General features: G+C 47.3%; 18 protein-coding genes, 1 long non-coding RNA gene and 297 other non-coding genes across 349 annotated transcripts; 237 read left to right on the top strand and 79 right to left on the bottom strand.

Moving 5' to 3' along the window:
* The first annotated feature begins 20101 nt into the window (after positions 1-20101).
* Positions 20102-29642, top strand: LOC148660807 (uncharacterized). 3 transcript variants are annotated; one of them, XM_088638042.1, is made up of 6 exons: positions 20102-20248; positions 23980-24562; positions 24797-25047; positions 25998-26065; positions 26165-26355; positions 27760-29642. In XM_088638042.1, exons 2-6 carry the CDS (start codon positions 24154-24156, stop codon positions 29178-29180), a joined length of 2340 nt encoding a protein of 779 aa, XP_088494168.1. In that variant the 5' UTR covers positions 20102-20248; positions 23980-24153; the 3' UTR covers positions 29181-29642. The 3 variants fall into 3 exon arrangements, with proteins under 3 accessions (XP_088494168.1, XP_088494169.1, XP_088494167.1); XM_088638043.1 differs by lacking the exon at positions 20102-20248 and adding an exon at positions 20707-20728; XM_088638041.1 differs by lacking the exon at positions 20102-20248 and adding an exon at positions 21054-21305.
* A 242-nt stretch (positions 29643-29884) lies between these two features.
* On the bottom strand, positions 29885-33784 carry LOC148660808 (uncharacterized). Its single transcript, XM_088638090.1, has 3 exons — positions 33306-33784; positions 31786-32142; positions 29885-30751 (listed from the first exon to the last, which is right to left on the bottom strand). The coding sequence occupies exons 1-3, from the start codon at positions 33634-33636 to the stop codon at positions 30288-30290; spliced, it is 1152 nt and encodes a 383-aa protein (XP_088494216.1). The 5' UTR covers positions 33637-33784; the 3' UTR covers positions 29885-30287.
* Positions 33785-35682: 1898 nt separating this feature from the next.
* On the bottom strand, positions 35683-48535 carry LOC148660809 (C-type mannose receptor 2-like). The gene is made up of 8 exons (XM_088638054.1): positions 48091-48535; positions 43013-43060; positions 41478-41828; positions 40219-40554; positions 38944-39276; positions 38368-38718; positions 37301-37654; positions 35683-36311 (listed from the first exon to the last, which is right to left on the bottom strand). The coding sequence occupies exons 2-8, from the start codon at positions 43044-43046 to the stop codon at positions 36304-36306; spliced, it is 1767 nt and encodes a 588-aa protein (XP_088494180.1). The 5' UTR covers positions 43047-43060; positions 48091-48535; the 3' UTR covers positions 35683-36303.
* Positions 48536-48994: 459 nt separating this feature from the next.
* LOC148660810 (GTPase IMAP family member 2-like) lies at positions 48995-56878 on the bottom strand. Its single transcript, XM_088638094.1, has 3 exons — positions 56317-56878; positions 52980-53365; positions 48995-51425 (listed from the first exon to the last, which is right to left on the bottom strand). Exons 2-3 carry the CDS (start codon positions 52987-52989, stop codon positions 50632-50634), a joined length of 804 nt encoding a protein of 267 aa, XP_088494220.1. The 5' UTR covers positions 52990-53365; positions 56317-56878; the 3' UTR covers positions 48995-50631.
* On the top strand, positions 55518-74749 carry LOC148660811 (uncharacterized). Of its 4 annotated transcripts, none has more exons than XM_088638063.1 (2): positions 55518-55656; positions 71766-74749. In XM_088638063.1, the coding sequence occupies exon 2, from the start codon at positions 71913-71915 to the stop codon at positions 73569-73571; it is 1659 nt and encodes a 552-aa protein (XP_088494189.1). In that variant the 5' UTR covers positions 55518-55656; positions 71766-71912; the 3' UTR covers positions 73572-74749. The 4 variants fall into 4 exon arrangements, with proteins under 4 accessions (XP_088494189.1, XP_088494188.1, XP_088494186.1 ...); XM_088638062.1 differs by lacking the exon at positions 55518-55656 and adding an exon at positions 55752-55890; XM_088638060.1 differs by lacking the exon at positions 55518-55656 and adding an exon at positions 55781-55913.
* On the top strand, positions 55523-61693 carry LOC148660812 (uncharacterized). Of its 6 annotated transcripts, none has more exons than XM_088638048.1 (5): positions 55523-55656; positions 57052-57194; positions 57429-59407; positions 61160-61269; positions 61414-61693. In XM_088638048.1, the coding sequence occupies exons 3-5, from the start codon at positions 57576-57578 to the stop codon at positions 61659-61661; spliced, it is 2190 nt and encodes a 729-aa protein (XP_088494174.1). In that variant the 5' UTR covers positions 55523-55656; positions 57052-57194; positions 57429-57575; the 3' UTR covers positions 61662-61693. The 6 variants fall into 6 exon arrangements, with proteins under 6 accessions (XP_088494174.1, XP_088494176.1, XP_088494172.1 ...); XM_088638046.1 differs by lacking the exon at positions 55523-55656 and adding an exon at positions 55786-55890; XM_088638044.1 differs by lacking the exon at positions 55523-55656 and adding an exon at positions 55792-55913.
* LOC148660813 (uncharacterized) lies at positions 63032-68772 on the bottom strand. The gene is made up of 2 exons (XM_088638075.1): positions 68326-68772; positions 63032-67084 (listed from the first exon to the last, which is right to left on the bottom strand). The coding sequence occupies exon 2, from the start codon at positions 66935-66937 to the stop codon at positions 65513-65515; it is 1425 nt and encodes a 474-aa protein (XP_088494201.1). The 5' UTR covers positions 66938-67084; positions 68326-68772; the 3' UTR covers positions 63032-65512.
* Positions 74750-74891: 142 nt separating the features above from the next.
* Positions 74892-87978, top strand: LOC148660814 (butyrophilin subfamily 1 member A1-like). The gene is made up of 11 exons (XM_088638076.1): positions 74892-75234; positions 76104-76318; positions 77854-78330; positions 79069-79247; positions 80383-80730; positions 81518-81799; positions 82769-82876; positions 83718-83744; positions 84061-84090; positions 85479-85505; positions 86480-87978. The coding sequence occupies exons 4-11, from the start codon at positions 79178-79180 to the stop codon at positions 87007-87009; spliced, it is 1422 nt and encodes a 473-aa protein (XP_088494202.1). The 5' UTR covers positions 74892-75234; positions 76104-76318; positions 77854-78330; positions 79069-79177; the 3' UTR covers positions 87010-87978.
* A 1427-nt stretch (positions 87979-89405) lies between these two features.
* LOC148660815 (uncharacterized) lies at positions 89406-115728 on the top strand. Its single transcript, XM_088638172.1, has 22 exons — positions 89406-90003; positions 90935-91000; positions 91372-91719; positions 92490-92771; positions 96047-96154; positions 99141-99167; positions 99378-99404; positions 99751-99783; positions 100685-100711; positions 101471-102003; positions 104603-104912; positions 105418-105492; positions 106309-106656; positions 107940-108221; positions 108904-109011; positions 109164-109214; positions 109485-109511; positions 110278-110310; positions 110732-110758; positions 112576-112602; positions 113430-113456; positions 114036-115728. The coding sequence occupies exons 2-22, from the start codon at positions 90937-90939 to the stop codon at positions 114557-114559; spliced, it is 3288 nt and encodes a 1095-aa protein (XP_088494298.1). The 5' UTR covers positions 89406-90003; positions 90935-90936; the 3' UTR covers positions 114560-115728.
* A 679-nt stretch (positions 115729-116407) lies between these two features.
* Positions 116408-202928, top strand: LOC148660816 (baculoviral IAP repeat-containing protein 1-like). Of its 6 annotated transcripts, XM_088638019.1 has the most exons (16): positions 116695-116735; positions 179330-179994; positions 180302-180869; positions 186446-186545; positions 188110-188191; positions 188725-188788; positions 189155-189283; positions 190502-190601; positions 190972-191038; positions 192002-192056; positions 192358-194472; positions 196090-196257; positions 197337-197495; positions 198123-198209; positions 199579-199743; positions 200717-202928. In XM_088638019.1, exons 3-16 carry the CDS (start codon positions 180317-180319, stop codon positions 201079-201081), a joined length of 4209 nt encoding a protein of 1402 aa, XP_088494145.1. In that variant the 5' UTR covers positions 116695-116735; positions 179330-179994; positions 180302-180316; the 3' UTR covers positions 201082-202928. The 6 variants fall into 6 exon arrangements, with proteins under 6 accessions (XP_088494149.1, XP_088494147.1, XP_088494145.1 ...); XM_088638021.1 differs by lacking the exon at positions 179330-179994 and having other exon boundaries at positions 116680-116735; XM_088638017.1 differs by lacking the exon at positions 116695-116735 and having other exon boundaries at positions 173908-179994.
* On the top strand, positions 119648-119754 carry LOC148660817 (U6 spliceosomal RNA). Its single transcript, XR_015939939.1, has one exon. It is a non-coding gene; the product is annotated as a U6 spliceosomal RNA (small nuclear RNA).
* LOC148660818 (U6 spliceosomal RNA) lies at positions 121041-121147 on the top strand. Its single transcript, XR_015939838.1, has one exon. It is a non-coding gene; the product is annotated as a U6 spliceosomal RNA (small nuclear RNA).
* LOC148660819 (U6 spliceosomal RNA) lies at positions 122609-122715 on the top strand. Its single transcript, XR_015939876.1, has one exon. It is a non-coding gene; the product is annotated as a U6 spliceosomal RNA (small nuclear RNA).
* On the bottom strand, positions 160110-169789 carry LOC148660820 (uncharacterized). The gene is made up of 10 exons (XM_088638115.1): positions 169786-169789; positions 167530-167763; positions 167257-167379; positions 166965-166991; positions 166728-166832; positions 166549-166620; positions 166345-166413; positions 166009-166181; positions 160691-160725; positions 160110-160431 (listed from the first exon to the last, which is right to left on the bottom strand). The coding sequence occupies exons 1-10, from the start codon at positions 169787-169789 to the stop codon at positions 160110-160112; spliced, it is 1164 nt and encodes a 387-aa protein (XP_088494241.1).
* Positions 202929-203688: 760 nt separating the features above from the next.
* On the top strand, positions 203689-203761 carry trnaa-agc (transfer RNA alanine (anticodon AGC)). Its single transcript has one exon. It is a non-coding gene; the product is annotated as a tRNA-Ala (tRNA).
* Positions 203762-204496: 735 nt separating this feature from the next.
* trnap-ugg (transfer RNA proline (anticodon UGG)) lies at positions 204497-204568 on the bottom strand. Its single transcript has one exon. It is a non-coding gene; the product is annotated as a tRNA-Pro (tRNA).
* Positions 204569-204757: 189 nt separating this feature from the next.
* On the top strand, positions 204758-204830 carry trnaa-ugc (transfer RNA alanine (anticodon UGC)). Its single transcript has one exon. It is a non-coding gene; the product is annotated as a tRNA-Ala (tRNA).
* A 407-nt stretch (positions 204831-205237) lies between these two features.
* On the top strand, positions 205238-205310 carry trnam-cau (transfer RNA methionine (anticodon CAU)). Its single transcript has one exon. It is a non-coding gene; the product is annotated as a tRNA-Met (tRNA).
* A 486-nt stretch (positions 205311-205796) lies between these two features.
* On the top strand, positions 205797-205869 carry trnaa-agc (transfer RNA alanine (anticodon AGC)). The gene has a single exon. It is a non-coding gene; the product is annotated as a tRNA-Ala (tRNA).
* A 735-nt stretch (positions 205870-206604) lies between these two features.
* Positions 206605-206676, bottom strand: trnap-ugg (transfer RNA proline (anticodon UGG)). Its single transcript has one exon. It is a non-coding gene; the product is annotated as a tRNA-Pro (tRNA).
* A 189-nt stretch (positions 206677-206865) lies between these two features.
* Positions 206866-206938, top strand: trnaa-ugc (transfer RNA alanine (anticodon UGC)). Its single transcript has one exon. It is a non-coding gene; the product is annotated as a tRNA-Ala (tRNA).
* A 407-nt stretch (positions 206939-207345) lies between these two features.
* trnam-cau (transfer RNA methionine (anticodon CAU)) lies at positions 207346-207418 on the top strand. The gene has a single exon. It is a non-coding gene; the product is annotated as a tRNA-Met (tRNA).
* Positions 207419-207922: 504 nt separating this feature from the next.
* On the top strand, positions 207923-207995 carry trnaa-agc (transfer RNA alanine (anticodon AGC)). Its single transcript has one exon. It is a non-coding gene; the product is annotated as a tRNA-Ala (tRNA).
* Positions 207996-208730: 735 nt separating this feature from the next.
* On the bottom strand, positions 208731-208802 carry trnap-ugg (transfer RNA proline (anticodon UGG)). The gene has a single exon. It is a non-coding gene; the product is annotated as a tRNA-Pro (tRNA).
* A 189-nt stretch (positions 208803-208991) lies between these two features.
* On the top strand, positions 208992-209064 carry trnaa-ugc (transfer RNA alanine (anticodon UGC)). The gene has a single exon. It is a non-coding gene; the product is annotated as a tRNA-Ala (tRNA).
* A 407-nt stretch (positions 209065-209471) lies between these two features.
* trnam-cau (transfer RNA methionine (anticodon CAU)) lies at positions 209472-209544 on the top strand. Its single transcript has one exon. It is a non-coding gene; the product is annotated as a tRNA-Met (tRNA).
* A 1294-nt stretch (positions 209545-210838) lies between these two features.
* trnap-ugg (transfer RNA proline (anticodon UGG)) lies at positions 210839-210910 on the bottom strand. The gene has a single exon. It is a non-coding gene; the product is annotated as a tRNA-Pro (tRNA).
* Positions 210911-211579: 669 nt separating this feature from the next.
* On the top strand, positions 211580-211652 carry trnam-cau (transfer RNA methionine (anticodon CAU)). Its single transcript has one exon. It is a non-coding gene; the product is annotated as a tRNA-Met (tRNA).
* A 504-nt stretch (positions 211653-212156) lies between these two features.
* On the top strand, positions 212157-212229 carry trnaa-agc (transfer RNA alanine (anticodon AGC)). Its single transcript has one exon. It is a non-coding gene; the product is annotated as a tRNA-Ala (tRNA).
* Positions 212230-213218: 989 nt separating this feature from the next.
* trnaa-ugc (transfer RNA alanine (anticodon UGC)) lies at positions 213219-213291 on the top strand. The gene has a single exon. It is a non-coding gene; the product is annotated as a tRNA-Ala (tRNA).
* A 407-nt stretch (positions 213292-213698) lies between these two features.
* On the top strand, positions 213699-213771 carry trnam-cau (transfer RNA methionine (anticodon CAU)). Its single transcript has one exon. It is a non-coding gene; the product is annotated as a tRNA-Met (tRNA).
* A 486-nt stretch (positions 213772-214257) lies between these two features.
* trnaa-agc (transfer RNA alanine (anticodon AGC)) lies at positions 214258-214330 on the top strand. The gene has a single exon. It is a non-coding gene; the product is annotated as a tRNA-Ala (tRNA).
* Positions 214331-215065: 735 nt separating this feature from the next.
* Positions 215066-215137, bottom strand: trnap-ugg (transfer RNA proline (anticodon UGG)). The gene has a single exon. It is a non-coding gene; the product is annotated as a tRNA-Pro (tRNA).
* A 669-nt stretch (positions 215138-215806) lies between these two features.
* Positions 215807-215879, top strand: trnam-cau (transfer RNA methionine (anticodon CAU)). The gene has a single exon. It is a non-coding gene; the product is annotated as a tRNA-Met (tRNA).
* A 486-nt stretch (positions 215880-216365) lies between these two features.
* Positions 216366-216438, top strand: trnaa-agc (transfer RNA alanine (anticodon AGC)). The gene has a single exon. It is a non-coding gene; the product is annotated as a tRNA-Ala (tRNA).
* Positions 216439-217173: 735 nt separating this feature from the next.
* Positions 217174-217245, bottom strand: trnap-ugg (transfer RNA proline (anticodon UGG)). The gene has a single exon. It is a non-coding gene; the product is annotated as a tRNA-Pro (tRNA).
* A 189-nt stretch (positions 217246-217434) lies between these two features.
* trnaa-ugc (transfer RNA alanine (anticodon UGC)) lies at positions 217435-217507 on the top strand. The gene has a single exon. It is a non-coding gene; the product is annotated as a tRNA-Ala (tRNA).
* Positions 217508-217914: 407 nt separating this feature from the next.
* Positions 217915-217987, top strand: trnam-cau (transfer RNA methionine (anticodon CAU)). Its single transcript has one exon. It is a non-coding gene; the product is annotated as a tRNA-Met (tRNA).
* A 486-nt stretch (positions 217988-218473) lies between these two features.
* Positions 218474-218546, top strand: trnaa-agc (transfer RNA alanine (anticodon AGC)). The gene has a single exon. It is a non-coding gene; the product is annotated as a tRNA-Ala (tRNA).
* Positions 218547-219281: 735 nt separating this feature from the next.
* On the bottom strand, positions 219282-219353 carry trnap-ugg (transfer RNA proline (anticodon UGG)). The gene has a single exon. It is a non-coding gene; the product is annotated as a tRNA-Pro (tRNA).
* Positions 219354-219542: 189 nt separating this feature from the next.
* Positions 219543-219615, top strand: trnaa-ugc (transfer RNA alanine (anticodon UGC)). The gene has a single exon. It is a non-coding gene; the product is annotated as a tRNA-Ala (tRNA).
* Positions 219616-220022: 407 nt separating this feature from the next.
* On the top strand, positions 220023-220095 carry trnam-cau (transfer RNA methionine (anticodon CAU)). Its single transcript has one exon. It is a non-coding gene; the product is annotated as a tRNA-Met (tRNA).
* Positions 220096-220581: 486 nt separating this feature from the next.
* trnaa-agc (transfer RNA alanine (anticodon AGC)) lies at positions 220582-220654 on the top strand. The gene has a single exon. It is a non-coding gene; the product is annotated as a tRNA-Ala (tRNA).
* A 730-nt stretch (positions 220655-221384) lies between these two features.
* trnap-ugg (transfer RNA proline (anticodon UGG)) lies at positions 221385-221456 on the bottom strand. Its single transcript has one exon. It is a non-coding gene; the product is annotated as a tRNA-Pro (tRNA).
* A 189-nt stretch (positions 221457-221645) lies between these two features.
* Positions 221646-221718, top strand: trnaa-ugc (transfer RNA alanine (anticodon UGC)). The gene has a single exon. It is a non-coding gene; the product is annotated as a tRNA-Ala (tRNA).
* A 407-nt stretch (positions 221719-222125) lies between these two features.
* Positions 222126-222198, top strand: trnam-cau (transfer RNA methionine (anticodon CAU)). Its single transcript has one exon. It is a non-coding gene; the product is annotated as a tRNA-Met (tRNA).
* A 504-nt stretch (positions 222199-222702) lies between these two features.
* On the top strand, positions 222703-222775 carry trnaa-agc (transfer RNA alanine (anticodon AGC)). Its single transcript has one exon. It is a non-coding gene; the product is annotated as a tRNA-Ala (tRNA).
* Positions 222776-223510: 735 nt separating this feature from the next.
* trnap-ugg (transfer RNA proline (anticodon UGG)) lies at positions 223511-223582 on the bottom strand. Its single transcript has one exon. It is a non-coding gene; the product is annotated as a tRNA-Pro (tRNA).
* Positions 223583-224251: 669 nt separating this feature from the next.
* trnam-cau (transfer RNA methionine (anticodon CAU)) lies at positions 224252-224324 on the top strand. Its single transcript has one exon. It is a non-coding gene; the product is annotated as a tRNA-Met (tRNA).
* Positions 224325-225618: 1294 nt separating this feature from the next.
* Positions 225619-225690, bottom strand: trnap-ugg (transfer RNA proline (anticodon UGG)). The gene has a single exon. It is a non-coding gene; the product is annotated as a tRNA-Pro (tRNA).
* A 189-nt stretch (positions 225691-225879) lies between these two features.
* Positions 225880-225952, top strand: trnaa-ugc (transfer RNA alanine (anticodon UGC)). The gene has a single exon. It is a non-coding gene; the product is annotated as a tRNA-Ala (tRNA).
* A 407-nt stretch (positions 225953-226359) lies between these two features.
* Positions 226360-226432, top strand: trnam-cau (transfer RNA methionine (anticodon CAU)). Its single transcript has one exon. It is a non-coding gene; the product is annotated as a tRNA-Met (tRNA).
* Positions 226433-227726: 1294 nt separating this feature from the next.
* On the bottom strand, positions 227727-227798 carry trnap-ugg (transfer RNA proline (anticodon UGG)). Its single transcript has one exon. It is a non-coding gene; the product is annotated as a tRNA-Pro (tRNA).
* A 189-nt stretch (positions 227799-227987) lies between these two features.
* On the top strand, positions 227988-228060 carry trnaa-ugc (transfer RNA alanine (anticodon UGC)). Its single transcript has one exon. It is a non-coding gene; the product is annotated as a tRNA-Ala (tRNA).
* A 407-nt stretch (positions 228061-228467) lies between these two features.
* Positions 228468-228540, top strand: trnam-cau (transfer RNA methionine (anticodon CAU)). Its single transcript has one exon. It is a non-coding gene; the product is annotated as a tRNA-Met (tRNA).
* A 504-nt stretch (positions 228541-229044) lies between these two features.
* On the top strand, positions 229045-229117 carry trnaa-agc (transfer RNA alanine (anticodon AGC)). Its single transcript has one exon. It is a non-coding gene; the product is annotated as a tRNA-Ala (tRNA).
* A 731-nt stretch (positions 229118-229848) lies between these two features.
* trnap-ugg (transfer RNA proline (anticodon UGG)) lies at positions 229849-229920 on the bottom strand. Its single transcript has one exon. It is a non-coding gene; the product is annotated as a tRNA-Pro (tRNA).
* Positions 229921-230589: 669 nt separating this feature from the next.
* trnam-cau (transfer RNA methionine (anticodon CAU)) lies at positions 230590-230662 on the top strand. Its single transcript has one exon. It is a non-coding gene; the product is annotated as a tRNA-Met (tRNA).
* Positions 230663-231148: 486 nt separating this feature from the next.
* On the top strand, positions 231149-231221 carry trnaa-agc (transfer RNA alanine (anticodon AGC)). Its single transcript has one exon. It is a non-coding gene; the product is annotated as a tRNA-Ala (tRNA).
* A 735-nt stretch (positions 231222-231956) lies between these two features.
* trnap-ugg (transfer RNA proline (anticodon UGG)) lies at positions 231957-232028 on the bottom strand. Its single transcript has one exon. It is a non-coding gene; the product is annotated as a tRNA-Pro (tRNA).
* A 189-nt stretch (positions 232029-232217) lies between these two features.
* Positions 232218-232290, top strand: trnaa-ugc (transfer RNA alanine (anticodon UGC)). Its single transcript has one exon. It is a non-coding gene; the product is annotated as a tRNA-Ala (tRNA).
* A 407-nt stretch (positions 232291-232697) lies between these two features.
* On the top strand, positions 232698-232770 carry trnam-cau (transfer RNA methionine (anticodon CAU)). Its single transcript has one exon. It is a non-coding gene; the product is annotated as a tRNA-Met (tRNA).
* A 486-nt stretch (positions 232771-233256) lies between these two features.
* trnaa-agc (transfer RNA alanine (anticodon AGC)) lies at positions 233257-233329 on the top strand. The gene has a single exon. It is a non-coding gene; the product is annotated as a tRNA-Ala (tRNA).
* Positions 233330-234060: 731 nt separating this feature from the next.
* On the bottom strand, positions 234061-234132 carry trnap-ugg (transfer RNA proline (anticodon UGG)). The gene has a single exon. It is a non-coding gene; the product is annotated as a tRNA-Pro (tRNA).
* Positions 234133-234321: 189 nt separating this feature from the next.
* On the top strand, positions 234322-234394 carry trnaa-ugc (transfer RNA alanine (anticodon UGC)). Its single transcript has one exon. It is a non-coding gene; the product is annotated as a tRNA-Ala (tRNA).
* Positions 234395-234801: 407 nt separating this feature from the next.
* Positions 234802-234874, top strand: trnam-cau (transfer RNA methionine (anticodon CAU)). The gene has a single exon. It is a non-coding gene; the product is annotated as a tRNA-Met (tRNA).
* Positions 234875-235360: 486 nt separating this feature from the next.
* trnaa-agc (transfer RNA alanine (anticodon AGC)) lies at positions 235361-235433 on the top strand. Its single transcript has one exon. It is a non-coding gene; the product is annotated as a tRNA-Ala (tRNA).
* Positions 235434-236168: 735 nt separating this feature from the next.
* Positions 236169-236240, bottom strand: trnap-ugg (transfer RNA proline (anticodon UGG)). The gene has a single exon. It is a non-coding gene; the product is annotated as a tRNA-Pro (tRNA).
* Positions 236241-236429: 189 nt separating this feature from the next.
* Positions 236430-236502, top strand: trnaa-ugc (transfer RNA alanine (anticodon UGC)). The gene has a single exon. It is a non-coding gene; the product is annotated as a tRNA-Ala (tRNA).
* Positions 236503-236909: 407 nt separating this feature from the next.
* trnam-cau (transfer RNA methionine (anticodon CAU)) lies at positions 236910-236982 on the top strand. Its single transcript has one exon. It is a non-coding gene; the product is annotated as a tRNA-Met (tRNA).
* Positions 236983-237468: 486 nt separating this feature from the next.
* trnaa-agc (transfer RNA alanine (anticodon AGC)) lies at positions 237469-237541 on the top strand. Its single transcript has one exon. It is a non-coding gene; the product is annotated as a tRNA-Ala (tRNA).
* Positions 237542-238276: 735 nt separating this feature from the next.
* trnap-ugg (transfer RNA proline (anticodon UGG)) lies at positions 238277-238348 on the bottom strand. The gene has a single exon. It is a non-coding gene; the product is annotated as a tRNA-Pro (tRNA).
* Positions 238349-238537: 189 nt separating this feature from the next.
* Positions 238538-238610, top strand: trnaa-ugc (transfer RNA alanine (anticodon UGC)). The gene has a single exon. It is a non-coding gene; the product is annotated as a tRNA-Ala (tRNA).
* A 407-nt stretch (positions 238611-239017) lies between these two features.
* Positions 239018-239090, top strand: trnam-cau (transfer RNA methionine (anticodon CAU)). Its single transcript has one exon. It is a non-coding gene; the product is annotated as a tRNA-Met (tRNA).
* Positions 239091-239576: 486 nt separating this feature from the next.
* Positions 239577-239649, top strand: trnaa-agc (transfer RNA alanine (anticodon AGC)). Its single transcript has one exon. It is a non-coding gene; the product is annotated as a tRNA-Ala (tRNA).
* Positions 239650-240380: 731 nt separating this feature from the next.
* On the bottom strand, positions 240381-240452 carry trnap-ugg (transfer RNA proline (anticodon UGG)). Its single transcript has one exon. It is a non-coding gene; the product is annotated as a tRNA-Pro (tRNA).
* A 189-nt stretch (positions 240453-240641) lies between these two features.
* On the top strand, positions 240642-240714 carry trnaa-ugc (transfer RNA alanine (anticodon UGC)). The gene has a single exon. It is a non-coding gene; the product is annotated as a tRNA-Ala (tRNA).
* Positions 240715-241121: 407 nt separating this feature from the next.
* Positions 241122-241194, top strand: trnam-cau (transfer RNA methionine (anticodon CAU)). The gene has a single exon. It is a non-coding gene; the product is annotated as a tRNA-Met (tRNA).
* A 486-nt stretch (positions 241195-241680) lies between these two features.
* Positions 241681-241753, top strand: trnaa-agc (transfer RNA alanine (anticodon AGC)). Its single transcript has one exon. It is a non-coding gene; the product is annotated as a tRNA-Ala (tRNA).
* Positions 241754-242488: 735 nt separating this feature from the next.
* Positions 242489-242560, bottom strand: trnap-ugg (transfer RNA proline (anticodon UGG)). The gene has a single exon. It is a non-coding gene; the product is annotated as a tRNA-Pro (tRNA).
* Positions 242561-242749: 189 nt separating this feature from the next.
* Positions 242750-242822, top strand: trnaa-ugc (transfer RNA alanine (anticodon UGC)). Its single transcript has one exon. It is a non-coding gene; the product is annotated as a tRNA-Ala (tRNA).
* A 407-nt stretch (positions 242823-243229) lies between these two features.
* Positions 243230-243302, top strand: trnam-cau (transfer RNA methionine (anticodon CAU)). Its single transcript has one exon. It is a non-coding gene; the product is annotated as a tRNA-Met (tRNA).
* Positions 243303-244596: 1294 nt separating this feature from the next.
* trnap-ugg (transfer RNA proline (anticodon UGG)) lies at positions 244597-244668 on the bottom strand. The gene has a single exon. It is a non-coding gene; the product is annotated as a tRNA-Pro (tRNA).
* Positions 244669-244857: 189 nt separating this feature from the next.
* On the top strand, positions 244858-244930 carry trnaa-ugc (transfer RNA alanine (anticodon UGC)). The gene has a single exon. It is a non-coding gene; the product is annotated as a tRNA-Ala (tRNA).
* A 407-nt stretch (positions 244931-245337) lies between these two features.
* trnam-cau (transfer RNA methionine (anticodon CAU)) lies at positions 245338-245410 on the top strand. The gene has a single exon. It is a non-coding gene; the product is annotated as a tRNA-Met (tRNA).
* A 486-nt stretch (positions 245411-245896) lies between these two features.
* Positions 245897-245969, top strand: trnaa-agc (transfer RNA alanine (anticodon AGC)). Its single transcript has one exon. It is a non-coding gene; the product is annotated as a tRNA-Ala (tRNA).
* A 735-nt stretch (positions 245970-246704) lies between these two features.
* On the bottom strand, positions 246705-246776 carry trnap-ugg (transfer RNA proline (anticodon UGG)). Its single transcript has one exon. It is a non-coding gene; the product is annotated as a tRNA-Pro (tRNA).
* Positions 246777-246965: 189 nt separating this feature from the next.
* trnaa-ugc (transfer RNA alanine (anticodon UGC)) lies at positions 246966-247038 on the top strand. Its single transcript has one exon. It is a non-coding gene; the product is annotated as a tRNA-Ala (tRNA).
* A 407-nt stretch (positions 247039-247445) lies between these two features.
* trnam-cau (transfer RNA methionine (anticodon CAU)) lies at positions 247446-247518 on the top strand. Its single transcript has one exon. It is a non-coding gene; the product is annotated as a tRNA-Met (tRNA).
* A 1533-nt stretch (positions 247519-249051) lies between these two features.
* On the top strand, positions 249052-249124 carry trnaa-ugc (transfer RNA alanine (anticodon UGC)). Its single transcript has one exon. It is a non-coding gene; the product is annotated as a tRNA-Ala (tRNA).
* Positions 249125-249531: 407 nt separating this feature from the next.
* trnam-cau (transfer RNA methionine (anticodon CAU)) lies at positions 249532-249604 on the top strand. The gene has a single exon. It is a non-coding gene; the product is annotated as a tRNA-Met (tRNA).
* A 486-nt stretch (positions 249605-250090) lies between these two features.
* On the top strand, positions 250091-250163 carry trnaa-agc (transfer RNA alanine (anticodon AGC)). Its single transcript has one exon. It is a non-coding gene; the product is annotated as a tRNA-Ala (tRNA).
* A 983-nt stretch (positions 250164-251146) lies between these two features.
* trnaa-ugc (transfer RNA alanine (anticodon UGC)) lies at positions 251147-251219 on the top strand. Its single transcript has one exon. It is a non-coding gene; the product is annotated as a tRNA-Ala (tRNA).
* A 407-nt stretch (positions 251220-251626) lies between these two features.
* trnam-cau (transfer RNA methionine (anticodon CAU)) lies at positions 251627-251699 on the top strand. The gene has a single exon. It is a non-coding gene; the product is annotated as a tRNA-Met (tRNA).
* A 486-nt stretch (positions 251700-252185) lies between these two features.
* Positions 252186-252258, top strand: trnaa-agc (transfer RNA alanine (anticodon AGC)). Its single transcript has one exon. It is a non-coding gene; the product is annotated as a tRNA-Ala (tRNA).
* Positions 252259-252993: 735 nt separating this feature from the next.
* Positions 252994-253065, bottom strand: trnap-ugg (transfer RNA proline (anticodon UGG)). Its single transcript has one exon. It is a non-coding gene; the product is annotated as a tRNA-Pro (tRNA).
* A 189-nt stretch (positions 253066-253254) lies between these two features.
* trnaa-ugc (transfer RNA alanine (anticodon UGC)) lies at positions 253255-253327 on the top strand. Its single transcript has one exon. It is a non-coding gene; the product is annotated as a tRNA-Ala (tRNA).
* Positions 253328-253734: 407 nt separating this feature from the next.
* trnam-cau (transfer RNA methionine (anticodon CAU)) lies at positions 253735-253807 on the top strand. Its single transcript has one exon. It is a non-coding gene; the product is annotated as a tRNA-Met (tRNA).
* Positions 253808-254293: 486 nt separating this feature from the next.
* On the top strand, positions 254294-254366 carry trnaa-agc (transfer RNA alanine (anticodon AGC)). Its single transcript has one exon. It is a non-coding gene; the product is annotated as a tRNA-Ala (tRNA).
* A 731-nt stretch (positions 254367-255097) lies between these two features.
* On the bottom strand, positions 255098-255169 carry trnap-ugg (transfer RNA proline (anticodon UGG)). The gene has a single exon. It is a non-coding gene; the product is annotated as a tRNA-Pro (tRNA).
* Positions 255170-255358: 189 nt separating this feature from the next.
* trnaa-ugc (transfer RNA alanine (anticodon UGC)) lies at positions 255359-255431 on the top strand. The gene has a single exon. It is a non-coding gene; the product is annotated as a tRNA-Ala (tRNA).
* Positions 255432-255838: 407 nt separating this feature from the next.
* On the top strand, positions 255839-255911 carry trnam-cau (transfer RNA methionine (anticodon CAU)). The gene has a single exon. It is a non-coding gene; the product is annotated as a tRNA-Met (tRNA).
* A 486-nt stretch (positions 255912-256397) lies between these two features.
* Positions 256398-256470, top strand: trnaa-agc (transfer RNA alanine (anticodon AGC)). Its single transcript has one exon. It is a non-coding gene; the product is annotated as a tRNA-Ala (tRNA).
* Positions 256471-257205: 735 nt separating this feature from the next.
* Positions 257206-257277, bottom strand: trnap-ugg (transfer RNA proline (anticodon UGG)). The gene has a single exon. It is a non-coding gene; the product is annotated as a tRNA-Pro (tRNA).
* Positions 257278-257466: 189 nt separating this feature from the next.
* Positions 257467-257539, top strand: trnaa-ugc (transfer RNA alanine (anticodon UGC)). Its single transcript has one exon. It is a non-coding gene; the product is annotated as a tRNA-Ala (tRNA).
* A 407-nt stretch (positions 257540-257946) lies between these two features.
* On the top strand, positions 257947-258019 carry trnam-cau (transfer RNA methionine (anticodon CAU)). The gene has a single exon. It is a non-coding gene; the product is annotated as a tRNA-Met (tRNA).
* Positions 258020-258505: 486 nt separating this feature from the next.
* Positions 258506-258578, top strand: trnaa-agc (transfer RNA alanine (anticodon AGC)). Its single transcript has one exon. It is a non-coding gene; the product is annotated as a tRNA-Ala (tRNA).
* Positions 258579-259313: 735 nt separating this feature from the next.
* On the bottom strand, positions 259314-259385 carry trnap-ugg (transfer RNA proline (anticodon UGG)). The gene has a single exon. It is a non-coding gene; the product is annotated as a tRNA-Pro (tRNA).
* A 189-nt stretch (positions 259386-259574) lies between these two features.
* trnaa-ugc (transfer RNA alanine (anticodon UGC)) lies at positions 259575-259647 on the top strand. Its single transcript has one exon. It is a non-coding gene; the product is annotated as a tRNA-Ala (tRNA).
* Positions 259648-260054: 407 nt separating this feature from the next.
* trnam-cau (transfer RNA methionine (anticodon CAU)) lies at positions 260055-260127 on the top strand. The gene has a single exon. It is a non-coding gene; the product is annotated as a tRNA-Met (tRNA).
* Positions 260128-260613: 486 nt separating this feature from the next.
* trnaa-agc (transfer RNA alanine (anticodon AGC)) lies at positions 260614-260686 on the top strand. Its single transcript has one exon. It is a non-coding gene; the product is annotated as a tRNA-Ala (tRNA).
* Positions 260687-261417: 731 nt separating this feature from the next.
* On the bottom strand, positions 261418-261489 carry trnap-ugg (transfer RNA proline (anticodon UGG)). The gene has a single exon. It is a non-coding gene; the product is annotated as a tRNA-Pro (tRNA).
* Positions 261490-261678: 189 nt separating this feature from the next.
* Positions 261679-261751, top strand: trnaa-ugc (transfer RNA alanine (anticodon UGC)). The gene has a single exon. It is a non-coding gene; the product is annotated as a tRNA-Ala (tRNA).
* A 407-nt stretch (positions 261752-262158) lies between these two features.
* Positions 262159-262231, top strand: trnam-cau (transfer RNA methionine (anticodon CAU)). Its single transcript has one exon. It is a non-coding gene; the product is annotated as a tRNA-Met (tRNA).
* A 486-nt stretch (positions 262232-262717) lies between these two features.
* trnaa-agc (transfer RNA alanine (anticodon AGC)) lies at positions 262718-262790 on the top strand. The gene has a single exon. It is a non-coding gene; the product is annotated as a tRNA-Ala (tRNA).
* A 735-nt stretch (positions 262791-263525) lies between these two features.
* trnap-ugg (transfer RNA proline (anticodon UGG)) lies at positions 263526-263597 on the bottom strand. Its single transcript has one exon. It is a non-coding gene; the product is annotated as a tRNA-Pro (tRNA).
* A 189-nt stretch (positions 263598-263786) lies between these two features.
* trnaa-ugc (transfer RNA alanine (anticodon UGC)) lies at positions 263787-263859 on the top strand. The gene has a single exon. It is a non-coding gene; the product is annotated as a tRNA-Ala (tRNA).
* Positions 263860-264266: 407 nt separating this feature from the next.
* trnam-cau (transfer RNA methionine (anticodon CAU)) lies at positions 264267-264339 on the top strand. The gene has a single exon. It is a non-coding gene; the product is annotated as a tRNA-Met (tRNA).
* A 1294-nt stretch (positions 264340-265633) lies between these two features.
* On the bottom strand, positions 265634-265705 carry trnap-ugg (transfer RNA proline (anticodon UGG)). Its single transcript has one exon. It is a non-coding gene; the product is annotated as a tRNA-Pro (tRNA).
* A 189-nt stretch (positions 265706-265894) lies between these two features.
* Positions 265895-265967, top strand: trnaa-ugc (transfer RNA alanine (anticodon UGC)). Its single transcript has one exon. It is a non-coding gene; the product is annotated as a tRNA-Ala (tRNA).
* A 407-nt stretch (positions 265968-266374) lies between these two features.
* trnam-cau (transfer RNA methionine (anticodon CAU)) lies at positions 266375-266447 on the top strand. The gene has a single exon. It is a non-coding gene; the product is annotated as a tRNA-Met (tRNA).
* A 486-nt stretch (positions 266448-266933) lies between these two features.
* On the top strand, positions 266934-267006 carry trnaa-agc (transfer RNA alanine (anticodon AGC)). Its single transcript has one exon. It is a non-coding gene; the product is annotated as a tRNA-Ala (tRNA).
* A 735-nt stretch (positions 267007-267741) lies between these two features.
* Positions 267742-267813, bottom strand: trnap-ugg (transfer RNA proline (anticodon UGG)). Its single transcript has one exon. It is a non-coding gene; the product is annotated as a tRNA-Pro (tRNA).
* Positions 267814-268002: 189 nt separating this feature from the next.
* Positions 268003-268075, top strand: trnaa-ugc (transfer RNA alanine (anticodon UGC)). Its single transcript has one exon. It is a non-coding gene; the product is annotated as a tRNA-Ala (tRNA).
* A 407-nt stretch (positions 268076-268482) lies between these two features.
* Positions 268483-268555, top strand: trnam-cau (transfer RNA methionine (anticodon CAU)). Its single transcript has one exon. It is a non-coding gene; the product is annotated as a tRNA-Met (tRNA).
* Positions 268556-269041: 486 nt separating this feature from the next.
* trnaa-agc (transfer RNA alanine (anticodon AGC)) lies at positions 269042-269114 on the top strand. Its single transcript has one exon. It is a non-coding gene; the product is annotated as a tRNA-Ala (tRNA).
* A 735-nt stretch (positions 269115-269849) lies between these two features.
* On the bottom strand, positions 269850-269921 carry trnap-ugg (transfer RNA proline (anticodon UGG)). The gene has a single exon. It is a non-coding gene; the product is annotated as a tRNA-Pro (tRNA).
* A 189-nt stretch (positions 269922-270110) lies between these two features.
* Positions 270111-270183, top strand: trnaa-ugc (transfer RNA alanine (anticodon UGC)). The gene has a single exon. It is a non-coding gene; the product is annotated as a tRNA-Ala (tRNA).
* Positions 270184-270590: 407 nt separating this feature from the next.
* trnam-cau (transfer RNA methionine (anticodon CAU)) lies at positions 270591-270663 on the top strand. The gene has a single exon. It is a non-coding gene; the product is annotated as a tRNA-Met (tRNA).
* A 486-nt stretch (positions 270664-271149) lies between these two features.
* Positions 271150-271222, top strand: trnaa-agc (transfer RNA alanine (anticodon AGC)). The gene has a single exon. It is a non-coding gene; the product is annotated as a tRNA-Ala (tRNA).
* A 735-nt stretch (positions 271223-271957) lies between these two features.
* On the bottom strand, positions 271958-272029 carry trnap-ugg (transfer RNA proline (anticodon UGG)). Its single transcript has one exon. It is a non-coding gene; the product is annotated as a tRNA-Pro (tRNA).
* Positions 272030-272218: 189 nt separating this feature from the next.
* trnaa-ugc (transfer RNA alanine (anticodon UGC)) lies at positions 272219-272291 on the top strand. Its single transcript has one exon. It is a non-coding gene; the product is annotated as a tRNA-Ala (tRNA).
* Positions 272292-272698: 407 nt separating this feature from the next.
* On the top strand, positions 272699-272771 carry trnam-cau (transfer RNA methionine (anticodon CAU)). Its single transcript has one exon. It is a non-coding gene; the product is annotated as a tRNA-Met (tRNA).
* Positions 272772-273257: 486 nt separating this feature from the next.
* Positions 273258-273330, top strand: trnaa-agc (transfer RNA alanine (anticodon AGC)). Its single transcript has one exon. It is a non-coding gene; the product is annotated as a tRNA-Ala (tRNA).
* A 735-nt stretch (positions 273331-274065) lies between these two features.
* trnap-ugg (transfer RNA proline (anticodon UGG)) lies at positions 274066-274137 on the bottom strand. The gene has a single exon. It is a non-coding gene; the product is annotated as a tRNA-Pro (tRNA).
* Positions 274138-274326: 189 nt separating this feature from the next.
* On the top strand, positions 274327-274399 carry trnaa-ugc (transfer RNA alanine (anticodon UGC)). Its single transcript has one exon. It is a non-coding gene; the product is annotated as a tRNA-Ala (tRNA).
* A 407-nt stretch (positions 274400-274806) lies between these two features.
* trnam-cau (transfer RNA methionine (anticodon CAU)) lies at positions 274807-274879 on the top strand. The gene has a single exon. It is a non-coding gene; the product is annotated as a tRNA-Met (tRNA).
* Positions 274880-276412: 1533 nt separating this feature from the next.
* Positions 276413-276485, top strand: trnaa-ugc (transfer RNA alanine (anticodon UGC)). The gene has a single exon. It is a non-coding gene; the product is annotated as a tRNA-Ala (tRNA).
* Positions 276486-276892: 407 nt separating this feature from the next.
* Positions 276893-276965, top strand: trnam-cau (transfer RNA methionine (anticodon CAU)). Its single transcript has one exon. It is a non-coding gene; the product is annotated as a tRNA-Met (tRNA).
* A 486-nt stretch (positions 276966-277451) lies between these two features.
* On the top strand, positions 277452-277524 carry trnaa-agc (transfer RNA alanine (anticodon AGC)). The gene has a single exon. It is a non-coding gene; the product is annotated as a tRNA-Ala (tRNA).
* A 983-nt stretch (positions 277525-278507) lies between these two features.
* trnaa-ugc (transfer RNA alanine (anticodon UGC)) lies at positions 278508-278580 on the top strand. Its single transcript has one exon. It is a non-coding gene; the product is annotated as a tRNA-Ala (tRNA).
* Positions 278581-278987: 407 nt separating this feature from the next.
* trnam-cau (transfer RNA methionine (anticodon CAU)) lies at positions 278988-279060 on the top strand. The gene has a single exon. It is a non-coding gene; the product is annotated as a tRNA-Met (tRNA).
* A 486-nt stretch (positions 279061-279546) lies between these two features.
* trnaa-agc (transfer RNA alanine (anticodon AGC)) lies at positions 279547-279619 on the top strand. Its single transcript has one exon. It is a non-coding gene; the product is annotated as a tRNA-Ala (tRNA).
* Positions 279620-280602: 983 nt separating this feature from the next.
* Positions 280603-280675, top strand: trnaa-ugc (transfer RNA alanine (anticodon UGC)). Its single transcript has one exon. It is a non-coding gene; the product is annotated as a tRNA-Ala (tRNA).
* A 407-nt stretch (positions 280676-281082) lies between these two features.
* On the top strand, positions 281083-281155 carry trnam-cau (transfer RNA methionine (anticodon CAU)). Its single transcript has one exon. It is a non-coding gene; the product is annotated as a tRNA-Met (tRNA).
* Positions 281156-281641: 486 nt separating this feature from the next.
* On the top strand, positions 281642-281714 carry trnaa-agc (transfer RNA alanine (anticodon AGC)). The gene has a single exon. It is a non-coding gene; the product is annotated as a tRNA-Ala (tRNA).
* A 735-nt stretch (positions 281715-282449) lies between these two features.
* Positions 282450-282521, bottom strand: trnap-ugg (transfer RNA proline (anticodon UGG)). The gene has a single exon. It is a non-coding gene; the product is annotated as a tRNA-Pro (tRNA).
* Positions 282522-282710: 189 nt separating this feature from the next.
* Positions 282711-282783, top strand: trnaa-ugc (transfer RNA alanine (anticodon UGC)). Its single transcript has one exon. It is a non-coding gene; the product is annotated as a tRNA-Ala (tRNA).
* A 407-nt stretch (positions 282784-283190) lies between these two features.
* On the top strand, positions 283191-283263 carry trnam-cau (transfer RNA methionine (anticodon CAU)). Its single transcript has one exon. It is a non-coding gene; the product is annotated as a tRNA-Met (tRNA).
* Positions 283264-283749: 486 nt separating this feature from the next.
* On the top strand, positions 283750-283822 carry trnaa-agc (transfer RNA alanine (anticodon AGC)). Its single transcript has one exon. It is a non-coding gene; the product is annotated as a tRNA-Ala (tRNA).
* A 731-nt stretch (positions 283823-284553) lies between these two features.
* trnap-ugg (transfer RNA proline (anticodon UGG)) lies at positions 284554-284625 on the bottom strand. The gene has a single exon. It is a non-coding gene; the product is annotated as a tRNA-Pro (tRNA).
* Positions 284626-285294: 669 nt separating this feature from the next.
* On the top strand, positions 285295-285367 carry trnam-cau (transfer RNA methionine (anticodon CAU)). The gene has a single exon. It is a non-coding gene; the product is annotated as a tRNA-Met (tRNA).
* A 486-nt stretch (positions 285368-285853) lies between these two features.
* Positions 285854-285926, top strand: trnaa-agc (transfer RNA alanine (anticodon AGC)). Its single transcript has one exon. It is a non-coding gene; the product is annotated as a tRNA-Ala (tRNA).
* A 735-nt stretch (positions 285927-286661) lies between these two features.
* trnap-ugg (transfer RNA proline (anticodon UGG)) lies at positions 286662-286733 on the bottom strand. The gene has a single exon. It is a non-coding gene; the product is annotated as a tRNA-Pro (tRNA).
* A 189-nt stretch (positions 286734-286922) lies between these two features.
* Positions 286923-286995, top strand: trnaa-ugc (transfer RNA alanine (anticodon UGC)). Its single transcript has one exon. It is a non-coding gene; the product is annotated as a tRNA-Ala (tRNA).
* Positions 286996-287402: 407 nt separating this feature from the next.
* On the top strand, positions 287403-287475 carry trnam-cau (transfer RNA methionine (anticodon CAU)). Its single transcript has one exon. It is a non-coding gene; the product is annotated as a tRNA-Met (tRNA).
* Positions 287476-287961: 486 nt separating this feature from the next.
* On the top strand, positions 287962-288034 carry trnaa-agc (transfer RNA alanine (anticodon AGC)). Its single transcript has one exon. It is a non-coding gene; the product is annotated as a tRNA-Ala (tRNA).
* Positions 288035-288765: 731 nt separating this feature from the next.
* trnap-ugg (transfer RNA proline (anticodon UGG)) lies at positions 288766-288837 on the bottom strand. Its single transcript has one exon. It is a non-coding gene; the product is annotated as a tRNA-Pro (tRNA).
* Positions 288838-289026: 189 nt separating this feature from the next.
* trnaa-ugc (transfer RNA alanine (anticodon UGC)) lies at positions 289027-289099 on the top strand. The gene has a single exon. It is a non-coding gene; the product is annotated as a tRNA-Ala (tRNA).
* Positions 289100-289506: 407 nt separating this feature from the next.
* trnam-cau (transfer RNA methionine (anticodon CAU)) lies at positions 289507-289579 on the top strand. The gene has a single exon. It is a non-coding gene; the product is annotated as a tRNA-Met (tRNA).
* Positions 289580-290065: 486 nt separating this feature from the next.
* trnaa-agc (transfer RNA alanine (anticodon AGC)) lies at positions 290066-290138 on the top strand. Its single transcript has one exon. It is a non-coding gene; the product is annotated as a tRNA-Ala (tRNA).
* Positions 290139-290873: 735 nt separating this feature from the next.
* On the bottom strand, positions 290874-290945 carry trnap-ugg (transfer RNA proline (anticodon UGG)). Its single transcript has one exon. It is a non-coding gene; the product is annotated as a tRNA-Pro (tRNA).
* Positions 290946-291134: 189 nt separating this feature from the next.
* trnaa-ugc (transfer RNA alanine (anticodon UGC)) lies at positions 291135-291207 on the top strand. Its single transcript has one exon. It is a non-coding gene; the product is annotated as a tRNA-Ala (tRNA).
* Positions 291208-291614: 407 nt separating this feature from the next.
* On the top strand, positions 291615-291687 carry trnam-cau (transfer RNA methionine (anticodon CAU)). The gene has a single exon. It is a non-coding gene; the product is annotated as a tRNA-Met (tRNA).
* A 486-nt stretch (positions 291688-292173) lies between these two features.
* Positions 292174-292246, top strand: trnaa-agc (transfer RNA alanine (anticodon AGC)). Its single transcript has one exon. It is a non-coding gene; the product is annotated as a tRNA-Ala (tRNA).
* A 731-nt stretch (positions 292247-292977) lies between these two features.
* On the bottom strand, positions 292978-293049 carry trnap-ugg (transfer RNA proline (anticodon UGG)). The gene has a single exon. It is a non-coding gene; the product is annotated as a tRNA-Pro (tRNA).
* A 189-nt stretch (positions 293050-293238) lies between these two features.
* On the top strand, positions 293239-293311 carry trnaa-ugc (transfer RNA alanine (anticodon UGC)). Its single transcript has one exon. It is a non-coding gene; the product is annotated as a tRNA-Ala (tRNA).
* Positions 293312-293718: 407 nt separating this feature from the next.
* trnam-cau (transfer RNA methionine (anticodon CAU)) lies at positions 293719-293791 on the top strand. Its single transcript has one exon. It is a non-coding gene; the product is annotated as a tRNA-Met (tRNA).
* A 486-nt stretch (positions 293792-294277) lies between these two features.
* trnaa-agc (transfer RNA alanine (anticodon AGC)) lies at positions 294278-294350 on the top strand. The gene has a single exon. It is a non-coding gene; the product is annotated as a tRNA-Ala (tRNA).
* Positions 294351-295085: 735 nt separating this feature from the next.
* trnap-ugg (transfer RNA proline (anticodon UGG)) lies at positions 295086-295157 on the bottom strand. The gene has a single exon. It is a non-coding gene; the product is annotated as a tRNA-Pro (tRNA).
* Positions 295158-295346: 189 nt separating this feature from the next.
* Positions 295347-295419, top strand: trnaa-ugc (transfer RNA alanine (anticodon UGC)). Its single transcript has one exon. It is a non-coding gene; the product is annotated as a tRNA-Ala (tRNA).
* A 407-nt stretch (positions 295420-295826) lies between these two features.
* Positions 295827-295899, top strand: trnam-cau (transfer RNA methionine (anticodon CAU)). Its single transcript has one exon. It is a non-coding gene; the product is annotated as a tRNA-Met (tRNA).
* Positions 295900-297193: 1294 nt separating this feature from the next.
* Positions 297194-297265, bottom strand: trnap-ugg (transfer RNA proline (anticodon UGG)). The gene has a single exon. It is a non-coding gene; the product is annotated as a tRNA-Pro (tRNA).
* Positions 297266-297454: 189 nt separating this feature from the next.
* On the top strand, positions 297455-297527 carry trnaa-ugc (transfer RNA alanine (anticodon UGC)). The gene has a single exon. It is a non-coding gene; the product is annotated as a tRNA-Ala (tRNA).
* A 407-nt stretch (positions 297528-297934) lies between these two features.
* trnam-cau (transfer RNA methionine (anticodon CAU)) lies at positions 297935-298007 on the top strand. The gene has a single exon. It is a non-coding gene; the product is annotated as a tRNA-Met (tRNA).
* Positions 298008-298493: 486 nt separating this feature from the next.
* trnaa-agc (transfer RNA alanine (anticodon AGC)) lies at positions 298494-298566 on the top strand. Its single transcript has one exon. It is a non-coding gene; the product is annotated as a tRNA-Ala (tRNA).
* A 735-nt stretch (positions 298567-299301) lies between these two features.
* Positions 299302-299373, bottom strand: trnap-ugg (transfer RNA proline (anticodon UGG)). Its single transcript has one exon. It is a non-coding gene; the product is annotated as a tRNA-Pro (tRNA).
* Positions 299374-299562: 189 nt separating this feature from the next.
* Positions 299563-299635, top strand: trnaa-ugc (transfer RNA alanine (anticodon UGC)). Its single transcript has one exon. It is a non-coding gene; the product is annotated as a tRNA-Ala (tRNA).
* Positions 299636-300042: 407 nt separating this feature from the next.
* trnam-cau (transfer RNA methionine (anticodon CAU)) lies at positions 300043-300115 on the top strand. The gene has a single exon. It is a non-coding gene; the product is annotated as a tRNA-Met (tRNA).
* Positions 300116-300601: 486 nt separating this feature from the next.
* On the top strand, positions 300602-300674 carry trnaa-agc (transfer RNA alanine (anticodon AGC)). Its single transcript has one exon. It is a non-coding gene; the product is annotated as a tRNA-Ala (tRNA).
* A 735-nt stretch (positions 300675-301409) lies between these two features.
* Positions 301410-301481, bottom strand: trnap-ugg (transfer RNA proline (anticodon UGG)). Its single transcript has one exon. It is a non-coding gene; the product is annotated as a tRNA-Pro (tRNA).
* A 189-nt stretch (positions 301482-301670) lies between these two features.
* trnaa-ugc (transfer RNA alanine (anticodon UGC)) lies at positions 301671-301743 on the top strand. The gene has a single exon. It is a non-coding gene; the product is annotated as a tRNA-Ala (tRNA).
* Positions 301744-302150: 407 nt separating this feature from the next.
* trnam-cau (transfer RNA methionine (anticodon CAU)) lies at positions 302151-302223 on the top strand. Its single transcript has one exon. It is a non-coding gene; the product is annotated as a tRNA-Met (tRNA).
* Positions 302224-303756: 1533 nt separating this feature from the next.
* trnaa-ugc (transfer RNA alanine (anticodon UGC)) lies at positions 303757-303829 on the top strand. Its single transcript has one exon. It is a non-coding gene; the product is annotated as a tRNA-Ala (tRNA).
* A 407-nt stretch (positions 303830-304236) lies between these two features.
* trnam-cau (transfer RNA methionine (anticodon CAU)) lies at positions 304237-304309 on the top strand. Its single transcript has one exon. It is a non-coding gene; the product is annotated as a tRNA-Met (tRNA).
* Positions 304310-304795: 486 nt separating this feature from the next.
* trnaa-agc (transfer RNA alanine (anticodon AGC)) lies at positions 304796-304868 on the top strand. The gene has a single exon. It is a non-coding gene; the product is annotated as a tRNA-Ala (tRNA).
* A 983-nt stretch (positions 304869-305851) lies between these two features.
* On the top strand, positions 305852-305924 carry trnaa-ugc (transfer RNA alanine (anticodon UGC)). The gene has a single exon. It is a non-coding gene; the product is annotated as a tRNA-Ala (tRNA).
* Positions 305925-306331: 407 nt separating this feature from the next.
* Positions 306332-306404, top strand: trnam-cau (transfer RNA methionine (anticodon CAU)). The gene has a single exon. It is a non-coding gene; the product is annotated as a tRNA-Met (tRNA).
* Positions 306405-306890: 486 nt separating this feature from the next.
* On the top strand, positions 306891-306963 carry trnaa-agc (transfer RNA alanine (anticodon AGC)). Its single transcript has one exon. It is a non-coding gene; the product is annotated as a tRNA-Ala (tRNA).
* A 983-nt stretch (positions 306964-307946) lies between these two features.
* On the top strand, positions 307947-308019 carry trnaa-ugc (transfer RNA alanine (anticodon UGC)). The gene has a single exon. It is a non-coding gene; the product is annotated as a tRNA-Ala (tRNA).
* Positions 308020-308426: 407 nt separating this feature from the next.
* On the top strand, positions 308427-308499 carry trnam-cau (transfer RNA methionine (anticodon CAU)). The gene has a single exon. It is a non-coding gene; the product is annotated as a tRNA-Met (tRNA).
* A 486-nt stretch (positions 308500-308985) lies between these two features.
* On the top strand, positions 308986-309058 carry trnaa-agc (transfer RNA alanine (anticodon AGC)). Its single transcript has one exon. It is a non-coding gene; the product is annotated as a tRNA-Ala (tRNA).
* Positions 309059-309793: 735 nt separating this feature from the next.
* On the bottom strand, positions 309794-309865 carry trnap-ugg (transfer RNA proline (anticodon UGG)). The gene has a single exon. It is a non-coding gene; the product is annotated as a tRNA-Pro (tRNA).
* A 189-nt stretch (positions 309866-310054) lies between these two features.
* On the top strand, positions 310055-310127 carry trnaa-ugc (transfer RNA alanine (anticodon UGC)). The gene has a single exon. It is a non-coding gene; the product is annotated as a tRNA-Ala (tRNA).
* Positions 310128-310534: 407 nt separating this feature from the next.
* Positions 310535-310607, top strand: trnam-cau (transfer RNA methionine (anticodon CAU)). Its single transcript has one exon. It is a non-coding gene; the product is annotated as a tRNA-Met (tRNA).
* Positions 310608-311093: 486 nt separating this feature from the next.
* Positions 311094-311166, top strand: trnaa-agc (transfer RNA alanine (anticodon AGC)). Its single transcript has one exon. It is a non-coding gene; the product is annotated as a tRNA-Ala (tRNA).
* A 735-nt stretch (positions 311167-311901) lies between these two features.
* trnap-ugg (transfer RNA proline (anticodon UGG)) lies at positions 311902-311973 on the bottom strand. The gene has a single exon. It is a non-coding gene; the product is annotated as a tRNA-Pro (tRNA).
* A 189-nt stretch (positions 311974-312162) lies between these two features.
* On the top strand, positions 312163-312235 carry trnaa-ugc (transfer RNA alanine (anticodon UGC)). Its single transcript has one exon. It is a non-coding gene; the product is annotated as a tRNA-Ala (tRNA).
* A 407-nt stretch (positions 312236-312642) lies between these two features.
* trnam-cau (transfer RNA methionine (anticodon CAU)) lies at positions 312643-312715 on the top strand. Its single transcript has one exon. It is a non-coding gene; the product is annotated as a tRNA-Met (tRNA).
* A 486-nt stretch (positions 312716-313201) lies between these two features.
* On the top strand, positions 313202-313274 carry trnaa-agc (transfer RNA alanine (anticodon AGC)). The gene has a single exon. It is a non-coding gene; the product is annotated as a tRNA-Ala (tRNA).
* A 735-nt stretch (positions 313275-314009) lies between these two features.
* On the bottom strand, positions 314010-314081 carry trnap-ugg (transfer RNA proline (anticodon UGG)). Its single transcript has one exon. It is a non-coding gene; the product is annotated as a tRNA-Pro (tRNA).
* Positions 314082-314270: 189 nt separating this feature from the next.
* Positions 314271-314343, top strand: trnaa-ugc (transfer RNA alanine (anticodon UGC)). The gene has a single exon. It is a non-coding gene; the product is annotated as a tRNA-Ala (tRNA).
* Positions 314344-314750: 407 nt separating this feature from the next.
* On the top strand, positions 314751-314823 carry trnam-cau (transfer RNA methionine (anticodon CAU)). Its single transcript has one exon. It is a non-coding gene; the product is annotated as a tRNA-Met (tRNA).
* A 486-nt stretch (positions 314824-315309) lies between these two features.
* Positions 315310-315382, top strand: trnaa-agc (transfer RNA alanine (anticodon AGC)). The gene has a single exon. It is a non-coding gene; the product is annotated as a tRNA-Ala (tRNA).
* A 983-nt stretch (positions 315383-316365) lies between these two features.
* trnaa-ugc (transfer RNA alanine (anticodon UGC)) lies at positions 316366-316438 on the top strand. Its single transcript has one exon. It is a non-coding gene; the product is annotated as a tRNA-Ala (tRNA).
* Positions 316439-316845: 407 nt separating this feature from the next.
* On the top strand, positions 316846-316918 carry trnam-cau (transfer RNA methionine (anticodon CAU)). The gene has a single exon. It is a non-coding gene; the product is annotated as a tRNA-Met (tRNA).
* A 486-nt stretch (positions 316919-317404) lies between these two features.
* On the top strand, positions 317405-317477 carry trnaa-agc (transfer RNA alanine (anticodon AGC)). The gene has a single exon. It is a non-coding gene; the product is annotated as a tRNA-Ala (tRNA).
* A 734-nt stretch (positions 317478-318211) lies between these two features.
* trnap-ugg (transfer RNA proline (anticodon UGG)) lies at positions 318212-318283 on the bottom strand. The gene has a single exon. It is a non-coding gene; the product is annotated as a tRNA-Pro (tRNA).
* Positions 318284-318472: 189 nt separating this feature from the next.
* On the top strand, positions 318473-318545 carry trnaa-ugc (transfer RNA alanine (anticodon UGC)). The gene has a single exon. It is a non-coding gene; the product is annotated as a tRNA-Ala (tRNA).
* A 407-nt stretch (positions 318546-318952) lies between these two features.
* Positions 318953-319025, top strand: trnam-cau (transfer RNA methionine (anticodon CAU)). Its single transcript has one exon. It is a non-coding gene; the product is annotated as a tRNA-Met (tRNA).
* Positions 319026-319511: 486 nt separating this feature from the next.
* trnaa-agc (transfer RNA alanine (anticodon AGC)) lies at positions 319512-319584 on the top strand. Its single transcript has one exon. It is a non-coding gene; the product is annotated as a tRNA-Ala (tRNA).
* Positions 319585-320319: 735 nt separating this feature from the next.
* Positions 320320-320391, bottom strand: trnap-ugg (transfer RNA proline (anticodon UGG)). The gene has a single exon. It is a non-coding gene; the product is annotated as a tRNA-Pro (tRNA).
* Positions 320392-321060: 669 nt separating this feature from the next.
* Positions 321061-321133, top strand: trnam-cau (transfer RNA methionine (anticodon CAU)). Its single transcript has one exon. It is a non-coding gene; the product is annotated as a tRNA-Met (tRNA).
* A 486-nt stretch (positions 321134-321619) lies between these two features.
* Positions 321620-321692, top strand: trnaa-agc (transfer RNA alanine (anticodon AGC)). Its single transcript has one exon. It is a non-coding gene; the product is annotated as a tRNA-Ala (tRNA).
* A 735-nt stretch (positions 321693-322427) lies between these two features.
* On the bottom strand, positions 322428-322499 carry trnap-ugg (transfer RNA proline (anticodon UGG)). The gene has a single exon. It is a non-coding gene; the product is annotated as a tRNA-Pro (tRNA).
* A 189-nt stretch (positions 322500-322688) lies between these two features.
* Positions 322689-322761, top strand: trnaa-ugc (transfer RNA alanine (anticodon UGC)). The gene has a single exon. It is a non-coding gene; the product is annotated as a tRNA-Ala (tRNA).
* Positions 322762-323168: 407 nt separating this feature from the next.
* On the top strand, positions 323169-323241 carry trnam-cau (transfer RNA methionine (anticodon CAU)). Its single transcript has one exon. It is a non-coding gene; the product is annotated as a tRNA-Met (tRNA).
* Positions 323242-324526: 1285 nt separating this feature from the next.
* On the bottom strand, positions 324527-324598 carry trnap-ugg (transfer RNA proline (anticodon UGG)). Its single transcript has one exon. It is a non-coding gene; the product is annotated as a tRNA-Pro (tRNA).
* Positions 324599-324787: 189 nt separating this feature from the next.
* Positions 324788-324860, top strand: trnaa-ugc (transfer RNA alanine (anticodon UGC)). The gene has a single exon. It is a non-coding gene; the product is annotated as a tRNA-Ala (tRNA).
* Positions 324861-325267: 407 nt separating this feature from the next.
* trnam-cau (transfer RNA methionine (anticodon CAU)) lies at positions 325268-325340 on the top strand. The gene has a single exon. It is a non-coding gene; the product is annotated as a tRNA-Met (tRNA).
* Positions 325341-325826: 486 nt separating this feature from the next.
* Positions 325827-325899, top strand: trnaa-agc (transfer RNA alanine (anticodon AGC)). Its single transcript has one exon. It is a non-coding gene; the product is annotated as a tRNA-Ala (tRNA).
* Positions 325900-326895: 996 nt separating this feature from the next.
* On the top strand, positions 326896-326968 carry trnaa-ugc (transfer RNA alanine (anticodon UGC)). Its single transcript has one exon. It is a non-coding gene; the product is annotated as a tRNA-Ala (tRNA).
* Positions 326969-327375: 407 nt separating this feature from the next.
* Positions 327376-327448, top strand: trnam-cau (transfer RNA methionine (anticodon CAU)). The gene has a single exon. It is a non-coding gene; the product is annotated as a tRNA-Met (tRNA).
* A 1294-nt stretch (positions 327449-328742) lies between these two features.
* On the bottom strand, positions 328743-328814 carry trnap-ugg (transfer RNA proline (anticodon UGG)). The gene has a single exon. It is a non-coding gene; the product is annotated as a tRNA-Pro (tRNA).
* A 189-nt stretch (positions 328815-329003) lies between these two features.
* trnaa-ugc (transfer RNA alanine (anticodon UGC)) lies at positions 329004-329076 on the top strand. Its single transcript has one exon. It is a non-coding gene; the product is annotated as a tRNA-Ala (tRNA).
* A 407-nt stretch (positions 329077-329483) lies between these two features.
* trnam-cau (transfer RNA methionine (anticodon CAU)) lies at positions 329484-329556 on the top strand. Its single transcript has one exon. It is a non-coding gene; the product is annotated as a tRNA-Met (tRNA).
* Positions 329557-330042: 486 nt separating this feature from the next.
* On the top strand, positions 330043-330115 carry trnaa-agc (transfer RNA alanine (anticodon AGC)). The gene has a single exon. It is a non-coding gene; the product is annotated as a tRNA-Ala (tRNA).
* Positions 330116-330850: 735 nt separating this feature from the next.
* Positions 330851-330922, bottom strand: trnap-ugg (transfer RNA proline (anticodon UGG)). Its single transcript has one exon. It is a non-coding gene; the product is annotated as a tRNA-Pro (tRNA).
* A 189-nt stretch (positions 330923-331111) lies between these two features.
* On the top strand, positions 331112-331184 carry trnaa-ugc (transfer RNA alanine (anticodon UGC)). Its single transcript has one exon. It is a non-coding gene; the product is annotated as a tRNA-Ala (tRNA).
* A 407-nt stretch (positions 331185-331591) lies between these two features.
* On the top strand, positions 331592-331664 carry trnam-cau (transfer RNA methionine (anticodon CAU)). The gene has a single exon. It is a non-coding gene; the product is annotated as a tRNA-Met (tRNA).
* Positions 331665-332949: 1285 nt separating this feature from the next.
* Positions 332950-333021, bottom strand: trnap-ugg (transfer RNA proline (anticodon UGG)). The gene has a single exon. It is a non-coding gene; the product is annotated as a tRNA-Pro (tRNA).
* Positions 333022-333210: 189 nt separating this feature from the next.
* On the top strand, positions 333211-333283 carry trnaa-ugc (transfer RNA alanine (anticodon UGC)). The gene has a single exon. It is a non-coding gene; the product is annotated as a tRNA-Ala (tRNA).
* A 407-nt stretch (positions 333284-333690) lies between these two features.
* trnam-cau (transfer RNA methionine (anticodon CAU)) lies at positions 333691-333763 on the top strand. The gene has a single exon. It is a non-coding gene; the product is annotated as a tRNA-Met (tRNA).
* A 486-nt stretch (positions 333764-334249) lies between these two features.
* trnaa-agc (transfer RNA alanine (anticodon AGC)) lies at positions 334250-334322 on the top strand. The gene has a single exon. It is a non-coding gene; the product is annotated as a tRNA-Ala (tRNA).
* A 1476-nt stretch (positions 334323-335798) lies between these two features.
* trnam-cau (transfer RNA methionine (anticodon CAU)) lies at positions 335799-335871 on the top strand. The gene has a single exon. It is a non-coding gene; the product is annotated as a tRNA-Met (tRNA).
* A 1294-nt stretch (positions 335872-337165) lies between these two features.
* trnap-ugg (transfer RNA proline (anticodon UGG)) lies at positions 337166-337237 on the bottom strand. The gene has a single exon. It is a non-coding gene; the product is annotated as a tRNA-Pro (tRNA).
* A 189-nt stretch (positions 337238-337426) lies between these two features.
* Positions 337427-337499, top strand: trnaa-ugc (transfer RNA alanine (anticodon UGC)). Its single transcript has one exon. It is a non-coding gene; the product is annotated as a tRNA-Ala (tRNA).
* A 407-nt stretch (positions 337500-337906) lies between these two features.
* trnam-cau (transfer RNA methionine (anticodon CAU)) lies at positions 337907-337979 on the top strand. Its single transcript has one exon. It is a non-coding gene; the product is annotated as a tRNA-Met (tRNA).
* Positions 337980-339273: 1294 nt separating this feature from the next.
* Positions 339274-339345, bottom strand: trnap-ugg (transfer RNA proline (anticodon UGG)). Its single transcript has one exon. It is a non-coding gene; the product is annotated as a tRNA-Pro (tRNA).
* Positions 339346-339534: 189 nt separating this feature from the next.
* trnaa-ugc (transfer RNA alanine (anticodon UGC)) lies at positions 339535-339607 on the top strand. The gene has a single exon. It is a non-coding gene; the product is annotated as a tRNA-Ala (tRNA).
* A 407-nt stretch (positions 339608-340014) lies between these two features.
* Positions 340015-340087, top strand: trnam-cau (transfer RNA methionine (anticodon CAU)). The gene has a single exon. It is a non-coding gene; the product is annotated as a tRNA-Met (tRNA).
* Positions 340088-340573: 486 nt separating this feature from the next.
* trnaa-agc (transfer RNA alanine (anticodon AGC)) lies at positions 340574-340646 on the top strand. Its single transcript has one exon. It is a non-coding gene; the product is annotated as a tRNA-Ala (tRNA).
* A 735-nt stretch (positions 340647-341381) lies between these two features.
* trnap-ugg (transfer RNA proline (anticodon UGG)) lies at positions 341382-341453 on the bottom strand. The gene has a single exon. It is a non-coding gene; the product is annotated as a tRNA-Pro (tRNA).
* Positions 341454-341642: 189 nt separating this feature from the next.
* Positions 341643-341715, top strand: trnaa-ugc (transfer RNA alanine (anticodon UGC)). Its single transcript has one exon. It is a non-coding gene; the product is annotated as a tRNA-Ala (tRNA).
* Positions 341716-342122: 407 nt separating this feature from the next.
* trnam-cau (transfer RNA methionine (anticodon CAU)) lies at positions 342123-342195 on the top strand. The gene has a single exon. It is a non-coding gene; the product is annotated as a tRNA-Met (tRNA).
* A 1276-nt stretch (positions 342196-343471) lies between these two features.
* trnap-ugg (transfer RNA proline (anticodon UGG)) lies at positions 343472-343543 on the bottom strand. The gene has a single exon. It is a non-coding gene; the product is annotated as a tRNA-Pro (tRNA).
* A 189-nt stretch (positions 343544-343732) lies between these two features.
* trnaa-ugc (transfer RNA alanine (anticodon UGC)) lies at positions 343733-343805 on the top strand. The gene has a single exon. It is a non-coding gene; the product is annotated as a tRNA-Ala (tRNA).
* A 407-nt stretch (positions 343806-344212) lies between these two features.
* trnam-cau (transfer RNA methionine (anticodon CAU)) lies at positions 344213-344285 on the top strand. The gene has a single exon. It is a non-coding gene; the product is annotated as a tRNA-Met (tRNA).
* Positions 344286-344771: 486 nt separating this feature from the next.
* On the top strand, positions 344772-344844 carry trnaa-agc (transfer RNA alanine (anticodon AGC)). Its single transcript has one exon. It is a non-coding gene; the product is annotated as a tRNA-Ala (tRNA).
* Positions 344845-345579: 735 nt separating this feature from the next.
* On the bottom strand, positions 345580-345651 carry trnap-ugg (transfer RNA proline (anticodon UGG)). Its single transcript has one exon. It is a non-coding gene; the product is annotated as a tRNA-Pro (tRNA).
* A 189-nt stretch (positions 345652-345840) lies between these two features.
* trnaa-ugc (transfer RNA alanine (anticodon UGC)) lies at positions 345841-345913 on the top strand. The gene has a single exon. It is a non-coding gene; the product is annotated as a tRNA-Ala (tRNA).
* A 407-nt stretch (positions 345914-346320) lies between these two features.
* On the top strand, positions 346321-346393 carry trnam-cau (transfer RNA methionine (anticodon CAU)). The gene has a single exon. It is a non-coding gene; the product is annotated as a tRNA-Met (tRNA).
* A 1285-nt stretch (positions 346394-347678) lies between these two features.
* Positions 347679-347750, bottom strand: trnap-ugg (transfer RNA proline (anticodon UGG)). Its single transcript has one exon. It is a non-coding gene; the product is annotated as a tRNA-Pro (tRNA).
* A 189-nt stretch (positions 347751-347939) lies between these two features.
* trnaa-ugc (transfer RNA alanine (anticodon UGC)) lies at positions 347940-348012 on the top strand. The gene has a single exon. It is a non-coding gene; the product is annotated as a tRNA-Ala (tRNA).
* Positions 348013-348419: 407 nt separating this feature from the next.
* Positions 348420-348492, top strand: trnam-cau (transfer RNA methionine (anticodon CAU)). Its single transcript has one exon. It is a non-coding gene; the product is annotated as a tRNA-Met (tRNA).
* A 1303-nt stretch (positions 348493-349795) lies between these two features.
* trnap-ugg (transfer RNA proline (anticodon UGG)) lies at positions 349796-349867 on the bottom strand. Its single transcript has one exon. It is a non-coding gene; the product is annotated as a tRNA-Pro (tRNA).
* A 189-nt stretch (positions 349868-350056) lies between these two features.
* On the top strand, positions 350057-350129 carry trnaa-ugc (transfer RNA alanine (anticodon UGC)). Its single transcript has one exon. It is a non-coding gene; the product is annotated as a tRNA-Ala (tRNA).
* Positions 350130-350536: 407 nt separating this feature from the next.
* On the top strand, positions 350537-350609 carry trnam-cau (transfer RNA methionine (anticodon CAU)). Its single transcript has one exon. It is a non-coding gene; the product is annotated as a tRNA-Met (tRNA).
* Positions 350610-351113: 504 nt separating this feature from the next.
* Positions 351114-351186, top strand: trnaa-agc (transfer RNA alanine (anticodon AGC)). Its single transcript has one exon. It is a non-coding gene; the product is annotated as a tRNA-Ala (tRNA).
* A 735-nt stretch (positions 351187-351921) lies between these two features.
* Positions 351922-351993, bottom strand: trnap-ugg (transfer RNA proline (anticodon UGG)). The gene has a single exon. It is a non-coding gene; the product is annotated as a tRNA-Pro (tRNA).
* Positions 351994-352182: 189 nt separating this feature from the next.
* On the top strand, positions 352183-352255 carry trnaa-ugc (transfer RNA alanine (anticodon UGC)). Its single transcript has one exon. It is a non-coding gene; the product is annotated as a tRNA-Ala (tRNA).
* A 407-nt stretch (positions 352256-352662) lies between these two features.
* trnam-cau (transfer RNA methionine (anticodon CAU)) lies at positions 352663-352735 on the top strand. The gene has a single exon. It is a non-coding gene; the product is annotated as a tRNA-Met (tRNA).
* Positions 352736-353221: 486 nt separating this feature from the next.
* Positions 353222-353294, top strand: trnaa-agc (transfer RNA alanine (anticodon AGC)). The gene has a single exon. It is a non-coding gene; the product is annotated as a tRNA-Ala (tRNA).
* A 735-nt stretch (positions 353295-354029) lies between these two features.
* trnap-ugg (transfer RNA proline (anticodon UGG)) lies at positions 354030-354101 on the bottom strand. The gene has a single exon. It is a non-coding gene; the product is annotated as a tRNA-Pro (tRNA).
* A 669-nt stretch (positions 354102-354770) lies between these two features.
* On the top strand, positions 354771-354843 carry trnam-cau (transfer RNA methionine (anticodon CAU)). The gene has a single exon. It is a non-coding gene; the product is annotated as a tRNA-Met (tRNA).
* Positions 354844-355329: 486 nt separating this feature from the next.
* On the top strand, positions 355330-355402 carry trnaa-agc (transfer RNA alanine (anticodon AGC)). The gene has a single exon. It is a non-coding gene; the product is annotated as a tRNA-Ala (tRNA).
* A 735-nt stretch (positions 355403-356137) lies between these two features.
* trnap-ugg (transfer RNA proline (anticodon UGG)) lies at positions 356138-356209 on the bottom strand. The gene has a single exon. It is a non-coding gene; the product is annotated as a tRNA-Pro (tRNA).
* A 669-nt stretch (positions 356210-356878) lies between these two features.
* On the top strand, positions 356879-356951 carry trnam-cau (transfer RNA methionine (anticodon CAU)). Its single transcript has one exon. It is a non-coding gene; the product is annotated as a tRNA-Met (tRNA).
* Positions 356952-357437: 486 nt separating this feature from the next.
* Positions 357438-357510, top strand: trnaa-agc (transfer RNA alanine (anticodon AGC)). The gene has a single exon. It is a non-coding gene; the product is annotated as a tRNA-Ala (tRNA).
* Positions 357511-358245: 735 nt separating this feature from the next.
* Positions 358246-358317, bottom strand: trnap-ugg (transfer RNA proline (anticodon UGG)). Its single transcript has one exon. It is a non-coding gene; the product is annotated as a tRNA-Pro (tRNA).
* Positions 358318-358986: 669 nt separating this feature from the next.
* On the top strand, positions 358987-359059 carry trnam-cau (transfer RNA methionine (anticodon CAU)). The gene has a single exon. It is a non-coding gene; the product is annotated as a tRNA-Met (tRNA).
* Positions 359060-359545: 486 nt separating this feature from the next.
* On the top strand, positions 359546-359618 carry trnaa-agc (transfer RNA alanine (anticodon AGC)). The gene has a single exon. It is a non-coding gene; the product is annotated as a tRNA-Ala (tRNA).
* A 735-nt stretch (positions 359619-360353) lies between these two features.
* trnap-ugg (transfer RNA proline (anticodon UGG)) lies at positions 360354-360425 on the bottom strand. Its single transcript has one exon. It is a non-coding gene; the product is annotated as a tRNA-Pro (tRNA).
* A 669-nt stretch (positions 360426-361094) lies between these two features.
* trnam-cau (transfer RNA methionine (anticodon CAU)) lies at positions 361095-361167 on the top strand. The gene has a single exon. It is a non-coding gene; the product is annotated as a tRNA-Met (tRNA).
* A 486-nt stretch (positions 361168-361653) lies between these two features.
* trnaa-agc (transfer RNA alanine (anticodon AGC)) lies at positions 361654-361726 on the top strand. The gene has a single exon. It is a non-coding gene; the product is annotated as a tRNA-Ala (tRNA).
* Positions 361727-362461: 735 nt separating this feature from the next.
* trnap-ugg (transfer RNA proline (anticodon UGG)) lies at positions 362462-362533 on the bottom strand. Its single transcript has one exon. It is a non-coding gene; the product is annotated as a tRNA-Pro (tRNA).
* A 669-nt stretch (positions 362534-363202) lies between these two features.
* On the top strand, positions 363203-363275 carry trnam-cau (transfer RNA methionine (anticodon CAU)). Its single transcript has one exon. It is a non-coding gene; the product is annotated as a tRNA-Met (tRNA).
* A 486-nt stretch (positions 363276-363761) lies between these two features.
* Positions 363762-363834, top strand: trnaa-agc (transfer RNA alanine (anticodon AGC)). The gene has a single exon. It is a non-coding gene; the product is annotated as a tRNA-Ala (tRNA).
* Positions 363835-364569: 735 nt separating this feature from the next.
* Positions 364570-364641, bottom strand: trnap-ugg (transfer RNA proline (anticodon UGG)). Its single transcript has one exon. It is a non-coding gene; the product is annotated as a tRNA-Pro (tRNA).
* Positions 364642-364830: 189 nt separating this feature from the next.
* trnaa-ugc (transfer RNA alanine (anticodon UGC)) lies at positions 364831-364903 on the top strand. The gene has a single exon. It is a non-coding gene; the product is annotated as a tRNA-Ala (tRNA).
* A 407-nt stretch (positions 364904-365310) lies between these two features.
* On the top strand, positions 365311-365383 carry trnam-cau (transfer RNA methionine (anticodon CAU)). Its single transcript has one exon. It is a non-coding gene; the product is annotated as a tRNA-Met (tRNA).
* Positions 365384-365869: 486 nt separating this feature from the next.
* On the top strand, positions 365870-365942 carry trnaa-agc (transfer RNA alanine (anticodon AGC)). Its single transcript has one exon. It is a non-coding gene; the product is annotated as a tRNA-Ala (tRNA).
* A 735-nt stretch (positions 365943-366677) lies between these two features.
* trnap-ugg (transfer RNA proline (anticodon UGG)) lies at positions 366678-366749 on the bottom strand. The gene has a single exon. It is a non-coding gene; the product is annotated as a tRNA-Pro (tRNA).
* A 189-nt stretch (positions 366750-366938) lies between these two features.
* Positions 366939-367011, top strand: trnaa-ugc (transfer RNA alanine (anticodon UGC)). Its single transcript has one exon. It is a non-coding gene; the product is annotated as a tRNA-Ala (tRNA).
* Positions 367012-367418: 407 nt separating this feature from the next.
* trnam-cau (transfer RNA methionine (anticodon CAU)) lies at positions 367419-367491 on the top strand. The gene has a single exon. It is a non-coding gene; the product is annotated as a tRNA-Met (tRNA).
* A 532-nt stretch (positions 367492-368023) lies between these two features.
* On the top strand, positions 368024-368096 carry trnaa-agc (transfer RNA alanine (anticodon AGC)). The gene has a single exon. It is a non-coding gene; the product is annotated as a tRNA-Ala (tRNA).
* A 735-nt stretch (positions 368097-368831) lies between these two features.
* On the bottom strand, positions 368832-368903 carry trnap-ugg (transfer RNA proline (anticodon UGG)). The gene has a single exon. It is a non-coding gene; the product is annotated as a tRNA-Pro (tRNA).
* Positions 368904-369092: 189 nt separating this feature from the next.
* trnaa-ugc (transfer RNA alanine (anticodon UGC)) lies at positions 369093-369165 on the top strand. The gene has a single exon. It is a non-coding gene; the product is annotated as a tRNA-Ala (tRNA).
* A 407-nt stretch (positions 369166-369572) lies between these two features.
* On the top strand, positions 369573-369645 carry trnam-cau (transfer RNA methionine (anticodon CAU)). The gene has a single exon. It is a non-coding gene; the product is annotated as a tRNA-Met (tRNA).
* A 486-nt stretch (positions 369646-370131) lies between these two features.
* Positions 370132-370204, top strand: trnaa-agc (transfer RNA alanine (anticodon AGC)). The gene has a single exon. It is a non-coding gene; the product is annotated as a tRNA-Ala (tRNA).
* A 983-nt stretch (positions 370205-371187) lies between these two features.
* Positions 371188-371260, top strand: trnaa-ugc (transfer RNA alanine (anticodon UGC)). Its single transcript has one exon. It is a non-coding gene; the product is annotated as a tRNA-Ala (tRNA).
* Positions 371261-371667: 407 nt separating this feature from the next.
* Positions 371668-371740, top strand: trnam-cau (transfer RNA methionine (anticodon CAU)). Its single transcript has one exon. It is a non-coding gene; the product is annotated as a tRNA-Met (tRNA).
* A 486-nt stretch (positions 371741-372226) lies between these two features.
* On the top strand, positions 372227-372299 carry trnaa-agc (transfer RNA alanine (anticodon AGC)). Its single transcript has one exon. It is a non-coding gene; the product is annotated as a tRNA-Ala (tRNA).
* Positions 372300-373034: 735 nt separating this feature from the next.
* On the bottom strand, positions 373035-373106 carry trnap-ugg (transfer RNA proline (anticodon UGG)). Its single transcript has one exon. It is a non-coding gene; the product is annotated as a tRNA-Pro (tRNA).
* Positions 373107-373775: 669 nt separating this feature from the next.
* Positions 373776-373848, top strand: trnam-cau (transfer RNA methionine (anticodon CAU)). Its single transcript has one exon. It is a non-coding gene; the product is annotated as a tRNA-Met (tRNA).
* A 486-nt stretch (positions 373849-374334) lies between these two features.
* trnaa-agc (transfer RNA alanine (anticodon AGC)) lies at positions 374335-374407 on the top strand. The gene has a single exon. It is a non-coding gene; the product is annotated as a tRNA-Ala (tRNA).
* Positions 374408-375142: 735 nt separating this feature from the next.
* trnap-ugg (transfer RNA proline (anticodon UGG)) lies at positions 375143-375214 on the bottom strand. The gene has a single exon. It is a non-coding gene; the product is annotated as a tRNA-Pro (tRNA).
* A 189-nt stretch (positions 375215-375403) lies between these two features.
* trnaa-ugc (transfer RNA alanine (anticodon UGC)) lies at positions 375404-375476 on the top strand. Its single transcript has one exon. It is a non-coding gene; the product is annotated as a tRNA-Ala (tRNA).
* Positions 375477-375883: 407 nt separating this feature from the next.
* On the top strand, positions 375884-375956 carry trnam-cau (transfer RNA methionine (anticodon CAU)). The gene has a single exon. It is a non-coding gene; the product is annotated as a tRNA-Met (tRNA).
* Positions 375957-377489: 1533 nt separating this feature from the next.
* On the top strand, positions 377490-377562 carry trnaa-ugc (transfer RNA alanine (anticodon UGC)). The gene has a single exon. It is a non-coding gene; the product is annotated as a tRNA-Ala (tRNA).
* Positions 377563-377969: 407 nt separating this feature from the next.
* On the top strand, positions 377970-378042 carry trnam-cau (transfer RNA methionine (anticodon CAU)). Its single transcript has one exon. It is a non-coding gene; the product is annotated as a tRNA-Met (tRNA).
* Positions 378043-378528: 486 nt separating this feature from the next.
* trnaa-agc (transfer RNA alanine (anticodon AGC)) lies at positions 378529-378601 on the top strand. The gene has a single exon. It is a non-coding gene; the product is annotated as a tRNA-Ala (tRNA).
* Positions 378602-379336: 735 nt separating this feature from the next.
* On the bottom strand, positions 379337-379408 carry trnap-ugg (transfer RNA proline (anticodon UGG)). The gene has a single exon. It is a non-coding gene; the product is annotated as a tRNA-Pro (tRNA).
* A 669-nt stretch (positions 379409-380077) lies between these two features.
* On the top strand, positions 380078-380150 carry trnam-cau (transfer RNA methionine (anticodon CAU)). Its single transcript has one exon. It is a non-coding gene; the product is annotated as a tRNA-Met (tRNA).
* Positions 380151-380636: 486 nt separating this feature from the next.
* Positions 380637-380709, top strand: trnaa-agc (transfer RNA alanine (anticodon AGC)). Its single transcript has one exon. It is a non-coding gene; the product is annotated as a tRNA-Ala (tRNA).
* A 735-nt stretch (positions 380710-381444) lies between these two features.
* trnap-ugg (transfer RNA proline (anticodon UGG)) lies at positions 381445-381516 on the bottom strand. Its single transcript has one exon. It is a non-coding gene; the product is annotated as a tRNA-Pro (tRNA).
* Positions 381517-382185: 669 nt separating this feature from the next.
* Positions 382186-382258, top strand: trnam-cau (transfer RNA methionine (anticodon CAU)). Its single transcript has one exon. It is a non-coding gene; the product is annotated as a tRNA-Met (tRNA).
* A 486-nt stretch (positions 382259-382744) lies between these two features.
* trnaa-agc (transfer RNA alanine (anticodon AGC)) lies at positions 382745-382817 on the top strand. Its single transcript has one exon. It is a non-coding gene; the product is annotated as a tRNA-Ala (tRNA).
* A 6255-nt stretch (positions 382818-389072) lies between these two features.
* On the top strand, positions 389073-398321 carry LOC148661115 (E3 ubiquitin-protein ligase TRIM39-like). Its single transcript, XM_088634395.1, has 8 exons — positions 389073-389242; positions 389793-389867; positions 391321-391898; positions 393664-393759; positions 394258-394491; positions 394696-394843; positions 395922-395948; positions 396776-398321. Exons 2-8 carry the CDS (start codon positions 389801-389803, stop codon positions 397318-397320), a joined length of 1695 nt encoding a protein of 564 aa, XP_088490521.1. The 5' UTR covers positions 389073-389242; positions 389793-389800; the 3' UTR covers positions 397321-398321.
* A 560-nt stretch (positions 398322-398881) lies between these two features.
* LOC148661116 (tryptase-2-like) lies at positions 398882-408845 on the top strand. 2 transcript variants are annotated; one of them, XR_015939441.1, is made up of 5 exons: positions 398882-399110; positions 402954-403137; positions 403905-404185; positions 405879-406097; positions 408346-408483. XR_015939441.1 is itself a non-coding variant. In XM_088634414.1 (5 exons), exons 1-5 carry the CDS (start codon positions 399059-399061, stop codon positions 408502-408504), a joined length of 825 nt encoding a protein of 274 aa, XP_088490540.1. In that variant the 5' UTR covers positions 398882-399058; the 3' UTR covers positions 408505-408845. The 2 variants fall into 2 exon arrangements, 1 of the variants encoding a protein (XP_088490540.1); XM_088634414.1 differs by having other exon boundaries at positions 405949-406097; positions 408346-408845.
* Positions 408846-409731: 886 nt separating this feature from the next.
* Positions 409732-414213, bottom strand: LOC148661117 (putative E3 ubiquitin-protein ligase RNF144A-A). 2 transcript variants are annotated; one of them, XM_088634415.1, is made up of 4 exons: positions 413975-414213; positions 412421-412521; positions 411540-411713; positions 409732-410610 (listed from the first exon to the last, which is right to left on the bottom strand). In XM_088634415.1, exons 1-4 carry the CDS (start codon positions 414057-414059, stop codon positions 410152-410154), a joined length of 819 nt encoding a protein of 272 aa, XP_088490541.1. In that variant the 5' UTR covers positions 414060-414213; the 3' UTR covers positions 409732-410151. The 2 variants fall into 2 exon arrangements, with proteins under 2 accessions (XP_088490541.1, XP_088490542.1); XM_088634416.1 differs by lacking the exon at positions 413975-414213 and having other exon boundaries at positions 411540-411814.
* Positions 414214-418232: 4019 nt separating this feature from the next.
* LOC148661118 (uncharacterized) lies at positions 418233-420973 on the top strand. The gene is made up of 2 exons (XM_088634417.1): positions 418233-418575; positions 419873-420973. The coding sequence occupies exons 1-2, from the start codon at positions 418431-418433 to the stop codon at positions 420013-420015; spliced, it is 288 nt and encodes a 95-aa protein (XP_088490543.1). The 5' UTR covers positions 418233-418430; the 3' UTR covers positions 420016-420973.
* A 146-nt stretch (positions 420974-421119) lies between these two features.
* On the top strand, positions 421120-437979 carry LOC148661119 (ubiquitin carboxyl-terminal hydrolase 47-like). 13 transcript variants are annotated; one of them, XR_015939440.1, is made up of 16 exons: positions 421120-421996; positions 423206-423378; positions 424108-424254; positions 425713-425809; positions 426194-426315; positions 427348-427418; positions 428507-428635; positions 430027-430122; positions 431230-431361; positions 432291-432419; positions 432869-432913; positions 434543-434583; positions 434925-434980; positions 435425-435458; positions 435821-435930; positions 437032-437979. XR_015939440.1 is itself a non-coding variant. In XM_088634401.1 (16 exons), the coding sequence occupies exons 3-16, from the start codon at positions 424167-424169 to the stop codon at positions 437092-437094; spliced, it is 1209 nt and encodes a 402-aa protein (XP_088490527.1). In that variant the 5' UTR covers positions 421120-422043; positions 423206-423378; positions 424108-424166; the 3' UTR covers positions 437095-437979. The 13 variants fall into 13 exon arrangements, 12 of the variants coding, with proteins under 12 accessions (XP_088490527.1, XP_088490531.1, XP_088490533.1 ...); XM_088634401.1 differs by having other exon boundaries at positions 421120-422043; positions 435429-435458; XM_088634405.1 differs by having other exon boundaries at positions 421120-422043; positions 423206-423294; positions 435429-435458.
* On the bottom strand, positions 431926-446681 carry LOC148661120 (E3 ubiquitin-protein ligase TRIM39-like). Of its 4 annotated transcripts, none has more exons than XM_088634399.1 (8): positions 446481-446666; positions 445326-445903; positions 444426-444521; positions 444054-444287; positions 443725-443872; positions 441898-441924; positions 439685-439796; positions 431926-432201 (listed from the first exon to the last, which is right to left on the bottom strand). In XM_088634399.1, the coding sequence occupies exons 1-8, from the start codon at positions 446491-446493 to the stop codon at positions 432003-432005; spliced, it is 1407 nt and encodes a 468-aa protein (XP_088490525.1). In that variant the 5' UTR covers positions 446494-446666; the 3' UTR covers positions 431926-432002. The 4 variants fall into 4 exon arrangements, with proteins under 4 accessions (XP_088490525.1, XP_088490523.1, XP_088490524.1 ...); XM_088634397.1 differs by lacking the exon at positions 431926-432201 and adding an exon at positions 446049-446247 and having other exon boundaries at positions 437981-439796; positions 446481-446664; XM_088634398.1 differs by lacking the exon at positions 431926-432201 and having other exon boundaries at positions 437981-439796; positions 446611-446681.
* Positions 446682-451569: 4888 nt separating this feature from the next.
* Positions 451570-461772, top strand: LOC148661121 (butyrophilin subfamily 1 member A1-like). 2 transcript variants are annotated; one of them, XM_088634419.1, is made up of 10 exons: positions 451570-451726; positions 453311-453384; positions 454498-454845; positions 455415-455684; positions 456289-456396; positions 456932-456982; positions 457226-457252; positions 458362-458394; positions 459802-459828; positions 461018-461772. In XM_088634419.1, exons 2-10 carry the CDS (start codon positions 453318-453320, stop codon positions 461566-461568), a joined length of 1482 nt encoding a protein of 493 aa, XP_088490545.1. In that variant the 5' UTR covers positions 451570-451726; positions 453311-453317; the 3' UTR covers positions 461569-461772. The 2 variants fall into 2 exon arrangements, with proteins under 2 accessions (XP_088490545.1, XP_088490546.1); XM_088634420.1 differs by lacking the exons at positions 456289-456396; positions 456932-456982; positions 457226-457252; positions 458362-458394.
* A 3306-nt stretch (positions 461773-465078) lies between these two features.
* LOC148661122 (uncharacterized) lies at positions 465079-472813 on the bottom strand. Its single transcript, XR_015939442.1, has 2 exons — positions 471458-472813; positions 465079-465764 (listed from the first exon to the last, which is right to left on the bottom strand). It is a non-coding gene; the product is annotated as an uncharacterized LOC148661122 (long non-coding RNA).
* Between the last annotated feature and the right edge of the window lie 58970 nt (positions 472814-531783).

Raw genomic sequence — 531783 nt, forward strand, 5'->3', positions numbered from 1 at the left:
GTCTTCTCTATTCTTTCAATGATGCGCATGGAGTTATTGAAATGCAGGGTTATTGCTTTGAATCCAGCTCAGCTGGAGTTTTCCCAGGAGTAAGAGGAGGCACGTCTACCTGTAATACTTATTGGACTCTTCCGTAATCTGTGTCTATTCCGTTATGTGAAAATATCTGTAATGCAAGCATGAGATTAAAAATACTTGAAGATATTGTTTTTTACCTTATTATCTCCGCAAAGTCCCCCCAGTGCTCTTCATGTTGCACAAATCATGCTCTTTGTTTCTAACACTGTATGGGAGATAAGATAAGATAAGATTTTATTGTCCCCTGAGGGCATTTTTTTATGGACACACAGCACTCCTGTACATTTAAATAGAATGCAAACCAATAAAGAAGAAAATAAAAACATTGCACATTGTTCTATTACAAAAAATATGAGGCAGGTAATTTGCGATTTTAAATGAACTGATAGATTACCAAACCACACTGTAATATCGTATCTGATAAAGCTCTTGATTACAGCATGGTAAAAGAGTAGCCTTACTTCCTGTCGAACCCCAAACACTCTTAGTCTTCGCAGGAAATATAATCAATGCTGAACTTTGGACCAAACACTCTCAGCATGAGTAGTCCAGTGCAGGTTATGGTCTATGTGAACACCTTAGTACGTATATGAATCAACCTGAATGATAAGTTCATTGTGGATTGCTACATGTGACCAACTGCTCTGGGATCAAAAACTATTTCTTTTGTATTTTTAACATTCAGAATTAGGCTATTGTTGTCACACCATTGGACAAACCTTTAGATTTCTGACATGTATACAAATGAGCTGCAACCTCTATGTATTAAGCCAAGGACAGCTGTATCATCTAAGAATTTAAAAATAAAGTTGCTTTGACTACTGCTTGTACAATCATTTGTATAAAGTGTGAACAGAACTTTCATAAGTTCAGAACAGTAGTTTAGTGTTTTTAAGGAGACTGTGCATATCTTTTAACTTCCCCTTTTTACTTCAATACTCAAAGTCTAGCTTGTCTGCACTCCTTTATCAAATACCTGCTTGTATCTCACTGAAGATAGGATTTAACATGGAGAACAGAAGGTGCCTCTTTACACAAATGTTGGTGGGAGTTGGGAACAATCTGCCCAACCATGTTGTTGAAGCGTCACCTGGATGAGATCCTCCAATCAGGACAAGAAGCTCTGCTGTACACAGAAGGTGGTGGGAGTGTGGAACAAGATGTACAGTCATGTTGTCAAAGCCAATACCCTAACTGTTCTGAAGAAAAAGTAACATTGCTCTTAAGACCCTGTATCTTCCAAACGAGCATCTTCCTTCTCAAGGGAACCAGCTGAATCCCTCTGCTCGGAGCTCTGATAAAGGGCTTGTGTTGTCAAGTATGAGAGATAACAGTCATGACAAACGTCAACCCAAACAATCTGCAGTCAAGTGATTCATCATGTTAAAGCTTTGGAAAATTCCCCCATGCAAAGGCTGGAATTATCTACTTTTGTCAACACTGCCAGGAAAGTTCACCACTGCTGCCTCATGCAAAGCAGCAAGTTCTGCATTTGCTTAGATAGGATTTCATTGTGTGGGCAAGACCTGAGTATCATACATCACCAAGTGACAATGGGATGTCACTCAGATGGGTGTCGGATCTCTGAGTCAGTACTCAAACCTGCCCCCACTTCCCCAGCCTCCTGCTGAGCCTCAGTCTGTCCTCAGTGCTGCTGTGTCCAATTAGTCCTCACAGCTGCTGTGTCTCTGTCTGTCCTCAGTGCTGTTGCGTCCCAGTGCCAGGAAATGGAATCTGTCAGTCTTCCAGAGAAAACCAAAGGCTTTGCAGAATGAGATGTGGATAAAATAGCAAGTAAATCCAATGCACTATTAATTCAATTTATTAATTGGATAAACACAACTGTAGTGCATCACAAATATTAATATCACTGAAGTTTCCGCCTATAGCAGATTACATAGAACTGTTGATGAAAAATAAAAGAGAAACAGCATAGTAGAGGGCCGCAAGTACTGAGACTCTTTGCAACATTAATATCTCCAGGTGTTAGTGTGGAGGAGGTGATCAGTAGACTGTGGATCTCCAGGTGTCAGTGTGAAAAGGAGTGTGGAGGAGGTGATCAGTACTGTAGATCTCCAGGTGTCAGTGTGAACAGGAGTGTGGAGGAGGTGATCAGTAGACTGTAGATCTCCAGGTGTCAGTGTGAACAGGAGTGTGGAGGAGGTGATCAGTAGACTGTAGATCTCCAGGTGTCAGTGTGAACAGGAGTGTGGAGGAGGTGATCAGTAGACTGTGAATCTCCAGGTGTCAGTGTGAACAGGAGTGTGGAGGAGGTGATTAGTACTGTAGATCTCCAGGTGTCAGTGTGAACAGGAGTGTGGAGGAGGTGATCAGTAGACTGTAGATCTCCAGGTGTCAGTGTGAACAGGAGTGTGGAGGAGGTGATCAGTACTATAGATCTCCAGGTGTCAGTGTGAACATGAGTGTGGAGGAGGTGATCAGTAGACTGTAGATCACCAGGTGCCATTGTGAACAGGGGAGTGTAGATCTACAGGTGACAGTGTGAACAGGGATGTTTTATAATCTTATTTACAACAGAATGTCTCATGTTCTGCAGAAGAGACAGGTTCAGTGTCAGTCATGTTGTCCAGAGAGTCCTCAGGTTCATGTAGACAGTGGCAGTTCACTTGGCACCACACTGATCTGTAGTGGAAACACAGAATCTGGGAATGAGTCCACAAGATTGGCAGAGGGGGGGTCTGAATCCACAGGAATAGCACAGGAACAGCAGAAGGAGAGAATAGCTTCATTGGAACAGCTTGAGGAACAGCAGAGGGAGGGAATGACTTCACTGGAACAGCTTGAGGAACAGCAGAGGGAGAGAGTCAGTACTTGATTGGGCCGGTACTGTCCAGTACGTAGTTCTGTCAAATCTGACTTCTTGTTTTTCCTGTGCCAGATCTTGTTATTGAGTCTTGGCACTTTAGAATGGTTCACTTGAGTAAATACATTCCATAATAACTCAACTGTTTACAATTTTAGAATCAAATCACATCTGACTGTAAACTGTGTTGCTGAACACTCAAAAACAAGAGGGCTTTTCAATCCCATTGTTATTAATACTTTAAACTGAGATCATAAAACTACTGAGCTTGTTTCCTCTTCAGTTAGCTCAACATTTCTGATGAATGAGTGACAGTATAGGAATCATTTTTCCACAATTCATCAGGATAAATTCACGAGGAAGTGACATAATTTCTGTCTTTACAACCAGTGGCCCAAGGCAGGACTTCTTATTTTTTACCTGGTATTAAACCAATCAACAGGCCTGTATCTGTCGACTGTTTTACTAACAGTCAACATAACCCCCTATATTATTTTTTTTATTTTAGGTTTTTGAGATGGGTAATAAGTTAGATAAGATGCTTCTTAAAAAAGTCAACTCAATCAATCACTGGTCTGATTCAACAAACATATCAAAATTCTGTCCAATTTCATTTAGCTGGTTCTGAGAGGACAACATGGTCAGTGAGATGGCAGCTTTTCCCAGGAAGCTGTGGGGCATGACCTGCCACCCTTAGACACCTGACCAATTGGTGAAAGACAATTGGTTGGATGACTTTTAAAAAGGCAGGAAGCTGAGATTTCTCGGGTTTGGTTCATTTCTGCTTTTCAACTTCTAAAGTGAGCAGCATCAGAGGGAGAAGGAAGCAACTGACTGAGTGGTTGCAGACCAGGTAACTTGTGTATGAGTTTGGAGCCTCTGCTTGGGAAAAGAAGGATGCTTTAAGAAGTGTAGGTAGAGGCTCAAAGAACGTAATTTCACCTTTAAGGCTGTGTTTGTGTCTCTATTTCTTATTGAAACCAGCGTATTTAAGGTTTGTAAATCTGAATCTGCGTTAAGAACAGAGGCTAAGGGGACCCTGACCTGAATATGAAACCCCATAGAAAGGATTCCTCTTCCTCCTCCAGGCACTGAGGAAAATCAGTGGAAATATATATATATATGGGAATATATCTAGTTGCTTTATATATGCCTCAGGATTTTGGCTCGTGCTTTCTCATGCTTCCCTGCAATGGAGGTGGACTTTTTGGGTTTTCCTGTAGTTTATCAGGCTTGTGCCCCGAAGAGACCCAAAAACACTCCTGGGCTTTGGCCTCCTGGGGGGTCGAACCAGGGGCCCCTGTGTCAAACAGATCAAGGCAGACTCACCATCCTCTTCCTCCTCCATCCGGAAGACGAGTCCCTCTTGCTCCCTCCAGAGCAGCACCGTGTCCTCCAGCGAAACCTGCCCGAACAGCTGCTCCTGGATCTGTCAACAGGCAGAGCAGAGCATTGCCATATGTACGTGTACACTGGAATAACTGTTTGCACCGATCTGTCAGGACACAGTACAGCAGACAACACCACACAATGGAGACAGTACATTTCACAATGGTACATAATAAATACTAACTACCAGAACAATAAATATGTGATAGTGAGAAAAAAAAACATTGTAGTCCAAAAACAAGTGTAGAGATTTATTGAGTTCTGAGGCACTGTGGTTAGCTGTGAAGGATGCGCACAGCAATATATAGAAGCTATTTTTAATCCTAAGTAGTCCGAGCTTTAATGATGCAGAACCGCTTGCCAGAGCGCAGGGGGAGATCAGTTTGTGGCTGGGATGCAACGACATTCCCGAGAGTTGGAGTCGGCACGGCACAGCACTGTACAACTATCCCGAGGAGAGTCCTCTGTGACCGGTGCTCTTTCTATCCCACAATGCTCGGCACCACGCAGCTCCATTCGATCACACTTGACCTGCCTCCCTTGATCGCAACCCTACTCTTCCCGCCCGCTTCCCGGAAACCGTGCCCATTCCCCCCTGCCCCCGAGCAAGGGGTGCAGTCCGGCTGGATTCGAGAGAAACCCTCCGTGACGGGCAGGCGGCCTGAGGAAGAGGAGTCAGCTGACAGTCGTCTCACTCCAGCCTGCTTGACAGATGAGCCCCTGTGGGTCTCGTTAGCAGGGGTGAGAGGCAGCCAGGTGAGCAGGAAAGGACAGTGCACCCGAGGAGAACGGCTGCTGACCGCACAGGCATTCCCGGATCAGCCACAGAACGGCACCGTGGACAGAGAGAGCCGCAGTGCTACCAGCGGGAAGACAAGGAGCCGGCGCAGCCACTAAGAAAACCACGGGTGACGCTTCTTAGCAGCTGAAGGTATTTTGCTTTCTTCCCGTCTCGTTCACCCTGTGAAATACTTCTTTAGCTCGGAAGGTCCAGGCTATTTGCTTCAGTTTTCCAAAGCGAAGGGCGCTACCGAAGTGAGAACGTCAACTCCCAACCCGCTCTGTTCTCTCGGCCCGCCACGCTCTCTGCCCCAGGGACGTCGGCCAGCCCTGCGCGGTGTCCTCTCTCAACCCTGGCTCGTGGGTGATCTGCCAGCGGCGGCTGTACCTCAGCTCCTGTCTGGAGCGCTCTCCGGAACACGAGAGGAGTGAAGTGAAGAGCAGCCCCAAGCATAATCCAAAAATGGATTTTGATTTTATCACTTTTTTGGCATATTTTTTAGAAAAATATGTATACGGTATGTGAATAGGCTGCATGAGGACAAATATTTAAAAATAGTGAGAAAACAGGAGAAATTGAGATGTGATGATGGATTGGGGACGTTGTGCTATGTCTTGTGCGCAGAACAGGCTGTGCTGTTCAAGAGCTGAGGCACAACCTAAAAATAACTCCTTTTTATTTTATTAAAAATAAAACCTTACTCCTCCCAGAGTTCCCTCGGTCTAACGTGCCTCCCTTACGAGTGACCTCTTCTAAACCACATGACACGGCAGCCTGAAGACTGAGGCCGGACTTGGCCTTTCAAAGGGCAAACAACGGGCACAAGGCAGGGTACACCCTGAACGGGATGCCAGTGCACCACAGGGCACACACACAGTGCTCGCTTGGGTTTCCTCCAGGTGGTCTAGTGTTCCAGTCCTCCAGGTGTTCTAGTTTCCTCTCACAGTCCAAAGACATGCTGGGAGGTTAATTGTCTTCTGGGAAAATTGCCTCTGGTGTGAGTGTGTGTGTCCCTGGGAGCATTCTGATGGACTGGCATCCTTTCCTGTCCAGGATGTACCAGCCTTGTGCCAGTTGCTTGCTGGGATTGACTCTGGCTGGATGAAAGGTAGGGAGAAGAAGCAACAGTTTGGCTGTGGAGCCTCGTACAGGTGTGTGAGAGAGTAAGGTGGTGGGAATATTATGTTTGTTCTCCTGTGCCTTAGATCCTCGTCACCTTACTCTCTCCAGGCTCCTCAGCCAAAACGTTGTTTCCCCTTGCTGCTTTTCAGTGTGGAATCAGCATTTTCTTGTTCTGTTGTCATGTTGGCTCTGAGCCTTTTCGCTGGAGCCACACGGCAAACTTTAAAAGGGACAGCTCCCACAGCCCGCCGGCTCTTCTGTGCCCTGAACTCTGTGCCTTGAACTCTGTGCCTTGAACTTGATCACCTACCTGCTTCAACACCGCCTCCTGCACCTGGGGCTCGTTCACATTCGCCCCGTTTTCCGCTCTGACGCCAACTCTCAGCACCACTCTTTTCACTGCGGGAGGAGAGAGGGAGAGGAGGTGTGAGTGTTGGGGGAGGAAGAATCTTCTGGAGAAACCGACAGCTGGGGGGTGATGGGATTGTGCGGGGTTAAGTAGTCGTGGCTGCAGACGATCCCAAAAGAGGAGAATTAGGGAAAAACACTAGAAATCGAAGCGGATTTAGATCAGATTCGGGACTGGGAAAGCAACTGGCAGATGTATGATGCAGAGTGTGACACACCAGCAGTAAAAACATGAACTATAAACGGCACACTAGAGAAGTTAAAGGAGGTTATTTCTGAAAGAGACTGAGGTGTTCATGTGGACACATTGTCTAAATCTTCTGCACAATATGGGGGAACAATTAAAAAGGCAAACAAACTGCTGAGGCATACAGTATAACATAAAATTAGAATCTAGGGATCTTAAATTGTATAATGCACCAGTCAGGTCTCATCTTGAATATTGTGTACAGTTGTGGGGCAGCATGGTGGTGCAGTGGGTAATATTGCAACCTTGCAGTACTGGGGCCCCTGGTTCAATTCCTGGGGTCCTATCTGTGTGGTGTTTGCATGTTCTCCCCATGTACATGTGGGTTTTCTCTGGGTGAGATTTGAGGAAAACGTAAATGGATACATGCTGATGCATCAGGGAATGTCCTACACTGACTGAAGACCTGGATCTCTTCACTCTTGAACAGATCACGAGGTGATCCAATACAAGATTTCAAAATCCTCAAAGGCACTGAGAAAGTCAATACAGTGGCCAGAGAAGAGCTCAAAAAAAGATACATGTCTTTGCACAGAGGGTGGTGGGAGTGTGGAACAAGCTGCCCCGCCATGTTGTTGAAGCCAATACCCTGGCTTCTCTCAAGAACCAGCCAGATGTGCTTATACCTGTTTAACTCTGATCAACACATTTGTTTTATTCCTACAATTTGACTAATCAGCTTCTTTTTCATGTTCCTTTTTTAATGAAAATCATTGGTGTCTTCTTTCCAAGTGCTTGGCTTTTCTCTGTGGTACTGCTCACACCAAATTGAAATGATCATCTTTTATAAGGAGGTTTTAGGATTAATTTTCTTTCTTGGGCTTTGATCTTGATCGCTGAGTAGTTCAAGCCTTAGATTGAACATTCTGGGGTGTTGCTTTAAAACAGTGATCAAGCTACACCTCTCTTCACTCTTTAGCTCCAGTGTCCTACAGCAGAGGGAGCAGATCACCTCTCTGTGTCCAGCTCCACAGTGTCCTACAGCAGAGGGGACAGATCACCTCTCTGTGTCCAGCTCCACAGTGTCCTACAGCAGAGGGGACAGATCATGTCTCTGTGTCCAGCTCTACAGTGTCCTACAGCAGAGGGGACAGATCATGTCTCTGTGCCCAGCTCCACAGTGTCCTACAGCAGAGGGGACAGATCATGTCTCTGTGTCCAGCTTCACAGTGTCCCACAGCAGAGGGAACAGATCAGCTCTCTGTGTCCAGCTCCACAGTGTCCTACAGCAGAGGGAACAGATCACCTCTCTGTGTCCAGCTCCACAGTGTCCCACAGCAGAGGGAACAGATCACCTCTCTGTGTCCAGCTCCACAGTGTCCCACAGCAGAGGGAACAGATCACCTCTCTGTGTCCAGCTCCACAGTGTCCTACAGCAGAGGGAACAGATCAGCTCTCTGTGTCCAGCTCCACAGTGTCCTACAGCAGAGGGAACAGATCAGCTCTCTGTGTCCAGCTCCACAGTGTCCTACAGCAGAGGGAACAGATCAGCTCTCTGTGTCCAGCTCCACAGTGTCCTACAGCAGAGGGAACAGATCAGCTCTCTGTGTCCAGCTCCACAGTGTCCTACAGCAGAGGGAACAGATCAGCTCTCTGTGTCCAGCTCCACAGTGTCCTACAGCAGAGGGAACAGATCAGCTCCCTGTGTCCAGCTCCACAGTGTCCTACAGCAGAGGGAACAGATCAGCTCTCTGTGTCCAGCTCTACAGTGTCCTACAGCAGAGGGAACAGATCATTTCTCTCTTTGACGTCCAGTTCTTCAGTGTACTACAGGAGAGGAAGCAGCACTGATTCTTAAAGCATTTTTACTCTGAACATCTTTACTGGCCAAGTTATTTTTCCTAATATAACAGAGTGAATTTCAAATTCTTGAACCATGGCAAAAACCGCTTGTAATTTCACGGAGCTGTGCTAGTGAACTCACCCTGGTAGCAGAAGAAAGGCTGGATATTGGTACAGAGCTCATCCCCCCACTGGCCCTGGGCTCCAGGACTCAGATCCAGAGTCACACAGGTCGCGCTGTTACCCCAGTTACTTGGCTCCCCCTTCTTCCAGTTTCTGAAGTCATAACGACTTGAGTCGGACCACTCCCAGGGCTCATTGAACAGCCCGATCCAGAAGACGCTGCCCAGAGCCGCCTCCCTCACTGCCTGGTTCTCTCTGGGGCTGCTGATGGTGACCAGGTCAGTGTGCTGCTGTCTGCAGTGATCTCGAGCGGCTGCCCAGGTCTTGTTCTGCTCAATCAGGGTGTAGGTCCTGGAGCCCTGGCTGGAGTCTGAGAGAGACACACAGGCTCAGACAGGAGGGGTTTTGTGAGGCTGACAGTTGGGGTGCTGTTGGGGTTTGGGGGTGAGAGAGGAGAGCGGCTGAAGATGAAATTCAAAAAGATTTTTTATAGACTTTAAGACAAGATAAGTGTAGGGTTTTGCAAGAAGGTAGACTTATAGAGGAGACTAGAGTGTTTGTGTTGACACCTCATTTCATTCTTCTAGACAATGTAGGAAAGCAATTAGAAAGGCAACAAAATATGCTAGGATGCATAGTTTGAAGGGAGTGTCCCACACTGATCAACTGAAGGAACTGAGTCTCTTTAGTCTGAAGGCAGTGTCCCAGACTGACAGGCTGAAGGAACCGAGTCTCTTTAGTCTGAAGGGAGTGTCCCACACTGACAGACTGAAGGAACCGAGTCTCTTTAGTCTGAGGAGTTCTACACTGACAGGCTGAAGGAACTGAGTCTCTTTAGTTTGAAGAGTGTTCTACACTGACAGGCTGAAGGAACCAAGTCTCTTTAGTCTGAAGGCAGTGTCCCACACTAACAGGCTGAAGGAACCGAGTCTCTTTAGTCAGAAGAGTGTTCTACGCTGACAGGCTGAAGGAACCAAGTCTTTTTAGTCTGAAGGGAGTGTCCCACACTGACAGGCTGGAGAATCTGAGTCTCTTTAGTCTGAAGGGAGTGCCCTACACCTACATGCTGCAGAAACTGAGGCAGCATTTCGGTCTTGAACAGAGAAGACTATTAGAGAAACTGATACTAATATTCAAAATCCTCAAAGGCATCAACCCAGAGGAGTGCTTCAGAATTAACAATGATTCTTTTTTACACAAAGGGTGGTGGGAGTGTGGATCACACATCCCATCCATGTTGGTGAAGCTGATACCCTGAGTCCTCTCAAGAAATCCTGCAATCAGGACAGAAGGCACTACTTTACGCAGACTGTTGCAGGAGTGTGGAAGCTGGTGAGTCATGTTGTTGAAGCCTAGTGTCGGCTCTTTCGGCAGTGTGGCAAGAAGCAATGTTTAAAGATAAAGTCCCCACGAGACGATGGCGAAAGAGGGAACGTTTGTCCCACGTTCCACCTTGCGAATGGCTGGTGTCACCGGGCGCTCCGCCGTACCTGTGTAGCACATGAAAGACAGCTCCTGCTCACAGGCCGCGTCATGCCAGTACCCCTCGGCGTCGGCTGCCGCGCAGAAGCCCTGCGTCTGCCAGCTGGCGTAGAGCAGGCTCTGCCCGTCCGCCCACTGCCAGGCCTGCCGCTTGTAGTACAGTCCGATCCACACGTTCGGGTAGCTCTGGGAGATCTGCTGGGCCTCAGCCGGGCTGCGGACCGTGGCCAGGTCTCGGCCCGCTCTCCTGCAGAAGGCCTGGCCCTCGGGCCACGTCTTCGTCACGCTCCCCACCTGGCACCTCTGTGTGATGGGAGCTGAGCTGTTGGCTGGAACAGAAATCAATAACACGCCAAGTGGATGAGCATCACCATTGAGCCCTTCATAACCGTATACAGTATGACCTTTGAGCCCTTTGACACCTATACATGACCTTTGAACCCTTTGACACCTCTACATGGCTTTGAACCCTACACAATATCTTTGCATGGCTTTTGCCACCATCGATGAAAGCTTTAATAATGGTTGTTCCTTGTGTTTATATAGTGCCTTTCATTCCAGAGGGATTCCTGCTCCAGTGCAGCCCCACCTGGGTGACACACAGCTTCCTCCCAGCACGCTGATCGGGGGGAGGAGAGAGAAACTGTGGCCCCAGAACAGTAATGGGGAACCTGAGGGAGGACAGACTGTTCAAGACTGGGCTTCAGCCAGGGGGACTTTTGCAAGCAGTCATGGGACCTCCGTTGACCAAGCACAGTCAGGACCTTTTCATAACATCTCCTCTGATGGGTGAGCACTGCCTACCACACAGTGTCCCTCATCGCCATACTGGGAAACAAATTCTGGATATTCTGGTCTAGAGGGAAGAGCGCCCCCTACTGAACTCCCAACACCACTTACAGCAGCCACCTGGTTTTCTCGACCTGGTCCTAGATATCCAAAGTCCAGTTATAGATCAACTCTTTCTAAAGATTGGCAATGCCTGTAAGTACTGATGAATCAACCTAGTAGTCTGTTCAGTTAAGGGCTGTGTATTTGAGATCTGAAGAGTACTTAGATTGTAAATGATCTCTAAATGACTATAGTACTGTGGTACTACTGTAGCAAATTACCTGTCTGATTAAGCACTTTAGAATTATTTCATTGTTTCATATGTTAGAAACTGGAGATTTAATGGTAATCTACTGGACTGGGCCTCTCTAGGATCAGGACTGGAGACCCTCTGATTGAGGGGGGACCTGTAAGACTCACTAAACTGGGGGTGGAGCCCCTCTGATTGAGGGGACCTATAAGACTCACTGGACTGGGGCTGGAGCCCCTCTGATTGAGGGGGACCTGTAAGACTCACTGGACTGGGGCTGGAGACCCTCTGATTGAGGGGGATGCTGGACTGGGGCCTGAGACCCTCTGATTGAGGGGGACGCTGGACTAGAGGTCTCTCATTTCAGTGCCGACCAAGCCCTTAGCTTCTGACATCTGACCAGATCAGGCTACCAGGAGATACCTCTACCTCTGCTACTAAGAGGTGCACGTGTGCAGGGGTTTCACATGATCCCTGCTCTGTTACAGCCAGCTATCCCTACCTCAGGCAAAATGAACTGAATCAAATTCCACATTTTCCAACACTGAAACCTAGCATACGCTGTTAGCAGGAAAAGGCAAATACATAGTTCAATATAGGCTTTACAAGTGGAGCAGCCAGGAGACTGACCTGTACAGCACAGGACGTTGTAGCTGGTGCTGCACCCCATGTCGTACCAGCCCAGGGAAGTGGACACCACACATTTCTGATCGTTTAGAAGATTGTTGGGCTGTAATGTTACCCAGTGTCGGACTGTGGAGTTTCCCCCATCAGACCACTCCCAGGGCTCGTTGAACAGCCCGATCCAGAAGACTCTGCCCAGAGCCGCCTCCCTCACTGCCTGGTTCTCTCTGGGGCTGCTGATGGTGACCAGGTCAGTGTGCTGCTGTCTGCAGTGATCTCGAGCGGCTGCCCAGGTCTTGTTCTGCTCAATCAGGGTGTAGGTCCTGGAGCCCTGGCTGGAGTCTGAGAGAGACACACAGACTCAGATAGGAGAGAGTCCTTGGTTCTCCAGTCTGTCAGTGTGATACACTCCCATCAGACTAAAGAGACTCAATTCCTTCAGTCCGTCAGTGTAGGAAACTGCCTTCAGACTAAAGAGACTCAGTTCCTTCAGCCTGTCGGTGTAGGACACTCCCTTCAGACTAAAGAGATTTAGTTCCTTCAGCCTGTCAGTGTGGGACACTGCCTTCCGACTAAAGAGACTCGGTTCCTTCAGCCTATCAGTGTAAGACTTTCAGAAATGCAAGTATGGAGATTTGACCTTGAGGAGCCTGGATCTGGGTCTCCAGTGTCATCTTTGGGAACCTGGACCTGGGTCTCAGCCAAAGCCTCTTACCGGTGTAGCACATGAAGGGGAAGCTCCTGTCGCACTCCGTGTCCTCCCAGCTCCCCTGCGGGTTCATGGTGGCGCAGAACAGGTAATGGTTCCAGTTGTGGTAGCTGACCGCTGCCCTGCTGGCCCACCGCCAGTCGATCTCCCCGCGCTGCAGCCCAATCCAGGCCCTCGCGGTGGCCCCTGGCCCCGCCTCCCGCACGAGCTGCCCCAGTTCTCTGCCGTCCTCCACCACGGCCAGGTCAGTGTGGGTCTGCCGGCAGTAGCTCCGGGCCTGATCCCAGGGCAGGGGGCGACTGATGTAGTAGTGCTTCCTGTTGTGGGCGAGAGTCGCTGCGCACAGCCCTGCGGAGCACAGCAGCCACCCGGAGGAGGACAGAAGTTAATCTGTGGATGTATAGCGCCTTATTACTAAACATCCGAGAGCGAGCAGAATTCACAATGGGGCCAGTGCAGTTCAACAATGTAATTGCCTCTGTGTCCCCAAGTGTATCATTAACAGACTCAGGAGCTCTTTTATCTCCTCTGCAATCTCACGCTCACAGGAGGTAAAATAACTCTCTGATCTCCTGCAGCGCTGTTGTCCTGAATTCTTAGTTTGTGTTGATTCTTTGTATTGTTTTGATGGGCTGGACTCATGATGGACTGGCGTCCCATCCAGGGTGTACCCTGCCTCGTGCTTGTTGCTTGCTGGGATAGGCCCCGGCTCCCCCACGGCCCTGAATTGGGAGAAATGGTTAGAAAATGGTTGAAGGGATACAACGGGTCTCGATGATTCTACTCACCGGCGAGTACCAGGGTGATCAGTCTGCTCTGCTCCATTACTGCCGGCCCTGCATGGAGTGTAACACGACAGCAGGTTACAGGACAGCACCGACTGGGGCCCAGCTCTAACGATGCTCCACGCAGAGGGAGCGAGTCTGATCTAACACGTTCTAGGTTCCAGTTCTGATAAATCCTGTATACAAACACCAGTCTGCATCTCTGAGCTGGACAGACCCGTCATAGAGAGACACCCCTGTTTCAGTCTGATACCCCAGGGGTGCATTTGAACAAGCATTGCACAAACGTTTGACAAAGTCCCCCTTACGCTCAGCAGCTGAGCTAACCCCCCCACCCATCGCTGACAGCTCACGTTGGTCTTTTCCAGCACGTCCAACCCCATGCAGATTCCTGTAGGGCGGATGTTTCTGGTGGTGAGCAGGGCAGATCGTGCTGTGTTTCCACCCTCGATCCGAAACTGGGCTGGGATCCGAACCGAGGAGGGTCAGATCACACCAGCCCTGTACCCCAGCACTGAAGGGACAGATCAAAGTCTTACCTGTGCTCAGGGGCGATGTGGCCTCTGTCTGTGCTCCACACTGCTACGCTAGCCTTTGCTTGTTTTGGGATTTACATAAAGCAACCATGTCCTGAGGCCCCGCAGGGCTTTAACCCTTTCTGGGCTCAGCCCTGCCTGAGCTTCGCTTCCCAGCAGCACTCCCAGATTTCAAATCAACTTCAGTATGCTTAACAAACAGAGGGTGACTAAGAAAGCCAAAAGCATCAGGGAGTGTGTGTGTTTCACCCCCTCCATCGCGAATTCCCCCATGTGCCCCCAGGTGTAAAACCAACCGACTCAGAAATCTTTCATCCCCACTGCAATCACACTCTTAAACAATACAAAGTCACTACCTTGCCTCTTGTTTCTTTTTTCCTGTAACACTACTGTTTTCTCTTCCCTTTTGGTGTTGTTTATTTGTCATTGTGTTGTGTTTGACTGTGCCATGAAACAAATTTCACCTGGGGGACAATAAAGCTTGAATTGAATGGAATTGAAATCACCCCACCTGCCCCATCCCCCAGCCTCCTGCCCAGTCCGTGTGGGAGTACCAGTTGACCTTTGGAAGAACCTGGGCCAGAGCATCACCAACCAGAGGCAGAGACGGAAAATATGTGGAAGAGCACTAAAAACCAAGAATGGACGGCCCTCTCTTGCACAAAGGGTGGTGGGAGTGTGGAACAAGCTGCCCAGCCATGTTGTTGCAGCCGATACCCTGACTTCTCTCTGGACATGGCAGGATGAGATCCTTGAATTCATGAAAAATAAAATTGAAAAGATGTTTGTCAAACCTTCTGTACTGGCTCTCTGCGGATTCAGGGCTGGACGTGCCTTTATAAATGCCTTTATTAACTGTAGAAGCTGGAAAGAGAACATGCAAACTCCACAAAGATAGCTGTGGCTTTCTGGAGAAATTGGTGTATTGTGTGTGTGTGCCGTGTGAAGGACTGTTGTCCCATCCAGGGTGTACCCTGCCTTGGGCCTGTTTCTTGCCATGATAGGATCTGTGACTCCGAATGGGAAGACGTGTTTGGCTAGAAGGCTTGCGATGGCACTAGACTTCAGGACCACAGCCCTGCGGCTCTGGTCATTCTCTCGTGTCGATCAGCTGCTGACGAATTGTTTCTGTTGATGAATCAACATGCTGTAACTCTCCTCTCACTGGCAGAAGCAGAATGCAGTGATGTGTTTTCAGGTGTCCTGAGGTTCTGAAAAAAACGTTCATCCGCAGACTTGTCTCTCTTGTGCGGGTGAGCCGATTTGGTTTCGGTGCTCCTAAATCGGGAAAACTCTTCCCGCACCGGAACAGCAGAACAGTCTCTCTCTGCTGTGTGGATTACCAGATGTTTTTCCAGGTTTTCTAATGCGCTGAAACTTCTCCCACGCTAAGAGCAGCAACACGCTCTCTCTACCTAGTGTGAATTTGATTGGATTTTTTTTCACGGCAGCCAAACGACAGAGCCTCCTTCGCGGTGCGGTAGCAGAACGGTTTCTCTCCTGAGCTGATTTGCCAATGTCCTTTCGTTATTGCTAACTTCATCCAAGTTCAAACAAGTAAAGGTTTGTTCCATGCTGAAAAGAGAATAAAGGAAACGTTTCGGCTGTGGAGCGTGAGGGAGAGAGGGAAACCGGCAGTTAATGAAGCCTGGGAGAAGAAAAGACACGGTAGTTGAGAGGAGGCAGGGAGCAGGAGTGAAGGAGTAGCGACACTCTTGGGGAACGGGAGGGAGACGAGTCTGCCGTTGAGAGAAGGGGGAAGGTGTGATCCTAGTTTCAGGGTCATTTTGGCTTCGGATGTCTTTTTGCAATAGGAGTTCCGAAACCCCTCTGAGGGGACGCAGAGATCAGCATGATCATGATCAGTATGACCATGTCGGTAGGTTAACTGGCTTCTGTGAAAACTGAAAGTCCGTGTCTGTCTGCCCTGTGATTGTATCCCGGGTTGGCCCCCCTGCAGGCTTGGGCTGTATAAAGCGGTTAGGGAACGGCCGGAGCGCAGCAGTGACTCCTCCGCACCAGCAGGCGGAGCTGCTGAAACCCCGCGGTGGAGATGAACCGAAAACAAACCTGGACAGGAAACACGAGGATCTTTGTTGACAGGGGACCGCACGGCATCCGTTACCGTACAACAACAGAATAGAACGCCGATAATAATCATCCTAAGAAATATGATTTCACACCTGAAGAAGGCTCCACGCCCGAAACATTGTGTTTTCTTTCTTCTCTTTTCAGCACGGAATAAATCTACTTGTTCCTTTGCAGCCTACGCATGCTGACGCAGCTACCCACCTGAACTATCATAAGAAATATTATTTGTAAAGCAACCTGCTTAAAAATAGTTAATTTTTGGTGCACTGCTCGTATTGAAGTTTTACGTGGGAAAGAAAGGAGCGTGAAATTTGAAGCAAAGTGGGAAAATAGAGTCGAAACCATTGTGCGCCTATATACGAGCCCATACGGCAACATGCAGGTCATAGTATTCTTTTTTAATGTTTTATTTTTTATATCTTTTATGTACAAAAAAGGAAAATACACCAAACAAGGGTATACACATACAGATGTCACAGCATGACAGAACAAAGGTAACATCAAATATGTTTGTTAACCAACTCACCAAGCATAAATATTTTTAAATATGTTTAGTGAATTTGAGTATTGCTTAAATGAGTTAGAAATTTATTTAAAGCACCTGGAAGGTTTTTTTTTTTTACTCTACACATTTGGTAAAATTTTGCCAACATGAGAATGTCATTTAACATTATATGAACTTCTTGGGTAGTAGTATTCACTCCAGAGTAGCTGCAGCCCATATTGGCAACATAACTCTGCTCTCCTCCTCACTGATAGCTGAAGTGTGGGGAGCGTTCTGGCGCACTATGGCTGCCGTCGCATCATCCAGGTGGGGCTGCACATTGGTGGTGGAGGGGAGTCCCCATTACCTGTAAAGCGCTTTGAGTGGAGTGTCCAGAAAAGTGCTATGTAATTATTTAAACTGTTACTGTGGATGATGCAACAGCAGCCATAGTGCGCCAGAACTCTCACCACACATCAGCTATTAGTGGAGAGGAGAGCAGAGAGTAATGAAGCCAATTTATAGATGGGGATTATTAGGATTGGTAAGGGCCAATGGGAAATTTAGCCAGGATGCCGGGGTTACACCCCTTCTCTTTTTGACAAATGCCCTGGGATTTTTAATGACCACAGAGAGTCAGGACCTCTGTTTTACATCTCATCCGAAGGACAGCGTCTTTTTACAGTACAGTGTCCCCGTCACTACACTGGGGCATTAGGACCCACATGGACCACAGGTTGAGTGCCCCCTGCTGGCCCCACTAACACCTCTTCCAGCAGCTGTAGTTTTTCCCAGGAGATCTCCCACCCAGGTACTGACCAGGCTCACACCTGCTTAACTTCAGTGGGTTACTAGTTGTGAGATGCAGGGTGATATGGCTGCTGCTAGTTTATGTTATTATTCTTGTAGCGCCAATTGATTTTGTAGTGAATTTTGAGATTGCTCATTTTATCCATCAGACATTCCATTTATGGTGTAAATTGTTTTTCTGTTTTGCTTCCATTTCCAATCTTGGCTTGCATTGTGTAGTGTCTTCTGTCCTGACCGGAGGGTCTCATCCAGCTGTGGGATATCAGCTCAACACAGTTGGGCAGTTTATTCCGCACGCCCACCACCCTTTATGTAAAAAGCCATCTCCTCAGATTTCTATGAGGTCCTGTGCCAAAACTGTAGAAATCTGTAAATTGTGTTGTAAATTGCAATTGTGTAATTTATTGTATCCTATTTTTTTATTTTCGTTAATCTAATCCCTGTAAATTCCTGTCCTTCTAGTCTTCTATCCCTCTTAACAAGCTCGCGGATAAAGCATTTCATTGCCGACAACACCGCTGTATGCTGTTCTGTTCGTGCATTGATAAATAAACCTTGACTGATTGATTGAAATCGTTCGCTATTCCCTGCGTCATATGTGTAACATTATTGAAGACCTCCCAGAAGAGCACAGAAAACCAGCTTTGTACCTCTAGTATCGATTTAATTGTCATAGTCTTGTGTTTATGCGCAACTGAGCTGGCTCTTGGGATGTAATACAACGGTTTGGCCAACAGAAACAAAGACGTTTAAGTACCATCTTTTAGAGGTGTCATTTATTTTCAAACTCCCTTCTGTATTGAGCCCATAAGCATTTAACCATTTCATGGAAAACATCCATCCATTTTTCTCGCCCCTTCTACCAATTCAGGGTTGCAGAGGAGCTAAAGTCTATCCCAGCAAGCAACAGGCACAAGGTGAGATACACCCTGGCCAGGACTCCAGGACCGGGGAGTTGACATCAGTGAGCTACAATAACACACACCAGGATTTGTTGAGATTCAAGGCTCTCCTAGAGCCCTGGCCACAGCCTCCATGCCTTTTGACTGTGGGAGGAAACCTGAGGTGACCCATGCAAGCACATGGAGAACATACAGACTCCACACAGACAGCACCCCAGGAATTAACCCAGCGCTACAAGGTAGCGACGCTAACCACTATGCCACCATGCTGCCCTGTTAAATAAACTACTTTTGCCAAAAAAATGGAAAGCATACATTTTGTTTAAAAAAAATCTCTTAAGTTTCTTTGTGCATTTCAAAATATTGCAGCGAATGTGCTTCTCATGGCTCTGAGAAGTTCTGAATGGAGAATTCAGTGCCTAGAGTAATGCTTAGATTTCAGAACACAAGGGATTAGACACCATTGTTGAAACTGATACTTTCCCCAAGATCCTTCTGGATAAACCCCACTGCAACTTGGTTGAATCAGCAACTAAGAGAACCAGCTGGACTCATCCGTAGCTCTCCTGCTGGTTCTGAGAAGCAGCTGCACCAGCAACAGTGAGAAGGCACTACTTCAGCCAGAGCCATCTAACCAGCTGCAGCTCACAGCTCACAGCTGGCAGCCCACTGAAGCTCAGCAAGTATAAGCCTAGTCAGCACCTGGAGGGGAGACCTCCTGGGAAAAACAAAAGTTCCTGCTGGAAGAGGTGTTAGGGGGACCAGTAGGGGGCGCTCACCCTGCAGTCTGTGTGGGTCCTAATGCCCCAGTATAGTGATGGGGACAGTATACTGTAAAAATGTGCTGCCCTTTGGATAAGACATAAAAAACAAAATCCACAGCATAACTACTGTGTTTCATTTCTTTACAGCATGGGATAAACCTCTACTTGTTCCTGTGCTGATAGGTGAATTGGCTCCTGTGAAACTGGCCCTGGTGTAAGTGTGTGTGAGTGTGATGGAGGGTTAGAAAGTGAGAGGAGAGGAGTCTTCTTTCTGTCCTTTAACATGGTGAATCTGCTGGCAATACTGCTTGGTATGTGCTTAGGGGCCGTCAGAGGCCAGAAGCTCAGCGCCTCAGGAAACTGTTTAACCCAAAATAGAATTACCTGCTTCGTTACACTCGGGACTGTCCTCTTTTCCTCCAGAGGGATTGAGTGGTTGTGTAACTCTGAAGAGATCAGAATACATTGGCACGGGCTCATATGGGTTCTGACAAGGAGACAGTACCCCTCCTGCATTATCCTATGCTAAACTGTCCAGAATAAAATTCCTGGTTGCCATTTAGTTATGAAGTTCCCGGTACTTTTGGGTTATTTCCTTTCAAACAGACCCCTGGGGGTATCTTGTCAAACACCAACGCTGCCTCTTCTATGGTTGTGTGAGGGTTTAGTTATTCCTCTGTGTGTGTGTGTGTGTGGGGGGGGGGGGGGTGTATCTCTCATCAATAACATATCCCAAGTGAAGCAAAATCACTATTACTAAATCACTCAGATCTACATGGTCATCGCTCCTCCTGCTCTTGGGTCCTGGGTCCGAATGTGGTCTGAGCAACCTTCTGTGTGGAGTCTGCATGTTCCAAACACGTGCTGGCTGGGTTGTCCAATGTACTGTAAAGGGGAGTTTTAATGTGTGAGGGTTGAAGCCCTGGGAGAATAGCGCCCCCTACAGGCTGCTGACTCGGTGTGCCCTCTGTGCATCCCGGATAGTCAGTTTGTCACAGCCCTTATCTGGAACGTGCAGCTTTCTACTATTAAACGGATGGATTTCTACACAACAGCTTTTGAACGGGAAATGTATTCTAACCGTCTCATTTTGCAAGGAGTTTCTGAAACTCCTTGCGCTAAGTGCTCTGAAAAGACGAGCCGGGGTCCTGCTCTCAGGGCTGTGTCAGCACGGAAGGGCATGCGGAAAATAAGCATTTTTAGCTTCAATAACTGCACCCAAAATGGTAAGAGCAAAGTTGGGAGCACACAGCCGAGTGCTGATGTGAAGTGTTATTATGTTTAAGAGAGAGAAAGTCGAGTGAAATATCAAAAGTGAAAATAATTGCTTATTTTTCCTGATACGCTGTGTAACCTCAACTTCCGCGCGAGTGATGCAATAAGTTTCATAAATCTACTCTTCTGCATATAAAAGCTTTAATTCAACCACTACACTACAGCAGCGCGGGTTTTCTTGTTCACCTGAAGTCATCGTCGCCTGTGCGGAGCGTGGGAAGATTTGGGGAGTCCTGCAGTGACGTGTTAAATCCTTGCAAAGTCATTTTCACATTTAAAAAGATAAAAATAAGACAATATCAGCTTTTCAGCTGGACCTTTTATGCTTTTTTTTTTACAGAAGGTTAGACATTTATAAATCTAGATCAGGCATTCGCTTCTGTCCCGGGTATGAAACTGAGATATGAACAGCTCCTCACCTGGGACAAACGGTAAGTCGTTCCAATTACGGCTCAGCCTGACTAGTTTGGCGCAGCTCCACGGCCTTAAACTGGGTACCAATTAAAAAAAAACTGTTGGTACCAGGCGTGCTGGTCCCTAGGTCAGGAGTTAGGGTCCTCTGTCATTGAGTGTACTTCTTATTACTGACCGGTAATCGTTGTATTAAATCCAATTGCAACACAGTTTTACTTTGCTTAGACCAGAGCGTATTTTGCACGTTTTTGGTAGAAAAAAAAAGGCGCTGGCTGGAAATGTAAATCGCCTCTGCCAGAGGCGTCAGCTATCGGTGAAGTGTGGTAAGTGGCTCCGGCTGGGGGTCACGGCGCGTCACTCCGGCTCCGGGAGCAGGCGGGGTGCGGGGCTGGGCCGGGTCGGGCGCCGCAGACACACGCAGCGCGACGGCGGCAGGGCTGCACGGACTCGCCGGTCTCAGTCTGCCTGCATCTGGCCAGCAGTGCCTCCCCAACGCGCGTCCACAGCGGTTTATTTCCCCTTGTACGCAACTAGCCAAAACAACCGGGTTGTGATTCCACCGGAAGGGGCACAGGGAGACCTGCCGCCGCGGAGGTGAGTTTTCCAGGGAGGAGGATCCGACTTTAGTCCGGGGATCGAGGGGTTTGCAGAAGTGGGGAGGCCGCGGAGGGAAGACTTTTTTTTTCCCCCACAAAGTTTTTTTTTTTTTGGAAAGGGAAAGGGAGGCTTTAGTAGGTGATAAAGGGAGTTTATTCTTACAAATTACGGAAGCCGTCCTTTACGCTTTGCTTTTTCGAAGCCGGACCTGGTCGATCTGAGGGTTTGTCTCGGCGTGAGTCCGGACTCGGCGAGAGCCGCCGCCGCCGCCTCCGCCTGCAGGGACGGGGGACAAAGCGGGCTCTCGGCTCCCTGCAAGACCCCTGAGCGGGGGTAAGGGGGAAATCCTACGGATCTGGGAGAAAACATGGCTTCTGGGGCCTCTTCACGGGGCGGGGGGGGGATTTGGAAGCTGATGGACAAAAGATGTCTTTACTTCCCCTCTACTCCCGAGGGATTGAATGAAGCCTTTCACAGGGAGCTCGACACAAACAGGTCCTGCCTTCCTGCCTCCCGGACCGGGGTTAGCCGCAGAAAGCGTACAGCAGCTCATTTAGCAGGGATTTCGTGCACTCCGAGTAGGTGGTCGACGGTATTTTCTTTGCGTTTTATGTTTTTTTTTTTAATTTAATGTGGCTACTAACTACTCCTTTTTCTAAAAAAAAAACCCTGGTCGGTGGCGCGTAACCCGAGCCGTGCAGGGATGGGGGTTGCGCTTCTGGGGCCCGGGGTTTGTTTTGAAAAGCGATGTGATGTTCAGCGGCGGTTTTAATACCGTCCGTCCGCACGAACAAGGCAAAGCAACGGCCTTTTCCCCGCTTATCCTCGAAAACCTTCGGGATCGTCGGACTCGAGCGCCGCTTCTCCCGTGTACCGAGGCGGAATTATCACCGGTTTCATAATTATTTCTGAGGGGGTAAGACAGTTGATTTCATAGCCTGCCCGTTACTCCTAACACTATACCGTGTGTGTAGTGTGGTGCTCTGGACTTGTGACGCACAAGGTCGCGGGTTCGAAACACAGCTGTCATACCCTCTTCACCCCTCGCTCGGATAACCTTTAATAAATGCGATGTCGTCTAAATGCGCCTCAGCATGGGAATAGTTTTAAATGAGAAGGGGTTCTTAACTTACCCGTGCTGATTGCTTATAAGTGCTGATTCGCATTTGTTGACAAAACATTATATTCCAGTTTTCTGGGTGAAATGAACAGGGTGATGCTGTAGATTTGTAGAGTGCTTTAAGTAAAAGGGTGGCAGCTGAGGCATGCAACACGGCAACAGTAACGATGAGTGTAAGAGAGAGAAGATAAAATCACTTTATTAGCCATATACAATTTCTTGCATTAGGAATTCGTCTTTTTTGCATACCCCAGCTTGCTCTCCATGAAGCGATCTGTCATACCCATTTTTCAGCACTCTTGCAGCCGAGAGGAGGCTGTTCACTGCACTGGATTGCTAATAGCTAATTGATCTGGGGATGTCATCCAGCTGTTTCTTGAAAGAAGTCAGGGTATTGGCTTTAAAAAGTTGGAAGGGCAGCTTGTTCCACACTCCTACTACCCTTTGTGTACAGTAGTGCAGTTTTTCTCTACTTGTTCCTTTGCAGTAAGCGCTGCCCACACACCTCCTTCTTCTTCATACAAAAATATGGTAAAGAGTATCGCTGTTCCCACAACAACTGACAAGGTTTCTTCCCAGACTTGGGGTATTATGTCAGGCTGATGGGCGAAGCTCAAGAGCTGTGTTACTTTGCCCTTTCAAATATGTAGTTCTCCTGGGCCAGTGTGTGCAGGAACTCAAAATCCCAGCAGGCTAAGGTTGTGTTGGATGGCCAATTAAGTGCTTTCCATGTGTTAAGCCATTCATTCAAGCGGGTCTCATTGTATAGAAAGTGTCTCTCTGGGAGACCACAGCTGGGGGCCAAGCAGAGGGAAGGATGAAGAGTGAAAAGCGCTGGGCCCCTTTGAGATGGAAAAACACTACGTGAATAAAATGCAGGGGATTATTATTATTATTGGCCGCTGCTCCTCGCTGTGCTAGGGACCGTGCGATCAAGTCCAGGGGGAAGTAAGGAGTGTCCCATTAACATCTGGCAGTGTTTATTTGTGTGAAGTAAAACAGGCTAGATAATTTATTGTCCACTACTGTGGAAATTTCTTTGGCTTTTCCCATAAAAGTACAAAACACACAAGCAAGACATAAAAGTCACATGAAATCACAACAGCAGAATGTAATAACATCAATACACAGATAAGTAAATGGGTAGAGGGGGGGACTCCAATGACATACCTTCATTGAGCAGTTTTATTGCAGAGGGGGCAAAGCACTTCTTGCATGTTTTGGTTTAATTTGGTCCCCATTATGAATTTAGATGGAGAGGGTGTGTGGAATTCGCTGTGATGTTCCTTGCGATTCTGAGAACTATATTATAATATACAAAATAATTTCATAACCACACTGAAGTACAAACGCCACAGTTTTAATATACTCCGCACGATGGCAGGTCTGTTTCTTAGAAACCCCATTTGCTTCAGTGATATTGTCACGCTCCTCGGGAATGAAATGATCGATTTGTACGCTCGGCAGAATCTGGGCATTGTGGGAGGTGCTGGATATGAACGGGACGCACTGTCCTAACCAGAGCCTGTCTTCCTGATATCTGGCCCCCAGGAGCCCGCTGTTCCCCTGCCGCTCGCCCCGCTGCGGATCGGGGACCACGCGGAGCACGAGCTGCCCGAGGCCGGGAGAGCTCGTCCCTGCGCTTCCCAGGAGCGCCGCCAGGATCCCGGACTGACTTCCCGGGGGGCAGGGGGGGCGCGAGGTGGGATGTAAGCTCACGCCGCGATGAACGGCGCCAGCGAATCTGCGCTCTTCCTCATGGAGGACGACACGTATGTCCGCATCAAAGAGGAGCCAACGGAGGAAGAGGAAGAAGAAGAGGGCGGAGGAGCAGGAGCAGAGAGACACGACCCAGTCCTGTTCCACAACGTGGCGTCCGGTTCTGACGACCCTCCCGGTGCTGCCGGCTCTCCGTTCATCCTGAAGACAGAGGAGGAGGAGGAGGAAGAGGAGGAGGTGGAGGAGGAGGAGGAGGAAGAAGAAGAGGAGGAAGAGGAGCAGGTGGGCGGGGACAGTGGCGGCGGCCGGAAGAGAGCCCACGCTCCGGGCCGCCAGTTGGCACCCACCGGCGCCCGCAGGACCAAGCTGGACCGCCCCCGTGCCCCGCAGGGACCCTCGGACGCTCCGAAGACAGGTAAGGGTGTCCCATCGGTCCTTACAGCCCTGGTGCCGAGCTCCCCGGCGCGGGCGAACCGATCCAGGTTGGACCAGAACCCGTTGGACCACAGTGCTCGTGGTGCCGGTGCCTGAGGGGGTCATGCCCCCAGACGGTGCCGGCCACTACCCGCCCCTGGGATTGTTGTCCGGTTGAGCCCTGCTGCTGGTTCTTCCCCGGTGTCCTGACGGGTTGCTGTTTCCTCTCCCCCAGTGTGCGGGCAGTGCCAGGCCCTGCTGGGCGACCGCTGCGACGCCTGGGGCTCGGCCGTGGTGGCCCGGAACTGCCCCGCCGAACCGGGCCAGGCGCACCGGGCGCGGCTCACCCTGCCCGCCGGGCTGGGCCTGGAGCCCCCGGGAGTCTTCAACCGGGACGCGGAGATCCCCCGCGGGGTGTACTTCGGGCCCTACGAGGGGGAGCCCGCCAGCGAGGAGGAGGCCCTGAGCAGCGCGCACTCCTGGGTGGTGAGTCGCTCCTTCCAGCCCCTTCCCAGCAGCGCCGGCGGCAGGTTTCACGGCCCTGCTTGTGGCTGACGTCTGCTCGTACCCAGCTCATACCCAGGCAAGCTCTTCCTTCAGCGGGTGACCGAGTCCCCTTCTCCTGGTCTCAGCCCTGACGTTTCAGGATGGAGGGGTGTATTTTCTTGGGTGCCCTCTGACATGGGGGTGAGGCGGGGGTTAGGCTCAAGACTTTGATTTTTTTAAGGAAATAAGCCTGATTTTAATATTTGAAAAGCAGTTTCGTATTCTATTGCTTTAAATTAATCCTTTTACCACAATGAGAACATAAAAAATGCTAACAAATGAGGGGAGCCCACTCAGCCTGTCGAGCTCAGTTCACAATTCACAGCCTGTCGAACTAAAGAGACTCAGCTCCTTCAGGCTGTCAGTGTGGGACACTCCCTTCAGACTAAAGAGACCCAGTTCCTTCAGTCTGTCAGTGTAGGACACTCCTTTCAGACTAAAGAGGCTCAGTTCCTTCAGTCTGTCAGTGTAGGACACTCCCTTCAGACTAAAGAGACCCAGTTCCTTCAGTCTGTCATTGTAGGACACTCCTTTCAGACTAAAGAGGCTCAGTTCCTTAACTTTATGAGAGGAAGACCTTTCATTCAGCCACAGAATGTATCTGGTTGATCTCAATCCAGAGTAGCAACATCTTTTTATATAACATGGTGACCTTAACTGTCCCAAGTATTCTAAATGAGACCTTAATGGTGTGTTTGCATGCTGTGTGTGGGATGTAATGGTGAAAAACATTATATGAGCATTATATTCTGAACTTTTAACTCTATTCTTCCGTTTGGTCTGCGAACGGTCTGGAAGATGAAAGTGTGGGTACAGGCTGGGAGAGGCTTTGTTCTGAAAGGCCGGGCTGTTCGCTCTCACTTCCTGAGCTGTTGACATTGTCCCCTCAGATCTCGAAGGAGGGAGGCGGGTTCGAGTTCATCGACGGGGAGAGGGAGGAGAGCGCCAACTGGCTGAGGTGAGACCGGGGCCTAGCGCGGCGCGGTCTGCTCGTTCCCGGGTCCCAAGGCTACAGCTCGCCCGTGACCCCCCCGTGTCTCCCTCGTCCTCTCGGCAGGTTTGTCAGGTGCGCCCGGGACGAGCAGGACCAGAACCTGGAGGCGGTCCAGTGGCAGGGAAAGGTCTTCTTCCGGGCCTGCAGGCCCATCGCCCCGGGCAGCGAGCTGCGCGTCTGGTACTCGGACCGGTACGCGGCCGAGCTGGGCCTCCTGTGGGACCGGCTGTGGGACAGGAAGTGCCGCTCAGAAGGTAAGAGCAGACAGACCTGAAGACGTCCGGTGTTAATGTCCTGGAGTGTCCAGTCAGTGTGTCTGTATGAACCCCTCTCTCTCAGTGCAGTGTTAATGTACTGGAGTGTGCAGTCAGTCAGGGTGTCTGTATGAACCCCTCTCTCTCAGTGCAGTGTTAATGTACTGGAGTGTCCAGTCAGTCAGTGTGTCTGTATGAACCCCTCTCTCTCAGTGCAGTGTTAATGTACTGGAGTGTCCAGTCAGTGTGTCTGTATGAACCCCTCTCTCTCAGTGCAGTGTTAATGTACTGGAGTGTGCAGTCAGTCAGGGTGTCTGTATGAACCCCTCTCTCAGTGCAGTGTTAATGTACTGGAGTGTCCAGTCAGTCAGTGTGTCTGTATGAACCCCTCTCTCTCAGTGCAGTGTTAATGTACTGGAGTGTCCAGTCAGTCAGTGTGTCTGTATGAACCCCTCTCTCTCAGTGCAGTGTTAATGTACTGGAGTGTCCAGTCAGTCAGTGTGTCTGTATGAACCCCTCTCTCTCAGTGCAGTGTTAATGTACTGGAGTGTCCAGTCAGTCAGTGTGTCTGTATGAACCCCTCTCTCTCAGTGCAGTGTTAATGTACTGGAGTGTCCAGTCATTCAGTGTGTCTGTATGAACCCCTCCCTCTCAGTAAAGTGTTAATGTACTGGAGTGTCCAGTCAGTCAGTGTGTCTGTATGAACCCCTCTCTCTCAGTGCAGTGTTAATGTACTGGAGTGTCCAGTCAGTCAGTGTGTCTGTATGAACCCCTCTCTCTCAGTGCAGTGTTAATGTACTGGAGTGTCCAGTCAGTCAGTGTGTCTGTATGAACCCCTCTCTCTCAGTGCAGTGTTAATGTACTGGAGTGTCCAGTCAGTCAGTGTGTCTGTATGAACCCCTATCTCTCAGTGCAGTGTTAATGTACTGGAGTGTCCAGTCAGTCAGTGTGTCTGTATGAACCCCTCTCTCTCAGTGCAGTGTTAATGTACTGGAGTGTCCAGTCAGTCAGTGTGACTGTATGAACCCCTCTCTCTCAGTGCAGTGTTAATGTACTGGAGTGTCCAGTCAGTCAGTGTGTCTGTATGAACCCCTCTCTCTCAGTGCAGTGTTAATGTACTGGAGTGTCCAGTCAGTCAGTGTGTCTGTATGAACCCCTATCTCTCAGTGCAGTGTTAATGTACTGGAGTGTCCAGTCAGTCAGTGTGTCTGTATGAACCCCTCTCTCTCAGTGCAGTGTTAATGTACTGGAGTGTCCAGTCAGTCAGTGTGTCTGTATGAACCCCTCTCTCTCAGTGCAGTGTTAATGTACTGGAGTGTCCAGTCAGTCAGTGTGTCTGTATGAACCCCTCTCTCTCAGTGCAGTGTCCAGGGTGTTGACTCTCTCCCGTCTCTCTCTCCTCAGATGAGGGGGTTGATCTGTCTCCTCAGTGCCGCTCCTGCCCTCACTGCTGCCTCTCCTTCTCCTCGGAGCTCTTCCTCCTCAAGCACGTGCAGAGGACCCACCCGCAGGAGCTGCCGAACGGCGCCGGGCTGGCGGGAGACCCCCCGCCCGAGGGGCCGCCGGCCGGCGGGGGCTGCGCCCTGTGCGGGCGGCCGCTGCCCGAGGGGCCGGAGGCGCACCCCTGCCCCCGCTGCGGGGAGGCCTGCGGCACGCCGGCGGCGCTGCGCGAGCACCGCAAGACGCACGCCGGCGAGAAGGTGCACCACTGCGCCGAGTGCGGCAAGAGCTTCAGCCGGGCGGAGAACCTGCGCGTGCACCAGCGCATCCACACGGGCGAGAAGCTCTTCCGCTGCGACGAGTGCGGCCGCAGCTTCAGCCAGTCGGGCTCCCTGACGCGGCACCAGCGCATCCACACGGGCGAGCGGCCCTACCGCTGCGGCCAGTGCGGCAAGGGCTTCAGCCACTCGGGGGCGCTCACCACGCACATCCGCATTCACACCGGCGAGCGGCCCTACCGCTGCCAGTACTGCGACAAGAGCTTCAACACCGTGGGCTACCTGCGCACCCACGAGCGCTTCCACTCCGGCGACCGGCGCCACCGCTGCGAGCAGTGCGGCAAGATGTTCGCCCAGGCCCGCGACCTGTCCATGCACCTGCGCACCCACACGGGCGAGACGCCCTACTCCTGCTCCTACTGCGGCAAGAGCTTCAGCTTCCTGGGCGACCTGCGGCGCCACGAGCGCGTGCACACGGGCGAGAAGCTGTACTGCTGCCCCGACTGCGGCAGCAGCTTCAGCCGCGCCGGCGACCTCAAGACGCACCGGCGCGTGCACACGGGCGAGCGGCCCTACGTCTGCCCGCTCTGCAGCAAGGGCTTCAGCCAGTCGGGCGACCTGACCAAGCACCTGCGCATCCACACCGGCGAGCGGCCCTACCTGTGCACGCAGTGCGGGAAGAGCTTCACGCGCTCCGGCGACTACAAGACGCACCAGCGCATCCACACGGGGGAGAAGCCCTACCACTGCACCCAGTGCGGGAAGAACTTCCGCGACGTGCGCATCCTCAAGACGCACCTGCGCAGCCACACGGGGCTGAAGCCCTACTGCTGCCAGCACTGCGGCAAGAGCTTCACCCGCCTCTACTACCTGAAGATCCACCAGCAGAGCCACTTGGGGGCCAAGAGCGCCGCCCCGCTGGAGGCTGGGGGCGCTGCGGGACTGGAGCCCCCCCCGGAGAACGGGGCCGCCGCCGCCGCCAGCCCCGCCCCGTCCCCGGAGCGGGAGCCCGAGTCCCCCGGTGGTGCCGCCGCCACCGCCGCCCAGACCCTGGAGTTCCAACAGTGCCCCCTGCAGCCAGGGGGCGGCGACGCGGAGGAAGTGTGACCCGAGGGGGGGGGGGGGGGTAGGCACCCCGTTCCTGTGCGAGGAGCGGGGAGGCTACGCTGACAGCTCCCGCACCCCGCCACACTGCGGTCCACGTCCTGCTCGCTGGCGCCACCTGCTGGACCTCTTTCTCAGAATGTAGAACTGGACTGAACAATGAATCGCTCCCCCCTCCTTCTCTCCCAGCAGCCCTGGGCAGTGGGGGGGGAAGCCAAAAGGTTCTCGCCCTTCCCGCTGGGAGATGAAAATCCCCCCCCCAACCCCCTTCTTTGATACTACATTTTGTTTTCGTTATGTTTTTTTTAAGTCTCAACTCTACCCTGGTCGCAGCCCTGTCCGTGTGCTGGATCAGCTGTTGTGTGTCGAATTGTTGAACTAACTGTACGCTAGTGTGCCCCGTGTCTGTGCTCCGCTCTGTGTGTCTTCCTGCACCCAGGGAATAAAGTTTGTGTGTGAAGCGTCTGCCCCGCGCCTCCTCTTGTGTACACTGCTGTGAAGCAGTCTGCATCAGCGCCATTATTTACACAGAGAGCATATGGAACCAGAGGCAGTTCTGCTAGTGGGGTTTCTGTACGCCTACCCCCCACCCACACCCCTCCTCCTCCTCCTCCTCCCCAGGACCGTGCTCTGTGGACAGGGCTGTGGCTGTCCAACCCAGAGCTGGAGGGGCCCCGTTCTGTGAAGGTACACCCCTGGATGCAGTATTTTTCATCTTGATCTTTTATTGCAGTCCTCCAGGGGGAAGAAAGTGACATCAGACAGCACCCCAGAGAGAGACCCCCCCCTCCCCCCCCAGCGCAGGAATTTCAGGCCTTACAGCCCCCCCAGGAATTGAGCTCAGGGCCCCCAGCTCTGTCTCGGTGGAGTTTGCACGTTCCGCCCCTGTTCGAGTGGCTTTTCTCGAGGCGTGCCGTGTTCCTCCCCCAGGCCGAAGCCCTGCTGCGTGGCGAGTGGGCTTCGCCACAGCCCTGTACTGGATGAAGCGGTAAGAAACCGGACAGCGGCGTGGACACACTCCCGTGTTCTCTAGCCCAGGGAAACAGGGTGGGGGCAGGAATGTCCCCCCGTTCCCTTCTCCGGGCCCGTGACCTCTGACCCCGCGCTCAGCTAGCGGGGGCGGACGCGGCTCATCTCGGACGAGGCGTGCACCCTCTCGTGGGCGTTGAGCTGGTCCTTGCGGCGGAAGGCCTTGGGGCAGACGGCGCAGTGGTAGGGCTTGGCGCCGGTGTGGGCCAGCCGGTGGCGCCGCAGCTGCTCGGCGAAGGTGAAGGCCAGGCCGCAGTCGGCGCAGCGGTGGGGCCGCTCGCCCGTGTGCAGCCGCAGGTGGATCTTCAGGTTGCCCGCCATGCTGAAGCGCCGGCCACACTGCGGGCAGGGGAAGCGCTGGTCCCGGTGCAGCAGCAGGTGCGTCTTGAAGCCCCGCGCGGCGCCGAAGCTCTTGCCGCACTCCCCGCAGGTGTACGGCCCCGGGGCGGCGGCGTCTGCGCACACCCCCGCCTCCTCCCTGCAGCCCCTCTGCCTCGGCCCCGGGAGCGCCGGGGGGGCGCCGCTCTCCGTAGGCCCTTCCCACTCTGCAACAGGAGCAGAGAAAGAGCGGACAGAGCGGGATTAGTTCTCTATCCAGTACAGGGTCACAGGGCAGCAGGAGTATCCCAGCAAGCACCGGGCATAAGGCAGGGTACAGTCTGGACAGGACACCAGTCCATCACAGGACACACACTTTCACACACACTGGACAGGACACCAGTCCATCACAGGACACACACACTCACACACACTGGACAGGACACCAGTCCATCACAGGACACACACACACACTCACACACACTGGACAGGACACCAGTCCATCACAGGACACACACAGACTCACACACCCTGGACAGGACACCAGTCCATCACAGGACACACACTCACACTGGCACCAGGGGCAGTTTTCCCAGAAGCCAATTAACCCTTCAGCATGTCTTTGGACTGTGGGAGGAAACCAGAACACCCAGAGGAAACATGCAAACTCCACACCCATAGCACCCCAGGAGTTGAACCACCACCAGTGTGCAGCCCCTCCTGGATGATGCTCCAGTCTGCTCACACACACCAGCTCTCAGTGGGGAGGAGGGCAGAGTGATGAAGCCACTTCAGAGAGGGGAGTTATCAGGAGGCTATGATTAGTAAAGGCCAGGGGTAAATCTGGCCAGGACAGCGGGGTAACACCCCTACTCTTTTCAAGAAACAACCTTTAATGACCACAGACTCATCCTCTCTCATCCGAAGGACGGCGTCTTTTTACAGCATAGTGTCTCCATCACTATACTGGGGCATTATGACCCACACAGACTGCAGGGTGAGCGCCCCCTACTGGCTCCACTAAATACCTCTTCCAGCAGCAGCCTCAGCTTTCCCAGGAGTCTCCCCTCCAGGTGCTGACCAGGCTCACACCTGCTGGGCTCCACTGGGCTGCCAGCTGGGAGCTGTGGGCTGTTACAGCTGCTTTATCAGAGTGCCCGCAAGTGACTAGCTGGGCCTGCGACTGAAAGCCCACCTGGTCACTGCTGGTCACTGCTGGTCACTGCTGGTCCCCCCCCCTCCCTCCCCAACCAGTACTCACCGGCCGCGCTGACAAGCAGCCCCCCTTCCTGGTCGCTGCCCACGTGGCGGCCCTGACACCTGCCAGCAGGGGGCAGCAGAGAGCCCTCCCCGCCTCCTTCAGGCGGGGGGTCCGAGCCGGACTCGGCAGTCCGGGTCCAGGCCGGGCTGGCGGCCGACCCGGCGGGGTCCACTTCGACGCGCGGCTCGACCTTAATCTCCAGCGACGGCGAGCAGTCCGGGGGGCCGCTGGCGGCGTCCTCCCTCCCCCGGCCGGCCGGCGGAGCGCCGAGGCCCTCCTGCTCCCCTCCCGTCTCCAGGGCGCGCGTCAGGCACTCGGGGCCGAACAGAGCCACCTCCTCCTCCTCCGGGGCTGGTCCTGGGGGGACAGGGCGACACCGATCACCAGGATACACCCCACCCCCGGTTTCCCCCGAACCCCACTGCCGCCGCCGCCGCCGCCTCTGGGCGCGCCTGAGGAGCCCGAGCACCCCCGGCACCACTCCGCGCCAGCAATAAGCGCAGAGGCCCTGACGTTGGGGGCCCCCCGTCATCAGGTTCGGCCGCGGAAAAAAGAAAATCACTCCTCTTTGAAAAGCTGGAAAAAAACGTAAGAGTTTGCGTGCAATTCCAAACCAGGGGTGCTGTCTGTGTGGAGTTTGCATGTTCTCCACACATTTGTGTGGGTTTCCTCCCACGGTCTAAAGACACGCTGGTGGGATAACTGTCTTCAGGGAAGGTCGGTCCAGGTGTGAGTGTGTGTGTCCGTGTGTGCCCTGTGACCGACTGGCACCTGGTCCAGGGTCCGTCCTGTCTTGCGCCGGTTGCTCACAATTGCTTGCTCCTCCAGGACCCTGTACTGAACAAAGCTGCAGAAAAGTGGACGGGTGGATAACTGGTTAACGAGCTGCCATCAGTTTACATCCAGAATGTCCTGGTCTATCCCAGTAGTCAGCCTGGGCTTGAACCACTTGAGTTACTGTGGCACACTGAACAGCAAACAAGTCAATTGTATGGAAGCCCATTAGCACCACATAGAAAAAATATTTATTGGGTTGCACCAAGATAATGCTATATTGCTGTACTGTACTACTTAAACCAAACAGTGCTGCTAACATGACACATTACCAGCACTCTGCTCATCCACTTCTCTTGAAGACAGTACACGTACTCCTTTAGACTAACTCACCTGCACAAAGAGGAGTGTGACTGTTGTTAATATCGATTCTGCTAATGGCACAGTATTATTTCATATATATATATATCGTAAAATATGAATTTATATTAGGCAGTTTACGAAGTACTTACCGCGTTTTAATACCGTCATCTCGTTTAAACTCAGTATCTTGATTAAACAAGATATTATGTAATTGTATTCCTGTATGTCGTTTAAACGAAATAAGTACCACGAGATACCCTTTCTCCGTGGAGCTAATAGGCTTCCTCACAACTGGCGCAGTTCGCTCCAGTTGACAACGGGATCCTTCGGTGTGATTTTGACCACAGCAGTGCTGCGGAGGCAACTCGGCCTCTCCTCCCTACCTGCCGAGACTCGCTGGTCCCCCGGGGCGCTGCCGGACGGCGCCGCGGCCGCACCGCGGGCCTCCCCGCAGCGGCAGCCCAGCGCCCGCGACCGGCGCTCCGCGGCCACGGCCCTCTCCAGGGCGGCCCGGACGTTGTCCTCCAGCAGGGCCAGGCGCAGGTGCAGCACCTCGTTCTCCTGCTCCTTGCGGGCGAGGTCCCCCCGCAGCCGCGCCACGGCGCCCTGGACCAGCAGCGCCACCTCCGACACCGTCTGACTCACCAGCCGCTGCATGACCTCGGACAGCTGGCTGTGGAGATCGAGGGGCGCCGCGGCCTCCTCGCCTCCCATCCTGCGGCGAGAAACGGACAAACCGCAGGCTACGGGGCTGAATCCGCTGGCTGGACACCGCCGGTATAATTATCTTTTTCTCAGAGGTCTTCCTGCCAACACACACACACAATCTAAGGAAAATCTTCCGGGTAACCAGCTTGTAGCCTGGAGTGATTCTAGCCGTAATACATGGTATATGAGAGAACCTTTTTATTATATCAAATATTTTCCTCCATAATTCCAGACATTTCTGCATCTTCCATCCCAATGCCACCTCCATCTCGTATATGTGCTTCACATATAGGAGGGAACCCACTTCATCCACCATGGAGGTCCGAGCGATGAAGAGTTTTTATTTAAATGGCAATGCAGTACACAGATCCTGTGCGCATACTGTGCACAGATTTGGCCATCATGTGTCCCACACTGACAGGCTGAAGGAACTGAGTCTCTTTAGTCTGAAGGGAGTGTCCCACACTGACAGGCTGAAGGAACTGAGTCTCTTTAGTCTGAAGGGAGTGTCCCACACTGACAGACTGAAGGATCTGAGTCTCTTTAGTCTGAAGGGAGAGTCCTACACTGAGTCTCTTGGAAACACATTTTGATCAGCAGCCATATCACCCTGCAGCTCACAGCCTTCAGCCCCCTGGAGCTCAGCAGGTGTGAACCTGGTCAGTACCTGGAGGGGAGACTCCTGGGAAAGATGAGGTTGCAGCTGGAAGAGGTGTTAGTGGGGCCAGCAGGGAGCACTCACCCTGCGGTCTATGTGGGTCCTAATGCCCCAGTATAGTGACTGAGAAACTATACTCTACAAAGGCGCTGTCCTGACTTTCTGTGGTCTTTAAAAATCCCAAGATGTTTCTCGAAATGAGTAGAGGTGTTACCCCGGCGTCCTGGCCAAATTTCCACATGGCCTTTACCAGTCATGACCTCCTAATAATCCCCATCTCTAAACTGGCTTCATCACTCTTTTCCCTGCCCACTGATAGCTGATGTGTGGTGAGTTCTGGCGCACTATGGCTGCCGTCACATCATCCAGGTGGGGCTGCACACTGGTGGTGGTGGAGGGGATCCCCATTACAGAATAAAGCGCTTTGAGTGAAGTGTCCAGGAAAGCACTATAGAAGTGTAAGAAATATGTTATTATTATTGAGGCTGAGTTATATGAGAATATAGACAACATTTTTGATAAATCAAATCGGAAGCTGTTTTTAATTCAAAGACTAAAAAACTTTAATGTTAGTCACAATGTCCTAGAGATGGCATATAAAAGCCTTCTTGAAAGCATCCTGGCATTTAACATGACAGTTTGCTATGGAAACCCGGGGTTGAAAAGCAAAATCAAACTGTCCAGAATTGTGAAAATGCCAGGAAAAATAATTGGGAAACAGCCGCCCCTGCTCAGCGATTTCCATCATAATGCAGTTCTCAGAGCAGCAGGAAACATCACAGCTGATACCACATGCCCACTGCACTCTCAACCCATCAGGGAGACGGTATAGGGGATCAAATTCACATAAAAACATGTATAAGAAGTCCTTTGTCCCCTCTGCTATGAAACTACTCAAGGAATGTAGGTAAATGAAAGAAACCGAGTCTCTTTAATCTAAAGGGAGCTGTCCTCTCTGGGGTGTATTCCATCTTCTGCCTAATGCTTCCTGGGAAAGAGTCTGGACCACCGTGGTCCTGAATTGTTGGAAGTGGTGGTGATGATGATGGAGAATCTGTCTGTGCTACGCTCTGAAAGTCGTTTTCTAGAGCAGAGCACAGCAGAATCAAGCCAGGAGGGGCTCTACACAGTGTAAAGTGAGCTCTATCAACCTCCAGAAGCAAATTCTCGGGATTTCTGCTGCACCGGACCAGCAGACCTGGGCTGCTTTGTGCTGTGCAGCCTGTAGGGGGCGCTGTTCAGAATTTCAAGTGAGGATGATTCATTCGTACTTTTAATCCAATTTTTAAATTGTTTAAATTATATGTTCAGATGTAATTGACCTTTTAGGTTTCCTAGGTTTTTGTAAGCTCTTTTAAAAATATTCTTGAATAAAAGAATAAAAATCCTCCACATCTATTAACGTCTTTTATTTTAAAACAAATAAACAAACAAACAAAGCGCTTTGCGGACACAGATTTCACGCGTTGTAACTTTTTAAAGACGGACAGAAGCACAGATAACCTGGGCGCTTCTACGACAACTAATAAACTTTGAATACCACAAACATTTCAAGTCTCTTACTCTTAATTCTAGACTCTGTATGTTTTATAGATAACACGCTACCTTCTCCTGGTGTCTCACATCCAATAATTATAGAATTACACTGTGCTTATAACCTTTCCACTTCCTTTTATTTACGTACAATTAAATCTTATATTCATTTTCTGCACCCGGAGTGTGCGAGAGGCGCTGCAGGGGGCGCCCTTGAAAAAAAAGACCTCCCTTCTTACAGTCCCCAATGCAATTAAGAAGAAACAAGGATTAAGACCGTTTAAAAATGAGAACGGGAGAAACTGCTTTACACTAAGTGTTGCAGGAGCATGGAACAACCCATCCCTGGAAATGCTTGCTGGACATCTCTCTTCCGTGTGATTTGGCTTTTAGGGGTGTTTAAATGTTACACATGTGATACTGAAAGTAGGGTGCTGGTGTCCCCGCACTGTTGCTGGGTCTGGGCTGGGGTTCCTCCTGTGTTAGTGACCTGTAGAGGAAACACAGGGTTGGAGAATTAAACTCAAAGACAGCTGTACACCTCCAGCGACACTTAAATAACAGCAAGCGAGAGTCTATTTGTCCCACCACCCACTCAATCCACGTTAGAAGAACATTTTTCCCACGATCTCATACAGTGGTTTCTTGAGAGAAGCCAGGGTATCGCCTTCAACGACATGACTGGGCAGCTTGTTCCATACTCCCACCACCCTGTGTGTAAAGTAAGGGCTCCCGCTCTTAGTTTCAAGTGCTCACCCCTGTAGCGTCCCCTGATGCCCTCTGGTTGCCAGGATCACAGCCATGGCTGATGAAATGAAACTGTCACGGGTAACGTCTTGTTAGTGACGGCAGACAGCAGCGATGTGGGATTGTTACACTACTGACAGCCTAATCAACAAAGCTGTAAGGCCTGGGCTGAACTAACTAACACCCTTCCCTGCTGCCCAGCTGCCTGCAGATCAAACTGCACTACTGCAAGCACTGAGCACACTGGGAAGAGCTGAGAAGGTGAGGGCATTGAAACTGGGAACAAACTGGGGCATTGAAACTGGAGGCACTTCTTTATGCTTTTTAAACTGTTAATGAAGTTTGCATCCATCCATCCAACTACCCACATAGCCATTTCCTGACCACAGGGGAACTGGAGCTGTGCACCAGGCACAAGGCAGGATACTCACTGGACGGGACACCAGTCCATCACAGGGCACACACACACACACACACACACACACACACACACACACACACACACAAGCCAGTTTTCTCAGAAGATAATTAACCTCCCAGGATTTCTCTGGATGGTGAGAGAAAACTGGAGCACCAGGAGAACACAGGGAAAACATACAAGCTCCACACAGAGAGGACCCAGCTTCACAGCTGTGAGGCACCGCCACCAGCTGCATCTGTGACCGGGCCGCGTCCCCCGGTCCCTCCGAATTGAGACTGAACTGACCGCAGCTCGGCTGGGAGGGGCCGTACCTCTGTAGCAGATGAAGCTCAGCCTCTCCTCGCAGGGCCTGTCCGTCCAGGTGTGATCCACAGCAGACATGGCTCCACAGGGGCTGGACCGGGAACCCAGCTGGGGCTCCCCACGGGCACCCCAGTTCTGGTATCCCATGGGCTCCTGGTTCACCCAGAACCAGAAGCCGAAAATGCGGCTCTGCCTGAGGCCCAGCCAGACGTGGGCGGAGCGGGCGGCTCGGGCGCCGCGGGCAACGGCGGCCTGCTCCTTCTCGGTGAGCACGCTGGTGAGGTCGGTGTGGCGCTTGCGGCAGAAGTCCAGCGCCTCTTCCCAGGACATCCTCCTCTTCACCAGCACCAGGTCTCTCACGTCTGCAGGGGACAGGGCGGTCAGGCTGTCTCAGAGTCAGGGCGTCTGTCTCCCTCCTGCGCTGTCTCAGAGTCGGGGTGTCTCTCTCTCCTGCGCTGTCTCAGAGTCCGGGTGTCTCTCTCTCCTGCACTGTCTCAGAATCGGGGTGTCTCTCTCCTGTGCTGTGTCAGAGTCGGGGTGTCTCTCTCCTGCGCCATCTCAGTGTTGGAGTGTCTCTCTCTCTCCTCTGCTGTCTCAGGGTTGGGGTATCTCTCTCTCTGCTGCGCTGTCTCAGAGTCGGGGTGTCTCTCTCTCCTGCACTGTCTCAGAATCGGGGTGTCTCTCTCTCTCCCACACTGTCTCAGAGTTTGGGTATCTCTCTCTCTCCTGCACTGTCTCAGAGTTGGGGTGTCTGTCTCTCTCTCGGTGCAGACACGGCAGACAGACACACAGACACACACACACTCACACCAGGACTGATCTTCCCAGTAGACAATTAACCCACCAGCATGTCTTTAGACTGTGGGAGGAAACCAGAGACCCGTTGGAAACCCATGTGAACATGGAGAGAACCTGCAGTCTCCACACAGACAGCAATTCAGGGCCCCACGCTGCAGGGCAGCAGTGCTAACCCACTGTACCACTTTGCCACCCTTTCTCAGATCCAGATAGATCTATGTCAACATTAGAAATCCTTCAAAGCTCACTGGATGGTACTGGGTTGCTGGAGTCTTACCCTCGTAGCAGAAGAAGGGGAGTTTGGTCCTGCAGTCCTGGTCTCTCCACTGACCCTTGCCTGTGGCGGTGAAGTCCAGCTCCACACACTCCTCCCTGAAGCCCTTGTTGTCTGGTTGTCTTCGCTGCCAGAATCGGTACTTGGAGTCTCCCCCATCGGACCACTCCCAGGGCTCGTTGAACAGCCCGATCCAGAAGACTCTGCCCCCTGCTATCTTCCTCACTGCCTGGTTCTCTCTGGGGCTGCTGATGGTGACCAGGTCAGTGTGCTGCTGTCTGCAGTGATCTCGAGCGGCTGCCCAGGTCTTGTTCTGCTCAATCAGGGTGTAGGTCCTGGAGCCCCGGCTGGAGTCTGAGAGAGATACACAGGCTCAGACAGGAGGGGCTGTGAGGGTCTGGGGCTCAGAGAGCTGGGGTGCTGTGGGGGCGTGGGGCTCAGAGAGTTGGGGTGCTGTGGGGGTCTGGGGGTGAGAGAGTTGGGGCACTGTGGAGGTTTGTGGGTGAGAGATTTGGGGTGCTGTGGGGGGTTTGGGGGTGAGAGAGTTGGGGTACTGTGGGGATTTGGGGGTGACTGTACCTGTGTAACACATGAAGTAGTGCAGCTCGTCACAGACGACATCTGTCCAGTACCCATCCGGACCAGCGGTGGCGCAGAAGAGCTGGGTCTTCCAGTTGGCATAGCTGGCCCTCTCTCCGCTGACCCACTGCCAGCTCTCCGTGCCGTGGTACAGCCCGATCCACACCGGCCCCCTCACGAGCTGCCCGAAGTGCCGGAAGTGCAGCTCCTGGAGCTGAGCCTGGCCGCGCGCCGTGAGCAGCTCTCCCCCGTGCCGCCGGCAGTACCCGCGCGCCTTCGTCCACGTCTTGTTCTTTTCAACCAGCTGGCAGTCTCCCGGCGCCGCCCCGCCCGCTGGAACAGCACACAGCACCCTTGGTCCGGCTCCTTTAAACAGCTTTCCTCTTCACCCGCTTTTCGGTTTGTGTTACATCCCCTCCTAACTCTGCTCTACTAACCGAAAATACTGCCAAGAATTAAAACAAATCTGAGTTCTACACGTCTTATTCGTACACAGCGGTTTCTTCTCTGAAGCCCTTGACGCAACAGTTCTTTGTAATTTCTTCGGTAGTCCGGATATTTACGTAGTCTCTAGCTCAGAGTGCGCTACTGTAGTTATTTAAGGGCGCACTCGCTGCATCCGCCTTCCAGAGCGTCTCCGTCATTTTCGCTTTCGTCCCGACATCTAACGTCTAATTTCAGTTAGCAGAACTTGTATAAAGTCTACTGGCAAATCAGATTGTTATCGTAAAGGTAACTTCGCCAGCCCTGCAAGAGAGTGACAATGGGCACTTCTATACCAATACTGGGAGTCTGTAGCAAGCTCTCTCCTTCAGTTGGATTCTGAACACAACAATCACCCCAGAGCTCGCTCTCCTCCACGGCCCAGCCCTGGACTCTGACTGCAGGCTGCCTGAACACAGCGATCACCCCAGAGCTCGCTCTCCTCCACGGCCCAGCCCTGGACTCTGACTGCAGGCTGCCTGAACACAGCGATCACCCCAGAGCTCGCTCTCCTCCACGGCCCAGCCCTGGACTCTGACTGCAGGCTGCCTGAACACAGCGATCACCCCAGAGCTCGCTCTCCTCCACGGCCCAGCCCTGGACTCTGACTGCAGGCTGCCTGAACGCAGCGATCACCCCAGAGCTCGCTCTCCTCCACGGCCCAGCCCTGGACTCTGACTGCAGGCTGCCTGAACGCAGCGATCACCCCAGAGCTCGCTCTCCTCCACGGCCCAGCCCTGGACTCTGACTGCAGGCTGCCTGAACACAGCGATCACCCCAGAGCTCACCCACCTTTACAGCACAGGAAGTACTGGGAGAGGCTGCAGTCCATGTCCTGCATGCCCAGGTAATTCAGAGCAACGCAGGTCTCATTTCCATGTTTGTTGTCAGGATTTCCTCTTATCCAGTGTCGAAACGATGAGTTTCCCCCATCGGACCACTCCCAGGGCTCGTTGAACAGCCCGATCCAGAAGACTCTGCCCCCTGCTATCTTCCTCACTGCCTCATTCTCTCTGGGGCTGCTGATGGTGACCAGGTCAGTGTGCTGCTGTCTGCAGTGATCTCGAGCGGCTGCCCAGGTCTTGCTCTGCTCAATCAGGGTGTAGGTCCTGGAGCCCTGGCTGGAGTCTGAGAGAGACACACAGGCTCAGACAGGAGGGACTCTTAGGCTGACAGTTGGGGTGCTGTGGGGGTTTGGGGGTGTGAGAGATGGGGTGCTGTGTGGGAGATTTGGGGTTTTCTAAGGGTGAGAGAGGAGGGGGCTGGTGGGGTGAGAGACATGCACCGACACACACTCACTTACCAAGCCCTGCGTTCAGCATTGCTGTGCTGAAAAATGTTAGAAGGAAAAGAACAAAACCTGAAACCACTGAATCTGTTGGGACATGCAGTTGATTCCCAGTCCCCATTCACAAGAGCAGCAGATCTGGACTGGTCTCGTTCTGCGGCCCCTACAGACCCCAACGGGGGGTCTGGGGGGGGGGGCTCCTCACTTTTCCAGCACACGGCCGCTATCTGAACGCTGTTTAAAAGTACAGCTGCTGCCATGTTCCTGTTTCCAAGAATTGTGATGTCGCCTCCCATGTGAGGAGAACACGCAAGTAAGCATTTCAATTTCCCTACGGGATCAATTAAGTCTTATCTATCTATCTTCATTGTACTGAAAACAAACTTGAACTTGCTTGAGCTTGCTTTTCTACTGGAGCACTGCTGTGGACACCAGCCTTACTGGCAATAAAAGGGCACGAGGGGCTTAAAACTGAATAAAGAACTTTAAAGGGCGGCTGCTCTGGAGCAACCACCTCCTGTCTTCTGATATAGCAGGCAATCCAGGTGCTAGAGGGTGAGAAAGGTGGACAAGATGCTCACCTTTTGCTAGATTGGATCATTAAAACTGAGAACAGGAGACGCAGCTTTACACAAAGGGTGGTGGGAGTGTGGAACAAGCTGTCCAGCCATATAAGAGACAAGAAACAGCTGGATGAGCCAGATGGAAGAAGAGGCCTCCTCCTGCCTGCGAGCTGGTGACAGCGTCGCCCCGGGATCCTTACCCGTAGAGCACATGAAGTTCTCCCCCATGAAGCACGGCCGGTCTTCCCAGGCCCCCTGGCTGTCCACTCGGGCGCAGAACAGGCCCCGCCTCCAGTTGACGAACCCGCAGGGCTTCCCGTCGGCCCAGCGCCAGGCCTGCGGGCCGCGGTGCAGGCCGATCCAGGCAGACGAGGAAGAGGAGGAGGAGGAAGAGGCGGCGGCTCCGAGGAGCTTCCGGATGTCGCCGTGGTGTCTCAGGGTGGCCAGGTCCGTGAAGGCCTCCCGGCAGTGCCTCCGGGCCTCCGCCCACGTCCGCGCCTTCTCCACGAAGTGAAACTCGCGCACGTGGCCGGTGGCGGCGGCGAGGCTGACTGCAGGGCAGGGAAGACAGGGCACACCAACGATCGGCTCTGCTTCTGTGTTTGTGCCTGTAGCTGCACAGAAACCCTTTCATTCTTATCGTCTGTCCGGCCCTTGTCTCTCTAGCTGCTTCTGGCCCTGGGGGTGTGGGCAGACCCCACAGTGAGGGAGAAGATCAACACAGGCTCAGGGACAGGTCTGCAGAAGAGGGTCATTGCTTCCCGTGACACTCCAAACCTCTTTCACTGTCTCGGGAAGAGCAGCCTCTGGCGAGCTGTCCTGACCGTGATGGATGTGTTGACCTCCCACGTTGGAGTGTTGGAGATGGGGGTGAGATTCTCCCCCACCTCTGCAGCCTGACCGTTGAAGAGTAGCGGTGGGAGTGCTCCCTTCCCTCTCCTAAAGCGCTCTCTGTCCACACGCTGAGCCCCCCCACAAACAGCACAAACAGTGATGCCAGAAGCATTTGTTAGTGCCCTGCCTGTGCTGGCTTGTGCTGTTGAAAGTAGCGTCTGAGGTGCTCTTGTTTTTGAGATATAGCTCAATTTTCGAGATATAATAATAATTAATAATTAATAATTGCTTACACTTATATAGCCCTTTTCTGGACAATCCACTCAAAGCGCTTTACAGGTAATGGGGATTCCCCTCCACCACCACCAATGTGCAGCCCCACCTGGATGATGCGACGGCAGCCATAGTGCGCCAGAACGCTCACCACACATCAGCCATCAGTGGGGAGGAGAGCAGAGTAATGAAGCCAATTCTTAGAGGGGGATTATAAGGAGGCCATGATTGGTAAGGGCCAATGGGAAATTTGGCCAGGACGCCGGGGTTACACCCCTACTCTTTTTGAGAAACGCCCTGGTGATATAGCCGTCGTGGGGGGTGTTGAGTAATCTGTGTCGCGTTCTGAAAAAAAAGGCGCTGTACCCGAGGGGTGAAAGCAGTACAAACGCTGCTTTCAACGGCACAAACGTAGCACTGACAAATGCAGTGGGTTTCAGTTTGTAGGGGGAGCAAATTCAGAGCTCTCGCAGCTGCATCGTCCCATGAACATCTGACCGAGATTAAAATATATATATTTTTTAAGGCACTCCAGCTTCATAGCAGCCTTCACTGGTTTCATTTTAAAGATTACACTTAAAAAAGTTATTCCTGAAATTATTAATTCAATACAAAAGTAACAACTTACCTGCAAGCAGGAGAATTATGTTCCTCTTGTCCATGGTAATAGCCAGCACTGAGAGAGAGGAGAGAGAAGTTCCTTCAGCCCTTCACTGTAGGACAATCTTTCAGACTAAAGAGACTCGGTTCCTTCAGCCTGTCAGTGTGGGACACTCCCTTCAGACTAAAGAGATTCAGTTCCTTCAGCCCTTCACTGTAGGACAATCTTTCAGACTAAAGAGACTCGGTTCCTTCAGCCTGTCAGTGTGGGACACTCCCTTCAGACTAAAGAGACTCAGTTCCTTCAGCTTGAAAAGAGTGTCTCAGTTTAATATGGTTATATATACATGAGAGCACAAATGGAGACAAATGGAGGAAAACTGAAACAAGTTGATGACTTTAAATACCTTGGATCAAAACTGGTAAAGGGAGGAGAAACACTGGAGGCAGTAAAACAAAGAGTGAAAGCTGGATGGAACAAGTGGAGAGAAATAACTGGAATAATCTGTGACAGGAAAATTCCTATAAAGTTAAAGTGCAAAATGTACAAGACTGTTTTTAGACCTGTACTACTATATGGAGCTGAATGCTTGGCAGTTGGAAAGAGGGAAGAGAACTTGATGAGAAGAACTGAAATGAGGATGTTGAGATGGATTCTGCAGATTTCAATGAAGGATAAGATCAGAAATGAAGAAATCCGTAGACGATGTAGGGTGGTAGATGTGGTTGAGAAGATGCGAGAGGCGAGGTTACGGTGGTATGGACATATCATGAGGAAGGACGTTGAGGAAGTAACAAAGAGGGTAATGGAATTTGAGGTGGAAGGTAACAGAGGAAGAGGCAGGCCTAGAAAGAGATGGATAGATTGTGTGAGAAAAGATATGGAGGTATGTGAAGTGAGTGAGGAAGATGTGCTCGACAGAGACAAGTGGAGAAGAGCAACCAAAGCAGCTGACCCCAGGACAGTCTGGGACTAAGGCTGTGAAAAAGAAGAAGAAGATACATGAGAGCACATTATGATTGCATAGTGTGGTCTTACTAGCACACTGACACCCACACTCACCAACTCTGGCTCCACACACAGACACACCCAAGACAGCAGTGTCCACAGAGACGTTACTCTTCCATAGCAACTCAAAATCTCCCAAATCACACTGTCTAAAACCAGCCCGATTGAGCGAAAACACAACTGCATGTTGGGAAAAAATGGTCTCTGTTTCTTAATCATATTAGGACTTAAGTCAAAAACTAACCATGCCCTTCAGTGGAGTCAGTTTCCTGCTAGATTTTTGCATGGCATCAGGGTGTCTGACTGAACGATTTGTCTCTTTTGGATCAGTTGTAGTGTGAAGGTGCAGAACTTCCAAGGCTGCCAAGAAGACTTCCTCTAAACAAATCCAGGAGTGACTGGAGTGGTCAAGCCTGGAGGTGGAGCTGATGTCTGCACAACGGTGGGGAGCTCTTCCTCAGCAGGGCTGAGAGCACAGGAACCCAAGAGCTACACATTCCAGTCTGCTTCTGCAGGTTGCACACTATCCTGCGTGTGGCTTTGTGATACGTTTTGCTTCAGAAAGTGTCTTTTCCTCCCTTTCGTAATCAGAACAGTAATGGGAGCTCCCGAAATTCCTGCCTTCTGCTAGTGATGCGCTGAGTGACCTGATGTCTGCAGGTGATGCGCAGAGCTGCGCAGAGCTGGGAGGGGCTGACCTGCCAAGGGTACTGATGCAGTGTATCTCCTTGTCTGTGTCTGGTGCCTTTACTGGGCCACCTGTTGACCTTGACAACACTAGAGGAGGTACAGAACTCTACAGCCAATAAAAAAGTCAGTGCAACAGAGGCATCAGGTGCAGCTTGGAAGTGATTGAGTTGGGTAGTCAGGAGTCATCTGGCCTGTCTGACAGCTGCCTTTGGGCTTTCCAGGAAACTGGGTGTCTTCCCCCTTCAACAGGGAAAGATCAAGCGTCGGCCATCAAAATGAGAAAAAAGGCCCGAAATTGTACCCCAAGATTAAAGCCAGGGACTGAAAACAGGAGAGAAATCTTTGCACAAAAAGTTGTGGAGGTGTGGAACAATCTCCCCAGCCACAGTGATGAAGCGTGGAGAGATCCAGTACACTTGTCCGGAGTGCCACAGATTCTTCTTGCTGGGGGTATTGATCACGCTGTAAGTGCGTCCTGAGTGTGAGAGGGCGTGTCCATGTGTGAGAGGGCGTGTCCAAGTGTGAGAGGGCGTGTCCTTCCGAGGGCCTGCGTGCTTTGTCTTTATGAAGATGGGCGTGTCCACACGGGAGTGGCTGAGTCCATGTGAAGATAGGAGGGTCCGTGGATTCTTCTGCTTTGCATTGGTCCCTCAGGGGACTCATGGCCACAATATCCCTTTGTTGAGCAGCAGGTTGAATTTTACATATGGAAATCATGTGGGTTGATACTTTCTAGGTTTTATTTTTTTACTTTCTCTAGCGGTTGCTTTGTTTTAGCAGTTGTCTTGTTTATGTAGCAGACGACAGTGACAGTCACACATCCATGTGTGCGATGTTAAATCAGCACTGTTCAATCAATGTTGTAATAATCATGTTCCTTTTTCATTCCCTTGAGTTCCACACTCTCACCGTCGTTTGAGTAAAGAAGTGACTCCTTTTCTTGGTTTCAGATCCACTTGCCTTTATTTCCCACTGGTGTCCTCTGGTTTGTGTTTTACTGTTCAATGTGAAAAAGTCCACTGCATTGATTCTGTAGATGTCTGTGAGGATTTTAAATACTTACATCAGTCTTCTCGTAGTCTTCTGTGTTCAAGACTAAAGAGACTCACATCCTGCAGCCTGTCAGTGTGGGACACTCCCCTCAGACTGAAGAGACTCAGTTCCTCCAGCCTGTCAGTGTGGGACACTCCCTTCATACTAAAGAGACTCAGTTCCTCCAGCCTGTCAGTGTGGGACACTCCCTTCAGACTAAAGAGACTCAGTTCCTTCAGCCTGTCAGTGGGGGACACTCCCTTCAGACTAAAGAGACTCAGTTCCTTCAGCCTGTCAGTGTGGGACACTCCCTTCAGACTAAAGAGACTCAGTTCCTTCAGCCTGTCAGTGTGGGACACTCCCTTCAGACTAAAGAGACTCAGTTCCTTCAGCCTGTCAGTGTGGGACACTCCCTTCAGACTAAAGAGACTCAGTTCCTGGATTTTCGCCTCAGCCCTGGTATGTCTCCTGTCTGCACTGATTCCAGAGCAGCAACAGCTCTTCTAAAACAGCAACCAAAGCTGTACAGATTATTTTAAACAAGACCTAATTGGTGTATTATACAGTTTTAACATTCCTTGATTTATATTCTATACTGTTAACTACATCCTAACATTTTCTTTACCTTTCTGACACCTTCCCCACATTATTCAATGGAAATCACAGGTCAGCATAAAGACCTCAAACCTTTTCAGACATAACCTCTTCTAGATCAGCGTTTCCCATTTTGTATTTATAGGTTATGTTGATATTACCCTGCAAAACCCTGCATTTCATTAAACTTTGTCTGACTGGTATTTGTCCTTTGTCTTTGTGTTGCCTTTGCTGTTTCTACAGTGTCTACTAGTCCTGCTACTATAGCATCATCTGCAAATTTGACTGGTTTATTACCTACCAGTATATAGATAGTTCATACATTGATCCATAGGGATAATTGATAATTTACACAAATTAAAAAGAGCAGTGGTCCTAGTACAGACCCCTGTGGTAATTCCCCAATTATATCACTGTTATAACTAAGAAGAGCAGTGGTCCTAGAACAGACCCCTGTGGTAATTCACCAATTATATCACTGTTATAACTAAGAAGAACAGTGGTCCTAGTATAGACCCCTTTGGTAATCCACCAATTATATCACTGTTATAACCAAGAAGAGCAGTGGTCCTAGTACAGACCCCTGTGGTAATTCACCAATTATATCACTGTTATAACTAAAGAGAGCAGTGGTCCTAGTACAGACCCCTGTGGTAATTCACCAATTATATCACTGTTATAACTAAGAAGAGCAGTGGTCCTAGTACAGACCCCTGTGGTAATCCATTAATTACATCACCCCATTTTGAGTATTCTCCCTTCTCATTTCGATTTTACCAATTCTCAATCCAAACTCACTTTTCTCCAAAATCCTACAGCTTGCAATTTGAGTATTTTTTAAGAGGGAACTTTAGAAATTGTATTATGCTCTATCACAAGCTCTGTGGTTCTATTATTCTCTGTGGTTTGTTGAAAGAACTCTGACACATTTCTAAATCCATGGTGACTATCTATCCATCCCATCTGTTTTCTCAGCACTCTGTCCAGTACAGGGTTGCAGGGGAGCTGGAGCCTAATCAGCAAGCTACGGGCACAAGGCAGGGTACACCCTCAGTTTTGTCACCCTTCCTGCGGATGGGAGCCCCATTAGTCTTTCTCCAGTCCCTGGGTGGGAGCCCAGGGACTGTTGGAAGAGTTTCATTTCAATGGCTTCTGAAGAACATCTCTTATTTCCTTGAGTACAACCGGCAAGATCCCACCATTACACCAGTACCTGAAACACTTCTCCCTCGTCTACACTGATATACAGACCCCTGTCCTTCTGCTGCCTGGGGCATGAGATTGACTCTTGTAGTGAACACCTGAGTGAAATATTCACTTACTGCAGTACATCAGCTAGTTCCTTTTCACCATCTAGCGGTTTGCCATCGTTCTCTCAGATGTATTCAGCTTCACTCCTGACAACACTTTTGCTGTTGTACTTCTGGAAGGACTTGAAAACCCGTTTATACAGGTGCCATCTGTCTTCCACTGAATTCATGTCTGTCTCTGTCCCACTTTACTTCCCTTAAACTCACTGTCATTCCTCCAAATCCTGCTTTCTGGACATTATTTGGTTTTATATTTAGTCTTTCTATATCATTTTGGGCTTTGGATTGTACCCGCACTGTTTTGAAATGCACGTCCGAGCCACTCCGCACGATCATCACTAAGTAGGCTCACTAACGGTTCTCTCGGCTCCATTCGCCTTGCCTTGTCTTGAGTGCTTGAAAGGACCGGATCTATTCAAGCTCGATCAAAACTGTGCAGATGGTTTGCATTTCTGCTGTGTCTATTCCTACCTGCAAAAGCGGCGTGTCTCAGGGTCTCCGAGCTGCCTTGACTGACGGTCCCTGCCAGTGTCTGATCCTCCGCTGTCGTGACAGGAGATCGGCTCACCACATAGCCTCACATGCAAATAGGAGCATCAGCTGCATCTCGGCCTGCCTGTCGTCCTGACCCGCCTGCTTGCCCTGGTGGTGAAAGCCAGGCGCGTCTAATTAACCAACTCTGAATCGAACAATCGATTCGGATAGAAAAGCACTTCTCTGGACACTCCACTCAAAGCTCTTTACAGGTAATGGGTCCCCCTTTCCACCACCACCAGTGTGCAGCCCCACCTGGATGATGCGCCAGTCTGCTCACACACACCAGCTCTCAGAGGGGAGCAGAGTGATGAAGCCAGTTCAGAGAGGGGGGTTATTAGGAGGCCATGATTAGGAAAGACCAGGGAAAATCTAGGCATTAGGACCCACACAGACTGCAGGGTGAGCACCCCCTACTGGCCCCACTAACAGCAACCTTAGTTTTTTCCAGGAGGTCTCCCATCCAGGCTCACACCTGCTGAGCTTCGGTGGGCTGCCAGCTGTGAGTAGCAGGGTGATCCAGGCTGGCTATTCAGCTAGGACTGTGATTAGTACTGACCATCTATCTTTCTGTCCAAGGATCTGGATCAATTAGCTCTGCCTTACTGTCTCTCTGGTCCTGTGTGGGTTCAATTAGCACTGCATCTCTCTCTCCCTTTGGGCTTGTGTTTCCATCCCAGTCCCGGGATTGATTAGCGCTGTCTTGCTGCCTCTCTCTCCTTACTGTGTCTGATCAAACAGCTCCAAACTCATTTATACCTTTCCTATGATGTAATGCTGAAATAGAAACTAAATGAAAGGGTATATTCAGTGATTGTCGCACAAATGCAAGCATGAACAATTGTATTTTTTATAATGAATTTTAATAAGTAGCAGATTATTCACATCATTGTCAGAAACAACAGAAATGAAAAATAAATGTCCCTCCAAAAGGAGAATTCCCTGGACCAGAAGGCAGTGAGACTCCTGCCAACCTGAACTTTCATTACAGGTAAATAAAACACAAATTCATAACGTACTGATAGAAAAACAAAACCATCACTCAATTTCTAAAGCTGGATTTGATTTTTTTTTCCAGAATATTTTCACAGCAGGAATTTGACAGCAGTAATGGAATTTGACAGCAGTGTTGTCCCCTGTGGGAGGTTGGAATAAGATGGCAGATCACGTGCTGAACTACATTCCCCAGAAGGCTGTGGAACTTCACCAGCCGCCCTCGTGGGGAATGTAGTTCTGACAGGATCTGCCATCTTCTCTGAACCTACCATCCTCTGGCACCCCTTATGGCACGATCTTATCAGATCTCATTAGCAAAGAGCCTGGTCAGGGTGCGAACTGAACAGAACTTCCAGGATTTACAGTGACAGGGTGTGGTGAAGCCACAGTTGGACCTTGGGCCCCACTGCTCATCTGATTAAGCTTTGATTCCTGATCAAAAGGAAGGCAGAGCCCTTTAATCGCAGCAGGGCTGAAAGGGAGGGACAGGGAGAGTGGGAGGGGAGTAAGAGAGATATGCAGTGAACCAAGCTGCTACCCAGAGAAAATCATTTTTTTCATGGTGGAGTGGGGGTTAGCCCTGGGTTCGATTCTGGGGGTTCTATCTGTGTGGAGTTTGTATTGCTCTACTGTTAGCGCTCTTGTTTCCCCCCACAGGCCAAACACATGCTGGCAGGTTAACTGGTTCCTGGACGAACTGGCCCTGGTGTGAACGTGTATCCGTGTCTGTGCCTGTGTGTGTGTCTGTCTGCCCTGTGATGGACTACCGTTCCCTCCAGGGTGTACCCTGGCTTGTGCCTGGCCCTTGCTGGGATAGAATCCTGCTCCCCTACGTCCCTGTACTGGATAAGGCAGTTAGAAAATGGATGACAATAATCTGGGCGCACATGCGAAAGGATGAACCCGGTTGGTTGTTGCCAGACCCTGCGACGAATTGTGGAAACAGCTTAAAAGATCTTTGGAGCCTCCCCCCTTCCATTTCTGTCACCTGTCACAAACGCTGCAGACACAGGGCCTCCAGTTTAGTAGAAGACCCTTCCCACCCCTCCCATAAACTCTTTGCCCTTGTACCACCTGGGAAAAGATATCGCAGTGTACGGGCCAGCTCCACCAGACTCTGTAACAGCTTCTTCCCACAGGCTGTCAGGCTCCTCGACACCCTGGAATCTACCTGCACCCACACCAATTCCAGAAACAGGGTGTGTTGTGTAGATTGTATCATGTATTGCCTTGAAATTTGCACTTTGCACTATGTGTATCCTGTCTACAATATCTGTGTCAGTGTCCTATCTGTCTTTGCACCATGGACCAGGGGGAAGGTATTTTGTTGCACTGTGTACTTGTATATTTGTATATGACAAATAAACATGAACTTGAACTTGAACTGGTGGTTTTAACCACTGATCACGAGCGAAGGTTTCAGATCCAGGGCCGCTGGGGCGTGGCCTGTCACAGGGACTGATGGGCACGCCGTAGCCCCGTTTACGCCATGGCAGTGGTGACGGCCACCGCTCCAGCCACCACTCCCACCGTGACCAGCGCCAGGCCCAGCAGGGCCCACTCCTCCTCCCGCAGGGGGCCGAACCAGCGCCCCCCCGTCGGGGCGGGCGGCTTCTCCTCCTCCGCCGCGCCGCGCTGGGCCGCCGGCCTCCTCTCGGTGCCGCGGATCGCGCCCCCCCTCCTGCGCGGGACGCCCTCGCCCTCCTCCGCCCGGCGGCACGTCCCGCCCTCCTCGCCCAAGCGGTCGATCTTGTCCAGCAGCTCCCCGACCTGTCGGCCGTCGCCGGGGTCCCCGTTATTGAAGACGTGGTAGCGGCGGCCGAACCTCTGCAGGATCTCCCGCCAAACCCGCTGGCCCTCCAGCGCCTCCTGCTGGCGCCGCTCCGTCAGCCGGTCCCCGTGCGTCAGCAGCGCGATGGTGCGTCTCTCGGACGCCTCCCCGAAAACGCGCCGCACCCGGGCCGCCGCCGCCGCCGCCGCCTCGTCCTCGGCCGTGAGCCGGCCGGGGTCGATCACCAGCAGGTAGGCGTGGGGCCCCGGGGCGCCCAGAGAGACGCACCTCCGCGCCTCGGGCCCCCTGCCCTCGCCCTCGAGCACGGAGCCGGGGGTGTCGATCACCACCACCTGCCGCCCGCCCACGCGCCGCTCGGCTCTGGCGCAGCTCTGCGTGGCTGTCCCGGGTGCGAACGCGGCTGCTCCCAGGATGGTGTTTCCCGTGGCGCTCTTCCCGGATCCCGCTCTCCCCAGCAGCACGATCCTCGTCTCGCTCCGAGGCCCTGCGGGAACAGGCGAGCGACAAGCCGGCATGCTTCTTATATCCGTTCCCATCCATTCCTGAAGCGCTTTCTCCAGTACAGGGCCGCGGGGGAGCCAGAGTCTATCCCAGCATGCAGCAGGCACAAGGCAGGGTACAGTCTGGACAGGACACCAGTCCACCACAGACACACACACACACACACACCCTGGACAGGACACCAGTCCACCACAGACCCACACACACACACCCTGGACAGGACACCAGTCCATCACAGACAGACACATACACACCCTGGACAGGACACCGAACCCAGGACCCCAGCACTGAGAGGCCACTGTCCCTCCCGTGCTTTCCAATGGAAATTGACCACTCATTCATAGCAGGTGATCTTTGAGAATTTAACTAAAACACAGGGAGACTGTGACACCCCGATGAGCTCCAGTACACCTGCATTGAATTCCATCCCACGTGGAAGGAGCTCGTCAGGGCCATCTCAAATGAGATCAGGCTGGGCCTTTCTACCTCATTAGGGGAACCTCACAGACTATTTAAGCCCTGATGCATGCCTCAGGGCTCAGTCATTGAGTCAGCCTAGGCACGTCTCACGTGCCCTTTTCAGGTCTTTTTCCCAGGACCCTCCCAGAGCTCTTCCGCCCCCACATCTCCTAAACACCCTCCTAATTAAGCCCAATAAACCTATTAATCTCCTCCGCTGAGTCTAGATCGGTCACTACTCATTGTCGTGCCCCAGTCTCCATCTAAGGGCATGGCACAACAGGGATTTGACAGTGGTGGGCACAGTGGGGGCCGGGGCAGCGATCGCTGCTGCCTCACAGCCCCCGGATCCCTGGGCACCTTCTGTGGGGAGTCTGCATGTCCACCGGGTGCATTTCCTTCATTCTGGGGCCTGAAGACATGCTGCCCAAGTGAAGTTGCACCTCTGAGTGGCTCCATGTCTGCGTGTTCTGATAGGGAAACTCTAACAGGATGAGGTCTGGCCGAGGGCTGGCTGGAGGAACAACAGTCATTTGTTTAGGCAAATCCAGCAGAGGGACTCTCATTTCGCTGCTTATTCGCTCGCAGTTTTCGGCTGGTATGATGTTTTCCTCCATTATATCCTATTACTTACAAGGACACTACGCAAACACACAGAGACACACACTCGCACCAGGGCCGGTTTTCCCCGGTCATCCACCAGTATGCCTTGGGACCGCGGGAGGAAACCTGAGCACCTCGACTGAACATACAAACTCCACGCAGATAGCACCCCAGCAATTGAACCCGGGGCCCTGCAACATTAACCACTGCGCCACCATACTGCCCACATATAAAAACCCCAGCTGGAAATACCTGTAACTCTCCTGTTGTGTAAATATCACAGAACAGGTGAAATAGCTCTTTATCTGTATGTGGCCAACATCTCATACTCGGACACAGTGGGGACACATTCCAGAAACAATTGTGCAACCTTAGTTATTCCGTATCGCTTAAAATCATCATGCCTCTCATAGTTACTTCTCCCGTCACGCTAGTGTGTTAGTATTACAATTCTGGAAAGAAAGCGCACACTAACCTTGGGACATGGTCAGGGTAATTGAAGTTTCTCCTCTCCCTCCCTGAGCAGGCGGCTGCTGTTGTAGCTCTCGGCTCTGAGCCCGTGCAGCGCAGGCAGGTTGCCGGAAGGATAGGCGGCGATTTGCTTAGGTAAATTCGGCCGCGGCATGCAGCCCCCCCCCTGGAGGCGAGGTCTGCCTCTTTGTTCGCCAAGGGGGGAGCTGGAGTCGAGTCGTACCCTGTACAGACACGGCGGGGTCTGGATCTGGGCTGGGCTCTGTCTTGTCCTGGGGGAGCCCGGGGGGTGATTCACAAGGCTGAGTCTTCTCCGCCAGGCCAGCGCCAGGAGTTGAGGAGATCGGCTCTTTTCGACTCTCTTGTATCGCTCATCGATGTTGGATGATTCTGTGGGGGAAAATGTCCTTGTATAAAATCTCTCAGTGGACAACAAAGCCCCGGCTGGAGCAGAGGGTCTTTATTTGCATGCACATGGGAGATCCAGCTTGAGAGGCCTCTCCCCCTCTCTCTCTCAGGACCCTGCTTTTGTCTTCTCTGGCTGGACAGAGGTGTGAGCTGGGGCCTTGCTTTTCTCCTGCTGGTTTCTCTCAGCTCAGAACCAGTTCCGGCTGGTGCTACTGCAACCTTGGTTTCTTTTCCATTTACAGAACTGTTTTCAACTTCAAAGTGATCAGTTCTCCTTTCTCTCCTAACCTCTCCCCCAGCCCTGGAATCTGCCTGGTCCGTCTAACTCTCCTTTCACACAGCGTATTTAATTCTACCTCTTGAAGAACTTCTGCTTGCAACAATAATGGTATTCATAAGCAGGAAAATAGAGTTTTTGCACATACAGGTACATTTTTGTTAGTTTATCAGTATTAATCAATATTCCTGCCCTTAAGTAGCATTAACACATGATATTTAATTACGAAGCTTCTGTGTATAAATCCTCACCTCCTGCAGTTCCTGGTTGCTGTGGTGATGGCTTCCTACCACTGACTATTAGTTACAGAAGTTGCCTCTTTAGATTCACAGATATAAGCCAGGTAAAAATCAAGGAGTCTGTGAGTTACAGATATTTCAGGATATCCCGTGTTCTGGCAGCTGGACAGTAAGAAGGCCTTTGGACAGGTGTGATGGACTACTGTTTCCACACCAGTGTCCTGAGAGCTGCCCCTCAGCAGTGGCCAGGCCTCTTGGCTCGGAGCTGGAAGTGCGTGGGTTCAAATCTCAGGACAGAATCTGCTGTTGTCCCTGCGAGTCAGCTCCATCACTCAGATTGCTTTAGTAAGGCGCCCAGCTGTGTCACTGTCAGCCATTATGGATAAAGGCATCAGCCAGATACAGTGGTGCCAGAAAGTTTGTGAACCCTTCAGAATTTTCTGAATTTCTGCATAAATGTGACCTGAAATGTGATCAGATCTTCATCCAAGTCATAAAAATAGATAAAGAGAACCCAATAAAACAAATGACACACTAAAGGATATACTTTTTCATTCATTTATTGATCAAAATGATCCAACATTAAATATCTTTGTCAGAATTCAGCCACAAACAAGAGGAGGTAGCTAGTAGTTTATTCATTCATCATTTAGCTTGTTCCACACTCCCACTCCCCTTTGTGTAAAGCAGAGTCTTCTGTCCTGATTGGAGGAGCTCATCCAGCTGATTCTTGAAAGAAGTCATGGCTTCAACAACGTGGCCGGGCAGCTTGTTCCCCACTCCCACCACCCTCCTACTAGACGTTGTTGATTATTTAAAATCCCACGCATTACTATGGCCTGAGCGGTGACTCTGGTATCTTCAGAAGAACTGTTGTACTGTAAATGTGGTCTCTTTTTTTATTTATTTGGCAAAGGCCTGTGTTAAAGATCCTGAAAAAGAGAGAGAGAGAGAGGGAGCGGAAAAAGAGAGCATCAACATACTGGAATTATAATATTTGGAAATGTTTCTAAATTACTTGTGTAATTCATCAACACAAATGTGTTAAATTTGATCCAGGATTGCGTTGATTAAGTTTCCTCATGATGGACTGAGGTTTTCCACAAAGGGGTCTGGAGACTCCTGCTTGGCTAATTGTTGGCCAGTGGACTATTGGGTATATCATGTATTAAATTGAGGCAATTGAATCGCAGTGCCTGAGGTTCTCTTTTTTAACTTCTCTAATGAGGCTGGAAGCACTTCACTCAAACTCTTCTTTTTCCAAAATTTTAAAATTGCATTCTGTGTTTGAGTATAAGCAAATTAAAAGCACTCCTTTAATTTATAAAGATTAAATCGTGAAAACACCGAGAATGGTGTCCGGAAATGTTTCCCTGTCTGACTTGTGGACCTTGTAAGCAGCTCCCGCACCCCAATAATGTGATATCTAAAGCACTTCAGTCGTGCCTTACTGTGATATTTTAATTTAAATGCATCCAAACGGCTTTGCAGGCCGCAGACAGTATCGCAGGACCCCTAGCAACAGTCGCCAAGGCCGTGACGTCACACGGGAGAGCCGAGCTGGGCGCACCTGGAAGCGACCGAGAGCGAACAGGGCGCCGCCGCCTGTCCCTCCAGCCTGCGGCTACGCCTCGGGTCCCCCTGCGTGCTAGCGGGGCCGACGGGGGTCCTACAGCACCCCGACTGCACGTCTGGGCTCCATGGGCCGTAAGAGGGAACCGTAATCTGCCGCTGCTCCTTTAACAAAGCAGGGGGAGGTGGGTGTCCTGCGCGAACTGCCCAGCCATGTTGTCGGGTCCGCTGGCCAGACGCCACAAGCCGCACCGGAGGGCCGCGCACGGCGATGCCTGATGACAGCCCTACCCGTCCCGCCCCCTCCGCGGTCCGGCCCGAGACGCCGACAGCTGTAGCGCGTGCCGGCGAGAGCGAGCCCGGGACTGTGACCGCGATGGCGGCGCGCGCGTCGCCGGGACTGGGTTTAGTAGGCTGAGGTGTGTGAGTGGGCTTGCTCTAGGTAAATGGTTCCTCTTGTAAAGACCCCGTCCGCAAGGCTGCATTACATCCGGTACGCTGCAGACTCCTAGCACAGGGCATTACAGCACTTTCTGAATGATCAATACGTTAAAAAAGAGCTGTTATCTTCAGGTCTCCCTTTAAAACGGTGTTTATCTTCCGCGAGTCGGAACGATTCAACTTCCTATGCCGACTTTTGGGGTTATCAGAGCAGGTGCCCTTCCTAATTAGGAGGTGCCTGAGAGAAATGATTGCCCCGTCAATAAAACTCGTGCGTTAATTTGCTTGGTTTGCAGACCTGCGTTAAGGGTCGTGTTTTACTGCGTGAAAAACAAGGCAGAGCAGAGACGTGCCTACAGATTTAGATGGGAGAAGCCGGGAGTTTGGCATGATCGAAAACTCACCCGTCGGTTTTCTAACCGCCTTATCCAGAACAGGCTGGCGGAGGAGCCGGAGTCTATCCCAGCAGGCAGCAGGCACAAGGCAGGGTTCAAATCCTTCGTGGGGCAGACACGGACACACGCTTACTCCTAGTGCCAAGATCCCCGGAAGCCAATTTACCTCCCAGCATGTCTTTGGATTATCGGTCGAAACCCACACAAGCACAAGAATACACAAGCTCCCTGCAGATAGCAGCCCTGAACACCATACCACCCACAAAGTTCTTATACAGAATTACTCCTCTAAACAACCCTCTAAAAGCCAAACTAAATGAAGCCCATTGTGAGAATGTGGGAATGTGACTCTGCCCATTGTAATGAATCAATTAATACATCACATGTGAATCTCTGCACACACTATGGACTCGGCGCCTGCGCCCTCTAGTGGCGGGTCAGTGAAAGTACGTTCCTCCTGTTGGCCAGCCACACACACATTATTTCAAAGTGTTGGGGTTTTACAGCTACCCCGGTTTTGTCTGGAAAATGTCCATTTTTAAAGACCTCCATCTTGAGAATTGAAAGCGGGCGATCTGTCCTTGTCATTGAGTGGCGCAGTGGTGCAGTGGACGTTGATTGGCCCTGGTGAGAGTTAGGCTCCGGCTTCCCGTCGGCCCAGTACTGGATAAAGCGCCCAGAAGATGGATGGTGATCTGTCATTTTGTGGTGGTTCGGACAGCAACAGCCTTGCCCTCCTTTCAGGGTTTCACCATTGTCCAGGAGCTCAATCGTTGGCGATAGGTGATTTCCTGTGAGTGGCTTTTAAAGACCGTCACAGGACTGGGGCTCTCCAGGGCCAGCGCTGGGGACCCTCCTCCCGCAGGTGGTGCAACACAGCAGGGAAGGTAATGAAATTAAAACAATTCCAGTACCATGGACCACAAGAAAAGTGGTTTGGATATTAAACCATTTAGGGACGTATGTTGTAACACCACATTGGGACAGACTGTGAAAGAACATGTGGTTCTGCTGTGTCTTTATTCGAGTTGGGTTTTTATGTGCTTCAAATACTCATGTCTACTGTACTGTTCTCAGAGCTGCTGCTCACAGGCTCGTTCTGCTGTCTGCTTGTTCCCCAGGAACTGGAGAGGCCGGCGCTCTCCCTGACACTGGGGAAAGGGCTCCCACTGAGCAGAAGCACTGGGAGCAGGAGTGGGGCTCCGGTCTGAGGCAGGACACAGAGCCCACAGCTACTGGAGGAGCTCGGGGGACTGGAGTCTGTCCACATGGCAGAGACGGACACGGAGGGCGTCCCACAGGGACTCCCCACGCCGGGGTCTGAGGCAGGAACGTCAGCCCTCATGCCCTGCTGTGTCAAAAACGACACTGACTTGGACTCCATCCACTCTGGAGATCATTCCCGTTCCAATACACAGGTCCCTGGCACTATGGCTCAGAGCTTTGAAAACGCTCAAGTGAGCAAAATGATCAAAACAGAGCCTGAAGAACAGGACTGCATGAAGCCAGATCAGGACAGCCTGCAGCCCGTCCACAACACCGAGCTACGTTGTCTGGAGCACATGGGCACGGCTGGTTCAGGGGCCCAGCAGTCTACTGGCAGGCCCAAGGCGCCCAGGACTGAGTCTGTTACAGAGACACCCATTAAATTAGAGCCCATGCCTGTTTCAGAGGTCCCCATCAAATCAGAGCCCACATCTTTTACAGAGGTCCCCATTAAATCAGAACCCCACTTGATCCCAGACACACAGTTTAAGTTAGAACCCGATTCCATTACAGAAGGAGCCGTTAAAACAGAACCTCGGTCTGTTACAGGAAGACCCGTGAAATTAGAACCCGAGTCTGCGGGCCCAGGAGAGGGGCTCAGTGCAGGGAGTCGGAGCCCTGAACCCTCCAGCACACCCTCCCCCTCAACACTGTCTGTGAGCACCAGCACAGTGGAGACCCCCGGAGACCCTGCGGACTGCCACCGCTGTCCCCAGTGCGGGAAGACCTTCAGCAACCTGGGAAACCTGAAGACACACCAGCGCATCCACACGGGAGAGAAGCCCTTCAGCTGCTCCCAGTGCGGGAAGAGCTTCAGCCAGCTGGGGAACCTGAAAACCCACCAGCGCTTTCACACGGGAGAGAAACCGTTCTGCTGCTCCCAGTGCGGGAAGAGCTTCAGCGTCTTAGTCGCCCTCAAAACGCACCAGCGCATCCACACGGGCGAGCGGCCGTACTCCTGCTCGCAGTGCGGGAAGAGCTTCCGGCAGGTGGGGGTCCTGCAGAAGCACCGGCGCGTCCACACGGGCGAGAGGCCCTACTGCTGCCCGCGCTGCGGCAAGAGCTTCAGCCAGGCGGGGCACCTGAAGCAGCACGAGCACGTGCACACGGGCGCGCGGCCCTTCCTCTGCCCGCAGTGCGGGAAGCGCTTCCACCTGGCGGCCGAGCTCAAGACGCACGGCCGCACGCACACGGGGGAGAAGCCCTACGGCTGCGAGCAGTGCGCCAAGCGCTTCACCAGCTCGGAGAGCCTGAAGTCGCACCGGCGCGCCCACACCGGGGAGAAGCCCTACTGCTGCGCCCAGTGCGGGAAGAGCTACAGCCTCTCCAAGAGCCTGAAGAACCACCAGCTGATCCACACGGGCGAGCGGCCCTACCGCTGCGGCTCCTGCGACAAGAGCTTCCGGGTCAAGACGCAGCTGCGCGAGCACCAGCGCATCCACACGGGCGAGCGGCCCTACCGCTGCGACCGCTGCGGCAGGGGCTTCACCAAGTCGGGGGGGCTGAAGGTGCACCAGCGCATCCACACGGGCGAGCGGCCCTTCGGCTGCGACCGCTGCGGCAAGAGCTTCATCACCTCCGGCGGCCTGCAGAAGCACCAGAGCAACCACACGGGCGAGCGGCCCTTCTGCTGCGCCCACTGCGGCACCACCTTCTACGAGCTGGCCAAGCTGAAGCGGCACCAGCGCATCCACACCGGGGAGCGGCCCTTCAGCTGCGCCCAGTGCGGGAAGAGCTTCAACCAGTCGGCGCACCTCAAGGTGCACCAGCAGGTTCACGCCAAGAGGAGGCCAGACGGCGGCGCGGCCGGGCCCTCTGGTGCCGGGCCCCACGGGTGAGTGGTCCCAGCCTCCCTCAGGAACATAGGACGGGTCACGGGAGAGAGCAGGCCGTGGGGCCCATTCAGCTCGTGTGGTAGTTAGTAGGTCATTGATCTGAGGACTCATCCTGAGAGAAGTCGGGATAGTGGCTTCAGTAATATGGCTGGGTAGCTCGTTCCACACTCCCACCTCCCCCTGGGCGAAGAGAACGAATGAATAGCCCATTGTGCAATTTGGAGGGCTTTCATTAACACATTGGCAGGGAGTTGGGAGCTGTGGGGTGTATTTTTCTGTTGACTGGTACAAAGAAGCACTCTTTTCAAACCCTTCTAACCCTAACCTAATCTTCTTCTAACCCTAACTCTCCTACCCTAACCCTAATGCACTTCATACATTTCTAAAGGTAAGCCTCTTATATGCTAATAGTCACTGTAAAACAATAAAATATGTGCAAAATCCGCATGTGCGTATGTGCATAGGTGTATACAGATTGAAAGTACCACAGTATAAACAGTATATTAATGCCAAAAATGTCCAAAAAGTACATTAGTGCAACATGCTGTCCATAGACGAGCAGATGAAGGGCTAACAGTCCGAGCCTAGGGCAGTGTTACACACCCTGACAGCCTGGTCAGCATTCTCCTCTCAGCCACCACCGCCAGGGGGTCAAGGCTCATCCCCAGCACAGTGCCAGCCTTCTTGATGAGTTTATTGAGTCTATTTACATCTCTTGTCATGATGCTGCTGCCCCAGCACACAACAGCGTAGAAGATGGCCACTGCCACCACTGATTCCTAAAAAATGTGTAGCGTGTTCCACATACACCGAAGGCCCTGAGCCTCAGGGGAGAGTCCACCTGTGCCGCCCTTAGCTTATCTCTCAGTAATTCCGCTCAGTGATTACGCTGGTGGAATATTTTACCACTCCCACGTGAATAATAATATTTGCTTACACTTATATAGCGCTTTTCTGGACACTCCACTCAAAGCGCTTAACAGGTAACGGGGATTCTCTCCACCACCACCAATGTGCAGCCCCACCTGGATGATGCGACGGCAGCCATAGTGCGCCAGAACGCTCCTCACACATCAGCAATGAGTGGGGAGGAGAATTAAAACTTTAGTTATCTTTAGACACCACAGGGAAACCAGCAGACATGGGTTGTGTGCATCTGTCCTTATCTGATACAGCTAAATCATTTTATGCATAAACATAATCGTGTGTTACTGAGAGTGGAAGTTGGAAGGATTTTTCCAGGGCATGCAATTTCAGAGGGGGAAACAGATTTGCAGGGTGGTTCTGAATGGAGGCAAAAATGACTCTTCATGGACTCACAGTGGCACAGTGGTTAGCACTGGGGCCCCGAGCTGAATCCGCAGGCACCCCTTGTGTCCATGTAGGTGTGTGTGTCCTGTGATGGACTGCTGTCCTGTCCAGGGTGGGTGTTGTGATGGACTGGTGTCTTGTCCAGGGTGTGTCCTGTGATGGACTGCTGTCCTGTCCAGGGTGGGTGTTGTGATGGACTGGTGTCCTGGCCAGGGTGTGTCCTGTGATGGACTGCTGTCCTGTCCAGGGTGTGTCCTGTGATGGACTGCTGTCCTGTCCAGGGTGTACCCAGCCTTTTGCCTGTTGCTCCCCTGCGACCCTGTACTGGATATAGTGGTTCGAAAATGGATGGATGGATGGATGACCCTTCATTTGATTTCCCAAGGTGGCATTCGTGCCACCCGGCTCCCTGTATAACCCTGCCCTCTCCTGTCGTGCAGGCACACGTGCACAGCTGAGTCTGAGGAAGGGGGCGGGAGCAGACCCCAGCCGGCAGGCGCGACAAGCCCCAGGATTGGACACGAAACGAACTGGATCCGGCCGGAGCCCGGTACGAACGAGGAAGCATAAGAGCTGGCTTCTGTTCCTCCCGGGCGGTCGCAGACACCTACGAGTGGAACCTACCGCCGGAGGGAGGGGCAGCCATTGTCTTAGTCAAAGTCTTGTTTTTAAATGGCCTGATTCCTCCCAACAGAAAAGCATTGTGGGACAGCGGGTGACATTGCTTGCAATGGCGATGTCCCAGTGGCAACCTGGGAATCTCCCGGAATCTGGCGCCATGCCGGGAGCCGCTCAAACCCTGCAGTTCCTGCCCACTCGAGCAGGACTGCGCGCAGAAGGCTTTATGACAAGGCCATCATGGTGAGCGCCACTCTGAAATGTTTTGTAGTACTGTGTCGTAACACCTTGTCATTGTTGAGAACAATTTTGTGTCTGGTGTGAGGCTACAAGTATAATAAAGTCATGTTATTTCACACCGTGTTATAACTATTACTCATTTGGCTGATGCTTTTATCTATAGACAACTTCTGCGTCTGTTTACTCAACTGGATATTTTACTGGAGCAGTTCAGTAAGCAATTCTTCTTGAGCCAAGCCAGTTGTTACTTTCAACAACTTGACAGAATGACCTATTCCACTCTCCCACCACCCTTTGTATTAAGTAGTGCTTCCTGTTCTCAGGGAGCCGCAGGCAGCTGGTTGTATAGGTCAGGAGAGAGTGCCCTGTGATGGACTGGCAGAGATCAATGCAAATGACCATAGAAAATACCCTGGAACTCTGTAGGACAGCAGGCCATCTCAGCAGGCAGTGGGCACAAGGCAGGAAACACCCTGGATTGGACACCAGTCCATCACAGGGCAGACTGACATCCCTCCATTTTCGACCCATTTCGTGCAATACAGGACTCAGCTGGGAGCCAGAGCCTATCGCAAGCCAGGACACCAGTCCATCACAGGGCACAGACACTCACACCAGGGCCAATTTTCCCAGAGGCCAGTTAACCTACCAGCATGTCTTTGGACCACAGGAGAAAACTCACACAAACCAGGGAAGAGCATACAGGCTCCATCCAGATAGCACTCCGGGAACTGAACCATGGACAAACTCATGGGCCTTATTCATAGACTGCAGCTCTACCTTTAACACAACAGTCCCCCACAGGAAACCCAAGAGGAGCAGGTGAACACATGCAAAAAAAAAAACACAATGAAAACATGCAACCTCCTCACAGACAGCACCCCAGGAGCTGAATCCAGCTGGATCTGTGTGGAGTTTGTATGTTCTCCTTGGGTTTGCATGAGTTTTCCTCCAACAGTCCAAAGATATGTTGGTAAGTTAATTGGCTTCTGGAAAAGCTGGCCCTGGTACAGTATGTGTGGCTGTCTGTGGTGTCTTGTACAGGGTGTATCCCACCTTGCACCCGCTGTTTGCTGGGATAGGCCCCAGCTCCCCCGTGACCCTGTACTGGATAAAGCTTTTAGAAAATGGCTGGATGGATGTTGATGTAAATCCCCTCCCCCTGATCCAAGCAGCAGCTCAGGAGCGGACTGAGAGTTTCTGTGCTTGGCTGAGGAGCCAGTGGTGGAAAGTCACATCTGTAGGGGGATAAGGACTCTGCGCCTTCCAGTCTCCCCTGAAAGGTGACGCGATCAGTGGTTGGTTCACCTCTATCCATATCTGTATCTGTTGTGCACGAAGGAAACCTTGCAGCTAGATCAAACTGGACACAAGAAAAATAAGAAATCTAGTGCTACATATTCTAGTGCTACTAGAAAAACCCAGCCTTTAAAAAAAATGCATAGACTGCACAGTACTGGAAACAGAAGTTGGTTTTATTCCCAATTGGTTCTTACAGATTTTTGTCAATCGACCATCACATTTGGTCTGCCTTTAATATAGAGCAATGTCCCCCCTTCTACTGACTCCCTGGTCCTCAGGGTCAGGCGGGTCATTAAGGACTGAGTAACAGCACAGAGCTAGGAGATCTCACCTCTCAGGAGCACTGCGCTGCTCTCGGAGAAAAGCCTGGTGTCCCCTCCAGACACTGGAGAAATATTTCAACGGTACAACACCTCATGACACTCAGTAACAAGAAAGAAACACCCGGGGAAGATATTTCGACGTTTCGTGGTCATCTTTCTGACAAGGTTTGGCTGCTTTATAACAGGGAAAATGTAAGCTTTGTGCATTGATCAAGTTAGACACAGAGAACATTACATACTGGCGCTTGTGAAAACTAGCAAAAATAACACACACATGCTTTTAACAACTGTATATGTTTATGCGGTGGCATTAAATTAAGGTCAAAGGGAGCTTTTGTGAACCTACTGCCATCCACAACAGAGAAGCAGATGTCTGAAATACAGACATGGGTGAATATGGGCTGGTTGTAGCACCTGTAGAAGATTCTAATTCTAAAGGGGAAATTCATTTTATTAACGGTCTTAGTGGAAGTTCTTTGACTGCCATGTACAATAATAATTGCTGCAAAGGAACAAGTAATAGGTTTATTCCATGCTGAAAAAAAGAAGAAAGAAAACACAACGTTTCGGCCATGGAGCCTTCTTCAGGTGTTACACCTGAAGAACACCTGAAGAAGGCTCCACAGCCGAAACGTTGTGTTTTCTTTCTTCTTTTTTTCAGCATGGAATAAACCTTTTACTTGTTCCTTTGCAGCCTACGCATGCTGACGCAGCTCCCCACCTGAACTACAATAATAATTGCTTACACTTATATAGTGCTTTTGTGGACACTCCACTCAAAGCGCTTTATTCTGTAATGGGGACTCTCCTCCACCACCACCAGTGTGCAGCCCCACCTGGATGACGTGACAGCAGCCATAGTGCGCCAGAACGCTCACCACACATCGGCTATTGGTGGGGAGGAGAACAGAGTGATGAAGCTAGTTCAGAGAGGGGGATTATTAGGAGGCCATGATTGGTAAGGGCCAATGGGAAATTTGGCCAGCTAGCCTGAGATACCCCCTGTGCTGGACCACACATGAACAAGTAATACAGAAACTTGTCAGTCAGGCCTACACCAGCTACAGGCTTCACCTCAAAGAAAAGACCAAACACCTTGGCCTAGAAGTCTGTGACGAGGCCAGAGTCCGCAGGCCCACAGACACCTGTGCAGTTTCTGCAGGCTAAAGACCGCAATCCAGAAAGAAAATAGTGCTGTTGGTAGGTACTGCATTTTACACTTGCATTGAGCGGCCATTGCGTTTAAATCTGAAAATGAATCCTCCCACATAAGGAAACTGTAACAAAATCCATTTAATACTACTACAAATCTGTAATTAGTGTCCACTGACTAGGAAACCTGAGTCCAAAACACACTTTGCTTTAGTGCTGGCAGAAACGCACATCCAGAAAAGCAGCGCTGTTTTTGGACATACTTAGCACAAAGCTCTAGAAACTGCGCAGGAATTGCAAATCCATTATCCTTACATTACACAGGGACATCCAGTCAAATTCCGCAGACTGATGCAAGGAGAGACACACCCACAGGGATTGTGTTGGAACAGTAAAATGTCTCTGGCGCCTACCAAGCTCGACGGCGCGTTCAAACTCCGAGGGAAGCAGGCGGATCGCAGAGGGAAAAAAACGGAGCCGACAGCACAACTTCCAGAAAGGCAGAAGCGAAAGATCCCACAGCTTTAGCAGTTTGTCCTCCAGCATGCCTGGAACTGGGATTAAGAGTAATGAAAAACGGAGCACCAGACAAACGGCGCCCCCTAGAGTTATGTAAATGACATTTACCTACAGTCCAGCAGGCCTGAGCCTCTCTCGAACCGGCAGCACTTTCACATTTGCAGCCCGAGCACTCGCTGGCGCCCCCTGCTGGCTACTCTTGTGTAGCAAGGAGAGCAACTCCACAGGACGCACGCGGTGGTGAGGGCAAGGGGGCTACTGCCGCCGTTCCAAGGGGAAGGCGAAATATCGGAACATGTCGCCTGTAACAACAAAAACTACCAACAGCTGACGGCTAAATCTCTCCCCGTGTTAATGCCACGCTTTTAAATAAACAAGAAGACACTCGAGTACATCGTCCTTGCATACACCAAGGGAGGTATTGTGAGAAACGTGTGCTTTGCCCAAACGCAGCCTCGTGCAACTCGGCACGCACTCGACGGCGGTGGCACAGCTGGATGTGAGCTCGCAAACCCCGCTCTTCTCAGAAGGCAAGACCCGCTGCAGCAGGGAGAAGACGCAGACTCCGGGATGCTCAGTGGTGGCTAGGCTTGCGGGCACCGCACCCGGACGGACCGGCTACGCCGCCGCGGCCTGGTCTCAGACGAGGGGCGCGCCCCCAGCGGCGGCGGCGGCCGGGGGCTCTGGGAGCGAGGCGTCCCCCCCGTGGACGCACAGGTGCTTCCTCAGCTGCGCCTTGAGCCGGAAGGTCAGGCCGCAGTAGTCGCAGCAGTAGGGCCTCTCCCCCGTGTGCGTGCGCAGGTGCTTCTTCAGGTTCTGGGCTTCGGTGTAGGTCTTGCCGCACTGGGGGCAGCAGTAGGGCCGCTCGCCCGTGTGGGTGCGCTGGTGGGCCTTCAGGGGCCCCAGCAGGCTGAAGCTCTTCCCGCAGTGGGAGCAGCAGTAGGGCCGCTCGCCGGTGTGGAAGCGCTGGTGCGTCTTCAGGTAGCCCAGGGTGCTGAAGTTCTTGCCGCACTGGAAGCAGCAGTAGGGCCGCTCGCCCGTGTGGATGCGCTCGTGCCGCTTGAGCTTCTCCGAGGTGGTGAAGCTCTTGCCGCACAGCGAGCAGCAGTGCGGCCGCTCGCCCGTGTGGATCTGCTGGTGCCGCTTCAGGTGGCCCGACTGGCTGAAGCTCTTGCCGCACTGGGAGCAGGAGTAGGGGGTCTCCCCCGTGTGCGTGCGCTGGTGGCGCTTCAGCGTGCCGACGGCGCTGAAGGTCTTCCCGCACAGGGAGCAGCTGTGCGGCCGCTCGCCCGTGTGCGTGCGCTGGTGGGAGTTCAGGTTGCCCAGGTTGGTGAAGCGCAGCTCGCACTGGGGGCAGGAGTAGGGCTTCTCCCCCGTGTGCAGGCGCAGGTGCGTCCTCAGCGTCTCCAGCCGCCCGAAGCACTTGCCGCAGTAGGAGCAGCAGTGCGGCCTCTTGCCCCTGTGGGTGCGCTGGTGCGTGCGCAGGTTGGTGCGACTGCTGAAGGTCTTCCCGCACTGGGGACAGCGATGGCAGTCCGCAGGGTCTCCGGGGGTCTCCACTGTGCTGGTGCTCACAGACAGCGTGGAGGGGGAGGGCGTGCTGGAGGGTTCAGGGCTCTGACTCCCTGCACCAAGCTCCTCTCCCGAGCCTGAGGACTGCAGGACACACTGGCCTTCAGCACCGAACTCGGGCTCCGACTTAATGACTCTCCCCACAAAGGACTGACAGTCGGCGTCACTGGGACTCTCCGAGGCGTAGGTAGCATCCAGCCCGCTCATCTCGATTTTGACGTAATCGGGCTCCGATTTGACGGAGCCCAGCTCCGCGTCGGGGGGGGACGGCGAGGCACGGGGCGGCTCCGACAGGCAGCGGCTCGGCCTCTCGCTCTCCGCTTTAATTCGGCGGGACCCCGCAGCCCGGAGAGGCCGGCCGTGCCGACGAGCTGCTGTGCGGACGGAACTCAGATCGCTGCTCTCAAAGGCAGGCAAGGAAGTTGAACCTGCTGCCTCAGACCCCGGCGTGGGGAGTCCCTGTGGGACGCCCTCTGTGTCCGTCTCTGCCATGTGGACAGACTCCAGTCCCCCGAGCTCCTCCAGTAGCTGTGGTCTCTGTGTCCTGCCTCAGACCGGAGCCCCACTCCTGCCCCCAGTGCTGCTGCTCAGTGGGAGCCCTTTCCCCAGTGTCAGGGAGAGCGCCGGCCTCTCCAGCTCCTGGGGAACAAGCAGACAGCAGAACGAGCCTGTGAGCAGCAGCCTGTACTAAACGTTTGTATCTGGCATCATAATAATAATTGCTTACACTTATACAGCGCTTTTCTGGACACTCCACTCAAAGCTCTTTACAGGTAATGGCGTCTCCCCACCTGGATGATGCTCCAGTCTGCTCACACACACCAGCTCTCAGTGGGGAGGAGAGCAGAGTGATGAAGCCACTTCAGAAAGGGGGGTTATTAGGAGGCCATGACTGGTAAAGGCCAGGGGTAACACCTTCTTAATGACCACAGAGAGTCAGGACCTCGGTTTTATGTCTCATCAGAAGGACAGCATCTTTTTACTATAGTATTGTGTCCCCCGTTACTACACTGGGGTATTAGGACCAACAGACTGCAGGGTGAGCACCCCCTACTGGCCCCACTAACACCTCTTCCAGCAGCAACCTTAGTTTTTCCCAGGAGTCTCCCCTCCAGGTACTGACCAGGCTCACACCTGCTGAGCTCCACTGGGCTGCCAGCTGGGAGCTGCTGGGTGATATAACTGGTATATTACTGTCAGTAACCACGGAACAAAAGAACCTACTGAGACAGATTTTGAGAAAACTGTATTCCAAAAAAAGCATCCATGCTTTCATTCATGTTTTTTTTATCAGTTCAAAAGCAAAACACTGATGGCGTTAGGTTTCAAACCAATATCCCCGCTGAAATTGAGGTTATTAATCTCGGTACTTTTACATTTCACAGTCTATTGTAACACATGTCCATTAATTTCAAAAACACTGCTCAGTTCTATCGAGAGAATTAACCGATTTAAACATATGTCAGCAGAACTGGTCCGTTTAAGCACTGGAAACATCAAGGGTTTTACATTCATTCCTCATGAGAGGTAACCGTATCACAGCCGTATACTCATATGCAAAACTCAATCAAACCCAGATCCGGTTTCGTAGTAGAGCTTGCGTAAGATCAGCAGGTACCCTGACACGGGCACTGTCTGAACAGCTTCACTCCATCTGCCCCAGCGAACAGGTTCAAACCAATCGCGGGCCGGGCCGGGCCGCCGCCTCCAGACCGGCTCCGTCCGTATGTCCAAGCACGGCCCCTTACCCGGTACCCCTTCGCTACCCGTTTGAAACCCCGAAGCGCAGAGAAACCAAGACGGTTTAACAACTGGACGGTTTCTCGCCGAGGCATGGCAACGACACACCGATCGGAGAACAAACGGAGAGGTGCGCTCACCTTCCCGTGTCCGGCGGCTCGGCGCTCTCGCCGTGCGAGGAGGAGGAGGAGGAGGAGGCTGGCGGCGATGAAGTTAATAAAGTCGTGCTGGGGAGCACTGTACACTCGATCTCTGTTCACCGAGATCTTTTTTATCTTAGCTCTGCGGGATCTGACCCTCTCCTCCCTGCAAGCACAGGAGGTGTCCCGCACGGGCGTGCAACCGCGCACACGCCCAGACGTCCAGTTTAATACCTCCTTCAGTACCGGTTTCTGTGATGGGTTTGAATCAAACACCTGCCAACCACATAGCCGGTGAGGATGGATAATCAAGTCTCCCTGAATATCTTCAAAGGCCGCTTTTCATTTTTTTAGATCGCGGTATACGTGAGGCTCCTGAGGTTTTTACGTCAGCCTCCGCCGGGCCACGCAAGGCCTCTCCACTCCCGTCCTCTGTTAATGACGTCACACGCTTGTGGATGCGCGCGCATCTGTGCTGTTTCCGTTTTTCCATCGCAACAAAAAACATACTGTAATATACTACACACAAGAGTGCACGTAACATCATCAGGGGTTCATAATACAGTTGCACTTTACTAAACAGATTAAGTGAGGTAACTGAAGATAAGGTACGCACAGCTTTCATGTCCTTACGTTTATTATTATTAGCACTTTTCTGGACACTCCAATCAAAGCTTTTACAGGTAATGGGGATCCCCTCCACCACCACCAGTGTGCAGCCCCACCTGGATGATGCGCCAGTCTGCTCACACACATCCTAGTGGGGAGGAGAGTAATTGGAGATGAAGCCAGTTCAGAGAGAGGGATTATTAGGAGGCCATGATTAGTAAAGGCCAGGGGGGAATTTGGCCAGGACACCAGGGTAACACCTCTACTCTTCTCGAGAAACAACCTGGGATTTTTAATGACCACATAGAGTTTGTGGTCTCGGTCCTCGGTTTTCCGTCTTATCCGAAGGACGGCACCTTTTTACAGCATAGTGTCCCCATCACTATTCTGGGGTATTTGGACCGACACAGACTGCAGGGTGAGCGCCCCCTCATGGCCCCACTAACACCTCTTCCAGCAGTGACCTTAGGTTTTTCCCAGGAGGTCTCCCGTCCAGCTACTGAGCAGGCTCACACCTGCTGAGCTCCACTGGGCTGCCAGCTGTGATATAGTGACTAAACTAAACCATGAATTGCGGGAGCTCCGTGTCTTGAATGTTGGAGAGCTTTTTTCTTCAAGACAGACGAGCTGTGCTAACTTCGAAACGGATTGCAGAACAGCCTCAGAACAAGACGCCTGACAAAGCACATTAACAGTGCAGATCTATTAGTTAAGAAAAGAAATGACCTTATTGTTAGCAGATTGAGGACGGGAGCACTGCGGACGAAACAAATCACTGAAGTGAAAGGACAGTGCCAGACGTTTGGAGTACCAGAATCTCTGGGTCACGTTTTATTTCATTGTTGCGAATATGTCGCACCGCACGAAGGGGGTCAGTGTAAATTAGGTTACAGCAGGAATTTGCGGTAGGGCTCGACCCTGGAAGAGGTCTATACCGGTGGTATGCACCATTTTGTTAAAGACTGACATCTAGTCTAGGCAGGTTTCAGTACCAGAGTAAAAAAGAGTTAATTAAAAGTTAGTTCGTCTTCTCTTCGATAAACTAGGCGGGAGTAATATGCGTCTGCTACAACGACAAAAGACGAGAAACTCTGACTCCTTAACTTTATTTGTAATACAGTATCTATCAGCAATTGTCCAAACTAATTTCCAGTTTATATCCCTAAACATAGTATTCAAAAAAGAGACACAAGAAGGTATAAAATATAAATTACACAAGTTCCTAGTATAATTATTATTACATTTTTTATCTTTTATATCTACTTCATCCAAAAATAAATTATCAGAGAAATCAGAAAAAACTAAAAATTGTCACTTTCTAGATTTAAACACGAACGACATAACTTATGTGTATTTTGTAATAGTGAGAAGGAATCTTTTTTACATTTGCTTAATTGCATATAAACAAAATTGTTTTGGATAGCTTTGCAAAATGTTATTGTTAAACATTTAAATGTAAATGTTAAATTTAGACATTTTGATATTATTTTAAATTTCGTTAGACCTTTTTTGAATAAAATATATGTTTGTGTTATTAATCTGTTAATTATTTTGGCGAAATACTTCATCCACAAAAGTAAATGGTCTAATATCGCTCCCTTTATGAATGCTTTTAAGGTTGAATAATTATTTTATTTAAATTAATTAGAAACTTGAAGAATCAAAAGCCAAGACATACAATGGAAATATGTAAAAAGATTAATTTTCAGCTTTTATAATTGTGAATTCCTCTGGCTGTGAAGTGTCTCTATTTCTGTATATATTTCATTATTCTGTCTCCTTTTTTGTATTTCTGGCGTTTAAATAAAAACTTTAAAAAGAGAAACTCCGACTCCCCTGATGCAGCTCTCCGCACAGGCGGAAGTTGCGCTGCGGGGTCCGAGGTGAGCGCCGGTCTTCTGTGGAATGGGTCTGCTGCGTGTCCACGATTATTTTTCCTGAGGCTCATTCTGGGGGACTTTTATTTCGAAAGGTGCCGCCAATAGGAAACTGGCTCAGGCTGCTCTGCTGTACTGTATGTGTTGGAGTCGCTGTGGTGGGGAAGTGAGAGCTGTCGGAATGATGAATGCGTCTTTCTCACAGACCACAACAGTGTAGGACACAGCACCGGACAGGCGCCTCCTAAGATCCGGCGACACGTCATCTTCACCCCCTTCCTCCTCCTCGGGCTGTGAGCGCCCCGAGCCCCCGGACACGGAGAGACAGCAGCAGAGAGCCCGGGCGCTGGGTGAGGGGCTGTTTTCCATTACTCTGCTATGCGTGTCTTCATTTACTACCCTAACATTTTCAAATGTTTATGTAATTCTGACGGCGTTAGCCAAATACGTTTTACTTATTGGGTCACCTAGCATGAGACCATAGGCATATTCCCAAACGAGCCTACTGGATCAATCAAGTGTGTGAAATAGTAATTGACCACAACACCTCCTCCAGCTGTTTCTTGAAAGAAGCCAAGGTGTTCCACACTCCTGCCACCCTTTGTGTAAACTGGTGCGTCCTGTCCTGACTGGAGGATCTCCTCCAGCTGTTTCCTGAGAGAAGTTAGGGTTTCACAGTATAGCTGGGCAGCTTGTTCCACACTCCTACCACCCACTGTGTAAAGTAGACGATCTTCATCAATGACGTGGCACATGGTTGTATACTGTACATTCATTCATTAAAACTTTATTCCTTTCTGAATGGCTGTTGCTACCAATTTGGAAGCAGATCATTCTGAAAATCTTTCAACGACTGTAACATGCATTAAGTTGGCACTTTATTTAGATCAGTCTGATCAGCTGAGGGTCAGAATGCTGCTCACAGGCTCGTTCTGCTGTCTGCTTGTTCCCCAGGAGCTGGAGAGGCCGGCGCTCTCCCTGACACTGGGGAAAGGGCTCCCACTGAGCAGCAGCACTGGGAGCAGGAGTGGGGCTCCAGTCTGAGGCAGGACACAGAGCCCACAGCTACTGGAGGAGCTCGGGGGACTGGAGTCTGTCCAGATGGCAGAGACAGACAGTGAGGGCGTCCCACAGGGACTCTCCACACCGGAGTCTGAGACAGAAGGGTCCAATTTTACACCTTATTGTGTCAAAAATGAATGTCATCTGAGTTCCACCTACACTGAGACGTGTTCCAGGACACAGTCCCTTGACGCTGTGGAACTAGGCTCAGAGCTCAGACTAGGGTTTCCTTGTGTTAAAAGAGAAAATGAGAAAAATCACAGTAAGTCAAATCAGCACAGTGACCTCCAGTCCTTCCATGATACTGAGCTACACTCCATTAAAACAGAGTCTGAACCCAGCCTGGTGTCTGATTACATTAAAATGGAGATGAATGAGCTGGAGGCTGTGGACACGGCAGATTCAGTAGGGCAAAAGATCAGTGACAGACAGAATGATCCTGGATCTGGTTCTGTTATTAAATCAGAGCCCGAGCCCGGGACTGAAGGCCAGTGTGTCCTGCAGTCTGCGGGCCCAGGAGAGGGGCTCACTGCAGGGAGTCAGAGCCCTGAACCCTCCAGCACACCCACCCCCTCAACACTGTCTGTGAGCACCAGCACAGTGGAGACCCCCGGAGACCCTGCGGACTGCCACCGCTGTGCCCAGTGCGGGAAGAGTTTTGCTATTCTGTGGACTCTGAAAAGACATGAACGAATCCACACAGGACAGAGACCGTACTGCTGCTCCCAGTGTGGGAAGAGTTTTAGTCAGTCAGGACAACTAAAAACACACCAGCGAATCCACACAGGAGAGAGGCCGTATTCCTGCTCCCAGTGTGGGAAGAGTTTCCGCTACTTAGCAAACGTGAGATCACATCAGCAAACTCACACGGGAGAAAAAGCACACTGCTGCTCTCTGTGCGGGAAGAGTTTTAGCACATCAGGAGTCCTGAAAAGACACCAGAAAACTCACACGGGGGAGAGACCCTTCTGCTGCTCTCAGTGTGGACGGAGTTTCTGCACTTTAGCGTATCTGAAAACACACCAACAAACACACACAGGAGAGAGACCGTTTCCCTGCCCTCTCTGTGGGAAATGTTTCAGGAGCCTAAAAATCCTGAAAATGCATCAGCAGATCCACACAGGGGAGAGACCGCACTGCTGCTCCCAGTGCGGCAAAAGTTTCAGTTCCTCGGGCAACCTGAAGACGCACCAGCGAGTTCACACGGGAGAGAGGCCGCACTGCTGCTCCCAGTGCGGGAAGAGCTTCACTACGTCGGGAAACCTGAAGAAGCACGTACAGCTGCACACGGGAGAGAGGCCCTTCTGCTGCCCGCAGTGCGGGAAGAGCTTCAGCAACGTAGAGACGCTGAAGACGCACCAGCGCACGCACACGGGAGAGAGGCCCTTCTGCTGCCCCCAGTGCAGCAAGAGCTTCAGCCGCCTGGAGGTCTTGAAAGTCCACGAGCGCATCCACACGGGAGAGAGACCGTACTCCTGCTCCCGGTGTGGGAAGAGCTTCAGCGCGGTGGGCCACCTGAGGACGCACCAGCGCACGCACACGGGAGAGCGGCCCTTCTGCTGCCCCCAGTGCGGCAAGAGCTTCGGCGACTCGTCCCATCTGAAGCGTCACCGGCAGATCCACTCCAGGGAGGCAGCAGGCAGGACTGCGGGGGTCTCTCCGGGCGCGGAGCCGCAGGGCTGCGGGCTGCAGTCTTAAGGCCGCGGTGCAGGAGGATGTCAAGTGGAAGCTTTCCCTGTGCTGTGGCAGAGACCTGCCAAGTAGGAGTTGAAGGTCCAGGCCAGGCCCACTGCTGACAAAGCCTGGTGGCCCACATGCCTCTTGTCCCGTATCTGCAGCTCAGCAGGGGGGGGGGGGGTGCCCAAAACCAGGACCGGGAACCCCTGATCTTAACCAGCAGGGGTGACAGGGTCTTCTCCTGCTGCGCCCCAAAGCTCTGGGATTCTATCTGTAAGGATATCGGAAAGACGCTGTCTCTGAGCTCTTTCAAATCCAGACTCAAAACCTTCTTTCAGCTGGTTCTGTCTCGGCCCCTTGGCTTTCCTGCTGTATTCCAAACCCGTATTGCAATTGTGTAATTCTGCTGTCTCCTCTCATGTGCTTTTTTTTCTCACTGTAAAGCGCTTTGAGAAGCCACTTTCTTAGGTGGCAGATAAATTAAAGATATGACTATTTATTACCCATGTGTAGCTGTCATCAACTCTGGCACTATTGTTCTGTGACACAAGCTGCCGTGTTTACCCACAAGCCTGTATGCAGACGTCCACTTGCGCGATATCGAGATCATCCAAAAAGCATCACTTGTCCTGAAAACTCTTCTATTGCATCTCTCGGATACGCCTTGCACGGGGCACGGGCAGATCGTGTGAACTCCACACAGACAGCACCTGATGTCTGGAACCCAGTACTGACCACTGCAACACTGTGCCGCCCAAACCTACAGAGAACTTCCACAATGTGTTCAGGAGTCGTTAGAATGCTTTAGCCTGCTGTGTATGATCCCTGTGGTTGTTGAGAGCAATGGAAGAGGACACGTTCTCTTGGAGCAGTGTGCAGTGGAGCACGCAGTAACTGAGGCAGAGTTTATTTCAGAAAGACTGTAACAGGACTCAAAACTGACTGCAGTAACCCCCCAATATAACTCAAACACCTGATCATCAAAGCTGGAATTGTAAGAAAGATCCTAGTCCTGTGTGCTTTCCCAGTATCCCCACACTAAGAATGTAGTTATTGGTGCCCCAGGCTGAAGGTTTTCCGTGCTTGGACCCAGATACGGCCTGTCTGTTCCACGTGTCTGGCTGTGTGGGGATTTGGGTCTGGGGTTCATAGGACGCGATTAGATCCCAGTGTATGGAAGTAAAAGTGACAGAAAAGATTTCGCTGAATGTGGAGTTCTCCGATTATTTTAAAAGCTATCTTGGAATAAAAGTGGAAAACCTGACACATCACAAATCTCGGACGCAAGGCAGGGTACATCCTGCACAGAACAACAGTCCATCACAGGGCAGGCGACCTCCAGGGCCAGTTTTCCCAGTTTCCGTCCCGCCTGGAGGGAAACCCACATGAACATTTCGTGGAGCTGTCGTCGTCCGCTACACGCCGTCTCAGTGGAAGGGTAGAGCTCATGGGCGTGCAGTAGGGGGCGCTCTTCCACCCACACTAGATTGCACACCCCAGCGGAGACAGGGAGGGACAGCTCTGCAGCGGAGACTTCCCCAGTCTTCACGGTCACACTGCTGACAATCTCTCGACAACACCGGAACAGGCCAAATTCAACGGCCACAAACCGCGAAAACAGACGCATCGCTTAGCGAGTAGCAAAGAACAATGAAACATACCGTAGTCACGTAGGCTCATCCAGGTCAGTGTCCCTCTTAAAAAAGGAGGGCGTAATTATTAAATTTGTTTTTCATGTGCTACAAGTATCCGCAAAGGCATTTAAAAGTTTCTAATAATAAAGCTTATACTAATATAGCGCTTTTCTGGACACTCCACTCAAAGCTCTTTACAGGTAATGGTGTCTCCCCACCTGGATGATGCTCCAGTCTGCTCACACACACCAGCTCTCAGTGGGGAGGAGAGCAGAGTGATGAAGCCAGTTCAGAGAGGGGGGTTATTATGAGGACATGACTGGTAAGGGTCATTGGGATATTTGGCCAGGACACAGGGGTAACACTCCTACTCTTTTCGAGAAACGCCCTGGGATTTTTAATGACCACAGAGAGTCAGGACCTTGGTTTTACATCTTGTCCAAAGGATGGGGCCTTTTTACAGCATAGTGTCCCTGTGACTATACTGGGACATTAGGACCCACACAGACTGCAGGGTGAGCGCCCCCTGCTGGTCTCACTAACACCTCTTCCAGCAGCAACCTCAGCTTTCTCAGGAGTCTCCCATCCAGGTACTGACCAGGTTCACAACTGCTGAGCTTCAGTGGGCTGCCAGCATTGTGCTGCAGGGTGATGCAGCTGTTGGTAATTATAATTAACATTATAATTTGGACATTATAGTTCTGTAACTAACACATTACAGGCATCCAGCATACACCACAGGAAACATTTTAAATTCCTGAATCTGCTGATAAAGTGGCCTTATTTCATTTCTTCCTGTTTTTTAAAGAATTCTCCTAAACCAACTTTAAAAATTATTTAAAATATATATTAAATATTTGTTACATACAGTATATTGAATATGTTAAACATACATCTGTTTTCTAACCACTTTATCCAGTACAGGGTCACGAGGGAGCCGGAACCTATCCCAGCAAGCACCAGGAACAAGGCAGGGTACACCCTGGATGGGACAACAGAGCCAAATTTCCTAGAAGCTACTTAATGAACCAGCATGTCTTTGGACTCTCCCCTTTGTGGAGGAAACCAGAGTGCCCAGAGGAAACTGACAAAAACAGAGGAGAACATGCAAACTCCACCCAGAGAGCACCCCAGGTCAGGAATTAAGCCCAGCAATGCTAACAGTTTGCTAGTGGTTAACAGCATTCAATGTTATCCACTCAACGCACAGAGCACATTATAAAAAAAACACAACTTTAAAACACACCCATTCCAGACAGGCCACCGGCACCCCATTGGACTCCCGTCACCCACCAAATGTCCTAAAATACAGCAGTCCTGCAGTCCTGTCCTCTGTGTAGTTCTGTGGAGTCGCTCAGGTGATTCCTCTCTGGTCCTGGCTGTCCCAGACAACATGGTTCCCTTCCGCTCCTCCCTCCTTGATTTCTCCGAGTCCAATGTCAGGTAGGGGGGAGGAAGATGACGCTGCAGTCTTCCTCAGCTGCTCCCTGTAGAGGCCCTGGTGTCTGGGTCCAGTGCTCTGATCTGTCCCGCAAACCCTCCTGCTTCCAAAAACTGTTTTTTAACAAAGCCTCTTGACTCTCCTCCCGCAGTGGGGGGTCTGAGTAGGCACTCCTGTGATACTTCCTGTGGAGCACCTACAGGACACAGCTGTACACAGATGGCCGGGTGTACTGATGCGATGTTCCACTGCATCCAGTCCCTCTGTTACAATCCCAGCATCCCACCACCAGAGGGCACCCCAACCTCTAGGGCCTACTTCATCTGTGCAGCAGAGGCGCAGAGCAAGCAGACGGCAGTAGCCAATCCCTGCTTGCCCAGTGTCCCTACCTCACCACGCCTCCCCTCCTCAAACCTATTTAAACCCCGCTCTGTGTGCAACTTGTGTTGTTTTCAGCTCCTTGAGCTCTTGGTCAAACCCTTGCTGAATTTTCCCTGGACTCCTTGCTAGGCTTCTGGATTTTGGATTGTGTCTCTGGCGCTACTGGCTTTTGACTTCGCTCGCCTCTTGACCCTGGCCTTGGAATTCCCTAATTTACTGGTTTAGGATTGTGGACACCCCTGAATGGTGTGGTGCTAGCCCTGTGCTCTTGGCAGAGGGCCCTTGATCAGGGCAGGAAATGCACAGGATCAGACAGGAAGCTGAACCTACATTAGGGTGTCACTGGCCCATCAGTGTCATTTTAATGTCCACGCAGCCCTGACCCGCTCTGTGACACTTCTGCAGCACGTCTGTGGTTTTCTAATTTAAATGACGGAGAGGTGCAGTTAGATTGTTTTAGCCCCGCTGGTTTCGCCTCTGTCGATCACTCACAGCTGAAGGCTGCTGTAGAGAAGCCCGGGAAGAGTGATTTTGATTTTTAAGAAGTTTATTTTCTTTGCACAAATAAATACTGATAATCACATAATAGAAAGCTTAACACGAATATATATACTACACACAGTATATATGAACACATCTCATTATGTTTAGACAAGGTCACAGTTACATAGCAACAATTTCTCTGGTGCAGGTGCAAGTTTTCAAGTCATTTTGCGTCATTTCAAAAACAGGACAAATCCCGTCGTTTACCTTTACATGATCATCTATATCACGGATTCCTGAGGTACTGTCCTGTACCCTCTGTTTCCCACAGCTTTTCTGCTTCCTGCCTCCCTTCTCTCCACAGATCTCTGAGGTGATAGTTCTCTCGGGTGATGAACGGGGCCAGGCTACCTGCTGCCTTGACTGATGACAGAGAGGCTTAATTTTAGAGGAACCTGTGGGATCTCCGCCTTGCGGCGACCCTGTACAGACAGCAGGGTGAACTCGCGTCTTGCGGTGGATTGTGACTGAGATGGCGGCAGTCGAGAGCCGAAAGGCTCCGAGTGACTCAGAATTACGAGCAAGCGGAGGCCGGGTTTAGTCGGGGGTACAGGACTGGTCAGTCAGCACACCAGCCCCGTGACTGTGGGGCGCCCGATCCGCCCCCAAATAGTCCAGGCAGCCGAGTGAGAGTTAAAGTAAAGAGAGAAGTTATAGCCGAGGAGAGGAGTGGGCTTGCGGGGAAGGATGTCCTGCATGACGTCATGAAGAGCTGCGCTTCACCAGCCGGGCGGGAAATAGCGGAGCGCCGAGACTGAGTCTGACTGCTACTAGGGATCAGGTGAGAGACGCCGCGTTTAAAGAGCTCGGGAACAGCAGGATTTCCAGTCTTGGTTGCTTGGGAGGCTAAATTTGGTCGTTGGGTTTTTAAGCAAAAGGAAATCTCCCATAGAAACAAGAACTCGCGGTCGAAGACGATCAGTGCGCAGATGTCGGGTTCGCCGCAAGCTGGAACACGCGAGAGTGCTGCCCGTGTTACAATACAGGAGCCGCTATAAAACTATTAATTCTGAATGGAGAGGTCACTCTGTTAAAGGAAAAGTCATTTTAGGACTCTGTATTGGCTAATGCTAGAATTCCTGGCAGTGAAAATATTTCTGATTATGTAATATCCTCTAAAAGCAAACCGTTTTTCATCTGATAATTTGCCAGGAAACGGCAGGTTACAGTTCACCCAATCACTAGTCTCATTTTGAAAAAGAGGTTGATCTTCCAAAACGGAATTTCCTTTTGCAAACCTGTTGCATGATTATCATCCAATCGTGTTCTATCGGTTTTCTTATTATAACTCGCACCCCTGTACATTACAATCATATCCATTAAACTAACTCAGCTTTTGCAAAGTTTATTTTGTTTCTAGGCTTCCTGTCTCTACTATTTGTTAGTTTAGTCATCTAACTTAGGAAATAAAGTGTAATACAATACCATTTTGATTGCAAAGACCTCGAGTGATTCTATGTCTTTATGAGTACCTCTATTTTTATTCAATGTTTTGTAATTTCAACATATTGTAATTCAGCTCTTTGCAGGTTTTGCCAACTTCTGACCAATTAAACCACTATCAGTAACACAACCTGACCAAGCAGGAAGTTCCACTGAACCAATCGGAGTGTCTTTGTCATTCAGAGATGAAGCGTGACCAATCAGAACATCTCTTTCTGATGCTGCTGTCCCTCGGCTCTTCAGCCTTGGAATCAGGTAAAATTAAAAATAAAGATTTTGGAAACAAACATTTTATTACAGCCAGACCTGTCTTTTTAGCATCATTCATGATGCTTGTCAGTGTATTTGATAGCTAGTGATTCAATGAGAGCTTCAGGTCAATTTGCTGGTTCTTGATAGGGTATCAACTTGACAAATGTGGCTGGGTAGCTTGTTCCTGACTCCCAAACCCCCCTGTGTCAAGAAACATTTTAATACCTAAAGTTGCTGAATGCGGGGCTGCCTTGGTACACATTGGTGAGCATTGCTGCCTCCCAATGGGGCTCTGGGTTCAGTTCCTGGGTTGCTATCTGCATTAAGTTTGTATGTTCTCCCTGTGTTTTTGTGGGAGTCCTCTGGCAGGTAGATAACTTGACTTCCGGGTTAATTGGTCCTGGTGTTAGGCGGTCCGTCAGCCCCGCAATGGTCTGATGTCCCATCCAGGGTGTATCCTGCCTTGTGCCTGTTGCTTACTGATACAGCCTCCTGCTCTGCTTTGACCCCTTACTGGATAAAGCAGTAAGACAATGGATAACCCAGTTAACCTACCAGCATCTCCTTTGACAGTGGCAGGAAACCCATGCAAACACAGGGAGAACTTACAAACTCCACACAGATAGTCCTCCTGGTCTGGAAATGAACCCAAACTTTGCATGGAGGGTATGCCAACCACTGTGCCCCTTTTTAGAGTTAGATTTAAATTTTAAAGCAATATTAAAAGGACTGATGAAACTCCCTTAATCGGTGAAAGTGTATCCATAATATTGGCACATTTAGAGAAGCTAGAGAGCAGAGAAATAAGAGGTTTATCTTAATGCCCCACTCTGACTGTAGAGTATCAGATCCTCAGTTTGCAAGGTCAGAGCTGGCCTGGGTGAGAGAGGGACAGAATGACTCCTGCATTAGATCGCAGACCTCCTAGTATGAAGGGGATCAGAGCAAATACTGAGCCAAGAGGACACCCCTTAACCATCAGTCCTCTTCCTTCTGAAAGAAGGGCAGAAATGAAATGAATGAAGTGAGCAGAAATACTAGTAAATCAGAAAATACTCAACGAAGGCGGTCAAAACTCTATATTGTATCAAGAATTTGGCCTGTGAAACTCAAGCCAGTTGTGATGTTTCTCTTTCAGAGAGGTTCCTGGTTGTTGGTCCTGCTGGTCCTGTTGTGGTGTCCCCTGGTGAAGACACTGTCCTGCCCTGTTCCCTCTCACCCAGCATCAGCGCTGTGAACCTGGAGATCAGGTGGTTTCGAGAGGATTACAATGATCATGTGTGTTTGTACCAAAACCACATGTATGTCCCTCGGAGCACAGACTCGTCCTACAATGGGAGGGCGGACCTTTTCCTGCAGAAGATCACTGAAGGCAACGTGTCCTTAAACCTGAGAGCTGTGATTCCTTCTGATGATGGACCCTATAAGTGTATGGTAGTGTCTTCACCGTATTATGAAGAAGCTGTTATTAATGTGCGTGTTACAGGTGAGTGGATATTATAGGGCTTTTGAAGATCATCAATCCCAACATCAGTGTTCTGTATTTCCAGTCTTCCAGTTTTCTGCCTGATGTTTATGACATCTAGAATGAGATGCTGATCCCACAATGCACAAAATCCACTAAACGCTTGCCTTTTTACCTTTGCATTGGGCTTTCAATGCAAATATGTGCAATACACAACCATCCATTTTTTAGCAGCTTTATCCAATTCAGTATTGCAGGGGAGCTGAAGCCCATACAGTTAAGCAGCAAACGCAAAGCAGGGTACAACCTTGACAGGACACCAGTCCACCAAAGGACACACACGGACACTCACACCAGGGCTGGTTTTCCCACAAGCCATTTAACCTAGAAGCTAATTAACTTTAGCAAACAGAAGAAACCCACGTAAACATTGGGAGACCACACAGATAGCACTCCAGGATCTGACCCCAGCACTGTGCGGTAGCAATACTAACCATTGTGGCACCACATCCGACAACAGAGCTGTACTGTTGTTTCACAAAAATCAACACCTCACCCTCCACAAAAATGCAGAATGGACACTCCAGTTACACACAATTTTACAATAAACAAAACATAAATAATTTAAGTGTAAGCTTGAAATACAATTCCAAAGAACATTTATAGCCTTTTTCCCAGCTGGTTACATTTTTCTTCTCACAATTGCTGATAGCCAAACTCAAGGGACTTGCTTTAAAGGGTCAGAAAGAGGCTTGCATTGTGTCATACTTTTAATAGCTCAAACATCTGTGTTGTGACGAATCCACAGCCCTGGGCTCCCAGCCCTCAGTGTCTCTCCACTCCCCTGGAGGAGGTCAGACCCAGCTGCTGTGCAGGTCAGAGGGCTGGTTCCCTTCACCTGCAGTGATCTGGACAGACAGGGATGGACATGATGTGACCTCACTGTCCAGCAGCACAGTGGCGAAGGACAGTTGGGGGCTCCTCAGTGTCAGCAGCTACATCCCAGTCCAGCAGGAGTCCAACATCTTCTCCTGTCTGGTCAGAAGTGCTCTGCCTAAACCAGACTGGGGATCTCAGCTCCACATACCCAGTGAGTATTAAAGATATTTGTCACAAGTGTATAAGGTTAAGGAAACAATTAGAATTGAGATAGAGGACCGTCTATATGTCAATCAGTCTTAATTCAGTATTTTTATAGTTCTTTGAAGAGTAAAGGTCATAGTGCATACAATATACTATATTTATATATAATGTTTAATGGATAGAGAACAGAGGAGAGGTGATGTGGTCAGTGGACCTAAAGGATCTGTATTCGGATAGCTGCTCTTCCTCATTTATTTTGGTGAATCTGGTGAACTAGTAAAGTTTGCCAATGATTTCAAAAGAGGAGGGTTATTAAACAGTGTAAACTGCAACGAAATTCAGACTTAGAACGCAAGACCAGGTGAACACCCGGTGTAAGTCATTTAATATAGACAAGTAAAGAGTGTTGCATGCAGGCAGCCAAAACATGAATTACATTCTATTGATACAAAATTAATTGAGCTCAGTTATTTAAAAGAGTGGTTATGTGGATGGGTCTGAGACAATTAAAAACATGTGAAATGTTAGGAACATGGATAAATCTTAAATCTAGTTTAAATTAGGCAACGTTATGTTCAAATGTCCAATGACTGTATTTCACCGATTGGCAGACAGTTGTTTTTGTTGGAGAAGGGAAAGTGTTGTAAGTGAAAGGGCTGTTCTCCCATTCCTGCTGTAAGGTGAGAATGATCTGGAGATTCTGGATGAACTGTGATTTGAGATTTAATGGTTTATTTTGAAATGTTGTTGTCTAGAGACATCAAGTGGCTTAAATCTGAGAAAAAGGCCAAGAGCAGACCTTGCATGTGAAAACTGGTATTTTAATATTACACCCGGTAACTCATGTGCTTGCAATTCTGCATTTGTGGGTTGTGCCTTCCTTTATCTTTGTCCCTGGATTCATTCTGGGGAATCCAGGCGTCTAGCGATCTGTGTGTCAGTTCCTGTGGGATCACATTCCTCTGCTGTTTTCCAGGAGACTTTTTCCCTGGACCCTCTGGATGGATGGTGGCTCTCTGTGTAACAGCAGCTGTGACTGTAGCAGCGTCAGCACTTCTGGTGATCCAGTGGAGGAGAATGGACAGTATGTGCTCATTATAGATGTGTGTCTGAATGTCTGTGTGAGGAGGGGTTTAAACACCACTGTATGACAGTTCACAATCAGCACAGGACACCCTGCTCTGGAGATCATCTTCTCAGAATGGGTTGCAGTGGGAGTTTTACAGTGTGGGCTGTGTTTCTATCAGTCAGAACCAGTACTGGCCCATAACAATTGTTTTAGATACAGAACACGTCCCAGTTTGAAGCCCCTCAGGAATTCTTCCATGAACATCTCTGGGCAAACAATGAACATCTCATCCTTTCCTCTGCTCTAGAAGTTCACAATGTCACTTCCTTGATCCCTGAAAGACTCCAAGAACAATTTACCGTTCTCTAGTTTTTTACAACAGTGAACTGCTTGTATTCAGTGAAGTCCCTTCTCGTCACAGTTTTGAAGAAACGCAATATTTAAAAAAGTGATCACTTTACTCTTCGCAAGTTGCTTTATTGGAAACCTGTTACTAATGAAAATGTAAGATACAAAAGAGGGCTTTAGCATTGTAAAAATGTCTATTTGTGTTTGGTGTAAATTGAACATAAAACAAAACATCACTGCCAAAATTCAAGAAATGTATAAAGTACCTTAACGGGTATGCTGAAGTTATCCTTAATCAGCATGACATAAGAAAATTCATTATGCAGAGTAACATTTGTCAACAGTAGTAGGGAGAAGCTCAGAACTACAAGTCTTAGTGACTATTTCTGTTATTTACAGAAGAGAGACACTGAGGGTTTCTGAACTATATTATATCAGTGTGACTTTAAACGCCTGTATCAGTGCAGGACTCTGTATCCGTGTTACTGACTCTTTCTGTTTCTTACAGGGGAGAAGACGCAGTGGGAATCTAAATGTAAGTGATTCAGTAGAGCGGGCATTCAGAATTGTCTGTACGGTAGCTCTGCAGTAGCGCAACACATTGTACAATATTGGTTTGTGCTGTTGTAGGCCAATACTAAAACCAGTAACTTGAACAAAGGTACCTTCAGGATTTTGCTTTTCTACTCTTCGCAGTGATTAAAAGAAGTGTCTTTTTAAAATAGTGCCCACTTTTTTATTGATGTTATTCTATAATTATTATAGCTACGTTTGGTAGAATATGAAATCAGTTTGGTTACCACTGATCTCTGTGACATTGACTTGTCTGATTCACATTTCATTATTCGCAGGTAAAACCTTAGTGCTTCTTAGACACCTGGGTAAGTCCTGTTCATTGATTCCTGTAAGATTAAAGGAACCACGAATGAAAACGCACAGCTCATAGGCAGCTTGAATTCACTGAATATAAACCTTTGTTTTCGCTGAGCTGTATGTTGTTCGATGTGCTCTGTTGCACTGATTCTTAACTTGTTACACTAAGCTGTGTTGTACTTCGCTGTACTCTACTGTAATAGATGTACATAAAGGTTACAAATGAGCCTGTGTGGTAGTTAGTATTTAATTCAATTCATCCGATCATTTGACTGCTTCTTAAAAGCTTCTAAGCTATTAGCTTCATGAAGATGGCTGGGCAGCTTGTTCCACACTCCCACAACTCCCTCTTTGTGTAAAGAAGAGCCTCCTGTTCTCAGTTTTAAATGCATCTGAGTTTCTGCTTGTGCTGCCTGGTTCGCGTTTCACTGTTCGTGCGGAAGAAAGTTGCAAGAGTGACTGAGAAAAGTAAGTTATCATCTAGAAGAAACTAGTCAGTTTGGTAGAAGGTGTGGTGCACATTTAAAAGCAAAGAGTACTGCCTTGAAAAGAATATAAGAAAAACCATGTATCAGAGACAGCAGAAATGTTCAGAGAGGATGTGATGGCTGGAGGAGACAGAGATGGACCAAGAGGAGGAGTGGGCAAATGTACAGCTTCAGAGGCAGTGAACATCTCCCAAAGGATTTGGTCTTGAGAATCCAAACAGGACAAAGAAGTAAAATAATGTTGATAAAACCGCTGTTGCCTCAGTTAGGGGCGTGGACGTTTGCCAAGATGACTGGGACGTTGAACGGATCACCTGTAACTGCTACAAAGATGTCGTCTGAGGTCACTGCTGATGTTGTGAAAGGTACAGCCTCTTGCACGAGTATGGTTACCCCCTGGGCCTTTGCCTGAATATCAGAGAAGAAAAGCTGCCCCACCTAACTCCTACAGCAAGCAGTGTTGCAAGATGACATTTATATCAGGTATGTGAACTCAATCATGACAGAGTCTTAGACGAATGTTCTGCTCAACAGACGTCATAGCATCCTTAGAGAACTGGTGGCAGTACTTCACACAAAGGGTGGTGGGAGTGTGGAACAAGCTGCCCAGCCATGTGGTTGAAGCCTATAACCTGGTTTCTCTCAAGAATCAGCCAGATGAGATCTTCCAGTCAGGAAAGGAGTCTCTACTTTACACAAAGGGTGGTGGGGGTGTGGAACAAGCTGTCCAGCTGTGCTGTTGATGCCAATACCCTGACTTCTCTCAAGAAATGACTGAAGTAGATCCTGCGCTCTTTCAAAAGGGCCAGATGCGCTGAATGGCCACTCGTTTGTAACCTTTGATCTGATAAAGCGATTGGAAAACCGATGGATGAATGTTCTTAAGATCCTCTTCTTCCTTCTTACAGGAGGCGGGGGGAACATTCCTACTCAAGGTAGGCAGGCTGTGCAGAAAAGCACAACTGACGCTCATGAGCATTTTCTCCACTATTCATTTCTTACAAATGTAGAGTCCAACCAATCAAGGCTCCCTTTCTTGAATGTTTTGCAAAATACTTTTTGCATAAGAATCTGTCTTTGGGAATAAAATACTCCATTATAGTAGGAGGGGACACTTAAATTGGAGTTAAAGGGTGTTTCCCAGGCCAGGGGTAATATCTGGGGTATTTTGCCTCAATAAGACTATTTCAAGCCCTCGGTAGTGTCAGAGCAGACAGGTCCCTTCACTAAAGCCGAGAAACTGTGACATCGTTCAGCTCAAGACTGAAGAGACAGTTGGGTTTTTAGCTATGAGTTATGCCTTCCTCCCAGGACAGGGGGGTAATTCTGACCTGCTCAGACAGGGTTGTCATGGCACACGAACCCCAGAACTCACTGGAGTGTTACTCAGAACAGCTCAAACATGTCAAAGCTTGTCTTGGTTTCTAGGGGACGGCTGTTTATTTCTCCTATAAAGGGTGTCTCCCTGGGGCAGGGGTAATAACGTTATGGTCTCCTCTCCCTGGGGCAGGGGTAATAGTTCTGGGGTGTGTCTCTTCTGCCCAGCTGGTTTTCCCACATGGCCCTGTTCAGTAAGTGACACCACAGTGTGTTTCAGTAAGAAGGACACTGCAGTGTCCATATGATTACACTGTTTCAGGTTGGTTAGCATGGGGTGGGGTATTTACCTGTGATACAGAAGTCCTCTTCACAGTACAGGGTGTGTGTGATTCTACACTGATAGACCCTCCTGTGGAATGAGTTGGCGATCGACACAGAATCAGTGTGACATATCAGTGGATTATACTGTCTTGTCGGCTTCGGGGTCAGGCTGCAGTTTGCCTTCTTGACTAATTACTTCTTGAAATTAATTCATCATGTAAAATGGCACTTACGTTAAAATCTCATATTTAACATTTCATTCCCACAGCTGATGTGACACTGGACCCTGGTACAGCTCATATTGCACTCACCCTGTCCGAGGATGGCAAGAGAGTGAGACTGGGAAAGGAGCAGGATCTCTCTGACAACGCCCAGAGATTTAATTACTGGCTCTGTGTCGTGAGCAGGGAGGCCTTCTCCTCAGGGAGACACTACTGGGAGGTGGAGGTGAATGACGACTGGTCAATAGGAGTGAGCAGAGAGTCTGCAGAGAGGAAAGGGGGGTTCAGCTTTGATCCCCAAGGGAGATACTGGGCTCTGTATTCCGGCTATTCTGGTTTCTCTGCTCTCACTGACCCTGTGACCCGTCTCCCCCTCAGTCTGCAGCCCAGGACAGTGGGGGTGTGTGTGGATATTGAGGAGAGGAAGGTCTCCTTTTACGCAGTGGAGTCCAGGACTCACATCTTCACGTTCACTGACATGGTCCTCAATCAGGGGGAGAAGATCTATCCTGTCTTCAGGACCCGTGATCGTTGTAAAGACCTTGTGCTGCTGCCTCCTGTCCGCTGTGGAGATTAAACACGTCACTGACTCACGAAGACAATTCATGGACATCTTTGTGGGAGTACCGATGGACTCGCAGCTTTATGAATATGGAGAGACTCTACCATCAAGGGCAGTTTCCTGGGGGTGGGGGTGAAGGATTGGGACAGGTTGGAAGATGTCTAGCCATGAAAGGCTTTGCCCTGGTTTGCCAACTGGACATGTTAATAAACAGGTAGATCTGGTCAGTAGGGCAGTGGAAAGAGGCTACTCCAATTCTTACTAAAGACCTGGGTAAGAAAGGTCAGCATCGAAGGGCAAGGTTGTCTCCACTTTTCTATCGGCCCACGAGCCCAGAGAAGCAGCTTGTGACCAGTACTAGGGTGAATAATTTCAGCTGGCTCTCCTGCAGCACTGTCCTACTCGGCCTGTTGTATTGGAGCAGCTCAGGTCTCAATCTGCCCTGGGTGCCAGCGTTTGTGGCTCACCCTGAATTGGTCTTGGCTCTTGGAGCTGAAAAAACAGGTTTGCATTTTGTACATGGTTGGGAGGGAATAGTTTTCATTCTGCGAGCCGATTTAGTTTTTTCCTCTGCGAAAGAGTTTAACAGACAAGTTAGCAGTTAGCTGGGTACGGATAGGGCACGTTCAGATTCTTGAGACATGAATAATGTGTGTGTGCTCCATTCCTCATGTTTCTAATAGGACCGTCTGGTTTTATGATAAATGTTTTGTTATGATGTTGATACGATAATTATTTTGTTATAAATTATTTTTATAAGGTTGGTACCACTAACATAAAACTACTTTTGTGTTTTGAATTTAGTTTTTTATTCCTGAGAAACTTTTCAGGGTTTTAGACCGCTGTTAATGAAATGTGTTAAGTACCTTTGTTAAAGCGATATTCCTCAACTGGGTACTGCAGTCTCAATTTCACAGACTGGTTATTAAATCTCAGTAACAAAATAAATTAATTGATGGCATCGCAAATTTGTAAAAATTCAAATTAAGTGTCAAATTGTGAACTCTGTGAAAGTACTGTGTATGGTTGCCATGTTGTCGCAGGCACAAGAGAAACTGCTAGTCTTGCCACAGAATAGAGCAAAAGTTTGTGAGAATAGTGACATTGAAATGGCCCTTCCTGCTCATTAGTCCCTGTAAGCAAATCGGAAAAATGGGCTGGACACTCCACTCAAAGCTCTTTACAGGTAATGGGGATCCCCTCCACCACCACCAGTGTGCAGCCCCACATTAGTGGGGAGGAGAGCAGAGTAGCCAGTTCATAGAGGGGGATTATTAGGAGGCCATGATTGGGAAATGGGAAATTTGGCCAGGACACTGGGGTTACACCCCTACTCTTTTCGAGAAACGCCCTGGGATCTTTAATGACCACAGAGAGTCAGGACCTCGGTTTTACATCTCATTCAAAGGACGGCGCCTGTTTACAGTATAAACATTGGAATTGGAAAAATCCTGATAGGATTTCTGAAATATGATAATTTAACTCAAGATTATAATCCAATTTTAAATTTCCCCATTTAAATTAAATTCCAGACTTTTTAATGTGTGATACAAATTGCTACTGAAGACATTATGAAACGTCACACAGATGAAAATGTGACTCTTTAAGTGCAGTTAATGCTACTCTATAACCATCAAGCGAGATTGTATGGATAGGCTGGAAAAAGCTATGACATTTTGTAAGGTAGCCGCAGTAGGACGGCATCGTCTTTTGAACGATGGGATACAGATGTCATTTTGGACGTGAGATTTCGATGCCGTTTCCAGCCACGGTGAAATCTGAAGTACTTCTGTTGGCCGACCCGTGAAATGAAGCAGAAAATGAGGTCCTGGAAACCGCGATTCATAGACGTGTCCAAAAAAAAAAAAGTCATAAAATCAGTTTTGAATTACAACACTTCTGAATTCCTAATCGAATTTAGGTTACCTTTGACAATGTCTACTTAGCAAATATTTTGGACTTAAAGGTTAAAAGTTAAGAAAAGCCCGCTGTAGTAGTCCACACTCTTCCAGAGTCTAAAACTCTTCCAGAGTAAAACTGCTGAGAAAGAAGGAACATCTGACAACCTCCATTATAGCTATTCATGGCAATACAACGGTCTTAGACAAGTCAAATACCATCCGTTCGTTTTCTAACCGCTTATTCCTGAACAGGGTCGTGGGGGGGGCCGGAGCCTATCCGGGCAAGGAGCGCACTGAACATGACACCCGTCCGTCGCTGTACACCCTCAGACACGGACACACACTAGGATCGAAGTCAATGAACCCACACAGATAGCACCCCAGGAACTGGACCTAGGGCAGCAATGCCCACCCGTGCGTCCTAGACTAATACGACTACTATATACTGTGTATATATATATAACATGGCTTCAGTGACATTTGTTGCAAAATACCATTTGCTCATATTGGCATCATGGCCCGGAGGGTGTGTACGCGGTGTGTTTTTCTTAAAGCAGCTTTCCTTCGGCTCCATTTTTCAAAAACCAGTCCCACAGGTTTCATCGTCACCTGTCGCTCGGTGAGGTCAATAACGTCTGCAGCACTTTTTCACCCCGCTGGTTTCGCCTCTGTCGATCACTCACAGCTGAAGCCCGGGAAGAGCTGCTGATCTGAAGAGGCTTAAATTTAGAGGAACCTGTGGGATCTCCGCCCTGCGGCGACCCTGTACAGACAGCAGGGTGAACTCGCGTCTTGCGGTGGATTGTGACTGAGATGGCGGCAGTCGAGAGGAAAGGCTCCGAGTGACTCAGGACCATGAGCAAGCGGAGGCCGGGTTTAGGCGGGGGAACAGGACTGGTCAGTCAGCGTGACTGTGGGGCGCCCGATCCGCCCCAAATAGTCCAGGCAGCCGGGTGAGAGTGAAAGTAAAGAGAGAAGTTATAGCCGAGGAGAGGAGTGGGCTTGCGGGGAAGGATGTCCTGCATGACGTCATGAAGAGCTGCGCTTCACCAGCCGGGCTGGAAATAGCGGAGCGCCGAGACTGAGTCTGACTGCTACTAGGGATCAGGTGAGAGACACCGCGTTTAAAGAGCTCGGGAACAGCAGGCTGTTTATTTCCAGTCTTGGTTGCCTACGCAACGACGGGGAGGATAAATGTGGTCGTTAGATTGTAAGTAGAAGGCAGTCCCACAGACACACCTGCGGTCGAAGACGATCAGTGCGCAGGTGTCGGGTTTGCCGCAAACTGGAACACGCGAGAGTGCTGCCCGTGTAACAATACAGGAGCCGCTATAAAGCGATTAATTCTGAATGGCGAGGTCACTCTGTTTAAGGAAAAGTCATTTCAGGACTCTGTATTGGCTAATGCTAGAATTCCTGGCAGTGAAAATATTTCTGATTATGTAATATCCTCTAAAAGCAAACAGTTTTTCATCTGATAATTTGCAAGGAAACGGCAGGTTCACCCAATCACTAGTCTCATATATTGTAAAAGAGGTTGATCTTCCAAAACCTTCACCCTCTTCTGACCTCTTCTGCTCTTCTGCATGATTATATCACCAAATCGTGCTCTCTGTTCAGTTTCTTTATTTGTTCTCTGTCTTAACTGTACATTACAATCATATCCTTTCAACTTACTCAGCTTTTGTAAAGTTTCTTTTGTTTCCAGCCTTCCGATCTCTACTGTGCAATAAAATTTAGCCTCTGTCTCTGGGGTGCTATTTCGGATACATGTGATGAATGTCACAGATTTGTTTTGTTACAGTATTTAAATTAGGAAATAAAGTGTAATACAATACCATTTTGATTGCAAAGACCTCGAGTGATTCTATGTCTTTATGAGTACCTCTATTTTTATTCAATGTTTTGTCATTTCAACATACTGTAATTCAGCTCTTTGCAGGTTTTGCCAACTTCTGACCAATTAAACCACTATCAGTAACACAGCCTGACCAAGCAGGATGTTCCACTGAACCAATCAGAGTGTCTTTGTCATTCAGAGATGAAGCGTGACCAATCAGAACATCTCTTTCTGATGCTGCTGTTCCTCCGCTCTTCAGCCTCAGGTAAATCTTTATTTTTTTAATATCGAAAATATTTCAGTCAGACTTCTTGATTACTTCCCTTAATCTAAAGACATGCTGGTCATTTACTATAGTAATTATGATAATCATTTTAGTACAATATTGCAAGAAAAGCCAAACCTAAATCAGTGAAAGTGTATCCATAATATTGGGACATTTAGAGAAGCTAGAGAGCAGAGAAATAAGAGCTTTATCTTAATGCCCCACTCTGACTGTAGAGTATCAGATCCTCAGTTTGCAAGGTCAGAGCTCTTCAATGCCTGAGGTCAGAGCTGGCCTGGGTGAGAGAGGGACAGAATGACTCAAAGATTTTGCCTGTGAAACTCAAGCCAGTTGTGACGTTTCTCTTTCAGAGAGGTTCCTGGTTGTTGGTCCTGCTGCTCCTGTTGTGGTGTCCCCTGGTGAAGACGCTGTCCTGCCCTGTTCCCTCTCACCCAGCATCAGCGCTGTGAACCTGGAGATCAGGTGGTTTCGAGAGGATTACAATGATCATGTGTGTTTGTACCAAAACCACATGTATGTCCCTTGGAGCACAGACTCGTCCTACAATGGGAGGGCGGACCTTTTCCTGCAGAAGATCTCTGAAGGCAATGTGTCCTTAAACCTGAGAGCTGTGATTCCTTCTGATGATGGACCCTATAAGTGTATGGTAGTGTCTTCACCGTATTATGAAGAAGCTGTTATTAATGTGCGTGTTACAGGTGAGTGGATATTATAGAGCTTTTGCAGATCATCAATCCCAACATCAGTGTTCTGTATTTCCAGTCTTGGTTTTCTGCCTGATGTTTATGACATCTAGAATGAGCCAGAATGACTTCAGACTGCAGGAGGAAACCTTAGCAAACAGAAGAAACCCATATAAACATTGGAAGAACATGCAAACTCCACACAGATAGCACTCCAGGATTTGAACCCAGCACTGTGCAGTACCAATACTTACCATTGTGGCACCACATCCAACAACAGAGCTGTCCTGTTGTTTCACAAAAATCAACACCTACTCTCCCACACAGACAAAAATGCAGAATGGACGCTCCAATTACACACAATTTTACATTTGTCATTCTGTTAATTAGCTTCACTTAATTAGCTGTTCATTCTTTACATCCTCGACAGAGAAGTGTTTAGATCAAACAGTAACAATTATCAATCAACAAAACATTAACCATTTAAAGTAAGTGTAAAGGAACGAGTAATAGGTTTATTCCAGGCTGAAAAGAGAAGACAGAAAACAACGTTTCAGCTGTGAAGCCTTCTTCAGGTGTGAGCAAGTGTATGATAAGTAAAGTAAGTGTAAGATTGCAATACAGTTACAAAGGACATTTATAGCCCTTTTCCCAGCTGGTTACATTTTTCTTCTCACAATTGCTGAAAGCCAAACTCAAGGGACTTGCTTTAAAGGGTCAGAAAGAGGCTTGTGTTGTGTCATACTTTTAATAACTTAAACATCTGTGTTGGGACGAATCCACAGCCCTGGGCTCCCAGCCCTCAGTGTCTCTCCACTCCCCTGGAGGAGGTCAGACCCAGCTGCTGTGCAGGTCAGAGGGCTGGTTCCCTGCACCTGCAGTGATCTGGACAGACAGGGATGGACATGATGTGACCTCACTGTCCAGAACCACAGTGGACAGAGACAGTCAGGGGTTCCTCAGTGTCAGCAGCTACATCCCAGTCCAGCAGGAGTCCAACATCTTCTCCTGTCTGGTCAGAAGTGCTCTGCCTAAACCAGACTGGGGATCTCAGCTCCACATACCCAGTGAGTATTAAAGATATTTGTCACAAGTGTATAAGGTTAAGGAAACAATTAGAATTGAGATAGAGGGCCGTCTATATGTCAATCAGTCTTAATTCAGTATTTTTATAGTTCTTTGAAGAGTAAAGGTCATAGTGCATGCAATATACTATATTTGGATGTAAGAATGATTATAAAAAATATTTTAAATGTTTCATGGATAGAGAACAGAGGAGAGGTGATGTGGTCAGTGGGCCTAAAGGATCTGTATTCAGACAGCTGCTCTTCCTCATTTATTTTGATGAATCTGGTGAACTAGTGAAGTTTGGCAGTTATTTCAAAAGAGGAGGGTTATTAAACACCGTGTACACTGCAAGGAAATTCAGACTTAGAACGCAAGACCAGGTGAACACCCGGTGTAAGTCATTTAATATAGACAAGGAAAGAGTGTTGCATGCAGGCAGCCAAAACATGAATTACATTCTATTGATACAAAATGGGGAAACATTTCTTTGAGCTCAGTTATTTAAGGGTGGTTAAGTGGGTCTGAAAAAGGTAGCAATTAAAAGGCACGTAGAACGTCAGGATGCATAGTTAAATCTTACATTTTAATTAGGCAATGTTACAGGACAGGAATAACCAGATACATTCCCACGCTTCAAAGAATCTCCTGCCTTAAAGGCTAGAGGAGTGGCAATTTCTTAGTCCTGAATAGAGAAGACTGCAGCTCTAGAGATGACCAATTCTGGTGTGTCGAGTCCTCAAAGCCTCTGATTAAGTCAAGGCAGCAGACTGACTCTGAATGCGTGACATGTGCGTTTAAGGACAGCGGTGGAAAATCTGCCGGTCACAATGACGAATCTGATCATCCGCACTGTCATCATCCCATGACCTTTCTTGTTATTTTTTGGAAATCCCCTCTGGGATCTCGGAGGGAATCCTTCCTTAGCCTTACCCCTCTCCACTCCACCCACCTTATCAGTAGTCGAAATGTGTGTGCTAATGATCCTTACATTCATGTGATTGGCTTTTAAGAGATTCTTATAGCATACTGTATTTCTTGGTTTCTTAATCATCTACTTTTCATTGCCCTTTCCCTTGAATTTCCAAAGGGGCGGAGTAACCTTACTCGATAGCTGTGGTGGATGGGTTTGGTTTCCTTTTTGTCTTCTCTGGACTAGAAATAGTCGGAAGCTGTGGCTGACTTTCCCTTAGCTGGCCTCCTGGGCCCTCTAACAGAGCTGCCTGTGACGGTGACTGGATGAGCACCATCCTCTGTGCGAGATCAGCTTCACGCTGAATAGTTGGGTAAACAATGGTTTTGAAACTGACATCCACATACATTTTGAGCCACATACTGTAAAGTGACACAGTTGTTGTGGCCCGAGTTGCTTTTTGTGAGGAATTTTCATTTTCAATTTTAAAACACATGCTGAGGCAAGGAAAGTAAAACCCATTGGTGCAAAATCCGGGGCAGGAAAAGTGCATCACAAAATACAGTGTAGAGTTGGAGTTCAGTTCGTCGCTTTATAGAGCAGTGCTGCTTCATGGATGGCAGTGTTCCAGGCTGATTCTGTGGGACAGGATACGGAGCAACAGAGCTGTGGATCTGACACCTTATTAGCACGCAGGCAGACAAGTTGTCTTTAAAATACTTCGGCCAAAATAAACGTTTCATCTGGTGTGCCAAGTTCTTAGATATGAAAATATTCCTGTACTACAGTACCTTGCAAAATTATTCGCCTCCTTTTCAATAATCTCCCATGATGTGGAATCACTGATCTACATAATTAGACAAGCATTACTAATCAGCTAATTTAGGTGTTGAATTGTTTTCTGTGCACGGCGGCACAGTGCTGGCGCCCTGGGGTCTGCATGTTCTCCCTGCGTTCGCGTGGGTTTCCTACCACAGTCCAGAGGCATCCTGGAGGGTTGACTGGCGGCTTTAAAGTTGTGTGTGTGTGTGTGTGTGTGTGTGCCCGCCCATTCCGTGCAGGGTGTGCCCAGCCTGGAGTCTGTTGCCAGCTGGAACAGACTCCTGCTCCTCCGTGACTTTGTATTGGATAAAGTGGTTGCAAACTGGCTGAATAAACATCTGAAATTCAACAAAATACATCATCAGAGGGGAGTGAATACTTTTGCCTGGGACTGTACGCCCAATCTGGGGACTGGCTAATACCTGTGATTGGTATGACTGGGACAGGGTTCATATAAGTTAATAAAGCAAATAAGTTCCTTCTCTGTGACGGAAACCAACTTTGCCTCAGTGGAGGCGTTTTGACATCGTTGCATCAGAGGATAAGAGTGCAAGGGGGTTTCACAAGGAAGTCCACGGGCGAGAAGTCATGAGCAAAGTCTTAGATTTAAAAAGAAAGAGGAGCTTGAAAGAGAGTACCGTTGTGGCAAATCCTGGAATAAGCAGAGGCCATCATGGATAAATATCAATTTTGAAACTGATAAATTAATATATCAGGGTCACAACACTCTACTTGGCTAACGCTTTTATCCAAGACATTCTAATATTAGCACCCATTTATAAAGTTGGGTATTCGGTGGAGTTTGTATATTATCTCCATATTTTGTAAGGTGGGCTGAATATCAGCCCATGTGTGAGTGCCTGTGTGCCTGCGATGGTCTGGCTTCCCAGACAGGCTGTAATCCTGCGCTGTGCCCCTTGGGGTCCCCTATGACCCTGTATTGTATGAAGTGGTTTGAAACTGGAACAGCTCACAGGAGGCACTGTTCAGGGTACAGTGACTCACCTGGGATCCAGAACCCTGACCACAGCTCCACACCGCTGTCCTGGGTGTCACCTATGGGAGACAAACAAAGGACTGGGGGCCAGTTATTAAGCCAGACTTACACCAGTTGAGAGAATTTAGTTTATTCCATATCTGTAAAATTTGAAATAATGTGGACTGAAATTAATTAATATTTTGGGTTTTTGTTGGGGAAGGGGAAAGCTTGTCAGTGGAAGGGCTGTTCTCCCATTCCTGCTGTAAGGTGAGAAAGATCTGGGGACTCTGGATGAACTGTGATTTGAGATTTAATGGTTTATTTTGAAATGTTGTTGTCAAGAGACATCAAGTGGCTTAAATCTGAGAAAAAGGCCAAGAGCAGACCGTGCATGTGAAAACTGGTCTTTTAATATTACGCCCAGTAACTCATGTGCTTGCAATTCTGCATTTGTGGGTTGTGCCTTCCTTTATCTTTGTCCCTGGATTCATTCTGGGGAATCCAGGCGTCTAGCGATCTGTGTGTCAGTTCCTGTGGGATCCTATTCCTCTGCTGTTTTCCAGGAGACTTTTTCCCTGGACCCTCAGGATGGATGGTGGCTCTCTGTGTAACAGCAGCTGTGACTGTAGCAGCGTCAGCACTTCTGGTGATCCAGTGGAGAAGAATGGACAGTATGTGCTCATTAGAGATGTGTGTCTGAATGTCTGTGTGAGGAGGGGTTTAAACACCACTGTATGACAGTTCATGTAGTCTTGAGAACAGGGGTTTGTGTACAAAGACCAGGTCAGGAGATCATCTCAGAATTTACTGCAGTGGGAGATCTACAGCATGGGCTGTGTTTCTATCAGTCAGAACCAGTACTGACCCTCACCAGCTGTCTTTATCATTACAGAACCAGCCCCTCTAGTGTTCAAGCAACTCTCTCACAGATGATCCTCACAGCTTTGACCTTATACTTGGTGAAAGTGTTAGTTTGAAACCCTTTGGAAATTCTTCTGTGAATATCTCTGTAGAAACAGAACATCTGAGCTTTTCCTTTGTGAAGCTGCCCAACACTTCCTGATTCTTGTTTCTCACCTCCTGGGGAAAGAGTGTTAATGTTTATTTTTGGCACAAGAGTAGTGAGTTCATTCACACCTTAGAAACAGAGTCTCAGTTACCTTGGCTCAGTCAGTCAGTAACAACAGACACATTATCGCTCATATAGGGCACCTTGTAGAATCCAATCACTGTTATTATAACTGGAAATGTGCGCTTATAAGTATATATAGATACTGTTAAAATGGGGTGCTACGAAACTGGTGAAAATCAGGAATTGACCGAGCGGTTTAGTCAGTCAGGGAAATACTTAATCATAACCCTGACTTGTAAGTGATTTCTAGCAGTATACCCGAGTGGTTGGTATAATTAGAGGTTCTCTAGCACAGGTTTGTTGAGGAGAGCAATAATCCAGGCACACTTGGTTAAAACAAATATTTAGTAGAATGACAGGACACAAACTACACTACATACAACATACAACACACAAGTTACTTTATATACAGTATTTACAAACAAGGCGTATCTGAGGCCTAACATTCTGGTCACCCAGAATACCCCAGACTGCTACCAAACATTAAACTCTCAATATGCCTACAGAGGCCACGCAAGAGATGAGCTGCCTTCTAACTAAACGAAAAGTAACCTGCAGTTAAATTGCTTTCTCTGCACCCTGGATGCCAGAAAATAAAGCCTATATCCCTATCCATAAAATGCACCCTAATCGGGAAAGATGTTTCTAACTGAGGTACCAGGAAACCCAAGTTCCCTAAAAACACAGAATAGCATGCTCTCTCTAACAAATACTTAGCCTCAGTCAGGTTTGATTTGGATGATTAAGAAGCAGGGGCTCTCGCCTGGAGCAAGCTTCAAGTCCCAACTCCTCTGGACTCCTCTCTCTTCTTTCTGTTGCTGCTTCTTCTTTCCTCCTCCTCTTGTGCTCTGAATGTGGTCTTATATTGTGTGTGTCTGTAGAGCTCCTTGACAATCATTAACCCACAACTTGCCTAGGTATACTAAGGTAAACTTATTACAATTGTTTCTGCTCAAGGGACCTCAGCAAGCATCCTCTCCGCTTTGAAGATAGAAGTGTTTCTTCTTCCAAGTGTCACAAACCTTATCTAATATCTAAGAGACACTTCTCAGTCACCTAAGGCTGTAACAGTACACTTTGAAATAATTTGGAATATTAGGACTTACAGAGTACTGTTCTACTTTAATATGTACTATTTTATGACACCAAAGTAAGCATCTGGGAACTACACAGAAGCTCATCCCTATCAGAGACCCCAGTAGAGCTGATCCCTGGGTAGCACTTCCGCTGTGGTCTGCACTGTCTCACTGAGGCCATGCTGGAAGATCTACACAGGCTCTGTCTCCTTGTGTCACAGAGTGAGAGAGACAGTGTGAGCTGGTGAGAGCAGGCTGTTCCTCAGTACTGGCCTCAATCTCCTCGAAGCCCTGTCCTGTGTTGATCCGATCTGATGAGCTCCAACAGTGTGCCAGTGTTTGAGGAGCAGTGAAGTCAGAGCCCTCACACTACACTGAATGCACCTCTCTAGACTGCGATCAACACAGGATCTTCACCAGCCTGTCTGATACAGCTGCTCGTTAATATATCAGAGTCACACACTCTACTGAACACACCTCTCCAGACTGCAGTCAGTACAGGATTTTCTCTCACAGTCTGATACAGCTGCTGGTTGATATATCAGGGTCACACACTCTACTGAACACACCTCTCCAGACTGCAGTCAGTACAGGACCTTCACCAGCCTGTCTGATACAGCTGCTGGTTAATATATCAGAGTCACACACTCTACTGAACACACCTCTCTAGACTGCAGACAGTACAGGATCTTCTCTCACCCTCTCTGATACAACTGCTGATTAATATATCAGGGTCACACACTCTAATGAACACACCTCTCCAGACTGAAGTCAGTACAGGATCTTCGCCAGCCTGTCTGATACAGCTGCTGGTTAATATATCAGAGTCACACACTCTACTGAACACACCTCTCTAGACTGCAGACAGTACAGGATCTTCTCTCACCCTCTCTGATACAACTGCTGATTAATATATCAGGGTCACACACTCTAATGAACACACCTCTCCAGACTGCAGTCAGTACAGGATCTTCACCAGCCTGTCTGATACAGCTGGTACCCATGAAACAGCAGGATTCAGTTCAGATCTAACGGGAGCTTCACCTCACAAGCAGAAGGACTTTAACTCCGAATTTAGCTTCACAGTACAGCAGAACATACCTGCTACTGTACACCTGGCTCACTCACTTTCTTTCTTGCTCAGACTGTAATATTAATGATCTCCATACAGGCTGGAGCTGAAGTTAGTCCTAGTGTTTTATTACTTTAATAAATGGTACTGTGAGTAGCAGCCTCTGTCAGATACTACTAGAGATATAGATATTATACAATAAATATCCCAAACATAGTATTTTCCCAATGCATTGCCAGATATAAAAGCATGCATAGAGTTTGACCCATCAGAAATGGCATTTAATTTGTTTGTAGATCAATCAAGAGCCTTTTGAAGGCCAGTTAGTGCTGACACCAATACCCAGGCTTACTGACTCTCCTGTCTGCCTCTTCCAGATGAGGAAATACAGACGACGTGGAAAGGTGAGTAATCGTCTTCAGTAGGGACACCTTTGAAGGACACCTGTCTGAAACATTGTCATAAAAAGACTTAATTAGATGTTTTTAGAAAGGTTTGTCTATATATATGTTGTTAATTAGGTGATTCATATGTGCTGGAATAGGTTTGGACACTAAACAAGTTTAACTACGGCTGATCTGACTATATAATCTAACATGTTTTATTGTTTGCAGCCATTCCTGTCATCCTTACAGAACTGGGTGAGTGCTTGTTGGATAAAACGTCTTAAGAGTCATAGCCGGCAATCACCGTGTTTACTGTGTTGAGCTGTCCTGTGATGGACTGTGCTTCAGAACCTGCAGTGAAACGCTATCAGATGACACCAGTGGAAACTAGGAGGGAGTACCCTTATAACCAAGAATAGGAGGCACATCTGCACAAAAAGGGTGGTGGGAGTGTGGAACAAACCACCCAGCCATGTGGTCGGAGCTGACACCCTGGCTTCTTTCAGCAGCTAGATGAGATCCTCAGATCAATCAGTCACTAGCAACCAAATGTGCTGGTTTGGTTCCCCTAGTTTGTAACCTCTGTTTTTACAATTTACAGATGCTGTGAAGAATGCTCCTCTCCCCAAATCAGGTGTGTTACTCTAGGAAATGTACTTACTGGTATGGGAATACACTGGATTGGCCATCGTTATCCTGGTTATAAATTTGGAATGGCCAGCTGCTTGCTTCATCACTGGTTAATAGATGAGACTGCAATGATAGAGGTGAGATTCAGAATCAGCTGTAGGAGTAGGTAGGTACTTTATTAATCCCATGTGGGAAATTAATGTGCTACAGCAGCCAGGCACAATCAACACGGTACAGTACAAATGTAGTAATACAATAAATAGTTTTTAAAAAATGGAATAAAGAATTACAAACAAAACAGAAAAAGCACACACACACACACAAAGTATGAATGTGCAGAACACAAGGAAGATGTAATACACAGTATAGCTATTGCACACTCCCAAGCGTATTGCACACAGTAGGTAACTACTGCAACTATTGCACAGTTGTAATAATAAGTAATAAATAATAAATAAATTGCCCTTTCCACTTCCACGTATTGCCCTTCTATAAACCAGATGTAAACAGAGCACCAGTTGTTACAGAGGAATCATGCAGGATGGAGGATGCCAAGCAGAAACCTTTCCCACGTGTCCTCAGATTACAGTCCCTGTATTTAACACTATGGTGCACAGTGTGAGTCTGTGATCAATAGTGTCTGTATCTCTGTGTTCACTGTGTGTGTCTGTGACTAACAGTGTCTGTATCCCTGTGTTCAGTGTGTGTCTGTGACTAACAGTGTCTGTATTTCTGTGTTCAGTGTGTGTCTGTGACTAACAGTGTCTGTATCTCTGTGTTCAGTGTGTGTCTGTGACTAACAGTGTCTGTATCCCTGTGTTCAGTGTGTGTCTGTGATTAACAGTGTCTATATCTCTGTGTTCAGTGTGTGTCTGTGATTAACAGTGCCTGTATCTGTGTTCCAGAGTGGCAGTGGCTGTGCAGTGCTGCAGGTAGGTCTGTCTCCTGTTGAGGATGAAGACACAGTAAATATATGCGATTGTAACATGCAGAAGGGCTGTTTTAACCCCAACCCTGCCTCCCTTGGTGCACACTGATGACATAGCAGCCTCAGAGACTCCCTCATTGCTGCCTGTCCATTAACTATCCACTGCTGGAGTGCATCCTCTTGATCAAACCAGCCTGTTGTCTTTCTATTTTAGACAATTATACTTACTAAATGGTCTTTCCTTTCCTCTTGTCCACTTTGCACGTTCAGGCCTCTGTACGTCTTCAGATTGTGGTTTCTTAGTTCGTGTTCTGTGTTCATTTCTTCTTCACCCCTTCATTCTCTGCATTCTGTGTGCTGATGTAGCCCTGCTACCAGAGTCTTGCGTGTAGTTTTATATAGCTCCATAAGTAGTGTTTCCTAATTCCTTCTCTCTCCATTCGTCTTTCTCTCTCTGCTTGCTCTTGTCTTCCCTATTGGAATTCTAAGAAAGCTGTTTTATTATTTTATAGTGCTTGAACGGATCTGAGTCTAAGATTAGTGTCACATCGCTTACACTTTATGCATGTAGTCTAAACTCTCCTTACCTAGATTACTGGTCCCACAGGAGAATGTTTTCTAATGTCAAATTTACTTACGTCCTTCATATCCCCAAGCAGAGGGTGTAGTTTCTTTTTCATATACAGTATGTGTATTCAGGTGCTTCCAGATTAGAATGGTTTTTAATGTTCGCCGTCCTGATGTCTCCCATTTATTCCCACAGCTGACGTGACCCTGGACCCCGACACAGCTCACCCTGAGCTCTCCCTGTCCGAGGACGGCAAGAGGGTGAGAGTGGGAGAGGAGCAGGATCTCCCGGACAACCCGGAGAGATTTGATTACACGTGGTGTGTGCTGAGCCGGGACGGCCTCGCCTGCGAGAGACACTACTGGGAGGTGGAGGGCAACGAGGACTGGAGAATAGGAGTGAGCAGAGAGTCTGCGCAGAGGAAAGGGAGGTTCGACTTCACTCCCAAAGGGGGTTACTGGGGTCTGGAATGCAACTCGTCTCCGGACTCTTTTCAGCTCTCTGCTCTCACTGACCCTGCGACAGATCTCCCCCTCAGTCTGCGGCCCAAGAGGCTGGGGGTGTGTGTGGATATCGAGGAGAGGAAGGTCTCCTTTTACATAGTGGAGTCCAGGACTCACATCTTCACGTTCACTGACATGGAGTTTAGTCGGGGGGAGAAGATCTATCCGTTTTTATATACCTGGGATTCAGATAAGGACCTTGTGCTGCTGCCTCCTGTCCACTGTGGAGATTAAAAACATCACTGACTCGTGAAAACAGACTGATTCACTCCCAGCTCTTGGATTATGATGAATAGTAATATAACGGCTATCCTTTATACGGACTAGTAGTATTAAACTTAACTAAATTAAAACGCATTAAGTCGTCATTTGGAATCGTTAATACTCTTCTCTGAATCTGTGATGTTTCCTAAACTTTCTGTACCCAATGTTGGAAAAAAACATGTTTTCTAATACCTTATATTTATTTACTCTGACAAAGAAAGCAGATTGAACATGATAGGGAGGATGTACACTGAGCCCACAAGTGCCTCTTCTTCTAAGCTGTTTTCTTCTGGTCTTCACAATGCATGCAGTAATTGTATTCTGTATCTGGACAAAAGAAAAGCTGCATTGTCAGCGGATGCATTTCTCTTGTTTAATATTAAAGAAAACTACATTGAATACAATTTCAGTTGATGTACAGTAAATGACATTGAACAGTCTCCAGAAACTAATGGATCATAGTTTGGTTTCCACAAGTAAAGGTAGTGAAAAGAGTATGATGAATCATCAAAGCACTGCTTGTTCTCAAACACTTTTGTACAAATAAACTGAGACACACAAATACAAACCTGCCTTGGTTTTCATGTGTTTCCTGAACTGTGACTGCCTGGGAATGCTTGGAAAAAAAAAGTCAAGTTACACTTAGTTGCTTACAATGAGTTATATCTTGTTATTATGTGTGGAAACAAGTAATTTAGTGTCTTACTCCTGTCCTGGGTAACGCATATTTATATGTACAGTATATACAATTCGAACTTGGACACTTGTTGCCTTAACATCCAATCAGAGTTCGAATTTTGGAGTGCTGCATTAACTTCTAGTTTTAATTCTATCTCGGCCATCCACAACCTCCCTGAACGGAGTGGGGAAAAGAACGCGGATCTGTCAGATGTTATTTGAAAGGCGTCTGTGAAACCTGCGGGAGTCTGGCACTGAATGTCTGGAGTTGCCCACTCCTGCTTTAACGGAAATGTTAGCTGAGGCTGTGTCAAGGAGCTTCATGTCTCACCACATTTCGCCAACATTTAACCTGCACATTCAATTGATACTTAGACAGTACCTTCACCTGCACACCTAGCCTGTATTATCTCTTCAGCTGTCCTGATGGGGTGTTCATAGGATCTCGGTTGTTCTGATTTGAATTTTTGATTTAGAACATACTTACAGTCATTCCAAAATAGTATTCTTCAATGGTCATCTACTAAGACTGATGATCGATAAAATGTGTTTGCTAAAAGTACAATGTGTAACAATAAATACTCACATTACTGCACTCGGGGGGTGTCAAAGGCTGTGCATGGAACTTCATGCAGCGTAAGAGATCAGATATCACCAGACATAAATGTTAGAAATTGTTACATGTTTTACTTTACTATTGAGTCATATATATTATTGTAACGCATACGGCCATCAGGGTGTGTAAGAGCCGGCGTACCAGAGCAGGTGACGTCGCCTCCCTTCCCTGTGATAGCAGGATTACAGCCACTGGGCTGTGGGGAGATCTCTCTTTGGCTCACCGGGCTGGGTCCCTGCTGAGTGACGTGGGAGTCCTGGGTTTGAGCCCCCGATGGGCTGACCTCATGTGGCAAGGGTGCCCGCCAGAGCTCCTGTTGTGTTACATTATATAATAATATTACAGTATATCTTATTGATTTTGTTGCACTGCAGCAATCAAGGTCATAATCTGTATAATTTTGTCATTAACATTTAACACCTCTCTGCAGTATATTAGCAGTAGTCCCTCAGACCAACAACACATACTTAACGGGTGTCCCATGACTTAAATACAACCCATCTGGAATCCATTGTGATACAGAGAGCTGTGTGCATCATCCAGGTGGAGGTGCACACTGGTGGTGGAGGGGATCCCCATTACCTGTGAAGAGCTTTGAGGGGAGTGTCCAGAAAAGCGCTATATAAGTGTAAAAATGATTAAAACGATCTTTTTAGGGCAAACGCAAAGTTTAGTTTTCATAAAGTCATATTTCTATAATGCAGTGTAGTTTATAAAACACGATATTAAAAATACGTTTTATGGGTTGACAAAATAATGAAAAAATTACAGGATGGAAAAAAGTTGGAAAGGGATTATTTTAGCTTTTTGCTCACGAAAACGTGATACGCCCTTGCGGGTCTCTATCTTATAGAGATCTGAATATAGATCTTCCTCCAACATGTGCCTCTGAGGAAGTCTGGCCGCTCTTGGGCTACAACGTGATAAACCGATAGGTTTTCCCGAATGCAAAAACCGGGTTTTCATCTGGAGAGAGAGAGAGAAAGTGAAAGAGAGAAGCAGAAATGTGCGTGTGAAGCAGTACAGCGCTTGTCAAGACCCAAGGATGAAATGTTGAGCCGAGGATGTCTACTGCAGCCGGACTGGAAACAGGTCGTATCGGGTGATAGACCCACACTCGGCGAGCTCTTGACCCTGACCGCGTCTTCAAAGAGCCACTCTGCGGAACTGAGCTGTTGGCTAATTTGTCTGGCAGTGTTCGAGGGAGCTTGATCTATAAAAGCCATGTAATATTTCAAATACAAGGCAGAAATGAAAGACGGGTAGATGGTAAAACCTCTTGCAGCCTACAGCTCATCGGGGTCAGGTGATCTGTGTCTGAAACCAGCGCACAGTCTTCCTGCGAGGCGGAGAAAGTTCCTGTTTCGGATGAGAGAGCTGGGCAGCAGGCGAACGCCTCCACCTTCCGGGCACGAACCCTGTCAGCGGATCGCCAAAGGATTCGTGCGCTCGGTTCTCCGAGTCCTTCGGCTGGGCTCAGCGAGAAGAACCGAGCGCCCGGACTCGGCGAAACAACCCGGGATTGATCCTCAGAGCACGGGGGATGAAAGCGGAGACTCCCCCAGAGACGAATGCGGTACAGTAAACACGAAACGCTCATCAGCCGACTAACTCCTAGTTACTAATGAGGAGTGAGGATTAGTCGGCCCCCTGCGAATAATGTATTCTGATGTTTTTTTTTTCGGATGGCCGGATTGATAAGACTTTCCAAACCTTCGCAAGTTCCATCTGACAGTAATAATATTACAAATAAACACGTGTTACACCTACTACTGGGGGAATATCGGCACTAACACCATCATTGTTCTCCTACAAGGAGCGAAAACCCACGTTAGGGAATTGTATTCTCTGCTTACTTATGCCCTGTTTAGACAGCTCCTGGTCTCACTGACTGGTCTCTGCACAGCCTGAGAATTCCCCTTCTGTCTGTAGTATCTCATTACTGTCTCGTTGTAGATACAGTTGCTGGGACTGTGGCTCTGAGCGCCTGTTTCGGGGACTAATTAGAAAAGCTCCGTCACTCCGTGTGCGTCCGTGTGCTTCCAGGATGAGCCAGTGTGAACAATCTCCATTGTGTGCAGGAATGAAGTCTGACCAGCTGGACTGGCTCCTTACATTCCTGCTTCTCCTCCAGCAGACCTCTGTTTCCAGACCAGGTATAGTAAATAATAAACAAAAAGGGGGCGGTGCGGTGGCTCTGTGGCTGGAAGGTTGCCGGTTCGAATCCCGTGGCCGGCAGAGGAATCCTACTCTGTTGGGCCCCTGAGCAAGGACCTTCACCCCAGCTGCTCCAGGGGTGCTGTATAAATGTCTGTGCTCTGACCCCCAGCTTCTCTCCCTGTCTGTGTGCCTGTGTGTCTCATGGAGAGCAAGCTGGGGTCTGGAAAAAGACAAATTCCTAATGCAAGAAATTGTATATGGCCAATAAAGTGATCTCTAAAGACACGCTTTTCTTTCGCACTGAGAGTGCAGAACCGGGGTGTCCTGTCCTGCTACTGGGGCGCAGCTGTGTCTGCTGTGTTTCTAGGACTCTCCAAAGCACCAGCCTCCGGAGAGCTGGGGGAAAGCTGTTAGCAGAACAGGATTCATTAAATAATGAGCTGATTGTCCTAAAAAAGCAAGACAGGACTTGCACTTCCTGTTGTGCTTAAAGCAATGCAGTGTGAGGAAGCAGTTCCTCATGAACTTTTACCACTGCACTATAGAAAGTGCAGTGGGGATTAAGGGTCCAGCAGTTGCTCAAGGGTCCAACAGAGTAGGATTCCTCTGCCAGCCACAGGATTTGAACCAGCAACCCTTCGAGCCATAAGCACAGATCCCGAGCCACAATGCCACCGCTCCGCCTGAAAAGCTTTGTGTCAGGAGTGGGATTTGAACCCACACCTCCAAGGGAGACTACAACCTGAACACAGTGCCTTAGACCACTTGGGCATCCAGACTGAGCCCATCCTGCTGTGATGTTTCTCTTTCAGAGAGGTTCCAGGTTGTGGGTCCTGCTGCTCCCGTTGTGGTGTCCCCTGGTGAAGACGCGGTCCTGCCCTGTTCCCTCTCGCCCAGCGTCAGCGCTGAGGGCCTGGAGGTCAGGTGGTTTCGGGAGGATTACGATTCCCCTGTGTGTTTATTCCAGTACGGCAGCTACAACGTGGAAGGGCAGAACCTGAACTACAGTGGAAGGGCTGAGCTGTTCCTGCAGGAGCTCCCCAGGGGCAACGTGTCTCTCAGGCTGAGCGGCGTGCGGGAGTCTGACAGGGGGTGGTACAAATGCTTGGTGCAGTCATCGGAACATTATGAAGACGTTCTCATAGACCTGGCTCTTACCTGTAAGTATTTCACCGGACTTTTGGATGACTGTTTACATGTTACGTTAGGCTGTCAGGGCAGCACAGTGGGGGCAGTGGTGAGCACTGCTGCCTCTCACCTCTGGGGCCCCGGGGGTTCAGTTCTAGACCTGGGGTGCTGTCTGTGTGGAGTCTGCATGTTCTCCCCACGTTTGTGTGGGTTTCCTCTGGGTGCTCCGGGTTCCTTCCACAGTCCAGAGACATGCCGGTAGGTTATTTGACTCTGGGAACACCAACCCTGGTGTGAGTGGACTGGGGGTGGACTGGTCCTGCAGAGGGTATCCCACCTTGCGCCTGTTGCTTGTCAGGAAACCCCCCGCAAACCTGAGCTGGATACAGAGGTTAGGAAATGGATGGGGAGTCAAAATTAATCCCAGTGCGAGTCTGTGACTCTCTGTCCCTTGCCAGATTATTTATTAACCCAGTAATCCACCATGTGAACCTGCTCACGAACGATGGAGGCCCTCTAGTGAAGGGCTCGAGGTGGTTGTTTTAGTTTTCGGTTTTATTTTACCCGCAGCTGTGTTTCTGGAGTCTGTTACAACACAGCTGAAGCGCTCCTGGCCATTCAGGAGAGCCCTCTATCGGGTGACTTTCCATATGTCACATATAACGCCATGATGGCAAGACATTTGACAGTGAGTAAGAATTAACAATCAAATATCTAAAAAAAAACCTTAACAATATCACACAATCCACAGTTGTGTGAAAAAAGGGCTTAAGGCAAAATGCTAGACACTGTTACTTTTACTTTAATCTTTAAATGTTTGGATTTGTAGAGGTTTTTTTTTATTATTGGCTGTTTTTATCTGGCTGGTTCTGGTGCAGTGCTGTAGCGTCCTGCGCCTGGAAGCAGGCAGCCTGGGAGCCTGAACACACTACCTTGACTGCTCCAAATTCGCCAGTCAGGACCCTTTCCCTCTCTCTCGCCTAACCCTGGGCTGAGCTACAGTATTACTCTCTCTTCCCTCTTGGCTCCTATCTATCCCTCCTCTCTCAGGGACCAGCATGCCCCTGTACCAGCCCAGGGCAACAAACTAGTGGGAAGCAGTTCCAGCCTCCTGCCTCTCTTCTTATTTAAGCGCTTTGAGAAGCCACCTTTAAAGGCGCTATATAGAATAAAGTTTATTATTAATATACTGCCACCTGTGCAAGGAGATACCAGGGAGGTCATTACAGTACATTTCATTCTTTTAGATATTCCCACTCTGAAAAAATACTGTAAGATGTCTGTCTCAGGTTTTTGACCTGTGATGAATCCACAGCCCTGGGCTCCCAGCCCTCAGTGTCTCTCCACTCCCCTGGAGGAGGTCAGACCCAGCTGCTGTGCAGGTCAGAGGGCTGGTTCCCTGCACCTGCAGTGATCTGGACAGACAGGGATGGACATGATGTGACCTCACTGTCCAGCAGCACAGTGGAGAAGGACAGTCAAGGGCTCCTTAATGTCAGCAGCTACATCCTAGTCCAGCAGGAGTCCAACATCTTCTCCTGTCTGGTCAGAAGCTCTCAACCTGGACCAGACTGGGGATCTCAGCTCCACATACCCAGTGAGTATTATACATAAATTACAGTGGAGCTCACGTGTAACACACCTGAGGTATAACACACACCCAGTATGTAACTCGCCTGGGCCATTGAACATGACCCAGATGACATCAAGTATCAATAATAATTAACGTGTAATCAATGTACTGTTTACTCCTTAATAAGAAGTTAGTTAAACTAAGTAAATGAGACACTTTAATCTTTCTAAGTACTGCACTTACATAAATTACACAAATTTACCCTTGTATTCAGATCAACTCTTCTTTAAATCTGTCTTTCATTCTGAAAGATTTGTAAGTAGTTCAATTGCTTTCATCATCCTCAGTACTGTGGCATGAAGCTGACCTCAATAAATTGTGACTCTCCTCTGTCAAAGAGCTGTAACGCTGGTTGAAGGTCTGATTTTAAAAGAGGATGTGTACTAAAGGAAGCTTACAGTTTTGCTCCAGTTATGTCATGTTTGAGAGGAACCCTGCAGTATTGCAGTGGATGTTTGTGAACAAGCATGTGAAGTTGCTGTAGTCTTGCAGACGGGGAGTCCTCACTGATCTCTTTACACAGAAGATTAGGGGTGTCTGCTCCCCTGTTGATGTGTTCCTGACTTCATTCTTTGGGATCCAGGGTGCTAGATCAGTTCACTGTCGGTCAGTTCCTGTGGGATCACATTCCTGTGCTGTTTTCCAGGAGACTTTTTCCCTGGACCCTCTGGATGGATGGTGGCTCTCTGTGTAACAGCAGCTGTGGCTGTAGCAGCGTCAGCACTTCTGGTGATCCAGTGGAGGAGAATGGACAGTATGTGCTCATTAGAGATGTGTGTCTGAATGTCTGTGGTTCTGCTCTGTCTGTGCATCAGATAGAATCTGAATTATATTAGTCTGACTCTTTCAAAGAGTATCAGTGCAGAAATCTGTATCAGCGTTACTGACTTTGTGTGTTTCTTACAGAGGAGGAGTCACTGTGGGAATCTGAGATATATTACATTAATGTAATAAATGGTAAGAACATTGATAGTATTTGGACATTTGCCCTCTGTACTTAAACGGTCAAATTTTCACACAGAATATGAAATGTTTTTGTTAAAAGATCGTCTATATTTTGGAATTTTCAAACAATCCTTAAGGGAAAACAAGATGAATTTGGACCTTTCATTGCGCTGATGATTTAATTTTTCTTTACACATTGAAAGTAATGCACTATTTTGCCAACATAAAGCCAGTTTAATGGTCAATAATCTTTAGGACTTAAACATGTCTTATTTTTTCCAGCTATTCCCATCATTTTGAAAGAGCTGGGTAAGTGGTGTTCTTGATTTGGAAGATATCAAGCAAATGTCCTTATATGGTGCCTTTCAGTACAGCGCATATTCAAGGCACTTTACACAAGTTATACAATAAAATGAGTTTAGTGTACAGAATATACAAATGAAATATGCAATATCCTGGCACGCAAAAGGAAAAATGCAGGATGTCTGTCACAGGACACCCTCACACCATGGCCAATTTCTCAGCAGCCAATTAATTCACCAACATGTCTTTGGACTGTGGGAGGAAACCCATGCAAACATGGGGAGAACATGCAAACTCCACACAGATAGTACCCCAGGTCTGGTATTGAACCAAGGGCCTCTGTGTCACCATGCTGCCCATCGGTCTTCTTTTACTGACTGTCCATCTGTTCCCAGTTCACTACGTGCGAGTTGTACCTCATTCCTGCACACCCCTTTTTTCGGGCTTGGATTTTGGAGATTGACAGTACTCAATCTGTACATGTGTGGACAGTTGACTGTGTTTACTTCTTACCTCTCTCAGTGGCCCAAGGACCAGACACCATTGTGCCCTGTGATGTGTCTGTCTGTCGTATTGAATTGTGCTGGTCTGTCGTATTGGCTGAGACACCGGTCTTACAGCCATCGCTGTGCACACTCTGATTCACACTGCAGCGGAGAATGTCAGATCCTGAAATGAACTTTTTTCAGACTGTAGTACATAATCTAGTATAATACCAGATAAGAAGCAATACACTCTACAATACAATGAAGATCCTCTTTTGTCTCTCTAGATGCTGTGAAGCAAGCTCCTATCCCTAAATCACGTGAGTACACTGTATTAAAATCTGCTGACTAACAGCAATGATTGTACTGATGTCTTTTGACCAATGTGTGTCTCTGTACTTATTAACAGTGTCTGTATCTCTGTGTCCAGTGTGTGTCTGTGATCAACAGTGTCTGTATCTCTGTGTTCAGTGTGTGTCTGTGATCAACAGTGTCTGTATCTCTGTGTTCAGTGTGTCTATGATCAACAGTGTCTGTATCTCTGTGTTCAGTGTGTATCTGTATCTCTGTGTTCCTGTGTGTCTGTGACTAACAGTGTCTGTACCTGTGTGTTCCAGTGTGTGTCTGTGATTAACAGTGTCCGTATCTCGGTGTTCAGTGTGTGTCTGTGACTAACAGTGTCTGTATCTCTGTGTTCAGTGTGTGTCTGTGATTAACAGTGTCTGTATCTCTGTGTTGCAGAGTGGCAGTGGCTGTGCAGTGCTGCAGGTAGGTCTGTCTGCTGTTGACTATTAAGAAACAAAACAAAAGCTCAGACTTGTGTTAAAATCTGTGGTAGAAGTAATGACTAAATGTTTGGATGTGTAGTCCCTGATTGTTTAAGTAGAAAGCGAAGTCTTTTATCTTAAAGGAATGCTCCACAGTGCCTGTCCTGTAGTCATTGAGCCAGCTCTTGACACAGGGCACAGTGCCTCTGAAAAACCAAAAAGTGCTTATTCAGGATATGGGGGCAATATTCTTCTCAAACACTTTTAAATACCCCAGGAACAACAGAAGTCAATGAAACAATAGATTAATGATATTACTGAACAACAACAAAAGCTAAATACACAAATATGCCTATGAATTGTTTTAACAGAAATAAAGTTGTGTTCGGTCTTTGTCATCAGGTCAAATACAGCTATTAAATAATCAGGTATATAGTTTTTGAATGACTGTAAAACTGGGTAATTGCACACAATAAATGTACAGAGTGAAAGGTCCATCAGAATTAAACTCTCAGTGAAACTCTCTCACTCTTGACCCAGCCTAGAGCTTTTACACTCTGACACAAACAAGAAAGTAAAGGTAAACAGCTAGAATCAGGGGTACAAACATCTAGATCTGAAAACTCTGATATTTGAATAAAATATTCAAAAAATATCATTTTTATTCTATTGCCAATGGAGTGATTTAAACAGACTAACATATATTTTCCACAATTGTAAAATAAAACGGCAAAGCTGAGAAGGGTGAGATACGAGAGTTTCTCATACAGATGCAATATTATAGCATAAGGAACGGTAAGATCAGGAACTGTTAATGTTTTACACTGACTCCTAGTATCCAGCCTGGGAGAAAAAGGCAAACTCAGGGAGAACATGCAAACTCCATGCAGACTGCACCCCAGGAATCAAACCCAGGGCCCCAGCACTGCGAGGCAGCAACACTAAACGCCTTGCTACCTGGATCAATAGTCATACAGCCAATTTCTGTACTTGTCAGTGCAAGTACACCCCCAAGTGGCACTGTTAATATTACTTAAGGTTTTACTTATTTGGTGGGATTAATGTTGAATAGTTGTACTTGAAAAGGGTTTGTATGACATAAAGAAGTTTGCTTGTTAAGACTCGGATATACAAAATTCTCAAGACCCGAAGAAGGCTCCACAGCTGAAACGTTGTGTTTCTTTTCATCTCTTTTCAGCAGGGAATAAACCTTTACTTGTTTCTTTGCCGTCTACTCATGCCGATGCAGCTCCCTACTTGAACTACACAATTCTTTATTTCTTTAAGTAATAAATATTCCAGTTCCGCTCTCTGGAGTTGACGGGATGTTGGGAGCGGACCTACGTGGCAAAGCCCATTTTAACAACTGGGCTACAGTACATATTTACACTTCAGTAGGTGAGGCAGACGACTACAGGAAGTCATGGAGTAACTGTACAGTGTTCACGCTTTCTTGGTGTGTCTGAGTGACACTCCTCTGCTGTGTGTTCTGTACACTGTACTGTACTCAGTCACTCAGCAAGCAACCACAGAGTGGAAACTGGACTGGGCTGTCTGTGTTCACACTGTTCCTGCTTTTCTGAGCTCTTGCTCAAAGCCTGGGAGCGGACAGACACCTCAATATTTTAACACTTTCCGTGAGGGAAACATGAGTATCTGTGCTTAACTGTGTGTGTCACTGCTCCTGTAAATAAATCTTTACAGACCTTTTGCCCTTTATCTTGTCCAGTACATGAGTGCTACCCCTCCTGGCCAAAACCCCAAAATGACCAATGTTGGACCCAGTTCAGGACTGACCCTCTCCTTTCTTCTGTACAGGTGAAGGCTGCCCTATTCCAGACCTGCGTAAGTACACTGTGTGTAAAATCACAGCTCCTGATGGGCTCACTCGTTATCAGTACACCAGCTCCATGAGCACATGATTTCTAGTTCTATTTCCATGCCTGAACAAATTTTTACTATGTTTACTATGCAAATGTTTCTCTGTGTTCGGTTCTGTCTGTATCTCTTGTGTTCAGTGTGTGTCTGTGACCAACAGTGTCTGTATCTCTGTGTTCAGTGTGTGTCTGTGATTAACACTGTCTGTATCTCTGTTCCAGTGTGTCTGTGACTAACAGTGTCTGTATCTCCGTTTCAGTGTGTGTCTGTGATTAACAGTGTCTATCTCTGTGTTCAGTGTGTGTCTGTGATCAACAGTGTCTGTATCTCTGTGTTCAGTGTGTCTGTGACTAACAGTGTCTGTATCTCTGTGTTCAGTGTGTGTCTGTGATTAACAGCGTCTGTATCTCTGTGTCCAGTGTGTGTCTGTATCTCTGTGTTCAGTGTGTCTGTGATCAACAGTGTCTGTATCTCTGTGTTCAGTGTGTCTGTGATCAACAGTGTCTATATCTCTGTGTTCAGTGTGTGTCTGTATCTCTGTGTTCAGCGTGTGTCTGTGACTAACAGTGTCTGTATCTGTGTGTTCAGTGTGTGTCTGTGACTAACAGTGTCTGTATCTCTGTGTTCAGTGTGTGTCTGTGATTAACAGTGTCTGTATCTCTGTGTTCAGTGTGTGTCTGTGACTAACAGTGTCTGTATCTCTGTGTTCAGTGTGTGTCTGTGATTAACAGTGTCTGTATCTCTGTGTTCAGTGTGTGTCTGTGATTAACAGTGTCTGTATCTCTGTGTTTCAGAGTGGCAGTGGCTGTGCAGTGCTGCAGGTAGGTCTGTCTCCTTTTAAAGATAAAGAGCAAGTAAACACACAGCAGATCACTATCACACCTGAAGGAGGCTTAACGGCAGAAAGGCTGTGTTTCTCCTGTCTATTTTTCAGCGTGGAATTGTTAGAATCTTGTAAATCCAGACAGAAATCATGAGAAGCACCTTGTACTTTGGGTGCAGGGGGGGGATTCGTGTTGTATTTTTCAGTTTATTTACAGTTGTTCCTTTTAGTTGATCAGTGTTATTTAAATGAACTTAAAGTCAGTGTATTGTATTGTAATGATCATGTAAGCGAGAATTACTTATAAAATGAAATCACACAGAATATTACATATGTATGATACAGTGGCTAGGGGCTGGAAGCGGACTGTCCAGATTACTATATATTATATGGATACTTGCCTTGCGTGTGTATCCAGTTGTTCAGGGAGCAGACGAGACTCTACGCCCACAGTGATGCCTGGAAGTTTCATAGAATTTGCCAGTGATTCACACATCGTCTGGTTCTACGAATCGGGGACTTATTTTCTTGTGCGATCCTTGTCAACCCTCCTGGCTCCCCGGTTTTATTCCCACAGCTGATTTGAGTCTGGACCCTGACACGGCGAACCCCCGCCTCTCCCTGTCCGAGGACGGGAAGAGGGTGAGACGGGGAGAGAAGCAGGATCTCCCGGACAACCCGGAGAGATTCGACTGCTGGCGCTGTGTCCTGAGCCGGGAGGGGCTCTCCTCCGGGAGACGCTACTGGGAGGTGGAGATGAGTGATGAGTGGAGACTGGGCGTGATCCGAGAGTTCGCGCAGAGGAAAGGAGGGGTCAGCGTCCTTCCCCAGGAGGGGTACTGGTGTCTGGACTGGGATTATCCCCGCCTCTCTGCTCTCACTGCCCCTAAGCTGCGTCTCCCCCTCACTGTGCAGCCCAGGACAGTGGGGGTGTGTGTGGATATCGAGGAGAGGAAGGTCTCCTTTTACGCAGTGGAGTCCAGGACTCACATCTTCACGTTCACTGACATGGAGTTCAGTCAGGGGGAGAAGATCTATGCTCTCTTCTGCACCTGGGATTCAGAGAAAGACCTAGTGCTGCTGCCTCCTGCCCGTGTCTGACTGCACTCGTAGCTCCCTGAACGAGTGGCTTATCATCCATCTAGCCCTCCTTCTGTTTACATGTTCATGGCCGCATGGAAGCCGGAGCCCAGCGGTGTCAGGTAGAGTACACCTACTGGATGGGACACCAGTCCATTTCAGGGCACACACACACACCAGGGCCACTTCTCCCAGAAGACAATTAATCTACCAGCACTCTGTTTCACCCGGAGGAAATCTACTGGGAGGAACATGCAAACTCCACGCAGATAGCACCCCAGGTCCAGAATGGAACCCGGACCTGACAGCTGTGCCTCAATTCTGCGCTGATTAAACATCAACATTATTTATGACAACAGTAATGCAACACTTAGTTATAATAAGCACCTGTATTCTTAACATGAAACAATACAATAAGCAGAGTCAGTACAGTTGTCATTTCCAATCAGTGCAGTGTAACTTGTTCTCTGTGCTGCAGTCTCTGTCGAGTTCTGCCCTGTATTCATCTCTCTCTGATTTGTACTTTAGAAACTGAGACTTTTATCATCATTACAAAGGGTGGACATCTATAGAATTCAATGAGCGTGTATCAAAACAGCAAAAGGGAATATATTCTCAATATATTCTATAAAAGGGAATATATTCTCAAAAACGCAGAGACCTCTTTGCTTCTCTCTCAATCTCATAATTAATTGGCCGAAGAGCTCAATTACATTATGGCTAAATCATAGCAATATTAAGCAATTATAAAAACACCATGATCCCTCAAAGGTGATATTAAACTTTTGTGCTGAATCACAGTGCATCACTGGTCCTGTGAAGGCTGATCAAAACTCACTCAAACCAGTTGCACTTTTCCCAGAAGCCAACAACCCACCAGCATGTCTTTGGCCTGCAGCAGGAACCCTGTGATAACATACAGACTCCACACAGACAGTCCAATAGGACTTGAAGCCAGGACTCCGGAGCCGAGAGGCAGCAATGCTCACCACAGCTGTAAATCAAGCAAATCAAGCGAAATGGATCTCGGCCCCTGTGGATGGACAGGATGTTTTCAGCTGAAGTGTTTTGTTTTAAAAGATACAGCCAATAGCTGACCAAAGAACTGAGATGCTGAAATATTACACCTGTTCGTACGTGTTTTGGATATTTGTTCAAAGGTTTAGCAGTAAAGTTTTTTTCTTTCAAAATGCATGTCTTGCTGACAGTTGTTTTTCAGTAGTTCACCTGAAGATATTTGATATTAAATTACCCTACACTCTTAGTTCTAGACGGTATATTATAATGTACACTTTATGAAGGGTCATTTTCAGTTGTAAATTATAATATGTACATGATGAGTACATGTATTTAAATATTCAGAAAACCTTTGTCCTTACACAGTTTTAAAACAACTGCCAATGTTTAAAATACGTTTGATGTTATAACTTAATTCAGATGATGAACTGTTTCTACACGTGGAGATATTTCAATCAGCCGTAGGAAAACCCATGAAAAAAGACGCCCTAAACCAATTTCAGATGCAGAAATTTAAACAGCCAGCTACCGTTTTCATAAACATAACCTTCGTGTAGTAAAAAAACGTACTGAACTCATCGTCGTCTTTTCTATTTTTTTCATGTCACCATAGAGCTTTACCATTTAGTATTCAGCAAGGAAAGAAACTTTTGAATATACGCCATTAAGGAGAAACTCCCATAACTAACACGAATGCAGTTCCCAGCATGATCTGACAGTGGGTTTATCTGCGATATTTCACCGCGAAATATTAGCTAATCACTAAATGCTATTGTGAGTGATTGGGGTGTGGACAAATTACGCGCCGCAACGTCACTATGGTGCGTTGTGACGTCATATCCTCTATATAAGGCGTGTCTGAGGGCGTTTCGCGGCAGTTTGGCTCGGGCTGGAGGGTGTGGTTGAGGTGTTTGGGTGTTGGACTTAATGGAGAGGCGTCCGGTTTTACCAGCGAAATGAAACCACTTAGCTGCTATGTGAGGCTGATGGTAAAGGAGCGGATAGTTTCCTGTGAAGAAAGAAGCGTCCCTGTGCGGTTATCCGCGTTAGTGCTGTGTCTTAACGAGGAGGAAGATGTCCGCCCGACGCCCGCAGAGGGGAAGGCGCTTCGCTTCGCTTCGTCCCCTGCGTTTGCGAAGGCGTCTGCGGCGCCACAGTGCTGCCAGAACCCCTGGACTGGGTGAGTGATAACACCTCAATTGCACAAGACGCATCGTCCTTTATTCGGCGTTTTGGCTCTGGAGAAAAGTGCTTCTCACTGCGCGCTTCAATCTTATTATAAACGTCGTCCTGGAAAATAAAGCTTAAAGGAATTAGGTTTTTTACCCGATTTTGTCACAACAGTGAGCGTGGGAGTATTCACTTAATCGCAGCCAGCGTTTCGAGAGGATTGTACCGCGCTTGTCTCTCCCCCCCGCAGGGTGAACCCGGGCCGGTGGCGCGTGGAGCAGGCGGAGCCCTCAGCGCGAGGCCGGGGACCCGCAGGAGGAGCGCGGCGCGCCTGCGCACAGGGGATCCGCAGGACAGGTGGAGGCGGAGTCTCGCGCGGGGCGAGGTAACGAGGAAGAGAGATCGGTGACGTCTTGCGCTCCTGGCGGCTTTCCAGACTATTCCTGCGCAAGAGTCGGGGCTGCGGGGATTATAACTGTCCGAGCGGTTAACGGGAGTGTTACTTTTATTTTTGTTTTGTTTTTTATTTCGGGTCTGCTTGTTAAAATGGTTCTCCGTGAATCCAACACTTGAGGCGGAAGTGGAGGAAAGTACAAAAACTTAACGCAGGGCGGTTGAACCCAGACGTTTGCCTGACAGTTGACGTTTGGGCAAAAAGGGAAACTGAACTTGAAACGAGAAATAAGGATTGTTTGACTGTTTTAATGGTCATTGGAGTTACTTTTTGCCTTTTTTAAGGGCAATTCGTGAACAAGTTCAAGTGCAACAGTTTTATATACAGTTGGCTTTGGGAAAATATTGCAAAAACGTATTCTCTGACACATTGGTCAGGCCCGCCTAGGAGAGCTAGTGGCCTATACAGCCCTTGTAAATTGAGTTGATTTATTTCTTAGGACTGCGATTTCTTTCATTTTCACTGTATGACTTGGTATAGGTGCCTTGTTTTACAGCTTACATGCTTCACCAAGTCAGAAAACATGCACAACTTTCAAGTGTTTCGCTTCGCACTTTGTGGGTCATCTTACTGCACATATGGTACGCATGTTGTCGTATTGTCTTTATTTCATGCAACTGATTACTTAAAAAAAGAAACAATGATGTGTCCCTGCTTAACTTGGACATTACGTGACTTTAAAAGCTGTAAAAATTAGTTTAGTTAACTACATTCAAGGCATAAAAAATGGGATGCTATACAGCTTCTTGTAGTAGGATTTTTTTTCATATCCCACCTTGCTCTCCATGAGCCACACGCACAGGGAGAGAAGCTTGGGATCAGTGCGCAGGGTCAGCCATTTATATGGCGCCCCTGGATCAGTTGGGGTTAAGGGCCTTGCTCAAGGGCCCAATAAAGTAGGATTCCTCTGCCGGCTTTGGGATACTAACCGGCAACCTTCCAGCCACAGAGCCACTGGACTGCTGACTGCTTCACACCACAGGAGGTGTTCATCACGTTATACGTACTCTCCACCATTTAAGCCAATATCTGTTATTTTATTATACAATGCAACTTTTCCAGTGTTGTATGTTTACATTTGGTTAGTAAAATCGACACCTAAAATACTAAATAAGAAAGAAATAAATTACAAAATGGACGACATACCTTATAGAACATACAACACATTGGCGTTGCGCACGCTAAATGTCTCTCTCCTGCTTAGCAAAATGTAACGTGGTTAAACACCGTGTAATGCATTAAGCATTACCTTTATGCATTACCGTGATTAATTTGGCACACAACTGTAATATTTACAGAAATAATATATAATAAAAATAGCGCTCGCATGCTAACCTGCATGACCATGTGTAGCTAGCACCACACTACACTCCATTGCGGTCCGTTATATCACAACAGGCCCTACAGATCAGACATCCTAACTTCCTAATTAATCAAAAAACATGATATGTGGCGCAGTCTTTATCACATGGTCGCCAATATATTACACCATACTAGTAATAGTTTAAAACAGAAAATAAACGGATTAAAATAAAGTTGCATAAGTTCGTTGAAGAGAGACTGTAACGTGCGTCTTACCCAACTGGTGTCCACAATGCGTCTGAGGCATCGCCAGAAAAACGTGACGCCCAGGGTGCACCTTAATTGGCGCCCCACCAACAACAAATCCCAAGGTATGTTGCAAAGCCAACTACATAGATCAAAACAGGACTAATTTTGGGGAAGTTCACAATAAAATAACATAAAATAAAATAAAAGATTACATCATATAACCATGGCTCAACACACCTGGCTACAAATACAGTGGCAAATGGCGATTGCACATTCTGCTATTGCTGTGGCCTTGCCTTACAAAAACGTCTCACTTCTGACGGAGACAATGTAACTCTCAATCCTGAAGTACAAGATATTTCACTGTACCTATTTTTAATATGACCCTCTGAACATGGCATGTGAGGAGACATGTAATGAATCGCAGTGTCAATTGGTAATTGCACTTTATGCTTAATTTCTGTGGAGGTGTGTCCTGATTATCCAAAAATTGTTCATTTCTGATCCATCAGAAATGAACATGTGAGCAACAGCGAGTTGCTCCGAGTGCCTTTGTCTGGAAGGTCAAACTCCTCCCCCTCCTTTCTCAGGGCTTGGCCTGAATACTGCAGAGAAGTCCCACCTTCTCCACAGGCTCCCTTGCCATTGGACGGTCAATGGCTGTCAGTCTCTGCTGCACAGACATCTCCCAGAGTTCTCTGCTGCCTCCGTGAAAGAAAGTTTTTTAAAAGGTTCTGAATGGGGAGAACAGTCTCTAAATTGTGGCCTGCTTAAGATAGACTTGTTAAAACATAATACTGATGATGCATGTTGATGTGTAAGAATAATCATGATTTCTTAGCTACAGCTGCCACCATGACTGGAGCTCATATCTCATGTGCCCTGCTATAAATACCACCTGCGCAGATGGATGAATTGTGCTCGCTTCGGCAGCACATATACTAAAATTGGAACGATACAGAGAAGATTAGCATGGCCCCTGCGCAAGGATGACACGCAAATTCGTGAAGCGTTCCATATTTTGGTCCTCGTGTCTTTTATGAAAGACACGCTGGGACTGTTATTGAGGCTAGAGATGTGTTTGAGGGGCGTCAGTGTGAAGTTGTGTACAGGACAGTTTCCTCTCTGCTGACGGGAGAAATATCTGCAGCAGCTCCTTTCACTCAGTAAATGTAAATCCACTTTAAACACCTGGTAAAATACTGGAAAGTTGCAAAGGGATTTGAAGTTCTGTTTGTAAAATGAGACTCAATCCATGAGTATATTATTTGTAAAAAATTCTGGCACTTTGAGAATTTTATTGTATGGCACGCTCAGCCTTCAGAAACGGACATTTAACATTTTGGAAATTATACTAAGGCAGTTGTAAAGAACTCAATGAGCAACAGAAATAAGATCTCCTTCTTAAAGTATTAAACAAATATTGAGTAGACTTTCCCATCTTGAATGTTGGATAAATTCAAAATGAAACAAAACTTTCACTTGGAACCACAGGCGAACAACAAAAATAAACCGTTTCTCTGAATCAACTTGGTTTAACCGTTTTCTTACCCAAACCCACGTAGTAAATAGTTTAGATTCATTTCCTGAGCAGATTTCTCAGAAAACACGAGACTAAGGTTAAAGTGGTAATTAGTGCAAAAACAATGCTTTAAAAAGCAGTCCCTGGCAGAGTGGCACTGTAATCCCCAGTATAGTCAGACCAAACTTTTTAAAGGGAATGGAGAGGTATGAAATATACCCCTCCAGAAACGTGGAAGTGTCCAACTTCCCAGCAGTATAAAGGCTGGCCTTCAACAACACAAATGACCTGCAGAGACCATCGGTTCAGTTTTGCTTAGTGTTACATTGTTTTACAAATCCACAAGTTCACAAAGCACCAATCTTGCTGAACTGCAGCTAAGCAACAGCAAGTCGCCCTGAGTGCCTTTGTGTCTGGAGGGACAAACTCCTCCCCCACCTTTCTCAGAGCTGGGCCTGAATCCTGCAGAGAGGAAGTCCCGCCTTCTCCACGAGCTCCCTTGCCATTGGATGGTCAGTGGCTCAGTCTCTCTGCTACACAGACATCTCCCAGAGTTCTCTGCTGCCTCTGTGAAAGAACGTGTTTTTTAAAAGGTTCTGGATGGAGAGGAAATACCATCTCTAAATTGTGTCCAGCTTAAGAGACTTGTTTAAACATAGTACTGATCGTACATGTTGGATGTATGGCAGTGTAAGAAATAATGATTTCTTAGCTACAGCTGTCACCCTGAGTGGTGCACGTATCTCATGTGCCCTGCCATAAATACTGGTGGCACAGATGTGTTTATTGTGCTCGCTTCGGCAGCACATATACTAAAATTGGAACGATACAGAGAAGATTAGCATGGCCCCTGCGCAAGGATGACACGCAAATTCGTGAAGCGTTCCATATTTTGGTCCTCGTTTCTTTTATAAAAGACTCTTATTGAGGCTAGAGATGTGTTCGAGGGGCGTCGGTGTGAAGTTGTGTACAGGACAGTTTCCTCTCTGCTGACGGGAGAAATCTGCAGCAGCTCCTTTCACTCAGTAGATGTAAATCCACTTTAAAGACCTGGTAAAATACTGGAAAGTTGGAAGAGGAGTTAAATTTCTATTGTTTGTAAAATGAGACTATCGTTATGGTCCAGGTGGCCATGAAGCCTCATAGCATTTGCTGAGCTTGTCCTGAGTGCCTTCCTCAGGGCCTCAGTCACAGGGCCTGGGGACAGGGGGGTGTCTGAGGTAATGTTTACCCACAGGCAGGCTAAGAGGCAGGTGAACACAATGATCAAAGGGGGTTTATTCTGATTTTTTGACTTCATAGTAAAATCATTTAAACTATGTTCAGCAGTGATAATCATAAAATAGAGAAGGAAGAGAAAAACGAGAAGACTGTCAGTATCACTGTGTTCTTCCTTAAAGCTTGTGCCATGAGCGCTTGTCCTGATCAACCCTGATCCAGTTAATTACAGTTTGCGGTCCTGATGGAGTGGATTACAAAGTAGTCTTGACCAGGGCTTCTAGTGTCTTCTGCTGCTCGACCCTGCTGGCTCACTGCAGAAGCCCTGCTGTTTACAGTGGTGGGTGTTTAATTCTATACCTGGAGCTGTCTGCACTCGGAGAGATGCTGTACAGCAGCTGCTCAGTCCATGAGTATATTATTTGTAAAAAATTCTGGCACTTTGAGAATTTTATTGTATGGCACGCTCAGCCTTCAGAAACGGACATTTAACATTTTGGAAATTATACTAAGGCAGTTGTAAAGAACTCAATGAGCAACAGAAATAAGATCTCCTTCTTAAAGTATTAAACAAATATTGAGTAGACTTTCCCATCTTGAATGTTGGATAAATTCAAAATGAAACAAAACTTTCACTTGGAACCACAGGCGAACAACAAAAATAAACAGTTTCTCTGAATCAACTTGGTTTAACTGTTTTCTTACCCAAACCCACGTAGTAAAAAAGAACTGCAGCTAAGCAACAGCAAGTCGCTCTGAGTGCCTTTGTGTCTGGAGGGACAAACTCCTCCCCCACCTTTCTCAGAGCTGGGCCTGAATCCTGCAGAGAGGAAGTCCCGCCTTCTTCATGAGCTCCCTTCCCATTGGACGGTCAATGGCTCAGTCTCTGTGCTGTGCAACATCTCCCAGAGTTCTCTGCTGCCTCTGTGAAAGAAAGGTTCTTAAAAGGTTCTGAATGGAGAGAAAATACCGTCTCTGTATTGTGGCCTGCTTAAGAGACTTGTTTAATCATAATACTGATGATACATGTGGTGTAAGAATAATAATTAATTCTACAGGCAGCTACAGCTGCCACCATGAGTGGAGCACATACCTCATGTGCCCTGCCATAAATACCGCCCGCACAGAGATCTACATTGTGCTCGCTTCGGCAGCACATATACTAAAATTGGAACGATACAGAGAAGATTAGCATGGCCCCTGCGCAAGGATGACACGCAAATTCGTGAAGCGTTCCATATTTTGTTCCTCGTGTCTTTTTTAAAAGACACGCTGGGACTGTTATTGAGGCTAGAGATGTGTTTTTTATAAAAGACTCACTGGGACTGTTATTGAGGCTAGAGATGTGTTTGAGGGGCGTCAGTGTGAAGTTGTGTACAGGACAGTTTCCTCTCTGCTGACGGGAGAAATCTGCAGCAGCTCCTTTCACTCAGTAGATGTAAATCCAATTTAAACACCTGGGACAGGTGGGGTGTCTGAGGTGATATTTACCCACAGGCAGGCTAAGAGGCAGGTAAACACAATGATCAAAGGGGGTCATAACTCAGAAATGCAACAGTGAAGTGTCGTAATTCCAAATGTACATAAGTGACTTTCTCTCATACCTTAGTATCAGAATACTAAGATGTTTTGGTAATGAGGAAGGAGGGACAAAGCAAATCAGCAGAAGGTGTGCTATTTTCTTGACTGTAAATCCTTACATGCCATGTTCAGAGGGTCATATTTAAAAAATAGTAGTGAAATTTCTTGTACTTCAGGATTTTTAGAGTCTGTTACATTGTCTCACACCTCAGTGTCAGAATTGAGACGTTTTCACAACCAGGAGGGAGGGTCACAGCAATAGAAAGCGTGATCACCCTTTGCTCATCCTTGGTTGACCATATATTCTCATGTGCCATGTTCCAAATGTGCCGTTTGAAAATGCATTTTATAAGAAATTTTAATAAAGCAAGATTTTGACTCTCTAATGAAAGGTCGTGGTAAATATGCTGAAAGTGCTGGTGAATTCATGTTTTGCCTTGGTCTTATTTACTCGTTGTCTAACATGCCATTTTGTGTTGTGATTTTTTTTTAATTGGTTTGATTTTCTGAAGTATTTCCAAATTGCACTTTGTATGACAGTCACTTTATTTAGATATTCCCTTTTACTGAGAACGTCTAGACTCTACAGTATTGCATGCGGGTGAGTGCATTTAAAAATGACTGTAGTGAGCCATCTACAGGCGAAAGGCGACATAACATCCTCCTTATGAGCTGTAATAGTGTCCTTGTTGATGTCAAATCAAAGTTTATCAAATACTCAACAATACAGCGTGCAGCAGTAGTTGCTGGCAATGAAATGTCTTTTCTGCGAGCTCACAAGAATCACAAAATTAAGATTACAAAAATAAGGTTATGTAATAGATAATGTAATAGAAATTGAATACAACTCCGGCATCCTGGCCAAATTTCCCATGCCTCCTAATAATCCCCCTCTATGAATTGGCTACATTACTCTGCTCTCCTCCCCACTGATAGCTGATGTGTGGGGAGCGTTCTGGCGCACTATGGCTGCCGTCGCATCATCCAGGTGGATGCTGCACATTTGTGGTGGTGGAGGGGAGTCCCCATTACCTGTAAAGCGCTTTGAGTGGAGTGTCCAGAAAAGCGCTATATAAGTGTAAGCAATTATTATTATTATTATTATTATTATTATTATTATTAACTCAATATGAGTAGACCTGCTATGTGTCCATGGTGTATGCAATATACAGTGCCTTGCGAAAGTATTCGGCCCCCTTGAACTTTTCAACCTTTTGCCACATTTCAGGCTTCAAACATAAAGATATATTTTTTTTATTTTATGTGAAGAATCACCAACAAGTGGGACACAATTGTGAAGTGGAACGAAATCTATTGGATTTTTGAAACTTTTTTTAACTAATAAAAAAATGAAAAGTGGGGCGTGCAAAATTATTCGGCCCCCTTGCGTTAATACTTTGTAGAGCCACCTTTTGCTGCGATTACAGCTGCAAGTCGCTTGGGGTATGTCTCTATCAGTTTTGCACATCGAGAGACTGAAATTCTTGCCCATTCTTCCTTGCAAAACAGCTCAAGCTCAGTGAGGTTGGATGGAGAGCGTTTGTGAACAGCAGTTTTCAGCTCTTTCCACAGATTCTCGATTGGATTCAGGTCTGGACTTTGACTTGGCCATTCAAACACCTGGATACGTTTATTTGTGAACCATTCCTTTGTAGATTTTGCTGTATGTTTGGGATCATTGTCTTGTTGGAAGATAAATCTCCGTCCCAGTTTCAGGTCTTTTGCAGACTCCAACAGGTTTTCATCCAGAATGGTCCTGTATTTGGCTGCATCCATCTTCCCCTCAATTTTAACCATCTTCCCTGTCCCTGCTGAAGAAAAGCAGGCCCAAACCATGATGCTGCCACCACCATGTTTGACAGTGGGGATGGTGTGTTGAGGGTGATGAGCTGTGTTGCTTTTACGCCAAACATATCGTTTTGCATTGTGGCCAAAAAGTTCGATTTTGGTTTCATCTGACCAGAGCACCTTCTTCCACATGTTTGGGGTGTCTCCCAGGTGGCTTGTGGCAAACTTTAGACGAGACTTTTTATGGATATCTTTGAAAAATGGCTTTCTTCTTGCCACTCTTCCATAAAGGCCAGATTTGTGCAGTGTAAGACTGATTGTTGTCCTATGGACAGACTCTCCCACCTCAGCTGTAGTTCTCTGCAGTTCATCCAGAGTGATCATGGGCCTCTTGGCTGCATCTCTGATCAGTCTTCTCCTTGTCTGAGCTGAAAGTTTAGAGGGACGGCCAGGTCTTGGTAGATTTGCAGTGGTCTGATACTCCTTCCATTTCAAGATGATCGCTTGCACAGTGCTCCTTGGGATGTTTGAAGCTTGGGAAATCTTTTTGTATCCAAATCCGGCTTTAAACTTCTCCACAACAGTATTACGGACCTGCCTGGTGTGTTCCTTGGTCTTCATGATGCTCTCTGCGCTTTCAACAGAACCTTGAGACTATCACAGAGCAGGTGGATTTATACAGAGACTTGATTACACACAGGTGGATTCTATTTATCACCATCAGTCATTTAGGACAACATTGGATCATTCAGAGATCCTCGCTGAACTTCTGGAGTGAGTTTGCTGCACTGAAAGTAAAGGGGCCGAATAATTTTGCACGCCCCACTTTTCATTTTTTTATTAGTTAAAAAAGTTTCAAAAATCCAATAGATTTCGTTCCACTTCACAATTGTGTCCCACTTGTTGGTGATTCTTCACATAAAATAAAAAATTTATATCTTTATGTTTGAAGCCTGAAATGTGGCAAAAGGTTGAAAAGTTCAAGGAGGCCGAATACTTTCGCAAGGCACTGTATACAAGTAGTGCAGTTATGCTGAATACAATGAAAACTGTGTGTCCATGTAGACATTACAGGTGATCTGCTGAAGGAGCTGCAGGTTGACTATTTAGCAGTCTTATTGCCTGGAGGTAGAAGCTGTTCCCTGATCTGTTGGACTTGGACCGAATGCTTCAGTACTGTTTACCGGACGGTAGGAGGGAAAACAGTTTGTGACTGGGATGACTGGGGTCCTTGAGAATGGACCTGGACTTCTTCAGACATCTAGCTGAGTGGATATCCTGGATGTTTGGTAGCTCACAGCCAGTGATTGAGCTGCGCTGACTTCACCACCCTCTGCAGTACTTTGCGATCCCGGGCGGAGCAGCTCCCATACCAGGCAGTGATGCCACCAGTCAGGATGCTCTCAATAGTGCACCTGTAGAAGTTGGCCTGGATATGCGATGGCATGCCAAATGTCTTCAGCCTACGGCGAAAGAATAGGCGCTGCCGTGCTGTTTTGACCATGGTGTTGGTGTGGTGGGTCCAGGTTAAGTCCTCTTTTCCTTGTGTCCTCGTTTCCTTGAATAAATTCTCTGAATTGACCTATTTCATTCACAAAGTCCACCTCCACATCTTCCGCATATTTCTTTTGGAGGTTAGTGGCTGATGGGCGCAGCTCATGTTAGGAGATGCAGGAAATGTCAAAAACCCGAATGCCTGCTGAATGTCCCTGTAGGAGTGGAACCTCCTGTGCATTTCGGCAACAAGTCGGTCAATGACAGTGACAACAGGAATTCTGAACTTCTCTCGGCCTGATTGCTCACAGTCAGGCTCTGCGGCTTCATCTGCTTGTTTTTTCCTTTTTGTCTGCCTCTGTGTCCACCTTGTAATGTTGGGGACATGTTTTTTGCCTCTCTCTCAAAGTTGTCGAGTTCATCACGTAGACCCGCCGCTTAATAGGTTTCACAAAGCTTGAGATGGGTTTTCAGATTTTCTATTTTAATAAAATTAGTTTTTGGTTAAATACGCAGCCTGTGTACTGGCTACAGTACGTTGATATAGCTCACGCTAATACTTGAGTGTTCAGACTCCTATCGAGCTTTCAGAGACACAACTTAGCTCCACGTTCGCCAACAGAACAAATGATCAAAAATGAATACCTCGCAAAAATCCAGTATTCTGTCGTGGCTGAAAGGAATAAACACCAGGAGTACGGATGCCAGCTCCTATAGATCATGCACACCTGTTGAGAATGAGGAGGCTTGCACAGTACATTGGCCTCTAGGGTTTTACCCTATTTAAACATAAAAAAAAGAGGACACCCTGAGGAACTTTCCTATTGCCTTATCTGGGCCGGGGATCGGGATGGAGAGGGTTTTCAAAATATCCCCCGTTTTATGTTCATTATATTGTAACTGCGATGAGGTTTAACTGTGTGAAATGCATAAGTTCCCTCTGCTGCAATAACAGCATCCTCTGTTTCTTTTGAAATTTTAAATCTGCACAGTAACGTTCTCTGAAGCGGTTACCTAGTCTCCTGTTTCCCCAATGTAGATGGCTGGGCATTTACTGCAAGAGATACAGTAAATAAGGTTGCTGGAGGTACAAGATGCTGTCTGGGTGATGCGGAATTGTCCTGAGGGGCCGTGAATGAGTGTGGTGGTGGCTGTGTACTTGCAGGTGATACAGTGAGCTCTGCTGCAGGGGAAAGTGCCTGGTGTGGATGGTTGTTGAGGGTGGTCAAGGGAGCTGTGAACAAGGAGGTTACGCAGGTTAGGTGGTCGGCGATATGAGATGATGGGGCAATCAGAAAAGAGGGCCCCAGTGGAGGGATCATCCTCCAGGATTGTTGTGTATCTTAATAAAGAGCCGTTCTTATATTTTGACTATTTTATTAACTACACAGATCACGCCCTTACACCATATATTCCTGCCTTCTACTCTCTCGTTCTGTTGTCTCGAGATGTCTCCTCACTATACTACATCCCTTCCTTTGTTAATAAGTTTCTTTTCCTGATGGGAACCGTCTTTCTTTCTACACACTCGTGCATAATGTCCTGTTTTCTTACAGTGTAGACATTTTGCTGTTCGCGCTCCGCATTCGTCTGCTTTGTGCACTGTTAGTCCGCACCTGTAACATTTAATGTTAGCCGTCCCCTGTTCTTCTATATCTCTAGCTTGACTGCGTCCGGCTGCTCGGCTTTTGTTTGTGAAGTTTGAGCGAGTGCCCCGTTCGGTGTTTCTTGTGAAGTAAACATGACTCTCTCTAGCTTTGTCACTGTGGTCAGAAAGCATTCTTGATTCTGCTTGAGCTGCTTCATGAATTCTAGCGACTGTAAGAGCTCTTTCTAAAGTCAGCACCTTCCTCCTGCAACAATTTATCACGCAGTCTCTTATGTGCGCATTTTTCCACAAGTCGATCTCTTAACATGTCGGCTTCCAATACTCCAAAGTCACACGATTTAGCCAGTTCTCTTAGTGCAGTCACAAAAGCATCAACAGATTCGTCCTGAGACTGAGTTCTCTGCCGAAATGTATGCCGTTCCAAAACCACATTTTTCCGCGGTGTCAAGTAAGCGTCTAAGGCAGCTACAGCCTGTTCATATGTACCTTAACCTCCAGGGAGGTTGGCGAAAATCCGCTGCATGGGCGCCCCGATACAGTGCAGTAAAGTAGCCTGTCTCACAGCATCCAGAGCTTCTGTAGATCCACTGGCGATTTCAAAACATCTGTACGACTCCATCCATATCTCGTATTCCGTATACAAATCCGGAGCAGAAAAGTTGTCGTTAATAGTCTTGGGGATTGGAAGTGTGTCGGGGTGGTGGGGAAGCACCAAAGGAATGCAGTTGTTACGCCAGGAGTTCCTGCTCAAGTTGATGGTCCGAGGGGTGTTTTTGGCTCGGACGAGGGCCCTCTCAATAATACTGCTAGGATACCCTCTGTTGATGGAAAAAGGAGTACGTTTTTAGGCCTGAAGAGGGCTCAATGGCCAAAATGTTTTCTTCTCCTTTTGGCATGGAATGAACCTATCGCTTGTACATTTTGAGGGTTGGGTTCTAGAAATTGATGTTGTTGTAGCCGAAGGAACTGTGAAAAGGGGAGTGTTTTTAGTGTCTGGGGTGAAATATATATCCCATATATATCTTGCATTTTATTGGAAAACATGTATAGAACGGGCCTTGTAGAGATTTTGAATTCAAGGTAACCCATTGGGTTTCAAGTCTGAACCATCAAAACCTTTATATCCCTGACCCAGTACACACCCTAGAGTTGTAAATGCAGAAAAAAACAAAAACAATAAAATGCTTTTGTTTTTATTATTTCCCATAGTCAAAATTTGAAGTTATAGCATTGGTAGAGAACAATAACTTTTTTTTTGATAAAACTGACTAACAAGTAACTATAATACAGCTGGAAATCAGCTATCAGAAGGCACGAAGTTACATCAGCAGTTATGTATAGAGAATTAATTTCATATTGCTGGCTCCAGGGATCAGCCTTTTGACCTCTCTGGCGCATCGACATCCATAATCTGCATGTTTTCAAATTAATTTACTTCCTAGGTATCTACAAATACAGATATCTTAAGGTGCTGGCTCCATGGATCAGCTTTTCACCAGCCTCCCTGGCGCATCAGCATCGGCTACAAGATGTTTTCCTATTCGTCTTCCTCAAAATTATCTGCAGCTGAGACGCAGCATAACATTAGCAACTGCCTGGAACTTAAGAAACCTAAGCAACAATCCTCACCTCATTATCCATGTAATCATCTAACAATGGATACTCAATTATGCCGCTGACTTCATCATCACCCTCCTCTACATAATGTACAACAAACAAGTCTCCTGTTCTATTTACATGGAGTACCCTGCCTGGCCACCATGAAGATGGTGGATTCACTCCCATCTTCACTACTCACAAACATGTGCTCTACTTTCTTACCTACGAAGTCCTCTGCATTAACAGGAAACAATTCTAAATAACTATCCATATAATCTTTCCACAAAGCAAACCACCACATTTTTCTAAATCCATCATATTTTATTTTTAAAATATACTCCTGGCCACCTAGTCTCATTTCAGCACCTGTGCCCTTGTACCACACCTCCCTACCTTTCTCATCAAAAGCATGTCTAACTCTCTTTCCTAACAAGTGTTCTGGTTTAATTAACATAGGAATTCTTAATCTTTCCATACCAACCCCTTTTCTACCTAGATCTCCAGCCTTAAAATGCTGCTTAACAGCCTCCTTTAAAAACTGTGCCTTTTCTTCAACAATACGTTCTGATGGTGCCAAACAATAATCTTTGTCTTCTCTAGATGTAGCTGGGATGTCCTCTGGCCTGCAGACAACGCTTTTTAAAGTTAACAATCAGCTGTTCTAGACTAAGCCTTTTCCCGTCCTTTGAAAAATTGAAAACTCCATTTTCATTTTTCATTCCTATCCCAAATCTCCTAAACTTCAACTGTGCTGTAACTGCAGGAAGCTTCCTGTCCTCACCTAAATTCCTCAGTTGCTCATCCATTTCTTCCTCGCTGTTCCAAAGTCCCCCATACTTTCCTGTCTCTACTGCTAGTACTTCCTTTGTCCTTCTCATTTCCTTTTTCTTTTCCTTCTTCTCTCTAAGTGTCTGCAACCTGGCATCTCTTTTCCTGGCCATCTTTCACAAAACACAGCCCTCTGCTCTTTAACTGATTCTCTAGCTTGAGATAAAACTTCTGCCTTCTTTTCAGAATCTAGTTTTTCAAGCCACTGGCAAGACCTGTCCTCCTTGAATGTAATCATACCCTCGACAGCTAATGCTGTTGCTCTGGCTAATTAACTTTAAGTAAATTATCAAAATCCCTCTCACAGCTAACATTCGTCTTGGGTGCCGATTCAAGCTTTTCAAACATCTCCTCTGAAACCTCATCATACCTGCCATATTCAAAATGATCTGCTACCATCCTACAACACACCTTTACAAAACTAGCAAGGATCAGTTCCACAGCCTGTCTAGTCATGTCCTCAAATTCAGGGCTCCTAGTTCTGTTGGCTTCTGCAGAACAGGCCCAGAATGTACCTCTGTCGATAAACAAGCGTACCTCATCTTTGACTAATTTACTGCTATCAGCCTGCTATTCTTTCAGTTTGCACACTAGCTCCCTGTATCTTGCATTCATTTCTAAAACATGCTCTTTTTTCCCAGAGCTTTCCACAAAGGGTCAGGCACTAATTTACAAATAATTCCCAGTGCTCTGCATCCTGCAGTAAACTGACCTACACAAATGCTCAAACGCTGCTTCTATTAATTTATTTTCATTACGTATATCATGCATGAATTCCAGCAATTCAGCCTGAAAAAAATAAACTCCAGCTCCCTTGTGGAACATTGCATTAATTCGGTTTCCTTTAAAGGGAACCAGAGGGACATGATCAGATTTCCCCTGACTCAACAAAAAAGATCTAAACTGCACAGATTTGCCACTTTTCTCACACCCTCTTTCATGGATGGCTTTGCACACTGATCTAATCAATCTAACTGTACCACTCTCTCCTACTGTTCTATGTATCCAATCTAAACTAACACTGCCCACCTTTTCACCACCAAAAATCATTTCCCGGACAGAAAGTGAAACATTTGCCTGATGTGCCAAGCCATCAATTAAATGCAATCCACAGAGCAACTCATTGATAACTCCGATCCTAGCCTTGTCTGTTTCACTAAGGTCATCAAATCCATCTACAATTTCAGGCAAGATATCAGTTCTGTAGTGCGCCAGAATTTCATTAATTTTTTTTCTGTACTTGCCCTGTCGCCAATTAGATTTGTAATTTTGCAGAAAATTTCCTTGTTGCATCCGAATCCCTGCTTCCACTGTTAGCAACATCTTGCACCATCTCTCTAACTGTGTCAAATATGCACTGAGCTGAACCCGATGCCTGCTCTTTGAGTTCTAAATGCATTCTGCTACCATCCTGGAAAGAAATCCCTGCAGTTCCATATTTAGTGGTCCCATCTGTGGCAAGGGTTAAATTTCTTTTCAATAGTTTTTCTTTCAGATGTTGCAAAGACACTTGCCTCGCTTCTAACACAAGGTACAGTGCCTTGCGAAAGTATTCGGCCCCCTTGAACTTTTCAACCTTTTGCCACATTTCAGGCTTCAAACATAAAGATATACATTTTTTATTTTATGTGAAGAATCACCAACAAGTGGGACACAATTGTGAAATGGAACGAAATGTATTGGATTTTTGAAACTTTTTTAACTAATAAAAAAATGAAAAGTGGGGCGTGCAAAATTATTCGGCCCCCTTGCGTTAATACTTTGTAGAGCCACCTTTTGCTGCGATTACAGCTGCAAGTCGCTTGGGGTATGTCTCTATCAGTTTTGCACATCGAGAGACTGAAATTCTTGCCCATTCTTCCTTGCAAAACAGCTCGAGCTCAGTGAGGTTGGATGGAGAGCGTTTGTGAACAGCAGTTTTCAGCTCTTTCCACAGATTCTCGATTGGATTCAGGTCTGGACTTTGACTTGGCCATTCAAACACCTGGATACGTTTATTTGTGAACCATTCCTTTGTAGATTTTGCTGTATGTTTGGGATCATTGTCTTGTTGGAAGATAAATCTCCGTCCCAGTTTCAGGTCTTTTGCAGACTCCAACAGGTTTTCATCCAGAATGGTCCTGTATTTGGCTGCATCCATCTTCCCCTCAATTTTAACCATCTTCCCTGTCCCTGCTGAAGAAAAGCAGGCCCAAACCATGATGCTGCCACCACCATGTTTGACAGTGGGGATGGTGTGTTGAGGGTGATGAGCTGTGTTGCTTTTACGCCAAACATATCGTTTTGCATTGTGGCCAAAAAGTTTGATTTTGGTTTCATCTGACCAGAGCACCTTCTTCCACATGTTTGGGGTGTCTCCCAGGTGGCTTGTGGCAAACTTTAGACGAGACTTTTTATGGATATCTTTGAGAAATGGCTTTCTTCTTGCCACTCTTCCATAAAGGCCAGATTTGTGCAGTGTAAGACTGATTGTTGTCCTATGGACAGACTCTCCCACCTCAGCTGTAGTTCTCTGCAGTTCATCCAGAGTGATCATGGGCCTCTTGGCTGCATCTCTGATCAGTCTTCTCCTTGTCTGAGCTGAAAGTTTAGAGGGACGGCCAGGTCTTGGTAGATTTGCAGTGGTCTGATACTCCTTCCATTTCAAGATGATCGCTTGCACAGTGCTCCTTGGGATGTTTGAAGCTTGGGAAATCTTTTTGTATCCAAATCCGGCTTTAAACTTCTCCACAACAGTATTACGGACCTGCCTGGTGTGTTCCTTGGTCTTCATGATGCTCTCTGCGCTTTCAACAGAACCTTGAGACTATCACAGAGCAGGTGCATTTATACAGAGACTTGATTACACACAGGTGGATTCTATTTATCACCATCAGTCATTTAGGACAACATTGGATCATTCAGAGATCCTCGCTGAACTTCTGGAGTGAGTTTGCTGCACTGAAAGTAAAGGGGCCGAATAATTTTGCACGCCCCACTTTTCATTTTTTTATTAGTTAAAAAAGTTTCAAAAATCCAATAGATTTCGTTCCACTTCACAATTGTGTCCCACTTGTTGGTGATTCTTCACATAAAATAAAAAATTTATATCTTTATGTTTGAAGCCTGAAATGTGGCAAAAGGTTGAAAAGTTCAAGGGGGCCGAATACTTTCGCAAGGCACTGTATACAAGTAGTGCAGTTATGCTGAATACAATGAAAACTGTGTGTCCATGTAGACGTTACAGGTGATCTGCTGAAGGAGCTGCAGGTTGACTATTTAGCAGTCTTATTGCCTGGAGGTAGAAGCTGTTCCCTGATCTGTTGGACTTGGACCGAATGCTTCAGTACTGTTTACCGGACGGTAGGAGGGAAAACAGTTTGTGACTGGGATGACTGGGGTCCTTGAGAATGGACCTGGACTTCTTCAGACATCTAGCTGAGTGGATATCCTGGATGTTTGGTAGCTTACAGCTGGTGATTGAGCTGCGCTGACTTCACCACCCTCTGCAGTACTTTGCGATCCCGGGCGGAGCAGCTCCCATACCAGGCAGTGATGCCACCAGTCAGGATGCTCTCAATAGTGCACCTGTAGAAGTTGGCCTGGATATGCGATGGCATGCCAAATGTCTTCAGCCTACGGCGAAAGAATAGGCGCTGCCGTGCTGTTTTGACCATGGTGTTGGTGTGGTGGGTCCAGGTTAAGTCCTCTTTTCCTTGTGTCCTCGTTTCCTTGAATAAATTCTCTGAATTGACCTATTTCATTCACAAAGTCCACCTCCACATCTTCCGCATATTTCTTTTGGAGGTTAGTGGCTGATGGGCGCAGCTCATGTTAGGAGATGCAGGAAATGTCAAAAACCCGAATGCCTGCTGAATGTCCCTGTAGGAGTGGAACCTCCTGTGCATTTCGGCAACAAGTCGGTCAATGACAGTGACAACAGGAATTCTGAACTTCTCTCGGCCTGATTGCTCACAGTCAGGCTCTGCGGCTTCATCTGCTTGTTTTTTCCTTTTTGTCTGCCTCTGTGTCCACCTTGTAATGTTGGGGACATGTTTTTTGCCTCTCTCTCAAAGTTGTCGAGTTCATCACGTAGACCCGCCGCTTAATAGGTTTCACAAAGCTTGAGATGGGTTTTCAGATTTTCTATTTTAATAAAATTAGTTTTTGGTTAAATACGCAGCCTGTGTACTGGCTACAGTACGTTGATATAGCTCACGCTAATACTTGAGTGTTCAGACTCCTATCGAGCTTTCAGAGACACAACTTAGCTCCACGTTCGCCAACAGAACAAATGATCAAAAATGAATACCTCGCAAAAATCCAGTATTCTGTCGTGGCTGAAAGGAATAAACACCAGGAGTACGGATGCCAGCTCCTATAGATCATGCACACCTGTTGAGAATGAGGAGGCTTGCACAGTACATTGGCCTCTAGGGTTTTACCCTATTTAAACATAAAAAAAAGAGGACACCCTGAGGAACTTTCCTATTGCCTTATCTGGGCCGGGGATCGGGATGGAGAGGGTTTTCAAAATATCCCCCGTTTTATGTTCATTATATTGTAACTGCGATGAGGTTTAACTGTGTGAAATGCATAAGTTCCCTCTGCTGCAATAACAGCATCCTCTGTTTCTTTTGAAATTTTAAATCTGCACAGTAACGTTCTCTGAAGCGGTTACCTAGTCTCCTGTTTCCCCAATGTAGATGGCTGGGCATTTACTGCAAGAGATACAGTAAATAAGGTTGCTGGAGGTACAAGATGCTGTCTGGGTGATGCGGAATTGTCCTGAGGGGCCTTGAATGAGTGTGGTGGTGGCTGTGTACTTGCAGGTGATACAGCGAGCTCTGCTGCAGGGGAAAGTGCCTGGTGTGGATGGTTGTTGAGGGTGGTCAAGGGAGCTGTGAACAAGGAGGTTACGCAGGTTAGGTGGTCGGCGATATGAGATGATGGGGCAATCAGAAAAGAGGGCCCCAGTGGAGGGATCATCCTCCAGGATTGTTGTGTATCTTAATAAAGAGCCGTTCTTATATTTTGACTATTTTATTAACTACACAGATCACGCCCTTACACCATATATTCCTGCCTTCTACTCTCTCGTTCTGTTGTCTCGAGATGTCTCCTCACTATACTACATCCCTTCCTTTGTTAATAAGTTTCTTTTCCTGATGGGAACCGTCTTTCTTTCTACACACTCGTGCATAATGTCCTGTTTTCTTACAGTGTAGACATTTTGCTGTTCGCGCTCCGCATTCGTCTGCTTTGTGCACTGTTAGTCCGCACCTGTAACATTTAATGTTAGCCGTCCCCTGTTCTTCTATATCTCTAGCTTGACTGCGTCCGGCTGCTCGGCTTTTGTTTGTGAAGTTTGAGCGAGTGCCCTGTTCGGTGTTTCTTGTGAAGTAAACATGACTCTCTCTAGCTTTGTCACTGTGGTCAGAAAGCATTCTTGATTCTGCTTGAGCTGCTTCATGAATTCTAGCGACTGTAAGAGCTCTTTCTAAAGTCAGCACCTTCCTCCTGCAACAATTTATCACGCAGTCTCTTATGTGCGCATTTTTCCACAAGTCGATCTCTTAACATGTCGGCTTCCAATACTCCAAAGTCACACGATTTAGCCAGTTCTCTTAGTGCAGTCACAAAAGCATCAACAGATTCGTCCTGAGACTGAGTTCTCTGCCGAAATGTATGCCGTTCCAAAACCACATTTTTCCGCGGTGCCAAGTAAGCGTCTAAGGCAGCTACAGCCTGTTCATATGTACCTTAACCTCCAGGGAGGTTGGCGAAAATCCGCTGCATGGGCGCCCCGATACAGTGCAGTAAAGTAGCCTGTCTCACAGCATCCAGAGCTTCTGTAGATCCACTGGCGATTTCAAAACATCTGTACGACTCCATCCATATCTCGTATTCCGTATACAAATCCGGAGCAGAAAAGTTGTCGTTAATAGTCTTGGGGATTGGAAGTGTGTCGGGGTGGTGGGGAAGCACCAAAGGAATGCAGTTGTTACGCCAGGAGTTCCTGCTCAAGTTGATGGTCCGAGGGGTGTTTTTGGCTCGGACGAGGGCCCTCTCAATAATACTGCTAGGATACCCTCTGTTGATGGAAAAAGGAGTACGTTTTTAGGCCTGAAGAGGGCTCAATGGCCAAAATGTTTTCTTCTCCTTTTGGCATGGAATGAACCTATCGCTTGTACATTTTGAGGGTTGGGTTCTAGAAATTGATGTTGTTGTAGCCGAAGGAACTGTGAAAAGGGGAGTGTTTTTAGTGTCTGGGGTGAAATATATATCCCATATATATCTTGCATTTTATTGGAAAACATGTATAGAACGGGCCTTGTAGAGATTTTGAATTCAAGGTAACCCATTGGGTTTCAAGTCTGAACCATCAAAACCTTTATATCCCTGACCCAGTACACACCCTAGAGTTGTAAATGCAGAAAAAAACAAAAACAATAAAATGCTTTTGTTTTTATTATTTCCCATAGTCAAAATTTGAAGTTATAGCATTGGTAGAGAACAATAACTTTTTTTTTTGATAAAACTGACTAACAAGTAACTATAATACAGCTGGAAATCAGCTATCAGAAGGCACGAAGTTACATCAGCAGTTATGTATAGAGAATTAATTTCATATTGCTGGCTCCAGGGATCAGCCTTTTGACCTCTCTGGCGCATCGACATCCATAATCTGCATGTTTTCAAATTAATTTACTTCCTAGGTATCTACAAATACAGATATCTTAAGGTGCTGGCTCCATGGATCAGCTTTTCACCAGCCTCCCTGGCGCATCAGCATCGGCTACAAGATGTTTTCCTATTCGTCTTCCTCAAAATTATCTGCAGCTGAGACGCAGCATAACATTAGCAACTGCCTGGAACTTAAGAAACCTAAGCAACAATCCTCACCTCATTATCCATGTAATCATCTAACAATGGATACTCAATTATGCCGCTGACTTCATCATCACCCTCCTCTACATAATGTACAACAAACAAGTCTCCTGTTCTATTTACATGGAGTACCCTGCCTGGCCACCATGAAGATGGTGGATTCACTCCCATCTTCACTACTCACAAACATGTGCTCTACTTTCTTACCTACGAAGTCCTCTGCATTAACAGGAAACAATTCTAAATAACTATCCATATAATCTTTCCACAAAGCAAACCACCACATTTTTCTAAATCCATCATATTTTATTTTTAAAATATACTCCTGGCCACCTAGTCTCATTTCAGCACCTGTGCCCTTGTACCACACCTTCCTACCTTTCTCATCAAAAGCATGTCTAACTCTCTTTCCTAACAAGTGTTCTGGTTTAATTAACATAGGAATTCTTAATCTTTCCATACCAACCCCTTTTCTACCTAGATCTCCAGCCTTAAAATGCTGCTTAACAGCCTCCTTTAAAAACTGTGCCTTTTCTTCAACAATACGTTCTGATGGTGCCAAACAATAATCTTTGTCTTCTCTAGATGTAGCTGGGATGTCCTCTGGCCTGCAGACAACGCTTTTTAAAGTTAACAATCAGCTGTTCTAGACTAAGCCTTTTCCCGTCCTTTGAAAAATTGAAAACTCCATTTTCATTTTTCATTCCTATCCCAAATCTCCTAAACTTCAACTGTGCTGTAACTGCAGGAAGCTTCCTGTCCTCACCTAAATTCCTCAGTTGCTCATCCATTTCTTCCTCGCTGTTCCAAAGTCCCCCATACTTTCCTGTCTCTACTGCTAGTACTTCCTTTGTCCTTCTCATTTCCTTTTTCTTTTCCTTCTTCTCTCTAAGTGTCTGCAACCTGGCATCTCTTTTCCTGGCCATCCTCTCACAAAACACAGCCCTCTGCTCTTTAACTGATTCTCTAGCTTGAGATAAAACTTCTGCCTTCTTTTCAGAATCTAGTTTTTCAAGCCACTGCCAAGACCTGTCCTCCTTGAATGTAATCATACCCTCGACAGCTAATGCTGTTGCTCTGGCTAATTAACTTTAAGTAAATTATCAAAGATTCCAAAATCCCTCTCACAGCTAACATTCGTCTTGGGTGCCGATTCAAGCTTTTCAAACATCTCCTCTGAAACCTCATCATACCTGCCATATTCAAAATGATCTGCTACCATCCTACAACACACCTTTACAAAACTAGCAAGGATCAGTTCCACAGCCTGTCTAGTCATGTCCTCAAATTCAGGGCTCCTCTGTTCTGTTGGCTTCTGCAGAACAGGCCCAGAATGTACCTCTGTCGATAAACAAGCGTACCTCATCTTTGACTAATTTACTGCTATCAGCCTGCTATTCTTTCAGTTTGCACACTAGCTCCCTGTATCTTGCATTCATTTCTAAAACATGCTCTTTTTTCCCAGAGCTTTCCACAAAGGGTCTGGCACTAATTTACAAATAATTCCCAGTGCTCTGCATCCTGCAGTAAACTGACCTACACAAATGCTCAAACGCTGCTTCTATTAATTTATTTTCATTACGTATATCATGCATGAATTCCAGCAATTCAGCCTGAAAAAAATAAACTCCAGCTCCCTTGTGGAACATTGCATTAATTCGGTTTCCTTTAAAGGGAACCAGAGGGACATGATCAGATTTCCCCTGACTCAACAAAAAAGATCTAAACTGCACAGATTTGCCACTTTTCTCACACCCTCTTTCATGGATGGCTTTGCACACTGATCTAATCAATCTAACTGTACCACTCTCTCCTACTGTTCTATGTATCCAATCTAAACTAACACTGCCCACCTTTTCACCACCAAAAATCATTTCCCGGACAGAAAGTGAAACATTTGCCTGATGTGCCAAGCCATCAATTAAATGCAATCCACAGAGCAACTCATTGATAACTCCGATCCTAGCCTTGTCTGTTTCACTAAGGTCATCAAATCCATCTACAATTTCAGGCAAGATATCAGTTCTGTAGTGCGCCAGAATTTCATTAATTTTTTTTCTGTACTTGCCCTGTCGCCAATTAGATTTGTAATTTTGCAGAAAATTTCCTTGTTGCATCCGAATCCCTGCTTCCACTGTTAGCAACATCTTGCACCATCTCTCTAACTGTGTCAAATATGCACTGAGCTGAACCCGATGCCTGCTCTTTGAGTTCTAAATGCATTCTGCTACCATCCTGGAAAGAAATCCCTGCAGTTCCATATTTAGTGGTCCCATCTGTGGCAAGGGTTAAATTTCTTTTCAATAGTTTTTCTTTCAGATGTTGCAAAGACACTTGCCTCGCTTCTAACACAAGGTACAGTGCCTTGCGAAAGTATTCGGCCCCCTTGAACTTTTCAACCTTTTGCCACATTTCAGGCTTCAAACAAAGATATACATTTTTTATTTTATGTGAAGAATCACCAACAAGTGGGACACAATTGTGAAATGGAACGAAATGTATTGGATTTTTGAAACTTTTTTAACTAATAAAAAAATGAAAAGTGGGGCGTGCAAAATTATTCGGCCCCCTTGCGTTAATACTTTGTAGAGCCACCTTTTGCTGCGATTACAGCTGCAAGTCGCTTGGGGTATGTCTCTATCAGTTTTGCACATCGAGAGACTGAAATTCTTGCCCATTCTTCCTTGCAAAACAGCTCGAGCTCAGTGAGGTTGGATGGAGAGCGTTTGTGAACAGCAGTTTTCAGCTCTTTCCACAGATTCTCGATTGGATTCAGGTCTGGACTTTGACTTGGCCATTCAAACACCTGGATACGTTTATTTGTGAACCATTCCTTTGTAGATTTTGCTGTATGTTTGGGATCATTGTCTTGTTGGAAGATAAATCTCCGTCCCAGTTTCAGGTCTTTTGCAGACTCCAACAGGTTTTCATCCAGAATGGTCCTGTATTTGGCTGCATCCATCTTCCCCTCAATTTTAACCATCTTCCCTGTCCCTGCTGAAGAAAAGTAGGCCCAAACCATGATGCTGCCACCACCATGTTTGACAGTGGGGATGGTGTGTTGAGGGTGATGAGCTGTGTTGCTTTTACGCCAAACATATCGTTTTGCATTGTGGCCAAAAAGTTCGATTTTGGTTTCATCTGACCAGAGCACCTTCTTCCACATGTTTGGGGTGTCTCCCAGGTGGCTTGTGGCAAACTTTAGACGAGACTTTTTATGGATATCTTTGAGAAATGGCTTTCTTCTTGCCACTCTTCCATAAAGGCCAGATTTGTGCAGTGTAAGACTGATTGTTGTCCTATGGACAGACTCTCCCACCTCAGCTGTAGTTCTCTGCAGTTCATCCAGAGTGATCATGGGCCTCTTGGCTGCATCTCTGATCAGTCTTCTCCTTGTCTGAGCTGAAAGTTTAGAGGGACGGCCAGGTCTTGGTAGATTTGCAGTGGTCTGATACTCCTTCCATTTCAAGATGATCGCTTGCACAGTGCTCCTTGGGATGTTTGAAGCTTGGGAAATCTTTTTGTATCCAAATCCGGCTTTAAACTTCTCCACAACAGTATTACGGACCTGCCTGGTGTGTTCCTTGGTCTTCATGATGCTCTCTGCGCTTTCAACAGAACCTTGAGACTATCACAGAGCAGGTGGATTTATACAGAGACTTGATTACACACAGGTGGATTCTATTTATCACCATCAGTCATTTAGGACAACATTGGATCATTCAGAGATCCTCGCTGAACTTCTGGAGTGAGTTTGCTGCACTGAAAGTAAAGGGGCCGAATAATTTTGCACGCCCCACTTTTCATTTTTTTATTAGTTAAAAAAGTTTCAAAAATCCAATAGATTTCGTTCCACTTCACAATTGTGTCCCACTTGTTGGTGATTCTTCACATAAAATAAAAAATTTATATCTTTATGTTTGAAGCCTGAAATGTGGCAAAAGGTTGAAAAGTTCAAGGAGGCCGAATACTTTCGCAAGGCACTGTATACAAGTAGTGCAGTTATGCTGAATACAATGAAAACTGTGTGTCCATGTAGACATTACAGGTGATCTGCTGAAGGAGCTGCAGGTTGACTATTTAGCAGTCTTATTGCCTGGAGGTAGAAGCTGTTCCCTGATCTGTTGGACTTGGACCGAATGCTTCAGTACTGTTTACCGGACGGTAGGAGGGAAAACAGTTTGTGACTGGGATGACTGGGGTCCTTGAGAATGGACCTGGACTTCTTCAGACATCTAGCTGAGTGGATATCCTGGATGTTTGGTAGCTCACAGCCAGTGATTGAGCTGCGCTGACTTCACCACCCTCTGCAGTACTTTGCGATCCCGGGCGGAGCAGCTCCCATACCAGGCAGTGATGCCACCAGTCAGGATGCTCTCAATAGTGCACCTGTAGAAGTTGGCCTGGATATGCGATGGCATGCCAAATGTCTTCAGCCTACGGCGAAAGAATAGGCGCTGCCGTGCTGTTTTGACCATGGTGTTGGTGTGGTGGGTCCAGGTTAAGTCCTCTTTTCCTTGTGTCCTCGTTTCCTTGAATAAATTCTCTGAATTGACCTATTTCATTCACAAAGTCCACCTCCACATCTTCCGCATATTTCTTTTGGAGGTTAGTGGCTGATGGGCGCAGCTCATGTTAGGAGATGCAGGAAATGTCAAAAACCCGAATGCCTGCTGAATGTCCCTGTAGGAGTGGAACCTCCTGTGCATTTCGGCAACAAGTCGGTCAATGACAGTGACAACAGGAATTCTGAACTTCTCTCGGCCTGATTGCTCACAGTCAGGCTCTGCGGCTTCATCTGCTTGTTTTTTCCTTTTTGTCTGCCTCTGTGTCCACCTTGTAATGTTGGGGACATGTTTTTTGCCTCTCTCTCAAAGTTGTCGAGTTCATCACGTAGACCCGCCGCTTAATAGGTTTCACAAAGCTTGAGATGGGTTTTCAGATTTTCTATTTTAATAAAATTAGTTTTTGGTTAAATACGCAGCCTGTGTACTGGCTACAGTACGTTGATATAGCTCACGCTAATACTTGAGTGTTCAGACTCCTATCGAGCTTTCAGAGACACAACTTAGCTCCACGTTCGCCAACAGAACAAATGATCAAAAATGAATACCTCGCAAAAATCCAGTATTCTGTCGTGGCTGAAAGGAATAAACACCAGGAGTACGGATGCCAGCTCCTATAGATCATGCACACCTGTTGAGAATGAGGAGGCTTGCACAGTACATTGGCCTCTAGGGTTTTACCCTATTTAAACATAAAAAAAAGAGGACACCCTGAGGAACTTTCCTATTGCCTTATCTGGGCCGGGGATCGGGATGGAGAGGGTTTTCAAAATATCCCCCGTTTTATGTTCATTATATTGTAACTGCGATGAGGTTTAACTGTGTGAAATGCATAAGTTCCCTCTGCTGCAATAACAGCATCCTCTGTTTCTTTTGAAATTTTAAATCTGCACAGTAACGTTCTCTGAAGCGGTTACCTAGTCTCCTGTTTCCCCAATGTAGATGGCTGGGCATTTACTGCAAGAGATACAGTAAATAAGGTTGCTGGAGGTACAAGATGCTGTCTGGGTGATGCGGAATTGTCCTGAGGGGCCGTGAATGAGTGTGGTGGTGGCTGTGTACTTGCAGGTGATACAGTGAGCTCTGCTGCAGGGGAAAGTGCCTGGTGTGGATGGTTGTTGAGGGTGGTCAAGGGAGCTGTGAACAAGGAGGTTACGCAGGTTAGGTGGTCGGCGATATGAGATGATGGGGCAATCAGAAAAGAGGGCCCCAGTGGAGGGATCATCCTCCAGGATTGTTGTGTATCTTAATAAAGAGCCGTTCTTATATTTTGACTATTTTATTAACTACACAGATCACGCCCTTACACCATATATTCCTGCCTTCTACTCTCTCGTTCTGTTGTCTCGAGATGTCTCCTCACTATACTACATCCCTTCCTTTGTTAATAAGTTTCTTTTCCTGATGGGAACCGTCTTTCTTTCTACACACTCGTGCATAATGTCCTGTTTTCTTACAGTGTAGACATTTTGCTGTTCGCGCTCCGCATTCGTCTGCTTTGTGCACTGTTAGTCCGCACCTGTAACATTTAATGTTAGCCGTCCCCTGTTCTTCTATATCTCTAGCTTGACTGCGTCCGGCTGCTCGGCTTTTGTTTGTGAAGTTTGAGCGAGTGCCCCGTTCGGTGTTTCTTGTGAAGTAAACATGACTCTCTCTAGCTTTGTCACTGTGGTCAGAAAGCATTCTTGATTCTGCTTGAGCTGCTTCATGAATTCTAGCGACTGTAAGAGCTCTTTCTAAAGTCAGCACCTTCCTCCTGCAACAATTTATCACGCAGTCTCTTATGTGCGCATTTTTCCACAAGTCGATCTCTTAACATGTCGGCTTCCAATACTCCAAAGTCACACGATTTAGCCAGTTCTCTTAGTGCAGTCACAAAAGCATCAACAGATTCGTCCTGAGACTGAGTTCTCTGCCGAAATGTATGCCGTTCCAAAACCACATTTTTCCGCGGTGTCAAGTAAGCGTCTAAGGCAGCTACAGCCTGTTCATATGTACCTTAACCTCCAGGGAGGTTGGCGAAAATCCGCTGCATGGGCGCCCCGATACAGTGCAGTAAAGTAGCCTGTCTCACAGCATCCAGAGCTTCTGTAGATCCACTGGCGATTTCAAAACATCTGTACGACTCCATCCATATCTCGTATTCCGTATACAAATCCGGAGCAGAAAAGTTGTCGTTAATAGTCTTGGGGATTGGAAGTGTGTCGGGGTGGTGGGGAAGCACCAAAGGAATGCAGTTGTTACGCCAGGAGTTCCTGCTCAAGTTGATGGTCCGAGGGGTGTTTTTGGCTCGGACGAGGGCCCTCTCAATAATACTGCTAGGATACCCTCTGTTGATGGAAAAAGGAGTACGTTTTTAGGCCTGAAGAGGGCTCAATGGCCAAAATGTTTTCTTCTCCTTTTGGCATGGAATGAACCTATCGCTTGTACATTTTGAGGGTTGGGTTCTAGAAATTGATGTTGTTGTAGCCGAAGGAACTGTGAAAAGGGGAGTGTTTTTAGTGTCTGGGGTGAAATATATATCCCATATATATCTTGCATTTTATTGGAAAACATGTATAGAACGGGCCTTGTAGAGATTTTGAATTCAAGGTAACCCATTGGGTTTCAAGTCTGAACCATCAAAACCTTTATATCCCTGACCCAGTACACACCCTAGAGTTGTAAATGCAGAAAAAAACAAAAACAATAAAATGCTTTTGTTTTTATTATTTCCCATAGTCAAAATTTGAAGTTATAGCATTGGTAGAGAACAATAACTTTTTTTTTGATAAAACTGACTAACAAGTAACTATAATACAGCTGGAAATCAGCTATCAGAAGGCACGAAGTTACATCAGCAGTTATGTATAGAGAATTAATTTCATATTGCTGGCTCCAGGGATCAGCCTTTTGACCTCTCTGGCGCATCGACATCCATAATCTGCATGTTTTCAAATTAATTTACTTCCTAGGTATCTACAAATACAGATATCTTAAGGTGCTGGCTCCATGGATCAGCTTTTCACCAGCCTCCCTGGCGCATCAGCATCGGCTACAAGATGTTTTCCTATTCGTCTTCCTCAAAATTATCTGCAGCTGAGACGCAGCATAACATTAGCAACTGCCTGGAACTTAAGAAACCTAAGCAACAATCCTCACCTCATTATCCATGTAATCATCTAACAATGGATACTCAATTATGCCGCTGACTTCATCATCACCCTCCTCTACATAATGTACAACAAACAAGTCTCCTGTTCTATTTACATGGAGTACCCTGCCTGGCCACCATGAAGATGGTGGATTCACTCCCATCTTCACTACTCACAAACATGTGCTCTACTTTCTTACCTACGAAGTCCTCTGCATTAACAGGAAACAATTCTAAATAACTATCCATATAATCTTTCCACAAAGCAAACCACCACATTTTTCTAAATCCATCATATTTTATTTTTAAAATATACTCCTGGCCACCTAGTCTCATTTCAGCACCTGTGCCCTTGTACCACACCTCCCTACCTTTCTCATCAAAAGCATGTCTAACTCTCTTTCCTAACAAGTGTTCTGGTTTAATTAACATAGGAATTCTTAATCTTTCCATACCAACCCCTTTTCTACCTAGATCTCCAGCCTTAAAATGCTGCTTAACAGCCTCCTTTAAAAACTGTGCCTTTTCTTCAACAATACGTTCTGATGGTGCCAAACAATAATCTTTGTCTTCTCTAGATGTAGCTGGGATGTCCTCTGGCCTGCAGACAACGCTTTTTAAAGTTAACAATCAGCTGTTCTAGACTAAGCCTTTTCCCGTCCTTTGAAAAATTGAAAACTCCATTTTCATTTTTCATTCCTATCCCAAATCTCCTAAACTTCAACTGTGCTGTAACTGCAGGAAGCTTCCTGTCCTCACCTAAATTCCTCAGTTGCTCATCCATTTCTTCCTCGCTGTTCCAAAGTCCCCCATACTTTCCTGTCTCTACTGCTAGTACTTCCTTTGTCCTTCTCATTTCCTTTTTCTTTTCCTTCTTCTCTCTAAGTGTCTGCAACCTGGCATCTCTTTTCCTGGCCATCTTTCACAAAACACAGCCCTCTGCTCTTTAACTGATTCTCTAGCTTGAGATAAAACTTCTGCCTTCTTTTCAGAATCTAGTTTTTCAAGCCACTGGCAAGACCTGTCCTCCTTGAATGTAATCATACCCTCGACAGCTAATGCTGTTGCTCTGGCTAATTAACTTTAAGTAAATTATCAAAATCCCTCTCACAGCTAACATTCGTCTTGGGTGCCGATTCAAGCTTTTCAAACATCTCCTCTGAAACCTCATCATACCTGCCATATTCAAAATGATCTGCTACCATCCTACAACACACCTTTACAAAACTAGCAAGGATCAGTTCCACAGCCTGTCTAGTCATGTCCTCAAATTCAGGGCTCCTAGTTCTGTTGGCTTCTGCAGAACAGGCCCAGAATGTACCTCTGTCGATAAACAAGCGTACCTCATCTTTGACTAATTTACTGCTATCAGCCTGCTATTCTTTCAGTTTGCACACTAGCTCCCTGTATCTTGCATTCATTTCTAAAACATGCTCTTTTTTCCCAGAGCTTTCCACAAAGGGTCAGGCACTAATTTACAAATAATTCCCAGTGCTCTGCATCCTGCAGTAAACTGACCTACACAAATGCTCAAACGCTGCTTCTATTAATTTATTTTCATTACGTATATCATGCATGAATTCCAGCAATTCAGCCTGAAAAAAATAAACTCCAGCTCCCTTGTGGAACATTGCATTAATTCGGTTTCCTTTAAAGGGAACCAGAGGGACATGATCAGATTTCCCCTGACTCAACAAAAAAGATCTAAACTGCACAGATTTGCCACTTTTCTCACACCCTCTTTCATGGATGGCTTTGCACACTGATCTAATCAATCTAACTGTACCACTCTCTCCTACTGTTCTATGTATCCAATCTAAACTAACACTGCCCACCTTTTCACCACCAAAAATCATTTCCCGGACAGAAAGTGAAACATTTGCCTGATGTGCCAAGCCATCAATTAAATGCAATCCACAGAGCAACTCATTGATAACTCCGATCCTAGCCTTGTCTGTTTCACTAAGGTCATCAAATCCATCTACAATTTCAGGCAAGATATCAGTTCTGTAGTGCGCCAGAATTTCATTAATTTTTTTTCTGTACTTGCCCTGTCGCCAATTAGATTTGTAATTTTGCAGAAAATTTCCTTGTTGCATCCGAATCCCTGCTTCCACTGTTAGCAACATCTTGCACCATCTCTCTAACTGTGTCAAATATGCACTGAGCTGAACCCGATGCCTGCTCTTTGAGTTCTAAATGCATTCTGCTACCATCCTGGAAAGAAATCCCTGCAGTTCCATATTTAGTGGTCCCATCTGTGGCAAGGGTTAAATTTCTTTTCAATAGTTTTTCTTTCAGATGTTGCAAAGACACTTGCCTCGCTTCTAACACAAGGTACAGTGCCTTGCGAAAGTATTCGGCCCCCTTGAACTTTTCAACCTTTTGCCACATTTCAGGCTTCAAACATAAAGATATACATTTTTTATTTTATGTGAAGAATCACCAACAAGTGGGACACAATTGTGAAATGGAACGAAATGTATTGGATTTTTGAAACTTTTTTAACTAATAAAAAAATGAAAAGTGGGGCGTGCAAAATTATTCGGCCCCCTTGCGTTAATACTTTGTAGAGCCACCTTTTGCTGCGATTACAGCTGCAAGTCGCTTGGGGTATGTCTCTATCAGTTTTGCACATCGAGAGACTGAAATTCTTGCCCATTCTTCCTTGCAAAACAGCTCGAGCTCAGTGAGGTTGGATGGAGAGCGTTTGTGAACAGCAGTTTTCAGCTCTTTCCACAGATTCTCGATTGGATTCAGGTCTGGACTTTGACTTGGCCATTCAAACACCTGGATACGTTTATTTGTGAACCATTCCTTTGTAGATTTTGCTGTATGTTTGGGATCATTGTCTTGTTGGAAGATAAATCTCCGTCCCAGTTTCAGGTCTTTTGCAGACTCCAACAGGTTTTCATCCAGAATGGTCCTGTATTTGGCTGCATCCATCTTCCCCTCAATTTTAACCATCTTCCCTGTCCCTGCTGAAGAAAAGCAGGCCCAAACCATGATGCTGCCACCACCATGTTTGACAGTGGGGATGGTGTGTTGAGGGTGATGAGCTGTGTTGCTTTTACGCCAAACATATCGTTTTGCATTGTGGCCAAAAAGTTTGATTTTGGTTTCATCTGACCAGAGCACCTTCTTCCACATGTTTGGGGTGTCTCCCAGGTGGCTTGTGGCAAACTTTAGACGAGACTTTTTATGGATATCTTTGAGAAATGGCTTTCTTCTTGCCACTCTTCCATAAAGGCCAGATTTGTGCAGTGTAAGACTGATTGTTGTCCTATGGACAGACTCTCCCACCTCAGCTGTAGTTCTCTGCAGTTCATCCAGAGTGATCATGGGCCTCTTGGCTGCATCTCTGATCAGTCTTCTCCTTGTCTGAGCTGAAAGTTTAGAGGGACGGCCAGGTCTTGGTAGATTTGCAGTGGTCTGATACTCCTTCCATTTCAAGATGATCGCTTGCACAGTGCTCCTTGGGATGTTTGAAGCTTGGGAAATCTTTTTGTATCCAAATCCGGCTTTAAACTTCTCCACAACAGTATTACGGACCTGCCTGGTGTGTTCCTTGGTCTTCATGATGCTCTCTGCGCTTTCAACAGAACCTTGAGACTATCACAGAGCAGGTGCATTTATACAGAGACTTGATTACACACAGGTGGATTCTATTTATCACCATCAGTCATTTAGGACAACATTGGATCATTCAGAGATCCTCGCTGAACTTCTGGAGTGAGTTTGCTGCACTGAAAGTAAAGGGGCCGAATAATTTTGCACGCCCCACTTTTCATTTTTTTATTAGTTAAAAAAGTTTCAAAAATCCAATAGATTTCGTTCCACTTCACAATTGTGTCCCACTTGTTGGTGATTCTTCACATAAAATAAAAAATTTATATCTTTATGTTTGAAGCCTGAAATGTGGCAAAAGGTTGAAAAGTTCAAGGGGGCCGAATACTTTCGCAAGGCACTGTATACAAGTAGTGCAGTTATGCTGAATACAATGAAAACTGTGTGTCCATGTAGACATTACAGGTGATCTGCTGAAGGAGCTGCAGGTTGACTATTTAGCAGTCTTATTGCCTGGAGGTAGAAGCTGTTCCCTGATCTGTTGGACTTGGACCGAATGCTTCAGTACTGTTTACCGGACGGTAGGAGGGAAAACAGTTTGTGACTGGGATGACTGGGGTCCTTGAGAATGGACCTGGACTTCTTCAGACATCTAGCTGAGTGGATATCCTGGATGTTTGGTAGCTTACAGCTGGTGATTGAGCTGCGCTGACTTCACCACCCTCTGCAGTACTTTGCGATCCCGGGCGGAGCAGCTCCCATACCAGGCAGTGATGCCACCAGTCAGGATGCTCTCAATAGTGCACCTGTAGAAGTTGGCCTGGATATGCGATGGCATGCCAAATGTCTTCAGCCTACGGCGAAAGAATAGGCGCTGCCGTGCTGTTTTGACCATGGTGTTGGTGTGGTGGGTCCAGGTTAAGTCCTCTTTTCCTTGTGTCCTCGTTTCCTTGAATAAATTCTCTGAATTGACCTATTTCATTCACAAAGTCCACCTCCACATCTTCCGCATATTTCTTTTGGAGGTTAGTGGCTGATGGGCGCAGCTCATGTTAGGAGATGCAGGAAATGTCAAAAACCCGAATGCCTGCTGAATGTCCCTGTAGGAGTGGAACCTCCTGTGCATTTCGGCAACAAGTCGGTCAATGACAGTGACAACAGGAATTCTGAACTTCTCTCGGCCTGATTGCTCACAGTCAGGCTCTGCGGCTTCATCTGCTTGTTTTTTCCTTTTTGTCTGCCTCTGTGTCCACCTTGTAATGTTGGGGACATGTTTTTTGCCTCTCTCTCAAAGTTGTCGAGTTCATCACGTAGACCCGCCGCTTAATAGGTTTCACAAAGCTTGAGATGGGTTTTCAGATTTTCTATTTTAATAAAATTAGTTTTTGGTTAAATACGCAGCCTGTGTACTGGCTACAGTACGTTGATATAGCTCACGCTAATACTTGAGTGTTCAGACTCCTATCGAGCTTTCAGAGACACAACTTAGCTCCACGTTCGCCAACAGAACAAATGATCAAAAATGAATACCTCGCAAAAATCCAGTATTCTGTCGTGGCTGAAAGGAATAAACACCAGGAGTACGGATGCCAGCTCCTATAGATCATGCACACCTGTTGAGAATGAGGAGGCTTGCACAGTACATTGGCCTCTAGGGTTTTACCCTATTTAAACATAAAAAAAAGAGGACACCCTGAGGAACTTTCCTATTGCCTTATCTGGGCCGGGGATCGGGATGGAGAGGGTTTTCAAAATATCCCCCGTTTTATGTTCATTATATTGTAACTGCGATGAGGTTTAACTGTGTGAAATGCATAAGTTCCCTCTGCTGCAATAACAGCATCCTCTGTTTCTTTTGAAATTTTAAATCTGCACAGTAACGTTCTCTGAAGCGGTTACCTAGTCTCCTGTTTCCCCAATGTAGATGGCTGGGCATTTACTGCAAGAGATACAGTAAATAAGGTTGCTGGAGGTACAAGATGCTGTCTGGGTGATGCGGAATTGTCCTGAGGGGCCTTGAATGAGTGTGGTGGTGGCTGTGTACTTGCAGGTGATACAGCGAGCTCTGCTGCAGGGGAAAGTGCCTGGTGTGGATGGTTGTTGAGGGTGGTCAAGGGAGCTGTGAACAAGGAGGTTACGCAGGTTAGGTGGTCGGCGATATGAGATGATGGGGCAATCAGAAAAGAGGGCCCCAGTGGAGGGATCATCCTCCAGGATTGTTGTGTATCTTAATAAAGAGCCGTTCTTATATTTTGACTATTTTATTAACTACACAGATCACGCCCTTACACCATATATTCCTGCCTTCTACTCTCTCGTTCTGTTGTCTCGAGATGTCTCCTCACTATACTACATCCCTTCCTTTGTTAATAAGTTTCTTTTCCTGATGGGAACCGTCTTTCTTTCTACACACTCGTGCATAATGTCCTGTTTTCTTACAGTGTAGACATTTTGCTGTTCGCGCTCCGCATTCGTCTGCTTTGTGCACTGTTAGTCCGCACCTGTAACATTTAATGTTAGCCGTCCCCTGTTCTTCTATATCTCTAGCTTGACTGCGTCCGGCTGCTCGGCTTTTGTTTGTGAAGTTTGAGCGAGTGCCCTGTTCGGTGTTTCTTGTGAAGTAAACATGACTCTCTCTAGCTTTGTCACTGTGGTCAGAAAGCATTCTTGATTCTGCTTGAGCTGCTTCATGAATTCTAGCGACTGTAAGAGCTCTTTCTAAAGTCAGCACCTTCCTCCTGCAACAATTTATCACGCAGTCTCTTATGTGCGCATTTTTCCACAAGTCGATCTCTTAACATGTCGGCTTCCAATACTCCAAAGTCACACGATTTAGCCAGTTCTCTTAGTGCAGTCACAAAAGCATCAACAGATTCGTCCTGAGACTGAGTTCTCTGCCGAAATGTATGCCGTTCCAAAACCACATTTTTCCGCGGTGCCAAGTAAGCGTCTAAGGCAGCTACAGCCTGTTCATATGTACCTTAACCTCCAGGGAGGTTGGCGAAAATCCGCTGCATGGGCGCCCCGATACAGTGCAGTAAAGTAGCCTGTCTCACAGCATCCAGAGCTTCTGTAGATCCACTGGCGATTTCAAAACATCTGTACGACTCCATCCATATCTCGTATTCCGTATACAAATCCGGAGCAGAAAAGTTGTCGTTAATAGTCTTGGGGATTGGAAGTGTGTCGGGGTGGTGGGGAAGCACCAAAGGAATGCAGTTGTTACGCCAGGAGTTCCTGCTCAAGTTGATGGTCCGAGGGGTGTTTTTGGCTCGGACGAGGGCCCTCTCAATAATACTGCTAGGATACCCTCTGTTGATGGAAAAAGGAGTACGTTTTTAGGCCTGAAGAGGGCTCAATGGCCAAAATGTTTTCTTCTCCTTTTGGCATGGAATGAACCTATCGCTTGTACATTTTGAGGGTTGGGTTCTAGAAATTGATGTTGTTGTAGCCGAAGGAACTGTGAAAAGGGGAGTGTTTTTAGTGTCTGGGGTGAAATATATATCCCATATATATCTTGCATTTTATTGGAAAACATGTATAGAACGGGCCTTGTAGAGATTTTGAATTCAAGGTAACCCATTGGGTTTCAAGTCTGAACCATCAAAACCTTTATATCCCTGACCCAGTACACACCCTAGAGTTGTAAATGCAGAAAAAAACAAAAACAATAAAATGCTTTTGTTTTTATTATTTCCCATAGTCAAAATTTGAAGTTATAGCATTGGTAGAGAACAATAACTTTTTTTTTTGATAAAACTGACTAACAAGTAACTATAATACAGCTGGAAATCAGCTATCAGAAGGCACGAAGTTACATCAGCAGTTATGTATAGAGAATTAATTTCATATTGCTGGCTCCAGGGATCAGCCTTTTGACCTCTCTGGCGCATCGACATCCATAATCTGCATGTTTTCAAATTAATTTACTTCCTAGGTATCTACAAATACAGATATCTTAAGGTGCTGGCTCCATGGATCAGCTTTTCACCAGCCTCCCTGGCGCATCAGCATCGGCTACAAGATGTTTTCCTATTCGTCTTCCTCAAAATTATCTGCAGCTGAGACGCAGCATAACATTAGCAACTGCCTGGAACTTAAGAAACCTAAGCAACAATCCTCACCTCATTATCCATGTAATCATCTAACAATGGATACTCAATTATGCCGCTGACTTCATCATCACCCTCCTCTACATAATGTACAACAAACAAGTCTCCTGTTCTATTTACATGGAGTACCCTGCCTGGCCACCATGAAGATGGTGGATTCACTCCCATCTTCACTACTCACAAACATGTGCTCTACTTTCTTACCTACGAAGTCCTCTGCATTAACAGGAAACAATTCTAAATAACTATCCATATAATCTTTCCACAAAGCAAACCACCACATTTTTCTAAATCCATCATATTTTATTTTTAAAATATACTCCTGGCCACCTAGTCTCATTTCAGCACCTGTGCCCTTGTACCACACCTTCCTACCTTTCTCATCAAAAGCATGTCTAACTCTCTTTCCTAACAAGTGTTCTGGTTTAATTAACATAGGAATTCTTAATCTTTCCATACCAACCCCTTTTCTACCTAGATCTCCAGCCTTAAAATGCTGCTTAACAGCCTCCTTTAAAAACTGTGCCTTTTCTTCAACAATACGTTCTGATGGTGCCAAACAATAATCTTTGTCTTCTCTAGATGTAGCTGGGATGTCCTCTGGCCTGCAGACAACGCTTTTTAAAGTTAACAATCAGCTGTTCTAGACTAAGCCTTTTCCCGTCCTTTGAAAAATTGAAAACTCCATTTTCATTTTTCATTCCTATCCCAAATCTCCTAAACTTCAACTGTGCTGTAACTGCAGGAAGCTTCCTGTCCTCACCTAAATTCCTCAGTTGCTCATCCATTTCTTCCTCGCTGTTCCAAAGTCCCCCATACTTTCCTGTCTCTACTGCTAGTACTTCCTTTGTCCTTCTCATTTCCTTTTTCTTTTCCTTCTTCTCTCTAAGTGTCTGCAACCTGGCATCTCTTTTCCTGGCCATCCTCTCACAAAACACAGCCCTCTGCTCTTTAACTGATTCTCTAGCTTGAGATAAAACTTCTGCCTTCTTTTCAGAATCTAGTTTTTCAAGCCACTGCCAAGACCTGTCCTCCTTGAATGTAATCATACCCTCGACAGCTAATGCTGTTGCTCTGGCTAATTAACTTTAAGTAAATTATCAAAGATTCCAAAATCCCTCTCACAGCTAACATTCGTCTTGGGTGCCGATTCAAGCTTTTCAAACATCTCCTCTGAAACCTCATCATACCTGCCATATTCAAAATGATCTGCTACCATCCTACAACACACCTTTACAAAACTAGCAAGGATCAGTTCCACAGCCTGTCTAGTCATGTCCTCAAATTCAGGGCTCCTCTGTTCTGTTGGCTTCTGCAGAACAGGCCCAGAATGTACCTCTGTCGATAAACAAGCGTACCTCATCTTTGACTAATTTACTGCTATCAGCCTGCTATTCTTTCAGTTTGCACACTAGCTCCCTGTATCTTGCATTCATTTCTAAAACATGCTCTTTTTTCCCAGAGCTTTCCACAAAGGGTCTGGCACTAATTTACAAATAATTCCCAGTGCTCTGCATCCTGCAGTAAACTGACCTACACAAATGCTCAAACGCTGCTTCTATTAATTTATTTTCATTACGTATATCATGCATGAATTCCAGCAATTCAGCCTGAAAAAAATAAACTCCAGCTCCCTTGTGGAACATTGCATTAATTCGGTTTCCTTTAAAGGGAACCAGAGGGACATGATCAGATTTCCCCTGACTCAACAAAAAAGATCTAAACTGCACAGATTTGCCACTTTTCTCACACCCTCTTTCATGGATGGCTTTGCACACTGATCTAATCAATCTAACTGTACCACTCTCTCCTACTGTTCTATGTATCCAATCTAAACTAACACTGCCCACCTTTTCACCACCAAAAATCATTTCCCGGACAGAAAGTGAAACATTTGCCTGATGTGCCAAGCCATCAATTAAATGCAATCCACAGAGCAACTCATTGATAACTCCGATCCTAGCCTTGTCTGTTTCACTAAGGTCATCAAATCCATCTACAATTTCAGGCAAGATATCAGTTCTGTAGTGCGCCAGAATTTCATTAATTTTTTTTCTGTACTTGCCCTGTCGCCAATTAGATTTGTAATTTTGCAGAAAATTTCCTTGTTGCATCCGAATCCCTGCTTCCACTGTTAGCAACATCTTGCACCATCTCTCTAACTGTGTCAAATATGCACTGAGCTGAACCCGATGCCTGCTCTTTGAGTTCTAAATGCATTCTGCTACCATCCTGGAAAGAAATCCCTGCAGTTCCATATTTAGTGGTCCCATCTGTGGCAAGGGTTAAATTTCTTTTCAATAGTTTTTCTTTCAGATGTTGCAAAGACACTTGCCTCGCTTCTAACACAAGGTACAGTGCCTTGCGAAAGTATTCGGCCCCCTTGAACTTTTCAACCTTTTGCCACATTTCAGGCTTCAAACAAAGATATACATTTTTTATTTTATGTGAAGAATCACCAACAAGTGGGACACAATTGTGAAATGGAACGAAATGTATTGGATTTTTGAAACTTTTTTAACTAATAAAAAAATGAAAAGTGGGGCGTGCAAAATTATTCGGCCCCCTTGCGTTAATACTTTGTAGAGCCACCTTTTGCTGCGATTACAGCTGCAAGTCGCTTGGGGTATGTCTCTATCAGTTTTGCACATCGAGAGACTGAAATTCTTGCCCATTCTTCCTTGCAAAACAGCTCGAGCTCAGTGAGGTTGGATGGAGAGCGTTTGTGAACAGCAGTTTTCAGCTCTTTCCACAGATTCTCGATTGGATTCAGGTCTGGACTTTGACTTGGCCATTCAAACACCTGGATACGTTTATTTGTGAACCATTCCTTTGTAGATTTTGCTGTATGTTTGGGATCATTGTCTTGTTGGAAGATAAATCTCCGTCCCAGTTTCAGGTCTTTTGCAGACTCCAACAGGTTTTCATCCAGAATGGTCCTGTATTTGGCTGCATCCATCTTCCCCTCAATTTTAACCATCTTCCCTGTCCCTGCTGAAGAAAAGTAGGCCCAAACCATGATGCTGCCACCACCATGTTTGACAGTGGGGATGGTGTGTTGAGGGTGATGAGCTGTGTTGCTTTTACGCCAAACATATCGTTTTGCATTGTGGCCAAAAAGTTCGATTTTGGTTTCATCTGACCAGAGCACCTTCTTCCACATGTTTGGGGTGTCTCCCAGGTGGCTTGTGGCAAACTTTAGACGAGACTTTTTATGGATATCTTTGAGAAATGGCTTTCTTCTTGCCACTCTTCCATAAAGGCCAGATTTGTGCAGTGTAAGACTGATTGTTGTCCTATGGACAGACTCTCCCACCTCAGCTGTAGTTCTCTGCAGTTCATCCAGAGTGATCATGGGCCTCTTGGCTGCATCTCTGATCAGTCTTCTCCTTGTCTGAGCTGAAAGTTTAGAGGGACGGCCAGGTCTTGGTAGATTTGCAGTGGTCTGATACTCCTTCCATTTCAAGATGATCGCTTGCACAGTGCTCCTTGGGATGTTTGAAGCTTGGGAAATCTTTTTGTATCCAAATCCGGCTTTAAACTTCTCCACAACAGTATTACGGACCTGCCTGGTGTGTTCCTTGGTCTTCATGATGCTCTCTGCGCTTTCAACAGAACCTTGAGACTATCACAGAGCAGGTGGATTTATACAGAGACTTGATTACACACAGGTGGATTCTATTTATCACCATCAGTCATTTAGGACAACATTGGATCATTCAGAGATCCTCGCTGAACTTCTGGAGTGAGTTTGCTGCACTGAAAGTAAAGGGGCCGAATAATTTTGCATGCCCCACTTTTCATTTTTTTATTAGTTAAAGTTTCAAAAATCCAATAGATTTCGTTCCACTTCACAATTGTGTCCCACTTGTTGGTGATTCTTCACATAAAATAAAAAATTTATATCTTTATGTTGGAAGCCTGAAATGTGGCAAAAGGTTGAAAAGTTCAAGGGGGCCGAATACTTTCGCAAGGCACTGTATTTACAAAAACCTTCCCCTGGTAATCTACCTGAATACCTACCAATTTATCCAAAACTAGTCTGACTGTCTGAAAAGCCTTTCGTGCACTAACGTCCATGTTATCTACCAAATCCATAGAAGCCTCTCTTACAGCATCACTATACTTGCCCTTTTCATACATGCTAACATTGTGACTCACTATCCTGTCTATCTCTGTTTTCAAGCCTTCGTATTCTCCCTGTAAGAATTGTACCTCCTCATTCAGGTCCCTCACCCTATGTGCTAAATCTGCTTCAGAATCACATTTCCTTCTGTAATACACAACCTTGTGTGATACCTTTTTTTTTGTATATCTAAGCTTTTCCCAACTTCTTGCAATTCATCAATACTCTTCTCTAGCTGTGCCTTTTCCTTCTCTGACTCACTTTTCTCCTGTTCATTCAAAATGACTACCTGCTCACACTCCAACTTTTTGCTCAAGTGTCTGAATTTTACTATCCCTGCATCTAAGCCTTTTATTCACATTCCTAACACTTCCATGTCCTAACTTTTCATTTGCCTAGCTTAATTTATTTGAGAGAGCTTAAATTTCAGTTTCAGCCTTATAAAGCATAAGTCCTCTTTTTTTTCTTGTCTAACCTAGCTCTTTCATCATCTAGTTTCCTGCATTCTTCCGTTAATCTATGTACATTTTTAAACTGTGCTCCTAATTCACTAACTACCTCATTAGAGCACTTGACAGCAGTTAATTCACTCGTTCCTGATCTCACATCACAAGCAGAGCTAGTGCTCGCTATTTGCTGTGCATCTTCTGCAGCTGAAATTTCACTGCTCTCCTTTCTTACTAGGGCCAGAGCAAAGATCTGGCGGTCTAAATCTTCCCTTCTGCTTTTTCTTAAGCGGGATTTCTTATTAATGATCCTCTGAACCTACAAACTAATCACTCGCTGAAAATTTTTTCCTGTTCATTTCTTAGACCTAGGTCGGAATTGTGATTTAAGATATCAAAAAGCATCTGTTTCCCGTTTGATTTTTTTGGCTCCGGAAAATCTGTAGATCTCCGTCATCGCTCTGTTCGTCAAGATTTTAACATCTAGTTTTTGTATTCGTTCAGATTTTAACTCTACATCTGTCCCTAATTCCTCGCAGTAGCTACTGATGTATTGCTTCCTCTTACCGCCAGGGCACACAAGCGTTTTCTCTGGATTCATTTTTTTTCTTTCTCAGGGTCTCTCTCATTCGCTGATGGTGAATATATCACTTCAGCGCTTTCTGCCATTAAAATGGGGTTTCCAGTAACTCCTCGGTTTTATGTCCACGAACAGACGTAATCTCCCTTGCTTCTAACTGAGCGTTTGATCATTTGTGCACCATTGTGCTACGAAGGCAGCGGTTGGTGTAAATTTTTGTTCCAGCTGTTCTGAATATTCTTGGTAAGATAATTGGCGCCCATCAGTTCTTCATGTACCTACAAAAATAGAATAGGCCATTAGGGTTTTTATTGAGCTATTCAATTTAACCATCATTAATCTAGCGGTGTAATTACTGTACCGTGGTCCGTCGTCATTCTCATTTCTCCTCTTCGGGTGTACGCAGAATGCAGGGGAGTTGCTGGGTAGTAGAGAAGTGTTTTTCTAGAGGCGCAACGGGACAGCTTGGATTCCCAGGTGTTTGATACATGTGTCCTCTTCTGTCCTTGTTGTGCTCTTGAGAATACTTGTGATTTTTTTTCCCGCACTCGTTAAATGATAGTGTTGCATAGTTTAAATCATTTTCGTCCCGGAGTATTGCAAAAGAATCGGGTTATAGGGCACAGTTACCCTCCTTTCTCCTTATAAATTATACAACTCTTTATTTTAAGAACACAACATACACTTGCCAAACTGCAGAAACACTCAAACAAATCTGAGGTAGAGTATTCAAGTCTTTTTTTATGTCAAAATATGCATGAGTAAAATTGACAAAAATATCTTATTAGAAAAATTAAATACTGCAGTGTGATAAAACACACATAGAAGATGGCTCAGACAGACTGCAAAGTGCTCTGTTTTACGTCTGATTGTAAAAAGCCAAAATATCTCCAAATTACCGAAGTTGAATGACCTCTTCTGTCGACGATGTCATTGTCCTTCGAGCTGGTCGTTGGCAGCACTGCATTTGCTTCAGTGTCGCTCATTTCTCCACTCTAGCTACAGTCCTGTCTGCCACCACCGTGTGGGTCAACACCACGTTAGCTGTTCGGTCTGCAACACGCACGCGCACTCGTGCAGTATTTTGTGCGCATGCGCAAAGCATAAACATTTCAAACATTTATCAAACTTTTGTAAATTATATCGAGATAATTATCGAATTATCGCCCAGCACTACTTGGACATTAGAGTTGTCTGGTCTCCAGTCCTCGTGCATACATTCATGTACGTGCACACACACTATATAGTGTAAATTTATCAACAGTATCCTATTTGTTGGCTTACATCACCTTAAATTTCTGAATTTTTTTTTAACGGGTGTCCTCCTTCTGCTGCCTCATCACTACAGCTGCTGTCACTACTGCTTTCCTCGCTGCTGCTGCTGCTGCATTTGTCTCTTAGGCCTTCTGCATATACATAGGCTTCATCATCTTCCTCACTTGTCCCTTGCTCTGTATCTGAAGAGCCATCAGGTGGCAAGACTACTGAATCTCTCTCCTAGGCCTAGTATAAAATCTTTGTGGAATGATCTGAAATAGTAAATTATATTTACGTTAATAATGCACCTTTGTGATGAAGGAATAAAAAAAGCATTTCAATAGTGTTATTTAAAATCTAATAATTGTCTTTTAATGAACTAGCCCACAGTGCTTGTAACGACCTCATTTAGGCAACGTATCCCAGGGAATCCAGATATTTAATGTCGGGTTTGGAGAACGGTACAAGTATAATTCATATTCTTTTTTTCTCATTAACATGTTAGATCATCAATGAGAGCTTATAAAAATTTGCCCCCAAAGTATAAAATATACAGTGGTGTGAAAAAGTGCCCCCCTTCCTGACTTCTTATTTTTTTGCATGTTTGTCACACTGAAATGTTTCAGATCATCAAACAAATTGAAATTTTAGACAAAGATAACACAAGTAAACGCAAAATGCAGTTTTTAAATGAAGGTTTTTATTATTAAGGGGAAAAAAAATCCAAACTTACATGGCCCTGGGTGGAAAAAGTGAGCGCTATCTCCCGGTGGGCCTCCTCCGTGAGAGTATGGTGGTAACCCTGGCAGGCTAAGTAGGCCACGTCTGCGGCGACCGGACCCAGTGACTCTCCCGCTAGGTGGCGGTGTTGGGCCAACCTTGCGCTGCAGCCCCGACACCAACGCCGTGTAGTTGTACCGCTGGTCCCCGGGTACATCCAGCAACGCCTGGCAGGCCTTCCCCTCCAGGACGCCGGCGAGGTGGCCCGCCATCTCCACCCGAGACCAGCCATTTGCCCAGGCCGCCATCTGGAACTGGGCCTCAAACGTTTGCCATGGGACCTCCCCATTCTATCAGCTCGGTCTCACTGGCGCAGGCTGGTCCGGGGGGTGGTGGGCTGGACCCCGCTGGTCTGGCGTCTCCTTCCCACCCCACGGCCTGAGGCGACCCGGGAAAGGGCCCCCCTTCCGCTGAGTGGGTCGTCGTGGGGTAGCCCTGATAAGGGCTGTGGCCACTGGCGGTGCTGAGGGGTCGTCCCGGCCCCTGGCGGCTTCTGCTCACCCCCAAAAAGGCGCTTTAAGGGGTCACTCGGCTGCTGGGGGAACTGGCGCTTCTCCGAGTCCGACATCAACGGCCGTTCACTGTCCGTCCTCCCGCTGTTGACGCCAATGGAACGAATTCGGGTTCTGCGAGGACGAACACAGAGACTCAGACTTGTGGAGTTCAAATCGACGCTTTATTTCTTTCTCCGGCACCACGTGCCAGCCCGCACTCCTGCGCCCAGCTGAGAGGGGGACAAGACAGCCCGCCAAGAGAGCGAGCGAGCCAGTGAGCGCGACACCCAGGGGTGCGCAACCTGGGAACTGTTTACATGGGAAGACGGGTAATCTCCCCAGACTGTACGCCCCTTTTCACTGTGGGTCAGCGGCCTTCCTAAACCCCGACCTCACCGCGTACCCCAGCCGGACGCTCTTCGGCCGCTGCCCGGGGCGAATGCGCTACAACATCGTTTGCATTAACAGCAGTTTTAAAGGCTGCTTCCAAGCCTCTTATACTGGTTGAAGTTCCTGTTTCCAAACTTCTCTCCCAACTTTGCTTTAGTTTCGGGACCAGTGGGGGGTAAGGCTTTAAACCCGAGTTTCACCAGTTCACCAAGGGTAACTGGACTAGGATTGCGGCGCTCCTGACAGCATTGACTCTCTGGGGCACTCAGGCTCTACCATGGCGATGGGGTGTAGACCTGTATGGACACACTGGACCATGATTAGTGTGGGATGGGTATTCAGCCATGGACTTGACCATGCAGGGGCCATCTTGGGTCACCTCAGGGTTAAAGCTAAAAAAACTCGGCATTCCCTAACTACCAACCAGCCAAAGAGAAGGTGTAATGGATAGAGGGCAATGTGAAACTGACAACTTAATCCCTTTGCTTTTCCAGTTTGAGAATTTATGGGCACGTTCTTATCACATCCTAAAAGGGTAGCTGTACATAAAAAGAAAAATACTTAGAGGTCTGAGCAAGGAGCTGCGCTAGCTTGTTAGCTATGAAGGTTCATTCCATGCTGAAAGGTTGAGAAAGAGAATGTTACAGCTGTGGAGCCTTCTACAGGTGTGATGGAGAGGGAAAGTAGCAAAGAAACCAGGCACAGGAGAAGCAAGGACAGAGTGAGAATAGTGGGGAGCAGGGAAATGGGTGTTCGGCAGGTGAGAATGAGTGTCCAAACTAAGGGAGAACAGCAGAGCTGAAGCTGAAACTTCCACACAAATGCATCCGTCAGTACCTGGGTGGGAGACCTCCTGGGAAAAACTAAGGTTGCTGCTGGAAGAGGTGTTAGTGGGGCCAGCGGGGGGCGCTCACCCTGCGGTCCATGTGGGTCCTAATGCCCCAGTATGGTGACGGGGACACTATACTGTAAACAGGCGCTGTCCTTTGGATGAGACATAAAACAGAGGTCCCGACTCCCTGTGGTCATTAAAAATCCCAGGATGCTTCTCGAAAAGAGTAGGGGTGTAACCCCGGTGTCCTGGCCAAATTTCCCATTGGCCCTTACCAGTCATGGCCTCCTAATAATCCCCATCTCTGAACTGGCTTCATTACTCTGTTCTCCTCCCCACTGAGAGCTGATGTGTGGTGAGTGTTCTGGCGCACTACGGCTGCCGTCGCATCATCCAGGTGGGGCTGCACATTGCTGGTGGTGGAGGGGAGTCCCCATTACCTGTAAAGCACTTTGAGTGGAGTGTCCAGAAAAGCGCTATATAAGTGTAAGCAATTATTATTGAGCCAACTGTCCCCTTAACACCAATCGGGGAAAGCGTATGAAAATCCATTGCATTTAATCATGTGATAGCTGGGGTCTCCGAGACCCCTAACAGAACCTGTGTATAATTGCCCATAGAGGACTTCTGAAACATGTCATCATCGTGCTTATAAGCAGTTCTCTTAAAATGAGGAAAAGACGAAGTGTCAAGCTGATAAAGCAATGTTAAATATGTTTTCTGAGCTGTTAAAGAGGGTCTGGGGTCTCCAGGACCCCAAATAGAAGATAGGGGTTAATACTTGGTGGAAGCACCTTTTGCTTGAATTATAGAGCCTTGAGTCTGTTTGGATACATCTCTACCAGCTTTGCACACCTAGAGGGAGGGATATGTGGCCATTCCTCCTTACAGAATTGTTCAAACTCAAAACTGTGTGGTGACCGTTGATGGACTGCCCTCTGCATGTCATCTCAAAGATTTTCGATGAGATTGAGGTCGGGGCTCTGACCAGGCCACTCAAAGACATTCGCCTTCCTGTCCTTCAGTTGTAGGAACGGTGTTCTTTGGATGGTATCATGATGTATTGGGAGTTTTTGCCAGAAGTACCGTTTTGCATTCCAGTCAAAAAGTTTGATTTTGATCTCCTGTGACCACAGCACCTTTTGCCACTTGGCCACAGGATCTTTAAGGTGCTTTTTAGCCAAAACATAAGACTTTTATTTTTTTCTTACCACCCTCCCATACGGGCCAGATCTGTGGAGCGCTTGTGATATTGTTGTCACCTGCACATAAATGACCAGTCTTTGCCATAAAGGCCTGTAGCTCGTTCAGAGTTGCCATCGGCCTCTTGGGAGCCTCTCTGATTGGTCTCCTTGCTTGTTCATCTGGTTGGGAGGGACGGCCTGATCTAGGCAAGATCTGGGTGGTGCCATACCCCTTCCACTTCTTCATGATGGTCTTGACTCTGCTCCATGGGATACTTAAAGCCTTTGAGGTGTTTCTATACCCATCTCCTGACTTGTGCCTTTCCATAAAGTTATTTTCTTTTGAAAGCACCTTTCTGCCCATAGTGGGTTCTTTGCTTTGAAGTGCACTTTCCAAGCAGTGGAATCCTCTAGAAACGGCTGCTTTTATTCTGAACTAATCAAAATCACCACAGTTGATCACAGGTGGGAGCCAAGTATTTACTGTATGTGAATAAAAATTGAACAAGCCTTATTTAATTTATTTTCAGAGTGTCATACAACAACAGGTACAAATTTTGAAACGAGGTGGTGATTTTCTCTATCCACTGTACATGTGGATTTGTGTCATTCCCAGCAGGAAGTACTGTAGGCTTTTGAAGTTGAAAAGGGATTCTCTGAATCCTGTAATTTGGTTTTGTCTGTTCCAGAAATCAGTATGTCCTTCTCCTGCGGCTTTGCACCTCTGTTTTACCTTAAACCCTGAAAAACGTTTTACTAATTGCACTAAGTATACGTAGGCTGGGAAAACTTTTTTTTAATTAAAAAGAATCCAAAATAAGATGCAATGATGTGTTCCTGCGTAACTAAGACATTGCATGACTTTAAACGCTGTAAAGAATGGTTAAGATAAACACTTTTTATGCGCAAAAAACGGTTGATTTTTCCTGGAAAGAAATCCCTGAAGTTCCATATTTAGTGGTCCCATCTGTGGCAAGGGTTAAATTACTTCCTGGCAACAGTTTTTTTTTTTTCCAGATGTTGCCAAGAAACTTGCCTCGCTTCTAACACAAGATATTTACAAAAACTTTTCACCTGGTTATCTACCTGAATACCTATCAATTTATCCAAAACTATTCTATCTGAAAAGCCTTTCGTGCACCAACGCCCATGTTTGCTACTAAATCCATAGAAGCTTCTCTTACAGCATCACTATACTTGCCCTTTTCATACATGCTAATATTGTGACTCACTATCCTGTCTCTGTTTTCAAGCCTTCAGATTCTCCCTGCCTGAACTGTACCTCCTCATTCAGGTCCCTCACCATATGTGCTAAATCTGCTTCAGAATCACATTTCCTTCTGTAATACACAACCTTGTGTGATTCCTTTTTTGTATATTTCACCTTTTGCAACTGTTCCAGCAATTCATCAATACTCTTCTCTAGTTTTGCCTTTTCCTTCTCTTAACTCACTTGCTTCCTGTTCAAAATGACTGCCTGCTCACACTCCACAACGTTTTGTTCAAGTGTCTGAATTTTACTATCCCTGCGTCTAAGCCTTTTCCAGTGGGCAAAAGACGTATAATATACGTCTATTAAAATGCATACCTTAGATGTCTAAATGTGGTCTGCAATTCGTCTAGAATGAAATTCTAATATACGTCTAAAGTTATACGTCAATTATATGTCTGTTTAGACGTTCATTATACATAAATGGTTGGAGTTCTATTATACGGATAAATTTAGAGGACTATTATACATATATGGTTGGAGTTCCGGATAACTTTAGAGGACTATTATACGTATATGGTTAGAGGTCTATTATACGGATAACTTTAGAGGACTATTATACATCAAAGATAGGTTTTATAGGTGTAGAAACAAGTAAACCAAGCCAATGATTTGGTTTAGAAATTTATTCTGAAAATACACATTCACACCTGAAGAATTAAATTATACATTGTATGCAATCAATCAACAATCAACATATGGGCAATAATCATAAAAAAACACAACTAGTCTTAAACTTCAGCTACAAATTCTGGTAACATCAATATACAGTATAGTAATGACAAACACAAACTAATGACATTAACACACTATCTAACTCAAAACCACATTTTGATTCAAATACAAATTTTAAAATGTACAACTTTATTTATTTATCCAAATTCTTTTCAGTGTCCAGATCTCCTGGTCCCCTGCCTTGCATATGCATTCTTTAAGTAACGCATTGCGTGCTCCTTTATATCTTTTTCTTTCGATGTAGGTTGGGACTTCAGCACCGCAGCTAGGAGAAAATTATATAATATTACTACTCAAATAAATGATGGTTAATATCTTCTTGAGTATAATCTCAAAAATGAACCATTAAGGTTTACTAAGCTCAAAGCGGAAATAAACGGATAAAATGTGGCTTGCATCACAGCAATTGAGCTATAAAGTCTGTCCTAATTAAAGAGTACCCAAAGTTTGAAAGTACAACATAGAATAGGAGTACCTTTAATTACTCTATAAAGATTTGTGTCTCCCAGGCCTCTCTTTTGTTGTTTATCTTTTCGGTTTGTGCCAGTGAAGTTGAATTCTGTCATCAGTTCATTTGTCATAAGTCTGAAAACCAAATTTTCACTGAGTTTAGACATTTTTTCAAGTGAGTTTCCACTCAACATTTATTTACTCAAATATTTAGGATCAAATGTAGTACTGTAATCCTTATATTTTAAAAGACAATTTTGCAGTTTTACACCTTGCACATTCAGTGGTTAACACATAGGTATCTATAAGCTCAATTCTGTGGATATGTTAATTTGATCGAAGTAAAAATGTAATGTAAAAACATTTTAAAAAATCAATAAGCAATACCTTGACAAGACTGAAAACACTCTCTCTGACATCACTGCCGCCCACTCTCTGAAGTTGGTTTATCTGGAAATAATATTATATTAGAAATAATATTAGAAGCTATTTTTACTACTAGATCTTCATTAATCAACTAATCAGACATACCCATTTACACATTCATGGAACAAACACATTTTCACGTATTAACTGCACTTTTTTGCAGTATTATCTCAGTCTAAAAATACAAAGTGACCATTTTTCAAAGTAAAAAAAAAAAATTGTAGTAACTTTTTAGAACATGAAAACATGTTATTTTGCCATTAAAGGATAAGCAAGATTATACATTAAAAACTAAAAATATGAACTTATGCCAGAGATGGATCATATTAATCAAATGTAGGCTATAAAATTATGACCCATCTGAAACCTAGAATATTGGTAGTGAATATTTTCTACACCGCAGTGAGAATATAATATCATACCAGCAGGTTTTGATTGTCCATGCTGTCAAGTGCTTGCTCATATGCACAGAACTCTTCCATTGTGGTCAGCCTCCTGATGTGGAATTGGGAGTCCACCGGTTCCGTGGACCTACCCAAACGCCTCAATTCATCCCTCATCTCTATCAGGAGGCCCAATACCCGCTTCTGAAACTCTGAAATAATTTACATTTTATGTCAGCATTTAAAAGGAATTGGGTTAGGATTTTCTTACACTATTGTCACATTAGCATTACTGTAGTGTTGCTAATGTGCTACATGCAATTTATAATCTTAAAAATAAAAAATTCCCACATCTGTAGTTCATTTTAACTGTACTTCCTTCTGAAAGAGGATATTTCTCTCTCTTCTCTTCTGGTCTGGACATGGTCTTCTGCCTGGGAGACTCTGAAAAGAATTCAGTTATGGAAAACATTTACTTTATCACATAACTTAATATTTCAATTTAGTCATTTAGTTTGTCATTGAAGTTCATCTCAATTTCATAGAGTAATTAGATGTAGGCAAAAAATGTAGTAATACCTTCAGGAATGTTGAAGCCAGAACTCGGCACCGTTTTTTTCCTTGGGGAGGTTCTCACCTTTGATGGTTGGGCTTCAATAACATAAAAAATGGTGTTAACTTGTCTTTAAATATGATTGATGATGGTTATCTTCTAAGTACATTAAGAAAACATTTTAACTTTAATTCCAATAACCTACCTTTAAGCGTACTTGAACAGCTGAGTGAGCTCTGGGAGACACTCTTCCTAGGAGAGAATCTCAGTTTGGGGGGTGGCACTGGCAGCTTCGGTGGCTTCTTCTTTTCTAAACAGAAAAAATATGGCAGTAAAATATTTCATATCAAATTAAATTATTTAATCAACTTGATCTGTAACTTTTTACAATGAATTTATTTCCTTTATTTTGTGAACTTTGAAGGGAGAGAAACTGACTTACTTGGAGTAGCAGCATCAGAATCAAAGTCTGTAATATAATAGAAAATTATCATATTTCAATATAATACTGAAAATTAGTTAAACATAGAATAAGCTAACCAAAATTTTTAGCAATTTCCATTATCAACAAATCTGATAAGATTTTTAACATTTTCATACAGAACACCTTTCAAAATGACTTATTTTAAAGAGTTGTAAAAAAAATCAATAACAAGGTACAAGCTAAATGAGGCATCAGTTGATATTAAGAACTGTTTAAAAATATAGCTATTGAGATTGTTACTTTTACATACCATCAACGTAATCGGAGAACACCCGCTTCTTACTTTTGCGTTTTGGATTGGGTGTCTCATCCTCGTCTTCAGCATCCGTAACAGAGGTGGTTAAATCAAAGTGATCACACTCTGATTTCTTGTCTACAAATAATTATATTTACATTACATATGATCAAATATGAAAAGGGTATTGTTGCACTAATACATGTACATAGACAGTTACTGTAAATATTCAATCGGAATTTATAATAATTAACAGGAATTTGCTCTTATTTTCAAAGAAAGCTATACCTGATGTATGTTTAACTTTAATGAGCTTGAAGGTAACCCAAGTATCTTTATTAGGGTTGGCCTTCTCTTTGTATAGTTTTGTGGCCTGCTTTGGATCATTCGGCCACCACACATACTCTCTTCGGGCATCCACCCAGTTTGAGGGCAAGACTCCCTCAACCTCCCCCTCCTGCTCTATCCAAACTGCACGTGTCCACATCACCTGAAACAGACATACACATTTTAATTTTGAGTCTTACTTCAGATTGTGGTGCTGATTACTAAACTTGTGTTCGCTTATAATGATTATACTCAATAAAAACACATAATTCAATAATAAACATTCTGCTTTATTTATACATTTGTAGTTAGATGGTATTCACTACATGCAATTCCTCACAAACTTTAAAATTTAAACTTCACCATGAGAAAAGAGCAGACTGAAGCATCCTGTGTGAATCAAAGTTGCAACTTCTTCATGGAACAGGATTATGTTCTATGCAATGAAGAAGAGGGAAAAGGACATAACCAGCACCATATGGGAGACACACTACTTTTCTGTGCAACTCTTTTACAGAGAGGAATTTCTCCTTGCATGTACCTCCAGACTATTAACATATACAATATTAAGCAGTTTTGACTCACATGGTTCAGTGAAGAAGTTACAAGTCTGAGTCTGTCGTACAACATCACATAGAAGACTTCTGACTGCTCTTTTCTCCTTCACAAATGCAAAGTCCTCATTATCCAACAGGAAACAACAGTCTTTTTGTCTTGACGAAATATACATCCGTGAACCAGATGCTTCACAGTTGCTCTGAACTCTTTCCTTCTCCTTCATTCTCTTTACTACTTGAGCTATAGGGTTATGACTGTTCCGCACTAGTTTCTTCAAGGACTGTAAAAAGTTTTCAAATGGGAATGCAGATACATAATTTAAGGAAAAATTAAATTGTACCACATCCTGATGTAGATGTCTCAAACTGTGCACATTATATACAACAAATGTTGGTCCATACAAATGCTGAGCATTGTCAACAAAGGTATCAAGCAGTTTTTGGGCATAGTTGAGATAGGCATTTCTTTCTTTCGTCCGAGTCCAACATAATGGAAAGAGCAACTGTTAGCATCAGAAAATGGGTGTATAGTTCCTTTGATACAACATTACGAAGCACAATGGGGCCTGTATACAAAAGGAACTGGCGGAACTCTGTAGCCTTCCATCTGTCAAGCTCTGAGAGGGATCTTGGCTGTCTAGCAAATTCCCCAGGCATCTTTCCGCTAAGAATTTCCAAATTATCAGAAATTTCTTTCCTCTGCCTGACGGACAGTCGACATTTAGGTGGTCCTTGCTTTAAGAAAATAAGAATTCTCTTGCCAACACCAAGACAAGCTAGATGCATGTAGTCAAGGGAGAATTGGCTTATGCACCCAATTCCAGCAGCAGCTAAGGGAGAAAGTCTTTGTTGGTGTTCCTTGTACTCAAAGTTCTTGAATTGTTCATCTGTACGATCATTACATGCCTCATCCCCTGTGAAAACAACTCTTCCCTCCCAGCTCCCTTTAATTTTGCATCTTTCGCAGCCAAAGTACGAATTGTGTCCTTTGCAGCATTTCAGATATGAGCGTGCAGGGACATCACATATAAAAGCCTTCACAGTAACATTAAATACTCTATCTTCAAAGTGAATGCCATTATTGGTGAGTAACTTTAACTCCTCTAAAAAGTCACTCACATAATCATCAACTGATTCAGGCTTGGACCCTCCACAAAATAATGCTACAATGAAAGGCTGGAATTGGTGAAAAGAGCACAAAATAGGCCAAAATTGCACAGATGTAGATTTGAAGAGAGGAACTCCATCAACATTGATACACAGGTCTACAGAATGCATGCCTTCTTGGAATGTTTTAGAAGAAGATATGTTTTTCAGGATTCCTTTCTTTAATCCAAAGTAAATGTACTGACCGCCGCATTTATCACTGATTTGCACTTTATTAGGTGTTTGTAGGAGAGTCCTGCAATCCTTTGGAAGCTTGTGCCCCTGATGTCTCAATATCTCCAATAAATCATTGAAACACTGTCTTTTACAACCATGCTTTGCAGACCAAGCTACAAGTTCGGTAGATAGATTTGGCCTTGCTGGGTCAGTCTGTGCCTCATCTACAAGGTCAGTAGATTCAGGACTGGGGTCAGTTACATCAGATTCATCAGAGTCAGAAATTTCAACCTCATTCAAGATTTCTTCTTCAAAAGTAATAACTTCTTCAGTGTACCCATAGTCATTTGAATCCTGGTGTGTAATGTCATCACTGACACGAGCACCCATATCACCAGGCGACTGTTCCACATTCTCGTCCTTGGTGTCATCTATGTGAAAACTGTCATCTTGATCATCACTGCTGGATTCTGCAAGAGCATTTACAGTGCCTTGCGAAAGTATTCGGCCCCCTTGAACTTTTCAACCTTTTGCCACATTTCAGGCTTCAAACATAAAGATATACATTTTTTATTTTATGTGAAGAATCACCAACAAGTGGGACACAATTGTGAAGTGGAACGAAATCTATTGGATTTTTGAAACTTTTTTAACTACTAAAAAAATGAAAAGTGGGGCGTGCAAAATTATTCGGCCCCCTTGCGTTAATACTTTGTAGAGCCACCTTTTGCTGCGATTACAGCTGCAAGTCGCTTGGGGTATGTCTCTATCAGTTTTGCACATCGAGAGACTGAAATTCTTGCCCATTCTTCCTTGCAAAACAGCTCGAGCTCAGTGAGGTTGGATGGAGAGCGTTTGTGAACAGCAGTTTTCAGCTCTTTCCACAGATTCTCGATTGGATTCAGGTCTGGACTTTGACTTGGCCATTCAAACACCTGGATACGTTTATTTGTGAACCATTCCTTTGTAGATGTTGCTGTATGTTTGGGATCATTGTCTTGTTGGAAGATAAATCTCCGTCCCAGTTTCAGGTCTTTTGCAGACTCCAACAGGTTTTCATCCAGAATGGTCCTGTATTTGGCTGCATCCATCTTCCCCTCAATTTTAACCATCTTCCCTGTCCCTGCTGAAGAAAAGCAGGCCCAAACCATGATGCTGCCACCACCATGTTTGACAGTGGGGATGGTGTGTTGAGGGTGATGAGCTGTGTTGCTTTTACGCCAAACATATCGTTTTGCATTGTGGCCAAAAAGTTCGATTTTGGTTTCATCTGACCAGAGCACCTTCTTCCACATGTTTGGGGTGTCTCCCAGGTGGCTTGTGGCAAACTTTAGACGAGACTTTTTATGGATATCTTTGAGAAATGGCTTTCTTCTTGCCACTCTTCCATAAAGGCCAGATTTGTGCAGTGTAAGACTGATTGTTGTCCTATGGACAGACTCTCCCACCTCAGCTGTAGTTCTCTGCAGTTCATCCAGAGTGATCATGGGCCTCTTGGCTGCATCTCTGATCAGTCTTCTCCTTGTCTGAGCTGAAAGTTTAGAGGGACGGCCAGGTCTTGGTAGATTTGCAGTGGTCTGATACTCCTTCCATTTCAAGATGATCGCTTGCACAGTGCTCCTTGGGATGTTTGAAGCTTGGGAAATCTTTTTGTATCCAAATCCGGCTTTAAACTTCTCCACAACAGTATTACGGACCTGCCTGGTGTGTTCCTTGGTCTTCATGATGCTCTCTGCGCTTTCAACAGAACCTTGAGACTATCACAGAGCAGGTGCATTTATACAGAGACTCAGTCATCAGTCATTTAGGACAACATTGGATCATTCAGAGATCCTCGCTGAACTTCTGGAGTGAGTTTGCTGCACTGAAAGTAAAGGGGCCGAATAATCTTGCACGCCCCACTTTTCATTTTTTTATTAGTTAAAAAAGTTTCAAAAATCCAATAGATTTCGTTCCACTTCACAATTGTGTCCCACTTGTTGGTGATTCTTCACATAAAATAAAAAATTTATATCTTTGTTTGAAGCCTGAAATGTGGCAAAAGGTTGAAAAGTTCAAGGGGGCCGAATACTTTCGCAAGGCACTGTAGCTCTGCACGTCGCTTCCTCCATCGGGATAAATAGTGCTTTGACATAAAGTCTGATTTGGTGTGCCCCCTGCGTGCTGATGTGCACCTACAGATAACTGTAACACATGCAAATAAACAGTAAATAAACAGTGACTGTTGTATGTAAGGTACTATAAGGACGATGTAATATAAAAGGAAATGGTATCAACTTCCCAACTCAAGAAAATAAAAATAGAAATATTGTCATTCAAAGAAATCAACATATAATTACATTTTTTTTCAGGCAGGTGGCAAGACCCCCTCGCGAAACTCCTGTATGCAAAGCTGTGTAAATAAATTACATACAGCACTGTTGCACGTTTTAGACCATACCGTACGCTCGGTAATTTCCCGCAATTCCTGTCATCAGTTTTATTTTTGGGATTTTAACAGATTTTCTACCGTTTACATTTATATAATCTAATTTGATTAAGAGAACAAAATGACTGCGATAAAAATGTTAACTTTAAAAGGGTGAGTAAGAAAGGTCACACTATGCAGGTATTTCCCGTATATCATTGCCTAGTTAAATTTAGAACAATAACATTATTTCAGAAATCACACAGAAAGGAGTATAACACCGCGATTATTTTTTTTCCCATAAAAACATATCGTTATTCCTTAAAGTTGTCTTGCTGAGGCAATTCTAATTTCTAAGAATATCCATATTTTTAGGAGAATCAGAGAATTATCATCACATACTTTACAAATCCATGGGGTACTATAACATTAAGGTTTGTTTAGCATTGACGTTGTTAATGGTACGTTACATACTTATTTTCAATGACCTGCTGAACATGTGCTGTTTTTTCTGATTCTCAAATTAGAGAAACGGCAAAACGATTTTGTGTAATCTTCCCCTTCACACTATTTTTATGTGCCATTTTTTGCTTATTAACATACTATTTTAATCAAAATAATATTAAGTAAGATCTGTATGTATTCAGATAGTATTATTATTATTATTATTTATACTTACTCGTCAAAAGAGGATTGCTGAGATATTCGCGGACTTCTTCTACGATTGAAAAACGTGGCCAAAATGGCGACCAACGAATACTAGCAATGCATTGTGGTATATAACCGGAAATTATGCTGGGTTAGATATTTTCTCAACGTATGCGTTTATTAATGTTGTCGATATTATGGTTGAAATTTAACATTGATAATACATCTCGGCTATGTGCCCCCTGCTATGTGCTGATGTGCAATTGTAACGCATACAATTAGTAAGGATCGGTCACTGTTATTATATACAGTATAATGACATTATGGAAAAGGATTGGGAACAGGCCTGGCGTCACGGGGGGAGGGAGGAGTGTCGTCCCTTCAGTTTTGGGCAAAAGGATTTACTTAACTTGTGCCCTAAAAAAATAGTTGTACTTTGTCAATGGTCAGACAACACTAAATTACACTAACAGTCACTCGGACTGTTTGATGTGCAGGAGGGCTCTCCGTCCAGGAACTGCACATATCAGTGTCGTTATTGAGTGTCAACATTACGATCCTGTTTGCTCAGTTGGACCGATTCCTTGCAGTAGTTTATCATTATACTTAAAATCGTTATATAACTAGGACTAGTTATAGCAGTCTGTGCTTTCTGTTGGTTTTACAACATTTTTTTCTTAACGATTCAGAACGTCCATGTAGCTGCAAAAATGAACGCTTATGGTACTTTTCGCTCCAGGCAATACAAACCGTGAGAGTGATGAAAAATGTGAAACTGAACTTCATCGCAAATACCAGATTGCTAGTCGTTATCTTCTATCATGAAGCACTAATCAATGGCATAGCTGCGAGATTTCATTTGGGTAGCTGCACCATACAGCTCCGTTTCAACCGAAATATCACCCCCCCTCAGAATTTCAGACGCCCCCCTACAGATTTTTCCCCGGGCACCGCGCACTGATCGGGGGACGGGGTGTCCAGGAAATGGTATCAACTTTTCCCAAGAAAATAAAAATAGAAACTCTATAGGCACTCAAACATTTTACTGTTTTTTTTCAGGCAGGTGGCAAGACCCCCTCCGCAAAACCCATGTATGCCAAGCTGTGGGCATTGATTCGTCGAATATATACGTATATTCACGGCGAAAATACGGCTATACGTATATATACGTCGCCTCGACGTATAATCAACGTCGAATTGCAACCGTAAAATCGACGACATGAATAAACGCATATATAACGTCGAAAACACATCTAACACAGTGCCTGAGGCTTTTTACTGTATGTATCGTGTGTGCCGCAACTAGGAGTATACGGCACTCTGCACAGTGTATGAAGTAAATTCTTTTCGCAGTAATTAATTTATTATATTTACTATATTTATTATACACGTGTAAATTAATTACTGCGAAAAGAATTTACTTCATACACTGTGCAGAGTGCCGTATACTCCTAGTTGCGGCACACACGATACATACAGTAAAAAGCCTCAGGCACTGTGTTAGATGTGTTTTCGACGTTATATATGCGTTTATTCATGTCGTCGATTTTACGGTTGCAATTCGACGTTGATTATACGTCGAGGCGACAAAATGAAACAAACAGTGAGTAACATCCATTTTGAGAGTGCTCTCCATTCAGACCACAATACTCACTCATACCTGTGTTTAAGCGGGGGGAGCGGTGGCTCTGTGGTTAAGGAGCTGTGCCTGTGGCTGGAAGGTTGCCGGTTCAAATCCCGCGGCCGGCAGAGGAATCCTACTCTGTTGGGTCCCTGAGCAAGGCTCTAGGGGTGCTGTATAATGGCAGACCCTGCGCTCTGACCCCAAGCTTCTCTCCCTGTCTGTGTCTCCATAGAGAAAAGCTGGGGTATGCAAAAAGACAAATTCCTAATGCAAGAAATTGTATACGGCTAATAAAGAAACATTACATTAACACAAGTATTTGAATGTATGTGAAATTAGGTATGTTTATGTATGTGAATGTATATGAAATTAAGTCATAGCAGTTACTAGTCAAGCCCTGAGTGTACACCCTCAGGAACTTATCTAGCAACCACTCAATGGAAGGTTGTATTTTCTTTGCTATCTGTACCCCGTGACAGACTCCTCTGTCACAGTGCTGTTCTGTTTTTATGCCTGTCCAGTCAGCAGAGCGCTTGGACTGGGTGAAGTTCTCACACAGCTTGCTGATTGTCTGTTGGTGTCTCTTGCAGTCAGGCCATTGTACTTAAAACCCCTTAGTGTCACAGGCTCTACCAGGTTAATTTCCACGTGGAAGCAGGTACCCTTATATATCTTGCATTTTATTGGCAAAGCATTATACAAAGCATGTATAGAACAGGTCTTTTAAAGAGTTTGAATTCAAAGTGTAACCCATTGAGTATCAAATCTGAACCATCAAACCTTTTATATCCCTGACCCAGTATACACCCTAGAGTGGAAACATCTATTTTCCATTGTCAAATGTTGAAGTTATAGCACTTGTAGATGATTTTAACTTTGTTCTGGCCTTCTCCAATATGTCTACAACTTTGCATAAAAATCTGAGAGAATTCTGCATGAGTTTTTAGCCAACCATGTCCAGGGGTCCCCACAACATCTCCAAAACCTCTCCAAAATGTGAACGAAATGAGTTTTATGAGCTAACTTTAGTTATCGTTTTCCGTTATTTCAGATTGTACTTTGCATAAACATCACAATTTTCAGTCCCCTTTTTTTCCTTTACAATCCCATATTCTAACCCCAAGGGTTTCCATAATGCGTGTGCATGAACAACACTCTCTTCCAATGCCACACCTGTCCTCTACCTGCCCCTCATTGGAGCCGTGCTTGTTGAAGCCTCCTGTTGCTCAGCCCCCGCACTGCTGAGCCGTTCGCACAGCTCATCTCTAAAATGTTTGTGTTGGAGCCCGAGAGCTGAGTCTCCGCCAGTTCCTTGTGTGGCCAAAAACTGTTCACCACCACAATGGCAAGGAAATGGAAGAACAGTTTTTGCACCATTTCCTTGTTTTGTGTGGCAAATCATAGTACTTTATTAGGGCATCAGGTGAAGCAGTGGCTCTGTGGCTCAGGATCTGCGCTTGTGGCTGGAAGGTTGCTGGTTCGTATCCCGCGGTCGGCAGAGGAATCCTACTCCGTTGGGCCCCTGAGCAAGGCCCTTAACCCCAGCTGCTCCAGGGGTGCTGCATAAATGGCTGACCCTGTGCTCTGACCCCCAGCGTCTCTCCCTGTCTGTGTGTCTCATGGAGAGCAAGCTGGGGTCTGAGAAAAGACAAATTCCTAATGCAAGAAATTGTATGTGGCCAATGAAGTGATCTGATCTTATCTCTTACCTTAAGCCCACCCCCCCCATGTGCCGATTGTCGTCCTCGACGGTGTCAGAGGTGGGTAGGGCCTGAACCTGCCAAGACCTGTTGGGTTTTTTGTCATTTTCCCCGTCTTCCTCTGGATCACTAAGATGTGTCCAGGAAAGGGCCTCAGGTTGTTTTCGGGTTGCAATTGAGCAGCAGAATGGCATCTTCTAGGGACCCCGAGGACCCCCCTCTGTCATATTGAGAAGTGAGGAGCGCCATAAAAATCAAAATGCCTGTATAGTGATTCATGTCCATTATGGACACCAGCTGCCACTCCAGTTTTCTACCCCCGGGCCTTTCCTTTGATCAGTGTTACTAGTGATTAGTGTTACAAGGTGTACGCACAACCGTCATGCTGAAAAATAGCTGGAATAAATTGAGAGGGGAGTATTTGTGGGAAGTGTCCGGCTGAGCACCTGGTGTCCGCGCTGCACTGAAACGAAACCGCGGGCCTTGCATCATCTTCAGCTTCTATCTTCCACCTGTCCCCTGGCTCTTCGGCTGGGGAGGGGGGTCCTCTAGTCTTCCTGCCCTGAACAGGTCTTGTAGGCTGGGGTGGGGTGCTTCTGGAAGGAGGGGTGTGGGAATCTTGCATCCTCTGTTCGATGTCCTCAATGGGGGAAAAAAAAATTTAGAAACCAATATTGAAACTAGGAATGAGTTTCATTATTTTATTTCTGACCAACAGTCTGCCAGACAGAACGATAGCATCAGGTTCTTATGTCACCCTCTCCCTTTGTTGCGAGGTGACAAAGTTAGGACAGTAGGATAGCACTCCACATGGGTAATGATCTGCGATGCAGACCAAGGGTGTGGAGAATGAGCCAAGTTCGCCTGGCTGTAATTGCTGGCTTAAGAGGTCTGTTTATTCACACTTTAGTGCCAGGTGACCAAGGAACCCCCTGCTCTTCGGGGGGGGAATCGAAATATGTTTAGAAATATAAAAACTCACAGACAATAGTGAATTCTAAAATTGTCCTAAGAACATTTTGAAGATTGAGTTGCAAAAAGCATCAATTTCGGATGTTTGCAAATAGACAACAAGGAAACAAAAGCTTTTTACATCTCAAAACTATAGTAGCCAAATTGTCCAAGAAACTCGGAAGGATCACTTTCCAATATCTGAAGTAAAAAAAAAAGCAACACGCAAAGACTTTTTTCCTTGCAGACAATATTTGCCAAACTTAACTGGTCCCAGAAAATCCCCAGAAAGAATTGACTCACGAGTTAAAATCTGAGCAAAATTAGTAAGTTAATGGTAATTGAGGGTCTTGTGCTCTCGACAGCAGGTGCAACCTTTTTTTTGTTGTTGCCCCAAGTCATCTCTCATTGGGCCTGGGTCTAGTGACGTGGGGAATTCACTGTTCCGTTTGTCGTTCATCCAAGGCCTCCCGTGAACCATTGATTTGAGACGCGTCCTCTATGGTTAGGGCTGAAGTGTGGGACCTTGGTGCAGCTCTTCTGAAATTGCCAGTCTAACCAGTGGAGGCATCAGCTAGGACAAAGTTTGAATCCCTGTACAGTGGGCTCCCCCTTCGTGGACTGTATGAAGCCGATTCTAATTTGAGGTCACCGTTTTGTCCATCAGTGTAGATGGAACGGATGTCCTCCTGGCAGCGTTGGTTGCTCAGGTGGTCTTTTCTGCGTTTGTGTTCTGCTTGTATTCAGTTGCCTCTGAAAATTAGGACTCGGGCCACAGTCTGGAGCCAGCTGTTTAATGTGATTGCTGTATAATTCAGTAAAAATAAAATAGCCTATTTTTGAGCTATTGTTGAAAAATTCTAAAGGCTTTCCCTGGTATTTTTTGTCTTGAAATTGTTTGGGGTTGGATGGTTTCATACTTTCATTTGTGTGTGTCTTTTAACACAGCACACATAACGAAATAGGCTCTTCATCGCCAGTCCATGAAGATCCAAATTTAAGATAATCTTCATCGTATTTGCCAACGTTTTTTTATTCTTTGCAGCTGACCCTTTTAATAAACTTAAAGGTGGTTCACACTCTTAATTATTTCATCATTACAGGTGTCTGATGCAGATATATCACTACCTTCTGTGCCGGTTATCACTTCACATTTGCATGTCCTTGATTATTTTCTGTTGTACGTTTCAAACAGCCCGTTTCTAGCCAGCGATCCATGTTAAAGGCAAGTGTATTTTCTGTGCGTGTGTAAAATATACACCCGAACAGAACATATCACAGAATGGCTGTTAGCTGTGTTAGCCATGATACCAAGTGTGCAATGTCGAAACTCCACCCTTTGAGCCAACCTGTGTGTGTTGTATAAACCCTGGGTGACATCCACTTCTCTCCTTCTGCACGTACAATGTAAACAAACAAACCTGAATGCGTTTATCGTACAAAATATAAAACTTAAAATGTGAGCATATTTCTACTGTACTCCATTCTCAAATTATCAGTTTTTGTAGTTGCAGAAAGCAATTAAAATTTAAAGGAAAATAAAAAATTCTGCAGTGTACCCAGTGAACTGAAAACCTTGTCTACTCCACTGTGGGGAAACACGGGTCTAGATAATCATCCCCTTCTTGACTAAGCAGCAAGGTTGCATGGTTTGGTGTTCCTCTCTCGTGGGGCTTTTATACAAAGTTGACACCTATTCCAGACATCTAGGTAAGAGGAACCCATCTCAAAGATCCTACCCAGCACTAAATTACCCCCTAATATGGATTTTTTTTTCCTAATTAAAATCCCTTCGAAAACAAGACTACTCTAGTCTGCTGAATACACAATTATTCTTCCCCATAAATTCTACCTCAGTTGGGTGTGTTCTGGATGTTTTTTGATGTTTGCATTTGCAAACATGATGACATGTCAGTTACTGCACCATTAGAGCTGGGAAGGGCTATCTGCTTGGTTATGTAACATCATGGGAGGGCTCACTTCTGAAGGCGGGTGCTTCTGAGCGTGCAGGAACATCTCTAATCTTATAAACCAGTTTTAAGAGGTATGTACTGAACCTTCAAACCTTGCTGCTTTTTCTGCTCACATTTTGGGTGACTTAGAGAATATTGGAAATGCACCAGAACTTTTTTTTCCCACTGACAACAGACTAACTGAACCTTTTATTAACATTTAAGATTGTGGTGTGTTGTTACCACTTGGGTGTTTGGAACATGATCTGTTTTACTTTATCCACCCCCTATGACTTTTTTGTAACTGTTTTTGTGCCATCCTGGTATTCCAATATTTTTTATTGTAAATGTGTAATAAATGTAGTTGAATTTAAATTTCAGGTGTTTTGTGTTTTTTTTTAAGTCTTTAAACTGCTTTCTGCACAGTTGACCATTTTGTTAACCTGAATTAAGTTGAGGCCTAAGTGCCTTGGGACCAGCATAAAGGTAGGTATCCACTAAAATGTACATAATCAAATGGTTTAAACGTTGTTCATGGGCTGGAAGTGAGACATAAGTCCTAGACAGCTTATACATGTCTCTCTTGTAACCTTTGCAAGGTTACAGTATAACTCCAGGCCAGCAGGGTGTTGCAGTGGTCAGCACTGGGGCCCTGGTTCAATTCTGGACCTGCGCTGCTGTATCTGTGAGGAGTCGATGTGCTGTTGGCTGCCACAGTTCCAGGGGCTAGGGGCTGGCTGGGCAAGGAGTCCTGCTGCTTGCTCCTCCACAGCTGGAGGTCTGGCCATGGGTGGACTGGGAGCAGGTGCGAGGGCTAGGGGCTGGCTGGGCAAGGAGTCCTGCTTCCTTGTGGTGGAAGGAAGGCTTTGGAGGCACAGCAGTGATGCTTGATTAGCGCCGTTTCCCTGGAACAGCCTACTATTGAGCTCTTGATGAACCTGAAATACGGCAAACATCCCAGGCGATCTGGCATCTCAAACCGTGTTGATTGTTGTGCTTGTTTTTCACTTCAGGCTGTCAATTGCGGTGAAACAATTGTAGTGAAAGTGTCTAAGGTTCCGTTTCTCAATACTTTGCATTGGATTTTGAATCACTGTTTATCTTTCCTCTGTGCACATGTAATAAAACTGCTTTGTACTGTTTGAGTCTTCAAAGAGGAACTTTGTCCTCATAAAGGTCAGTTACTGCTTACTTCCTCATTGTGTAGATTTTTCCACTTCTTCCTGAAGTGTGTTCTGCTGCCGCTGCGAAGCTGCAGGTGAAGGTGAGACTTGGGCGCTGTTCTTTTGTTGTAGGCTGATCCTGTATCGGTGGTGTTCGGATCACTGTGGCTTTTAATTTGGCTCTTCCCGATTGAGGTTAGACTTGGAAATGTAGTGAAACAATTATCAGCTTAGAGAACAAAGCCTGCGAACGTAGCTGAAAATGTAGCTTGATGCCATAAAAGAAGAACCTGAGTAATTGTAACTTGACATTTTCATAATTGTATATTTGCTTTCTATTTCCTGACTAACACGTTGCTGAAATGAGTCTTGGTTGCTAAACAGTATTTTCTGACCCACCCTTTTCAGTTTTTCTCCTAGAGCATGGCACATGCCAGGGAAGAGCCCGAGGAGCATCCTGAAACTGAACTGGAGGACTGGGAACTGCATTGCGCTTGTTTTATGAATATTGGCGAGAAAGCGACTTCAGAATACTACAGCCGCAGTCTGAAAGCAGCTGTCAAAGACAACGCACGGGGATATGATTACAAAATGAGGAGCGAACTGGCCAGGCTGAAATCGTTTGAGAGCTATCCCTCTCTTTCCCCCTTTGCGCCTGAAGAGCTGGCCGGTGCTGGGTTCTTTTACTTTGGATATGGATCGGCTGTGCAGTGTTTCTGTTGTGGGGTTGTCGTCACTATCGCAAGCTTTCAAACCCCCACCCAGTTGCACCAAAAATACCAGGAAGACTGTGCGTTCCAGAAGGGGCTGGAAGTGGGGAACATTAATAAGTACGACATCCGGGTCAAAGGTCTTGAAAGCAGTGGTCCAGTAGGTTATACAGAAGACAGCGAGAGGCTTGGGACTTTCAGCAACTGGCCCTACTACTGCGAGACAGAGCCAGCTGTGCTGTCTGACTGTGGATTTTTCTATACTGGTAAGATCCTGAAATGATTCTAGGTTAGTGATTTGAATTTATTAGAATATTAGAAATTTGAACATAAAATGCAGAGGAAGGCCCTCTTCAGTAGTCGAGGGTGAAATGGAAACCTAATAAGTAAATTGATTCTTAAAATGTAAAGAGCCTTAGGAAAATATGACAAAAATGTAACTGCTGTGCTATATGCAGATTGTCAGAAGCACACACACACACTCACACATACATATAATAAATATTATAATAAGCTTTGTTTGATATATTAAAATGTGGCTTCTCAAAGTGTTTTACAGAAAAAAACAACACATAAAAATAAAAATGCACCATTTCAGTGAGAGGGGTAAGCCTGTTTAGTCGAGCAAAGCAGATGTGAATTAATTTTTCGAGCCTTGATACAATTCACAACAGTCTAACAGATTTTAAATCGTCATGCATTTTCTTGAAGGTCTCGCGGTGGATGTTGCAATGAAACCATTTCTGGAGCAACCTCTCTAATTCGTGCAACTACACCGCTGTGTCGGCTTGTCATTGCTCTAGCACCGTCTGTACAAACTCCGACACATTTTATCCAGTCGATGCCATTCTCTTCGATAAATTCATTCAGAAGCTGAAATACGTGCTCTCCTGTAGTTCCTGTTGGTAGCGGCTTACAGAACAGAAAGTCCCCACGAGACGTACCCTCAAACTCGTATCTAACGTAAACGAGCAAATTGGCCAAATCGACTACAGACTCATCTAATTGCAGTGAAAAACATCTGCTCATCTTAACGTGCGCTGTCAGCGTACTTTTGATATAATCCTTCATTTCAATAATTCTATGAATGACTGTGTCTTTCAGGGGGGGCAGCAGGTCGAGCTGTTCAGCAGCTTTTTCTCCACACATAATAGTGTGGGGCTTACCTGCTTTAGCAATCCGCAAGCTTGCATTTTTCCACGTTTCCGTTTTTTTCAGTGTTTATTTTAAGTATTTATTTCATGCGCATGGGAGAGAAACACAGAGACGCTCGGTGTATTTTTCTCAAATTAACTTAGAACAGTTCTTAAATATTTTTCTGTTATTTTTCACGCTTTCCTGTGCTCACAAGATTACCAGCGTTCGTAGCACGCATTTCTATGCATTCCTGTGTTTACAACGTTGGCATTGTTCCAAAATCACGCACATTCTCCTTTCTCCCTATTTGCTGGCGATACAGTAGCTTTTTTTAAATACAATTGGTCACTTGTGTCCGTAGCATGCATTACTATAGAGTGGTATAGAAGAGTATCTCTTGTGTCCACTGAAGTATTAGCGCGCACTGTATCGTAGTACGTAGGCTGCGTATTCGACACGTATAAAAATACAAAATATGAAAACCCGTCCCGATTTTTTCAGCGCACACGACACAGTTCCAGGGTCATATGGTGTACCAGCTGGCGGCACGCCGCGTACCACTGCAGGTACGCGTACCACAGTTTGAGAACCACTGGTGTAGATTACCAAATTAGCCGAATGCAATTGCTGAGCTTTGCAAAAATATGTGCTGGCGCTTCCTTCTTGTCTCTATGATTGTTTCTATGTTGTAATCTTTCTTGTCCTAAGGAAAGGGGAAGTATTAGAAAGGGACTAAGTGCTGTATTTTTCCACTGCATTACAACATCTTTATAAAAAGCCTGTACTGCTTGTTACAAGTTGAGTCTCTGACGCACTCTGCAGAGTGACAGCAGGGCTCCCAATATTGCAATATTGAAATAAAGACCTTACTCAGGTGAGAGCTCTCTCTCGGGGCTTCCTTGATAGGTATATTTCTGTGACGAGGGAGAGGATGTTTTAAAGTTTTATTTTTAATGTCTTTATTTCCCAGCGTGCTTCCCTTAGTTAACTTGAAGTCTGTACACTGGTAACAGTTTGAAGATGTTAATGGGTCAAATACCACTGTTGGATATCCTGTAGTTGTGCTTGCCTGCACCCTTCAAGATGATGGCTCATGTTTCCTTTGGGAAGTGAGGTGGTTAAACATGTCCTCCAATGTTTTTCTTCTAACAGACTCCCTTTTAAAAAATAAAATAGTAAATATGTACACTACATTAATTGTTTTTATGTATCGCAGCATTTAATGTTAAATGATAATGAAATAACATGAATACTGTCAACAGTGGGAGTAAAAACCAGTTCAACCAGTTCAATTCAAAATACTCAATTCAGTGGGGCAATTTAACACAAGCCTTTAAAACAAAATCGTATATATTATAATTGTACTTGAGAATAACTGGTATTAAGAAGACCACTGAAACTATAATGTATCTGATCATTATTAACAGTATTAACTTGATAAATTCAAACTTCTTGTATCTTTTACAGTCATTTGTTTTCTCCGGTTTTTGCTTCGCTTTCGTATTAAAATTTGAGACACGATATGTTCAGATGTCAATAACTTTGCGAAAAATGACAGCCTTCAAACCACATGCATTTTAAAAATCACGATTTGTGATTTTCGCAGCTTTTATTTAAACAGTCTAGTACCTGGTTGCATTTTTAGAAACGTTTGAATAAAGCGGATCCCAGGTGTAAACGAGTTCATAACATGAGTGCATTATAGTGCTGGGCGATAATTCGATAACGATAATTATCGCGATATAATTTTAACAAAAGTTCGATAAATGTTCGATATATGTTTATGCTTTGCGCATGCGCACAAAATACTTTAGAGCGGGCAGCTAACGTGGTGTTGACCCACACGGTGGTGGCAGACAGGACTGTAGCTAGAGTGGAGAAATGAGTGACACTGAAGCAAATGTAGTGCTGCCAACGACCAGCTCGAAGGACGATGACATCGTCGACAGAAGAGGTCATTCAACTTCGGTAATCTGGAGATATTTTGGCTTTTTATGATCAGACATAAAACAGAGCACTTTAAACTTTGCAGTCTGAGCCATCTTCTATGTGTGTTTTATCACACTGCAGTATTTCATTTTTCTATTAAGATTTATTTTGTAAATATTTGGAGTTTTCCTCCCCCCTCTCCCTGTGGTGTGAAGCAGATCAGCAGGTCTTTTAGTAATAACATGAATGAATTATCCTCCAGACCATCTCCAGGATACGCAGAATGGAGGGATTGTTTCGTGCCAGCCAGCACATCACTTCACAGTATGGGGAAGGGAAGTGGGCTGTAATTTCACTCTCCATCAATACACATTCCCAATAGTCGCTGATGCAGCTTTAGCCAAGAAATTCCTGGTTTTAAGAGAAGAATGTGATTTTTTGTGTATAAGTTTCATGTTGTGTTGGCAAAATTATTTTAACTTGCATCGTTCACAAAGATTGCCAGCAGCCATATCACTCTACAACTCACAACTGGCAACCCACTGAAGCTAAGCTGTGAGCCTGGTCAGTACCTGGATGAGAGACTCCTGGGAAAGCTGAGGCTGCTGCTGGAAGAGGTGTTAGTGGGGCCAGCAGGGGGCGCTCACCCTCCGGTCTATGTGGGTTCTAATGTAGCAGTATTGTGACGGGGACACTATACTGTAAACAGGCGCCGTCCTTCGGATGAGACGTAAAACCGTGGTTCTGACTCTCTGTGGTCATTAAAAATCCCAGGGCATTTCTCAAACAGTAGGGGTGTAACCTGGTGTCCTGGACACATTTTTTCCCATTGGCCCTTACCAATCATGGCCTCCTAATAATCCCCATCTATGAATTGGCTTCAGTACTCTTCTCTCTTCACTGATAGCTGATGTATGGGGAGCGTACTGGTGCACTATGGCTGCCATCGCATCAGCCAGGTGGGGCTGCACATTGGTGGTGGTGGAGGGGATCCCCATTACCTGTAAAGCACTTTGAGTGGAGTGTCCAGAAAAGCGCTATATAAGTGTAAGCCATGATTAATTGTAAGCTGATCACGAGGAAGATAAACCATCTCCTTTTCGTGCATAATAAGTGGTGTTTTTACTTAATTTATCTAAAAACGTTTTTTATAGTTTTTAAAGTCATGCAATGTCTAACTTAGGCAGGGACATGTCATTGTTTCTTATTTTTAATTTTCTATAAAAGTTTTTAAAAAATCAGCTTCCCACTTTCACCTTGCCGCAACTATAGTGGTGATGTAGCGTATCTGGGGGGCTTGTTCAGAATTTTGTGGAGCCGATATTTTTTCTTTGGTTCACACCTGAACGGCAGTGTGTTCGTATACTTTATAAATATACGGTATGTACAGTGTGATACCGTATGGTTTCAGAGCCACTACAGTGCAGTATGTGTGAAATATTTTTCTTAATCATATTTTAAAGTTAAGTTTCTCATTGCAGAAATTTGTATTGAGACAAAATATAGATCTGGATGTAAACGAGGCACATCGTGTTCACAACAAGCTATAATAAACTATTTTTACACATCTGGCTATGTCAAAAATTATAGCCAAAAGGATCGCTCTAAAGGTTCATTCCAAGCTGAAAAGACCAGACTCGGCTCGTCTTCCCTATAACCCTGCGGTTTACAGCTTGTCTGTGGTCATTCATTATTATTCATAAAATTATAAATTATCATTTAAATTGGCAAGCTTTTACAAATATAAAAAGAGGCGATACAGAACTTGCACCTCTATGACTCTTCAATTTACAGGATAATTCCTACAGAGCCACACAAAATAGTCAACCACAGTCACTGGCTCACTTAAAGGTGTAACACGTCTGTCTTCACTCTCATGGTACGGTTTCAACATGTTGATAAGCTGTTCTCCGGTTACTGGTAATTGTAAACATAACCCTTGTTCCCTCCTTTGTTTAACTTGAAGGATTTCTTCACGGAATTCTTTATCTCGAAACGATCACTTATAATAATTCATCAGATACACACACACACACACACACACTCGTGCTGGAGCACAAGTAGTGCTCTTATGATGTATTCTTAGAAAATAAAACTAACTTTATGAAGTGCAGTATATAAACTTCATTAGAACAAGCACGTTAAAACCATAACCTGCTGTAATGCATAAAATATTCATGAAGAAGGTGGAATAAAATGTTGTGTACCGTTTTGCATTTAGCTACCACTACTATCTACTGTGTGTACATTAGGTATGTAATTACATTATACTGCTGTTTTTATTTTCAGCTACCAAAATGTACTTTTGGATTTTCTCTCTGGATGTAAACCTGAAAGAGGCACATCATGTTCACAAGCTACAGTATAATCAACTTTTTTATATATCCAGCTGAACAATCTTTCTTTTATCAAATGTATGTTCTTTTTAATTAGTTCAATATTTAACATGCTGTAATAGCTTAAAATTATTAAAAGTGTAAACCGTCTACAACTTACAATACTGTAACTGGAAAAAGATTGTCTGTCTGCATTGACAGGGTTTTAAAACCAGGTGTTTTCTGGCGACGGCCCAAATGCTCCGCACGTCACATTAAGCTTTCACTGCTCCACCTGGTGGTTTTACAAAGTAGTGCAGTCACACCACTGAGTTTTTCTTAAAAGCTGCGGTACCTCGCAGACACTGAATTGCAAACTACTGCAGTATATATAATTATATATAAGACCGTGGAAGAGGTCGCGCGTGTTCTTGATTTTGCTGTTCATTCTGCGGCTGCAGGTGTTAAGGATCACGTGCAGTGCTTCTCCTGCGGAGGCCGGCTGGGAGACTGGGAGGTGGCCAGTGACCCCTGGAGGGAGCACGCCAAGTGGTTTCCAGAGTAAGCGATGCGGATTCGCGGTGTTTGACGACAGGGAGGAGAGAACACACCCACCGAATAGCACTTTAATCACTTCCAGGTCATCGCATCAATTTCAGTTCCTCTTTATCCAGTTCAGGGTCACAGTGGCTCAGAGCAGCAGTGCCAACCCCTGCGCCCCCTGTGCTGCCCTGCCCCCCACTTCAGGTGCTGAGGTGTAACTTCTAAATTCTGTGACCATCGGCACTGAGCGTCAAAAGAAACTAGAACCCTGAATGCCCGCAAGCTTCAGAAAAAAATCAAATATTAGGTTTCAAGATATCTACTATACAGATTTTGGATATTGATTAAAACTGTCATCTTCTTATTTCATCATTCATGGCTGTCTAGGACACACTGTACTTGAGTGACTTTGCCTGTTCCACTAGCGCTCAGCCACCTCATTACATCTTGGAACCTGGAAGCTGGAGTCGGTCACCTCTGGTGCACCTGCCTGCAGTGGAGCAGAGTCCTCTTTAGCAATGAATCAATGCAATGAGCCTTTGTGTGGACTGATGGGTGCCTGAAACAGATCTGCCTAAACAAATATGAGTGTCTAATCACTACAGAGCTCTTGAGTGCACTTTACTACTTTGTTCAGGCCCTGAGAGCACTGCTGCACACGTTAGAGGCTCGTTTCAGCGTGACCCAGTTCCAGGAGCACAACACGCGTTACTCACGCAGCATGGGAAAACAGCTTCCTTCTGTGATGAGATGCATGCAGTGAATGCCCTACTTGCCGTACATGAGCCCAGTGGAAGTTTGTAGGACTTACTGGGACAGTGTGTGTTGTCCAGTGGTCTCTCAGCCCTAGACAACTGTACCCTTGTCCTCCGTATCTGACAATGGAGAGGAAGGGGACCGCCTCCCATGAGACAGCACGTGTAACCTGGTACCCAATGTAGAGTATGTGATGTTCCCATGGGGACATTTTAACAATCGATCTTTTTATAATTGTGGCCCAGGGAGAGAGTCATGGTGCACCCGAAAGGTAGAACCTGTTTTACAGTGGAGTGAGGCTAATCTCCCAGGAGAACAAAATCTAACCAGAGAAAAAGCTCTGGTCCGATTTGAACTGTGTAGCAAGTTCTTCTCTTCTCTCCTCTCTCCAATACTAATATCCAGGCTGCTTATTGGCCTTGAAAATAAAAAAAAACTCATCTGCAAAGTATATTTCAACCAGACTTTATGGCTCCACACAGGATCCTCTGTCTCTCTATTTCTCAGGTCACACAGACCCTTTCCTGCCCAGACTCCTTCTCCTTCTGTTCTGGCCACCTGCACGAAACGCACAGAAGCCCAGGGAGAACATACACACTCCACACAGACTCGCACTGGAATCGTAACCCTGTGGTGCAAGACAGCCAAGCTGACCACTGTGCCACCATGCTGCCCAGTCTAAAGCCCTGCCAGTGAATTCGCCTATAGCCTACATTCTTCAGTAGTCAGCGGAGATGATTCTGACCAAAAATTAAAAGTGAGAAAATCAGCTGAATAACCCCCCCACCCCAATCCCAAACTGAAAAATGTATTTTTTTCTTCGTAGGTGCAACTACCTCCGTAGCAGACTCTCAGAAGGGGCGATTTTAGAACATGTCCGTTCCTATGTTGGATTCCATGGAATAACAGTACGAGTGTACAGTAGATACGATTTTATATTAGACAAAGCTGTCTTATACAGTTTATAATACATTTTTTTACATAGCACCTTTAAAGGTGGCTTCTCGAAGCGCTTTACAGAAACACAACGGCAATAAACAAATACGCAAGATAAACGCGATGAGGAGGTGTAGGTGGTGGTACTAAATACAGTAGGAGCAGACGGGTGAAGAATGGAACCAGTGTACAAAATGTACAAAATATTCAGTCATTATGAGCCGCAAACTATGGTAATCGTATACAGGATGATTTGGTATTCATTTGACAATGGGTATCAAACATTGATCATTTCTATTAAATTACTGCAGTAGATTAACTTGATTTCTTAAAATTGAACTTTTTAAATTGTTGCCCTTAAATACCTGACTGTGTGAGTCAGTCCTTCATGTGAGGATCTTAGATGGTCTCTTCACCTTATTTGGTTTTAAGACCCTCACTGAAACAAACTCAGGATTATTCTTTTTCATTAATTATGCTGTTACTCTTTTTTATGTGACTATAGGCCAAGCATTACTTTGTCGACAAAGTGAGTGAAGAAACTGAGATAGCAGAGCAGAGTCAGAAAGGTGAGTACAGAATGACTGGTCTAATAAAGACTACCTGGAGAACCTGAACTTTACTCCAGACAGGATTTAGAATTATTATATCAATCAATCCATTTTTTAACTGCTTCAGCCAGTACAGGGTCATGGGAGAGCCAGAGCTAATCCCAGCAAGCAACAGGTGCAAGACCTGCCCAGGCACACACCCTGGACACCCAGTCCATCACAGGGGACACACACCCACAGCAGGGCCAGTTTTCGCAGAATCCAGTTCACCTACCAGCATGTCTTTGGTACCCCAGGAGTTGAACCTCTGGCTCAGTGTTGCTTGCCAGCAGTGCTCACCACTGCGCTACCATACCCTCACCTAGGCCATTTCTGTCTCCACAGCCTCGTCAGAAGAGATCCTTCGGAACATATTTGAGAATGAGTGCTCTCGAATGGAGTCCTACTTCCAATGGCCAAGCGACTCAGCTGCAGTCCCATCCAAACTGGCGAAAGCTGGCTTCTTCTACACAGGTGAAGGATGGTAACTTAAACATCTAAAAACGACAACACTGTCATCTTGCATCTGTGCTCACCCAATGTCAGGCTTTTTATACATATCAGTTTAGTAGCAATTTTATTTTAGAAAACACCTGGTTTTAAAACCCTGTCAATGCTGAGGGACAATCTTTTTCCAGCAATTTTATTTTTAACAGAAACACTGATGTGCTCATCCCATATATAATCGCAACTGATTTTTCTAAAGTCTGCTGTACTTGTGTTTTTATCAGTGTTTTTGTTGTGGAATTAGTGGACAAATTTAATTTTGGTGTGGCTGGTAATTTTAAATCAATCGATCAGTCTTTTGTTTTCTCTAGAGCCCTTTGTAAAAGAATGCCACAGAGTGCCTTACAGATTGCTATAGCAGGTAAACGGCACCTGACCATGTGGCCAGGAAGGAGAAGAAAACAACCCCCCCCCCCCCCCCGTGGGTGACAAGAAACCTCTGGAGGTCCCAGGCCCCAGTGGCGACGCCCCCCACCCCTCCTTCCCCTAATGAGTTTTTTTTTATACATTGATTATCTTAAATCTGGAAAAGGTGTGAGGTCCAGGCTGGTTACCTGGGTCTGCTAACTTGAGTGCAACACGCTCAATGTCATGTTCTTGCGCTGGGATCCAGGCAGTGGGAACATTAAATGGTGAGAGAGCGCATTGCAATAATGGGCTGGTTTGTGAATTGTAATGAAGGACACTATTTAATTTTTTCACAAGTACTGCACATGTGAGTGATCTCCCATATCCTCTAAATCCAACCATTAAGTTTGTTTTTATAGCAGTGAAACGATTAAAAAAAACTTCTGATAGCACAGGGGTATCTCTTAGATTGTTTCAGAAAGTTCTACAATTTAGTGGTCCTGTAGCTAAAGACACTGCCCCCAGCAGTTATTTTGTAATTTCTTGGGTCCACTGTGCTCTGCTTGGTCTGTAATGTTTTAGCAGGTCACTTAAATAAAGGGGCGTTAGACCCTTTAGTGTTTTGTGGAGCAGAAGAAATGCTTTAAAGTCTGTATTGTTTTTTTTTAATTCAAGTTGAGAGACACATTTCAACATTTTGAACAGGGTGAAGTCTGGATATACTGTAGTGCAGTCTCCTGTACCAGACAGCAGCAGGTTACAACAGTCTGGTCTTTGTAGAAAACAGTCTTGTAAAGATCTTTCTGATGTGTAGATGTAACTTGAAAATGTATCTAGGTGACGAGGAAACTGTTCAGTGTTTTCAGTGTGGTGGGAGGATTTCACATTGGCCTGAAGGAGCTGATCCAGTACAGGAGCATCAGAAGATCTTCTCACAGTAAGTTATTCTTCCACAGAACAGATTTTTGAAGTTGCTAAGAGTCACTGAGTTTGCTCAAATCAACCTGTCGGACACCTGCAATAAAACTTCTACTTGCAGTTATTAATGTCCTGCAGCACTGAGTAGCATAAGCCATTTTCTGCAAGTTTTCTCTTTTAGAGATGCATATTTTCTTTGCGCAAATCAGTCTGTGAGCTTGACAATGGAAGCAGCCAGACGTATAGAATTGTAAATTTTTTTGCATCTATCTGTAATGGGATTGAATTTCCTCAGGAAGGATTTTTAAGGCCTTAACATATCTTTATAAAGTGTCAAGATACCTCATTAATCTTATGTTATTAATACACAAATAAACGTCTGCTTTCAGATGCCAATATGTTATTAACATCGGTCAAAATCCTCAACAAAGTGAGACTGCCGTTAGCCTCAAAAAGGTAAGGGTTTGGATAGCTTTTAAAACTTCCACCTTTCCGTCTTGATTATTCAGCTCTGATCCTTGGAGTGCTATCTGTTTCAAAATTGCTCAGAATCAGCTGGAGCACTAAAAAGACCTGAGAGGTACTGAGATCAAAGACCTATAGAGGAAAAAGGAGGGAGGATTAGCAGATGACTTCCGACAATTCAAAAATCCTGAGTTTCCAACTGCTTGTTTTCAGTTCCCCACCCTCTTAATTACCTAACTGAAGCCTTAATTTAAATAACGTGTTGATTCATTGGAGTATTTTTAGAAGTTTTATTTTTCTACCCAAAATTTTGGAATTTGAGATTACTTATGAGTAAGTGTTAAAAAAGACCAGATGTTGTCATTTCAAATTAATCCTATTGCTGAGTCAGTAAAGGATTCAAGTGTGTAACTGAAAACTTGGTTGGAACAAAATCCAGTTCCAACCATCAGCACAGTGATTGGAGAGTGATTAGAGAACCTGTCTTGATTTAAAAACTTAAAACCTTAATCAGAAAACTCTTCCCACTCATTGCAAAATTCTATGAAAAACAGGAACACAAAGATGTATGCAAAATCAAGCTAAATAATTTTAAATGGTGAAAAAGAAAGAAGCTAGAATCACTATCCGGAAAACAGGGCATCAGGAAATTTTGGGGATTTTCCAAGACATTATTTTAGAGGCATCAGGCATGAAGACCAAATACTGTAAATCACTAATCTTAGAGAAAACATCAAATATCGCTCAGGAAGTGAAAGCGCTTAAAAAATTTGAGGTATCGAGTGATATCATGAAAGGAAGACATGAAAAGAAATATTGGCACAAAGTTTCCCAGATATCATCAGTGATTTCAGGGCTTTATTTTATATTAGCATTTGAGAAAATAATCTAAGAAACTAGTGGTCTTTCAGCATGTACCGGTGTATTTAGAGATGCCTGTCTTCTCTTTTTAAGGAGCACAATCAAGATACTGGTGTTTCTGCCCAGCTTCTCCTGTCGTCTTCCACAGGTAGTAAATAGTTTATTTGGTATTTGACAATACTTGGGTCAGAACTCATGTATTTGTCTCTGTGAGCTGTATTCTACTCACTCATTATATACTTTATTCATTTTTGTGTCACTCTATAGTGGCAGCAGCATTGGGAAAAATATACAGTACGTTTCCTGCAGTTCATTTGTAAATGTCTTGCACAGTGTTTAGTTCAGTTTCATTTGACTGATGAACTTACCAGCTTGTAGGATTAACATGCAATTCAAGGAATCATTATGCAAGCTTGGTTCAGTTGTCTTTTATTTAATCATTATTTCAGAGTCTCGGCTGGAATTAAATATGTTGGAGAAGGAAGCCAGGAATCTGCAATTCCTCCTGAAGAAGGCCTACGCAACCAAGGAGTTCAGCAGGTCCTTCCCGTTCTCCGATATCCATATTCCTTTTGATATCCGCCTGCTGTACACGGAGGTAGTCATGGAGACGAAGGACTTCAGGAACGTTCCTCTTGCTCGGGTCACTCTGCCCGAAGTGCTGAGAGACCTGCGAAACATCACAGTGTTAGAGGGCCAGCTAGGGAGTGGGAAGACAGCCTGTCTGAAAATGATAGCTATGCTCTGGGCTCAGGGGGCGTGTCCCATTCTGAGGCGATTTGAATTAGTGTTTTATATTCCCTTGAACTGTGAACCTGAAAAACTCAGCGTGACTGAAATACTTAGGGATCATCTTCTCAAAGAGGAGCTGGGTATTTCAGAGTCAACCTTCCGGGAATTGATCCGTCATTATCGAGAACGTGTCCTGTTCCTGCTTGATGAATTTGGGAAGGATGCAAGTCCTCTTCCCATGCTGATAGAGGAGTTGATTCATCGGACCCACTTGTGGAAAATCCCAGTAATCGTTGGTGTAAGAACCCAAAGCCTTTACCTTATCCGGAAGCATGCTGAGCTCCTGATTGCTATCCTAGATTTTCCTCTGCATTGCACCATTCGCATCTTACGGAGTGTGCTGTCTTTTAACATGGTCCAAGTGGAGGATGTTTACAAAAGATTATATACATTCCCTGCCATCTGCCCCATCATCAAGACCCCCCTCTTTGGGTTAGCAGCCTGTGTGTCAAGGATTAAGTTCCCCAACAGAGAGTTTACCAGCATCTGCCTCCTCGACTGCTACCTGCAGTTCATAAGGAAAGACTCCGCTGGGCAGACGGGTGTCTGCGTCGACACGGTGTCCAGCGTGGGGGAGCTCTGTCTGAGAGGGCAGTTCCATGGGCAGTTTGAATTCACAGAGGCTGACCTTCTCCAGGCGGGAGTGAAGGAACCAGAGGCCCTCAGGCTGGGGCTTCTGAACAGACTCACAGCCCAGAGAATCCAGCCAGTGTATCGGGTCTTTCACGTCTGTTTCCAGGAGTATCTGGCCGCGGTGCGCATGAACGAGCTCATGACCTCCAGCGTCCCTGAGGAGAGGGAACAAAGTCAGAAATACTTAGAAGAGATAGATTCTTTAGCTACTTTTTTATGCTTTGGGCATTTCCTTACCTTCACCTCTACAAGGTCAGAAAGAGCAGCTACAATCGTCACGGACTATACACTGAACAGGATTAACAAGAACGCTGCTTTTAGTGCTGACGAGGCAATCAAAGCGTTCCATACTCATCACCCTGAGATCCCGGTTTATATTGATAATTTCCTGCATGCTATGAATGCCGCCCCAGATTTACGCATCACTGTTACAGATACTTTTCTCTTCGACCAGGTTTTAAGAATGCTGATTGACTCCCTGTATTTACCGTCCTGTTCGTCAATAATCACAGAGGGCATGAAAGGGAAAAGCTTTCTCATCAACCAAATTCCATTACACGGACTGTTTTATTTCATAAATCAGTATCCAGAGAGCATTAAGGGGATCAAGAGCTTTCACCTCCATTTTTTCAAGGAAATTACCTATTTCAATGAGAATGAGGATCGCTTTCAAATAACAGAACCACCGGCTGTTGAAGAGGAGTTCGCTGGTTCATTTCGTGATCCTGAGAGATTGAGAATTACAAAAAGGACATTTAATCATTTGTTTAATTTGGCATTCAGTTTTTTCTCTGCTCCCATACCTGAGGAGTTTATTGATGTGCTGTGTTCGGCTTACAACAGACATGAATATAAAATCCCCCTTCTGCACGTGTCCATCGTGCAGATGAGACAACTGGCGGAGAAAGAGCTGGAAAACTTGAGCCTGTTGTTCTTCCTGTCAGACTCTGTGGTTCTGGATGTCCTGGACAGTTCAGGAATAGTTCAAGAACTGCATCTTGTTCTGGAAAAATATGCAGCAAAGGTCAAGGGGTTGCTTGTGTTATCCAACAGAATGAGTGAAGAAGAGCAGGCAATTCTTGGCTCACTGACCAATTTGAGGTCCTTAACACTATTTTGCACGAAAGCAGATATTCCAGGTAAGAGGTCAGTTGTGTTGTAACGGTGTGGTCAGCAGGCCCGGATCAAGTGTCAGGAAACTCCGTTTCAAGGATATCTTGACTGTTTCAGAAGGGATAAGGATGCTTCTCTTCATTCAATAACAAAGATACCTACTGAATTTCTAAACACATTGCAGATCTTTTCTATGTAGGCTATGTTATTTAAGTTATTTAAAACTCTGAGAATTTGTTTTTATGTTTATAAGAATCCATGGGAATCAGACTGCTGTAGTATGTTCAATGTACAGAACAGTCTGCCATCATGCTGTGTCAGATGATTTTAGACTCACACGTTAGCATTGTGCTTTCAGCAGTGAGGAAAAACAATGCTTAATTAGCATCTTAGTAATAAGAATAATGTGTAATTTTCTAAATGCACTTAAAAATCCCTGTAACTCAGGTATAATTTAGATCTAATATATCAAATAGTGTGGTGTAGAATAGCTTTCCTCATGAGCTGGACAGCTTTCTGACCTTTTTTATTTGGCAGCTAGTAGTGAATTGATCCCAGGATGTCATCCAATTGTTTCCTGAAAGAAAACTATCCCACCACCCTTTGTGAGCTATTGTCTCCCATGCTCATTTTTAAATGTATTTCCCTGTGGTTTCCATTTGTGAAACAACTTGAATATTTAGCTTGTTCCATGCTTCCACATCCCTTTGTGTAAAGGAGTGCCTCCCTTCCTGACTGGAGGACCTCATCCAGCTGTCTTGAATGAAGTCAGGGTATCGGCTTTAACACTATCATGTTCCACAGCTGCTTTCGTAAAAAAGCCAGTTTGAAATTCACTTGTGCCCTCTAGTGTACTAGTACAGTGTACAGTAACACTTCGGTATTTATGAGGGTTAGGTGGCTTGAGGTCTCCTCAGATGGTGAATTTTCAAACATGGAACTTAATGCCTTGCTGGGAAATAATGTGTGGTTCCACAGTTCACAAAACCATAATGTTTTGTTATAACTTTTAACTATCAGTGATATTAGTTATTAGTATTTTTAAAGAAAATAAGTACTGAAAACTTCAGAAAAGCATTCCGTCCTCCCTGTAATTCTAATTACTGTATGTGCAAACTAATAAGATCACTGCTGTATAACAGCTTACCATGTACTGGACTTAGTTTTTCTTTTCGTTGTTGTGTGTATTTTCTTTCCTTTTAAATCTCCTTTTTATTATTGTTAAAAAATGCAGCACTATCGTCTTGTAATGATGTTTATTACCTCACAGGAATAACTGACAGGAAAGTGAATTGAAACTGATAGCTTAGGGATACATGGAAGGTATTTGTTTTAATAACATTTCTTTTATCTGGCAGCACAACACTGAGTCACGCACACGCACTGCTCTGGTAACAGGTCCACACACAAGCCACTTACGCTTTCCTGAAGGAAACTGAACAACTGAAGCATTACCCAGGATGCAGTGCTCCAGAATCCTGTTAAATCATGTTAGCGCAGCTGTGCCTTATAACATTGTATAACCTTATAACACTTTTGTGCAAAGAAGCGAAATCACGAATATTGAACACGGTTTTACTACAGAAAGTTGTCTGTTGTTAGTTTACAGTTTAATAAATAAACCGCCTTTTCTAATTTTCCAGAATTGCTACTCCGTCAAATGGACACATTTTCAAAACTGGAGGAACTGAAATTAGTACTGGGTCCATCTTCTGGAATTTTGTGTGCCCTACCAGTTGGATTCAGCAAGGTGGTTACTCTAAGGAAACTGTACTTGAATATTAACATACAAGAGGAAGACACTATATTAGGTAAGATCAGGTTAATCCATCCATCCACCCATTTTCTAAAGTGCTTTATACAGTACAGGGTCGTGAGGAAGCCAGAGCCTATCTAGCAACAGGGGTAAGGCAGGATACACCCTGGACGGGATGCCAGCCCACTGCAGAGCAGACAGATACAAGCATACATGCACACTCAGATCGGGGTCTGTTCACCTTCCAGCACTGCCAGTGGACTGTGGGAGGAAACTGCATCACCTGGAGGAAGCCCACATGAGCGCAGGGAGACATGCAAACTCCATGCAGACAGCACTGAAATTGAACCCAGGGCCACTGTGCTACAAGGCTAACCCTAACCCTGAACTGGAATAAGTGGTTAGGAAAAGGGTGGATGGATGAGTCAGACCAACAAAGATCTGTTGGAATGAATGGCTACTCCTGACCAAGACTGGGAAGCACTGTTTTTTAGGTGATCAAAACATGATTCCGAAAATATTGTGCCAGAGCAAACAAATATGGGCGTTTGGACTGCATTTTCTTCTAATACATCAAACCATTTTGTCTTTAAAAACACTTAACATGACCGAACAGATGTGTTCCTTGGAGCAATACGAATGCAAAAAACATTGCTGCATGAATCTAAATATCTGCCTTAACTGCATTTCATCTAAAATTTCCAAACTCATTTATGTAATCAACTACAGCCTTCCCTTTATAGATTCGATAGTGTGTGACAAGTAGAAGCTACATTAATGCTTACAAATAACCAAAATGTAAGTCTTACAAAAGTGCTGATGAAAAGTTAAAGGACGAAGGAATAGAATGCACTTTGGGTGTTGTCACAGCATTGTTTGAAAAGGCACAAGCAGATAAATTAAGAATGCAAAGACCAAAATGAATCAAGGTAAGGACAATGCTGAGGTCAAATCAATATACAGTAATTATTATTGGGAAAAATCCTACTGTATTATTGCAACGTGATTGCACTGCCCTGCTTGGTGAAAGAACCAGCTGCTGTGGTTTTCAGGAGGAGTGGCCAGTCATCGTCTGCACCAGTAACAGTATGAAGCTTCTGATTTTTTTGTTTCGTTTTTTTGTTTCTGTTTTAGCGTGGCTTTTCGCACATTTCCCACTCTTGTCCAGCTTTGTATTGGAAAGTGACTCCTGTCCTGGGTTGGAAGGCATCATCGGCGCCCTGCCTTGCGCTAGCCTGCAGGAGCTCAAACTGGGCTGCATAGTGTTTACCGATTCTCAGCTGAGCTCTTTTGGTGAGCCGTTTCCTTCTGCCAATGAGTCTGCGCCATGTTCTTATGGATCACATTCCAGATTGTTGTTCTAGCAGTTCTTATCCAGCGGGTTTTATAGAGGTTATCAAAACTAGTCACCCTGGCCTAGACTTTTTCACATATTACTGACAAAATAATGTCAAAATAAAAACAAAGGTCTACAGCTCATCCCAAATCAATTAGAAATATAAGACAGAATGTAACTTGCATGAGTAGTTAACTGCTTTTGCTATGAAACACTTGAATCCAGGGCATTATCCTCAACAACATGCCTGGGAATCTTGTTCTGCACTCTCATAGTTTCCTTCTGTGCTCTTTGGTTCACATTTCACTGTTCATTCTGAAGATGCCCAGCCAGAGTTTCTATTTCATTTTCATTTGCAATTACTGTTCAGAGCGTCTGACCATTTGTTTTTCACTTGGAAGACGTATTTTACAGTGTGTAAATAAAGGTAAAATAAATTGTGATTTTAGGTTTATTTCCCCTGCACAACCTTTTCACAGATCAAACTGTTCAGAGGGTATTCTATTTCTGGACTTAATAGAAGAGAAAATGTAAGAGTTGTAGTTGTGATCTCTGCTAATTGTAAAGTTTTGTTTTTTTCTCAGTTGCACAGCTGGGGAGATTCACAAATCTGAAAGTGCTGAAGCTGTGTAATGAAGTGTTTGACTCTGTGGAAGTAATGCCAGCTTTTGGTAGGTGGAAACTGACTTGGCGAAAGGCCAGGCACTTCTCGCTGAGTTACTGAAGCTTTCATGTGAACCACTCGTCTTATTGACAATGAGACTGTAACATATTCATGATTTGATCTTAAGTTCTATGACTTTTTTAATATAGGCTAATTGATTGGTTGATATGCAGTTCAGCTCCAATTTCTTCGAGATGTTGGGCATGATTGTGTTGACCTAAAATCAGTTTGCTTGCTCTGCATGGGTGGCACGTTGGCTCCCTGGGGTGTATTGTTGGGACATTGGCATTGCCTGTCATTGCATTAGCAGTTCTGGAGCCCTGGGTTTAATTCTGGACCTGGGTTCTGTCTGTGGGGAGTTTGCATGTTCTCTTCGGTTTAGTGTGGGTTTCTTTCAGATGCTCTGGTCTCCTCCCACAGTCCAAAGACATGCTGGTAGGTTATATAGATCTGTGCACATCTAGATACATCCAGGATGTATCTGCCAGGCACCTGTTTCTTGCTGGGATAGACTCCAGCTGCCACGCAGCCCTATACCGGATAACATGGCTAGTAAATGGATTGATGAATTTGGTTTACAGAATTATCAATTTTTAAAAATACACCGCATAGATATTGTATTGTATGTGTGCCTATAAAACATTTAAGTATCTACAGCTGGCATCTATATGTGCCCTGCAATGGAAAACCAAATGATGAAAACATTTGACTGTCCATTGGACTTGTTGTAACAGTCTTGAAACACAGGCTAATGCAGAGAAACAGACATACAGACATAAGGCTCAGAAACAGCACTGTTTATTCATAGTCCAGGGAAATAAAAAACTTCAAAGTAAAAGCCTAACTCTTTTTCAGTCCCTCACTATCAGGAGTGGGCAGCTAAGCTAATTGCCCTCCTCAAAGAACCGAACAACTCTTAACTCCAGTCTCTCTCTCTCTGTGACTCTTCACCAACAAAAAACATTTCCTTGAGTCTCTTCATACTAAACACTTCCAGAACCTTGCAGCTCTGTCCTCTGTGTCTTTCTCTTGGTCCCTCAGATGCACAAAGCCTAACGGAGGATCTGCCGTCTGTCTTCAAATGGCAGAAAGCACAGCAACTGTTTTTTGGAAGCTTGAGCTTCCTTCTCTGTGATCTGACACCTGACCAATAATCTTCCACCAGCAGGTCAAGGGTCAAGTGACAGCGGGCAGCAGCTCACACCCCACAGCAGTCTGGGAAATGTGGTCCAGACAAGAACCTCCAGTTTGTCTTGACTCACTCCCCTCTTGCACATATTTGTACAGTACGTATAGTAAAGAGACTGAATGTCCTGAAGGGATAGGCCGTCCTGAAAAGAGCTGAGTAAAGTGCTGCTAATTATCTGTGTTCTCAGCTTGTGCTCTGCAGAAACTTAAAAACCTTGAAGTCTTGCATCTGCCATTTGGAAGAGGCATGAAGGAGGCAGCTGAGATGATTATTAAAGCTTGTCAAACTCTGCCGTGTTTGAGGTCCCTTCGAATGCACTCCTGTTTGAACGATGACAGTCTTGTCACATTTGGTAAGTTGTACCAAGATCCTTTACGTTTAGAATAGATCTGCAACAGAATAAGTGCTTGTTATGACAAGCCTACTGTATGATTTTCAAATGGTGTAAAAATAAGAACTAAATCAAACCTGTCAGTGCTGGGGCCCTGGGTTCAGTTCCTAAGATGCTATCTGTGTGGCATTTGTATGTTCTCTCTGTGTTGATGTGGGCTTCCACGCACATGCTGGTAGGTTAATTAGCCTAAGTCAAGAGTGTGTGTGCGTCTGCCCTGTAATGGATTGGTGTGCCATCCAGGGAGTATCCTGCCCTACGCCTGTTGCTTGCTGGGATAGGCTCCAGCTCCCCTGTGACCCCATGTGGGATATTCTGGTTAGGAAGTGGATGGGTCACAGAACGCAGCCAGAAGGTTCAGAAACATAACTCTCTACTTTATCATATTTTTTGTTTTCTATGTAATTTTTCAAATACATTGCTTAGGATGCATCCTACAGTATGTCTGTTAAAAAACATTCAAAACATCTAAATAAAGTAAGTGCTTTTAGTTATTTTAATCAGGCATAGGAAATCATAAAATTGAGCTTTTTCTAATTTTTGATAAGCTTCATGCCAGAATTGTTATCCTATTGATTTAGGATTGTTGTAATAAAACAGTAGTTCTGTTTCTAACAATAGTGCATTTCATTTTTCAATGCAATTGAAGATTTATTATTAGAAATATAAACAACATGGTAGTATTAGTATTCTAAAAAAATAATATTGTTTAAACCTATCTATCAGGAAAACATTATCTTGGTTGATACTACTGTTTTTAAACAGTAAAAATAGATTTTCATGGTAATGCTATATCAAATTTAGATAACTAATTTGTGGAAATGACATTCAAATGAATTAAATTAGCTGATTAGCTTGATTAGCTGCCCTTACCTACAGCTGCAATACCACAACTGTATTCCATGTAGTAAACAAATATAAATCTATTTTTTAGCAAAGGCAACCCAAAATGGCCATTTCCTTGGACTTCATAAACTCATTATAGACCACAGCATCAACACCACAGAAAGAGGCTGGCAGGAATTGTTCCACTGTCTGGGGCGCCTGAGTAACCTGGTGAAGGTGGACATCTCCAGACCCGTGTCTCATCTGATGAAACCTTCTTCCCGCCTGGTCGTCGCCTTTGTGAGGGCCATCGCGCAGCTCCCCAGAATCCAGCATGTTCTTCTGCTGGGCTGGCTGCTGGACGAAATGGACCGGAAGCTGTTCAAAGACATGAAGAAGAGGCATCCTCAGTCACGACACATTAGTTTGACCTACAAGATCCACGTTCAGCCAAAGATTGTAGAGAGCGTTTGAGCTTTAGTTGGCAACACGTACTGTACCACAACTTAAACAACAGAAATCAATCCCCGTTCAACCATCGCTTTCAGACGCTGTTGGCACCCGGTGAAGTACAGGTGTACTTGAAATGAAATGAGATGTGTACTTGTACTAATTAACTGCTGTCTCGATGTTTTTCTATTATTGGAAAATAAGACTGCAAAACCTGAAACCTCTAAATATATTATTATTAATTATATTTACATTTCCCTGTGCAAGGTCTGAAACAACTCCTTAGGCCTTGCAATCTAACACTGACTGTTCTTGGATCCTATGGGGAAATAGAAAGGGCAGAAGGGTCATGATCTGTTTTGTAACCAAGTGTATTCTGTAAAAGGATGTGATGAACTGTCTCCAGTCATTCGTCCTGCTCTCCTAATATGGACTAGCTGTAGATTGCTGTAATATCTCTCGCTGTGCTGTTGTTACCGAGGGAGCTTGGTAAAGTCCCTGATTATCTCCAGCTGACAGAAGAAATAAAGCTGCTGTAATCGCCTGAGAGCTGGTATCCCATGACACCAGGTAACTGAGGCTCACGCAAGCACATCACCCGTTGGGTCATCTGTCATTCCAGCATCCAGCATCCCAACGACTGGAGCTACTTGTGGGAATAGGTACTGGCCAGAAGGAGCCCCAATTGGAAATGGCTTCGCCCAGAGGTTGAATGAACATTCAAGTGCTTGTGAAGGGCAGGGTCTTTATTAACAGCCGTTCATCTCTGATATCCACAAAATGTGTCCTATCAGACATTTCCAAAGGTGTGTGTCCAGTGTTGTACACTGGGCCATGGAAGTGTCAGGGAATGACGATGCCTCAATAACGGAGTTACTTTTATTTTGTAACCGACTGCACCGCCTAGCAGTAGGAAAGGGTGCCAGGACACTATACACTTGTGTCTCTCGGGGGAAAGCAGGGATATTGGGGATTTGGGGGTACAGAGAATTAAGTTGTGGTGGCAAATGTAAGGGTACGTTCAAGAAAAGAACCTTCTGCATCTTTTTGAAAGTGATTATTTACGGTAGTTCTTTGGAACACCGCCCCTTCTCTGTCCTGTGGCTGTGGTCCAGTTCTACACAGCCAGAGTGCTGCAAGTCTTGCAGACGGAAGAGGAGACTCCTCCTGTTCTGTACTGTACTGCAAGGCGGTGTAGGAGAGCACACGTCCCAGTGACTGTGCGGCTCCTACTGGACCGGTCCGCAGAGCAAGTGAGAGGCGAGCAACACGCTGCTCTGAATTTCCTGAGGCTCATTCCCAAGGTCAGAGGACTGACCTGAAAAGATCTGTTACAGAAGTCTCTGAAGTTGATCTTTTTAGAGCTGCAAATACAATAAATTTGCAATTACAATTTGTTTTTTACTTGTAAGTCATATAATGCTACACAGGAGAGACCTCTGTAACTGCAGTGAACTAAAATGACCTGAAACGATCTGCTCCTCTGACCTTGTGAGTGAGTGGGAGAAGTGAGACTGTTCACAACTGTCTTAAATAATGACTTTTAAAAAGAGGACGTGTCCTTGCACTGGCCTACGAACGTTACACTCGGAATCCCCAAATCCTATCCCTTTTCACACTCAGAAGTGTAGAGTACCATCCTAATGAAAAAGTAACAAATCTATTAAGTTAACAGTCAGAGGGGGCAGATCACATTTAAGACATACACTGAATTTAAATATGTATTTAATTTTTGTTCTTAATTAACCAGGAATTCTGAAAATTTACTATTGCATACTAAAGGCTCTACATCTATCAGATGAAATATAGAATCTTATAGACATTACAATATATTGTTAAATTGCACTGATTAATAAACATGAATTAATAAACTTCATTGTGTATATTTGTGGTGTGTCTATAAAGCAATTTTAGGGAAATATTACAATAAAATTCAAGCGACTGATGCAAGTTCATTTCTGACTGGGGATATTATTTCCACTGTATTCAGAAACGTTCTAATATTTGGTGTTCTCCTTAGTCCCCTACATCACCAAAGACTACAGGGCAGCAGCTGTTACTTTGGATTCATTATAAATGAGGGACCTCTCGCACCCTCATAATCTCATCTTCAGAAAGTCGTGAGTTTCAGGGCAGAGCATCTTGCTCTTTTCAGACACTTGCAGCAACTATTCGCACAGAACCACGTCTGCGTGCCTACCACGTGGAAAGCGTCACCTTTACACGGGAGAGGAGCAAAGCCGCACCTCTTTCCTACATAACACTCACATTCAGAGTTAAGTCCACAAATTTGCCCTAACTTTCGCTGTCGCTGCTGTCAGCCTGCCCCTGTTGCCGATGAAAGGCTCACACAGCGTCATGACAGTTGCAAAACAATGTTCCACACTCCGTAAGCAACACCTTCAGTGTTTCAAGTCACCCGATATGCCGAGAGTCAAAGGAGCGCAAAACCCCAAGCGTCAAAAGACAAGATGAGTTGATGGAAAGAGCATTGAATTGAGGAGCACAAAAGTTCAGCTCGTACAATAGGCAAGGAAGGTCTATTCGTGCGTCTTCATCGCACTTGAAAGGACTGCATTGCAGACCAAGGGCAGCGGGCGGTAAGACATGATGCCGAGAAGCCTGAAGCGAGGGGGATTAGCTCAAATGGTAGAGCGCTCGCTTAGCATGCGAGAGGTAGCGGGATCGATGCCCGCATCCTCCAGGTGCGAGTCTGGAGCTCTGGGAGCCAGGTGCTCTCCTTTAGCCTCTGCGACTTCTGATAGGTTCTCCTCCGCTCAACGTCCTTCAGCTGTCAAGCATTGAAGGGCCACGCCTCCTTCCCCACCTCAGTCTGCACCGAGTGCGTCTCCGGCATTTTCTCGTCCGATTTGGCAGCTTAGCAAATGAAAAGAATATCCGAGTGAAAACGGTGGTGAGAATACTCTCACGAATCCTTAGAAGACGTGCGTTTGATCAACGATTGCTTAACATTCCCATTCGAGCCATCAAGCTCGTAGTTTTCCTTCAAATATTGAAAGCTGTCAGCGAGCACATCACGCTCTGCAGGACGGTGAAGTATTTGGAGTACTTCAACAGAAAGAAGAGCAGACAGCTCCACAAATATGCGAGGCACAGAGAGCGCAAGGCGAGCCCCGCACACGTTTCGGTGGCTGAGAGAGGGCGGTTTTTGCTTCTGCATTTCTCAAGTAATGGCGCATGACGACAAGCGATCGCGGTGCTCATTTACCACATAGCGGTGAGGAGTTTTCAGGACGTGTTCTTTTGAACGAGCAACGAGGTTGCCGCCTTGGACAGCTGACTGCACGCTGGCATTGTGCCACGTGATGAGGATTGACCAGGCTCCTTCAGTCATCAGTCACCTTCCATCGTTTGCCGTAAGCAGACGCTGCGAGGTGATGTGGATATCAGGTCCCAGGAGTGTGGAAGAGGAGGAAAAGGGCTCGTCCGGGATTTGAACCCGGGACCTCTCGCACCCAAAGCGAGAATCATACGCCTAGACCAACGAGCCACAGCGACTCTTCCGCTTCTGTGTTGTCAGCGAGCTGGAGCACGGGGGGAGGCGTCATTCGCTCGTCCCGTCAGACCTTCATCAATAAGTCAAGAAAGCCGACTGCCTTGCAGGCGAAGGGCAGTGGACGGCGCCCGGTAAGAGGGGAACAAGCGGCACAAGGCGACGCCGAGGAGGAAGGGACAGCGAGGGGGATTAGCTCACATGGTAGAGCGCTCGCTTTGCATGCGAGAGGTAGCGGGATCGATGCCCGCATCCTCCAGGTGTACGCTGAGCGCTCGGTGTGCCGAAAGGTGTCCTTTAACCCCTGATCACGCCTTGCGAGGAGAGTGTGGAGCGTTTAGCAGCCACGCCCCCTTTTCATCTTCTCTCTGGCTTAAGTGCGTCTCCGCCACTCTCTCTTGACACTTCATGGCAGCATGTCAGAGGTCCGAGTGATGTCTTTAATGGCTGAGTGAGGGCACGATGCTGAAGCAGAGAGGCCATTTCAGCCAGAGAGACTTGTGCTAGGTGAGCTGTGAAAGACAGACTCGCGACAGAAACAAAGCCCCAACGTTTCGGGTGAGATCAAAAGGCAAATGCAACACCCAGCAGCGGGTGTCGCAAGATTAGGGAACAGGCGTCTGAAATCCCTGTGAGGCAAACTTTCCGGCCCGAGTGCCGCAGCTGGCCTCGTTGGCGTAGTAGGTAGCGCGTCAGTCTCATAATCTGAAGGTCGTGAGTTCGATCCTCACACGGGGCAGGGCCACTCGCTTTCTTGCTCTTCTCAGACACTTGCAGCAACTATTCGCTCAGAACCACGTCTGCGTGCCTACCACGTGGAAAGCGTCACCAAAGCCGCACCCCTTTCCTACATAACACTCACATTCAGAGTTAAGTCCACAAATTTGCCCTAACTTTCGCTGGCGCTGCTGTCAGCCTGCCCCTGTTGCCGATGAAAGGCTCACACAGCGTCATGACAGTTGCAAAACAATGTTCCACACTCCGTAAGCAACAACTTCAGTGTTTCAAGTCACCCGATATGCCGAGAGTCAAATGCTCGCAAAACCCCAAGCGTCAAAAGACAAGATGAGTTGATGGAAAGAGCATTGAATTGAGGAGCACAAAAGTTCAGCTCGTACAATAGGCAAGGAAGGTCTATTCGTGCGTCTTCATCGCACTTGAAAGGACTGCCTTGCAGACCAAGGGCAGCGGGCGGTAAGACATGATGCCGAGAGGCCTGAAGCGAGGGGGATTAGCTCAAATGGTAGAGCGCTCGCTTAGCATGCGAGAGGTAGCGGGATCGATGCCCGCATCCTCCAGGTGCGAGTCTGGATCTCTGGGAGCCAGGTGCTCTCCTTTAGCCTCTGCGACTTCTGATAGGTTCTCCTCCGCTCAACGTCCTTCAGCTGTCAAGCATTGAAGGGCCACGCCTCCTTCCCCACCTCAGTCTGCACCGAGTGCGTCTCCGGCATTTTCTCGTCCGATTTGGCAGCTTAGCAAATGAAAAGTATATCCGAGTGAAAACGGTGGTGAGAATACTCTCACGAATCCTTAGAAGACGTGCGTTTGATCAACGATTGCTTAACATTCACATTCGAGCCATCAAGCTCGTAGTTTTCCTTCAAATATTGAAAGCTGTCAGCGAGCACATCACGCTCTGCAGGACGGTGAAGTATTTGGAGTACTTCAACAGAAAGAAGAGCAGACAGCTCCACAAATATGCGAGGCGCAGAGAGCGCAAGGCGAGCCCCGCACACGTTTCGGTGGCTGAGAGAGGGCGGTTTTTGCTTCTGCATTTCTCAAGTAATGGCGCATGACGACAAGCGATCGCGGTGCTCATTTACCACATAGCGGTGAGGAGTTTTCAGGACGTGTTCTTTTGAACGAGCAACGAGGTTGCCGCCTTGGACAGCTGACTGCACGCTGGCATTGTGCCACGTGATGAGGATTGACCAGGCTCCTTCAGTCATCAGTCACCTTCCATCGTTTGCCGTAAGCAGACGCTGCGAGGTGATGTGGATATCAGGTCCCAGGAGTGTGGAAGAGGAGGAAAAGGGCTCGTCCGGGATTTGAACCCGGGACCTCTCGCACCCAAAGCGAGAATCATACGCCTAGACCAACGAGCCACAGCGACTCTTCCGCTTCTGTGTTGTCAGCGAGCTGGAGCACGGGGGGAGGCGTCATTCGCTCGTCCCGTCAGACCTTCATCAATAAGTCAAGAAAGCCGACTGCCTTGCAGGCGAAGGGCAGTGGACGGCGCCCGGTAAGAGGGGAACAAGCGGCACAAGGCGACGCCGAGGAGGAAGGGACAGCGAGGGGGATTAGCTCACATGGTAGAGCGCTCGCTTTGCATGCGAGAGGTAGCGGGATCGATGCCCGCATCCTCCAGGTATACGCTGAGCGTTCGGTGTGCCGAAAGGTGTCCTTTAACCCCTGATCACGCCTTGCGAGGAGAGTGTGGAGCGTTTAGCAGCCACGCCCCCTTTTCATCTTCTCTCTGGCTTAAGTGCGTCTCCGCCACTCTCTCTTGACACTTCATGGCAGCATGTCAGAGGTCCGAGTGATGTCTTTAATGGCTGAGTGAGGGCACGATGCTGAAGCAGAGAGGCCATTTCAGCCAGAGAGACTTGTGCTAGGTGAGCTGTGAAAGACAGACTCGCGACAGAAACAAAGCCCCAAAGTCTCGGGTGAGATCAAAAGGCAAATGCAACACCCAGCAGCGGGTGTCGCAAGATTAGGGAACAGGCGTCTGAAATCCCTGTGAGGCAAACTTTCCGGCCCGAGTGCCGCAGCTGGCCTCGTTGGCGTAGTAGGTAGCGCGTCAGTCTCATAATCTGAAGGTCGTGAGTTCGATCCTCACACGGGGCAGGGCCACTCGCTTTCTTGCTCTTCTCAGACACTTGCAGCAACTATTCGCTCAGAACCACGTCTGCGTGCCTACCACGTGGAAAGCGTCACCTTTACACGGGAGAGGAGCAAAGCCGCACCCCTTTCCTACATAACACTCACATTCAGAGTTAAGTCCACAAATTTGCCCTAACTTTCGCTGGCGCTGCTGTCAGCCTGCCCCTGTTGCCGATGAAAGGCTCACACAGCGTCATGACAGTTGCAAAACAATGTTCCACACTCCGTAAGCAACAACTTCAGTGTTTCAAGTCACCCGATATGCCGAGAGTCAAAGGAGCGCAAAACCCCAAGCGTCAAAAGACAAGATGAGTTGATGGAAAGAGCATTGAATTGAGGAGCACAAAAGTTCAGCTCGTACAATAGGCAAGGAAGGTCTATTCGTGCGTCTTCATCGCACTTGAAAGGACTGCCTTGCAGACCAAGGGCAGCGGGCGGTAAGACATGATGCCGAGAGGCCTGAAGCGAGGGGGATTAGCTCAAATGGTAGAGCGCTCGCTTAGCATGCGAGAGGTAGCGGGATCGATGCCCGCATCCTCCAGGTGCGAGTCTGGATCTCTGGGAGCCAGGTGCTCTCCTTTAGCCTCTGCGACTTCTGATAGGTTCTCCTCCGCTCAACGTCCTTCAGCTGTCAAGCATTGAAGGGCCACGCCTCCTTCCCCACCTCAGTCTGCACCGAGTGCGTCTCCGGCATTTTCTCGTCCGATTTGGCAGCTTAGCAAATGAAAAGTATATCCGAGTGAAAACGGTGGTGAGAATACTCTCACGAATCCTTAGAAGACGTGCGTTTGATCAACGATTGCTTAACATTCACATTCGAGCCATCAAGCTCGTAGTTTTCCTTCAAATATTGAAAGCTGTCAGCGAGCACATCATGCTCTGCAGGACGGTGAAGTATTTGGAGTACTTCAACAGAAAGAAGAGCAGACAGCTCCACAAATATGCGAGGCGCAGAGAGCGCAAGGCGAGCCCCGCACACGTTTCGGTGGCTGAGAGAGGGCGGTTTTTGCTTCTGCATTTCTCAAGTAATGGCGCATGACGACAAGCGATCGCGGTGCTCATTTACCACATAGCGGTGAGGAGTTTTCAGGACGTGTTCTTTTGAACGAGCAACGAGGTTGCCGCCTTGGACAGCTGACTGCACGCTGTCATTGTGCCACGTGATGAGGATTGACCAGGCTCCTTCAGTCATCAGTCACCTTCCATCGTTTGCCGTAAGCAGACGTTGCGAGGTGATGTGGATATCAGGTCCCAGGAGTGTGGAAGAGGAGGAAAAGGGCTCGTCCGGGATTTGAACCCGGGACCTCTCGCACCCAAAGCGAGAATCATACGCCTAGACCAACGAGCCACAGCGACTCTTCCGCTTCTGTGTTGTCAGCGAGCTGCAGGACGGGGGGAGGCGTCATTCGCTCGTCCCGTCAGACCTTCATCAATAAGTCAAGAAAGCCGACTGCCTTGCAGGCGAAGGGCAGTGGACGGCGCCCGGTAAGAGGGGAACAAGCGGCACAAGGCGACGCCGAGGAGGAAGGGACAGTGAGGGGGATTAGCTCACATGGTAGAGCGCTCGCTTTGCATGCGAGAGGTAGCGGGATCGATGCCCGCATCCTCCAGGTGTACGCTGAGCGCTCGGTGTGCCGAAAGGTGTCCTTTAACCCCTGATCACGCCTTGCGAGGAGAGTGTGGAGCGTTTAGCAGCCACGCCCCCTTTTCATCTTCTCTCTGGCTTAAGTGCGTCTCCGCCACTCTCTCTTGACACTTCATGGCAGCATGTCAGAGGTCCGAGTGATGTCTTTAATGGCTGAGTGAGGGCACGATGCTGAAGCAGAGAGGCCATTTCAGCCAGAGAGACTTGTGCTAGGTGAGCTGTGAAAGACAGACTCGCGACAGAAACAAAGCCCCAAAGTCTCGGGTGAGATCAAAAGGCAAATGCAACACCCAGCAGCGGGTGTCGCAAGATTAGGGAACAGGCGTCTGAAATCCCTGTGAGGCAAACTTTCCGGCCCGAGTGCCGCAGCTGGCCTCGTTGGCGTAGTAGGTAGCGCGTCAGTCTCATAATCTGAAGGTCGTGAGTTCGATCCTCACACGGGGCAGGGCCACTCGCTTTCTTGCTCTTCTCAGACACTTGCAGCAACTATTCGCTCAGAACCACGTCTGCGTGCCTACCACGTGGAAAGCGTCACCAAAGCCGCACCCCTTTCCTACATAACACTCACATTCAGAGTTAAGTCCACAAATTTGCCCTAACTTTCGCTGGCGCTGCTGTCAGCCTGCCCCTGTTGCCGATGAAAGGCTCACACAGCGTCATGACAGTTGCAAAACAATGTTCCACACTCCGTAAGCAACAACTTCAGTGTTTCAAGTCACCCGATATGCCGAGAGTCAAAGGAGCGCAAAACCCCAAGCGTCAAAAGACAAGATGAGTTGATGGAAAGAGCATTGAATTGAGGAGCACAAAAGTTCAGCTCGTACAATAGGCAAGGAAGGTCTATTCGTGCGTCTTTATCGCACTTGAAAGGACTGCCTTGCAGACCAAGGGCAGCGGGCGGTAAGACATGATGCCGAGAGGCCTGAAGCGAGAGGGATTAGCTCAAATGGTAGAGCGCTCGCTTAGCATACGAGAGGTAGCGGGATCGATGCCCGCATCCTCCAGGTGCGAGTCTGGAGCTCTGGGAGCCAGGTGCTCTCCTTTAGCCTCTGCGACTTCTGATAGGTTCTCCTCCGCTCAACGTCCTTCAGCTGTCAAGCATTAAAGGGCCACGCCTCCTTCCCCACCTCAGTCTGCACCGAGTGCGTCTCCGGCATTTTCTCGTCCGATTTGGCAGCTTAGCAAATGAAAAGTATATCCGAGTGAAAACGGTGGTGAGAATACTCTCACGAATCCTTAGAAGGCGTGCGTTTGATCAACGATTGCTTAACATTCACATTCGAGCCATCAAGCTCGTAGTTTTCCTTCAAATATTGAAAGCTGTCAGCGAGCACATCACGCTCTGCAGGACGGTGAAGTATTTGGAGTACTTCAACAGAAAGAAGAGCAGACAGCTCCACAAATATGCGAGGCGCAGAGAGCGCAAGGCGAGCCCCGCACACGTTTCGGTGGCTGAGAGAGGGCGGTTTTTGCTTCTGCATTTCTCAAGTAATGGCGCATGACGACAAGCGATCGCGGTGCTCATTTACCACATAGCGGTGAGGAGTTTTCAGGACGTGTTCTTTTGAACGAGCAACGAGGTTGCCGCCTTGGACAGCTGACTGCACGCTGGCATTGTGCCACGTGATGAGGATTGACCAGGCTCCTTCAGTCATCAGTCACCTTCCATCGTTTGCCGTAAGCAGACGTTGCGAGGTGATGTGGATATCAGGTCCCAGGAGTGTGGAAGAGGAGGAAAAGGGCTCGTCCGGGATTTGAACCCGGGACCTCTCGCACCCAAAGCGAGAATCATACGCCTAGACCAACGAGCCACAGCGACTCTTCCGCTTCTGTGTTGTCAGCGAGCTGCAGGACGGGGGGAGGCGTCATTCGCTCGTCCCGTCAGACCTTCATCAATAAGTCAAGAAAGCCGACTGCCTTGCAGGCGAAGGGCAGTGGACGGCGCCCGGTAAGAGGGGAACAAGCGGCACAAGGCGACGCCGAGGAGGAAGGGACAGTGAGGGGGATTAGCTCACATGGTAGAGCGCTCGCTTTGCATGCGAGAGGTAGCGGGATGGATGCCCGCATCCTCCAGGTGTACGCTGAGCGCTCGGTGTGCCGAAAGGTGTCCTTTAACCCCTGATCACGCCTTGCGAGGAGAGTGTGGAGCGTTTAGCAGCCACGCCCCCTTTTCATCTTCTCTCTGGCTTAAGTGCGTCTCCGCCACTCTCTCTTGACACTTCATGGCAGCATGTCAGAGGTCCGAGTGATGTCTTTAATGGCTGAGTGAGGGCACGATGCTGAAGCAGAGAGGCCATTTCAGCCAGAGAGACTTGTGCTAGGTGAGCTGTGAAAGACAGACTCGCGACAGAAACAAAGCCCCAACGTTTCGGGTGAGATCAAAAGGCAAATGCAACACCCAGCAGTGGGTGTCGCAAGATTAGGGAACAGGCGTCTGAAATCCCTGTGAGGCAAACTTTCCGGCACGAGTGCCGCAGCTGGCCTCGTTGGCGTAGTAGGTAGCGCGTCAGTCTCATAATCTGAAGGTCGTGAGTTCGATCCTCACACGGGGCAGGGCCACTCGCTTTCTTGCTCTTCTCAGACACTTGCAGCAACTATTCGCTCAGAAACACGTCTGCGTGCCTACCACGTGGAAAGCGTCACCTTTACACGGGAGAGGAGCAAAGCCGCACCCCTTTCCTACATAACACTCACATTCAGAGTTAAGTCCACAAATTTGCCCTAACTTTCGCTGGCGCTGCTGTCAGCCTGCCCCTGTTGCCGATGAAAGGCTCACACAGCGTCATGACAGTTGCAAAACAATGTTCCACACTCCGTAAGCAACAACTTCAGTGTTTCAAGTCACCCGATATGCCGAGAGTCAAAGGAGCGCAAAACCCCAAGCGTCAAAAGACAAGATGAGTTGATGGAAAGAGCATTGAATTGAGGAGCACAAAAGTTCAGCTCGTACAATAGGCAAGGAAGGTCTATTCGTGCGTCTTCATCGCACTTGAAAGGACTGCCTTGCAGACCAAGGGCAGCGGGCGGTAAGACATGATGCCGAGAGGCCTGAAGCGAGGGGGATTAGCTCAAATGGTAGAGCGCTCGCTTAGCATGCGAGAGGTAGCGGGATCGATGCCCGCATCCTCCAGGTGCGAGTCTGGAGCTCTGGGAGCCAGGTGCTCTCCTTTAGCCTCTGCGACTTCTGATAGGTTCTCCTCCACTCAACGTCCTTCAGCTGTCAAGCATTAAAGGGCCACGCCTCCTTCCCCACCTCAGTCTGCACCGAGTGCGTCTCCGGCATTTTCTCGTCCGATTTGGCAGCTTAGCAAATGAAAAGTATATCCGAGTGAAAACGGTGGTGAGAATACTCTCACGAATCCTTAGAAGACGTGCGTTTGATCAACGATTGCTTAACATTCCCATTCGAGCCATCAAGCTCGTAGTTTTCCTTCAAATATTGAAAGCTGTCAGCGAGCACATCACGCTCTGCAGGACGGTGAAGTATTTGGAGTACTTCAACAGAAAGAAGAGCAGACAGCTCCACAAATATGCGAGGCACAGAGAGCGCAAGGCGAGCCCCGCACACGTTTCGGTGGCTGAGAGAGGGCGGTTTTTGCTTCTGCATTTCTCAAGTAATGGCGCATGACGACAAGCGATCGCGGTGCTCATTTACCACATAGCGGTGAGGAGTTTTCAGGACGTGTTCTTTTGAACGAGCAACGAGGTTGCCGCCTTGGACAGCTGACTGCACGCTGGCATTGTGCCACGTGATGAGGATTGACCAGGCTCCTTCAGTCATCAGTCACCTTCCATCGTTTGCCGTAAGCAGACGCTGCGAGGTGATGTGGATATCAGGTCCCAGGAGTGTGGAAGAGGAGGAAAAGGGCTCGTCCGGGATTTGAACGCGGGACCTCTCGCACCCAAAGCGAGAATCATACGCCTAGACCAACGAGCCACAGCGACTCTTCCGCTTCTGTGTTGTCAGCGAGCTGGAGCACGGGGGGAGGCGTCATTCGCTCGTCCCGTCAGACCTTCATCAATAAGTCAAGAAAGCCGACTGCCTTGCAGGCGAAGGGCAGTGGACGGTAAGAGGGGAACAAGCGGCACAAGGCGACGCCGAGGAGGAAGGGACAGCGAGGGGGATTAGCTCACATGGTAGAGCGCTCGCTTTGCATGCGAGAGGTAGCGGGATCGATGCCCGCATCCTCCAGGTGTACGCTGAGCGCTCGGTGTGCCGAAAGGTGTCCTTTAACCCCTGATCACGCCTTGCGAGGAGAGTGTGGAGCGTTTAGCAGCCACGCCCCCTTTTCATCTTCTCTCTGGCTTAAGTGCGTCTCCGCCACTCTCTCTTGACACTTCATGGCAGCATGTCAGAGGTCCGAGTGATGTCTTTAATGGCTGAGTGAGGGCACGATGCTGAAGCAGAGAGGCCATTTCAGCCAGAGAGACTTGTGCTAGGTGAGCTGTGAAAGACAGACTCGCGACAGAAACAAAGCCCCAACGTTTCGGGTGAGATCAAAAGGCAAATGCAACACCCAGCAGCGGGTGTCGCAAGATTAGGGAACAGGCGTCTGAAATCCCTGTGAGGCAAACTTTCCGGCCCGAGTGCCGCAGCTGGCCTCGTTGGCGTAGTAGGTAGCGCGTCAGTCTCATAATCTGAAGGTCGTGAGTTCGATCCTCACACGGGGCAGGGCCACTCGCTTTCTTGCTCTTCTCAGACACTTGCAGCAGCTATTCGCTCAGAACCACGTCTGCGTGCCTACCACGTGGAAAGCGTCACCAAAGCCGCACCCCTTTCCTACATAACACTCACATTCAGAGTTAAGTCCACAAACTTGCCCTAACTTTCGCTGGCGCTGCTGTCAGCCTGCCCCTGTTGCCGATGAAAGGCTCACACAGCGTCATGACAGTTGCAAAACAATGTTCCACACTCCGTAAGCAACAACTTCAGTGTTTCAAGTCACCCGATATGCCGAGAGTCAAAGGAGCGCAAAACCCCAAGCGTCAAAAGACAAGATGAGTTGATGGAAAGAGCATTGAATTGAGGAGCACAAAAGTTCAGCTCGTACAATAGGCAAGGAAGGTCTATTCGTGCGTCTTCATCGCACTTGAAAGGACTGCCTTGCAGACCAAGGGCAGCGGGCGGTAAGACATGATGCCGAGAGGCCTGAAGCGAGGGGGATTAGCTCAAATGGTAGAGCGCTCGCTTAGCATGCGAGAGGTAGCGGGATCGATGCCCGCATCCTCCAGGTGCGAGTCTGGAGCTCTGGGAGCCAGGTGCTCTCCTTTAGCCTCTGCGACTTCTGATAGGTTCTCCTCCACTCAACGTCCTTCAGCTGTCAAGCATTAAAGGGCCACGCCTCCTTCCCCACCTCAGTCTGCACCGAGTGCGTCTCCGGCATTTTCTCGTCCGATTTGGCAGCTTAGCAAATGAAAAGTATATCCGAGTGAAAACGGTGGTGAGAATACTCTCACGAATCCTTAGAAGACGTGCGTTTGATCAACGATTGCTTAACATTCCCATTCGAGCCATCAAGCTCGTAGTTTTCCTTCAAATATTGAAAGCTGTCAGCGAGCACATCACGCTCTGCAGGACGGTGAAGTATTTGGAGTACTTCAACAGAAAGAAGAGCAGACAGCTCCACAAATATGCGAGGCGCAGAGAGCGCAAGGCGAGCCCCGCACACGTTTCGGTGGCTGAGAGAGGGCGGTTTTTGCTTCTGCATTTCTCAAGTAATGGCGCATGACGACAAGCGATCGCGGTGCTCATTTACCACATAGCGGTGAGGAGTTTTCAGGACGTGTTCTTTTGAACGAGCAACGAGGTTGCCGCCTTGGACAGCTGACTGCAAGCTGGCATTGTGCCACGTGATGAGGATTGACCAGGCTCCTTCAGTCATCAGTCACCTTCCATCGTTTGCCGTAAGCAGACGCTGCGAGGTGATGTGGATATCAGGTCCCAGGAGTGTGGAAGAGGAGGAAAAGGGCTCGTCCGGGATTTGAACCCGGGACCTCTCGCACCCAAAGCGAGAATCATACGCCTAGACCAACGAGCCACAGCAACTCTTCCGCTTCTGTGTTGTCAGCGAGCTGGAGCACGGGGGGAGGCGTCATTCGCTCGTCCCGTCAGACCTTCATCAATAAGTCAAGAAAGCCGACTGCCTTGCAGGCGAAGGGCAGTGGACGGCGCCCGGTAAGAGGGGAACAAGCGGCACAAGGCGACGCCGAGGAGGAAGGGACAGTGAGGGGGATTAGCTCACATGGTAGAGCGCGCGCTTTGCATGCGAGAGGTAGCGGGATGGATGCCCGCATCCTCCAGGTGTACGCTGAGCGCTCGGTGTGCCGAAAGGTGTCCTTTAACCCCTGATCACGCCTTGCGAGGAGAGTGTGGAGCGTTTAGCAGCCACGCCCCCTTTTCATCTTCTCTCTGGCTTAAGTGCGTCTCCGCCACTCTCTCTTGACACTTCATGGCAGCATGTCAGAGGTCCGAGTGATGTCTTTAATGGCTGAGTGAGGGCACGATGCTGAAGCAGAGAGGCCATTTCAGCCAGAGAGACTTGTGCTAGGTGAGCTGTGAAAGACAGACTCGCGACAGAAACAAAGCCCCAACGTTTCGGGTGAGATCAAAAGGCAAATGCAACACCCAGCAGCGGGTGTCGCAAGATTAGGGAACAGGCGTCTGAAATCCCTGTGAGGCAAACTTTCCGGCCCGAGTGCCGCAGCTGGCCTCGTTGGCGTAGTAGGTAGCGCGTCAGTCTCATAATCTGAAGGTCGTGAGTTCGATCCTAACACGGGGCAGGGCCACTCGCTTTCTTGCTCTTCTCAGACACTTGCAGCAACTATTCGCTCAGAACCACGTCTGCGTGCCTACCACGTGGAAAGCGTCACCAAAGCCGCACCCCTTTCCTACATAACACTCACATTCAGAGTTAAGTCCACAAATTTGCCCTAACTTTCGCTGGCGCTGCTGTCAGCCTGCCCCTGTTGCCGATGAAAGGCTCACACAGCGTCATGACAGTTGCAAAACAATGTTCCACACTCCGTAAGCAACAACTTCAGTGTTTCAAGTCACCCGATATGCCGAGAGTCAAAGGAGTGCAAAACCCCAAGCGTCAAAAGACAAGATGAGTTGATGGAAAGAGCATTGAATTGAGGAGCACAAAAGTTCAGCTCGTACAATAGGCAAGGAAGGTCTATTCGTGCGTCTTCATCGCACTTGAAAGGACTGCCTTGCAGACCAAGGGCAGCGGGCGGTAAGACATGATGCCGAGAGGCCTGAAGCGAGGGGGATTAGCTCAAATGGTAGAGCGCTCGCTTAGCATGCGAGAGGTAGCGGGATCGATGCCCGCATCCTCCAGGTGCGAGTCTGGAGCTCTGGGAGCCAGGTGCTCTCCTTTAGCCTCTGCGACTTCTGATAGGTTCTCCTCCACTCAACGTCCTTCAGCTGTCAAGCATTAAAGGGCCACGCCTCCTTCCCCACCTCAGTCTGCACCGAGTGCGTCTCCGGCATTTTCTCGTCCGATTTGGCAGCTTAGCAAATGAAAAGTATATCCGAGTGAAAACGGTGGTGAGAATACTCTCACGAATCCTTAGAAGACGTGCGTTTGATCAACGATTGCTTAACATTCACATTCGAGCCATCAAGCTCGTAGTTTTCCTTCAAATATTGAAAGCTGTCAGCGAGCACATCACGCTCTGCAGGACGGTGAAGTATTTGGAGTACTTCAACAGAAAGAAGAGCAGACAGCTCCACAAATATGCGAGGCGCAGAGAGCGCAAGGCGAGCCCCGCACACGTTTCGGTGGCTGAGAGAGGGCGGTTTTTGCTTCTGCATTTCTCAAGTAATGGCGCATGACGACAAGCGATCGCGGTGCTCATTTACCACATAGCGGTGAGGAGTTTTCAGGACGTGTTCTTTTGAACGAGCAACGAGGTTGCCGCCTTGGACAGCTGACTGCAAGCTGGCATTGTGCCACGTGATGAGGATTGACCAGGCTCCTTCAGTCATCAGTCACCTTCCATCGTTTGCCGTAAGCAGACGCTGCGAGGTGATGTGGATATCAGGTCCCAGGAGTGTGGAAGAGGAGGAAAAGGGCTCGTCCGGGATTTGAACCCGGGACCTCTCGCACCCAAAGCGAGAATCATACGCCTAGACCAACGAGCCACAGCGACTCTTCCGCTTCTGTGTTGTCAGCGAGCTGGAGCACGGGGGGAGGCGTCATTCGCTCGTCCCGTCAGACCTTCATCAATAAGTCAAGAAAGCCGACTGCCTTGCAGGCGAAGGGCAGTGGACGGCGCCCGGTAAGAGGGGAACAAGCGGCACAAGGCGACGCCGAGGAGGAAGGGACAGTGAGGGGGATTAGCTCACATGGTAGAGCGCTCGCTTTGCATGCGAGAGGTAGCGGGATCGATGCCCGCATCCTCCAGGTGTACGCTGAGCGCTCGGTGTGCCGAAAGGTGTCCTTTAACCCCTGATCACGCCTTGCGAGGAGAGTGTGGAGCGTTTAGCAGCCACGCCCCCTTTTCATCTTCTCTCTGGCTTAAGTGCGTCTCCGCCACTCTCTCTTGACACTTCATGGCAGCATGTCAGAGGTCCGAGTGATGTCTTTAATGGCTGAGTGAGGGCACGATGCTGAAGCAGAGAGGCCATTTCAGCCAGAGAGACTTGTGCTAGGTGAGCTGTGAAAGACAGACTCGCGACAGAAACAAAGCCCCAACGTTTCGGGTGAGATCAAAAGGCAAATGCAACACCCAGCAGCGGGTGTCGCAAGATTAGGGAACAGGCGTCTGAAATCCCTGTGAGGCAAACTTTCCGGCCCGAGTGCCGCAGCTGGCCTCGTTGGCGTAGTAGGTAGCGCGTCAGTCTCATAATCTGAAGGTCGTGAGTTCGATCCTCACACGGGGCAGGGCCACTCGCTTTCTTGCTCTTCTCAGACACTTGCAGCAACTATTCGCTCAGAACCACGTCTGCGTGCCTACCACGTGGAAAGCGTCACCAAAGCCGCACCCCTTTCCTACATAACACTCACATTCAGAGTTAAGTCCACAAATTTGCCCTAACTTTCGCTGGCGCTGCTGTCAGCCTGCCCCTGTTGCCGATGAAAGGCTCACACAGCGTCATGACAGTTGCAAAACAATGTTCCACACTCCGTAAGCAACAACTTCAGTGTTTCAAGTCACCCGATATGCCGAGAGTCAAATGAGCGCAAAACCCCAAGCGTCAAAAGACAAGATGAGTTGATGGAAAGAGCATTGAATTGAGGAGCACAAAAGTTCAGCTCGTACAATAGGCAAGGAAGGTCTATTCGTGCGTCTTCATCGCACTTGAAAGGACTGCCTTGCAGACCAAGGGCAGCGGGCGGTAAGACATGATGCCGAGAGGCCTGAAGCGAGGGGGATTAGCTCAAATGGTAGAGCGCTCGCTTAGCATGCGAGAGGTAGCGGGATCGATGCCCGCATCCTCCAGGTGCGAGTCTGGATCTCTGGGAGCCAGGTGCTCTCCTTTAGCCTCTGCGACTTCTGATAGGTTCTCCTCCGCTCAACGTCCTTCAGCTGTCAAGCATTGAAGGGCCACGCCTCCTTCCCCACCTCAGTCTGCACCGAGTGCGTCTCCGGCATTTTCTCGTCCGATTTGGCAGCTTAGCAAATGAAAAGTATATCCGAGTGAAAACGGTGGTGAGAATACTCTCACGAATCCTTAGAAGACGTGCGTTTGATCAACGATTGCTTAACATTCACATTCGAGCCATCAAGCTCGTAGTTTTCCTTCAAATATTGAAAGCTGTCAGCGAGCACATCACGCTCTGCAGGACGGTGAAGTATTTGGAGTACTTCAACAGAAAGAAGAGCAGACAGCTCCACAAATATGCGAGGCGCAGAGAGCGCAAGGCGAGCCCCGCACACGTTTCGGTGGCTGAGAGAGGGCGGTTTTTGCTTCTGCATTTCTCAAGTAATGGCGCATGACGACAAGCGATCGCGGTGCTCATTTACCACATAGCGGTGAGGAGTTTTCAGGACGTGTTCTTTTGAACGAGCAACGAGGTTGCCGCCTTGGACAGCTGACTGCACGCTGGCATTGTGCCACGTGATGAGGATTGACCAGGCTCCTTCAGTCATCAGTCACCTTCCATCGTTTGCCGTAAGCAGACGCTGCGAGGTGATGTGGATATCAGGTCCCAGGAGTGTGGAAGAGGAGGAAAAGGGCTCGTCCGGGATTTGAACCCGGGACCTCTCGCACCCAAAGCGAGAATCATACGCCTAGACCAACGAGCCACAGCGACTCTTCCGCTTCTGTGTTGTCAGCGAGCTGGAGCACGGGGGGAGGCGTCATTCGCTCGTCCCGTCAGACCTTCATCAATAAGTCAAGAAAGCCGACTGCCTTGCAGGCGAAGGGCAGTGGACGGCGCCCGGTAAGAGGGGAACAAGCGGCACAAGGCGACGCCGAGGAGGAAGGGACAGCGAGGGGGATTAGCTCACATGGTAGAGCGCTCGCTTTGCATGCGAGAGGTAGCGGGATCGATGCCCGCATCCTCCAGGTGTACGCTGAGCGCTCGGTGTGCCGAAAGGTGTCCTTTAACCCCTGATCACGCCTTGCGAGGAGAGTGTGGAGCGTTTAGCAGCCACGCCCCCTTTTCATCTTCTCTCTGGCTTAAGTGCGTCTCCGCCACTCTCTCTTGACACTTCATGGCAGCATGTCAGAGGTCCGAGTGATGTCTTTAATGGCTGAGTGAGGGCACGATGCTGAAGCAGAGAGGCCATTTCAGCCAGAGAGACTTGTGCTAGGTGAGCTGTGAAAGACAGACTCGCGACAGAAACAAAGCCCCAACGTTTCGGGTGAGATCAAAAGGCAAATGCAACACCCAGCAGCGGGTGTCGCAAGATTAGGGAACAGGCGTCTGAAATCCCTGTGAGGCAAACTTTCCGGCCCGAGTGCCGCAGCTGGCCTCGTTGGCGTAGTAGGTAGCGCGTCAGTCTCATAATCTGAAGGTCGTGAGTTCGATCCTCACACGGGGCAGGGCCACTCGCTTTCTTGCTCTTCTCAGACACTTGCAGCAACTATTCGCTCAGAACCACGTCTGCGTGCCTACCACGTGGAAAGCGTCACCAAAGCCGCACCCCTTTCCTACATAACACTCACATTCAGAGTTAAGTCCACAAATTTGCCCTAACTTTCGCTGGCGCTGCTGTCAGCCTGCCCCTGTTGCCGATGAAAGGCTCACACAGCGTCATGACAGTTGCAAAACAATGTTCCACACTCCGTAAGCAACAACTTCAGTGTTTCAAGTCACCCGATATGCCGAGAGTCAAATGAGCGCAAAACCCCAAGCGTCAAAAGACAAGATGAGTTGATGGAAAGAGCATTGAATTGAGGAGCACAAAAGTTCAGCTCGTACAATAGGCAAGGAAGGTCTATTCGTGCGTCTTCATCGCACTTGAAAGGACTGCCTTGCAGACCAAGGGCAGCGGGCGGTAAGACATGATGCCGAGAGGCCTGAAGCGAGGGGGATTAGCTCAAATGGTAGAGCGCTCGCTTAGCATGCGAGAGGTAGCGGGATCGATGCCCGCATCCTCCAGGTGCGAGTCTGGATCTCTGGGAGCCAGGTGCTCTCCTTTAGCCTCTGCGACTTCTGATAGGTTCTCCTCCGCTCAACGTCCTTCAGCTGTCAAGCATTGAAGGGCCACCTTCCCCACCTCAGTCTGCACCGAGTGCGTCTCCGGCATTTTCTCGTCCGATTTGGCAGCTTAGCAAATGAAAAGTATATCCGAGTGAAAACGGTGGTGAGAATACTCTCACGAATCCTTAGAAGACGTGCGTTTGATCAACGATTGCTTAACATTCACATTCGAGCCATCAAGCTCGTAGTTTTCCTTCAAATATTGAAAGCTGTCAGCGAGCACATCACGCTCTGCAGGACGGTGAAGTATTTGGAGTACTTCAACAGAAAGAAGAGCAGACAGCTCCACAAATATGCGAGGCGCAGAGAGCGCAAGGCGAGCCCCGCACACGTTTCGGTGGCTGAGAGAGGGCGGTTTTTGCTTCTGCATTTCTCAAGTAATGGCGCATGACGACAAGCGATCGCGGTGCTCATTTACCACATAGCGGTGAGGAGTTTTCAGGACGTGTTCTTTTGAACGAGCAACGAGGTTGCCGCCTTGGACAGCTGACTGCACGCTGGCATTGTGCCACGTGATGAGGATTGACCAGGCTCCTTCAGTCATCAGTCACCTTCCATCGTTTGCCGTAAGCAGACGCTGCGAGGTGATGTGGATATCAGGTCCCAGGAGTGTGGAAGAGGAGGAAAAGGGCTCGTCCGGGATTTGAACCCGGGACCTCTCGCACCCAAAGCGAGAATCATACGCCTAGACCAACGAGCCACAGCGACTCTTCCGCTTCTGTGTTGTCAGCGAGCTGGAGCACGGGGGGAGGCGTCATTCGCTCGTCCCGTCAGACCTTCATCAATAAGTCAAGAAAGCCGACTGCCTTGCAGGCGAAGGGCAGTGGACGGCGCCCGGTAAGAGGGGAACAAGCGGCACAAGGCGACGCCGAGGAGGAAGGGACAGCGAGGGGGATTAGCTCACATGGTAGAGCGCTCGCTTTGCATGCGAGAGGTAGCGGGATCGATGCCCGCATCCTCCAGGTATACGCTGAGCGCTCGGTGTGCCGAAAGGTGTCCTTTAACCCCTGATCACGCCTTGCGAGGAGAGTGTGGAGCGTTTAGCAGCCACGCCCCCTTTTCATCTTCTCTCTGGCTTAAGTGCGTCTCCGCCACTCTCTCTTGACACTTCATGGCAGCATGTCAGAGGTCCGAGTGATGTCTTTAATGGCTGAGTGAGGGCACGATGCTGAAGCAGAGAGGCCATTTCAGCCAGAGAGACTTGTGCTAGGTGAGCTGTGAAAGACAGACTCGCGACAGAAACAAAGCCCCAAAGTCTCGGGTGAGATCAAAAGGCAAATGCAACACCCAGCAGCGGGTGTCGCAAGATTAGGGAACAGGCGTCTGAAATCCCTGTGAGGCAAACTTTCCGGCCCGAGTGCCGCAGCTGGCCTCGTTGGCGTAGTAGGTAGCGCGTCAGTCTCATAATCTGAAGGTCGTGAGTTCGATCCTCACACGGGGCAGGGCCACTCGCTTTCTTGCTCTTCTCAGACACTTGCAGCAACTATTCGCTCAGAACCACGTCTGCGTGCCTACCACGTGGAAAGCGTCACCTTTACACGGGAGAGGAGCAAAGCCGCACCCCTTTCCTACATAACACTCACATTCAGAGTTAAGTCCACAAATTTGCCCTAACTTTCGCTGGCGCTGCTGTCAGCCTGCCCCTGTTGCCGATGAAAGGCTCACACAGCGTCATGACAGTTGCAAAACAATGTTCCACACTCCGTAAGCAACAACTTCAGTGTTTCAAGTCACCCGATATGCCGAGAGTCAAAGGAGCGCAAAACCCCAAGCGTCAAAAGACAAGATGAGTTGATGGAAAGAGCATTGAATTGAGGAGCACAAAAGTTCAGCTCGTACAATAGGCAAGGAAGGTCTATTCGTGCGTCTTCATCGCACTTGAAAGGACTGCCTTGCAGACCAAGGGCAGCGGGCGGTAAGACATGATGCCGAGAGGCCTGAAGCGAGGGGGATTAGCTCAAATGGTAGAGCGCTCGCTTAGCATGCGAGAGGTAGCGGGATCGATGCCCGCATCCTCCAGGTGCGAGTCTGGATCTCTGGGAGCCAGGTGCTCTCCTTTAGCCTCTGCGACTTCTGATAGGTTCTCCTCCGCTCAACGTCCTTCAGCTGTCAAGCATTGAAGGGCCACGCCTCCTTCCCCACCTCAGTCTGCACCGAGTGCGTCTCCGGCATTTTCTCGTCCGATTTGGCAGCTTAGCAAATGAAAAGTATATCCGAGTGAAAACGGTGGTGAGAATACTCTCACGAATCCTTAGAAGACGTGCGTTTGATCAACGATTGCTTAACATTCACATTCGAGCCATCAAGCTCGTAGTTTTCCTTCAAATATTGAAAGCTGTCAGCGAGCACATCATGCTCTGCAGGACGGTGAAGTATTTGGAGTACTTCAACAGAAAGAAGAGCAGACAGCTCCACAAATATGCGAGGCGCAGAGAGCGCAAGGCGAGCCCCGCACACGTTTCGGTGGCTGAGAGAGGGCGGTTTTTGCTTCTGCATTTCTCAAGTAATGGCGCATGACGACAAGCGATCGCGGTGCTCATTTACCACATAGCGGTGAGGAGTTTTCAGGACGTGTTCTTTTGAACGAGCAACGAGGTTGCCGCCTTGGACAGCTGACTGCACGCTGTCATTGTGCCACGTGATGAGGATTGACCAGGCTCCTTCAGTCATCAGTCACCTTCCATCGTTTGCCGTAAGCAGACGTTGCGAGGTGATGTGGATATCAGGTCCCAGGAGTGTGGAAGAGGAGGAAAAGGGCTCGTCCGGGATTTGAACCCGGGACCTCTCGCACCCAAAGCGAGAATCATACGCCTAGACCAACGAGCCACAGCGACTCTTCCGCTTCTGTGTTGTCAGCGAGCTGCAGGACGGGGGGAGGCGTCATTCGCTCGTCCCGTCAGACCTTCATCAATAAGTCAAGAAAGCCGACTGCCTTGCAGGCGAAGGGCAGTGGACGGCGCCCGGTAAGAGGGGAACAAGCGGCACAAGGCGACGCCGAGGAGGAAGGGACAGCGAGGGGGATTAGCTCACATGGTAGAGCGCGCGCTTTGCATGCGAGAGGTAGCGGGATCGATGCCCGCATCCTCCAGGTGTACGCTGAGCGCTCGGTGTGCCGAAAGGTGTCCTTTAACCCCTGATCACGCCTTGCGAGGAGAGTGTGGAGCGTTTAGCAGCCACGCCCCCTTTTCATCTTCTCTCTGGCTTAAGTGCGTCTCCGCCACTCTCTCTTGACACTTCATGGCAGCATGTCAGAGGTCCGAGTGATGTCTTTAATGGCTGAGTGAGGGCACGATGCTGAAGCAGAGAGGCCATTTCAGCCAGAGAGACTTGTGCTAGGTGAGCTGTGAAAGACAGACTCGCGACAGAAACAAAGCCCCAAAGTCTCGGGTGAGATCAAAAGGCAAATGCAACACCCAGCAGCGGGTGTCGCAAGATTAGGGAACAGGCGTCTGAAATCCCTGTGAGGCAAACTTTCCGGCCCGAGTGCCGCAGCTGGCCTCGTTGGCGTAGTAGGTAGCGCGTCAGTCTCATAATCTGAAGGTCGTGAGTTCGATCCTCACACGGGGCAGGGCCACTCGCTTTCTTGCTCTTCTCAGACACTTGCAGCAACTATTCGCTCAGAACCACGTCTGCGTGCCTACCACGTGGAAAGCGTCACCAAAGCCGCACCCCTTTCCTACATAACACTCACATTCAGAGTTAAGTCCACAAATTTGCCCTAACTTTCGCTGGCGCTGCTGTCAGCCTGCCCCTGTTGCCGATGAAAGGCTCACACAGCGTCATGACAGTTGCAAAACAATGTTCCACACTCCGTAAGCAACAACTTCAGTGTTTCAAGTCACCCGATATGCCGAGAGTCAAAGGAGCGCAAAACCCCAAGCGTCAAAAGACCAGATGAGTTGATGGAAAGAGCATTGAATTGAGGAGCACAAAAGTTCAGCTCGTACAATAGGCAAGGAAGGTCTATTCGTGCGTCTTCATCGCACTTGAAAGGACTGCCTTGCAGACCAAGGGCAGCGGGCGGTAAGACATGATGCCGAGAGGCCTGAAGCGAGAGGGATTAGCTCAAATGGTAGAGCGCTCGCTTAGCATACGAGAGGTAGCGGGATCGATGCCCGCATCCTCCAGGTGCGAGTCTGGAGCTCTGGGAGCCAGGTGCTCTCCTTTAGCCTCTGCGACTTCTGATAGGTTCTCCTCCGCTCAACGTCCTTCAGCTGTCAAGCATTAAAGGGCCACGCCTCCTTCCCCACCTCAGTCTGCACCGAGTGCGTCTCCGGCATTTTCTCGTCCGATTTGGCAGCTTAGCAAATGAAAAGTATATCCGAGTGAAAACGGTGGTGAGAATACTCTCACGAATCCTTAGAAGGCGTGCGTTTGATCAACGATTGCTTAACATTCACATTCGAGCCATCAAGCTCGTAGTTTTCCTTCAAATATTGAAAGCTGTCAGCGAGCACATCACGCTCTGCAGGACGGTGAAGTATTTGGAGTACTTCAACAGAAAGAAGAGCAGACAGCTCCACAAATATGCGAGGCGCAGAGAGCGCAAGGCGAGCCCCGCACACGTTTCGGTGGCTGAGAGAGGGCGGTTTTTGCTTCTGCATTTCTCAAGTAATGGCGCATGACGACAAGCGATCGCGGTGCTCATTTACCACATAGCGGTGAGGAGTTTTCAGGACGTGTTCTTTTGAACGAGCAACGAGGTTGCCGCCTTGGACAGCTGACTGCACGCTGGCATTGTGCCACGTGATGAGGATTGACCAGGCTCCTTCAGTCATCAGTCACCTTCCATCGTTTGCCGTAAGCAGACGTTGCGAGGTGATGTGGATATCAGGTCCCAGGAGTGTGGAAGAGGAGGAAAAGGGCTCGTCCGGGATTTGAACCCGGGACCTCTCGCACCCAAAGCGAGAATCATACGCCTAGACCAACGAGCCACAGCGACTCTTCCGCTTCTGTGTTGTCAGCGAGCTGCAGGACGGGGGGAGGCGTCATTCGCTCGTCCCGTCAGACCTTCATCAATAAGTCAAGAAAGCCGACTGCCTTGCAGGCGAAGGGCAGTGGACGGCGCCCGGTAAGAGGGGAACAAGCGGCACAAGGCGACGCCGAGGAGGAAGGGACAGTGAGGGGGATTAGCTCACATGGTAGAGCGCTCGCTTTGCATGCGAGAGGTAGCGGGATCGATGCCCGCATCCTCCAGGTGTACGCTGAGCGCTCGGTGTGCCGAAAGGTGTCCTTTAACCCCTGATCACGCCTTGCGAGGAGAGTGTGGAGCGTTTAGCAGCCACGCCCCCTTTTCATCTTCTCTCTGGCTTAAGTGCGTCTCCGCCACTCTCTCTTGACACTTCATGGCAGCATGTCAGAGGTCCGAGTGATGTCTTTAATGGCTGAGTGAGGGCACGATGCTGAAGCAGAGAGGCCATTTCAGCCAGAGAGACTTGTGCTAGGTGAGCTGTGAAAGACAGACTCGCGACAGAAACAAAGCCCCAAAGTCTCGGGTGAGATCAAAAGGCAAATGCAACACCCAGCAGCGGGTGTCGCAAGATTAGGGAACAGGCGTCTGAAATCCCTGTGAGGCAAACTTTCCGGCCCGAGTGCCGCAGCTGGCCTCGTTGGCGTAGTAGGTAGCGCGTCAGTCTCATAATCTGAAGGTCGTGAGTTCGATCCTCACACGGGGCAGGGCCACTCGCTTTCTTGCTCTTCTCAGACACTTGCAGCAACTATTCGCTCAGAACCACGTCTGCGTGCCTACCACGTGGAAAGCGTCACCAAAGCCGCACCCCTTTCCTACATAACACTCACATTCAGAGTTAAGTCCACAAATTTGCCCTAACTTTCGCTGGCGCTGCTGTCAGCCTGCCCCTGTTGCCGATGAAAGGCTCACACAGCGTCATGACAGTTGCAAAACAATGTTCCACACTCCGTAAGCAACAACTTCAGTGTTTCAAGTCACCCGATATGCCGAGAGTCAAAGGAGCGCAAAACCCCAAGCGTCAAAAGACAAGATGAGTTGATGGAAAGAGCATTGAATTGAGGAGCACAAAAGTTCAGCTCGTACAATAGGCAAGGAAGGTCTATTCGTGCGTCTTCATCGCACTTGAAAGGACTGCCTTGCAGACCAAGGGCAGCGGGCGGTAAGACATGATGCCGAGAGGCCTGAAGCGAGAGGGATTAGCTCAAATGGTAGAGCGCTCGCTTAGCATACGAGAGGTAGCGGGATCGATGCCCGCATCCTCCAGGTGCGAGTCTGGAGCTCTGGGAGCCAGGTGCTCTCCTTTAGCCTCTGCGACTTCTGATAGGTTCTCCTCCGCTCAACGTCCTTCAGCTGTCAAGCATTAAAGGGCCACGCCTCCTTCCCCACCTCAGTCTGCACCGAGTGCGTCTCCGGCATTTTCTCGTCCGATTTGGCAGCTTAGCAAATGAAAAGTATATCCGAGTGAAAACGGTGGTGAGAATACTCTCACGAATCCTTAGAAGGCGTGCGTTTGATCAACGATTGCTTAACATTCACATTCGAGCCATCAAGCTCGTAGTTTTCCTTCAAATATTGAAAGCTGTCAGCGAGCACATCACGCTCTGCAGGACGGTGAAGTATTTGGAGTACTTCAACAGAAAGAAGAGCAGACAGCTCCACAAATATGCGAGGCGCAGAGAGCGCAAGGCGAGCCCCGCACACGTTTCGGTGGCTGAGAGAGGGCGGTTTTTGCTTCTGCATTTCTCAAGTAATGGCGCATGACGACAAGCGATCGCGGTGCTCATTTACCACATAGCGGTGAGGAGTTTTCAGGACGTGTTCTTTTGAACGAGCAACGAGGTTGCCGCCTTGGACAGCTGACTGCACGCTGGCATTGTGCCACGTGATGAGGATTGACCAGGCTCCTTCAGTCATCAGTCACCTTCCATCGTTTGCCGTAAGCAGACGTTGCGAGGTGATGTGGATATCAGGTCCCAGGAGTGTGGAAGAGGAGGAAAAGGGCTCGTCCGGGATTTGAACCCGGGACCTCTCGCACCCAAAGCGAGAATCATACGCCTAGACCAACGAGCCACAGCGACTCTTCCGCTTCTGTGTTGTCAGCGAGCTGCAGGACGGGGGGAGGCGTCATTCGCTCGTCCCGTCAGACCTTCATCAATAAGTCAAGAAAGCCGACTGCCTTGCAGGCGAAGGGCAGTGGACGGCGCCCGGTAAGAGGGGAACAAGCGGCACAAGGCGACGCCGAGGAGGAAGGGACAGTGAGGGGGATTAGCTCACATGGTAGAGCGCTCGCTTTGCATGCGAGAGGTAGCGGGATCGATGCCCGCATCCTCCAGGTGTACGCTGAGCGCTCGGTGTGCCGAAAGGTGTCCTTTAACCCCTGATCACGCCTTGCGAGGAGAGTGTGGAGCGTTTAGCAGCCACGCCCCCTTTTCATCTTCTCTCTGGCTTAAGTGCGTCTCCGCCACTCTCTCTTGACACTTCATGGCAGCATGTCAGAGGTCCGAGTGATGTCTTTAATGGCTGAGTGAGGGCACGATGCTGAAGCAGAGAGGCCATTTCAGCCAGAGAGACTTGTGCTAGGTGAGCTGTGAAAGACAGACTCGCGACAGAAACAAAGCCCCAAAGTCTCGGGTGAGATCAAAAGGCAAATGCAACACCCAGCAGTGGGTGTCGCAAGATTAGGGAACAGGCGTCTGAAATCCCTGTGAGGCAAACTTTCCGGCCCGAGTGCCGCAGCTGGCCTCGTTGGCGTAGTAGGTAGCGCGTCAGTCTCATAATCTGAAGGTCGTGAGTTCGATCCTCACACGGGGCAGGGCCACTCGCTTTCTTGCTCTTCTCAGACACTTGCAGCAACTTTTCGCTCAGAAACACGTCTGCGTGCCTACCACGTGGAAAGCGTCACCTTTACACGGGAGAGGAGCAAAGCCGCACCCCTTTCCTACATAACACTCACATTCAGAGTTAAGTCCACAAATTTGCCCTAACTTTCGCTGGCGCTGCTGTCAGCCTGCCCCTGTTGCCGATGAAAGGCTCACACAGCGTCATGACAGTTGCAAAACAATGTTCCACACTCCGTAAGCAACAACTTCAGTGTTTCAAGTCACCCGATATGCCGAGAGTCAAAGGAGCGCAAAACCCCAAGCGTCAAAAGACAAGATGAGTTGATGGAAAGAGCATTGAATTGAGGAGCACAAAAGTTCAGCTCGTACAATAGGCAAGGAAGGTCTATTCGTGCGTCTTCATCGCACTTGAAAGGACTGCCTTGCAGACCAAGGGCAGCGGGCGGTAAGACATGATGCCGAGAGGCCTGAAGCGAGGGGGATTAGCTCAAATGGTAGAGCGCTCGCTTAGCATGCGAGAGGTAGCGGGATCGATGCCCGCATCCTCCAGGTGCGAGTCTGGAGCTCTGGGAGCCAGGTGCTCTCCTTTAGCCTCTGCGACTTCTGATAGGTTCTCCTCCACTCAACGTCCTTCAGCTGTCAAGCATTAAAGGGCCACGCCTCCTTCCCCACCTCAGTCTGCACCGAGTGCGTCTCCGGCATTTTCTCGTCCGATTTGGCAGCTTAGCAAATGAAAAGTATATCCGAGTGAAAACGGTGGTGAGAATACTCTCACGAATCCTTAGAAGACGTGCGTTTGATCAACGATTGCTTAACATTCACATTCGAGCCATCAAGCTCGTAGTTTTCCTTCAAATATTGAAAGCTGTCAGCGAGCACATCACGCTCTGCAGGACGGTGAAGTATTTGGAGTACTTCAACAGAAAGAAGAGCAGACAGCTCCACAAATATGCGAGGCGCAGAGAGCGCAAGGCGAGCCCCGCACACGTTTCGGTGGCTGAGAGAGGGCGGTTTTTGCTTCTGCATTTCTCAAGTAATGGCGCATGACGACAAGCGATCGCGGTGCTCATTTACCACATAGCGGTGAGGAGTTTTCAGGACGTGTTCTTTTGAACGAGCAACGAGGTTGCCGCCTTGGACAGCTGACTGCACGCTGGCATTGTGCCACGTGATGAGGATTGACCAGGCTCCTTCAGTCATCACCTTCCATCGTTTGCCGTAAGCAGACGCTGCGAGGTGATGTGGATATCAGGTCCCAGGAGTGTGGAAGAGGAGGAAAAGGGCTCGTCCGGGATTTGAACCCGGGACCTCTCGCACCCAAAGCGAGAATCATACGCCTAGACCAACGAGCCACAGCGACTCTTCCGCTTCTGTATTGTCAGCGAGCTGGAGGACGGGGGGAGGCGTCATTCGCTCGTCCCGTCAGACCTTCATCAATAAGTCAAGAAAGCCGACTGCCTTGCAGGCGAAGGGCAGTGGACGGCGCCCGGTAAGAGGGGAACAAGCGGCACAAGGCGACGCCGAGGAGGAAGGGACAGCGAGGGGGATTAGCTCACATGGTAGAGCGCTCGCTTTGCATGCGAGAGGTAGCGGGATCGATGCCTGCATCCTCCAGGTGTACGCTGAGCGCTCGGTGTGCCGAAAGGTGTCCTTTAACCCCTGATCACACCTTGCGAGGAGAGTGTGGAGCGTTTAGCAGCCACGCCCCCTTTTCATCTTCTCTCTGGCTTAAGTGCGTCTCCGCCACTCTCTCTTGACACTTCATGGCAGCATGTCAGAGGTCCGAGTGATGTCTTTAATGGCTGAGTGAGGGCACGATGCTGAAGCAGAGAGGCCATTTCAGCCAGAGAGACTTGTGCTAGGTGAGCTGTGAAAGACAGACTCGCGACAGAAACAAAGCCCCAAAGTCTCGGGTGAGATCAAAAGGCAAATGCAACACCCAGCAGCGGGTGTCGCAAGATTAGGGAACAGGCGTCTGAAATCCCTGTGAGGCAAACTTTCCGGCCCGAGTGCCGCAGCTGGCCTCGTTGGCGTAGTAGGTAGCGCGTCAGTCTCATAATCTGAAGGTCGTGAGTTCGATCCTCACACGGGGCAGGGCCACTCGCTTTCTTGCTCTTCTCAGACACTTGCAGCAACTATTCGCTCAGAACCACGTCTGCGTGCCTACCACGTGGAAAGCGTCACCAAAGCCGCACCCCTTTCCTACATAACACTCACATTCAGAGTTAAGTCCACAAATTTGCCCTAACTTTCGCTGGCGCTGCTGTCAGCCTGCCCCTGTTGCCGATGAAAGGCTCACACAGCGTCATGACAGTTGCAAAACAATGTTCCACACTCCGTAAGCAACAACTTCAGTGTTTCAAGTCACCCGATATGCCGAGAGTCAAAGGAGCGCAAAACCCCAAGCGTCAAAAGACAAGATGAGTTGATGGAAAGAGCATTGAATTGAGGAGCACAAAAGTTCAGCTCGTACAATAGGCAAGGAAGGTCTATTCGTGCGTCTTCATCGCACTTGAAAGGACTGCCTTGCAGACCAAGGGCAGCGGGCGGTAAGACATGATGCCGAGAGGCCTGAAGCGAGGGGGATTAGCTCAAATGGTAGAGCGCTCGCTTAGCATGCGAGAGGTAGCGGGATCGATGCCCGCATCCTCCAGGTGCGAGTCTGGAGCTCTGGGAGCCAGGTGCTCTCCTTTAGCCTCTGCGACTTCTGATAGGTTCTCCTCCGCTCAACGTCCTTCAGCTGTCAAGCATTGAAGGGCCACGCCTCCTTCCCCACCTCAGTCTGCACCGAGTGCGTCTCCGGCATTTTCTCGTCCGATTTGGCAGCTTAGCAAATGAAAAGTATATCCGAGTGAAAACGGTGGTGAGAATACTCTCACGAATCCTTAGAAGACGTGCGTTTGATCAACGATTGCTTAACATTCACATTCGAGCCATCAAGCTCGTAGTTTTCCTTCAAATATTGAAAGCTGTCAGCGAGCACATCACGCTCTGCAGGACGGTGAAGTATTTGGAGTACTTCAACAGAAAGAAGAGCAGACAGCTCCACAAATATGCGAGGCGCAGAGAGCGCAAGGCGAGCCCCGCACACGTTTCGGTGGCTGAGAGAGGGCGGTTTTTGCTTCTGCATTTCTCAAGTAATGGCGCATGACGACAAGCGATCGCGGTGCTCATTTACCACATAGCGGTGAGGAGTTTTCAGGACGTGTTCTTTTGAACGAGCAACGAGGTTGCCGCCTTGGACAGCTGACTGCACGCTGGCATTGTGCCACGTGATGAGGATTGACCAGGCTCCTTCAGTCATCAGTCACCTTCCATCGTTTGCCGTAAGCAGACGCTGCGAGGTGATGTGGATATCAGGTCCCAGGAGTGTGGAAGAGGAGGAAAAGGGCTCGTCCGGGATTTGAACCCGGGAACTCTCGCACCCAAAGCGAGAATCATACGCCTAGACCAACGAGCCACAGCGACTCTTCCGCTTTTGTGTTGTCAGCGAGCTGGAGGACGGGGGGAGGCGTCATTCGCTCGTCCCGTCAGACCTTCATCAATAAGTCAAGAAAGCCGACTGCCTTGCAGGCGAAGGGCAGTGGACGGCGCCCGGTAAGAGGGGAACAAGCGGCACAAGGCGACGCCGAGGAGGAAGGGACAGTGAGGGGGATTAGCTCACATGGTAGAGCGCTCGCTTTGCATGCGAGAGGTAGCGGGATCGATGCCCGCATCCTCCAGGTGTACGCTGAGCGCTCGGTGTGCCGAGAGGTGTCCTTTAACCCCTGATCACACCTTGCGAGGAGAGTGTGGAGCGTTTAGCAGCCACGCCCCCTTTTCATCTTCTCTCTGGCTTAAGTGCGTCTCCGCCACTCTCTCTTGACACTTCATGGCAGCATGTCAGAGGTCCGAGTGATGTCTTTAATGGCTGAGTGAGGGCACGATGCTGAAGCAGAGAGGCCATTTCAGCCAGAGAGACTTGTGCTAGGTGAGCTGTGAAAGACAGACTCGCGACAGAAACAAAGCCCCAAAGTCTCGGGTGAGATCAAAAGGCAAATGCAATACCCAGCAGCGGGTGTCGCAAGATTAGGGAACAGGCGTCTGAAATCCCTGTGAGGCAAACTTTCCGGCCCGAGTGCCGCAGCTGGCCTCGTTGGCGTAGTAGGTAGCGCGTCAGTCTCATAATCTGAAGGTCGTGAGTTCGATCCTCACACGGGGCAGGGCCACTCGCTTTCTTGCTCTTCTCAGACACTTGCAGCAACTATTCGCTCAGAACCACGTCTGCGTGCCTACCACGTGGAAAGCGTCATCAAAGCCGCACCCCTTTCCTACATAACACTCACATTCAGAGTTAAGTCCACAAATTTGCCCTAACTTTCGCTGGCGCTGCTGTCAGCCTGCCCCTGTTGCCGATGAAAGGCTCATACAGCGTCATGACAGTTGCAAAACAATGTTCCACACTCCGTAAGCAACAACTTCAGTGTTTCAAGTCACCCAATATGCCGAGAGTCAAAGGAGCGCAAAACCCCAAGCGTCAAAAGACAAGATGAGTTGATGGAAAGAGCATTGAATTGAGGAGCACAAAAGTTCAGCTCGTACAATAGGCAAGGAAGGTCTATTCGTGCGTCTTCATCGCACTTGAAAGGACTGCCTTGCAGACCAAGGGCAGCGGGCGGTAAGACATGATGCCGAGAGGCCTGAAGCGAGGGGGATTAGCTCAAATGGTAGAGCGCTCGCTTAGCATGCGAGAGGTAGCGGGATCGATGCCCGCATCCTCCAGGTGCGAGTCTGGAGCTCTGGGAGCCAGGTGCTCTCCTTTAGCCTCTGCGACTTCTGATAGGTTCTCCTCCACTCAACGTCCTTCAGCTGTCAAGCATTAAAGGGCCACGCCTCCTTCCCCACCTCAGTCTGCACCGAGTGCGTCTCCGGCATTTTCTCGTCCGATTTGGCAGCTTAGCAAATGAAAAGTATATCCGAGTGAAAACGGTGGTGAGAATACTCTCACGAATCCTTAGAAGACGTGCGTTTGATCAACGATTGCTTAACATTCACATTCGAGCCATCAAGCTCGTAGTTTTCCTTCAAATATTGAAAGCTGTCAGCGAGCACATCACGCTCTGCAGGACGGTGAAGTATTTGGAGTACTTCAACAGAAAGAAGAGCAGACAGCTCCACAAATATGCGAGGCGCAGAGAGCGCAAGGCGAGCCCCGCACACGTTTCGGTGGCTGAGAGAGGGCGGTTTTTGCTTCTGCATTTCTCAAGTAATGGCGCATGACGACAAGCGATCGCGGTGCTCATTTACCACATAGCGGTGAGGAGTTTTCAGGACGTGTTCTTTTGAACGAGCAACGAGGTTGCCGCCTTGGACAGCTGACTGCACGCTGGCATTGTGCCACGTGATGAGGATTGACCAGGCTCCTTCAGTCATCACCTTCCATCGTTTGCCGTAAGCAGACGCTGCGAGGTGATGTGGATATCAGGTCCCAGGAGTGTGGAAGAGGAGGAAAAGGGCTCGTCCGGGATTTGAACCCGGGACCTCTCGCACCCAAAGCGAGAATCATACGCCTAGACCAACGAGCCACAGCGACTCTTCCGCTTTTGTGTTGTCAGCGAGCTGGAGGACGGGGGGAGGCGTCATTCGCTCGTCCCGTCAGACCTTCATCAATAAGTCAAGAAAGCCGACTGCCTTGCAGGCGAAGGGCAGTGGACGGCGCCCGGTAAGAGGGGAACAAGCGGCACAAGGCGACGCCGAGGAGGAAGGGACAGCGAGGGGGATTAGCTCACATGGTAGAGCGCTCGCTTTGCATGCGAGAGGTAGCGGGATCGATGCCCGCATCCTCCAGGTGTACGCTGAGCGCTCGGTGTGCCGAAAAGTGTCCTTTAACCCCTGATCACACCTTGCGAGGAGAGTGTGGAGCGTTTAGCAGCCACGCCCCCTTTTCATCTTCTCTCTGGCTTAAGTGCGTCTCCGCCACTCTCTCTTGACACTTCATGGCAGCATGTCAGAGGTCCGAGTGATGTCTTTAATGGCTGAGTGAGGGCACGATGCTGAAGCAGAGAGGCCATTTCAGCCAGAGAGACTTGTGCTAGGTGAGCTGTGAAAGACAGACTCGCGACAGAAACAAAGCCCCAAAGTCTCGGGTGAGATCAAAAGGCAAATGCAATACCCAGCAGCGGGTGTCGCAAGATTAGGGAACAGGCGTCTGAAATCCCTGTGAGGCAAACTTTCCGGCCCGAGTGCCGCAGCTGGCCTCGTTGGCGTAGTAGGTAGCGCGTCAGTCTCATAATCTGAAGGTCGTGAGTTCGATCCTCACACGGGGCAGGGCCACTCGCTTTCTTGCTCTTCTCAGACACTTGCAGCAACTATTCGCTCAGAACCACGTCTGCGTGCCTACCACGTGGAAAGCGTCACCAAAGCCGCACCCCTTTCCTACATAACACTCACATTCAGAGTTAAGTCCACAAATTTGCCCTAACTTTCGCTGGCGCTGCTGTCAGCCTGCCCCTGATGCCGATGAAAGGCTCACACAGCGTCATGACAGTTGCAAAACAATGTTCCACACTCCGTAAGCAACAACTTCAGTGTTTCAAGTCACCCGATATGCCGAGAGTCAAAGGAGCGCAAAACCCCAAGCGTCAAAAGACAAGATGAGTTGATGGAAAGAGCATTGAATTGAGGAGCACAAAAGTTCAGCTCGTACAATAGGCAAGGAAGGTCTATTCGTGCGTCTTCATCGCACTTGAAAGGACTGCCTTGCAGACCAAGGGCAGCGGGCGGTAAGACATGATGCCGAGAGGCCTGAAGCGAGGGGGATTAGCTCAAATGGTAGAGCGCTCGCTTAGCATGCGAGAGGTAGCGGGATCGATGCCCGCATCCTCCAGGTGCGAGTCTGGAGCTCTGGGAGCCAGGTGCTCTCCTTTAGCCTCTGCGACTTCTGATAGGTTCTCCTCCGCTCAACGTCCTTCAGCTGTCAAGCATTGAAGGGCCACGCCTCCTTCCCCACCTCAGTCTGCACCGAGTGCGTCTCCGGCATTTTCTCGTCCGATTTGGCAGCTTAGCAAATGAAAAGTATATCCGAGTGAAAACGGTGGTGAGAATACTCTCACGAATCCTTAGAAGACGTGCGTTTGATCAACGATTGCTTAACATTCACATTCGAGCCATCAAGCTCGTAGTTTTCCTTCAAATATTGAAAGCTGTCAGCGAGCACATCACGCTCTGCAGGACGGTGAAGTATTTGGAGTACTTCAACAGAAAGAAGAGCAGACAGCTCCACAAATATGCGAGGCGCAGAGAGCGCAAGGCGAGCCCCGCACACGTTTCGGTGGCTGAGAGAGGGCGGTTTTTGCTTCTGCATTTCTCAAGTAATGGCGCATGACGACAAGCGATCGCGGTGCTCATTTACCACATAGCGGTGAGGAGTTTTCAGGACGTGTTCTTTTGAACGAGCAACGAGGTTGCCGCCTTGGACAGCTGACTGCACGCTGGCATTGTGCCACGTGATGAGGATTGACCAGGCTCCTTCAGTCATCAGTCACCTTCCATCGTTTGCCGTAAGCAGACGCTGCGAGGTGATGTGGATATCAGGTCCCAGGAGTGTGGAAGAGGAGGAAAAGGGCTCGTCCGGGATTTGAACCCGGGAACTCTCGCACCCAAAGCGAGAATCATACGCCTAGACCAACGAGCCACAGCGACTCTTCCGCTTTTGTGTTGTCAGCGAGCTGGAGGACGGGGGGAGGCGTCATTCGCTCGTCCCGTCAGACCTTCATCAATAAGTCAAGAAAGCCGACTGCCTTGCAGGCGAAGGGCAGTGGACGGCGCCCGGTAAGAGGGGAACAAGCGGCACAAGGCGACGCCGAGGAGGAAGGGACAGTGAGGGGGATTAGCTCACATGGTAGAGCGCTCGCTTTGCATGCGAGAGGTAGCGGGATCGATGCCCGCATCCTCCAGGTGTACGCTGAGCGCTCGGTGTGCCGAAAGGTGTCCTTTAACCCCTGATCACACCTTGCGAGGAGAGTGTGGAGCGTTTAGCAGCCACGCCCCCTTTTCATCTTCTCTCTGGCTTAAGTGCGTCTCCGCCACTCTCTCTTGACACTTCATGGCAGCATGTCAGAGGTCCGAGTGATGTCTTTAATGGCTGAGTGAGGGCACGATGCTGAAGCAGAGAGGCCATTTCAGCCAGAGAGACTTGTGCTAGGTGAGCTGTGAAAGACAGACTCGCGACAGAAACAAAGCCCCAAAGTCTCGGGTGAGATCAAAAGGCAAATGCAATACCCAGCAGCGGGTGTCGCAAGATTAGGGAACAGGCGTCTGAAATCCCTGTGAGGCAAACTTTCCGGCCCGAGTGCCGCAGCTGGCCTCGTTGGCGTAGTAGGTAGCGCGTCAGTCTCATAATCTGAAGGTCGTGAGTTCGATCCTCACACGGGGCAGGGCCACTCGCTTTCTTGCTCTTCTCAGACACTTGCAGCAACTATTCGCTCAGAACCACGTCTGCGTGCCTACCACGTGGAAAGCGTCATCAAAGCCGCACCCCTTTCCTACATAACACTCACATTCAGAGTTAAGTCCACAAATTTGCCCTAACTTTCGCTGGCGCTGCTGTCAGCCTGCCCCTGTTGCCGATGAAAGGCTCATACAGCGTCATGACAGTTGCAAAACAATGTTCCACACTCCGTAAGCAACAACTTCAGTGTTTCAAGTCACCCAATATGCCGAGAGTCAAAGGAGCGCAAAACCCCAAGCGTCAAAAGACAAGATGAGTTGATGGAAAGAGCATTGAATTGAGGAGCACAAAAGTTCAGCTCGTACAATAGGCAAGGAAGGTCTATTCGTGCGTCTTCATCGCACTTGAAAGGACTGCCTTGCAGACCAAGGGCAGCGGGCGGTAAGACATGATGCCGAGAGGCCTGAAGCGAGGGGGATTAGCTCAAATGGTAGAGCGCTCGCTTAGCATGCGAGAGGTAGCGGGATCGATGCCCGCATCCTCCAGGTGCGAGTCTGGAGCTCTGGGAGCCAGGTGCTCTCCTTTAGCCTCTGCGACTTCTGATAGGTTCTCCTCCACTCAACGTCCTTCAGCTGTCAAGCATTAAAGGGCCACGCCTCCTTCCCCACCTCAGTCTGCACCGAGTGCGTCTCCGGCATTTTCTCGTCCGATTTGGCAGCTTAGCAAATGAAAAGTATATCCGAGTGAAAACGGTGGTGAGAATACTCTCACGAATCCTTAGAAGACGTGCGTTTGATCAACGATTGCTTAACATTCACATTCGAGCCATCAAGCTCGTAGTTTTCCTTCAAATATTGAAAGCTGTCAGCGAGCACATCACGCTCTGCAGGACGGTGAAGTATTTGGAGTACTTCAACAGAAAGAAGAGCAGACAGCTCCACAAATATGCGAGGCGCAGAGAGCGCAAGGCGAGCCCCGCACACGTTTCGGTGGCTGAGAGAGGGCGGTTTTTGCTTCTGCATTTCTCAAGTAATGGCGCATGACGACAAGCGATCGCGGTGCTCATTTACCACATAGCGGTGAGGAGTTTTCAGGACGTGTTCTTTTGAACGAGCAACGAGGTTGCCGCCTTGGACAGCTGACTGCACGCTGGCATTGTGCCACGTGATGAGGATTGACCAGGCTCCTTCAGTCATCAGTCACCTTCCATCGTTTGCCGTAAGCAGACGCTGCGAGGTGATGTGGATATCAGGTCCCAGGAGTGTGGAAGAGGAGGAAAAGGGCTCGTCCGGGATTTGAACCCGGGAACTCTCGCACCCAAAGCGAGAATCATACGCCTAGACCAACGAGCCACAGCGACTCTTCCGCTTTTGTGTTGTCAGCGAGCTGGAGGACGGGGGGAGGCGTCATTCGCTCGTCCCGTCAGACCTTCATCAATAAGTCAAGAAAGCCGACTGCCTTGCAGGCGAAGGGCAGTGGACGGCGCCCGGTAAGAGGGGAACAAGCGGCACAAGGCGACGCCGAGGAGGAAGGGACAGTGAGGGGGATTAGCTCACATGGTAGAGCGCTCGCTTTGCATGCGAGAGGTAGCGGGATCGATGCCCGCATCCTCCAGGTGTACGCTGAGCGCTCGGTGTGCCGAAAGGTGTCCTTTAACCCCTGATCACACCTTGCGAGGAGAGTGTGGAGCGTTTAGCAGCCACGCCCCCTTTTCATCTTCTCTCTGGCTTAAGTGCGTCTCCGCCACTCTCTCTTGACACTTCATGGCAGCATGTCAGAGGTCCGAGTGATGTCTTTAATGGCTGAGTGAGGGCACGATGCTGAAGCAGAGAGGCCATTTCAGCCAGAGAGACTTGTGCTAGGTGAGCTGTGAAAGACAGACTCGCGACAGAAACAAAGCCCCAAAGTCTCGGGTGAGATCAAAAGGCAAATGCAATACCCAGCAGCGGGTGTCGCAAGATTAGGGAACAGGCGTCTGAAATCCCTGTGAGGCAAACTTTCCGGCCCGAGTGCCGCAGCTGGCCTCGTTGGCGTAGTAGGTAGCGCGTCAGTCTCATAATCTGAAGGTCGTGAGTTCGATCCTCACACGGGGCAGGGCCACTCGCTTTCTTGCTCTTCTCAGACACTTGCAGCAACTATTCGCTCAGAACCACGTCTGCGTGCCTACCACGTGGAAAGCGTCATCAAAGCCGCACCCCTTTCCTACATAACACTCACATTCAGAGTTAAGTCCACAAATTTGCCCTAACTTTCGCTGGCGCTGCTGTCAGCCTGCCCCTGTTGCCGATGAAAGGCTCATACAGCGTCATGACAGTTGCAAAACAATGTTCCACACTCCGTAAGCAACAACTTCAGTGTTTCAAGTCACCCAATATGCCGAGAGTCAAAGGAGCGCAAAACCCCAAGCGTCAAAAGACAAGATGAGTTGATGGAAAGAGCATTGAATTGAGGAGCACAAAAGTTCAGCTCGTACAATAGGCAAGGAAGGTCTATTCGTGCGTCTTCATCGCACTTGAAAGGACTGCCTTGCAGACCAAGGGCAGCGGGCGGTAAGACATGATGCCGAGAGGCCTGAAGCGAGGGGGATTAGCTCAAATGGTAGAGCGCTCGCTTAGCATGCGAGAGGTAGCGGGATCGATGCCCGCATCCTCCAGGTGCGAGTCTGGAGCTCTGGGAGCCAGGTGCTCTCCTTTAGCCTCTGCGACTTCTGATAGGTTCTCCTCCACTCAACGTCCTTCAGCTGTCAAGCATTAAAGGGCCACGCCTCCTTCCCCACCTCAGTCTGCACCGAGTGCGTCTCCGGCATTTTCTCGTCCGATTTGGCAGCTTAGCAAATGAAAAGTATATCCGAGTGAAAACGGTGGTGAGAATACTCTCACGAATCCTTAGAAGACGTGCGTTTGATCAACGATTGCTTAACATTCACATTCGAGCCATCAAGCTCGTAGTTTTCCTTCAAATATTGAAAGCTGTCAGCGAGCACATCACGCTCTGCAGGACGGTGAAGTATTTGGAGTACTTCAACAGAAAGAAGAGCAGACAGCTCCACAAATATGCGAGGCGCAGAGAGCGCAAGGCGAGCCCCGCACACGTTTCGGTGGCTGAGAGAGGGCGGTTTTTGCTTCTGCATTTCTCAAGTAATGGCGCATGACGACAAGCGATCGCGGTGCTCATTTACCACATAGCGGTGAGGAGTTTTCAGGACGTGTTCTTTTGAACGAGCAACGAGGTTGCCGCCTTGGACAGCTGACTGCACGCTGGCATTGTGCCACGTGATGAGGATTGACCAGGCTCCTTCAGTCATCACCTTCCATCGTTTGCCGTAAGCAGACGCTGCGAGGTGATGTGGATATCAGGTCCCAGGAGTGTGGAAGAGGAGGAAAAGGGCTCGTCCGGGATTTGAACCCGGGACCTCTCGCACCCAAAGCGAGAATCATACGCCTAGACCAACGAGCCACAGCGACTCTTCCGCTTTTGTGTTGTCAGCGAGCTGGAGGACGGGGGGAGGCGTCATTCGCTCGTCCCGTCAGACCTTCATCAATAAGTCAAGAAAGCCGACTGCCTTGCAGGCGAAGGGCAGTGGACGGCGCCCGGTAAGAGGGGAACAAGCGGCACAAGGCGACGCCGAGGAGGAAGGGACAGCGAGGGGGATTAGCTCACATGGTAGAGCGCTCGCTTTGCATGCGAGAGGTAGCGGGATCGATGCCCGCATCCTCCAGGTGTACGCTGAGCGCTCGGTGTGCCGAAAAGTGTCCTTTAACCCCTGATCACACCTTGCGAGGAGAGTGTGGAGCGTTTAGCAGCCACGCCCCCTTTTCATCTTCTCTCTGGCTTAAGTGCGTCTCCGCCACTCTCTCTTGACACTTCATGGCAGCATGTCAGAGGTCCGAGTGATGTCTTTAATGGCTGAGTGAGGGCACGATGCTGAAGCAGAGAGGCCATTTCAGCCAGAGAGACTTGTGCTAGGTGAGCTGTGAAAGACAGACTCGCGACAGAAACAAAGCCCCAAAGTCTCGGGTGAGATCAAAAGGCAAATGCAATACCCAGCAGCGGGTGTCGCAAGATTAGGGAACAGGCGTCTGAAATCCCTGTGAGGCAAACTTTCCGGCCCGAGTGCCGCAGCTGGCCTCGTTGGCGTAGTAGGTAGCGCGTCAGTCTCATAATCTGAAGGTCGTGAGTTCGATCCTCACACGGGGCAGGGCCACTCGCTTTCTTGCTCTTCTCAGACACTTGCAGCAACTATTCGCTCAGAACCACGTCTGCGTGCCTACCACGTGGAAAGCGTCACCAAAGCCGCACCCCTTTCCTACATAACACTCACATTCAGAGTTAAGTCCACAAATTTGCCCTAACTTTCGCTGGCGCTGCTGTCAGCCTGCCCCTGATGCCGATGAAAGGCTCACACAGCGTCATGACAGTTGCAAAACAATGTTCCACACTCCGTAAGCAACAACTTCAGTGTTTCAAGTCACCCGATATGCCGAGAGTCAAAGGAGCGCAAAACCCCAAGCGTCAAAAGACAAGATGAGTTGATGGAAAGAGCATTGAATTGAGGAGCACAAAAGTTCAGCTCGTACAATAGGCAAGGAAGGTCTATTCGTGCGTCTTCATCGCACTTGAAAGGACTGCCTTGCAGACCAAGGGCAGCGGGCGGTAAGACATGATGCCGAGAGGCCTGAAGCGAGGGGGATTAGCTCAAATGGTAGAGCGCTCGCTTAGCATGCGAGAGGTAGCGGGATCGATGCCCGCATCCTCCAGGTGCGAGTCTGGAGCTCTGGGAGCCAGGTGCTCTCCTTTAGCCTCTGCGACTTCTGATAGGTTCTCCTCCACTCAACGTCCTTCAGCTGTCAAGCATTAAAGGGCCACGCCTCCTTCCCCACCTCAGTCTGCACCGAGTGCGTCTCCGGCATTTTCTCGTCCGATTTGGCAGCTTAGCAAATGAAAAGTATATCCGAGTGAAAACGGTGGTGAGAATACTCTCACGAATCCTTAGAAGACGTGCGTTTGATCAACGATTGCTTAACATTCACATTCGAGCCATCAAGCTCGTAGTTTTCCTTCAAATATTGAAAGCTGTCAGCGAGCACATCACGCTCTGCAGGACGGTGAAGTATTTGGAGTACTTTAACAGAAAGAAGAGCAGACAGCTCCACAAATATGCGAGGCGCAGAAAGCGCAAGGCGAGCCCCGCACACGTTTCGGTGGCTGAGAGAGGGCGGTTTTTGCTTCTGCATTTCTCAAGTAATGGCGCATGACGACAAGCGATCGCGGTGCTCATTTACCACATAGCGGTGAGGAGTTTTCAGGACGTGTTCTTTTGAACGAGCAACGAGGTTGCCGCCTTGGACAGCTGACTGCACGCTGGCATTGTGCCACGTGATGAGGATTGACCAGGCTCCTTCAGTCATCAGTCACCTTCCATCGTTTGCCGTAAGCAGACGCTGCGAGGTGATGTGGATATCAGGTCCCAGGAGTGTGGAAGAGGAGGAAAAGGGCTCGTCCGGGATTTGAACCCGGGACCTCTCGCACCCAAAGCGAGAATCATACGCCTAGACCAACGAGCCACAGCGACTCTTCCGCTTCTGTGTTGTCAGCGAGCTGGAGGACGGGGGGAGGCGTCATTCGCTCGTCCCGTCAGACCTTCATCAATAAGTCAAGAAAGCCGACTGCCTTGCAGGCGAAGGGCAGTGGATGGCGCCCGGTAAGAGGGGAACAAGCGGCACAAGGCGACGCCGAGGAGGAAGGGACAGCGAGGGGGATTAGCTCACATGGTAGAGCGCTCGCTTTGCATGCGAGAGGTAGCGGGATCGATGCCCGCATCCTCCAGGTGTACGCTGAGCGCTCGGTGTGCCGAAAGGTGTCCTTTAACCCCTGATCACGCCTTGCGAGGAGAGTGTGGAGCGTTTAGCAGCCACGCCCCCTTTTCATCTTCTCTCTGGCTTAAGTGCGTCTCCGCCACTCTCTCTTGACACTTCATGGCAGCATGTCAGAGGTCCGAGTGATGTCTTTAATGGCTGAGTGAGGGCACGATGCTGAAGCAGAGAGGCCATTTCAGCCAGAGAGACTTGTGCTAGGTGAGCTGTGAAAGACAGACTCGCGACAGAAACAAAGCCCCAAAGTCTCGGGTGAGATCAAAAGGCAAATGCAACACCCAGCAGCGGGTGTCGCAAGATTAGGGAACAGGCGTCTGAAATCCCTGTGAGGCAAACTTTCCGGCCCGAGTGCCGCAGCTGGCCTCGTTGGCGTAGTAGGTAGCGCGTCAGTCTCATAATCTGAAGGTCGTGAGTTCGATCCTCACACGGGGCAGGGCCACTCGCTTTCTTGCTCTTCTCAGACACTTGCAGCAACTATTCGCTCAGAACCACGTCTGCGTGCCTACCACGTGGAAAGCGTCACCAAAGCCGCACCCCTTTCCTACATAACACTCACATTCAGAGTTAAGTCCACAAATTTGCCCTAACTTTCGCTGGCGCTGCTGTCAGCCTGCCCCTGTTGCCGATGAAAGGCTCACACAGCGTCATGACAGTTGCAAAACAATGTTCCACACTCCGTAAGCAACAACTTCAGTGTTTCAAGTCACCCGATATGCCGAGAGTCAAAGGAGCGCAAAACCCCAAGCGTCAAAAGACAAGATGAGTTGATGGAAAGAGCATTGAATTGAGGAGCACAAAAGTTCAGCTCGTACAATAGGCAAGGAAGGTCTATTCGTGCGTCTTCATCGCACTTGAAAGGACTGCCTTGCAGACCAAGGGCAGCGGGCGGTAAGACATGATGCCGAGAGGCCTGAAGCGAGGGGGATTAGCTCAAATGGTAGAGCGCTCGCTTAGCATACGAGAGGTAGCGGGATCGATGCCCGCATCCTCCAGGTGCGAGTCTGGAGCTCTGGGAGCCAGGTGCTCTCCTTTAGCCTCTGCGACTTCTGATAGGTTCTCCTCCGCTCAACGTCCTTCAGCTGTCAAGCATTAAAGGGCCACGCCTCCTTCCCCACCTCAGTCTGCACCGAGTGCGTCTCCGGCATTTTCTCGTCCGATTTGGCAGCTTAGCAAATGAAAAGTATATCCGAGTGAAAACGGTGGTGAGAATACTCTCACGAATCCTTAGAAGACGTGCGTTTGATCAACGATTGCTTAACATTCACATTCGAGCCATCAAGCTCGTAGTTTTCCTTCAAATATTGAAAGCTGTCAGCGAGCACATCACGCTCTGCAGGACGGTGAAGTATTTGGAGTACTTCAACAGAAAGAAGAGCAGACAGCTCCACAAATATGCGAGGCGCAGAAAGCGCAAGGCGAGCCCCGCACACGTTTCGGTGGCTGAGAGAGGGCAGTTTTTGCTTCTGCATTTCTCAAGTAATGGCGCATGACGACAAGCGATCGCGGTGCTCATTTACCACATAGCGGTGAGGAGTTTTCAGGACGTGTTCTTTTGAACGAGCAACGAGGTTGCCGCCTTGGACAGATGACTGCACGCTGGCATTGTGCCACGTGATGAGGATTGACCAGGCTCCTTCAGTCATCAGTCACCTTCCATCGTTTGCCGTAAGCAGACGCTGCGAGGTGATGTGGATATCAGGTCCCAGGAGTGTGGAAGAGGAGGAAAAGGGCTCGTCCGGGATTTGAACCCGGGACCTCTCGCACCCAAAGCGAGAATCATACGCCTAGACCAACGAGCCACAGCGACTCTTCCGCTTCTGTGTTGTCAGCGAGCTGGAGGACGGGGGGAGGCGTCATTCGCTCGTCCCGTCAGACCTTCATCAATAAGTCAAGAAAGCCGACTGCCTTGCAGGCGAAGGGCAGTGGATGGCGCCCGGTAAGAGGGGAACAAGCGGCACAAGGCGACGCCGAGGAGGAAGGGACAGCGAGGGGGATTAGCTCACATGGTAGAGCGCTCGCTTTGCATGCGAGAGGTAGCGGGATCGATGCCCGCATCCTCCAGGTGTAGGCTGAGCGCTCGGTGTGCCGAAAGGTGTCCTTTAACCCCTGATCACGCCTTGCGAGGAGAGTGTGGAGCGTTTAGCAGCCACGCCCCCTTTTCATCTTCTCTCTGGCTTAAGTGCGTCTCCGCCACTCTCTCTTGACACTTCATGGCAGCATGTCAGAGGTCCGAGTGATGTCTTTAATGGCTGAGTGAGGGCACGATGCTGAAGCAGACAGGCCATTTCAGCCAGAGAGACTTGTGCTAGGTGAGCTGTGAAAGACAGACTCGCGACAGAAACAAAGCCCCAAAGTCTCGGGTGAGATCAAAAGGCAAATGCAACACCCAGCAGCGGGTGTCGCAAGATTAGGGAACAGGCGTCTGAAATCCCTATGAGGCAAACTTTCCGGCCCGAGTGCCGCAGCTGGCCTCGTTGGCGTAGTAGGTAGCGCGTCAGTCTCATAATCTGAAGGTCGTGAGTTCGATCCTCACACGGGGCAGGGCCACTCGCTTTCTTGCTCTTCTCAGACACTTGCAGCAACTATTCGCTCAGAAACACGTCTGCGTGCCTACCACGTGGAAAGCGTCACCAAAGCCGCACCCCTTTCCTACATAACACTCACATTCAGAGTTAAGTCCACAAATTTGCCCTAACTTTCGCTGGCGCTGCTGTCAGCCTGCCCCTGTTGCCGATGAAAGGCTCACACAGCGTCATGACAGTTGCAAAACAATGTTCCACACTCCGTAAGCAACAACTTCAGTGTTTCAAGTCACCCGATATGCCGAGAGTCAAAGGAGCGCAAAACCCCAAGCGTCAAAAGACAAGATGAGTTGATGGAAAGAGCATTGAATTGAGGAGCACAAAAGTTCAGCTCGTACAATAGGCAAGGAAGGTCTATTCGTGCGTCTTCATCGCACTTGAAAGGACTGCCTTGCAGACCAAGGGCAGCGGGCGGTAAGACATGATGCCGAGAGGCCTGAAGCGAGGGGGATTAGCTCAAATGGTAGAGCGCTCGCTTAGCATGCGAGAGGTAGCGGGATCGATGCCCGCATCCTCCAGGTGCGAGTCTGGAGCTCTGGGAGCCAGGTGCTCTCCTTTAGCCTCTGCGACTTCTGATAGGTTCTCCTCCACTCAACGTCCTTCAGCTGTCAAGCATTAAAGGGCCACGCCTCCTTCCCCACCTCAGTCTGCACCGAGTGCGTCTCCGGCATTTTCTCGTCCGATTTGGCAGCTTAGCAAATGAAAAGTATATCCGAGTGAAAACGGTGGTGAGAATACTCTCACGAATCCTTAGAAGACGTGCGTTTGATCAACGATTGCTTAACATTCACATTCGAGCCATCAAGCTCGTAGTTTTCCTTCAAATATTGAAAGCTGTCAGCGAGCACATCACGCTCTGCAGGACGGTGAAGTATTTGGAGTACTTCAACAGAAAGAAGAGCAGACAGCTCCACAAATATGCGAGGCGCAGAGAGCGCAAGGCGAGCCCCGCACACGTTTCGGTGGCTGAGAGAGGGCGGTTTTTGCTTCTGCATTTCTCAAGTAATGGCGCATGACGACAAGCGATCGCGGTGCTCATTTACCACATAGCGGTGAGGAGTTTTCAGGACGTGTTCTTTTGAACGAGCAACGAGGTTGCCGCCTTGGACAGCTGACTGCACGCTGGCATTGTGCCACGTGATGAGGATTGACCAGGCTCCTTCAGTCATCAGTCACCTTCCATCGTTTGCCGTAAGCAGACGCTGCGAAGTGATGTGGATATCAGGTCCCAGGAGTGTGGAAGAGGAGGAAAAGGGCTCGTCCGGGATTTGAACCCGGGACCTCTCGCACCCAAAGCGAGAATCATACGCCTAGACCAACGAGCCACAGCGACTCTTCCGCTTCTGTGTTGTCAGCGAGCTGGAGGACGGGGGGAGGCGTCATTCGCTCGTCCCGTCAGACCTTCATCAATAAGTCAAGAAAGCCGACTGCCTTGCAGGCGAAGGGCAGTGGACGGCGCCCGGTAAGAGGGGAACAAGCGGCACAAGGCGACGCCGAGGAGGAAGGGACAGCGAGGGGGATTAGCTCACATGGTAGAGCGCTCGCTTTGCATGCGAGAGGTAGCGGGATCGATGCCCGCATCCTCCAGGTGTACGCTGAGCGCTCGGTGTGCCGAAAGGTGTCCTTTAACCCCTGATCACGCCTTGCGAGGAGAGTGTGGAGCGTTTAGCAGCCACGCCCCCTTTTCATCTTCTCTCTGGCTTAAGTGCGTCTCCGCCACTCTCTCTTGACACTTCATGGCAGCATGTCAGAGGTCCGAGTGATGTCTTTAATGGCTGAGTGAGGGCACGATGCTGAAGCAGAGAGGCCATTTCAGCCAGAGAGACTTGTGCTAGGTGAGCTGTGAAAGACAGACTCGCGACAGAAACAAAGCCCCAAAGTCTCGGGTGAGATCAAAAGGCAAATGCAACACCCAGCAGCGGGTGTCGCAAGATTAGGGAACAGGCGTCTGAAATCCCTGTGAGGCAAACTTTCCGGCCCGAGTGCCGCAGCTGGCCTCGTTGGCGTAGTAGGTAGCGCGTCAGTCTCATAATCTGAAGGTCGTGAGTTCGATCCTCACACGGGGCAGGGCCACTCGCTTTCTTGCTCTTCTCAGACACTTGCAGCAACTCTTCGCTCAGAAACACGTCTGCGTGCCTACCACGTGGAAAGCGTCACCAAAGCCGCACCCCTTTCCTACATAACACTCACATTCAGAGTTAAGTCCACAAATTTGCCCTAACTTTCGCTGGCGCTGCTGTCAGCCTGCCCCTGTTGCCGATGAAAGGCTCACACAGCGTCATGACAGTTGCAAAACAATGTTCCACACTCCGTAAGCAACAACTTCAGTGTTTCAAGTCACCCGATATGCCGAGAGTCAAAGGAGCGCAAAACCCCAAGCGTCAAAAGACAAGATGAGTTGATGGAAAGAGCATTGAATTGAGGAGCACAAAAGTTCAGCTCGTACAATAGGCAAGGAAGGTCTATTCGTGCGTCTTCATCGCACTTGAAAGGACTGCCTTGCAGACCAAGGGCAGCGGGCGGTAAGACATGATGCCGAGAGGCCTGAAGCGAGGGGGATTAGCTCAAATGGTAGAGCGCTCGCTTAGCATGGTGGGATCGATGCCCGCATCCTCCAGGTGCGAGTCTGGAGCTCTGGGAGCCAGGTGCTCTCCTTTAGCCTCTGCGACTTCTGATAGGTTCTCCTCCACTCAACGTCCTTCAGCTGTCAAGCATTAAAGGGCCACGCCTCCTTCCCCACCTCAGTCTGCACCGAGTGCGCCTCCGGCATTTTCTCGTCCGATTTGGCAGCTTAGCAAATGAAAAGTATATCCGAGTGAAAACGGTGGTGAGAATACTCTCACGAATCCTTAGAAGACGTGCGTTTGATCAACGATTGCTTAACATTCACATTCGAGCCATCAAGCTCGTAGTTTTCCTTCAAATATTGAAAGCTGTCAGCGAGCACATCACGCTCTGCAGGACGGTGAAGTATTTGGAGTATTTCAACAGAAAGAAGAGCAGACAGCTCCACAAATATGCGAGGCGCAGAGAGCGCAAGGCGAGCCCCGCACACGTTTCGGTGGCTGAGAGAGGGCGGTTTTTGCTTCTGCATTTCTCAAGTAATGGCGCATGACGACAAGCGATCGCGGTGCTCATTTACCACATAGCGGTGAGGAGTTTTCAGGACGTGTTCTTTTGAACGAGCAACGAGGTTGCCGCCTTGGACAGCTGACTGCACGCTGGCATTGTGCCACGTGATGAGGATTGACCAGGCTCCTTCAGTCATCAGTCACCTTCCATCGTTTGCCGTAAGCAGACGCTGCGAGGTGATGTGGATATCAGGTCCCAGGAGTGTGGAAGAGGAGGAAAAGGGCTCGTCCGGGATCTCTCGCACCCAAAGCGAGAATCATACGCCTAGACCAACGAGCCACAGCGACTCTTCCGCTTCTGTGTTGTCAGCGAGCTGGAGGACGGGGGGAGGCGTCATTCGCTCGTCCCGTCAGACCTTCATCAATAAGTCAAGAAAGCCGACTGCCTTGCAGGCGAAGGGCAGTGGACGGCGCCCGGTAAGAGGGGAACAAGCGGCACAAGGCGACGCCGAGGAGGAAGGGACAGCGAGGGGGATTAGCTCACATGGTAGAGCGCTCGCTTTGCATGCGAGAGGTAGCGGGATCGATGCCCGCATCCTCCAGGTGTACGCTGAGCGCTCGGTGTGCCGAAAGGTGTCCTTTAACCCCTGATCACGCCTTGCGAGGAGAGTGTGGAGCGTTTAGCAGCCACGCCCCCTTTTCATCTTCTCTCTGGCTTAAGTGCGTCTCCGCCACTCTCTCTTGACACTTCATGGCAGCATGTCAGAGGTCCGAGTGATGTCTTTAATGGCTGAGTGAGGGCACGATGCTGAAGCAGAGAGGCCATTTCAGCCAGAGAGACTTGTGCTAGGTGAGCTGTGAAAGACAGACTCGCGACAGAAACAAAGCCCCAAAGTCTCGGGTGAGATCAAAAGGCAAATGCAACACCCAGCAGCGGGTGTCGCAAGATTAGGGAACAGGCGTCTGAAATCCCTGTGAGGCAAACTTTCCGGCCCGAGTGCCGCAGCTGGCCTCGTTGGCGTAGTAGGTAGCGCGTCAGTCTCATAATCTGAAGGTCGTGAGTTCGATCCTCACACGGGGCAGGGCCACTCGCTTTCTTGCTCTTCTCAGACACTTGCAGCAACTATTCGCTCAGAACCACGTCTGCGTGCCTACCACGTGGAAAGCGTCACCAAAGCCGCACCCCTTTCCTACATAACACTCACATTCAGAGTTAAGTCCACAAATTTGCCCTAACTTTCGCTGGCGCTGCTGTCAGCCTGCCCCTGTTGCCGATGAAAGGCTCACACAGCGTCATGACAGTTGCAAAACAATGTTCCACACTCCGTAAGCAACAACTTCAGTGTTTCAAGTCACCCGATATGCCGAGAGTCAAAGGAGCGCAAAACCCCAAGCGTCAAAAGACAAGATGAGTTGATGGAAAGAGCATTGAATTGAGGAGCACAAAAGTTCAGCTCGTACAATAGGCAAGGAAGGTCTATTCGTGCGTCTTCATCGCACTTGAAAGGACTGCCTTGCAGACCAAGGGCAGCGGGCGGTAAGACATGATGCCGAGAGGCCTGAAGCGAGGGGGATTAGCTCAAATGGTAGAGCGCTCGCTTAGCATGCGAGAGGTAGCGGGATCGATGCCCGCATCCTCCAGGTGCGAGTCTGGAGCTCTGGGAGCCAGGTGCTCTCCTTTAGCCTCTGCGACTTCTGATAGGTTCTCCTCCACTCAACGTCCTTCAGCTGTCAAGCATTAAAGGGCCACGCCTCCTTCCCCACCTCAGTCTGCACCGAGTGCGCCTCCGGCATTTTCTCGTCCGATTTGGCAGCTTAGCAAATGAAAAGTATATCCGAGTGAAAACGGTGGTGAGAATACTCTCACGAATCCTTAGAAGACGTGCGTTTGATCAACGATTGCTTAACATTCACATTCGAGCCATCAAGCTCGTAGTTTTCCTTCAAATATTGAAAGCTGTCAGCGAGCACATCACGCTCTGCAGGACGGTGAAGTATTTGGAGTATTTCAACAGAAAGAAGAGCAGACAGCTCCACAAATATGCGAGGCGCAGAGAGCGCAAGGCGAGCCCCGCACACGTTTCGGTGGCTGAGAGAGGGCGGTTTTTGCTTCTGCATTTCTCAAGTAATGGCGCATGACGACAAGCGATCGCGGTGCTCATTTACCACATAGCGGTGAGGAGTTTTCAGGACGTGTTCTTTTGAACGAGCAACGAGGTTGCCGCCTTGGACAGCTGACTGCACGCTGGCATTGTGCCACGTGATGAGGATTGACCAGGCTCCTTCAGTCATCAGTCACCTTCCATCGTTTGCCGTAAGCAGACGCTGCGAGGTGATGTGGATATCAGGTCCCAGGAGTGTGGAAGAGGAGGAAAAGGGCTCGTCCGGGATCTCTCGCACCCAAAGCGAGAATCATACGCCTAGACCAACGAGCCACAGCGACTCTTCCGCTTCTGTGTTGTCAGCGAGCTGGAGGACGGGGGGAGGCGTCATTCGCTCGTCCCGTCAGACCTTCATCAATAAGTCAAGAAAGCCGACTGCCTTGCAGGCGAAGGGCAGTGGACGGCGCCCGGTAAGAGGGGAACAAGCGGCACAAGGCGACGCCGAGGAGGAAGGGACAGCGAGGGGGATTAGCTCACATGGTAGAGCGCTCGCTTTGCATGCGAGAGGTAGCGGGATCGATGCCCGCATCCTCCAGGTGTACGCTGAGCGCTCGGTGTGCCGAAAGGTGTCCTTTAACCCCTGATCACGCCTTGCGAGGAGAGTGTGGAGCGTTTAGCAGCCACGCCCCCTTTTCATCTTCTCTCTGGCTTAAGTGCGTCTCCGCCACTCTCTCTTGACACTTCATGGCAGCATGTCAGAGGTCCGAGTGATGTCTTTAATGGCTGAGTGAGGGCACGATGCTGAAGCAGAGAGGCCATTTCAGCCAGAGAGACTTGTGCTAGGTGAGCTGTGAAAGACAGACTCGCGACAGAAACAAAGCCCCAAAGTCTCGGGTGAGATCAAAAGGCAAATGCAACACCCAGCAGCGGGTGTCGCAAGATTAGGGAACAGGCGTCTGAAATCCCTGTGAGGCAAACTTTCCGGCCCGAGTGCCGCAGCTGGCCTCGTTGGCGTAGTAGGTAGCGCGTCAGTCTCATAATCTGAAGGTCGTGAGTTCGATCCTCACACGGGGCAGGGCCACTCGCTTTCTTGCTCTTCTCAGACACTTGCAGCAACTATTCGCTCAGAACCACGTCTGCGTGCCTACCACGTGGAAAGCGTCACCAAAGCCGCACCCCTTTCCTACATAACACTCACATTCAGAGTTAAGTCCACAAATTTGCCCTAACTTTCGCTGGCGCTGCTGTCAGCCTGCCCCTGTTGCCGATGAAAGGCTCACACAGCGTCATGACAGTTGCAAAACAATGTTCCACACTCCGTAAGCAACAACTTCAGTGTTTCAAGTCACCCGATATGCCGAGAGTCAAAGGAGCGCAAAACCCCAAGCGTCAAAAGACAAGATGAGTTGATGGAAAGAGCATTGAATTGAGGAGCACAAAAGTTCAGCTCGTACAATAGGCAAGGAAGGTCTATTCGTGCGTCTTCATCGCACTTGAAAGGACTGCCTTGCAGACCAAGGGCAGCGGGCGGTAAGACATGATGCCGAGAGGCCTGAAGCGAGGGGGATTAGCTCAAATGGTAGAGCGCTCGCTTAGCATGCGAGAGGTAGCGGGATCGATGCCCGCATCCTCCAGGTGCGAGTCTGGAGCTCTGGGAGCCAGGTGCTCTCCTTTAGCCTCTGCGACTTCTGATAGGTTCTCCTCCACTCAACGTCCTTCAGCTGTCAAGCATTAAAGGGCCACGCCTCCTTCCCCACCTCAGTCTGCACCGAGTGCGCCTCCGGCATTTTCTCGTCCGATTTGGCAGCTTAGCAAATGAAAAGTATATCCGAGTGAAAACGGTGGTGAGAATACTCTCACGAATCCTTAGAAGACGTGCGTTTGATCAACGATTGCTTAACATTCACATTCGAGCCATCAAGCTCGTAGTTTTCCTTCAAATATTGAAAGCTGTCAGCGAGCACATCACGCTCTGCAGGACGGTGAAGTATTTGGAGTACTTCAACAGAAAGAAGAGCAGACAGCTCCACAAATATGCGAGGCGCAGAGAGCGCAAGGCGAGCCCCGCACACGTTTCGGTGGCTGAGAGAGGGCGGTTTTTGCTTCTGCATTTCTCAAGTAATGGCGCATGACGACAAGCGATCGCGGTGCTCATTTACCACATAGCGGTGAGGAGTTTTCAGGACGTGTTCTTTTGAACGAGCAACGAGGTTGCCGCCTTGGACAGCTGACTGCACGCTGGCATTGTGCCACGTGATGAGGATTGACCAGGCTCCTTCAGTCATCAGTCACCTTCCATCGTTTGCCGTAAGCAGACGCTGCGAGGTGATGTGGATATCAGGTCCCAGGAGTGTGGAAGAGGAGGAAAAGGGCTCGTCCGGGATTTGAACCCGGGAACTCTCGCACCCAAAGCGAGAATCATACGCCTAGACCAACGAGCCACAGCGACTCTTCCGCTTTTGTGTTGTCAGCGAGCTGGAGGACGGGGGGAGGCGTCATTCGCTCGTCCCGTCAGACCTTCATCAATAAGTCAAGAAAGCCGACTGCCTTGCAGGCGAAGGGCAGTGGACGGCGCCCGGTAAGAGGGGAACAAGCGGCACAAGGCGACGCCGAGGAGGAAGGGACAGTGAGGGGGATTAGCTCACATGGTAGAGCGCTCGCTTTGCATGCGAGAGGTAGCGGGATCGATGCCCGCATCCTCCAGGTGTACGCTGAGCGCTCGGTGTGCCGAAAGGTGTCCTTTAACCCCTGATCACACCTTGCGAGGAGAGTGTGGAGCGTTTAGCAGCCACGCCCCCTTTTCATCTTCTCTCTGGCTTAAGTGCGTCTCCGCCACTCTCTCTTGACACTTCATGGCAGCATGTCAGAGGTCCGAGTGATGTCTTTAATGGCTGAGTGAGGGCACGATGCTGAAGCAGAGAGGCCATTTCAGCCAGAGAGACTTGTGCTAGGTGAGCTGTGAAAGACAGACTCGCGACAGAAACAAAGCCCCAAAGTCTCGGGTGAGATCAAAAGGCAAATGCAATACCCAGCAGCGGGTGTCGCAAGATTAGGGAACAGGCGTCTGAAATCCCTGTGAGGCAAACTTTCCGGCCCGAGTGCCGCAGCTGGCCTCGTTGGCGTAGTAGGTAGCGCGTCAGTCTCATAATCTGAAGGTCGTGAGTTCGATCCTCACACGGGGCAGGGCCACTCGCTTTCTTGCTCTTCTCAGACACTTGCAGCAACTATTCGCTCAGAACCACGTCTGCGTGCCTACCACGTGGAAAGCGTCATCAAAGCCGCACCCCTTTCCTACATAACACTCACATTCAGAGTTAAGTCCACAAATTTGCCCTAACTTTCGCTGGCGCTGCTGTCAGCCTGCCCCTGTTGCCGATGAAAGGCTCATACAGCGTCATGACAGTTGCAAAACAATGTTCCACACTCCGTAAGCAACAACTTCAGTGTTTCAAGTCACCCAATATGCCGAGAGTCAAAGGAGCGCAAAACCCCAAGCGTCAAAAGACAAGATGAGTTGATGGAAAGAGCATTGAATTGAGGAGCACAAAAGTTCAGCTCGTACAATAGGCAAGGAAGGTCTATTCGTGCGTCTTCATCGCACTTGAAAGGACTGCCTTGCAGACCAAGGGCAGCGGGCGGTAAGACATGATGCCGAGAGGCCTGAAGCGAGGGGGATTAGCTCAAATGGTAGAGCGCTCGCTTAGCATGCGAGAGGTAGCGGGATCGATGCCCGCATCCTCCAGGTGCGAGTCTGGAGCTCTGGGAGCCAGGTGCTCTCCTTTAGCCTCTGCGACTTCTGATAGGTTCTCCTCCACTCAACGTCCTTCAGCTGTCAAGCATTAAAGGGCCACGCCTCCTTCCCCACCTCAGTCTGCACCGAGTGCGTCTCCGGCATTTTCTCGTCCGATTTGGCAGCTTAGCAAATGAAAAGTATATCCGAGTGAAAACGGTGGTGAGAATACTCTCACGAATCCTTAGAAGACGTGCGTTTGATCAACGATTGCTTAACATTCACATTCGAGCCATCAAGCTCGTAGTTTTCCTTCAAATATTGAAAGCTGTCAGCGAGCACATCACGCTCTGCAGGACGGTGAAGTATTTGGAGTACTTCAACAGAAAGAAGAGCAGACAGCTCCACAAATATGCGAGGCGCAGAGAGCGCAAGGCGAGCCCCGCACACGTTTCGGTGGCTGAGAGAGGGCGGTTTTTGCTTCTGCATTTCTCAAGTAATGGCGCATGACGACAAGCGATCGCGGTGCTCATTTACCACATAGCGGTGAGGAGTTTTCAGGACGTGTTCTTTTGAACGAGCAACGAGGTTGCCGCCTTGGACAGCTGACTGCACGCTGGCATTGTGCCACGTGATGAGGATTGACCAGGCTCCTTCAGTCATCACCTTCCATCGTTTGCCGTAAGCAGACGCTGCGAGGTGATGTGGATATCAGGTCCCAGGAGTGTGGAAGAGGAGGAAAAGGGCTCGTCCGGGATTTGAACCCGGGACCTCTCGCACCCAAAGCGAGAATCATACGCCTAGACCAACGAGCCACAGCGACTCTTCCGCTTTTGTGTTGTCAGCGAGCTGGAGGACGGGGGGAGGCGTCATTCGCTCGTCCCGTCAGACCTTCATCAATAAGTCAAGAAAGCCGACTGCCTTGCAGGCGAAGGGCAGTGGACGGCGCCCGGTAAGAGGGGAACAAGCGGCACAAGGCGACGCCGAGGAGGAAGGGACAGCGAGGGGGATTAGCTCACATGGTAGAGCGCTCGCTTTGCATGCGAGAGGTAGCGGGATCGATGCCCGCATCCTCCAGGTGTACGCTGAGCGCTCGGTGTGCCGAAAAGTGTCCTTTAACCCCTGATCACACCTTGCGAGGAGAGTGTGGAGCGTTTAGCAGCCACGCCCCCTTTTCATCTTCTCTCTGGCTTAAGTGCGTCTCCGCCACTCTCTCTTGACACTTCATGGCAGCATGTCAGAGGTCCGAGTGATGTCTTTAATGGCTGAGTGAGGGCACGATGCTGAAGCAGAGAGGCCATTTCAGCCAGAGAGACTTGTGCTAGGTGAGCTGTGAAAGACAGACTCGCGACAGAAACAAAGCCCCAAAGTCTCGGGTGAGATCAAAAGGCAAATGCAATACCCAGCAGCGGGTGTCGCAAGATTAGGGAACAGGCGTCTGAAATCCCTGTGAGGCAAACTTTCCGGCCCGAGTGCCGCAGCTGGCCTCGTTGGCGTAGTAGGTAGCGCGTCAGTCTCATAATCTGAAGGTCGTGAGTTCGATCCTCACACGGGGCAGGGCCACTCGCTTTCTTGCTCTTCTCAGACACTTGCAGCAACTATTCGCTCAGAACCACGTCTGCGTGCCTACCACGTGGAAAGCGTCACCAAAGCCGCACCCCTTTCCTACATAACACTCACATTCAGAGTTAAGTCCACAAATTTGCCCTAACTTTCGCTGGCGCTGCTGTCAGCCTGCCCCTGATGCCGATGAAAGGCTCACACAGCGTCATGACAGTTGCAAAACAATGTTCCACACTCCGTAAGCAACAACTTCAGTGTTTCAAGTCACCCGATATGCCGAGAGTCAAAGGAGCGCAAAACCCCAAGCGTCAAAAGACAAGATGAGTTGATGGAAAGAGCATTGAATTGAGGAGCACAAAAGTTCAGCTCGTACAATAGGCAAGGAAGGTCTATTCGTGCGTCTTCATCGCACTTGAAAGGACTGCCTTGCAGACCAAGGGCAGCGGGCGGTAAGACATGATGCCGAGAGGCCTGAAGCGAGGGGGATTAGCTCAAATGGTAGAGCGCTCGCTTAGCATGCGAGAGGTAGCGGGATCGATGCCCGCATCCTCCAGGTGCGAGTCTGGAGCTCTGGGAGCCAGGTGCTCTCCTTTAGCCTCTGCGACTTCTGATAGGTTCTCCTCCGCTCAACGTCCTTCAGCTGTCAAGCATTGAAGGGCCACGCCTCCTTCCCCACCTCAGTCTGCACCGAGTGCGTCTCCGGCATTTTCTCGTCCGATTTGGCAGCTTAGCAAATGAAAAGTATATCCGAGTGAAAACGGTGGTGAGAATACTCTCACGAATCCTTAGAAGACGTGCGTTTGATCAACGATTGCTTAACATTCACATTCGAGCCATCAAGCTCGTAGTTTTCCTTCAAATATTGAAAGCTGTCAGCGAGCACATCACGCTCTGCAGGACGGTGAAGTATTTGGAGTACTTCAACAGAAAGAAGAGCAGACAGCTCCACAAATATGCGAGGCGCAGAGAGCGCAAGGCGAGCCCCGCACACGTTTCGGTGGCTGAGAGAGGGCGGTTTTTGCTTCTGCATTTCTCAAGTAATGGCGCATGACGACAAGCGATCGCGGTGCTCATTTACCACATAGCGGTGAGGAGTTTTCAGGACGTGTTCTTTTGAACGAGCAACGAGGTTGCCGCCTTGGACAGCTGACTGCACGCTGGCATTGTGCCACGTGATGAGGATTGACCAGGCTCCTTCAGTCATCAGTCACCTTCCATCGTTTGCCGTAAGCAGACGCTGCGAGGTGATGTGGATATCAGGTCCCAGGAGTGTGGAAGAGGAGGAAAAGGGCTCGTCCGGGATTTGAACCCGGGAACTCTCGCACCCAAAGCGAGAATCATACGCCTAGACCAACGAGCCACAGCGACTCTTCCGCTTTTGTGTTGTCAGCGAGCTGGAGGACGGGGGGAGGCGTCATTCGCTCGTCCCGTCAGACCTTCATCAATAAGTCAAGAAAGCCGACTGCCTTGCAGGCGAAGGGCAGTGGACGGCGCCCGGTAAGAGGGGAACAAGCGGCACAAGGCGACGCCGAGGAGGAAGGGACAGTGAGGGGGATTAGCTCACATGGTAGAGCGCTCGCTTTGCATGCGAGAGGTAGCGGGATCGATGCCCGCATCCTCCAGGTGTACGCTGAGCGCTCGGTGTGCCGAAAGGTGTCCTTTAACCCCTGATCACACCTTGCGAGGAGAGTGTGGAGCGTTTAGCAGCCACGCCCCCTTTTCATCTTCTCTCTGGCTTAAGTGCGTCTCCGCCACTCTCTCTTGACACTTCATGGCAGCATGTCAGAGGTCCGAGTGATGTCTTTAATGGCTGAGTGAGGGCACGATGCTGAAGCAGAGAGGCCATTTCAGCCAGAGAGACTTGTGCTAGGTGAGCTGTGAAAGACAGACTCGCGACAGAAACAAAGCCCCAAAGTCTCGGGTGAGATCAAAAGGCAAATGCAATACCCAGCAGCGGGTGTCGCAAGATTAGGGAACAGGCGTCTGAAATCCCTGTGAGGCAAACTTTCCGGCCCGAGTGCCGCAGCTGGCCTCGTTGGCGTAGTAGGTAGCGCGTCAGTCTCATAATCTGAAGGTCGTGAGTTCGATCCTCACACGGGGCAGGGCCACTCGCTTTCTTGCTCTTCTCAGACACTTGCAGCAACTATTCGCTCAGAACCACGTCTGCGTGCCTACCACGTGGAAAGCGTCATCAAAGCCGCACCCCTTTCCTACATAACACTCACATTCAGAGTTAAGTCCACAAATTTGCCCTAACTTTCGCTGGCGCTGCTGTCAGCCTGCCCCTGTTGCCGATGAAAGGCTCATACAGCGTCATGACAGTTGCAAAACAATGTTCCACACTCCGTAAGCAACAACTTCAGTGTTTCAAGTCACCCAATATGCCGAGAGTCAAAGGAGCGCAAAACCCCAAGCGTCAAAAGACAAGATGAGTTGATGGAAAGAGCATTGAATTGAGGAGCACAAAAGTTCAGCTCGTACAATAGGCAAGGAAGGTCTATTCGTGCGTCTTCATCGCACTTGAAAGGACTGCCTTGCAGACCAAGGGCAGCGGGCGGTAAGACATGATGCCGAGAGGCCTGAAGCGAGGGGGATTAGCTCAAATGGTAGAGCGCTCGCTTAGCATGCGAGAGGTAGCGGGATCGATGCCCGCATCCTCCAGGTGCGAGTCTGGAGCTCTGGGAGCCAGGTGCTCTCCTTTAGCCTCTGCGACTTCTGATAGGTTCTCCTCCACTCAACGTCCTTCAGCTGTCAAGCATTAAAGGGCCACGCCTCCTTCCCCACCTCAGTCTGCACCGAGTGCGTCTCCGGCATTTTCTCGTCCGATTTGGCAGCTTAGCAAATGAAAAGTATATCCGAGTGAAAACGGTGGTGAGAATACTCTCACGAATCCTTAGAAGACGTGCGTTTGATCAACGATTGCTTAACATTCACATTCGAGCCATCAAGCTCGTAGTTTTCCTTCAAATATTGAAAGCTGTCAGCGAGCACATCACGCTCTGCAGGACGGTGAAGTATTTGGAGTACTTCAACAGAAAGAAGAGCAGACAGCTCCACAAATATGCGAGGCGCAGAGAGCGCAAGGCGAGCCCCGCACACGTTTCGGTGGCTGAGAGAGGGCGGTTTTTGCTTCTGCATTTCTCAAGTAATGGCGCATGACGACAAGCGATCGCGGTGCTCATTTACCACATAGCGGTGAGGAGTTTTCAGGACGTGTTCTTTTGAACGAGCAACGAGGTTGCCGCCTTGGACAGCTGACTGCACGCTGGCATTGTGCCACGTGATGAGGATTGACCAGGCTCCTTCAGTCATCAGTCACCTTCCATCGTTTGCCGTAAGCAGACGCTGCGAGGTGATGTGGATATCAGGTCCCAGGAGTGTGGAAGAGGAGGAAAAGGGCTCGTCCGGGATTTGAACCCGGGAACTCTCGCACCCAAAGCGAGAATCATACGCCTAGACCAACGAGCCACAGCGACTCTTCCGCTTTTGTGTTGTCAGCGAGCTGGAGGACGGGGGGAGGCGTCATTCGCTCGTCCCGTCAGACCTTCATCAATAAGTCAAGAAAGCCGACTGCCTTGCAGGCGAAGGGCAGTGGACGGCGCCCGGTAAGAGGGGAACAAGCGGCACAAGGCGACGCCGAGGAGGAAGGGACAGTGAGGGGGATTAGCTCACATGGTAGAGCGCTCGCTTTGCATGCGAGAGGTAGCGGGATCGATGCCCGCATCCTCCAGGTGTACGCTGAGCGCTCGGTGTGCCGAAAGGTGTCCTTTAACCCCTGATCACACCTTGCGAGGAGAGTGTGGAGCGTTTAGCAGCCACGCCCCCTTTTCATCTTCTCTCTGGCTTAAGTGCGTCTCCGCCACTCTCTCTTGACACTTCATGGCAGCATGTCAGAGGTCCGAGTGATGTCTTTAATGGCTGAGTGAGGGCACGATGCTGAAGCAGAGAGGCCATTTCAGCCAGAGAGACTTGTGCTAGGTGAGCTGTGAAAGACAGACTCGCGACAGAAACAAAGCCCCAAAGTCTCGGGTGAGATCAAAAGGCAAATGCAATACCCAGCAGCGGGTGTCGCAAGATTAGGGAACAGGCGTCTGAAATCCCTGTGAGGCAAACTTTCCGGCCCGAGTGCCGCAGCTGGCCTCGTTGGCGTAGTAGGTAGCGCGTCAGTCTCATAATCTGAAGGTCGTGAGTTCGATCCTCACACGGGGCAGGGCCACTCGCTTTCTTGCTCTTCTCAGACACTTGCAGCAACTATTCGCTCAGAACCACGTCTGCGTGCCTACCACGTGGAAAGCGTCATCAAAGCCGCACCCCTTTCCTACATAACACTCACATTCAGAGTTAAGTCCACAAATTTGCCCTAACTTTCGCTGGCGCTGCTGTCAGCCTGCCCCTGTTGCCGATGAAAGGCTCATACAGCGTCATGACAGTTGCAAAACAATGTTCCACACTCCGTAAGCAACAACTTCAGTGTTTCAAGTCACCCAATATGCCGAGAGTCAAAGGAGCGCAAAACCCCAAGCGTCAAAAGACAAGATGAGTTGATGGAAAGAGCATTGAATTGAGGAGCACAAAAGTTCAGCTCGTACAATAGGCAAGGAAGGTCTATTCGTGCGTCTTCATCGCACTTGAAAGGACTGCCTTGCAGACCAAGGGCAGCGGGCGGTAAGACATGATGCCGAGAGGCCTGAAGCGAGGGGGATTAGCTCAAATGGTAGAGCGCTCGCTTAGCATGCGAGAGGTAGCGGGATCGATGCCCGCATCCTCCAGGTGCGAGTCTGGAGCTCTGGGAGCCAGGTGCTCTCCTTTAGCCTCTGCGACTTCTGATAGGTTCTCCTCCACTCAACGTCCTTCAGCTGTCAAGCATTAAAGGGCCACGCCTCCTTCCCCACCTCAGTCTGCACCGAGTGCGTCTCCGGCATTTTCTCGTCCGATTTGGCAGCTTAGCAAATGAAAAGTATATCCGAGTGAAAACGGTGGTGAGAATACTCTCACGAATCCTTAGAAGACGTGCGTTTGATCAACGATTGCTTAACATTCACATTCGAGCCATCAAGCTCGTAGTTTTCCTTCAAATATTGAAAGCTGTCAGCGAGCACATCACGCTCTGCAGGACGGTGAAGTATTTGGAGTACTTCAACAGAAAGAAGAGCAGACAGCTCCACAAATATGCGAGGCGCAGAGAGCGCAAGGCGAGCCCCGCACACGTTTCGGTGGCTGAGAGAGGGCGGTTTTTGCTTCTGCATTTCTCAAGTAATGGCGCATGACGACAAGCGATCGCGGTGCTCATTTACCACATAGCGGTGAGGAGTTTTCAGGACGTGTTCTTTTGAACGAGCAACGAGGTTGCCGCCTTGGACAGCTGACTGCACGCTGGCATTGTGCCACGTGATGAGGATTGACCAGGCTCCTTCAGTCATCACCTTCCATCGTTTGCCGTAAGCAGACGCTGCGAGGTGATGTGGATATCAGGTCCCAGGAGTGTGGAAGAGGAGGAAAAGGGCTCGTCCGGGATTTGAACCCGGGACCTCTCGCACCCAAAGCGAGAATCATACGCCTAGACCAACGAGCCACAGCGACTCTTCCGCTTTTGTGTTGTCAGCGAGCTGGAGGACGGGGGGAGGCGTCATTCGCTCGTCCCGTCAGACCTTCATCAATAAGTCAAGAAAGCCGACTGCCTTGCAGGCGAAGGGCAGTGGACGGCGCCCGGTAAGAGGGGAACAAGCGGCACAAGGCGACGCCGAGGAGGAAGGGACAGCGAGGGGGATTAGCTCACATGGTAGAGCGCTCGCTTTGCATGCGAGAGGTAGCGGGATCGATGCCCGCATCCTCCAGGTGTACGCTGAGCGCTCGGTGTGCCGAAAAGTGTCCTTTAACCCCTGATCACACCTTGCGAGGAGAGTGTGGAGCGTTTAGCAGCCACGCCCCCTTTTCATCTTCTCTCTGGCTTAAGTGCGTCTCCGCCACTCTCTCTTGACACTTCATGGCAGCATGTCAGAGGTCCGAGTGATGTCTTTAATGGCTGAGTGAGGGCACGATGCTGAAGCAGAGAGGCCATTTCAGCCAGAGAGACTTGTGCTAGGTGAGCTGTGAAAGACAGACTCGCGACAGAAACAAAGCCCCAAAGTCTCGGGTGAGATCAAAAGGCAAATGCAATACCCAGCAGCGGGTGTCGCAAGATTAGGGAACAGGCGTCTGAAATCCCTGTGAGGCAAACTTTCCGGCCCGAGTGCCGCAGCTGGCCTCGTTGGCGTAGTAGGTAGCGCGTCAGTCTCATAATCTGAAGGTCGTGAGTTCGATCCTCACACGGGGCAGGGCCACTCGCTTTCTTGCTCTTCTCAGACACTTGCAGCAACTATTCGCTCAGAACCACGTCTGCGTGCCTACCACGTGGAAAGCGTCACCAAAGCCGCACCCCTTTCCTACATAACACTCACATTCAGAGTTAAGTCCACAAATTTGCCCTAACTTTCGCTGGCGCTGCTGTCAGCCTGCCCCTGATGCCGATGAAAGGCTCACACAGCGTCATGACAGTTGCAAAACAATGTTCCACACTCCGTAAGCAACAACTTCAGTGTTTCAAGTCACCCGATATGCCGAGAGTCAAAGGAGCGCAAAACCCCAAGCGTCAAAAGACAAGATGAGTTGATGGAAAGAGCATTGAATTGAGGAGCACAAAAGTTCAGCTCGTACAATAGGCAAGGAAGGTCTATTCGTGCGTCTTCATCGCACTTGAAAGGACTGCCTTGCAGACCAAGGGCAGCGGGCGGTAAGACATGATGCCGAGAGGCCTGAAGCGAGGGGGATTAGCTCAAATGGTAGAGCGCTCGCTTAGCATGCGAGAGGTAGCGGGATCGATGCCCGCATCCTCCAGGTGCGAGTCTGGAGCTCTGGGAGCCAGGTGCTCTCCTTTAGCCTCTGCGACTTCTGATAGGTTCTCCTCCACTCAACGTCCTTCAGCTGTCAAGCATTAAAGGGCCACGCCTCCTTCCCCACCTCAGTCTGCACCGAGTGCGTCTCCGGCATTTTCTCGTCCGATTTGGCAGCTTAGCAAATGAAAAGTATATCCGAGTGAAAACGGTGGTGAGAATACTCTCACGAATCCTTAGAAGACGTGCGTTTGATCAACGATTGCTTAACATTCACATTCGAGCCATCAAGCTCGTAGTTTTCCTTCAAATATTGAAAGCTGTCAGCGAGCACATCACGCTCTGCAGGACGGTGAAGTATTTGGAGTACTTTAACAGAAAGAAGAGCAGACAGCTCCACAAATATGCGAGGCGCAGAAAGCGCAAGGCGAGCCCCGCACACGTTTCGGTGGCTGAGAGAGGGCGGTTTTTGCTTCTGCATTTCTCAAGTAATGGCGCATGACGACAAGCGATCGCGGTGCTCATTTACCACATAGCGGTGAGGAGTTTTCAGGACGTGTTCTTTTGAACGAGCAACGAGGTTGCCGCCTTGGACAGATGACTGCACGCTGGCATTGTGCCACGTGATGAGGATTGACCAGGCTCCTTCAGTCATCAGTCACCTTCCATCGTTTGCCGTAAGCAGACGCTGCGAGGTGATGTGGATATCAGGTCCCAGGAGTGTGGAAGAGGAGGAAAAGGGCTCGTCCGGGATTTGAACCCGGGACCTCTCGCACCCAAAGCGAGAATCATACGCCTAGACCAACGAGCCACAGCGACTCTTCCGCTTCTGTGTTGTCAGCGAGCTGGAGGACGGGGGGAGGCGTCATTCGCTCGTCCCGTCAGACCTTCATCAATAAGTCAAGAAAGCCGACTGCCTTGCAGGCGAAGGGCAGTGGATGGCGCCCGGTAAGAGGGGAACAAGCGGCACAAGGCGACGCCGAGGAGGAAGGGACAGCGAGGGGGATTAGCTCACATGGTAGAGCGCTCGCTTTGCATGCGAGAGGTAGCGGGATCGATGCCCGCATCCTCCAGGTGTACGCTGAGCGCTCGGTGTGCCGAAAGGTGTCCTTTAACCCCTGATCACGCCTTGCGAGGAGAGTGTGGAGCGTTTAGCAGCCACGCCCCCTTTTCATCTTCTCTCTGGCTTAAGTGCGTCTCCGCCACTCTCTCTTGACACTTCATGGCAGCATGTCAGAGGTCCGAGTGATGTCTTTAATGGCTGAGTGAGGGCACGATGCTGAAGCAGAGAGGCCATTTCAGCCAGAGAGACTTGTGCTAGGTGAGCTGTGAAAGACAGACTCGCGACAGAAACAAAGCCCCAAAGTCTCGGGTGAGATCAAAAGGCAAATGCAACACCCAGCAGCGGGTGTCGCAAGATTAGGGAACAGGCGTCTGAAATCCCTGTGAGGCAAACTTTCCGGCCCGAGTGCCGCAGCTGGCCTCGTTGGCGTAGTAGGTAGCGCGTCAGTCTCATAATCTGAAGGTCGTGAGTTCGATCCTCACACGGGGCAGGGCCACTCGCTTTCTTGCTCTTCTCAGACACTTGCAGCAACTATTCGCTCAGAACCACGTCTGCGTGCCTACCACGTGGAAAGCGTCACCAAAGCCGCACCCCTTTCCTACATAACACTCACATTCAGAGTTAAGTCCACAAATTTGCCCTAACTTTCGCTGGCGCTGCTGTCAGCCTGCCCCTGTTGCCGATGAAAGGCTCACACAGCGTCATGACAGTTGCAAAACAATGTTCCACACTCCGTAAGCAACAACTTCAGTGTTTCAAGTCACCCGATATGCCGAGAGTCAAAGGAGCGCAAAACCCCAAGCGTCAAAAGACAAGATGAGTTGATGGAAAGAGCATTGAATTGAGGAGCACAAAAGTTCAGCTCGTACAATAGGCAAGGAAGGTCTATTCGTGCGTCTTCATCGCACTTGAAAGGACTGCCTTGCAGACCAAGGGCAGCGGGCGGTAAGACATGATGCCGAGAGGCCTGAAGCGAGGGGGATTAGCTCAAATGGTAGAGCGCTCGCTTAGCATACGAGAGGTAGCGGGATCGATGCCCGCATCCTCCAGGTGCGAGTCTGGAGCTCTGGGAGCCAGGTGCTCTCCTTTAGCCTCTGCGACTTCTGATAGGTTCTCCTCCGCTCAACGTCCTTCAGCTGTCAAGCATTAAAGGGCCACGCCTCCTTCCCCACCTCAGTCTGCACCGAGTGCGTCTCCGGCATTTTCTCGTCCGATTTGGCAGCTTAGCAAATGAAAAGTATATCCGAGTGAAAACGGTGGTGAGAATACTCTCACGAATCCTTAGAAGACGTGCGTTTGATCAACGATTGCTTAACATTCACATTCGAGCCATCAAGCTCGTAGTTTTCCTTCAAATATTGAAAGCTGTCAGCGAGCACATCACGCTCTGCAGGACGGTGAAGTATTTGGAGTACTTCAACAGAAAGAAGAGCAGACAGCTCCACAAATATGCGAGGCGCAGAAAGCGCAAGGCGAGCCCCGCACACGTTTCGGTGGCTGAGAGAGGGCAGTTTTTGCTTCTGCATTTCTCAAGTAATGGCGCATGACGACAAGCGATCGCGGTGCTCATTTACCACATAGCGGTGAGGAGTTTTCAGGACGTGTTCTTTTGAACGAGCAACGAGGTTGCCGCCTTGGACAGATGACTGCACGCTGGCATTGTGCCACGTGATGAGGATTGACCAGGCTCCTTCAGTCATCAGTCACCTTCCATCGTTTGCCGTAAGCAGACGCTGCGAGGTGATGTGGATATCAGGTCCCAGGAGTGTGGAAGAGGAGGAAAAGGGCTCGTCCGGGATTTGAACCCGGGACCTCTCGCACCCAAAGCGAGAATCATACGCCTAGACCAACGAGCCACAGCGACTCTTCCGCTTCTGTGTTGTCAGCGAGCTGGAGGACGGGGGGAGGCGTCATTCGCTCGTCCCGTCAGACCTTCATCAATAAGTCAAGAAAGCCGACTGCCTTGCAGGCGAAGGGCAGTGGATGGCGCCCGGTAAGAGGGGAACAAGCGGCACAAGGCGACGCCGAGGAGGAAGGGACAGCGAGGGGGATTAGCTCACATGGTAGAGCGCTCGCTTTGCATGCGAGAGGTAGCGGGATCGATGCCCGCATCCTCCAGGTGTAGGCTGAGCGCTCGGTGTGCCGAAAGGTGTCCTTTAACCCCTGATCACGCCTTGCGAGGAGAGTGTGGAGCGTTTAGCAGCCACGCCCCCTTTTCATCTTCTCTCTGGCTTAAGTGCGTCTCCGCCACTCTCTCTTGACACTTCATGGCAGCATGTCAGAGGTCCGAGTGATGTCTTTAATGGCTGAGTGAGGGCACGATGCTGAAGCAGAGAGGCCATTTCAGCCAGAGAGACTTGTGCTAGGTGAGCTGTGAAAGACAGACTCGCGACAGAAACAAAGCCCCAAAGTCTCGGGTGAGATCAAAAGGCAAATGCAACACCCAGCAGCGGGTGTCGCAAGATTAGGGAACAGGCGTCTGAAATCCCTGTGAGGCAAACTTTCCGGCCCGAGTGCCGCAGCTGGCCTCGTTGGCGTAGTAGGTAGCGCGTCAGTCTCATAATCTGAAGGTCGTGAGTTCGATCCTCACACGGGGCAGGGCCACTCGCTTTCTTGCTCTTCTCAGACACTTGCAGCAACTATTCGCTCAGAACCACGTCTGCGTGCCTACCACGTGGAAAGCGTCACCAAAGCCGCACCCCTTTCCTACATAACACTCACATTCAGAGTTAAGTCCACAAATTTGCCCTAACTTTCGCTGGCGCTGCTGTCAGCCTGCCCCTGTTGCCGATGAAAGGCTCACACAGCGTCATGACAGTTGCAAAACAATGTTCCACACTCCGTAAGCAACAACTTCAGTGTTTCAAGTCACCCGATATGCCGAGAGTCAAAGGAGCGCAAAACCCCAAGCGTCAAAAGACAAGATGAGTTGATGGAAAGAGCATTGAATTGAGGAGCACAAAAGTTCAGCTCGTACAATAGGCAAGGAAGGTCTATTCGTGCGTCTTCATCGCACTTGAAAGGACTGCCTTGCAGACCAAGGGCAGCGGGCGGTAAGACATGATGCCGAGAGGCCTGAAGCGAGGGGGATTAGCTCAAATGGTAGAGCGCTCGCTTAGCATGCGAGAGGTAGCGGGATCGATGCCCGCATCCTCCAGGTGCGAGTCTGGAGCTCTGGGAGCCAGGTGCTCTCCTTTAGCCTCTGCGACTTCTGATAGGTTCTCCTCCACTCAACGTCCTTCAGCTGTCAAGCATTAAAGGGCCACGCCTCCTTCCCCACCTCAGTCTGCACCGAGTGCGTCTCCGGCATTTTCTCGTCCGATTTGGCAGCTTAGCAAATGAAAAGTATATCCGAGTGAAAACGGTGGTGAGAATACTCTCACGAATCCTTAGAAGACGTGCGTTTGATCAACGATTGCTTAACATTCACATTCGAGCCATCAAGCTCGTAGTTTTCCTTCAAATATTGAAAGCTGTCAGCGAGCACATCACGCTCTGCAGGACGGTGAAGTATTTGGAGTACTTCAACAGAAAGAAGAGCAGACAGCTCCACAAATATGCGAGGCGCAGAGAGCGCAAGGCGAGCCCCGCACACGTTTCGGTGGCTGAGAGAGGGCGGTTTTTGCTTCTGCATTTCTCAAGTAATGGCGCATGACGACAAGCGATCGCGGTGCTCATTTACCACATAGCGGTGAGGAGTTTTCAGGACGTGTTCTTTTGAACGAGCAACGAGGTTGCCGCCTTGGACAGCTGACTGCACGCTGGCATTGTGCCACGTGATGAGGATTGACCAGGCTCCTTCAGTCATCAGTCACCTTCCATCGTTTGCCGTAAGCAGACGCTGCGAGGTGATGTGGATATCAGGTCCCAGGAGTGTGGAAGAGGAGGAAAAGGGCTCGTCCGGGATTTGAACCCGGGACCTCTCGCACCCAAAGCGAGAATCATACGCCTAGACCAACGAGCCACAGCGACTCTTCCGCTTCTGTGTTGTCAGCGAGCTGGAGGACGGGGGGAGGCGTCATTCGCTCGTCCCGTCAGACCTTCATCAATAAGTCAAGAAAGCCGACTGCCTTGCAGGCGAAGGGCAGTGGATGGCGCCCGGTAAGAGGGGAACAAGCGGCACAAGGCGACGCCGAGGAGGAAGGGACAGCGAGGGGGATTAGCTCACATGGTAGAGCGCTCGCTTTGCATGCGAGAGGTAGCGGGATCGATGCCCGCATTCTCCAGGTGTACGCTGAGCGCTCGGTGTGCCGAAAGGTGTCCTTTAACCCCTGATCACGCCTTGCGAGGAGAGTGTGGAGCGTTTAGCAGCCACGCCCCCTTTTCATCTTCTCTCTGGCTTAAGTGCGTCTCCGCCACTCTCTCTTGACACTTCATGGCAGCATGTCAGAGGTCCGAGTGATGTCTTTAATGGCTGAGTGAGGGCACGATGCTGAAGCAGACAGGCCATTTCAGCCAGAGAGACTTGTGCTAGGTGAGCTGTGAAAGACAGACTCGCGACAGAAACAAAGCCCCAAAGTCTCGGGTGAGATCAAAAGGCAAATGCAACACCCAGCAGCGGGTGTCGCAAGATTAGGGAACAGGCGTCTGAAATCCCTATGAGGCAAACTTTCCGGCCCGAGTGCCGCAGCTGGCCTCGTTGGCGTAGTAGGTAGCGCGTCAGTCTCATAATCTGAAGGTCGTGAGTTCGATCCTCACACGGGGCAGGGCCACTCGCTTTCTTGCTCTTCTCAGACACTTGCAGCAACTATTCGCTCAGAAACACGTCTGCGTGCCTACCACGTGGAAAGCGTCACCAAAGCCGCACCCCTTTCCTACATAACACTCACATTCAGAGTTAAGTCCACAAATTTGCCCTAACTTTCGCTGGCGCTGCTGTCAGCCTGCCCCTGTTGCCGATGAAAGGCTCACACAGCGTCATGACAGTTGCAAAACAATGTTCCACACTCCGTAAGCAACAACTTCAGTGTTTCAAGTCACCCGATATGCCGAGAGTCAAAGGAGCGCAAAACCCCAAGCGTCAAAAGACAAGATGAGTTGATGGAAAGAGCATTGAATTGAGGAGCACAAAAGTTCAGCTCGTACAATAGGCAAGGAAGGTCTATTCGTGCGTCTTCATCGCACTTGAAAGGACTGCCTTGCAGACCAAGGGCAGCGGGCGGTAAGACATGATGCCGAGAGGCCTGAAGCGAGGGGGATTAGCTCAAATGGTAGAGCGCTCGCTTAGCATGCGAGAGGTAGCGGGATCGATGCCCGCATCCTCCAGGTGCGAGTCTGGAGCTCTGGGAGCCAGGTGCTCTCCTTTAGCCTCTGCGACTTCTGATAGGTTCTCCTCCACTCAACGTCCTTCAGCTGTCAAGCATTAAAGGGCCACGCCTCCTTCCCCACCTCAGTCTGCACCGAGTGCGTCTCCGGCATTTTCTCGTCCGATTTGGCAGCTTAGCAAATGAAAAGTATATCCGAGTGAAAACGGTGGTGAGAATACTCTCACGAATCCTTAGAAGACGTGCGTTTGATCAACGATTGCTTAACATTCACATTCGAGCCATCAAGCTCGTAGTTTTCCTTCAAATATTGAAAGCTGTCAGCGAGCACATCACGCTCTGCAGGACGGTGAAGTATTTGGAGTACTTCAACAGAAAGAAGAGCAGACAGCTCCACAAATATGCGAGGCGCAGAGAGCGCAAGGCGAGCCCCGCACACGTTTCGGTGGCTGAGAGAGGGCGGTTTTTGCTTCTGCATTTCTCAAGTAATGGCGCATGACGACAAGCGATCGCGGTGCTCATTTACCACATAGCGGTGAGGAGTTTTCAGGACGTGTTCTTTTGAACGAGCAACGAGGTTGCCGCCTTGGACAGCTGACTGCACGCTGGCATTGTGCCACGTGATGAGGATTGACCAGGCTCCTTCAGTCATCAGTCACCTTCCATCGTTTGCCGTAAGCAGACGCTGCGAAGTGATGTGGATATCAGGTCCCAGGAGTGTGGAAGAGGAGGAAAAGGGCTCGTCCGGGATTTGAACCCGGGACCTCTCGCACCCAAAGCGAGAATCATACGCCTAGACCAACGAGCCACAGCGACTCTTCCGCTTCTGTGTTGTCAGCGAGCTGGAGGACGGGGGGAGGCGTCATTCGCTCGTCCCGTCAGACCTTCATCAATAAGTCAAGAAAGCCGACTGCCTTGCAGGCGAAGGGCAGTGGACGGCGCCCGGTAAGAGGGGAACAAGCGGCACAAGGCGACGCCGAGGAGGAAGGGACAGCGAGGGGGATTAGCTCACATGGTAGAGCGCTCGCTTTGCATGCGAGAGGTAGCGGGATCGATGCCCGCATCCTCCAGGTGTACGCTGAGCGCTCGGTGTGCCGAAAGGTGTCCTTTAACCCCTGATCACGCCTTGCGAGGAGAGTGTGGAGCGTTTAGCAGCCACGCCCCCTTTTCATCTTCTCTCTGGCTTAAGTGCGTCTCCGCCACTCTCTCTTGACACTTCATGGCAGCATGTCAGAGGTCCGAGTGATGTCTTTAATGGCTGAGTGAGGGCACGATGCTGAAGCAGACAGGCCATTTCAGCCAGAGAGACTTGTGCTAGGTGAGCTGTGAAAGACAGACTCGCGACAGAAACAAAGCCCCAAAGTCTCGGGTGAGATCAAAAGGCAAATGCAACACCCAGCAGCGGGTGTCGCAAGATTAGGGAACAGGCGTCTGAAATCCCTATGAGGCAAACTTTCCGGCCCGAGTGCCGCAGCTGGCCTCGTTGGCGTAGTAGGTAGCGCGTCAGTCTCATAATCTGAAGGTCGTGAGTTCGATCCTCACACGGGGCAGGGCCACTCGCTTTCTTGCTCTTCTCAGACACTTGCAGCAACTATTCGCTCAGAAACACGTCTGCGTGCCTACCACGTGGAAAGCGTCACCAAAGCCGCACCCCTTTCCTACATAACACTCACATTCAGAGTTAAGTCCACAAATTTGCCCTAACTTTCGCTGGCGCTGCTGTCAGCCTGCCCCTGTTGCCGATGAAAGGCTCACACAGCGTCATGACAGTTGCAAAACAATGTTCCACACTCCGTAAGCAACAACTTCAGTGTTTCAAGTCACCCGATATGCCGAGAGTCAAAGGAGCGCAAAACCCCAAGCGTCAAAAGACAAGATGAGTTGATGGAAAGAGCATTGAATTGAGGAGCACAAAAGTTCAGCTCGTACAATAGGCAAGGAAGGTCTATTCGTGCGTCTTCATCGCACTTGAAAGGACTGCCTTGCAGACCAAGGGCAGCGGGCGGTAAGACATGATGCCGAGAGGCCTGAAGCGAGGGGGATTAGCTCAAATGGTAGAGCGCTCGCTTAGCATGCGAGAGGTAGCGGGATCGATGCCCGCATCCTCCAGGTGCGAGTCTGGAGCTCTGGGAGCCAGGTGCTCTCCTTTAGCCTCTGCGACTTCTGATAGGTTCTCCTCCACTCAACGTCCTTCAGCTGTCAAGCATTAAAGGGCCACGCCTCCTTCCCCACCTCAGTCTGCACCGAGTGCGTCTCCGGCATTTTCTCGTCCGATTTGGCAGCTTAGCAAATGAAAAGTATATCCGAGTGAAAACGGTGGTGAGAATACTCTCACGAATCCTTAGAAGACGTGCGTTTGATCAACGATTGCTTAACATTCACATTCGAGCCATCAAGCTCGTAGTTTTCCTTCAAATATTGAAAGCTGTCAGCGAGCACATCACGCTCTGCAGGACGGTGAAGTATTTGGAGTACTTCAACAGAAAGAAGAGCAGACAGCTCCACAAATATGCGAGGCGCAGAGAGCGCAAGGCGAGCCCCGCACACGTTTCGGTGGCTGAGAGAGGGCGGTTTTTGCTTCTGCATTTCTCAAGTAATGGCGCATGACGACAAGCGATCGCGGTGCTCATTTACCACATAGCGGTGAGGAGTTTTCAGGACGTGTTCTTTTGAACGAGCAACGAGGTTGCCGCCTTGGACAGCTGACTGCACGCTGGCATTGTGCCACGTGATGAGGATTGACCAGGCTCCTTCAGTCATCAGTCACCTTCCATCGTTTGCCGTAAGCAGACGCTGCGAGGTGATGTGGATATCAGGTCCCAGGAGTGTGGAAGAGGAGGAAAAGGGCTCGTCCGGGATTTGAACCCGGGACCTCTCGCACCCAAAGCGAGAATCATACGCCTAGACCAACGAGCCACAGCGACTCTTCCGCTTCTGTGTTGTCAGCGAGCTGGAGGACGGGGGGAGGCGTCATTCGCTCGTCCCGTCAGACCTTCATCAATAAGTCAAGAAAGCCGACTGCCTTGCAGGCGAAGGGCAGTGGATGGCGCCCGGTAAGAGGGGAACAAGCGGCACAAGGCGACGCCGAGGAGGAAGGGACAGCGAGGGGGATTAGCTCACATGGTAGAGCGCTCGCTTTGCATGCGAGAGGTAGCGGGATCGATGCCCGCATTCTCCAGGTGTACGCTGAGCGCTCGGTGTGCCGAAAGGTGTCCTTTAACCCCTGATCACGCCTTGCGAGGAGAGTGTGGAGCGTTTAGCAGCCACGCCCCCTTTTCATCTTCTCTCTGGCTTAAGTGCGTCTCCGCCACTCTCTCTTGACACTTCATGGCAGCATGTCAGAGGTCCGAGTGATGTCTTTAATGGCTGAGTGAGGGCACGATGCTGAAGCAGACAGGCCATTTCAGCCAGAGAGACTTGTGCTAGGTGAGCTGTGAAAGACAGACTCGCGACAGAAACAAAGCCCCAAAGTCTCGGGTGAGATCAAAAGGCAAATGCAACACCCAGCAGCGGGTGTCGCAAGATTAGGGAACAGGCGTCTGAAATCCCTATGAGGCAAACTTTCCGGCCCGAGTGCCGCAGCTGGCCTCGTTGGCGTAGTAGGTAGCGCGTCAGTCTCATAATCTGAAGGTCGTGAGTTCGATCCTCACACGGGGCAGGGCCACTCGCTTTCTTGCTCTTCTCAGACACTTGCAGCAACTATTCGCTCAGAAACACGTCTGCGTGCCTACCACGTGGAAAGCGTCACCAAAGCCGCACCCCTTTCCTACATAACACTCACATTCAGAGTTAAGTCCACAAATTTGCCCTAACTTTCGCTGGCGCTGCTGTCAGCCTGCCCCTGTTGCCGATGAAAGGCTCACACAGCGTCATGACAGTTGCAAAACAATGTTCCACACTCCGTAAGCAACAACTTCAGTGTTTCAAGTCACCCGATATGCCGAGAGTCAAAGGAGCGCAAAACCCCAAGCGTCAAAAGACAAGATGAGTTGATGGAAAGAGCATTGAATTGAGGAGCACAAAAGTTCAGCTCGTACAATAGGCAAGGAAGGTCTATTCGTGCGTCTTCATCGCACTTGAAAGGACTGCCTTGCAGACCAAGGGCAGCGGGCGGTAAGACATGATGCCGAGAGGCCTGAAGCGAGGGGGATTAGCTCAAATGGTAGAGCGCTCGCTTAGCATGCGAGAGGTAGCGGGATCGATGCCCGCATCCTCCAGGTGCGAGTCTGGAGCTCTGGGAGCCAGGTGCTCTCCTTTAGCCTCTGCGACTTCTGATAGGTTCTCCTCCACTCAACGTCCTTCAGCTGTCAAGCATTAAAGGGCCACGCCTCCTTCCCCACCTCAGTCTGCACCGAGTGCGTCTCCGGCATTTTCTCGTCCGATTTGGCAGCTTAGCAAATGAAAAGTATATCCGAGTGAAAACGGTGGTGAGAATACTCTCACGAATCCTTAGAAGACGTGCGTTTGATCAACGATTGCTTAACATTCACATTCGAGCCATCAAGCTCGTAGTTTTCCTTCAAATATTGAAAGCTGTCAGCGAGCACATCACGCTCTGCAGGACGGTGAAGTATTTGGAGTACTTCAACAGAAAGAAGAGCAGACAGCTCCACAAATATGCGAGGCGCAGAGAGCGCAAGGCGAGCCCCGCACACGTTTCGGTGGCTGAGAGAGGGCGGTTTTTGCTTCTGCATTTCTCAAGTAATGGCGCATGACGACAAGCGATCGCGGTGCTCATTTACCACATAGCGGTGAGGAGTTTTCAGGACGTGTTCTTTTGAACGAGCAACGAGGTTGCCGCCTTGGACAGCTGACTGCACGCTGGCATTGTGCCACGTGATGAGGATTGACCAGGCTCCTTCAGTCATCAGTCACCTTCCATCGTTTGCCGTAAGCAGACGCTGCGAAGTGATGTGGATATCAGGTCCCAGGAGTGTGGAAGAGGAGGAAAAGGGCTCGTCCGGGATTTGAACCCGGGACCTCTCGCACCCAAAGCGAGAATCATACGCCTAGACCAACGAGCCACAGCGACTCTTCCGCTTCTGTGTTGTCAGCGAGCTGGAGGACGGGGGGAGGCGTCATTCGCTCGTCCCGTCAGACCTTCATCAATAAGTCAAGAAAGCCGACTGCCTTGCAGGCGAAGGGCAGTGGACGGCGCCCGGTAAGAGGGGAACAAGCGGCACAAGGCGACGCCGAGGAGGAAGGGACAGCGAGGGGGATTAGCTCACATGGTAGAGCGCTCGCTTTGCATGCGAGAGGTAGCGGGATCGATGCCCGCATCCTCCAGGTGTACGCTGAGCGCTCGGTGTGCCGAAAGGTGTCCTTTAACCCCTGATCACGCCTTGCGAGGAGAGTGTGGAGCGTTTAGCAGCCACGCCCCCTTTTCATCTTCTCTCTGGCTTAAGTGCGTCTCCGCCACTCTCTCTTGACACTTCATGGCAGCATGTCAGAGGTCCGAGTGATGTCTTTAATGGCTGAGTGAGGGCACGATGCTGAAGCAGAGAGGCCATTTCAGCCAGAGAGACTTGTGCTAGGTGAGCTGTGAAAGACAGACTCGCGACAGAAACAAAGCCCCAAAGTCTCGGGTGAGATCAAAAGGCAAATGCAACACCCAGCAGCGGGTGTCGCAAGATTAGGGAACAGGCGTCTGAAATCCCTGTGAGGCAAACTTTCCGGCCCGAGTGCCGCAGCTGGCCTCGTTGGCGTAGTAGGTAGCGCGTCAGTCTCATAATCTGAAGGTCGTGAGTTCGATCCTCACACGGGGCAGGGCCACTCGCTTTCTTGCTCTTCTCAGACACTTGCAGCAACTCTTCGCTCAGAAACACGTCTGCGTGCCTACCACGTGGAAAGCGTCACCAAAGCCGCACCCCTTTCCTACATAACACTCACATTCAGAGTTAAGTCCACAAATTTGCCCTAACTTTCGCTGGCGCTGCTGTCAGCCTGCCCCTGTTGCCGATGAAAGGCTCACACAGCGTCATGACAGTTGCAAAACAATGTTCCACACTCCGTAAGCAACAACTTCAGTGTTTCAAGTCACCCGATATGCCGAGAGTCAAAGGAGCGCAAAACCCCAAGCGTCAAAAGACAAGATGAGTTGATGGAAAGAGCATTGAATTGAGGAGCACAAAAGTTCAGCTCGTACAATAGGCAAGGAAGGTCTATTCGTGCGTCTTCATCGCACTTGAAAGGACTGCCTTGCAGACCAAGGGCAGCGGGCGGTAAGACATGATGCCGAGAGGCCTGAAGCGAGGGGGATTAGCTCAAATGGTAGAGCGCTCGCTTAGCATGGTGGGATCGATGCCCGCATCCTCCAGGTGCGAGTCTGGAGCTCTGGGAGCCAGGTGCTCTCCTTTAGCCTCTGCGACTTCTGATAGGTTCTCCTCCACTCAACGTCCTTCAGCTGTCAAGCATTAAAGGGCCACGCCTCCTTCCCCACCTCAGTCTGCACCGAGTGCGCCTCCGGCATTTTCTCGTCCGATTTGGCAGCTTAGCAAATGAAAAGTATATCCGAGTGAAAACGGTGGTGAGAATACTCTCACGAATCCTTAGAAGACGTGCGTTTGATCAACGATTGCTTAACATTCACATTCGAGCCATCAAGCTCGTAGTTTTCCTTCAAATATTGAAAGCTGTCAGCGAGCACATCACGCTCTGCAGGACGGTGAAGTATTTGGAGTATTTCAACAGAAAGAAGAGCAGACAGCTCCACAAATATGCGAGGCGCAGAGAGCGCAAGGCGAGCCCCGCACACGTTTCGGTGGCTGAGAGAGGGCGGTTTTTGCTTCTGCATTTCTCAAGTAATGGCGCATGACGACAAGCGATCGCGGTGCTCATTTACCACATAGCGGTGAGGAGTTTTCAGGACGTGTTCTTTTGAACGAGCAACGAGGTTGCCGCCTTGGACAGCTGACTGCACGCTGGCATTGTGCCACGTGATGAGGATTGACCAGGCTCCTTCAGTCATCAGTCACCTTCCATCGTTTGCCGTAAGCAGACGCTGCGAGGTGATGTGGATATCAGGTCCCAGGAGTGTGGAAGAGGAGGAAAAGGGCTCGTCCGGGATCTCTCGCACCCAAAGCGAGAATCATACGCCTAGACCAACGAGCCACAGCGACTCTTCCGCTTCTGTGTTGTCAGCGAGCTGGAGGACGGGGGGAGGCGTCATTCGCTCGTCCCGTCAGACCTTCATCAATAAGTCAAGAAAGCCGACTGCCTTGCAGGCGAAGGGCAGTGGACGGCGCCCGGTAAGAGGGGAACAAGCGGCACAAGGCGACGCCGAGGAGGAAGGGACAGCGAGGGGGATTAGCTCACATGGTAGAGCGCTCGCTTTGCATGCGAGAGGTAGCGGGATCGATGCCCGCATCCTCCAGGTGTACGCTGAGCGCTCGGTGTGCCGAAAGGTGTCCTTTAACCCCTGATCACGCCTTGCGAGGAGAGTGTGGAGCGTTTAGCAGCCACGCCCCCTTTTCATCTTCTCTCTGGCTTAAGTGCGTCTCCGCCACTCTCTCTTGACACTTCATGGCAGCATGTCAGAGGTCCGAGTGATGTCTTTAATGGCTGAGTGAGGGCACGATGCTGAAGCAGAGAGGCCATTTCAGCCAGAGAGACTTGTGCTAGGTGAGCTGTGAAAGACAGACTCGCGACAGAAACAAAGCCCCAAAGTCTCGGGTGAGATCAAAAGGCAAATGCAACACCCAGCAGCGGGTGTCGCAAGATTAGGGAACAGGCGTCTGAAATCCCTGTGAGGCAAACTTTCCGGCCCGAGTGCCGCAGCTGGCCTCGTTGGCGTAGTAGGTAGCGCGTCAGTCTCATAATCTGAAGGTCGTGAGTTCGATCCTCACACGGGGCAGGGCCACTCGCTTTCTTGCTCTTCTCAGACACTTGCAGCAACTATTCGCTCAGAACCACGTCTGCGTGCCTACCACGTGGAAAGCGTCACCAAAGCCGCACCCCTTTCCTACATAACACTCACATTCAGAGTTAAGTCCACAAATTTGCCCTAACTTTCGCTGGCGCTGCTGTCAGCCTGCCCCTGTTGCCGATGAAAGGCTCACACAGCGTCATGACAGTTGCAAAACAATGTTCCACACTCCGTAAGCAACAACTTCAGTGTTTCAAGTCACCCGATATGCCGAGAGTCAAAGGAGCGCAAAACCCCAAGCGTCAAAAGACAAGATGAGTTGATGGAAAGAGCATTGAATTGAGGAGCACAAAAGTTCAGCTCGTACAATAGGCAAGGAAGGTCTATTCGTGCGTCTTCATCGCACTTGAAAGGACTGCCTTGCAGACCAAGGGCAGCGGGCGGTAAGACATGATGCCGAGAGGCCTGAAGCGAGGGGGATTAGCTCAAATGGTAGAGCGCTCGCTTAGCATGCGAGAGGTAGCGGGATCGATGCCCGCATCCTCCAGGTGCGAGTCTGGAGCTCTGGGAGCCAGGTGCTCTCCTTTAGCCTCTGCGACTTCTGATAGGTTCTCCTCCACTCAACGTCCTTCAGCTGTCAAGCATTAAAGGGCCACGCCTCCTTCCCCACCTCAGTCTGCACCGAGTGCGCCTCCGGCATTTTCTCGTCCGATTTGGCAGCTTAGCAAATGAAAAGTATATCCGAGTGAAAACGGTGGTGAGAATACTCTCACGAATCCTTAGAAGACGTGCGTTTGATCAACGATTGCTTAACATTCACATTCGAGCCATCAAGCTCGTAGTTTTCCTTCAAATATTGAAAGCTGTCAGCGAGCACATCACGCTCTGCAGGACGGTGAAGTATTTGGAGTATTTCAACAGAAAGAAGAGCAGACAGCTCCACAAATATGCGAGGCGCAGAGAGCGCAAGGCGAGCCCCGCACACGTTTCGGTGGCTGAGAGAGGGCGGTTTTTGCTTCTGCATTTCTCAAGTAATGGCGCATGACGACAAGCGATCGCGGTGCTCATTTACCACATAGCGGTGAGGAGTTTTCAGGACGTGTTCTTTTGAACGAGCAACGAGGTTGCCGCCTTGGACAGCTGACTGCACGCTGGCATTGTGCCACGTGATGAGGATTGACCAGGCTCCTTCAGTCATCAGTCACCTTCCATCGTTTGCCGTAAGCAGACGCTGCGAGGTGATGTGGATATCAGGTCCCAGGAGTGTGGAAGAGGAGGAAAAGGGCTCGTCCGGGATCTCTCGCACCCAAAGCGAGAATCATACGCCTAGACCAACGAGCCACAGCGACTCTTCCGCTTCTGTGTTGTCAGCGAGCTGGAGGACGGGGGGAGGCGTCATTCGCTCGTCCCGTCAGACCTTCATCAATAAGTCAAGAAAGCCGACTGCCTTGCAGGCGAAGGGCAGTGGACGGCGCCCGGTAAGAGGGGAACAAGCGGCACAAGGCGACGCCGAGGAGGAAGGGACAGCGAGGGGGATTAGCTCACATGGTAGAGCGCTCGCTTTGCATGCGAGAGGTAGCGGGATCGATGCCCGCATCCTCCAGGTGTACGCTGAGCGCTCGGTGTGCCGAAAGGTGTCCTTTAACCCCTGATCACGCCTTGCGAGGAGAGTGTGGAGCGTTTAGCAGCCACGCCCCCTTTTCATCTTCTCTCTGGCTTAAGTGCGTCTCCGCCACTCTCTCTTGACACTTCATGGCAGCATGTCAGAGGTCCGAGTGATGTCTTTAATGGCTGAGTGAGGGCACGATGCTGAAGCAGAGAGGCCATTTCAGCCAGAGAGACTTGTGCTAGGTGAGCTGTGAAAGACAGACTCGCGACAGAAACAAAGCCCCAAAGTCTCGGGTGAGATCAAAAGGCAAATGCAACACCCAGCAGCGGGTGTCGCAAGATTAGGGAACAGGCGTCTGAAATCCCTGTGAGGCAAACTTTCCGGCCCGAGTGCCGCAGCTGGCCTCGTTGGCGTAGTAGGTAGCGCGTCAGTCTCATAATCTGAAGGTCGTGAGTTCGATCCTCACACGGGGCAGGGCCACTCGCTTTCTTGCTCTTCTCAGACACTTGCAGCAACTATTCGCTCAGAACCACGTCTGCGTGCCTACCACGTGGAAAGCGTCACCAAAGCCGCACCCCTTTCCTACATAACACTCACATTCAGAGTTAAGTCCACAAATTTGCCCTAACTTTCGCTGGCGCTGCTGTCAGCCTGCCCCTGTTGCCGATGAAAGGCTCACACAGCGTCATGACAGTTGCAAAACAATGTTCCACACTCCGTAAGCAACAACTTCAGTGTTTCAAGTCACCCGATATGCCGAGAGTCAAAGGAGCGCAAAACCCCAAGCGTCAAAAGACAAGATGAGTTGATGGAAAGAGCATTGAATTGAGGAGCACAAAAGTTCAGCTCGTACAATAGGCAAGGAAGGTCTATTCGTGCGTCTTCATCGCACTTGAAAGGACTGCCTTGCAGACCAAGGGCAGCGGGCGGTAAGACATGATGCCGAGAGGCCTGAAGCGAGGGGGATTAGCTCAAATGGTAGAGCGCTCGCTTAGCATGCGAGAGGTAGCGGGATCGATGCCCGCATCCTCCAGGTGCGAGTCTGGAGCTCTGGGAGCCAGGTGCTCTCCTTTAGCCTCTGCGACTTCTGATAGGTTCTCCTCCACTCAACGTCCTTCAGCTGTCAAGCATTAAAGGGCCACGCCTCCTTCCCCACCTCAGTCTGCACCGAGTGCGCCTCCGGCATTTTCTCGTCCGATTTGGCAGCTTAGCAAATGAAAAGTATATCCGAGTGAAAACGGTGGTGAGAATACTCTCACGAATCCTTAGAAGACGTGCGTTTGATCAACGATTGCTTAACATTCACATTCGAGCCATCAAGCTCGTAGTTTTCCTTCAAATATTGAAAGCTGTCAGCGAGCACATCACGCTCTGCAGGACGGTGAAGTATTTGGAGTATTTCAACAGAAAGAAGAGCAGACAGCTCCACAAATATGCGAGGCGCAGAGAGCGCAAGGCGAGCCCCGCACACGTTTCGGTGGCTGAGAGAGGGCGGTTTTTGCTTCTGCATTTCTCAAGTAATGGCGCATGACGACAAGCGATCGCGGTGCTCATTTACCACATAGCGGTGAGGAGTTTTCAGGACGTGTTCTTTTGAACGAGCAACGAGGTTGCCGCCTTGGACAGCTGACTGCACGCTGGCATTGTGCCACGTGATGAGGATTGACCAGGCTCCTTCAGTCATCAGTCACCTTCCATCGTTTGCCGTAAGCAGACGCTGCGAGGTGATGTGGATATCAGGTCCCAGGAGTGTGGAAGAGGAGGAAAAGGGCTCGTCCGGGATCTCTCGCACCCAAAGCGAGAATCATACGCCTAGACCAACGAGCCACAGCGACTCTTCCGCTTCTGTGTTGTCAGCGAGCTGGAGGACGGGGGGAGGCGTCATTCGCTCGTCCCGTCAGACCTTCATCAATAAGTCAAGAAAGCCGACTGCCTTGCAGGCGAAGGGCAGTGGACGGCGCCCGGTAAGAGGGGAACAAGCGGCACAAGGCGACGCCGAGGAGGAAGGGACAGCGAGGGGGATTAGCTCACATGGTAGAGCGCTCGCTTTGCATGCGAGAGGTAGCGGGATCGATGCCCGCATCCTCCAGGTGTACGCTGAGCGCTCGGTGTGCCGAAAGGTGTCCTTTAACCCCTGATCACGCCTTGCGAGGAGAGTGTGGAGCGTTTAGCAGCCACGCCCCCTTTTCATCTTCTCTCTGGCTTAAGTGCGTCTCCGCCACTCTCTCTTGACACTTCATGGCAGCATGTCAGAGGTCCGAGTGATGTCTTTAATGGCTGAGTGAGGGCACGATGCTGAAGCAGAGAGGCCATTTCAGCCAGAGAGACTTGTGCTAGGTGAGCTGTGAAAGACAGACTCGCGACAGAAACAAAGCCCCAAAGTCTCGGGTGAGATCAAAAGGCAAATGCAACACCCAGCAGCGGGTGTCGCAAGATTAGGGAACAGGCGTCTGAAATCCCTGTGAGGCAAACTTTCCGGCCCGAGTGCCGCAGCTGGCCTCGTTGGCGTAGTAGGTAGCGCGTCAGTCTCATAATCTGAAGGTCGTGAGTTCGATCCTCACACGGGGCAGGGCCACTCGCTTTCTTGCTCTTCTCAGACACTTGCAGCAACTATTCGCTCAGAACCACGTCTGCGTGCCTACCACGTGGAAAGCGTCACCAAAGCCGCACCCCTTTCCTACATAACACTCACATTCAGAGTTAAGTCCACAAATTTGCCCTAACTTTCGCTGGCGCTGCTGTCAGCCTGCCCCTGTTGCCGATGAAAGGCTCACACAGCGTCATGACAGTTGCAAAACAATGTTCCACACTCCGTAAGCAACAACTTCAGTGTTTCAAGTCACCCGATATGCCGAGAGTCAAAGGAGCGCAAAACCCCAAGCGTCAAAAGACAAGATGAGTTGATGGAAAGAGCATTGAATTGAGGAGCACAAAAGTTCAGCTCGTACAATAGGCAAGGAAGGTCTATTCGTGCGTCTTCATCGCACTTGAAAGGACTGCCTTGCAGACCAAGGGCAGCGGGCGGTAAGACATGATGCCGAGAGGCCTGAAGCGAGGGGGATTAGCTCAAATGGTAGAGCGCTCGCTTAGCATGCGAGAGGTAGCGGGATCGATGCCCGCATCCTCCAGGTGCGAGTCTGGAGCTCTGGGAGCCAGGTGCTCTCCTTTAGCCTCTGCGACTTCTGATAGGTTCTCCTCCACTCAACGTCCTTCAGCTGTCAAGCATTAAAGGGCCACGCCTCCTTCCCCACCTCAGTCTGCACCGAGTGCGTCTCCGGCATTTTCTCGTCCGATTTGGCAGCTTAGCAAATGAAAAGTATATCCGAGTGAAAACGGTGGTGAGAATACTCTCACGAATCCTTAGAAGACGTGCGTTTGATCAACGATTGCTTAACATTCACATTCGAGCCATCAAGCTCGTAGTTTTCCTTCAAATATTGAAAGCTGTCAGCGAGCACATCACGCTCTGCAGGACGGTGAAGTATTTGGAGTACTTCAACAGAAAGAAGAGCAGACAGCTCCACAAATATGCGAGGCGCAGAGAGCGCAAGGCGAGCCCCGCACACGTTTCGGTGGCTGAGAGAGGGCGGTTTTTGCTTCTGCATTTCTCAAGTAATGGCGCATGACGACAAGCGATCGCGGTGCTCATTTACCACATAGCGGTGAGGAGTTTTCAGGACGTGTTCTTTTGAACGAGCAACGAGGTTGCCGCCTTGGACAGCTGACTGCACGCTGGCATTGTGCCACGTGATGAGGATTGACCAGGCTCCTTCAGTCATCAGTCACCTTCCATCGTTTGCCGTAAGCAGACGCTGCGAGGTGATGTGGATATCAGGTCCCAGGAGTGTGGAAGAGGAGGAAAAGGGCTCGTCCGGGATTTGAACCCGGGACCTCTCGCACCCAAAGCGAGAATCATACGCCTAGACCAACGAGCCACAGCGACTCTTCCGCTTCTGTGTTGTCAGCGAGCTGGAGGACGGGGGGAGGCGTCATTCGCTCGTCCCGTCAGACCTTCATCAATAAGTCAAGAAAGCCGACTGCCTTGCAGGCGAAGGGCAGTGGACGGCGCCCGGTAAGAGGGGAACAAGCGGCACAAGGCGACGCCGAGGAGGAAGGGACAGCGAGGGGGATTAGCTCACATGGTAGAGCGCTCGCTTTGCATGCGAGAGGTAGCGGGATCGATGCCCGCATCCTCCAGGTGTACGCTGAGCGCTCGGTGTGCCGAAAGGTGTCCTTTAACCCCTGATCACGCCTTGCGAGGAGAGTGTGGAGCGTTTAGCAGCCACGCCCCCTTTTCATCTTCTCTCTGGTTTAAGTGCGTCTCCGCCACTCTCTCTTGACACTTCATGGCAGCATGTCAGAGGTCCGAGTGATGTCTTTAATGGCTGAGTGAGGGCACGATGCTGAAGCAGAGAGGCCATTTCAGCCAGAGAGACTTGTGCTAGGTGAGCTGTGAAAGACAGACTCGCGACAGAAACAAAGCCCCAAAGTCTCGGGTGAGATCAAAAGGCAAATGCAACACCCAGCAGCGGGTATCGCAAGATTAGGGAACAGGCGTCTGAAATCCCTGTGAGGCAAACTTTCCGGCCCGACTGCCGCAGCTGGCCTCGTTGGCGTAGTAGGTAGCGCGTCAGTCTCATAATCTGAAGGTCGTGAGTTCGATCCTCACACGGGGCAGGGCCACTCGCTTTCTTGCTCTTCTCAGACACTTGCAGCAACTATTCGCTCAGAACCACGTCTGCGTGCCTACCACGTGGAAAGCGTCACCAAAGCCGCACCCCTTTCCTACATAACACTCACATTCAGAGTTAAGTCCACAAATTTGCCCTAACTTTCGCTGGCGCTGCTGTCAGCCTGCCCCTGTTGCCGATGAAAGGCTCACACAGCGTCATGACAGTTGCAAAACAATGTTCCACACTCCGTAAGCAACAACTTCAGTGTTTCAAGTCACCCGATATGCCGAGAGTCAAAGGAGCGCAAAACCCCAAGCGTCAAAAGACAAGATGAGTTGATGGAAAGAGCATTGAATTGAGGAGCACAAAAGTTCAGCTCGTACAATAGGCAAGGAAGGTCTATTCGTGCGTCTTCATCGCACTTGAAAGGACTGCCTTGCAGACCAAGGGCAGCGGGCGGTAAGACATGATGCCGAGAGGCCTGAAGCGAGGGGGATTAGCTCAAATGGTAGAGCGCTCGCTTAGCATGCGAGAGGTAGCGGGATCGATGCCCGCATCCTCCAGGTGCGAGTCTGGAGCTCTGGGAGCCAGGTGCTCTCCTTTAGCCTCTGCGACTTCTGATAGGTTCTCCTCCACTCAACGTCCTTCAGCTGTCAAGCATTAAAGGGCCACGCCTCCTTCCCCACCTCAGTCTGCACCGAGTGCGTCTCCGGCATTTTCTCGTCCGATTTGGCAGCTTAGCAAATGAAAAGTATATCCGAGTGAAAACGGTGGTGAGAATACTCTCACGAATCCTTAGAAGACGTGCGTTTGATCAACGATTGCTTAACATTCACATTCGAGCCATCAAGCTCGTAGTTTTCCTTCAAATATTGAAAGCTGTCAGCGAGCACATCACGCTCTGCAGGACGGTGAAGTATTTGGAGTACTTCAACAGAAAGAAGAGCAGACAGCTCCACAAATATGCGAGGCGCAGAGAGCGCAAGGCGAGCCCCGCACACGTTTCGGTGGCTGAGAGAGGGCGGTTTTTGCTTCTGCATTTCTCAAGTAATGGCGCATGACGACAAGCGATCGCGGTGCTCATTTACCACATAGCGGTGAGGAGTTTTCAGGACGTGTTCTTTTGAACGAGCAACGAGGTTGCCGCCTTGGACAGCTGACTGCACGCTGGCATTGTGCCACGTGATGAGGATTGACCAGGCTCCTTCAGTCATCACCTTCCATCGTTTGCCGTAAGCAGACGCTGCGAGGTGATGTGGATATCAGGTCCCAGGAGTGTGGAAGAGGAGGAAAAGGGCTCGTCCGGGATTTGAACCCGGGACCTCTCGCACCCAAAGCGAGAATCATACGCCTAGACCAACGAGCCACAGCGACTCTTCCGCTTCTGTATTGTCAGCGAGCTGGAGGACGGGGGGAGGCGTCATTCGCTCGTCCCGTCAGACCTTCATCAATAAGTCAAGAAAGCCGACTGCCTTGCAGGCGAAGGGCAGTGGACGGCGCCCGGTAAGAGGGGAACAAGCGGCACAAGGCGACGCCGAGGAGGAAGGGACAGCGAAGGGGATTAGCTCACATGGTAGAGCGCTCGCTTTGCATGCGAGAGGTAGCGGGATCGATGCCTGCATCCTCCAGGTGTACGCTGAGCGCTCGGTGTGCCGAAAGGTGTCCTTTAACCCCTGATCACACCTTGCGAGGAGAGTGTGGAGCGTTTAGCAGCCACGCCCCCTTTTCATCTTCTCTCTGGCTTAAGTGCGTCTCCGCCACTCTCTCTTGACACTTCATGGCAGCATGTCAGAGGTCCGAGTGATGTCTTTAATGGCTGAGTGAGGGCACGATGCTGAAGCAGAGAGGCCATTTCAGCCAGAGAGACTTGTGCTAGGTGAGCTGTGAAAGACAGACTCGCGACAGAAACAAAGCCCCAAAGTCTCGGGTGAGATCAAAAGGCAAATGCAACACCCAGCAGCGGGTGTCGCAAGATTAGGGAACAGGCGTCTGAAATCCCTGTGAGGCAAACTTTCCGGCCCGAGTGCCGCAGCTGGCCTCGTTGGCGTAGTAGGTAGCGCGTCAGTCTCATAATCTGAAGGTCGTGAGTTCGATCCTCACACGGGGCAGGGCCACTCGCTTTCTTGCTCTTCTCAGACACTTGCAGCAACTATTCGCTCAGAACCACGTCTGCGTGCCTACCACGTGGAAAGCGTCACCAAAGCCGCACCCCTTTCCTACATAACACTCACATTCAGAGTTAAGTCCACAAATTTGCCCTAACTTTCGCTGGCGCTGCTGTCAGCCTGCCCCTGTTGCCGATGAAAGGCTCACACAGCGTCATGACAGTTGCAAAACAATGTTCCACACTCCGTAAGCAACAACTTCAGTGTTTCAAGTCACCCGATATGCCGAGAGTCAAAGGAGCGCAAAACCCCAAGCGTCAAAAGACAAGATGAGTTGATGGAAAGAGCATTGAATTGAGGAGCACAAAAGTTCAGCTCGTACAATAGGCAACGAAGGTCTATTCGTGCGTCTTCATCGCACTTGAAAGGACTGCCTTGCAGACCAAGGGCAGCGGGCGGTAAGACATGATGCCGAGAGGCCTGAAGCGAGGGGGATTAGCTCAAATGGTAGAGCGCTCGCTTAGCATGCGAGAGGTAGCGGGATCGATGCCCGCATCCTCCAGGTGCGAGTCTGGAGCTCTGGGAGCCAGGTGCTCTCCTTTAGCCTCTGCGACTTCTGATAGGTTCTCCTCCGCTCAACGTCCTTCAGCTGTCAAGCATTGAAGGGCCACGCCTCCTTCCCCACCTCAGTCTGCACCGAGTGCGTCTCCGGCATTTTCTCGTCCGATTTGGCAGCTTAGCAAATGAAAAGTATATCCGAGTGAAAACGGTGGTGAGAATACTCTCACGAATCCTTAGAAGACGTGCGTTTGATCAACGATTGCTTAACATTCACATTCGAGCCATCAAGCTCGTAGTTTTCCTTCAAATATTGAAAGCTGTCAGCGAGCACATCACGCTCTGCAGGACGGTGAAGTATTTGGAGTACTTCAACAGAAAGAAGAGCAGACAGCTCCACAAATATGCGAGGCGCAGAGAGCGCAAGGCGAGCCCCGCACACGTTTCGGTGGCTGAGAGAGGGCGGTTTTTGCTTCTGCATTTCTCAAGTAATGGCGCATGACGACAAGCGATCGCGGTGCTCATTTACCACATAGCGGTGAGGAGTTTTCAGGACGTGTTCTTTTGAACGAGCAACGAGGTTGCCGCCTTGGACAGCTGACTGCACGCTGGCATTGTGCCACGTGATGAGGATTGACCAGGCTCCTTCAGTCATCAGTCACCTTCCATCGTTTGCCGTAAGCAGACGCTGCGAGGTGATGTGGATATCAGGTCCCAGGAGTGTGGAAGAGGAGGAAAAGGGCTCGTCCGGGATTTGAACCCGGGAACTCTCGCACCCAAAGCGAGAATCATACGCCTAGACCAACGAGCCACAGCGACTCTTCCGCTTTTGTGTTGTCAGCGAGCTGGAGGACGGGGGGAGGCGTCATTCGCTCGTCCCGTCAGACCTTCATCAATAAGTCAAGAAAGCCGACTGCCTTGCAGGCGAAGGGCAGTGGACGGCGCCCGGTAAGAGGGGAACAAGCGGCACAAGGCGACGCCGAGGAGGAAGGGACAGTGAGGGGGATTAGCTCACATGGTAGAGCGCTCGCTTTGCATGCGAGAGGTAGCGGGATCGATGCCCGCATCCTCCAGGTGTACGCTGAGCGCTCGGTGTGCCGAAAGGTGTCCTTTAACCCCTGATCACACCTTGCGAGGAGAGTGTGGAGCGTTTAGCAGCCACGCCCCCTTTTCATCTTCTCTCTGGCTTAAGTGCGTCTCCGCCACTCTCTCTTGACACTTCATGGCAGCATGTCAGAGGTCCGAGTGATGTCTTTAATGGCTGAGTGAGGGCACGATGCTGAAGCAGAGAGGCCATTTCAGCCAGAGAGACTTGTGCTAGGTGAGCTGTGAAAGACAGACTCGCGACAGAAACAAAGCCCCAAAGTCTCGGGTGAGATCAAAAGGCAAATGCAATACCCAGCAGCGGGTGTCGCAAGATTAGGGAACAGGCGTCTGAAATCCCTGTGAGGCAAACTTTCCGGCCCGAGTGCCGCAGCTGGCCTCGTTGGCGTAGTAGGTAGCGCGTCAGTCTCATAATCTGAAGGTCGTGAGTTCGATCCTCACACGGGGCAGGGCCACTCGCTTTCTTGCTCTTCTCAGACACTTGCAGCAACTATTCGCTCAGAACCACGTCTGCGTGCCTACCACGTGGAAAGCGTCATCAAAGCCGCACCCCTTTCCTACATAACACTCACATTCAGAGTTAAGTCCACAAATTTGCCCTAACTTTCGCTGGCGCTGCTGTCAGCCTGCCCCTGTTGCCGATGAAAGGCTCATACAGCGTCATGACAGTTGCAAAACAATGTTCCACACTCCGTAAGCAACAACTTCAGTGTTTCAAGTCACCCAATATGCCGAGAGTCAAAGGAGCGCAAAACCCCAAGCGTCAAAAGACAAGATGAGTTGATGGAAAGAGCATTGAATTGAGGAGCACAAAAGTTCAGCTCGTACAATAGGCAAGGAAGGTCTATTCGTGCGTCTTCATCGCACTTGAAAGGACTGCCTTGCAGACCAAGGGCAGCGGGCGGTAAGACATGATGCCGAGAGGCCTGAAGCGAGGGGGATTAGCTCAAATGGTAGAGCGCTCGCTTAGCATGCGAGAGGTAGCGGGATCGATGCCCGCATCCTCCAGGTGCGAGTCTGGAGCTCTGGGAGCCAGGTGCTCTCCTTTAGCCTCTGCGACTTCTGATAGGTTCTCCTCCACTCAACGTCCTTCAGCTGTCAAGCATTAAAGGGCCACGCCTCCTTCCCCACCTCAGTCTGCACCGAGTGCGTCTCCGGCATTTTCTCGTCCGATTTGGCAGCTTAGCAAATGAAAAGTATATCCGAGTGAAAACGGTGGTGAGAATACTCTCACGAATCCTTAGAAGACGTGCGTTTGATCAACGATTGCTTAACATTCACATTCGAGCCATCAAGCTCGTAGTTTTCCTTCAAATATTGAAAGCTGTCAGCGAGCACATCACGCTCTGCAGGACGGTGAAGTATTTGGAGTACTTCAACAGAAAGAAGAGCAGACAGCTCCACAAATATGCGAGGCGCAGAGAGCGCAAGGCGAGCCCCGCACACGTTTCGGTGGCTGAGAGAGGGCGGTTTTTGCTTCTGCATTTCTCAAGTAATGGCGCATGACGACAAGCGATCGCGGTGCTCATTTACCACATAGCGGTGAGGAGTTTTCAGGACGTGTTCTTTTGAACGAGCAACGAGGTTGCCGCCTTGGACAGCTGACTGCACGCTGGCATTGTGCCACGTGATGAGGATTGACCAGGCTCCTTCAGTCATCACCTTCCATCGTTTGCCGTAAGCAGACGCTGCGAGGTGATGTGGATATCAGGTCCCAGGAGTGTGGAAGAGGAGGAAAAGGGCTCGTCCGGGATTTGAACCCGGGACCTCTCGCACCCAAAGCGAGAATCATACGCCTAGACCAACGAGCCACAGCGACTCTTCCGCTTTTGTGTTGTCAGCGAGCTGGAGGACGGGGGGAGGCGTCATTCGCTCGTCCCGTCAGACCTTCATCAATAAGTCAAGAAAGCCGACTGCCTTGCAGGCGAAGGGCAGTGGACGGCGCCCGGTAAGAGGGGAACAAGCGGCACAAGGCGACGCCGAGGAGGAAGGGACAGCGAGGGGGATTAGCTCACATGGTAGAGCGCTCGCTTTGCATGCGAGAGGTAGCGGGATCGATGCCCGCATCCTCCAGGTGTACGCTGAGCGCTCGGTGTGCCGAAAAGTGTCCTTTAACCCCTGATCACACCTTGCGAGGAGAGTGTGGAGCGTTTAGCAGCCACGCCCCCTTTTCATCTTCTCTCTGGCTTAAGTGCGTCTCCGCCACTCTCTCTTGACACTTCATGGCAGCATGTCAGAGGTCCGAGTGATGTCTTTAATGGCTGAGTGAGGGCACGATGCTGAAGCAGAGAGGCCATTTCAGCCAGAGAGACTTGTGCTAGGTGAGCTGTGAAAGACAGACTCGCGACAGAAACAAAGCCCCAAAGTCTCGGGTGAGATCAAAAGGCAAATGCAATACCCAGCAGCGGGTGTCGCAAGATTAGGGAACAGGCGTCTGAAATCCCTGTGAGGCAAACTTTCCGGCCCGAGTGCCGCAGCTGGCCTCGTTGGCGTAGTAGGTAGCGCGTCAGTCTCATAATCTGAAGGTCGTGAGTTCGATCCTCACACGGGGCAGGGCCACTCGCTTTCTTGCTCTTCTCAGACACTTGCAGCAACTATTCGCTCAGAACCACGTCTGCGTGCCTACCACGTGGAAAGCGTCACCAAAGCCGCACCCCTTTCCTACATAACACTCACATTCAGAGTTAAGTCCACAAATTTGCCCTAACTTTCGCTGGCGCTGCTGTCAGCCTGCCCCTGATGCCGATGAAAGGCTCACACAGCGTCATGACAGTTGCAAAACAATGTTCCACACTCCGTAAGCAACAACTTCAGTGTTTCAAGTCACCCGATATGCCGAGAGTCAAAGGAGCGCAAAACCCCAAGCGTCAAAAGACAAGATGAGTTGATGGAAAGAGCATTGAATTGAGGAGCACAAAAGTTCAGCTCGTACAATAGGCAAGGAAGGTCTATTCGTGCGTCTTCATCGCACTTGAAAGGACTGCCTTGCAGACCAAGGGCAGCGGGCGGTAAGACATGATGCCGAGAGGCCTGAAGCGAGGGGGATTAGCTCAAATGGTAGAGCGCTCGCTTAGCATGCGAGAGGTAGCGGGATCGATGCCCGCATCCTCCAGGTGCGAGTCTGGAGCTCTGGGAGCCAGGTGCTCTCCTTTAGCCTCTGCGACTTCTGATAGGTTCTCCTCCGCTCAACGTCCTTCAGCTGTCAAGCATTGAAGGGCCACGCCTCCTTCCCCACCTCAGTCTGCACCGAGTGCGTCTCCGGCATTTTCTCGTCCGATTTGGCAGCTTAGCAAATGAAAAGTATATCCGAGTGAAAACGGTGGTGAGAATACTCTCACGAATCCTTAGAAGACGTGCGTTTGATCAACGATTGCTTAACATTCACATTCGAGCCATCAAGCTCGTAGTTTTCCTTCAAATATTGAAAGCTGTCAGCGAGCACATCACGCTCTGCAGGACGGTGAAGTATTTGGAGTACTTCAACAGAAAGAAGAGCAGACAGCTCCACAAATATGCGAGGCGCAGAGAGCGCAAGGCGAGCCCCGCACACGTTTCGGTGGCTGAGAGAGGGCGGTTTTTGCTTCTGCATTTCTCAAGTAATGGCGCATGACGACAAGCGATCGCGGTGCTCATTTACCACATAGCGGTGAGGAGTTTTCAGGACGTGTTCTTTTGAACGAGCAACGAGGTTGCCGCCTTGGACAGCTGACTGCACGCTGGCATTGTGCCACGTGATGAGGATTGACCAGGCTCCTTCAGTCATCAGTCACCTTCCATCGTTTGCCGTAAGCAGACGCTGCGAGGTGATGTGGATATCAGGTCCCAGGAGTGTGGAAGAGGAGGAAAAGGGCTCGTCCGGGATTTGAACCCGGGAACTCTCGCACCCAAAGCGAGAATCATACGCCTAGACCAACGAGCCACAGCGACTCTTCCGCTTTTGTGTTGTCAGCGAGCTGGAGGACGGGGGGAGGCGTCATTCGCTCGTCCCGTCAGACCTTCATCAATAAGTCAAGAAAGCCGACTGCCTTGCAGGCGAAGGGCAGTGGACGGCGCCCGGTAAGAGGGGAACAAGCGGCACAAGGCGACGCCGAGGAGGAAGGGACAGTGAGGGGGATTAGCTCACATGGTAGAGCGCTCGCTTTGCATGCGAGAGGTAGCGGGATCGATGCCCGCATCCTCCAGGTGTACGCTGAGCGCTCGGTGTGCCGAAAGGTGTCCTTTAACCCCTGATCACACCTTGCGAGGAGAGTGTGGAGCGTTTAGCAGCCACGCCCCCTTTTCATCTTCTCTCTGGCTTAAGTGCGTCTCCGCCACTCTCTCTTGACACTTCATGGCAGCATGTCAGAGGTCCGAGTGATGTCTTTAATGGCTGAGTGAGGGCACGATGCTGAAGCAGAGAGGCCATTTCAGCCAGAGAGACTTGTGCTAGGTGAGCTGTGAAAGACAGACTCGCGACAGAAACAAAGCCCCAAAGTCTCGGGTGAGATCAAAAGGCAAATGCAATACCCAGCAGCGGGTGTCGCAAGATTAGGGAACAGGCGTCTGAAATCCCTGTGAGGCAAACTTTCCGGCCCGAGTGCCGCAGCTGGCCTCGTTGGCGTAGTAGGTAGCGCGTCAGTCTCATAATCTGAAGGTCGTGAGTTCGATCCTCACACGGGGCAGGGCCACTCGCTTTCTTGCTCTTCTCAGACACTTGCAGCAACTATTCGCTCAGAACCACGTCTGCGTGCCTACCACGTGGAAAGCGTCATCAAAGCCGCACCCCTTTCCTACATAACACTCACATTCAGAGTTAAGTCCACAAATTTGCCCTAACTTTCGCTGGCGCTGCTGTCAGCCTGCCCCTGTTGCCGATGAAAGGCTCATACAGCGTCATGACAGTTGCAAAACAATGTTCCACACTCCGTAAGCAACAACTTCAGTGTTTCAAGTCACCCAATATGCCGAGAGTCAAAGGAGCGCAAAACCCCAAGCGTCAAAAGACAAGATGAGTTGATGGAAAGAGCATTGAATTGAGGAGCACAAAAGTTCAGCTCGTACAATAGGCAAGGAAGGTCTATTCGTGCGTCTTCATCGCACTTGAAAGGACTGCCTTGCAGACCAAGGGCAGCGGGCGGTAAGACATGATGCCGAGAGGCCTGAAGCGAGGGGGATTAGCTCAAATGGTAGAGCGCTCGCTTAGCATGCGAGAGGTAGCGGGATCGATGCCCGCATCCTCCAGGTGCGAGTCTGGAGCTCTGGGAGCCAGGTGCTCTCCTTTAGCCTCTGCGACTTCTGATAGGTTCTCCTCCACTCAACGTCCTTCAGCTGTCAAGCATTAAAGGGCCACGCCTCCTTCCCCACCTCAGTCTGCACCGAGTGCGTCTCCGGCATTTTCTCGTCCGATTTGGCAGCTTAGCAAATGAAAAGTATATCCGAGTGAAAACGGTGGTGAGAATACTCTCACGAATCCTTAGAAGACGTGCGTTTGATCAACGATTGCTTAACATTCACATTCGAGCCATCAAGCTCGTAGTTTTCCTTCAAATATTGAAAGCTGTCAGCGAGCACATCACGCTCTGCAGGACGGTGAAGTATTTGGAGTACTTCAACAGAAAGAAGAGCAGACAGCTCCACAAATATGCGAGGCGCAGAGAGCGCAAGGCGAGCCCCGCACACGTTTCGGTGGCTGAGAGAGGGCGGTTTTTGCTTCTGCATTTCTCAAGTAATGGCGCATGACGACAAGCGATCGCGGTGCTCATTTACCACATAGCGGTGAGGAGTTTTCAGGACGTGTTCTTTTGAACGAGCAACGAGGTTGCCGCCTTGGACAGCTGACTGCACGCTGGCATTGTGCCACGTGATGAGGATTGACCAGGCTCCTTCAGTCATCACCTTCCATCGTTTGCCGTAAGCAGACGCTGCGAGGTGATGTGGATATCAGGTCCCAGGAGTGTGGAAGAGGAGGAAAAGGGCTCGTCCGGGATTTGAACCCGGGACCTCTCGCACCCAAAGCGAGAATCATACGCCTAGACCAACGAGCCACAGCGACTCTTCCGCTTTTGTGTTGTCAGCGAGCTGGAGGACGGGGGGAGGCGTCATTCGCTCGTCCCGTCAGACCTTCATCAATAAGTCAAGAAAGCCGACTGCCTTGCAGGCGAAGGGCAGTGGACGGCGCCCGGTAAGAGGGGAACAAGCGGCACAAGGCGACGCCGAGGAGGAAGGGACAGCGAGGGGGATTAGCTCACATGGTAGAGCGCTCGCTTTGCATGCGAGAGGTAGCGGGATCGATGCCCGCATCCTCCAGGTGTACGCTGAGCGCTCGGTGTGCCGAAAAGTGTCCTTTAACCCCTGATCACACCTTGCGAGGAGAGTGTGGAGCGTTTAGCAGCCACGCCCCCTTTTCATCTTCTCTCTGGCTTAAGTGCGTCTCCGCCACTCTCTCTTGACACTTCATGGCAGCATGTCAGAGGTCCGAGTGATGTCTTTAATGGCTGAGTGAGGGCACGATGCTGAAGCAGAGAGGCCATTTCAGCCAGAGAGACTTGTGCTAGGTGAGCTGTGAAAGACAGACTCGCGACAGAAACAAAGCCCCAAAGTCTCGGGTGAGATCAAAAGGCAAATGCAATACCCAGCAGCGGGTGTCGCAAGATTAGGGAACAGGCGTCTGAAATCCCTGTGAGGCAAACTTTCCGGCCCGAGTGCCGCAGCTGGCCTCGTTGGCGTAGTAGGTAGCGCGTCAGTCTCATAATCTGAAGGTCGTGAGTTCGATCCTCACACGGGGCAGGGCCACTCGCTTTCTTGCTCTTCTCAGACACTTGCAGCAACTATTCGCTCAGAACCACGTCTGCGTGCCTACCACGTGGAAAGCGTCACCAAAGCCGCACCCCTTTCCTACATAACACTCACATTCAGAGTTAAGTCCACAAATTTGCCCTAACTTTCGCTGGCGCTGCTGTCAGCCTGCCCCTGATGCCGATGAAAGGCTCACACAGCGTCATGACAGTTGCAAAACAATGTTCCACACTCCGTAAGCAACAACTTCAGTGTTTCAAGTCACCCGATATGCCGAGAGTCAAAGGAGCGCAAAACCCCAAGCGTCAAAAGACAAGATGAGTTGATGGAAAGAGCATTGAATTGAGGAGCACAAAAGTTCAGCTCGTACAATAGGCAAGGAAGGTCTATTCGTGCGTCTTCATCGCACTTGAAAGGACTGCCTTGCAGACCAAGGGCAGCGGGCGGTAAGACATGATGCCGAGAGGCCTGAAGCGAGGGGGATTAGCTCAAATGGTAGAGCGCTCGCTTAGCATGCGAGAGGTAGCGGGATCGATGCCCGCATCCTCCAGGTGCGAGTCTGGAGCTCTGGGAGCCAGGTGCTCTCCTTTAGCCTCTGCGACTTCTGATAGGTTCTCCTCCACTCAACGTCCTTCAGCTGTCAAGCATTAAAGGGCCACGCCTCCTTCCCCACCTCAGTCTGCACCGAGTGCGTCTCCGGCATTTTCTCGTCCGATTTGGCAGCTTAGCAAATGAAAAGTATATCCGAGTGAAAACGGTGGTGAGAATACTCTCACGAATCCTTAGAAGACGTGCGTTTGATCAACGATTGCTTAACATTCACATTCGAGCCATCAAGCTCGTAGTTTTCCTTCAAATATTGAAAGCTGTCAGCGAGCACATCACGCTCTGCAGGACGGTGAAGTATTTGGAGTACTTTAACAGAAAGAAGAGCAGACAGCTCCACAAATATGCGAGGCGCAGAAAGCGCAAGGCGAGCCCCGCACACGTTTCGGTGGCTGAGAGAGGGCGGTTTTTGCTTCTGCATTTCTCAAGTAATGGCGCATGACGACAAGCGATCGCGGTGCTCATTTACCACATAGCGGTGAGGAGTTTTCAGGACGTGTTCTTTTGAACGAGCAACGAGGTTGCCGCCTTGGACAGATGACTGCACGCTGGCATTGTGCCACGTGATGAGGATTGACCAGGCTCCTTCAGTCATCAGTCACCTTCCATCGTTTGCCGTAAGCAGACGCTGCGAGGTGATGTGGATATCAGGTCCCAGGAGTGTGGAAGAGGAGGAAAAGGGCTCGTCCGGGATTTGAACCCGGGACCTCTCGCACCCAAAGCGAGAATCATACGCCTAGACCAACGAGCCACAGCGACTCTTCCGCTTCTGTGTTGTCAGCGAGCTGGAGGACGGGGGGAGGCGTCATTCGCTCGTCCCGTCAGACCTTCATCAATAAGTCAAGAAAGCCGACTGCCTTGCAGGCGAAGGGCAGTGGATGGCGCCCGGTAAGAGGGGAACAAGCGGCACAAGGCGACGCCGAGGAGGAAGGGACAGCGAGGGGGATTAGCTCACATGGTAGAGCGCTCGCTTTGCATGCGAGAGGTAGCGGGATCGATGCCCGCATCCTCCAGGTGTACGCTGAGCGCTCGGTGTGCCGAAAGGTGTCCTTTAACCCCTGATCACGCCTTGCGAGGAGAGTGTGGAGCGTTTAGCAGCCACGCCCCCTTTTCATCTTCTCTCTGGCTTAAGTGCGTCTCCGCCACTCTCTCTTGACACTTCATGGCAGCATGTCAGAGGTCCGAGTGATGTCTTTAATGGCTGAGTGAGGGCACGATGCTGAAGCAGAGAGGCCATTTCAGCCAGAGAGACTTGTGCTAGGTGAGCTGTGAAAGACAGACTCGCGACAGAAACAAAGCCCCAAAGTCTCGGGTGAGATCAAAAGGCAAATGCAACACCCAGCAGCGGGTGTCGCAAGATTAGGGAACAGGCGTCTGAAATCCCTGTGAGGCAAACTTTCCGGCCCGAGTGCCGCAGCTGGCCTCGTTGGCGTAGTAGGTAGCGCGTCAGTCTCATAATCTGAAGGTCGTGAGTTCGATCCTCACACGGGGCAGGGCCACTCGCTTTCTTGCTCTTCTCAGACACTTGCAGCAACTATTCGCTCAGAACCACGTCTGCGTGCCTACCACGTGGAAAGCGTCACCAAAGCCGCACCCCTTTCCTACATAACACTCACATTCAGAGTTAAGTCCACAAATTTGCCCTAACTTTCGCTGGCGCTGCTGTCAGCCTGCCCCTGTTGCCGATGAAAGGCTCACACAGCGTCATGACAGTTGCAAAACAATGTTCCACACTCCGTAAGCAACAACTTCAGTGTTTCAAGTCACCCGATATGCCGAGAGTCAAAGGAGCGCAAAACCCCAAGCGTCAAAAGACAAGATGAGTTGATGGAAAGAGCATTGAATTGAGGAGCACAAAAGTTCAGCTCGTACAATAGGCAAGGAAGGTCTATTCGTGCGTCTTCATCGCACTTGAAAGGACTGCCTTGCAGACCAAGGGCAGCGGGCGGTAAGACATGATGCCGAGAGGCCTGAAGCGAGGGGGATTAGCTCAAATGGTAGAGCGCTCGCTTAGCATACGAGAGGTAGCGGGATCGATGCCCGCATCCTCCAGGTGCGAGTCTGGAGCTCTGGGAGCCAGGTGCTCTCCTTTAGCCTCTGCGACTTCTGATAGGTTCTCCTCCGCTCAACGTCCTTCAGCTGTCAAGCATTAAAGGGCCACGCCTCCTTCCCCACCTCAGTCTGCACCGAGTGCGTCTCCGGCATTTTCTCGTCCGATTTGGCAGCTTAGCAAATGAAAAGTATATCCGAGTGAAAACGGTGGTGAGAATACTCTCACGAATCCTTAGAAGACGTGCGTTTGATCAACGATTGCTTAACATTCACATTCGAGCCATCAAGCTCGTAGTTTTCCTTCAAATATTGAAAGCTGTCAGCGAGCACATCACGCTCTGCAGGACGGTGAAGTATTTGGAGTACTTCAACAGAAAGAAGAGCAGACAGCTCCACAAATATGCGAGGCGCAGAAAGCGCAAGGCGAGCCCCGCACACGTTTCGGTGGCTGAGAGAGGGCAGTTTTTGCTTCTGCATTTCTCAAGTAATGGCGCATGACGACAAGCGATCGCGGTGCTCATTTACCACATAGCGGTGAGGAGTTTTCAGGACGTGTTCTTTTGAACGAGCAACGAGGTTGCCGCCTTGGACAGATGACTGCACGCTGGCATTGTGCCACGTGATGAGGATTGACCAGGCTCCTTCAGTCATCAGTCACCTTCCATCGTTTGCCGTAAGCAGACGCTGCGAGGTGATGTGGATATCAGGTCCCAGGAGTGTGGAAGAGGAGGAAAAGGGCTCGTCCGGGATTTGAACCCGGGACCTCTCGCACCCAAAGCGAGAATCATACGCCTAGACCAACGAGCCACAGCGACTCTTCCGCTTCTGTGTTGTCAGCGAGCTGGAGGACGGGGGGAGGCGTCATTCGCTCGTCCCGTCAGACCTTCATCAATAAGTCAAGAAAGCCGACTGCCTTGCAGGCGAAGGGCAGTGGATGGCGCCCGGTAAGAGGGGAACAAGCGGCACAAGGCGACGCCGAGGAGGAAGGGACAGCGAGGGGGATTAGCTCACATGGTAGAGCGCTCGCTTTGCATGCGAGAGGTAGCGGGATCGATGCCCGCATCCTCCAGGTGTAGGCTGAGCGCTCGGTGTGCCGAAAGGTGTCCTTTAACCCCTGATCACGCCTTGCGAGGAGAGTGTGGAGCGTTTAGCAGCCACGCCCCCTTTTCATCTTCTCTCTGGCTTAAGTGCGTCTCCGCCACTCTCTCTTGACACTTCATGGCAGCATGTCAGAGGTCCGAGTGATGTCTTTAATGGCTGAGTGAGGGCACGATGCTGAAGCAGAGAGGCCATTTCAGCCAGAGAGACTTGTGCTAGGTGAGCTGTGAAAGACAGACTCGCGACAGAAACAAAGCCCCAAAGTCTCGGGTGAGATCAAAAGGCAAATGCAACACCCAGCAGCGGGTGTCGCAAGATTAGGGAACAGGCGTCTGAAATCCCTGTGAGGCAAACTTTCCGGCCCGAGTGCCGCAGCTGGCCTCGTTGGCGTAGTAGGTAGCGCGTCAGTCTCATAATCTGAAGGTCGTGAGTTCGATCCTCACACGGGGCAGGGCCACTCGCTTTCTTGCTCTTCTCAGACACTTGCAGCAACTATTCGCTCAGAACCACGTCTGCGTGCCTACCACGTGGAAAGCGTCACCAAAGCCGCACCCCTTTCCTACATAACACTCACATTCAGAGTTAAGTCCACAAATTTGCCCTAACTTTCGCTGGCGCTGCTGTCAGCCTGCCCCTGTTGCCGATGAAAGGCTCACACAGCGTCATGACAGTTGCAAAACAATGTTCCACACTCCGTAAGCAACAACTTCAGTGTTTCAAGTCACCCGATATGCCGAGAGTCAAAGGAGCGCAAAACCCCAAGCGTCAAAAGACAAGATGAGTTGATGGAAAGAGCATTGAATTGAGGAGCACAAAAGTTCAGCTCGTACAATAGGCAAGGAAGGTCTATTCGTGCGTCTTCATCGCACTTGAAAGGACTGCCTTGCAGACCAAGGGCAGCGGGCGGTAAGACATGATGCCGAGAGGCCTGAAGCGAGGGGGATTAGCTCAAATGGTAGAGCGCTCGCTTAGCATGCGAGAGGTAGCGGGATCGATGCCCGCATCCTCCAGGTGCGAGTCTGGAGCTCTCGGAGCCAGGTGCTCTCCTTTAGCCTCTGCGACTTCTGATAGGTTCTCCTCCACTCAACGTCCTTCAGCTGTCAAGCATTAAAGGGCCACGCCTCCTTCCCCACCTCAGTCTGCACCGAGTGCGTCTCCGGCATTTTCTCGTCCGATTTGGCAGCTTAGCAAATGAAAAGTATATCCGAGTGAAAACGGTGGTGAGAATACTCTCACGAATCCTTAGAAGACGTGCGTTTGATCAACGATTGCTTAACATTCACATTCGAGCCATCAAGCTCGTAGTTTTCCTTCAAATATTGAAAGCTGTCAGCGAGCACATCACGCTCTGCAGGACGGTGAAGTATTTGGAGTACTTCAACAGAAAGAAGAGCAGACAGCTCCACAAATATGCGAGGCGCAGAGAGCGCAAGGCGAGCCCCGCACACGTTTCGGTGGCTGAGAGAGGGCGGTTTTTGCTTCTGCATTTCTCAAGTAATGGCGCATGACGACAAGCGATCGCGGTGCTCATTTACCACATAGCGGTGAGGAGTTTTCAGGACGTGTTCTTTTGAACGAGCAACGAGGTTGCCGCCTTGGACAGCTGACTGCACGCTGGCATTGTGCCACGTGATGAGGATTGACCAGGCTCCTTCAGTCATCAGTCACCTTCCATCGTTTGCCGTAAGCAGACGCTGCGAGGTGATGTGGATATCAGGTCCCAGGAGTGTGGAAGAGGAGGAAAAGGGCTCGTCCGGGATTTGAACCCGGGACCTCTCGCACCCAAAGCGAGAATCATACGCCTAGACCAACGAGCCACAGCGACTCTTCCGCTTCTGTGTTGTCAGCGAGCTGGAGGACGGGGGGAGGCGTCATTCGCTCGTCCCGTCAGACCTTCATCAATAAGTCAAGAAAGCCGACTGCCTTGCAGGCGAAGGGCAGTGGATGGCGCCCGGTAAGAGGGGAACAAGCGGCACAAGGCGACGCCGAGGAGGAAGGGACAGCGAGGGGGATTAGCTCACATGGTAGAGCGCTCGCTTTGCATGCGAGAGGTAGCGGGATCGATGCCCGCATCCTCCAGGTGTACGCTGAGCGCTCGGTGTGCCGAAAGGTGTCCTTTAACCCCTGATCACGCCTTGCGAGGAGAGTGTGGAGCGTTTAGCAGCCACGCCCCCTTTTCATCTTCTCTCTGGCTTAAGTGCGTCTCCGCCACTCTCTCTTGACACTTCATGGCAGCATGTCAGAGGTCCGAGTGATGTCTTTAATGGCTGAGTGAGGGCACGATGCTGAAGCAGACAGGCCATTTCAGCCAGAGAGACTTGTGCTAGGTGAGCTGTGAAAGACAGACTCGCGACAGAAACAAAGCCCCAAAGTCTCGGGTGAGATCAAAAGGCAAATGCAACACCCAGCAGCGGGTGTCGCAAGATTAGGGAACAGGCGTCTGAAATCCCTATGAGGCAAACTTTCCGGCCCGAGTGCCGCAGCTGGCCTCGTTGGCGTAGTAGGTAGCGCGTCAGTCTCATAATCTGAAGGTCGTGAGTTCGATCCTCACACGGGGCAGGGCCACTCGCTTTCTTGCTCTTCTCAGACACTTGCAGCAACTATTCGCTCAGAAACACGTCTGCGTGCCTACCACGTGGAAAGCGTCACCAAAGCCGCACCCCTTTCCTACATAACACTCACATTCAGAGTTAAGTCCACAAATTTGCCCTAACTTTCGCTGGCGCTGCTGTCAGCCTGCCCCTGTTGCCGATGAAAGGCTCACACAGCGTCATGACAGTTGCAAAACAATGTTCCACACTCCGTAAGCAACAACTTCAGTGTTTCAAGTCACCCGATATGCCGAGAGTCAAAGGAGCGCAAAACCCCAAGCGTCAAAAGACAAGATGAGTTGATGGAAAGAGCATTGAATTGAGGAGCACAAAAGTTCAGCTCGTACAATAGGCAAGGAAGGTCTATTCGTGCGTCTTCATCGCACTTGAAAGGACTGCCTTGCAGACCAAGGGCAGCGGGCGGTAAGACATGATGCCGAGAGGCCTGAAGCGAGGGGGATTAGCTCAAATGGTAGAGCGCTCGCTTAGCATGCGAGAGGTAGCGGGATCGATGCCCGCATCCTCCAGGTGCGAGTCTGGAGCTCTGGGAGCCAGGTGCTCTCCTTTAGCCTCTGCGACTTCTGATAGGTTCTCCTCCACTCAACGTCCTTCAGCTGTCAAGCATTAAAGGGCCACGCCTCCTTCCCCACCTCAGTCTGCACCGAGTGCGTCTCCGGCATTTTCTCGTCCGATTTGGCAGCTTAGCAAATGAAAAGTATATCCGAGTGAAAACGGTGGTGAGAATACTCTCACGAATCCTTAGAAGACGTGCGTTTGATCAACGATTGCTTAACATTCACATTCGAGCCATCAAGCTCGTAGTTTTCCTTCAAATATTGAAAGCTGTCAGCGAGCACATCACGCTCTGCAGGACGGTGAAGTATTTGGAGTACTTCAACAGAAAGAAGAGCAGACAGCTCCACAAATATGCGAGGCGCAGAGAGCGCAAGGCGAGCCCCGCACACGTTTCGGTGGCTGAGAGAGGGCGGTTTTTGCTTCTGCATTTCTCAAGTAATGGCGCATGACGACAAGCGATCGCGGTGCTCATTTACCACATAGCGGTGAGGAGTTTTCAGGACGTGTTCTTTTGAACGAGCAACGAGGTTGCCGCCTTGGACAGCTGACTGCACGCTGGCATTGTGCCACGTGATGAGGATTGACCAGGCTCCTTCAGTCATCAGTCACCTTCCATCGTTTGCCGTAAGCAGACGCTGCGAAGTGATGTGGATATCAGGTCCCAGGAGTGTGGAAGAGGAGGAAAAGGGCTCGTCCGGGATTTGAACCCGGGACCTCTCGCACCCAAAGCGAGAATCATACGCCTAGACCAACGAGCCACAGCGACTCTTCCGCTTCTGTGTTGTCAGCGAGCTGGAGGACGGGGGGAGGCGTCATTCGCTCGTCCCGTCAGACCTTCATCAATAAGTCAAGAAAGCCGACTGCCTTGCAGGCGAAGGGCAGTGGACGGCGCCCGGTAAGAGGGGAACAAGCGGCACAAGGCGACGCCGAGGAGGAAGGGACAGCGAGGGGGATTAGCTCACATGGTAGAGCGCTCGCTTTGCATGCGAGAGGTAGCGGGATCGATGCCCGCATCCTCCAGGTGTACGCTGAGCGCTCGGTGTGCCGAAAGGTGTCCTTTAACCCCTGATCACGCCTTGCGAGGAGAGTGTGGAGCGTTTAGCAGCCACGCCCCCTTTTCATCTTCTCTCTGGCTTAAGTGCGTCTCCGCCACTCTCTCTTGACACTTCATGGCAGCATGTCAGAGGTCCGAGTGATGTCTTTAATGGCTGAGTGAGGGCACGATGCTGAAGCAGAGAGGCCATTTCAGCCAGAGAGACTTGTGCTAGGTGAGCTGTGAAAGACAGACTCGCGACAGAAACAAAGCCCCAAAGTCTCGGGTGAGATCAAAAGGCAAATGCAACACCCAGCAGCGGGTGTCGCAAGATTAGGGAACAGGCGTCTGAAATCCCTGTGAGGCAAACTTTCCGGCCCGAGTGCCGCAGCTGGCCTCGTTGGCGTAGTAGGTAGCGCGTCAGTCTCATAATCTGAAGGTCGTGAGTTCGATCCTCACACGGGGCAGGGCCACTCGCTTTCTTGCTCTTCTCAGACACTTGCAGCAACTCTTCGCTCAGAAACACGTCTGCGTGCCTACCACGTGGAAAGCGTCACCAAAGCCGCACCCCTTTCCTACATAACACTCACATTCAGAGTTAAGTCCACAAATTTGCCCTAACTTTCGCTGGCGCTGCTGTCAGCCTGCCCCTGTTGCCGATGAAAGGCTCACACAGCGTCATGACAGTTGCAAAACAATGTTCCACACTCCGTAAGCAACAACTTCAGTGTTTCAAGTCACCCGATATGCCGAGAGTCAAAGGAGCGCAAAACCCCAAGCGTCAAAAGACAAGATGAGTTGATGGAAAGAGCATTGAATTGAGGAGCACAAAAGTTCAGCTCGTACAATAGGCAAGGAAGGTCTATTCGTGCGTCTTCATCGCACTTGAAAGGACTGCCTTGCAGACCAAGGGCAGCGGGCGGTAAGACATGATGCCGAGAGGCCTGAAGCGAGGGGGATTAGCTCAAATGGTAGAGCGCTCGCTTAGCATGGTGGGATCGATGCCCGCATCCTCCAGGTGCGAGTCTGGAGCTCTGGGAGCCAGGTGCTCTCCTTTAGCCTCTGCGACTTCTGATAGGTTCTCCTCCACTCAACGTCCTTCAGCTGTCAAGCATTAAAGGGCCACGCCTCCTTCCCCACCTCAGTCTGCACCGAGTGCGCCTCCGGCATTTTCTCGTCCGATTTGGCAGCTTAGCAAATGAAAAGTATATCCGAGTGAAAACGGTGGTGAGAATACTCTCACGAATCCTTAGAAGACGTGCGTTTGATCAACGATTGCTTAACATTCACATTCGAGCCATCAAGCTCGTAGTTTTCCTTCAAATATTGAAAGCTGTCAGCGAGCACATCACGCTCTGCAGGACGGTGAAGTATTTGGAGTATTTCAACAGAAAGAAGAGCAGACAGCTCCACAAATATGCGAGGCGCAGAGAGCGCAAGGCGAGCCCCGCACACGTTTCGGTGGCTGAGAGAGGGCGGTTTTTGCTTCTGCATTTCTCAAGTAATGGCGCATGACGACAAGCGATCGCGGTGCTCATTTACCACATAGCGGTGAGGAGTTTTCAGGACGTGTTCTTTTGAACGAGCAACGAGGTTGCCGCCTTGGACAGCTGACTGCACGCTGGCATTGTGCCACGTGATGAGGATTGACCAGGCTCCTTCAGTCATCAGTCACCTTCCATCGTTTGCCGTAAGCAGACGCTGCGAGGTGATGTGGATATCAGGTCCCAGGAGTGTGGAAGAGGAGGAAAAGGGCTCGTCCGGGATCTCTCGCACCCAAAGCGAGAATCATACGCCTAGACCAACGAGCCACAGCGACTCTTCCGCTTCTGTGTTGTCAGCGAGCTGGAGGACGGGGGGAGGCGTCATTCGCTCGTCCCGTCAGACCTTCATCAATAAGTCAAGAAAGCCGACTGCCTTGCAGGCGAAGGGCAGTGGACGGCGCCCGGTAAGAGGGGAACAAGCGGCACAAGGCGACGCCGAGGAGGAAGGGACAGCGAGGGGGATTAGCTCACATGGTAGAGCGCTCGCTTTGCATGCGAGAGGTAGCGGGATCGATGCCCGCATCCTCCAGGTGTACGCTGAGCGCTCGGTGTGCCGAAAGGTGTCCTTTAACCCCTGATCACGCCTTGCGAGGAGAGTGTGGAGCGTTTAGCAGCCACGCCCCCTTTTCATCTTCTCTCTGGCTTAAGTGCGTCTCCGCCACTCTCTCTTGACACTTCATGGCAGCATGTCAGAGGTCCGAGTGATGTCTTTAATGGCTGAGTGAGGGCACGATGCTGAAGCAGAGAGGCCATTTCAGCCAGAGAGACTTGTGCTAGGTGAGCTGTGAAAGACAGACTCGCGACAGAAACAAAGCCCCAAAGTCTCGGGTGAGATCAAAAGGCAAATGCAACACCCAGCAGCGGGTGTCGCAAGATTAGGGAACAGGCGTCTGAAATCCCTGTGAGGCAAACTTTCCGGCCCGAGTGCCGCAGCTGGCCTCGTTGGCGTAGTAGGTAGCGCGTCAGTCTCATAATCTGAAGGTCGTGAGTTCGATCCTCACACGGGGCAGGGCCACTCGCTTTCTTGCTCTTCTCAGACACTTGCAGCAACTATTCGCTCAGAACCACGTCTGCGTGCCTACCACGTGGAAAGCGTCACCAAAGCCGCACCCCTTTCCTACATAACACTCACATTCAGAGTTAAGTCCACAAATTTGCCCTAACTTTCGCTGGCGCTGCTGTCAGCCTGCCCCTGTTGCCGATGAAAGGCTCACACAGCGTCATGACAGTTGCAAAACAATGTTCCACACTCCGTAAGCAACAACTTCAGTGTTTCAAGTCACCCGATATGCCGAGAGTCAAAGGAGCGCAAAACCCCAAGCGTCAAAAGACAAGATGAGTTGATGGAAAGAGCATTGAATTGAGGAGCACAAAAGTTCAGCTCGTACAATAGGCAAGGAAGGTCTATTCGTGCGTCTTCATCGCACTTGAAAGGACTGCCTTGCAGACCAAGGGCAGCGGGCGGTAAGACATGATGCCGAGAGGCCTGAAGCGAGGGGGATTAGCTCAAATGGTAGAGCGCTCGCTTAGCATGCGAGAGGTAGCGGGATCGATGCCCGCATCCTCCAGGTGCGAGTCTGGAGCTCTGGGAGCCAGGTGCTCTCCTTTAGCCTCTGCGACTTCTGATAGGTTCTCCTCCACTCAACGTCCTTCAGCTGTCAAGCATTAAAGGGCCACGCCTCCTTCCCCACCTCAGTCTGCACCGAGTGCGCCTCCGGCATTTTCTCGTCCGATTTGGCAGCTTAGCAAATGAAAAGTATATCCGAGTGAAAACGGTGGTGAGAATACTCTCACGAATCCTTAGAAGACGTGCGTTTGATCAACGATTGCTTAACATTCACATTCGAGCCATCAAGCTCGTAGTTTTCCTTCAAATATTGAAAGCTGTCAGCGAGCACATCACGCTCTGCAGGACGGTGAAGTATTTGGAGTATTTCAACAGAAAGAAGAGCAGACAGCTCCACAAATATGCGAGGCGCAGAGAGCGCAAGGCGAGCCCCGCACACGTTTCGGTGGCTGAGAGAGGGCGGTTTTTGCTTCTGCATTTCTCAAGTAATGGCGCATGACGACAAGCGATCGCGGTGCTCATTTACCACATAGCGGTGAGGAGTTTTCAGGACGTGTTCTTTTGAACGAGCAACGAGGTTGCCGCCTTGGACAGCTGACTGCACGCTGGCATTGTGCCACGTGATGAGGATTGACCAGGCTCCTTCAGTCATCAGTCACCTTCCATCGTTTGCCGTAAGCAGACGCTGCGAGGTGATGTGGATATCAGGTCCCAGGAGTGTGGAAGAGGAGGAAAAGGGCTCGTCCGGGATCTCTCGCACCCAAAGCGAGAATCATACGCCTAGACCAACGAGCCACAGCGACTCTTCCGCTTCTGTGTTGTCAGCGAGCTGGAGGACGGGGGGAGGCGTCATTCGCTCGTCCCGTCAGACCTTCATCAATAAGTCAAGAAAGCCGACTGCCTTGCAGGCGAAGGGCAGTGGACGGCGCCCGGTAAGAGGGGAACAAGCGGCACAAGGCGACGCCGAGGAGGAAGGGACAGCGAGGGGGATTAGCTCACATGGTAGAGCGCTCGCTTTGCATGCGAGAGGTAGCGGGATCGATGCCCGCATCCTCCAGGTGTACGCTGAGCGCTCGGTGTGCCGAAAGGTGTCCTTTAACCCCTGATCACGCCTTGCGAGGAGAGTGTGGAGCGTTTAGCAGCCACGCCCCCTTTTCATCTTCTCTCTGGCTTAAGTGCGTCTCCGCCACTCTCTCTTGACACTTCATGGCAGCATGTCAGAGGTCCGAGTGATGTCTTTAATGGCTGAGTGAGGGCACGATGCTGAAGCAGAGAGGCCATTTCAGCCAGAGAGACTTGTGCTAGGTGAGCTGTGAAAGACAGACTCGCGACAGAAACAAAGCCCCAAAGTCTCGGGTGAGATCAAAAGGCAAATGCAACACCCAGCAGCGGGTGTCGCAAGATTAGGGAACAGGCGTCTGAAATCCCTGTGAGGCAAACTTTCCGGCCCGAGTGCCGCAGCTGGCCTCGTTGGCGTAGTAGGTAGCGCGTCAGTCTCATAATCTGAAGGTCGTGAGTTCGATCCTCACACGGGGCAGGGCCACTCGCTTTCTTGCTCTTCTCAGACACTTGCAGCAACTATTCGCTCAGAACCACGTCTGCGTGCCTACCACGTGGAAAGCGTCACCAAAGCCGCACCCCTTTCCTACATAACACTCACATTCAGAGTTAAGTCCACAAATTTGCCCTAACTTTCGCTGGCGCTGCTGTCAGCCTGCCCCTGTTGCCGATGAAAGGCTCACACAGCGTCATGACAGTTGCAAAACAATGTTCCACACTCCGTAAGCAACAACTTCAGTGTTTCAAGTCACCCGATATGCCGAGAGTCAAAGGAGCGCAAAACCCCAAGCGTCAAAAGACAAGATGAGTTGATGGAAAGAGCATTGAATTGAGGAGCACAAAAGTTCAGCTCGTACAATAGGCAAGGAAGGTCTATTCGTGCGTCTTCATCGCACTTGAAAGGACTGCCTTGCAGACCAAGGGCAGCGGGCGGTAAGACATGATGCCGAGAGGCCTGAAGCGAGGGGGATTAGCTCAAATGGTAGAGCGCTCGCTTAGCATGCGAGAGGTAGCGGGATCGATGCCCGCATCCTCCAGGTGCGAGTCTGGAGCTCTGGGAGCCAGGTGCTCTCCTTTAGCCTCTGCGACTTCTGATAGGTTCTCCTCCACTCAACGTCCTTCAGCTGTCAAGCATTAAAGGGCCACGCCTCCTTCCCCACCTCAGTCTGCACCGAGTGCGCCTCCGGCATTTTCTCGTCCGATTTGGCAGCTTAGCAAATGAAAAGTATATCCGAGTGAAAACGGTGGTGAGAATACTCTCACGAATCCTTAGAAGACGTGCGTTTGATCAACGATTGCTTAACATTCACATTCGAGCCATCAAGCTCGTAGTTTTCCTTCAAATATTGAAAGCTGTCAGCGAGCACATCACGCTCTGCAGGACGGTGAAGTATTTGGAGTATTTCAACAGAAAGAAGAGCAGACAGCTCCACAAATATGCGAGGCGCAGAGAGCGCAAGGCGAGCCCCGCACACGTTTCGGTGGCTGAGAGAGGGCGGTTTTTGCTTCTGCATTTCTCAAGTAATGGCGCATGACGACAAGCGATCGCGGTGCTCATTTACCACATAGCGGTGAGGAGTTTTCAGGACGTGTTCTTTTGAACGAGCAACGAGGTTGCCGCCTTGGACAGCTGACTGCACGCTGGCATTGTGCCACGTGATGAGGATTGACCAGGCTCCTTCAGTCATCAGTCACCTTCCATCGTTTGCCGTAAGCAGACGCTGCGAGGTGATGTGGATATCAGGTCCCAGGAGTGTGGAAGAGGAGGAAAAGGGCTCGTCCGGGATCTCTCGCACCCAAAGCGAGAATCATACGCCTAGACCAACGAGCCACAGCGACTCTTCCGCTTCTGTGTTGTCAGCGAGCTGGAGGACGGGGGGAGGCGTCATTCGCTCGTCCCGTCAGACCTTCATCAATAAGTCAAGAAAGCCGACTGCCTTGCAGGCGAAGGGCAGTGGACGGCGCCCGGTAAGAGGGGAACAAGCGGCACAAGGCGACGCCGAGGAGGAAGGGACAGCGAGGGGGATTAGCTCACATGGTAGAGCGCTCGCTTTGCATGCGAGAGGTAGCGGGATCGATGCCCGCATCCTCCAGGTGTACGCTGAGCGCTCGGTGTGCCGAAAGGTGTCCTTTAACCCCTGATCACGCCTTGCGAGGAGAGTGTGGAGCGTTTAGCAGCCACGCCCCCTTTTCATCTTCTCTCTGGCTTAAGTGCGTCTCCGCCACTCTCTCTTGACACTTCATGGCAGCATGTCAGAGGTCCGAGTGATGTCTTTAATGGCTGAGTGAGGGCACGATGCTGAAGCAGAGAGGCCATTTCAGCCAGAGAGACTTGTGCTAGGTGAGCTGTGAAAGACAGACTCGCGACAGAAACAAAGCCCCAAAGTCTCGGGTGAGATCAAAAGGCAAATGCAACACCCAGCAGCGGGTGTCGCAAGATTAGGGAACAGGCGTCTGAAATCCCTGTGAGGCAAACTTTCCGGCCCGAGTGCCGCAGCTGGCCTCGTTGGCGTAGTAGGTAGCGCGTCAGTCTCATAATCTGAAGGTCGTGAGTTCGATCCTCACACGGGGCAGGGCCACTCGCTTTCTTGCTCTTCTCAGACACTTGCAGCAACTATTCGCTCAGAACCACGTCTGCGTGCCTACCACGTGGAAAGCGTCACCAAAGCCGCACCCCTTTCCTACATAACACTCACATTCAGAGTTAAGTCCACAAATTTGCCCTAACTTTCGCTGGCGCTGCTGTCAGCCTGCCCCTGTTGCCGATGAAAGGCTCACACAGCGTCATGACAGTTGCAAAACAATGTTCCACACTCCGTAAGCAACAACTTCAGTGTTTCAAGTCACCCGATATGCCGAGAGTCAAAGGAGCGCAAAACCCCAAGCGTCAAAAGACAAGATGAGTTGATGGAAAGAGCATTGAATTGAGGAGCACAAAAGTTCAGCTCGTACAATAGGCAAGGAAGGTCTATTCGTGCGTCTTCATCGCACTTGAAAGGACTGCCTTGCAGACCAAGGGCAGCGGGCGGTAAGACATGATGCCGAGAGGCCTGAAGCGAGGGGGATTAGCTCAAATGGTAGAGCGCTCGCTTAGCATGCGAGAGGTAGCGGGATCGATGCCCGCATCCTCCAGGTGCGAGTCTGGAGCTCTGGGAGCCAGGTGCTCTCCTTTAGCCTCTGCGACTTCTGATAGGTTCTCCTCCACTCAACGTCCTTCAGCTGTCAAGCATTAAAGGGCCACGCCTCCTTCCCCACCTCAGTCTGCACCGAGTGCGTCTCCGGCATTTTCTCGTCCGATTTGGCAGCTTAGCAAATGAAAAGTATATCCGAGTGAAAACGGTGGTGAGAATACTCTCACGAATCCTTAGAAGACGTGCGTTTGATCAACGATTGCTTAACATTCACATTCGAGCCATCAAGCTCGTAGTTTTCCTTCAAATATTGAAAGCTGTCAGCGAGCACATCACGCTCTGCAGGACGGTGAAGTATTTGGAGTACTTCAACAGAAAGAAGAGCAGACAGCTCCACAAATATGCGAGGCGCAGAGAGCGCAAGGCGAGCCCCGCACACGTTTCGGTGGCTGAGAGAGGGCGGTTTTTGCTTCTGCATTTCTCAAGTAATGGCGCATGACGACAAGCGATCGCGGTGCTCATTTACCACATAGCGGTGAGGAGTTTTCAGGACGTGTTCTTTTGAACGAGCAACGAGGTTGCCGCCTTGGACAGCTGACTGCACGCTGGCATTGTGCCACGTGATGAGGATTGACCAGGCTCCTTCAGTCATCAGTCACCTTCCATCGTTTGCCGTAAGCAGACGCTGCGAGGTGATGTGGATATCAGGTCCCAGGAGTGTGGAAGAGGAGGAAAAGGGCTCGTCCGGGATTTGAACCCGGGACCTCTCGCACCCAAAGCGAGAATCATACGCCTAGACCAACGAGCCACAGCGACTCTTCCGCTTCTGTGTTGTCAGCGAGCTGGAGGACGGGGGGAGGCGTCATTCGCTCGTCCCGTCAGACCTTCATCAATAAGTCAAGAAAGCCGACTGCCTTGCAGGCGAAGGGCAGTGGACGGCGCCCGGTAAGAGGGGAACAAGCGGCACAAGGCGACGCCGAGGAGGAAGGGACAGCGAGGGGGATTAGCTCACATGGTAGAGCGCTCGCTTTGCATGCGAGAGGTAGCGGGATCGATGCCCGCATCCTCCAGGTGTACGCTGAGCGCTCGGTGTGCCGAAAGGTGTCCTTTAACCCCTGATCACGCCTTGCGAGGAGAGTGTGGAGCGTTTAGCAGCCACGCCCCCTTTTCATCTTCTCTCTGGTTTAAGTGCGTCTCCGCCACTCTCTCTTGACACTTCATGGCAGCATGTCAGAGGTCCGAGTGATGTCTTTAATGGCTGAGTGAGGGCACGATGCTGAAGCAGAGAGGCCATTTCAGCCAGAGAGACTTGTGCTAGGTGAGCTGTGAAAGACAGACTCGCGACAGAAACAAAGCCCCAAAGTCTCGGGTGAGATCAAAAGGCAAATGCAACACCCAGCAGCGGGTATCGCAAGATTAGGGAACAGGCGTCTGAAATCCCTGTGAGGCAAACTTTCCGGCCCGACTGCCGCAGCTGGCCTCGTTGGCGTAGTAGGTAGCGCGTCAGTCTCATAATCTGAAGGTCGTGAGTTCGATCCTCACACGGGGCAGGGCCACTCGCTTTCTTGCTCTTCTCAGACACTTGCAGCAACTATTCGCTCAGAACCACGTCTGCGTGCCTACCACGTGGAAAGCGTCACCAAAGCCGCACCCCTTTCCTACATAACACTCACATTCAGAGTTAAGTCCACAAATTTGCCCTAACTTTCGCTGGCGCTGCTGTCAGCCTGCCCCTGTTGCCGATGAAAGGCTCACACAGCGTCATGACAGTTGCAAAACAATGTTCCACACTCCGTAAGCAACAACTTCAGTGTTTCAAGTCACCCGATATGCCGAGAGTCAAAGGAGCGCAAAACCCCAAGCGTCAAAAGACAAGATGAGTTGATGGAAAGAGCATTGAATTGAGGAGCACAAAAGTTCAGCTCGTACAATAGGCAAGGAAGGTCTATTCGTGCGTCTTCATCGCACTTGAAAGGACTGCCTTGCAGACCAAGGGCAGCGGGCGGTAAGACATGATGCCGAGAGGCCTGAAGCGAGGGGGATTAGCTCAAATGGTAGAGCGCTCGCTTAGCATGCGAGAGGTAGCGGGATCGATGCCCGCATCCTCCAGGTGCGAGTCTGGAGCTCTGGGAGCCAGGTGCTCTCCTTTAGCCTCTGCGACTTCTGATAGGTTCTCCTCCACTCAACGTCCTTCAGCTGTCAAGCATTAAAGGGCCACGCCTCCTTCCCCACCTCAGTCTGCACCGAGTGCGTCTCCGGCATTTTCTCGTCCGATTTGGCAGCTTAGCAAATGAAAAGTATATCCGAGTGAAAACGGTGGTGAGAATACTCTCACGAATCCTTAGAAGACGTGCGTTTGATCAACGATTGCTTAACATTCACATTCGAGCCATCAAGCTCGTAGTTTTCCTTCAAATATTGAAAGCTGTCAGCGAGCACATCACGCTCTGCAGGACGGTGAAGTATTTGGAGTACTTCAACAGAAAGAAGAGCAGACAGCTCCACAAATATGCGAGGCGCAGAGAGCGCAAGGCGAGCCCCGCACACGTTTCGGTGGCTGAGAGAGGGCGGTTTTTGCTTCTGCATTTCTCAAGTAATGGCGCATGACGACAAGCGATCGCGGTGCTCATTTACCACATAGCGGTGAGGAGTTTTCAGGACGTGTTCTTTTGAACGAGCAACGAGGTTGCCGCCTTGGACAGCTGACTGCACGCTGGCATTGTGCCACGTGATGAGGATTGACCAGGCTCCTTCAGTCATCAGTCACCTTCCATCGTTTGCCGTAAGCAGACGCTGCGAGGTGATGTGGATATCAGGTCCCAGGAGTGTGGAAGAGGAGGAAAAGGGCTCGTCCGGGATTTGAACCCGGGACCTCTCGCACCCAAAGCGAGAATCATACGCCTAGACCAACGAGCCACAGCGACTCTTCCGCTTCTGTGTTGTCAGCGAGCTGGAGGACGGGGGGAGGCGTCATTCGCTCGTCCCGTCAGACCTTCATCAATAAGTCAAGAAAGCCGACTGCCTTGCAGGCGAAGGGCAGTGGACGGCGCCCGGTAAGAGGGGAACAAGCGGCACAAGGCGACGCCGAGGAGGAAGGGACAGCGAGGGGGATTAGCTCACATGGTAGAGCGCTCGCTTTGCATGCGAGAGGTAGCGGGATCGATGCCCGCATCCTCCAGGTGTACGCTGAGCGCTCGGTGTGCCGAAAGGTGTCCTTTAACCCCTGATCACACCTTGCGAGGAGAGTGTGGAGCGTTTAGCAGCCACGCCCCCTTTTCATCTTCTCTCTGGCTTAAGTGCGTCTCCGCCACTCTCTCTTGACACTTCATGGCAGCATGTCAGAGGTCCGAGTGATGTCTTTAATGGCTGAGTGAGGGCACGATGCTGAAGCAGAGAGGCCATTTCAGCCAGAGAGACTTGTGCTAGGTGAGCTGTGAAAGACAGACTCGCGACAGAAACAAAGCCCCAAAGTCTCGGGTGAGATCAAAAGGCAAATGCAACACCCAGCAGCGGGTGTCGCAAGATTAGGGAACAGGCGTCTGAAATCCCTGTGAGGCAAACTTTCCGGCCCGAGTGCCGCAGCTGGCCTCGTTGGCGTAGTAGGTAGCGCGTCAGTCTCATAATCTGAAGGTCGTGAGTTCGATCCTCACACGGGGCAGGGCCACTCGCTTTCTTGCTCTTCTCAGACACTTGCAGCAACTCTTCGCTCAGAAACACGTCTGCGTGCCTACCACGTGGAAAGCGTCACCAAAGCCGCACCCCTTTCCTACATAACACTCACATTCAGAGTTAAGTCCACAAATTTGCCCTAACTTTCGCTGGCGCTGCTGTCAGCCTGCCCCTGTTGCCGATGAAAGGCTCACACAGCGTCATGACAGTTGCAAAACAATGTTCCACACTCCGTAAGCAACAACTTCAGTGTTTCAAGTCACCCGATATGCCGAGAGTCAAAGGAGCGCAAAACCCCAAGCGTCAAAAGACAAGATGAGTTGATGGAAAGAGCATTGAATTGAGGAGCACAAAAGTTCAGCTCGTACAATAGGCAAGGAAGGTCTATTCGTGCGTCTTCATCGCACTTGAAAGGACTGCCTTGCAGACCAAGGGCAGCGGGCGGTAAGACATGATGCCGAGAGGCCTGAAGCGAGGGGGATTAGCTCAAATGGTAGAGCGCTCGCTTAGCATGCGAGAGGTAGCGGGATCGATGCCCGCATCCTCCAGGTGCGAGTCTGGAGCTCTGGGAGCCAGGTGCTCTCCTTTAGCCTCTGCGACTTCTGATAGGTTCTCCTCCACTCAACGTCCTTCAGCTGTCAAGCATTAAAGGGCCACGCCTCCTTCCCCACCTCAGTCTGCACCGAGTGCGTCTCCGGCATTTTCTCGTCCGATTTGGCAGCTTAGCAAATGAAAAGTATATCCGAGTGAAAACGGTGGTGAGAATACTCTCACGAATCCTTAGAAGACGTGCGTTTGATCAACGATTGCTTAACATTCACATTCGAGCCATCAAGCTCGTAGTTTTCCTTCAAATATTGAAAGCTGTCAGCGAGCACATCACGCTCTGCAGGACGGTGAAGTATTTGGAGTACTTCAACAGAAAGAAGAGCAGACAGCTCCACAAATATGCGAGGCGCAGAGAGCGCAAGGCGAGCCCCGCACACGTTTCGGTGGCTGAGAGAGGGCGGTTTTTGCTTCTGCATTTCTCAAGTAATGGCGCATGACGACAAGCGATCGCGGTGCTCATTTACCACATAGCGGTGAGGAGTTTTCAGGACGTGTTCTTTTGAACGAGCAACGAGGTTGCCGCCTTGGACAGCTGACTGCACGCTGGCATTGTGCCACGTGATGAGGATTGACCAGGCTCCTTCAGTCATCAGTCACCTTCCATCGTTTGCCGTAAGCAGACGCTGCGAGGTGATGTGGATATCAGGTCCCAGGAGTGTGGAAGAGGAGGAAAAGGGCTCGTCCGGGATTTGAACCCGGGACCTCTCGCACCCAAAGCGAGAATCATACGCCTAGACCAACGAGCCACAGCGACTCTTCCGCTTCTGTGTTGTCAGCGAGCTGGAGGACGGGGGGAGGCGTCATTCGCTCGTCCCGTCAGACCTTCATCAATAAGTCAAGAAAGCCGACTGCCTTGCAGGCGAAGGGCAGTGGACGGCGCCCGGTAAGAGGGGAACAAGCGGCACAAGGCGACGCCGAGGAGGAAGGGACAGCGAGGGGGATTAGCTCACATGGTAGAGCGCTCGCTTTGCATGCGAGAGGTAGCGGGATCGATGCCCGCATCCTCCAGGTGTACGCTGAGCGCTCGGTGTGCCGAAAGGTGTCCTTTAACCCCTGATCACGCCTTGCGAGGAGAGTGTGGAGCGTTTAGCAGCCACGCCCCCTTTTCATCTTCTCTCTGGCTTAAGTGCGTCTCCGCCACTCTCTCTTGACACTTCATGGCAGCATGTCAGAGGTCCGAGTGATGTCTTTAATGGCTGAGTGAGGGCACGATGCTGAAGCAGAGAGGCCATTTCAGCCAGAGAGACTTGTGCTAGGTGAGCTGTGAAAGACAGACTCGCGACAGAAACAAAGCCCCAAAGTCTCGGGTGAGATCAAAAGGCAAATGCAACACCCAGCAGCGGGTGTCGCAAGATTAGGGAACAGGCGTCTGAAATCCCTGTGAGGCAAACTTTCCGGCCCGAGTGCCACAGCTGGCCTCGTTGGCGTAGTAGGTAGCGCGTCAGTCTCATAATCTGAAGGTCGTGAGTTCGATCCTCACACGGGGCAGGGCCACTCGCTTTCTTGCTCTTCTCAGACACTTGCAGCAACTCTTCGCTCAGAAACACGTCTGCGTGCCTACCACGTGGAAAGCGTCACCAAAGCCGCACCCCTTTCCTACATAACACTCACATTCAGAGTTAAGTCCACAAATTTGCCCTAACTTTCGCTGGCGCTGCTGTCAGCCTGCCCCTGTTGCCGATGAAAGGCTCACACAGCGTCATGACAGTTGCAAAACAATGTTCCACACTCCGTAAGCAACAACTTCAGTGTTTCAAGTCACCCGATATGCCGAGAGTCAAAGGAGCGCAAAACCCCAAGCGTCAAAAGACAAGATGAGTTGATGGAAAGAGCATTGAATTGAGGAGCACAAAAGTTCAGCTCGTACAATAGGCAAGGAAGGTCTATTCGTGCGTCTTCATCGCACTTGAAAGGACTGCCTTGCAGACCAAGGGCAGCGGGCGGTAAGACATGATGCCGAGAGGCCTGAAGCGAGGGGGATTAGCTCAAATGGTAGAGCGCTCGCTTAGCATGCGAGAGGTAGCGGGATCGATGCCCGCATCCTCCAGGTGCGAGTCTGGAGCTCTGGGAGCCAGGTGCTCTCCTTTAGCCTCTGCGACTTCTGATAGGTTCTCCTCCACTCAACGTCCTTCAGCTGTCAAGCATTAAAGGGCCACGCCTCCTTCCCCACCTCAGTCTGCACCGAGTGCGTCTCCGGCATTTTCTCGTCCGATTTGGCAGCTTAGCAAATGAAAAGTATATCCGAGTGAAAACGGTGGTGAGAATACTCTCACGAATCCTTAGAAGACGTGCGTTTGATCAACGATTGCTTAACATTCACATTCGAGCCATCAAGCTCGTAGTTTTCCTTCAAATATTGAAAGCTGTCAGCGAGCACATCACGCTCTGCAGGACGGTGAAGTATTTGGAGTACTTCAACAGAAAGAAGAGCAGACAGCTCCACAAATATGCGAGGCGCAGAGAGCGCAAGGCGAGCCCCGCACAAATTTCGGTGGCTGAGAGAGGGCGGTTTTTGCTTCTGCATTTCTCAAGTAATGGCGCATGACGACAAGCGATCGCGGTGCTCATTTACCACATAGCGGTGAGGAGTTTTCAGGACGTGTTCTTTTGAACGAGCAACGAGGTTGCCGCCTTGGACAGCTGACTGCACGCTGGCATTGTGCCACGTGATGAGGATTGACCAGGCTCCTTCAGTCATCAGTCACCTTCCATCGTTTGCCGTAAGCAGACGCTGCGAGGTGATGTGGATATCAGGTCCCAGGAGTGTGGAAGAGGAGGAAAAGGGCTCGTCCGGGATCTCTCGCACCCAAAGCGAGAATCATACGCCTAGACCAACGAGCCACAGCGACTCTTCCGCTTCTGTGTTGTCAGCGAGCTGGAGGACGGGGGGAGGCGTCATTCGCTCGTCCCGTCAGACCTTCATCAATAAGTCAAGAAAGCCGACTGCCTTGCAGGCGAAGGGCAGTGGACGGCGCCCGGTAAGAGGGGAACAAGCGGCACAAGGCGACGCCGAGGAGGAAGGGACAGCGAGGGGGATTAGCTCACATGGTAGAGCGCTCGCTTTGCATGCGAGAGGTAGCGGGATCGATGCCCGCATCCTCCAGGTGTACGCTGAGCGCTCGGTGTGCCGAAAGGTGTCCTTTAACCCCTGATCACGCCTTGCGAGGAGAGTGTGGAGCGTTTAGCAGCCACGCCCCCTTTTCATCTTCTCTCTGGCTTAAGTGCGTCTCCGCCACTCTCTCTTGACACTTCATGGCAGCATGTCAGAGGTCCGAGTGATGTCTTTAATGGCTGAGTGAGGGCACGATGCTGAAGCAGAGAGGCCATTTCAGCCAGAGAGACTTGTGCTAGGTGAGCTGTGAAAGACAGACTCGCGACAGAAACAAAGCCCCAAAGTCTCGGGTGAGATCAAAAGGCAAATGCAACACCCAGCAGCGGGTGTCGCAAGATTAGGGAACAGGCGTCTGAAATCCCTGTGAGGCAAACTTTCCGACCCGAGTGCCGCAGCTGGCCTCGTTGGCGTAGTAGGTAGCGCGTCAGTCTCATAATCTGAAGGTCGTGAGTTCGATCCTCACACGGGGCAGGGCCACTCGCTTTCTTGCTCTTCTCAGACACTTGCAGCAACTATTCGCTCAGAACCACGTCTGCGTGCCTACCACGTGGAAAGCGTCACCAAAGCCGCACCCCTTTCCTACATAACACTCACATTCAGAGTTAAGTCCACAAATTTGCCCTAACTTTCGCTGGCGCTGCTGTCAGCCTGCCCCTGTTGCCGATGAAAGGCTCACACAGCGTCATGACAGTTGCAAAACAATGTTCCACACTCCGTAAGCAACAACTTCAGTGTTTCAAGTCACCCGATATGCCGAGAGTCAAAGGAGCGCAAAACCCCAAGCGTCAAAAGACAAGATGAGTTGATGGAAAGAGCATTGAATTGAGGAGCACAAAAGTTCAGCTCGTACAATAGGCAAGGAAGGTCTATTCGTGCGTCTTCATCGCACTTGAAAGGACTGCCTTGCAGACCAAGGGCAGCGGGCGGTAAGACATGATGCCGAGAGGCCTGAAGCGAGGGGGATTAGCTCAAATGGTAGAGCGCTCGCTTAGCATGCGAGAGGTAGCGGGATCGATGCCCGCATCCTCCAGGTGCGAGTCTGGAGCTCTGGGAGCCAGGTGCTCTCCTTTAGCCTCTGCGACTTCTGATAGGTTCTCCTCCACTCAAGTCCTTCAGCTGTCAAGCATTAAAGGGCCACGCCTCCTTCCCCACCTCAGTCTGCACCGAGTGCGTCTCCGGCATTTTCTCGTCCGATTTGGCAGCTTAGCAAATGAAAAGTATATCCGAGTGAAAACGGTGGTGAGAATACTCTCACGAATCCTTAGAAGACGTGCGTTTGATCAACGATTGCTTAACATTCACATTCGAGCCATCAAGCTCGTAGTTTTCCTTCAAATATTGAAAGCTGTCAGCGAGCACATCACGCTCTGCAGGACGGTGAAGTATTTGGAGTACTTCAACAGAAAGAAGAGCAGACAGCTCCACAAATATGCGAGGCGCAGAGAGCGCAAGGCGAGCCCCGCACACGTTTCGGTGGCTGAGAGAGGGCGGTTTTTGCTTCTGCATTTCTCAAGTAATGGCGCATGACGACAAGCGATCGCGGTGCTCATTTACCACATAGCGGTGAGGAGTTTTCAGGACGTGTTCTTTTGAACGAGCAACGAGGTTGCCGCCTTGGACAGCTGACTGCACGCTGGCATTGTGCCACGTGATGAGGATTGACCAGGCTCCTTCAGTCATCAGTCACCTTCCATCGTTTGCCGTAAGCAGACGCTGCGAGGTGATGTGGATATCAGGTCCCAGGAGTGTGGAAGAGGAGGAAAAGGGCTCGTCCGGGATTTGAACCCGGGACCTCTCGCACCCAAAGCGAGAATCATACGCCTAGACCAACGAGCCACAGCGACTCTTCCGCTTCTGTGTTGTCAGCGAGCTGGAGGACGGGGGGAGGCGTCATTCGCTCGTCCCGTCAGACCTTCATCAATAAGTCAAGAAAGCCGACTGCCTTGCAGGCGAAGGGCAGTGGACGGCGCCCGGTAAGAGGGGAACAAGCGGCACAAGGCGACGCCGAGGAGGAAGGGACAGCGAGGGGGATTAGCTCACATGGTAGAGCGCTCGCTTTGCATGCGAGAGGTAGCGGGATCGATGCCCGCATCCTCCAGGTGTACGCTGAGCGCTCGGTGTGCCGAAAGGTGTCCTTTAACCCCTGATCACGCCTTGCGAGGAGAGTGTGGAGCGTTTAGCAGCCACGCCCCCTTTTCATCTTCTCTCTGGCTTAAGTGCGTCTCCGCCACTCTCTCTTGACACTTCATGGCAGCATGTCAGAGGTCCGAGTGATGTCTTTAATGGCTGAGTGAGGGCACGATGCTGAAGCAGAGAGGCCATTTCAGCCAGAGAGACTTGTGCTAGGTGAGCTGTGAAAGACAGACTCGCGACAGAAACAAAGCCCCAAAGTCTCGGGTGAGATCAAAAGGCAAATGCAACACCCAGCAGCGGGTGTCGCAAGATTAGGGAACAGGCGTCTGAAATCCCTGTGAGGCAAACTTTCCGGCCCGAGTGCCACAGCTGGCCTCGTTGGCGTAGTAGGTAGCGCGTCAGTCTCATAATCTGAAGGTCGTGAGTTCGATCCTCACACGGGGCAGGGCCACTCGCTTTCTTGCTCTTCTCAGACACTTGCAGCAACTATTCGCTCAGAACCACGTCTGCGTGCCTACCACGTGGAAAGCGTCACCAAAGCCGCACCCCTTTCCTACATAACACTCACATTCAGAGTTAAGTCCACAAATTTGCCCTAACTTTCGCTGGCGCTGCTGTCAGCCTGCCCCTGTTGCCGATGAAAGGCTCACACAGCGTCATGACAGTTGCAAAACAATGTTCCACACTCCGTAAGCAACAACTTCAGTGTTTCAAGTCACCCGATATGCCGAGAGTCAAAGGAGCGCAAAACCCCAAGCGTCAAAAGACAAGATGAGTTGATGGAAAGAGCATTGAATTGAGGAGCACAAAAGTTCAGCTCGTACAATAGGCAAGGAAGGTCTATTCGTGCGTCTTCATCGCACTTGAAAGGACTGCCTTGCAGACCAAGGGCAGCGGGCGGTAAGACATGATGCCGAGAAGCCTGAAGCGAGGGGGATTAGCTCAAATGGTAGAGCGCTCGCTTAGCATGCGAGAGGTAGCGGGATCGATGCCCGCATCCTCCAGGTGCGAGTCTGGAGCTCTGGGAGCCAGGTGCTCTCCTTTAGCCTCTGCGACTTCTGATAGGTTCTCCTCCACTCAACGTCCTTCAGCTGTCAAGCATTAAAGGGCCACGCCTCCTTCCCCACCTCAGTCTGCACCGAGTGCGTCTCCGGCATTTTCTCGTCCGATTTGGCAGCTTAGCAAATGAAAAGTATATCCGAGTGAAAACGGTGGTGAGAATACTCTCACGAATCCTTAGAAGACGTGCGTTTGATCAACGATTGCTTAACATTCACATTCGAGCCATCAAGCTCGTAGTTTTCCTTCAAATATTGAAAGCTGTCAGCGAGCACATCACGCTCTGCAGGACGGTGAAGTATTTGGAGTATTTCAACAGAAAGAAGAGCAGACAGCTCCACAAATATGCGAGGCGCAGAGAGCGCAAGGCGAGCCCCGCACACGTTTCGGTGGCTGAGAGAGGGCGGTTTTTGCTTCTGCATTTCTCAAGTAATGGCGCATGACGACAAGCGATCGCGGTGCTCATTTACCACACAGCGGTGAGGAGTTTTCAGGACGTGTTCTTTTGAACGAGCAACGAGGTTGCCGCCTTGGACAGCTGACTGCACGCTGGCATTGTGCCACGTGATGAGGATTGACCAGGCTCCTTCAGTCATCAGTCACCTTCCATCGTTTGCCGTAAGCAGACGCTGCGAGGTGATGTGGATATCAGGTCCCAGGAGTGTGGAAGAGGAGGAAAAGGGCTCGTCCGGGATTTGAACCCGGGACCTCTCGCACCCAAAGCGAGAATCATACGCCTAGACCAACGAGCCACAGCGACTCTTCCGCTTCTGTGTTGTCAGCGAGCTGGAGGACGGGGGGAGGCGTCATTCGCTCGTCCCGTCAGACCTTCATCAATAAGTCAAGAAAGCCGACTGCCTTGCAGGCGAAGGGCAGTGGACGGCGCCCGGTAAGAGGGGAACAAGCGGCACAAGGCGACGCCGAGGAGGAAGGGACAGCGAAGGGGATTAGCTCACATGGTAGAGCGCGCGCTTTGCATGCGAGAGGTAGCGGGATCGATGCCCGCATCCTCCAGGTGTACGCTGAGCGCTCGGTGTGCCGAAAGGTGTCCTTTAACCCCTGATCACACCTTGCGAGGAGAGTGTGGAGCGTTTAGCAGCCACGCCCCCTTTTCATCTTCTCTCTGGCTTAAGTGCGTCTCCGCCACTCTCTCTTGACACTTCATGGCAGCATGTCAGAGGTCCGAGTGATGTCTTTAATGGCTGAGTGAGGGCACGATGCTGAAGCAGAGAGGCCATTTCAGCCAGAGAGACTTGTGCTAGGTGAGCTGTGAAAGACAGACTCGCGACAGAAACAAAGCCCCAAAGTCTCGGGTGAGATCAAAAGGCAAATGCAACACCCAGCAGCGGGTGTCGCAAGATTAGGGAACAGGCGTCTGAAATCCCTGTGAGGCAAACTTTCCGGCCCGAGTGCCGCAGCTGGCCTCGTTGGCGTAGTAGGTAGCGCGTCAGTCTCATAATCTGAAGGTCGTGAGTTCGATCCTCACACGGGGCAGGGCCACTCGCTTTCTTGCTCTTCTCAGACACTTGCAGCAGCTATTCGCTCAGAACCACGTCTGCGTGCCTACCACGTGGAAAGCGTCACCAAAGCCGCACCCCTTTCCTACATAACACTCACATTCAGAGTTAAGTCCACAAATTTGCCCTAACTTTCGCTGGCGCTGCTGTCAGCCTGCCCCTGTTGCCGATGAAAGGCTCACACAGCGTCATGACAGTTGCAAAACAATGTTCCACACTCCGTAAGCAACAACTTCAGTGTTTCAAGTCACCCGATATGCCGAGAGTCAAAGGAGCGCAAAACCCCAAGCGTCAAAAGACAAGATGAGTTGATGGAAAGAGCATTGAATTGAGGAGCACAAAAGTTCAGCTCGTACAATAGGCAAGGAAGGTCTATTCGTGCGTCTTCATCGCACTTGAAAGGACTGCCTTGCAGACCAAGGGCAGCGGGCGGTAAGACATGATGCCGAGAGGCCTGAAGCGAGGGGGATTAGCTCAAATGGTAGAGCGCTCGCTTAGCATGCGAGAGGTAGCGGGATCGATGCCCGCATCCTCCAGGTGCGAGTCTGGAGCTCTGGGAGCCAGGTGCTCTCCTTTAGCCTCTGCGACTTCTGATAGGTTCTCCTCCGCTCAACGTCCTTCAGCTGTCAAGCATTGAAGGGCCACGCCTCCTTCCCCACCTCAGTCTGCACCGAGTGCGTCTCCGGCATTTTCTCGTCCGATTTGGCAGCTTAGCAAATGAAAAGTATATCCGAGTGAAAACGGTGGTGAGAATACTCTCACGAATCCTTAGAAGACGTGCGTTTGATCAACGATTGCTTAACATTCACATTCGAGCCATCAAGCTCGTAGTTTTCCTTCAAATATTGAAAGCTGTCAGCGAGCACATCACGCTCTGCAGGACGGTGAAGTATTTGGAGTACTTCAACAGAAAGAAGAGCAGACAGCTCCACAAATATGCGAGGCGCAGAGAGCGCAAGGCGAGCCCCGCACACGTTTCGGTGGCTGAGAGAGGGCGGTTTTTGCTTCTGCATTTCTCAAGTAATGGCGCATGACGACAAGCGATCGCGGTGCTCATTTACCACATAGCGGTGAGGAGTTTTCAGGACGTGTTCTTTTGAACGAGCAACGAGGTTGCCGCCTTGGACAGCTGACTGCACGCTGGCATTGTGCCACGTGATGAGGATTGACCAGGCTCCTTCAGTCATCAGTCACCTTCCATCGTTTGCCGTAAGCAGACGCTGCGAGGTGATGTGGATATCAGGTCCCAGGAGTGTGGAAGAGGAGGAAAAGGGCTCGTCCGGGATTTGAACCCGGGACCTCTCGCACCCAAAGCGAGAATCATACGCCTAGACCAACGAGCCACAGCGACTCTTCCGCTTCTGTGTTGTCAGCGAGCTGGAGGACGGGGGGAGGCGTCATTCGCTCGTCCCGTCAGACCTTCATCAATAAGTCAAGAAAGCCGACTGCCTTGCAGGCGAAGGGCAGTGGACGGCGCCCGGTAAGAGGGGAACAAGCGGCACAAGGCGACGCCGAGGAGGAAGGGACAGCGAGGGGGATTAGCTCACATGGTAGAGCGCTCGCTTTGCATGCGAGAGGTAGCGGGATCGATGCCCGCATCCTCCAGGTGTACGCTGAGCGCTCGGTGTGCCGAAAGGTGTCCTTTAACCCCTGATCACACCTTGCGAGGAGAGTGTGGAGCGTTTAGCAGCCACGCCCCCTTTTCATCTTCTCTCTGGCTTAAGTGCGTCTCCGCCACTCTCTCTTGACACTTCATGGCAGCATGTCAGAGGTCCGAGTGATGTCTTTAATGGCTGAGTGAGGGCACGATGCTGAAGCAGAGAGGCCATTTCAGCCAGAGAGACTTGTGCTAGGTGAGCTGTGAAAGACAGACTCGCGACAGAAACAAAGCCCCAAAGTCTCGGGTGAGATCAAAAGGCAAATGCAACACCCAGCAGCGGGTGTCGCAAGATTAGGGAACAGGCGTCTGAAATCCCTGTGAGGCAAACTTTCCGGCCCGAGTGCCGCAGCTGGCCTCGTTGGCGTAGTAGGTAGCGCGTCAGTCTCATAATCTGAAGGTCGTGAGTTCGATCCTCACACGGGGCAGGGCCACTCGCTTTCTTGCTCTTCTCAGACACTTGCAGCAACTATTCGCTCAGAACCACGTCTGCGTGCCTACCACGTGGAAAGCGTCACCAAAGCCGCACCCCTTTCCTACATAACACTCACATTCAGAGTTAAGTCCACAAATTTGCCCTAACTTTCGCTGGCGCTGCTGTCAGCCTGCCCCTGTTGCCGATGAAAGGCTCACACAGCGTCATGACAGTTGCAAAACAATGTTCCACACTCCGTAAGCAACAACTTCAGTGTTTCAAGTCACCCGATATGCCGAGAGTCAAAGGAGCGCAAAACCCCAAGCGTCAAAAGACAAGATGAGTTGATGGAAAGAGCATTGAATTGAGGAGCACAAAAGTTCAGCTCGTACAATAGGCAAGGAAGGTCTATTCGTGCGTCTTCATCGCACTTGAAAGGACTGCCTTGCAGACCAAGGGCAGCGGGCGGTAAGACATGATGCCGAGAGGCCTGAAGCGAGGGGGATTAGCTCAAATGGTAGAGCGCTCGCTTAGCATGGTGGGATCGATGCCCGCATCCTCCAGGTGCGAGTCTGGAGCTCTGGGAGCCAGGTGCTCTCCTTTAGCCTCTGCGACTTCTGATAGGTTCTCCTCCACTCAACGTCCTTCAGCTGTCAAGCATTAAAGGGCCACGCCTCCTTCCCCACCTCAGTCTGCACCGAGTGCGTCTCCGGCATTTTCTCGTCCGATTTGGCAGCTTAGCAAATGAAAAGTATATCCGAGTGAAAACGGTGGTGAGAATACTCTCACGAATCCTTAGAAGACGTGCGTTTGATCAACGATTGCTTAACATTCACATTCGAGCCATCAAGCTCGTAGTTTTCCTTCAAATATTGAAAGCTGTCAGCGAGCACATCACGCTCTGCAGGACGGTGAAGTATTTGGAGTACTTCAACAGAAAGAAGAGCAGACAGCCCCACAAATATGCGAGGCGCAGAGAGCGCAAGGCGAGCCCCGCACACGTTTCGGTGGCTGAGAGAGGGCGGTTTTTGCTTCTGCATTTCTCAAGTAATGGCGCATGACGACAAGCGATCGCGGTGCTCATTTACCACATAGCGGTGAGGAGTTTTCAGGACGTGTTCTTTTGAACGAGCAACGAGGTTGCCGCCTTGGACAGCTGACTGCACGCTGGCATTGTGCCACGTGATGAGGATTGACCAGGCTCCTTCAGTCATCAGTCACCTTCCATCGTTTGCCGTAAGCAGACGCTGCGAGGTGATGTGGATATCAGGTCCCAGGAGTGTGGAAGAGGAGGAAAAGGGCTCGTCCGGGATTTGAACCCGGGACCTCTCGCACCCAAAGCGAGAATCATACGCCTAGACCAACGAGCCACAGCGACTCTTCCGCTTCTGTGTTGTCAGCGAGCTGGAGGACGGGGGGAGGCGTCATTCGCTCGTCCCGTCAGACCTTCATCAATAAGTCAAGAAAGCCGACTGCCTTGCAGGCGAAGGGCAGTGGACGGCGCCCGGTAAGAGGGGAACAAGCGGCACAAGGCGACGCCGAGGAGGAAGGGACAGCGAGGGGGATTAGCTCACATGGTAGAGCGCTCGCTTTGCATGCGAGAGGTAGCGGGATCGATGCCCGCATCCTCCAGGTGTACGCTGAGCGCTCGGTGTGCCGAAAGGTGTCCTTTAACCCCTGATCACACCTTGCGAGGAGAGTGTGGAGCGTTTAGCAGCCACGCCCCCTTTTCATCTTCTCTCTGGCTTAAGTGCGTCTCCGCCACTCTCTCTTGACACTTCATGGCAGCATGTCAGAGGTCCGAGTGATGTCTTTAATGGCTGAGTGAGGGCACGATGCTGAAGCAGAGAGGCCATTTCAGCCAGAGAGACTTGTGCTAGGTGAGCTGTGAAAGACAGACTCGCGACAGAAACAAAGCCCCAAAGTCTCGGGTGAGATCAAAAGGCAAATGCAACACCCAGCAGTGGGTGTCGCAAGATTAGGGAACAGGCGTCTGAAATCCCTGTGAGGCAAACTTTCCGGCCCGAGTGCCGCAGCTGGCCTCGTTGGCGTAGTAGGTAGCGCGTCAGTCTCATAATCTGAAGGTCGTGAGTTCGATCCTCACACGGGGCAGGGCCACTCGCTTTCTTGCTCTTCTCAGACACTTGCAGCAACTATTCGCTCAGAAACACGTCTGCGTGCCTACCACGTGGAAAGCGTCACCAAAGCCGCACCCCTTTCCTACATAACACTCACATTCAGAGTTAAGTCCACAAATTTGCCCTAACTTTCGCTGGCGCTGCTGTCAGCCTGCCCCTGTTGCCGATGAAAGGCTCACACAGCGTCATGACAGTTGCAAAACAATGTTCCACACTCCGTAAGCAACAACTTCAGTGTTTCAAGTCACCCGATATGCCGAGAGTCAAAGGAGCGCAAAACCCCAAGCGTCAAAAGACAAGATGAGTTGATGGAAAGAGCATTGAATTGAGGAGCACAAAAGTTCAGCTCGTACAATAGGCAAGGAAGGTCTATTCGTGCGTCTTCATCGCACTTGAAAGGACTGCCTTGCAGACCAAGGGCAGCGGGCGGTAAGACATGATGCCGAGAGGCCTGAAGCGAGGGGGATTAGCTCAAATGGTAGAGCGCTCGCTTAGCATGCGAGAGGTAGCGGGATCGATGCCCGCATCCTCCAGGTGCGAGTCTGGAGCTCTGGGAGCCAGGTGCTCTCCTTTAGCCTCTGCGACTTCTGATAGGTTCTCCTCCGCTCAACGTCCTTCAGCTGTCAAGCATTGAAGGGCCACGCCTCCTTCCCCACCTCAGTCTGCACCGAGTGCGTCTCCGGCATTTTCTCGTCCGATTTGGCAGCTTAGCAAATGAAAAGTATATCCGAGTGAAAACGGTGGTGAGAATACTCTCACGAATCCTTAGAAGACGTGCGTTTGATCAACGATTGCTTAACATTCACATTCGAGCCATCAAGCTCGTAGTTTTCCTTCAAATATTGAAAGCTGTCAGCGAGCACATCACGCTCTGCAGGACGGTGAAGTATTTGGAGTATTTCAACAGAAAGAAGAGCAGACAGCTCCACAAATATGCGAGGCGCAGAGAGCGCAAGGCGAGCCCCGCACACGTTTCGGTGGCTGAGAGAGGGCGGTTTTTGCTTCTGCATTTCTCAAGTAATGGCGCATGACGACAAGCGATCGCGGTGCTCATTTACCACATAGCGGTGAGGAGTTTTCAGGACGTGTTCTTTTGAACGAGCAACGAGGTTGCCGCCTTGGACAGCTGACTGCACGCTGGCATTGTGCCACGTGATGAGGATTGACCAGGCTCCTTCAGTCATCAGTCACCTTCCATCGTTTGCCGTAAGCAGACGCTGCGAGGTGATGTGGATATCAGGTCCCAGGAGTGTGGAAGAGGAGGAAAAGGGCTCGTCCGGGATTTGAACCCGGGACCTCTCGCACCCAAAGGGAGAATCATACGCCTAGACCAACGAGCCACAGCGACTCTTCCGCTTCTGTGTTGTCAGCGAGCTGGAGGACGGGGGGAGGCGTCATTCGCTCGTCCCGTCAGACCTTCATCAATAAGTCAAGAAAGCCGACTGCCTTGCAGGCGAAGGGCAGTGGACGGCGCCCGGTAAGAGGGGAACAAGCGGCACAAGGCGACGCCGAGGAGGAAGGGACAGCGAGGGGGATTAGCTCACATGGTAGAGCGCTCGCTTTGCATGCGAGAGGTAGCGGGATCGATGCCCGCATCCTCCAGGTGTACGCTGAGCGCTCGGTGTGCCGAAAGGTGTCCTTTAACCCCTGATCACACCTTGCGAGGAGAGTGTGGAGCGTTTAGCAGCCACGCCCCCTTTTCATCTTCTCTCTGGCTTAAGTGCGTCTCCGCCACTCTCTCTTGACACTTCATGGCAGCATGTCAGAGGTCCGAGTGATGTCTTTAATGGCTGAGTGAGGGCACGATGCTGAAGCAGAGAGGCCATTTCAGCCAGAGAGACTTGTGCTAGGTGAGCTGTGAAAGACAGACTCGCGACAGAAACAAAGCCCCAAAGTCTCGGGTGAGATCAAAAGGCAAATGCAACACCCAGCAGCGGGTGTCGCAAGATTAGGGAACAGGCGTCTGAAATCCCTGTGAGGCAAACTTTCCGGCCCGAGTGCCGCAGCTGGCCTCGTTGGCGTAGTAGGTAGCGCGTCAGTCTCATAATCTGAAGGTCGTGAGTTCGATCCTCACACGGGGCAGGGCCACTCGCTTTCTTGCTCTTCTCAGACACTTGCAGCAACTATTCGCTCAGAAACACGTCTGCGTGCCTACCACGTGGAAAGCGTCACCAAAGCCGCACCCCTTTCCTACATAACACTCACATTCAGAGTTAAGTCCACAAATTTGCCCTAACTTTCGCTGGCGCTGCTGTCAGCCTGCCCCTGTTGCCGATGAAAGGCTCACACAGCGTCATGACAGTTGCAAAACAATGTTCCACACTCCGTAAGCAACAACTTCAGTGTTTCAAGTCACCCGATATGCCGAGAGTCAAAGGAGCGCAAAACCCCAAGCGTCAAAAGACAAGATGAGTTGATGGAAAGAGCATTGAATTGAGGAGCACAAAAGTTCAGCTCGTACAATAGGCAAGGAAGGTCTATTCGTGCGTCTTCATCGCACTTGAAAGGACTGCCTTGCAGACCAAGGGCAGCGGGCGGTAAGACATGATGCCGAGAGGCCTGAAGCGAGGGGGATTAGCTCAAATGGTAGAGCGCTCGCTTAGCATACGAGAGGTAACGGGATCGATGCCCGCATCCTCCAGGTGCGAGTCTGGAGCTCTGGGAGCCAGGTGCTCTCCTTTAGCCTCTGCGACTTCTGATAGGTTCTCCTCCGCTCAACGTCCTTCAGCTGTCAAGCATTAAAGGGCCACGCCTCCTTCCCCACCTCAGTCTGCACCGAGTGCGTCTCCGGCATTTTCTCGTCCGATTTGGCAGCTTAGCAAATGAAAAGTATATCCGAGTGAAAACGGTGGTGAGAATACTCTCACGAATCCTTAGAAGACGTGCGTTTGATCAACGATTGCTTAACATTCACATTCGAGCCATCAAGCTCGTAGTTTTCCTTCAAATATTGAAAGCTGTCAGCGAGCACATCACGCTCTGCAGGACGGTGAAGTATTTGGAGTACTTCAACAGAAAGAAGAGCAGACAGCTCCACAAATATGCGAGGCGCAGAGAGCGCAAGGCGAGCCCCGCACACGTTTCGGTGGCTGAGAGAGGGCGGTTTTTGCTTCTGCATTTCTCAAGTAATGGCGCATGACGACAAGCGATCGCGGTGCTCATTTACCACATAGCGGTGAGGAGTTTTCAGGACGTGTTCTTTTGAACGAGCAACGAGGTTGCCGCCTTGGACAGCTGACTGCACGCTGGCATTGTGCCACGTGATGAGGATTGACCAGGCTCCTTCAGTCATCAGTCACCTTCCATCGTTTGCCGTAAGCAGACGTTGCGAGGTGATGTGGATATCAGGTCCCAGGAGTGTGGAAGAGGAGGAAAAGGGCTCGTCCGGGATTTGAACCCGGGACCTCTCGCACCCAAAGCGAGAATCATACGCCTAGACCAACGAGCCACAGCGACTCTTCCGCTTCTGTGTTGTCAGCGAGCTGGAGGACGGGGGGAGGCGTCATTCGCTCGTCCCGTCAGACCTTCATCAATAAGTCAAGAAAGCCGACTGCCTTGCAGGCGAAGGGCAGTGGACGGCGCCCGGTAAGAGGGGAACAAGCGGCACAAGGCGACGCCGAGGAGGAAGGGACAGTGAGGGGGATTAGCTCACATGGTAGAGCGCTCGCTTTGCATGCGAGAGGTAGCGGGATCGATGCCCGCATCCTCCAGGTGTACGCTGAGCGCTCGGTGTGCCGAAAGGTGTCCTTTAACCCCTGATCACGCCTTGCGAGGAGAGTGTGGAGCGTTTAGCAGCCACGCCCCCTTTTCATCTTCTCTCTGGCTTAAGTGCGTCTCCGCCACTCTCTCTTGACACTTCATGGCAGCATGTCAGAGGTCCGAGTGATGTCTTTAATGGCTGAGTGAGGGCACGATGCTGAAGCAGAGAGGCCATTTCAGCCAGAGAGACTTGTGCTAGGTGAGCTGTGAAAGACAGACTCGCGACAGAAACAAAGCCCCAAAGTCTCGGGTGAGATCAAAAGGCAAATGCAACACCCAGCAGCGGGTGTCGCAAGATTAGGGAACAGGCGTCTGAAATCCCTGTGAGGCAAACTTTCCGGCCCGAGTGCCGCAGCTGGCCTCGTTGGCGTAGTAGGTAGCGCGTCAGTCTCATAATCTGAAGGTCGTGAGTTCGATCCTCACACGGGGAAGGGCCACTCGCTTTCTTGCTCTTCTCAGACACTTGCAGCAACTATTCGCTCAGAACCACGTCTGCGTGCCTACCACGTGGAAAGCGTCACCAAAGCCGCACCCCTTTCCTACATAACACTCACATTCAGAGTTAAGTCCACAAATTTGCCCTAACTTTCGCTGGCGCTGCTGTCAGCCTGCCCCTGTTGCCGATGAAAGGCTCACACAGCGTCATGACAGTTGCAAAACAATGTTCCACACTCCGTAAGCAACAACTTCAGTGTTTCAAGTCACCCGATATGCCGAGAGTCAAAGGAGCGCAAAACCCCAAGCGTCAAAAGACAAGATGAGTTGATGGAAAGAGCATTGAATTGAGGAGCACAAAAGTTCAGCTCGTACAATAGGCAAGGAAGGTCTATTCGTGCGTCTTCATCGCACTTGAAAGGACTGCCTTGCAGACCAAGGGCAGCGGGCGGTAAGACATGATGCCGAGAGGCCTGAAGCGAGGGGGATTAGCTCAAATGGTAGAGCGCTCGCTTAGCATGCGAGAGGTAGCGGGATCGATGCCCGCATCCTCCAGGTGCGAGTCTGGAGCTCTGGGAGCCAGGTGCTCTCCTTTAGCCTCTGCGACTTCTGATAGGTTCTCCTCCGCTCAACGTCCTTCAGCTGTCAAGCATTGAAGGGCCACGCCTCCTTCCCCACCTCAGTCTGCACCGAGTGCGTCTCCGGCATTTTCTCGTCCGATTTGGCAGCTTAGCAAATGAAAAGTATATCCGAGTGAAAACGGTGGTGAGAATACTCTCACGAATCCTTAGAAGACGTGCGTTTGATCAACGATTGCTTAACATTCACATTCGAGCCATCAAGCTCGTAGTTTTCCTTCAAATATTGAAAGCTGTCAGCGAGCACATCACGCTCTGCAGGACGGTGAAGTATTTGGAGTACTTCAACAGAAAGAAGAGCAGACAGCTCCACAAATATGCGAGGCGCAGAGAGCGCAAGGCGAGCCCCGCACACGTTTCGGTGGCTGAGAGAGGGCGGTTTTTGCTTCTGCATTTCTCAAGTAATGGCGCATGACGACAAGCGATCGCGGTGCTCATTTACCAGATAGCGGTGAGGAGTTTTCAGGACGTGTTCTTTTGAACGAGCAACGAGGTTGCCGCCTTGGACAGCTGACTGCACGCTGGCATTGTGCCACGTGATGAGGATTGACCAGGCTCCTTCAGTCATCAGTCACCTTCCATCGTTTGCCGTAAGCAGACGCTGCGAGGTGATGTGGATATCAGGTCCCAGGAGTGTGGAAGAGGAGGAAAAGGGCTCGTCCGGGATTTGAACCCGGGACCTCTCGCACCCAAAGCGAGAATCATACGCCTAGACCAACGAGCCACAGCGACTCTTCCGCTTCTGTGTTGTCAGCGAGCTGGAGGACGGGGGGAGGCGTCATTCGCTCGTCCCGTCAGACCTTCATCAAAAAGTCAAGAAAGCCGACTGCCTTGCAGGCGAAGGGCAGTGGACGGCGCCCGGTAAGAGGGGAACAAGCGGCACAAGGCGACGCCGAGGAGGAAGGGACAGCGAGGGGGATTAGCTCACATGGTAGAGCGCTCGCTTTGCATGCGAGAGGTAGCGGGATCGATGCCCGCATCCTCCAGGTGTACGCTGAGCGCTCGGTGTGCCGAAAGGTGTCCTTTAACCCCTGATCACACCTTGCGAGGAGAGTGTGGAGCGTTTAGCAGCCACGCCCCCTTTTCATCTTCTCTCTGGCTTAAGTGCGTCTCCGCCACTCTCTCTTGACACTTCATGGCAGCATGTCAGAGGTCCGAGTGATGTCTTTAATGGCTGAGTGAGGGCACGATGCTGAAGCAGAGAGGCCATTTCAGCCAGAGAGACTTGTGCTAGGTGAGCTGTGAAAGACAGACTCGCGACAGAAACAAAGCCCCAAAGTCTCGGGTGAGATCAAAAGGCAAATGCAACACCCAGCAGCGGGTGTCGCAAGATTAGGGAACAGGCGTCTGAAATCCCTGTGAGGCAAACTTTCCGGCCCGAGTGCCGCAGCTGGCCTCGTTGGCGTAGTAGGTAGCGCGTCAGTCTCATAATCTGAAGGTCGTGAGTTCGATCCTCACACGGGGCAGGGCCACTCGCTTTCTTGCTCTTCTCAGACACTTGCAGCAACTATTCGCTCAGAACCACGTCTGCGTGCCTACCACGTGGAAAGCGTCACCAAAGCCGCACCCCTTTCCTACATAACACTCACATTCAGAGTTAAGTCCACAAATTTGCCCTAACTTTCGCTGGCGCTGCTGTCAGCCTGCCCCTGTTGCCGATGAAAGGCTCACACAGCGTCATGACAGTTGCAAAACAATGTTCCACACTCCGTAAGCAACAACTTCAGTGTTTCAAGTCACCCGATATGCCGAGAGTCAAAGGAGCGCAAAACCCCAAGCGTCAAAAGACAAGATGAGTTGATGGAAAGAGCATTGAATTGAGGAGCACAAAAGTTCAGCTCGTACAATAGGCAAGGAAGGTCTATTCGTGCGTCTTCATCGCACTTGAAAGGACTGCCTTGCAGACCAAGGGCAGCGGGCGGTAAGACATGATGCCGAGAGGCCTGAAGCGAGGGGGATTAGCTCAAATGGTAGAGCGCTCGCTTAGCATGGTGGGATCGATGCCCGCATCCTCCAGGTGCGAGTCTGGAGCTCTGGGAGCCAGGTGCTCTCCTTTAGCCTCTGCGACTTCTGATAGGTTCTCCTCCACTCAACGTCCTTCAGCTGTCAAGCATTAAAGGGCCACGCCTCCTTCCCCACCTCAGTCTGCACCGAGTGCGTCTCCGGCATTTTCTCGTCCGATTTGGCAGCTTAGCAAATGAAAAGTATATCCGAGTGAAAACGGTGGTGAGAATACTCTCACGAATCCTTAGAAGACGTGCGTTTGATCAACGATTGCTTAACATTCACATTCGAGCCATCAAGCTCGTAGTTTTCCTTCAAATATTGAAAGCTGTCAGCGAGCACATCACGCTCTGCAGGACGGTGAAGTATTTGGAGTACTTCAACAGAAAGAAGAGCAGACAGCCCCACAAATATGCGAGGCCCAGAGAGCGCAAGGCGAGCCCCGCACACGTTTCGGTGGCTGAGAGAGGGCGGTTTTTGCTTCTGCATTTCTCAAGTAATGGCGCATGACGACAAGCGATCGCGGTGCTCATTTACCACATAGCGGTGAGGAGTTTTCAGGACGTGTTCTTTTGAACGAGCAACGAGGTTGCCGCCTTGGACAGCTGACTGCACGCTGGCATTGTGCCACGTGATGAGGATTGACCAGGCTCCTTCAGTCATCAGTCACCTTCCATCGTTTGCCGTAAGCAGACGCTGCGAGGTGATGTGGATATCAGGTCCCAGGAGTGTGGAAGAGGAGGAAAAGGGCTCGTCCGGGATTTGAACCCGGGACCTCTCGCACCCAAAGCGAGAATCATACGCCTAGACCAACGAGCCACAGCGACTCTTCCGCTTCTGTGTTGTCAGCGAGCTGGAGGACGGGGGGAGGCGTCATTCGCTCGTCCCGTCAGACCTTCATCAATAAGTCAAGAAAGCCGACTGCCTTGCAGGCGAAGGGCAGTGGACGGCGCCCGGTAAGAGGGGAACAAGCGGCACAAGGCGACGCCGAGGAGGAAGGGACAGCGAGGGGGATTAGCTCACATGGTAGAGCGCTCGCTTTGCATGCGAGAGGTAGCGGGATCGATGCCCGCATCCTCCAGGTGTACGCTGAGCGCTCGGTGTGCCGAAAGGTGTCCTTTAACCCCTGATCACACCTTGCGAGGAGAGTGTGGAGCGTTTAGCAGCCACGCCCCCTTTTCATCTTCTCTCTGGCTTAAGTGCGTCTCCGCCACTCTCTCTTGACACTTCATGGCAGCATGTCAGAGGTCCGAGTGATGTCTTTAATGGCTGAGTGAGGGCACGATGCTGAAGCAGAGAGGCCATTTCAGCCAGAGAGACTTGTGCTAGGTGAGCTGTGAAAGACAGACTCGCGACAGAAACAAAGCCCCAAAGTCTCGGGTGAGATCAAAAGGCAAATGCAACACCCAGCAGTGGGTGTCGCAAGATTAGGGAACAGGCGTCTGAAATCCCTGTGAGGCAAACTTTCCGGCCCGAGTGCCGCAGCTGGCCTCGTTGGCGTAGTAGGTAGCGCGTCAGTCTCATAATCTGAAGGTCGTGAGTTCGATCCTCACACGGGGCAGGGCCACTCGCTTTCTTGCTCTTCTCAGACACTTGCAGCAACTATTCGCTCAGAAACACGTCTGCGTGCCTACCACGTGGAAAGCGTCACCAAAGCCGCACCCCTTTCCTACATAACACTCACATTCAGAGTTAAGTCCACAAATTTGCCCTAACTTTCGCTGGCGCTGCTGTCAGCCTGCCCCTGTTGCCGATGAAAGGCTCACACAGCGTCATGACAGTTGCAAAACAATGTTCCACACTCCGTAAGCAACAACTTCAGTGTTTCAAGTCACCCGATATGCCGAGAGTCAAAGGAGCGCAAAACCCCAAGCGTCAAAAGACAAGATGAGTTGATGGAAAGAGCATTGAATTGAGGAGCACAAAAGTTCAGCTCGTACAATAGGCAAGGAAGGTCTATTCGTGCGTCTTCATCGCACTTGAAAGGACTGCCTTGCAGACCAAGGGCAGCGGGCGGTAAGACATGATGCCGAGAGGCCTGAAGCGAGGGGGATTAGCTCAAATGGTAGAGCGCTCGCTTAGCATGCGAGAGGTAGCGGGATCGATGCCCGCATCCTCCAGGTGCGAGTCTGGAGCTCTGGGAGCCAGGTGCTCTCCTTTAGCCTCTGCGACTTCTGATAGGTTCTCCTCCGCTCAACGTCCTTCAGCTGTCAAGCATTGAAGGGCCACGCCTCCTTCCCCACCTCAGTCTGCACCGAGTGCGTCTCCGGCATTTTCTCGTCCGATTTGGCAGCTTAGCAAATGAAAAGTATATCCGAGTGAAAACGGTGGTGAGAATACTCTCACGAATCCTTAGAAGACGTGCGTTTGATCAACGATTGCTTAACATTCACATTCGAGCCATCAAGCTCGTAGTTTTCCTTCAAATATTGAAAGCTGTCAGCGAGCACATCACGCTCTGCAGGACGGTGAAGTATTTGGAGTATTTCAACAGAAAGAAGAGCAGACAGCTCCACAAATATGCGAGGCGCAGAGAGCGCAAGGCGAGCCCCGCACACGTTTCGGTGGCTGAGAGAGGGCGGTTTTTGCTTCTGCATTTCTCAAGTAATGGCGCATGACGACAAGCGATCGCGGTGCTCATTTACCACATAGCGGTGAGGAGTTTTCAGGACGTGTTCTTTTGAACGAGCAACGAGGTTGCCGCCTTGGACAGCTGACTGCACGCTGGCATTGTGCCACGTGATGAGGATTGACCAGGCTCCTTCAGTCATCAGTCACCTTCCATCGTTTGCCGTAAGCAGACGCTGCGAGGTGATGTGGATATCAGGTCCCAGGAGTGTGGAAGAGGAGGAAAAGGGCTCGTCCGGGATTTGAACCCGGGACCTCTCGCACCCAAAGGGAGAATCATACGCCTAGACCAACGAGCCACAGCGACTCTTCCGCTTCTGTGTTGTCAGCGAGCTGGAGGACGGGGGGAGGCGTCATTCGCTCGTCCCGTCAGACCTTCATCAATAAGTCAAGAAAGCCGACTGCCTTGCAGGCGAAGGGCAGTGGACGGCGCCCGGTAAGAGGGGAACAAGCGGCACAAGGCGACGCCGAGGAGGAAGGGACAGCGAGGGGGATTAGCTCACATGGTAGAGCGCTCGCTTTGCATGCGAGAGGTAGTGGGATCGATGCCCGCATCCTCCAGGTGTACGCTGAGCGCTCGGTGTGCCGAAAGGTGTCCTTTAACCCCTGATCACACCTTGCGAGGAGAGTGTGGAGCGTTTAGCAGCCACGCCCCCTTTTCATCTTCTCTCTGGCTTAAGTGCGTCTCCGCCACTCTCTCTTGACACTTCATGGCAGCATGTCAGAGGTCCGAGTGATGTCTTTAATGGCTGAGTGAGGGCACGATGCTGAAGCAGAGAGGCCATTTCAGCCAGAGAGACTTGTGCTAGGTGAGCTGTGAAAGACAGACTCGCGACAGAAACAAAGCCCCAAAGTCTCGGGTGAGATCAAAAGGCAAATGCAACACCCAGCAGCGGGTGTCGCAAGATTAGGGAACAGGCGTCTGAAATCCCTGTGAGGCAAACTTTCCGGCCCGAGTGCCGCAGCTGGCCTCGTTGGCGTAGTAGGTAGCGCGTCAGTCTCATAATCTGAAGGTCGTGAGTTCGATCCTCACACGGGGCAGGGCCACTCGCTTTCTTGCTCTTCTCAGACACTTGCAGCAACTATTCGCTCAGAAACACGTCTGCGTGCCTACCACGTGGAAAGCGTCACCAAAGCCGCACCCCTTTCCTACATAACACTCACATTCAGAGTTAAGTCCACAAATTTGCCCTAACTTTCGCTGGCGCTGCTGTCAGCCTGCCCCTGTTGCCGATGAAAGGCTCACACAGCGTCATGACAGTTGCAAAACAATGTTCCACACTCCGTAAGCAACAACTTCAGTGTTTCAAGTCACCCGATATGCCGAGAGTCAAAGGAGCGCAAAACCCCAAGCGTCAAAAGACAAGATGAGTTGATGGAAAGAGCATTGAATTGAGGAGCACAAAAGTTCAGCTCGTACAATAGGCAAGGAAGGTCTATTCGTGCGTCTTCATCGCACTTGAAAGGACTGCCTTGCAGACCAAGGGCAGCGGGCGGTAAGACATGATGCCGAGAGGCCTGAAGCGAGGGGGATTAGCTCAAATGGTAGAGCGCTCGCTTAGCATACGAGAGGTAACGGGATCGATGCCCGCATCCTCCAGGTGCGAGTCTGGAGCTCTGGGAGCCAGGTGCTCTCCTTTAGCCTCTGCGACTTCTGATAGGTTCTCCTCCGCTCAACGTCCTTCAGCTGTCAAGCATTAAAGGGCCACGCCTCCTTCCCCACCTCAGTCTGCACCGAGTGCGTCTCCGGCATTTTCTCGTCCGATTTGGCAGCTTAGCAAATGAAAAGTATATCCGAGTGAAAACGGTGGTGAGAATACTCTCACGAATCCTTAGAAGACGTGCGTTTGATCAACGATTGCTTAACATTCACATTCGAGCCATCAAGCTCGTAGTTTTCCTTCAAATATTGAAAGCTGTCAGCGAGCACATCACGCTCTGCAGGACGGTGAAGTATTTGGAGTACTTCAACAGAAAGAAGAGCAGACAGCTCCACAAATATGCGAGGCGCAGAGAGCGCAAGGCGAGCCCCGCACACGTTTCGGTGGCTGAGAGAGGGCGGTTTTTGCTTCTGCATTTCTCAAGTAATGGCGCATGACGACAAGCGATCGCGGTGCTCATTTACCACATAGCGGTGAGGAGTTTTCAGGACGTGTTCTTTTGAACGAGCAACGAGGTTGCCGCCTTGGACAGCTGACTGCACGCTGGCATTGTGCCACGTGATGAGGATTGACCAGGCTCCTTCAGTCATCAGTCACCTTCCATCGTTTGCCGTAAGCAGACGTTGCGAGGTGATGTGGATATCAGGTCCCAGGAGTGTGGAAGAGGAGGAAAAGGGCTCGTCCGGGATTTGAACCCGGGACCTCTCGCACCCAAAGCGAGAATCATACGCCTAGACCAACGAGCCACAGCGACTCTTCCGCTTCTGTGTTGTCAGCGAGCTGGAGGACGGGGGGAGGCGTCATTCGCTCGTCCCGTCAGACCTTCATCAATAAGTCAAGAAAGCCGACTGCCTTGCAGGCGAAGGGCAGTGGACGGCGCCCGGTAAGAGGGGAACAAGCGGCACAAGGCGACGCCGAGGAGGAAGGGACAGTGAGGGGGATTAGCTCACATGGTAGAGCGCTCGCTTTGCATGCGAGAGGTAGCGGGATCGATGCCCGCATCCTCCAGGTGTACGCTGAGCGCTCGGTGTGCCGAAAGGTGTCCTTTAACCCCTGATCACGCCTTGCGAGGAGAGTGTGGAGCGTTTAGCAGCCACGCCCCCTTTTCATCTTCTCTCTGGCTTAAGTGCGTCTCCGCCACTCTCTCTTGACACTTCATGGCAGCATGTCAGAGGTCCGAGTGATGTCTTTAATGGCTGAGTGAGGGCACGATGCTGAAGCAGAGAGGCCATTTCAGCCAGAGAGACTTGTGCTAGGTGAGCTGTGAAAGACAGACTCGCGACAGAAACAAAGCCCCAAAGTCTCGGGTGAGATCAAAAGGCAAATGCAACACCCAGCAGTGGGTGTCGCAAGATTAGGGAACAGGCGTCTGAAATCCCTGTGAGGCAAACTTTCCGGCCCGAGTGCCGCAGCTGGCCTCGTTGGCGTAGTAGGTAGCGCGTCAGTCTCATAATCTGAAGGTCGTGAGTTCGATCCTCACACGGGGCAGGGCCACTCGCTTTCTTGCTCTTCTCAGACACTTGCAGCAACTATTCGCTCAGAAACACGTCTGCGTGCCTACCACGTGGAAAGCGTCACCAAAGCCGCACCCCTTTCCTACATAACACTCACATTCAGAGTTAAGTCCACAAATTTGCCCTAACTTTCGCTGGCGCTGCTGTCAGCCTGCCCCTGTTGCCGATGAAAGGCTCACACAGCGTCATGACAGTTGCAAAACAATGTTCCACACTCCGTAAGCAACAACTTCAGTGTTTCAAGTCACCCGATATGCCGAGAGTCAAAGGAGCGCAAAACCCCAAGCGTCAAAAGACAAGATGAGTTGATGGAAAGAGCATTGAATTGAGGAGCACAAAAGTTCAGCTCGTACAATAGGCAAGGAAGGTCTATTCGTGCGTCTTCATCGCACTTGAAAGGACTGCCTTGCAGACCAAGGGCAGCGGGCGGTAAGACATGATGCCGAGAGGCCTGAAGCGAGGGGGATTAGCTCAAATGGTAGAGCGCTCGCTTAGCATACGAGAGGTAGCGGGATCGATGCCCGCATCCTCCAGGTGCGAGTCTGGAGCTCTGGGAGCCAGGTGCTCTCCTTTAGCCTCTGCGACTTCTGATAGGTTCTCCTCCGCTCAACGTCCTTCAGCTGTCAAGCATTAAAGGGCCACGCCTCCTTCCCCACCTCAGTCTGCACCGAGTGCGTCTCCGGCATTTTCTCGTCCGATTTGGCAGCTTAGCAAATGAAAAGTATATCCGAGTGAAAACGGTGGTGAGAATACTCTCACGAATCCTTAGAAGACGTGCGTTTGATCAACGATTGCTTAACATTCACATTCGAGCCATCAAGCTCGTAGTTTTCCTTCAAATATTGAAAGCTGTCAGCGAGCACATCACGCTCTGCAGGACGGTGAAGTATTTGGAGTACTTCAACAGAAAGAAGAGCAGACAGCTCCACAAATATGCGAGGCGCAGAGAGCGCAAGGCGAGCCCCGCACACGTTTCGGTGGCTGAGAGAGGGCGGTTTTTGCTTCTGCATTTCTCAAGTAATGGCGCATGACGACAAGCGATCGCGGTGCTCATTTACCACATAGCGGTGAGGAGTTTTCAGGACGTGTTCTTTTGAACGAGCAACGAGGTTGCCGCCTTGGACAGCTGACTGCACGCTGGCATTGTGCCACGTGATGAGGATTGACCAGGCTCCTTCAGTCATCAGTCACCTTCCATCGTTTGCCGTAAGCAGACGTTGCGAGGTGATGTGGATATCAGGTCCCAGGAGTGTGGAAGAGGAGGAAAAGGGCTCGTCCGGGATTTGAACCCGGGACCTCTCGCACCCAAAGCGAGAATCATACGCCTAGACCAACGAGCCACAGCGACTCTTCCGCTTCTGTGTTGTCAGCGAGCTGCAGGACGGGGGGAGGCGTCATTCGCTCGTCCCGTCAGACCTTCATCAATAAGTCAAGAAAGCCGACTGCCTTGCAGGCGAAGGGCAGTGGACGGCGCCCGGTAAGAGGGGAACAAGCGGCACAAGGCGACGCCGAGGAGGAAGGGACAGTGAGGGGGATTAGCTCACATGGTAGAGCGCTCGCTTTGCATGCGAGAGGTAGCGGGATCGATGCCCGCATCCTCCAGGTGTACGCTGAGCGCTCGGTGTGCCGAAAGGTGTCCTTTAACCCCTGATCACGCCTTGCGAGGAGAGTGTGGAGCGTTTAGCAGCCACGCCCCCTTTTCATCTTCTCTCTGGCTTAAGTGCGTCTCCGCCACTCTCTCTTGACACTTCATGGCAGCATGTCAGAGGTCCGAGTGATGTCTTTAATGGCTGAGTGAGGGCACGATGCTGAAGCAGAGAGGCCATTTCAGCCAGAGAGACTTGTGCTAGGTGAGCTGTGAAAGACAGACTCGCGACAGAAACAAAGCCCCAAAGTCTCGGGTGAGATCAAAAGGCAAATGCAACACCCAGCAGCGGGTGTCGCAAGATTAGGGAACAGGCGTCTGAAATCCCTGTGAGGCAAACTTTCCGGCCCGAGTGCCGCAGCTGGCCTCGTTGGCGTAGTAGGTAGCGCGTCAGTCTCATAATCTGAAGGTCGTGAGTTCGATCCTCACACGGGGAAGGGCCACTCGCTTTCTTGCTCTTCTCAGACACTTGCAGCAACTATTCGCTCAGAACCACGTCTGCGTGCCTACCACGTGGAAAGCGTCACCAAAGCCGCACCCCTTTCCTACATAACACTCACATTCAGAGTTAAGTCCACAAATTTGCCCTAACTTTCGCTGGCGCTGCTGTCAGCCTGCCCCTGTTGCCGATGAAAGGCTCACACAGCGTCATGACAGTTGCAAAACAATGTTCCACACTCCGTAAGCAACAACTTCAGTGTTTCAAGTCACCCGATATGCCGAGAGTCAAAGGAGCGCAAAACCCCAAGCGTCAAAAGACAAGATGAGTTGATGGAAAGAGCATTGAATTGAGGAGCACAAAAGTTCAGCTCGTACAATAGGCAAGGAAGGTCTATTCGTGCGTCTTCATCGCACTTGAAAGGACTGCCTTGCAGACCAAGGGCAGCGGGCGGTAAGACATGATGCCGAGAGGCCTGAAGCGAGGGGGATTAGCTCAAATGGTAGAGCGCTCGCTTAGCATGCGAGAGGTAGCGGGATCGATGCCCGCATCCTCCAGGTGCGAGTCTGGAGCTCTGGGAGCCAGGTGCTCTCCTTTAGCCTCTGCGACTTCTGATAGGTTCTCCTCCGCTCAACGTCCTTCAGCTGTCAAGCATTGAAGGGCCACGCCTCCTTCCCCACCTCAGTCTGCACCGAGTGCGTCTCCGGCATTTTCTCGTCCGATTTGGCAGCTTAGCAAATGAAAAGTATATCCGAGTGAAAACGGTGGTGAGAATACTCTCACGAATCCTTAGAAGACGTGCGTTTGATCAACGATTGCTTAACATTCACATTCGAGCCATCAAGCTCGTAGTTTTCCTTCAAATATTGAAAGCTGTCAGCGAGCACATCACGCTCTGCAGGACGGTGAAGTATTTGGAGTACTTCAACAGAAAGAAGAGCAGACAGCTCCACAAATATGCGAGGCGCAGAGAGCGCAAGGCGAGCCCCGCACACGTTTCGGTGGCTGAGAGAGGGCGGTTTTTGCTTCTGCATTTCTCAAGTAATGGCGCATGACGACAAGCGATCGCGGTGCTCATTTACCAGATAGCGGTGAGGAGTTTTCAGGACGTGTTCTTTTGAACGAGCAACGAGGTTGCCGCCTTGGACAGCTGACTGCACGCTGGCATTGTGCCACGTGATGAGGATTGACCAGGCTCCTTCAGTCATCAGTCACCTTCCATCGTTTGCCGTAAGCAGACGCTGCGAGGTGATGTGGATATCAGGTCCCAGGAGTGTGGAAGAGGAGGAAAAGGGCTCGTCCGGGATTTGAACCCGGGACCTCTCGCACCCAAAGCGAGAATCATACGCCTAGACCAACGAGCCACAGCGACTCTTCCGCTTCTGTGTTGTCAGCGAGCTGGAGGACGGGGGGAGGCGTCATTCGCTCGTCCCGTCAGACCTTCATCAATAAGTCAAGAAAGCCGACTGCCTTGCAGGCGAAGGGCAGTGGATGGCGCCCGGTAAGAGGGGAACAAGCGGCACAAGGCGACGCCGAGGAGGAAGGGACAGCGAGGGGGATTAGCTCACATGGTAGAGCGCTCGCTTTGCATGCGAGAGGTAGCGGGATCGATGCCCGCATCCTCCAGGTGTACACTGAGCGCTCGGTGTGCCGAAAGGTGTCCTTTAACCCCTGATCACGCCTTGCGAGGAGAGTGTGGAGCGTTTAGCAGCCACGCCCCCTTTTCATCTTCTCTCTGGCTTAAGTGCGTCTCCGCCACTCTCTCTTGACACTTCATGGCAGCATGTCAGAGGTCCGAGTGATGTCTTTAATGGCTGAGTGAGGGCACGATGCTGAAGCAGAGAGGCCATTTCAGCCAGAGAGACTTGTGCTAGGTGAGCTGTGAAAGACAGACTCGCGACAGAAACAAAGCCCCAAAGTCTCGGGTGAGATCAAAAGGCAAATGCAACACCCAGCAGCGGGTGTCGCAAGATTAGGGAACAGGCGTCTGAAATCCCTGTGAGGCAAACTTTCCGGCCCGAGTGCCGCAGCTGGCCTCGTTGGCGTAGTAGGTAGCGCGTCAGTCTCATAATCTGAAGGTCGTGAGTTCGATCCTCACACGGGGCAGGGCCACTCGCTTTCTTGCTCTTCTCAGACACTTGCAGCAACTATTCGCTCAGAACCACGTCTGCGTGCCTACCACGTGGAAAGCGTCACCAAAGCCGCACCCCTTTCCTACATAACACTCACATTCAGAGTTAAGTCCACAAATTTGCCCTAACTTTCGCTGGCGCTGCTGTCAGCCTGCCCCTGTTGCCGATGAAAGGCTCACACAGCGTCATGACAGTTGCAAAACAATGTTCCACACTCCGTAAGCAACAACTTCAGTGTTTCAAGTCACCCGATATGCCGAGAGTCAAAGGAGCGCAAAACCCCAAGCGTCAAAAGACAAGATGAGTTGATGGAAAGAGCATTGAATTGAGGAGCACAAAAGTTCAGCTCGTACAATAGGCAAGGAAGGTCTATTCGTGCGTCTTCATCGCACTTGAAAGGACTGCCTTGCAGACCAAGGGCAGCGGGCGGTAAGACATGATGCCGAGAGGCCTGAAGCGAGGGGGATTAGCTCAAATGGTAGAGCGCTCGCTTAGCATGGTGGGATCGATGCCCGCATCCTCCAGGTGCGAGTCTGGAGCTCTGGGAGCCAGGTGCTCTCCTTTAGCCTCTGCGACTTCTGATAGGTTCTCCTCCACTCAACGTCCTTCAGCTGTCAAGCATTAAAGGGCCACGCCTCCTTCCCCACCTCAGTCTGCACCGAGTGCGTCTCCGGCATTTTCTCGTCCGATTTGGCAGCTTAGCAAATGAAAAGTATATCCGAGTGAAAACGGTGGTGAGAATACTCTCACGAATCCTTAGAAGACGTGCGTTTGATCAACGATTGCTTAACATTCACATTCGAGCCATCAAGCTCGTAGTTTTCCTTCAAATATTGAAAGCTGTCAGCGAGCACATCACGCTCTGCAGGACGGTGAAGTATTTGGAGTACTTCAACAGAAAGAAGAGCAGACAGCCCCACAAATATGCGAGGCGCAGAGAGCGCAAGGCGAGCCCCGCACACGTTTCGGTGGCTGAGAGAGGGCGGTTTTTGCTTCTGCATTTCTCAAGTAATGGCGCATGACGACAAGCGATCGCGGTGCTCATTTACCACATAGCGGTGAGGAGTTTTCAGGACGTGTTCTTTTGAACGAGCAACGAGGTTGCCGCCTTGGACAGCTGACTGCACGCTGGCATTGTGCCACGTGATGAGGATTGACCAGGCTCCTTCAGTCATCAGTCACCTTCCATCGTTTGCCGTAAGCAGACGCTGCGAGGTGATGTGGATATCAGGTCCCAGGAGTGTGGAAGAGGGCTCGTCCGGGATTTGAACCCGGGACCTCTCGCACCCAAAGCGAGAATCATACGCCTAGACCAACGAGCCACAGCGACTCTTCCGCTTCTGTGTTGTCAGCGAGCTGGAGGACGGGGGGAGGCGTCATTCGCTCGTCCCGTCAGACCTTCATCAATAAGTCAAGAAAGCCGACTGCCTTGCAGGCGAAGGGCAGTGGACGGCGCCCGGTAAGAGGGGAACAAGCGGCACAAGGCGACGCCGAGGAGGAAGGGACAGCGAGGGGGATTAGCTCACATGGTAGAGCGCTCGCTTTGCATGCGAGAGGTAGCGGGATCGATGCCCGCATCCTCCAGGTGTACGCTGAGCGCTCGGTGTGCCGAAAGGTGTCCTTTAACCCCTGATCACGCCTTGCGAGGAGAGTGTGGAGCGTTTAGCAGCCACGCCCCCTTTTCATCTTCTCTCTGGCTTAAGTGCGTCTCCGCCACTCTCTCTTGACACTTCATGGCAGCATGTCAGAGGTCCGAGTGATGTCTTTAATGGCTGAGTGAGGGCACGATGCTGAAGCAGAGAGGCCATTTCAGCCAGAGAGACTTGTGCTAGGTGAGCTGTGAAAGACAGACTCGCGACAGAAACAAAGCCCCAAAGTCTCGGGTGAGATCAAAAGGCAAATGCAACACCCAGCAGCGGGTATCGCAAGATTAGGGAACAGGCGTCTGAAATCCCTGTGAGGCAAACTTTCCGGCCCGAGTGCCGCAGCTGGCCTCGTTGGCGTAGTAGGTAGCGCGTCAGTCTCATAATCTGAAGGTCGTGAGTTCGATCCTCACACGGGGCAGGGCCACTCGCTTTCTTGCTCTTCTCAGACACTTGCAGCAACTATTCGCTCAGAACCACGTCTGCGTGCCTACCACGTGGAAAGCGTCACCAAAGCCGCACCCCTTTCCTACATAACACTCACATTCAGAGTTAAGTCCACAAATTTGCCCTAACTTTCGCTGGCGCTGCTGTCAGCCTGCCCCTGTTGCCGATGAAAGGCTCACACAGCGTCATGACAGTTGCAAAACAATGTTCCACACTCCGTAAGCAACAACTTCAGTGTTTCAAGTCACCCGATATGCCGAGAGTCAAAGGAGCGCAAAACCCCAAGCGTCAAAAGACAAGATGAGTTGATGGAAAGAGCATTGAATTGAGGAGCACAAAAGTTCAGCTCGTACAATAGGCAAGGAAGGTCTATTCGTGCGTCTTCATCGCACTTGAAAGGACTGCCTTGCAGACCAAGGGCAGCGGGCGGTAAGACATGATGCCGAGAGGCCTGAAGCGAGGGGGATTAGCTCAAATGGTAGAGCGCTCGCTTAGCATGCGAGAGGTAGCGGGATCGATGCCCGCATCCTCCAGGTGCGAGTCTGGAGCTCTGGGAGCCAGGTGCTCTCCTTTAGCCTCTGCGACTTCTGATAGGTTCTCCTCCACTCAACGTCCTTCAGCTGTCAAGCATTAAAGGGCCACGCCTCCTTCCCCACCTCAGTCTGAACCGAGTGCGTCTCCGGCATTTTCTCGTCCGATTTGGCAGCTTAGCAAATGAAAAGTATATCCGAGTGAAAACGGTGGTGAGAATACTCTCACGAATCCTTAGAAGACGTGCGTTTGATCAACGATTGCTTAACATTCACATTCGAGCCATCAAGCTCGTAGTTTTCCTTCAAATATTGAAAGCTGTCAGCGAGCACATCACGCTCTGCAGGACGGTGAAGTATTTGGAGTACTTCAACAGAAAGAAGAGCAGACAGCTCCACAAATATGCGAGGCGCAGAGAGCGCAAGGCGAGCCCCGCACACGTTTCGGTGGCTGAGAGAGGGCGGTTTTTGCTTCTGCATTTCTCAAGTAATGGCGCATGACGACAAGCGATCGCGGTGCTCATTTACCACATAGCGGTGAGGAGTTTTCAGGACGTGTTCTTTTGAACGAGCAACGAGGTTGCCGCCTTGGACAGCTGACTGCACGCTGGCATTGTGCCACGTGATGAGGATTGACCAGGCTCCTTCAGTCATCAGTCACCTTCCATCGTTTGCCGTAAGCAGACGCTGCGAGGTGATGTGGATATCAGGTCCCAGGAGTGTGGAAGAGGAGGAAAAGGGCTCGTCCGGGATTTGAACCCGGGACCTCTCGCACCCAAAGCGAGAATCATACGCCTAGACCAACGAGCCACAGCGACTCTTCCGCTTCTGTGTTGTCAGCGAGCTGGAGGACGGGGGGAGGCGTCATTCGCTCGTCCCGTCAGACCTTCATCAATAAGTCAAGAAAGCCGACTGCCTTGCAGGCGAAGGGCAGTGGACGGCGCCCGGTAAGAGGGGAACAAGCGGCACAAGGCGACGCCGAGGAGGAAGGGACAGCGAGGGGGATTAGCTCACATGGTAGAGCGCTCGCTTTGCATGCGAGAGGTAGCGGGATCGATGCCCGCATCCTCCAGGTGTACGCTGAGCGCTCGGTGTGCCGAAAGGTGTCCTTTAACCCCTGATCACGCCTTGCGAGGAGAGTGTGGAGCGTTTAGCAGCCACGCCCCCTTTTCATCTTCTCTCTGGCTTAAGTGCGTCTCCGCCACTCTCTCTTGACACTTCATGGCAGCATGTCAGAGGTCCGAGTGATGTCTTTAATGGCTGAGTGAGGGCACGATGCTGAAGCAGAGAGGCCATTTCAGCCAGAGAGACTTGTGCTAGGTGAGCTGTGAAAGACAGACTCGCGACAGAAACAGAGCCCCAAAGTCTCGGGTGAGATCAAAAGGCAAATGCAACACCCAGCAGCGGGGGTCGCAAGATTAGTGAACAGGCGTCTGAAATCCCTGTGAGGCAAACTTTCCGGCCCGAGTGCCGCAGCTGGCCTCGTTGGCGTAGTAGGTAGCGCGTCAGTCTCATAATCTGAAGGTCGTGAGTTCGATCCTCACACGGGGCAGGGCCACTCGCTTTCTTGCTCTTCTCAGACACTTGCAGCAACTATTCGCTCAGAACCACGTCTGCGTGCCTACCACGTGGAAAGCGTCACCAAAGCCGCACCCCTTTCCTACATAACACTCACATTCAGAGTTAAGTCCACAAATTTGCCCTAACTTTCGCTGGCGCTGCTGTCAGCCTGCCCCTGTTGCCGATGAAAGGCTCACACAGCGTCATGACAGTTGCAAAACAATGTTCCACACTCCGTAAGCAACAACTTCAGTGTTTCAAGTCACCCGATATGCCGAGAGTCAAAGGAGCGCAAAACCCCAAGCGTCAAAAGACAAGATGAGTTGATGGAAAGAGCATTGAATTGAGGAGCACAAAAGTTCAGCTCGTACAATAGGCAAGGAAGGTCTATTCGTGCGTCTTCATCGCACTTGAAAGGACTGCCTTGCAGACCAAGGGCAGCGGGCGGTAAGACATGATGCCGAGAGGCCTGAAGCGAGGGGGATTAGCTCAAATGGTAGAGCGCTCGCTTAGCATGGTGGGATCGATGCCCGCATCCTCCAGGTGCGAGTCTGGAGCTCTGGGAGCCAGGTGCTCTCCTTTAGCCTCTGCGACTTCTGATAGGTTCTCCTCCACTCAACGTCCTTCAGCTGTCAAGCATTAAAGGGCCACGCCTCCTTCCCCACCTCAGTCTGCACCGAGTGCGTCTCCGGCATTTTCTCGTCCGATTTGGCAGCTTAGCAAATGAAAAGTATATCCGAGTGAAAACGGTGGTGAGAATACTCTCACGAATCCTTAGAAGACGTGCGTTTGATCAACGATTGCTTAACATTCACATTCGAGCCATCAAGCTCGTAGTTTTCCTTCAAATATTGAAAGCTGTCAGCGAGCACATCACGCTCTGCAGGACGGTGAAGTATTTGGAGTACTTCAACAGAAAGAAGAGCAGACAGCCCCACAAATATGCGAGGCGCAGAGAGCGCAAGGCGAGCCCCGCACACGTTTCGGTGGCTGAGAGAGGGCGGTTTTTGCTTCTGCATTTCTCAAGTAATGGCGCATGACGACAAGCGATCGCGGTGCTCATTTACCACATAGCGGTGAGGAGTTTTCAGGACGTGTTCTTTTGAACGAGCAACGAGGTTGCCGCCTTGGACAGCTGACTGCACGCTGGCATTGTGCCACGTGATGAGGATTGACCAGGCTCCTTCAGTCATCAGTCACCTTCCATCGTTTGCCGTAAGCAGACGCTGCGAGGTGATGTGGATATCAGGTCCCAGGAGTGTGGAAGAGGAGGAAAAGGGCTCGTCCGGGATTTGAACCCGGGACCTCTCGCACCCAAAGCGAGAATCATACGCCTAGACCAACGAGCCACAGCGACTCTTCCGCTTCTGTGTTGTCAGCGAGCTGGAGGACGGGGGGAGGCGTCATTCGCTCGTCCCGTCAGACCTTCATCAATAAGTCAAGAAAGCCGACTGCCTTGCAGGCGAAGGGCAGTGGACGGCGCCCGGTAAGAGGGGAACAAGCGGCACAAGGCGACGCCGAGGAGGAAGGAACAGCGAGGGGGATTAGCTCACATGGTAGAGCGCTCGCTTTGCATGCGAGAGGTAGCGGGATCGATGCCCGCATCCTCCAGGTGTACGCTGAGCGCTCGGTGTGCCGAAAGGTGTCCTTTAACCCCTGATCACGCCTTGCGAGGAGAGTGTGGAGCGTTTAGCAGCCACGCCCCCTTTTCATCTTCTCTCTGGCTTAAGTGCGTCTCCGCCACTCTCTCTTGACACTTCATGGCAGCATGTCAGAGGTCCGAGTGATGTCTTTAATGGCTGAGTGAGGGCACGATGCTGAAGCAGAGAGGCCATTTCAGCCAGAGAGACTTGTGCTAGGTGAGCTGTGAAAGACAGACTCGCGACAGAAACAAAGCCCCAAAGTCTCGGGTGAGATCAAAAGGCAAATGCAACACCCAGCAGTGGGTGTCGCAAGATTAGTGAACAGGCGTCTGAAATCCCTGTGAGGCAAACTTTCCGGCCCGAGTGCCGCAGCTGGCCTCGTTGGCGTAGTAGGTAGCGCGTCAGTCTCATAATCTGAAGGTCGTGAGTTCGATCCTCACACGGGGCAGGGCCACTCGCTTTCTTGCTCTTCTCAGACACTTGCAGCAACTATTCGCTCAGAACCACGTCTGCGTGCCTACCACGTGGAAAGCGTCACCTTTACACGGGAGAGGAGCAAAGCCGCACCCCTTTCCTACATAACACTCACATTCAGAGTTAAGTCCACAAATTTGCCCTCACTTTCGCTGGCGCTGCTGTCAGCCTGCCCCTGTTGCCGATGAAAGGCTCACACAGCGTCATGACAGTTGCAAAACAATGTTCCACACTCCGTAAGCAACAACTTCAGTGTTTCAAGTCACCCGATATGCCGAGAGTCAAAGGAGCGCAAAACCCCAAGCGTCAAAAGACAAGATGAGTTGATGGAAAGAGCATTGAATTGAGGAGCACAAAAGTTCAGCTCGTACAATAGGCAAGGAAGGTCTATTCGTGCGTCTTCATCGCACTTGAAAGGACTGCCTTGCAGACCAAGGGCAGCGGGCGGTAAGACATGATGCCGAGAGGCCTGAAGCGAGGGGGATTAGCTCAAATGGTAGAGCGCTCGCTTAGCATGGTGGGATCGATGCCCGCATCCTCCAGGTGCGAGTCTGGAGCTCTGGGAGCCAGGTGCTCTCCTTTAGCCTCTGCGACTTCTGATAGGTTCTCCTCCACTCAACGTCCTTCAGCTGTCAAGCATTAAAGGGCCACGCCTCCTTCCCCACCTCAGTCTGCACCGAGTGCGTCTCCGGCATTTTCTCGTCCGATTTGGCAGCTTAGCAAATGAAAAGTATATCCGAGTGAAAACGGTGGTGAGAATACTCTCACGAATCCTTAGAAGACGTGCGTTTGATCAACGATTGCTTAACATTCACATTCGAGCCATCAAGCTCGTAGTTTTCCTTCAAATATTGAAAGCTGTCAGCGAGCACATCACGCTCTGCAGGACGGTGAAGTATTTGGAGTACTTCAACAGAAAGAAGAGCAGACAGCCCCACAAATATGCGAGGCGCAGAGAGCGCAAGGCGAGCCCCGCACACGTTTCGGTGGCTGAGAGAGGGCGGTTTTTGCTTCTGCATTTCTCAAGTAATGGCGCATGACGACAAGCGATCGCGGTGCTCATTTACCACATAGCGGTGAGGAGTTTTCAGGACGTGTTCTTTTGAACGAGCAACGAGGTTGCCGCCTTGGACAGCTGACTGCACGCTGGCATTGTGCCACGTGATGAGGATTGACCAGGCTCCTTCAGTCATCAGTCACCTTCCATCGTTTGCCGTAAGCAGACGCTGCGAGGTGATGTGGATATCAGGTCCCAGGAGTGTGGAAGAGGAGGAAAAGGGCTCGTCCGGGATTTGAACCCGGGACCTCTCGCACCCAAAGCGAGAATCATACGCCTAGACCAACGAGCCACAGCGACTCTTCCGCTTCTGTGTTGTCAGCGAGCTGGAGGACGGGGGGAGGCGTCATTCGCTCGTCCCGTCAGACCTTCATCAATAAGTCAAGAAAGCCGACTGCCTTGCAGGCGAAGGGCAGTGGACGGCGCCCGGTAAGAGGGGAACAAGCGGCACAAGGCGACGCCGAGGAGGAAGGAACAGCGAGGGGGATTAGCTCACATGGTAGAGCGCTCGCTTTGCATGCGAGAGGTAGCGGGATCGATGCCCGCATCCTCCAGGTGTACGCTGAGCGCTCGGTGTGCCGAAAGGTGTCCTTTAACCCCTGATCACGCCTTGCGAGGAGAGTGTGGAGCGTTTAGCAGCCACGCCCCCTTTTCATCTTCTCTCTGGCTTAAGTGCGTCTCCGCCACTCTCTCTTGACACTTCATGGCAGCATGTCAGAGGTCCGAGTGATGTCTTTAATGGCTGAGTGAGGGCACGATGCTGAAGCAGAGAGGCCATTTCAGCCAGAGAGACTTGTGCTAGGTGAGCTGTGAAAGACAGACTCGCGACAGAAACAAAGCCCCAAAGTCTCGGGTGAGATCAAAAGGCAAATGCAACACCCAGCAGTGGGGGTCGCAAGATTAGGGAACAGGCGTCTGAAATCCCTGTGAGGCAAACTTTCCGGCCCGAGTGCCGCAGCTGGCCTCGTTGGCGTAGTAGGTAGCGCGTCAGTCTCATAATCTGAAGGTCGTGAGTTCGATCCTCACACGGGGCAGGGCCACTCGCTTTCTTGCTCTTCTCAGACACTTGCAGCAACTATTCGCTCAGAACCACGTCTGCGTGCCTACCACGTGGAAAGCGTCACCTTTACACGGGAGAGGAGCAAAGCCGCACCCCTTTCCTACTTAACACTCACATTCAGAGTTAAGTCCACAAATTTGCCCTAACTTTCGCTGGCGCTGCTGTCAGCCTGCCCCTGTTGCCGATGAAAGGCTCACACAGCGTCATGACAGTTGCAAAACAATGTTCCACACTCCGTAAGCAACAACTTCAGTGTTTCAAGTCACCCGATATGCCGAGAGTCAAAGGAGCGCAAAACCCCAAGCGTCAAAAGACAAGATGAGTTGATGGAAAGAGCATTGAATTGAGGAGCACAAAAGTTCAGCTCGTACAATAGGCAAGGAAGGTCTATTCGTGCGTCTTCATCGCACTTGAAAGGACTGCCTTGCAGACCAAGGGCAGCGGGCGGTAAGACATGATGCCGAGAGGCCTGAAGCGAGGGGGATTAGCTCAAATGGTAGAGCGCTCGCTTAGCATGCGAGAGGTAGCGGGATCGATGCCCGCATCCTCCAGGTGCGAGTCTGGAGCTCTGGGAGCCAGGTGCTCTCCTTTAGCCTCTGCGACTTCTGATAGGTTCTCCTCCACTCAACGTCCTTCAGCTGTCAAGCATTAAAGGGCCACGCCTCCTTCCCCACCTCAGTCTGCACCGAGTGCGTCTCCGGCATTTTCTCGTCCGATTTGGCAGCTTAGCAAATGAAAAGTATATCCGAGTGAAAACGGTGGTGAGAATACTCTCACGAATCCTTAGAAGACGTGCGTTTGATCAACGATTGCTTAACATTCACATTCGAGCCATCAAGCTCGTAGTTTTCCTTCAAATATTGAAAGCTGTCAGCGAGCACATCACGCTCTGCAGGACGGTGAAGTATTTGGAGTACTTCAACAGAAAGAAGAGCAGACAGCTCCACAAATATGCGAGGCGCAGAGAGCGCAAGGCGAGCCCCGCACACGTTTCGGTGGCTGAGAGAGGGCGGTTTTTGCTTCTGCATTTCTCAAGTAATGGCGCATGACGACAAGCGATCGCGGTGCTCATTTACCACATAGCGGTGAGGAGTTTTCAGGACGTGTTCTTTTGAACGAGCAACGAGGTTGCCGCCTTGGACAGCTGACTGCACGCTGGCATTGTGCCACGTGATGAGGATTGACCAGGCTCCTTCAGTCATCAGTCACCTTCCATCGTTTGCCGTAAGCAGACGCTGCGAGGTGATGTGGATATCAGGTCCCAGGAGTGTGGAAGAGGAGGAAAAGGGCTCGTCCGGGATTTGAACCCGGGACCTCTCGCACCCAAAGCGAGAATCATACGCCTAGACCAACGAGCCACAGCGACTCTTCCGCTTCTGTGTTGTCAGCGAGCTGGAGGACGGGGGGAGGCGTCATTCGCTCGTCCCGTCAGACCTTCATCAATAAGTCAAGAAAGCCGACTGCCTTGCAGGCGAAGGGCAGTGGACGGCGCCCGGTAAGAGGGGAACAAGCGGCACAAGGCGACGCCGAGGAGGAAGGGACAGCGAGGGGGATTAGCTCACATGGTAGAGCGCTCGCTTTGCATGCGAGAGGTAGCGGGATCGATGCCCGCATCCTCCAGGTGTACGCTGAGCGCTCGGTGTGCCGAAAGGTGTCCTTTAACCCCTGATCACACCTTGCGAGGAGAGTGTGGAGCGTTTAGCAGCCACGCCCCCTTTTCATCTTCTCTCTGGCTTAAGTGCGTCTCCGCCACTCTCTCTTGACACTTCATGGCAGCATGTCAGAGGTCCGAGTGATGTCTTTAATGGCTGAGTGAGGGCACGATGCTGAAGCAGAGAGGCCATTTCAGCCAGAGAGACTTGTGCTAGGTGAGCTGTGAAAGACAGACTCGCGACAGAAACAAAGCCCCAAAGTCTCGGGTGAGATCAAAAGGCAAATGCAACACCCAGCAGCGGGGGTCGCAAGATTAGTGAACAGGCGTCTGAAATCCCTGTGAGGCAAACTTTCCGGCCCGAGTGCCGCAGCTGGCCTCGTTGGCGTAGTAGGTAGCGCGTCAGTCTCATAATCTGAAGGTCGTGAGTTCGATCCTCACACGGGGCAGGGCCACTCGCTTTCTTGCTCTTCTCAGACACTTGCAGCAACTATTCGCTCAGAACCACGTCTGCGTGCCTACCACGTGGAAAGCGTCACCAAAGCCGCACCCCTTTCCTACATAACACTCACATTCAGAGTTAAGTCCACAAATTTGCCCTAACTTTCGCTGGCGCTGCTGTCAGCCTGCCCCTGTTGCCGATGAAAGGCTCACACAGCGTCATGACAGTTGCAAAACAATGTTCCACACTCCGTAAGCAACAACTTCAGTGTTTCAAGTCACCCGATATGCCGAGAGTCAAAGGAGCGCAAAACCCCAAGCGTCAAAAGACAAGATGAGTTGATGGAAAGAGCATTGAATTGAGGAGCACAAAAGTTCAGCTCGTACAATAGGCAAGGAAGGTCTATTCGTGCGTCTTCATCGCACTTGAAAGGACTGCCTTGCAGACCAAGGGCAGCGGGCGGTAAGACATGATGCCGAGAGGCCTGAAGCGAGGGGGATTAGCTCAAATGGTAGAGCGCTCGCTTAGCATGCGAGAGGTAGCGGGATCGATGCCCGCATCCTCCAGGTGCGAGTCTGGAGCTCTGGGAGCCAGGTGCTCTCCTTTAGCCTCTGCGACTTCTGATAGGTTCTCCTCCACTCAACGTCCTTCAGCTGTCAAGCATTAAAGGGCCACGCCTCCTTCCCCACCTCAGTCTGCACCGAGTGCGTCTCCGGCATTTTCTCGTCCGATTTGGCAGCTTAGCAAATGAAAAGTATATCCGAGTGAAAACGGTGGTGAGAATACTCTCACGAATCCTTAGAAGACGTGCGTTTGATCAACGATTGCTTAACATTCACATTCGAGCCATCAAGCTCGTAGTTTTCCTTCAAATATTGAAAGCTGTCAGCGAGCACATCACGCTCTGCAGGACGGTGAAGTATTTGGAGTACTTCAACAGAAAGAAGAGCAGACAGCTCCAAAAATATGCGAGGCGCAGAGAGCGCAAGGCGAGCCCCGCACACGTTTCGGTGGCTGAGAGAGGGCGGTTTTTGCTTCTGCATTTCTCAAGTAATGGCGCATGACGACAAGCGATCGCGGTGCTCATTTACCACATAGCGGTGAGGAGTTTTCAGGACGTGTTCTTTTGAACGAGCAACGAGGTTGCCGCCTTGGACAGCTGACTGCACGCTGGCATTGTGCCACGTGATGAGGATTGACCAGGCTCCTTCAGTCATCAGTCACCTTCCATCGTTTGCCGTAAGCAGACGCTGCGAGGTGATGTGGATATCAGGTCCCAGGAGTGTGGAAGAGGAGGAAAAGGGCTCGTCCGGGATTTGAACCCGGGACCTCTCGCACCCAAAGCGAGAATCATACGCCTAGACCAACGAGCCACAGCGACTCTTCCGCTTCTGTGTTGTCAGCGAGCTGGAGGACGGGGGGAGGCATCATTCGCTCGTCCCGTCAGACCTTCATCAATAAGTCAAGAAAGCCGACTGCCTTGCAGGCGAAGGGCAGTGGATGGCGCCCGGTAAGAGGGGAACAAGCGGCACAAGGCGACGCCGAGGAGGAAGGGACAGCGAGAGGGATTAGCTCACATGGTAGAGCGCTCGCTTTGCATGCGAGAGGTAGCGGGATCGATGCCCGCATCCTCCAGGTGTACGCTGAGCGCTCGGTGTGCCGAAAGGTGTCCTTTAACCCCTGATCACGCCTTGCGAGGAGAGTGTGGAGCGTTTAGCAGCCACTCCCCCTTTTCATCTTCTCTCTGGCTTAAGTGCGTCTCCGCCACTCTCTCTTGACACTTCATGGCAGCATGTCAGAGGTCCGAGTGATGTCTTTAATGGCTGAGTGAGGGCACGATGCTGAAGCAGAGAGGCCATTTCAGCCAGAGAGACTTGTGCTAGGTGAGCTGTGAAAGACAGACTCGCGACAGAAACAAAGCCCCAAAGTCTCGGGTGAGATCAAAAGGCAAATGCAACACCCAGCAGCGGGTGTCGCAAGATTAGGGAACAGGCGTCTGAAATCCCTGTGAGGCAAACTTTCCGACCCGAGTGCCGCAGCTGGCCTCGTTGGCGTAGTAGGTAGCGCGTCAGTCTCATAATCTGAAGGTCGTGAGTTCGATCCTCACACGGGGCAGGGCCACTCGCTTTCTTGCTCTTCTCAGACACTTGCAGCAACTATTCGCTCAGAACCACGTCTGCGTGCCTACCACGTGGAAAGCGTCACCAAAGCCGCACCCCTTTCCTACATAACACTCACATTCAGAGTTAAGTCCACAAATTTGCCCTAACTTTCGCTGGCGCTGCTGTCAGCCTGCCCCTGTTGCCGATGAAAGGCTCACACAGCGTCATGACAGTTGCAAAACAATGTTCCACACTCCGTAAGCAACAACTTCAGTGTTTCAAGTCACCCGATATGCCGAGAGTCAAAGGAGCGCAAAACCCCAAGCGTCAAAAGACAAGATGAGTTGATGGAAAGAGCATTGAATTGAGGAGCACAAAAGTTCAGCTCGTACAATAGGCAAGGAAGGTCTATTCGTGCGTCTTCATCGCACTTGAAAGGACTGCCTTGCAGACCAAGGGCAGCGGGCGGTAAGACATGATGCCGAGAAGCCTGAAGCGAGGGGGATTAGCTCAAATGGTAGAGCGCTCGCTTAGCATGCGAGAGGTAGCGGGATCGATGCCCGCATCCTCCAGGTGCGAGTCTGGAGCTCTGGGAGCCAGGTGCTCTCCTTTAGCCTCTGCGACTTCTGATAGGTTCTCCTCCACTCAACGTCCTTCAGCTGTCAAGCATTAAAGGGCCACGCCTCCTTCCCCACCTCAGTCTGCACCGAGTGCGTCTCCGGCATTTTCTCGTCCGATTTGGCAGCTTAGCAAATGAAAAGTATATCCGAGTGAAAACGGTGGTGAGAATACTCTCACGAATCCTTAGAAGACGTGCGTTTGATCAACGATTGCTTAACATTCACATTCGAGCCATCAAGCTCGTAGTTTTCCTTCAAATATTGAAAGCTGTCAGCGAGCACATCACGCTCTGCAGGACGGTGAAGTATTTGGAGTACTTCAACAGAAAGAAGAGCAGACAGCTCCACAAATATGCGAGGCGCAGAAAGCGCAAGGCGAGCCCCGCACACGTTTCGGTGGCTGAGAGAGGGCAGTTTTTGCTTCTGCATTTCTCAAGTAATGGCGCATGACGACAAGCGATCGCGGTGCTCATTTACCACATAGCGGTGAGGAGTTTTCAGGACGTGTTCTTTTGAACGAGCAACGAGGTTGCCGCCTTGGACAGATGACTGCACGCTGGCATTGTGCCACGTGATGAGGATTGACCAGGCTCCTTCAGTCATCAGTCACCTTCCATCGTTTGCCGTAAGCAGACGCTGCGAGGTGATGTGGATATCAGGTCCCAGGAGTGTGGAAGAGGAGGAAAAGGGCTCGTCCGGGATTTGAACCCGGGACCTCTCGCACCCAAAGCGAGAATCATACGCCTAGACCAACGAGCCACAGCGACTCTTCCGCTTCTGTGTTGTCAGCGAGCTGGAGGACGGGGGGAGGCGTCATTCGCTCGTCCCGTCAGACCTTCATCAATAAGTCAAGAAAGCCGACTGCCTTGCAGGCGAAGGGCAGTGGATGGCGCCCGGTAAGAGGGGAACAAGCGGCACAAGGCGACGCCGAGGAGGAAGGGACAGCGACGGGGATTAGCTCACATGGTAGAGCGCTCGCTTTGCATGCGAGAGGTAGCGGGATCGATGCCCGCATTCTCCAGGTGTACGCTGAGCGCTCGGTGTGCCGAAAGGTGTCCTTTAACCCCTGATCACGCCTTGCGAGGAGAGTGTGGAGCGTTTAGCAGCCACGCCCCCTTTTCATCTTCTCTCTGGCTTAAGTGCGTCTCCGCCACTCTCTCTTGACACTTCATGGCAGCATGTCAGAGGTCCGAGTGATGTCTTTAATGGCTGAGTGAGGGCACGATGCTGAAGCAGAGAGGCCATTTCAGCCAGAGAGACTTGTGCTAGGTGAGCTGTGAAAGACAGACTCGCGACAGAAACAAAGCCCCAAAGTCTCGGGTGAGATCAAAAGGCAAATGCAACACCCAGCAGCGGGTGTCGCAAGATTAGGGAACAGGCGTCTGAAATCCCTGTGAGGCAAACTTTCCGGCCCGAGTGCCGCAGCTGGCCTCGTTGGCGTAGTAGGTAGCGCGTCAGTCTCATAATCTGAAGGTCGTGAGTTCGATCCTCACACGGGGCAGGGCCACTCGCTTTCTTGCTCTTCTCAGACACTTGCAGCAACTATTCGCTCAGAACCACGTCTGCGTGCCTACCACGTGGAAAGCGTCACCAAAGCCGCACCCCTTTCCTACATAACACTCACATTCAGAGTTAAGTCCACAAATTTGCCCTAACTTTCGCTGGCGCTGCTGTCAGCCTGCCCCTGTTGCCGATGAAAGGCTCACACAGCGTCATGACAGTTGCAAAACAATGTTCCACACTCCGTAAGCAACAACTTCAGTGTTTCAAGTCACCCGATATGCCGAGAGTCAAAGGAGCGCAAAACCCCAAGCGTCAAAAGACAAGATGAGTTGATGGAAAGAGCATTGAATTGAGGAGCACAAAAGTTCAGCTCGTACAATAGGCAAGGAAGGTCTATTCGTGCGTCTTCATCGCACTTGAAAGGACTGCCTTGCAGACCAAGGGCAGCGGGCGGTAAGACATGATGCCGAGAGGCCTGAAGCGAGGGGGATTAGCTCAAATGGTAGAGCGCTCGCTTAGCATGCGAGAGGTAGCGGGATCGATGCCCGCATCCTCCAGGTGCGAGTCTGGAGCTCTGGGAGCCAGGTGCTCTCCTTTAGCCTCTGCGACTTCTGATAGGTTCTCCTCCACTCAACGTCCTTCAGCTGTCAAGCATTAAAGGGCCACGCCTCCTTCCCCACCTCAGTCTGCACCGAGTGCGTCTCCGGCATTTTCTCGTCCGATTTGGCAGCTTAGCAAATGAAAAGTATATCCGAGTGAAAACGGTGGTGAGAATACTCTCACGAATCCTTAGAAGACGTGCGTTTGATCAACGATTGCTTAACATTCACATTCGAGCCATCAAGCTCGTAGTTTTCCTTCAAATATTGAAAGCTGTCAGCGAGCACATCACGCTCTGCAGGACGGTGAAGTATTTGGAGTACTTCAACAGAAAGAAGAGCAGACAGCTCCACAAATATGCGAGGCGCAGAAAGCGCAAGGCGAGCCCCGCACACGTTTCGGTGGCTGAGAGAGGGCAGTTTTTGCTTCTGCATTTCTCAAGTAATGGCGCATGACGACAAGCGATCGCGGTGCTCATTTACCACATAGCGGTGAGGAGTTTTCAGGACGTGTTCTTTTGAACGAGCAACGAGGTTGCCGCCTTGGACAGATGACTGCACGCTGGCATTGTGCCACGTGATGAGGATTGACCAGGCTCCTTCAGTCATCAGTCACCTTCCATCGTTTGCCGTAAGCAGACGCTGCGAGGTGATGTGGATATCAGGTCCCAGGAGTGTGGAAGAGGAGGAAAAGGGCTCGTCCGGGATTTGAACCCGGGACCTCTCGCACCCAAAGCGAGAATCATACGCCTAGACCAACGAGCCACAGCGACTCTTCCGCTTCTGTGTTGTCAGCGAGCTGGAGGACGGGGGGAGGCGTCATTCGCTCGTCCCGTCAGACCTTCATCAATAAGTCAAGAAAGCCGACTGCCTTGCAGGCGAAGGGCAGTGGATGGCGCCCGGTAAGAGGGGAACAAGCGGCACAAGGCGACGCCGAGGAGGAAGGGACAGCGACGGGGATTAGCTCACATGGTAGAGCGCTCGCTTTGCATGCGAGAGGTAGCGGGATCGATGCCCGCATTCTCCAGGTGTACGCTGAGCGCTCGGTGTGCCGAAAGGTGTCCTTTAACCCCTGATCACGCCTTGCGAGGAGAGTGTGGAGCGTTTAGCAGCCACGCCCCCTTTTCATCTTCTCTCTGGCTTAAGTGCGTCTCCGCCACTCTCTCTTGACACTTCATGGCAGCATGTCAGAGGTCCGAGTGATGTCTTTAATGGCTGAGTGAGGGCACGATGCTGAAGCAGAGAGGCCATTTCAGCCAGAGAGACTTGTGCTAGGTGAGCTGTGAAAGACAGACTCGCGACAGAAACAAAGCCCCAAAGTCTCGGGTGAGATCAAAAGGCAAATGCAACACCCAGCAGCGGGTGTCGCAAGATTAGGGAACAGGCGTCTGAAATCCCTGTGAGGCAAACTTTCCGGCCCGAGTGCCGCAGCTGGCCTCGTTGGCGTAGTAGGTAGCGCGTCAGTCTCATAATCTGAAGGTCGTGAGTTCGATCCTCACACGGGGCAGGGCCACTCGCTTTCTTGCTCTTCTCAGACACTTGCAGCAACTATTCGCTCAGAACCACGTCTGCGTGCCTACCACGTGGAAAGCGTCACCAAAGCCGCACCCCTTTCCTACATAACACTCACATTCAGAGTTAAGTCCACAAATTTGCCCTAACTTTCGCTGGCGCTGCTGTCAGCCTGCCCCTGTTGCCGATGAAAGGCTCACACAGCGTCATGACAGTTGCAAAACAATGTTCCACACTCCGTAAGCAACAACTTCAGTGTTTCAAGTCACCCGATATGCCGAGAGTCAAAGGAGCGCAAAACCCCAAGCGTCAAAAGACAAGATGAGTTGATGGAAAGAGCATTGAATTGAGGAGCACAAAAGTTCAGCTCGTACAATAGGCAAGGAAGGTCTATTCGTGCGTCTTCATCGCACTTGAAAGGACTGCCTTGCAGACCAAGGGCAGCGGGCGGTAAGACATGATGCCGAGAGGCCTGAAGCGAGGGGGATTAGCTCAAATGGTAGAGCGCTCGCTTAGCATGCGAGAGGTAGCGGGATCGATGCCCGCATCCTCCAGGTGCGAGTCTGGAGCTCTGGGAGCCAGGTGCTCTCCTTTAGCCTCTGCGACTTCTGATAGGTTCTCCTCCACTCAACGTCCTTCAGCTGTCAAGCATTAAAGGGCCACGCCTCCTTCCCCACCTCAGTCTGCACCGAGTGCGTCTCCGGCATTTTCTCGTCCGATTTGGCAGCTTAGCAAATGAAAAGTATATCCGAGTGAAAACGGTGGTGAGAATACTCTCACGAATCCTTAGAAGACGTGCGTTTGATCAACGATTGCTTAACATTCACATTCGAGCCATCAAGCTCGTAGTTTTCCTTCAAATATTGAAAGCTGTCAGCGAGCACATCACGCTCTGCAGGACGGTGAAGTATTTGGAGTACTTCAACAGAAAGAAGAGCAGACAGCTCCAAAAATATGCGAGGCGCAGAGAGCGCAAGGCGAGCCCCGCACACGTTTCGGTGGCTGAGAGAGGGCGGTTTTTGCTTCTGCATTTCTCAAGTAATGGCGCATGACGACAAGCGATCGCGGTGCTCATTTACCACATAGCGGTGAGGAGTTTTCAGGACGTGTTCTTTTGAACGAGCAACGAGGTTGCCGCCTTGGACAGCTGACTGCACGCTGGCATTGTGCCACGTGATGAGGATTGACCAGGCTCCTTCAGTCATCAGTCACCTTCCATCGTTTGCCGTAAGCAGACGCTGCGAGGTGATGTGGATATCAGGTCCCAGGAGTGTGGAAGAGGAGGAAAAGGGCTCGTCCGGGATTTGAACCCGGGACCTCTCGCACCCAAAGCGAGAATCATACGCCTAGACCAACGAGCCACAGCGACTCTTCCGCTTCTGTGTTGTCAGCGAGCTGGAGGACGGGGGGAGGCATCATTCGCTCGTCCCGTCAGACCTTCATCAATAAGTCAAGAAAGCCGACTGCCTTGCAGGCGAAGGGCAGTGGATGGCGCCCGGTAAGAGGGGAACAAGCGGCACAAGGCGACGCCGAGGAGGAAGGGACAGCGAGAGGGATTAGCTCACATGGTAGAGCGCTCGCTTTGCATGCGAGAGGTAGCGGGATCGATGCCCGCATCCTCCAGGTGTACGCTGAGCGCTCGGTGTGCCGAAAGGTGTCCTTTAACCCCTGATCACGCCTTGCGAGGAGAGTGTGGAGCGTTTAGCAGCCACTCCCCCTTTTCATCTTCTCTCTGGCTTAAGTGCGTCTCCGCCACTCTCTCTTGACACTTCATGGCAGCATGTCAGAGGTCCGAGTGATGTCTTTAATGGCTGAGTGAGGGCACGATGCTGAAGCAGAGAGGCCATTTCAGCCAGAGAGACTTGTGCTAGGTGAGCTGTGAAAGACAGACTCGCGACAGAAACAAAGCCCCAAAGTCTCGGGTGAGATCAAAAGGCAAATGCAACACCCAGCAGCGGGTGTCGCAAGATTAGGGAACAGGCGTCTGAAATCCCTGTGAGGCAAACTTTCCGACCCGAGTGCCGCAGCTGGCCTCGTTGGCGTAGTAGGTAGCGCGTCAGTCTCATAATCTGAAGGTCGTGAGTTCGATCCTCACACGGGGCAGGGCCACTCGCTTTCTTGCTCTTCTCAGACACTTGCAGCAACTATTCGCTCAGAACCACGTCTGCGTGCCTACCACGTGGAAAGCGTCACCAAAGCCGCACCCCTTTCCTACATAACACTCACATTCAGAGTTAAGTCCACAAATTTGCCCTAACTTTCGCTGGCGCTGCTGTCAGCCTGCCCCTGTTGCCGATGAAAGGCTCACACAGCGTCATGACAGTTGCAAAACAATGTTCCACACTCCGTAAGCAACAACTTCAGTGTTTCAAGTCACCCGATATGCCGAGAGTCAAAGGAGCGCAAAACCCCAAGCGTCAAAAGACAAGATGAGTTGATGGAAAGAGCATTGAATTGAGGAGCACAAAAGTTCAGCTCGTACAATAGGCAAGGAAGGTCTATTCGTGCGTCTTCATCGCACTTGAAAGGACTGCCTTGCAGACCAAGGGCAGCTGGCGGTAAGACATGATGCCGAGAGGCCTGAAGCGAGGGGGATTAGCTCAAATGGTAGAGCGCTCGCTTAGCATGCGAGAGGTAGCGGGATCGATGCCCGCATCCTCCAGGTGCGAGTCTGGAGCTCTGGGAGCCAGGTGCTCTCCTTTAGCCTCTGCGACTTCTGATAGGTTCTCCTCCACTCAACGTCCTTCAGCTGTCAAGCATTAAAGGGCCACGCCTCCTTCCCCACCTCAGTCTGCACCGAGTGCGTCTCCGGCATTTTCTCGTCCGATTTGGCAGCTTAGCAAATGAAAAGTATATCCGAGTGAAAACGGTGGTGAGAATACTCTCACGAATCCTTAGAAGACGTGCGTTTGATCAACGATTGCTTAACATTCACATTCGAGCCATCAAGCTCGTAGTTTTCCTTCAAATATTGAAAGCTGTCAGCGAGCACATCACGCTCTGCAGGACGGTGAAGTATTTGGAGTACTTCAACAGAAAGAAGAGCAGACAGCTCCACAAATATGCGAGGCGCAGAAAGCGCAAGGCGAGCCCCGCACACGTTTCGGTGGCTGAGAGAGGGCAGTTTTTGCTTCTGCATTTCTCAAGTAATGGCGCATGACGACAAGCGATCGCGGTGCTCATTTACCACATAGCGGTGAGGAGTTTTCAGGACGTGTTCTTTTGAACGAGCAACGAGGTTGCCGCCTTGGACAGATGACTGCACGCTGGCATTGTGCCACGTGATGAGGATTGACCAGGCTCCTTCAGTCATCAGTCACCTTCCATCGTTTGCCGTAAGCAGACGCTGCGAGGTGATGTGGATATCAGGTCCCAGGAGTGTGGAAGAGGAGGAAAAGGGCTCGTCCGGGATTTGAACCCGGGACCTCTCGCACCCAAAGCGAGAATCATACGCCTAGACCAACGAGCCACAGCGACTCTTCCGCTTCTGTGTTGTCAGCGAGCTGGAGGACGGGGGGAGGCGTCATTCGCTCGTCCCGTCAGACCTTCATCAATAAGTCAAGAAAGCCGACTGCCTTGCAGGCGAAGGGCAGTGGATGGCGCCCGGTAAGAGGGGAACAAGCGGCACAAGGCGACGCCGAGGAGGAAGGGACAGCGACGGGGATTAGCTCACATGGTAGAGCGCTCGCTTTGCATGCGAGAGGTAGCGGGATCGATGCCCGCATTCTCCAGGTGTACGCTGAGCGCTCGGTGTGCCGAAAGGTGTCCTTTAACCCCTGATCACGCCTTGCGAGGAGAGTGTGGAGCGTTTAGCAGCCACGCCCCCTTTTCATCTTCTCTCTGGCTTAAGTGCGTCTCCGCCACTCTCTCTTGACACTTCATGGCAGCATGTCAGAGGTCCGAGTGATGTCTTTAATGGCTGAGTGAGGGCACGATGCTGAAGCAGAGAGGCCATTTCAGCCAGAGAGACTTGTGCTAGGTGAGCTGTGAAAGACAGACTCGCGACAGAAACAAAGCCCCAAAGTCTCGGGTGAGATCAAAAGGCAAATGCAACACCCAGCAGCGGGTGTCGCAAGATTAGGGAACAGGCGTCTGAAATCCCTGTGAGGCAAACTTTCCGGCCCGAGTGCCGCAGCTGGCCTCGTTGGCGTAGTAGGTAGCGCGTCAGTCTCATAATCTGAAGGTCGTGAGTTCGATCCTCACACGGGGCAGGGCCACTCGCTTTCTTGCTCTTCTCAGACACTTGCAGCAACTATTCGCTCAGAACCACGTCTGCGTGCCTACCACGTGGAAAGCGTCACCAAAGCCGCACCCCTTTCCTACATAACACTCACATTCAGAGTTAAGTCCACAAATTTGCCCTAACTTTCGCTGGCGCTGCTGTCAGCCTGCCCCTGTTGCCGATGAAAGGCTCACACAGCGTCATGACAGTTGCAAAACAATGTTCCACACTCCGTAAGCAACAACTTCAGTGTTTCAAGTCACCCGATATGCCGAGAGTCAAAGGAGCGCAAAACCCCAAGCGTCAAAAGACAAGATGAGTTGATGGAAAGAGCATTGAATTGAGGAGCACAAAAGTTCAGCTCGTACAATAGGCAAGGAAGGTCTATTCGTGCGTCTTCATCGCACTTGAAAGGACTGCCTTGCAGACCAAGGGCAGCGGGCGGTAAGACATGATGCCGAGAGGCCTGAAGCGAGGGGGATTAGCTCAAATGGTAGAGCGCTCGCTTAGCATGCGAGAGGTAGCGGGATCGATGCCCGCATCCTCCAGGTGCGAGTCTGGAGCTCTGGGAGCCAGGTGCTCTCCTTTAGCCTCTGCGACTTCTGATAGGTTCTCCTCCACTCAACGTCCTTCAGCTGTCAAGCATTAAAGGGCCACGCCTCCTTCCCCACCTCAGTCTGCACCGAGTGCGTCTCCGGCATTTTCTCGTCCGATTTGGCAGCTTAGCAAATGAAAAGTATATCCGAGTGAAAACGGTGGTGAGAATACTCTCACGAATCCTTAGAAGACGTGCGTTTGATCAACGATTGCTTAACATTCACATTCGAGCCATCAAGCTCGTAGTTTTCCTTCAAATATTGAAAGCTGTCAGCGAGCACATCACGCTCTGCAGGACGGTGAAGTATTTGGAGTACTTCAACAGAAAGAAGAGCAGACAGCTCCAAAAATATGCGAGGCGCAGAGAGCGCAAGGCGAGCCCCGCACACGTTTCGGTGGCTGAGAGAGGGCGGTTTTTGCTTCTGCATTTCTCAAGTAATGGCGCATGACGACAAGCGATCGCGGTGCTCATTTACCACATAGCGGTGAGGAGTTTTCAGGACGTGTTCTTTTGAACGAGCAACGAGGTTGCCGCCTTGGACAGCTGACTGCACGCTGGCATTGTGCCACGTGATGAGGATTGACCAGGCTCCTTCAGTCATCAGTCACCTTCCATCGTTTGCCGTAAGCAGACGATGCGAGGTGATGTGGATATCAGGTCCCAGGAGTGTGGAAGAGGAGGAAAAGGGCTCGTCCGGGATTTGAACCCGGGACCTCTCGCACCCAAAGCGAGAATCATACGCCTAGACCAACGAGCCACAGCGACTCTTCCGCTTCTGTGTTGTCAGCGAGCTGGAGGACGGGGGGAGGCATCATTCGCTCGTCCCGTCAGACCTTCATCAATAAGTCAAGAAAGCCGACTGCCTTGCAGGCGAAGGGCAGTGGATGGCGCCCGGTAAGAGGGGAACAAGCGGCACAAGGCGACGCCGAGGAGGAAGGGACAGCGAGGGGGATTAGCTCACATGGTAGAGCGCTCGCTTTGCATGCGAGAGGTAGCGGGATCGATGCCCGCATCCTCCAGGTGTACGCTGAGCGCTCGGTGTGCCGAAAGGTGTCCTTTAACCCCTGATCACGCCTTGCGAGGAGAGTGTGGAGCGTTTAGCAGCCACTCCCCCTTTTCATCTTCTCTCTGGCTTAAGTGCGTCTCCGCCACTCTCTCTTGACACTTCATGGCAGCATGTCAGAGGTCCGAGTGATGTCTTTAATGGCTGAGTGAGGGCACGATGCTGAAGCAGAGAGGCCATTTCAGCCAGAGAGACTTGTGCTAGGTGAGCTGTGAAAGACAGACTCGCGACAGAAACAAAGCCCCAAAGTCTCGGGTGAGATCAAAAGGCAAATGCAACACCCAGCAGCGGGTGTCGCAAGATTAGGGAACAGGCGTCTGAAATCCCTGTGAGGCAAACTTTCCGGCCCGAGTGCCGCAGCTGGCCTCGTTGGCGTAGTAGGTAGCGCGTCAGTCTCATAATCTGAAGGTCGTGAGTTCGATCCTCACACGGGGCAGGGCCACTCGCTTTCTTGCTCTTCTCAGACACTTGCAGCAACTATTCGCTCAGAACCACGTCTGCGTGCCTACCACGTGGAAAGCGTCACCAAAGCCGCACCCCTTTCCTACATAACACTCACATTCAGAGTTAAGTCCACAAATTTGCCCTAACTTTCGCTGGCGCTGCTGTCAGCCTGCCCCTGTTGCCGATGAAAGGCTCACACAGCGTCATGACAGTTGCAAAACAATGTTCCACACTCCGTAAGCAACAACTTCAGTGTTTCAAGTCACCCGATATGCCGAGAGTCAAAGGAGCGCAAAACCCCAAGCGTCAAAAGACAAGATGAGTTGATGGAAAGAGCATTGAATTGAGGAGCACAAAAGTTCAGCTCGTACAATAGGCAAGGAAGGTCTATTCGTGCGTCTTCATCGCACTTGAAAGGACTGCCTTGCAGACCAAGGGCAGCGGGCGGTAAGACATGATGCCGAGAGGCCTGAAGCGAGGGGGATTAGCTCAAATGGTAGAGCGCTCGCTTAGCATGCGAGAGGCAGCGGGATCGATGCCCGCATCCTCCAGGTGCGAGTCTGGATCTCTGGGAGCCAGGTGCTCTCCTTTAGCCTCTGCGACTTCTGATAGGTTCTCCTCCACTCAACGTCCTTCAGCTGTCAAGCATTAAAGGGCCACGCCTCCTTCCCCACCTCAGTCTGCACCGAGTGCGTCTCCGGCATTTTCTCGTCCGATTTGGCAGCTTAGCAAATGAAAAGTATATCCGAGTGAAAACGGTGGTGAGAATACTCTCACGAATCCTTAGAAGACGTGCGTTTGATCAACGATTGCTTAACATTCACATTCGAGCCATCAAGCTCGTAGTTTTCCTTCAAATATTGAAAGCTGTCAGCGAGCACATCACGCTCTGCAGGACGGTGAAGTATTTGGAGTACTTCAACAGAAAGAAGAGCAGACAGCTCCACAAATATGCGAGGCGCAGAGAGCGCAAGGCGAGCCCCGCACACGTTTCGGTGGCTGAGAGAGGGCGGTTTTTGCTTCTGCATTTCTCAAGTAATGGCGCATGACGACAAGCGATCGCGGTGCTCATTTACCACATAGCGGTGAGGAGTTTTCAGGACGTGTTCTTTTGAACGAGCAACGAGGTTGCCGCCTTGGACAGCTGACTGCACGCTGGCATTGTGCCACGTGATGAGGATTGACCAGGCTCCTTCAGTCATCAGTCACCTTCCATCGTTTGCCGTAAGCAGACGCTGCGAGGTGATGTGGATATCAGGTCCCAGGAGTGTGGAAGAGGAGGAAAAGGGCTCGTCCGGGATTTGAACCCGGGACCTCTCGCACCCAAAGCGAGAATCATACGCCTAGACCAACGAGCCACAGCGACTCTTCCGCTTCTGTGTTGTCAGCGAGCTGGAGGACGGGGGGAGGCGTCATTCGCTCGTCCCGTCAGACCTTCATCAATAAGTCAAGAAAGCCGACTGCCTTGCAGGCGAAGGGCAGTGGATGGCGCCCGGTAAGAGGGGAACAAGCGGCACAAGGCGACGCCGAGGAGGAAGGGACAGCGAGGGGGATTAGCTCACATGGTAGAGCGCTCGCTTTGCATGCGAGAGGTAGCGGGATCGATGCCCGCATTCTCCAGGTGTACGCTGAGCGCTCGGTGTGCCGAAAGGTGTCCTTTAACCCCTGATCACGCCTTGCGAGGAGAGTGTGGAGCGTTTAGCAGCCACGCCCCCTTTTCATCTTCTCTCTGGCTTAAGTGCGTCTCCGCCACTCTCTCTTGACACTTCATGGCAGCATGTCAGAGGTCCGAGTGATGTCTTTAATGGCTGAGTGAGGGCACGATGCTGAAGCAGAGAGGCCATTTCAGCCAGAGAGACTTGTGCTAGGTGAGCTGTGAAAGACAGACTCGCGACAGAAACAAAGCCCCAAAGTCTCGGGTGAGATCAAAAGGCAAATGCAACACCCAGCAGCGGGTGTCGCAAGATTAGGGAACAGGCGTCTGAAATCCCTGTGAGGCAAACTTTCCGGCCCGAGTGCCGCAGCTGGCCTCGTTGGCGTAGTAGGTAGCGCGTCAGTCTCATAATCTGAAGGTCGTGAGTTCGATCCTCACACGGGGCAGGGCCACTCGCTTTCTTGCTCTTCTCAGACACTTGCAGCAACTATTCGCTCAGAACCACGTCTGCGTGCCTACCACGTGGAAAGCAACTATTCGCTCAGAACCACGTCTGCGTGCCTACCACGTGGAAAGCGTCACCAAAGCCGCACCCCTTTCCTACATAACACTCACATTCAGAGTTAAGTCCACAAATTTGCCCTAACTTTCGCTGGCGCTGCTGTCAGCCTGCCCCTGTTGCCGATGAAAGGCTCACACAGCGTCATGACAGTTGCAAAACAATGTTCCACACTCCGTAAGCAACAACTTCAGTGTTTCAAGTCACCCGATATGCCGAGAGTCAAAGGAGCGCAAAACCCCAAGCGTCAAAAGACAAGATGAGTTGATGGAAAGAGCATTGAATTGAGGAGCACAAAAGTTCAGCTCGTACAATAGGCAAGGAAGGTCTATTCGTGCGTCTTCATCGCACTTGAAAGGACTGCCTTGCAGACCAAGGGCAGCGGGCGGTAAGACATGATGCCGAGAGGCCTGAAGCGAGGGGGATTAGCTCAAATGGTAGAGCGCTCGCTTAGCATGCGAGAGGTAGCGGGATCGATGCCCGCATCCTCCAGGTGCGAGTCTGGAGCTCTGGGAGCCAGGTGCTCTCCTTTAGCCTCTGCGACTTCTGATAGGTTCTCCTCCACTCAACGTCCTTCAGCTGTCAAGCATTAAAGGGCCACGCCTCCTTCCCCACCTCAGTCTGCACCGAGTGCGTCTCCGGCATTTTCTCGTCCGATTTGGCAGCTTAGCAAATGAAAAGTATATCCGAGGGAAAACGGTGGTGAGAATACTCTCACGAATCCTTAGAAGACGTGCGTTTGATCAACGATTGCTTAACATTCACATTCGAGCCATCAAGCTCGTAGTTTTCCTTCAAATATTGAAAGCTGTCAGCGAGCACATCACGCTCTGCAGGACGGTGAAGTATTTGGAGTACTTCAACAGAAAGAAGAGCAGACAGCTCCACAAATATGCGAGGCGCAGAGAGCGCAAGGCGAGCCCCGCACACGTTTCGGTGGCTGAGAGAGGGCGGTTTTTGCTTCTGCATTTCTCAAGTAATGGCGCATGACGACAAGCGATCGCGGTGCTCATTTACCACATAGCGGTGAGGAGTTTTCAGGACGTGTTCTTTTGAACGAGCAACGAGGTTGCCGCCTTGGACAGCTGACTGCACGCTGGCATTGTGCCACGTGATGAGGATTGACCAGGCTCCTTCAGTCATCAGTCACCTTCCATCGTTTGCCGTAAGCAGACGCTGCGAGGTGATGTGGATATCAGGTCCCAGGAGTGTGGAAGAGGAGGAAAAGGGCTCGTCCGGGATTTGAACCCGGGACCTCTCGCACCCAAAGCGAGAATCATACGCCTAGACCAACGAGCCACAGCGACTCTTCCGCTTCTGTGTTGTCAGCGAGCTGGAGGACGGGGGGAGGCGTCATTCGCTCGTCCCGTCAGACCTTCATCAATAAGTCAAGAAAGCCGACTGCCTTGCAGGCGAAGGGCAGTGGATGGCGCCCGGTAAGAGGGGAACAAGCGGCACAAGGCGACGCCGAGGAGGAAGGGACAGCGAGGGGGATTAGCTCACATGGTAGAGCGCTCGCTTTGCATGCGAGAGGTAGCGGGATCGATGCCCGCATCCTCCAGGTGTACACTGAGCGCTCGGTGTGCCGAAAGGTGTCCTTTAACCCCTGATCACGCCTTGCGAGGAGAGTGTGGAGCGTTTAGCAGCCACGCCCCCTTTTCATCTTCTCTCTGGCTTAAGTGCGTCTCCGCCACTCTCTCTTGACACTTCATGGCAGCATGTCAGAGGTCCGAGTGATGTCTTTAATGGCTGAGTGAGGGCACGATGCTGAAGCAGAGAGGCCATTTCAGCCAGAGAGACTTGTGCTAGGTGAGCTGTGAAAGACAGACTCGCGACAGAAACAAAGCCCCAAAGTCTCGGTTGAGATCAAAAGGCAAATGCAACACCCAGCAGCGGGTGTCGCAAGATTAGGGAACAGGCGTCTGAAATCCCTGTGAGGCAAACTTTCCGGCCCGAGTGCCGCAGCTGGCCTCGTTGGCGTAGTAGGTAGCGCGTCAGTCTCATAATCTGAAGGTCGTGAGTTCGATCCTCACACGGGGCAGGGCCACTCGCTTTCTTGCTCTTCTCAGACACTTGCAGCAACTATTCGCTCAGAACCACGTCTGCGTGCCTACCACGTGGAAAGCGTCACCAAAGCCGCACCCCTTTCCTACATAACACTCACATTCAGAGTTAAGTCCACAAATTTGCCCTAACTTTCGCTGGCGCTGCTGTCAGCCTGCCCCTGTTGCCGATGAAAGGCTCACACAGCGTCATGACAGTTGCAAAACAATGTTCCACACTCCGTAAGCAACAACTTCAGTGTTTCAAGTCACCCGATATGCCGAGAGTCAAAGGAGCGCAAAACCCCAAGCGTCAAAAGACAAGATGAGTTGATGGAAAGAGCATTGAATTGAGGAGCACAAAAGTTCAGCTCGTACAATAGGCAAGGAAGGTCTATTCGTGCGTCTTCATCGCACTTGAAAGGACTGCCTTGCAGACCAAGGGCAGCGGGCGGTAAGACATGATGCCGAGAGGCCTGAAGCGAGGGGGATTAGCTCAAATGGTAGAGCGCTCGCTTAGCATGCGAGAGGTAGCGGGATCGATGCCCGCATCCTCCAGGTGCGAGTCTGGAGCTCTGGGAGCCAGGTGCTCTCCTTTAGCCTCTGCGACTTCTGATAGGTTCTCCTCCACTCAACGTCCTTCAGCTGTCAAGCATTAAAGGGCCACGCCTCCTTCCCCACCTCAGTCTGCACCGAGTGCGCCTCCGGCATTTTCTCGTCCGATTTGGCAGCTTAGCAAATGAAAAGTATATCCGAGTGAAAACGGTGGTGAGAATACTCTCACGAATCCTTAGAAGACGTGCGTTTGATCAACGATTGCTTAACATTCACATTCGAGCCATCAAGCTCGTAGTTTTCCTTCAAATATTGAAAGCTGTCAGCGAGCACATCACGCTCTGCAGGACGGTGAAGTATTTGGAGTATTTCAACAGAAAGAAGAGCAGACAGCTCCACAAATATGCGAGGCGCAGAGAGCGCAAGGCGAGCCCCGCACACGTTTCGGTGGCTGAGAGAGGGCGGTTTTTGCTTCTGCATTTCTCAAGTAATGGCGCATGACGACAAGCGATCGCGGTGCTCATTTACCACATAGCGGTGAGGAGTTTTCAGGACGTGTTCTTTTGAACGAGCAACGAGGTTGCCGCCTTGGACAGCTGACTGCACGCTGGCATTGTGCCACGTGATGAGGATTGACCAGGCTCCTTCAGTCATCAGTCACCTTCCATCGTTTGCCGTAAGCAGACGCTGCGAGGTGATGTGGATATCAGGTCCCAGGAGTGTGGAAGAGGAGGAAAAGGGCTCGTCCGGGATCTCTCGCACCCAAAGCGAGAATCATACGCCTAGACCAACGAGCCACAGCGACTCTTCCGCTTCTGTGTTGTCAGCGAGCTGGAGGACGGGGGGAGGCGTCATTCGCTCGTCCCGTCAGACCTTCATCAATAAGTCAAGAAAGCCGACTGCCTTGCAGGCGAAGGGCAGTGGACGGCGCCCGGTAAGAGGGGAACAAGCGGCACAAGGCGACGCCGAGGAGGAAGGAACAGCGAGGGGGATTAGCTCACATGGTAGAGCGCTCGCTTTGCATGCGAGAGGTAGCGGGATCGATGCCCGCATCCTCCAGGTGTACGCTGAGCGCTCGGTGTGCCGAAAGGTGTCCTTTAACCCCTGATCACGCCTTGCGAGGAGAGTGTGGAGCGTTTAGCAGCCACGCCCCCTTTTCATCTTCTCTCTGGCTTAAGTGCGTCTCCGCCACTCTCTCTTGACACTTCATGGCAGCATGTCAGAGGTCCGAGTGATGTCTTTAATGGCTGAGTGAGGGCACGATGCTGAAGCAGAGAGGCCATTTCAGCCAGAGAGACTTGTGCTAGGTGAGCTGTGAAAGACAGACTCGCGACAGAAACAAAGCCCCAAAGTCTCGGGTGAGATCAAAAGGCAAATGCAACACCCAGCAGCGGGTATCGCAAGATTAGGGAACAGGCGTCTGAAATCCCTGTGAGGCAAACTTTCCGGCCCGAGTGCCGCAGCTGGCCTCGTTGGCGTAGTAGGTAGCGCGTCAGTCTCATAATCTGAAGGTCGTGAGTTCGATCCTCACACGGGGCAGGGCCACTCGCTTTCTTGCTCTTCTCAGACACTTGCAGCAACTATTCGCTCAGAACCACGTCTGCGTGCCTACCACGTGGAAAGCGTCACCAAAGCCGCACCCCTTTCCTACATAACACTCACATTCAGAGTTAAGTCCACAAATTTGCCCTAACTTTCGCTGGCGCTGCTGTCAGCCTGCCCCTGTTGCCGATGAAAGGCTCACACAGCGTCATGACAGTTGCAAAACAATGTTCCACACTCCGTAAGCAACAACTTCAGTGTTTCAAGTCACCCGATATGCCGAGAGTCAAAGGAGCGCAAAACCCCAAGCGTCAAAAGACAAGATGAGTTGATGGAAAGAGCATTGAATTGAGGAGCACAAAAGTTCAGCTCGTACAATAGGCAAGGAAGGTCTATTCGTGCGTCTTCATCGCACTTGAAAGGACTGCCTTGCAGACCAAGGGCAGCGGGCGGTAAGACATGATGCCGAGAGGCCTGAAGCGAGGGGGATTAGCTCAAATGGTAGAGCGCTCGCTTAGCATGCGAGAGGTAGCGGGATCGATGCCCGCATCCTCCAGGTGCGAGTCTGGAGCTCTGGGAGCCAGGTGCTCTCCTTTAGCCTCTGCGACTTCTGATAGGTTCTCCTCCACTCAACGTCCTTCAGCTGTCAAGCATTAAAGGGCCACGCCTCCTTCCCCACCTCAGTCTGCACCGAGTGCGTCTCCGGCATTTTCTCGTCCGATTTGGCAGCTTAGCAAATGAAAAGTATATCCGAGTGAAAACGGTGGTGAGAATACTCTCACGAATCCTTAGAAGACGTGCGTTTGATCAACGATTGCTTAACATTCACATTCGAGCCATCAAGCTCGTAGTTTTCCTTCAAATATTGAAAGCTGTCAGCGAGCACATCACGCTCTGCAGGACGGTGAAGTATTTGGAGTACTTCAACAGAAAGAAGAGCAGACAGCTCCACAAATATGCGAGGCGCAGAGAGCGCAAGGCGAGCCCCGCACACGTTTCGGTGGCTGAGAGAGGGCGGTTTTTGCTTCTGCATTTCTCAAGTAATGGCGCATGACGACAAGCGATCGCGGTGCTCATTTACCACACAGCGGTGAGGAGTTTTCAGGATGTGTTCTTTTGAACGAGCAACGAGGTTGCCGCCTTGGACAGCTGACTGCACGCTGGCATTGTGCCACGTGATGAGGATTGACCAGGCTCCTTCAGTCATCAGTCACCTTCCATCGTTTGCCGTAAGCAGACGCTGCGAGGTGATGTGGATATCAGGTCCCAGGAGTGTGGAAGAGGAGGAAAAGGGCTCGTCCGGGATTTGAACCCGGGACCTCTCGCACCCAAAGCGAGAATCATACGCCTAGACCAACGAGCCACAGCGACTCTTCCGCTTCTGTGTTGTCAGCGAGCTGGAGGACGGGGGGAGGCGTCATTCGCTCGTCCCGTCAGACCTTCATCAATAAGTCAAGAAAGCCGACTGCCTTGCAGGCGAAGGGCAGTGGACGGCGCCCGGTAAGAGGGGAACAAGCGGCACAAGGCGACGCCGAGGAGGAAGGGACAGCGAAGGGGATTAGCTCACATGGTAGAGCGCGCGCTTTGCATGCGAGAGGTAGCGGGATCGATGCCCGCATCCTCCAGGTGTACGCTGAGCGCTCGGTGTGCCGAAAGGTGTCCTTTAACCCCTGATCACACCTTGCGAGGAGAGTGTGGAGCGTTTAGCAGCCACGCCCCCTTTTCATCTTCTCTCTGGCTTAAGTGCGTCTCCGCCACTCTCTCTTGACACTTCATGGCAGCATGTCAGAGGTCCGAGTGATGTCTTTAATGGCTGAGTGAGGGCACGATGCTGAAGCAGAGAGGCCATTTCAGCCAGAGAGACTTGTGCTAGGTGAGCTGTGAAAGACAGACTCGCGACAGAAACAAAGCCCCAAAGTCTCGGGTGAGATCAAAAGGCAAATGCAACACCCAGCAGCGGGTGTCGCAAGATTAGGGAACAGGCGTCTGAAATCCCTGTGAGGCAAACTTTCCGGCCCGAGTGCCGCAGCTGGCCTCGTTGGCGTAGTAGGTAGCGCGTCAGTCTCATAATCTGAAGGTCGTGAGTTCGATCCTCACACGGGGCAGGGCCACTCGCTTTCTTGCTCTTCTCAGACACTTGCAGCAACTATTCGCTCAGAACCACGTCTGCGTGCCTACCACGTGGAAAGCGTCACCAAAGCCGCACCCCTTTCCTACATAACACTCACATTCAGAGTTAAGTCCACAAATTTGCCCTAACTTTCGCTGGCGCTGCTGTCAGCCTGCCCCTGTTGCCGATGAAAGGCTCACACAGCGTCATGACAGTTGCAAAACAATGTTCCACACTCCGTAAGCAACAACTTCAGTGTTTCAAGTCACCCGATATGCCGAGAGTCAAAGGAGCGCAAAACCCCAAGCGTCAAAAGACAAGATGAGTTGATGGAAAGAGCATTGAATTGAGGAGCACAAAAGTTCAGCTCGTACAATAGGCAAGGAAGGTCTATTCGTGCGTCTTCATCGCACTTGAAAGGACTGCCTTGCAGACCAAGGGCAGCGGGCGGTAAGACATGATGCCGAGAGGCCTGAAGCGAGGGGGATTAGCTCAAATGGTAGAGCGCTCGCTTAGCATGCGAGAGGTAGCGGGATCGATGCCCGCATCCTCCAGGTGCGAGTCTGGAGCTCTGGGAGCCAGGTGCTCTCCTTTAGCCTCTGCGACTTCTGATAGGTTCTCCTCCACTCAACGTCCTTCAGCTGTCAAGCATTAAAGGGCCACGCCTCCTTCCCCACCTCAGTCTGCACCGAGTGCGTCTCCGGCATTTTCTCGTCCGATTTGGCAGCTTAGCAAATGAAAAGTATATCCGAGTGAAAACGGTGGTGAGAATACTCTCACGAATCCTTAGAAGACGTGCGTTTGATCAACGATTGCTTAACATTCACATTCGAGCCATCAAGCTCGTAGTTTTCCTTCAAATATTGAAAGCTGTCAGCGAGCACATCACGCTCTGCAGGACGGTGAAGTATTTGGAGTACTTCAACAGAAAGAAGAGCAGACAGCTCCACAAATATGCGAGGCGCAGAGAGCGCAAGGCGAGCCCCGCACACGTTTCGGTGGCTGAGAGAGGGCGGTTTTTGCTTCTGCATTTCTCAAGTAATGGCGCATGACGACAAGCGATCGCGGTGCTCATTTACCACATAGCGGTGAGGAGTTTTCAGGACGTGTTCTTTTGAACGAGCAACGAGGTTGCCGCCTTGGACAGCTGACTGCACGCTGGCATTGTGCCACGTGATGAGGATTGACCAGGCTCCTTCAGTCATCAGTCACCTTCCATCGTTTGCCGTAAGCAGACGCTGCGAGGTGATGTGGATATCAGGTCCCAGGAGTGTGGAAGAGGAGGAAAAGGGCTCGTCCGGGATTTGAACCCGGGACCTCTCGCACCCAAAGCGAGAATCATACGCCTAGACCAACGAGCCACAGCGACTCTTCCGCTTCTGTGTTGTCAGCGAGCTGGAGGACGGGGGGAGGCGTCATTCGCTCGTCCCGTCAGACCTTCATCAATAAGTCAAGAAAGCCGACTGCCTTGCAGGCGAAGGGCAGTGGATGGCGCCCGGTAAGAGGGGAACAAGCGGCACAAGGCGACGCCGAGGAGGAAGGGACAGCGAGGGGGATTAGCTCACATGGTAGAGCGCTCGCTTTGCATGCGAGAGGTAGCGGGATCGATGCCCGCATCCTCCAGGTGTACGCTGAGCGCTCGGTGTGCCGAAAGGTGTCCTTTAACCCCTGATCACACCTTGCGAGGAGAGTGTGGAGCGTTTAGCAGCCACGCCCCCTTTTCATCTTCTCTCTGGCTTAAGTGCGTCTCCGCCACTCTCTCTTGACACTTCATGGCAGCATGTCAGAGGTCCGAGTGATGTCTTTAATGGCTGAGTGAGGGCACGATGCTGAAGCAGAGAGGCCATTTCAGCCAGAGAGACTTGTGCTAGGTGAGCTGTGAAAGACAGACTCGCGACAGAAACAAAGCCCCAAAGTCTCGGGTGAGATCAAAAGGCAAATGCAACACCCAGCAGCGGGTGTCGCAAGATTAGGGAACAGGCGTCTGAAATCCCTGTGAGGCAAACTTTCCGGCCCGAGTGCCGCAGCTGGCCTCGTTGGCGTAGTAGGTAGCGCGTCAGTCTCATAATCTGAAGGTCGTGAGTTCGATCCTCACACGGGGCAGGGCCACTCGCTTTCTTGCTCTTCTCAGACACTTGCAGCAACTATTCGCTCAGAAACACGTCTGCGTGCCTACCACGTGGAAAGCGTCACCAAAGCCGCACCCCTTTCCTACATAACACTCACATTCAGAGTTAAGTCCACAAATTTGCCCTAACTTTCGCTGGCGCTGCTGTCAGCCTGCCCCTGTTGCCGATGAAAGGCTCACACAGCGTCATGACAGTTGCAAAACAATGTTCCACACTCCGTAAGCAACAACTTCAGTGTTTCAAGTCACCCGATATGCCGAGAGTCAAAGGAGCGCAAAACCCCAAGCGTCAAAAGACAAGATGAGTTGATGGAAAGAGCATTGAATTGAGGAGCACAAAAGTTCAGCTCGTACAATAGGCAAGGAAGGTCTATTCGTGCGTCTTCATCGCACTTGAAAGGACTGCCTTGCAGACCAAGGGCAGCGGGCGGTAAGACATGATGCCGAGAAGCCTGAAGCGAGGGGGATTAGCTCAAATGGTAGAGCGCTCGCTTAGCATGGTGGGATCGATGCCCGCATCCTCCAGGTGCGAGTCTGGAGCTCTGGGAGCCAGGTGCTCTCCTTTAGCCTCTGCGACTTCTGATAGGTTCTCCTCCACTCAACGTCCTTCAGCTGTCAAGCATTAAAGGGCCACGCCTCCTTCCCCACCTCAGTCTGCACCGAGTGCGCCTCCGGCATTTTCTCGTCCGATTTGGCAGCTTAGCAAATGAAAAGTATATCCGAGTGAAAACGGTGGTGAGAATACTCTCACGAATCCTTAGAAGACGTGCGTTTGATCAACGATTGCTTAACATTCACATTCGAGCCATCAAGCTCGTAGTTTTCCTTCAAATATTGAAAGCTGTCAGCGAGCACATCACGCTCTGCAGGACGGTGAAGTATTTGGAGTATTTCAACAGAAAGAAGAGCAGACAGCTCCACAAATATGCGAGGCGCAGAGAGCGCAAGGCGAGCCCCGCACACGTTTCGGTGGCTGAGAGAGGGCGGTTTTTGCTTCTGCATTTCTCAAGTAATGGCGCATGACGACAAGCGATCGCGGTGCTCATTTACCACATAGCGGTGAGGAGTTTTCAGGACGTGTTCTTTTGAACGAGCAACGAGGTTGCCGCCTTGGACAGCTGACTGCACGCTGGCATTGTGCCACGTGATGAGGATTGACCAGGCTCCTTCAGTCATCAGTCACCTTCCATCGTTTGCCGTAAGCAGACGCTGCGAGGTGATGTGGATATCAGGTCCCAGGAGTGTGGAAGAGGAGGAAAAGGGCTCGTCCGGGATCTCTCGCACCCAAAGCGAGAATCATACGCCTAGACCAACGAGCCACAGCGACTCTTCCGCTTCTGTGTTGTCAGCGAGCTGGAGGACGGGGGGAGGCGTCATTCGCTCGTCCCGTCAGACCTTCATCAATAAGTCAAGAAAGCCGACTGCCTTGCAGGCGAAGGGCAGTGGACGGCGCCCGGTAAGAGGGGAACAAGCGGCACAAGGCGACGCCGAGGAGGAAGGAACAGCGAGGGGGATTAGCTCACATGGTAGAGCGCTCGCTTTGCATGCGAGAGGTAGCGGGATCGATGCCCGCATCCTCCAGGTGTACGCTGAGCGCTCGGTGTGCCGAAAGGTGTCCTTTAACCCCTGATCACGCCTTGCGAGGAGAGTGTGGAGCGTTTAGCAGCCACGCCCCCTTTTCATCTTCTCTCTGGCTTAAGTGCGTCTCCGCCACTCTCTCTTGACACTTCATGGCAGCATGTCAGAGGTCCGAGTGATGTCTTTAATGGCTGAGTGAGGGCACGATGCTGAAGCAGAGAGGCCATTTCAGCCAGAGAGACTTGTGCTAGGTGAGCTGTGAAAGACAGACTCGCGACAGAAACAAAGCCCCAAAGTCTCGGGTGAGATCAAAAGGCAAATGCAACACCCAGCAGCGGGTATCGCAAGATTAGGGAACAGGCGTCTGAAATCCCTGTGAGGCAAACTTTCCGGCCCGAGTGCCGCAGCTGGCCTCGTTGGCGTAGTAGGTAGCGCGTCAGTCTCATAATCTGAAGGTCGTGAGTTCGATCCTCACACGGGGCAGGGCCACTCGCTTTCTTGCTCTTCTCAGACACTTGCAGCAACTATTCGCTCAGAACCACGTCTGCGTGCCTACCACGTGGAAAGCGTCACCAAAGCCGCACCCCTTTCCTACATAACACTCACATTCAGAGTTAAGTCCACAAATTTGCCCTAACTTTCGCTGGCGCTGCTGTCAGCCTGCCCCTGTTGCCGATGAAAGGCTCACACAGCGTCATGACAGTTGCAAAACAATGTTCCACACTCCGTAAGCAACAACTTCAGTGTTTCAAGTCACCCGATATGCCGAGAGTCAAAGGAGCGCAAAACCCCAAGCGTCAAAAGACAAGATGAGTTGATGGAAAGAGCATTGAATTGAGGAGCACAAAAGTTCAGCTCGTACAATAGGCAAGGAAGGTCTATTCGTGCGTCTTCATCGCACTTGAAAGGACTGCCTTGCAGACCAAGGGCAGCGGGCGGTAAGACATGATGCCGAGAGGCCTGAAGCGAGGGGGATTAGCTCAAATGGTAGAGCGCTCGCTTAGCATGCGAGAGGTAGCGGGATCGATGCCCGCATCCTCCAGGTGCGAGTCTGGAGCTCTGGGAGCCAGGTGCTCTCCTTTAGCCTCTGCGACTTCTGATAGGTTCTCCTCCACTCAACGTCCTTCAGCTGTCAAGCATTAAAGGGCCACGCCTCCTTCCCCACCTCAGTCTGCACCGAGTGCGTCTCCGGCATTTTCTCGTCCGATTTGGCAGCTTAGCAAATGAAAAGTATATCCGAGTGAAAACGGTGGTGAGAATACTCTCACGAATCCTTAGAAGACGTGCGTTTGATCAACGATTGCTTAACATTCACATTCGAGCCATCAAGCTCGTAGTTTTCCTTCAAATATTGAAAGCTGTCAGCGAGCACATCACGCTCTGCAGGACGGTGAAGTATTTGGAGTATTTCAACAGAAAGAAGAGCAGACAGCTCCACAAATATGCGAGGCGCAGAGAGCGCAAGGCGAGCCCCGCACACGTTTCGGTGGCTGAGAGAGGGCGGTTTTTGCTTCTGCATTTCTCAAGTAATGGCGCATGACGACAAGCGATCGCGGTGCTCATTTACCACACAGCGGTGAGGAGTTTTCAGGACGTGTTCTTTTGAACGAGCAACGAGGTTGCCGCCTTGGACAGCTGACTGCACGCTGGCATTGTGCCACGTGATGAGGATTGACCAGGCTCCTTCAGTCATCAGTCACCTTCCATCGTTTGCCGTAAGCAGACGCTGCGAGGTGATGTGGATATCAGGTCCCAGGAGTGTGGAAGAGGAGGAAAAGGGCTCGTCCGGGATTTGAACCCGGGACCTCTCGCACCCAAAGCGAGAATCATACGCCTAGACCAACGAGCCACAGCGACTCTTCCGCTTCTGTGTTGTCAGCGAGCTGGAGGACGGGGGGAGGCGTCATTCGCTCGTCCCGTCAGACCTTCATCAATAAGTCAAGAAAGCCGACTGCCTTGCAGGCGAAGGGCAGTGGACGGCGCCCGGTAAGAGGGGAACAAGCGGCACAAGGCGACGCCGAGGAGGAAGGGACAGCGAAGGGGATTAGCTCACATGGTAGAGCGCGCGCTTTGCATGCGAGAGGTAGCGGGATCGATGCCCGCATCCTCCAGGTGTACGCTGAGCGCTCGGTGTGCCGAAAGGTGTCCTTTAACCCCTGATCACGCCTTGCGAGGAGAGTGTGGAGCGTTTAGCAGCCACGCCCCCTTTTCATCTTCTCTCTGGCTTAAGTGCGTCTCCGCCACTCTCTCTTGACACTTCATGGCAGCATGTCAGAGGTCCGAGTGATGTCTTTAATGGCTGAGTGAGGGCACGATGCTGAAGCAGAGAGGCCATTTCAGCCAGAGAGACTTGTGCTAGGTGAGCTGTGAAAGACAGACTCGCGACAGAAACAAAGCCCCAAAGTCTCGGGTGAGATCAAAAGGCAAATGCAACACCCAGCAGCGGGTGTCGCAAGATTAGGGAACAGGCGTCTGAAATCCCTGTGAGGCAAACTTTCCGGCCCGAGTGCCGCAGCTGGCCTCGTTGGCGTAGTAGGTAGCGCGTCAGTCTCATAATCTGAAGGTCGTGAGTTCGATCCTCACACGGGGCAGGGCCACTCGCTTTCTTGCTCTTCTCAGACACTTGCAGCAACTATTCGCTCAGAACCACGTCTGCGTGCCTACCACGTGGAAAGCGTCACCAAAGCCGCACCCCTTTCCTACATAACACTCACATTCAGAGTTAAGTCCACAAATTTGCCCTAACTTTCGCTGGCGCTGCTGTCAGCCTGCCCCTGTTGCCGATGAAAGGCTCACACAGCGTCATGACAGTTGCAAAACAATGTTCCACACTCCGTAAGCAACAACTTCAGTGTTTCAAGTCACCCGATATGCCGAGAGTCAAAGGAGCGCAAAACCCCAAGCGTCAAAAGACAAGATGAGTTGATGGAAAGAGCATTGAATTGAGGAGCACAAAAGTTCAGCTCGTACAATAGGCAAGGAAGGTCTATTCGTGCGTCTTCATCGCACTTGAAAGGACTGCCTTGCAGACCAAGGGCAGCGGGCGGTAAGACATGATGCCGAGAGGCCTGAAGCGAGGGGGATTAGCTCAAATGGTAGAGCGCTCGCTTAGCATGCGAGAGGTAGCGGGATCGATGCCCGCATCCTCCAGGTGCGAGTCTGGAGCTCTGGGAGCCAGGTGCTCTCCTTTAGCCTCTGCGACTTCTGATAGGTTCTCCTCCACTCAACGTCCTTCAGCTGTCAAGCATTAAAGGGCCACGCCTCCTTCCCCACCTCAGTCTGCACCGAGTGCGTCTCCGGCATTTTCTCGTCCGATTTGGCAGCTTAGCAAATGAAAAGTATATCCGAGTGAAAACGGTGGTGAGAATACTCTCACGAATCCTTAGAAGACGTGCGTTTGATCAACGATTGCTTAACATTCACATTCGAGCCATCAAGCTCGTAGTTTTCCTTCAAATATTGAAAGCTGTCAGCGAGCACATCACGCTCTGCAGGACGGTGAAGTATTTGGAGTATTTCAACAGAAAGAAGAGCAGACAGCTCCACAAATATGCGAGGCGCAGAGAGCGCAAGGCGAGCCCCGCACACGTTTCGGTGGCTGAGAGAGGGCGGTTTTTGCTTCTGCATTTCTCAAGTAATGGCGCATGACGACAAGCGATCGCGGTGCTCATTTACCACACAGCGGTGAGGAGTTTTCAGGACGTGTTCTTTTGAACGAGCAACGAGGTTGCCGCCTTGGACAGCTGACTGCACGCTGGCATTGTGCCACGTGATGAGGATTGACCAGGCTCCTTCAGTCATCAGTCACCTTCCATCGTTTGCCGTAAGCAGACGCTGCGAGGTGATGTGGATATCAGGTCCCAGGAGTGTGGAAGAGGAGGAAAAGGGCTCGTCCGGGATTTGAACCCGGGACCTCTCGCACCCAAAGCGAGAATCATACGCCTAGACCAACGAGCCACAGCGACTCTTCCGCTTCTGTGTTGTCAGCGAGCTGGAGGACGGGGGGAGGCGTCATTCGCTCGTCCCGTCAGACCTTCATCAATAAGTCAAGAAAGCCGACTGCCTTGCAGGCGAAGGGCAGTGGACGGCGCCCGGTAAGAGGGGAACAAGCGGCACAAGGCGACGCCGAGGAGGAAGGGACAGCGAAGGGGATTAGCTCACATGGTAGAGCGCGCGCTTTGCATGCGAGAGGTAGCGGGATCGATGCCCGCATCCTCCAGGTGTACGCTGAGCGCTCGGTGTGCCGAAAGGTGTCCTTTAACCCCTGATCACACCTTGCGAGGAGAGTGTGGAGCGTTTAGCAGCCACGCCCCCTTTTCATCTTCTCTCTGGCTTAAGTGCGTCTCCGCCACTCTCTCTTGACACTTCATGGCAGCATGTCAGAGGTCCGAGTGATGTCTTTAATGGCTGAGTGAGGGCACGATGCTGAAGCAGAGAGGCCATTTCAGCCAGAGAGACTTGTGCTAGGTGAGCTGTGAAAGACAGACTCGCGACAGAAACAAAGCCCCAAAGTCTCGGGTGAGATCAAAAGGCAAATGCAACACCCAGCAGCGGGTGTCGCAAGATTAGGGAACAGGCGTCTGAAATCCCTGTGAGGCAAACTTTCCGGCCCGAGTGCCGCAGCTGGCCTCGTTGGCGTAGTAGGTAGCGCGTCAGTCTCATAATCTGAAGGTCGTGAGTTCGATCCTCACACGGGGCAGGGCCACTCGCTTTCTTGCTCTTCTCAGACACTTGCAGCAACTATTCGCTCAGAACCACGTCTGCGTGCCTACCACGTGGAAAGCGTCACCAAAGCCGCACCCCTTTCCTACATAACACTCACATTCAGAGTTAAGTCCACAAATTTGCCCTAACTTTCGCTGGCGCTGCTGTCAGCCTGCCCCTGTTGCCGATGAAAGGCTCACACAGCGTCATGACAGTTGCAAAACAATGTTCCACACTCCGTAAGCAACAACTTCAGTGTTTCAAGTCACCCGATATGCCGAGAGTCAAAGGAGCGCAAAACCCCAAGCGTCAAAAGACAAGATGAGTTGATGGAAAGAGCATTGAATTGAGGAGCACAAAAGTTCAGCTCGTACAATAGGCAAGGAAGGTCTATTCGTGCGTCTTCATCGCACTTGAAAGGACTGCCTTGCAGACCAAGGGCAGCGGGCGGTAAGACATGATGCCGAGAGGCCTGAAGCGAGGGGGATTAGCTCAAATGGTAGAGCGCTCGCTTAGCATGCGAGAGGTAGCGGGATCGATGCCCGCATCCTCCAGGTGCGAGTCTGGAGCTCTGGGAGCCAGGTGCTCTCCTTTAGCCTCTGCGACTTCTGATAGGTTCTCCTCCACTCAACGTCCTTCAGCTGTCAAGCATTAAAGGGCCACGCCTCCTTCCCCACCTCAGTCTGCACCGAGTGCGTCTCCGGCATTTTCTCGTCCGATTTGGCAGCTTAGCAAATGAAAAGTATATCCGAGTGAAAACGGTGGTGAGAATACTCTCACGAATCCTTAGAAGACGTGCGTTTGATCAACGATTGCTTAACATTCACATTCGAGCCATCAAGCTCGTAGTTTTCCTTCAAATATTGAAAGCTGTCAGCGAGCACATCACGCTCTGCAGGACGGTGAAGTATTTTGAGTACTTCAACAGAAAGAAGAGCAGACAAGTCTCAAGTCATCTAAACATGGTGAATATGACCAATTAGAGGATGACCAGTGGCTTTACAGACTTGACTGAACTGCTGAATGAGCTGAATGTCCAGCTTAAGGGACAAAATAAAAATGTCATCAGCACTATCAGCAGTGTCAACACATTCAAAACAAATCACAAGTGTTCTCAAGTAATGCTCACATTAAGGTAGGATATTCTTTTTTCTAAAATGGGGAGCACTACTTGTTCACTGTAACATGAGTAGCTTCCTTTTTCCCCTGCTTTAAGGGCTATAGAAGGAGCTTGAATGGAGCTTGCAAAAGCTATTGTAGCATCCTGTTTATCCATAGGTTGACCAGCAAGGAGCAAGGAGCCTCTGCAAGTGCTGGAATGCCTCCTTTATCACCTGCACCTATCTTTCATGGTTGGGCCAAAGTCGAACCAGGGGCCGATCTAAGAAGCCACCTTCTCACTGTCTAATCAAAAACATGTTCATTTTATGTTAAGCTTCATATAGTTTTATTTGAATGAGTTGTAGATTTTTTGATTCAATCTTCATTCCACACCTTTTCCCAGCAACTATTTAAACCCTCTGCTCACTGCTACCAGCGCTCAGTATTAGGATTTCATCCACCTCCTGAGTTTGCCTCGCCCTCCTTTCCTGAAACCACCTCTACCCTCTACCCTCTACCCCTTCTGGATCCCCTCACCCACGACTCTTTGGCTTTGGAGTTCTCTCTACCAGTCTCTCATCTTGCCCTTCTCGGATTTGTTTGCCTGACTCTGTTCTGACTACCTGGATTCGACCTCGCTTGGATTTATCGACCACTCTTCTTGGCTTGTAACGGCCAAAACGTTGTGTTTTCTTTCTTCTCTTTTCAGCACGGAATACACCTTTTACTTGTTCCTTTGCAGCCTCCCACCTGAACGGCTTTACTTAATTATGTCTGTTTTAAAGTTTTTACGTGTACCACTGGTCAAATTCTTGCAAAGTAAAATTACACTTACAGTACTATACCTACTGTACATATTCAATACCACTAAACTACATATCAGTGCTGAGCTCTCCCAAAATGGACATACGTGGTTTGTGTGACTAAGTATATCCGTCAAATATAACGTGCTATACAATACTGACAGAGGTTACTGATCCATGTTCTGAAAACCTTTTTCTCTAGGGCAGGAGTGAATATATTCTGCGCTTCCACTGAAAGGACGTGCTCCTTTTCCTCCGCTAGAATGCACCTCTTGTTTACCACTCAATAACCTACAGAAGGTGTCACTGGAGGGTCTTGGGTCGTATGGTTTTTCTTCCGATCTGCATGGTCACATTAAACAATTGACCTAATCATTTTCTTTGTTATGCCTATATTACACCGGATGTTTCTCAGTGTCTTTTACAGTTGATTACCAAAAGGATTTACTCTGCTAAAAATAGTTATAAAACACCCCAGAACCAGGCCTAATTAGACCACGTAAACATATGTATGCTAGAACCCAGATAGAATAGAAAGCAGAAGATGTTATGAACTGAATGTGAACCCCTAGTTATAAATCAAGGCACTTTGTAAAATATTGGTGAACTCTCTGGGAAGGTCCAGTGGCTCTGCAGTGTACAAAACACACAGCTTACTACATGTGTGTCAGGGTGATTATAGACCAGAAGACGACTTTGAAACGATAACAGCGGCTTTAATTTTTAATCGTTCTCCTGATTTTCTTGCCTACAGCTGATGTGACTCTGGACCCTGATACGGCACACCCAGACCTCACCTCTGTGGACGGAAAGAGAGTGAGACGAGGAGAGCAACAGAATCTCCCTGACAATAGAAGGAGATTTGATTTCTGGCCTTGCATCTTGAGCAAGGAGGGCTTCACCTCAGGGAGACACTACTGGGTGTTGGAGGTGAATGACTGGTGGATAATAGGAGTCACCACGCAGTCTGCCAGGAGGAAAGGGTGGTTCCTCTTCACTCCTCAGAATGGTTATGTCACGTAGACGTGAGTCCGGGCGAACAAACAAAGCCAAATTCCAAACTGGGAATCCAAATGGGAGAGTAGAGTCCAAAGCCAGGAGATCCACCCAGGGGTTAAAAGCACGAGCCGGGTTGTGACCGGCGGGGCAGGGGTTCAGGAACAGAAAGTTAAAACCATAACGGAGCCAGACGCAGCAGGACCCCGGGGTCTCATGATGTGGAAATCAATGAGGAACCAGGAGTGAGGTCCGTGTCTGGCTTTTAAGGGGGAGCGGGATTAGGGAACAGGTGCAGAGAATGGGGGAGAACAAGGAAGGGCTGGAGCGCCCTTAAGAGGAGGGGTTAGCGATCGTTACAGGTTACTGGTGTCTGTGTTCTAACTCCTCTTGTTTTAAAGCACTCACTGACCCCCGAACTGCCCTCCCACAGCACCTGCTGCCCAGGACGGTGGGGGTATGTCTGGATATTGAGAAAAGGGAGGTTTCCTTCTACAGAGAGGAGCCTTGGGCCCCCATCTACACTTTTACTGGAATGGACTCCATTATGGGGGAGAAGATCTATCCAGTCTTCTGCACCACTGACTGAATGAAAGACCTTGTGCTGCTGCCTCCTCTCAGCTGCGAAATATCTGATTGGTTTAACCTGGCAGACAGCAGTTAGAATTGATGTGGGGAAGAGCAGAAAACACCCTTTTGGAGTTTCAGCCTTTATTGAGCTCCATAAAGACAGCTCATATCAATACAGTCTTAGGACTTCCCCGCAGAACAGGAGGACTGTTAGGGGTTTCCCAGCTCTTTTATACATTGCAGCTTCAGACCGGTTTGTTTCATCCCCAGGTTAACGTCCTATTCTATGAAGCTGATCGCTTTTCTTTAGTGAATTTGTTAGGAACAAACCAATTAGGGTTGTTTTTACTAAATCAGTTCTTATCTCATTTCCACTACTTTACGTCTTTTGGTGGCAGATACTGGCTGTACACAGTTAACATCCATCTGTCCATTTTCTAACTGATTCATAGACTTCAGGGTCATGTGGGAAACAGTGCCTATTCCAGCAGACAATGTGTTCAAGGCAGAATACACCCTGGACAGGATACCAGTTCATTGCAGAACACACAGATCCAAACATGTACACGCTGACTCCAAACCCAGAAGCCAATACCCACCAGTATGTCTTTGGTCAGTGGGAGGAAACTGAAGCACCCAGAGGAAACCCACCTGAACACAGAGACAACATACAAACTACACACAGATAGCACCCAAGAACTGAACTCAGGGCCCCAGAGCTGATCCTATTCATGTGTTGAGAAGCACCTATTAGTTGAATTCTTTATTTTGTTCTGTTTCTTCTCCCAAAACGCATGTTTGTTGTCTTCCTACAAGCCAAGATAATGGTACTATATATGTAAAATTCCATTATGACTGAGAATTATGTTGTACAGGTGTCAGCAAATTCATTGTGCATTGCAGGGGAATATTAGTTTTTGATTTATTAAAAAAATGTGTCATTTGTTGCATTAGTTGCACTTGAAATCCATTTTTAGGTATGCTTTTGTAATTCTCAGAATATTTGAGCATTTGTTTTTTGCTTGGCGATTGTGTTACAATGTGTTAATAAAGGTAAAATAGATTCAGATTTAATGTGTCTTGATTTCAGGCCACAAAAATGTTTTACTTTGGAATGAGTGTGTAGGCTTTCTATGGGCTCTGTATACAGTATACTGTATATATTTCTCATATAATTAGTCCTCCCATAGCAGAGAAAACACTCACAAGATGTCTATTGTAACGTGACAGATGGATCTAGGTAATTAACCACACACTAGTGTGTTGCACTCTGAACCACCCCAGTATAATACCCAGCTCACAACTGTAGACTGACAACCAATGGCATAAGATCCATTCCAATAAGCACATGATACTAAAACTAAAATACTAAAAACACTAAAAAGTACATGAACTACAGTACTGCACATGTTCATGAAAGAACGGGTATAATGCCACATATTAACTTTAAACCTGATCTTCAGCTACTGCAACTTGTAAGAATGTGTTAAGTCATGTTGAAGTTACTGAACAGAGAAGACTATGAGAGTACCTCATACAAGTTGTGACATACCAACCTCTCGTCAAAGCTCATGAGGCCTGGACACAGCACAAAACTACTGTTTTAGCTTACTAATAGTCTTCAGTGTCTACAAACAAAAGAAACACCTACAGTACTCTACTGTACATCAAACCTAAACACCTAGACTAAATGAAACCCATGGGAGAATGTGACTCTCACCCTTCACCAATTACCTAATTAATTTATTCACCACCACTCCAGAGGTGTGAATCTATTTATATGTCGTTGAGGCTTGAACGTGCTCTAGCAGCAGGTCAGCTGAAACTAATATGTTGCCACCTTCCCCCTCCTTTACTTACACTCCCAGGGAGAGTAATAACCTGACTGGTAGATGGCAGGTCGAACAGAAAACATCCCTTGATCCCTTGGTCCCCCCCGCCCCTCCTCCACAGGGTCAAATGTCTTCACAGATGTTTTATCTGTGTCATGCCTTCCCTCATGAGAAGAAGCTGCCTTGGGAGTACCAGCACAGTTGTCCAGGCCACAGTTTCCACTGCAGTCTCTAATACCTGGAAGAACTGCAGTCACCCCGGCTGCTTGGGAACAAGGGGAAGCAATGTTGTTGTCACACCAACGACGTATGCCCCTCGCCCTCTGGACACGGCAGCAAGAGCAGTGGCATCACCCACAATTTTAATTCAGCAGTTAATATCCTCCAGTACAATTTAATGAATATGTTTGGCCTTATCGATGACACTGATTCCAGGCAAAGTTCATCTCAAATCCCGGGTCCGTGTGTTAGTACCTGTCACTCACCTCCCTATGATATGCTAATATTATCAAAAGTTTATCCTTCCTCGACCCAAGACATGCTGCCTATTTATCGAAAGGAAAAAAATGTTATTCCTTAGCCTGAAACACATGGCTTGTATAAATATCAGACATAAAATACCAGTATCTCATATCTCATATGGTTTCTCATATATTATGGATTGCAATGCAGGAGAACAGACAATCAAATACAATGTTCAAGTTATAGAGTCTAATGTAATTTGCGATTTTTATAGTTCTCTTATCCTCCATATCTATCATGTGCTCTTAAAGGGAAGTTTGTATTTCATTTAAAGAAAATAGCCTTCCCTTTCAGGATTGATGCCAGTGGGTCCCGAAAGGGGGTAAAAACCCAGGCGTGTGGAAAGGGCTTTATACTGTTCTTTTCAGAACAGATGAGCAACAGAGCACAGCAGCTCTGGAAAGAGAGTAGCTCCACTGAGTCACTTTACAGAAATGAAAGTGACCTGCAAAGCTGCACCCTGTCACTAGTAAGAGCTGCTGAACTCTTTCATCTTGATTAAGATTTTAAAACACTGCTGTACTGAGACGCCCTGGCACTGTGTGAGGGAGTAATGAGCCCTGGTTCGTCTGATTGTCAATGGAGTTAAAGGACAGTTTGAATACGGAGCTCAGGGAGCTAAATGTTTTACCTGGAGCTTATGCCCTCTTCCTCAGCTTCAGCACTGTATTCAGGCGTTCTCTGGGCAAAACTGTGATGTGTTTTTCATTTGAGACATGAACGTAAGATGTAGGAGTATTGCACAAGCTGATCAGTACAGGTTTTCAAATATGTTTCCTTAGGCATCACAACATTTTCTTCTCAAGATATACTAATTACACGACTGGCACATCGCTTCATTAATTCTGTTTGGTTGATTTTCAAACAACTCTTCAAATGTAATTGGTTGAATGGTTCTCCTGAAACTGGACTGTGATTGGCTGGACTGTGGCATACCCTTCCCATATGGTTTTGAATCATTTCTGTTGACTGGTGGACCGCAGATTGAGTGTGACTTTGTAGGTGTAGGACCGTGGTATTTATTTTAGCTTGTTAGTGAATACTTTCTCTAGAAAAGAGACTTTTAATACAAACTGCTTTGCAGATTACAGTGGGAATTAACTAGATGCTGAAATTTTGACTTTGTGCTCTTTAATGTGACAGCCGTCGAAATCTGTGAGTACCTCACCTATAAATCTATAAATTAAGAATTTTCCATTAGATTATTTTTATTTTCAACAACTTATTTTCAGATTTTACAAGAAAAGTTACCTGATTTTTGTGTCACTAGCTAGTATTCTAGTCTGTAGAACTACATTATTGTGAGAGGTTATTGATTAAACTTTCATTGCAAGATTCACATTTAGGCCCCACTGATATAATGTATGAAAACTGCAGAATTGTTACAATCCCACAAATATAACGAATATGGGAAACACTTTCTACCATATTTGGGCTCTGTGCTGCTGGGAAACTTTCTAGCATTTTGATAATGGATGGATGGTGAAATCGTAATTTTAAAATTAAAATACCTAAATGTTTAATTGCAGTGTAACTACAATTTGACTCAATAGATCTGTGTGACTTAAATGGAGGTTTTATTCCAGAGGTGTTGGTTTTAAAGAGTGAAACTAATGAAGAATAAAGCTGACTGTCCTGACAGGGATTTTGTACCCCTGGATGGCTTGTGATGGATATTGAGCGTGAATCAATTTTTTTTTCCCAGGGATTAAAATGAAAAGAAAAAGGGCTACCACAGCATGCCATACTAAGAAAACCAAATGTTCATCAGATGATTCGGGTAAGTGCTTATAAAAATATGTGATCAGAGCAATTTCAGCCCTAGTGCGTCTGAGAAAAAAGCCATTATATTTATGACAAAAACTAGAAAAAAGCATGCAAGTATTATTAAACATAATACAAAAAATAGGGTTCAGAATTAACCAAGAATTTATCCTAAATTCAACCAATCCCACAACTGATTTCTTATCGTTTTTAGAACCTGTGCACCGATTGAACTGATTTTATACATTTCAACACCCTCAAAGTTTCTTCATCTTTGCTCTTCAAAAGGTGCAGCAGTACTATTTTGTTATTGATACAGAGCTCTTACCACTAACTCCTGTTTCACCAGTGAACTTCAATCTTAATAGCTGTGCTTTCCAGTTGTAGAAAGGGTTGTAATTGCAGCAACCTGGCATAAGAAGCCAGTATTCACCTTCTGATTTTTGTATATAGCTACACTTGAGTCCAAAGGTTTAGCATTCAGCTTTTGTACACAGGTGCAATTGAACTTTTGTTTGCTATTTGTAACAGATCCCCCTGAGTTGGTACCATAGCAGGGGTATCTGCACATAAACTGTGCCTATATTATCGGCGTTTAAGCAGTGTCCTGAACAACCATAATGTTACTCTTCCTTCCCTCCTTATGCTCCAAATAAAAATTCACTGAACTCCCTCTTTGCCTCAAACACATAGCATTGGAAAATCCCATTTAGTCCTGTCTGCTCAATAAACTTATTTCCTGTTTGCGGGCTGGCATGACAACGATTGAGTCTGCTACTCAAACTAAAACTACAATATCTATTTGTTGACAAATCCAGATGATTTGTAGACAATGAGTAGGCAACCCTCATCAATTTCCCTTCAGGATCAATAAAGTCTTATCTATCTCTTTCTACTCTCCAAGTCTTATATAGGAATTGGTGTCCTCAGGTGCAGCCCATTCCTCAGTTTTCTCTTGAAAATGCTGCATTTGGAATGTCTCATCGCTGCCCTCTGGTGGCTCAGCTTATTTTCACATACCAAATTTGGCTAACATTTTACAGTAATTAAAAGGTGGGCAAGGGGTATGAGGGTGTGTTTATAAACTAGGTTTGTTGGTTTTTGTCCTGAAAAGGGAAGAAACTAAGGCCCTCAAGACTTTTCAATTTCCACTTTTCTAAATATCAAAACTCTGAAAATTAATTTTCACTTGGCTTCTTCATATTTTTCTGTATCGCCAGAGAACTTGCTGTATTGCATAACTCTTTGGAAGTGGCGGAAGTTCCCGTTATAAAGAAAGCATGTTTATTATCATGTCAAGGGAGATAATATTTCACTACAATTTCTCTTTTCGACACCTCTCTAAAATACCCAAATTTAAGGCACCAAGATGCTGAGACATTGCACGAAGCCCTGTGTCCCATCAGAGCTGTGCTTCTTGTGTTATGTTGATCTTCTCTAATTGTTCTGTACCAACTTTTTGTTTTCAGACATTTCTTCCATTAGCAGTCTCCTTTCTGAAGACCAGTTCCTGTGCTCTATATGTCTGGATATATTTACCAACCCAGTCTCCACTCCCTGTGGACACAGCTTCTGCATGACCTGTATTGGAGTGTGTTGGGACAGAAGTGATGTGTGCAGGTGTCCACTGTGTAAGAAGAATTTTCCGCTTAGGCCTGACCTCAGTGTGAACAGAAGCCTGGCAGAAATCACAGAGCAGTTCAAGAAGACCAGAGTCAGCGCTCTGAAGGAGGGCACTGCTAAACCTGGAGAAGTCTCCTGTGATATTTGCACTGGGAGAAGACTGAAAGCTGTGAAATCCTGCCTGCTGTGTCTGGCCTCTTACTGTGAAATTCATATGGAGCCTCATCTGAGAGTTGCAACACTCAAGAAGCACAAACTGGTGGATCCTGTGCAGAACCTTGAGGACAGGCTGTGTAAGAAACATGAGAGGCTCCTGGAGCTGTTCTGCAGGACCGACCAGACCTGTATTTGCCTGCAGTGCGCTGAGACAGACCACAGGACACACGACACTATCTGTGCAGAGAGCGAATGGACCGAGAAAAAGGTAAACTGCATTATTGTTTTTTAATTTTTTAATTTAGAATGAACCCTGTTTAACAGCATTGCATTTACTACAAAAACACAATCATTGTCATGTTTTAGCCATCCAAGTCGGCTGTTAGAGAGGCCCATTTTTACTAAACTAAACCTGCCAATTTAAGATAACCGCACATTGTTCTGATACCCAATGCTATATCTGTAAAACGGAAGACAAGCTGTTGCACTCTTGGAGTATCAGATGTTGCAGTAGCTCAGAGGTGTTGAATAAGTCAAAAGTTTAAATGAAAGCATCTACAGAAGCATTTAAGATAAAAGTGTTGATTTTTAGGTAATAATAAGTACAAATAAAAGGTCTCTTTTCTATACACATTTAGAAAAATGTCTGTCAGTAATGGTTGCTAACTGGAATAGGGTTCTAATGTTGCAGATGAGGGAATTTAATCAGAAAATGTTTTAATACAAATTCTGCCTGCAAAACTCCTAATACATGATTGATCCCTCAGACTGTATCATGTAAAGATACTTTCTAGTTTCTTGTGTATGCTCTGTTCAGGGGCAGTGGGGAATTATTTGCACATGTCTGGTTAGTGTCCAGAAGTTGCTAAAATCAGTTCAATAAACCAGTCTCTTCCTGTTTGTTCACATGTAGTACTCTTGCTTGATGATGATGTTAATCTTATAGTGGAAGAGATCAGACTGGCTGGTATGCTATGTTAAAAACTGAATTTCTTCTCTTGGCCCATCTTGATTTTATTTATACAGAGCTACTGCTCTGCTCCTATGATGTCATTGAAGGGACAGTAGAGGTCTTGTAAATTGTTGAGTGATTCCAAAGCACCCCCAGATCAGTTATGAGATATAACTGGTGTGTCATGGTGTAGCCCTTTGATCTTCACCTACTGTAGTAGAATGTACTTTAAACTTCTGCATAAGCAGTCTCCAAAAACCTTTCCCAATACTGAGACTCTACATCCACCTTCCAGACAGCATTGAAAAGGTAGCACAAACACAATGTTAAGATGTCTAAACCTCTCACAGCCAGTCTTACTGGTGCACAGCCCCTGGACCACAACAGTGTTCATTCAATCAGAGTCAGTGCAAGGGGGGATATCCACCAGGTTGAGGAGTTCGTCAAATTGCTCCTTCAACCACTTCCTCAGTCCAGGACTGTCCTGTTCTCCTCCCCACTGATAGCTCATGTGTGGTGAGAGGACTGGTACACTTTGGCTGCCCTTGCATTATCCAGGTAGGGGCTACACATTGGTGATGGAGGGGCCATTACCTCTAAAGCACTCTGAGTGAGTGGAGTGCCCAGAAAAGCGTTGTATACATGTATTATTGTTATTGCTGTTCCAGGAGCCACATCCTAAGCATGAAGTCATGTTTTCAGTTCAAACCTATATAGGGGCCTTGGAGTGGATCACTGTGTCTCAGAAACCTCACCTCAGACTTGTTTGTCTACCAGGAGTATTAGATTCTAGTCAATATTGCTCCGGTGATCACTGGAAGACACAAGACCCTCCACCATACCAGGGATCCTCAGAGAGGAGAATATAAATATATTGTACATCTCCCTCATTATACAATATTTCATTGCTCATGAGTGTACAGGGGTTTGTGATGTTTGTCTATTGTATGTATTACAAAACAATGAAAACTGACTAAATATTGAGCTATTATACCATAACCTGAAGAAGGCTTTAATGCCAGCTGTGTGTTGCCCAGCCCAATGTCAGTGTGCCAGCAGCAGTGACTCTCTTTGTCCACAGACTCAGCTAAAGAAGATAGAAACAGAAGCACAACAGATGATTCAGGATAGACTGAAGAAGGTAAAGGAGATCAAGCAAGCCACAAAGCTCAGCAAAGTGAGTCCTTACAAGAGTCCCGTCAGTCTAACTAAGACAGAAACCCAGAACTCCAGTCCTGTACAGCTGCGGTCCAGGGTTTCAACAGCAGTTCTAGAATGCTGACTAAGCACCTGCCTTGAGATTGTCAGGAGGGTTCAAACAAGCAAGAAATGAAACTGGTGGCAGAAGGGATCTCTTTATAAAGAGTCATTCTGTTACAGTTAGGCAGCTTGTTTTTGGTCATCATTTCAATTCTCTCAGGTTGAGAGAGATTTCAGGGCTCTTTTGGAATACTCAAAGCCTTGAAGCTCTCAGGCTTGATAGTCTATAATTGTTTAAGTTTCACTATAATTTCTCATGATTTCAATGTACTTTACCAGTGTCTTCTGCATTTGCTGTCTTGATCTTTGGTGTGGATAAATAGGAGCTTTTGGGAATTTCCAAATGGAAAACTGAGCTGTGCTGTTCTCTTGTACTACCCTGTTAGTCCCTGAGTGTTGTCTGTTGTCCCCTCAGAGCTGTGCACAGAGAGAGATCAAGGACAGTGTGCAGGTCTTCACTGATCTCCAGTGCTACATTGAGGATAGCCAGGCTGAGTTCATTAAACTGATCGATGAGAAGCAGAGAGCAGCAGAGAGGAGGGCTGAAGGGATTATTAAAGAGCTGGAGCAGGAAATCATTGAGTTAAAGAAGAGAAACACTGAGATGGAGCAACTCTCCCACACTGAGGACCACCTCCTCTTTCTACAGGTCAGTACAGCTGTAAAGAGCAGACGCAATACCTAAAAAAAGGTACTGTATTAATCCACATTGTTACCATATTCAACAATGTATTATTCAGTTCAACAATCTTCTACAAAATTCATGTTTAATAAACACAGAAGATCTTAGTGTATTATTCCTTATCATCAGTCACACTACAGGTGCACTTTTTTCTCTTCTTTCCTGCTATAGAGTTTCCAGTCTCTGTGCTCGACTCAGCAAACCAAGGACTGGTCAGGCATCACTGTTCTTTCTGACCTCTACCTGGGGGATTTGAAGAAGGCTGTGTGTCAGCTGAAAGACATAGTCAGAATAGAGGTGAAAAGACTATCAGAAATTGGTGTGTATTGGATTCTCTTCCTGGAAAATGTCTATTTCTTTGAGTGAGAGAAGAACTTCAGCTCATTGTGTAGTGATAGAGAGAACCAACAGAGTTTTGCCTGAAGTCTTTGTTGTTTTACAACATTAACTGTTCAGAGGCGGTTGCATGAAACTGGACCTTGGAGGTCCAGTTTCTGTGTTTTTTGGACTAGGCAAATCTCTTCCTCTTATTCTGCACTCTTAACAATGGTTTCTTTGCAGCAATTCTTCCTGGTAGGCCAGCTTCACGCAACCTCCTCTGAACAGTTGATGTTGAAACATCTGTACTTCTAGTTGCATTGAGCTCAGCCTGTATTTCAGGGGCAGTTAGTCGCCAGTTTCGCAGACCTGGGACTCTAATGAACGTATTTGCTGATTCTGAGGTCACCTTTGGCCTGCCTGATCTTTTTGGTCATCATGACTGCTAGTTTCTTCATATCATTTAATAGTCTTGTACACAGCAGTTACTGATACTTGCAATTTGTCTTAAAGATTGTCTTAACGTAATTCTGGACCCTCACCTGTTTACCAATAATTGGTGACAAAAGGTAAATGAGGTAACATACTAGTTAACTGTGAGAACATCTAACAAAGACAATTTTAAACTTCTTTTAGTGTTCTAACACCAAGTTATACACATTTCTGACTTTTGACTAACCTAGGCTTCAGACTGAAATCCATTTGCTTTGGGTGTTCATTTTATTGAAAATGAAAAATTAACTTTTTTATGCAGTTCACTTAAGATTATAAGTACACATATCATGTAATTAAAAGTTAAGTGTTTATAGACAAGATTTTACCGTTTAAAGCACAGATAATCATGAAAAACCTGGGTTCAAGGAGGTGTACTCAAACCTTTGACTGGTACTGTATGTGTAAGGAATTATTATTATTATTAAAACATAACCTACATTCAGTGATGACTGAAAAGCCAGATGTGTTTCTCTTTCGTTACTGACTTTGTAATTTGTATTTGTAACTCTAAAACCACTGAATTGAATCACATGTATGTTTGACCATTTCTGTTTCTAATCCTTTATTTTTTCTTCTGTTTCCAGAGTTTCAAAGAATACGCAGTCAGGCAGGTGAGATTGTTTTTCTTTAAGAGTTTGTGATGTTTTCAAAAAATCAAAGCACTGCTCCTATTTAAACCATTCACCTAGATGCTTATTCTATAAGAACGAAACACTAAAACATCTGCATTTTTAATAATAGCAACCACACTTCCTTGTGGTCAAAGAAATCTGTTCCTAATATATTACCTTAAGTACCCTACTTCATTAAATGTTAAAATACACTTTTTGAACTATTCATTGGCAATCTGGCTGTTTGAATGCACATCAACAACTTAGCAAGATGCTCATGTTTGTTGTTCCCCTGTAGTGTCAGAGCTCCACATTGTGCAAATTCCTAACACCCCAGCAAAAGCTCTTCCATTTGTGCTGAAATGTGGCAGAAGATCCTTCCAGTTTAAAACCCTTGACTGTGGACTAGAATAAGTAACTAAGTCTGTCAGCTCCTGGGAACTTGCAGTTTATTTCTTCATGTTTAACGTACTATTACAGTACATATTTATCTGGATCCGTATTTACAAAGATTCCTTTGAAACCAGAGACTGCACGTTCCAGTGATCTGAAGTTAAAAAAATGTGTGAAAATATCTGAATATCAACTAAAGAATGCCATAATTAACTTAAAGATAAATAATGATTTAATCAGGCCTTTGAATTGACAAGAAATTATTAAATACAGTACATATATCTTATGTCTGTTGCTCTGTGATGGCTGATAAAAACATACTGTCACATAATAATCAAAAACATTTTCATTTTATGTTACTCATCATATAGTTTTATTTGAATGAGTTGTAGATTTTTTTGATTATGATGTACTGTATTCTCTCTGCTCCACAGTTGATGTAAGCCTGGACCCCAGTACAGTAAATCCCTGGCTCATCCTATCTGCAGACAGAAAACAAGTGAAACATGCAGACAAGCAACAGGCTCTGCCTGACAATCCAGAGAGATTTCAATCATTATGTGTCCTGGGAAAAGAGGGTTTCACCTCTGGGAGACACTACTGGGAGGTGGAGGTGGGGGAGAAGGGAGAGTGTTTTTTAGGAGTTGCAAGACAGTCAGTCAACAGAAAGAACTTTGTGAAAGCGCTGACCCCTAAAGATGGTTTCTGGACCGTGTCACCGAGGCATGGAAACAAGTTCATTGCTTGTGCCGCCCCCCCTATCATCCTGACTCTAAACTTACAGCCCAGGAAGGTGGGGGTGTATGTGGATTATGAGGGAGGGCAGGTCTCCTTCTACAATGTGGAGGCCAGGTCTCATATCTACACTTTCACCGACACCTTCACTGAGAAACTCTACCCATACTTCTGCCTCTCTTTCAATAAGGATGATATAAACTCACCCACACTGATTATCTCCTCTGTCAACTGTGCAGATTAAATGAGTCAGAATTTCTATGCAACAGGAATGATAACCGGTGTGTAGATCAACTACCGATGTAGAATTGACTGTTTGAATTTGTTTGCTCAACACATCCGCTCAACCTCATTAACTAAAAGAATGATTGTCTCTTCATCATTTTTATTATAATAATTGTCATTGTCGAGTGCTTGCAGATCAGGGTAAGACACAAAGTCATCTTACATACTGGAACTGAAAGTTTGCCTGTAGCAAATGCAAAGTTCTGTTGTAATCAGGGTCTTTGACAAGAGTCTCCAATCTTGATCTAGGTTTTCTAGGTCTCTTTAAAGCACCAGCACCTGAAATGCTGGCTAATTAACAAGTTTATCAAGGTTATAAGTGCTTATAAACAGAAAACCCGTAAACATGCCAGCCCACCAGGATCAAAACTGAGGACCCCAGGTACAGACACACTGCTCCTCCAGGAACAAGATTGGAGACCCCTGGCATAGGTGGATGCTGCACATTGGTGGTGATGGAGGGGAGTCCCCATTACCTGTAAAGCACTTTGAGTGGAGTGTCCAGAAAAGCGCTATATAAGTGTAAGCAATTATTATTATTATTATTATTATTATTATTATTATTATTATTATTATTATTATTATTATTATAGGAACAGAAAATAATGAGAACAAAGGAAGAACAACACCCTGTGGAATTGTTCTTCCTGTGCCTCCTGCTCTCTGTTCATGAAGTGGAAGTCATTCCTTCCTTGCTGGAACCAGATCAACACAGCACAACGTCTGCAGCACCTCTTCACGTGCTTATGCATGTGAGTCCTGCCGTGAGGCAACGAGAAAGCTCCTCTCCTACTCTGTGGTTGCATCAAGTCTGGAAGAAACACATCTCTCTTTTTGTCTGCATTCCTTCGTCTCACCATCCTGCTACAGTGTTGACCGAAGCACATTGTGTTTCTGCTGCTTTGAATTTTATGTGTGTGTCCATAATACTCACACTGGTTAATGAGTGATTTAAAACTATTAATAACTCTTGGTTTGACAGTAACATTTTGTTTACAATTAAAACAGAGTTTTTTGTATTACTGTATTTGTAGTGCCCTCTTCTGTTCGCTCGACTGCTATTGGCACACAGGATGTGACTATATTAGCAGATTCACAGTTCAAACCTCATTTTTAGGGTTTTATTGGATTACGTTTATCCAGTAAGAACGTGTTTCCAGCGTCTGTGAGATTTAATGTGTGAGACAGTTTGTCCTGTGACAGTAAGATATAAGGTGTCCAGTGTGACAGTGTGTCCAGTGTCATTTACCATTTTTTCTGATAGTTTACTGTAACTATTTCTGTACAACACTAAGGATGTATCATTAGTCCAGGACTTCAAAGCCCTTATAAACAACACACAATTGCCTACACCTGTTAAACCAGAGTTAATACCGTAATCAGTTGGTTATTAATTAGAATTGCAAATTAAAGTTTTGTGTTTCTTGTAAAATGCCCCCCCCCCCCCCCGTGATTACGCAGCAATCTGAGAAATGGCATGTGTGGTTCCTGGGGTACGTTGAGAATGAGATATGAGATGATGAGGTGTGAAACCACACTTTGAGCTCTTTCAGAGAATTGAAAAAACCCACCTAGATCATGACAAAACATGATAAAAATATGAGAATATAATCTCACAGATCTATCTACACCTAACACCACAATTCCTCTGAGATAGGTATTGCTCAGAGACCTCTAGAGACACTGGGAGGGAAAAGATGCTACTTCTGCACCTGTTTTTTGGGCTCCTTGTCCTGAGCACTTCTGTAGGTAAGTAAACAATTAAAAATGATTTGTATGAAATATATTCAAAAGTTTGGTGAGGTGGCACAGATAAAGTGATTTAGAGAATGGATGGATAAACTTATAAGTCATTCTAAAGAAGAATAAGAATAAGAAGAAAATCATGGTTTTGCATATACAGTAGTATTTCTTTGGCAATGTCCATTATACCTGTGAAGATTAATTTTTACAGTGTCTTCAGTTTTGCAAGCATTGCTTCAGTTCAAGCTTTTATTATCAAGCTTTTTCCTGGGGGGAAAGCTGTTTCATGTCTAGCTGTGTTGGCTAGAGCCCAAAACTACAAAAAAGAAAACAATAACAGACAAACACCACTACTAACAAAGACTACAGCAATATACTTTTTAAGGAGATAAGAGAGTTATTCTACATTGTGAGATTGCAGAAAGGATGAAAGATTTCCTGAGTCTATTACACCAGAGATGTCTACCAGATAGGTATAGTGTACATTCGTAACACAGGGGGTGAGCCACAGGCTCCATAACGAGCTTCTTTCAAAACCTCTGTTGGATAATTCCTGTACTCATTCTTCCCACAAAGAAGATACAGGGATTCAGATTTGGAGAATATTTTCAGACAAGATCTACCCTGCTTGTGAAAATTCAAACGAATGGTGTTACGAGCACAGCCCGCACCAATGAACTCCAAATGATTCAATCTTCATTCCACACCTTTTCCCCGCAACTATTTAAACCCTCTGCTCACTGCTACCTGCGCTCAGTATTAGGATTTCATCCACCTCCTGAGCTCGCCTCGCCTCGCCTCGCCTCGCCCCCTCTCTACCTCTTCTGGATCCCCTCACCTACGACTCTTTGGCTTTGGAGTTCTCTCTACCTCTCTCTCATCTTGCCCCTCTCGGATTTGTTTGCCTGACTTCGTTCTGACTACCTGGATTCGACCTCGCTTGGATTTATCGACCACTCTTCTTGGCTTGTAACGGCCAAAACGTTGTGTTTTCTTTCTTCTCTTTTCAGCACGGAATACACCTTTTACTTGTTCCTTTGCAGCCTACGCATGCTGACGCAGCTTCCCACCTGAACGGCTTTACTTAATTATGTCTGTTTTAAAGTTTTTACGTGTACCACTGGTCAAATTCTTGCAAAGTAAAATTACACTTACAGTACTATACCTACTGTACATATTCAATACCACTAAACTACATATCAGTGCCAAGCTCTCCCAAAATGGACATACGTGATGAGAAATAGTTGAGAATATTTGGAGAATGTTTTTTCCAATTATAGTTTAGTTGTGAATACCTTCAATTTTGTCACTGTGTAGTCACTAGCTTTTTAGCACCTAGAAGTCCCAGGTCTAAGACATTCAACTTTTGTCAAGATCCACCCTTCATTCTGAGTCTTCGAATTCTGGTATTTTAACACCCTCCATGAACTTATGTGGCCTAATGTTCACCAAAGGCACTTCTGTATATTCTACATGCCTCAGTTCCCTCCAGTCAAATTTCGTAACAACTGACGTGACATTGTCTGGCTTCAAAGATGTTTTTCACTGTGTTTGCTGACAAAATGGGGCGATTTGGATTCAGACGTGATCACCACCGATGGTGTCTTCAATTTGTCTGTCAGCCAAATTCAGACACAGAACGTCTGGCCATGCATTTCCTCTTACTGAGCTCATACGGAGCACTTCTCTGAGCACTATTCCAGCAACACAACAATCAATGGGGGAAAAGTAACTTGTCTCCTGATGGACGAAACGCAGCTCATGTCCCCTATAAGTGGTTTGTGCTGCTTTTTTGCTTTATTTGCACTATTGTTTCGAATCTATTCTTTCTCCCCAATTATAAGTAGGGCTCCACCTGTTGTAAAGCCTGCAAGAGAAAGCCACAGCAGGCCAGTGTTTCACTCAGCTTCAGAAAGGTTTAACTCTCTTAGTTCCACCACACACAGTGTGAAAACAATCAATGCTCACCTCTGAAAAACATCACTAACTGCGCACGATTGCCCAAATCACCACTCTAATCAGCTGCTATTGGGTATTGAAAGAAGAGCTGTCTGTTATCGCAGAGTCGTTCAGTCGTTTTTTCTAGAAAGCTGAACAACACACTTTTCCACTACATTTTTAGGTTACTATTGCTAAAGATGTCTGAAGTATTATAAGAAAGTAATAAAGTCACCATCGGGGAAAGACTTCTGAGTCTTTGCCATTACTTCACTTCACCACTATTGCCAGCTAGTCATTTCTTCCTTTCCGAAACAACTGATTTTATCAACTGCAAAACTGTCACCTTTTTCTCCCCTTGATTTATTGTGAAACCATTACAGCAAGAAGCTCCAGTCCAGATGTATGTGTCATGGGTGCGACATCTGCAAACATCTTGAACACTAAAGCTTTGTCAAAGTACCGCCCACTCCATTAAAACTGTTCCCTATTTACTGTAGATAAATGTGCAGTATTCTCTTATAATTTATTAAATTACCAATTAATCGCTTACTTATACTGTAGCTCTATTTCACTCAATTATTTCTGAAACCAGATGCCCTCAGAATGACTAAAAGGTGGAAGAGCTACTGTACATCTGCAGTACTGAACAGTACTCCTAGAAACATAAGCACCTCAGTGAAGATGTTAAACGTTAGTAAGTAGTCAGTAAATGAGTTTGATGAAGGAGGCACACTGGCAATTGTTCGGGTAGTGTTTAAGAGTGTACAGGTTCTCTTGAGTGTTAGCTGCTGGCTAGTCCAGACCCCATTGTGTTTGAATGGGTGGTTTTGTGTTCCAGACTGACCAGCCCACAGCAGACTATAGCTGAGTGAAAGAGGGAACATTACAGCTCACTGGCACATAGGTATCAGTAGTATGGGACACAGACACTCACACAAACCAAGGGAGAACTAATTAGAAAGATGAAATGAAATGAAAGATCAAATTAGATGCATGCCAATATTTTTAAATGTGTGGATTGATATGTGGTTTTATTCGTGTTTTTAATTCAGAGCATCATGATCTAAAAAGTTCTCAGGATTCAAGGAAAGTCCCATTTCTCTAGCATTGATTTGGCTGGTTTTGGCCATGCAGATCTAATTTCCCTGTTATGTTACAATCAGGCCACCCCATCCATGGTCATTTTTGAGGAGGACCTGTTTTTCTACTGTTCTGCTCTCCACACTTATCATCAAGCATATTGGCATATTCATATTGCAAATGGCAGTTCGATTCAAGCTTTACTGCCCCCTAGGGGAAATTCATTTTACGGCACAGACAAACACAACAACAATACACATTATCAAAAGGGAAGAGAATCCAGCAGTGTTACAGGAGAAAGAAACAAGAGACAAGAGACTTTGCATTGTTTAAGAGTGAACAAGGGTGGCAGGGTGGCATGGCAGGTTAGTGTTGCTGCCTTGCAACTCTGGGGCCCTTGGTTTAATCCTGAGCCTGGGATGCTATCTGCATGGAGTTTGAATGCTATTCTCCTTAGTTTCCTCCAAGTGCTCCGGTTTCCTCCCTCATTCGAAAGACATATTGGTAGGTTAGTTGGCTTGTGGATATATTGGCCGTGGTGTGAGTTTGAGCGTGTTTGTCTCAGTGTTTCTGCCCTGCGACGGGTCCCTGGTGGTTTCCTGCTCTTGTGCCCAGTGCTTGCAGGGACAAGCTCCGGCTCCAGAGCAAACTGAATTGGCTAAAGCAGTTAGAAAATGGATGGACGGATCCCAGAGTTCAGAAATACCTGAGACATATTTGACAAAAAGAAGCACGTGTTTATATCCAGGAGCCCAGCTGTCAAAAATCAGGAAGGTACTGATCTCTGAATTTCTTCTCTCTCAATATGACTCCCCTCTCTTGCTGCAGTGTCCAGCTCTCCTCTGTCCAAGAGCTCGATAGTAGGAGGTCACAACGCAAAAAAGGGAAAGTGGCCCTGGATGGCCCATCTAAGGCTCATTCCTGTCAGTGGGAAACCTGGAAGTTACTTGGACTGTGGAGGCTCCCTGATCAGCGAGCGCTGGGTGCTCACTGCAGCGCATTGCTTTAACAAGTGAGTGTCACAGTGTGCAAGTCTGTGTCAGAGGACATTACCACAAGCCACAGCAGCTAATCTGCTTCTGTGAGATAATCTTTTTCTTGCTGCTGCTTGTTACAGAAAGAGAAGAAATACACCGTTTCAGTGTTTCGGAGACTCGGAGTCTGTTACAAAAATAGACTTCCTGTGGCTTGACATGTCTTGACAGTCTCAGGCTTTGGTTAAGACTAGGTGCATGGTGAAATTAAATTCAAAATACTTCAAATAATTCAATTAATAAGATTCATCGTAGGGGGACAATTCAAGAAGCACTCTTTATCTGGTTCCCTCGCACCCCTGACAAAAGAAGCTGTCACACAGCTCCTAGTTCCTGAGTTTTCAGATTTGCTGTGGGGAGTTTGCAAGTTCTTCTTATTATCACGGGGTAATTTGCCAGGTGCTGTGCAAGGCCCTCTTGCCTTACAACGTCATGCCAATTAGGTTAATCTCTACACTGCCCCTGTATCTCTTGCCTGCAATGGACCAACATCCTGTCCAGTTTAGCTTTGAACCCAGTGCTCCTACATGCTTAGACCCTCACCTGGATAAGAGACTTTCAAGTAAATGATAGCTTCTGGAAAATGAACTGGTATCCCATTCTAGGTGTATCCTGTCTTGTGCCCATTGCTTGCCGGGACAGGCTCCGGCTCCAGATTTGGTTCCCTCACCAGTATTGTGTATGGAATAAACTGGTTAGAAAACGTATGAACAGATAAGATGAATAATCATATTTTGCTTTTCAGAGAGGTTGCACTAAAGAAATCTATGGTGGTCCTGGGAAAGTCCAAACTGAAGAAATCGGTCATCCCCAGTTTTCGCAAAACGGAATACCCCATGAGGCGCATCACCGTACACGAGAAATACTCCAGAACACAAAGAGAGTTTGATATCGCCCTGGTGGAGCTGGACAAGGCAGTGTCTTACAGCAAATACATCCAGCCAGTCAGCCTGGCCCAGAGCTCTGACAAATTCCCTCCGGGCAGCAAATGCTGGGCTACTGGGTGGGGGAACATCGGAGACAAAGGTAGGACACAATCTGCTGCTGAGCTGTTTCATTTGCTACTCTTTCCAGTACCTAAATGAAGGGATTTGTTTTGAAAAACAGTTGTAAAAAGATTTTTTTCTAGTATACAAAGTCATGTTTGAGAGATTTCTCTGTAATCTTTCCAACGAGTCCCTTCAAAATCCAGGCTCGGAGGCTCCCCTGATCACCTGAGGTTATGTTTTGAGTTCAAATCTCTGTTTATTTAATGCAACTGAGCACGTGGAAGCTTATTAGATTGCATTATCTACAAAGACATCAATGTAATCAAAACTTCACACAAAGTACTGTACAACATCAGCAGCATCCCAGTTTCTCCTACATTAAACTCTCTAACCTATGTCAATAAAAAGGATTTTGTTTTGATATTTTCAGTTTGTAGATGCCGTATCTGTCGATCATTTCCCTGAGGCAAGAAAATATATGTAAATCATAGAAAAAGAAAAAGCTTTTATGAAGCCTTAGAAACCAGAACCTTAGTACAAATTAAAATGTTCTTAAGGTGAAAATTCACTGTTTTTGCATTTTACATTTGTAGACTTTTAGAATTCAGATAAAAAAAAACAAATTTATGACAAATCAAGACTAATTCGATTTAGATATTCTATTTTCTGTATGACTACACACAGGCATAGCGAAAAAGAAGAAACAGAACATGTGTCTACATGTGAAATCTTACCTCAAACTCCCAACACCCTTTATCAAACGAATGCAAAGCCCAGTTTTGACAAATGGAAAATGTCTAATATCATTGGTTGCCTGCTTTTGGAATTCACCAATTGTCATTTTTTGAGGAATATAAACATCCACAAATCGGACACTTGGTGAATGTTTATCAAGTGTTTATTAAATCTAATACGTTTTGGCTTAAACACTAGTTAAAGCAAACCCCCCTGGTCACGGGACGAGGAGGCTGGATCCCCCAGTCAGAGAGAGGAGTTAACCAAGGGGCAGCTACACAGGTGGAGACGAGGTGGAGGAAACAAAAATGCTAAAAATGTGTTGTTTGCAAGAGACATTATAACAATCATAACAGCAGTTAGAGTTTAATAGAAATGCAGGAGGAGGTTAGATCCTAATTTCACACTCTTTCGCTTGCCTATGTATAAATGTATAAAAAACATGCAAAAACATGTATGTATAAATCTCACAACCAGTACACTCCTTTCACGTACAGTATCTCTCCCAGACTAGCTCCCTCAACTAGGCAAGTCATGCCAGATATTTTATACATATTTGTCTCTCTCTCCCATTTGTTATGATCTACTGAACTACTGAAATATATATAGCTAATGCGGGGAATGATTCAACAGTCGAGACATTCCAGATTGTACCGGACTACATCTTAAACCAATTTTTCTGTGGTGGAAATCAAAAGGTTTCCATTAGGAACACCATTGCTGGCAAAGAGTCATGTGGCAGAGAGTACTGATATACTTTTATAGTAGCTCTTTTAAGTGCAATTTATGTATATCCTATCTCCAGGGAAGGGAGATTATTTCTTTTTTGAAAGCACAATCCTGAGTAATCCCATATTCAGATGATGCCCTCCAGTGGGGTGGTGTGCATGGCCGAAGGGAGATGAAGTTGAACGATGTGTTCCAACAGCATACCATTCATTAATTCTGCATTCATTCACTCATAGGAACTTCTGTGTACTCTATGTCTTGCTCAGAGTTTTCAAGATGGTTGAGGGATGCGGCACTCATCAAGACTAAGAGCACAGACACTTTCTCTTTCCTCAGCTCCACTGCCGACACCTTTTATTCTTCAGGAAGTCCAGCTTCCCATCATAGACAACAAGCTCTGTCAGGAGATGTACAATAAAGTCTACATTATTCGACGAGAAATGATATGTGCTGGGTACAAAGAAGGAGGAAAGGACACCTGCAAGGTGAGCCAGGCTTTGTGTATTTGTGACCTCTCTGAAAGCTACTACCCATGATCTAATGCTCTGGTCCAACAGAAGTATGGGCTCTTGGTGTTTTTATTCATAATAATGTAAGAACAGTTACAAAGATGCCTCCATGCTTGCAGCCATATCACCCTGCAACTCACAACTGGCAGCCCACTGAAGCTCAGCAGGTGTGAGCCTGGTCTCTACCAGGACAGGAGACCTCCGGGGAAAAACTAAGGTTGCTGCTGGAAGAGGTGTTAGTGGGGCCAGCAGGGGTCCACCAATCACCAACCCTGTGGTCTGTGTGAGTCCTAATGCCCCAGTATAGTAAAGGGAACACTTTACTATAAAAAGGTGCTGTCCTTTGGATGAGATGTAAAACCAAGGTCCTGACTCTCAAAAAGAGTAGGGGTGCAACCCTGGTATCCTGGCCAAAATTTCCTTTGGCCTTAACCAATCATGGCCTCCTAATAATCCCCGTGTCTGAATTGGCTTCATCATTCTGTTCTCCTCCCCACTGAGAGCTGGTGTGTGGTGTGTACTGGTGCACTATGGCTGCTGTTGCTTCATCCAGATGGAGCTGCACATTGGTGATGGAGGAGGGGAGTCCCCATTACCTGTAAAGTGCTTTGAGTGGAGTGTCCAGAAAAAGTGCTATATAAGTATAAGGAATTATTATTATTATTATTATTATTATTATTAAAGATGAGGAAGGCATTCACTCAATCTATAATATTTTGTAGATAGCAGTTCATTGATTGGTTTCCCCCCACAGTACAAAGACATACTGATAGATTAATTGGCTTATGGGAAAATTGGCCCTAGTGTGAGTGTGTGTTTTTGTGTGTGTCTGTATGTGTGCCCTGTGATAGACTGGTTTCCTGTCTAGGGTGTAATCTGCCTTGCACCTGTTGCCTGCCAGGATAGGTTCTGGTTTCCTGTCATCCTGAATTGGCTGAAGCAAATGGATGGGTGGATCCCACCCAGATGAATGAAACAAACAGGACATTTCAGTAAAGAAGACATTCCTTCTTGTGGCTTTCATGTGGTTTTTACTGGTGCCCTTTCAAATTTTACTGTCCATTCTGAAGAAGTCCTCTGGCTTGGCCTCGTCGATTCCCTTGATGATTCTGATTACTTGTGCCAGGTTCCTTACCTCTCTTAAATCCAGGGAATTCTGGTCAATATCCGGTTGCTCTTTTCTGGACTGATTTCAGAGAATGGTGACCAAAACAGTAACAGTATTCTAAAGGAGGCCCTACTATTGTGTTATAACATTTTAAATAACATCTCCTTTTTGTTTCCCCACATTGTCTAAAAGATGTAAATGGTGTCTCAACACAAATACCTCAACGTTTTCTCAAGTTCCTGACAAGCAGTTATTGTCTTAATGAGTTCAGATTGATTGTGATCACATCTACTGACTGATGTGACCTCAAGATCTCAAAAACTAAGAACTATTGGACCCAGTCAGTCTTGGTATAAGGAAACTTTGTGTGCTGCATTAAGTGATATTGGTGGACTCTCCTCATTCTAGATTAGAATTTCCAACAGAATATCCTAGTATGGAGACTGCTGTCACTGTGTTGCAGGAGATGACAACCATAGGATGAGACATTAAACTCAGGACTTCACTACATCGTAATGATTGAAAGGTCCTCTGGTACTGTTTGGAAGAGTAGGGGTGTTAATGCAGGCTAAACTCCAGAATAGTGCTCCTTACTCATCTTAACTCAGCAAGAGAAGGAACACCTACTGCAGGTGTTTGCTGTATTCCATCCTTTACAGCTGTACTGTAGCTGGTGGATGAAGTGGATTCTCTCTTATATGGGAGACATCTCAGTTGGGGTGAAAAATATTTATATTTTAATTACCCAGAACAAGTGATGGTTTGGGTTTATCAGTAACAGCACTGAAATAATTATTGTCTTAATGAGTTCTTATGAACAGTGATCGTTACCCCCTGAACCTTGAACTGGTGGTGAAGGACGGATGGTCTTTAGCTATTTCAAGTTATTCTCCTTTATCATTGTATTACCTTAGAAACAAGTCAGACTGGTCACTTGCAGATCATTTCAGGAAAGCACAGGGATAAGGAAGGAGACTGCCTACAACCATGATGTATTGAGACAGACAAAGGGAACCTAATCTCTTCTGCTGTAGTAAAAATGCAATATGATGGTGGAGTCAGCTAATACTTCAAAGCAAATGTCTCTGTGTGCCTTCTGTCCCATTCTCTCTCCAGGGTGACTCTGGTGGCCCTCTGGTCTGCAAACAGCGTGGCAGCTGGACTCAGGCTGGGATTGTGAGTTTCGGGAAGGGCTGTGCTCAGCCCAACTCCCCTGGCGTCTACACCCGTGTCTCCAGTTTCAGGAACTGGATAAAGAATCACACTAGAGTCTGAGGCTTCTGCTTAAACATCAGTAACAGTGCTCTTTTGCTGCCTGATGATCTGATGTGATAATTGTTTAAATGAGCATTTTAAATCATCTTCTACACCGCTTGTCCTGCTAATTTGTCTCTCTCCTGCTGTATTTGCATTTTATTACTCAGGGATTCTCTGTTTTCTCTGCCATGCTTTGTTGTTTGTTATCTCCTCTTTCTCAATTCAATTCAATTCACCAATGACCAATTCATTTCTCTCTGCTTTCTCCCTGCTGTGACTTTGCTCTTGGCTTTGCCTTGCCTGCTGTAGGAGATCATTTCCTCTGTCTCTCTGTTGACAATAAAACTGTGAAATTCAAACACTTAGTCTTGGGACTGAACTCATTTACTGATTAAATTAACTTACGATTCTGGAGGAAACGAGCCAATTAAAGAAATTGCTCTTGTCATATTGTCATTAGAAACATTTATCATAGAGATCATTAATCATAGATCATAGAAGAATGTTAAGAGAATTGCAAGTAAAATATGACATATAATAAAACAAAGACATGCACTAAATAGAAATTTGATAAGGTTACTTGGGATTTATAGTAAAATTGCAGGACTGAGTAAATTACATCAGAATCTAAAAATTAGGAGTATTGAACTGTTGTTGTTTATGAACTGACTCTGAGTATTTTTTTCACTTGAAAAATTCTCTCACAATTATAAGGGTATTGAAAAGAGGATGTGGTCGAGGCCAGACTAGGGCTAGGGTTACGAGACCCATCCCATTCTGACATGAATTATACTTCTTTTCCCACTTGAAATGACCCATTTGATAGAGTTTACCCAATTTAATTAGTTTTCTTAAACCTTTTATTTTGACATAGTTTTGTATGACAATTCCTGTACTGTCTAACTCAGTACTAATCCAACACTAAGTACTGTATGTTCTGCCTGTCTTGCTACAAAAAATTATAACATCATTATTATTAACATTGCTGTACCCACTCCTAAACCAAGAGGGCCACGTTAAAAACATCACTGCATTCAAACAGAAACAGTCCTCCCCAAAAATAACAGACAATGAGTGCTGTAGATTTCGTTGCAAAGCTCCAAGCGCTCCATGCACATTTACATGTTCACCTTACCGATTGCACAAGAAGTGTAGCAACTTTTGCTCGGTCAGCATATATTTCTGTTGTATTCTCCTGTGGGAATGTTCTTTATTCAACCTCAGTAATCAGACATGAACTGAAGATGAGTGAAAAATGTAACTTAATTTTATTGTGCCAAACCCATGCCTGTAGCAACCCTACTCCAAAGTTCAAGTTTTCTCACAGTCATTTTAATCCAAACTATGGCAAGTCATCACAGACATATATCAACTTTCCATGATACTTTCCACACTTTCCTTTTAAACTGTTAAACCTTGTCTTTTTAACCGCAAAGTTTGTCTTAACCTCTGTGCATGTCATTTTACCTTACATTGTTTTGCAAAGCAGTTACAGTACTCAAGCTTTTTCACCACAGTCGTTACGCCTCATAACCTTAACTTTCAAAATGGTGAAAAGTCTGCAAAGCCTTGTGATTCAAATGATCTAATTGGACTATTAGATCAGAATAGAGAGGAAAGTAAAAAAAAGACATTCCTGAGCGTTTCATTTGATTGCAATGCCTCTCAAAACGCGTGACGATTCCAAACAGGGATCGCCTTCTGCCGCGGCACGACGCCTCTTGAACACCGTGCGTAGTGGGAGCTCGTCTCTAAGCAGACGGGGGTGAGTTCCAAGCAGGCGAAGCAAAACTCAACCTGGCACCGGGGACAGATCACATTTTTACACCCTTCCTTGTTGTGCTCTGCCAGCTGGCCGCATGTGGGGCAAGCCCGGATGGAGGGGCAGTCGGCCACTTCGGTTTCTGGCAAGGACGTCATCGGGCACTTCAGCAGGAGCTCGAGCTCCTTATTAGTGCATCCATCATTGTCGCAGCGGTCGGACCGCGGGCCAGGCCCTTTCCAGCGGCTCATGCACTGCCAGCAGAACTCGAAAGTCGAGCCTGTGTCTGCGGTGCAGACCGTACAGTGGACATTCAGGTTGGTGAGATCTTCTCTCTCCACGAAGGATTGGCAGCCAGGGCACTCAAAGGGAAAAGAAGAAAACAGCGCTTGAATCACAGCGCAAAGCTTTCCTGCGGTCATCTGCAGCTATTTTGACTCAGTCAATGCGAGAAGCAAACAAAGACAAGTAGAAATTAAATCTATTCTTCTCTTATATATACAGTAGAAGAGAGGTTTATTATACCTTTAAAAATGAGAGACCTAAAACTAATATGTTGTGGAAAAATACTATTTCAGGTGATTAGCTATATAGCTAAAGGCTTTATGAATGGTCAATGGTGGGACTTTTGGAGTTCTTTCAAGCAATATGGATTAACAATTTGTGTATTTGAAATGTCTTTATGACAGCAACACTCTCCTCAGGTTGCTCCTGAGCCTCAAGTACATGGACAAACCTGGACTGAAAGAAAAATACTGTGAATAGGTTTTAGTCTAGGTCTGCTCTTCAAGCTAGAAAAAACAAAAAACAAACTAACCTAACAGCCGAACACCATCTAGCACCAAGAATCTCTTTATGTACTTAGGTAAAACGAAACCTATGTGAGAATGTGATTCTCGCCCTACACCAATTAGCTCATAAGTTAACTAATTTACCACTTACAAATCTATTTATTTTGTTATAGAGGCCTGAATGACCTCTAGTGGCAGGTCAGATGAAACTAATGTAACACTAGTGCTGGCTGCCCCAGTCTTCCTTTAGTAAGTGAAGTTAAAGTCATTTGGATGAATAAATCAATGTTGTTCTCTCTAATCATATACAGTACCAGTAAAAAGGCCTAATACATCAAATGTACTTGCTAAGATAAAGCTTTCTGAGACAATTTCACAGAATCAAAACCAAGTTCAAATGCTGGAATCAATGATTTATCATTTATTTCCATAATTTGCAGTATCTTCTACTGTCATGGCCATGACATATACGCAGAGATCCACCTGTGAAAAGTACTTACTGACTTATATTCACAGTACTCTGCAGCTGCCAAAGCTGCAAGAGATTCCTCAAAGTGCTGCTGTTCTTCAGCAGTAAGAACAGCCAGTTTCCGAACCTCCTCGTACGACCACACTGCTCCGCACTTCTGCAGAGTTCCATCCTTCAGGGCTGGGCAGACAAATTTGTACTGTCCCTGGAGCACCACAAAAGAAGGTTGGGACAGAAACATGAATAGTTGCAAAGGAGAGGCTGCCATGTGGTCCAAGTGGCCTGTTTAAACAATGCTCTGCTGTCCTGTGTGAGAATCAAACTCGGGACAATCAGATTATGAGACCGTTATGCTGCAATGATGCTCTTACTAGACTTGGGGCTCTGCTCATGAGGCTAAAGGCTACACTGTGAACTGAAAGTGAGGACTGACCTAGATTGTGCTTACTGTGTTTCTTAAGAATTTAACATTTTTATCCAATTTAGAAAAACAGAAAATACACCAAAAGGATCATTCACAGCATATTGTCTTCTCTAACTGCACATGCTAGACATCTTAAAAAAATAAGTAATAGGTTTATTCCATGCTGAAAAAAAGAAGAAAGAGAACACAACGTTTCGGCCGTGGAGCCTTCTTCAGGTGTCTTCAGGTATCTTAAAAAAATGATTTTTTAAAATCTAACTTTTTCCCATTCTTGTGCTTCTGTACTTGTACTTGTAAGTTACAGTGATAAAGCCCACTGAGTTATCGCTTCATTTATGTTGTGAGAAAGATGTGAATTGTATACTGTAAGAGTTCTTCCTGCTGCAAGGAGGCCACACTGTAGAGAGGTCATCCATTTCTGTGACACAGCTAAAGGTCCTTTGAAAAGCAGACAAAATGCATGAAGAACATGTCATATTACAGCTCACCTGGTCAAGCAGACTTCGACACCAAGCTGTCAATGAATTTGGAGTCACGGCATGTCCACAGGACATTTCTGCCCTCAGAATGTCAGGATCATCATCAAGAGCTTAACAAACAACAATGCATATTGTTTAGCTAAACAGTTGTAATTCGTATGAGTGGTGAGATAATGAGAATGCTGTGTAGACAATCCTGGTCCTGCAGTACCCCACACGTCCTGGTTTTTGTTCCAGCCGAACTCCCAGCTGTATGATCAAACCCTGAACAGTTTGATCACTTTCAGTTCTTCAGCATGTCTGAGGTCACCATTTGACTATTATATTTTGCATACATAACCAACAAAGTACAAACTTTGGAGAAAAATCAAGCAACTTCTTACTTCATCTAAGGAATCATTTTATTAATTAGGCTCAGCTGGAATGAAAACCAGCAGGTGTGTGGACCCACCAGGATCGTAAACTCCTGGAGTAGGCTACCTCCTTATGGAGATTAGCATTATTTTGAGGGTTTTCATTATATACATATATCCATTCCAGTACACTGTGCTTCTCATCTGATACAGCCAATGGCTACATAAAATAAGGACAGATAAAGCTACATTCCCAGACTAATCAACAGGCTTTGTTCTCTTCAGTCTTATCTCATTTTCACCTGCACCTAGTTAAGTTCCTGTTATCTGATCATTGACAAGGAAGCTGCAAACATTTGAAAAGATAAAAAAGAGGGTGCAGAGTTATATAAACAGTTGGAAGTAATTCCAGGAAGAATATTTTATTTTTATGGCTGGTTTTGATTTCTTAAATGCTGAGCTCTTGTTTTTCCAGTACATGTACTGGCTATCAAGTCTATTTCATATTCATAGCATAACAGTACCCCCATAGTACTGTAATGCTATAATGCTTTTATTTCATAGCATAATCTACGAAAATAAATTCAGAAATACAGAAATAAGAATAAAGAGATTGTAATGCATTCTCAGTCTTCATCCATCTTTTTTCTTCACCATTTTCAACTATAGAAACACAGAGTTATTTTTAGACCCCTCTTCTTTTGAATTCTGTTTTAAACCCACCAAGGAAAGCTGTGTTTTATTAAAAAAATAGTTCGGGTGGGTAGCTGCGTCAGCATGTGTAGTCTGCAAAGGACTACGCAATAGGCAATGGGTTCATTCCGTGCTAAAAAGAGAAGAGAGAAAACAAAACGTTTCGGCTGTGAAGCCTTCTTCAGGTATGACACTCACAGCCGCAAAGACACTTGTAACATTGTTCCTCTCACACCTGAAGAAGGCTTCACAACCGAAATGTTTTGTTTTCTCTCTTCTCTTTTCAGCATGGGATAAACCTATTGTTTCTTTTATAAAAAAATGTCTCATGAACACCATATCAGATTCCTTTTATATGTTTTTTCTATACATGGTATAGTGTTGCATGTACTGTTAAAATGATTTTTCTTCTACCAATTGTGAACCACACTGGTTCCTGTTAACGTAGCTATTTAAAGAAAACAACGCAAGCTCACACAATTCCATTTTCCAAACTTCATCAGCGAAGAACACTTACTGATTTCATCCTTCCTGTTCACAAACTTGAGGGTCGTGTCCTTTGGGTCGTAGCGCTTTTCATTGTTCTGCTCCTGGGTCGTCATACTGCTGCAGAAGTCTTACTTCTGTGAAAAAAAGGTGTTTGTTGCCCTCTGGAATGAACAGAACACAAACACGGCACCAACGTACACTGCTGATGTGTTTGCAAATATCAGTTTCCTCGAGGTGTGTGAAACACTTTCTGTTTCGGATTGACTGGGCAGGCCCTTTACAAGAATTAGCGTCATTCAGTCCACACTGGTCTTGTCAAATTCTACCAAGCTTAGAGCACACGTCATTTATAGCCTTCCTTCTCAGCTGACTACCCCAAATATACTTACAGGCTTAAATGATGTTTTTAATCCTTTCACAAGCACAGAGAGCTTGCTGTGAAATATACCCTGTGAATCACAGTGGGTACAATGTGAATCCCTATGTAAATTATTTCAGGAAAGTGGTTTGTGATCTTGGATGAAACATATTATGTCTTTATTATTGGTTTTCTGGAAATTTCAACACTTATTTTAAATAAATATATTCGAGGATCTTTGTTCTCTCAGCAGAACTTTCAGATTTTTTCCAGTAATTCAGATATTGTCCAGTAATGTGATTCTAGAACAACAGCTAACAAGTTGAATAATTGGTTAAGTTTGAACAAGCAATGGACAAATTCTACTCAAAAGCCAATTGCAAACAACCACGTTAAAATGTACTGAAATTCAACAGATTCCACAGGTTTTATATTAATTTTCAGCTGCGTTGGAAATATTTAAATACCTTATATCTGCGCTTTCTATTTTTTACATAAGAAATATCTCCATCAGTTCATTTAACAGCAACAATCAACTATACTAGATTTTTAGACAGTTTCTGAGCTGAGTAGTAAGTGATTTTTAATTTTATACTGTGAATATAAATCTGAGAATCTGGAAGGACAGTATCAACTGTAGTCATATCAAAGTCAACTTTAATGTTTACTCAATGTTTTGAATAGTTTTTTTAACCTTTGGTATCTAATATGTCTTTTTGAGGCTTGTGAATGCAATCGATCCCTATAATCAGAATCAGAATCAGAAATCAAAACAGAGAGTGAAGCTCTGTCACAACAACAAACTCAGCAACGTTGGAAAGGCTCCAACATTGTGCACCCTTGTAGTACTTTACTGAAATGTTATCATTGCTATTTTTATATGATTAAAAATAATTTGGCATGTTTGCTTTTTAATTATAAATAATAGAAAGGAGGACAGCATGGTGGCACAGTGGCTCCCACTGCAGGGGCCCTGTGTTACTGTTTGCCTGGAGTTTTATGTTCTTCCAGTGTCCATGTGGGTTTCCTCCCACAATCCACTAACTTACCAGCTAGTTGGCTTCTGGGAAAATTGGCCCTGGTGTTGTGTGTTTGTGTGTATGTGTGTGCGAGGGACTGGTGTCCTGTCCAGGGTATATCCTGCCTTGCGCTAATTGCTTGCCAGGATAGGATCCCCAATGACACTGAATTGGAGAAAGTGCTTGAAAATGGATGGACGAAGGGATGGAAGTTCAGAAAGCTCAGAAAGAGGCATTATTATTATTATTATTATTATTATTATTATTATTATTATTATTATTATTATTATTATTTTAAGGGAAAATGTGTATTGTAATAAAAACAAAAAAGGATGTAGTATGGATGTACTTTATACAAACGTTATACATCAAATGTAATCAAAATCATTTCCCCTGATGGAATGAAATTGATAAATAATTGAAATGACACCACATGTGATTTTATATACAACCATATCTCATAAACATGTGATTTACAGGCTCTTTAATTCTTCCTCGATTGATCCATTACTAGTACATTAGTTCCTATTTATTTGTATTTTATTGTTTTCAGAATTTATTCTTACATACAGTATAACGTTTTCATATTCAAAAACGATTTTTTAAATAAATTAAGGGTATTTTGGTTCATCCAAATTATGTAAATCTATAGGCTCTGGCATTCCTGTATTAGATAAAGTGGTTATAAAATAGATTAAAGGATGGATAAATGAAAGCATGGACTGTTTAAAACCTCCACTGAGGTGATTCAGGTATTCAGGTCGTATATTATGGTGAAAGGTTCATCCTGGAGTGAGACTCAGAGGGACAATGGTACATTGAACGAGAATATGCTCACAGCACTGTGTTTTATAAACCAGGAAACAGGAGGTCAGATAAGTAAACATTATGAAATTTAGTGGTGTAATGTGCTTATTCATTCTGTGTACAAAATTAACCAAACATTTGCTAAAAAAAAAAACCGAACAATGGTGGTGGAGTTCCACCTTATATTCATACAACAGTAACAAATAACGACAGTATATTATGTAGCAATGCAGTTCAAAGTCTATTTAAATAGCATATCCTTTTAAACACACAGTACACTAGAAACTGAAAATGGGAGTGCAGTTTAACTTCAGCCTGCCTTCCTCAAGGCTGTTAGTCACAGATCAAAGAGGGCTCAGCTGGACTGTATATTTTAGCAGGTGGTCACATGTGTAGAGAAGGCAGAAGCTGCAGAAGTAATGTTTTCAGTAACAGGTGGTTTAATACTGGAGAGTTCAAGTAGGTTTTTGAGGATTCAAATAGGTACAGTAACTGCCCTGTTATTATTATGATGTGTGCCCAAAAGGGAACTGAAGATGGCCCAGTTTATTTTATTGCACAACAGTCAATGTTATGCAGTTTATTTTAATTCTTAACCTGCACACTTACAATCTAAGCTTGTAACACACATTCAGAAAGAAGGTTAGATCTAAATCTCCCCTACTTCTGTCACTTACTTCTGCTCTCCTACTGTATACAGTATATTGTGATAGAGTCGGATTCAACAGGGTGCTGCCTGAGCAGAGCGTTTCTTATTCCTGCGCGGTGTGAAAAAAAGAAGAAAGAAAACACAACGTTTCGGCCGTGGAGCCTTCTTCAGGTGTCTGAAGAAGGCTCCACGGCCGAAACGTCGTGTTTCCTTTCTTCTCTTTTCAGCATGGAATAAAGCTATTACTTGTTCCTTTGCAGCCTACGCATGCTGACGCAGCTCCCCATCTGAACCACAATATACATATATATCTCACTTTCTGGATTTCCTTTTGCTCATTTTTTCCCCACCACCCCATCTTACATTCTTGTATATTATATTATCATATATATATATATCAAATCTTATATTGTTAATTATTCAAAGAAAAAATTCAAAAAAAGAAACATTTGTCTCATAAACACACAATTGTGTCACAATTTTTCTTTGAATAATTTTACCTCACTGAAAGGTTAGATTTCTCTCATATTTTCAGTGTAAGATCAAGCTGCTAAACAACAAAGACATTTTTTCATAGTCTTTTTTGCTCATCTTTACCGAGGGTGCCAATAATTCTGGAGGGCACTGTATATTCTTTCTCACCGCCCTGTCTACACCCCTGCAGCAGCAGCTCCCTGGTTTCAGTCAGCCCAGTTCTCTACTTAGACAATTTTTAATGTCAGCGCTGGATTTTGGGGCCCAACTCAGATTTTGGACTTTTTTTTTACGGAAACTCCCCGAGGCCTGGATGGGGCGGTGCACCTCGAGTAAACTGTATCACAAAACTGAGTCGGTTGGGTCAAAAGTCGCAACCAAACATTATAGAATCTAATACTTTTGCAAGAGCTTTTACTTAGTTTTGTAATGAACAGTAAATTAAATGATTTAATGTTGCCTCAAACAGTATTTAATTGTTGACAGTTTTTTTCATTTGCAAATTATGTTATATACATTTCTGGTGGTCAGGTTAACCTCAAACTGAAACGTTTTTTACTCTGAACATTCAGCACTTTTATGCTTGTTTTGGGATTTGAAATTAATTGCTAATACCCTGTTGGTTTTTGTGCAGATCCTGCAGGAAAGCGCTGTTTCCTTTACAGAGAACATACTGTATCTAAGTCAGACCTCGTGACTTCTGGATAACACGCTCACTTACAGTAAGTCTATTTATCTCATTTCCTGGAAAGAGAAACCTTAAAGAGTGAGAACTAATACAATGAAGGCATTGCAGGGTGTAAGACTTATACATTAATTGAATCACGCACCTTTTACGTATAAAACTTATACTGCACCTGGAGCAAAGAAATGTATTCTTTTTAAATGTATTCTCAAATGTTTGCGAAATTTCCTACTAATGTCCATGTCCCTTTTGCAGGTAATCTACTTCCTTCTACATTGAAGATATGCATGAGCAAGGTAGTAACACGTGATGATATGATGGCTAACTTCACAAGCATTGGTAAAATCAAAATGTCTTGGAGTCACAACATGTGCTGTATATCTCGTCTGCACTTCCTGATAAGAGCAAAGCGAAACCAAAAAAAAAGCCAGGTCACCACAGCTCGCAGCCAGAAACACAGCTAGCTCAGAACACAACAACAACAGCTGCGACATGGGAAAGACTTACCAAGTCATAGTGGTTGGGATCAAAGGAGAAAAAAAGGCCATCGATGTGGGGCATTCAGAAGAAGAAATGAATAATCTCAGCATTCTGGAGTTCAAGAAGAGAATATTTGAAAAGATTCCTGGGAATTCAGGTAAAGAACATACTATTTCCTATTGGTTCACAAAACCCTGTTTCAGTTACTCAAGACTACTGACCAGAGACTATGAAGAGGTATAGGAAGGATTCAATCTGAAGAGAGAGCATGTATTATTACAAAATTACTTCTTAGTCAGATAATTTTGATATAATTATTTGCTAGGTGATGAATAGCAATTTGTCAGTGTTTCTGGTTCCAAAGCACTGTATTTTGTACTACACATTTAAATTGGTCTTCATTAGACCTTTTGCATTATAACACATTTCTGTCTTGTTGTTAAAGTGGACATGTATCTGCTTTGGTGTGATTTCAAATATTATTATTCATAAAAATTTCATGATGGGTTTTTTAATGTCCATTTTCAGCGCTACATGAAATCAGCTTATTTTGCTTTCTAGTCACAGGCTCGAGCTCTGTGAAAACCCACTAGTAACATATACTGTAGACTATGCTGAACAGCTATTAATGTTTGGCTAGAGTTTTTCACTAATTCATGTATTCCAAGCTATATTCAAACAATCTGGAGCTTATTATGAATACTTCCCTCACCTGCATACAACGGAATGTACAACTAGATTGGAATCATATAAGGCAATGCACACACTCCCCACACACAAAGCACCCAAAGTCTAAAGATCCCATAGAAATATATAGCTCCAATGGCCCTGCTGTATTTATGCTAATCTGATCTATTACAACAAGACTGGGGACTTTGATGCACATAAACGTCCAACCATAAATCAGCACATTCTGAATATCACTTACCCTCCCCAGTTTCTAATTTTATTTGACATAACACATTGAGGACAGAACGGCAGCTCAGTGGTTAACATGGCTAAAAACCTAAAGGTTCTCCAATTTAAACAGTACAGGGTCTCGGGGGGAGCTGGAGCTGGAGCCCTGCCAGAAACAGGCACAAGGCTGAATATACCCTGCATAGGATGCTAGTCCATTTCAGGGCAGACACACAGACACGAACACAAGCACCCAGAAGCCAGTTAACCTACCCATACAGTACGTCTTTGGATTTCTGGAGGAAACCAGAGCACACAGAGAAAACTCCCATGAACAAAGGAAGCACATACAAACTCCCCACAGATAGCATCCCAGGAACTGGACCTCTGCACCCACCACTGTGCGGTGCCAAGAAAGTTTCAGTGTTGATGGAGTCCATGTATCCCATCTCTTAGAAATGACCCTGGAATCAAGCATCTTCACCTGAGAATGGTGACGGCGGTGATGCAACTCATTTGGTGCAGCATTGGTTAACTTGCCCTGTCTTGTTTCCTAGGCAATCCTGATGAGCTGCGGTTGATATACACTGATAAGAACCTGGAGGACTCTGGCAAGTTTTCAGATTACCAGATCAAGGACAGGTCTCATATCTTTGTGGTACTGAAATTGCCGGGTGGAAGGAGAAGCAGAAGAGCGTGAATGAAGCTGGAATTTGACTTTTCGTTTTTTTTCTTCATTAGTATGCAGGGATAATGATGATCTTCAGTCCATGACCTCCAGCTTAGGCCAGATTGAATTGTCTTATCTGTTTTGCAGGTTTGTGGGTGGTGATGATTTGCAAAATGATCTCCATGTTCTTGTGATACAAAAATTGCCATTTTTTTTCCTTCCATGTGTAGTGCATGCTGAAGGTTGCAAGGCACCAAACATTGAGATCTTCTCTGTTCATACAGTGTTGTAGCTGAATCTCATTATCTCCATATGCCACAGGCCCTGGGATAAAAAAAACAAAACTGTGATGCTTGTGAAACCCATTGAGTCAGCAGCCTTCTACCCCAGTCACAAAAACCTCAATTCAAAGTGTTTCTTCCATCTCATGATAATGTTGCTTAATTAAACAGTTATGCAGCCTCAATACTTTAAACCCTGTTACCTTTATTGGAATATGAAGCCTGAACATACAGTGGCTTCAGCGTTGGCACTACCTGCCTTAGGAAAATAATAACCACAAAATATACAAATCGTACCACTTAACCACGTGTTTGTTTAATGTTTGATTTTGTTTTACTTGGCTTTAGCAGTAAAGGCATAGGTTTAAATTGTTAGCAACTTTAATATGTTAACATGGGATATCTGTACTGTAATATACTTTGATTTGTTTAATCAGTTCAACAGTAAAATGAATGTAGACGTTAAATAACTTAGAGCAGTAGGTTCATCAACATACTCATACTTGTCACCTGTGTCAATGTCTGCTGTTGTTAGAGCTAATGTATTGGGAAATAATGATTACCTTCTATACCGATTTCCCATATTCAAGGTGGAATATCTATAAAGATGAAGAACTGTGTTGGCTAGGACATATTCTTTGTTTGTTTTCTGTGAGCATGCTTTATCTTCTCTTTGAACACAATTAAAGTCAATTTTGCTATTGTCATATTGACACACCAGTACATCTTTATACTTTGTGTTAATTTGTCTCTGGAAACACTGGGGGAAAAGTCATGCAGGAGACGGGTATGGAGACAGGGGGCGTGTCCTTGGTGTGCAGGTGTCCAGGGGGAGTGAGTCCAAACCGGGAATCCAAAACAGAAGCTTAAGTCTATGGCCAGGCGATCAATCCGGGAGAATAAAAACGGGAACCGGGTCGGGACCGGCGGGGGGAACAGGAACAGGGACAGGAACAGAAAGTTAAAAACATGACGGAGCCAGACACAGCAGGACCCGGGCTCACGCGAAACGTGATTCAATGTAGAGCTACGAATGACGTCTGCGTCTGGCTTTTAAGGGGGAACTGAAGAGGGGCTGGAATGAGGCAGAACGAGGATGAGCTGGAGCTCCCTAAGAGGAGGAGAAGCGATCGTGACACCGTGTTCTCAATGTGAAAAGAGAACTTTGATCCTGCAGTTTTTTGTTCCATGGTTTGCATGATATAAACATGGAATCGTGTGTAATAAGACTGACTACATCAGCACCTGCAGTGCTGTCTGCATGGGAGTTTCTAGTTTAATTGGTTTCTAGGAAAACTGGTCTTGGCATCTGCCCAGGTGGTACTCCACCTTGTATCCGTCGCTTGCTAGGATAAATTAGTGAGGGGGTCTGTGTTTATAAGATAACGAGAGGAAGATCTGCTTTGGCTGAAAGTAAAAAAGTAATACTGTATATCTAATAACGCGACGCTTCAGTATAATCAGATGTGTGTACTGAAAACGAAAGTGGAAATAAAACTCTCATCAGAACTGCCTTTCCCTTTAACGACTTCTAACTTGAGGTTTCTATTTACTTCGAAGCGCTATGCGCTGTGTTTTGTGTAAAGATCGCTAAGTCCTACATCTGTATGAACTCGCTTTCCCTTCGCACACGATGCTGCTGTAAATGGATATATCCCAAGACTCTTTCGCCTGCTAGGGAAAATATATATCCCACAAAACAAATTTGAGTTGTTGAGTCCCAGACAAAGGTAATTTGCAAATTACTCTTTTTCAAGGAGCTTAGCTGCGTGATTATGTAAGTATTTTGATTTCACTTCTGTGTTTTTCTGGTTATTCGATTATACTCGTCAAATGTTAACTTGCTTACTGATTCGTACAATAATATACGCGGCAAACAGTAACATTAAAGGCGACAGGTAGCTTGGTTACATCCCTGAATTCGTTTTCTTTGGCACGAACGAGAAATTCATGCTAAGGATTCACATTTTGATGGGTTAAATTGGTCAGGATGAATGTAAAAAGCCATATTTTTTCAGCAGTTCATAATGTTAAATCATGCGACTATTTGCAAGTGGCCTCACGTCTTATTGGGTCAATTAAAAAGCAGCGTATTAACCAGAGATGATTCCGCGGTTAGTGCGCACCTCTGTAATAATCTAGGACGCTAGATTAATACCAGTTTCAAAGAATTTAGCTGCTGAGCTGATCTCCTGATCAGTAAGTAAAAATTCTCTCAACTGCAACCTACCAAAAGTAACATTTGCTGCCCTCTATAGGATTTGAAAGTACTGGACGAACTATATTTCTATATAACTATATGCTTCTTTCAGTTCATGTTGGAGGTTTGGCTAGGGCCTAACTCGGCAAACAACGGGGCTAAACGGGTACACTTAGAACTCCATCGCCGTCCATCGCAGAGCACATACTGTACAGACACACACCTGCGCAAAAGGGCCAGTTTTCTCCTAAATAGTGTACCAGTATGTCTTCGGTCTGTGGGAGAAGACTGGAGCATCAGAAGGGTATCCTCGTGAACATACAAACTCCACCCAGATTGAAATGTGGGATTTGAACCCAGGGCTGCAAGACAAGAATGCTAACCACACCTCCCACATCCCTGTTATTTGTATCACTTATTTCTATTTGAGCAAACAGGTCATATTTTCTGGTACAGTTGTATTTGGTCTTTTTATGCTGTTTCTACCATGACATGTCCGTTTCTGTAGACATAAAACGAAAATTGAACTAGTTATCACACCTGCCATCCTGTTTGAACAAACCTGATGAAACGGACACAATGGAGTCTCAATGCATATAGACTGAAAGGACCACCTACACACACTCCATTAGTTGCTTTCGAAAACCTTACATGAATTTCCTATAAAACATTTTCAAACTGTATTTAATTCGGTTTTGGTACGTGAGCTATTTAGTGCTCTATATGTCTTTTTCCATAGCCTCAGTACAGAGGAACACAGACAGAAAAAAGCAGGCAGAGAACGACAGGTCCAACACTGAAGGAACCATAACAGGTTCTGATGGTGAGGTGAGTCAAGGACTGAGAAGCTTGCAGAGGAGTAGGATTCTGTAGCAAACACGGGCGGAGATGTTAGACCACCTTTGTCTTTAAGTAAGTCAATCAAACAGGTGACATTTCCTTCTCTGCCCTTTTCGTTTCCTAAACAGCTTTATCCTTTCTGCATGTCGTGACTGAAGACTGTGCTGCCAAGTGATCCTTCATGTGATTAGTTTTGTGGACATTAGGGTGCGCTGTGGTGTTATAATACATCACCTCCTATAATATTTATCTTGAGTTCTCTTGCTAAATTAGTATAGTATGGATGGAAACGAATCACACATGAGCAGTTTCAGGTTGTAATGCCCCATGATAATTAGGCCAAGGGTGAGTATGTGCCGTAACATTATAGATATTTTATGAAAGAGAGCTGGGTGACTTCTTTTTGAGGTGTGCACTAAGCTGTACTTAAGGCTGGTCACCTTCATGAAACCTTAGAGTTGTGGCTTGATTTTCAGGGAATCTAACATAATGGTCTTAGCAGTCGTTTTTGTTTTTCTTTCGGTTGCTCACTGAATATTTTGCCACCCTCTTACAGAAATATCTCTTACAAAGTCATTGACCGCTCACTTTATTCCTGCAGTGGGCATCAAATGAAACTTTTCACTCTATTAATGCATGCATGTTTTCAGAAAAATAAGGCATGCAGATTTTTGCATGTTGAGGAGATGTATTTGACATCATTTTGATGAATTGATCATTCGTGACTACCCATGATCCACTCGAATATACAAAGTATTGTAGCTTCTAAGCGCGTGTATATGGCATATTTCATTTCTGCAGCCTCTGAGCAGAGGACTCCCTGTTGCTCTGCAGGAGCGGGAGACTGGGTGGGAAAGAGGATGGCCTCATGTATCATTGCTGATGATTTCACTGGGCAAATGAATGACAGCACTAAGGACCAGGACCCAGCAGGACAGCCAGTAAAGGGTGAGACTGAACATGATTAATTACCTTTTATTATCTGTGATGATCTACATTCAATTGCTCATGAGACAGCTAGAAGAACATCTCCCATTCCAGCTTCTCTATGCAAATCCCAGCATTGTTTGTAGAGCAATTTAAAACATGCAAGAGCAAACTGTTTGTCAACTTTTCTGCCCTTTACACACCTTTCTTCAGTGCAAACGAACACCCCGATTAATATGATCTCCAGACTTGAGCTTTGTTCTTTCCACATGATTAGAAGGCACAGAATTCATAAGTACAAAAAGGAAGAAATGTACTTGGACTTCATACAGTATATACTGTACATGGATATATATTAGACAAAATAACTACTAAACTACTACTCAATTGCTCAGTTGTGTTCATTGTCCTCTGCTCAGATTCATGGTTCCAGCATTGCAGGTAGAGTGAAGGAATAAAATAAGCCCTTGTTTAACTGGCTTTAATGTGCTGGGTATACATTTTTTCATTAACTTTGTTTTCAATTTACATACAGTAGCTTTGCATCATGAGAACTTCAAAAGTGGAGGACACTTTTGAAGTTCTTTCTTTCTACTGGATGCAAAGATTGACTACAAACTGTAAGGAAACAGTCTCATCCTAGTACTCCAGTATAAACAAAAACATTTTTATTGGTGCTCACGTGCAGAGCTGTGTCAGTGCTTTGGCTGCAAATGGACAAGTAAAGGTTAATTCTATGCTGAAAAAAGGAGAAACACAATGTTGCATGCTAGTGCCCTCAGTTCAGTTCCTGGGGTTTTGTGCTAAAATGGAAAAAATGCAGCACCATGCTGCCCGAAAGTAATGCATTCTTGTGTTACATTTTATTATAATATAATATCCTTACATTTATATAGCCCTTTTCTGGAAGCTCCACTCAAAGCTCTTTACATGTAAGTACCTCCACCACCACCAATATGTAGCCCCCACCTGGATGATAGGACAGCAGCCAAAGTGTGCCAGTACACTCACCACACACCAGCTCTCAGTGGGGAGGAGAACAGAATGATGAAGCCAGTTCAGAGACGGGGATTATTAGGGGCCATGATGGGTAGATTTTGGGAAGGACCCCAGGGTTACACCCCTACACTTTTCAAGAGATACTCAGGGATTTTGAATGACCACAGAGGGTCAAGACCTTAGTTTTAAGTCTCACACAAAGGATGGTGCCACTTTTATAGTATCATGTACCCATCACTACAGTATACTGGAGCATTAGGATCCACACAGATCTCAAGGCAAACACGCCCTATTGATCCCACTAACAAATCTTCCAGCAGCAACCTTAGCTTTCCCAGGAGTCTCCCCTTCAGATACCAGCCAGGCTCACACCTGCTTAGCTTCAGTGGGCTGCCAGTTCTGATTAGAAGGGTGCAATACAGTGCTGACCATTAAAATGGCTGCTGACAAAATAACCGGATGTGTTTGTATTTGTTTCAGGTTACAATGGTTTGAAAAACCAAGGAGCAACATGCTACTTGAACACAGTGCTGCAAGTCTTCTTCATGACCCCAGAATTCAGAACTGCAATAAATGGGTCTGGAAACACTTCAATATTTTACTGTGTTGCTGTTTGTTTTGGAGATTGTATTTTGTTAATTTTGTTTTCAGGTGAAGAAGGGATGGATACTGTGGAGAATGTTCCTCCTTTAGTATTTTGTTATATTTAAAGTTACGTATTTGAGCCATATAAATTCATTAAAACCAGGTCTACTTGCAGAAATGCAGGATTTGAATTCCACAGAGCCAGTTGTTAAGATGCTTTAATTTCTCTTTAACTCATCATTGCACACCTATGAAATTAAATACCTATTCAATTAAATTTAATTACATAATTAAACATATCCCATATTATCTTTAAATTAATGTTTAAAATATCTTGTGTGTATTGATACATAATTCAAACCTCACGTTTTGTCAGGATGGAGGAGGAGAGCGAAGGAAGTGTCTCATTCCAGCTCAGGACATTGTTTGAAGGACTAGAACAGGGACACGCATGTGTTGAAACAAAGGGCATCGTAAAGAGTCTTGGGATAGTAAACGGTAGGTCATACGCTCTCTTAATTGGGGGCACTTCTGAATGTAAGAACTTAAAAAGATTACAAATGAAAGAAAGTCATTTGGCCCATCTAGCCCATTTGGTATTTAATACTTAGTTCATGAAAGGATCTCACCCAGACAATTCTTGAAGACTAAAAAGTTAGCTTCAACAACATGACTTGGAAGCCTGTTCCAGACACCTACAGCCCTTTGTGTAAAGTAGAGATTCCCCCCCCATCCTGATTGCAAGATCTCATTCAGCCATTCAGCCATTTGTTAAAAGAAACCAGGATATTGGTTTCAACAACCTGGCTGAGTAGATTGTTCTTCTGCACCCTCACCACCCTTTTGGTGAAGAAATGCTTCCTGTTCTCTGTTTTAAATGCACTTTCCTGTATTGTGCTTCGTTTGAGTTTGACTGTTGTCATTTGATAAAGACGTCCATTGGGTTGACTTTCTCAGTGGCGTCGAGGATCCTGATTACCTGGGTTATTGCCTTCCCTGTTCAGGACTAGACAGACTCAGTTTCTTCAGTCTGTCAGTGTAGGACATCTTTTTAAGCCCCTGAATGTGGAGCATGTGTTCAAAACCACCTGCAAATGAAATAAAATGGCAGCTAAAGTTGTTTAAAATGAATAGGTTTGGATAAGGATAACAGAAACCTACACTTACTGTCCATTTGATAAAATAAGTCTCAGGTTGTGAAAACCAATATCTACTTTTAGGACAATGAGTTTAGAACAATTACAGAAATCCTAATTTCAATATGTATCTAATTATAAAATGAGTGAATTATAATCAGAGCTCTAGAATACATGATGTAAAAATGTACATGACAAATCTTGCAATAATGATGTTATGTACATTTATGTACATTTTATTTATGTACTTTAATGATGGTTCTTTACTTACAGTAGCATTGGTTTGCAGAATGATGTGAGTTGGATTTCTTGTAAAAACAAGAGTTAAAGCTTTATGTTAATGTTTATCATATTCTTGAGTGATATTATGATAAGCATATACTTTTTTTCTCAGTTTATGAGCAAAGAGATGCCGAGGAGTTTTTCCAGAGGATATTAAATGCAGTCGGCAGAGATGCCTCAAAGGTATGTCAAATTCACTTTACTCATAAACTAGAAACAGAACAGCAGGTGCTACTGGCTTTATTTACACAAACAAAAAGAGATGTCCAGAACATGTTACATCACGTTTCAGGTGAACAATCAAATATTGGCACTCATATACAGTACCTGCACAAGAAAATAATGCTTGCTTATTAACCTTCCAGCTTTAATACACTTTGCAATCTTTAACCCACTGTACAGTACCTGTACTTTCATACTGTATGTAGTTCAGGTGGGTAGCTGCATTAGCATGCATAGTCTGCAAAGGAACAAGTAATAGCTTTATTCGATGCTGAAAAGAGAAGAGAGAAAACACAACAATTTGGCTGTGAAGCCTTCTTCAGGTGTGAGAGTAACAATGTTACAAGTGTTTTTGTGGCTGTGTCACAACAGAAGAAGGCTCCACAGCCGAAATGTTGTTTCCTTTCTTCTCTTTTCAGCATAGAATAAACCTATTACTTGTTCCTGTACTCACATATGTCATATACTGTATAGGAATTGTATCCCATACAGTATCTATCCTGTAAATGATTCCTGTATATGGGAAGCCAAGTGATCAATTTTAGATATTTCTATAAGCATTCAAATATCTTTAAATATTTGATGATGTCTGAAATGATTGAGATATATTTTTAAATCACTTGAAGATATTCCTATGATGTCCATCTTGAATCATTTATAGATATCTTGAAATTATTTGGAGATATCTCTAAATGACTTCCTGGTAATTAATAATTAATAGCTGCATTTAATAATTTGCCTTGCCATTGCTATGTTGCCTCCATATGTCATGGTTAATTTAAACTCACTAAATCACTTAACACTTAAATCTCTGTGTCACAGTATCCATTGTGGTTGCTGGTCTGCTCCTGGGCACTTAAATATGTTAGATTTTGTGTTGAAAGATGTCAGTTGTCTGCATCAGTTTTCACTGAAGACTGAGTCCACCATAAAAGCAAGCCCCTAAAATGCATTTTCTTATTCAGTGTTGCCAGTCCTCATTACAAATGTCTGAATAGGAAACAAATCTCGAGTTGTTCAATGGCAGTTGGTTTTGTTTATGTCTTCAGTTTTTTCAGGGCACTTTAATACATACAACAAAGTGTTTGAAATGCAACTTTCTGTCAGAGGAGGATAAAAGTCAATTCCTGGATATTCCATTGTCTGTTAACGTACAACACAATGAGCTCTACAATATTGTAAGTAAGATCCAGCTCCATCAGTATCCATATCTATTATATATATCATATTTACCTTATTTATTGTATATAAGAGGGATGGCATAGTGGTGCGGTGGCTCTGTGGCTAAGGATCTGCGCCTGTGACTGGAAGGTTGCTGGTTCAAATCCCATGGCCGGCAGAGGAATCCTACTCCGTTGGGTCCTGAGCAAGGCCCTTAACCCTAACTGCTCCAGGGGTGCTGTACAATGGCAGACCGTGCGCTCTGACCCCAAGCTTCTCTCCCTGTCTGTGTGTCTGTGTCTCCATGGAGAAAAGCTGGGGTATGCGAAAAGACGAATTCCTAATGCAAGAAATTGTATAGGGCTAATAAAGAAACATTATCATTGCTGCCTTGCAGCACTCAGACCCTGGGTTGAATTCCTGTGTGGAGTTTGTATGTTCTCTCCTTGTTCGTATGGGTTTCCTATGGATGTCTGGATTTCCCACCACACTCCAAAGACATGCTGGTAGGTTCACTGGTTTCTGGGAAGATTGGCCCTGTTGTGAGTGCTTGTGTCTACTTTGTGAGTGACTGACATCCCATGCAGGGTGTATCCAGGCTTGCACCCATTGCTTTCTGGGATAGGCTCTGGCTCCCCTGCTGCTCTGAATTGGAAGAAGTGGTTAGGAAATGGATGGATGGACCTATATGTAATACAGAAACAGATTTTATTTGATGTAGTGAGGTATCTAAAATATTTAGATGATTGGGAACAACATTATTTCTTTCTGCAGGTGTTTCTTATTTAAAGAAGTTCAAGTAGGTAGCTGCGTCAGCATGCGTAGGCTACCTACTTGAATAAAGATTTATTCCATGCTGAAAAGAGAAGAAAAGAAACAACGTTTCAGCTGTGGAGCCTTCTTCAGGTGTTCTTTTTTTCTCTTTTCAGCATGGAATAAACCTTTACTTGTTCCTTTCTTGTTTAAATGCATTAATACCATGTAGATTTTAACACATAATTACAATTTAAATGCATTTTATTAATGGGAATTGATTAATAACTGTTTAAACAGAGAAACAGCTGAAGGTTTCTGAACCAATGTGCAACTATTGGCCTTTTGGTACTTTTGGGGGATGGCTAGACCCAAATCTCATTCAAGTCTGCTTGCCTTATATATAAGTTGCCATCTATACCCTTGCAGGAGACTAGCTCAGTCCTCATAAAAGTGAGGAGGTTTTAGGCAGCGTATCCTCACAGCTAGACACCCATTCCCTCAGCAAGGCCAGCTGTGTCACATACTCTACATATTCGTCTCTCTCTTGCATCCATTAGGATCTTACCAAAGATAACAAAGAAATCTACCAAATGTTTCCGCTTTTCCACACGCTGATGTACTTCTCCATCTTCCTCATTGTCCTTCTTCGCAGGAGGATGCTCTTGAAGAATTTTTCAGAACCTCACAAATGACAGGAGAAGACCAGCTGTACTGCGACAATTGTGAAGACAAAACCGACACAGAAATGGTGTGTTGTCATGGTTAGGATTGTGAACATCGTTTTGGTTTCTACCATGATCCAATATTCTCAGATCGATGCCCAATCCATCATGAACATCAGTATTAACCTGTTACATTGTAACTGCTATGTGAAACCATGAAGATTTACTTCATACCTGATACCAAGCCTCTGGTCAATTTCAGTCTTATACAGTATGTGTATATTAATATAAACATAGAATGATTTATATGTTAATATTTCTAATCTACACAAAGCGATAGAATTAAGAACTTTGTTTTGTTCAATTTCTCTGGACATACAGTATGGGATCTTTCCCTTCTGCCAATGTTAAAAATAAACTATGTTTTACTCAATTTCTAATGCATTTTGGAATATAAGGACCAGTCAATTATTAACTGATTTTCAATCTTCTTATTTCCAAGAGGGTCTGAAAATGTCGTACCTTTTGTCCAATCAACTCCATTTCTTTTTTTTTTATAATTGAGTACCTTCAGCATAATGCAAGTGTTTAAGTGAACAAAATTAATTTAACCACAGAATGGAAAATGGTATACACTCACAGTCTCAGAATCCACATTCGGATGTCCAGCTGTCTGAAAAAATCCCAATCAGCTGAAGAGCTTAACTGGTTACAGTTGGAGTCAAACAAGGCCTGCTTGTCTGAATTCTACATAAGGAAATCTAATCTTATCCAATATTTATCGTTTAATAGACTATAATACACATTATTTTAAAAGTTCATTGTGATTCATACACTTGATGAAGAGTACTTGATTTGTCACAGACGTTAATATATACAATACTGTATATACTTCAGTTTGCAATATTTGTGGAAACTATTGAGGGACACAGGCATTTTCTTTTGTTTAAAAAACATTGTTTCACATTTTACCAAGGGTGGGAATTCATGTTCATGGGAAACGTTTGGTTGAGCCCTTCTTGGGTTTTCAAGGGGCAAATGATTTCATAGAAATTGAGAGAAAACTGGAGGGCATTGAATGCATAATGATTGGTTACCAATACACACATTGCTTGTTTTAATATCAGTTGCGTTTTTGGAAAATAGTCTTAGATGTTTTATGATTTTGATTCTCATTTTGCTTATTTTTTCAGGGTTGCTGTTTAGGAGAAATGCCAGATATTTTAAGTCTACATCTGAAAAGATTTGATTACGACTTCTATCAAGAGAGCTATGTGAAGATAGAGTGTCCAGTGAACATTCCTCTTACGATACAGTTTAAAATGGTAATGTGCATTTAATTTCACAAAATCCACATTGCTTTAATGAAGATAAGCAGTTGTTGAAAGCCCAATTCAACGTACTTTTGGAATTAGTGCAACAACACATCCAGATATAGTGAATCAAAGAACTACAAAGAAGTTATAATACTGTAGAAATAATGGGGATAATAACGATAATAACAGTTGGTGAAGAGAAAAGAAATTGTTTAGGAAAACATCTAGATAGCAGCATACAATTTGGATCTGGATCGAACCTTTAATGTTTTGGTAGACGTGTTTAAAATGTGTTTAGGTTTTAACCTGTCTTGTGAAAGGTGTGACACCTGAACCCCTCAATAAGCTGAGCTAACGGGCTCAAGGGTGGGGTGTCCTCCCTCATGCAACCTCCATTTGCATTTCGTTAGGCATCTGTTGTCAGACCCTTACGGAGGACCTAGAATGTTTCATTCCTCCCGTGACAGAGATTATGCATATTCAATGCTTAAATTCAAGAAGATTCAAAATAAATTGAACTGAATCCCACGGCAAGCAGCTTTGAAACAATTTTGTTTGGCTTCATTTACTTCTTTAATGCATTTCACGGTAATAAACAATCCCAGTATCGTTACTGAGCGAGGACGCCTTGGGATTTGATTCCTTTGACTTTAGGGGTGACATCCTGGCCATACGTATGAAGTTGTCTTCATACTCAGTGTGAACTTAATACTCACATTGGACAAGAGGAGCTGCAGCTGGAAGGGGAGTAAAGATGGGATTGCTGAGCAGAGATCTGCGTTGTCTCGTACTTGTGTGGAAGTGGGATAAGGTTGATGAGTAGAATCTAGGGCTTGTTCTCCTCTCAAACTGCATAATTTAGAGCAACAGAACATTATTATCTTCATGGTGTTGCTTCCTACGTTTATTTATTTATCTTCAAAACATTTGTCTTTCAGAAACCTCAAAAATACGAACTGTATGCTCTTTGCAATCACATAGGAAGTTACAGAGGAGGACATTATGTGGCAAACATTAAATCATTGGATGATGGAAAATGGTACATTTTTGATGACACAGAAGTTAAAGTAAGTGTTATAGTATGTTCCCCTTGTGCTCTTATTCTTTAATATAAGGATGATAATTGACAGGTGTGAATCCTAGTATCTTGGCTGATTTCCACCATGGGCTTATACAACTTTAGGGATGAAATTGGCCTCAGTTCCTCCTGAATTGAACTGGTACAGCAGTTTCTCCCTATATTGTATAAAATGCTCTGGTGTCTTTTATGATGCAAAACGCTATACTGTATAAATCCAATTATTTGTGTCAAATGCTTATTATTTAGTTATATGTAATCACAATGGTCATTCTTTCTTGCTGCATGTGAAAATGTAACTGCACAGATTCATTTTAATACCTATCCATAATTTACTAATCTACAGAAACATCTTAATGTCCACCATAGTAATTCAAGATAACAGTGAATTTCACTTTTTGATCTTAATTTCTTTTTCTTTGATTTTTGTGTTTGAAGTTTAAGTCCATGCCTAGTTACCAGGAACCCGAGCAGCACGAGAACGTATGTATATGGAGAAAATGTCATCATACACAAAAAAATAAATAACTAGATTATCTAAAAATAAATTGCATTATTGGATATATAGCAAGACAAATAAAACATGAACTTTAATACAAGAGAATGTAAATTCAACAGTGACATGAGCTAAAAGTGATCTTACAGCAGATCCTCAAGACTAACTCCATGTCAACTATGGTTTCACTAGAAAAAACAACACACAAGAAAAGTTTTTTGAAAATGTTTACTTAGTGTTTTAGTCATATTAAATTTGGCTTAACCTGTTTAGCTGAGGGATACCCCCTGGCCATAGGATGATGAGCTTGGGACCCCCTTGCAGAGTGAGGAGTGACCAAGGGGCAGCTGCAAAGGGAGAGATGGGCTGCACGAGAGATGCAAAAGGCAGAGGAAGAGAAGGGCTTACGTGTAATATTTTTAATTTCTTTACTTGAGGATATGATGTCAGGAATGATTACAAATTAGAACAGCTGAGGCCGATGGGACCTGGCCGTTGTCATCCCTGCCGATCCCGCATTATAAAGACCATTTATCCATTTGACCAAACTACTGAAATGGCAGTTTCAAGCCCTGGTCTCGGCCCTCTGCCTATCTATACAGAAACCTCATGATTCTAATTTATCCAGCTGCACGCTTCATTTTTGCCTCCTTCCCTCCCCTCTTTCCCATGTTTGCCTGTACAGCAGCTTCCAAAGGGGGGGGGGTTCTATCGGCATCGTTCTGCTGTTATGATTGGAATCCCTCAGTTGGATCCTGAAAAGCCAAATAAAAAGCTTCCTGATTTAACTACATTGGGTTTGTTTGTATCAACTGAAATTCATTTATGATGTCAAAAACACTGAAAGCAAAACAAAACCAAGAGCTGCTAGGATTCAATTCCCATTGTACTGAGCTTGCAAGAACAGAAACATTAAATACATATTGTAAGGACAGGAACGAAACATTTCTGGTCCCCCAATAACGACCAGACACGACAGATGTATATTAAATCCCTCTTAATGAAGTTACACATCCCATGCCCCCTATACACAAACAGGATGATGATGTTTAACATATTGCAGACAGTGGTGTGGAAAAACAACACAGTCAGTTTTAGCAGCGCATCCCCACAGCACTGGCACCCTGGGGGGGGGTATCCGTGTGGACTTTGTATGTTCTCCCTGTGATTGTGTGGGTGTCCTCTGGGTTCTCTGGTTTCCTCCCATAGTCCAAAGACTGCAGATTCAGAATACCGGTAGATAAATTGGCTTCTAAGAAAATTCAACCAGGTGGGAGTATGTCTGTGTCTTTGTCTATGTGTATCCTGCCTTCCACCTGGTTTTTGGGTGGACTCTGGCTCCCCCAAGAGCCTGTATTGGATGGAGAAGTTAAACAACGGATAGACACACTCCCATTCCACTACCACTGAAGCAGTGCCTTAGCTCACCCCACTGGGGTGAGGCTGTGTGTCACACCCTCAGCCGAGCACATTACTCTGTTTGATACAGGGCTTGTCTGAGTGAATGAAAAAAGTTTGATTAAAGAATTAGCACTCAGTTTTCCTCACACTTTTTGCAAAACAGAGTGACTACTTTTCAGTATGTGTTTAACCTCTACTTACTGGTTTGCTTACAGGACTATCAGATCATTATGAAGACAAGTATACATTACATAAGGTATGCTCAATTTTCTCTCCTTAGGTCTTTTGATTTGACTAAGCTCTTTGTCGGACAAATGTTGAGTATTTGTACAATGTACAGTTGCAAGAAATAGTTTGTGAACCATTTGGAATTAACTGAATTTCTGCATTACGCATAAAAATGTGGTCTGATCTTATTCATGATATGTTCATGAAATGTTCATGAATCATTAATGTTTGTCATACAGTCTGTTATGCAGAATAGTGTATATATACTAGTGTAGTATAGTATAATATTGTGTATTACTAGTGTATTATAGTGTATACAATATATTATATATATATAAATCAAATTATTGAGCAGCTGTCATTTTTCAGGTCCCAGGATGCATACTTGCTTTTATACAGAGTTGTGTCTGAAAATGGGGATCATGGTATGTGCAACATCTATCATTATTGTAAAAAAAATTGTTTTTTCTCATTGTCTTGTAAGCTCCCATCAGCTGTAACTTCCTGACAGCAACTTAGTAACATCAGTTCACAGACATTTTAAATCACATACACTACTCACAAATTAATCAGTATGAGGCAAGGAGTAAAACAAGAAAAATAACCGCTCAACAATTGGGAGTTCGAAAATGTAACAAACCTGAAAATGTATGTACCTGTTTGTAATAATCTCCTATTTCATTCCCAGTTATTGTCCAATACCCATTATTATAACCGGTCTAGCTTTATGGAGGTAAAATTGAGTTTTTCAGGGAACATTTCAGGGTATTTAAAACCACACTAACATTGTATCCATATTGGAAGGGCATCAAGTTTAATTGTGAAAACTCCAAATATCCGCCATTCTAATGGGCATTCTTGTTGTTTAGGCAGGTCTTGCATGGATCAGTGCTACACTTAATTGTATGTAACTTTCTATGTTTCTATGTTTTCAACAGTTTCTAGGTTTCCTTTAATGCTGCCACAATTCCATTCCAGTTACAGAAATGCTGACAGAGCAGTGGCTACCACTGTTGTCAGAAGTTATTGTCAAAAGCATTGTTTTCTCCAATAAAATAAGGGGCAGGGCATGTTGCCATAAGAATGGGCCCTTGACAGGTGCCATATTATTAATTATATGTAATAAAAAATAATAAGAATTGTTGTTGTTAAATTGTAATGCTGTTTTACATCACACCGGCACAGTAGAGGAGTAAAACAGAAGAGGATGGCAGGACTGCTTGTAAAAAAAAAGTTGAATCCTTTTAAACATCCATATTTTCTAGATGCTACCGATGGTGTTCCCAATCTGCAGACGGGACAGGCAGAGGATTCAGAGAACTGTGTTGGCCAGAGGAGTAATCATACGCATAAAGCACCGCGTCGCAGAAGGAGGGTAAGTACTGTATACTTTACAAAGTGGACATGCGATGTAATTGAAACAAGGCCTAAATGAAGACATCTTTATGTATTAAAAATAGATGTCTACCCTCTGTGTGTATCATCCCTTTGGCTCATGCTTTAATTTTATATATACATTTTCCTGGCAGTGGTGCAGCACTAGGGCCCCAGGTTCCATTCCTGGGGTGCTATCTGTTCACATGCTCGCCACATGTCTGAGGGGGTTTCCTATTACAGTCCAAAGACATGGTGGTAGGGTAAAATTGGCCCTACTGTGCGCGTTTTTGCCTACAGGTATGTGTGATCTGCAATGGAGTGTTGTCTCGTCCAGGGTGTACAGTTTTTGGGGGGCACGTGTGGGGCTGCTGTTGTTGTACAGAGTATAGTGACTGCTGATGTTTAATCAGCTCAGATCTGTCAATCTTGTTAATGGTTAGTTGTGTGACAGTACTCCACAGTAGCTGTTTTTCTTGAAAGGCAGACTAATAAGAACATTGATGACTAATCACCAAATATTCTTTATCAGTGAGATAACTGCTTATTCAATTCATTGTCATGGTGGGTCCAAGTCTATCACAGCATTGGGCACAAGGCAAGAGACACCCTGGGACAAGACACCAGTCCATTGCATTTATCTCATAGATACATACACACACTGGGGGCAGTTTTACAGAAGTCAATTAGCCTACTCTATGAATTGGCTACATTACTCTGCTCTCCTCCCCACCGATAGCCGATGTGTGGGGAGCGTTCTGGCGCACTATGGCTGCCGTGGCATCATCCAGGTGGGGCTGCACATTGGTGGTGGTGGAGGGGAGTCCCCATTACCTGTAAAGCACTTTGAGTGGACTGTCCAGAAAAGCGCTATATAAGTGTAAGCAATTATTATTAATTATTATTATTACCAGTAACCTTCAGTCAATCTCAGCCATGTCCATTCACCATGAGAAAAAGCAGCTTGGAGTCAATAAACACATATACAAAGTACCAGGTTTTAACAGGTATTCATTCTTGGTCACTCCATAAACTGTCTGTCAAGGGCTATGAAGTGTGTGGTGCATCATTTTAACTCTGTTTTTCCTTTTTGATTCTCAAGAAAACCAAGAAGAAGAAAAAAAAAAGGAAGAAGAAGAAGAGGAACAGAAAGCGATTCTTTTAATTGACTGCTTTCTGCTCGTCTGGATCAACTCAAAACCATAATATCACTGCAGCACGTAGGATTTCTGTCTGTCAGAAGTACAAAGGGGTTTTAGTGTTTCCCAGTCTTTCTTCCAGCTACTGTACCTTTGAAGTATTTTCTCCACTACAAGCCTAAACAAAATATTATTCCACTTTCTAGTACAACCTAACCCTTTGATTAATTCAAAAGGCCTTGGAAACTGCTCAGCAGTATAGTCAAAATAGGTTTACACTGGAACCCAAATTGAGAATGAAAATACACAGAATTTTTTTTTAAAAGCTTGGATAAGTGTGTCAGAAAAAGAACAAGAACAAGTATAAGAAAAACAGCCAATAGAATTACACTGAAATCCATCAAGGCTTGTCTAGTATAACACTGACCACTAAGTGAGAGTGATTAAAGCACACAAGTGGAAATCTCTCAAAGCTTATCTAGGGACACCACTGCTAAAAATACTGGGTATCCCAGCATTCCCCAGACCCAAGTATTAGGCTCAGGGCTCTAAAGCAGAAAGAGCTATTGTATTTTGTTTTTGTTCTCACCCCCACACTCTTTGTTGCTTCACTGCTCTGCACAGCAGGGAAAAATAAAATCACCTTTGCTTTCAGCTCTTGCAGTAGGTCACAGTGATGTACACTGGAGCTACACACTGTGCCCATGCCTTACTGAAGGTGGCTGTCTAGACATTACAGTATAAATTCAGATTTATAATATATAAACATACTAGTAATATAATACTTACTAGTGTAATAAGATTATCTAATATCATAAAAGTGAAATGTTATGTTTTGAAACTCCATACTGGTTTAGCTTTTTATTTAGTAATACCTGCAAATCACGCAAAATAAAATAATTACACCAGTACTTCTTTACAAAGGGTTTATAATTTCTCATGTCTCCGACAAACACAGTTTGCATTATGTTGGTGGAATACATAACAGTAATGTCTTGCTTTGAAGTTAAGTTGGTTTGCTTGCTTGTAAAATACAATGCAAACATTACATAAACCATTCTATATGTAACAAGGACATATGAAACTCAGGACCAAGCATACTGTAGATGTTTTTGGTTAACCGCTACAGAAATTGTGGAGAAGATATAACAGTTCCTTCACCCAACACAAAAACCCCATCCCGCACCATTGGTACCCTCCATGCTTCTGCCTAAGATCCCCTAAACTATAAATAGGTATAATGGAGCCCCCAGCCTCCAACATCCCACCGCTGGCACCATAGCAGCAGTGCACAGTTCCTGGTAAATGGGCCAGGATAGGATCTAACTAGGAGTTTCCATCAAGACCCCTAAAAACCAGCTGCACAAGCAATAAACATTTTACTGACCCATGACAACTGTACATCCAGTCCTCCTTTATCGTGGGGGATACATTTCTGAGCTGTCTGAACAAAATGCATCTATAGGGATAAAGCACTCCTATGCCATATATACAGTATACTGTGGGTATTCCTAATACACCATGCAAATGAACAGAAATATGACAAATAATATGAGTAAATGACAGAACATTAAGAAATTACTGCACACATTTCCATTATATCATTATAGAAAAGAATACTATAAAAATAAACATGCACCATGTAGCTTTACACTTATTAGTCATGAATCTGAAGACAGATGAAATGTCACAAATCCCAACTTAAACTGGGTAATTCATGCAGGGAATAGAGCTGAGCTTTAGAGACGGTCATACACCAGACTTGGCCTGACACCACCAATATACGAAACCATGGATGAGAAAAACATGGGTGAGTAGGAAGAGGAATATTGACTCACTGAAACACTATAATTACATTCCGTCTGTGACTGTCTAGGAAATCGCTCAATAAGGAACAATATGTACAGTATAAGAACACAGACTGTAAAATATTAATTCCCTGCTTTGATGGCAGATAGATATGTTTTATTTCCTTCAAAAAGAAACCATACCATTTTATATATATATTAAATTAAAACAAATCTCTCTATTAGTGGTGACTTGTCAAAGGAGGATGCTATTATCTCAAATTTGTGAATGTTGCTTCCTTTTCACATTCCACACATTTCAGATTGTCATGTAACATAAGAGAAAGCTATTAATATCATCACTACTTCTCTTATTGTATTAGTAATTCTTATTCCTCCTTCCATTCAGTCTGTGTAGTTGACAGGAGAGATGATCAGTGGGGCTGCATTTTTGCCTCCATGATGTTTGTTGGGGCTGAAGAACGGGTAGAGTTTCTCAGTGAAGGTGTCAGTGAAAGTGTAGATATGAGACCTGGCCTCCACATTGTAGAAGGAGACCTGGCCCTCTTCATAATCCACATACACCCCCACCTTCAGGGGCTTTAAATTCAGAGGGAATATGACACCATTAGCCCAGTATTTATCCCCATTCCTCAGACACAAAACCCAGCAATTATTTTGAAGTTTATACGTAATCTGCCCCTTCCTGTTGACGGACTCTCCAATAACTCCTAAATCCCAGTCAGTCTTCCTCCCCACCTCCACCTCCCAGTAGTGTCTCCCTGAGGTGAAACCACCCTTTCCCACCACACAGTGACAATGATCAAACCTCTCAGGATTGTCAGGGAGATCCAGCTCTGTGCCTCCGTATCTCACTTGTTTCCCGTCCTCAGACACGATGAGCCAGCGAGCGGCTGTATTGGGGTTCAGAGTCACATCAACTGTGGAGCAGAGAAAAAAAAACAATAATGAAGAAAGTACCGTACATCTCATCCATCTCTTAAATAAATGGAAAGGAAAGAAAGGAATATTATACTGCTGTTTAATCTGTAAGGTGATACATTAAGTTGTTGTGAAAGCTTTTAAATGTAGTGAATTTAAGACACTTAAACTTTCAAATCCAGATAGTGGGCTAAGTTTTTTTTCATAACCACAAAAAAGATTATTCTATCTACAGTATGTCATTTCATTTCCCAAACATATTGGATATAGCCTTTTAACTACTGTGTTTTATTCAGTTGTTCTGTTAAAGACTAATAATAAAGAAACAAGCACACTGATTCTCGCCTGGCTGTAGAAATGACAGCGCTGGTTGGAGATCAGAGCTGGCACATTCCCCCTCACTTACAAGGGATAATCCAGGGAGAACTGCTGCAATGCTGCAGTGATGTTGGGGTGAGGCAGTGGTGCTAGGCCATGTTCGATCACAAAACTTTTATAAGCAGGGAAGCAGAAGTGTAAGATTGTAATTTGACTGCCTCCTGAACTATTCAAATACTTACTTCAAATAAGGATCCAGCAAAAACCTGCAGGTGTCTGGGTCCTCTAATCTAGAGAATTAGAGTTGAACTGTTGGGCATATTTAGAATCTTTAATCTTTCACCAAGTGTTATTTTCTAGAAATGTAAGAACTACGCTCTTCTGGACATGAGAATGAATGTGATTTGGAAATTGTATTGGGTTCCTTTGCTAGTTAAAATAGAGATGCGAAACATGATTAGATGTGTTTTGTAAACTGTAAAGCACTTTCTTGGTCATATTATTTATTGATGGAGGTTAGGGCCTATAGACAAGACTGATCTTTAGTGTTTATGTTTCAGGAGACCTGGCTGGGTTTAACAGTAAGGACTATGGGTTTGACACCTGGGCATGACATCATACCTGTCAGGATACCATTTCACCAAAGTAAATAAGACAACCAATTGTTAACAAATGGAATAATAGGCTCAATTGCAAACCATTGAAAATTACATACGGGCATAGTCCCATAGCTAGTATGCAGCTCTACACTAAACTAGTATACTAGGCAAATATCAATTGCAATAAACAATTAGCTCCTAGCTAAAAAATCTCTCTACTGCAATAAACCTAAATGAATAGCTGCTGCCCTCTGGTGGGCACTAAAATGCAATCCTAAATTAGTCCAACTCTCAGAGACAAAGATTACAGGACCATTGCAGACAAAGCACTTCACTCTCTTGGTTTTTGGCCAATGCTGCACTGTTAAGGAAAGGTCTCTGCCAAAACAGGCATAAAAGAGCTACTAGTTATTTTATTCCTCTGAAATGTAGACGAGGCATTTTCATACTATACTAGCTGGAACAGTGAATCACATGGGAATGATCCAACTGCACTGGCAGCTAATGAATGAAATAAAATTGTCACAATGCAATAATTTTAAGCTTACTTTGCCGTGAGATAATATATGTGTACATAACTGTATACATAACTTCTTGCTATCATCCTATCTCACATACTAGACAGGATGTAGTTTTCAATAGTGAGTTTTGCGATATGTATGAAGATAAATGTTTTGGTGAAGGAAGCAAACTGAAATTGAGTAGAGATGTATTTGGCAACCCAAGAAAAATCAATTGGAACCCTGTTTCACTATACATAATTCAACACTTTAAAATCATTCTACCACTGATGCAGGGATACCCATCCAGACTGTCCTTCTCACTAGAAAAGACGAGTTCTCTTTCTCCATACCATCTCTAGGATAGGTCAAGGGGTGTCCAACAGGGCTTCTGGGTCCGATTTCTGGCAGTGTGGTTCAGTTTGTTATGTTGAGAATTCGGCACTTTGGATGCATATGGTAGCTCTGTACTAAGGTTCCAACCACAGATCCCATTTTCAGATGTGTCAATTTTGTATTATTTTCTTCTGAAGTTATTGTGGATTTTGATTTTTAGAGATTCTGGAGAAGAAAATTACTGTCCCTACTATATGCATTTAGCTGTACTGGCACATTTTTCCACACATTATTTACTGTCTTGCATTTAACAACACAATTAAACAGTTAAATTAAATTACCCTTACCTGCATACTTGCGCACCTTGTGGAATTCTGGAGACAAAAAAAATGTGAGAATTGTAGTTGTGTTTAACACCTAGTTTTTGAACAATTTAAAATCCTGGTGCCATGAGCTCCCAGACAGAGCAGAAGTGCATGTCTTATAGCTGCAACATATTTCACAACGTTATTGTCAGGAAAATGACCAAATCTTTGCTGTTGCATATGTATTTGCATTTTATTGAACAGACATTACATTTATCATGGAACAGGTTCAAGGTTCATTCTATGCAGAAATGTTAAAAATAAAAGTTCTCTCCATACTTTTCTTTTAACCTATACCTGTTCCTATGCAGCCTATGCATGCTAATGCTTATGCAGCTCCCTACTCGAATGACATTTATTATGTTGATTGGCACTTGTTAACGACATGATTGTTCCACAGAGGGTATATTATGAAACTCAAGGCTATCAGCATGTGACCACATTGGAAGCAACACAAGCTGCACATCTGTGACACATGCTTTGCACCACGTTGCAGATGCTACCTTGTGGGATTCCCTCTTATTCCTTTTAAATAACCTTGGACAAGCATGAGCCAATTCATAGCATACATGTTCAAGAAAGCTCAGGTCTACTCTGACATACCCACAACATTACTGTAACACTGTCTATCTGCAAGATAACCTTTGTTCTCCAAGGTGTAAGGGCATGGTTTTCCTCCTGGAGTGTTGTCACATCAGGATAATCCCACAAGAAGGGCAGCACGTGTAGTCTCAGGACTTGATCAAACTTGCTCCATACGGTCTAGGTGATATCAATCCCAGCAAGTGGAGCTAATAAGCAACTAGAAACTCTTACCCAAACCATTGCATTTGGACTTTCCATCAATATCAACTGGTCCACTGTATGCAACAACTAAGTAATCATTGTGCTTGTCTGTGCACACTAACTGATGTCAGATAGGTTTGTCTCAAAATCTTGATTTGTTAACAAAGAGGACTAGACTGTTGCAGATGTACTGTATCAACCAGAGGTTTTTGCTCCAAATAGTCAAGGAACACTGTTCCTTTGACATGTGGCACATTTTTGTCCTTTCAGTGTTTTTCTTTTCACCAGGACTGAAATCCAATAGATTTGATCATGTCAGATCAAAAGCATGCGATCACGTGTGCCTAATCTGTCCTCACCAACAATTTAGTTTGTCTGCAACAAAATCACTTGAGTTTACCCCTCAAGTGACTTTGTGTCAATCACGAATCATCAATTAATTAAAACCACATCAAAAACATTTTTTACGCTATTCAATATGAATTAATTGAGAGCGATAGGTTTATTTTGCTGCTCTGCATAGAGCTGTCTACAGGCTTCAAAGACTGACACAATATTTCAACATCCATCTTAATACCATGTGACAGAAAAAACGATGTTTCTTTGAAATCTGATATCAGCTCACTTGGGTTATACAAATGTAGACCAGGAATGGCAGTGGTCTTCATTTCAACTAAGTCCTACATTATTTGATTGTAGCCATTATTTGAAGACTTAAGACAAAATGAAACCTTTCCTTGGTTCCTAATGTGCTTCTAATTTAAATGGACTTATAAAACCTCCTGGACTGACTGCAACCCTCTGAGTCAGGAGTTGGGCTCCCATGTGGCTAGCTTAGTATAGATTCAGACAACAAAACACACCCCCTTGCAACCATGTCGTATTCTACCTTATATAATCTCATCTGTATAGCCAAGCTAGTGTTCTCTCAACCAATCCAGTTCGAGTTAAATCTGCAACTCAAACTGATGCAATAAACAAACCGATACTAGACTATAGCTACTGACACACAGTTATACTCACTGATTTCGGGCACTTTCTCCATTTCTTCTCTGAGTCTCTCCTCTAGTTGGGACACAACTCTTCTTATAGCCCCCAAACCAAGGTCAGGCTGAACAGCGATGTTAGCCCAGTCCTTAGTCTGCAGAGGGAAGCTCTGGGATGGAAATCTCTACAGCAGGAAGAAGAAGAGGTTCATTGAGGTTTTAAAGCCTTGTGAGGAAATAAGAGCACTTCTAAGTCTGAACAAAGAAAACTAGCACATGATATAGAACACTGTCAATGTGGTGACAAAGTTCATTCTCTTTGCTCTCTAAATATCGTGTCTTCTCCTTTCAATGGTGTGAGCTGACCTGTAGAAAGTGGAGGTGGTCCTCGGTGTGGGAGAGCTTTTCCAGCTCAATGTTTCTCCACAATAACAAGTTGATTTCCTGCTCCAGCTCTTTGATGAGTCCTTCTGCCTTCCTCTCTGCTGCTCTCTGCTTCTCCTCAATCAGTTCAATGAGCTCAGCCTGGCTTCTCTCAATGTGGCGCTGGAGAGCAGTGAAGACCTGCACACTGTCCTCGATCTCTCTCTGTGCACAGCTCTGAGGCGACAATAGACAAAACACAGAAGACATGATTGATATCACAAAGCGAGGTTCATTGACAGCTGAAAGAAACTCCTACAGTAAATCTGTAGTGCACTGAGCCTTAGAATTCATAGGATACTTGACAGGCCTCACTTTGCTGAGCTCCACTGCCTGTTTGATCTCCTCCACCTTCTTCAGTCTGTCCTGGATCATCTGTTGTACTTCTGCCTCAGTCTTCCGCAGCTGAGTCTAAAGGCCAACAGGGAACAAAAGCACTTCCATCACAGTTACTGACCCAAAGACACTCAGATGATCAACAGACACTCACACTAAACACAAAGAGGGGAAATGTGGCCTTAAATAACCATCATCATGACACATTTTAGTCCCACAACAATATATTGTAGCGCCCTCGCCTGGTGGTGAGGTGAAGTGCACCTAGGCGTTCAGGGTACCGCAAAGCAGGCTCGGAGTTGTAGCTGGGGGGAGTCTGAGAGTCCGCACAACGACCAGCAGCTGACCCTGCTCATGTAAATAGAGTTATGTTAGTTTAAGTGTCCTGCGCAGCTTAGTAAAGTGTGTAGAGTCTGTTAACGAGTTACCACCCTAAACCTGTGTACATGTTCCGTTGGTCCCCTAATGTGTGTGTAAATCCTGTGGTTGGCATTATAAAGAAGAATAAAAGCTCTTGCTTGTTTTCCTATCACATCTCCACCTGTCCTTTGCCCTGCACGAATCTGTAAGCACTACAATATTCAGACTTTGTTATAGATTTAAATATAAGTTTCAGATCAATAGAAAAAACTCTATGGCAAAATAATTAAATGTAGAAATTCTTTATGGTGCACATTTGTATATCTAAAATGGAATCTAATTTTAAGAGATTGGTAAATTTGTTGTAAATAACTTTTTCGACACAGACATTACAAAAACAAAGGCTAACTTTATAACGCGGAGCTTAAAGATTGATTTCCATTATGATTATTCAGAATATGTCCAGGCTTACATTGAGAATACTATTTTAGTAAGCCATATTCTAGTCTTACAACCCACCTGTTTCTCTCTGTATTCTTCCTCTAAAGCCACAGTGCTGTGCGCCTGGTGGTCTGTCTCAGTGCAGAACTGACAAACACAGGTCTGGTCTGTCCTGCAGAACAGCTCCAGAAGTTTCTCGTGTTTCTCACACAGCCTGTCCTCAAGTTTTTCCACGGGGTCAATCAGCCTGTGTCTCCTGAAAGCAGCTCCTTGATAGTGAGACTGGATGTGAGTTTCGCAGTAAGAGGCCAGACAGACCAGGCAGGTTTTCACAGCCTTGAGCTTCTTCTCAGTGCAGACATCACAGGGCACCCAACCTAGTTTAGTGGAGGGGATCCCAGCACTGCTGGCTCTTGTCTTCTTGAACTGTTCAGAGATTTCTCTTAAGCTTCTGTTCACACTGAGATCCGGCCGTGTTAGGAAAGCTTTCTTACAAACTGGACACTGATACACATCACTACTGTCCCAGTATGCTTCAATGCAGGCCAAGCAGAAATTGTGCCCACATGAAGTAGAGACTGGTTTGTTAAATATATCCAGACAGATGGAGCACAGAAACTGCTCTTCCGACAGGAGACTACTGGGTGAGGCCATTCCTGTGAGAAGAGAAGCAGTAACAGAGAAAATAATAGGAGAAGATTAGCAGAAATAATACAATACAAACAGCACAGAACAGATCTGGAGGGACAGAGGCTACATACACAGACACAACAGATGGGAGTTAGTTAATATTTCAGTCACCTCTCGCTACCTCACACCTGGAAAGAGACACCTTCTCTGACACTTCCACAGGCAAATTCTCAACTGCTTCTCACCATAGCAGTGTGGAAATCCCCAGTGGCAGAGACTAGGAGCGCCCCTGTAACGTTTTCATCGGGAAAGAACTCAAAGAATGGATGTCCACCAAAAAATAACATTTCTTTTACAAGCAGCTGCCCTTCTAAAACAAGAAGTAACACAATGATTCAGCAACACAATATTCCCCCGTCTATCGAAAAAAGTCTACTTTGAAAATATAATGCATTGCTTACATTCAATAAAGTGAGCCTTAGAAAGAATAACTTTTTTTGTCCACAGACGGGATTTTCAAACTCTATGTTGTAGTTAATGAAGCTCAAAAACCTCATACATCACCTGACAAACACACTCCTCAGTCTATCCCAGCACACCTACCTGTACAGACCATATAGTGTACTTTAACTTTCCTATTCGTATTTATTCACACTGTACTTTCTTTCCACTGTCAATCAGCTCAAACTTTCTTCGCACTGAACCAGGGCTCTCATTCCAGCGGTGTTTCTACCTTACTGAGGATGAAACAGTTCCGCAGCTCTTCTGTTCACGTCCACTTGCGTACAACCCAACAGATCTCCTCCCCTTCCCGAAGTGCAGTGCGGCTCCTCTGCTCTTAAAGGCACAGCAGACCTTTGAAGCTGATACTGTGGCTTATTTCATGAAACGGCAGAATGAGATCCTTGAATCAATTAACTATCAAATGGGTTAGATGGCGGAATGGCCTTCTCTTCTCTTATGTTTCCTTTCTATACCGCTGGGCTCTCGGCCTCTCTTAGGACGCAACAACACCCTGCATAAACCAGGAGCGCTTTCGCAGGAGCTGAGACAGCAGCTCTTGGATTGGCACTCATTTTAAAGGACACAAAAAGGTTTAAATAAATGACTTGGATACTTGAATAGCTGCTTGTAAAAACTGAACACGGTTAGATTTTATCAGTGAAAAGAAAGCTTTAGAATGGGAGAAACATATCTCATCCCGTTGTTTCTCAAAGGATTTTAGGTCAACTATGTGTTTACTTTAGCACTCCTGTATCATGGATACATTTCCCACTGGCCCATACCAATCACGGGTTTCTAATAATCCCCATCTATTAATTAGCTTCGTCACTCCGTTCCTCTCCTGACCGATAACTGAGGTGTGGTGAGTGTACTGGCACACTTTTGCTGACATTGCATCCAGGTGAGGACTGCACATCGGTGGTGGGGGAGAATCCCCATTACCTCTGACGCGCTTTGAGAGGAGTGTCCAGAGATGCTACTGCTGCTGCTGATGATGATGATTATAATAATACTGTGGCCTGAACTCCATCCCCAGATACCTGTCCCACTGATATTCTTAAATTGTTAATCTGTAAGGCATATATTTATAATATTTTCTGTTCAGTTCTCTAAAGTGATTTTGATGCTTCCAACGTAAGAGTTTTTGTGTGTGTTCAACACCACAGACAGTCCTTTATTTTATCCTGTACCAGAGGTATCGGACAGTTTGGAGTTTTGGAGTTTTCTTCCAACACGAGTCATCAATTAATCAATCAGCCTTTTCTTATACACATATAGGATGTTATTTACCTCCAAGAAGAGTCTGATATCTTTGCCCTGTATATTATAATACTGTGGCTGTATGAAATCCATTTTGAAATCCATTTGGTTTACCTTCCATCTTAGTCAATATTTATTTTAGTTTTCCAACTGGAATTGAGAATTGCTGTTGTTTTCAAAGCTCAGCGCATTGGTTTCTAATAATATTTTTATGTTTTTCCATAATTCTATGAGCTCAATACTTGAGTGCCGGGGAGCATGTCTAGTAGACCAAGATAACTTGATACTTGATACTTTTTTCTTCTAGTTGCTGTGCTTTTTCCCTAATACTGGATCATTTCCCCAGTTTCTTCTGCTGGGGCTGTTATATTTGGTACTTTGAATTTCGTTTCCTAAAATGCCAGGCTAGCAGTCCCTGCTGCATTAGGATTAATTAGAATACGATATCCTAGATCATGAGACCTTAACTCGCTAAAACATCTAGATGTCTTGATTTCCTACATTGAAAATAATTATAGTATCTTGTTAGGAGATACTCATTTCAAATTGTCTAATGTTTACAGAGGGAGGCATGGTGGTGAAGCGATTAGCACTGCTGTCTTGCAGCACTGGAGCCCTGGGGCGTTCTGGACTTGGAGTGTTATCCGTATGTAGTTTGTATGTTCTTTCCGTGTTTGCGTGGGCTTCGTTCAGGTATGCCCTGCTTCCTCCCGCAATCCAAATACGTACTGGTAGGTTATTCTTATGCTTCTGGGAAGAAAGAGCCCTCGTGTGAGGGTGTCTGTATCTGTGTTTGTGTTTGTGTGTGCCCTGAGGGGCTCTGGCTTCCCTGTGACACTGAATTGGATGAAGTGGCTAGAAAATGAATGGATTGATGGATGTTTACAGATGAAAAATTCCATACATATATAGAAACATTGCTCATTCCTGTGGGCTAAATGAAACAGCAAGTTTTCTGAGTGACCAAAAGAAGGCTTAATGGCACTGTTTATGGCATTAGATGTGATCCTGATGGCTGTTTCTGTCTAGTTATGATGCCTGTTAATCACATTAAACAGTCCATAATATCACTATATACACCTAACACATTTGATCCTCAGTTTTACACAATGTATGAACTTAACTGTCCAAATCAAGCACTTTTTACAGATGTCTGGATTGATGTTTGATGATTAAGCAATAATGTCAAAGTTTACCTTCCTGTTCATGGAGACATTAAATTTACTGGCATAGAAATTATGGTTTGTGTTTCCCCATCTTCTTCCAGACCGTTTGAGAGATACGTTTTACACTTTAGCATAACCCTTAAAATGATTAAAAGTCTTGTTAAATGCTCCTGTGCTGCTTTGGCTAAAATCCTCAGTAGAAATCCTCAGTAGAGCCCCCAAAAGGAAGTTGCAATTTCACTGTCAGAAGCAGAACTGGAACTAGCCTTGCAAGAGAACAAGGAGAGACACCTAACCACTGTTAACAATGAACTCAAACATATCACTGCTGCCAAAGCAGCACTAATTGTATACAGCATTAGGTAGAGTATTTATGAAAATGTTGACCACCATTCTGTTGAAATGATTAGAGAAAACCATGAGGTTGTACTTTCTAATCCTGTGCAGATCGATGAGCACACACAGTATTTAGGCCATTCCATCCTCCAATTGTTTTTCTAAAGGCTTTATCCAGTACAGGGTCATGGGGGACATTGGAGCCCACCCCAGCAAGGAACAGGTGCAAGATCTATCACAGTTATCTCTTTTCTTATCAAGCAAAACATTCTTTAGCTTGATGCACTTCTGACCAGGCTGAGGTTTCTAAGGGGCTTCTCTACAGGAACTGAAGGCACTAGGCCAGTCTGTGTTGAAAATGTTTCCAATATTACTCCACTACAGTAATTAGTGTCATTACAGGATCGGGGGTCCCCTAATACTCAATGAGATCATTTTCGTGTTGGAGACATTTTAATATTTTGACCTTTGCCAAAGCGGTGTGGGGCAGGATGGACAAAACTATTCAACTCCTGGGAGCGTGAGCGGTGCTCAGTTACCAGTACATCCTGCTGGCGCTGGCACCGACTGCACTGTACAGAAGACACAGTATTTGCTTTGGCTATCTGTGTCCACAACAGAACAAGGACTGTGGAAGGCGAGGATCACTCTCGCCCAGCACAACACAGAGTGGGGAGCGAGGGAGCTGGAGGAGAGGATCCTGGCGGACCTCAGAGTAAGGATGAAGTGTGCCATCACCAAATAGGCCTTCTCAACGGTGAAGGAGCGCTGGGAAGGGACTTTGGGCCCTGTACAGGGACTAAAGAGGAAATCTCTGTTCCCTGAGCTCCTGTTCCGCAGTTTCAGAGCCGGGACAGGGAAATGGCATGGACACAAGCAAGTGGTAGGTCTTGGAGGGACTCTTTCATTGTGCAGATCTGGCCCCATCATCCACTTACACTGATTGATGATGGACAATCACCTCTTTTAGGCAGTTTTTCTTTGGTGTTAGTTTAATCATTTGTTTGAATGTGTATGTATTGTGAAATGTGGTTTGTAAAATAAAGTTTATTTTGATAGCAAAAAAATAGGAACCCAAATAGGCTTCATCAGTTAAAAAAAATGCTCAAGATTCAGTGTGGTTTGTCTCCTTGGTCTTTCCCAGGTTTTTGTCTGTTGTGTTTGTGCTTGTGTACTTTTTTGTTTTAAGTCTCCGGAGCTCTACTCGACCCCCCCTTCCTCCACCCAATAAAGGTTTTTACCCTGGAGGAGGGGGTAGCTCTCAGCCGTGGACTCCCGGAGGTTTCCTTTCAGCTAAAAGAGGTTTTTCCTCCCCCCAGTGCTGTGCAGCTTATTTATTTGTATGGGCGTCAGGAGCAGCCCATGAAGGGGGGTATCAGGAGCAGTTAGGGCTTCATCACAGGGCGAAACAACAGGGAGGTAGAGGTGAACGATGACTGAACAATAGGAGTGACTATGCTCTGCTCTCACTGACCCTCTGATTGTTCCACCCCTCAGTCTTTGGCCCAAGGACAGTGGGGGTGTGTGTGGATATTGAGAAGAGGAAGGTCTCCTTTTGCACAATGGAATCCAGGACTCACATCTTCACGTTCTTTGGTCTTCAGTCAGGTGGAGAAGATCTATCCTGTCTTTTGTTCCTGAGATTATCCTGCAGACATTTATGGTAGCTGCAGCCTCCTGTCCACTATGGAGATTAAACACATCACTGTCTGATTAAGAAAGGGTGATTCATTCAAAGCTCCCTGTCTCAATATTCATATTATGATCTGATTATTATAATCAAAACATGGTCACTGTGTTTTTCGATGTCTTTCTGTTTTTCTGTGTCAGATTTCAAACTCAAAGAGTATTATTGGCATAAACAATGAATTAGTGTTGCCAAAGTAATGCTTGTACAGGCATACACAACAGCATTCATGTAGGGCTCCTCCACTGTAGCCATGCATGCCCTGGAAAGATAATGATCTGACTAGTAGACTAAATTCTAAAAGCTTTAGATGTAGCTCTCTCTAATCTGACTCTGTCTTCCATTACTCATGTGTTATCATAGATTGCACTCTAGATAAACTATGACAGACTCTCCACAAGAACAACATTTTCATTAATTCCTGCACAATATTGAACAAACATGCTCTGTCCTCTATCCTACTTCTGCACCTGGTGTTGACATCACCCACCAATCTGCTGCAAGGACCCCTGTGCAGCCCAGGCAACCAGGTCCTTCCACCATATCTTGTCCTTCTACAGAACATCTGTTCTATTTAATTAAGCAGAAAAGGAAAAGAGCAGTCAAACTCTGTCTGTCCCCACTTGCTTTCCTTTCCCTGTTCAATGCACAGCCACAGACTCACTTTCAGTGGGAATGTTGCTCTGCTGGCTGGATGGGCCTAGCTGGAAGAACCAGTCTGCTCAGTAAAGGAAGGAAGTAGTAGTCAACACTGGAGACTGTTTCAATTAGTAAAATGGAGGATTACACGGGAAAATGTCTTCATCTTACAGCCCAAATTAATCTTTCTAGAACAAGTCTGATGTCCACCTCCAGATAGGAAGAGAAGCAGACGTCCAAGAGCTAAAGAGTGTGAGGTCAGTGCTGAAGAACACTCAAGGACAAGACTTCTGTGTGCTGGAGGGACAGTGAGATCAGTCAGATACAGCAGTGTGTGAGTGATCAGTCAGTCAGGACTGAGCTGCTGTGTGCTGGAGTGACAGTGAGATCAGTCAGATACAGCAGTGTGTGAGTGATCAGTCAGGACTGAAGCTGCTGTGTGCTGGAGGGACAGTGAGATCAGTCAGATACAGCAGTGTGTGAGTGATCAGTCAGGACTGAAGCTGCTGTGTGCTGGAGTGACAGTGAGGTCAGTCAGATACAGCAGTGTGTGAGTGATCAGTCAGGACGGAGCTGCTGTGTGCTGGAGTGACAGTGAGATCAGTCAGATACAGCAGTGTGTGTGTGATCAGTCAGGACTGAAGCTGCTGTGTGCTGGAGTGACAGCGAGATCAGTCAGATACAGCAGTGTGTGAGTGATCAGTCAGTCAGGACTGAAGCTGCTGTGTGCTGGAGGGACAGTGAGATCAGTCAGATACAGCAGTGTGTGAGTGATCAGTCAGTCAGGACTGAAGCTGCTGTGTGCTGGAGGGACAGTGAGGTCAGTCAGATACAGCAGTGTGTGAGTGATCAGTCAGTCAGGACTGAAGCTGCTGTGTGCTGGAGGGACAGTGAGATCAGTCAGATACAGCAGTGTGTGAGTGATCAGTCAGTCAGGACTGAAGCTGCTGTATGCTGGAGTGACAGTGAGATCAGTCAGATACAGCAGCGTGTGAGTGATTAGTCAGGACTGAAGCTGCTGTGTGCTGGAGTGACAGTGAGGTCAGTCAGATACAGCAGTGTGTGAGTGATCAGTCAGTCAGGACTGAAGCTGCTGTGTGCTGGAGGGACAGTGAGATCAGTCAGATACAGCAGTGTGTGAGTGAACAGTCAGTCAGGACTGAAGCTGCTGAGTGCTGGAGGGACAGTGAGGTCAGTCAGATACAGCAGTGTGTGTGTGATCAGTCAGGACTGAAGCTGCTGTGTGCTGGAGGGACAGTGAGATCAGTCAGATACAGCAGTGTGTGAGTGATCAGTCAGGACTGAAGCTGCTGTGTGCTGGAGGGGCAGTGAGATCAGTCAGATACAGCAGTGTGTGAGTGATCAGTCAGATCAGGACTGAAGCTGCTGTGTGCTGGAGGGACAGTGAGATCAGTCAGATACAGCAGTGTGTGAGTGAACAGTCAGTCAGGACTGAAGCTGCTGTATGCTGGAGTGACAGTGAGATCAGTCAGATACAGCAGTGTGTGAGTGAACAGTCAGATCAGGACTGACACTGTTGTGTGCTGAAGTGACAGTGAGATCAGGTCTGATACTGCAGTGTGTGATACATACCTCACACAGTACTGAGGTACTGAAGTACTGAAGAAGGTCTGTCCCTCTGAGAGTGTACTTCAGTGAAGTCTTTCAACTTTAAGTGTTTCTGCATTCTGACCAGTCCAAGTAGCTTTAAATAGGATGTGCAATCTGACCAGTTAAAGAATCATTTTTTTATTTCAGAAATGTTACAGTATCTGACCAGTTAAGGCAACATTTTAATTGTAACAAGACATCTGACCAATCTGAGTGTTTCTTTATTTCAGAGATGAAATGTTACCAATCAGAATGGTTCTCTGTGTTAATCTGCTACTCCTCCTGTTCTCTGTCTCAAGATCAGGTAAAGTACAATTGTGATGAAATTCAGGAATCTCTTCTCAATCTGGTAAGCTTTCCACTCTTATCAGGAACAATATCTCATGCTAAATCATACAATGGTAGTGAACTGTGTTGCTTTACAGATATTGTCTGTAATCAGAGATATTGCTATGCTACATCACCTTTATTCCATCTCAGTCACACAGGAGTTTTGTTACATCAGAAATCAATGGACCTTGTACTTAAATAAAATACAGTATACAGTATATACATGTGATTTTCGCCAGAACTGTATACAGGTCCTATATGCTGCTAACCAAACTCTGAGAATGTCAGACAGCACTGTTAAAAGCATGATTTTTGCACACCAACAAGCTCACAGTATTACAATGGAAAAATAGATTTCTGCTAAATGATCTGTGAGCTGAAACATCTTGGTTAAAATAAGGACTTCATGGAAACTATTCCGGATACTGTACCTAAAGGACTACAACGAAGTTAGGAGTTGAAAGCTGAATTTTATGAGAAATGTTCCTTGCATGGATAATGTCAATAGTCCTGCATAGATTTTGTTTACTTTGATTAAAGTAGTCCAACAATTACAAAAAAATCCTAATTAAAGTAGACCTAAATTAATGATCTGCGACATTTGCTGGCATTGTGACCTCACATCTGATAAAAAAGGTCAGGGCTTAGGCACCTTGATACTCTACACTTCACCCCTTGTCTCTGATTGGTCTTAGTGTGTTTGTCTGTGTAGAAGTTGAAAACTCATGTCAACTGTGTCACGGACGTCCAAAGGGACTAACCGTGGGGAGCAGGAGAGCGAAAAAGACCCATATGCGTAGCGGCGAGACGGGAAAAAGGCCCGGGCTCATAGTGCAAAGAGTTCAGGAATGACGTATAGAAACCTATGCCCTCAGGGAGCGGCCGTGGGGCGCCCTGGTGCTAGGCGGGTCTCAGGACATCCGAACGTCAATGCTGAGCGAGGACAGAGTGCAAGACCCGGAAATATATAGCCCAAGGGAAAGAGAGGGACAGGAAGGACAGCAGACCAGAAACTAGGGACAGGATAGAGAAGGAGCGCCCTCTGGCTGCAGAGGGTGTGACAAACTGCCTGTTCTCTTTCTTTCAGAGAAGTTTCAGGTTCATGGTCCAGCTGCTCCTGTTGTTGTGTCACCTGGTGAGGACAGTGTCCTGCCCTGTTACCTCTCACCAGACATCAATGCTGAGGACCTACAAATCAGGTGGTCTTTTGAGGGTTCTGCAGCTCCTGTGTGCCTGTACCAAAACCACAGATATCACTCTGACACACAGAACCCAGATTACAGAGGAAGGACAGAGCTGTTCCTGGAGCAGCTCTCCAGGGGCAATGTGTCTCTAAAGCTGACAGATGTGAAGCTCTCTGATCATGGACAGTATAAGTGTCTGGTGGAATCTGTGAAACATTATGGCGACACTCTTATCGATCTGGTCGTCAGAAGTGAGTGTTCTATTTTACAGTAAAAGCTTTGTTAACCAGCAGCATAAAAAGCATAACAGCTTCCAGCACTATAAAATTATCTGTGATAACCAATTATTCAGTTGAGTTCACATTATCTCTATTTATTTATTATTTCTATTAATGACAGCAGAATACGTATTATAATTTTACTGTTTTAATTGATATAATACATGTTTTAAGTTATTATCCTATATGTCTTTTATGAATCCATGAGGTCTAATACTAAGTCTGTGGGCTGTAGGTGGAAAGAGATTACAGACCACACAGTTCTGCTCCAGTTCAGCGAGTTTCTCTTGGAATTCAGCCCGTTGGTTGGATCAGTAGAATAGCTTAAGGGACCTAACACGCTGCAGTGCTATCGTGGTAAATAACAGTCTGGAGTGATTAAGGGACAAGGGGACCTGTCTCTCATTAATTTTACATGAAGCCTGCAGGCCACAGGTGTTCCAACACTGGAAACAGTGGAATGATGACAAAACATTTATTGTCACAAAAATAAATCTGAATATCAAGTTGGCAGTGTATCAAGTTGTTTTCCTTATTGGCAGCTGTTTCAGTGTCTCTCCACTCCCCTGGAGGAGGTCAGACCCAGCTGCTGTGCAGGTCAGAGGGCTGGTTCCCTTCACCTGCAGTGATCTGGACAGACAGGGATGGACATGATGTGACCTCACTGTCCAGCACCACAGTGGAGAGGGACAGTCAAGGGCACCTCAGTGTCAGCAGCTACATCCCAGTCCAGCAGGAGTCCAACATCTTCTCCTGTCTGGTCAGAAGCACACAGCCCAAGGGAGACTGGGAATCTCAGATCCACATATCCAGTGAGTACGGAATATGTTCTTGACAATTTTCATTTTTGTGTTTGCTTTAGTTGAACTACAAGTTGTTCTGCAATGACTAGACAATTCTGCCAAGATTATCACACTTGAACCACCCATTGATCTTGGCGAAGTGCTGACACTCATGGTCTTTCAGATAATGGTCTATTATTGATAAATCGTGCTAAGCTATAAGGTCTTATCTAGTTACAAAAAGTTGGCCAAAAGAGACTGCTTCAGTCCGATGGATACCTTAAAATACTTAAAACCTAGGTTCAGTTTCCTTAGACTAGATCATTATCCAGATCAGTCTGCCACCTTATCTTTTACTGTAAGTGGTATGTATTTCCTCTATTATATGGTTTTGGACCTGCTCCATGATTCTAGCTATGTCAAATTGTTAAACTAGTCTAAACCTATTCTGTTATTACCCAAATAAGATTGAATAAATATGAAACAAGTATAGCTACAGGTATTTACAAGTCACATTCAAATCCCTTACCCGGAACATTATCCAGGCTATGGCTACCATTTGTTCGACCCAAATGACAAGATCATGGTCTAGGTGTCCGTTCCTGTGGCATAATATTCCTGCGCTGTTTTCCAGGAGACTTTTTCCCTGGACCCTCTGGGTGGATGGTGGCTCTCTGTGTAACAGCAGCTGTGATTGTAGTAGCATCTGTACTTCTGGTGATCCAGTGGAAAAGAATGGACAGTATGTGGTCATTATATACATAATTGTCTGTGCTAGGATATGAGGAGAACAAGACAACCTACTCTTGAGTATGTTGCATCAGAATCAGGGTACAAATGCGTTGTGAAAACTGTAGATCCCAGGCAATTATTTGAAAATGGGCTGTTGTGGGATGTGTTTCTATCAAACACAACCAGTACCGACCCCGATCAGTTTCCTTCCAGAACCAGCCCCTCCAGTATTACAGCACCTCTCTCTCTTCAGATGAGTCTCATTGCGAACTTTATCCAGTACAGGTGAGACCGTCTGAAGTCCCTAAGGAGTTGTCCTATCACATCTATAGGCAAGAGAGAATTCAGTACATGAAATCAGAGTTAGAAATGGAAACATCAGGTTTTATGTTTAATTGTCCAAAGAGGAGCCTCTATCAATGTTACTAACATCACTGTCTGTTTCTTATAGAGGAGAGGCACTGAGGGAATCAGAATTTTATTTTATGAGTGTGACTCTTTAAAAGCCAGTGTTGTATCAGTGTTACGGACTCTGTTTCTTACAGATCTGGATACATTGTTGGAATCTGAATTATGTTATATTAATGCACTAAATGGTAAGTATATTAGTGTGATTGTATTAGTTGTTCTGCAGGAATTTATTAATAAATATTAATACAGTTGTCAAATTAAGGAAAATATAAGTATTGCAAGCATTTGTTTATTTTGAATACAAATTGAAAGCAATAATAATTTAATAATGAGATTATAGTAAATGTAATATTGTTATATTTTATTATTGTAATTATGTATGGATTTATGTAATGGTGCTTTATTGTCTTATTAATGTCTTATTACAGGAATTCCTCTCATTAAAGCTGAAATTGGTAAGAACTTCAAATAGGATTAGCTGCAGTTTATTGAACATTTGTAGTCAGTTTTCAAAAGGCAGTGACCCACACTACAGTATGTTGAAAACACAGTAATATACTGGGATTTATTTAAATAGAGCTTATCTGCCACATATTACATTACTACTATAATAAACAATATCTGGATTAATTCTCTGATCAGGTGAGCCAGCATTGTGATGTGACGATTAGAATGGTTTCAAGTGTCACTCCTTCTGTGTGAGAAGTTAGACTTCACAGAACACAGAAAGTCAGGGACAATGATGATGATGAACAACGATGCCACCTAACTGTTTTTTATATTTCAATTTCACACTGTTCTTTCTGTGTTTCTGTCTCCTTTATTGTCAATGGCCAAAATCAGGAGTTACATGGCCTGTGTACTGCAGAAGAGCTAAATAGTTCAGTGTTGAAAGTTTCAGCAGTGTGAATGAACAGCAACAGTGAACAGAGACCAGAAGACATTGAAGTTTAAATTTCCCATTTTAACACTGGTCACCTTCGGCACCCTGTTTGTTCACAGTCAGGCTGCTTCATTTGACTTAGTTCAGGTGTTCAGGCATTCAGTGACCTGGGCATTTTTATTGCTGGCCTAGTGTGAGCATGTGTTCATCATGGAGTGTGACAGGTCATCTCTCACTTTCCAGCTATTGTCCAGAGAATAGTCCGGTGGTCCAGTGAGGATACCTCAGTTTTCAGTCAGCAATACTGGTTACTGGTCACTCAGGCAGTGTGAGAGCAGCCGTAACTGTCACTCGTGTGAATGATTAATGAAAATAACTGTATAAATGATGTTTTTTTAATTATGAAATATTTTTCATTGCTATGGACAGTAGACTGCTTACTTCTCTCTCGCAATGGCTCATGGACCAAATACCCAGGGTGTCCTGTGATTTGTCAATCTTATATTCAGAGACACCAGTCTTACAGTCACTGCTCTACATAATAAATGAGACCGTGATCCCCACTGCAGTGGAGACAGTGGAATCCTGAAATTAACTACAAATTAGTATAAACTTCAGTATAAAATAAGGTGACGATAAATGTGACTATTATAAAATGAAATTCCTCTTCTATCTCTTCAGATGCTGTGAAGCAAGCTCCTCTCCTTAAATCACGTATGCCTACAGTGTAAAAATCTGCCGACTGAGAGCACCAACTGTACTGACATATTATTCCCAGTGTGGAGACCAGCACTTGTTTGTGACTAACAGTGTCTGTATTTCTGTGTTCAGTGTGTGTCTGTATCTCTGTGTTCCAGTGTGTGTCTGTGACTAACAGTGTCTGTATCTCTGTGCTCCAGTGTGTGTCTGTGATTAACAGTGTCTGTATCTCTGTGTTCCAGTGTGTGTCTGTGATAAAAGTGTGTGTATCTCTGTGTTCCAGTGTGTGTCTGTGACTAACAGTGCCTGTAACTCTGTGTCCAGTGTGTGTCTGTGATTAACAGTGTCTGTATCTCTGTGTTCAGTGTGTCTGTGACTAACAGTGTCTGTATCTCTGTGTTCAGTGTGTGTCTGTGATTAACAGTGTCTGTATCTCTGTGTCCCAGTGTGTGTCTGTGACTAACAGTGTCTGTATCTCTGTGTTCAGTGTGCATCTGTGACTAACAGTGTCTGTATCTCTGTGTCCAGTGTGTGTCTGTGATTAACAGTGTTGTATCTCTGTGTTCCAGTGTGTGTCTGTGACTAACAGTGTTGTATCTCTGTGTTCCAGTGTGTGTCTGTGACTAACAGTGTCTGTATCTCTATTCCAGTGTGTGTCTGTGATTAACAGTATCTGTATCTCTGTGTTCAGTGTGTGTCTGTGACTAACATTGTCTGTATCTCTGTGTTCAGTGTGTGTCTGTGATTAACAGTGTTGTATCTCTGTGTTCCAGTGTGTGTCTGTGACTAACAGTGTCTGTATCTCTATTTCAGTGTGTGTCTGTGACTAACAGTATCTGTACCTCTGTGTTTCAGTGTGTGTCTGTGACTAACAGTGTCTGTATCTCCGTGTTCAGTGTGTGTCTGTGACTAACAGTATCTGTATCTCTGTGTTCCAGTGTGCGTCTGTGACTAACAGTGTCTGTATTTCTGTGTTCAGTGTGTCTGTGACTAACAGTGTCTTTTTCTCTGTGTTCAGTGTGTCTGTGACTAACAGTGTCTGTATCTCTGTGTCCCAGTGTGTGTCTCTGACTAACAGTGTCTGTATCTCTGTGTTCAGTGTTTGTCTCTGACTAACAGTGTCTGTATCTCTGTGTTCAGTGTGTATGTGACTAACAGTGTCTGTATCTCTGTGTTCAGTGTGTATGTGACTAACAGTGCCTGTATCTCTGTGTTCCAGTGTGCGTCTGTGACTAACAGTGTCTGTATTTCTGTGTTCAGTGTGTATGTGACTAACAGTGTCTGTATCTCTGTGTTCAGTGTGTGTCTGTGACTAACCGTGTCTGTATCTCGGTGTCCCAGTGTGTGTCTGTGACTAACAGTGTCTGTATCTCTGTGTTCAGTGTGTCTGTGATTAACAGTGTCTGTATCTCTGTGTTCCAGAATGGCAGTTGCTGTGCAGTGCTGCAGGTAGGACTGTCAATACTATTCTGCTGTTTTAATGCTTTAAAACAGTGTTGGGTCATTGAGGGCAGTTAAAGAAAGTCTCATAGTGTGAAATTGAAATTCGGAATCATCATTACTGATGTATAAACAGCAGTAGCCATACTACACTCTCATGTTTCTGTATAATTCTACAAGAAATATCCTAGGAGAACAGATCAATCATGATTGTAGGGAGAGAATTTCTGTCTCCATCCTTTATTTCAGTCTAATGGCCTGTAGATTGCCTAAAAGGGTTGGTATCGTTGAAAACTAAATTCCTAAGGCAATGTGCTGCAGTTGATCATACCTCATACCCTCATGGAGATCTACAGAACCAGAGACCCTAGAAGACAGTTTCTAACTGCTGTGGAATTTTCTTAATTCTCTTCTAAAATGTTTAAGCAAAAAAGTAAACGTAATCTCTTCTTTAGCTTGCTAGTTCAAGATTTATCTAAAAAATACAAAAAGCATCAACAATAAATGCACAAAGGACATTATATCATCTATCACTGATTAAACCCACTTCTTCAGGTTTTACTGGATCAATTTTAATTGGATTGCACATCTTTATTGCTTATACCAACCAAATTGCCTGCAGCCATATCACTCTGCAATTCACAACTAGTAACCCACTGAGCCTAAGCAGGTGTGAGCCTGGTCAATACCTGGATGGGAGACCTTCTGGGAAAAACTAACATTGCTGCTGGAAGAGGTGTTAGTGGGGCCAGCAGGGGGTGCTCGCCCTGCTGTCCATGTGGGTGTTAATGTCCCAGTATAGTGACAGGGACGCCATGCTGTAAAAAAAAAAGGTGCCATCCTTCAGATGAGATGTAAAACTGAGGTCCTGACTCTCTGTGGTCAAAAATGCCAGGGTGTTACTTGAAAAGAGTAGGAGTGTAGTCCTGGCCAAATTTCCCATTGGCCTTTATCAATCATGGCCTCCTGATAATCCCCATCTATAAATTGGTGTGTGATGAGTGTTCTGGCGCACTATGGCTGCTGTCACATCATCCAGGTGGGGCTGCATACTGGTGGAGGAGGAGAGTCCCCATTACCTGTAAAGCACTTTGAGTGTAGTGTCCAGAAAAGTGCTATGTAAAGTGTTTTAAAGAAAATACATTTCTGTTCTTCCTAAATTTCTGTCCTTCTGATGTGTCCTGTTTTACTCCCACAGCTGATGTGACTTTGGACCCTGATACAGCTCGGTATTTCACCCTGTCTGAGAATGGGAAGAGAGTTAGATCAGGAGAGGTGACAAATCTCCCCGACAGTCCATTGAGATTTAACTCCTGTGTCCTGAGCAGGGAGGGCTTCACCTCTGGAAGACACTACTGGGACGTGGAAGTGAACAACCGCTGGATAATTGGAGTGACAAGAGCATCTGCTGAGAGAAAAGGACTGATTATCATCTCTCCCTGCTGGGGTTACTGGTGTCTGAACTCTGATTCTTCTGCTTTCTTTGCTCTCACTGACCCTGAGACCCGTCTCCCCCTCAATCTGCAACCCAGGAGGGTGGGAGTGTGTGTGGATATCGAGGAGAAGAAGGTCTCCTTTTACACAGTGGAGTCCAGAACACATATCTACACTTTCACTGACATGGAGTTCAGTGAGCTAGACAAAATCTATCCTGTCTTCTGGACCCATGATAAGTACAATGACCTTGTGCTGCAGCCTCCTAGCAGAAGTGAAGATGAAACACATCCATTACTCATTAGCACAGGCTGACTCATTCACAGCTCAATATAAATCTCAATATAAATATTATTAACTTTCATTGGTGTTATTGTTTTCTGATGTCCATGTGTGGGGGGTGATGGGGGACAGGTCTCTCACAACTGACTGATTGAGGGACCATACTGTATGCATGATGTCTTCATCATTCTGGACAGTTTGACAGCACAAATTAAATAAAGAATTAATGACTTATAATAGATCCGAGTAGAGATTACATACCTTATGCAGAGGACATTTAGTGAAGCTTGCCTGGCTGAGGGAAACATTGGCAGCCTTGGTAAAGGATTGAAAAACACCAATCCAGAATTCCAAACACTGAACTAAGTCAGTTCAACTGTGGATTCTCTGGAACTGAGTACATGTGTACAACAAATTACAGGGCAAGTAAGACACTTGTATGAATAAGTGAGTTTGGATGCGGTGCTTGAGAAGCATCTTTGCTGAAGATGCCAGAACACAGGCCATTCAAAAGATTTTGTTTCTTCCTGTTAGCTGCATGAGAGATTTACAACAAAGGTGTGACTACGTTAAGCTGCTGTTGCACTGCCATTTCCCTCACGGGGTCAATAAAGTATCTATCTATCTATTGTAGCAGTTTTAGCATTTGTGGTGATCCAGTGGAAAACAATGAACAGTATGTGGTCATTATACTGTATGTGTATCTGCATGTCTGTGTTAGGATGGGCTTATAATACCACTATATGACAAGGTTATGTAGAGCACATGATACTCTTAATAACGGTGTCAGTGTGCAGACACTGTGAAGAACAGTAGATCCGAGGAGATCATCATCTCAGAATGGGCTGTGTTTATATTCTTCAGAAGCAGTCACGGACCACAACAGCTCTTCATGCAGATAACATCGCCAGTGTTAAAGCATCTCTCTCTCTTCAGATGAGTTTCACTGTGTGTTTTTATCCAGTGGAAATCTGTCATTCTGTGGTCCCTCGGGTGTTTTTTAATCAATATCTATGGTCAATAGTGAACATCTGATCTTTTCCTCTGTGATGGAAACTCACAGCAGCCCACTCATCCAGGATCTTCGTGATGGGCTCCTTCCAGATTCTTTCTCCCTGGAGAACAGTGTATTCATAGTTATTTTGCACAAGCACAGTGTGTTCAGTCAGCCCTTAAAAACTGTGGGATAATCTCATTGTTAGTTTGACACAGTTTATCAGTAACGATGTTTTCTCAGTTTCTCTTTCTTACTTCCTAGTTCTAAATGATTAGAAAAATGATTTATTTAAATTTTCCAAGTGTTTACAATCATGTTTCCATGTTTCTGCAATCCCAATACAATGATGAACAAACATTGATTGAGAAACATAATTTACTTCTCTCTCACCACCTTGATTTATTGGAAACAATTCAATACTGAAAACAGTGGGGACAAACATTGAGGGCCAAGCACAATAAAACATTCTCCACTGTATCCTATCACACTGCACTGGATCTGTGTACATATAACAGTATCAGTGTTAGTGAATGTGTGTTTCTTGCAGAGGAAGTGTCACTGTGGATATTAAAAGGTAAGAAATTGATAGAATACTTTAAAATTTTGAAATTTCTGAATCTATTCTATTGCAATGTTACGCTCCCAAAAGCTTATGATTATTTCTAAACTTCCTCTTAAATAGCAAGACAGTTTCCAAATTAACATCACACTTGTGGTCATTTTGTCACCATTAAGACACAGTGGAAATGTGTGACATTTCCGTATTATCCTCGGCCATGTCTATATATACTATAATGGATAAGAAGTTAAGAGTTGTTTAAAATACAACAAGGGAGCAAGCAATAATACTGGACCAAGTGAAAACAGATTTTGGTTTTCCTCCTTTTGTTGGAGATGAAACAGATGAAAGAGATCATTGTCAACATTAAAACCTGGGCAGAAAACAGCACGTAAATAAGAGCTTGTTTAGACTGAAGGCCAGGAAAGAGGAGCCGATACTCCTGGACCAAGACTGTGCAATGTCTTTACTGTGAGAGACAGCAACTGCAAACTGCCAGACGAGCAGTAACTGAGAAGTGCTGAGAGAGAGAAATGTTCATTCCCCTCCTTTCTTGATTTAGTATTCCTTCCCCTTACCAGGAACCTACATCACTTTTAAACTATGAGCTTTGGTTTTCATGGAACCTACAATATGCTTTACACAGATTGGTCACAATATATGTGTATTACACAACTGGTTACCCAACTATATCTATACATTGTACTGGAGTGCTTCAAAGATCTGTGTTCTGCATACATTTAGATACCCATGTTGTCTAACCCCATAGCACTTTTATTGCATTCGTCTTTAATTACATTTAAAATAGCTATGTGATATTACATTATAGAAATCTTAGTGTTTGATGTGATGAGAAGATCAGGTGTTGCCTAAGAAAAGAATAATCCATCTGGCAGTGAACTCTGGTTTTCCAACACTTTCTACTTTCTCAGGAAAATACCTTCCTTCTTTCTGAAGTCATGCTGTAGCTGTCGGGGTGTGCGCTACAGTACGACTTCATTAAAGTGTTCAAGAATCTGTCGTTTTGTGCGGCCTTTTTTCTACAAACTGAAAGATGACAGATGACAGATGAAAAATCAAAACTCGAACATTTTGCAGCATACAGATGTTCAGAATGAACTGTTAAACATGAACTAGAGGACACAAGTGGAAACTCTGTGGAAGTGCATTCAAAACCCACAGCAGGGTCATTTCTTTAAACAAAGGGTTCCAGGGGTGTAGAAAAAGCTGTCCAGCCATGTTGTCGAAGTCAATACTTTAATGGCTGAAGTAGATCCTACTAACATTTTGAGCTGATTCTCTTACGTAGGTATAAAAGCACCCAGAACGATGATTGATGACTGTGGATTACAGGATAGCTGTGGATTACAGGAAACCACAGCTAGTGTTGGGGTGAGCATTCCCACATGACGTAGACATTTTTTACACTCAGTGCTGGATTTGGGGTCCCAAGGGAGCTTTAGGATGAGTGATAATTTGCTCCTATCAAAAGATCTAAGAAAACCTGTTCTACTAAGGAAACTCTCTTACGTATGTCATTTAATGTGCAACTACTGTAGATGTACAGCTGCAGTCAACATTTAATGGTTCTTGAAACCCAAATCCTACACTGGAGAGAAATACATGCTAATTTCAATACTTTTCAGCAGATCGAAAATGTGCCTACAGTAGACCCATTATGGAAGTAGATACATTTCCAAGAGCTTTTTTCAGTGTTCTTGATTGTATTATACTGACATTTTTTGGTTTGAGGAACATTTTCAAATCTGATGACTGGAGGGCATCGGAGACAGATTGCAGGACTGCTTTGTTGAAACCCCAGCTAGGGTTAGGGTTAACATTCCCACACAACTTACACTTTTAACACTCAGTGCTGGACTTGGGGTCCCGAGAGAACTTTAGAATGAGTGATAGTTTGCTCCTACAAAAACTCCAAATATTCCCTCAGCTCTCAGTGCCCATGATCAGACAACACAACACAGAGCAGTACTGTTTCATTATTAGTAATTATTTATTGAAATGATGATGTTCACAATCTACAGTGTTGAAAACAATCCTGGTACGGACGTTTTCTGCAGTCCTATCCCACCCATCACCCCTACACCAGAAAACAATAACAGTGATAAAACGTATTAATATTGAGACATACAGTAGCTGTTAGTGATGAGTTCGTAAGATTTGTTTAATATTCACATCTGACAGGAGGCAGCAGCACAAGGTCTTTATAATCCCAGGTCCAGAAGACAGGATAGATTTTCTCCCCTTGATTGAAGACCATGTCAGTGAAGGTGTAGATATGAGTCTTAGACTCTACTTTGTAAAAGGAGACCTTCCTCTTCTCAATATCCACACACACCCCTAACGTCTTGGGATGCACTTTGAGGTGGGAAGAACAGTATTCTAACATCCAGTACCCCTCCTGAGGTGAGAAACTGAAGTCTCCTTTCCTCTCTGCAGACTCTCTAGTGACTCCTATTCTCCAGTATTGATTCACCTCCACCTCCCAGTAGTGTCTCCCGAAGGAGAAACCCTCCCTGCTCAGGACACAGGCCCAGGAATCAAATCTCTGGGGATTGTCAGGGAAATTGCTCCACGGTCCCTTTTGCACTCTCTTCCCATCCTCAGACAGTGTGAGAGAACAATACGCTGTGTCAGGGTCCAGAGTCAAATCAGCTGTCGGAATAAAAGTGTAAATATCAGAAGAGTCTGTTGAAAATATGAAAATTTAAGTCAAATGGTATTTGTGAAATATGTATTTGATTCTTGGGTGTACTGAATGTGTAAATGTATACACCTCATATAAGCACATTCTGTGCACTGTATATACATGTAAATTCTATAGCTGCTATAATATATAGTGTATATACAGTATTACACTATATGATACCTGAAATCTAAGATTTCTTCTTTTTACCTTTCAGTGAGGAATTAACCTGCACTTGTTGTATTTAGTGATGAGTTAGGGAGCCCTCTACTGGACAAGAGTGAAAACTGCAGTCTGGCCCTGAAGCTGACAAGGCAGCATCTTCCTCTCATGTTTCACACTTATTCTGCATAGAAGTGCACTGTCAGTCATACTAATTCCACAGGACAACCTGTTACTGTGGAAATACAGACACCCTATAGATCACTTCTGGTCTGGAATGAGGACTCCGATATCACAAGTGAACACCCTACTTTAGGGTTTAATGTGAAGCTGCAAAGGAATTTTCCACATATTCCGAATGGCGGAAGAATAATCCAAATTAGAACAGAGAATATAAGAATGAATCTGAATCTGAATGGAAATTCAAAAGAGCACCCAACTTTTTGCTATGAATTTTGCTGCTCAAATAAGTGAAATTACTTGTCACTCAGTGAAATCCAACCATTTAAAGATTTAGGGAAGATTTATAGGTGTCCCAAGCAAACACTAGGGTTTTTTATCCTTTGTCTGCCTGTGTATTCAATATTGATTAGACAAAATGAATCTGTTATTATTTAAGCTGCTACAGGAAGTTATTTTTACAGCCTAGTGATCCTAGTAAGTAGTGTGGAGTAATTAATATGGGTAGTATTTGAACATTATCTTCAGCTTTGAGCTCAACGGAAAAATGTGTGGAACAAAGTCTCAGCATTGTTGTTCTAATTAGCATGAACTCCAGGGGGCTTTGAAAAGAACATGTTTATGACTTACATCCCATTTAAATATGGATTTCCTTCATTCCAGTTCTCTTCACCCAAGATATCTGAAAATTTACTATCACGCGCTAAAGGCTCTCCATGCATTAACTGTAAAACTGCTACTAATAAAGGTAGACATTAAACATTATTATTATTGATAAATGACAATGATTATACGAATGTATTCATAAATGAATGTGATGTGACTGAATGTTAGTTAATAATGACAAAAAATTTCCAAGCGATGGATGCATAAATTCATTATGTGGTGACAGTACTGTTTTCACTACACACTAATGTGATCCAGTGTTCTGCTTAGTATGTTCCTACTGTCAGTTGCTTAAACCATATGTGGTTTAAATGAATCCCCTACTTTCTTAACACCTGATTCAGTGTACCATGGCGTTCGCTATCCTTCATTTCCAGACAAAGAATCAAACGCATATATCACTTCCCTGCTGACTGGTGAAGTACTGGTATCTGCCTTAGCATTCTGGAAGCAAGAAGACCCCCTCTGCACCAACACCGCCCGCTATGTGAAAGCGCTGTGCCAGACATTCGACTCATCGGGCAGAGGTACCTGAATCAACCCATCAGTTTCTCCAGCTCAGACAGGGAACTGGAGCAGCACATTCCTACACAATTCAGTTAAAAAAACTGGCTACTGAGAGCAGATGGGGGAAAAAGCTCTCTGCAATTTCTTTAGAGCAGGTTTGCCTTCGGGCATACGCTAACTGGCAGGGATCTTGCAACAGCTTTGGAAGACCTGACTACACAAGCAAGGGAGAGTTCCATGAGGAGAGAAGCTGGAGACAAACAATCCACATTTGCTCCTTCCCAACCCAACTCTCCTCAACCATATGAATGGGGAGACATAAACTGGCAAGGGGGAAGCATTTATACATTCCGGTGTGGTGAGAAACTTTATGGACCTAGCTACAGCAAGAAGACTGCAAATTCCCCTGCTCGCCTCCATTGCTACACAGCTACACAGCTGCTTGATGGAAACCCTTTGTGCCATCAGTTCCCGGAACTACTGTATTCTTCCAAGGGGCAGCCTGTTCACCCTCTGCCTTCCTGAATCCAAGGCCACGAAGGAATATATCCAGAAAAACCTTGAAACCAGTTTTATTTGCCCTTCATCATCACTGGCTAAGGCCATCTTAGCCAGCTATCTTAGCCATCAATTTCCCTACAGGATTAATAAAGTGTTATCTATCTATCTTTGTCTTTGTTCCAAAAAAAGACTGGACAGGACAACAGTCTGTATTGACTACACTGGACTGAAGAAAATCTCAGAGAAAATAAAAAATGTTATCCTCTCCCTCTCATTTATTCACTCCTGGGGAGGGCAAGCAGAGTGAACACTTTCTCAGAAATAGATCTGAGGGGAGCATACAAACTAATTGGAATCTGGGAAGGGAATGAGTGGAAGAAAGCTTTCAATACCTATGCAGTTTATTCTCCCATGGTCTTTAAGACTTTCAGCAATGTTTTCTGGAACCCCTTTCCATATCTTGATGATATGGTGGCGTTTTCTGGCAACCTCCAAGAACATGTCCACTGTGTTCTTAATTGACTCAATTAATACCACTTCTTCACAAAATTGGAGAAATGCAAATTCCACGAATCCAAGGTGGCTTTGCTGGGTCATATTGTTTCCCTGGCAGGCATCTTAAAGGACCCCAGTAAGGTTGTAGCTGTCCTGGACTGGCCCACATCATCCACTCCCCCCTATAACAGACCTATCCAAAAAGAGACCCAATCGTGGCAGATGGTCCCCCAAAGGCAAAAGGCCTTTGACAATCTACAAAGACCATATACCTCTGCTATGATTCTTTGTCAATCAGATCCCTCACAGCCTTTTCAACTTGAAGTAGATAACCGACATTGGTGTGGCTGCAGTTCTTTTTGTTTGTGTTTGGAACCCAAACACCACCCCTGTGCCTATTTCTCCTGGAAGAAGTCTCCAGCAGAGTGTAATTACGATGTAGGCAACCGTGAGATCCTTGCAGCTATACTGGCCCTCAAAGAATAGGCACCTAATAATCTAAGAGGCATCTGATAGGCATCTCCTGGAAGAGGCTCAACATCCTTTTGTGGTATTCAATATCCATAAAAACCTTGTGTATCTACGGATAACCGATTGTCTGAATCCCCGACAGGCCTATAATCCCTGTTCTTCTCCTGTTTCAATTTCTCTATAACATATCGACCGTGACCCAGAAACGTCAAGGCTGATGCACTGTCGAGGATGCACTCACCCGATGTTACCCCTCCAGAGCCAATCTCCATCAGTCCACAACAGCGAATAATTGGGGCCACTCTACAGGAAGTCAAGTCAAAAGTCTCTGCTGCTCAGGAGAGCATTTGTCTACAGAGCAGTGATCTACAGTTAAGGCTACTAATGCCAGCAGCCAAATTTTTCTCCTTTTTTTTTGAAAATGCAGAAAAGACTCCCTCTAGCCCATTTCCAGCTACTGCAACTCATCAGCAACCCACAATTTTTCATCCGTCCACTTGTTAACAACGTAGAACTTCTAGCTACAGAACAACTTTTATTATATAATTGAAATCCATTTGGATTCTGTGCCTCAAATCTTGAGAAATTCACTAGAACTTCAATTCCAGCCCGATAAACAGAAATGTGACATGGAGAAACCATATTACACCAGAAGCCCCACCACACCAATGCGCAGCACCCATTGGACCAGCTGCCCCCCCTACATGTAGACTGCTAATCCTCTCTCATCTCAGACTTCCTATTCCCAACCCAATGCTCTCAGCAGCTCCTTTTTTTCTTCAAGCTCCAGAATTCTGACCTCCCCCTGACTTCACTCAGCACTGCAATATCTTCAGGTCTAGGGCAGCAACTGCTTGTCATCCTCCCCTTTGCGCCTTGTCGCACCACCAATTATTGAGAGTTAAATTCAATCCAGATGCAAGTTTCAGCAATTATTAATCTGTCCTCTATTTCAATTATGTGTATTTTCCCCATGCCCAGTTAGTTTACCCCATGGTACATCACACACACAGATCCAGATCCAGTCACAGACACTGTGTGTAGATGACGACCCCAATGCCACAGGTTCACACTCCTTCACAGTCTGTACTGCCATCACCACTGGCTGACAGTCTGTCCTTTATCACACTGCTGACTTCCAGCCTGTTCTCACATGATGAGCTGTGGATGAAGCTGATCAACTTTTTATCACATGTTGCTCAGTCTCACAGTACGGCACTTTATACAGGACTAACTGAAATAATATTGCAGATGTCAGTGACATGATTTCTTTTGTAATTACAGTTTTCAGATCAACACTGCCTGCAGAACAATAAAAATACAATTCTTGCTCTGTGTACTGGGAGGGGTGGCTATAGTGGGTAGCCCTGGTTTCCCTCTAGTTCTGCCACTGATAGGAACTTGCAGATTTCTTAGGGTGAATCAGGCAGTAAGATGGAGGAATATATGTGGGATCAGTGTGTCCTGACAGAGCTTTTAGATCCAGTCAATAAGAGACTAAAGGGTCTGTCTCTCTTCCAGTGCCTGAGACATTTTAACATTATGTGTCTTATTTGTCATGAGAAGAGGTGGGTGTTGTAGGTATTTTCGTGGTCAGGGGAAATTAAGTTTCTGTGTTTTCAGTTCAGACAGATTTTTCTTATTGTCTTACTCAGTGTGGCACAGTTGGTGTGTCGAAGAATACACCAACCTAAAACATTTGACAAATAAAACAAGTTCATCCTTCTTACTGAGCAGCATTTTACACGCAGAAGAAAGAATCAAGTCAAATCAGCCCAGGTATAGGCAAGAACTCAAAGTAGCCAAAGCAGAGCATCTCAGAGAACCACGCCCTGAGTTTGTAGCTTGCAGTTATTGTAAAGTGGGACAGGGGGGATATAAAAGCAAGGAATGAGCATAAATTGTCAATCCAATAAAAAAGACAATGAAATGATTAATTTCTATTTGACTTCCCCCTTCCCCCATGAAATCTTTAAGTTTGTTTTAATGTAGTCTGACTGCATCACCCTCGATAAAGGTGAGGGACTTTGTAACACTTATTGTATTTGAGCAAAGGCAACTAAACCGGGTCCAGCCAGTATGAGGTGGGTGGACATTCACAAACTTTTCAAGAACCATAAAATCACACGTGATATAAATACCACTGTTAATAAGGTTTGGTGAAACAACCCACTCAGCCCACTTCTAAGAGGTCACCCTGGTAAAGTTTCTTCTAAAACTACCCACACCAAACACAACCTGAGCAATAAATAATTCTAGACCTCAGACTCCTGGAGGACAGGAAGTTAGGCCTGTGAAGATAGGCCCAAGAGGACTGGAAGTCAAGACCAGGGATGTCAGGAAGCAAGGAAGCCAGTATACCAAGGAGAAGAAGTAACAAAGAGCTCAACTGGAATATGTAAAGAGCTGTAAAGAATACGTTGTCATTGTGTAAAATGGGATTTTTACACTATCAGCACCAACATGAGAGCCTCCTATTGGCCATTAGAGAGATGAAAAAAAGATTCCCAACCCGAAGTCCTGATTGATTTTTAACCTTTCCCCTTGAGTTATGTCCCTTGAGTTACATACAGGAGTTTACAGAAAAGCTGACTTGTAGTACAGCTAATGTTTACACAGCCAGTCTGTGTTACAATAGTGGAGTATTTATGTCTTTATCTTAAAAAGGAGACATTCTTACCTGCAGCACTGCACAGCAACTGATATACTGGAAGAGAGAAATACAGACACTGTTAATCACAGACACACACTGGGCTCCACACAGTCAGCATTGGGGGGGTCATTCACGTTTCTTGCTGTAGAACTAGAGCATGTGCAGGTTTTCAATTTCATAAATCTAAGAGTTTCCAAAACATCAATCATGGTCATGAAATGCCAAATATGAAAAATTCCATTGGATTCTATACTTTTTGTTCAGTTTCACAGCCTACAAATATATTCCGTAATAACTAATGGCTGCCTGCTTCACCGGTGCCCTCTTGTGTTCAGGAGGATAGCTGGTCTCCTCATCCCACTAAACCACTGTTTAAACATTTGCCCAAAGAAATGACTGGATTGTTACTGCTATTCTGAACATTTTCAAATTAGTTATTGTTGAGACTGTTGTAACAGAAGAAATAAGGTTCTTGATCCCGAGATGAAGTAAAACAGATGAGTTTATTGCATGCAAGGAACAATAAAGCCGAAGTCTTGTTTCCCGCAAGAAACAACAAAACCGAAGTATTGTTCAACGTACTGGTACAAACTTTTGGGTTATATAGTGTTTTCTTCTCCGTTTCTGACGTCACTCGGTCTGATGGTAAAGAGGGGGGTTCATGGTATTTGGTCAGTTTACGATGTTCTGGACAAATGGTCAGTTTAAGATTACACCCAGGGGGGTTCCTAGCTTGCATCTGCAATCCTTATCAGTTAACCCCCTTTCCTGCCATAAACCCCAGCTTGTGACTTAGAAGTCTAAACCCCCTACAGAAAGGATTAAATTCAAACCCCCATCTTCACATCTTTCTTCATTCCCCCCTTATAAAATATGGCATACGTCAGTGTAGCCTATTTTTATACATACAATGTCAGGGCAGATCTTTCCTTTCTTGGCGAACAGGTATGTATTGCCATGACATTGTACGTTCCACTGTTATAGCAAGATGTGATACATGTTTTGTACAAGTGATAGTTACAATTATACACATAAAACAATCCTAATCCTACAAATACAGAAAGTCCTACCCCAGGACCCAAACGCAGACCTCAGCCATGTGGAGATCTATCGTCAGGATCTTGGAACAGCAATATTGACCCAACTCCGATTATACTTTTTTGGCTGAATAGATATGCCAACACCCGGAATGTATTGATACCATATTCCCAGTAATGCTCCTCAGGCCTAACAAGCACACTGTTGGTCTTAGGACGCATCAGACACAGAAACGGTAACAACATCCTTCTTTCTGTTCACTCAGTCTCTGGTGCCGTGGGTCGGTGAAAGTGCGATGCGCGGATCCAGCGATCTCATCCTGTCACTCAGATGGCACAGTCAGTAGTTGGTGGTACTTGATATGGTCCCTCCCAGCAGGATTGCAACGTCTGGCAGGGTATCTCTTCTTCACCTACACCCACTCGCCAGGTATCCGGTCGTGTCTCCCCTCTACTGGAGGTCCCCAAGCGTCCGGCACCTGTTCACGAGCCCTGTGCACCGCTTCAGTTAACAAACCTACAACACTTTAATAGAGAGTTAGTAAATTCATCAGTGCGTTAGCCAAACTTGGCCTCCAGGGAGTTTCTTTGGCTGCCCATGATGATCTCAAATGGGCTCAGTCTCACAGTTCCGTTTGCTCCAGCCCGCAAACCGCACAGGACTGCAGGTAGAGCATCTACCCACGGTGTTCCTTCAGTTGATATTTCCTTAGTTGGTCTTTCAGACTGTGGGTGATGGGGGCAATGTGACTTCCAACTTACCCCTAGTGAGGCTGGCACACCTTCCCAGTGTAGTATGCCCCTAGATCGGTATCCAAGGGGCAGGACAGTCCGTACCACGGGATCATCTTTGTCATACACTTGGGTATGTGCCAGGCCACATCCCATCATCATACAACCCCACATTCTTTACACATTTGTTCTAACCACTATTAAACATCTATTAAAGGCCTCAACCTGAATTCTCCCTTTTTCCCAATAGAGGTTTCACAGGGGTCTCAGACTCCTGCTTTCCCAGTGCCGCTCGTCTGGCATCTGCATCTGCATGGTTGTTACCTTGAGTTACTGGAATTCTTTATTTATTGTGTTATTTACACCTTACTCAGGCTGCTTCTGTCAGCAGCTGTAAAAGTACAAATCAGTTCAGAGACAAGCCCAGTATTCTCAACTGGAGTCCCTGCCGTTGTGAGAGAATCCTATTTCTCCATAGCCATCCAGAATTGTGGCCTACATGCAACAAATACATACATTATATACATATACAGTAACCCTTTAACATCTTTCTTTTTACAATCTCCCATCAGTGCTCTTAACTGGCTTGCTGCGCTGAGGCAGTGGAGGGGCATTTTTCCAATTGTTAGCACCTTGAATTCTGTTGTAACAGCTCAGCCTGTTCTCTGTTCTCCCTCATGCATCAGAGAGGACCCATCAGTGAACAGTATTACATTTCCTTAAATTTTCACAGTCCCCCACTTTTTGGCTACAGCATCTAATGGTATAATAGTGCCTACCTCCATGCTCCTGCGTCAGCACAGCTGCCCAGAACCCTTTTTCCACACTTACATACAAAGAATGGTTGATCCCTCTGAGGAAACCCCAGTCTCAGCACCTGTAAGAGAGCTTGTTTCAAATTATTACAGGCGGCTTTTGCTGCTGGAACCAAGGCAATCTTGTCCTTGTACTGCACTCCCCCCTTAAGCAGATCTGTTAAGAGTTGTGCACCCCGTAAAAACATTGCACCCAGGCCCTGTTAAAATTTCACAATGCTAGACACAAAAGGGCCTTATCATAACTGCTTCTATTAGACACTCTAAAGCTGAAGCAACTCAGACTTGTGGGTTTCCTCGTCAGGGGAAGCACTCAGAATACCATCAACATACTGAGTGATCACAGTCAGTTGAAGCCACGTGATACCCTGTTCTGGATAGTCATTCTTTGTAATGCATAATATTCCAACCCAATAGATCTGGGATAAAACCACCCATTAAAATCTGGTACTCAGCAAGTAAAACTTGCTGCCCCAATACTCCTGTGGCCTCCTGCCGTCTTCCCATATACATTGCTCTATAGTACACTGTTGAACAGAGGAGTGAAACAAGCATGACAGTAGTGCTCCAGTATCCCCTAACAGAGAAACCAACACTCCATCAACAGTACATTTTTATCCACTGGACTGGGACAGACTTAGGGAGGCTACAAGGGATTTACAGGATCTAATCGTTAGGTAAACAGATCTTCTCACAAGACGTTATTCTCCCCAGTCTCGATTCTAAACCTACAGCGTTTCCGCATGTCTGGTTTTGAGACATTCGAATAAACCCAAATTGTTTCCACTATTGCAACTAATTGTATAAAAAATACAAAAACTGTTTATCTAACTACTTTTACGTCCACCTGTACTGTACTTATAAGTTTCAGACGCTCTTATATTTTCCAATCTCCTTAAGTTGATTTTCGTCAAGTCTCTCTAGTTACGTCTCTAGCCAGTCACATCGTCATTTAGTATACAAGAACTCACAGTTACACACATACATGCCGGCACACAAATTCATAAAACACACATACACATCGAGAATATATTTTTCTCTTCGTACTACATTGTGCTGTATTCTTGTTTTACTTCTACATGAATCCTTTTAATTCCTGAAGCGCACTCCAGGTTCGCTGCATTCCTAATTTCGGGTGCGGTACATTAGCCCACCAGTCAATATCTTCCGGTTTTGGATTTGATCGTATGGGGGAATCAGGGAAGGTAGGTGCGAGTGGGGACCCCCTCGACGGGGTGCGAGACACTTAGAGTGACGCTGTCCTCAACAACGCCAGCCCCCGCTACATCAGGCCCTCTCCTGCTTAGGGTGAGAGTACAGGTCTGGGGGCGCCCTCTGTTTAAGGGAGTTCCTGTTCCGTCTCTATCACACTCGTACCAGGTGTCATCCCACTCAGACCCCCTGTCTCCATATGGTCACTGTGGGAATTGATCCCAATTATTTTCATTTCCTGCCTGTCTGTTCCCCCATGGGAGAGCAGGATATAACACATTAACTAGTACAGTGCAACCAGGAACTAATTCATCTTTTAGTTTCTGATTCTCCTGCACTGCCTCTTTTGTTTTTACTCTTTCGTAGCGAGTAAAGTATCTTTTTTTCCGGGTTTTTGTTTTCCCTGTAAACACACTTTTAAGAAGTCACATCCCAATTCCTTTTTTTTTTCTCATGTATCTGCCACCACTGTTGCCGGCCGTGCACCAGGGTGGGAGCTACATGCTTGTGCTTTTGCCAATCAATACTCATATGCTTTCTTTACAGGCGTCTTCGCCCCAGACTCCCTCTGACAAACTCAACTTTTCGCATATTTTTCTCCTTTTTTTTTTTCCGTCAATTTACACTTTTCAGATATATAAACGGACCCTTCCACCACTTTCTCAAACCATCAGTTAGCACACATGTTCGGTCTCTTTTACTTTTGTGTTGTGTGAGGTAACAGCTCATACAGTAAGGGGATGCTTTCACTTGAAAAACCTGTGCATTCCTGCACTCATTCAGCTAAGGGCGTCTGTTACCTCCAGATCTAAATGCCTCTCAGAGACTTTAGAGAGGACTTACACCGCACTGTTCACAGGTAAGGAACGAGACCTCGAAAACCCCCTTTCCTGATCAGTAATTCACCATCCCCAGAATGCCAGCATCGCTGCTTTTGCCCCGGGGTGGACTTACACACTGAGCTCAATCAGGGCGATTCTCGGGTCTCAACGTCCTTTAAATCCTGCTACTTAATGCTTTGCTCTTTTATTATGAGGTGTGTTTATGTTAGTGTCGTGCGTGTGTATATGTATTCACAAACAAGGGAAACACCAAAAACATACATACATATATATATATATCTCTTCTACTCCTGTTTCCTTTAAAACAAAAAACCACGCCACGCCAATCCGTGCACGATCAAGGCGTAGCTAGCCTCAGGACCCCGGGCGCAATTAAGGCCCACACCAATCCTGGATTATACGTGCATTTAATGCACCACTCAGCTCCAGAACCCCGGGCGCAATTAAGGCCCACACCGATCCTGAGCCTCAGAACTCCGGGCGCAATTAAGGCCCACACCAGTCCTGAACTACATGCATTTAATGCACCACTTGCTCTAGAACCCCGGGCGCAATTAAGGCCCACACCAATCCTGAGCCTCAGAACTCCGGGCGCAATTAAGGCCCAAACCAGCTCTGACCTTCAGAACTCCGGGAGCAATTAAGGCCCACACCAGTCCTGAACTTCGCGGTAAAGGTCCAAAACCCGTTCAAAAACTCCACGCGCAATTAAGGCATACACCAGCTTCGAACGCCTGTACACAATACCACGGACCGCCTGCCAGACCAAATTCTGGGCTTACAGCAAACAACCCATTACATACGCCGGTGTCTTCCCTGGGCCAGAGGAATTCAGGAACTCACGTTTACTCTGTCATCTCGGGCGATTCTCGCAGGGAGCAGAGACTTCCCAATCGGTCAGAGAGAGTCGGGACTTTTTTTTTAAAAAAAGGAGTCCTTACCTCTTAGTAATGTGAGCGCTGACCGTCTCTCCTGCCGATGGGAAGTTCTGCGCCTTCTGGAGCATCCTGCTGACTACACCAAATTTGTTGTAACAGAACGAATAAGGTTCTTGATCCCGAGATGAAGTAAAACAGATGAGTTTATTGCATGCAAGGAACAATAAAGCCGAAGTCTTGTTTCCCGCAAGAAACAACAAAACCGAAGTATTGTTCGATGTGCCGGTACGAACTTTTAGGTTATATAGTCCTTGCTTGCTGCTTCAGACGTCATTCAATGTTATGGTAAGGGGGGGGGGGGGGGGGGTCATGGTATTTGGCCAGTTAAAAGGCCCTGGCCAAATGGTCAGTTTAAGATTATGCCCCCAGGGGGTTCCTTGCTCGCATCTGGAATCCTTATCAGTTAACCCCCTTTCCTGCCATAAACCCCTGTTGCTTAGAAGTCTAATTTTCAGGCAGAACTGACTTAAGTTATTAACCCTTTTAACATCTTGTCTCTTACTTCATCAGTAACGTAGATCCAGTCAGGAAGATTCCAGAAATCCAAGACGGAAACCTACTGATCATATCCAGAACGGATGTGTGTAAAGTTTTTTTAAGACCAATCCACGCAATGCTCCTGGCCGCGTTCTGAAGGCATGTGCAGACCAGCTGGCAGATGTCTTCTCGGACATATTCAATCTCTCTCTAGCTCAGTCTATAGTTCTTTCCTGCTTTAAGAAAACCACCATTGTCCCTGTTCCTAAGAAACCCAGAGTCAGTTGCCTGAATGATTACCGCCCTGTTGCACTCACATCAGTTATCATGAAGTGCTTCGAGCGGTTGGTCAAAGCATACCTCCTCACTGCCTGACACTCTAGAGCCACTGCAATTTGCGTATCACCAGAACAGGTCAACAGAAGATGCTATTGCCACTGCCCTCCATACTGCCCTCTCACACCTGGATAAAAAAGGAACATATGTGAGAATGCTGTTTATTGATTACAGCTCAGCATTCAATTACAAAGTGCCCTCAAAGCTTTGTCATCAAGCTCCAGGACCTGGGACTGAACACCTCCCTCTGTAACTGGATCCTGGACTTCTTGACGGAACGTCTGCAGGTGGTGAGGGTGGGCACTAACATATCCTCTACCCTGACCCTAAACACTGGAGTCCCCCGAAGGTTGTGTGCTTAGCCCTGTCCTCTACTCCTTATTTACTCATGATTGTGTCACCAGGCATAACTCAAATTACATCATTAAGTTTGCGGACGATACAACAGTCATCGGCCTGATCACAAATGGTGAAGAGTCTGCGTACAGGGAGGAGGTTGAAACCCTGGCAGCATGGTGCCAGGAGAACAACCTCTCTCTGAACATCAGTAAGACTAAGGAGATGATTGTGGACTCCAGAAAACACCAGGGAGGAGATCACACACCTATCTACATCAGTGGGACTGCAGTGGAGAGGACTTAACCTGGACCCACCACACCAACACCATGGTCAAAACAGCACGGCAGTGCCTATTCTTTCTCCGTAGGCTAAAGAGGTTTGGCATGCCATCAAAAATCCAGGCCGACTTCTACAGGTGCACTATTGAGAGCATCCTGACTGGTTGCATCACTGCTCCAAGAATTACCTTGCACTGTTTTTGTCCTGTTATATTTTTTCCTGTTATATCTGTTTGCGAAATTTTGCAAAGCTTTGATTACTTGATTACATGTTATGTTATTACATGTTACTGTTATTGTTATTGTGTTACTGTCTATTGTCTTATCTTCTGTCCTATTTATATACTGCACCTGAGTGACTAATGAGAAACACTTTTCATTATACTATGCACCTGTGTAAGTTTAATGACAAAGTTGAATTGAATTGAATTGGTATGGGAACTGCTCCGCCCGGGATCGCAAAGTATTGCAGAGGGTGGTGCAGTCAACGCAGCTCATTACTGGCTGTGAGCTACCAAACATCCAGGATATCTACTCAGCTAGATGTTTGAAGAAGACCAGGTCCATTCTTAAGGACCCCAGTCATCCCAGTCACAAACTGTTTTCCCTCCTACCGCCCGGTAAACGGTACCAAAGCATTCGGTCCAAGTCCAGACTACGGAACAGCTTCTACCTCCAGGCAATACGACTGCTAAATAGCCAACCTGCAGCTCCTTAAGCAAATCACCTGTAATGTCTACATGGACACACAGTTTTCACTGTATTCTGCTTAACCACACTACTTATATTGCATACACCCTGGACACATAGCAGCTCTACTCATATTGAGTATTCCATTTCTATTCCATCTATTATTATGTAACCTTATTTTCATAACCTCAATTTTGTGATTTTTGTGTTTTTGTGATTTCTGTGATTCTTGTGATATTTGTGAGCTCGCGGAAAAGACATTTCATTGCCAGCAACTACTGCTGTATTGTTATGCATTTGATAAATAAACTTTGATTTGATTTGAAACTATGATTTGAAAAGATGAGCATGTTTTTGTGTCTGTGTGCTTTGGACTGATGGTTTTACAGAAAAGGCTCTGGCTCTCCTGTGGCCCTTGATTGGATAAAATGGTTAGAAAATGGTAGTTGGTCAGAACTCCTTTTCTCTCATTTGGCATCTCTAAGTTGCAAATAGGCCTCAGTGAATAAATGAGCTGTCTAATTAAGGACTAGTATGCTCTCAATACTCGGTACCTTCAAGGCTTATAGGCTGGAAGTCTTTGTTATTGTAGGCACACTTGTAGATTTCTTCAGTTCCATTTTCTTGTAATGGGGCACTGATGATTATCCTGAAATACAGAACAGTTATACAATTTAATTAACACCATCATGACACAGAGAATTTTAAGTGCATAAGAATGGATATGAACACATAGAAGAATATTTCGTCCCAACTAACTGGCCTAACTGTAACTAACTGTCACAGATGTCGGAAGAGACAAGCTGTGAAATGGCAGGAAAGCGAAAATACCCTATGCGTAGAGGCAAAACGGAGGGTTAGCCCGGGCTCAGCTGGTCAGACAATGTTGGGTAGAAACCTATGCCCTCAGGCCGCATAGGAGACCACCTGGTGGTAGGTGGGTCTCAAAACATCCGAACCCTCAATGCTGAGCAAGGAGGAAAGCGAAAGCCAGAAATATATAGCCCAAGACAAAGACATACCAGACAAGCACAGGGAAACTAGGGACAGAATCAGAGTAGGAGCGCCCAATAGCTTTAGAAAGCGTGACACTAACAGGATCTCATCCAGCCATGTTTTGAAGGAAGCCAAGGTATCGGCTTTAACAACATTGCTGTGTAGCTTGTTCCTTTCCTCGCTAATAAACTATTAATTTTGTTGGTCAAAAGAAATATTGTTTATGAGATACAAGTTTCCTTTTTTGAAGAACAAATTCTATCAGCTGATAGGGTAATGGATCCTGTGCAGGACTCAAGACTCAGAGAAAGACACTAAGCTGAATCGCTAGGCAAAATCGAAAACCAGGAAGCAGTAGGTCTGAACACAGAGTCAACGAGGAAGCAACAATCCAAAACACAAGGCGAAAATCGAAAATGAGAAGCAGGCAAGGAGATCAAATACCGGAGAAAAGCAAGAGATAAACGCGCACTAGAGAGCTCGAAGAGAATCCGCAATAGTGAGCGGGGAAGTGAGGAAAAAGGAGAACTAAAATAGGGACGGGAGAGAAAGGTGATTGGCGTTTTACTTGCGGCGTGAGCTTGTTTTACAGGGTGTGCGCGTGGGAATGCATGAAGGAACAGAGGCGCGAGTGGAATGCGTAACAAATTCAATCTCTTGTGTAATTTAGTAAACCTATAGAACTAGGAGTAACAACACTAACAGTCACAATGAGCAGTATAATAACAAAGTAAAGGCTTGGAAGTCAAACAGAAATAAGATTAAAATGCTGAATTTGAGAAAGTTTTTACCTTCCATACAAGCCCCTTATTGGCAGTGACTGTTATCTACGGACATCATTTTTCAGTTCAACACTGTAGCTCTTTCAAAGTCGCAGATGGACTCACAGTGTCAACTTTGGATTGTGGGAGGAAACCCACACAAGCAAGAGGAGAACATATTAACTCTAGGTAAAATAGCAGCCCAGGAATTGAACACAAAGACCCAGAGCTACGAGGCAACCATACTAACTGCTGTGCTACCATACCACCCTAGAAGAGATAAAAAATGAAAATAAAGTGATTTTACTAAAACAGTTCCTGACTCCCATAATGCAGTTGTTTCTATCTTGGTGTCCTGGATACGGGCAATGTAAACGTTCCAGAAAAAATGTCCAAAACCAAAAAGACCCATTGACACCAAGGGACAGCACCAGAGGAGGTGGTACAGATGGCAACTGAATAATTTCTGTGTCCTGCAGCTTTGATTACAACCAAATCTAATCACGCTGCCACCCCAGCCACGAGCCGAAACGTTGTGTGTTCTTACTTCTCTTTTCAGCATGGAATAAACCTATTACTTGTTCCTTGGCAGCCTACGCATGCTGACCCAGCTACTCACCGGAACTATACAAAAATACATGCTAATATACATTAACTTTTAAAAATTGCACACTCACTGTTATTTTTCTGGATTCTGTATACAGTGATTATTGTTCCAACCTCTTTAAGGACCTGCAGTTCTGAAGCTCTTTCTGGCCCCCACACTTTCTTCTCCCACCAAAAGAGAAGAAGAACTTCTTCTCCTGACCCCAAGGAAGAGAATCCCTAGGAAGAGTAAAATCTGACTGGGAAACATCTCTGTCCATCTGCTTACTTTGAGGTTTTGAAAAACAGGAGGAAACAACTGCCGATTTAAATTCAAACAGCCTCATATCATGTGATTTCCTGTTTTTTTCAGCATATTCCATTTCTTAGAAAAGCCTGTTCCTTTGTTTTTAAAGTTATGTCTGTCAAGTATGCACATGTTTAGGGCAGGAGCTTAGTTTTTTAACTAAACTAAATCTTGGATCTTGGAAAGCCAGATCTGTATAACATTGAAAGGCAATGAGCCAGAATTAATTAGAACATTATGCATTGAAAAACTGCAGGAAAACATTCATGATAATTACATTTCAGTGCTCAACAAGGTGTAGCATTGTAAGCAATCTTCTATAAACTGAAATATGAAAAATCCCATTGTGCTCCATACAAGGTTTAGAATAAGCAGTGAATCTTGAGCCAAAAGACACAAGTGGAAACTGTGTTTGAAACTGAGAATAGGGAGACTACTTCACACTGAGAATTTCAGAACTGTGGAACACGCCATATTGTTGAAGCCAGTACTCTAATGGCTCCAGGAGACCCTTGGACTTTCATTAGAGACCCAACCCTCTAAGATTTAAAAACACTCAGAAATGCCTGTGCTACAGTGCTACGCATTGAGCAAACATCTTTTCTGAGCTCTACTTAATAAATTAATTTCACATTAATTAATAAATTTATTTCACATCCCACAGCAGAATATGGTTTTTTAAACACTTTTGGATGATGAGGAAGAATTTTAGCATTGACCTTTTTTTAAGTGTATAAGATAGTGACTAGTTGGCTTTAAAAAAATGCTTTTTACCCAGCAACAGTATGAAAGAACAATTGCAAGCATATTATTTGACATTTTGATATTAATGGTACAACTGCAGGATATCTAGCTCATTTCCCACCTTTTATTTATATGCTTCCTTTTGTCTGTATGCAAGGTAGAACTGCTTCTTAAGAAGAATGTGGTCAATTACAAAGAAATGTTTGTAGAGAGAGAAACAACTCCTAATATGGAAACTTAGAATGAGCTTCCTGTGTGAATTTGCTGTATAAAACTCATTGCATTTATCATCTCAGTGGACAGGTTACTCACAGATCTGTATGAGAGGCTGCTCTCAGATCTGCATGATTATATCCTCCCCATGCGCATGAATAAAGGGACTCTGCTTGACCACACCTAACCTGAGTGAAGACTTTTCTTCGACAATGAGAACCTGGAATCAATAATCTAGAAACTACCAAATGAGCTAGATTGGGTCAAAGGGCCTCCTCGTTTGTGATCCTTCTTATTTTCCTATGGTCTGTCCCCGGTTATGTTCACAAAAGCTGTCTAACTCCAATTATTAAAGGCATGAGAAACATATTCTCCAAATGTACAGGATAACATTTCCCTTCTGTTCCCTGTCCCCAGAATATTCCTAGATGTTTTTTATATTTACTTGATATTCTGGTTATTCAGGTGAAACTAATTTAAAACAGAGATTCCTTGAAATTCTAATCAAAGGCATGAATGATGAATTACGAAAGTGTTACCAAAGCAGAAACAATTTACAGAGTTAACAGCACAATTAACATAACATTTACAGATATTTACAGTAAAAACATATTGACAGACACTTAAATACATCAGGTAAAACATAATTGTGAGACAGGGTCACTGCTTGTTCCACAGGCTGTAACAGGAGATCACGTACTGGGCTGTAGCTATATTGAGTTTCCATACTCAGGGGGATTGGAAACTGTTCTATGGCAGGTGTGAGAATTATGGGATATTTGTTATTTCTAGGAAATAATATTAATATAATCCCAGAGTGTTTCTCAAAGTGCTTCAAAAATTGTGCATTATCTCTATCTCCCACTGACTGGGTTTGTTGATAAAAACATTAGCCAAAACTATTTATATTAAAAGTGTATATTTATATAAATATTAGGCTATGTCATGTCATTTGCCAAACTGCATTATACCATGTGGTGTCACAGGAAGCCGGAACCTACGCAGCAAGCAACAAGCACAAGGCAGGGTACACTCTGGACAGGAGGGCCAGTCCATCGCAGGGAAAGTGCAAGCCAATCATACATGGGGATCATTTAGAGGCCACGGTAAAGACAGAGGGGGGAAATTTGGCCCAGACACCGGCACACACTTGCAAGGTTGAAATTAAAAACATTAAACAAAATGTGTTTGAACAAATGTAAGTACTTATAACCAACCAAGACTGGGTTTGACCTGCAGGACCTAAGGAAGTAGAACTGTAGATTTCTAGGAGTAGTAGTGTAGTTTTTGAGGGCAGTTTTTTCCAGTCAGCCTTCTTCTACTCAGTTTTCTCCGATCTGTTCCTTATATGAATGATTAACTTTATAATTATATATCCATTATATTTGGAAATTTGTTTTTCCTCAAAGGTTTTTGCACTTTTTAAAATTCAATGATAGTAATTATTTTTAAATACTAAATCTAACTATGAAGTAGCTGTTTCTACACTCTCTAATTGCATCTCTAACATAAAAACCTGGAAGACTAATTTCCTTTATTTAAACTGCAACAAGAATGAATGTCACAATCTTATTCCCCTCCTCTTAAGGGCGCTCCAGCTTTTTCTTGTTCGTCTTGATTTTTCGCCCCAGCCCCTGTTCTAGCCCCTCCCTACGAGAGCCAGATGCTCCCACCATTCCAGGCTCAGCTTTGGAAGATGAACGCCCAGAACCGCGCCTACCATCGAGTCCAGGAGTGGCCCGATGGCATAGGCTTTGCAACTGCATCCTGACCATCTGGGTCTGGGACTTGGAGCACTTGGACCCGTTACCCCTTTTTATTCCCCCGACTCTTCACCGGATCCTGCTCCGGCTTTTAACATCTGTCACATCTGTCTTGGTTTGGAGTTCCCGGCTCTGGACTTTTGCATTCTCTGGATGTTCCTACGGACTCCCTTTGGACTTGTTTGCCTTGGACCACACCCCCCCGAGCACCAGTGCACCGTTGACATGCCCCCCTGTTCTTCTTCCAGCCCCGATCCTAGTCTTTTTTCCCATGTCTGTCTCACTCCACTCCAGATTCTGCCGTCTGAATAGGGTCCTGAAAGACGCTTTGTGACACTGAAGTAATGCTTTGCAGCTAATGCAAGCTAAAGCTTTTCCTGAATTTCAATCTATATTGAAGAATTTGGGGGCGATCATTCTTCATCTCAGAAATATCACAAGACAATGTCCCATGTTGTCTTTGACTGTAGCAGAAAAGCTGGTCAACATACTTATCTTTTCTAGAATTGAAGACTGCAATGCTCTATTTGCTGGGGTATCTAAGTCCACACCAAATAAACTTCAAACTTCAGTATGTCCAGAATTCAGAAGCTATGATCTTGCCCAGATCACATGCAAGTGATCACAATACTCCCTGTCCCTGAATCCTTGCACTGGCGTCCTATAAGGTTTTTCGTCGACCTCTATTGACTCATGCTCACCTACAAGGCTTTACACAGCTTGGCACCCCAGTACCTATTACAAAATGTACTGGAATTGACATATTAACAAAATGTACAATTCACGTGTAACAGGACTGTAGAATCACCCAGCTGTTCAGTGCGAGGAGAGAGCATTTGCACTCCCTGCCCCTACTCCAAGATGTTGCCAGCAGATAGCAGAAAGATGTTAAGTTGCATGATAGAAAGCTGTTGAATTGCAAGGTGTCTTCATCAAAATGTTTTTTTTTAATGGACAACAGGGACAAATTCTCTGACACCATCAATAAAAGGGCTGACAGACTGTTTTTTCTTCTGGAACTCAGTTTCTTTAACATTTTAACACATTTCAAAGTTGTTTTAAAACACTTCCTTACTCGTTGATTTGGTAACATTAGCATACTGTTACAAATATTGTGACTGTTAAAGTGTCTTTAAGAATCTAGATACAATAGGTAACACATGGCTACTGTCAGCATTTCCAGTTCTTTTTTACTTCAAATGCATGGCTACTGTCAGCATTTCCAGTTCTTGTTTTCTCGTCTCGAGACTGTGTTTGGAGTCTCTGACTCTGCCCTCAAATGGTTTCAGTCTTACCTCACTGATCGCTGTCACTTTGTCTCTCTCAATGGGTACAGGTCTGAAATTGGTCTTGTCAAGGCTGGTGTCCCCCAGGGCTCAATACTGGGCCCCTTGCTCTTCAGCATTTACATGTTCCCACTTGGTCAGCTTTTAAGTTCACATGGCCTCAGCTTTCATTTTTACGCTGACGATACTCAAATATACATCCATACCAAACCCGACACTGATGTGGCTGTCTCTATTCTATCTAATTGCATCTCTGACATAAAAATTTGGATGACTCAAAACTTCCTTCATCTTAACTGTGACAAGACTGAAGTCATGTTTATTGGTACCCCCCATCAACTTCGTAAAGCCAGTCCTGTAACCCTATCTGTAGATGGCTCTGTACTTGAGCTTCAATCAAAATTGAAAAACCTTGGGGTTATATTCGATTCTGGCTTAACATTTGACCCACATGTACAGCATACTGTCAAAACATCTTTTTTTCACCTTAGAAATATCGCAAGACTACGCCCTATGCTATCATTAACTGTGGCTGAAAAGCTGATCAACATATTTGTATTCTCTCGAAGTGACTACTGCAATGCTCTTACTCCCTGGGGTATCTAAATCTACTCTGAACAAGCTGCAGTATGTCCAAAATTCAGCAGCCAGAATCCTGACCAGGTCTAGTGCAAGTGTTCACATTACTCCTATCCTGGAGTCCTTGCACTGGCTTCCGGTCAAATTCCACGTAAACTTTAAAATCCTCATGCTCACCTATAAGGCTTTACATGGCTTGGCACCTCAATACCTGTCTGAATTTTTGAACACTGTGGCTGCTACCATACTAATGTCTTTTCTGTAGAAATCAATTTTTTTGTTTTGTTAATGACAAAATGTTTTTGATGTGTTTTCAGTAATTTACATTCAGTGTTTTTTAATATTTATTTATTTTTTATTTAAATAACATCATGAGATGTTAAAAATGTTATTTAAATTTAACATACTTAACATTTAACATACTAATGTTAATGTTTGAGACATTTGTGATTTGTTTGGTTTCACTTCCGCTGCATGCAATTATAAAAGTAATGTTAATTGTTATTTATGTATAATATTATACATAAATATATAAATTACCATAGTTTATATGAATTGTTAATAATATAAGATCAGATCACTTTATTAGCCATATACAATTTCTTGCATTAGGAATTTGTCATTTCGCATACCCCAATTTCACACACAGTATATGCTAATCTGCCTTTCAATCATGCTGTCATGAATGCCCCCCTCAAGCTTTATTGTAAATATTGACTACTTGCTCTGACATGAGGAGACAAAGACAAAATAACAAATATTTATGGTACTTCTGGATTGGCGTTTCTTAATTTTAGATTTCTAAAATATATATATATATATTATTTTTAAAGGGTCTATTTAAAACAGAATCATCTCCTTCATAGCATGTAGTTTCTGATCACACTGACAAAAAATCACAATTTCCCAATGTGCCGCACACATAAAAGAATTGACAAGTAATATCCACACATATTGACACTGTGGGGGTGATAATTATTTATTTTACTTACTGATTTAACTGATTTATCCACTTGGTCATTTTCTGATATTTCTCCATTTTTGTAACCTCCTATTTTTAACAATTGGTATTAGTACGAGATTCTCTGGTTTAAACAGTTTTGTTCAAGAAGAGTAATACTTTACAAAGGTAGATTTTATTATGTGCAGCAGTGTTTTGTACAAACAAAATGGCAGATATCCAGGAAGTTCATGAAGAGATCGCAGAGGCAGAAGTTACAGTTGATCTATAGTCCCAGGGGAGTGAAGTTTTTGCATCGGAAACAGAATCATTTCATGCAGCTGCACAGCAAGAAACTGTAAGGGTTGTAGGACAGAGTGGATTAATTTTTTTAGTTAAGTTAGAAAATGAGATGAAGAACACTCTACAAAACATAGTAACTGAAGTGAATTGTAGCTTGGAAAAATTAGAAAACAATATAAAAATCACTCCCTAAGAGCTCAGAGTGAAGGTTGAAAATGTAGAGGAAAAGATTATAGATGTAGCAGTGAAAGGTTTGTGAGTTTAAGTAAAGGAAGAGTTGAGGAAGTTGGAGGAGAGGACAGGTGTTATAGTGACTGTGGTTAGTGATAGAGCAGAAGTGTGTGAAGATGGGATGGAAAGGATAGAGAGTTATTCACTAAACAGGACAGAGGCATTTTGCCTCTAGGTAACACAACAGAAGCTCCATCTCTGTTTTGTTTTTTTGGAAGGAGTGTATTCTGTTTAGTTAGAAGGCAGCTTATCTCTTTTTGGGCTTTTGTAGGTATTATTTAACTAAGAATCACATTGAAAGGTCAATATATTATTTATACTATACTCTCTATATTCCTGTTTCTTTTTTCTCTTTTCTCAATGATTTTTCTCAAATCTTTGGTTAAATATTCATGTGTTCTATGTTCATATGTCTAATATTCTTTCGCTTTACCAGCTATACATGGTGATATTGTTCCCTCCTGTTGTGTTCTTCTCCTCCCCTCTTGGTCTGCCCGATTTATCTTTCTCAGTTTATTCCTTATACAATTCTCTCTGGTATATTCAATTCTTCCTTTCTCATTCTGCCAGCAGCCATATCACTCTGTAATTCACAACTGGCAACTCACTGAAGCTCAGCAGGTGTGAGCCTGGTCAGTACCTGGATGAGGGACCTCCTGGGGAAAAACTAAGGTTGCTGCTGGGAGAGGTGTTAGTGGGGCCAACAGGGGGCACTCACCCTGCAGTCTACGTGACAGGGACACTATAATGTAAACAGGTGCCATCCTTTGGATGAGATGTAAAACTGAGGTCCTGACTCTCTGTGGTCATTAAAAATCCCAGGGTGTTTCTTGAAAAGAATACAGTAGGGCCTCCTAATAGTTCCCATCTATAAATTGGCTTCATTACTCGATTTCAAGTTTTAAAAACTTTATTTTCTTTTCACAAATAAATACAGGGAATCACAACATAGAAAGATTTACATTGATATACAAACTTAAAACAGGATATATGATCACATCTCAGTAGGTTTTGACACGGTAACAGTTACAAAGCAAGAATTTATCTTGTTCCGGTGCAAATCCCATTCTTTACTTTTACATGATAATGTTTTTCACAGCTTCTTGAGATACTGTCCTATGCCCTCTATTTATGTCCCACAGCTTTTCTGCTTCCTGCCTCCCTTCTCTCCACAGATCTCTGAGGTGATAGTCCTCTCGGGTGATGGGCAGGGCCAGGCTACCTGCTGCCTTGGCTGGGACCTCGATGCCTTTGAACACCCCCATGTTCCTCACTCTCCACAGGGCGTCTTTCCCACTGTTCACCACGGCCCAGATCCTGTCAAACACGTCAGGAGGAAGTTTGACAGGAGAGATGCCGTATATAATGAAAGCAGTGGTTAGGGAAAAGTGGGGCGTGAGGGCTTGCAATCAGCCTTCACACTGGGCCCAGAAAGCCTGAGGAAAAAAGCAGGACCACAGGAGATGGGTCACTGTCTCCTCCTCACTGCAGCCCACCCTAACGCAGCGAGGGCTGGGGGTGAGGCCCCTGCGCTACAAGAAAGTTTGCACCGTTAAGCACTGGTGGACGACACTCCAGGCTAAGTCTCTGTGAACGTTGCACAGAAACTTGGATGGATGTGTGTTTCTACACCTTCCTTGTTTGGACTGATGTTAAAATGCCCACAGTGGTCTGCCTATTGTTCTGAGGTGCAACGAAGTCTTCCAGTTTTTGGACACTGACATCTCGCAAGGGAATATGGCCAATTGGGTGAGATCTTAGAAAATTTTGAACTGTCCCATAAATTGGAGGGCATGTGTCAGAGAGTGGGACATCCAGCTTGGGTCTGATACCCCACACTCTGAACACCTCCCTAGCTACCCAAAGGCTGGCAAAATAAGCCCAGGTGTACACACTTCAGGTGCTGTCGCAAAGCCTCTCAGAAGAGAGGCCAGGAAAATGCACAACAGCTTCATAGCAATATCTGGGACAGGCTTTAACCCCAAGGGTAGCGGCCTGTACGCTATTTCCCTCCTGAGTCTTTCCTGCTTCCCACCCCATAGAAATTGAAACATCGATCTCCTCAGCACCGCCGCAACACAGTGTGGGATTGGGAAGGTAGAAGCCATTAAATTCAAGACGGGCAAGAGCTCGACTTTGATGACTAGCACCTTCCCTGTCATGGTGAGGTCTCGGTCCTTCCATTGCATCAGTTTTTGTTCTGCCAATTTACTGTTTCCATCTCTTCTCCAAAATACACCCCCAGGACCTTAATTCTCTTCTCTTGCAGCCTGAGATCATGTTCTTCTTTTGGCTCCCTCCAGTTCTGATAAAAATCTCACTCTTGGATTTATTAATTTTTGCAGAGGAAGCCAAAGAGAACTGATCACAGCACTGCAAAGCTCTGCTAATTGAAGCATTGTCAGAGAGGAGCAGGGTGATGTCATCCATGTACAGAGACATCTTTACCTCTCCTCCCCCACTTCCAGGCACTGGTATCCCATTAATGGCCTTATCTGGCGCAAGGCACAGGCTAAGGGCTCCATAGCCAAAACAAATAACAAGGGGGATAATGGGCAGCCCTGCCTCACCCCTGAACAGACTTCAAAGGGGTGTGATCTATTGCCATTAACCATTACTCTGCTGTTGCTACCTGTGTACAACAGGTTAATCCACTTTCTCATGATGGGGCCAAACGTCATGTGCTCAAGTACCGATGTTAAGTACTGCCGGTTTAGGCGGTCAAAGGCCTTTTCTAGGTCTACACCTAAAATGCACAGAGGGAGGGAGCGGTCCTCTGAGTACAGACAGACATCCCTCAACAAGACCAGGTTGTCGCTCATCAGGCGTCCTGCTATCCCACAAGTCTGTTCTTTCCCTACCAGTGAGGCCACTACATTTTGTAGGCGCAGGAAAAGGGCTTTGGACAGGATCTTAGTGTCCACGCCTAACAGGCTGAGGGGTCTCCAGTTCTTTATATCATTTTTCGCTTCTTTCTTAAGAGAGAGATAGTGCCTTCTCTTAAGGAGTCAGGCAGCAATTCTGTCTTAAAGCTTTCCTCGAATAGGAGCAGTAGCGGATCCTTAAGCAGATCCCAAAAGGTGCAATAAAATTCTTTTGGGAGCCCGTCAGCACCCGGAGTTTTCCCCTTCTGTAAGCTCTCCATAGCCTGTCTCAGCTCTTCTACTGTCAAATCCCTCTCAAGTACTTCCCTATCTTCTTCGCTCAAAACGATTTCTAGCTTTAAGGTAAAAAAATGAATTTCTTCATCATTTACCTCTGTAGAGCTGTACAGTCTTGAGTAGAAGGCCTCGGTGCAGGAGAGGATAACACTAGGCTCTGTTCTCTCTCTTCCCTCCTCATCAACTACCCTCTCCATGACAGACTTGGAGCCTACCACTTTCCTGAAAAAGAAGCGAGTACACTTCTCATTTTCTTCCAAGAACTGCACTCTGCCTCTTAACAGCACGCCTCAACTACTTTCTTCCGCTATGCTCCGGATGTCCTTTTTTAAAAGGGTGATATCCTCGAGCACATCGAAGCCACTGTGCAGCATCGTGTAGAGACGCTGCAGCTGCCTCTGTTTCCTGGCTAGCACTCCTCTCCGTCTGGCAGCGGAGCACTCCTCCCCTCAGCCACGAAAAAGGCCCTTATCCTCACCTTCACCTCTTCCCACCACTCTCCCACTGACCCATACAGGCACCGCACGGACAACCACTGTGTCAGTTTCTCCTTGTAGTGGGATACTTCCCCCTCGTTCTCTAGCAGTTTTGTGTTGAGTTTCCAGAGGCCTCAAAAGCTCAAAACGCACAGCATTCTTGTGGGATCCAAAGGCTGCCATTTTTGTATCAGTGTGTGCCTGGAGATGCACTGGCATCCCAGCTGGAGTGTGTTCTGCTTTATACCAGTTGTTTGCAGAAAATGATAGTGCTGTGTCCTTAACATCTAGATATATGGAAATGTAAATCAGTTTGCTTTTGTTTGATGTTAAGACAGAAAGTACACATTCCCAGCAGCTCATTTACATATTGTTACAAAAATATGATTTTTATATTACATAGTTCCGAATCTTTTTTAAGTTTCTTAATGATTATGATTTTTTTTCAATAATTTTAACTATAGATGCAGCCATTCAAAATGCACTGTACAACCCCATACCACACAAAATTATCCACAGTTCACTGCGTTGTACCACGGTACATGATTGGCTGGCCAAAATGACCAACAGGGGCACTCGTGGTGCATTGGTTGTTAGTGAAATGATTTAATCATTTAATTGCTTTACTGTGCATGTTTGAATCCACTTAGTATTGAATATTTATATGGATTTGTTGGGTAGGTGGAGTCCAGTGGGCCAGCCTGAAATGTGTGTCTTTTGGATTAGGGTTTTATAATGTGCCTTGCTTGGGTAGATAGTATTAACTTTTTTTAAATAAAAAGGGCACTTATAGTATAATAATGTCAGTTGTAGGTGTGTGTGCACTGGTGATTCTGGGAGATTAATAGAACCTGTGGCAAAGAAATAAATGACCTCACATCCTTTATAGTTGCTAGGTGGCATAGTCGTGAACAAGTCATGAATAATTCTTGATTGAGGCATAACCTATTCCTGATACAGGCACCACAGAGCACAAGAGTTCCTGAAGAGATCTAAGCTTTTAAGCTGCAGGGCTGCAAGAGGAGGAACAGCTAAATGACTGACCTGGCAACAAGCAAAAATGGATTCTATGAAACCAATGTTAAGCATTAGCAGTGACTGAAGAATATTTAATTTATTTTAATTGACACTGTGAGCAAATCTTTACTCTTTTCTCCAATATATGTACTGTTTACTAAGTAAAAGGCACTACAGCACTGTGACTATGCCAATCTCAACTCCGCAACCTGTTCTGTGTTCAGCCTGTAACAATCTCTTGAACTTGAGTTATTTAGTGTTTATTAAGAATTTGTGTTTTCATATTTTTTCAAATTTATTTTAATTAAAAGCTTAAATTTAAAATGTTTATGTTGAAGTGGATGTCCAGTAACAAAAAAGGTAAGTAATAGTGATAACAGAGAATAAAAAACACTGCAACTAAAATATTGTGTGTATTAAATGACTGTGGTCTGACATATTCTGCATCTAAGTCCTTTCCATGACGTCTCAATTGATATTGAAAAAAGCAGAACTTGGTTTATATGCTATTTCACCTCAAACACTTTTTTATTTTTATTTTCTGTTTAACCTTTGAACAAATTATTGTACAATTGAGCTTTCAAACAGTAAGAGATAACAAGTAAATTGATCTGTTACTACAACCCCCTCCCCTCAGAAAATATAAGGGGAAGTCCAGAGGAAACATTTTGCATTCAAGTCAACTCATTACTTTACACATCCTGTGAGCACTATGCCACTGCAGGATGTAAGATACTAGCAAATTATGCTAATTTTATTATGTGTTGCGGTGATTGCAAGAGAAAGAGTTAAGATACTGGTTTTGCACAGTACTAATAAGTGTGCTTCCTTCAGAATCATAATCTTAGAAAACTGAAAAATATAACCTGTTTGGTATTTACTATAGCTCTTGCATGTTTTTTTCTGATTATAGTTCTCACTCAAAGTACATACTTTCTTTTGCCCTGATAGCCTTTTCCTGAGCTTCTACAATTAGTCTAGTTTCATTTTACAGATCTTGAACTTACATCAAAATACAAATCATTATGATCAGTGGAACAATAGCCTTTGTACAGCAGTGGAAAATTTCTGAATGTGACGTCAGTAATGTAGAAAGCAATCCTGAAGACTTCCTGCTAAGGCTAATGCAGAAATTCATTACTGTTTAACTTCAGCATTTAATAAAGTGCAGAAGAAGTCTTAGTCTTGAGTAAAGTGAGTTTACTAAAATATAGTAGAAGCATGGCCATCAAGATTTTTGATTTGAATTAAACAAAGTTAGTCAAGGGCTGGCCACACCCAGAAAACCTCACATAAATAGCTTGCAGTTTCATTCTGAGTGGTCTTTTTCTTTATAAACATATACTGTCAAAATTATTTCCAGCTATCATATAAAAGAAAAACAAGAAACACAAATTTGTCTCTTTTGGAGTCTTTAAGGTAAGTTGATACAACATTAGAATAATGTTTTTTTAATACAGAATAACAAAATAGAATAACATAAATACAAAATATATTAAAATAATTTAATGTTTTTAAATATTAAATGATCAGAAACAGAGCAATACATATTTTTTGGGTAATCTTAGAGTATCCAGCAAATAAAATGTTTTCTAGATAGATAGATAATACTTTATTAATCCCGTAGGGAAAATGATGTAACTACTACTTACTTTGTGTAACGTAATTTCTATCTTGTTCAGATGTCTTCCATCACATGTAAATATGGAATTTTGAATAACATGGAGAAATGCAAATATTTACAGATGATAAAAGATTTTTCATCAACTGAAATGCCGGACCTGGAACTAGGAGATCTCATATTTGTGAAATATGGCCTCTACAAGCATGCTGCTGTGGTTTGTAATGATGCTGGAAACATCGTTATACATTTTTCAGGTGAAGTTTTTTCCTATTCTTAAAAAAACATTAATACTTTATTACCTTGACATTAATTTTCTTTGTATTAAATTTAAATTGTACATATCACTGAACTTTGATTCAGTAGATTTCTTTTTTGTTACTTTTATCTTATTGGAATTTATGTCGACACCTGCACCAAGATAAATTCTTGTACTTGGCAAATAAAAGTTTCTGATTCTGATTAGGAAGTCTATGACCACCAGACAACACAAAATGCAGGTGTTATGACAATTTTAAATATTATACAAGATCATGCTTTTACTGAATGATTTGTTTAGTCTAACATATACTGTAGAGTAAAATAAGAATTTAGAATTTTCAGCCTAAAATTAAATGGCCACAGGATATATTCAAAGTGGGTCACTCTCCATCTCACATACACTATCGATCCAACTTGAGCTTGCCTTTCTGAACTTGAGTTCAGGTAGCAGACTCCAGCAACTCGTGTTCATTGGAAGGCATGAGGAAAGCCTTGATAAACCATGTGAAGTAGATAGCAAATGTCTGCAGGGGAGCCCTCCTCTCAGCTCTGACATGCAGTGTTCAAGCAATTCACACAGCACTAGTGTTGATTCGGTCCCACCGAAGCAGTGATTAAAGGTCCCCAGAAAAGCCTATAGTGACACTGAATAAAGAATATAATATATTACCAACCGTTTGTGACAATTCTAGAAGTGTTAAAAGTTTTGTGTCCACATCGGGTAATCTAAATTTACACGTAGTCTTTTCTGAGTTTTAGTATCTGGAATAGTATAGTACTATCGTAGATACTAAATTTTAAGTAAAGACAAATGTCAAGCCATCACTCCCCAGGTGAGACAATCTTTTGTCAGCCTCCTTCCAGGGTGTTCGAGGCTTATAGAAACACCTGATAATGCAGACAGTCTGTGTGAGGGCAGGCAGAGTGTATGGATCCAAATCACTGACCAAAAACGAAACCAGGAAGCAAGCGAGTAGGTCTGAAGACGGGAAAGACAACGAGAGAGCAACAATCCAAGACTAAAGGCAAAGTCGAAAAACGATGGGCAGGCTACAAGATCAAATACCGAAATGAAAGCTAGTAAGGCAATAACGCGCTCTAGGAGTATCCACAATAGTGAGCGGGGAATTGAGGAAAGAGGGGAACTAAAATAGTGACAGGAGTATTACTTGCGGCGGGAGCGTTTGTTAAACATGGCGCGCGTGGGAATACAAGACGGGACAGAGACGCGTGTGGAATGCGTAACAGTCTGGGACACACAAGTCAGTGTGTCAGCAATTCTTCGTGGCTTCCTTGGGGAACAGTGGATAGACTCTGTACACAACGTAGCACAGATCAACGGCACAAGTACCAAGTTTCTCCCCAGATTGTCTTTTATTACAGTTAAATTTCTCCCTGAGCATTAGCATAGGTGTAGTGTTTCCAAATCACTATTCAAATGTGGTAACTAGTGTGTCATAGTCCTCATCAAATGACAAATCTAGGAGGAACCCATGGGCCTTGCCTTCTATACTCAGCACAAACTGTATGGTTTTTAATTTATGTAACCAGCTGATCAGCAGTGCCACTAGCTAGAATTTGCCATGAAAACCTTCCATGGTCTACATCCAATAAAATACTCGGTTGAAAGTGACACAGTTCCAGCTTTCTTTCTCACTCAATCCACCAGGTCTCTGAACAATACTGTATAACATAGTGGGGTTGAATTATTTTTTGTGGCAATTGTTGGTTCTGATTCAAATTTCAGGAGGGATATAGAAAACCCACCAAGTATATAGAGGTTTCCTTACTTGGCTTGGAGAATCTTCACTGTGCCAAAGCTGTTAGGTCCCAGATCCCAGAACTGATGTCCCTCAATGCCCTCTATCCTGATTACCCTCTTGGCGAAAACACACTCTACTACTCTTTCTGCCCTTTTGTTGTTCACATTTCACAGTCCTAACGACCCATGTGACTTCCAACTCCTGTCCTTTGAGCATCTCTGTTGTCAGTTTCACATCTATTATTGCTACAGGGGAATATAGTGCTAGCCCTGCTAGCAGCTGCTATCACATAATTCTTCTAGAGAATTTTGAGATCATGGAAAAAAAGAACCAGCCAGCAGCCAAACCTAGAATTTTCTGATTCCTTGGGCCTACCTGACTGGGGAAGTTCATTGTCTTTTTCAGACATGGGCAAGCTTTTTAATTATTTCCTACTATAGTTTTTCCAACTATTCCATGACTCTTCTGACCTCAGCCTCTCCCTGTGACTTCCAAATCAGTCTCTGAGACTTTTCACACACACAAGTTGAAACACTCACAGTTTCTTAGTCCTCAGTTCCAATGTTCCTAGTCTCTCTCATGTTAATTTTGCACACTGCACTTCTATTGTCTTTCTCCAAGTAGTAGGTACCATTCACTGACTCAGCCTCAGCTTTTTGCGATTTAAATTTTCACCTGAGCAATTGATTTCCTACAATTAGTCAGGTAACTGAGGGAAGTAGCAGTTAAATCCGCAAAAGCTTCTGGTCAATTTCCCGTTGGCTTTTACCAGTCATGGCCTCCTAATAATCCTCCTCTCTGAACTGGCTTCATCACTCTGTTCTCCTCCTCACTGAGAGCTGGTCTGTGTGAGCAGACCTATAATAGAATCCTTAATTGGTGGCTTGATTGGAAGATTGTCTGCCGGGTTCATAGGCAGCTGGATGGAGAAACAGGTGGCCCGAACTAATTCTCACAGAGTCAGCTAGAGGACACCCGGCCCTGGTGTGACAAGTGAATTGTAGATAAGCACCTTTAATATACTGTACTTCGTTTCATTTAAAGGTGAAATTGCATCTGGTTCATCAGTGTCTTCATCTGCAAAAGGAAAAACAGTCAAGGACAGCATTAAGAGTGTGATTGGTAAACATAAATACCAGGTCTACAGGCGTTATATGCTTAATGCTGATCATTTTAAACAAAAAGTTGAAGAAGCAATGCTTGATCAAAAGGAATATAACCTTTTGACATATAACTCCAGTCATTTTGCTCTGGAGCTCTTGGATATTGCCGATGACCAAGAGGTGAGTAACATTTTTCCAATTAATGTTTTGTAGACCGTAACCAAGTTAAAGAAAATAATTTTTGTGCTACCATGTCTACATTTTGCTTTCAGCTCTTTCAGCCTACTTTCAGTGCCATTACACTGTATATACAAAATTATACTGGAATTGTGTAATATAAAGTTTTTACAGAAGCTTAATTCAGGTGTTGTCTGTTATTGTAACTTATTCCTTTTATAACTTATGATTTTTTTATAACTTTAATTTCTTAACAGCTTTTAACATTTTCTATTTACAGCACATGTGGAAGAATAAAAACAGAAATCAACATATTAAGACAAAATTATACCCCTTCTTATACCCCCCATCATGCTTATCCAACAGCTGATAATCTTTCATTCTTTGATTTAGACTGTGATGAATTTCATATTTCTTTAACAGTATTAGCAGCTTTGTCTAGTCCCTTTGCCTGCCCTGTAGGCTGGTCCCTTAGTGTAAAATGGCTCCATGAGAACAAGATCAAGAAAGGCAAGTGCTGCATAGCATCTTAGGAGGGCCAATTGGCACTTGGGGACGGAATGCAGTGGCCAACAATGCACAGTAACTACATTTTCTCCACAATAATGCTACCGAACTCCATTTCTGTGGCACAGGTTGATTGAATAAATAAACCAGAGTAAGAAATACTTGACTTAAAAGGTATGAACGAAGTTGCATAAATGTTCCTTAAAATGAGACACTTTACTCTAAGGATTGTAGTAAAAGTGTCAACCAAGTATACCATGAGTGAGCAATTTCTAAGTATGACCATGTATGCCCAAGCCATGCCATGTTTTGCAGAGCCAGTGCTATTCTTAGAGAATCTGCAGTCCCTTTACTTCTTCAAAATTTAGCTTCAGTTTGGTAGAGGTAATTTTGATAAAGGTTTATAAAGATTTTATTTGTCCATAAAAGTTTATTACAACATCCCTCTGGTTCATCTTTTATTTTTACTTCTGAGCAAGTTTCAAAGCAGTTTTGAAGTTATGTGGCCTGGGGATGCATAGCTATCTTTAGATCTAGCTTCCATATTTATCGGGCAGTGCTTCAAAATGCAGCATGCCAATGACCCACAACATACAGAGAGTGCAGCTACGGAATTTTTGTGAAAAAGTACAAAATAATACACTGGATAGGTTTACTGCCAAAGTAAAATGCTAAATCTAATTGTGAATGCATTTTAAAGCCTGACACCTTGATTGACACCTTGCATCAATTTTACCAGAAGCCAAATAACCTACCAATTTGCAGGGGTGTCACCCTGCTGTCAGGAACAGTTCTTTCCGGGCCCTATGCAGAGGGTTGAGTGAGGAAATACTGGGGAGAAAAGCATGCAGGATATGGGAATAAAAACAGGGGGGCGTGTCCAAGGAGTGCTGGTGGTTAGGGAAGGCAAACAATCCGGGGACGAGTCCAAAGAGAAGTCCAAAAACAGGGTATGTCCATGGCCAGGTAATCCATCCGAGACAGAAGATTAAAAACCAGAACCGGGTCGGGACCAGAAGGGGGAACAGGAACAAGAACAGGAACAAGAACAGGAACAGGAACAGAAACAGGAACTTAAAACCATGACAGAGCAAGACACATCCAGGACCCAGGCTCACATGATACGGGAACCAATGCAGAGCCCTGATTAGCGTCAGCATCTGGCTTTTAAGGGGGAACTGAAAAGGGGCTGGAACAAGGAACAGGTGCGGGGAATGAGGGAAACGAGGAAGGGCTGGAGCGCCCTTAAGAGGAGGGGTTTGCGATCGTGACACATGCGGTCCATGTGGGTTCTAATGCCCCAGTATAGTGACGGGGACACTATACTGTAAACAGGCGCCGTCCTTCATATGACACGTAAAACTGAGGTCCTGACTCTCTGTGGTCATTAAAAATCCCAGGGCGTTTCTCAAAAAGAGTAGAGGTGTTACCCCAGAGTCCTGGCCAAATTTCCCCCTGGTCTTTACCAGTTATGGCCTCCTAATAACCCCCCTCTCTGAACTGGCTTCATCACTCTGCTCTCCTCCCCACTGAGAGCTGGTGTGTGTGAGCAGACTGGAGCATCATCCAGGTGGGGCTGCACACTGGTGGTGGTGGAGGGGATCCCCATTACCTGTAAAGAGCTTTGAGTGGAGTGTCCAGAAAAGCGCTATATAAGTGTAAGCAATTATTATTATTATTTATATTTTGGACTGTGGGAGGAATCTGGGGGACCCAGACAAAACCCACACAAACATGGGGATAACAAGCAAACTCTAGATAGGTCTAGAATTTAACCTAGGGTCCCAGAGCTGAAAGGCTGCAGCAATGTATTTCAAATGATTATACAGATTTGGGTGAGCTCAATGGGTCACTAATGTAATCTGTTTTTTTTCTCTCAAAGGGATAATCTGACTTTATTCTCTAAAATGTTTTTAAAATGAAGGTGTCACAATACATATAAGCAATTCAAATCACAGTGTTTTTGTTATTGGAGAATGAAATGTATGCATGGAATCAGCTGAAATAAAAAATTGTATTGTACTTCATATAAATCACATGATTGCCAATAAATATTGCTTGACTGTAAAGCAAAAATAACAATTATTTGGGAGGGCACTGCATATAAAATAAGATCACTTTATTAGCCATATACACTTTCCTGCATTAGGAATTTGTCTTTTTGTATACCCCAGCTTGCTCTCCATGAGACATACAGACAGGGAGAGAAGCTTGGGGACAGGGTGTAGGGTCAGCCATTTATACAGTGCCCCTGGAGCAGCTGGGATTAAGGGCCCAATGGAGTAGGATTCCTCTGCTAGCCATGGGATTTGAACTGGCAACCTTCCAGCCACAGGTTTAGATCCTTAGCCACAGAGCCAGCGCTCCACCCCTTTATAATGTGATAATAGTTACAACTCTAGGTCTGCACTATTGATCATATTGTATGCTGTTTTGTTTTTCAGAGCGAGCTTCAACCAATTAACCAGTGATGATACAACAAACATTATTCAGAGGATCTCTCCTACTCTATTCTGAAGGTTTTATATAGAAACCAAAGAGTTTTAACGGAATCTCTAATGTCAATGCATATTTCAGTATGTTTTCCTCTGTAGTCCTCTATATGGAATGAGAAATTCCTGTATTTTTAATATCAATTCTAAACATGCAAAAGTTCTCCTTTTAAAATTGCTCATTTTAATTTGATTTGATTTTTTAATTTGAATAATAAAAAAGAAGCAAGTCCTTGTATCATATATAAATTTCAGTCCATAGAACAAACAGTGCATTACTATGCCAAATACCTGCTTGCTGTTTTGAAATGTATTAAAAGAGTCTACCATTCCTCACACGGTAAATACACATAATTGGGTTGTAACAACAACAATGCCTAAGAGAGTTACACTATGTAACATTTATTCTGTTACAGTACATCACAAACTCAGTATGAATGTTGGTGTTAAAGATGATTGATGACAAATATACTTCCTGAGAGATCTACAGAAGGGAGCGAAACTTTCAGCTCCTGTACATCTCTTTTAGATAAATATTAGACAGAAGGGACCCCCGAGTGACCAAATAACACAACAGTTTAATACATATTTCATTTATTAAAGAAAGTTATGAAACACCTAATGGCCCATTTGAAAAACTAATTGCCACCTTGGACTTGTAGAAAAAGGGAATTCTGTTAGTCAGATTCACGCAGAAAGATGCAGTACGTTTATTATGTATGCATACTGGAATGACACAGCCACAGAGTAGCAGCAGCCACAGAGCAGCAGTGAAATTCAAAGTACAAGTTGGAGTATCACTGTTTATATGCAAGAGTAGTCACAAAAGATGAGATTCCCAATAAAAAGCATCACCACCCTTCCCCGATTAACATATTTGTACACCAAAGAAGAAAACAGACGGTTTGTTTATGACCCCGGATATCCATCCCCTACCAGCCCTGGTGCATCTTGTTGTTGTTGTTTATGTTTGACAGTTTCAGTCCTGCTGGGCCACTGCCAGAGGGTGTACGTAACTAATTTTACAACATCTATTATTTCTCAAGCAGCCCAGCAACAGTTAAGGGCTGCAAGAAGCGCTTAACCCTTTCCTTCAGACTCAATAATTGGTTATACCACCTTTAGCAGCAATAATTGCAACCAGACATTTCCTGTCACAGTACTGTGGAAGAAGTTTGGGAAACTCCTCCATACAGAGTGCCTCTCTCTTGGAGATACTTTAACAGGATGGCCACTCCTAGGAGAATTCACAACTTCCTTTCTCCATTTGGTCAATATTGTTCTGACAATGGTCCGGTGTTGCCTCAAAGCTAGAGGCTTGTAAGCTTTTCCAGACTGATAGACATCAACAACTATTTATGGAGGTTTTTAGGAATTCCTTTTGGTCATAGCACAATGTGCCTCTAGAACCTTTCGTCTTACAATTTCACTCTCATGATATGGTCCAAAATTAGTCAGACTTTTATTGGGCATGGTTGGCATATTGATTGTTAACCCCATAGCACTTTTATCGCATTCGTCTTTAATTACATTTAAAATAGCTATGTGATATTACATTATAGAAATCTTAGTGTTTGATGTGATGAGAAGATCAGGTGTTGCCTAAGAAAAGAAAAATCCTTTTGGCGGTGAACTCTGCCCATGCTCTAACTTCACGTATCTGTGAAGGAGGAACCCCATCACCAAGTGATTTTCTGGTTTTTCAACACTTTCTAATTTCTCAGGAAAATACCTTCCTTCTTTCTGAAGTCATGCTGTAGCTGTCGGGGTGTGCGCTACAGTACGACTTCATTAAAGTGTTCAAGAAGCTGTCGTTTTGTGCGGCCTTTTTTCTACAAACTGAAAGATGACAGATGACAGATGAAAAATCAAAACTCGGACGTTTTGCTGCATACAAATGTTCAGAACGAACTGTTAAACACGAACTAGAGGACACAAGTGGAAACTCTGTGAAAGTGCATTCAAAACCCACGGCAGGGTCATTTCTGTAAACAAAGGGTTCCAGGGGTGTAGAAAAAGCTGTCCGGCGTATGTTGTCGAAGTCAATACTTTAATGGCTGCAGTAGATCCTACTAACATTTTGAGCTGATTCTCTTAGGTATCAAAGCACCCAGAATGATGATTGATGACTGTGGATTACAGGATAGCTGTATTGAAACCACAGCTAGTGTTGGGGTTAGCATTCCCACATGACGCAGACATTTTTTACACTCAGTGCTGGATTTGGGGTCCCAAGGGAGCTTTAGGATGAGTGATAATTTGCTCCTATCTGCAACTTTTTTTTGGCTGCTTAAATTGTATATTGCAGTGTTCGGTAATTGTATTCCGAAACAGAGTCAGATCAGAAGATCTAAGCAAGCCTGTTCTACTGAGGAAACTCTCTTACGTATGTCATTTAATGTGCAACTACTGTAGATGTACAGCTGCAGTCAACACTTAATGGTTCTTGAAACCCAAATCCTACACTGGAGAGAAGTACATGCTCATTTCAATACTATTTTTACAGCATTTTCAGCAGATCAAAAATGTGCCTACAGTAGACCCATTATGGAAGTAGATACATTTCCAAGAGCTTTTTTCAGTGTTCTTGATTGTATTATACTGACATTTTTTGGTTTGAGGAACATTTTCAAATCTGATGACTGGAGGGCATCGGAGACAGATTGCAGGACTGCTTTGTTGAAACCCCAGCTAGGGTTAGGGTTAACATTCCCACACGACTTACACTTTTAACACTCAGTGCTGGACTTGGGGTCCCAAGAGAACTTTAGAATGAGTGATAGTTTGCTCCTACAAAAACTCCAAATATTCCCTCAGCTCTCAGTGTCCATGATCAGACAACACAACACAGAGCAGTACTGTTTCATTATTAGTAATTATTTATTGAAATGATGATGTTCACAATCTACAGTGTTGAAAACAATCCTGGTACGGACGTTTTCTGCAGTCCTATCCCACCCATCACCCCTACACCAGAAAACAATAACAGTGATAAAACGTATTAATATTGAGACATACAGTAGCTGTTAGTGATGAGTTCGTAAGATTTGTTTAATATTCACATCTGACAGGAGTCAGCAGCACAAGGTCTTTATAATCCCAGGTCCAGAAGACAGGATAGATTTTCTCCCCTTGATTGAAGACCATGTCAGTGAAGGTGTAGATATGAGTCTTAGACTCTACTTTGTAAAAGGAGACCTTCCTCTTCTCAATATCCACACACACCCCTAACGTCTTGGGATGCACTTTGAGGTGGGAAGAACAGTATTCTAACATCCAGTACCCCTCCTGAGGAGAGAAACTGAAGTCTCCTTTCCTCTCTGCAGACTCTCTAGTGACTCCTATTCTCCAGTATCGATTCACCTCCACCTCCCAGTAGTGTCTCCCGAAGGAGAAGCCTTCCCTGCTCAGGACACAGGCCCAGGAATCAAATCTCTGGGGATTGTCAGGGAAATTGCTCCACGGTCCCTTTTGCACTCTCTTCCCATCCTCAGACAGTGTGAGAGAACAATACGCTGTGTCAGGGTCCAGAGTCAAATCAGCTGTCGGAATAAAAGTGTAAATATCAGAAGAGTCTGTTGAAAATATGAAAATTTAAGTCAAATGGTATTTGTGAAATATGTATTTGATTCTTGGGTGTACAGAATGTGTAAATGTATACACCTCATATAAGCACATTCTGTGTACTGTATATACATGTAAATTCTATAGCTGCTATAATATATAGTGTATATACGGTATTACACTATATGATACCTGAAATCTAGGATTTCTTCTTTTTACCTTTCAGTGAGGAATTAACCTGCACTTGTTCCTATACTGTACGTAAGAGTATATGCCAAGTATATCCTACATCACTGAAGCACTGACTCTAATTTTAAAAAATCTGTTCTTTAAAAGTATCAGCGACTCCACTGCTGTCCATCAATTCTTCACTGTGGTCAAGAGTTAAAAAAAACTATATTCTTCTCTTATACTTCACAAGCTTCAGTTTGAAGGGGAACACAGTTTCTTTTATCTTGTTTTTTTTTTTACTTCCAGGTCCTATACATTTGTTTATACTGTATAAGACTTCATTCCGAACAAAAAGCTGTCGTTATTTAGAAATGAGTTAGGGAGCCCTCTACTGGACAAGGGTGAAAACTGCAGTGTGGCCCTGCAGCTGACAAGGCAGCATCTTCCTCTCATGTTTCACACTTATTCTGCATAGAAGCGGACACTGTCAGTCATACTAATTCCACAGGACAACCTGTTACTGTGGAAATACAGACACCCTATAGATCACTTCTGGTCTGGAATGAGGACTCCACATATACCAAATGGCGGAAGAATAATCTAATTTAGAACAGAGAATTTAAGGATGAAAGAAAAAGTGATCTGAATGGAAAATTCAAAAGAGCACCCAACTTTTTGCTGTGAATTTTGCTGCTCAAATAAGTGAAATTACTTGTCACTCAGTGAAATCTGACCATTTAAAGATTTAGGGAAGGTTTATAGGTGTCTCAAGCAAACACTAGGGCTTCTTATCCTTTGTCTGCCTGTGTATTCAATATTGATTAGACAAAATGAATCTGTTATTATTTAAGCTGCTACAGGAAGTTATTTTTACAGCCTAGTGATCCTAGTAAGTAGTGTGGAGTAATTAATATGGGTAGTATTTGAACATTATCTTCAGCTTTGAGCTCAACGGAAAAATGTGTGGAACAAAGTCTCAGCATTGTTGCTCTAATTAGCATGAACTGCAGGGGGCTTTGAATCAAAACACTGAAAGATCTGTGTAAGAAGACTTACATCCCATTTAAATATGGATTTCCTTCATTCCAGTTCTCTTCACTGCCCAAGATATCTGAAAATTTACTATCACGTGCTAAAGGCTCTCCATGCATTAACTGTAAAACTGCTACTAATAAAGGTAGACATTAAACATTATTATTATTGATAAATGACAATGATTATACGAATGTATTCATAAATGAATGTGATGTGACTGAATGTTAGTTAATAATGACAAAACATTTCCAAGCGATGGATGCATAAATTCATTATGTGGTGACAGTACTGTTTTCACTACATACAGTACTATGTGATCCAGTGTTCTGCTTAGTATGTTCCTACCGTCAGTTGCTTAAACCATATGTGGTTTAAATTAATCCCCTACTTTCTTAACACCTGATTCAGTGTACCATGGCGTTCGCTATCCTTCATTTCCAGACAAAGAATCAAACGCATATATCACTTCCCTGCTGACTGGTGAAGTACTGGTATCTGCCTTAGCATTCTGGAAGCAAGAAGACCCCCTCTGAAACAACACCGCCCGCTATGTGAAAGCGCTGTGCCAGACATTCGACTCATCGGGCAGAGGACCTGAATCAACCCATCAGCTTCTCCAGCTCAGACAGGGAACTGGAGCAGCACATTCCTACACAATTCAGCTAAAAAAACTGGCTACTGAGAGAAGATGGGGGAAAAAGCTCTCTGCAATTTCTTTAGAGCAGGTTTGCCTTCGGGCATACGCTAACTGGCAGGGATCTTGCAACAGCTTTGGAAGAGCTGACTACACAAGCAAGGGAGAGCTCCATGAGGAGAGAAGCTGGAGACAAACAATTCACATTTGCTCCTTCCCAACCCAACTCTCCTCAACCATATGAATGGGGAGACATAAACTGGCAAGGGGAAGCATTTATATATTCCGGTGTGGTGGGAAACTTTACGGACCTAGCTACAGCAAGAAGACTGCAAATTCCCCTGCTCGCCTCCATTTCTACACAGCTACACAGCTGCTTGATGGAAACCCTTTGTGCCATCAGTTCCCGGAACTACTGTATTCTTCCAAGGGGCAGCCTGTTCACCCTCTGCCTTCCTGAATCCAAGGCCACGAAGGAATATATCCAGAAAAACCTTGAAACCAGTTTTATTTGCCCTTCATCATCACTGGCTAAGGCCATCTTAGCCATCAATTTCCCTACAGGATTAATAAAGTGTTATCTATCTATCTTTGTCTTTGTTCCAAAAAAAGACTGGACAGGACAACAGTCTGTATTGACTACACTGGACTGAAGAAAATCTCAGAGAAAATAAAAAATGTTATCCTCTCCCTCTCATTTATTCACTCCTGGGGAGGGCAAGCAGAGTGAACACTTTCTCAGAAATAGATCTGAGGGGAGCATACAAACTAATTGGAATCTGGGAAGAGAATGAGTGGAAGAAAGCTTTCAATACCTATGCAGTTTATTCTCCCATGGTCTTTAAGACTTTCAGCAATGTTTTCCGGAACCCCTTTCCATATCTTGATGATATGGTGGTGTTTTCTGGCAACCTCCAAGAACATGTTCAGCATGTCCACTGTGTTCTTAATTGACTCAATTAATACCACTTCTTCACAAAATTGGAGAAATGCTAATTCCACGAATCCAAGGAGGCTTTGCTGGGTCATATTGTTTCCCTGGCAGGCATCTGAAAGGACCCCAGTAAGGTTGCAGCTGTCCTGGACTGGCCCACATCATCCACTCCCCCCTATAACAGACCTATCCAAAAAGAGACCCAATCGTGGCAGATGGTCCCCCAAAGGCAAAAGGCCTTTGACAATCTACAAAAACCATATACCTCTGCTATGATTCTTTGTCAATCAGATCCCTCACAGCCTTTTCAACTTGAAGTGGATAACTGACATTGGTGTGGCTGCAGGTCTTTTTGTTTGTGTTTGGGACCCAGACACCACCCCTGTGCCTATTTCTCCTGGAAGAAGTCTCCAGCAGAGTGTAATTACGATGTAGGCAACCGTGAGATCCTTGCAGCTATACTGGCCCTCGAAGAATAGGCACCTAATAATCTAAGAGGCATCTGATAGGCACCTCCTGGAAGAGGCTCAACATCCTTTTGTGGTATTCAATATCCATAAAAACCTTGTGTATCTACGGATAACCGATTGTCTGAATCCCCGACAGGCCTATAATCCCTGTTCTTCTCCTGTTTCAATTTCTCTATAACATATCGACCGTGACACAGAAACGTCAAGGCCGATGCACTGTCGAGGATGCACTCACCCGATGTTACCCCTCCAGAGCCAATCTCCATCAGTCCACAACACCGAATAATTGGGGCCACTCTACAGGAAGTCAAGTCAAAAGTCTCTGCTGCTCAGGAGAGCATTTGTCTACAGAGTAGTGATCTACAGTTAAGGCTACTAATGCCAGCAACCAAATGTTTCTCCTTTTTTTTTGCAGAAAAGCACATCAGCAACCCACAATTTTTCATCCGTCCACTTGTTAACAATGTAGAACTTCTAGCTACAGAGCAACTTTTATTATATAATTGAAATCCATTTGGATTCTGTGCCTCAAATCTTGAGAAATTCACTAGAACTTCAATTCCAGCCCGATGAACAGAAATGTGACATGGAGAAACCATATTACACCAGAAGCCCCACCACACCAATGCACAGCACCCATTGGACCAGCTGCCCCCCCCTACATGTAGACTGCTAATACTCTCTCATCTCAGACTTCCTATTCCCAACCCAATGCTCTCAGCAGCTCCTTTTTTTCTTCAAGCTCCAGAATTCTGACCTCCCCCTGACTTCACTCAGCACTGCAATATCTTCAGGTCTAGGGCAGCAACTGCTAGTCATCCTCCCCTTTGCGCCTTGTCGCACCACCAATTATTGAGAGTTAAATTCAATCCAGATGCAAGTTTCAGCAATTATTAATCTGTCCTCTATTTCAATTATGTGTATTTTCCCCATGCCCAGTTAGTTTACCCCATGGTACATCACACACACAGATCCAGATCCAGTCACAGACACTGTGTGTAGATGACGACCCTAATGCCACAGGTTCACACTCCTTCGCAGTCTGTACTGCCGTCACCACTGGCTGACAGTCTGTCCTTTATCACACTGCTGACTTCCAGCCTGTTCTCACATGATGAGCTGTGGATGAAGCTGATCAACTTTTTATCACATGTTGCTCAGTCGCACTTTATACAGGACTAACTGAAATAATATTGCAGATGTCAGTGACACTGCCTGCAGAACAATAAAAATACAATTCTTGCTCTGTGTACTGGGAGGGGTGGCTATAGTGGGTAGCCCTGGTTTCCCTCTAGTTCTGCCACTGATAGGAACTTGCAGATTTCTTAGGGTGAATCAGGCAGTAAGATGGAGGAATATATGTGGGATCAGTGTGTCCTGACAGAGCTTTTAGATCCAGTCAATAAGAGACTAAAGGGTCTGTCTCTCTTCCAGTGCCTGAGACATTTTAACATTATGTGTCTTATTTGTCATGAGAAGAGGTGGGTGTTGTAGGTATTTTCGTGGTCAGGGGAAATTAAGTTTCTGTGTTTTCAGTTCAGACAGATTTTTCTTATTGTCTTACTCAGTGTGGCACAGTTGGTGTGTCGAAGAATACACCAACCTAAAACATTTGACAAATAAAACAAGTTCATCCTTCTTACTGAGCAGCATTTTACATGCAGAAGAAAGAATCAAGTCAAATCAGCCCAGGTATAGGCAAGAACTCAAAGTAGCCAAAGCAGAGCATCTCAGAGAACCACGCCCTGAGTTTGTAGCTTGCAGTTATTGTAAAGTGGGACAGGGAGGATATAAAAGCAAGGAATGAGCATAAATTGTCAATCCAATAAAAAAGACAATGAAATGATTAATTTCTATTTGACTTCCCCCTTCCCCCATGAAATCTTTAAGTTTGTTTTAATGTAGTCTGACTGCATCACCCTCGATAAAGGTGAGGGACTTTGTAACACTTATTGTATTTGAGCAAAGGCAACTAAACTGGGTCCAGCCAGTATGAGGTGGGTGGACATTCACAAACTTTTCAAGAACCATAAAATCACACGTGATATAAATACCACTGTTAATAAGGTTTGGTGAAACAACCCACTCAGCCCACTTCTAAGAGGTCACCCTGGTAAAGTTTCTTCTAAAACTACCCACACCAAACACAACCTGAGCAATAAATAATTCTAGACCTCAGACTCCTGGAGGACAGGAAGTTAGGCCTGTGAAGATAGGCCCAAGAGGACTGGAAGTCAAGACCAGGGATGTCAGGAAGCAAGGAAGCCAGTATACCAAGGAGAAGAAGTAACAAAGAGCTCAACTGGAATATGTAAAGAGCTGTAAAGAATACGTTGTCATTGTGTAAAATGGGATTTTTACACTATCAGCACCAACATGAGAGCCTCCTATTGGCCATTAGAGAGATGAAAAAAAGATTCCCAACCCGAAGTCCTGATTGATTTTTAACCTTTCCCCTTGAGTTATGTCCCTTGAGTTACATACAGGAGTTTACAGAAAAGCTGACTTGTAGTACAGCTAATGTTTACACAGCCAGTCTGTGTTACAATAGTGGAGTATTTATGTCTTTATCTTAAAAAGGAGACATTCTTACCTGCAGCACTGCATAGCAACTGATATACTGGAAGAGAGAAATACAGACACTGTTAATCACAGACACACACTGGGCTCCACACAGTCAGCATTGGGGGGGTCATTCACGTTTCTTGCTGTAGAACTAGAGCATGTGCAGGTTTTCAATTTCATAAATCTAAGAGTTTCCAAAACATCAATCATGGTCATGAAATGCCAAATATGAAAAATTCCATTGGATTCTATACTTTTTGTTCAGTTTCACAGCCTACAAATATATTCTGTAATAACTAATGGCTGCCTGCTTCACCGGTGCCCTCTTGTGTTCAGGAGGATAGCTGGTCTCCTCATCCCACTAAACCACAGTTTAAACATTTGCCCAAAGAAATGACTGGATTGTTACTGCTATTCTGAACATTTTCAAATTAGTTATTGTTGAGACTGTTGTAACAGAAGAAATAAGGTTCTTGATCCCGAGATGAAGTAAAACAGATGAGTTTATTGCATGCAAGGAACAATAAAGCCGAAGTCTTGTTTCCCGCAAGAAACAACAAAACCGAAGTATTGTTCAACGTACTGGTACAAACTTTTGGGTTATATAGTGTTTTCTTCTCCGTTTCTGACGTCACTCGGTCTGATGGTAAAGAGGGGGGTTCATGGTATTTGGTCAGTTTACGATGTTCTGGACAAATGGTCAGTTTAAGATTACACCCAGGGGGGTTCCTAGCTTGCATCTGCAATCCTTATCAGTTAACCCCCTTTCCTGCCATAAACCCCAGCTTGTGACTTAGAAGTCTAAACCCCCTACAGAAAGGATTAAATTCAAACCCCCATCTTCACATCTTTCTTCATTCCCCCCTTATAAAATATGGCATACGTCAGTGTAGCCTATTTTTATACATACAATGTCAGGGCAGATCTTTCCTTTCTTGGCGAACAGGTATGTATTGCCATGACATTGTACGTTCCACTGTTATAGCAAGATGTGATACATGTTTTGTACAAGTGATAGTTACAATTATACACATAAAACAATCCTAATCCTACAAATACAGAAAGTCCTACCCCAGGACCCAAACGCAGACCTCAGCCATGTGGAGATCTATCGTCAGGATCTTGGAACAGCAATATTGACCCAACTCCGATTATACTTTTTTGGCTGAATAGATATGCCAACACCCGGAATGTATTGATACCATATTCCCAGTAATGCTCCTCAGGCCTAACAAGCACACTGTTGGTCTTAGGACGCATCAGACACAGAAACGGTAACAACATCCTTCTTTCTGTTCACTCAGTCTCTGGTGCCGTGGGTCGGTGAAAGTGCGATGCGCGGATCCAGCGATCTCATCCTGTCACTCAGATGGCACAGTCAGTAGTTGGTGGCACTTGATATGGTCCCTCCCAGCAGGATTGCAACGTCTGGCAGGGTATCTCTTCTTCACCTACACCCACTCGCCAGGTATCTGGTCGTGTCTCCCCTCTACTGGAGGTCCCCAAGCGTCCGGCACCTGTTCACGAGCCCTGTGCACCGCTTCAGTTAACAAACCTACAACACTTTAATAGAGAGTTAGTAAATTCATCAGTGCGTTAGCCAAACTTGGCCTCCAGGGAGTTTCTTTGGCTGCCCATGATGATCTCAAATGGGCTCAGTCTCACAGTTCCGTTTGCTCCAGCCCGCAAACCGCACAGGACTGCAGGTAGAGCATCTACCCACGGTGTTCCTTCAGTTGATATTTCCTTAGTTGGTCTTTCAGACTGTGGGTGATGGGGGCAATGTGACTTCCAACTTACCCCTAGTGAGGCTGGCACACCTTCCCAGTGTAGTATGCCCCTAGATCAGTATCCAAGGGGCAGGACAGTCCGTACCACTCGATCATCTTTGTCATACACTTGGGTATGTGCCAGGCCACATCCCATCATCATACAACCCCACATTCTTTACACATTTGTTCTAACCACTATTAAACATCTATTAAAGGCCTCAACCTGAATTCTCCCTTTTTCCCAATAGAGGTTTCACAGGGGTCTCAGACTCCTGCTTTCCCAGTGCTGCTCGTCTGGCATCTGCATCTGCATGGTTGTTACCTTGAGTTACTGGAATTCTTTATTTATTGTGTTATTTACACCTTACTCAAGCTGCTTCTGTCGGCAGCTGTAAAAGTACAGATCAGTTCAGAGACAAGCCCAGTATTCTCAACTGGAGTCCCTGCCGTTGTGAGAGAATCCTATTTCTCCATAGCCATCCAGAATTGTGGCCTACATGCAACAAATACATACATTATATACATATACAGTAACCCTTTAACATCTTTCTTTTTACAATCTCCCATCAGTGCTCTTAACTGGCTTGCTGTGCTGAGGCAGTCGAGGGGCATTTTTCCAATTGTTAGCACCTTGAATTCTGTTGTAACAGCTCAGCCTGTTCTCTGTTCTCCCTCATGCATCAGAGAGGACCCATCAGTGAACAGTATTACATTTCCTTAAATTTTCACAGTCCCCCACTTTTTGGCTACAGCATCTAATGGTATAATAGTGCCTACCTCCATGCTCCTGCGTCAGCACAGCTGCCCAGAACCCTTTTTCCACACTTACATACAAAGAATGGTTGATCCCTCTGAGGAAACCCCAGTCTCAGCACCTGTAAGAGAGCTTGTTTCAAATTATTACAGGCGGCTTTTGCTGCTGGAACCAAGGCAATCTTGTCCTTGTACTGCACTCCCCCCTTAAGCAGATCTGTTAAGAGTTGTGCACCCCGTAAAAACATTGCACCCAGGCCCTGTTAAAATTTCACAATGCTAGACACAAAAGGGCCTTATCATAACTGCTTCTATTAGACACTCTAAAGCTGAAGCAACTCAGACTTGTGGGTTTCCTCGTCAGGGGAAGCACTCAGAATACCATCAACATACTGAGTGATCACAGTCAGTTGAAGCCACGTGATACCCTGTTCTGGATAGTCATTCTTTGTAATACATAATATTCCAACCCAATAGATCTGGGATAAAACCACCCATTAAAATCTGGTACTCAGCAAGTAAAACTTGCTGCCCCAATACTCCTGTGGCCTCCTGCCGTCTTCCCATATACATTGCTCTATAGTACACTGTTGAACAGAGGAGTGAAACAAGCATGACAGTAGTGCTCCAGTATCCCCTAACAGAGAAACCAACACTCCATCAACAGTACATTTTTATCCACTGGACTGGGACAGACTTAGGGAGGCTACAAGGGATTTACAGGATCTAATCGTTAGGTAAACAGATCTTCTCACAAGACGTTATTCTCCCCAGTCTCGATTCTAAACCTACAGCGTTTCAGCATGTCTGGTTTTGAGAAATTCGAATAAACCCAAATTGTTTCCACTATTGCAACTAATTGTATAAAAAATACAAAAACTGTTTATCTAACTACTTTTACGTCCACCTGTACTGTACTTATAAGTTTCAGACGCTCTTATATTTTCCAATCTCCTTAAGTTGATTTTCGTCAAGTCTCTCTAGTTACGTCTCTAGCCAGTCACATCGTCATTTAGTATACAAAAACTCACAGTTACACACATACATGCCGGCACACAAATTCATAAAACACACATACACATCGAGAATATATTTTTCTCTTCGTACTACATTGTGCTGTATTCTTGTTTTACTTCTACGTGAATCCTTTTAATTCCTGAAGCGCACTCCAGGTTCGCTGCATTCCTAATTTCGGGTGCAGTACATTAGCCCACCAGTCAATATCTTCCGGTTTTGGATTTGATCGTATGGGGGAATCAGGGAAGGTAGGTGCGAGTGGGGACCCCCTCGACGGGGTGCGAGACACTTAGAGTGACGCTGTCCTCAACAACGCCAGCCCCTGCTACATCAGGCCCTCTCCCGCTTAGGGTGAGAGTACAGGTCTGGGGGCGCCCTCTGTTTAAGGGAGTTCCTGTTCCGTCTCTATCACACTCGTACCAGGTGTCATCCCACTCAGACCCCCTGTCTCCATATGGTCACTGTGGGAATTGATCCCAATTATTTTCATTTCCTGCCTGTCTGTTCCCCCATGGGAGAGCAGGATATAACACATTAACTAGTACAGTGCAACCAGGAACTAATTCTTCTTTTAGTTTCTGATTCTCCTGCACTGCCTCTTTTGTTTATACTCTTTCGTAGCGAGTAAAGTATCTTTTTTTCCGGGTTTTTGTTTTCCCCGTAAACACACTTTTAAGAAGTCACATCCCAATTCCTTTTTTTTTTCTCATGTATCTGCCACCACTGTTGCTTGTGCTTTTGCCAATCAATACTCATATGCTTTCTTTACAGGCGTCTTCGCCCCAGACTCCCTCTGACAAACTCAACTTTTCGCATATTTTTCTCCTTTTTTTTTTTCCGTCAATTTACACTTTTCAGATATATAAACGGACCCTTCCACCACTTTCTCAAACCATCAGTTAGCACACATGTTCGGTCTCTTTTACTTTTGTGTTGTGTGAGGTAACAGCTCATACAGTAAGGGGATGCTTTCACTTGAAAAACCTGTGCATTCCTGCACTCATTCAGCTAAGGGCGTCTGTTACCTCCAGATCTAAATGCCTCTCAGAGACTTTAGAGAGGACTTACACCGCACTGTTCACAGGTAAGGAACGAGACCTCGAAAACCACCTTTCCTGATCAGTAATTCACCATCCCCAGAATGCCAGCATCGCTGCTTTTGCCCCGGGGTGGACTTACACACTGAGCTCAATCAGGACGATTCTCGGGTCTCAACGTCCTTTAAATCCTGCTACTTAATGCTTTGCTCTTTTATTATGAGGTGTGTTTATGTTAGTGTCGTGCGTGTGTATATGTATTCACAAACAAGGAAAACACCAAAAACATACATACATATATATATATATCTCTTCTACTCCTGTTTCCTTTAAAACAAAAAACCACGCCACGCCAATCCGTGCACGATCAAGGCGTAGCTAGTCTCAGGACCCCGGGCGCAATTAAGGCCCACACCAATCCTGGATTATACGTGCATTTAATGCACCACTCAGCTCCAGAACCCCGGGCGCAATTAAGGCCCACACCGATCCTGAGCCTCAGAACTCCGGGCGCAATTAAGGCCCACACCAGTCCTGAACTACATGCATTTAATGCACCACTTGCTCTAGAACCCCGGGCGCAATTAAGGCCCACACCAATCCTGAGCCTCAGAACTCCGGGCGCAATTAAGGCCCAAACCAGCTCTGACCTTCAGAACTCCGGGAGCAATTAAGGCCCACACCAGTCCTGAACTTCGCGGTAAAGGTCCAAAACCCGTTCAAAAACTCCACGCGCAATTAAGGCATACACCAGCTTCGAACGCCTGTACACAATACCACGGACCGCCTGCCAGACCAAATTCTGGGCTTACAGCAAACAACCCATTACATACGCCGGTGTCTTCCCTGGGCCAGAGGAATTCAGGAACTCACGTTTACTCTGTCATCTCGGGCGATTCTCGCAGGGAGCAGAGACTTCCCAATCGGTCAGAGAGAGTCGGGACTTTTTTTTTAAAAAAAGGAGTCCTTACCTCTTAGTAATGTGAGCACTGACCGTCTCTCCTGCCGATGGGAAGTTCTGCGCCTTCTGGAGCATCCTGCTGACTACACCAAATTTGTTGTAACAGAACGAATAAGGTTCTTGATCCCGAGATGAAGTAAAACAGATGAGTTTATTGCATGCAAGGAACAATAAAGCCGAAGTCTTGTTTCCCGCAAGAAACAACAAAACCGAAGTATTGTTCGATGTGCCGGTACGAACTTTTAGGTTATATAGTCCTTGCTTGCTGCTTCAGACGTCATTCAATGTTATGGTAAGGGGGGGGGGGGGGGGTCATGGTATTTGGCCAGTTAAAAGGCCCTGGCCAAATGGTCAGTTTAAGATTATGCCCCCAGGGGGTTCCTTGCTCGCATCTGGAATCCTTATCAGTTAACCCCCTTTCCTGCCATAAACCCCTGTTGCTTAGAAGTCTAATTTTCAGGCAGAACTGACTTAAGTTATTAACCCTTTTAACATCTTGTCTCTTACTTCATCAGTAACGTAGATCCAGTCAGGAAGATTCCAGAAATCCAAGACGGAAACCTACTGATCATATCCAGAACGGATGTGTGTAAAGTTTTTTTAAGACCAATCCACGCAATGCTCCTGGCCGCGTTCTGAAGGCATGTGCAGACCAGCTGGCAGATGTCTTCTCGGACATATTCAATCTCTCTCTAGCTCAGTCTATAGTTCTTTCCTGCTTTAAGAAAACCACCATTGTCCCTGTTCCTAAGAAACCCAGAGTCAGTTGCCTGAATGATTACCGCCCTGTTGCACTCACATCAGTTATCATGAAGTGCTTCGAGCGGTTGGTCAAAGCATACCTCCTCACTGCCTGACACTCTAGAGCCACTGCAATTTGCGTATCACCAGAACAGGTCAACAGAAGATGCTATTGCCACTGCCCTCCATACTGCCCTCTCACACCTGGATAAAAAAGGAACATATGTGAGAATGCTGTTTATTGATTACAGCTCAGCATTCAATTACAAAGTGCCCTCAAAGCTTTGTCATCAAGCTCCAGGACCTGGGACTGAACACCTCCCTCTGTAACTGGATCCTGGACTTCTTGACGGAACGTCTGCAGGTGGTGAGGGTGGGCACTAACATATCCTCTACCCTGACCCTAAACACTGGAGTCCCCCGAAGGTTGTGTGCTAAGCCCTGTCCTCTACTCCTTATTTACTCATGATTGTGTCACCAGGCATAACTCAAATTACATCATTAAGTTTGCGGACGATACAACAGTCATCGGCCTGATCACAAATGGTGAAGAGTCTGCGTACAGGGAGGAGGTTGAAACCCTGGCAGCATGGTGCCAGGAGAACAACCTCTCTCTGAACATCAGTAAGACTAAGGAGATGATTGTGGACTCCAGAAAACACCAGGGAGGAGATCACACACCTATCTACATCAGTGGGACTGCAGTGGAGAGGACTTAACCTGGACCCACCACACCAACACCATGGTCAAAACAGCACGGCAGTGCCTATTCTTTCTCCGTAGGCTAAAGAGGTTTGGCATGCCATCAAAAATCCAGGCCGACTTCTACAGGTGCACTATTGAGAGCATCCTGACTGGTTGCATCACTGCTCCAAGAATTACCTTGCACTGTTTTTGTCCTGTTATATTTTTTCCTGTTATATCTGTTTGCGAAATTTTGCAAAGCTTTGATTACTTGATTACATGTTATGTTATTACATGTTACTGTTATTGTTATTGTGTTACTGTCTATTGTCTTATCTTCTGTCCTATTTATATACTGCACCTGAGTGACTAATGAGAAACACTTTTCATTATACTATGCACCTGTGTAAGTTTAATGACAAAGTTGAATTGAATTGAATTGGTATGGGAACTGCTCCGCCCGGGATCGCAAAGTATTGCAGAGGGTGGTGCAGTCAACGCAGCTCATTACTGGCTGTGAGCTACCAAACATCCAGGATATCTACTCAGCTAGATGTTTGAAGAAGACCAGGTCCATTCTTAAGGACCCCAGTCATCCCAGTCACAAACTGTTTTCCCTCCTACCGCCCGGTAAACGGTACCAAAGCATTCGGTCCAAGTCCAGACTACGGAACAGCTTCTACCTCCAGGCAATACGACTGCTAAATAGCCAACCTGCAGCTCCTTAAGCAAATCACCTGTAATGTCTACATGGACACACAGTTTTCACTGTATTCTGCTTAACCACACTACTTATATTGCATACACCCTGGACACATAGCAGCTCTACTCATATTGAGTATTCCATTTCTATTCCATCTATTATTATGTAACCTTATTTTCATAACCTCAATTTTGTGATTTTTGTGTTTTTGTGATTTCTGTGATTCTTGTGATATTTGTGAGCTCGCGGAAAAGACATTTCATTGCCAGCAACTACTGCTGTATTGTTATGCATTTGATAAATAAACTTTGATTTGATTTGAAACTATGATTTGAAAAGATGAGCATGTTTTTGTGTCTGTGTGCTTTGGACTGATGGTTTTACAGAAAAGGCTCTGGCTCTCCTGTGGCCCTTGATTGGATAAAATGGTTAGAAAATGGTAGTTGGTCAGAACTCCTTTTCTCTCATTTGGCATCTCTAAGTTGCAAATAGGCCTCAGTGAATAAATGAGCTGTCTAATTAAGGACTAGTATGCTCTCAATACTCGGTACCTTCAAGGCTGATAGGCTGGAAGTCTTTGTTATTGTAGGCACACTTGTAGATTTCTTCAGTTCCATTTTCTTGTAATGGGGCACTGATGATTATCCTGAAATACAGAACAGTTATACAATTTAATTAACACCATCATGACACAGAGAATTTTAAGTGCATAAGAATGGATATGAACACATAGAAGAATATTTCGTCCCAACTAACTGGCCTAACTGTAACTAACTGTCACAGATGTCGGAAGAGACAAGCTGTGAAATGGCAGGAAAGCGAAAATACCCTATGCGTAGAGGCAAAACGGAGGGTTAGCCCGGGCTCAGCTGGTCAGACAATGTTGGGTAGAAACCTATGCCCTCAGGCCGCATAGGAGACCACCTGGTGGTAGGTGGGTCTCAAAACATCCGAACCCTCAATGCTGAGCAAGGAGGAAAGCGAAAGCCAGAAATATATAGCCCAAGACAAAGACACACCAGACAAGCACAGGGAAACTAGGGACAGAATCAGAGTAGGAGCGCCCAATAGCTTTAGAAAGCGTGACACTAACAGGATCTCATCCAGCCATGTTTTGAAGGAAGCCAAGGTATCGGCTTTAACAACATTGCTGTGTAGCTTGTTCCTTTCCTCGCTAATAAACTATTAATTTTGTTGGTCAAAAGAAATATTGTTTATGTGATACAAGTTTCCTTTTTTGAAGAACAAATTCTATCAGAATGGGGCTGATAGGGTAATGGATCCTGTGCAGGACTCAAGACTCAGAGAAAGACACTAAGCTGAATCGCTAGGCAAAATCGAAAACCAGGAAGCAGTAGGTCTGAACACAGAGTCAACGAGGAAGCAACAATCCAAAACACAAGGCGAAAATCGAAAATGAGAAGCAGGCAAGGAGATCAAATACCGGAGAAAAGCAAGAGATAAACGCGCACTAGAGAGCTCGAAGAGAATCCGCAATAGTGAGCGGGGAAGTGAGGAAAAAGGAGAACTAAAATAGGGACGGGAGAGAAAGGTGATTGGCGTTTTACTTGCGGCGTGAGCTTGTCTTACAGGGTGTGCGCGTGGGAATGCATGAAGGAACAGAGGCGCGAGTGGAATGCGTAACAAATTCAATCTCTTGTGTAATTTAGTAAACCTATAGAACTAGGAGTAACAACACTAACAGTCACAATGAGCAGTATAATAACAAAGTAAAGGCTTGGAAGTCAAACAGAAATAAGATTAAAATGCTGAATTTGAGAAAGTTTTTACCTTCCATACAAGCCCCTTATTGGCAGTGACTGTTATCTACGGACATCATTTTTCAGTTCAACACTGTAGCTCTTTCAAAGTTGCAGATGGACTCACAGTGTCAACTTTGGATTGTGGGAGGAAACCCACACAAGCAAGAGGAGAACATACAAACTCTAGGTAAAATAGCAGCCCAGGAATTGAACACAAAGACCCAGAGCTACGAGGCAACCATACTAACTGCTGTGCTACCATACCACCTTAGAAGAGATAAAAAATGAAAACAAAGTGATTTTACTAAAACAGTTCCTGACTCCCATAATGCAGTTGTTTCTATCTTGGTGTCCTGGATACGGGCAATGTAAAAGTTCCAGAAAAAATGTCCGAAACCAAAAAGACCCATTGACACCAAGGGACAGCACCAGAGGAGGTGGTACAGATGGCAACTGAATAATTTCTGTGTCCTGCAGCTTTGATTACAACCAAATCTAATCACGCTGCCACCCCAGCCACGAGCCGAAACGTTGTGTGTTCTTACTTCTCTTTTCAGCATGGAATAAACCTATTACTTGTTCCTTGGCAGCCTACGCATGCTGACCCAGCTACTCACCGGAACTATACAAAAATACATGCTAATATACATTAACTTTTAAAAATTGCACACTCACTGTTATTTTTCTGGATTCTGTATACAGTGATTATTGTTCCAACCTCTTTAAGGACCTGCAGTTCTGAAGCTCTTTCTGGCCCCCACATTTTCTTCTCCCACCAAAAGAGAAGAAGAACTTCTTCTCCTGACCCCTAGGAAGAGAATCCCTAGGAAGAGTAAAATCTGACTGGGAAACATCTCTGTCCATCTGCTTACTTTGAGGTTTTGAAAAACAGGAGGAAACAACTGCCGATTTAAATTCAAACAGCCTCATATCATGTGATTTCCTGTTTTTTCAGCATATTCCATTTCTTAGAAAAGCCTGTTCCTTTGTTTTTGAAGTTATGTCTGTCAAGTATGCACATGTTTAGGGCAGGAGCTTAGTTTTTTAACTAAACTAAATCTTGGATCTTGGAAAGCCAGATCTGTATAACATTGAAAGGCAATGAGCCAGAATTAATTAGAACATTATGCATTGAAAAACTGCAGGAAAACATTCATGATAATTACATTTCAGTGCTCAACAAGGTGTAGCATTGTAAGCAATCTTCTATAAACTGAAATATGAAAAATCCCATTGTGCTCCATACAAGGTTTAGAATAAGCAGTGAATCTTGAGCCAAAAGACACAAGTGGAAACTGTGTTTGAAACTGAGAATAGGGAGACTACTTCACACTGAGAATTTCAGAACTGTGGAACACGCCATATTGTTGAAGCCAGTACTCTAATGGCTCCAGGAGACCCTTGGACTTTCATTAGAGACCCAACCCTCTAAGATTTAAAAACACTCAGAAATGCCTGTGCTACAGTGCTACGCATTGAGCAAACATCTTTTCTGAGCTCTACTTAATAAATTAATTTCACATTAATTAATAAATTTATTTCACATCCCACAGCAGAATATGGTTTTTTAAACACTTTTGGATGATGAGGAAGAATTTTAGCATTGACCTTTTTTTAAGTGTATAAGATAGTGACTAGTTGGCTTTAAAAAAATGCTTTTTACCCAGCAACAGTATGAAAGAACAATTGCAAGCATATTATTTGACATTTTGATATTAATGGTACAACTGCAGGATATCTAGCTCATTTCCCACCTTTTATTTATATGCTTCCTTTTGTCTGTATGCAAGGTAGAACTGCTTCTTAAGAAGAATGTGGTCAATTACAAAGAAATGTTTGTAGAGAGAGAAACAACTCCTAATATGGAAACTTAGAATGAGCTTCCTGTGTGAATTTGCTGTATAAAACTCATTGCATTTATCATCTCAGTGGACAGGTTACTCACAGATCTGTATGAGAGGCTGCTCTCAGATCTGCATGATTATATCCTCCCCATGCGCATGAATAAAGGGACTCTGCTTGACCACACCTAACCTGAGTGAAGACTTTTCTTCGACAATGAGAACCTGGAATCAATAATCTAGAAACTACCAAATGAGCTAGATTGGGTCAAAGGGCCTCCTCGTTTGTGATCCTTCTTATTTTCCTATGGTCTGTCCCCGGTTATGTTCACAAAAGCTGTCTAACTCCAATTATTAAAGGCATGAGAAACATATTCTCCAAATGTACAGGATAACATTTCCCTTCTGTTCCCTGTCCCCAGAATATTCCTAGATGTTTTTTATATTTACTTGATATTCTGGTTATTCAGGTGAAACTAATTTAAAACAGAGATTCCTTGAAATTCTAATCAAAGGCATGAATGATGAATTACGAAAGTGTTACCAAAGCAGAAACAATTTACAGAGTTAACAGCACAATTAACATAACATTTACAGATATTTACAGTAAAAACATATTGACACTTAAATACATCAGGTAAAACATAATTGTGAGACAGGGTCACTGCTTGTTCCACAGGCTGTAACAGGAGATCACGTACTGGGCTGTAGCTATATTGAGTTTCCATACTCAGGGGGATTGGAAACTGTTCTATGGCAGGTGTGAGAATTATGGGATATTTGTTATTTCTAGGAAATAATATTAATATAATCCCAGAGTGTTTCTCAAAGTGCTTCAAAAATTGTGCATTATCTCTATCTCCCACTGACTGGGTTTGTTGATAAAAACATTAGCCAAAACTATTTATATTAAAAGAGTATATTTATATAAATATTAGGCTATGTCATGTCATTTGCCAAACTGCTTTATACCATGTGGTGTCACAGGAAGCCGGAACCTACGCAGCAAGCAACAAGCACAAGGCAGGGTACACTCTGGACAGGAGGGCCAGTCCATCGCAGGGAAAGTGCAAGCCAATCATACATGGGGATCATTTAGAGGCCACGGTAAAGACAGAGGGGGGAAATTTGGCCCAGACACCGGGACACACTTGCAAGGTTGAAATTAAAAACATTAAACAAAATGTGTTTGAACAAATGTAAGTACTTATAACCAACCAAGACTGGGTTTGACCTGCAGGACCTAAGGAAGTAGAACTGTGGATTTCTAGGACTAGTAGTGTAGTTTTTGAGGGCAGTTTTTTCCAGTCAGCCTTCTTCTACTCAGTTTTCTCCGATCTGTTCCTTATATGAATGATTAACTTTATAATTATATATCCATTATATTTGGAAATTTGTTTTTCCTCAAAGGTTTTTGCACTTTTTAAAATTCAACGATAGTAATTATTTTTAAATACTAAATCTAACTATGAAGTAGCTGTTTCTACACTCTCTAATTGCATCTCTAACATAAAAACCTGGAAGACTAATTTCCTTTATTTAAACTGCAACAAGAATGAATGTCACAATCTTATTCCCCTCCTCTTAAGGGCGCTCCAGCTTTTTCTTGTTCGTCTTGATTTTTCGCCCCAGCCCCTGTTCTAGCCCCTCCCTACGAGAGCCAGATGCTCCCACCATTCCAGGCTCAGCTTTGGAAGATGAACGCCCAGAACCGTGCCTACCATCGAGTCCAGGAGTGGCCCGATGGCATAGGCTTTGCAACTGCATCCTGACCATCTGGGTCTGGGACTTGGAGCACTTGGACCCGTTACCCCTTTTTATTCCCCCGACTCTTCACCGGATCCTGCTCCGGCTTTTAACATCTGTCACATCTGTCTTGGTTTGGAGTTCCCGGCTCTGGACTTTTGCATTCTCTGGATGTTCCTACGGACTCCCTTTGGACTTGTTTGCCTTGGACCACACCCCCCCGAGCACCAGTGCACCGTTGACATGCCCCCCTGTTCTTCTTCCAGCCCCGATCCTAGTCTTTTTTCCCATGTCTGTCTCACTCCACTCCAGATTCTGCCGTCTGAATAGGGTCCTGAAAGACGCTTTGTGACACTGAAGTAATGCTTTGCAGCTAATGCAAGCTAAAGCTTTTCCTGAATTTCAATCTATATTGAAGAATTTGGGGGCGATCATTCTTCATCTCAGAAATATCACAAGACAATGTCCCATGTTGTCTTTGACTGTAGCAGAAAAGCTGGTCAACATACTTATCTTTTCTAGAATTGAAGACTGCAATGCTCTATTTGCTGGGGTATCTAAGTCCACACCAAATAAACTTCAAACTTCAGTATGTCCAGAATTCAGAAGCTATGATCTTGCCCAGATCACATGCAAGTGATCACAATACTCCCTGTCCCTGAATCCTTGCACTGGCGTCCTATAAGGTTTTTCGTCGACCTCTATTGACTCATGCTCACCTACAAGGCTTTACACAGCTTGGCACCCCAGTACCTATTACAAAATGTACTGGAATTGACATATTAACAAAATGTACAATTCACGTGTAACAGGACTGTAGAATCACCCAGCTGTTCAGTGCGAGGAGAGAGCATTTGCACTCCCTGCCCCTACTCCAAGATGTTGCCAGCAGATAGCAGAAAGATGTTAAGTTGCATGATAGAAAGCTGTTGAATTGCAAGGTGTCTTCATCAAAATGTTTTTTTTTAATGGACAACAGGGACAAATTCTCTGACACCATCAATAAAAGGGCTGACAGACTGTTTTTTCTTCTGGAACTCAGTTTCTTTAACATTTTAACACATTTCAAAGTTGTTTTAAAACACTTCCTTACTCGTTGATTTGGTAACATTAGCATACTGTTACAAATATTGTGACTGTTAAAGTGTCTTTAAGAATCTAGATACAATAGGTAACACATGGCTACTGTCAGCATTTCCAGTTCTTTTTTACTTCAAATGCATGGCTACTGTCAGCATTTCCAGTTCTTGTTTTCTCGTCTCGAGACTGTGTTTGGAGTCTCTGACTCTGCCCTCAAATGGTTTCAGTCTTACCTCACTGATCGCTGTCACTTTGTCTCTCTCAATGGGTACAGGTCTGAAATTGGTCTTGTCAAGGCTGGTGTCCCCCAGGGCTCAATACTGGGCCCCTTGCTCTTCAGCATTTACATGTTCCCACTTGGTCAGCTTTTAAGTTCACATGGCCTCAGCTTTCATTTTTACGCTGACGATACTCAAATATACATCCATACCAAACCCGACACTGATGTGGCTGTCTCTATTCTATCTAATTGCATCTCTGACATAAAAATTTGGATGACTCAAAACTTCCTTCATCTTAACTGTGACAAGACTGAAGTCATGTTTATTGGTACCCCCCATCAACTTCGTAAAGCCAGTCCTGTAACCCTGTCTGTAGATGGCTCTGTACTTGAGCTCCAATCAAAATTGAAAAACCTTGGGGTTATATTCGATTCTGGCTTAACATTTGACCCACATGTACAGCATACTGTCAAAACATCTTTTTTTCACCTTAGAAATATCGCAAGACTACGCCCTATGCTATCATTAACTGTGGCTGAAAAGCTGATCAACATATTTGTATTCTCTCGAAGTGACTACTGCAATGCTCTTACTCCCTGGGGTATCTAAATCTACTCTGAACAAGCTGCAGTATGTCCAAAATTCAGCAGCCAGAATCCTGACCAGGTCTAGTGCAAGTGTTCACATTACTCCTATCCTGGAGTCCTTGCACTGGCTTCCGGTCAAATTCCACGTAAACTTTAAAATCCTCATGCTCACCTATAAGGCTTTACATGGCTTGGCACCTCAATACCTGTCTGAATTTTTGAACACTGTGGCTGCTACCATACTAATGTCTTTTCTGTAGAAATCAATTTTTTTGTTTTGTTAATGACAAAATGTTTTTGATGTGTTTTCAGTAATTTACATTCAGTGTTTTTTAATATTTATTTATTTTTTATTTAAATAACATCATGAGATGTTAAAAATGTTATTTAAATTTAACATACTTAACATTTAACATACTAATGTTAATGTTTGAGACATTTGTGATTTGTTTGGTTTCACTTCCGCTGCATGCAATTATAAAAGTAATGTTAATTGTTATTTATGTATAATATTATACATAAATATATAAATTACCATAGTTTATATGAATTGTTAATAATATAAGATCAGATCACTTTATTAGCCATATACAATTTCTTGCATTAGGAATTTGTCATTTCGCATACCCCAATTTCACACACAGTATATGCTAATCTGCCTTTCAATCATGCTGTCATGAATGCCCCCCTCAAGCTTTATTGTAAATATTGACTACTTGCTCTGACATGAGGAGACAAAGACAAACTAACAAATATTTATGGTACTTCTGGATTGGCGTTTCTTAATTTTAGATTTCTAAAATATATATATATATTATTTTTAAAGGGTCTATTTAAAACAGAATCATCTCCTTCATAGCATGTAGTTTCTGATCACACTGACAAAAAATCACAATTTCCCAATGTGCCGCACACATAAAAGAATTGACAAGTAATATCCACACATATTGACACTGTGGGGGTGATAATTATTTATTTTACTTACTGATTTAACTGATTTATCCACTTGGTCATTTTCTGATATTTCTCCATTTTTGTAACCTCCTATTTTTAACAATTGGTATTAGTACGAGATTCTCTGGTTTAAACAGTTTTGTTCAAGAAGAGTAATACTTTACAAAGGTAGATTTTATTATGTGCAGCAGTGTTTTGTACAAACAAAATGGCAGATATCCAGGAAGTTCATGACGAGATCGCAGAGGCAGAAGTTACAGTTGATCTATAGTCCCAGGGGAGTGAAGTTTTTGCATCGGAAACAGAATCATTTCATGCAGCTGCACAGCAAGAAACTGTAAGGGTTGTAGGACACAGTGGATTAATTTTTTTAGTTAAGTTAGAAAATGAGATGAAGAACACTCTACAAAACATAGTAACTGAAGTGAATTGTAGCTTGGAAAAATTAGAAAACAATATAAAAATCACTCCCTAAGAGCTCAGAGTGAAGGTTGAAAATGTAGAGGAAAAGATTATAGATGTAGCAGTGAAAGGTTTGTGAGTTTAAGTAAAGGAAGAGTTGAGGAAGTTGGAGGAGAGGACAGGTGTTATAGTGACTGTGGTTAGTGATAGAGCAGAAGTGTGTGAAGATGGGATGGAAAGGATAGAGAGTTATTCACTAAACAGGACAGAGGCATTTTGCCTCTAGGTAACACAACAGAAGCTCCATCTCTGTTTTGTTTTTTTGGAAGGAGTGTATTCTGTTTAGTTAGAAGGCAGCTTATCTCTTTTTGGGCTTTTGTAGGTATTATTTAACTAAGAATCACATTGAAAGGTCAATATATTATTTATACTATACTCTCTATATTCCTGTTTCTTTTTTCTCTTTTCTCAATGATTTTTCTCAAATCTTTGGTTAAATATTCATGTGTTCTATGTTCATATGTCTAATATTCTTTCGCTCTACCAGCTATACATGGTGATATTGTTCCCTCCTGTTGTGTTCTTCTCCTCCCCTCTTGGTCTGCCCGATTTATCTTTCTCAGTTTATTCCTTATACAATTCTCTCTGGTATATTCAATTCTTCCTTTCTCATTCTGCCAGCAGCCATATCACTCTGTAATTCACAACTGGCAACTCACTGAAGCTCAGCAGGTGTGAGCCTGGTCAGTACCTGGATGAGGGACCTCCTGGGGAAAAACTAAGGTTGCTGCTGGGAGAGGTGTTAGTGGGGCCAACAGGGGGCACTCACCCTGCAGTCTACGTGACAGGGACACTATAATGTAAACAGGTGCCATCCTTCGGATGAGATGTAAAACTGAGGTCCTGACTCTCTGTGGTCATTAAAAATCCCAGGGCGTTTCTTGAAAAGAATACAGTAGGGCCTCCTAATAGTTCCCATCTATAAATTGGCTTCATTACTCGATTTCAAGTTTTAAAAACTTTATTTTCTTTTCACAAATAAATACAGGGAATCACAACATAGAAAGATTTACATTGATATACAAACTTAAAACAGGATATATGATCACATCTCAGTAGGTTTTGACACGGTAACAGTTACAAAGCAAGAATTTATCTTGTTCCGGTGCAAATCCCATTCTTTACTTTTACATGATAATGTTTTTCACAGCTTCTTGAGATACTGTCCTATGCCCTCTATTTATGTCCCCCAGATTTTCTGCTTCCTGCCTCCCTTCTCTCCACAGATCTCTGAGGTGATAGTCCTCTCGGGTGATGGGCAGGGCCAGGCTACCTGCTGCCTTGGCTGGGACCTCGATGCCTTTGAACACCCCCATGTTCCTCACTCTCCACAGGGCGTCTTTCCCACTGTTCACCACGGCCCAGATCCTGTCAAACACGTCAGGAGGAAGTTTGACAGGAGAGATGCCGTATATAATGAAAGCAGTGGTTAGGGAAAAGTGGGGCGTGAGGGCTTGCAATCAGCCTTCACACTGGGCCCAGAAAGCCTGAGGAAAAAAGCAGGACCACAGGAGATGGGTCACTGTCTCCTCCTCACTGCAGCCCACCCTAACGCAGCGAGGGCTGGGGGTGAGGCCCCTGCGCTACAAGAAAGTTTGCACCGTTAAGCACTGGTGGACGACACTCCAGGCTAAGTCTCTGTGAACGTTGCACAGAAACTTGGATGGATGTGTGTTTCTACACCTTCCTTGTTTGGACTGATGTTAAAATGCCCACAGTGGTCTGCCTATTGTTCTGAGGTGCAACGAAGTCTTCCAGTTTTTGGACACTGACATCTCGCAAGGGAATATGGCCAATTGGGTGAGATCTTAGAAAATTTTGAACTGTCCCATAAATTGGAGGGCATGTGTCAGAGAGTGGGACATCCAGCTTGGGTCTGATACCCCACACTCTGAACACCTCCCTAGCTACCCAAAGGCTGGCAAAATAAGCCCAGGTGTACACACTTCAGGTGCTGTCGCAAAGCCTCTCAGAAGAGAGCCCAGGAAAATGCACAACAGCTTCATAGCAATATCTGGGACAGGCTTTAACCCCAAGGGTAGCGGCCTGTATGCTATTTCCCTCCTGAGTCTTTCCTGCTTCCCACCCCATAGAAATTGAAACATCGATCTCCTCAGCACCGCCGCAACACAGTGTGGGATTGGGAAGGTAGAAGCCATTAAATTCAAGACGGGCAAGAGCTCGACTTTGATGACCAGCACCTTCCCTGTCATGGTGAGGTCTCGGTCCTTCCATTGCATCAGTTTTTGTTCTGCCAATTTACTGTTTCCATCTCTTCTCCAAAATACACCCCCAGGACCTTAATTCTCTTCTCTTGCAGCCTGAGATCATGTTCTTCTTTTGGCTCCCTCCAGTTCTGATAAAAATCTCACTCTTGGATTTATTAATTTTTGCAGAGGAAGCCAAAGAGAACTGATCACAGCACTGCAAAGCTCTGCTAATTGAAGCATTGTCAGAGAGGAGCAGGGTGATGTCATCCATGTACAGAGACATCTTTACCTCTCCTCCCCCACTTCCAGGCACTGGTATCCCATTAATGGCCTTATCTGGCGCAAGGCACAGGCTAAGGGCTCCATAGCCAAAACAAATAACAAGGGGGATAATGGGCAGCCCTGCCTCACCCCTGAACAGACTTCAAAGGGGTGTGATCTATTGCCATTAACCATTACTCTGCTGTTGCTACCTGTGTACAACAGGTTAATCCACTTTCTCATGATGGGGCCAAACGTCATGTGCTCAAGTACCGATGTTAAGTACTGCCGGTTTAGGCGGTCAAAGGCCTTTTCTAGGTCTACACCTAAAATGCACAGAGGGAGGGAGCGGTCCTCTGAGTACAGACAGACATCCCTCAACAAGACCAGGTTGTCGCTCATCAGGCGTCCTGCTATCCCACAAGTCTGTTCTTTCCCTACCAGTGAGGCCACTACATTTTGTAGGCGCAGGAAAAGGGCTTTGGACAGGATCTTAGTGTCCACGCCTAACAGGCTGAGGGGTCTCCAGTTCTTTATATCATTTTTCGCTTCTTTCTTAAGAGAGAGATAGTGCCTTCTCTTAAGGAGTCAGGCAGCAATTCTGTCTTAAAGCTTTCCTCGAATAGGAGCAGTAGCGGATCCTTAAGCAGATCCCAAAAGGTGCAATAAAATTCTTTTGGGAGCCCGTCAGCACCCGGAGTTTTCCCCTTCTGTAAGCTCTCCATAGCCTGTCTCAGCTCTTCTACTGTCAAATCCCTCTCAAGTACTTCCCTATCTTCTTCGCTCAAAACGATTTCTAGCTTTAAGGTAAAAAAATGAATTTCTTCATCATTTACCTCTGTAGAGCTGTACAGTCTTGAGTAGAAGGCCTCGGTGCAGGAGAGGATAACACTAGGCTCTGTTCTCTCTCTTCCCTCCTCATCAACTACCCTCTCCATGACAGACTTGGAGCCTACCACTTTCCTGAAAAAGAAGCGAGTACACTTCTCATTTTCTTCCAAGAACTGCACTCTGCCTCTTAACAGCACGCCTCAACTACTTTCTTCCGCTATGCTCCGGATGTCCTTTTTTAAAAGGGTGATATCCTCGAGCACATCGAAGCCACTGTGCAGCATCGTGTAGAGACGCTGCAGCTGCCTCTGTTTCCTGGCTAGCACTCCTCTCCGTCTGGCAGCGGAGCACTCCTCCCCTCAGCCACGAAAAAGGCCCTTATCCTCACCTTCACCTCTTCCCACCACTCTCCCACTGACCCATACAGGCACCGCACGGACAACCACTGTGTCAGTTTCTCCTTGTAGTGGGATACTTCCCCCTCGTTCTCTAGCAGTTTTGTGTTGAGTTTCCAGAGGCCTCAAAAGCTCAAAACGCACAGCATTCTTGTGGGATCCAAAGGCTGCCATTTTTGTATCAGTGTGTGCCTGGAGATGCACTGGCATCCCAGCTGGAGTGTGTTCTGCTTTATACCAGTTGTTTGCAGAAAATGATAGTGCTGTGTCCTTAACATCTAGATATATGGAAATGTAAATCAGTTTGCTTTTGTTTGATGTTAAGACAGAAAGTACACATTCCCAGCAGCTCATTTACATATTGTTACAAAAATATGATTTTTATATTACATAGTTCCGAATCTTTTTTAAGTTTCTTAATGATTATGATTTTTTTTCAATAATTTTAACTATAGATGCAGCCATTCAAAATGCACTGTACAACCCCATACCACACAAAATTATCCACAGTTCACTGCGTTGTACCACGGTACATGATTGGCTGGCCAAAATGACCAACAGGGGCACTCGTGGTGCATTGGTTGTTAGTGAAATGATTTAATCATTTAATTGCTTTACTGTGCATGTTTGAATCCACTTAGTATTGAATATTTATATGGATTTGTTGGGTAGGTGGAGTCCAGTGGGCCAGCCTGAAATGTGTGTCTTTTGGATTAGGGTTTTATAATGTGCCTTGCTTGGGTAGATAGTATTAACTTTTTTTAAATAAAAAGGGCACTTATAGTATAATAATGTCAGTTGTAGGTGTGTGTGCACTGGTGATTCTGGGAGATTAATAGAACCTGTGGCAAAGAAATAAATGACCTCACATCCTTTATAGTTGCTAGGTGGCATAGTCGTGAACAAGTCATGAATAATTCTTGATTGAGGCATAACCTATTCCTGATACAGGCACCACAGAGCACAAGAGTTCCTGAAGAGATCTAAGCTTTTAAGCTGCAGGGCTGCAAGAGGAGGAACAGCTAAATGACTGACCTGGCAACAAGCAAAAATGGATTCTATGAAACCAATGTTAAGCATTAGCAGTGACTGAAGAATATTTAATTTATTTTAATTGACACTGTGAGCAAATCTTTACTCTTTTCTCCAATATATGTACTGTTTACTAAGTAAAAGGCACTACAGCACTGTGACTATGCCAATCTCAACTCCGCAACCTGTTCTGTGTTCAGCCTGTAACAATCTCTTGAACTTGAGTTATTTAGTGTTTATTAAGAATTTGTGTTTTCATATTTTTTCAAATTTATTTTAATTAAAAGCTTAAATTTAAAATGTTTATGTTGAAGTGGATGTCCAGTAACAAAAAAGGTAAGTAATAGTGATAACAGAGAATAAAAAACACTGCAACTAAAATATTGTGTGTATTAAATGACTGTGGTCTGACATATTCTGCATCTAAGTCCTTTCCATGACGTCTCAATTGATATTGAAAAAAGCAGAACTTGGTTTATATGCTATTTCACCTCAAACACTTTTTTATTTTTATTTTCTGTTTAACCTTTGAACAAATTATTGTACAATTGAGCTTTCAAACAGTAAGAGATAACAAGTAAATTGATCTGTTACTACAACCCCCTCCCCTCAGAAAATATAAGGGGAAGTCCAGAGGAAACATTTTGCATTCAAGTCAACTCATTACTTTACACATCCTGTGAGCACTATGCCACTGCAGGGTGTAAGATACTAGCAAATTATGCTAATTTTATTATGTGTTGCGGTGATTGCAAGAGAAAGAGTTAAGATACTGGTTTTGCACAGTACTAATAAGTGTGCTTCCTTCAGAATCATAATCTTAGAAAACTGAAAAATATAACCTGTTTGGTATTTACTATAGCTCTTGCATGTTTCTTCTGATTATAGTTCTCACTCAAAGTACATACTTTCTTTTGCCCTGATAGCCTTTTCCTGAGCTTCTACAA

The sequence above is a fragment of the Lepisosteus platostomus genome, chromosome 6 (genome assembly GCF_059453375.1).
Source record: "Lepisosteus platostomus isolate fLepPlt1 chromosome 6, fLepPlt1.hap1, whole genome shotgun sequence".
NCBI lineage: Eukaryota > Metazoa > Chordata > Actinopteri > Semionotiformes > Lepisosteidae > Lepisosteus > Lepisosteus platostomus.

Coding starts and splice junctions, on each gene's coding strand:
- LOC148660807 (XM_088638042.1), top strand. CDS start 24,154: ATGAACGGCGCCAGCGAATCTGCGCTCTTCCTCATGGAGGACGACACG. Junction 24,563..24,796: donor CTCGGACGCTCCGAAGACAG/GTAAGGGTGTCC, acceptor CCTCTCCCCCAG/TGTGCGGGCAGTGCCAGGCC. Junction 25,048..25,997: donor GCAGCGCGCACTCCTGGGTG/GTGAGTCGCTCC, acceptor TTGTCCCCTCAG/ATCTCGAAGGAGGGAGGCGG.
- LOC148660808 (XM_088638090.1), bottom strand. CDS start 33,636: ATGGGAGGCGAGGAGGCCGCGGCGCCCCTCGATCTCCACAGCCAGCTG. Junction 32,143..33,305: donor GGACCAGCGAGTCTCGGCAG/GTAGGGAGGAGA, acceptor CTGTCCCCCCAG/GACCAGCCCCGGAGGAGGAG. Junction 30,752..31,785: donor GCTGCTTGTCAGCGCGGCCG/GTGAGTACTGGT, acceptor CTCCTGTTGCAG/AGTGGGAAGGGCCTACGGAG.
- LOC148660809 (XM_088638054.1), bottom strand. CDS start 43,046: ATGGACAAGAGGAACATAATTCTCCTGCTTGCAG. Junction 40,555..41,477: donor GAACTTCATGTGCTCTACGG/GTAAGGATCCCG, acceptor TGTCTCTCTCAG/ACTCCAGCCAGGGCTCCAGG. Junction 38,719..38,943: donor CTACTTCATGTGTTACACAG/GTACAGTCACCC, acceptor TATCTCTCTCAG/ACTCCAGCCGGGGCTCCAGG.
- LOC148660812 (XM_088638048.1), top strand. CDS start 57,576: ATGGCAGAGACGGACACGGAGGGCGTCCCACAGGGACTCCCCACGCCG. Junction 59,408..61,159: donor TCTGGTGCCGGGCCCCACGG/GTGAGTGGTCCC, acceptor CCTGTCGTGCAG/GCACACGTGCACAGCTGAGT. Junction 61,270..61,413: donor CTGGATCCGGCCGGAGCCCG/GTACGAACGAGG, acceptor TCCTCCCAACAG/AAAAGCATTGTGGGACAGCG.
- LOC148660813 (XM_088638075.1), bottom strand. CDS start 66,937: ATGGCAGAGACGGACACAGAGGGCGTCCCACAGGGACTCCCCACGCCG.
- LOC148660811 (XM_088638063.1), top strand. CDS start 71,913: ATGGCAGAGACAGACAGTGAGGGCGTCCCACAGGGACTCTCCACACCG.
- LOC148660814 (XM_088638076.1), top strand. CDS start 79,178: ATGAAGCGTGACCAATCAGAACATCTCTTTCTGATGCTGCTGTCCCTC. Junction 80,731..81,517: donor TATTAATGTGCGTGTTACAG/GTGAGTGGATAT, acceptor ACGAATCCACAG/CCCTGGGCTCCCAGCCCTCA. Junction 83,745..84,060: donor GACGCAGTGGGAATCTAAAT/GTAAGTGATTCA, acceptor CATTATTCGCAG/GTAAAACCTTAGTGCTTCTT.
- LOC148660815 (XM_088638172.1), top strand. CDS start 90,937: ATGAAGCGTGACCAATCAGAACATCTCTTTCTGATGCTGCTGTTCCTC. Junction 100,712..101,470: donor GTGGCTGTGCAGTGCTGCAG/GTAGGTCTGTCT, acceptor TTATTCCCACAG/CTGACGTGACCCTGGACCCC. Junction 102,004..104,602: donor TGCTGCCTCCTGTCCACTGT/GGAGATTAAAAA, acceptor AAAGACGGGTAG/ATGGTAAAACCTCTTGCAGC.
- LOC148660820 (XM_088638115.1), bottom strand. Junction 166,621..166,727: donor CTGTTCAAGTACGCTTAAAG/GTAGGTTATTGG, acceptor ATGTTATTGAAG/CCCAACCATCAAAGGTGAGA. Junction 166,414..166,548: donor TGGCTTCAACATTCCTGAAG/GTATTACTACAT, acceptor AATTCTTTTCAG/AGTCTCCCAGGCAGAAGACC.
- LOC148660816 (XM_088638021.1), top strand. CDS start 180,317: ATGGCACATGCCAGGGAAGAGCCCGAGGAGCATCCTGAAACTGAACTG. Junction 180,870..186,445: donor CTGTGGATTTTTCTATACTG/GTAAGATCCTGA, acceptor CTGCGGCTGCAG/GTGTTAAGGATCACGTGCAG. Junction 188,192..188,724: donor TTGGATTCCATGGAATAACA/GTACGAGTGTAC, acceptor ATGTGACTATAG/GCCAAGCATTACTTTGTCGA.
- LOC148661115 (XM_088634395.1), top strand. CDS start 389,801: ATGAAAAGAAAAAGGGCTACCACAGCATGCCATACTAAGAAAACCAAA. Junction 389,868..391,320: donor ATGTTCATCAGATGATTCGG/GTAAGTGCTTAT, acceptor TTTTGTTTTCAG/ACATTTCTTCCATTAGCAGT. Junction 391,899..393,663: donor GCGAATGGACCGAGAAAAAG/GTAAACTGCATT, acceptor CTTTGTCCACAG/ACTCAGCTAAAGAAGATAGA.
- LOC148661116 (XM_088634414.1), top strand. CDS start 399,059: ATGCTACTTCTGCACCTGTTTTTTGGGCTCCTTGTCCTGAGCACTTCT. Junction 399,111..402,953: donor TGTCCTGAGCACTTCTGTAG/GTAAGTAAACAA, acceptor CTCTTGCTGCAG/TGTCCAGCTCTCCTCTGTCC. Junction 404,186..405,948: donor GGGGAACATCGGAGACAAAG/GTAGGACACAAT, acceptor CTCTTTCCTCAG/CTCCACTGCCGACACCTTTT.
- LOC148661117 (XM_088634415.1), bottom strand. CDS start 414,059: ATGACGACCCAGGAGCAGAACAATGAAAAGCGCTACGACCCAAAGGAC. Junction 412,522..413,974: donor GAACAGGAAGGATGAAATCA/GTAAGTGTTCTT, acceptor TTGTTTGTTAAG/CTCTTGATGATGATCCTGAC. Junction 410,611..411,539: donor AGTACTGTGAATATAAGTCA/GTAAGTACTTTT, acceptor TTTCCCTTTGAG/TGCCCTGGCTGCCAATCCTT.
- LOC148661118 (XM_088634417.1), top strand. CDS start 418,431: ATGGGAAAGACTTACCAAGTCATAGTGGTTGGGATCAAAGGAGAAAAA. Junction 418,576..419,872: donor AAAGATTCCTGGGAATTCAG/GTAAAGAACATA, acceptor CTTGTTTCCTAG/GCAATCCTGATGAGCTGCGG.
- LOC148661119 (XM_088634401.1), top strand. CDS start 424,167: ATGGCCTCATGTATCATTGCTGATGATTTCACTGGGCAAATGAATGAC. Junction 431,362..432,290: donor TTACGATACAGTTTAAAATG/GTAATGTGCATT, acceptor TTTGTCTTTCAG/AAACCTCAAAAATACGAACT. Junction 434,981..435,428: donor GTCTGAAAATGGGGATCATG/GTATGTGCAACA, acceptor TTGTTTAGGCAG/GTCTTGCATGGATCAGTGCT.
- LOC148661120 (XM_088634396.1), bottom strand. Junction 444,522..445,325: donor AAGAATACAGAGAGAAACAG/GTGGGTTGTAAG, acceptor GTTGGCCTTTAG/ACTCAGCTGCGGAAGACTGA. Junction 443,873..444,053: donor ACCACCTCCACTTTCTACAG/GTCAGCTCACAC, acceptor TTCCTGCTGTAG/AGATTTCCATCCCAGAGCTT.
- LOC148661121 (XM_088634419.1), top strand. CDS start 453,318: ATGTTACCAATCAGAATGGTTCTCTGTGTTAATCTGCTACTCCTCCTG. Junction 454,846..455,414: donor TATCGATCTGGTCGTCAGAA/GTGAGTGTTCTA, acceptor CCTTATTGGCAG/CTGTTTCAGTGTCTCTCCAC. Junction 458,395..459,801: donor AGCTCCTCTCCTTAAATCAC/GTATGCCTACAG, acceptor TCTGTGTTCCAG/AATGGCAGTTGCTGTGCAGT.